We start from the raw sequence: 576,716 nt of genomic DNA, 5'->3' as shown, positions 1-576,716 counted from the left end.
ATTGAGTGATTCCATATTTTTTTCCCTCTGCTTGGTCTAAAAAAGTAACCGTTACTGACTGCCACAATTTTTTTTTCCTGATTTCTTATAGTGTTTCTTAAAGCCAGAAAGTTGCCATTTGAAATGACTTTAGTTTTGTGTCATGTCTGTGATCTGCTTTTTTTCTACAAAATTAAACAACTGAATGAACATCCTCCGAGGCCGGTGATTCCATAATTTTTGCCAGGGGTTGTAGCAGCTTTGTTTACATTAGAATTAATATCAGCGTGGTGCCAGACAGTTTAAGGGTTTCACTCCATCAGTTATCTCAAATGGAAGTTTACGCATCTGTAACTTTTCAGAACAACAATCACTGTGAATATAGAATGCTAATTCTGCGGCTGCTAAGCAGAGGACGCTGCAGAGAACGGATGGTGGAGTCCCACACAGTGAGAGGAGTCTGGGATGAAGAAGCTCAATGCTGAACAGGTCCTGTTTAAAGGCTCTCAGCCAATATCCGTCAGTGTGGCATTAATTATATTCTCTATTCATTAGCGCAAACCCTAGGGACCACAGTTATTAGATACAGCCCAATTAGGCCTGCAGTGAGCTAGCCATGCCAGGTCGGGGTGAGAGGCAGTCAGACGAATAAGGAAACCTAGAGGGTTTTAGCCCTTTTCAGAGAGTAGGAGGAGGCACAGCAGATGGAAGGGATGATGAAAAAGGAAGTGTAATCTTACAAGTCGCATCTATGCAGAAATCTAGTTGGCTGTTACTATCACTGAGTATATGGAAGGACAAAATGAGCGAGGTTTATCTTCTGTGGAATATTCAGGAGGTCCTATGAGAAAAGGGCCACATCAAAAGATAAGGAGAAAGAATAAATTCTCTAAATTACATTTTCCACACTTCACAGAATATGATCTTGTTCAGATACAACAGCACAGTGACGTCATGGCTGAGCCTGATTTTAGTATGATGGATATGTGAGGGTGTTGTGGGACACTATCTCAAGTTGGGGTTGCATGTTTGCCATCTTTATACCCTCGTCACACCAGAACACGAATGAGCCCGTATGCCGTACGAATGAGGATTCGAGCCACACTCTCAAATTCGAGCTGCATTCAAATTCCTCGTACTGTATTCTTATACAGCAGTATTCGTGTGGTCAGAGCACATGCACTCTACACTCATGTTGCGCTTGTGTTGGAAAACAATCGAATGATGGTCGAGGTGCAGTCATACCGCTGTCTGACTGCAGTCGTAATACTCATACGGCAGTTCGTATACAATTCAATTGACTGCACGCACCTCCCCATCACACTAGAGCACAAATGAGAATGAATGCCGCATGAATGGACATTCAAACTACAGTCGGGCAAATTCAAGTTGCATTCAAAATCTTCATATGATTTTCCTTTGTGCATGCCACACAGTCGGGCACAATCACACGGCCAGCTCGAATGTAGTGCGCATACACACCACTGTCGAGCTGCATTCGAACTGGGGAAAAGTCAAAGTCTGATTGCAGTGTGACTGCATCCTAAATGTCTTGATGGCGTCAAAGCATAAAGCATAAAGCATAAAAAAATTACATTTTTGTAGTATAATATTCATTTACAACTGTCATCGTGTTGATTCTCTATATGTTTGACTGCAGCGACTCTCTGGCATGCAAGGGATTATAGGATACATCAATAGGGCAAATGAACACTACTGGCCAGTAGATGGCCGTAGAGACCTTGAAAACTTGCCATAACAAAATTCCAGATAATCTGTGTCTGCTACATTTAAGATGCATGGAATTTAATAAATGCAGACACAATAACGTCTATAAACCCAGAGAATATATTCACGAGAGTTTTAGGCACTAGAGTTTAATGCTGTTGTCCGTAGAGCCTGATCAGAGTGTTTCAAATGCATTTCTCATGTCGTGAACATACTGAGATTACCCTATCCTACCCATAATGCACTGCTGGGCACAGCATATATCCACACTAAAACCTTAAAAATTAGCACATTACTTTAAAACTAAAACATATATCTGATATTTTCACTTTATAAAACTTCAGACATGACATTAACTTAAATAACTTGTCCGAAATTAGTTTAGTTAAAAGTTGAACCATAAGTTAAAAATGTATGCCTCTGGATGACTTGGGTGATATTGCTCGCGTTTTAGTATGGGGTTAAGAGAAATTAGGTTTTTTTGAGGGGGGGGACCAGTTCCCCTTTGTCTGCAGAGGATAGAGCGGTTTCTTCTCAAAGCAGCTCTTCTCTGTTTTGCAGAGGGTAGAACTACACATCACCTACAAAACATTTAACAGGTAGGTGCTCACCTGATTTTAAGCATTATAAATATTTGTAGTTGTTCAGCTTTATTTACCACGTTATCAGTCTAAAAATTATCGGACAAAAATTTATCGCAAGATAATTAGTCCGATAATGGTTTTTAAAGTTATCTAAAAAGACATTCCGATAATGAAAACATTATCTTCGATAATTATCGGAACTGTGCCCACCACTGCCTGGAACACAATGTGCACGTGTGCCACGCCCCACTGCTGCTCCTCGGCCAGTCAATACATGTCACAGGCTTGGTGTGGTGCACCACAACATGGCTGAATAGGATTGTGACAGCTGTAACACACCTATCATGACATGGACACGTACTCTCTGTAGGAGGGAATGACCCGGCAACTGGTTCACTAGACCTTCACAACATAAATAAAAATAAAACTCACCTTCAGATCAGCTCCAAGTGTGTGTCATAGTGCAGGGCGAACACCAGCAGGAACTGCTGCCTGTGGTGACCACCTACTGTGTTGGCAGTACTGTAAGCTGCCAACATCAGTGCAGGGCAGATCCTCACAGACAGGACCACCCTCTCAAACTGGCAGCACTGTAAGATGCAAACATCAGGTCACAAATGCCTCGTCCACCACAGCATATAATTCCCATATGGTGCGATGCCCCGCTGCGTGTCACGATATGTAACATCCGATTGCAAGCTCTACACACTCTGTAGCACTGACTTATTGTCAGTGCACATGCATGACCCACAGTGCAGTCAGCTCATGGACCTAATATCCTGGAGAGAGAACAGGATCTGGGGCTCTCTCATGTGCGGCAGGAGCGGCAGGTTGGATCATCCATACACCCCGCTGTGCATTTGTGTGCACACGTCATCTGATCGCTTTACCACTTGTGCATGAACCTGTCTGATAAAGCTGATGTCCAGAGAGAGAGAGGGTGTGAGTGCAACGGGGGGGACGGACATCCAGCCATGAACTGACATGTAATCAGTTCATGGGTTGGAAGTCATTCGACATCCAGCAGTGGGACACGGCAGGTCTTCAGATGTGTGGACCACAGTGCTCGCTCTGCCACGTCCCTCCCCTTGCTTGCCTTCTATCCAGACCTTGGGTGATACATATGGCATTGAAGGCGCATTCTGCATATTCCTCCTGCATTCCGCCACCATTGTAGGGTTCCGTGCTGTTCTTTTTATTCTTTTTCTTCATTTTTTGTGTTTCATGCTGTGTTGTGTCTGTATTCAACTTGCGCTGGGTAGTCATTCACTACTGCTGCACTAGCTGAGGTGGCGTTGAAACACATTCTGGGTATTCATGCCATTCGTACCACATTCGTCCCATACAAATGCAGGTCAGATTCTGGCTGTCTTTGTCATTGAGGCTGTTCGTACAGCATTCAGGCTTATTCATGCTCCAGTGTGACAGGGCCCTTAGGGAGTGTTATTACTCAGGTAACTGCAACTTGGATTGCAGTTATGGTTACGTTTAGGATTAGGCAACCCCTGTGCTGGCAATACACATACAGTGTATCTGGAAAGTATCCACAGTGGATGAGATACATTTTTTCCTCAAGATTCTACACATAATACCACGTAATGACAATGTGAAAAAAGTTTTTTGGGGGGAAATTTTTGCCAATTTATTAAAAATAAAAACCGAAGAAATTACATGTACGTAAGTATTCATAGCCTTTGCCATAAACTTCAAAATTAAGCTCAGGTGCATCCTGTTTCCACTGATCATCCTTGAGAAGTTTTTACATTTTAATTGGAGTCCACCAGGGGTAAATTCAGTTGATTGGACATGATGTGGAAAGGCACACACCTGTCTACAAATAAGGTCTCATAGTTGACAGTGCATTTCAGAGCACTAACCAAGTATGAAGTCAATTGTCTGTAGACCTCAGAGACAGGATGTCTCAAGACACAAATCTGGGGAAGGGTACAGAAACATTTCTGCTGCTTTGAACGTCCCAATGAGCACAGTGGCCTCCATCATCTATAAATGGAAGAAGTTCGGATACATCAGGACTCTTCCTAGAGCTGTCCGCAAGTCTAAACTGAGCGATTGGGAGAGAAGGGCCTTAGTTGAGGAGGTGACCAAGAACCCAGTGGTCACTCTATTAGAGCTCCAGCAAGGCACCTGAAGGACTCTCAGACCATGAGATACAAATTTCTCTGGTCTAATGAGACAAAGATTGAACTCTTTGGTGTGAATGCCAGGCATTGTATTTGGAGGAAACCAGGCACCATCCCTACAGTGAAGCATGGTGGTGGCAGCATCATGCTGTGAGGATGTTTATCAGGAACTGGGAGACTAGTCTGGATGAGGGAAAGATGAATACAGCAATGTACAGAGACATCCTGGATGAAAATTTGCTCCAGAGCATTTTTGACCTCAGACTGGGGTGACGGTTCATCTTTCAATAGGACAAAGACCCAAAGCACACAGCCAAGATATCAAAGGACAATTCTGTAAATGTCCTTGAGTGGCCCAACCAGAGTCCAGACCTGAATTCAATTGAACAACTCTGGAGAGATCTGAAAATGGCTGCACCGATGCTCCCTATCCAACTTGAGAGAGATGAGATTTATTATCATTGTCATTACTCGAGTGCAACAACAATGAAATTACGTTTACACTCAAATTACCTCAGGCAAAATACAGCAATTAATCCACATTTATTGCTAGCTGAACGTAATAATGGCACACATCATAATTAAAGACAACACATATACATTTGACATTGTTTATGTGCACTAAACTTGAAGCTGTCGGTCATCTGAATTGAGGCAGAGTGGGTGAAGACTGCAGAAGGAGGGGCCCCCGCCACCCAGCTTGGACAGTTGAAGGCTGCAGCAGTAAAAACCGTGCTGCCTTTGAGGTGGCAGGGAGGAAGCCAAGGTGAAGGGAGTGGAGAGAAATGGGGGGTTGGGGGGTAATAGGGATGTAGAGAGGGAGACATGCGTGGTGGTGTGGGAATGAGTTAAGTTTCTGTCCATGTGTGCGTAAAGTCTGACATTGCTAGGCAACAGCAGGCTCGGGGGAAGTGGTAGATAGATGAGAAGGGGGAGCCGAATTCCTTCACCAAGGCCGTAGATCCTTCTGGGGGAATAGCAGGGCATTTGACAGTCAGGAGCTGATAAGGCTGCCATGTTGATGTTAGGTGGAGAGATACAGAATTCCATTTACTGCACCTCTGCCATCTAGAGTCCACATTTATGAAGAATATTCTCCGGTCCTCAGCAGCACATTCCTTTGCAATGCAGTGATATGCTCCAAGATGGTATCCATTTTGCGTTTGAGTTCAAGAGTTCACGCAGTCTGAGATTACACAGCATTGCCCAACTCTTTAATCATGACGGACAGATGAGGGGATGAGATTCTGGTAGCAGCCGTCTTGCTAATATTCCCGTAGGTCAGGACAGTGCACAAACCAATCCGTGCCAAACCTCCCACCATAAAAGCAAATCAAATCAAATCAATTTTATTTATATAGCGCCAAATCACAACAAACAGTTGCCCCAAGGCGCTTTATATTGTAAGGCAAGGCCATACAATAATTACGTAAAAACCCCAACGGTCAAAACGACCCCCTGTGAGCAAGCACTTGGCGACAGTGGGAAGGAAGCAAATAGAAATGAATCCTCAACGTCTTCCACAGAGAGTGGAGCCAAGCATGCCACTCTCCATTTCTCTTAGGCGTCAAGATCATAGCCCGCCGGGTAGGTTCCATCAGGGCACGCAGGGTCCCCCAGCCCTGATTTCCTTGTCGAAAAAATGGTGTCAGTAGCGTTGAGAGACCAGCTGATCAATTCTGTGGTTAATCCAAATCTTAATTTGAAGAATTCACAGTCTGGTGAAGATGGGACTTTGAAGATCGGAGCAGAAATAGAGAAGAGAAAGGAGGAGAGGAGAGGGGAGGAATGCAACTGTCCTTACTGGAGTCCCAAGCTTGATGGAGCTTGAGAGTTGCTGCTAAAAGGAATGGGCAAAACTGCCCAAATGTAGGTGCACCAAACTTCTGGCATCATATTCAAGAAGACCTGAGGCTGTAATTGCTGCCAAAGAGGTGGTGGGGGGTGATGGTCTAGTGTTCAAGCAGTGGGCTTGAGACCTTCTGGTCAGAATATCACTATTGGCCCTTGAGCAAGGTCCATAATCCCCAAGTTGCTCCCAGTGTGTAGTGTGCACCTTGCATGGCACCACCCTGACATCAGTGTGTGAATGGGTGAATGTGAGGCAGCAGTGTAAAGCGCTTTGGGCTTCTCATATAGATGGAAAAGCGCTATATAAATGCAGCCCAAAGGTGCTTCAACAAAGTATTAAGCAAAGGTTGTGAATACTTATGTACATTTGATTTTTGTTCTTGTTGTTGTTGTTGTTGTTGTTGTTGTTTTTATTTTTAATAAATTTACAAAAATTTCAAAAAAGCTTTTTTCATGTTGTCATTATGGGGTGTTGGGAGTAGAATTGTGAGGGAAAAATTAATTTACTCCATTTGGGGAATAAGGCTGTAACATAACAAAATGTGGAAAAAGTGAAGCGCTGTGAATACTTTCTGGATGCACTATATTAACAAACCACAGAAACTGGTCTTAGGTTGGGGTTATAGATATGGTTCACTAATAAATCAGACACATAAGCCAACCCCTTGTAGGACCCTACATGATAAATGTCAATTATAGAGATTATATATGACCCTCATGATGGTAATATACACATTGCCCAACCTGAGCGACAAATCTTACTTGGATATCAAACCAATTTTGATTACAGTTAATGTTAAAGTGAGGTTAATGTCATGACAGGAGTGCACACATAGCACGATAGCCAATAGAGCAGGGGTAGGCAACCTGTTCCAGAAAGAGCCATGAGGGTGCAGGTTTTCTTTGCAGCCACTGACTCCACCAGGTGATTTTACTGATTAATATCACTTTGAGCAGATGGAATCAGTTAATCAGTGAAATCACCTGGTGGAGTCCGTGGCTGCAAAGAAAACCTGCACCCTCATGGCTCTTTCTGGAACAGGTTGTCTACCCCTGCAATAGAGGATCTGGGCTTGCTTAGGTTGGATCCTACTTTGGATAAAATTAGGGGTAAAATTAAGGCCAGCTAATGTTCATGATGACAGTGCACATGTTAACCAAACCAAACCTTCCTTGAGTGAGATCCAAATTAGTTTAGGTTATACTTAGACTTAGGGTTAATTATCCTTCATGTCAGCAAAGAAAGATTTGTGACTGGTCCAACTTGACTTGGACCCAACTTGGACTAATGCTACCGGTAAAGAGTGGGTTGGCTAATTATGATGCCTGCAATGCACATTTGCAAACTCAAGTGACTGGTATAGGATCCAACATCAATTAGTGCTAGAGTCTGAAACTAACCCAAGAAGAAAGCACAGGAACAGTGCCTTACTCAACAATGCATGTTAGCTGACTTGAAGGAGTGGTCCTACATGGCTATTCCCCAAAAAGAGTTTAGTCTGTGCACATGTGCTGGTGCAGTGTTTTCCTGCATCCATGACACCACGGAATTGTATTGGTTCCTAAATAGCAACTACCCAGGCAGACAGCCAGTCCATCCCCACATCTCTAAAATAACCATCTATCTGTGCCAGCACCTTGGCTTTCTCCAGCCACTGGGGTTCTGAACACTCAGGCACCTGTGTGGTGGATCCTACATAAATGTACCACATGGCAAAACTGTTGAAGCTGATGCTCCCTCCCAATGCAAGTGATGCTCATCTTAGTCTCCCTAAGTAACCGCTTGTTTGACCCAACGTAATTTCAGTGGTAACCAAGGATCCTCTGAAGTGACCTAGTACCAAAGGCATCCAGTCGTCACCTTAGGTCAAAAGCAAAGAGTAGCAACATGTATTTCCCAAGCATGTTGCTGAATAATTTAACTTATCTATACCTATTCAGCTTATACAGGAAACCCTTTGAGCTAGCTCTTGTTCAGAGGTGCTCACATATCCCAGTAGCACTAGTTGGTCTAAAATTGTTTCATCTTTTCCCATAAACCCTTTTGTAATACTTTTATTACTCACAGAAAACTGCTTGGGACAAGTTACTATCCCATGAAGGACAATGACAACTGTTACTCATCTTTATGAGAATACAGTGAAAGTGAGACCAGATATTGAGGAGATAATCCCTCATCTTTATGATTTAAGAAAGAGCTTCCTTTATATTCAACAATGCAGAATAGTGGTGAAACTTTCCAGTGCCAACGCCTTACATTTGATTTATTTCAAGAAACCCTTTCAAAAAAAAAAAAAATCCCTTGAATTTAGTCACTGTGCGATTAAACCGAATGCCTGAAACAACTGTAGCTTTTTCTGATTTGATTGAAATACTCGCGGAGGATATCGATGGAACAACAGAACTCTTCCTCTTATTTCAGGTGTGCATGCTTTTTTGCTTGTTTGGGGTTTTTTTACAGGTTTTATGTCCCCATTGCATGTAAGATTGCACATGGATGGCTTGCATCAGCCAAAACAGGCAGTAATGGCTCAAGGTGAGGCAAAGCAATGCATCAGCGCTTGTTTTGATGCAGAGCCTGTTTCTCTATTGCATGTCTTTGGTTGATTAAACACATCGACTGACCTGTCAGCAGGCTGGAGAGATGGCCTGCTGCAGTGCTCTGTGGCATGACTTCCATTTCTGAGCCTCAGCCAGAGGCTAAAGGTAAGAGCAACACAGTGCACAAGGTGACGTCGACACAATAAATCTGACAACACAAAGAAATATGTCTTCATTTCCTGCACATCCTCTATGCTCTTACTGCCTTATTGCCATTACGCTGACAGGGAGCTTCTTCTTTTTCTTCCTCCTCTACCCCACCTGACCCCACTGCCTCCTCAAAAAGTGAAACACCATCTGTGGCAATGGCACTGCTATTTGAATACTAAACAGACAGTCTTATTCTGTAATAGCTTTGGCCCGCTCCCTGTCCATTACGGAATTAATTGTTTCAGACCTCTCTCTTTCTCACTCATATTCCCTCTGTGTGTAATTGTCTCCCCCTCTGTCTCTCTAACTACCTCTGTCTCAGCGAGGGTTGGCTGATATCGATGACTTCCTGATTACAGTGCGTCCATGGCCTGATTATGCACTTTTCCTCCAATCTAATCCAGCTAATGATCCAGGGGTTTCATATTTATTACACAGCACACCATCATTTATCATTTCCAACCTCACAAATAGCCCCACTTGAGGAAGTGGGAAGTGTGCAATTGAAAAATGACATCAGATGCTTTGAAGTGAAGCTACCTAATGACATGACCAGAATAGGTGTGCAACAACTATTCATTCATCCATTCATATGCTAAATCTGCTTATTCTAATTAAGAATCACAAGGGGGCTGAGCCTTTCTCAGTCGTCACTGGGTGAGAGGAAGGGTACACACTGGAGAGGCTGCCATTCTACTGCAACACACATATGGACGTACAGACTTAGTCATGCTCTCACACGTACCTACAGGGTTTATGTTCATCCAGAGGAACATGCAAACACACAAAAACAACCATGTCGTATTCAAACCCAGGACCTTCACGCTGTGCGGCAAGTGCTATATATATATATATATATATATATATATATATATATATATATATATATATATATATATATATATATATATATATATATATACGAGGGCTGTCAATAAAGTAATGGTCCTTTTTATTTTTTTCAAAAACTATATGGATTTCATTCATATGTTTTTACGTCAGACATGCTTGAACCCTCGTGCGCATGCGTGAGTTTTTCCACGCCTGTCGGTGACGTCATTCGCCTGTGAGCACTCCTTGTGGGAGGAGTCGTCCAGCCCCTCGTCGGAATTCCTTTGTCTGAGAAGTTGCTGAGAGACTGGCGCGTTGTTTGATCAAAATTTTTTCTAAACCTGTGAGACACATCAAAGTGGACACGGTTTGAAAAATTAAGCTGGTTTTCAGTGAAAATTTTAACGGCTGATGAGAGATTTTGAGGTGACACTGTCGCTTTAAGGACTTCCCACGGTGCGAGACGTCGCTCAGCGCTCTCAGCCGCCGTCGTCAGCCTGTTCAAGTTGAAAACCTCCACATTTCAGGCTCTATTGATCCAGGACGTCGTGAGAGAACAGAGAAGTTTCAGAAGAAGTCGGTTTCAGCATTTTATCCGGATATTCCACTGTTAAAGGAGATTTTTTTAATGAAAGACGTGCGGACGGGTCCGCGCGTCGGGACGCAGCCGACGCGGTGCGGCGGCACAGGAAAAACACCTCCGTGTTGATAACCATTTGTAAAATCCAGGCGGCTTTTGATGGCTTTCAGTGGAGTGAGTATATGAGAAATTGTTTAACAGCAGGACATGTTCCAACTTGTCCTTAAGGCTTTCAACAGAGGTGTTTTTCCTGTGGCGTCCGCACGTCTTTCATTAAAAAAATCTCCTTTAACAGTGGAATATCCGGATAAAATGCTGAAACCGACTTCTTCTGAAACTTCTCTGTTCTCTCACGATGTCCTGGATCAATAGAGCCTGAAATGTGGAGGTTTTCAGCTTGAACAGGCTGACGACAGCGCCTGAGAACGCTGAGCGACGTCTCGCACCGTGGGAAGTCCTTAAAGCGACAGAATCACCTCAAAATCTCTCATCAGCCGTTAAAATTTTCACTGAAAACCAGCTTAATTTTTCGAACCGTGTCCACTTCGATGTGTCTCACAGGTTTAGAAAAAATTTTGATCAAACAACGCGCCAGTCTCTCAGCAACTTCTCAGACAAAGGAATTCCGACGAGGGGCTGGACGACTCCTCCCACAAGGAGTGCTCACAGGCGAATGACGTCACCGACAGGCGTGGAAAAACTCACGCATGCGCACGAGGGTTCAAGCATGTCTGACGTAAAAACATATGAATGAAATCCATATAGTTTTTGAAAAAAATAAAAAGGACCGTTGCTTTATTGACAGACCTCGTATATATACATGAATTTGGCTGAACTCTGCCAGGAGGTGGTGATGACCTCAGGCGACATCAAAACAGCAGATTATCTGAGCGAAAACAAACATGAGTCATCTTGTGCTTAATGTTATTCTAACCCTAACATGAAACAAAAATGCAAATGTGCATTTTTTTAAATGATAAATGTGAAACATGCATTGCGCATGAAGGAGAACATTCACCAAAATATGCATGAAATATCACACTAAGCTTTTACTATATATGATACGCCAACCCAGTCTCACGCTTTTTTCCATGATACCGTCACGTAATGCGTCGGTATTTATGACACGAGTTTAGTTCACTATTTTCAATCCTACCCCTAACCATAACCCAAACAATAACTTCCGTGTCACCTCGCCGCTGGGCCACCCCAAATTTTGTAATACCATCACAAATTAATTTCGTGATCACAAACTAATAGATTAAATCACTTTTCGTTATGCCATCACAAACTGGCATGAAACCAGGTTGGAAATTCGTGATGACCACATGTTAGCATGTAGCCATAAGTTAACCCTGAATGTTTAAAAAGGGCATCTCTATCTAATGTTACAGTCCAGCGCACATGGCACAAGTCGCTTCAAACTGTGTTCCCTTACACCATAATCTTTTGTTTGTTTGTTTGTTTGTTTGTTTTGTTTTTAAAAAAACTTTTAGATTTATTTAAGAAAAAACATTCATGCTCATTCTGCTTTTGTGGTATCATGAGAAATGTCATTCTTGTTAAAACAGAAATATGACTGGTGACCTTTCTGACTGAATCAGCAATGTGCAATGAGGTAAAGTCCCACTTCAATGAACAATTCTAGAAAAACAACATAAAATAATAGAAACACGATAAGACATATGAGGTCTGTGAGAAAAGTATCCGACCTTTTTATTTTATGCAAAAAAATATATGGATTTGATTCATATGTTTTTACAAGGAAAAACATAGGACAAGTTGGGACATGCCTATCTCGGCTTTCAGTGCTTACCAGTCGAGTGAGTATAAGAGAAATTGTGGAGAGCTGGGCTTGTCCCAACTTGTCCTCTAATACTCCGAAACGGAGGTGTTCCTTTGTCTCGCTTCATCAGTGAATTGGTCGTGACGTGCGAAGCCTCCGCGCGGCTTTCCATGACAAAATCTCTTGTTAAAAGTGAAATCTGCCGGAAAATGGCTGATGTCCAGCTCTTGTGATAACCAGAGAAATTGCACACGACGGTCCCGGCTCCACACAGCAATCCGTTTAGAAATGATCTGGTGGTTTCTGCCTCTCGATGGCGGCTCGGAGTGCGGCGAGCCATGCGCCATTGTGGGCTGTCCTTAAAGCTGTAGTAACACTCCTTATTCTCTGTGAAGCCTGTAAAATTTTCACCGAAAGCCAGATAAATTTTTTGAATGGTTTCCAGCTGCCAGTCTCTAACAGTTTCTGAAACAATTCTGATGGAAAAAAAGCCCAAATCATTCCACCATTTCCTCGCAATGAAACGACGACGAGAGGGGTGGACCAGTGCTCACTCAAAGCCTGCCCACAGGCGAATGACGCAACTGACAGGCGTGGAAAAACTCACGCATGCGCACGAAGGTTCAAGCTTGGCTGACGTAAAAACATATGAATCAAATCCATACATTTTTTGCATAAAATAAATAGGTTGGATACTTTTCTCACAGACCTCGTATTTGTCAGATATAATTTTTATTTCTTTAACCAAAGTATGAATGAGTGGTTTGCTATTGGAACATTTAACCATTTGAAAATGGATCCTTTCTGTCAGGGTTTGAATCTTTGTCTGGTTTTTCTGTTTTATTTTCTTTGGCTTGTTTTGTTATTTTTCTGTTTTGCCCTGTTTTTTGTTTTTCTCTGTGTTCTTTCTGTTGCTGAGTTTTTCTCATTGGGTCTGTCTGTCACTATCTCTCTCGTCTTTCTCTTAGTTCTTGGTGGTGGGTGTTTCTCTCTCTCTGGCCACGCCCTTGTTCTGCTGCTTTCCATGCACACCTGTTCCTGATTTGCTGATTATCTCCTGGGGTTATATATGTTCACTGGGTGTGTTTGCTCCTTGCCAGTTTGTTTGTTGAAGGTGTTTTGGACCATTCTTCTTTACAAAACATCTCCAGATCAGTCAGGTTTGTTGGTTTCTGAGCATGGACAGCCTGCATAAAATCACACCACAGATTTTCAGTGATATTCAGGTCTGGGACTGAGATGGCCATTCCAGAACATTGTACCTGTTCTTCTGCATGAATGCCTTAGTAGATTTTGAGCAGAGTTTAGGGCCGTTGTCTTGTTGAAAGATCCAGCCCTGGTGCAACTTCAACTTTGTCACTAATTCTTGAACATTGTTCTCAACAATCTGCTGATATTGACTGGAATCCATGTGTCCCTCAACTTTAACAAGATTCCCAGTACCTGCATTGGCCACACAGACTCACAGCATGATGGAACCACCTCCAAATTTTACTGTAGGTAGCAAGTGTCTTTCTTGGAATGCTGTATTCTTTTTCAGCCAAGCATACCGCCCCTTGTTATGTCAAAATAACTCAATTTTAGTTTCATCAGTCCACAGCACCTTATTCCAAAATGAAGCTGACTTGTCCAAATGTGCTTTGGCATACCTCAAGTGACTCTGTTTGTGGTGTGTAGGCAGAAAAGGCTTCCTCTGCATTAAAGTATCATACAGCATCTTCTTGTGCAAAGTATGCTGTATAGTTGAACTATGCACAGAGACACTATCTGTAGCAAGATTATGTTGTTGGGTTGACTATGACTGTTCTCACCATCCTTTGCTTCAGCTTATCTGAGATTTTTCTTGGCCTGCCAATTCGGACCTTAACTAGTACTGTGCCTGTGGTCTTCCCTTTCCTCACTATGTTCCTCACAGTAGAAACTGACAGCTGAAATCTCTGAGATAGCTTTTTGTATCCTTCCCCTAAACCATGATAGTAACTCCCTTCGGCTGCTCCCTTGTTTGCACTCGGGGTCGCCACAGCAAATCCAAGGTGGCTCTGCATGTTGAATTGGCACAGGTTTTACGCCGGATGCCCTTCCTGACGCAACTCCACTTCACATGGAGAAATGTGGCAAGGGTGGGATTTGAACCAGGAATCTTCTGCACTGAAACCAAGCGCACTAACCACTTGGCCACCACCCCTCCTTCCCCTAAACCATGATGTTGAACAATTTTTGTTTTCAGGTCATTTGAGAGTTGGTTAGAGGGTGTCATGTTGCCACTCATTAGAAGAGATGGAAAGATGGTAAACATTTGCAAATGGCCACCTTAAATACCCTTTCTCATGACTGGATTCACCTGTGTAAAGGAGGTCAAGGGTCAATGGGTTTATCAAACCAATTTTGTGTTCCAATAATTAGTGCTAAATGTATTCAAAATAAAAAAAAATGACAAGGTGCCCAAATTTATGCACCTGGCCAATTTTGTTTAAATAATTATTGCACACTTTCTGTAAATACTAGAAACTTCATTTCACTTCTCAAATATCAGTGTGTTCGTCTGCTATATGATATATTTAACTGAAATCTCTGATCCAGACAACCAATGATTTATAAAGGAAAATCATGAAAATTATCAGGGGTGCCCAAACGTTTGCATACAACCACATATATGAAAAACCAGTCATATCTAGTGTGACGACCATTTGCCTCACACAGTGCAACACATCTCTTTCACGTAGGTGACGTCAGCGGTCATCAGGGTTGGGAGGGTTACTTTAAAAATGTATTCCAATACACTTACTAGTTACCTGTTGAAAAACGTAGTCAGTAACGTAATCCAAGTACCATAATATTAAAGTAATGTCATTTGATTACTTTCAGTTACTTCTGGATTACTCCAATATCAAATATGCTAATACAGACAAAAGAAACTAAATATAAATAGTCTTGACTACATAGTACAGTTTATTAAGATTAAGATTATTTTGAATTAAGAGCACCACAATATTGTTTTAAACACACCCAGTGTTCACCTGCTAAATTTTCAACAAAAAATGCCAAACAAATGAAGGATAATGAAAACTCAGGTGTGTGCGGATGAATTTGTAATTAAAAGTGGCTTGCAGAACAATATACAAAACAAAAAAGTCTACTACTTGTTCAGTACCATGTTTAACATATCAGTCCACTTATTGAACTTTCAAAATAAGAACAACTGCATAATGAAAACCATTAAGTAAATACTGTCAGTAAGGAGGCGTGATCGCCATTTTAATTCCGGGCAAGTTAATGATTTGCGTGCATAGAAGTTCAAGAAACAGGTGGAATATGCCGGAAAGTTGCGCATGTTGGCAAAGCCACAAACGGAGGAACAAGGGAGACAGTATTTCCTTCCATAAGTAAGTGGTTTTGGTTCTTCTTGTCACTTTGTCTGTGATATTTGGATGATAAACAGCTGTATGTTTCCTGCCGTGTTGCCCGATGACACGGACCATTAAGTCTTCACTTATGTCTAGTTGATATTTTCCACTGCTAGACCAATGTCTACTTAAAATACTTGTCGTTAGTGATTAAAATTGTGTGACAAGACTGGGAATTTTTTTTAATTTGCACCTTAAAATAATGAGATTATAATGACCCGTGCACTGTGCCGCTCACAGTCACACCCACACATAGAGATGTGTACCCACACCACTGACTTCATGAATGAAACTCGGTCAATATAGGATAATTGTGTAAAAATATAATATGTATATAAATGTAATGGTTTTAGGAGCTGCGTTGAACAGCAGCTGCAGCAGGACGCCTCAGCTCAGCAGCTTGAACAGCGCAGATCCGTGTAACTTTCAACACTAATATTTGGGAATGTGTGTGTGTCAGAGTAAGTTTAATACTTTCCTGACATAATTTAATGTAATTTAATTTTACTGGCTCGATATCCAGGTCAAAATGGCATTTTAACACGTATTTTGCGAGTTTCTGTGTAGGCTCTCAGTTGTCCAGGTGGTTTCCATAGTAGAGAAGCTTGAATCTTCGACTGGACTGGGTTGCTTGACGTGAGGACGTTTCGCTTCAAATCACAGAAGCTTCCTCAGCTAAAATTCTTGCTCTGGTAGTCTGACTTCTGTCTTGACTCTTGTAGAGAAGAATAAAACAGAAGCCAACAAAAGCTGGAGTTTTTAACCTAACCAGACCCCTCCTACCGAGAGGCCGACTGCTACAGGCTAGTGACTAAACAATAGCTCTAATTAGCACATATTGTGCTCTAGTTGGCACCCTCCTAATGACAGGGCAGCTGTCCCTCCTAATGATGGGACAGAAGCCTCTCCTGATGGCTCCCTTGACGACTCTCCTGATGACGTGAATGACTCATTACCATGAACAAAATTAAGACTGAAACTGCTTTGACCTGAGTACCCCATTGTAAACAGGGGACAAAGCGTGTCTGAGACCCCCTCCCCGGTTAAGGCTGGGTTTCAACTGTTTTACAAAGAATGCTTCCTTGACACCTCTCTCAAACCATTTCTTCTCTCTGGCTAAGATTTTAACTTCCTTGCCCTCAAATTTGAATCTGTCCTTGTATTTTGTGAGGATTTTTCTGAGTGTGTTCAGTCGCGAATCTCCATTGAAAATGCATTAACATCCAGGAACTTCATCAATATTTTGCCCGGTTAGGAGACATCATGCCGCTGTCCATGAAGGGACGTTTTTGTTTCAAAGAAAAAAAATATATACAGATAATATCATAAAATGCATTAAAATTGTAATCCTGTAAACTAATCCCCACTTTTACTAAATATACCTGTAATCTGAATACGTCTTTTTTTCTGTAACTGTAGCGGAATACAGTTACATTTTTTTTGTATTCTAATTACGTAACGCCGTTACATGTATTCCATTACTCCCCAAGCCTGGCGGCCAGATGCTATCTAGTGTCAGCATTTACCCACTCAAGTCACTTATGACGACGAGGAGGTGAACATGCTGGATGTGGAGGTCCTGGACTGGTGTGGTTACACATGGTCTGTGGTTGTGAGGCCTTTTGGATGTACTGCCAAATTCTCTGAAATGTCTTTGGAGATGGCTTATAGTAGAAAAAAGAACGTTCAATTCACGTGCAACAACTCTGGTGTACATTCCTACAGTCAACATGCAAACTGCATGCTCCCTCAAAACTTGCAACATCTGTGGGATTGCATTGTGAAAAGGCCCTTTAGGAGTGGCCTTTTATTGTGGCCAGCCTAAGTCACACCTATGCAATCATCATGCTGTCTAATCAGCATCTTGATATGCCACATCTGTGAGGTGGGATGGATTATCTCAGCAAAAGAGAAATGCTCACGAACACAGATTTAATCAGATTTGTGAACATTTACGAGAAATAGGTTTATTGTGTATATAGAAAAGGTTTTAGATGTTTGAGTTCAGCTCATGAAAAATGGTAGCAAAAACAACAGTGTTGCGCTTCTATTTTTGTTCAGTGTATGTGTGCATATCATTCTTTGGTTTCAGCACTGCAAATATGAAGATGTACATTTACTCTTTTTTATCTTTGATTTTAGATGGTTGGCTTAACACAGCAATATATTATTCATTTTGTGATTCATCAAATCTCATTAAAAAAGTTACTCCCAAGTCATCCAATGCATGCAATGCATGTTTTTGTTTGCATTTCTTTGCACATGAGTCTAACAGGAGATAGGTTTGCATCTAATCTACCCCCATAGCAAGATTTATTGGTTTAATATGGCACCATGCCAAGCATCAGATTCTCCCACTTCTTTGTGGAATGTACTGTTTTTTTAATTTTCCTTGCATGAAAAGGAACTAAATTTTGACTAAGCAAATCTGCCAAGATTACAAGATCTATACTTTTTGTTGTGTGGGCCGCTGAAGAGGAGGTACTGCTGGCCCACCACCACCAGAGGGCGCCCTGCTTGGAGTGCGGGCTCCAAGCACGAGAGGGCGCCAGACCCAGAGGAAGTGACAGCTGTCACTCATCACACCAGCTGTCACTCATCTACACCAATACTTAAGCCGGACTGCAACTCCACCTCCCCGCCGAGAAATCGTCTACCGAGAGGTAACTTCTCTGCTGACTCATATCATTGAGTGGATTCTGAACTTCTGTTGCAGCCGGTATCCTGTGGTGTTCGCCCTTATCTGGGGAATTGGCGTGTGGCGTGACGACGACGACTGCGCTACAGATAAGTGGTTACACAAGGAGCTGCACGAGTGTGTGATTCGGAGGTGGAGGTCCTCCTCCTGACTGTGTACAGACTATAGACCACTGAGTGTAAGGACTTACACTCATTCATCTTGTCTCTGCTTTTGCCAGCAGTACCAGGTTCGACAGCTGAAGACAGAGGTCACCTGGGGACTCGGGACTTGGCGGCTCCGGTGTTCTTCAGACCGTTGGTGGTGGAGGCCGTGTGGGACGCGGCCTCTCTCTCGTCGGGGTCTTCTATCTTCGAGCCTGCCCACACGTCACCTGGTGTTAATTGACTTTGCAATTTCTGTATATTTAGTTGTGTATTGTCACAACATTAAATTGTTACCTTTTGGCTTACTCATTGTCCGTTCATTTGCGCCCCCTGTTGTGGGTCCGTGCTACGACACCTTCCCAACAGGATTTCTCGGCCGATCGTCATGGATTCCGAGGGGCGTCAGCTCGAGCGTGAATGGCCAATGGAAGAGCCAGGAGCGCAGGCGTCAGCGGGAGACGTGTTGAGTGAGCTGCAGCAGATCTTAACCGCCTTCACGGCTCGGTTGGATTTAGTGACCGAGCAGAATGTCCTCCTTAATCGGAGAGTGGAGGCTCTCGCCGCCAGGGTGGAAGCGCACGATCAGGGCGCTGCTGCAGCTCCTCCTCTGGCTGGTCCTGGGCCTGAATCAGACGTACCACTGGTCGTTCAACAAACCCCCCCACCATCCCCTGAAGCATACATAAGCCCTCCGGAACCGTACGGGGGCTGTGTCGAGACGTGCGCGGACTTCCTCATGCAGTGTTCGCTCGTCTTTTCACAGCGCCCCGTCATGTACGCATCAGACGCTAGCCGGGTAGCTTATGTTATTAATCTGCTTCGAGGAGAGGCACGCGCATGGGCTACGGCGCTTTGGGAGCAGAACTCACGGCTCCTAACGTCTTATACTGGGTTTGTACGGGAGTTCAAACAAGTGTTTGATCATCCCAACAGAGGCGAGACCGCTTCAAACGTGCTGCTGTCGATGAGACAGGGGCGCCGTAGCACAGCCGAGTATGCAGTCGACTTCCGCATCGCGGCAGCGAGGTCCGGCTGGAATAACGTTGCGCTCCGCGCCGCCTTTGTAAATGGACTGTCACCGGTCCTCAAGGAGCACCTACTGGCTAAGGAGGAACTGCGGGATTTTGACGGGCTTGTCGATTTGGTTATACGCTTAGACAACCATTTGAATGAGCATCGTCGGGAGCAGGCCGGGGGGCGTGACCGGGTACGAGCCGTCCCTCCCCCTTCCGGTTCCGACAAGGTGACGTCGTCCCCACGCTTCACTGCCAGAGAGCCCCGTGGGGCTACAGCTCCCCCTGCTGAGGAGGCTATGGACACGAGCAGGGCCAAAGTAAGATTAAATGTCAGACAAAGAAGGCTGGCCCGCGGGGAATGTTTTGTCTGCGGCTCTTGTGAGCATATGCAGAAGGACTGCCCCAAAACGGTCAAACTACAACGCCCGTCCTTAGAAACTGGGCTAAGGGTGGGCCATAACACACACGCGGAAAGACCCCGCAGATCGGCACGAATCCCAGTAACAATCCTTTGTGAGGAGTTAACCCTTCACGCCCCAGCACTGATAGACACGGGGTCAGAAGGGAATCTGCTGGACAGCAGATGGGCAAAGGAAGTAGGGCTCCCTCTGGTGGCTCTGCCGGCACCAGTGCAGGTGCGAGCACTAGATGGCACCCTGCTTCCATTAATCACACATCAGACACAACCAGTGACCTTGGTTGTGTCTGGGAATCACAGGGAGGAGATAGTGTTCCATGTAACACCGTCTACCTCCCGAGTGATCTTGGGTTTTCCATGGATGGTGAAGCACAATCCCCGGGTCGATTGGCCGTCCGGGGTTGTGATGCTGTGGAGCGAAACCTGCCACCGGGAGTGTTTAGGATCCTCGGTTCCCCCCGGCACTACAGCTAATGAGGAGGTCAAAGTTCCCCCCAATCTATCGGCGGTGCCAGAGGAGTACCATGATCTTGCTGACGTTTTCAGCAAAGATCTGGCGCTCACTCTTCCTCCGCACCGACCGTATGATTGTGCCATCGATTTAGTCCCGGGCGTTGAGTACCCGTCCAGTAGGTTGTACAACCTCTCACGTCCGGAACGCGAATCAATGGAGACCTACATCCGGGACTCCTTAGCTGCCGGGCTGATCCGGAACTCCACCTCCCCGATGGGTGCTGGTTTCTTTTTTGTGGGCAAGAAGGACGGCGGACTCCGTCCATGCATTGATTACAGAGGGCTGAACGAGATCACGGTTCGCAACCGATACCCGTTACCTCTGTTGGATTCAGTGTTCACGCCCCTGCATGGAGCCCAAATCTTTACGAAATTGGATCTTAGAAATGCGTACCACCTGGTTCGGATCCGGAAGGGAGACGAATGGAAGACGGCATTCAACACCCCGTTAGGTCATTTTGAGTACCTGGTCATGCCGTTCGGCCTCACTAACGCCCCCGCGACGTTCCAAGCTTTGGTAAATGACGTCTTGCGGGACTTCCTGCATCGGTTCGTCTTCGTATATCTGGACGATATACTCATCTTTTCCCCGGATCCTGAGACCCATGTCCAGCATGTACGTCAGGTCCTACAGCGGTTGTTGGAGAACCGGTTGTTTGTGAAGGGTGAGAAGTGCGAGTTCCACCGCACTTCTTTGTCCTTCCTGGGGTTCATCATCTCCTCCAACTCCGTCGCCCCTGATCCGGCTAAGGTTGCGGCGGTGAGAGATTGGCCCCAACCAACAAGCCGCAGGAAACTACAGCAGTTCCTCGGCTTTGCAAATTTTTACAGGAGGTTCATCAAAGGTTACAGTCAGGTAGTTAGCCCCCTGACTGCCCTGACCTCCACCAAGGTCCCCTTCACCTGGTCGGATCGGTGCGAAGCCGCGTTCCAGGAGTTGAAACGCCGGTTCTCGACTGCACCAGTTCTGGTGCAGCCTGATCCTGATCGCCAGTACGTAGTAGAAGTGGACGCCTCTGACTCAGGGATAGGAGCCGTGCTGTCCCAGAGCGTGGAGGCTGATAAAGTTCTCCATCCTTGTGCCTTTTATTCCCGCAGGTTGACCCCAGCTGAACGGAACTATGACGTTGGCAATCGGGAACTTCTTGCGGTGAAGGAGGCTCTTGAAGAGTGGAGACACCTGCTGGAGGGGGCGTCGTTGCCCTTCATGGTTTTCACTGACCATCGGAACCTGGAGTACATCCGGACCGCCAAGCGGCTGAACCCCAGGCAAGCCCGCTGGTCTCTGTTCTTCGGGCGCTTTTACTTCCGGATTACATATCGCCCCGGGACCAAGAACCAAAAATCAGATGCATTGTCCCGGGTGCACGAAGAAGAAGCCAAAGCGGGGCTGTCGAATCCCACCGAGACCATCATCCCCGAGTCCACTGTCGTAGCTGCCCTTACCTGGGACGTGGAGAAGACCGTCCGGGAGGCCCTGACCAGGAGCCCGGACCCGGGGACTGGCCCCAAGGACAGACTGTACGTCCCACCAGAGGCAAGAGCTGCCGTATTGGACTTCTGTCACGGGTCCAAGCTCTCCTGTCATCCCGGAGTGCGTAGGACCGTGGCAGTAGTCCAGCAGCGCTTCTGGTGGGCGTCCCTAGAAACCGACGTCCGGGACTACATCCAGGCCTGTACCATCTGCGCCAGGGGCAAGGCAGACCATCGGAGGACGACGGGCCTCCTCCAAGCCCTGCCAGTGCCTCATCGCCCCTGGTCTCACATCGGCCTGGATTTCATCACGGGCCTCCCGCTGTCCCAGGGCAACACCGTAATCCTCACGATAGTGGACCGGTTCTCCAAGGCGGCCCACTTCGTGGCCCTCCCGAAGCTCCCGACGGCCCAGGAGACAGCAGACCTCCTGGTCCACCACGTCTTGCGGCTGCATGGGATACCTTCGGACATCGTCTCAGATCGTGGTCCCCAGTTCTCTTCACAGGTGTGGAAGAGTTTCTGCAAGGAGCTGGGGGCCACCGTGAGTCTCTCGTCCGGGTACCACCCCCAGACCAACGGCCAGGCAGAGCGGGCCAACCAGGAGTTGGAGCAGGCCCTTCGGTGTGTCACCTCCGCACATCCGGCGGCCTGGAGTCACCATCTGGCCTGGATCGAGTATGCCCACAACAGCCAAGTTTCGTCTGCTACCGGCCTCTCCCCTTTTGAGGTGTGTTTGGGGTACCAGCCCCCATTGTTCCCGCTGGTGGAGGGAGAGGTCGGTGTGCCCTCGGTCCAGGCCCACCTCAGGAGATGTCGCCGGGTGTGGCGGACCGCCCGCTCTGCCCTGTTGAAGGCCCGGACAAGGGCCAAGTCCCATGCGGACCGCCGACGGTCCCCGGCCCCCACGTACCAGCCCGGGCAGGAGGTGTGGCTGTCGACAAAGGATATCCCCCTCTGTGTGGACTCAACCAAGTTGAAGGACAGATACATTGGACCGTTCCCTATCCTCAAGATCATCAACCCGGCCGCAGTGAAGCTCCGTCTCCCGGCTTCGCTGCGGATCCACCCTGTCTTCCACGTGTCCCGTCTCAAACCGCACCACACCTCGCCCCTCTGTACACCTGGACCCACACCGCCTCCTGCCCGGCTCATCGACGGGGAGCCTGCTTGGACGGTCCACAGGCTCCTGGACGTCCGTCGTAAGGGCCGGGGGTTCCAATATCTGGTGGACTGGGAGGGGTATGGCCCTGAAGAACGCTCCTGGGTGAAGAGGAGCTTCATCCTGGACCCGGCCCTCCTGGCCGATTTCTACAGACGTCACCCGGACAAGCCCGGTCGGGCGCCAGGAGGCGCCCGTTGAGGGGGGGGTCCTGTTGTGTGGGCCGCTGAAGAGGAGGTACTGCTGGCCCACCACCACCAGAGGGCGCCCTGCTTGGAGTGCGGGCTCCAAGCACGAGAGGTCGCCAGACCCAGAGGAAGTGACAGCTGTCACTCATCACACCAGCTGTCACTCATCTACACCAATACTTAAGCCGGACTGCAACTCCACCTCCCCGCCGAGAAATCGTCTACCGAGAGGTAACTTCTCTGCTGACTCATATCATTGAGCGGATTCTGAACTTCTGTTGCAGCCGGTATCCTGTGGTGTTCGCCCTTATCTGGGGAATTGGCATGTGGCGTGACGACGACGACTGCGCTACAGATAAGTGGTTACACAAGGAGCTGCACGAGTGTGTGATTCGGAGGTGGAGGTCCTCCTCCTGACTGTGTACAGACTATAGACCACTGAGTGTAAGGACTTACACTCATTCATCTTGTCTCTGCTTTTGCCAGCAGTACCAGGTTCGACAGCCGAAGACAGAGGTCACCTGGGGACTCGGGACTTGGCGGCTCCGGTGTTCTTCAGACCGTTGGTGGTGGAGGCCGTGTGGGACGCGGCCTCTCTCTCGTCGGGGTCTTCTATCTTCGAGCCTGCCCACACGTCACCTGGTGTTAATTGACTTTGCAATTTCTGTATATTTAGTTGTGTATTGTCACAACATTAAATTGTTACCTTTTGGCTTACTCATTGTCCGTTCATTTGCGCCCCCTGTTGTGGGTCCGTGCTACGACACCTTCCCAACACTTTTAATTATTTGGGAGTTTCATTGGTGCCTTAACATTTTTCCTGTTATCACACTTGTATTGCTGGTGAAGAAAACCCTTTTTTTCTTTTGCTACATACTCAGTGCTAATCCACTATGCAGAAGGAGGAGAAGGATTTAACATCGCATTCACTTTCAGTCACGCCTTATGTTAATTGATCCAATAGATTCTGTCAGCCTGATCCAGGACCTGCAGGCTCTGTGCCACTCATCTTCCAACAGAGTGTGATTGAGGATGGATTTGTTTGTTTGTTTGTTTGTTTGTTTGTTTGTTTGTTTGTTTGTTTGCCAGTGAATTATGCAATATATAACGGTTATGTACCAGCTCAGGGAAGACTTATTTATACTTTTTTTCTGCTCTGCAGTCTACATATTGTTCTGGAACATACTGTAATGGGTCCCGTCCCTCCCGGCCCAGCAGCCATAGGCTGAACTACACTTTAATGCATGGCTGCATAATTGCAGGGCCAGCCAGAAAATATGTTCACTAATGTAAATCAGATTAGCTCAGCAGAGGCAGCAGTACACTTGTGAAAATATTTACATCATGGGCAGGGCAAATGAATGACACTGACTGATGGGCTGTCTCATGACTAACGATCACCTGATACTGTCAATCACAGGTGACAGCTGTGCTCCCAGTGTGCAGGACAAATGTCACAAAGAAAGTCTGAAGCATTGACTTCATACAGCGGAGCCGTGTGTGGTTGCATTTCGTATGGATGTCACGTTTTTGTATGGGTGTCACATTTTGCAAATTTGATGGGTGTTTGATCCATATTTTGTAGTCCGAGCAGCAGATTACTGCAGCATGTGATGAATGGAGGGTGTAACAGTTGCCATGTGGTGGCGCCACATTTGCTGGCATCAGATTTTCTTAGATTCTTAACACACGCTCTAGGTTGCATACAACACCTCCCTCCGCACCTTGGTTCTACTTTGCATTTCTCAGCCGGTGCACCGATTACAGTGCAGGGATATGTGGAAAATGAAATCTTTCGGCTGCAGCCTGCTGTGATATTGCTGGCACACACACACATTTCCAGTGCAATATTTATTATACATGCATACGCAGACATACAGAAGTGCGATAGATAAAGTCGTGATGGATGCTTGCATAGCTGTAGCTGCTCTCACCGAATGTGTGATCGGCAGTGCCCCTCCAGCTCAGCACCACTTCTAATTAAATGAAACAGATCCAGGCAGAATTTTGCTGTCATTGTCACGTTGCACCATGATTGAGTCACTGTGTAAGCAAAGGAAGAACACACTGCTGCTCCATCTTTTTGTCACCTGTTATAATTTGTAAAACTGATAAATAGGGGTCATAATGACACTCTGCTGGTGTAGGCCAAATATGCAAAGTGCTTGTCCTTGTTGAGGACAAGATAAGGATACAGTATAAAAGAGAAAACGGACATAATGACAAAAGGGAAGAGAAATGACATTTAGATGTGACAGGACCAGTTTACACTAACTCCCAATTATGCACAGGCAGATTCATAAGTATTTGTAGGGTCATGCAATTTTTGTCATTTTGCCTTTGCACACCACCACAGAATTCAAATGAAACGATCAAAATGTGTTTGTAGAGAAGATTGTTTGCTTTAATTCAAGGTGCTTAATAAAAATATTGCATCAGTCATGGTCTAAGTACTGTCTGGTATGGGCTGAGGCGTGGCTCAAACAGGGTAGGACACAAATGCAAACTCACAATGTGGGCTTAGGAGTTAGAAAAAAAGGCTTTATCTGGCAAACAAGCAAAGGTTTGGTGCACAGGTGATCAATCAGCCAAGCAGACATAACAGGCAGGAGTAAGCAGAGACGTGGTCCAAAAAACTAGCAGAATTCACAAACACAGCAATGCAGGGCTCAGAGGTTGAGACGAAAACAGGGAGAAAAACAAGGCAAGGTCGAAATACGAGCAAGCTAATGATCAAGACTGTGGTTAGGCTGGGATGCGAATGAAAATCCAACTAACTGGCAATGAGGAGACAAACACACAAGGCTTAACAAGGTGGTTATCAGGAAAGAGACACAGGTGTGGGAGAACAATCTGGAAAGGGGTGTGCCAAACAGAAGGAACAAGACACACCCACACCAAACTCTTAACACCAGACAAGAGCGTGCAGTAAGACAAAAGCAAAGTGAACAGGACCCAACTCAAACATGAACCTAAAACCACGGTGATCTAAACAAAATGCCAAAACCACAGAAGAACAAAAGCCAAGTTTTAATAAAAAAAGAAATAAAATAAAGAAGACCCAACCTAAAAGAACAAAGAATTAACCAGAAAACAAATGTAAGCACTGAAAAAAGAGCAACAACAAAGACAAAGGCTAAGGCTAAACTAGAATGGAATTCACAAGTGGCAACAGTAAAATAAACAGATGATTCAACATATAACAAAAGAAAAACAAACAAGTGATACAACTAATGATAATACAATGGAGAAAAACAAAGGCTAGACAAAAGCTGGAACGGAACTAGACACATGGCTCAAGTATGATAAACAGAAAATAAGGGATAAAAAAGAAACAAACACCTGTGACTACACTATGACAAACAGAAAATCAAAGACAGAGGATCGAAGAGGGTGGGCATAGATACAGATATGAGACCAAACCATAACAACAGCCCAGAATGGGCAGAATCATGACAAATACAGCCAGTTTTATCCATAGTTTCATCCATTTTCAGAGGGCATAAACTGGACAAACTAAACATGAGGATTATTTATACAAATCATCACTTTCTCAGTTATCTCTCATCAGGAGATGGCTCATGGTTTGAGTTGGAGTGTCTGGGTTTGACTAATATTCAGGCTTTCAGTGCCTTCTTGGAGTGGTTTCCATGTTGTATTTCCATGTTGTATTGGAGTTCTTAACACTTTTGATGGCGGTGCATAGAGATGCAGCTGCTTACAGCTCTCCCTACTTGTGCACTCTTTTGTGTTTTTCGTGTGTTTTGGCATGTTGCACGTCGCTGACAGACTTTTACATATGGACTTTTATAAACGCTGCAATCGTATGGACTTACTGAACATCGGTTTCCAGCAGAAGACGACCATCTGTGGTGACTTTCATCGCACGCACAACATTCCGGACGAGATAGCGAGACCAGCGGGATCTCAATGGATTGTTATCGGGTCTGACAAGCGACATAGATGGCGTTGTGAGAGGAAGCAAAAACGGGGCTGCAGGGATGGCCTGTTGGATAAGCTAAGGAAACAGCCACTCAAACCACCGCTGCCAAGCCTGTATCTCTCAAACGCAAGATCCATGGTACATAAAATGGACAATTTGGAATTACAGCTAGCTGGAAATCGCTATGTTCGAGAATTCTGCGCGCTTATTATCACAGAGATGTGGCTACATGCACAAATCCCCTATGCTGCGACTCTGGGAAGAACAGAGGAGGGGAGCTCTGCATCTACGTGCATGAAGGTTGGTGCAATAATAGCACTGTACTGGACTGTTCTCCCGACTTAGAGTTCATTTCGGTGAGATGCAGGCCATTTTTCTTGCCTAGAGAGCTAGCTGCTGTTGTCATCACTGCAGTTTATATACCACCAGATGCTAATGTAAAAACAGCTCTTTCTCTGTTGCTAAATGCTATCAATAACCATCAGCGTGCCTATCCAAATGGCGTTCATATCATTGCTGGGGACTTTCATGAGGCAAATCTCAAAACTGTTTTACCCACATTTTATCAACATGTGAAATGCCCAACAAGAGGGGAGAACACTCTGGACCATGTATATTCTAACATCAAGCATGCACACAGAGTCATACCCCTCCCCCATCTGGGCCAGTCAGACCACCTCTCTCTGTTCCTCGCCCCCTCATGTACCTCCTTCAGCCGACAAACAAAGCCTAAAAGGCTGACCATTACCACTTGGCCTGACGATGCCCTCACCCAACTGCAGGATTGCCTTGATCAAACACAGTGGGAAGCCTTTCACCATGAAGACCTGGCTACATTCACAGACACTGTACTGTCTTACATCAGGTACTACATTGGAATGGTCACTGTGGAAAAGAATATCCTGGTGTTTCCAAACCAAAAGCCATGGATGACTAGCCAGGTCCGCACGCTTCTCCGGGCCCGTGATGCAGCTTTCAGATCAGGTGACAGAGCACTATACAGCGCCACTCGCGCCCATCTGAGGAGAGGCATCAAGACTGCCAAAGCAGAGTACAAGAGAACAATAGAGGAGCAGCTCAATAACCCTCGGCAGGTGTGGCAGAGCATACAATCCATCACCAACTACAGGGACTGTGCTGCGACACCCGGGGACTGGGATGTGGCACTGGCAAAAGAGCTGAACAGCTTCTATGCCCGCTTTGAGTCCCAGGCAGAGCACTCAGCCACACCACCTCAACCCCCACCACAATCCACTCCAGTCTGCAGCTTCCCTCCATTTACTCTTGCGGCTGAGGATGTGAGACGGGGTGCTCCGGGCTTTTAACCCCAGGAAGGCTACAGGCCCAGATGGAGTAGCAGGGAAGGTGCTCAAGGCATGTGCTGACCAGCTAGCACAGGTCTTCACTGACATTTTCAACCTGTCACTTAAACAAGCCATCATCCCAGCCTGCCTAAAATCTGCCATGATCATCCCAGTCCCCAAAGAATCACCCACAACCAGCCTCAGTGATTTCCGCCCGGTAGCACTCACCCCAGTCATCACCAAGTGCTTTGAGAAACTGGTTCTGAAACACATCAAAGTCTGTCTCCCCCCTACGCTGGACATGCATCAGTTTGCATACCGGACTAACAGATCCACAGAAGATGCAATAACCACCACCCTCCGGTCAGCACTGTGTCACTTGGAGAAACAGGGGAGCTACATCAGGATGCTTTTCATTGATTACAGCTCAGCTTTCAATACAATAATACCAGACATTCTGATCCCCACGCTAGTCAACCTGGGGCTCCCACTATCCACCTGCTCCTGGTTTAAAGACTTTCTGGTTAACCGGCCCCAGCAGGTGAAACTGGGTCCTTACTTCTCCTCCATCCATACTTCTAGTACCGGCTCCCCCAGGGCTGTGTGCTGAGCCCACTTCTCTACTTGCTGTACAAGTCCGACTGCATTCCCGCCCACCCAGAAAACATCATTGTGAAATTTGCTGAAGACAAAACAGTGGTGGGGCGGATAACAGGGGGAAATGAAGCAACTTACAGAGATGAGGTCCTGAAACTTTGTGAGTGGAGTGCATCTAACAACCTGGCACTGAATATCGCCAAGACAAAGGAACTCATCTTGGACTTCCGGCGGAACAGTGCCGCCCTTGCCCCCATGTACATTAACGGCGAATGTGTGGAGTGAGTGGAGTCTTTCAAATTCCTTGGGGTTCACATCTCTGCAGACCTCTACTGGTCAGTCAATACCTCAGCACTGGTCAAGAAGGCCCAGCAGTGGCTACACTTCCTGAGGATGCTCAGGAAGGAGCAACTACACACACGCCTGCTGGTGACCTTCTATCGTTCCACCATCGAGAGCCTGCTGACCTATGTTGTGTCAGTGTGGCACTCCAGCTGCACAGAGGCTGACAGGAAGAGGCTGCAGAGGGTGACCAACACAGCAGAGAAAATCATTGGTTGTCCTTTACCTTCCATATCCACCATTTACAACTCTCGCTGTCTCAGCAGGGCTAGGAACATTATAAAGGACAATACTCACCCCAGCTTCCACCTCTTTAATCTGTTGCCTTCTGGCAGGTGCTACAGGTCCATACTGGCCAGAACAAACAGGCTTAGGGACAGTTTCTTTCCCAAAGCTATCACCATGTTAAATTCAAATTTACACTGAATTGACATATTGCACGCTTTTCATCTGTTTATCTGTCTGTCTGTCTGTCTTTGTGTCTCATTTATTATTATTTTTTTTAGTCTTTTATTTACATATTGTGCTGGGTGCACTTTTCAAGGAGTAGCTTATTAATTTCGTTGTACTGTGTATACTATGTATGCCGTGTATAATGACAATAAAGGCTTTCTATTCTATTCTATTCTATTCATATTAGCAGGTGAAACCATTGTTGACCTGCAGAGAGATACACAGCCTTTGATTTAATCATCAGTACGACAGCATAACAACCACTTTCAATCAATCAATTCAATCAATCAATTTTATTTATATAGCGCCAAATCACAACAAACAGTTGCCCCAAGGCGCTTTATATTGTAAGGCAAGGCCATACAATAATTACGTAAAAACCCCAACGGTCAAAACGACCCCCTGTGAGCAAGCACTTGGCGACAGTGGGAAGGAAAAACTCCCTTTTAACATGAAGAAACCTCCAGCAGAACCAGGCTCAGGGAGGGGCAGTCTTCTGCTGGGACTGGTTGGGGCTGAGGGAGAGAACCAGGAAAAAGACATGCTGTGGAGGGGAGCAGAGATCAATCACTAATGATTAAATGCAGAGTGGTGCATACAGAGCAAAAAGAGAAAGAAACACTCAGTGCATCATGGGAAACCCCCCCCCAGCAGTCTAAGTCTATAGCAGCATAACTAAGGGATGGTTCAGGGTCACCTGATCCAGCCCTAACTCTAAGCTTTAGCAAAAAGGAAAGTTTTAAGCCTAATCTTAAAAGTAGAGAGGGTGTCTGTCTCCCTGATCTGAATTGGGAGCTGGTTCCACAGGAGAGGAGCCTGAAAGCTGAAGGCTCTGCCTCACATTCTACTCTTACAAACCCTAGGAACTACAAGTAAGCCTGCAGTCTGAGAGCGAAGCACTCTATTGGGGTGATATGGTACTATGAGGTCCCTAAGATAAGATGGGACCTGATTATTCAAAACCTTATAAGTAAGAAGAAGAATTTTAAATTCTATTCTAGAATTAACAGGAAGCCAATGAAGAGAGGCCAATATGGGTGAGATATGCTCTCTCCTTCTAGTCCCCGTTAGTACTCTAGCTGCAGCATTTTGAATTAACTGAAAGCTTTTCAGGGAACTTTTAGGACAACCTGATAATAATGAATTACAATAGTCCAGCCTAGAGGAAATAAATGCATGAATTAGTTTTTCAGCATCACTCTGAGACAAGACCTTTCTAATTTTAGAGATATTGCGTAAATGCAAAAAAGCAGTCCTACATATTTGTTTAATATGCGCTTTGAATGACATATCCTGATCAAAAATGACTCCAAGATTTCTCACAGTATTACTAGAGATCAGGGTAATGCCATCCAGAGTAAGGATCTGGTTAGACACCATGTTTCTAAGATTTGTGGGGCCAAGTACAATAACTTCAGTTTTATCTGAGTTTAAATGCAGAAAATTAGAGGTCATCCATGTCTTTATGTCTGTAAGACAATCCTGCAGTTTAGCTAATTGGTGTGTGTCCTCTGGCTTCATGGATAGATAAAGCTGGGTATCATCTGCGTAACAATGAAAATTTAAGCAATGCCGTCTAATAATACTACCTAAGGGAAGCATGTATAAAGTGAATAAAATTGGTCCTAGCACAGAACCTTGTGGAACTCCATAATTAACCTTAGTCTGTGAAGAAGATTCCCCATTTACATGAACAAATTGTAATCTATTAGATAAATATGATTCAAACCACCGCAGCGCAGTGCCTTTAATACCTATGGCATGCTCTAATCTCTGTAATAAAATTTTATGGTCAACAGTATCAAAAGCAGCACTGAGGTCTAACAGAACAAGCACAGAGATGAGTCCACTGTCTGAGGCCATAAGAAGATCATTTGTAACCTTCACTGATGCTGTTTCTGTACTATGATGAATTCTAAAACCTGACTGAAACTCTTCAAATAGACCATTCCTCTGCAGATGATCAGTTAGCTGTTTTACAACTACCCTTTCAAGAATTTTTGAGAGAAAAGGAAGGTTGGAGATTGGCCTATAATTAGCTAAGATAGCTGGGTCAAGTGATGGCTTTTTAAGTAATGGTTTAATTACTGCCACCTTAAAAGCCTGTGGTACATAGCCAACTAATAAAGATAGATTGATCATATTTAAGATCGAAGCATTAAATAATGGTAGGGCTTCCTTGAGCAGCCTGGTAGGAATGGGGTCTAATAGACATGTTGATGGTTTGGATGAAGTAACTAATGAAAATAACTCAGACAGAACAATCTGAGAGAAAGAGTCTAACCAAATACCGGCATCACTGAAAACAGCCAAAGATAATGATACGTCTTTGGGATGGTTATGAGTAATTTTTTCTCTAATAGTTAAAATTTTATTAGCAAAGAAAGTCATGAAGTCATTACTAGTTAAAGGAATACTCGGCTCAATAGAGCTCTGACTCTTTGTCAGCCTGGCTACAGTGCTGAAAAGAAACCTGGGGTTGTTCTTATTTTATTCAATTAGTGATGAGTAGTAAGATGTCCTAGCTTTACGGAGGGCTTTTTTATAGAGCAACAGACTCTTTTTCCAGGTTAAGTGAAGATCTTCTAAATTAGTGAGATGCCATTTCCTCTTCAACTTACGGGTTATATGCTTTAAGCTGCGAGTTTGTGAGTTATACCACGGAGTCAGGCACTTCTGATTTAAAGCTCTCTTTTTCAGAGGAACTACAGCATCCAAAGTTGTCTTCAATGAGGATGTAAAACGATTGACGAGATACTCTATCTCACTTACAAAGTTTAGGTAGCTACTCTGCACTGTGTTGGTATATGGCATTAGAGAACATAAAGAAGGAATCATATCATTAAACCTAGTTACAGTGCTTTCTGAAAGACTTCTAGTGTAATGAAACATATTCCCCACTGCTGGGTAGTCCATCAGAGTAAATGTAAATGTTATTAAGAAATGATCAGACAGAAGGGAGTTTTCAGGGAATACTGTTAAGTCTTCAATTTCCATACCATAAGTCAGAACAAGATCTAAGATATGATTAAAGTGGTGGGTGGACTCATTTACATTTTGAGCAAAGCCAATTGAGTCTAATAATAGATTAAATGCAGTGTTGAGGCTGTCATTCTCAGCATCTGTGTGGATGTTAAAATCGCCCACTATAATTATCTTATCTGAGCTAAGCACTAAGTCAGACAAAAGGTCTGAAAATTCACAGAGAAACTCACAGTAACGACCAGGTGGACGATAGATAATAACAAATAAAACTGGTTTTTGGGACTTCCAATTTGGATGGACAAGACTAAGAGTCAAGCTTTCAAATGAATTAAAGCTCTGTCTGGGTTTTTGATTAATTAATAAGCTGGAATGGAAGATTGCTGCTAATCCTCCACCTCGGCCCGTGCTACGAGCATTCTGGCAGTTAGTGTGACTCGGGGGAGTTGACTCATTTAAACTAACATATTCATCCTGCTGTAACCAGGTTTCTGTAAGGCAGAATAAATCAATATGTTGATCAATTATTATATCATTTACTAGGACTTAGAAGAAAGAGACCTAATGTTTAATAGACCACATTTAACTGTTTTAGTCTGTGGTGCAGTTGAAGGTCCTATATTATTTTTTCTTTTTGAATTTTTATGCTTAAATAGATTTTTGCTGGTTATTGGTGGTCTGGGAGCAGGCACCGTCTCTACGGGGATGGGGTAATGAGGGGATGGCAGGGGGAGAGAAGCTGCAGAGAGGTGTGTAAGACTACAACTCTGCTTCCTGGTCCCAAACCTGGATAGTCACGGTTTGGAGGATTTAAGAAAATTGGCCAGATTTCTAGAAATGAGAGCTGCTCCATCCAAAGTGGGATGGATGCCGTCTCTCCTAACAAGACCAGGTTTTCCCCAGAAGCTTTGCCAATTATCTATGAAGCCCACCTCATTTTTTGGACACCACTCAGACAGCCAGCAATTCAAGGAGAACATGCGGCTAAACATGTCACTCCCGGTCCGATTGGGGAGGAGCCCAGAGAAAACTACAGAGTCCGACATTGTTTTTGCAAAGTTACACACAGATTCAATGGTAATTTTGGTGACCTCCGATTGGCGTAACCGGGTGTCATTACTGCCAACGTGAATTACAATCTTACCAAATTTACGCTTAGCCTTAGCCAGCAGTTTCAAATTTCCTTCGATGTCGCCTGCTCTGGCCCCTGGAAGACAATTGACTATGGTTGCTGGTGTCGCTAACTTAACATTTCTCAAAACAGAGTCGCCAATAACCAGAGTTTGATCCTCGGCGGGTGTGTCGTCGAGTGGGAAAAACGGTTAGAAATGTGAACGGGTTGGCGGTGTACACGGGGCTTCTGTTTAGAACTACGCTTCCTCCTCACAGTCACCCAGTCGGCCTGCTTTCCTGGCTGCTCGGGATCTGCCAGAGGGAAACTAACGGCGGCTAAGCTAGCTTGGTCCGCACCAACTACAGGGGCCTGGCTAGCTGTAGAATTTTCCACGGTGCGGAGCCGAGTCTCCAATTCGCCCAGCCTGGCCTCCAAAGCTACGAATAAGCTACACTTATTACAAGTACCATTACTGCTAAAGGAGGCCGAGGAATAACTAAACATTTCACACCCAGAGCAGAAAAGTGCGGGAGAGACAGGAGAAGCCGCCATGCTAAATTGGCTAAGAGCTAGTAGCTGCGCTAAGCTAGCGGATTCCTAAAAACACACAAAGTGAATAATGTGTAAATAATTTAGAGGTGATTCAGCAGAGGGAGTGCTTTAGTTAAGGCACGTGAAGATTACACTGTGAAACAAATCGTTATCTAGGTAACTAGATCAATCTAACTGCGCAGATTTAACAGCAAAACACAGCTGTGCTCCGGAACAGGAAGTGATACAATATCGCAGTGAGAGCCAACCACCAGTAGAGGCCTTTGATACATATTGGCTGTGGAATCCACCTGCTTGGTTGTTTTGTGCCAGTACTCAGCAACAATGCAGGAGAAGAGCACAAACATCTGGGAGGTTCACACAAATGATGCAGCACAAAGTCAGTATTTGCACTTTTGTTGTATGTTCTGAGTGCAATGTCTACTTTGGATATAAAGTGGTGATACTGCTGCAGAACTACAAACAAGACTGATTGGAAATACAGTTCAGTTGCAGAATGAGGGTGAAAATGTAAATAACAAATTGTTTTTAAAAATAAAATGAAATAAAATAAACTTTAATGTGATTAATGCGATAATGTACTCACAGGAGACAATTCCGATTTTAAAATTAACACTAATATTTATCACCTGCAGTATGTGTATGCTATATGAAAATAAGCAAATACAGATATGAGTAAAAACAATTTGTAGTCTAGAATTGTAGAGAAACCACAACAGTGCTACACGTGAAAAGGCATCATCAGTAAGAACAACACTAGGCTTAAAAAGTAACTCAGAACACTGTACCTCAGACAGATTACAACAACAGGAAACATATGTGCACGTGCATGTACACTATAAACCCTTGTGCATGTACAGACACAGCACTGACTGCAGGTGTTCATTCACTTGTGTTTTATTGTTTCAACACCAGAGGGAGGAAATCAACTGGAATGTTTTGAAACATTTCTTTTGAAACAGTTGGTGATATAAGTTGATGAAGTTCCATTTCGCACATCACATTGTGATTGATACCAATACCGATACCAATTCTTCAACAAGGTTCCTAATCACTGGTGTTCTAAAGGTGTCAAAACATTCTGGTACAGCGGTTTGAGTTGGCATCCCCAAATTGCAAACTGATGAAAAGGTTTGGTACAGTATCAAACCGCATGTTCTATCCATTGTTAAATTCTGGTTCTACATTCCCATTCTGTCGTATATTTTGTTCCATACATCATGATTGCCAGCTTCACTTCCAATCTGATGCTGACATAAAGGCGGGCAGCAGTAGCCGCTGCACACACGTCGAGCCCGGTGTTCAACGCATGGACCATTTTGTATATATTGTTCAAAATATGCATTTGTGTTTATTGTTTGAACCTTTTTGTTGTACAGTCTTTCACACAAGAGGCCAAATTACCTTTATAAAGCATCAAAACAGTTGTTTATTATAGTTTGCTGTGTTTTGAATAAATTTATGTGGAAACTTATTTTCCACTTTACTTTTTCCTTTCTTATTTTTGATTGTAAACCTTTATTATACTTATAAAACACAACTATAGCATATATATATATATATATATATATATATATATATATATATATATATATATATATATATATACGAGGTCTGTTAGAAAAGTATCCGACCTTATTTTTTTCAAAAACCATATGGATTTGAATCACGTGTGATTGCGCCAGCCAAGATTGAACCCTCATGCGCATGCGTGAGTTTTTTCATGCCTGTTGGTTGCTTCATTCGCCTGTGAGCAGGCTTTGAGTGAGGTGTGGTCTACCCCTCTCGTCTATTTTTTATTGCGAATAAATGAACGATTTGGATCTTTGCTGCATCAATTTTTTTCCAGAAACTGCAAGAGACCTCCAGGTGGACACCGTTCGAAAAATTAATATGGCTTTCAGGGACGATTTTATGGGGATTAAACAGATTAAGGAGTGTTACTGCCCCTTTAAGGATGGCCCACAACTGCTGAGCGTCAATGGACAGGCTGACACTCTGCACAAACAATCAGATCATTTCCAACGTGAAAGCTTTGTTGATCCGGGACCTCGTCTGACTTTCACAAAAAGGCAGAAAATGTGGACATCAGCACTTTTTCCGGCACATTCCACTGTTACAGGAGGTTTTTTTTCATGGAAAAAGAAGCCGAGGGATGCGCCACGGAGCCGTTCATTACGCGGGACAAAACCACCTCGGTGTTGGTCTCACAGGAAGGCTTAAAGGTGGATTTCAGACGGATTCCGGTTGCTTTCCAGTCGTGTGAATATCCGATTGTGCATGAGCTGGACATGCCAGAACATGTCCTGTGAGGCTTCATCACAGCGTTTCTTTTCGCCATGCAGCTCCGCGCAATGCACGGAATTCCTCTGCCTTTGTTCCTCTTTCCATGACAAAAACTCCTGTAACAGTGAAATGTGCCGTTCATTTCTAAACTGGACACTGTCTTGATCCGGTATGTCCTCTGACTAGCTCAGGAATTGTGAAAAGACGTGGACATCAGCACTTTTTCCGGCACATTCCACTGTTACAGGAGGTTTTTTTTCATGGAAAAAGAAGCCAAGGGATGCGCCACGGAGCCGTTCATTACGCGGGACAAAACCACCTTGGTGTTGGTCTCACAGGAAGGCTTAAAGGTGGATTTCAGATGGATTCCGGTTGCTTTCCAGTCGTGTGAATATCCGATTGTGCATGAGCTGGACATGCCAGAACATGTCCTGTGAGGCTTCATCACAGCGTTTCTTTTCGCCATGCAGCTCCGCGCAATGCACGGAATTCCTCTGCCTTTGTTCCTCTTTCCATGACAAAAACTCCTGTAACAGTGAAATGTGCCGTTCATTTCTAAACTGGACACTGTCTTGATCCGGTATGTCCTCTGACTAGCTCAGGAATTGTGAAAAGACGTGGACATCAGCACTTTTTCCGGCACATTCCACTGTTACAGGAGGTTTTTTTTCATGGAAAAAGAAGCCAAGGGATGCGCCACGGAGCCGTTCATTACGCGGGACAAAACCACCTTGGTGTTGGTCTCACAGGAAGGCTTAAAGGTGGATTTCAGATGGATTCCGGTTGCTTTCCAGTCGTGTGAATATCCGATTGTGCATGAGCTGGACATGCCAGAACATGTCCTGTGAGGCTTCATCACGGCGTTTCTTTTTGCCATGCAGCTCCGCGCAACGCGCGGAATTCCTCCGCCTTTGTTCCTCTTTCCATGACAAAAACTCCTGTAACAGTAAAATGTGCCATTCATTTCTAAACTGGACACTGTCTTGATCCGGTATGTCCTCTGACTAGCTCAGGAATTGTGAAAAGACGTGGACATCAGCACTTTTTCGGCACATTAAGACGGACGTGCGGAGGAGTTCGGCGCGTCGTGGTGCAGCTGCTCGGCGCAAAGAAACGCCGTGATGAAGCCTCACAGGACATGTTGGGGCTTGTCCAGCTCAAGCTCAATTTCTCGGATATTCACACGACAGAACAGAAAAGCAACCGGAATCCGTCTGAAAGCCACCTGAAAGCCGTCCTGAGAGACCAACACCGAGGTGGTTTTGTGCCACGTCAAGAGTGGCACGGTGGCACGTCCCTCGGCTTCTTTTTCCATGAAAAAAAAACTCCTGTAACGGTGGAATGTGCCGGAAAAAGTGCTGATGTCCACGTCTTTTCATAATTCCTGTGCTAGTCAGAGGACATACCAAGAGGGTTAAAACTCTGAATCATCTGAAGACATCGTACAACCTTATGCAGTACCCCATAAATTAATACATAACTTACAAAAGTATGAATCAACGTCTCTTTTTGTCAGCCATACGTCTAATCATAACAATGTTACTTAAACTTTAAAGGACACTCTAATTTGCATGTCAAATGAAAATGATAGCTTGAAAATCTCAGCAACATTTTGACCACTTTGACTATGATGAACCACATAGTCACCCAGTAATAATGTGACATGATCACAGAGATATCCCTCATCTCTGAGGTGAAATGCAGAAATCTATATTGTTCTGCTTTCCAGTGAAGATAGACAAGTCTCCACCTTCACAACATGAGACATTACTGATCTAATCAGCCACGTGCATGACATCAGCATAACAACAAAAGTCCACAGTAACATGTAATTGGAAAAAGGTGCTGTAAAAATAAAATAGTAGTGGGCCTAGAAAAGAAGTCAGAGGTTCCCTATATTTCAGTAGCATTATAAAACACAGAGAGAGACACAGATTTACCACACAGTGCCAAATCAACATGCAGATCTATAACCCCAATTCCAATGAAGTTGGGACATTGTGTAAAATGTAAATAAGAACAGAATACAATGATTTGCAAATCCTCTTCAACCTATATTCAATTGAATACACCACAAATACAAGATATTTAATGTTCAAACTGATAAACTTTATTGTTTTTGTGCAAATATGTACTAATTTTGAAATGGATGCCTGCAACACATTTCAAAAAAGCTGGGACAGTGGCATGTTTACCACTGTGTTACATCACCTTTCCTTCTAACGACACTCAATAAGCATTTGGGAACATCCATCCATCCATCCATTTTCTTCCGCTTTATCCGGAGTCAGTCGCGGGGGCAGCAGCTCAAGCAAAGCTGCCCAGACCTCCAGATCCATACACACCTCCCCCAGCTCCTCCAGGGAAACCCCAAGGCGTTCCCAAGCCAGCCGAGAGATGTAGTCCCTCCATCGTGTCCTGGGTCTTCCCCGGGGACTCCTCCCAGTGGGACGTGCCCAGAACACCTCTCCAGCGAGGCGTCCAGGGGGCATATGGAAAAGATGCCCGAGCCACCTCAACTAACTCTTTTCGACGTGGAGGAGCAGCGGCTCGACTCCGAGCTCCTCCCGAGTGACCGAGCTCCTCACCATATCTCTAAGGGAGCGCCCAGCCACACTGTGGAGGAAACTCATCTCGGCTGCTTGTACTCGCGGCCGGGTTTTCTGTCCTCTGTTCCCAAATGGGAACAGAGAACACTAATTGTTGAAGCTTTGTAGGTGGAATTCTTTCCATTCTTGCTACTGTAGATGTACAACTTCAGTTGTTGAACAGTCTGGAGTCTTCCTTGTCGTATTTTGCGATTCATAATGTGCCACACATTTTCAATGGGTGACAGATCTGGACTGCAGGCAGGCCAGTCTAGTACCCGCACTCTTTTACTACGGAGCCACGCTGTTGTAATGTGGCTTGGCATTGTCTTGCTGAAATAAGCAGGGACGTCCCTGAAAAAGACGTTGCTTAGATGGCAGCATGTGTTGCTCCAAAACCTGGATGTACCTTTCAGCATTGATGGTGCCATCACAGATGTGTAAGTTGCCCATGCCATGGGCACTAACACACCCCCATACCATCACAGATGCTGGCTTTTGAACTTTGCGCTGCTAACAATCTGGATGGTCTTTTTCCTCTTTTGTCTGGAGGACACAACATCCATGATTTCCAAAAACAATTTGAAATGTGGACTCATCAGACCACAGCACACTTTTCCACTTTGCGTCTGTCCATTTCAAATGAGCTCGGGCCCAAAGAAGGCGGCGGTGTTTCAGGATGTTGTTGATGTATGGCTTTCACTTTGCATGGTAGAGTTTTAACTTGCACTTGTAGATGTAGCGACGAACTGTGTTAACTGACAGTGGTTTTCTTAAGTGTTCCTGAGCCTGTGCTGTAAGATCCTTTACACAATGATGACGGTTTTTAATGCAGTGGTGATCCTCTCCCCATCTTTGCTTGTGAACAGCTGAGTCTTTTGGGGATGCTCCTTTTATACCCAATCATGACACTCACCTGTTTCCAATTAGGTGTTCTTTGAGCATTCATCAACTTTCCCAGTCTTTTGTTGCCCCGTCCCAACTTTTTTAAAACGTGTTGCAGGCATCCATTTCAAAATTAGCAAATATTTCCACAAAAACAAAAAGTGTATCAGTTTGAACATTAAATATATTGTCTTTGTGGTGTATTCAATTGAATATAAGTTGAAGAGGATTTACAAATCATTGTATTCTGTTCTTATTGACATTTTACACAACATCCCAACTTCATTGGAATTGGGGTTGTACCCTGGACCCCAAGTAACAATGAGGGAGCAGCTGAAGGCACTTACCATACTATGTGTATTTGAAGCCCGACACATATTCAGTGTCCTGGAAATGCTTATCTATCCATCCACTGGCTTGTCTAAAAAAAAAACTGTTTGTAAACTTGATTATTTAGTTGTGTTGTATCTAAAGGTATGGATATTTATGGAAGCCATTGCTTTGGCCTTTATATACATTATTTACAGTGTTAATTTAAAGGACATAATTTTTAAAATTTGAATATAAAAAGCCTGAATTATTATTATTATTGTTATGATTATTATTATTATCATCATTGGATGTTATTTCAAAATTCAGATATGTAAAACTCTCCCAAAATTTCCTGTATAATTTCCTGTCGTGTCTATTGTGTTGGTAGCTTGGCCCAAGGAGAGGGTCACCCCTTTGAGTCTGGTCTGCTTGAGGTTTCTTCCTCAAACCATCAGAGGGAGTTTTTCCTTACCACTGTCACCTGTGTGCTTGCTCTAGGGGTTGGTAAGGTTAGACCTTACTTGTGTGAAGCACCTTGAGGCAACTTTGTTGTGATTTGGCGCTATATAAATGAGAATAAATTGAAATTGAAATTGTAAAAGCTCAAGGATGCACAACTTTTGATTTGGCAGAACAAATCTTTGAATTCACAAATTATTAACTTATTGTTGGTGTATTGTAAATTCTTTTGTTCATAGTTGCAGTTGTATGAACCAAAATGGCATGCAGATAACTCAGTGGATAAGGAGTTGGTCTGCCAATATATCAGTCCACAGACCTGTGAATATGGGTGCCGGCCTTGGTTGGGGAAGTGAATGTGAGGCATCACTGTAAAGTGCTTTGAGCATTTGCTAGATGGAAAGGGGCCACAGAAATGCAGTCCTTCTTCCTTCTTCATAAACATCCGCTTTGTCCTTGCACTATAAACTAATGCATTGTGCTGGTTGTAGTGCTTGCCACTTTAACATCAAGCCTCTAGTTGCACTCATCAAGGAGAAACTCCATGCTTTTAGCTGTTGATGAAGAATTCCATTCAGGTGCAGCAGAGACTTATGGCCCGGTCACACGGCACTAAAGAAGGACAACGAAGCCCAAATGAAACAAGAAATCTGGACTTTCGTTGACTTTCGTTAGCATCATTTAACTTTTGCTCAGCTTCATTACTGTGGCTATCAAAAAATTTAAATGAATGCCACCGAAAACCTCAATTCATCCGTGTTTTGTTTTGCTGTTGGTCTTGACTGTTTCTTATCGTTTGCTTAGTTTTTGTAACATTAGCATTTTGTTTGACTTCGTTCAACCTCACAAGTCCAACGTATTAAACGAACGCAACAACATCTGAACAAATCAATAACTAAAGCCTCGACCAGCTGAATGTTTTCATACAGTAACAATAGCGTTAAGAATGTTCTATCAACGATGTACGGATGTTTCGGATGTTTGTGGCTCGCCTGTGTGTGGGTGCGGCCTTAGTCTGACACGGACAGTTCCCCTTGACCAGTGCCATGGATGGTGACGATTCTCAGCATTGTCATTTTTGCTGTGCATTTATGTCACACACACAACAAAAAGGATCATTTCCTTCTCTGTTGCAGCAGTGACAGGTTGTCACTGACAGGCTGTCACTGCTGCAACAGAGAAGGGCCAGCACTGGTGACAGCAATGGGACGAAACATGACTCCTTTTTTATTGGTGGAAACCGCACGAGCTAACCAATCACAAGTCACTAACTCCACATGTGTTTGATCACAGCCCACTCACCTCATGTGGTTTTGGTTGTGGGTGCACACTTTGTGCATGACGAGAGCGAACGGCGTTTCCTACTTCCTTCTTCCCTCTCTACCCGAAGCAACACAAGTAAAAAACAAAACATGAATTTGTCTTCATCACTGGTGGAAAATAAATTACATAAGCCAATAACAATGATCCCTAAGCCACGTAAATTGGTTGATGAAGGAAGGAATATTGTGGGTGATTCAATGAGGAGAGAGAAAAGCATTTTGGTATTTGAGAGATTTAAGAAATATTTGGTGTGTTTGGAGTGTGTATTATTTTGATGGGGTATTTAGCGTGTGTGGTTAGTGTGGTGGTGTTTATTGTTTTGTTTTTGTTTTGTAAAAATGAGGGTTTTTTTATTTTGTATTATTTTATTTGATTATTATTTTTGTATTTTTTTATTTTAGATTATTTTATGTATTATTATTTTATTTTGTATTATTTTGTAAAAATTCTGAATGTTGAGCAAGCGCTTCAGTTTTTTTTATTGGAGCAAGATGGAGCGCACAGCACATTGTCAGAGTCTGAACCAGACAGTGTGAATTCTGAGGATAAGGAGATGATCCCTCTTTTGTTCTGAATGAGAAACCAGAGGAGGTGGATCCAATGATGTGCGCACAGATCTCCACAATCTATTAGATTGCGTGCTTCTCTTTGCAGCTTCTCCACAACTCACGTGCTATAGAGCTCTGCCCCAGCACTGAGTCCTGGAACACAGAGCAGGATGGAGACATACACTGCTCCAGCAGTGGCTCCAGGCACATTTCGTTTAAAGAGTGGAGATCAACATTAGCTTAGGTTTAATTTTGTTCCTCTTTCATTCCTTTTGCGCTCTTGATTCGCAGGCTATTCGGTGATGGAAAAACTGAAAGCTCATTCATCCACCTTTTCTCGATGATTTGTGACTTTTTTTTTACTTTTTTCCTTTGTTCAGGAATCGTCATACGTCGTGTGACGGGGCCATTAGAACAATCCACCTCTAAGTCGCCCTCACTCCATGGTACATTCTCTATTACTTCCCACAGTCTCCAGTTAGACTAAAAATCAATCTCCCTGTGGAACAGCACCCCATTTGTCCTTGGCTTTGACAGCAGCTTGGGTCAATAAAGGTACTGCATGACGACTCTGTTGTTGGGCCTCCCAGCAAAGCCTCTGCTTGGTGCAGTGTTACAGTGACTGGCATTCATGATAGGCACAGACATGTGAATGGACTCACTCAACTACCGGGTGCCACTGACACATTTTGTTGCCTCTTTGGCTTTTTGATCTCATGGTGGAGCACTGGACACGAAAACAACCCTCTGGGTATTGAACTCCATGATAACACTCTATTTACTGTGACGTGTACGGCCAAAAACATGTCAATTTAATTATTTCCTGCACTAAAGGTTGCACGAGTCTGCTGCTGTCTTTTTGTCATGGATAGAAGTGCCATAGGGTAATGCTCAGAGGCTTAGTTAATTATTAGATGACATTGTCCATATACTGATGCTGTAAATATAGCAGAAACAACCATCTTGAACCAGTACAGGCTTTCCATGCTGCTGTCAATAATGATGTTTTGTTTTCGACTGAGCTAACATCCTGCTAAAACACCCACGGTTACCAGCAACAATAATTTAGTAACAAGGTAACAGAAGTCTTATCAAACTATGGTGAATCATTAAACATAATATGGCTTGTGCTTCCTTCCAAGTCTTCTCTATGTGACTAGCTAGTTGATTTATCTAGATTTATTTCTGTTTTTTTACGAGAACTTCCATTATGAGTACAGAAAACTATCGATGTGATTGATTCACTTTCTATTGTGTCTCAATATTCAGCTAATTTTAATCTGCTATTATTGCATTGCGCTCTACCACCTGGGATGTGACAGTCCACACATCACCTATCCCACTATGCACCAATTATGTCACATACCTAGGCATTGATGTTTCCCCCAGGCTATCATAGTAGTTTAGGCTCAACTTTACTCCAGTACTCAAAACAACAGACAATGATCTCTCCATTATGACCAGAATATCACTTAATAAAATGACAATACTCCCCAAATGATTTATTGTCAATTAATCTAATGCAGCCTACTATTTCCTGGTTTAAATTTCTAGATTCAGTCGTCACCTAATTGTACTGAGGGAAAAAAAACAAGACTCCAAGAAAAACTGACTGCTCTACAGAAATCAAAAACTCAAAGTGGCTTAGAAGCACTACATTTTCACATTGTCATTACGAGGTATTGTATGTAGAATTTTGTCGAAAAAAATTACATAATTTCATAAATTTTGGAATGAGGCTGTAACATAAAATGTGGAAAAAGTGAAGCGCTGTGAAATCTTTCCAAATGCACTGCGTGGGTGTGTGTGTGTGTGTCTATATATATATACATATATATATATATATATATATATATATATATATATATATATATATATATATATATATATATACATATATATATATATATATATATATATATATATATATATATATATACGAGGTCTGTTAGAAAACTATCCGACCTTTTTATTTTTTTCAAAAACCATATGGATTTGAATCACGTGTGATTGCATCAGCCAAGCTTGAACCTTCATGCGCATGCGTGAGTTTTTTCACGCCTGTCGGTTGCGTCATTCGCCTGTGAGCAGGCTTTGTGTGAGCAGTGGTCCACCCTCTCTTCGTTTTTTATTGCGAATAAATGTCTGAACGATTTGGAGCTTTGCTGCATCAATTTTTTTCCAGAAACTGTGAGAGACCTCCAGGTGGACACCGTTGGGAAAATTAATATGGCTTTCAGGGACGATTTTATGGGGATTACACAGATTAAGGAGTGATCTATATATATATATAGTGATATATATATACATTTCTAAGTTAGGAATATTCCATGAGGTGAGAGATGGAATGTTTCATTCAATGAGGCGAAGCCGAGTGTGTACTTCCAAAAAAAAACAAAAAAAGACTTTGTGTAGTTCCGCAGTCCAGCAAAAACTCACATCAGAAATTTATCCATCTTTTCATCCTAAGAGCTCTTCATGCCTCCAGACGGCTTACAGCATAGTGGATTTGTTTTTGTGTGTGTGTGTGTGTGTGTGTGTGTGTGTGTGTGTGTTGGAAGAATTAGCAGCGTCAATTAACGCCTTCAAGTCGTCATCCACCAGCAAAACAAATTCTGCCATCTTTAGCTAAACACCGCCCTCGGTAGTGTGAGTGCACACAGTGGTCGGAGGAATGCAATAGCACCTTTCATATAGTACCAAAATTGCACACTAAAAAGAACTAGTGCACAGTAAATGAAACACAACAGCAATGAATAATCCATGTCATGTGACATACAACCCACCAATGAAATGACAAGGAGATATATATATATATATATATATATATATATATATATATATATATATATATATATATATATATATATATATATATATATATATATACAGTAGTGTTCAGAATAATAGTAGTGCTATGTGACTAAAAAGATTAATCCAGGTTTTGAGTATATTTCTTATTGTTACATGGGAAACAAGGTACCAGTAGATTCAGTAGATTCTCACAAATCCAACAAGACCAAGCATTCATGATATGCACACTCTTAATGCTATGAAATTGGGCTATTAGTAAAAAAAAAGTAGAAAAGGGGGTGTTCACAATAATAGTAGTGTGGCATTCAGTCAGTGAGTTCGTCAGTTTTGTGGAACAAACAGGTGTGAATCAGGTGTCCCCTATGTAAGGATGAAGCCAGCACCTGTTGAACATGCTTTTCTCTTTGAAAGCCTGAGGAAAATGGGATGTTCAAGACATTGTTCAGGAGAACAGCGTAGTTTGATTAAAAAGTTGATTGGAGAGGGGAAAACCTATATGCAGGTGCAAAAAATTATAGGCTGTTCATCTACAATGATCTCCAATGCTTTAAAATGGACAAAAAAAAAAACAGATGTGTGGAAGAAAACAGAAAACAACCATCAAAATGGATAGAAGAATAACCAGAATGGCAAAGTCTCACCCATTGATCAGCTCCAGGATGATCAAAGACAGTCTGGTGTTACCTGTAAGTGCTGTGACAGAAGACACCTGTGTGAAGCTAATTTATTTGCAAGAATCCCCCGCAAAGTCCCTCTGTTAAATAAAAGACAAGTGCAGAAGAGGTTACAATTTGCCAAAGAACACATCAACTGGCCTAAAGAGAAATGGAGGAATATTTTGTGGACTGATGAGAGTAAAGTTGTTCTTTTTGGGTCCAAGGGCCGCAGACAGTTTGTGAGACGACCCCCAAACTCTGAATTCAAGCCACAGTTCACAGTGAAGACAGTGAAGCATGGTGGTGCAAGCATCATGATATGGGCATGTTTCTCCTACTATGGTGTTGGGCCTATATATCACATACCAGGTATCATGGATCAGTTTGGATATGTCAAATACTTGAAGAGGTCATGTTGCCTTATGCTGAAGAGGACATGCCCTTGAAATGGGTGTTTCAACAAGACAATGACCCCAAGCACACTAGTAAACGAGCAAAATCTTTGTTCCAAACCAACAAAATGAATGCCTCGCAGATGTGAAGAAATCATGAAAAACTGTGGTTCTACAACTAAATACTAGATTAGCGATTCACAGGATTGCTAAAAAAAGCAGTTTGAACATAATAGTTTTGAGTTTGTAGCGTCAACAACAGCAGATGCTACTATTATTGTGAACACCCCCTTTTCTACTATTTTTAATAATAGCCCAATTTCATAGCCTTAAGAGTGTGCATATCACGAATGGTTGGTCTTGTTGGATTTGTGAGAATTTACTGAATCTACTGGTACCTTGTTTCCCATGTAACAATAAGAAACATACTCAAAACCTGGATTAATCTTTTTAGTCACATCGCACTACTAGTATTCTGAACACTACTGTGTATATATATATATATATATATATATATATATATATATATATATATATATATATATATATATATATATATATATATATATATATATGACATCATTATCAGTATTGTAATGAGTTCCAGCAAAGTACGCTTTCATGTTTGGAAGCAGATAGAAGTCTGAAGGATCAGGGGACAAGGTGGGTATGGAACAATTTTGAAACCTCATTCACTGGAATGACCAAAGTGTGGACTGGAGCATTGTCCTGCTGAAACAGAACACCTCGATGGAGCATTCCACAGCTTCTACTTTATTTTTGTCCTGCAGTTGTCACAAAAGGAACAGATAATAGGCCCCCCTTGATGGTTTGTCCATAATTATGATGCCCTCAGCATCCCAGAAGAGCCCATGACCTTTCCAGCAGATGAGACAGCTAGCCTTTCTTCAGTGGGGGAGAACCCACATGGTTCCATTGCTTAGACTGTTGTTTAAGCAATGGAACTCTGGTTCAAAGTGATGGACCAGGTCTCATCCATGGTCATGAATCATCTCATGAACTTATCCGGATCTGCCTCAAAAAGTGGAAGATTCTCCATGGAGATCTGGAACCTTGTGCATTTCTGATCAGGCGTGATAAATCTTGGGCCCCATCATGCTTGAAAATTTCATCATTCTGAGTTTTTAATTAACTCTGTCTTGGGAAATGCCTATAGTTCTAGCTATGTGACATTCTATCACTGACAACCATATCATGGATGTTCTGGATTATATCGGTTGTGGTGGCACTTCTGGGCCTTCCTCATCTTGTTCCATCTTCGACACATAGTCTGACCATGGATCTCCTTCTAAGACATTCCTTTTTTTGTGAGATACTGAATAACAGCACACCCACCACCTTTATAATAATAAAACAAGACAAATACAAGTCTGAACTAGTCTGTTTGAAAAGCCAGAGAATAACATGTTTTATATGTGTCTAATGTTGGGGAGTTCCTGATGTGAAGGGGCAGTTTGTTCCATAGTTGAGGAGTAGCTACTGCAAAGGCCCATTCTACTGAAGCTACCACTGAACACAAATTGTATAAAATGGGATTTACTTCTGAAATTTGTTCATATTACCTACAAAATTACCCAAGACACATATGATCATGCAATAAGGCATTGCACTCCAATTATGCTTAAACTACTGTAATGCTGTTTTCATGCCCAGCTCTCTTTGGAAAAAGAGATTTTAATCTCAGCAAGACATACCTGGTTAAACAAAGGATATGATGGTGATGAATTAAGCAATTTTGGGAAAACATTACTGAATGTTTATCTGCATTTATGGGGTGCCCCCTCCTCCCAATGCCCCCCTTCCTCTCTATATTAAGAGATAAGTCCACTATCAACTCAAAGAGTAAATTCATTGTTGTCACACCTACTATTGCTAAGAAATCTATTCTCGTGAACTGGAAATCAAGTATTATATACACTGCATCTTGAAAAAAAATCTACTACTAGATTATCTGTGAACATGTGTCGAAAATGACATGCTAGATTCATCCTTCCCTTGGTTATGTTCCGTTTCAATTTCAAAGTACAAGCACATCTTATGTACTGCATTGTGACCTTTGTATTTTGTGAATGTATTCTGGTGAGGGTTTTAAGAGATGAACGTTTCAAATGGAAAAAGAGAGTGGGCTGGTTGAACTGAGAAGTGGGGCTTTTCTGAAGAGTTGTTATACGTGCTGGGCAGAATTATGACTGATGGAATACAGATAGTCACATGTACACAGGGTAAAACTTTAGTGGGGGGGTGCAACATACAAAATCTATATATGCTCCCAGACCACAAATCTCTGATGTCCTAAAATGTCACAATTTTTGGAAAATAAGTGCACATTAGTTTCAATTAAGTTTCCTGCCGTATAAAATAACACACGACTTATGTGTAGTCAGCATCCCTTCTGTTGTCCTGTTTCTGAATTAGAAGAGGCTGGATGAAAGGCAGCCATCTCATAACACACAGACTCATGGAGGCACACAACACCTCTGAGGTGATGGTCTAGTGGTTAAGGTGTTGGGCTTGAGACCAGAAGATCCTGGGTTCAAATCCCCGCCTGACTGGAAAATCACTAAGGGCCCTTGGGCAAGGTTTTTAATCCCCTATTGCTCCCGGTGTGTAGTGAGCGCCTTGTATGGCAGCACCCTGACATCGGGGTGAATGTGAGGCATAATTGTAAAGCGCTTTGAGCGTCTGATGCAGATGGAAAAGCGCTATATAAATGCAGTCCATTTACCATTTAACACGTACACGTAGATACTTTCAGACAAACAATGTTGGGACTTTCCTAAGTGCTCCAGCCGATGTCAAAACAACATCCAAATGAACCAAAATAAAATGAATCACTAAAACCACAGATGGAAAGCCCCTCTTCTGCACAAAGCACCATTTAGTGTCACTTCCTCTTCTCGCTCTAACTGCAGCAAGTGTTTCGTGGACTTGCCGTCTTCCTCTTTTGCTGCGTATCAACACTGATGACACTATTTACTCCCATCATACACTGGGAGAATTTAACTTCACACCGTGTCTGTGACGGCATTAATTCATTTATAGACTTCGTGAAGAGTTGATCAGTCATGGATGGAGATGTGCTGTCAGTGCCTCCATCAACATCAGCGGCAGCAGAACTGCCAAACGATTCTTTGCCTGAAAAAGACAGCAGCCTCCTTCAGAGCCAAGAGGAACACAAATCAGTAGGACAGACATGGTATGTGTGCTGGAAATTTACACAATGACAGACAGACATGAAGGCACGTGCTCAGTCAACACCTCTCTGATACAACATGAATAAATGTTCAATATGTTTGTTATTCAGATTTACTTTGACTTGATCAGTGGGCCACAAATAGCTCAGTTAAACATGAATATACTTGATGGTAGCTTGTACCACAAAATTAACCTTTCACCTTGACTTTTACTTGAGTGTTGTTGCTTTTTTTTGGGTTGGGCAAAACAGTCGGCTATTGTCCATAAGCACCAAGACAAAGGTGCTTGTTTTTGTTATTATTATTATTATTATTATTATTATTATTATTATTATTATTATTATTTTACTTTCATAATATATTAAACTCTACAAGACAGTCTCAAAGCACTTTTACAGGTTGTTTGAACACACAAGTTATGATTTAGCAGAGAAGATCACTATATGAATGTTTTTTTATAGTAAAAGCACCAGCTTTTGCACAGACTTTGATTATATAATTTTAAAAAAATAGATATCAGGCAAAGATTTTTTTTTCCTTTTTCTTCTTTTTTATTAAATCAATCTAACTGTGGTCAAAATGGGTTCAGCGTGTAAGAAAACATAGAAGACAACACTTCACTTGTATGTGTATGACATTTACCATGGCAAATATGTGAAACTGTTATAGTAAAGGAGCCAAATCTTGCATAGACATTGCTAGATATAAATACTATTTTTTTTTTTTAAATTAGACATTATATCAAGCTTCATTTTACCCCTCAGGGTAATAAATAACAAAATCCAAGATGGCCACCATGTCTTTACTATGATATGCCATACAAACATAAATGAAGTGGCATTTTCTATGTTTTCTTATACACTGAATCCATTCCAACCACAATTACACTGACTGAAGAAAAAAAAAAACTGAGCTTGTCATATCTAATTTTTAATTGTAATTATTGTTACATATCAAACATGGTTTACAAAATTTTGTACTTTTACTGTTCAAACTGTTTCAAAATCTGGCGCAATAGTTCTTCACAGGAGATACATGCCAAGCAAGCACAACGGTGTTTACTGTGGTTTTATGGCACAGTTACACCACATTTACAGCGCTACATGGTAGCTCACATCTGCTCGCAGTGTGTGAAATTTTCATATCCTTGTTATGGATTAATAAATAATGTGTGCTATATTATGAATATTTATGTATCAGTCATCAATTTGCCAATAGAATTTCAACTTTGTTCATGCCCAGAGAGGTTGTAGATGCCACGCTATAAGCATAAAGGGATTTACTCTGGTTTTAGGGTACAGTTATGGCACGGTTACACAAGAGCTCATTTTAGAGCTGTATTACTTGTATTTATAGTATATTTCCCTTCACGCACATCCCAGCGCTACCAAAATGTCCCAAGGACCTAGAACTTTAAAGGAGACCTGCACTGAAAAAAATGCAGTCAGATTTTTTTGAACAAAAAATGACTTACATTTACACATGAGATCCTTCTGAATGTAGTAAAGTAAATCTGCAAGCCCAGATCTGTCATTCAACAGAGAAATCTTCATTTGAAAATGACAAATTTACAGCTAACATTTAGCCCTCCGCAAATTGTCCCTCTCATCATGGACGCTACCGAGACGTCACGGACAAGACCCTCTCCCAGCATGCATTGTGCTAATTGTAATTTGTGGATTTACGTCAGTTTGCATCTGCACCTTTTTCTTGTCTTATACGGAAGGATCTACTTTTTTAAAACTTCATATTGTCTTGCGGCACATTTGGTGAGTACAAATTTCTTTTATTTGTGCTTGTAAATTATTTTGGGGGACTTTTTCATACGCCGTTTGATTGAGTGGTGTCGCAATGAAAATCTACTGTCTTTCACCTCCGGTACCATCGCGGGATATGGAGGCGAGACCCGCAAAGAATCCCAGTCATTAAAAATATATAAACCTCTCTCAGCGTCCATGGAGCTCTGGGGCTCTGATTGCCGAGACGTGCGGTGCTGTGGATTTTGCCGCAAGAAGTCTGTCCTTGCAGCAACAGGTGTACCGGCCGCTTCGCATTAAAACAGCGAGCGTAATCTCAGGACTTGTGCCAAGTGTGCTGCAGCTCCATTCAGTAGACAGAGAGGTGATGCCGGTGTTGTGCGCTGAATCTGGCACAACACCGGCTGCAAAGCAGACACGGGCGGTGTGAGTGGCCCGCGTAGGCGGTTAATGAGCTCGTTAACGAGCCCGCAGACTTAATAAGCGCAGCGGAGGCAGAGAGCAGGAGAGGAAGAACGGCGCCCGCTGTCGATGTCGTTGCTGATCTGAGCACACAGATCTGTATCTCACATTCATTGCAGCTTACTTTTGGATGTTGAAACCAGGACGTGTATAAGTAACATTACTAACAGATAAAATCAATTTCAATGCGGGATCGGACTGAAGGCGGGAGCGCGTCGTCTTGTCCCTGACATCATGGAAATGATACGGCTGTACAAACTGTTTTCACAGAGGGCTAAATTTTAGCTGCAAATTTGTCATTTTTAAACGAAGATTTCTCCGCTGAATTACAAATTTGGGCTTACAGATTTACTTTACTGCATTCACAAGGGTCTTATAAATACATATCAGCTATTTCTTTCTGAAATCTGACCACATTTATTTCAATGCAGGTCTACTTTAATAACTCTAGCTACACAGATCATTGTCATGTTGGAACATCCAAGTACATCCCATGCGCAGCTTCCACGCTGATGAGTCCAAATTTTCCTCCAGTATTTTGTGATAGCATGCTGTATTCATCCTGCCATCAATTTTGACCAAGTTATATATCTTGTTATACCCCTTTCCTGTTTTATACAGTTCAGTTACCTTCTCCTTGACAAGTCTTTTGCTTTCCCTATGACTCAGAAAGCAGAAACAGTGCAGCACTGAATGAAATATGCAACGGCCTGTCAGGAGCCCAGAAACTCACTGACCTTTTATACACACACAAAGTGATTATAAGAAAACACTTCACAGGTGAGGCCATTCAAACCCGTTAGTGTCAACTTGTGTGCAATTTGTGTGTATCACCAGGGTATGTAAACTTTTGATCAGAGTCATTTGGGTAGTTTCTGTTGTTATTGTCATTTCAAAGCATAAACACAGTAGTTTCACAATAAATGGCTTCACACTATGAGTGAAAAAAGTTTTTGTGTTACCATTCATATTTTCTGAAAAATTGCCAAAAAATCCAAACTTCTGCAACGGTATGTAAACTTTTGAGCACAACTGTGTGCCATAAACATGCATGCCACTTGTTAAACACTGCCACCTATTGGGTGGCTGATGGATGCTGGTGTGTATGTATCTTGTTTTGTCAGTTTCTTTCATTACCAAAGTCTACATCTGGTGACCACTGAGGAACATCAGTCTGATATCACTGTGGGCAGAGACGGTAAATGTCACGGCCGCGCTGCCTAAACACATGACTACTGCATCTTTAAATAGCCCTGTTTAAGTAGTGGAACTTCACACTTCTGTCCTTGATCATTTGATCTCACTGTGTTCAGTTGCTGTAAGCAGAAAAAGACAAATATTGGAGTCTTACCACAGTGAATCACCATATTTCTAAGGGAAGCAGCGGCATTTTTGTTTCCTTCCAAGTGTACAATACAAAAGTTTGTGAAACTGGGTCACACAGTGTGTACCAGCCGTCAGACACAGAAAGAAGAGAGGCTGTGGATGAGAGAGATGCAGAAATCGTCTTATTATTGATGGGCCTTACAGATAAAAATCGTGTGTGTTGAGTTATTTCTAGTTTTATTAAGTTAATGATCTTATTTATGACTAAATACTGCCATTTTATTGTACTCTGCTGAACTGAGTTATGAGTTTAATTCTCTTCATGTGTTATTATGTTCTGATTGACAGTAAATATAACTCAAACATATCTTGACAGTTGGCTGAATACGTGACGGTTGGTATTGTATGTAAATGTGAACATTTAGTGCCAACAGAAATCAGTCATTCCATATAGTTTCACTTCTGCTTCTCCCTCTGTTCTGTATTTCAAAAATTACAGAATTGCTTATATGTGAATGATTCACTTATTAATAGGCAGAAATAAATTTCACTGAAGCATTTTTTCATCCAAGAGGGATAGGTTTCATTTTCGTCTAATAGCCCCTGTCCTCTTGTTTGAAGTTCCACATAATGTGTAAAATAATACTTTCCCCCATATTTTTTTTCCTGAAAGCTCTCCAAAAATGTCTAGGGTCCCTTTATTCAGAGCGCAGTGTCAAATGAGAACATGGCACCATTTTGGGGCCAATTGTACTGAACTACTGGATGAACTTTTTATGTTTTCACTTCATTTGATTACGTCAAAACTACTTGTACTACCGCACAGATTTTGATGAAATTTTCACCACAGGTAGATATTTGGCCATGGAAGACTCCATTAACGTTTGGAGGTGATCCAGATTCTGGATCAAGATTTCACTTTATATAGGTTTTGAAGGATTACATCAAAAGTACTGCACAGATTTTGACAAAATTTTCACCACAGATAGATATTAGACCAAGAAAGACTCCATTACATAATGGAGGTGATCTGTATCTGGATTCGGATTATGGATCAAGTTTCACTTTATATAGGCTTTGATGGATTACATCAAAACTACTTCACGGATTGTCACGAAATTTGCACCACATATAGATATCAGGACATGGAAGACTCCACTGAATTTTGGAAGTGATCAGGATTCTGGATCAAGATTTCACTTTATATAGGCCTTGAAAGATTATGTCAAAACTATTTAACAGATTTTCACCAAATTTTCACCACAGATTGGTGTTAGACCTGGAAAGACCATTAAATTTTGGAGATGATCCGGATCCAAATCTGGATTCTGGATCAGGATTTCACTTTGTAGACTTTTAAGGATGACGTCAAAATTCCTTCACGGATACGACATCATGATGTAAAACCAAGATCAGGAAGACGCTATTTTGTTTCAGCTTGTGAATTAAATATCAGATTGCAGCATCTTGATCAATTGGACCATTCTGGATCAGTATTAAATTATTGCATTGTATTGTGAAAACTGGATCCAGGTAAAGTCCGGGAAACAATGTGAATCACATATCTTTTATTTTGAGTCCTCATCAACCCTTTGAGCGACATCAGAAATCTCAGATTGCACTTGTTTTGAATCTGAGTCAGGAGCTATTTTGGATCCAGGAAGAGTTTAATTCAATAGCAAACATGTGGCTTCAAGTTTTACACTTGAAATCTTCCATGCTTGAAATCTTACCTCTTGATTTGTTATTTTTATATTAAAAAAAACTTAATTTAACTATTTCTACTGAAAGACCTGAGCACAGATGTCCCTGAAATGGCATGACACCGCTTTTCGCAGAGCAGGACACTTCTTAAATAGATGAAAGTGTGTTTTTGCTGGCGAGACCAGGTTTAAGAGGGCTGAACAGGGATTGTGGTTTCTCGCAGTTAACTCTGTGAGGTTACAGCAGTCTTGCAGACTGTTTGTAATAAGATGCCCAGGGGAGTGTATGCAGAGTTTTATCGCCTTGTGTGTTCTTCAGTGGAGCATATTCCCACTGGGCTTTGGAGCTCCACTTCCTCGCTGGGAGCTATTTCTTTTCGATGAGACCTCACAACAGGGCTGGTGGAAAGAACGATTACTTAAATTCATATTAGCAAATATTTGTCTTTTGCTATTATCCAAGTAGGCCTGCAGGAGTCAACATTTTCCAGGGTTCATCACCCATTTTGCCACAGGCTGCAGATATGCAAATCTTTAGCTGATAGAAAGCAGAAGTTCTGATTGGTCAGGAGACGAGATGCATGTGAGTTGGGTGTGTGGGTGTAAAGAATGGCTGCAGTTTCACTGTATGAAAAGGCTCTTTCGCAAGTGGGTGTTTAAAATTACCCTCACAGTGTGTGTATGTGTGTGTGTGTGCGCGTGTGTGTTTTCATGACATTTCAGGACATTTTTATGATAACACACCTTCAGGACACTGGTAAAAACGAGGACGTTTTCCACGTCCTCATTTTTACTAGCATTCTAGCGTTGTCCCCCCCCCCAACATTTGCCCAGACCATACGTCCTGATATGTCATGAAAATGTGTTTGTGTGTGCTTGTGCATGTATGCGTGCATCTTGTTTTCATGACAATTCAGGACATCTTTTATGATAACACACCTTCAGTATCGGGACACAGCGGAAAAACAAGGAGATTTTCCACGTCCTCATTTTTCCAAGCACTCTAAGCATTCTAGCCCCCCCCCCAACATGCTCCCAGACAAAAAAATCTCTGATGTACTAAAATATCAGTTTTTGGAAAATAAATGTGAAAATGTGTTTAATCGTTTTTGCTCATCTTCAGATTAACCACCTAGTGTCCAGTTTTGGAACATAACACACTTTTCACAGTTCAGTGTGATGTTATTGTACTCATAAGTCACATAGTGTCCTCATATGTAGCATAACAAAAATCAGGTTTGACCAAACTATAGCCCTAGACAAAAACTTAACAGATGGGCGTATTCCTGTAAGCATGAGTCAGAATGAGTTTGATTTCCAGGCCTCTAGGACCTTGGGAGAGGCATGTGCCCATTTTTCACTTTTCTGTCATACGTCCTGATATGTCATGAAAACACGTGTGTGTGATATTAATGGAAGTCCTGTGCTAAATGTTTTTGATTACCGTTTTGCTCACGCCCCGTGTGGTGTACGTGCAGGACGGAGGAGGATGTGAGCGCCGCGGGTGAACGTCTGCTGTCAGTGGAGGAGATCACAGAGAGCATGACGGTCACATCCAATGACCAGGAGAAACTGCTGCTCCTCAACAAGAACACTGAGCTGCGCAGAGTCAACAAAGAGGTACAGCATCACCTCAGATGGATTCATGTGCTGGCTGTTCTATCCAGCAGCGATCTGTGGGTGTTGTGTGAAAACGGGGGGCAAAGCTATGACAAATCATTATTAAAGTCACGTTTCACGCAGCCTTCATCTCCTGATATTAATTCCACAACTGCTCAGTCAAATTATTCTGACAGAGCATCAACATGTAGAGGCGTCGTCACCTCACTGACCTAATTTCACTTCTTGATGCCCATGTTGCTATGGAGACAGTGTGATGGCGATGGTGTGAGCAGTGCTGTGTTGGCTGGCACTTTAGTGACAGGACGATGATGATCGTGTGTTACAGCTGATGAAGCTGAATGATGATTGGGATCAGGTGTACCGCAGCGCCACGATGGGTTTACAAAACAGAGTGAAGGCTTTGGAGCTGGAGAACTCCGCCATCAAACAGCTCAACCACAGAATGCTGCTGAAAGTGGAGCATCAACAGGTGAGTGTGTAACAAAGAGCTTCGAGTGCAAACACGATGTTACACTGAAAAGTGGAAATAGTGTGTGTATGTGGGTGAATTGTTCGGCAGAGCACTGAGCTGCAAACCAAGACAGATTGCAGGGCTTCATATAATGTTTGCTTTACATCAGGGGTGTCAGACTACAGTTCTACTTCAGCTCCCAGCTCAGGCTCACGAGACACTTCTCATAAGGCCCCCGCAAGTACAATGGAACTAAACTCAGGAACTCAAACTTCAAAAATGTTATATTTTAGTCTTTAACTTCAGCCAAAGAGGTTACATTTTTGTAGCCATTTGTCTGTCTGCCTATCTGTCTGTCTGTTTGTTACTCTACACAGTGACAAAGTAGCAATAGCATTGTATTGGCTTCACTGGCATGTGTGTCTGTGGTCAAGATAACTCGAAAACAGCTAGATGGATTTCCATCAAACCTGGTGGGAATAATACCTGGATAGATATCTAGAGGTGATTAGATTTTGGAGTAGTTTAGTGAAAAGTCAAAGGTCAAGGGAAAGCTTGGTCTAAAAACAGCTTTTAAAAAAAAAAAAAACTAATATTTAAAAAAAAACAAGAAGCTATATGGATCAAACCTGGTGAGAATACGTATTACTTGGATAAATGTCTAGAGGTGATTGAACTTTGGAGCAGTTTGTTGAAAGGTAAAGATCATGGAAAATATGGTCTAAAAAAAACACATTTTTGTATATCTCAAAAAAAGAAGCGTACATGGATAGTTTCAAGCATATATTGATAAGCAAAATATCTGTTGCTGATTAGTGAAAACTTCATAATGAAGTCACACAGAAGCCATATGACTCACAGAAGGACATGAATGGATTTCAATGAAATATGGTGGAGAAGAAGTCTCATCTAGGCCCCAAGGCCTGTTAGTACTTATTTCCAGATTCCAGACACAGGAAGCTTGAGTGGGATTTGAAGTCTACATTTTGGCAGGTTATCTTGTTATCCACTGAGCTACCTGCCCTACATTAGTAATGGCGATGTTGTAGGCCTTACATTTTGTTTCAGCTCCAGATCAAGAGGTGGATCTCATCTTTGATCACAAATCCTTAATCCTTTATTCTGGATTACAAGATAGATTTAAGTTCATGGATCCAGATCAAAAGTTTGAGATCAGAATCTAAGATCAAAGATCAGGAAGGATGAAGCAACAAAGGAGTGTGATCAAGGTTACGTTTTCAGGATCCCCTGACTGTGTATCTGCAGACGTACTTGGGTCCAGATTCCAGATAATGATTCAGAACTGGTTGACAAAAAATATATTTTGAAGTAGGTGTGCTTCACTAGAGTGAACTAAGGACTATAATTTGGTTTGGGGATTAATTTAAAGTTAAAGGGGACTGTGTGGCCTTGTTTTAGGTATACACCCTCTGAGTGCCTTCTAGGTTTGAGTTGTGGCTTTCAGTCTCAACCCCTGATAGTTCCTGTGCAGCTAAATATCCTCACTATGTTCATCTGCACAGGTAACAAATTACTTAAGGGCCTCAGTTCTGATGCCAGTGCAGGTTAAAGGTGGAATTAGGGTCAGAGGTCATGGTCGGGTTGATCGTAGCAGCAGCAGCAGATCCCAGCTGACTGACAGCTCCATCAGTCAATGTCAGATCAATGTGAACTTGAAAGCACGTGTGGCTGCAGTTGAAGAAATACTGATGACATCTTTTTCTTTTTTTACTTCTGAACTTTGAGTGGGCTAAGATGACGGTAATCAGCCCGCTGTGGCACAGTCTTCAGTATGATCAATAATCACTATCACTGGATGCTGTAAGACTGACACCTCCTCCTCCCCTGCACCCCCGCCCCGTCACATCCTATTTCACCATCATGCACCTTCTATATTATAATAGCCAAGTGACCTCTGTGTGCATGCGTGCATGCATATGGCTTCGATCACAGAGAAGCTGGGGGAGAAATGACATTTACAATTTGGGATGCTTATGTATTTAGGGTCAAGGATGAACGCTGCCAAAATGGAACGTTGATAGGACTCATATTTTTAGAGAAACTATGGATATTAGCTAAAGACACTAAACAAGGGACATCGATATTTATATTCTGGACTCACATGCCATTCCAGCAGGGGGCAGTAATCATCTATATATTGAAAGTGTGAGTGCCTGAATGCCTGCGTGATTTTCTTTAGTAACTTCAATATAAGTACATAATATAATTGTAAATACATTAAAAATACATGGAAGACACAAAAAAGTGAAAACACTTATTTCCATTGTGGTCCATTTAAAAATACAATGAAAAAAATAGAAGTAATAATAAAAATAGTGTGTATATGATAACAAGAACCTAAGCAATTTATAAATGCATTAAGACAGTAAATTAACATTATAAATTACATAATTATCAGGAAATACAAGGGTTGAGTTCTTCTTCTAAAAACTGTTGAGCTCCAAGGTTCTAAAAACATTCTGGATTCACACACCATTCCAACTCATTATAACACTACCCAATCAAGAGCCCATGGATCCCCACAGCCAACACACTAGTTTCCTTTTGATTTGCACATTAGAGACTGCCCTTTTTTTTCCACTGGCATATTATTGGAAAAACATTAGACTGTACTATCTATGTCTTTTGCAGGCATTCCTTCATATATTTGTTTCTTCCAGAACTGATTATTGAAATGTTTCATTTTCTACTTCACACTGGACTACCAGAAGTTTGATTGATTTTGATGATTCAAAATGCATCATATTACGTACTCCAGAATGTACTGGCACCCTGTGAGATCAGATTTCAAGGATTTGTTGTTGGCATATAAAATATTGAAAGGTACAGTCACACAGTAAAAACAAAAAGGCCAAGGAGATGTTCACATATCACCTGGCTGTAGCAGTTAGATGGCTACTTTTGAAACATAGGATGGATCACTGGCCTGCCGAGGTGGTTACTAGTCAGGACTCAAAACAATAAACCATTAATAATGTTGTTTGTTGTCAGTGTTATTTGTGAAGCACTAACACAACTCTAACAGTGATAATAACAATAACAACAATAATAATATTAACAATAACAACAATAATAATAATAACAACAACAATTGTTGTTGGGGATAATGCAAAGATTATTTATGTGAAACATGTTGGAGGGGTGGAGCATGGATGAAGAAAGAACCAGTAAATTACTCAGGTTACAGCAATCTGAATCAAAAGTCCATGATCAAGATCAAAGTTCAGTTATCAGGATCAAAATGTGGTGTTCAGGAACAGATCTCAGGTAGTGTGATGAGAGAGCGGCAGTCAGTATCACAGTTTCAATGATCTTGATAAACATTCTGTGGCAATGGGTTAAAGCTCAGTATTAAGGATCAAAGTTCAGTAATCAGGATCAAAGATCAAGTTCACTTCTAAGAGGTAAAAGTCAAAAGTCAGATGTGTAACCAAAGATTAGCGATCAGGGGTAAGGTTAGCAATCAAGATCAAAGTTCTGCAATTAGGATCAAAGAACAGTAACCATGACCAAATCTCAGTGCTTACTGTCAAAGCTCAGGATCACAGAGGTTGTCAATCAGGATCACAGTTTAGCCACAGCATAGAATTCCACCTTTCAGGATTAAGGCGCACCAATCAGCATAAAAGTCTGATATATATACTGTCTGCCGAATGGAACATGGACTTGCCATTGGTACTCCCTGTTTGGTGGCAGCTGTTCACCATTTGGACGTTTTTTGAGCCATCAGGTTTCTGCAACCAATGGACTCTATATGTACTGTATATGGCTCACTTAGCTACAACATTTCAGGCTTTGCTTGCTTGACATTTCTTGTCCTTTCTTATTTGTTATTCTGTTATTGTTAGTCTGGCCAAAGCAGATGGTCACTGCGCTGAGAATGACCTGCTTGAGGTTTCTTCCTGTAATAAAAAAAATGATTGAAGGGTTTTTTCTTTACTTCTGTTGTAAATGTGTTTGCTCAAGCACCTTAAGGCAACTTATATTGTGATTTAACGCTGTACAAATAAATTCAATTGCCAAGTGCTCTTCTTGTTGTAATTATTTGATTTTCTGGAAAAGCTGCTGAAACAGAAAATAACAGATTTTTTTTAAGCTGCTCCAAACACATTAGCTATGAACTGCTCTGGCCGTCGACACTTGTGTTTCTTTCTAAACATGAAACAAAGGTTTACCTTCAGCACAGACCTGCAGTGTAGTGGTTCCCACAAGAAAGTAATCTGTGAGTACAAAGATGTTTTTCCCTAAATAAAACATTAAATATTGCTCTTTGCTCTTGTAATGTTGTTTGCAGGGGGCAAAGGAGTACTATGAGCAGGCACTGATGCAGGAGTTTAAGAAGAACCAGGACCTGCAAGAGTACATAGCACTGCTGGAGAGCAGAATTCAGCAGCCTGACCACAAGGTACACTGCTTTTTAATGAGCTGGAACACACATCTGCCAGTGCTTTGTTTTTGTTATCACCCCACAGCGACAGTAGGCTATTGCTTTCACTGTAGCCTCTCTCTCTCTCCTCTCTCCTCTCTCCTCTCTCTCTCTCTCTCTCTCTCTCTCTCCTCTCTCTCTCTCTCTCTCTCTCTCTCTCTCTCTCTCTCTCTCTCTCTCAAAAACAGCTGGATGGATTTCCATCACTTGGATAGATATCTACATGTGGTTAGATTTTGGAGTAGTTTGGCCAAAGGTCAAGGAAATTTGGTCCCAAGAACTTTTTTTATTTCAAAAACCAAGAACCCTAGATGGAATATTGATCAGTAAAATAGAAGCCATATGATGTGATATATCATATGATATGATGTAATATATATGATTTTATATGATTATGATGTGATATTATACAGTGAGGAAAATACGTATTTGAACACCCTGCGGTTTTGCAAGTTTTCCCACTTAGAAATCATGGAGGTGTCTGAAATTTTCATCTTAGTTGCATGTCCACTGTGAGAGACATAATCTAAAAAAAAATCTGGAAATCACAATGTATGATTTTTTAGTAATTTATTTGTATGTTACTGCTGCAAATAAGTATGTGATCCCCTACCAACCAGCAAGAATTCTGGCTCACACAGACCTGTTAATTTTTCTTTAAGAAGCCCTCTTATTCTGCACTCTTTACCTGTATTTGTTTGAACTTGTTACCTGTATAAAAGACACCTGTTCACACACTCAATCAATCACACTCCAACCTGTCCACCATAGCCAAGAACAAAGAGCTGTCTAAGGACACCAGGGACAAAACTGTAGACCTGCACAAGGCTGGGATGGACTACAGGACAACAGGCAAGCAGCTTGGTAGAAGACAACAACTGTTGTGATTATTTATTAGAAAGTGGAAGAAACACAAGATGACTGTCAATCTCCCTCGGTCTGGGATTCCATGCAAGATCTCACTTTGTGGGGTAAGGATGATTCTGAGAAAGCTCAGAACTACACAGGAGGACCTGGTCAATGACCTGAAGAGAGCTGGGACCACAGTCACAAAGATGACATTAGTAACACATGATGCTGTCATGGTTTAAAATCCTGCAGGGCAGCAAGGTCCCCCTGCTCAAGCCAGCACATGTCCAGGCCCATTTGAACTTCACCAGTGACCATCTGGATGATCCAGAGGAGGCATGGGAGAAGGTCGTGTGGTCAGATGAGACCAGAATAGAGCTTTTTGGAATCAACTCCTCTTACCATGTTTAGAGGATGAGAACAACCCCAAGAAAACCATCCCAACCGTGAAGCATGGGGGTGGAAACATCATACTCTGGGGGTGCTCTTCTGCAAAGGGCACAGGACGACTGCACCGTATTGAAGGGAGGATGGATGGGGTCATGTATTGCAAGATTTTGGCAAACAACCTCCTTCCCTCAGTAAGAGCATTGAAGATGGGTCATGGCTGGGTCTTCCAGCATGACAATGACCCCAAACACACAGCCAGGGCAACTAAGGAGGGGCTCCGTAAGAAGCATTTCAAGGTCCTGGAGTGACCTGGCCAGTCTCCAGACCTGAACTCAATAGAAAATCTTTGGAAGGAGCTGAAACTCCAAACCTGAAAGATTTGGAGAAGATCTGTATGGAGGAGTCGACCAAAATCCCTGCTGCAGTGTGTGAAAACCTGGTGAAAAACTACAGGAAACATTTGACCTCTGTACTTGCAAACAAAGGCTACTGTACCAAATATTAACATTGATTTTCACAGGTGTTCAAATACTTATTTGCAGCAGTAATATACAAATAAATTATTAAAAAATCGTACATTGTGATTTCCGGAATTTTTTTTGATTATGTCTCTCACAGTGGACATGCACCTAAGATGAAAATTTCAGACCCCTCCATGATTTCTAAGTGGGAGAACTTGCAAAATCGCAGGGTGTTCAAATACTTATTTTCCTCACTGTATATATGATGTCATATGATATGAGATGTGATGTGATATTATATACGATATATATATTATATACAATATGTTATATGATATGATATATGAGATGTGATGCGATATGTGATATGATATATGATGTGATGTTATATATGTGATACATGATATATGATTTTTTATATAATATATATATGATGTGATGTGATATTATATGTGATATCATGTGGTATTGTATGAGATATGTGATATTATATATGATATATACAATAAGATATATCATATTATATGAGATGTGATGGGATATGATATTATAAATGATATATCATATGAGGTGTGATGTTATATATGATATGTGATACATGATATGATGTGATACTGTATATGATATATGATGTGATGTGTCTCTACACTAAAGGACGGCAGCACTGAGGCGGGATGCAGAACTGCATTGTGCCCCACCAACACCAATGCTCCTGGAGGCCCTGCAGCACCACCCAGCCACATCTCTGACTCCATCCCTCTGTCTTGCTTATTCCTAACTCCTTCCAGCCTGGAGGCAGGGCTGCAGGGAAGAAGGCCGAGCAGCTGTACCCCACTGGGAAACTCGCAGCAAGAGCTGCAGGATCTGAAAGAGCAGCTGGCAGTGCTGAGGTGTCAGGTGGGCTGTTCTCCTTCAGCACAGCATCAAATGATGTTTCCATTTCTTATGTGATAAGAGCAGAACTGTCAACTCACTATTGCCAGGGAAACTTTTGTCTCAAGCTGAAAAAAAGAGATGAATTAGAAGGTGAACAGCACCACCAAGTGGTAGTTCGGTTAGCTCACTACCATGCTGATGTCTTGTGTCAGCAGACCCAGATTTATGAAGCAGAGTATCAGACGGAGCACAGTGACCACAAGAACACTCAGCAGGAGAACCGGAGGCTGAGAAGGAAGAGGGAGGAGATGCGCCAGCAGGTGGCGCTACTACAAGAGCAGGTTTGTGTTCAGTGGGTAACCTGGGCTGGAAGAAATACATAGAAACCTGAAATGTATCATTTACAATCACCACTTTTCACATCATTATTATGAGGGGGATTAATAATGCTTAATGACTTACTATATCATAGTTATGACTTAAAGTCAAAAATTTTATCATTCATAAAAAAAAAAAAAATTGTAATTGTTACAGTGTTCAGCAAATCAGTATTTAGATTTGATTTATCTGGTAATTGGCACAGAAAGTCAGAATGTTGATTTAGTATGGTAAATTACGAGATCTATTAAAAAAGTATCCGACCTTATTATTTTTTTCAAAAACCATATGGATTTGAATCACGCGTGATTGCGTCAGACAAGCTTGAACCCTCGTGCGCATGCGTGAGTTTTTCCACGCCTGTCGGTTGCGTCATTCGCCTGTGAGCAGGCTTTGAGTGAGGAGTGGTCCAGCCCCTCTGCGGATTTTCATTGTCAGGAAATGGCGGAATGATTTGGGCTTTTTTCCCATCAGAATTTTTTCAGGAACTGTTAGAGACTGGCAGCTGGAAACCATTCGAAAAATTTATCTGGCTTTCGGTGAAAATTTTACGGGCTTCACAGAGTGTCATGATTGGGTCTGTGGGGGGGGAGGGGGGGGGGGGGTTCTTGTTTATTGCTTTGGGTTTGCATTTAGTTTTGCACTGGGGTTTTGGTGGCTGGATTTCTTTTGTGTTGTTTGGTGTTGGGCGTTTCCCTCCTGTCTGCCCTTCCTGTGGCCACGCCTCTTTCTGGATCTTTCCTCTCACACCTGCGGTGCATTTACCCTGATCACATCCCCTTTATTAGTCAAACCTGTTTCCTCTCTCACTTGCGAGATTGTTGTGCCTTGTGCCTCATTCGAACGTTTGTCTTCAGAGTTTTCACAGTCCTGTTTTTGCTTTATCGTGTATCAACCTGTCTGCCTGTTTCTGGATTCTGTCTCTGCCAAATGCTTCAGTTACTGTTGATATTTTTGGACTGTCTTTTTGTGTACCGACTCACGCAAGTCCTGACATTGAACTCTGTGAAGCTGAGACCTGAATCCTGCATTTGTGTCCGATCACTTGGTGCCGTCTGGCCCATCACAGAGAATAAGGATTGTTACTACAGTTTTAAGGACGGCTTTAAGGACGCTTGGCACGCCGCGCTCCGAAGCCGCCATCGAGAGCCACAAACCACCGGATCATTTCTAAACGGCTGGCTCTGTGGATCCAAGACTGTCGTGTGCACTTTCGCTGGTTATCACAAGAGCTGGACATCAGCCATTTTCCGGCAGATTTCACTTTCAACAAGAGATTTTGTCATGGAAAGCCAAGCGGAGGCTTCGCGCGTCACGACCGATTTGCTGATGGAGTGAGACAAAACCACCTCCGTTTTGGTCTCACAGGACAGCTTTGAGATGGCGTTCAGACAGCTGTCGGTGGTTTTTCCATCGAGTGATTATCCGAGAAATTGCGGATGTGCCTGGACATGCCAGAACATGTCCCATGAGGCTTCATCACGGCGTTGCTGTGCACCATGCGGCACCGCCGCGACACTCGAAGCATCCGCTCCTCTTTCCATGACAAAAACTTCTGTAACAGTGGAATGTGCCGTTCATTTTCAAACTGGACGCTGTGTTTTATCCGGGACGTCGTCTGACTAGCACAGGAATTGTGAAAAGACTTGGACATCAGGACTTTTTCGGCACATTGAGACAGACGTGCGGAGGAATTTCGCGTGTCGTGGCGGTGCCGCATGGCGCACAGCAACGCCGTGATGAAGCCTCATGGGACATGTTCTGGCATGTCCAGGCACATCCACAATTTCTCGGATAATCACTTGACGGAAAAACCACCGACAGCTGTCTGAACGCCATCTCAAAGCCATCCTGTGAGACCAAAACGGAGGTGTTCCTTTGTCTCACTCCATCAGCAAATCGGTCGTGACGCGCGAAGCCTCCACTCGGCTTTCCATGACAAAATCTCTTGTTAAAAGTGAAATCTGCCGGAAAATGGCTGATGTCCAGCTCTTGTGATAACCAGAGAAAGTGCACACAACAGTCCCGGCTCCACATAGCCATCCATTTAGAAATGATCCGGTGGTTTGTGGCTCTCGATGGCGGCACGGAGCGTGGCGCACCGAGCGTCCTTAAAGCCATCCTTAAAGCTGTAGTAACAGTCCTTATTCTCTGTGAAGCCCATAAAATTTTCACCGAAAGCCAGATAAATTTTTTGAATGGTTTCCAGCTGCCAGTCTCTAACAGTTTCTGAAAAAATTCTGATGGAAAAAAAAGCCCAAATCATTCCGCCATTTCTTGACAATGAAAATCCGCCGAGGGGGCTGGACCAGTCCTCACTCAAACCCTGCTCACAGGTGAATGACGCAACTGACAGGCATGGAAAAACTCACGCATGCGCACGAGGGTTCAAGCTTGTCTGACACAATCACACATGATTCAAATCCATATGGTTTTTGAAAAAAATAATAAGGTCGGATACTTTTCTAATAGACCTCATATGGCGTAGAAAGTCAAAACTTCATTTTTAATCTGACAGCTGTGACCTATAAATTCACATTTTTCACTTGTTAATTTTGATTTCCAAAGTCACTTTTAATGTTTAATATAATTATGACTCATAAATCAAAAATTTTGTTTTTGTCATATTCATCATGAGTGAAGGAGTTAGACATTTGACTTTGCCTGATAATTGTCATATAAAGTCAACATACTGACCAAATGGCAAAAATATGTCGTAGTATCCAATAATTTTGACATAGAAACTTGACATTTTTACTTAATGTTATAATTTAGGAAGTATGATATGACGCACAAATTTCTAATTTTGACTAGGTATCTGATCATTTTGAGTTACAGTTTAGGTTTTTACATATTACCATCAACATATCTTAAAAAGTAATTTTTTTTTTCACTTTTTTATAATTCTAACAGCCAATATGCTGACTTAGAAAGTCAAAACTTTGTGTGTGTGTGTGTGTGTGTGTGTGTGTGTGTGTGTGTGTGTGTGTGTGTGTGTGTGTGTGTGTGTGTGTGTGTGTGTGTGTGTGTGTGTGTGTGTGTGTGTTTATTATTCAGATTTAAAAACGTAGAATTTTATGTTATCTGATACTTGTGATAAAAAGTCAACATTTTGACAAGTATCTCATAAATATTGTTGAAAAAGTCAGTATTATGATATTGGTTCAGGAAGCCATTGATTTGTTTAATCTGATCATGATGATTGAAGAAGTCAAAATGTGACCTTTTAATGTCATAATTTTGACTTTCTGTGTATTTTTTCTTCATATCACTTCATAATTATCAGCTTTATCTCCTCATTGTGGATGCAGTGTTCCACAGAACACTTGAAACACATCTCCAAATGCAAATACATACATACATACATACATATATATATATATATATATATATATATATATATATATATATATATATATATATATATATATATATATATATATATATATATATATATATATATATATATATATATATATATATATATATATATATATATATATATATATATATATATATATATAGGGGAAGCCGGGTCACAGTGGATCAGAAATGTTGTTTTGTGGCAGCATAAAGACATTATGCATGGGTTTAGGTCATTCTATTGTGGCTTTAATACAGCAAGTTATTGTTTATAAGGCTGTGTCATTTATTTCTCCCCAAGTGTAATTTACAGGTGTTTAAAATCGATTTGAAAATGTTTGATTCACTGTGCCCTGGACGCTAATTCACAGGGCACAGTGAATCAGCTTAGAATATAATGAAAAAATACATTATTATAAAGATTTCTTCAAAATTATTAAATATATGCTGATGCATATACAAACTGTAATCAAGCAGACCAGCTATGTAATGTGTGAGTGTCTTATATAGTGATATAAGTCCTTTAAAAACTATTATAAATACAACTGTCATCGTTTCTGTTCAAACGTGAAAACAGTTGCTTATATACACAAATTATAGAAATAATTCATGGAAAAATAAATGTATATGCTTCAACAAGTAATATTTGTCATCCACTTGATACTGGGGCTTAGTACATCACTTTCTAGACTGATTCACTGTGTCCCAATTCAAGGTGCATGTGACACACATGTCATGTTATCAAATAGCTGATAGTCTGGAGAAGACATAACACATGCTCATCAGTTGGACGGGGTAGTCTTCTAACTAAACAATTTTTTTGGGCCACCTTTCCTCTGTTGTGAGAAATAAATACAAAGAAACTGACATCCACAAAATTTACTTTTGATAGGAAAAAACTGACTTCACTTGCCATTTAGTTTTACCCTTAATGTATCCAAAACTATATATATATATATATATATATATATATATATATATATATATATATATATATATATATATATATATATATATATATATATAGTAAGTCCCTTCGGGGTCGCCACAGCAAATCCAAGGTGGATCTCATGTTGAATTGGTACAGGTTTTACGCCGGATGCCCTTCACCCCAGCATATATATATATATATATATATATATATATATATATATATATATATATATATATATATATATATATATATATACATATATATATATATTTTTTTTTTCCATATTATTGGTATGAAGCTGCTGGATCAAGCGCTGTGTGTTTGTCAGTGGACTGAGTCTGACATTGGTTGTGGTCTTTCTGCAGCTGAGGATTTATGAGGATGACTTCAGACGGGAACGCTCAGACAAACAGATGCTGCAGCGGCTGTTGTTGAAGAAAATGCCTCCACACAAGGACCCTGTGCTGATCCACCGCTGCAATAATGATCAACAGCCTCTAGGAGGGGACAATCGAACAAAACGTGGAGAGAAAGTTCATCAGCAAAGCAAACAGTATCACCCCCTCTGTCCCAAGCACTGCAACAAGGACTCGGCCTGAGCAGAGAAAACCAGGCCCACTGTGCAGCAGGGTTCCACTCATTCAGAATGATAGCCACTAAAATTAAAGGACACCTTTTGGGAAATAATAAAAAAAATAAGAGGAAACCTTTGAAAATAATCATTTAAATATTATTTAGGTTGATGGAGGTGGATGGCATTTCAGAGCCTGCTGCTTTAGCACTGAGTGGATGAATATGATTCTGTTGTGAGTCAGATGACCATACAGCAGTAGATATGAATGACCTTGATGATTTGTAATTGAGCAGATGAATCAAGTAAATCATCGAGCTGATGTCCTTAAACACAAACAAAGCAGATCAGCCAATGAACTGCAACCCACCTAAACTGATGTGACAGTTGATTTAGACAATTACATATTTGTTATCACAGCATCCCTAAAAAAAAAAATTAATCTGCAATCAGTTTCAGCACTCCATCCACATGGGATGCTGAAACTGATTTGCTCAGCATCCCAGGATGAGCAAATCTGTGGTTTAATACAATATTTCAGTTTTGATGTTTCAAACACGTTGGCCTTTAGTGTGTGTAACTAATAGAGTTAATTTTGTTTTAGTTCACCTAATTTGATAGCAAGAATCAAATATAAAGCCATAAATAATACATTACATGATGGTAGCCTACATCAATTTCTCTGAGTCTATATTTGATATGGGGGATTACTAAATCAGTGCAATAATTAAAAAAAACCTGCCAGGGATAAAACATTATTTTATTATTTTATTGTCTTCGTACACGGTAAATTGTGCAGAGTAAAATTTACTCTGCTCGGGTAAAATTTGATCAAAAACAGTTAAATATACTCTATCACAGTGCTAAATCAACTCTATCACAGGGTAAAATCAACTCTTATTGGAGTAGAAACACTTAATTTGACAAGATGGTAGAGCTGATTTGACTCTGTAATAGAATGTATTTTACTCTATTTAGACTGGGACCAAAAGTTATCCCAGCAGAGTAAATTTTACTCAGCAAAATTTAATGTGTACTTAACTCAGAAACCAGACAAGGAAATGACCCTGGAGTTCCCCCTGCCCGGAGCTGTGTGTCACAGGGTTTATGGTGGTGAAACAGCCGGGAAGGTTTAATATGATTGTTTCCTCCTTTACTGGTCCATATCTGAGCTCAGACTGGTGAATCAAACTGATTTGTGAGTTTTCTCTGTCAGCATCCTTACACAGTTCCTGTAACTGACTTTTTTCCCTCACATGGAGCGGGACGTGTACTGTTAATGTTTGGTTACTTTTATATATTAACTTTATTTACTGATTGTGATATTATAACTGGAAGAAGAAATAAATACTAAATTATTTACCTGGTAAAATATTTTGGGGGGTTTTTTTCCTGAAAAATATGAGTTTTTCACCTCCAGTGTGGTTTTCTAAATTAACCAAATGAGATAAAACACTTTTTTCATTATTTGTTTGTTTATTTGTTTTGTACAGCCCACAGACCCATAGGTTCCATTCACATGCCAATAACCTAATGGTCTATGTCGACCAATTATTTTGGTCATTAGTTAAACATATCAAAAAAAGAAAGAAAGGAAAGAAAAACAGCATTAAGGCTTATTTGAAAGGGTGGAATTATTGACAGTAGCTTCCTATGGAGTGATAGCTGGGAGTTAAACTGCGTCATTGTCTCAGTCTTGTGTTTGACTAAAGCAGTGAAAGTTGCTACTAAATTTTTGATTGTTGTGCAAAGTGTGGCCTACAGTAGTGTTCAGAATAATAGTAGTGCTATGTGACTAAAAAGATTAATCCAGGTTTTGAGTATATTTCTTATTGTTACATGGGAAACAAGGTACCAGTAGATTCAGTAGATTCTCACAAATCCAACAAGACCAAGCATTCATGATATACACACTCTTAAGGCTATGAAATTGGGCTATTAGTAAAAAAAAAAAAAAAGAAAAGGGGGTCTTTACAATAATAGTAGCATCTGCTGTTGACGGTACAAACTCAAAACTATTATGTTCAAACTGCTTTTTTAGCAATCCTGTGAATCACTAAACTAGTATTTAGTTGTATAACCACAGTTTTTCATGATTTCTTCACATCTGCGAGGCATTAATTTTGTTGGTTTGGAACCAAGATTTTGCTTGTTTACTAGTGTGTTTGGGGTCATTGTCTTGTTGAAATACCCATTTCAAGGGCATGTCCTCTTCAGCATAAGGCAACATGACCTCTTCAAGTATTTTGACATATCCAAACTGATCCATGATACCAGGTATGCGATATATAGGCCCAACACCATAGTAGGAGAAACATGCCCATATCATGATGCTTGCACCACCATGCTTCACTGTCTTCACTGTGAACTGTAGCTTGAATTCAGAGTTTGGGGGTCATCTCACAAACTGTCTGCGACCCTTGGACCCAAAAATAATCCATTTTGATGGTTGTTTTCCGTTTTCTTCCACGCGTCTGTTTTTTTTTTTTTTGTCCATTTTAAAGCATTGGAGATCATTGTAGATGAACAATCAATCAATCAATTTTTTTATATAGTGCCAAATCACAACAAACAGTTGCCCCAAGGCGCTTTATATTGTAAGGCAAGGCCATACAATAATTATGTAAAACCCCAACGGTCAAAACGACCCCCTGTGAGCAAGCACTTGGCTACAGTGGGAAGGAAAAACTCCCTTTTAACAGGAAGAAACCTCCAGCAGAACCAGGCTCAGGGAGGGGCAGTCTTCTGCTGGGACTGGTTGGGGCTGAGGGAGAGAACCAGGAAAAAGACATGCTGTGGAGGGGAGCAGAGATCGATCACTAATGATTAAATGCAGAGTGGTGCATACAGAGCAAAAAGAGAAAGAAACAGTGCATCATGGGAACCCCCCCAGCAGTCTACGTCTATAGCAGCATAACTAAGGGATGGTTCAGGGTCACCTGATCCAGCCCTAACTATAAGCTTTAGCAAAAAGGAAAGTTTTAAGCCTAATCTTAAAAGTAGAGAGGGTGTCTGTCTCCCTGATCTGAATTGGGAGCTGGTTCCACAGGAGAGGGGCCTGAAAGCTGAAGGCTCTGCCTCCCATTCTACTCTTACAAACCCTAGGAACTACAAGTAAGCCTGCAGTCTGAGAGCGAAGCGCTCTATTGGGGTGATATGGTACTACGAGGTCCCTAAGATAAGATGGGACCTGATTATTCAAAACCTTATAAGTAAGAAGAAGAATTTTAAATTCTATTCTAGAATTAACAGGAAGCCAATGAAGAGAGGCCAATATGGGTGAGATATGCTCTCTCCTTCTAGTCCCCGTCAGTACTCTAGCTGCAGCATTTTGAATTAACTGAAGGCTTTTTAGGGAACTTTTAGGACAACCTGATAATAATGAATTACAATAGTCCAGCCTAGAGGAAATAAATGCATGAATTAGTTTTTCAGCATCACTCTGAGACAAGACCTTTCTGATTTTAGAGATATTGCATAAATGCAAAAAAGCAGTCCTACATATTTGTTTAATATGCGCTTTGAATGACATATCCTGATCAAAAATGACTCCAAGATTTCTCACAGTATTACTAGAGGTCAGGGTAATGCCATCCAGAGTAAGGATCTGGTTAGACACCATGTTTCTAAGATTTGTGGGGCCAAGTACAATAACTTCAGTTTTATCTGAGTTTAAAAGCAGGAAATTAGAGGTCATCCATGTCTTTATGTCTGTAAGACAATCCTGCAGTTTAGCTAATTGGTGTGTGTCCTCTGGCTTCATGGATAGATAAAGCTGGGTATCATCTGCGTAACAATGAAAATTTAAGCAATACCGTCTAATAATACTGCCTAAGGGAAGCATGTATAAAGTGAATAAAATTGGTCCTAGCACAGAACCTTGTGGAACTCCATAATTAACTTTAGTCTGTGAAGAAGATTCCCCATTTACATGAACAAATTGTAATCTATTAGACAAATATGATTCAAACCACCGCAGCGCAGTGCCTTTAATACCTATGGCATGCTCTAATCTCTGTAATAAAATTTTATGGTCAACAGTATCAAAAGCAGCACTGAGGTCTAACAGAACAAGCACAGAGATGAGTCCACTGTTCGAGGCCATAAGAAGATCATTTGTAACCTTCACTAATGCTGTTTCTGTACTATGATGAATTCTAAAACCTGACTGAAACTCTTCAAATAGACCATTCCTCTGCAGATGATCAGTTAGCTGTTTTACAACTACCCTTTCAAGAATTTTTGAGAGAAAAGGAAGGTTGGAGATTGGCCTATAATTAGCTAAGATAGCTGGGTCAAGTGATGACTTTTTAAGTAATGGTTTAATTACTGCCACCTTAAAAGCCTGTGGTACATAGCCAACTAACAAAGATAGATTGATCATATTTAAGATCGAAACATTAAATAATGGTAGGGCTTCCTTGAGCAGCCTGGTAGGAATGGGGTCTAATAAACATGTTGATGGCTTGGATGAAGTAACTAATGAAAATAACTCAGACAGAACAATCAGAGAGAAAGAGTCTAACCAAATACCGGCATCACTGAAAGCAGCCAAAGATAACGATACGTCTTTGGGATGGTTATGAGTAATTTTTTCTCTAATAGTTAAAATTTTGTTAGCAAAGAAAGTCATGAAGTCATTACTAGTTAAAGTTAATGGAATACTCAGCTCAATAGAGCTCTGACTCTTTGTCAGCCTGGCTACAGTGCTGAAAAGAAACCTGGGGTTGTTCTTATTTTCTTCAATTAGTGATGAGTAGAAAGATGTCCTAGCTTTACGGAGGGCTTTTTTATAGAGCAACAGACTCTTTTTCCAGGCTAAGTGAAGATCTTCTAAATTAGTGAGACGCCATTTCCTCTCCAACTTACGGGTTATCTGCTTTAAGCTACGAGTTTGTGAGTTATACCACGGAGTCAGACACTTCTGATTTAAAGCTCTCTTTTTCAGAGGAGCTACAGCATCCAAAGTTGTCTTCAATGAGGATGTAAAACTATTGACGAGATACTCTATCTCCCTTACAGAGTTTAGGTAGCTACTCTGCACTGTGTTGTTATATGGCATTAGAGAACATAAAGAAGGAATCATATCCTTAAACCTAGTTACAGCACTTTCTGAAAGACTTCTAGTGTAATGAAACTTATTCCCCACTGCTGGGTAGTCCATCAGAGTAAATGTAAATGTTATTAAGAAATGATCAGACAGAAGGGAGTTTTCAGGGAATACTGTTAAGTCTTCTATTTCCATACCATAAGTCAGAACAAGATCTAAGATATGATTAAAGTGGTGGGTGGACTCATTTACTTTTTGAGCAAAGCCAATAGAGTCTAATAATAGATTAAATGCAGTGTTGAGGCTGTCATTCTCAGCATCTGTGTGGATGTTAAAATCGCCCACTATAATTATCTTATCTGAGCTAAGCACTAAGTCAGACAAAAGGTCTGAAAATTCACAGAGAAACTCACAGTAACGACCAGGTGGACGATAGATAATAACAAATAAAACTGGTTTTTGGGACTTCCAATTTGGATGGACAAGACTAAGAGACAAGCTTTCAAATGAATTAAAGCTCTGTCTGGGTTTTGATGAATTAATAAGCTGGAATGGAAGATTGCTGCTAATCCTCCGCCCCGGCCCGTGCTACGAGCATTCTGACAGTTAGTGTGACTCGGGGGTGTTGACTCATTTAAACTAACATATTCATCCTGCTGTAACTAGGTTTCTGTTAGGCAGAATAAATCAATATGTTGATCAATTATTATATCATTTACCAACAGGGACTTAGAAGAGAGAGACCTAATGTTTAATAGACCACATTTAACTGTTTTAGTCTGTGGTGCAGTTGAAGGTGCTATATTATTTTTTCTTTTTGAATTTTTATGCTTAAATAGATTTTTGCTGGTTATTGGTAGTCTGGGAGCAGGCACCGTCTCTACGGGGATGGGGTAATGAGGGGATGGCAGGGGGAGAGAAGCTGCAGAGAGGTGTGTAAGACTACAACTCTGCTTCCTGGTCCCAACCCTGGATAGTCACGGTTTGGAGGATTTAAGAAAATTGGCCAGATTTCTAGAAATGAGAGCTGCTCCATCCAAAGTGGGATGGATGCCGTCTCTCCTAACAAGACCAGGTTTTCCCCAGAAGCTTTGCCAATTATCTATGAAGCCCACCTCATTTTTTGGACACCACTCAGACAGCCAGCAATTCAAGGAGAACATGCGGCTAACATGTCACTCCCGGTCCGATTGGGGAGGGGCCCAGAGAAAACTACAGAGTCCGACATTGTTTTTGCAAAGTTACACACCGATTTAATGTTAATTTTAGTGACCTCCGATTGGCGTAACCGGGTGTCATTACTGCCGACGTGAATTATAATCTTACCAAATTTACGCTTAGCCTTAGCCAGCAGTTTCAAATTTCCTTCAATGTCGCCTGCTCTGGCCCCCGGAAGACAATTGACTATGGTTGCTGGTGTCGCTAACTTCACATTTCTCAAAACAGAGTCGCCAATAACCAGAGTTTGATCCTCGGCGGGTGTGTCGTCGAGTGGGGAAAAACGGTTAGAGATGTGAACGGGTTGGCGGTGTACACGGGGCTTCTGTTTAGGGCTACGCTTCCTCCTCACAGTCACCCAGTCGGCCTGCTTTCCCGGCTGCTCGGGATCTGCCAGAGGGTAACTAACGGCGGCTAAGCTACCTTGGTCCGCACCAACTACAGGGGCCTGGCTAGCTGTAGAATTTTCCACGGTGCGGAGCCGAGTCTCCAATTCGCCCAGCCTGGCCTCCAAAGCTACGAATAAGCTACACTTATTACAAGTACCGTTACTGCTAAAGGAGGCAGAGGAATAACTAAACATTTCACACCCAGAGCAGAAAAGTGCGGGAGAGACAGGAGAAGCCGCCATGCTAAATCGGCTAAGAGCTAGTAGCTACGCTAAGCTAGCGGATTCCTAAAAACACGCAAAGTGAATAATGTGTAAATAATTTAGAGGTGATTCAGCAGAAGGAGTGCTTTAGTTAAGGCACGTAAAGATTACACTGGGAAACAAATCGTAATCTAGATAACTAGATCAATCTAACTGCGCAGATTAAACAGCTAACAGATACAGAAAAACACCGCTGTGCTCCGGAACAGGAAGTGATACAATACCGCAGTGAGAGCCAACCACCAGTAGAGGCAAGCAAAAAAAAGCCTATAATTTTTTGCACCTGCGTATAATTTTTCCCCTCTCCCATCAACTTTTTAATCAAACTACGCTGTTCTTCTGAACAATGTCTTGAACGTCCCATTTTCCTCAGGCTTTCAAAGAAAAAAGCATGTTCAACAGGTGCTGGCTTCATCTTTACATAGGGGACACCTGATTCACACCTGCTTGTTCCACAAAACTGACAAACTCACTGAATGAATGCCACACTACTATTATTGTGAACACCCCCTTTTCTACTTTTTTTTTTTTTTACTAATAGCCCAATTTCATAGCCTTAAGAGTGTGCATATCATGAATGCTTGGTCTTGTTGGATTTGTGAGAATCTACTGAATCTACTGGTACCTTGTTTCCCATGTAACAATAAGAAATATACTCAAAACCTGGATTAATCTTTTTAGTCACATAGCACTACTATTATTCTGAACACTACTGTATTGTCATAAAACTCCCAGGTTTAAAAAGGGGTCCAACTCCGGCCCTGATAGCACATTTCATTTATAAATGTAGCAGTTGGTCTTGTTCCATGTCTCTTCCCTTACTTTTCCAACTACCATCATCATTTGTTTCAGTGTACCTACACCTGTTGAAGGTCTGGGATATTTTGGTGGCACTAGTGTGTGCATATTGGAGAATATATCATACATACTGTACTTGCAATACAGCTCTGAAGTTAACTCCCTTATAATGCTGCAATCGCACTGTAACTGCTGTAAAACCACACTGTAAAACGCGATACGAGTAAGTTAATTTAACTCAAAGAATTTGTTAAAACTGATAACATGAAATAAAATTTAAGTGTCACTATTTTTAAAGTTACTCAATAAATAATGAATGCATTAAATGGAAGTTGCTAAAAAATTGCTGGTGCCAGTTTAAATACAAAATAAAAAAAATGTTTTTATTATTATTATTTAAAATTTTTATTTAAAATTTGGGGGATAAATGAACTTTTCAGGTTTTACAGAGGATAAAAAAGCCCACACATTGCTCTTCAAGGTGAGCTCCCATGTAATGCCATAAATGTGGTGTAGCTGTTATAAAACCAGTGCAAACCCCTTTTGTGCACAGTGTGGAGTAGGGATGGGACGAGTCGACTAATCATAATAGTCGACTACGACTAGCTAACATCTGACTAGTCCACTATATTTTATTAGTCGACTAGTTGAAAGCCATTTATTAAGTTCATTTGACCCTTTAGACCTGCTGGAGCTGCCACCACTCCCTTCACTCAGTGAAGAAAGTGTGTGAACCTTGACCAGTGAATTAGTCAGCTCAAACAAGTCCTCTATGCCTAGTAAATGAATGCACATATTGTGTTTATGATAATGCTATTTTTTGTATTGTGATTTTGTGCTTAAAATAAATATCATAGTTTTGTTTCACAATGAAGATTCAAAATTGGCATAATTCATTCAAAATCAAATTTAGTCACAGATGAGACGATGAGTCAATGACTAATGACAACCGACTAGTCAACTAATGATTTTCATTAGGAATTAAAAGGTAGAAGTGAGGTGTGAAAATATTGATAGCACTGAATTTGGCAATTAGGGATGAAGTTTTATGAGTATAATTTATCTTTGTATATCTACACCTCCACATGTCTTCCTTGAGATCAGTGAGTATTTTGACAACAGAGGGGTGATGCATGCCCTGCTCGCTCATATAATACTCCACTGCAAGGATATAAAAGGGCTTAGTCTTACTTAGGTACAAGTAGGAACAGCTCCAGAGACAAGAGGTTGGGAGCCACACCACCATTTCTCAGGGTAAAAAGAGGATAGTCATGTGTTGAGGATTGCATCAAAAAACAGAGTTGTAGCTCGCTTCAGTTCACTACCATGTCTTTATGTCCATCTACAGGTGAAGCTTACACCCAATACAGCCTCCACAATGTTCACCTTCAGTACCCATGGGTATCAGTCCTCACCAAACACCCTCGTATCCTACAAGTGATCAAAGCAATCCTTGGTCCAGACATCATCCTACTGGATTCCCGTTTCATCTGTAAATACCCAACACATAAATCTGAGACTAAAACGCTAACTGTGGCCAGTGAAGGGGAAGAAACAAAATCTAACGGGGCAGCTGACGGGAATGGACTGCCATATGTGGCCTGGCATCAAGACATGAGGTAAATGTTACCCCCCTTTGCCTACATGTACAGTAGTTTTCAGAATAATAGTAGTGCTATGTGACTAAAAAGATTAATCCAGGTTTTGAGTATACTCGTATTTCTTATTGTTACATGGGAAACAAGGTACCAGTAGATTCAGTAGATTCTCACAAATCCAACAAGACCACCCATTCTGATATGCACACTCTTAAGGCTATGAATTGGGCTAATAGTAAAAAAAAAAAAATAGAAAGGGGGTGTTCACAATAACAGTAGCATTTGCTGTTGATGCTACAAACTCAAAACTATTATGTTCAAACTGCTTTTTTAGCAATCCTGTGAATCACTATACTAGTATTTAGTTGTATAACCACAGGTTTTCATGATTTCTTCACAACTGCGAGGCATTCATTTTGTTGGTTTGGAACCAAGATTTTGCTCATTTACTAGTGTGCTTGGGGTCATTGTCTTGTTGAAACACCCATTTCAAGGGCATGTCCTCTTCAGCATAAGGCAACATGACCTCTTCAAGTATTTTGACATATCCAAACTGATCCATGATACCTGGTATGCGATATATAGGCCCAACACCATAGTAGGAGAAACATGCCCATATCATGATGCTTGCACCACCATGCTTCACTGTGAACTGTGGCTTGAATTCAGAGTTTGGGGGTCATCTCACAAACTGTCTGTGGCCCTCGGACCCAAAAAGAACAATTTTACTCTCATCAGTCCACAAAATATTCCTCCATTTCTCTTTAGGCCAGTTGATGTGTTCTTTGGCAAATTGTAACCTCTTCTGCACATGTCTTTTATTTAACATAGGGACTTTGTGGGGGATTATTACAAATAAATTAGCTTCACACAGGTGTCTTCTAACTGTCACAGCACTTACAGGTAACTCCAGACTGTCTTTGATCATCCTGGAGCTGATCAATGGGTGAGCCTTTGCCATTCTGGTTATTCTTCTATCCATTTTGATGGTTGTTTTCCATTTTCTTCCATGCGTCTCTGGTTTTTTGTCCATTTTTAAACCATTGGAGATCATGTAGATGAACAGCCTATAATGTTTTGCACCTGCTTATAAGTTTTCCCCTCTCCAATCAACTTTTTAATCAAACTACGCTGTTCTTCTGAACAATGTCTTGAACGTCCCATTTTCCTCAGGCTTTCAAAGAGAAAAGCATGTTCAATTGGTGCTGGCTTCATCCTTACATAGGAGACATCTGATTCACACCTGTTTGTTCCACAAAATTAACGAACTCACTGACTGAATGCCACAATACTATTATTGTGAACACCCCCTTTTCTACTTGTTTTTACTAATAGCCCAATTTCATAGCATTAAGAGTGTGCATATCATGAATGCCTGGTCTTGTTGGATTTGTGAGAATCTACTGAATCTACTGGTACCTTGTTTCCCATGTAACAATAAGAAATATACTCAAAACCTGGATTAATCTTTTTAGTCACATAGCACTACTATTATTCTGAACACTACTGTAAAAGAAGCGTTGCATAATTCAAGGAACACTTGTTCCACTGTATTTGTGTGTGTGTGTGGGGGGGGATAATGTCCACAGTGTTTGACATTGTAATGGAATAGCTCATTTAGCATTCTGATCAATCAACGTAGCATTATAGTGGAGCGTATTTGGAATAAGCATCTCATTTATGGAGAACTTCATAACATATTTAAATATGCCTGCTAGTCCACTGTGAATGAACTATGTCTACTAACCTGGTAACCACATATTATGTCTAATTGTAATCACTGCATAACCAGGTATTGGGGTGTTTCTGGTGGACCTGTTCTTTCTGTGTGGCTTGCTTTAGATGACTCTCTGGAAGAGAATGGTGCTCTACAAGTCATCCCAGGTACCTGACCACCTTTGCATTTATGCTTTTTCAGTTATTCTATGCAATAAGGAATTGCAGTGCACATCTGTCTAAAGTAAGCAACCCATTCCACAGATATTAATGAGTATGTTTGTGCTCTGGCACTACAGGTAGCCACCACTCAGGCATGCTGCCCCATCGCCAAGCCACCCGCCCCGGTAACCTGCTCTCAGTCAACCAGGAGATCCCTGAAGACCTGGTGAACACGGAAAAGACTGTGCTCTGTCCCCTTTTAGCTGAACAGATGTCTGTGAGTGCATTTGCAACAATATTAAGCTCACAGAGTTGAGCAAAATACATGGTAAATTCATTTTAATTTTGAATTTGTTTTCAGATTCACGATGGGCTCCTTGTTCATGCCAGTGATGCCAACACCTCCCAGAGAAGGCGCTGTGGGTTTGTGATTCGTTACGTTCCTACCAGTGCATACCCCATACAGGTGAGATAATGACCTGTGTAAATTCAGACTTTCATTCTCCATAGATTAGAATTTCCATTCTGCTGTTATCCTGTGTATTAATTACATTTTCTGCTCATAATAGGATCCTGACCATCCCAGGAAATTCCATGCAACAATGTTGGTGTGTGGGACAGACCAGTTTAACAATTTCTCCAGCAAAAGTCCATGAACACCTCTCAACTCATTATGGCAGGAGATAGCAATTATTGACACATTTTATAAAAAATATTCTATACACTTAATTTCAAGTCTAATAATTTAACATATATACTTAGTGATAGCATTAAAATTAATGTGATTGATATAATGCTTTAAAGTTCATGACATGCAAATATTTGTATCCTGTGCCATAATAAGACATTTTTTTAATATTTCTACACTGTGTGCTGCTGCAGAGAAAAATAAATCATACCTTATTATATTTCTGAGTATGTGTGTGTGTATATATGTGTGTAATATACCAGTGTTCACACTGCAAAAGCTTCAAATTTCTACTTCATCATATATATATTATCCCATGTTGTTAATGGCATTGAATGTGCTATTTGATTTGTTCTTTGCAAGAACTTTTTACCCCATCTGTGTCGTTTGTTTAGCTGTCATCACACGCTCAAAAATAAACTGCTGTCTCAACGAGAAAAACAATTTGCGTAGAGTTATTTCAACTTTAACAAATGTTATTTCAACTTAATTAGAGAAGTCCTATGGCTTTAACTCAGTTGTAAGTTGAAATAACTAAGTTGAAATAACTTGTAGCAAATTATTACATCAATTTTTCTCATTGAGACAACAGTTCATTTTTTAAAGGGCAGTCTCAAAAAACATAAACACACTTCAATAAAAAGTTACTCATGTGTTCATCCTTCAGCAAGATTTAGGACAGTTTATATTTTGAGACAGATGCAGATCCAGAATCTTTTTTTTTTTCCCACTAACATACATGATATACAGTATGTACACTGGAGAAACACGACACACACAGACCCTGAACTCTGGGTAAACTCTATGTGTCACAATTAAAAAAAAAATGCTTTTACTTTTGAAGTATTTTTGAATTTTGAATTAAAGCATAAAAAAACATTATTAAGTGACAAGGTGTGTTATGCAAGAAAATTTGCATGTAACATAGCTAAAATGTTCTGAATAGATAATAAACATGGGAACAGATTCATTCATGTTAGTTTGTTTGTTTGTTTGTTTGGCTGGTTGCAAATTGAAAATCTTGTTGAAACACTTGAGTCAATCCAGTAGAAGGAATCTGTTTTATTATAGACTTATCTTTTTTTTTCTACTTGGAAAAAGGAATTAAAACAAAAGAAATGATTCTCTCATCATAATACAGAGATTCCCACAACAGTAATTCATGTTGAAATTGTCCAAAACTACAAATAAGTGGACAATGTGTTTGGAGACAGACTTAAGCTCCAGTGGATTCCTATCCTTTTGACAAGAATCCACTGCAAAGTGTTGTTAACTTCAGCTAAGAAATTATTGGTTAAACACAAAGTTCTCTGCATTTTCTACAGCATTGTTCTGAACAAGTCCTTAAGAAAAATCATAAAAGATTATTCATGGCCACATACATGTCCTCTATGATGATTTTCAGCTCTTACCATCAGGAATGTGATTCAGGATGCCTGCATGTAAAACAAACTGATTGATTCATTCATTCACTTGCATGTATTCAAAATGTATTACAAACATTAAAAAAAATCTAATAAAACTGGCTTGAATAAACAAGCAAATATTGAAAAAATATATATTAACAGACAATAAAAAACATAAACCATCAGACACTTGCCTTGGTTTACATACTGGAAAAGGAGTGAGAAGAAGCAGAGAACTTATTTATTCCCACTCCTTGTCCATAAGTCATTCATTGGTAGTTATCCAGCTTCCTTATTAATCTGAACCTACACTATTTAATTTTCTTTAATTCCATTTACAACCCCAATTACAATGAAGTTGGGGCATTGTGTAAAATGTATATAAAAACAGAATACAATGATTTGCAAATCCTCTTCAACCTATATTCAATTGAATACACCACAAAGACAAGATATTTAATGTTCAAACTGATAAACTTTATTGTTTTTGTGCAAATATTTGCTCATTTTGAAATGGGTGCCAGCAATACGTTACAAAAAAGCTGGGACAGTGGTATGTTTACCACTGTGTTACATCATCTTTCCTTCTAACAACACTCAATAAGCGTTTGGGAACTGAGGACACTAATTGTTGAATTCTTTCCCATTCCTGCTTGATGTACAACTTCAGTTTTTCAACAGTCCAGGGTCCCTGTTGTCATATTTTGTGCTTCATAATGCGCCACACATTTTCAATGGGTGACAGGTCTGGACTGCAGTACCCGCACTCTTTTACTACGAAGCCACGTTGTTGTAACACGTGCAGAATGTGGCTTGGCATTGTCTTGCTGAAATAAGCAGGGACGTCCCTGAAAAAGACTTTGCTTGGATGACAGCATATGTTGCTCCAAAACCTGGATGTACCTTTTAGCATTGATGGTGCCATCACAGATGTGTAAGCTGCCCATGCCATGGGCACTAACACACCCCCATACCATCACAGATGCTGGCTTTTGAACTTTGTGCTGGTAACAATCTGCATGGTCTTTTTCCTCTTTTGTCCGGAGGACACAACGTCCATGATTTCCAAAAACAATTTGAAATGTGGACTCTTCAGACCACAGCACACTTTTCCACTTTGCATCTGTCCATTTTAAATGAGCTCAGGCCCAGAGAAGGCGGCAGCATTTCTGGATGTTGTTGATGCATGGCATTTGCTTTGCATGGTAGACTTTTAACTTGCACTTGTCGATATAGTGATGAAGTGTGTTAACTGACAATGGTTTTATGAAGTGCTCCTGAGCCTACGTGTTAAGATCCTTTACACAATGATGTCTGTTTTTAATGCCGTGCCACCTGAGGGATCGAAGATCATGGGCATTCAATGTTGGTTTTTGGCCTTGCCGCTTAAGTGTAGAAAGTTCTCCAGATTCTCTGAATCTTCGGATTATATTATGGACTGTAGATGATGGAATCCCTAAATTCCTTGCAATTGAACATTGAGAAACATTGTTCTTAAACTGTTGGATTATTTTTTCACACGGCTGTTGCCCCATCTTTGCTTATGAACAGCTGAGCCTTTTGAGGATGCTCCTTTTATACCCAATCATGACACTCACCTATTTCCAATTAACCTGTTCACCTGTGGAATGTTCCAAACAGGTGTTCTTTGAGCATTCATCAACTTTCCCAGTGTTTTGTTTTCCTGTCCCAGCTTTTTTGAAATGTGTTGCAGGCATGTATTTCAAAATGAGCAAATATTTGCACAAAAACAAAAAAGTCTATCAGTTTGAACATTAAATATGTTGTCTTTGTATTCAATTGAATATAGGAGGATTTGCAAATTGTATTCTGTTTTATTTACTTTTCACACAATGTCCCAACTTCATTGGAATTGCTGGGTTGTACATTTAGTCATTATTCCTTTAGCACTACACACACAAACACACACACACACACACACACACACACACACATATATATATATATATATATATATATACTACAGGACAACAGGTAAGCAGCTTGGTAGAAGACAACAACTGTTATGATTATTTATTAGAAAGTGGAAGAAACACAAGATGACTGTCAGTCTCCCTCGGTCTGGGATTCCATGCAAGATCTCACTTTGTGGGGTAAGGATGATTCTGAGAAAGCTCAGAACTACACAGGAGGACCTGGTCAATGACCTGAAGAGAGCTGGGACCACAGTCACAAAGATTACATTAGTAACACATGATGCTGTCACGGTTTAAAATCCTGCTCCCCCTGCTCAAGCTAGCACATGTCCAGGCCCGTTTGAAGTTCACCAGTGACCATCTGGATGATCCAGAGGAGGCATGGGAGAAGGTCATTGTCATGTATCATGTTAATGTTGGGGTTTTTGTTTGTTCCCTTTTGTGGCTGGGTGGTTTGTGTTTGGGTTTTTTGGGTCTGTATGTCTCTTGGCTGCCTTCACTGTGCTTGGTGGGGGCGGTGCTCGGTGAGTGGGTCACGCCCTGTTCTGGGCCTTTCTACACTTGTTCCGGGAGTATTTAGACGCCACTAGTTGCACCAGGTGTTGCCTGATCGTTGTGCCCTGTGCCAGTGCTTCAAGCTCAGTACTACATTTTGTTAAACTGTCTCTTGGTGTTTTCACTGCCTGCCTGTGTTTTTGTCTACGCCTCTGCCTGATGTTTCGGTTTTGGTTGCTCTTCTTGGACTGTCTGCTTGCGTACCGAACCTTGCTAAGCACCTCAGTAAAAGCCTCTCTGAACCAGAACTGTTCCAGTGAGTCCTGCATTTGTCTCCTGCCTTCCTTGTCTGACAATTGTGATAGTCATGTGGTCAGATGAGACCAGAATAGAGCTTTTTGGAATCAACTTCACTTACCATGTTTAGAGGATGAGAACAACCCCAAGAAAACCATCCCAACTGTGAAGCATGGGGGTGGAAACATCATACTCTGGGGGTGCTCTTCTGCAAAGGGGACAGGACGACTGCACTGTATTGAAGGGAGGATGGATGGGGTCATGTATTGTGAGATTCTGGCAAACAACCTCCTTCCCTCAGTAAGAGCACTGAAGATGGGTCATGGCTGAGTCTTCCAGCGTGACAATGACCCCAAACACACAGCCAGGGCAACTAAGGAGGGGCTCCGTAAGAAGCATTTCAAGGTCCTGGAGTGACCTGGCCAGTTTCCAGACCTGAACTCAATAGAAAATTTTTGGAGGGAGCTGAAACTCCAAACCTGAAAGATCTAGAGAAGATCTGTATGGAGGAGTGGACCAAAATCCCTGCTGCAGTGTGTGCAAACCTGGTGAAAAACTACAGGAAACATTTGACCTCTGTAATTGCAAACAAAGGCTACTGTACCAAATATTAACATTGATTTTCACAGGTGTTCAAATACTAATTTGCAGAAGTAACATACAAATAAATTATTAAAAGAATCATGCATTGTGATTTCTGGATTTTTTTTTTTTTTTTTTTTTTTTTAGATTATGTCTCTCACAGTGGACATGCACCTAAGATGAAAATTTGAGACCCCTCATTGATTTCTAAGTGGGAGAACATGCAAATTCGCAGGGTGTTCAAATACTTATTTTCCTCACTGTATATATATATATATATATATATATATAAAGAGGCTCCCGTCAGAGTGAGTTTTTTCACGCCTGTCGGTTGCGTCATTTGCCTGTGAGCAGGCTTTGAGTGAGCAGTGGTCCACCCCCCTCGTCGGATTTTTATTGTGAGTAAAATGTCTGAACGATTTGGAGCTTTGCTGCATCAAATTTTTCCAGAAACTGTGAGAGACAGCCAGATGGACACCATTTGGAAAATTCAGATGGCTTTCAGGGACGATTTTATGGGGATCACACAGATTAAGGAGTGTTACAGCCGGTTTAAAGACCGCCAACAGTGGCTGAGAGCGCGCCACACTCCGAGCGCTGATCGACAGGCTGAAACAACCAGATCATTTCAAAAGTGAAGGCTGTGTTGATCCGGGACATTGTGTGACTACCACAGAAATGGCAGAAGACGTGGACATCAGCACTTTTTCGGCACATTCCACTGTTACAGGAGTTTTTTCATGGAAAGAGAAGCGGAGGGATGCACCACAGAGCCGCGAATGGCGCGGGACAAAAGCACCTCCGTGTTGGTCTCACAGGTCAGGTTGTACACCTGCAGAAATTGCAACAGGACCTGCCGCTCCCAAATCGGCCTGTTCAGCCACAGCAGGCGCTGCCACTTAACCACGGACTGACTTTACCAGGCGCAAAGACTCTATTGTCTTCCGAGACAGACGGACGCCAACAACAATATATATATATATATGCGTGTGTGTACAACTACAGTCTCAATTTTATACAAACACAAACACACACAAGCCATATTCTAAACCCAAAACTTTACAACTGAACATGTTGTATTTATGGAGGTATTTCTGAAAAATTTGTGGACCCACTCACTGACTCCATTAGTCCTGTGCAAACATTGGAAATATATTTAATATCCTGAAAAGAGGCAGTGACTAAGTTAGCTCTCAAATGTGGAGCTTTGTTTACGTAGCTGTCAAAAATGTTTGAAGTTTAAATCCGTTGGAATTGTAACATTTTTTCAATGGTTTCATTGAAAGAGAAGATGCTGACAGGAATGACTCAGCACTTCACCTCTCCAGGGTTCATCCAGTAAAGGTTTCTTGTTTCCTGGTGATACATGATGTCATTGTTGTGGGTGGGGCCAGCAGATGCAGGTATATAGCCTCCCTGCAGGGTTGATCCAGCACACCTCCACTGAATATTCCACTGTTTAACAGCTGCCTGTGTGCACCTGCTGAAGGTCAGTCAGTACTTTATCCTTACATCTGACATTTAAACTGTAGAAACACTGTCCCTCAAGAATTTGGTGACCACTACCAGCTATTACCTGTAATGCGCTTTAGCAAAGTGCATGTGTGGAACATTTGTTTGGTGCTCAGATATCGGGTAAAGAATGTTGGGCGAAATGTTTTGGCATCCAAGATTTTTGATTTTAGAAATGTAGTGTTTGTTGTTCTCTTTGATGGTGAATGTGTAAACAGGAAGTAAAAGCAATTATGATAATTATTATGTAATTAAAATACAAAAAAAAAGATGTGATAAAATGCAGTCATAAAAATAATCACAAACAGTATGAACATATTTAAAACTATAAGCAAAAATAGTACAATTACAGTATCAGATTATGAGTTCTGCCGAGCACTCTATATCAGATATCTGACACTTGTATTCGACACCTCTAAGTACTTTGCATTAATCAGTAACAAACAGACAAACTTCTTCCTCTTTGTGTACATTATACTTGTAAATATTGGTAACAAGCGGATACATGTTGAGACTAAAATAATGGTAGTTTTTTGTTGGATCTTTAAACCTCAGTTATTTTAGCTATATGCATCTGTGTGTCCTGCAGAAATATGGTAAAGCGTGTTGCAGTTATCCTCTCTGGCTGTGGGCTCTATGACGGGACAGAAATCCATGAGGCATCTGCAGTCCTTGTCCATCTAAGTCGTGCCGGTGCAAAAGTAAGGACAACATTGCAAGTGAAGACAACTAAGAGCAATAGATGGTCTTTAAATAGAAATGAATTTGTAACATTTTTATATTAACAGGCGTAGTAATAAGCATTAGTTAACTGTAACAGGGCCTTTATTAATCCTTGTGCAATGCTCATTAACATTATGTGTTAATAAGACTATGTAACTGTTAGCAAAAGCATAATAAACATAGATTATGAAGCATTGCTCTCTATTTAGATGTGGTATCTGCAAAATGCTTTGTTAAAAATAAATGTGTTTATAATTCTATTATAAGCAGTTAAAAGAAACTTGTAGCAGTTTATATAAATTTTCTTTAGCAATGTATGTAATTGATCATGGGATTCTTAAGAGTACTTATGAATGTCTATTTATCTAACAATAACAATATTTGTATGCTATTATTAACATATGCAGTGTTGTTAAAACATAACATTAACAAGCATCTTATAAAGACATATAAGTGCTTTATTACTAAATCACAAACACTTATAGGGCACTGCAGTTTTGTTTGAACCATGTGTGACATCGCAGGATTTGACCACTTATGGGGACCTCCGCTGCTGTTGTGCAATATATACACACATAACTTCACACGGACAAAGGGTGTACTGTTTTGTTTTTGGCCGCAATCACTGAAGCAGTCGCAAAAAGTGTTTTTTTTTTCTGGTTCCCAGTGGAGAAGAGAAGACAAAGCAAGTGGGAGGCATTGTGTCGGTAAATGTTAGCCTACACAGCTAACCAGAGCAGCTCTGTTCTCTCGCCTGCAAAACCGCCTCGACACGTTTGTGCTCCGGGTTGTAAACAAACATGTTCATTGGGCATGGGCATGTTCATTTTCCCAAAGCATCACCATATTTTTCTTTGCATTTTCACTTTGTTTTCATGTAATTTGCCCAAAAACCCATTGAAAATGTTGTTTTTTTCCCCCGGAAGTAGAGAAATTATGTCATATGCGTCATATTTTACCCCTTTAGCGCCTGCCCTTAAATGCGACTGCCATGCCCTATTACAAGTAACTCAATGTAAAGTGTTACCATTTTGTCTTTTCAGCATAAGTGCAACTTATCATCATGTCAAGATCTTGTAAATTGCTAGGACTTGTGAAAAGGATGCACTCTGTTAAGTGCTGGTATAGTTTCACTATAATACCCAAAATTCTGGCCCAATGATATACATTTTGTGTCAATAACTTTGCAAAGTGAAAAGTCAAAATCAGCAGCAGAAATAATGTATCCACATGAAATTCTATTTTATTTCCATCCCAATCTAGGCACAGATGTTTGCTCCAAATGTGGATCAGATGCACGTTGTAGATCACGCCACCGGGAAACCAATGGAGGAGAAAAGAAATGTCCTGCAGGAAAGTGCACGAATAGCTAGGGGTGAGGTGACTGATCTGGCTAAATTAGACGTTTCAGAATATGATGCTGCCATCATCCCAGGTGAATCCGACTCAGGCAGAAATATATATCCATATATGTCCATGAGCACAAAGATGGTGTTATCTTCTTTCCCCCCTTTTATTATTATTATTATTATTATTATTATTATTATTATTATTATTATTATTATTATTATTATTATTATTATTATTATTATTCAGGGGGTTTTGGTGTGGCTAAAAACCTGAGTGACTGAGCAGTAAAGAATAAGGACTTCACAATCCAGCCACTTGTGGAGAAGGTCATCAAGGCATTCCACCAGGCCAAGAAGCCTATGGGCATGTGCTGTATCGCTCCTATCCTTGTTGCTAAAATCCTGCCAGGCTGTGAGATCACCTTTGGCCAGGACAAAGAGTGTGAGAAGTGAGTGAATCTCTAAATATCATGAGATGCCAATATCAAGTATGTAATCAACAGTAGTAACGTTCCCTTCATTGTCCCTCCAGGTGGCCGTTTGCTCAGACAGTTGCTGCTGTGAAAGAGATGGGATGCAAACATGTGAATACGAATGAGGACGTAGCACATGTTGACGTCAAAAATAAGCTTGTCACCAACTGTGCCTTCATGTGCAATGCTCCCATTCATAAAATCTATGAAGGGATCGGCATCATGGTTAAGGAAACACTTAAAATGGCTTAAAATATCTTAAAATTCCTACAGACTGTTTGCATTTATTTATTCACTGCTAAAGCTACCCTTTGTGATTTTTACTGTCCAGGCATTGTGTTACAATTAATATCAAGTTATATCTCTGCCGACTTACTGAACATTCATCTGATATATTGGCATTATGTTGTTTTTGAGATCTTTAATAAATGAAGTTAAATCTGAAAATTTCTTTGTTCTGTTGTCTTTCCTCGATCAAAAATGATATAAATACTGTACACTGTAAGCAACACAGTATTTAAAGTCTCCAGGGTGTCATTTCTGAAATTTACCCCAAACATTAATAATTTATAACAACAATAATATTATTAATAATATATGCAAAACTTTCAGTTCCATTCAGTGTGGTTTTCTATTCATTTCAGTTTGATTATGTTGCAGTATATCATAGGCATAACCAGAAAACACAATGTAAAAAACACAGTTTGTGTACTGCCATTGTTGCTCTGATGACAGAAGGTGTTTGACTGAGACCATCAAGCTCCAGTGGTTCTCATGAACTCCTACCTGTAAATTGCCATTATTTCAATATACTGTAGTATTTTATATTGTTTATAAGAATCATTTTTGTTATAAATTATATGGAAATTTAAAAAAAATATATTCATAGTATATATATTTGATGGGACTCAGACATAATAACACAAAACATTTTTAAACAGCATCCATGTTGGCATCGGACATTGAATCATCCGCAGAAAATACACTGGATTGGAAAACTGGATCAATGTAGAAATTCTAATGTTGACTCTACGAAGATATTCAACATAGACATTCAATCTCATTTTCAACATGCAGATCCATCTTGGATCTGCTGTGGTGACCCTGACACCAAAGGAACTTTCTTTTAATAATAAATGTTAAAATCAACACGTTACACAGAAATGCACTTCCCATGGATTTCTGACAGAAATTAAAAACATCAAAATACAGGTCAGGGTCAAGACTGCAGACACTGGGTGGCTGGGTACCAATGCAGGACACACGGACACAGCTGCAAGAGTAAAAGGGCTTTATCCAAAAATCACAGATAGGGATATGGTACACAGTTAGGCAGTCAACGTGGCAGAAGTACAGAAACACGACAGGCTGGGGCATGGTCAAACTACGAGCACACGCCACGAGTTCACAGGAAACCGGCGTCAGAGAGATCGGAGGGTGAGACAAAGGCTAAGTCCAAAAAACGAGGCAGGGTCAAACACAGGCTAGCAATCAGACAAAAGGCAGAAAACAGAGCTGGGACGAAAACGGTGGAGTACAACAAACTAGCAGTGAGGAGGTGAACACAATGGACTTAAATACAAGAAGTGAATGGAAAACAAGGTGCATGTGTGGGAAGATGTTTCTAGAAAGGGGTGTGGCTGGATGAATCCAAGATGATTATGAAAAGTCAGAGAGACGTGAACCAGTGACAAGAGAGTGAGTGAAGGAAAACACAAGGCCGACAGCATAAAAGTAACAAAGACACAATGGCAGGTGCAGTAATGTGGAGTGGAAACACAATCAGACGGACGTGAGGAAAACAGAGAACATAGATCAAACAGAAACCTAGGACAGAGTAAAATACAACTATGAACACACCAGAACAGAGCATGGACATGAGAGCAAAAAAATAAGCACAGAAGAAAAACTTAAATGAGAACTAATCAGAGAATAATAAGAAAAAAATAAATGCAAAGACAAAACCAAACTGGAACTTACTAAGAAAACAAAGTGGCTAAACAAACTATAAGAAAAACAGAGACTACATGATAACAGAAAACAAAACCCGACATTAAAACATAACTGATTACACCAATGAGAAAAGCAAAACAAACAAGTGATAAACTAATGATCAATAATGACCACACAAACTGACAAAACAAAACTAGAATAGAACTGAACAATGGCCAAAGGATAAAAGTAACAAAGAAACAAAGTGGAAAAGCAAAATTGAACAGGGATAAACACATGATGAAAATAATTAGTAAATCAAAGCTGGAGCAGAATGTGAGTAAGAGAAAGGAAACAAAAATGGACCCCAAACCCAAGATCCGGGCTGAAACCTGACATTCCGGAAGTAATTACATTTAAACTTTGCATCAATGTCATATAGGGAGAGTTCCCATGCGATAAAAAAGCTTTTAACCTACCATCCCTGGTTCTCAAGATCAGGCACCTAAGTGGCTCTGTCCCTTCTTCTTTCTTCTTCTTTCTATATTTTAATATTTAGGAGTACCTTAGTGCACACTAGTAGAGTTCCACCTTAGATTTAGAATGCATAATAGAAAATATACCTGACTGAATTTTCATATTCTGATGTTCCAACATTGGGAAGAATATCAATATCGTGTATATTGAGTCTACAGGGTAATACAATAAATAAATGAATAAAACAATTTCACAGTACCCACTGTCTTTAAGCCAAAACTGCTTCACGTATCAGAAAATTGGTTGTAAAGGCACATCAGAACAAACTGAATCCACTGGGGAATCAGAAAAGGCAGAGCCATGTTTTTGATTTGTTTCAGTTGTATGCTTTTGTGGCGGTGGGGGGCAGATGTTTGAACACTTGTTGTTCACATTGTTTTTAGTGATTTTTGAGGACCACAGTGGAAATACATTTCATACTTCACTGTGTTATCCTATACTGTATTGTTTTTATGTTGTTGTTGTCCATTCGGTTGCTCCCGTTTTTATTTGGGGTTGCCACAGCAGATACAGCCAGGTCCGCATTGGTATTTTGCACAAGTTTACAGCGGATGCCCTTCCTGATGCAACTCCAGGTTACCTGGAGAAACACACACAGCTGCTGGTGTTCCAAAGACGTCTCTCATCCAAGTACTAACCAGATCCTGCACTGCTTAGCTTGTGAGATGTGATGGGATCAGGCTGACATAGAGCAAACCGGTTGCTACCTGTATTGTTTTTATATACATGTATATAATACGAGGTCTATTAGAAAAGTATCCGACCTTATTATTTTTTCAAAAACCATATGGATTTGAATCACGTGTGATTACATCAGACATGCTTGAACCCTCGTGGGCATGCAAGAGTTTTTTCACGCCTGTCGGTTACGTCATTCGCCTGTGGGCAGTCTTTGAGTGAGGAGTCGTCCACCCGCTCGTCGATTTTTTTCATTGTTTAGGAATGGCTCAGAGACTGTTGCTTTGTTTGATAAAATTTTTTCAAAACTGTAAGGCACAACTGAGTGGACACCATTCAATAAATTCAGCTGGTTTTCGTTAAAATTTTAACGGCTGATGAGAGATTTTGGTCTGGTAGTGTCGCTTTAAGGACGGTCCACGGCGTCTGACGGCGATCTGCGCTTCGAGGCGGCAGCGTCTCGCCGTTTCAAGTTGAAAACTTCCACATTTCAGGCTCTGTTGACGCAGTAAGTCGTCAGAGAACAGAGAACTTTCAGAAGAAGTCGGCATGAGGAGTTTATTCGGACATTCCATTGTTAACGGTCATTTTGTAATGAAAGAACGTGCGGGCAGAGTCGCATGTCGGGCTGGACCCGACCGCGGGGGGTCGCGGCAGGAAAAACACCTCCGTTGGAAATCTTAACGGGCAAGTTGGAACATGCCCAAGCTGTTAAACAATTTCTCAGTTACTCACTTGTTGAAAGCCATTAAAAGCCGCCTGAATTCTACAAATGGTTTTCAACACGGAGGTGTTTTTCCTGTCGCGGCGCACACAGATTTGCCGAGTCGTCACGGAAACGACTCAGCGAATTTGCGCGTACATCTTTCATTAAAAAAATGTCCTTAAACAGTGGAATGTCCGCATAAATTCCTCATGCCGGCCTCTTCTGAATCTTCTCTGTTCTCTCACGATGTCCTGGGTGAATTAAGCCTTAAATTAGGATGTTTTCAGCTCGAAACAGGCCGACGACAGCGCCTGGAAGCGCTGCATGACGTCCCGCTCCGTGGGAAGTCCTTACACCGACAGAAACACCCCATAATCTCTCATCAGCCGTTAAACTTTTCACAGAAAACCAGCTTAATTTCTCGAATAGTGTCCACTCGGATATTCCTCACAGGTCCAGAAAAAATTTTGATAAAGCAACGCGCGCCGTCTCGAGCAGCGTGTGAAACAAAGGAATTCAGCCGAGAGGGCGGGACCACATCTCACTCAAGGCCTGCCCACAGGGAAATGACGTCACCGACACGCGTGAAAAAACTCACGCATGCGCACGAGGGTTCAAGCATGATTGGTGTAATCGCATGTCATTCAAATCCATATAGTTAAAAAAAAAATAAAAGGGTCGGTTTATTATCTAAGAGACCTCGTATAATAGCCAAGTGGCTTCTGTGTGCATGTGTATGACTTCGATCAGGGGAGAAACTGGGGAGAGCTGACATTTGCCATTTGGTATGCATATGTATTGTGGGTGAAGGATGAAAGCTGCTAAAATGGAAAGTTGATAGGACTAATATTTTGGAGAAATTAGGAATAATATGTTTGATATCGCTGACATTTATGAGCAAAGCTCTTCACTATCTGTGTATATATCATCAAATGGTTTTTGTGCCATTTCCGGTTTGTGGCTCCATCTACCATTGAGCGAGCTCGCGACGGCGGCTGCACCACTGTTGCTTTGCTCATATTAGCTAACAACAGTGAACAATGGGTGCTGTGCTGCAATGCACCGTAGGAGTTTGAGTTTTGGAGTTTTAAATGTTGTTATTGTGGTTCACGTTAGTTTAACAGTGTTGTTAGTGTTATTGATTTATTGTGTTTTGTAGTTCATTGGTTTAGTCAGTTTAGTTAAGTGTCATGTTGCCATTACCAGAAGTGTAGTGCCTTTAATGTCTTTCTCCACTGTTTCTGTTTGTGTATGTGTAAAAATGAAAGCACCTGCTTGGGGCAGAATGCAGAAAAGACAAAAAGCTCTGCCTCGGTTTTCATTTTTCTGCACAGCTAGTCACAATATATTTAAAGCAAAGTGGCATCTGTGTACATGTGTGAGTGCATGTGTATAGTTTCAATCACGGATAAATTGGGGAGAGCTGACATTTGCTGTTTGGCATGCTTATGTAATGTGGGTCAAGGATGAACACCGCCAAAACAGAACATTGGTAGGATTAATGTATTTGGAGAAACTACAGATATGAGATCACAACACTGAACAATGGACGTTGATAATTACATTCTGGACTCACACGCCAGGCTCTCTGGTCACTGTGCATCATGTGACACATTTGTGCCTCTCCTGGAGATACCTAAAAAAAAAAAAAAAAAATACGGGCCGCGCTTTTTCATGGAAAACCCCCACTTTTTTTTTTTTTTTTTTTTTTACAGAACCTTTTATTTCTGGCAGTCAGAATCTGCAGACCTGTGTTCGAGCGCTCTGCCCAACCAAATGCACAGCAGGGGGTGGTAAATCATCTATACTCGTATATTAAAAATTAGGTGGCGTCTGTGTAAGTGTATGCATGCGTGCATGCATAATTTTATTTAGTAAGCTCAATACAAGTACATAATATAATTGTAAATATATTAAAAATACATGTAATACACAAGAAAACTTATTTCCATTGTGATCCATTTAAAAATCAAATGACAAAATAGAGTACAGTAAAACCCGCATATAATGGATTCAGGTGGACCAGCGAATTTTGTGTTATAATCGAAATCCTCTATATGTAGAAAACGGACAAAATCCATTATACGTATAAAATGGACAAAATCCATTATATGTATGTAACAGATTAGTTACAGTCAGGAGGCACCGAACGATCTACGGGGAATCCCCAGCACTAATTAGGCTCATGTATTTCCTTGATTAAATGCCTGACCTTGAATCAGGGCCTGCCTCATTTAACGACCGGGTCAAAATTTTTAAAAAGATGCCTGACTTAAATAAGCGTCAGGTGTTATGTGCATAAAAAGATTACATTTGTTTGAGTCACTCTTTTTTAAGTCTGCTGCGGAGTGGTACCTTAAAATGCTAATGCCTGGTTTATGCTTATCCTGCTTTATAACTCCGTGGCCATACAATGACATTGATGTACATGTAACCCTTTTAAAGTTCTCCATCTTTATGCAATTTGCTGCAGGAACAGTGGCTTTTCTGGATTAATCTGTCCCTCAAGGAGCTCTATTTCTTTGCACAATCATCAAACTCCAAACCAATGGTACGGTACATATAATTTGCCCCATGAATTGCAGGTCATTTGGTCTTTCTCTGACTTTGTGTTGTAAAGTTGGTCATATTTGCGGACTTTTCTGCCAAACATATCTGAGCCATGATCCAAATGTAATCACTGCAAAAACTATTAAAATGTGATGGGAGAGGAAGGAGTGAAACATAAAAGTGACAAATCACAGCCCTTGCAGTCTCCGTCGTTTAGCACGTGCGCGAGTCTACAGCCATGCAGAGGGCTGTGATCTAAAACGGTTATCTCTGGTTCACCACACCCAGGGATGTGAAACTTAACACCATATTACAGTGCAGGCAGCAAGCAGTATTTTGTTAATAATCACCGGCCTCGTTTAGGTGCCAGGTCTGAGCATGTTTTGAAAAAACACCCAGGCTTTTAATCATGGAAATATGGTACCCACTTTCCTCAAATCGGCGAGAGTCATTGTTACCTCTGTTACTGGACACATCCAGACTGCTCAGACAGAACATGCCCGTATATAGAGGGGGTTCAGGGAGAATTCTGCTGATTTTTTTCTGCTGATTTTTTTTCTGATCTGGATATCAACGTTATGTATTTTCTTTTCAATGATAATAAGCAACAAGCACTAACTGTTACACAGCTATTATCACACACCCTCAAGTTTCCATTTCCTCTGCAGGAGTAATCCCTTAAGTGATGAAAGGGGAAACTACTAGATAAACTTTTCCCATGGGGGTTGAGAATTTTGCTCCCTGGTCCCTATCCTCCTCTGATATCAAACAGATTAGTAGGCTTGTAAATACCCATGTAGACACACAATTACACTTGTCTGGTTTATAAAAACATGTTTGTATGTATAAGCTGAGAAATAAAGGGTGCTTCTCCTTCCTGTTGCAAATACTGTAAAGGTGCAAATATTCGCGTGGGATTTATTATGTGAATTTCGCGAGTTAAACAAGGTCGCCAAATTAAATACCACTATTTTAATACATAACATACATATACGTACATATTCATAATGTAAACGCGAATATTAATACCGCTAAATACGAGGTCTGTTAGAAAACTATCCGACCTTTTTATTTTTTGCAAAAACTATATGGATTTGAATCATGTGCGCTTGCATCAGCCAAGCTTGAACCTTCGTGAAGTTTTTTCACGCCTGTCGGTTGCGTCATTCACAACCGACAGGCAGGTATAAAGTTTGCATTAATGTTATCTTGGTTCTTCCTGGGTGGTTCTTATGGCAACTGATCCAATCCCAAGCAAGGACTATTTGTATATAAAAATGTATTTCCTAAAATGATACATTTTGGGTTTCAAATGAAATTTATGTAGCTTTTTACCCCTCGAAATCCTCAAAAAGCTTCTGCTTCGGGAGGCTTCGCCCCCCTGAGCCCCCCACGAAGGCGTTGCCCCTCGACCCCACCGGGGGCCCTGCGGCCCACTGGACCCCCAACTCAAGGATTTGAACCCCCCCTTTCACATTCCTATATACGGCCCTGCAGAATACCCACTTCGCCCACTTATGCCATCTCCTGTTTTCCGCAATGTTTGTTTTATTGTTGTGAACTCTTGTTCCTTGATTTTACTGTAAAACACTTTGGACACTGTCTGGCTGCTGCAAAGCATATAAATGCTGATTGATTGATTGATTGATTGATTGATTGATTGATTGATTGATTGATTGATTGATTGATTGATTGATTGATTGATTGATTGATAGTGATCTTATCAAAAAACATGTAGGTTGTGATATTAATTTGGGGTTAAGGCAAAAAAGGGTGAAAATGTGCACAAAAAATACAAATACCACACATATTATGCAGTACAACTAAACTGGGTGGGTGAGGAGGGGAGCAATCAATAAACCCTCCAGAATGCATCCCTGGCCTGGACAACATCCCAAAATTTTCTGTGGGCCTTTGATGGAAAACCCCCACGCTTTTTGTTTTTTTTTTTTTGTTGTTGTTGTTTTTTGTTTGTTTGTTTGTTTGTTTTTTACAGAACCTTTTATTTCTAGCGCCCCGCCCATCCGCGCGCACAGTGTCGGGAAGTGGGACAGTCCTGTCCTTGAAGCGATCCCGTCACCTGAGGAGGTGCAGCTTTTTCGTTCAGCTGTTTTCCCTCCGGTGCGATGACGTCACGACGGTGATATAAAGCGCGGGGCCGGCTCGTGCACGTTCGTTCACTCGCACCATGGCTGAGCTTCAGTCACTCCGCATGTCTGTGGGCGTGCTGGGCATCTCTGGGGGTAAGAGGACACTTTTTATAAAAACAATCTATTTTGGTTTATTTTATTGATTTTCTTTAATATGACGTTCGGAATTATGGGTTTGGAACCGTATATGGGGCATTAATAAATATTTACGCCAAGCGGCTGATCAGATGATTATTAATGACATAAAAAATAAAGATATTGGAAAGTCGATCAGAGAAGAGAAAACATATTTTTCGGATAAAACTAAAAAATGTATAATTATAGTAAAAACCAATACAGTACGTATTATTTGACTAGTATTTATATATACACACACACACACACGCACGCACACAGAGGTCAGAAAGTGCACTTTTATTACAGCTGAAAAAACAAAATTAAAAAAAATCATAAATTTTTATCACAATTTGCATCAGCAAATGATACCAACATGAAGCATTTCCATATATAGAGAGAGCAGAGAGAGAGAGAGAGAGAGAGAGAGAGAGAGAGAGAGTCTCATTTGCTGATGGAAATTGTGATAAAAAAAATTTTTAGAGAAAGGCTGTTTTTTCTTAAGAATATATATGTAGCATGTAAGTAAAATTTGTTGTGACATTTATTTATATAATACCTTTCATGAGCAAAGGTCATAAACTGCCTCAGAGTTAAACAAGAAAGAGATTTAAAAAGAAATTTTTAAAAATACAATAAAAGTAAATTCACTTCCATAAAGACAAACCTGCACAAGTGGTCCTTAAGCTTGTTTTTATATCGTCCATTGACAAGGTTGGGTAGGATTACTTTGAAATGTAATCCAAAAGTAATCAGATTACAAGTAATCCAAATGTATGTACATACATACATGTAATCCACATGTATTCTTTCAAAGTAATACTATCCAACCTTGTCCATTGATTATGTACATTGTCACACAAGCTTGCGTGTCCTCCTGTTGAAAATACTGACCTGGTGTTTACCCTCTAGGTTCTCTCCTGCTCTCGGTGAATGGCTATGGCAGCTCTTCTTCTGAAGATCTCATCCCCCTCACTGCACTGGGGATTCAGCTCCTCATCATTGCCGTCCTCTTAGCTTATGCAGGTTTGTATGGAACAGTGATTTTGCTCGCATAAATAATTGTCACTCGTTAGTTATTTTGCTGTCAGATGGAGTTGGGTCAGTAATGTTATCTAGCCATTGGTATGGGTTGATGATCTTTTGCATTGCATGTCAGCACTGGGGGCATCATGATGCCATGACTGTCATCAAACCGCTGCTCATGAAATGTCCCAGAGAGTGCTGGTTCAGGGATGTTAGTCAGATCTGGTTCATTTTGCTAATGGTTTATTGACACCTCTAATGGTCAAGTTGTAATTTAACATCCGGAAACCTGCTTTAGATTAGCTAGTTATAGTCACATGTGTCTCATTTCAGCTTCTAAATTGTGACTATTTACTCCTCTCTGAGAGTAAAACATCTATTTGCATTGTGGACAAAATAAGATATTTGAGAACGTCATCTTAGGCTTTGAGAAACACTGATGGATATTTTTCACCATTTTCTGACATTTATGGCCCAATAGATTAATTGAAAAAAAAAAATTAAGAGCTCACTCGATCATGAAAATAATATCGTTACTCAGCCCAGTCTCACGTTTTTTCTTTCGTGCTCCTGCACTGTAAAAAGAGAATGTTTGAACCAACTTAAAAAGTGTTACAATTTGTGAAAACTTGAATGAATTAAGTTGTTTGAACTTAACAGTGTTGTATAGTAATAAAGTAAAAATACTTCACTACTGTACTTAAGTACGTTTTGGGAGACTTTGTACGCGTACTTTACTTGAGTTTTTTTTAATTCAGCTTACTTTCACTTTTACTTCACTACATTTCCGACCTTAATTGCATACTTCTACGCAATACATTTTCTATTCGCCATGCCGTTACTCATTACAAAAAAACACACACACACGAAAAAGGTTGTGTTTTCACCCAGAGACACCAATGATTATTAGTGACTGCAATGAAGTCAGGCCGATTTGTCATGAGGCATGTCTGGTAGGCTTTTTCCAGTTTCGCACTTGTGGGGTGTTTGTCAGGAAAATGATAATTTCTCTACATCGATTACCGACCTGCAGCGGGTCTGTAATCAACTTTTCTGCAGCGCGGCTTTGCTTTGAACCTTGAACCAATCGAAGCAGTGATTCACAGGTGGAAGCAGTGCTTCGATCTGCAATTCATGGATTGATTGTTTTATTTCACTTTAACCTAATTATTCCCCACTAAAACCCTGAAGAACATATGTCTGTGAGTAATATTTAATATTTTTATGTTAAACCGACCTGTTATGGTCTTCTGAAACAGTTGATAGATGTATTTTATAACTTAAAAACAGGACTGATGCTAACACGTTAGCATGTCTACAGCGTTTTCAATGTTAAAGTTAGCATTAAGCTGTTTGCATCAGCACGTTTGTGTTGATTTGTTTTCTGTATAATTAATGGCTCAGTGTTCGTTGTCGTAAAAGAGTCAAATTGTAATTTTTAAATTATTTTTATTCATATATTATAACAACAGTAATAGTCTACATAATAGACAATAATAGTCAATAATAATAGACTAATAATGTTACAATACAATTTTAGAGAAAGAGACAAAAAGAACATAATGAAACAAAACACAACAGAAAAGATAAAACCATGTAACAATGAAAATAAATAAATATAGAAATAAATAACTGTTTCCTGTGAACACCTAGTGAGTAGCCTACTCTCATTTAGGTTTTGAAACCTTGTTTCTGAAGTGTTTTTGTGTGATGTGCACAATTTTCAGTATTCTGACTAATACTACCAGTCATTTACAAGTCTAGATAAACTGTAATATAAAAAAAAAATTCAGTCCGTTTTTGATTATTAACATTTACTTGTATTTTTATGTTCAAGACTTGAGTACATTTAGTTGGACATTACTTGTGATTCATAAGTACAATAAATACTAGATACTTTAAGACTTTTACTTGAGTAGCATTTCAATCAGTGACTTGACTAGTAGTAGTAGTAGTAGTGACTTCTACCAAAGTCATTTTTTAATGGGTATCTGTACTTTTACTTAAGTGTGATTTTCAGGTACTTTATACAACACTGGAACTTAAGTTTGAAAGTTAAATCAACTCTAACTTACAAACTTAATTTCAAACAACTTAATTCATTCAGATTTTTATAAATTGTAACAATTTTTAAAGTTGGTTCAAACATTCTCTTTTTTCAGCGTGTCATGAAATGAGTCATATTTTCATGATGGGGTTTTTTTAACTCACTAACCCTCCTCCTACCCCCAACCCTAACCATAACCATAACCTAACCCTACTCCTTCCCCCAACTCTAACCATAAGTACACTCCCCCCGCTTTTCCCTCTTAATTTCGTGCACGGAATGAATTAGAATGAATTTGTGCTGCTGTGATGAAAATGAGGCGCTTTTCGTCACAATATCACAAACTAATAGATTAATTTATATTTCGTGCTGCTGAATCACAACTTGCCGTGAGACCAGGTTGCGTTACTATAAGTAAGTTTTATTCTATATAAATTAAACAGCAACCAACAGTGCTAGAAGTACAGGTAGAGGCTCTGGAAAGTCACTTTGTGGTTACTAAAGTTAGCCCTAACCCTGTAACTAACCAAAATGTCTACCAGGTCCTTCAGTACTTTACATGGGAGAGTGTTTCTGCTACCTTTACAGGTCACAAAATGTTTAAAGGAAATGTGAAATTCCCTGCAAAAAAACATTGAAACTAATGAATGATTTAGGGATCGTCTGACAATTTATCTTTCCCACAGATATTTAAACCAGTGAAGGAATTTTAGTCATCACTTCATCAGTCAAATTTTAATGTGTTTCCAGAGTTTGTTTGTTTTTTATTATTATTTATTTATTTATGACACGTAAAAGCCAGCTGCATTATCTGCAGCTCGTTCCTGAGCTTTCTCAAAATGCCAACTCTAAAACCAGCCCAGTCTCATGATTTCTTTCGTCCTCCCATCACGAAATGATTCAAATTTTCATGACGGAGGGTTTTTTTAACTCACTATTATTAACCCTACTCCTACCCCCAACCCTAACTTTAACCATAACCATCCCCGACCCCCCCCCCCCCCACACACACACACACACACACACACACACGCCCTCTGCACTTTTAATTACGTGCAGCCATCACAGAATGAATTAGAATGAATTTGCGCTCCCGTGACGGAAATTTTGTACTTTTTGTGACAATATGACGAACCAATAGATTAATGTATATTTCGTGGGGGAGGTGATGGTCTAGTGCAGGGGTGGCCAAGTTCGGTCCTCGAGAGCCACCTTCCTGACACTCTTAGTTGTCTCCCTGCTCCAACACACCTGAATCCAATAAAAAACTCTTTACCAGACTTTTAAACGAGTCTTTCATTGGATTCAGGTGTGTTGGAGCAGGGAGACAACGAAGAGTGTCAGGAAGGTGGCTCTTGAGGACCGAACTTGGCCACCCCTGGTCTAGTGGTTAAGGTGTTGGGCTTGAGTCCAGAAGATCATGGGTTCAAATCCCCGCCTGACTGGAAATTTACTAAGGGCCCTTGGGCAAGGCCTTTAATCCCCTATTGCTCCCAGTGTGTAGTGAGTGCCTTGTATGGCAGCACCCTGACATCTGGGTGAATGTGACGCATAATTGTAAAGCACTTTGAGCGTCTGATGGAGATGGAAAAGCGCTATATAAATGCAGTCCATTTACCATTTATCATTCGTGCTGCTGAATCATGACAATTTGTAAAACAGTAGATGCCTTCGGATGCAAAAGCTGGCGATGGGCTTGTACCAAGCAGTAAAAGCTTACTAATCCAACTCATCCAACAGCTAAAGAGACAAATTGTAATATTTATTGGCATTTGCAGAATTTACAGTCTTTCTGTTCCACACTTTGCTGTGTTTTTCTCGTAGGTGTACGTCGCAGTCTGTCGCACGGCCATCTCTTTTCCACTCTCTGTCTCAGCGTCTCCGCCCTGTGGGGTGGCTCTGGGCTGATTTACATTGTGGCAGGGCAGACGATGGCACATCGTGCAGACCTTCAAGCCTCTCTGGTCCCTGGGCTGGCAGCGTTTACTTTGACCCTGCTGTTCATTGGCATTGTAGCAGTCTTTCTGAAGAAAGTAGTCCTTTGTCTCATGGCAGTCGGTATCAGTTTAGCTTGTGCCCATCAAATTGCCAGTCTGTCTGATTCAGGTTTTGGCCAGTCTGCAACAGCTGCTAACTATTTCTTTGTGTGTCTGGTGGGTGCTTACTTTAGCTTTGGATGCCTTTTGCCCACCATCACTCAAGGTAAACTACAACTTCCTGGATTTGAGCTGAAGAAAAAACCTGAACTGAAACCAACACACAACCAGGGGTGCAGTGATGTAGCGTCAGTGAGTGTGGTGATGAACTTGCTAGCTGCTTCTGTATCAGCCTGGCCCTTAGTAGGCGTGGTCCCACAGCTGTCCTGTGGTTATGCCATCTGGCTGTTGTTGGCTGGAGTCTTCCAGCTTGGCATGTGTGTCCTATTCTACAGAGCCATGGACCCACTGGCTGCAACTTTCTGTGGCTTTACAGCTACTTTGAAATTTGCAGAGGGCTTCAGTGCTTTTATGAATTTGAATTTAATTATGCCCGTTCCCTTCTTTGTTGTTTTTGCTGTGCTGTTCTTCATCCTGGCTCTGTTTAGTTGTCAGAAGAGTTTGTTAGAGGGGATATACCAGTTATTTTTTGCAGCCTACTGCATTGCCATAGCTTCCCAGCCCAAGCGGTTCTACGAAAGAGGGCCCCAGGGGGTACAGGTGGGTATATTTATAGCATCCGCAGGTATGCTTTTGGTTACCACCTTCCACATGGTCTCCACCACAGTAATTCCTGTCGGACAAGGATATTTCAAGGCACTAGCAACCAAGATGCGTGGTCTCACTCTGAGAGCTGATGACAAAGACCTGCATTCGCCATACTTAGGTTACTCCAAGTATGCAGATGCTGAGGTGTTGGGTCACGCTTGCAGTGTCCTGGCTGCATTTGCTATCACGGCCACAACAAATGAAGAGTCTCAGTTAGAGCTGGTTTTGCCCTGGGTGGTAATTGTTGGTGCAATCCATGTGCTCTGTGGTTCAGTGGCTTTCGCTTGTGGTAAAACTTTTGAGAGCACAGCCTTTATTCTGTATGGGGTGATGTGGATATTATGGGTGGTGATGTCATATTTATTATTTCTGTATGGTGGTGAAACCAGAGGCTTCAGTTTGGCTGTGGGGATCATTAGCTTCATATTGCTTAACTGTTTAGTGGTAGCTGCATCACTGTTTGTAAATGTCGCCTGGTTTGCCTACTCCCTCACCTTCCAACTTATCATCATTAACTTCTTGCTCAGTGCAATAGGTGCACTGCCTTATGGGTTCTGCATCGCTGTCAGTATCATTTTTGGCCTGGTCAGTTTTTACTGTTTTCTGGCTCACATATTCAACAGCACTTTCCAGTCCCCCCAGATCCCATTGGGAAAACCTTTAATTAAGATGAGTGGGGTTGGAGGAGGCAGTAGTATGTGTCCACATGTACCTGCTTGCAAGGCCACCTCTGTCCAGCAGATTGCAGGTGAGAATTCTCAAAAGCCAAAGAAAAGCCTGGGAGGTGTGTGATCTTATGATATTTAGGGTGTATAGGGATGAAAAAGAAATTCTGAGAATCCCTCTTGAGATGTGTAGCAATGTCATCACAAACTTCAATGTGCGTGTTGCAGCTATAATCCAAAGAAGAGGAACGTGGATTGAACATGTCATCAATTATTGAACTGTGCGGACAACAAGAGACAAAGTGGGAAAACTGTGGTATCAAATGTTAATTTGATGCTTCTGTTACAAGTCTGTAAATAAAACTTTCGAATAAGTTCTCATTTCAAAACTTATGTACGATCAAAAAGTGGTAACATTTTAGGGGCCCACCCTGTATATATTTGCATATTAATGATGATGAAGTAGCTATTATTGTGAACACAATAACTCAGCAACAATACACGACTAACACTTGATGCATACAAGGGGTGATTCAGAAGTTTTGAGCCCGACTCAGGAAACATAGGATGTGGTTCTCCATGTATTGCATTCTGAGAAACCAACTTTTCTTAAGAATATGTGAAGTTTTGACCTACTGGGTGCAATGTTGAGAAATTTTGGTTTCTGGGAATACAGAACATGGAGAACCATGACCTGCTATTCTGGTTCAGCCTCAAAATGTCTCAATTGCCTCTCCTACACCATTAGTACTCCCTGATGACTGTGTGAGAGGGTTACATTTTATGATTTTCTTTTTTGGTATATTTGCTTGTCAGAGAGGATGAATTGATTGCTACTTCTGCATTTGTCATCTTCCCTCTTCAGAAATCATGAAGAATGGTGGCATATGTGGAATGCCCACTGATACAGTCTATGTGCTCGTGGCAGCTTGCAACAGGCCTGATGCGGTTGTCAAAGCTTTCAAGTGAGAATGTGTTTTACATTTGGCGTGTCCCCTTACATAATTCATGTATTGATTCAGTGTCATTACTCTCTTATTGGCCCTGTTTGACTTTAGGGTGAAGAAGCAGGCACAGGACCGGCCCATGTCCCTTTGGATCTCCTCCATCAAACAGCTGGAGCCAGTCCGACACCTGCTGAGTCCTCTGCTGCTGGACTTTATGCAGACTGCATGGCCCTCCTCCCTCAGCATGGTTATAGCTAGAGGTTAGTAGTAGGATAGTGTATGCCTGTTAGTCCCTGATCATGCATAAAAAGGACTGAGCCTCACCTTGATTCTAATTTTTTGGACAGGCCCGTGGTTGGACATCTTTGGTTTAGGAGATGCAGCCAAACACATTGGAACACCACAAAGCATTGCTATCAGAATCCCAGACTGTTCTGTTGCAACACATCTCATTAATCTGGTGAGGTGTACAAACAGAATCACTACCTGCATGAAATGAAACAAATCTGAAGACTCTTGAGATCATTTTTATTTATTTATTTATTGTCTTTTCAGGTGGGACCCATTGCTGTAACCTCTGCCAACCCCACAGGGGAGGCAGACACAACTCATCACAACCAAGTTTATGCAAAACTGGGTGACAAGGTGATGACAAGGTTTTGTATTTATGAAACGCAATTGAATTTTTACTTAATGACAGATCCATTTTATGCCATGCATATATTCAGGTGGATGGTGTTCTGTGTGATGGACCTTCTCCAGAGAACATTGCATCTACTGTGGTGGACTGCACCAAGATTGAAACCGGACACATTGGATTCTTCAGAGTGGGCTTGATTCCCAAATCTAAGGTAATATAAATGTTTGCTGTTCATTGTGATTAAAATGTATAATTTAGTGAGTTTTTCATTTGAAATCTTGATGTTTTGCTTGGCTGCATGAAAGGTTCTCCAAATCTTTGAGGAAGTTAAGACTCGGCACCAGCAGGGTAAAATGAACCCTGCTTTTGAATATGATGACGTACTGCCAGATATGAACAGCTCAGGAGACTCCGGCAACGCAGAGACAGGAAGTGAAACCGGGAACAGCACAACGGAACCAGCTTCATACTACAGTGAAATGATCTGTGATCAGTCGGTGTCTGTGTAATGTGGTGGACAAGGACTGACATGTCAAATTATAACTTCATGCAAAAAAATGACAACAGCAAAAACCTGTAAAAGAACCAACTGATTGTGTTTTATTTGACCAATGCAAGATATTGATTGTGTTTCATTATTCATCTGGTTGCATTTACAGAAGCCACATTTTATATGAAATTTGCATGAATATATATATTTTTGTACAATATATACATTTGCTATTGCAGTGTAATATGAGCATGTTACTATAACTGTTTTGTTGTAAATATCCTGTATTGGTTGTGTTTAAATTTTATGTATGCACTGGAAATATTAAATGTGTTTTTGTATAATTGAAATAAATATATATATATATATAAACATTGATATTTAAAGGATCTGGAAAGTGGGGCACTTTGTCAGCCAAGCGGTTGCCGTAGTAGTCCGAAACCATGCAGCGTCTCTCGCAGCTCATGATTTACGGTGTTGCTTGTTTGTTTTTGTTTGTTTTGTTTGTTTTCGGTGGTGCAGCAGTGTCTGTCATTCGTACACATGGACACAGGTGGTTCTTATGTCCATGTACCAAAGAACTTGAGGAAAAATACACGTAAATAAACAAAAAGCACCATTTTTGTATCTGGAGCAGCCGCTGCGAGCTACTGCTGCGCCGCGATCTTGGATCTCCAAGATTTGATTTAGCATATTTAAACAAAGACGGCAGCCAAAATCCTTTGTTGTTTCTCACATTTCAGTCGAAACAAAAATACTCTTTTCATAAAAGTTTGTTAAATGTGACAATGTTCTGTGTAAGTCATTGTAACACATACCTTTGTGGCTATTAATTAATCTCTATGTACAATTTAGATGGTGGTGTTAGTGATATATTTAGTTTGAAGGAGTGAATGTCAGCACACAACCAGGGCACACTGGTGACTTCACTGCTGTGAAACTCACCATGGGGTTCAGTGTCAGCTAGACAAGGCAGAGCCTTCAGCTTTCAGGCTCCTCTCCTGTGGAACCAGCTCCCAGTTTGGATCAGGGAGACAGACACCCTCTCTACTTTTAAGATTAGGCTTAAAACTTTCCTTTTTGCTAAAGCTTATAGTTAGAGCTGGATCAGGTGACCCTGAACCATCCCTTAGTTATGCTGCTATAGACTTAGACTGCTGGGGGGTTCCCATGATGCACTGAGTGTTTCTTTCTCTTTTTGCTCTGTATGCACCACTCTGCATTTAATCATTAGTGATTGATCTCTGCTCTCTTCTACAGCATGTCTTGATTCTCTCCCCTCAGCCCCAACCAGTCCCAGCAGAAGACTACCCCTCCCTGAGCCTGGTTCTGCTGGAGGTTTCTTCCTGTTAAAAGGGAGTTTTTCCTTCCCGCTGTTGCCAAGTGCTTGCTCACAGGGGGTTGTTTTGACCGTTGGGGTTTTTCTGTAATTATTGTATAGCTTTGCCTTACAATATAAAACGCCTTGGGGCAACTGTTTGTTGTGATTTGGCGCTATATAAATAAAATTGATTGATTGATTGATTGATTGATTGATTGATTGATTGATTGATTGATAGATAATCCTGCTTTACTAATGCTTCACCAAGCTTTAGTAACTCCAATATGGTAGAATAGTACTAGTTTTAGTGTAGTTTAGCTTAGTTTAGTGTCCCAAAAGCTGTCTAATAGCCCCATATCAATTAGGTGGTAGAAAGTAGTTGGTAGATTTATTTATTGTAAATTGGTACAACCTGTGGCCATCTTGAAAAATGGTGGCCATATTGAAATTTTGTGTGGCTATCCAAACTTTTCAAAAGAGTGGGTCTTAATGAGCAATTGTACCAAATTTTATGATTCTTTAACAAACTGAAGCATTTTTCTACTTATCTGCTACACTAAGTCAGCCAACTCAGGTAGAGGGACAGCAGCATATATTTTGGAGTTTGGTGATAGGGTTCAATCATTATAGAATAGAATGCTTTTTATTGTTATTATACACAAGGTACAACAAAATTAAAAGACAATTCCTGTAGTGCAACGGTGTAAAAAAGTAAACATAAAAGACAAATAAGAATATATACATGTACTTTACAAAGGAGCCAGTAGGTGTATATAAGTCAGCCAACTGTAGGATGTGCATTCAATACCCGTATTGCACTTGGGTAGAACATGTTGGTGAGTCTGGATATGCGGGCCTTGATGGACCGGTACCTCTTTCCTGAGGGCAATAGTGAGAACAGGCTGTGCCCGGGGTGTGAACCATCGAAGCTGATGCTTCTGGCCCTGCGCAGACATCTGGTGTTATAGATGTCTGACAGAGGACAGCTGCGCTCCTATGATGCTCTGTGCTGACTTCCTGACTCTCTCCAGAGCCTTTTTGTCAGCCTGAGAGCAGCTCCTGTACCACACCAAGATGTTGGTGAGGACGCTCTCTTATCACGCCCCTCCGATTTTTGCTGACGATATGATGATTAGACACACATTTTTTTTCTTGCCCCGATCGGAGCGCACAGGCGGATGCTGCAGTACAGACAGGTCAAAGCAGCAGCAATGACATGACAGCAGGCAGCGCAGACAAGCAGAGGGGAATTTGTTCAAGCTGTCTGCCAGAACTAGCTCAGAAGTTCGCACCATTTCAGACAATAGTATCATGTTTCTAGATATTAAGATTCAGCAATCAGTATGTATATATTTGCTTTTTTTTTTTTTTTTTTTTTTTGGTAATACTATTTGAATGTCAAAGCATTTCAAAATAACATTTTTATGTATTTTCTCACTACTCTGATTGCAATCTGATAATTGGTCCATACAGTCAGTCATATTCAGTAGAAATATTCAAAACTACAAGAAACTGTTTTGACTCCATACTCACATTCTCATATCAATTGAAATAAAAGAATTCATAAACCTGAAGCTGAATCATTTTTGTTTCAGCATTTTACAACAAATGTCTGTTATGAAATGGGTTGTTGTGTTGTTAATTGTCTCAACGAATGTCACTCACTCACTCGTCTTCAACTGCTTATCTGGGACTGGGTCGAGGGGGCAACAGCTACAGCATGGGACCCAACCATCACTTATGGTCATGACCCAACCCCCATGGCCATAACTTGACTCAGCTCCCTTTCATCAGAACAGTTCAAGGTTCAAGGTTCAAGGTTACTTTATTTGTACCAAAAGGTAAATTTGTTTTGGCAGTGAGTCACACCATTCATAACAATTACATAACACATATACTCAACAAAAATATAAACGCAACACTTTTGGTTTTGCTCCCATTTTGTATGAGATGAACTCAAAGATCTAAAACTTTTTCCACATACACAATATCACCATTTCCCTCAAATATTGTTCACAAACCAGTCGAAATCTGTGATAGTGAGCACTTCTCCTTTGCTGAGATAATCCATCCCACCTCACAGGTGTGCCATACCAAGATGCTGATTAGACACCATGATTAGTGCACAGGTGTGCCTTAGACTGTCCACAATAAAAGGCCACTCTGAAAGGTGCAGTTTTGTTTTATTGGGGGGGGGATACCAGTCAGTATCTGGTGTGACCACCATTTGCCTCATGCAGTGCAACACATCTCCTTCGCATCATCCGTGAAGAGAACACCTCTCCAACGTGCCAAACGCCAGCGAATGTGAGCATTTGCCCACTCAAGTCGGTTATGACGACAAACTGGAGTCAGGTCGAGACCCCGATGAGGACACCTAGCATGCAGATGAGCTTCCCTGAGACGGTTTCTGACAGTTTGTGCAGAAATTCTTTGGTTATGCAAACCCATTGTTTCAGCAGCTGTCCGAGTGGCTGGTCTCAGACGATCTTGGAGGTGAACATGCTGGATGTGGAGGTCCTGGGCTGGTGTGGTTACACGTGGTCTGCGGTTGTGAGGCCGGTTGGATGTACTGCCAAATTCTCTGAAACGACTTTGGAGACGGCTTATGGTAGAGACATGAACATTCAATACACGAGCAACAGCTCTGGTTGACATTCCTGCTGTCAGCATGCCAATTGCATGCGCCCTCAAATCTTGCGACATCTGTGGCATTGTGCTGTGTGATAAAACTGCACCTTTCAGAGTGGCCTTTTATTGTGGGCAGTCTAAGGCACACCTGTGCACTAATCATGGTGTCTAATCAGCATCTTGGTATGGCACACCTGTGAGGTGGGATGGATTATCTCAGCAAAGGAGAAGTGCTCACTATCACAGATTTAGACTGGTTTGTGAACAATATTGGAGAGAAATGGTGATATTTTGTATGTGGAAAAAGTTTTAGATCTTTGAGTTCATCTCATACAAAATGGGAGCAAAACCAAAAGTGTTGCGTTTATATTTTTGTTGAGTGTAAAAACCGATAAAAATACCCTAAATATAATTAAAAATATAAAAATACAATAAAAATATAAAAATACAATATAAAAAATATAAGAATACAATACCAATAAAGCAGTGCAAGTACAGGCCAATAGCATGGCGCCAGAACAAAAGTCACAGAGCGTGTGCCATCTCAAAGCAAAAAAGCGGATAAATTAATTAAATATACAATCAAGGTCGTCTGTTAAGTACACTAATAGCAGCAGGAATAAAAGTGCTCTTATAGCGCTTAGTTCTACAAAAAGGAACTTTATACCTCCATCCTGAAGGGAGCAGTTCAAACTGATCAAAAAGAGGATGTGAGGCGTCCTTTAGAACTGCCTCAACCAATCTCTGGACCTGCCTCATGTACAGAGAGGTTGGATACAGCTGAGTCTCTCCACCAATGATTTTGCTCGCCCATTTTACAATCTGATTCAGACTGTTTTTATTTTTAACTGACAAATTTCCAAACCATGACACCAAACAAAAAGATAAAACAGATTTGATATAACAACGATAAAACATTGTTAACAAAGATTTGTCAATGTGAAAGGATGCCAGTTTTCTAAGACAGCACAAGCGCTGGTGACCTTTTTTACACACCACTTCACTATTTGACTCAAAAGTGAGTTTATCATCCATAACAGTACCCAGATATTTATAGGTGCTCACAATTTCTACGGCCTGACCTTTTAGGAGAGTTACTCCATGTTTGTGGGAGCCCTTCCTAAAGTCAATGACCATGTCTTTAGTCTTCAATACATTCATCTGTAGAAAAGACTTCTCGCACCAATCCAAGAAATCATCAACCACAGGACCGTGGCCAACCTCACTGTCCTGAAGCAAACTGACAATAACAGTGTCATCTGCATACTTAAGAATAGTCCTCCCCTCCCTCCAACTTCTGCAGAGATCAGTGTACAAAATATACAAAAGTGGAGAGATAACACTGCCTTGTGGTGTCCCAATGGAGGACTGGGTCTGCTCAGACAAGACCCCATTCACTCTCACTTTTTGTGTCCTGTTAGTGAGGAAGCTCAGAATCCAGCCCACAAGATTACAACTTAGATTAAAATGATCTAAAAGTCTTGAGGCTAAAATGTGCGGCTGAATTGTGTTAAAAGTCAACAAATAAAAGTCTGACATGCGCACCTTTCCCTTCAAGGTGACTAAAAAGCAAATTCATTAAAGTGACTGTGGCATCCTCAACCCCTCTATTTGGCCTATAGGCAAATTGCATAGGGTCCAATTTGGCACCAACTTGATTAATAATTTCTGTTCTCACCAGTTTCTCAAAGGTTTTCATGACAATGGACGTCAAAGCTATAGGCCTAAAGTCATTTAGAACCTTTGGAGTACAATTTTTGGTGGCAAGGACAACAACAGCGTCTTTCCACACATTTGGCACAGTTTGCATTTCAAGAGACATATTGAAAATAAATTGGAAAATAGGACTCAGCTCTTTAGCACAGTTTTTTAAGAGGCGACTGCAAACATTATCAGGGCCCTGACATTTTGATTTGAGGGCACAAAAAGATTTTTCTACCTCTTTTTGAGAAATAAAAAAGTGCTGACTGTCTTTCACTTTATGCTTTATTTCCTTAATCTCTGAACTGTGATCTGAGATATCAAACCTTGTGTAAAAAGTATTCAGAGCATTAGCAAATTCAACATCTGTCTGATAGTTCTTCAGCAAGGTGATGGATCTGGACTTGGGCTCCTGAAGCCCAGCTATCGTTTTCATACACGACCAAGCAGATCCAAAATTTTTATTTGCCATCTTTTCCTCTATTTTCCCTGCATAATTTCTCTTAGCCTTTTCCAGCACCATTTTCACTTCTTTAGTAGCATTGCAGAATTCCGTAACTGACCCCGATCTATGAGCCTCTCTCCTAGATTGTAAACTGATTCTCACAGACTTTGTAACCCAGGGTTTGTTGTTAGGATATATTTTCACTTTTTTAGTAGGAATCAACATATCCCTACAATACACCACATAAGAGCAGATCACATCCGCCAGTTCATCCAGGTTATCGCCACATGCCTCTATAAATATGTCCCAGTCCGTACATTCATAGCACTCCTGAAGGCAAAGCACTGCATCACTGTTCCAGTCCTTAAATTCTCTTGTGGAGACCTTCACCCTCTTAAGCAGAGACTTATAATAGGGCAGCAAATGCACAAAATAGTGATCCCCAAAACCATCCAGGAGGTGTGCTCCGCAATCTCAGGTACTCCAAAACGCACTCCAAAGTTAAGCTGGAGCAATTCATTACCGCTGTACTGCAGTCGGTAACAACCGACTTTACCTCGCAGTACAGCAAAGACCAGACAAAACAAGAGAGTCCAAATACTTAAACGTTTAGGGACCATTTTAGCTGCACATTGCACTGCGCACCATATAAACCCTTAAAACAATATAATAAAACTTTAAAAACACCAAACGTTAAAAGCAATACAAACTTTCACCCACTGCCGAGTCGCAGCGTACGCGTGCGCCACCGGAACCGGAAACAGTCTCCCTTCACACTCAGAACAGTACGGTAGAGCGAATGCAACACTGCCCCTGCTGTCCCGATTCTCCAGCCAATCTCACACTCCATTGTCCCCTCACTCATAAACAAGACCCCAAGGTACTTGAACTCCTTCACTTGGGGAAAAACGTATTCCCTACCTGGATTAGGCAATCCATCAATTTCCTGCTGAGAACCAGAGCCTCAGATTTAGAGGTGCTGATCGTCATGAATATCAGGTCATCTACAAGTGATTTAGCACCAGGTTCTCCACAAACATGAGGTGCAAGGAAGGAGAGGGGTGGCCACACATCCAGCCGCGCCGCAGTCCAGTCACGACGGGCTCTGCTCCCCCCCCCCCAGTTAAAAGGGGGCCTGGCTAACCAAAAATCCACCTTGCAGCGTGGTGGGAGTCTGACTTAGAGGTGTTCAGTCATAATCTCACAGATGGTAGCGTCGCAACATTGGCTTCTCAGCCAGGCACATACACCAAATGTCTGAATCTGCGGTTCCTCTCGTACTGAACAGGATTACTACTGAAACAACACATCATCAGTAGGGTAAAACTAACCAGTCTCACGACGGTCTAAACTAGCTCATGTTCCCTATTAGTGGATGAACAACACGTGTTGAATATGGCTTCCAATTATTAGGAAGAGCCGAGATCGAAGGATCAAAAAGCGGCATCACCATGAACGATTGGCTGCCACAAGCCAGTTATCCCTGTGGTAACTTTTCTGACAACTCTGGCTTCAAACCCAAAAAGTAAGAAGGATCAACAAATGTGTGTGTCATTATTTGCATTGACTGAAGTTATTGTGTGATGTAATTTTGGATGGTAATGTTGTTAGGATTTGTATAACTATCAGTACCTTAATGGAGTTGCATCTAGTTAATCCACGATTACTGAGGAAATAAGTGAGTCATAATTTTTAATGCCCACACCAAAAAAATCTTATGAGAACCACCATTCAGCCCCCAAAAATATGATTTAGTAAACACCTCTGAATTGAGGCTAGCATGTTAGCTGAGCCTGTAGGTGTTTGGGCTTCATTTGTTCCGTCCTGGTCATACAAGGTCTCACCCACACTCCACCTCTTTATCCATACAGTGAGGCAAATAAGTATTTAATCCACTGTCAGTTTTGCAAGTTTTCTCACCTACAATGAATGAAGGTCTCTCATTTTTATCGTAGGTACACTTCAACTGTAGGAGACAGAATCTAAAAAAAATTAAAATAAAAAAAATACAGAAAATCACATTGTATGATTTTTTTTCTGTACCAAATATTAAGGCCCGTTTTTCTATTGTATCAAATACTTATTTTATGCAATAAAATGGAAATTAATTGTTTAAAAATCATACAATGTGATTTTCTGAAATTTCTTTTTAGATTCTGTCTGTCACAGTTGGTGTACCTACGATAAAAATTACAGAACTCTCCATTGTTTGTAGGTGGGAAGACTTGCAAAATCAACCGTGGATCAAATATTTATCTGCCTCAGTGTATATGGCTTGGCCCTGCAGACACACACACACACACACACACACAGAATGACACACACACATAAATTAGGCACCTTATATACAACCCCTGGCAAAAATATGGAATCATCGGCCTGGAGGATGTTCATTCAGTTGTTTAATTTTGTAGAAAAAAAGCAGATCACAGACATGACACAAAACTAAAGTCATTTCAAATGGCAACTTTCTGGCTTTAAGAAACACTATAAGAAATTAAGAAAAAAAAAAACTGTGGCAATCAGTAACGGTTACTTTTTTAGACCAAGCAGAGGGAAAAAAATATGGACTCACTCAATTGTGAGGAATAAATTATGGAATCACCCTGTAAATTTTCATCCCCAAAACTAACACCTGCATCAAATCAGATCTGCTCATTAGCCTGCATCTAAAAAGGAGTGATCACACCTTGGAGAGCTGTTGCACCAAGTGGACTGACATGAATCATGGCTCCAACACAAGAGATGTCAATTGAAACAAAGGAGAGGATTATCAAACTCTTAAAAGAGGGTAAATCATCACGCAATGTTGCAAAAGATGTTGGTTGTTCACAGTCAGCTGTGTCTAAACTCTGGACCAAATACAAACAACATGGGAAGGTTGTTAAAGGCAAACATACTGGTAGACCAAGGAAGACATCAAAGCGTCAAGACAGAAAACTTAAAACAATATGTCTCAAAAATCGAAAATGCACAACAAAACAAATGAGGAATGAATGGGAGGAAACTGGAGTCAACGTCTGTGACCGAACTGTAAGAAACCGCCTAAAGGAAATGGGATTTACATACAAAAAAGCTAAACGAAAGCCATCATTAACACCTAAACAGAAAAAAACAAGGTTACAATGGGCTAAGGAAAAGCAATCGTGGACTGTGGATGACTGGATGAAAGTCATATTCAGTGATGAATCTCGAATCTGCATTGGGCAAGGTGATGATGCTGGAACTTTTGTTTGGTGCCGTTCCAATGAGATTTATAAAGATGACTGCCTGAAGAGAACATGTAAATTTCCACAGTCATTGATGATATGCCACACCACTGCTGCATTCCTTCTCACTCTTTGTGGGTTAACAACAACGACAACAAAATTACTTACCGATATGGCGTGGAATTCATCTCCAGTGGCCCTTTAACTCCCTGGAAATCTGACAGGTGAGCTGGTGTTTCTAATGACACCAAACACGTGAGTGAGAGGCTCACTAACCTGAAGTCTCGGCAGTGCAACTTGAAAATTGTCCATTATGTATGTAGTTATTGTAGTAATTATTTCTATACCTGTCCTGGCTGTGGTCTCTGTGTTTTTAATGTGACACGTTATGTGCACTGAGCTGTCATTTCCAGCTGTCAGTGAGTCTCTGACCAGTGATCAGCTGAAGGGCGCCTCGCTGTGCTGTGTGCGCTCTGGCTGGCCGCTCCCCATCTGTACATACATATCAGAATTTCATACAAATGTGCCCCCCACCCCCCCACTCCTCATGCCACATGTGTTGCGGGGGGGCACGAAACAGACACATGCCAGACGTGTTGTGGGGAGAGCCGGGGGGAGCAACACGCGCGATATACATGCACACCACATGTTTGTTGCTTGGCAACTTCACAGTCGTGGGCGCACTTAGACAAATTCCACTGCCAGCTCAAAAGTGGTTGTCTGCTCACTATGTTCGTGCTGACAGTGCAAACAGCACCACATTTTCTAAGTGTCCAGCGAGTGGTGTTGGATGTTCATGTGTATCACATGAAATTTGGCTGACACATGCCGTGAGAGGGATCGAATGGACTCTCACAGGGCACTCTCTGTCTTTTGGCCGCTGGTGTGTGCGAATAGTTGTAGCGACAGGTGTACGAGGCGCTAGAGGCGGCTCAGATTTTTCACGACTGGCATGCAATTCCTCCTTGTTGCACTAGTCGGCTTCAATCATGTTATGTGTGAAGGGGCCCTAAAGATTGATCTAAATGAAGTCCGAGACATATTCAGTGAATCAAATATATTCATATGTCCATCCTGTGAGTTTGCTTGTGTTGTGTTAAAGGGTGACATCACTTATGCAACTCAACATTTTATATAAAGAAGACTTTCTTTACAATAAATCACATGTAGAAACTTTAAACAAGCACTGTCAGCTTGCTTTCATTCACTGGTTTCCTCATCTTTTATATAACACGTTCTGTTCCTGGTCATTTGTATCTTGGCATGCTTTTGTTGTCAAGATCAAGTCTTGATATAGTGCACAATGAATGAACTGGATGAGTGTTTAGAATTACACTGTGTGAAAGGTTAATATTTCACTCTGTTGAAACTGGATTTATTCAGGTGTTTTCCGTGGGCACTTCCCTGGTAATCAGATTGTTGGTGAGTTTGAAAATACAAACTTTCTTTCCTGTATTATGGCAAGTTGTGCTCCGATCACACCAGTATCATCAATCTATGTTCTGTCAGCGTATATCAAGGAAACATCATTATTCTTACAAAAGCATGTTTTAATTTTGGCTGTTGAGCAATTTAAAAACTAGAAGCACTCAGAGTGCAAACCTCCGCCAAGGCCATGGGGTCACTGACGCCATAACATCTACACACCGTGGAATCACTGAACATAAAAAAGTCTAACAATGATGTTTGCTCAGTAGTAAAAAAAACTTTCATCTGCTGTGACTGGATAGCATGTATCCTTAGCACTTGGCAGCACAGTTTATTGCAACTTGCACCTTTCCCAGAAGCTACTGTCATCTGAGCACTGATATTGATATTGCATGTGCTTATAGACAAAAACAAATAAGAGACAAAATTCAATTTATTATTCAACTAAACTGCAAATATATGAATTTTTTAACATTTAGGAAACACTTCTCTAAACAAGGTCATAGGGTCACTGACCCTAAAGAGATTCCCTCCTTGGCACAGTAATCTATTTCTTTTTGTCTCTTTCTCTAAAATTGCATATAATAATCATTAGATTATTAATATATAAACAAAAATAAATTTAAGAAATATTACAATTTGAAAACAAATGCACCCGAACGTGATGACAGCTGCAACTGCAACTTTTAACATTGAAAATGCCATAGACGTGCTAACGTGTTAGCATCAGGATCCGGATCGTGATCCAGATCACCACTAAAATTTAATCACTTGTTCCTCTTGTCATTTCCAACCACTCCACAAAATTTCATCAAAATCCATTCAAAACCTTTTGAGTTATCCTGCTGACAGACAGACAAACAAACAAACAAACGCGACCGAAAACATAACCTCCTTGGCGGAGGTAATAATCTAAATGATTAATCAAATTAACTGCATATGTACATTTTTCATGTGAGAATCAATTTGTCGCCTGTAGACTTGGGCACGTGAAACCACAAAGATGGGACGAAGCCAGACTAGAAGTCAGTGTATGAATGGAAGAGTCAATCCACTGAATTTTCAAAACAAGAGCAATCCGAGATTTCTAACATCCTCCAAGGGCTGACGAGGACTCAAAATAACAGATATGTGATTCACATCATGACCTGGACTTTACCTGGATCCAGATTCCACAACACAATGCAATAATTTAATACTGATCCAGAATGGTCCAACTGACCAAGATTTTGAAATGTGGCATTTAATTCACAAGATGAAACAAAATAGTGTCTTTCTGATCTTGGTTTTACATCATGGTGTCATATCCTGGAAGTAGTTTTGACATAATCCTTAAAAGTCTACAAAGTAAAATCCTGATCCAGAATCTGGATCCAGATCCAGATCATGTCTTCTGAGACCTAACAGCAATATGTGGTGAAAATTTGGTGAAAATCCATTAAGTAGTTTTGACTTAATCCTCAAAATCCGACAACGTGAAATCCTGATCCAGAATCCGGATCCAGATCACCTCCAAAAATGGCCTAATATGTATCTGTGATGCAAATTTTGTCAAAATCCATGCAGTATTTTTGACATAATCCTGCTAACAGACAGACAGACAGACAGACAAATAAATAAACGCCAATGAATTTATTATGTCCTTGGCTGATGTAATAAATGCTGGGGATTTTATTACATCCTTGGTGGCTGTAACAATAAAGGTGACGTCTAAAGTGTCTAACATGACTTCTTTTTCCAAGCAAATGTGACGTCTTGGGATTTTTAGAAGCTGTTGTTCTATTTGAAAGTGTGTCAGAGTGAGTAACGGTGCTCATCATTGTCTGAAGACACCACACATAAAGAGGGTTTTGCACCATTCAGCACACAAAGAGGAGATGTGACATGTTGTAATCATAGACTGTATGTAATTTAATCCAAGTGCAGTGAGGTGGTCCTGTGAATACACATTTTCCATGAGTTAAAAGGCTTTACAGTGGCAGAACTATTGTTTCTGTAATTTCTGCTTTTATCACAGCAGTGCATTCAAAACGTTTAAATATGAAACCAAACTTGACTCTGACATCAGTGTCGTTATCTTATCTACAGCATAGCTTACTGTAAAATACTCAAACTCACATATGAACAAAACAGTAACAGGGAAGTTAGATATTTTTCCATTTGGGTTCTATTGTTAGACTTTTTGTGGGTCTTTTCACTGCAAACAAACACAAAATGAATCAATGCATTATCAGGCTAATTAATGTAATGGCACTGGGCAAGCTAAAAACACTCTTAGTAAACCTCGTCTGGTCACCACAACACGTGAAAATTTCATCGGAAGTGTCAGGTAGCACCTTAAGGATCCCTATGGATGTAAATGTGCACGTTTGCCTCACTATACATAATGAAACTTTTTAAAATGACCGATCAGCCAGATATATGACTATGTTAGCCGGGTAGAAAATAGACAATTTTTTGTTCAGCTGCCCAGGCAGCAGTCTAGCATGGCTGGGAGAATAAGGCTGCTAATTTTCATCAGCAGTAATTAAGATTTTTTTATTGCAGATTTTTTCACATCAGTGACTTTACAGCATCAGCAAGTAAAGAAGCAAGTAAACAGTTCACCATAGATTTGAACTAGAAGCACTCGGAGAGCACAAACCTCCACCAAGGCCATAGGTGTCACTGACGTCACATGGAATACCCTTTGGCATAGAGACTTATTCCACGTCGTTTCACACATCTACTGTCATGTTTCAGATTCAGTGGTTCAACCCTTAGATCTTCAGCAAATGTATTTATAAAGAGAAACTGCATGAACTACACAAGTTTTTTTTATTTTCTAATAAGTATATTCAGTGAGGAGAAAGAAATGCTAAATTATTGTTGTGTCGTAACTTAATTTTTGTTCAGCCTTTGTGACCCAGATGCAAAAATGTTGAAATTTGCCCTATCCTGCAATAATAAAGAATCCTTAAAAAAATTATTGGATCCGGATCGTGTTCAGGATCATTACCAAAATTTAATGACTTCTAAGTTAGGCCAAGATACACCCCTGGTAAACATTTCATTGAAATCCGTTGAGGATTTTTTGAGTAATCCTGCTAACAAACCAACCAACAAACAAACAAACGAACACGACTGAAAACATAACCTCCTTGGCGCAGGTAAGAAAAATTTCTAAAATTATCTTCCTCAAACTCAAACTGAAAGCAAATCTCTAAAACTTGATAAAACCTGTAAATAATAATCAGTTTTATTGTTGGTTTTCTTTAAACAAGTCAGGGGATGGAAACATGAACATTTCCAAGTCACTGAATGTGTCTTTGATTTTATTTACATCAACTATGAAGAAATACAGAAGTTTCTTTCACAAAAACATAAAATCTAGGCTTTCATCTCAAATGTACTTTCTGTCAAATTGTAGCTGAACTTTAAATTCTTCTTTTTAAGAAATTCCTCCTCTACACCACTTCATCAGGAAGCTGCATTTTATATTTTTAATTCATTTATATCAAGTTGTAGAGATCTGTTTTTAGTTTGAGTTAAGGAAGATAATTTTAGGGAAAAAAAAATGCATTTGAAATGGAATAAACAAATTAAAATGTGTGAAATACCAAGTGTTCCAATACTTTTGAGGGCAATTGAGAAACACTGAGGAGGAGCATCTTACATCTCATATATAGTGCAGCAGATAAGAGAATATTTAGAGTGGAATCCTGCAAATGGTGATACAAGCATCAAATTTGGCACAAATGTGATCCTTTGATCCTCAAACAATTTCTGTTGTCCATTCTGTGATGTCCCACTTCAAATTTAGATAGCTGACTCACATCACAGTGTTGCTACCAAGGACACAGAGAAGGTAGCATTTTCCTGGAAAAGTCATTTTAACAATTTATCATAAAACCATACGAGGGCTGTCCGTAAAGTATAGGTCCTTTTTATTTTTTTCAAAAACTATATGGATTTCATTCATATGTTTTTACGTCAGACATGCTTGCACCCTCGTGCGCATGCGTGAGTTTTTCCACGCCTGTCGGTGACGTCATTCGCCTGTGAGCACTCTTGTGGGAGGAGTCGTCCAGCCCCTCGTCGGAATTCCTTTGTCTGAGAAGTTGCTGAGAGACTGACGCTTTGTTTGATCAAAATTTTTTCTAAACCTGTGAGACACATCGAAGTGGACATGGTTCGAAAAATTAAGCTGGTTTTCAGTGAAAATTTTAACAGCTGATGAGAGATTTTGAGGTGATTCTGTCGCTTTAAGGACTTTTCACGGTGCGAGACATCGCGCTGCGCTCTCAGGCAGCGTCATCAGCCTGTTTCAAGCTTAAAACCTCCACATTTCAGGCTCTATTGATCCAGGACGTCGTGAGAGAACAGAGAAGTTTCAGAAGAAGTCGGTTTCAGCATTTTATCCGGATATTCCACTGTTAAAGGAGATTTTTTTTAATGAAAGACGTGCGGACGGGTCCGCGCGTCGGGACGCAGCCGACGCGGCGCGGCGGCACAGGAAAAACACCTCTGTGTTGATAACCATTTGTAAAATCCAGGCGGCTTTTGATGGCTTTCAGTGGAGTGAGTATATGAGAAATTGTTTATCAGCTGGAGATGTTCCAACTTGTCCTCAAGGCTTCCAACAGAGGTGTTTTTCCTGTGGCGGAGCGTCGCGCACCGTGAAAAGTCCTTAAAGCGACAGAATCACCTCAAAATCTCTCATCAGCTGTTAAAATTTTCACTGAAGACCAACTTAATTTTTCGAACCATGTCCACTTCGATGTGTCTCACAGGTTTAGAAAAAATTTTGATCAAACAAAGCGCCAGTCTCTCAGCAACTTCTCAGACAAAGGAATTCCGACGAGGGGCTGGACGACTCCTCCCACAAGGAGTGCTCACAGGCGAATGACGTCACCGACAGGCGTGGAAAAACTCACGCATGCGCACGAGGGTTCAAGCATGTCTGACGTAAAAACATATGAATGAAATCCATATAGTTTTAGAAAAAAATAAAAAGGACCTATACTTTACGGACAGACCTCGTATACCGTATGCTCAATAAAATACTTTTTTTTTGAGGACAAAATAATTCTACAGTAGACAGAATCATGAAAAATATGTCCCATTTTTCAGCCCTGCTGGCCATAAGGCTAAAAAGTGAATATGTGAATGTACTCTGTGAGTGCATGCATGTATCTGTCCATGTGTACATCAGTCACATTTGCTTGTAACATGATAACTTGAGAGAAATTCATCTGATTGTCACCAAATGTGAACTGGACATCCTGAATGAGTGTATCTTGGATATAATTGAATTTGAACATGTTTCACCAAGGGCCTATAAGGAGCCACTTATCTGCAAGCGCTTACACCAATTAAGGCTCACGGGGGTGCTGGAGCCTATCCCAGCAGTCATACAGTGTAGGGAGGGGTACACCTTGGACAGGACACCAGTCTGCCACAGGGCCACATACAGACAAACAAACACATTGACACCCACACGTACACCTATGACAATTTAAAATTTTCAATCCACCTAACCTGCATGTCTTTGGACGTGGAGGAAGCCAGAGCACACCCACACAGAAAGGCCACAGGTGGGAATCAATCCCATGACCTTCTCGCTGCTGCCCGCCTGTAAGGACTGATTATTGTAATTTATTACAAGTCATTTGGACACATCATCATGATTCACATTTCAGCCTGTAGCTGTATTCTGTTATTTTTTCGTTGTATTTACTGTTCCTATTTGAAGATACGTCTCTGTCCGTGTCACTACTGCATGATGTTTTCAATATGGCAACTTTTTCATGTTATGATTATATGACAAAGAATTAGAAAAGGTTTAGACAATGTGACAAATGCAAATAAAACTATCCCACAATGATTCTGACATTTGAACCTAAGATATTTCATGTTGTGTGGGGTCAGCATCATTTTATTTGTTAATATGAGCGAACAGGAAGTGTCAATTTTCAAATCCACAGTAAAACAGGAAATTTTCAAATGTCAAACACTTCCTGGATTGACAGACGAGATCCCGTGGAATCTCGTGGGAACTCAGTGGCACGCTCACACTCAAACAGGAAGTGCCAATTTATCAGTCACAGTGAAGTAGGAAATGTTGAACACTTCCTGGACTCACCTGAAATCTGACACAGACACAGATGGACACAGATGATTGACATGTCACAGCACCACATGTCTGGTTGAAAGACCTGCATTTTCCAATCAGTGAGTCACATTAACTGCTAGGTTCCTCCTGTCCAGTAGTTTGTGCTGTGTACCACAAAAAGTTCTAATCCACCTTAGAAGAAGAAAAATGTTTGCTCCAGATTTGAACTGAACACGTTGTTTGAACTATGGACTTCTAATCACACCAAACTTATATTGGTGAGTAAACAACCGTATTTTATGCCAGAAATGAGGAAAACAGCATTTCTCCTTTAATTCCTGTTGCCTTATATACAAGGTCTGTTAGAAAAGTATCGGACCTTTTTATTTTTTGCAAAAACCATATGGATTTGAATCACATGTGATTGCATCAGCCAAGCTTGAACCTTCGCGCGCATGCGTGAGTTTTTTCATGCCTGTCGGTTGCGTCATTCGCCTGTGAGCAGGCTTTGTGTGAGCAGTGGTCCACCCCCTCATCGGATTTTTATTGCGAATAAAATGTCTGAACGATTTGGAGCTTTGCTGCATCAAATTTTTCCAGAAACTGTGAGAGACCTCCAGGTGGACACCATTTGGAAACTTCAGATGGCTTTCAGGGACGATTTTATGGGGATTACACAGATTAAGGAGTGCTCCAGCCGGTTTAAAGACCGCTCACAGCTGCTGAGAGCGCGCCGCACTCCGAGCACCGATCAACAGGCTGAAACAACCAGATCATTTCCAACGTGAAGGCTTTGTTGATCCGGGACGTCATCTGACTTCCACAGAAATTGCAGAAGACGTGGACATCAGCACTTTTTCGGCACATTCTACTGTTACAGGAGTTTTTTTCATGGAAAGAGAAGCGAAGGAATGCGCCACAGAGCCGCTCATGGCGCAGGACAAAACCACCTCCGTGTTGGTCTCACAGGACGGCTTTCAGATGGCTTTCAGACGGCTTTCGGTGGCTTTTCAGTCGTGTGAGTGTCCGAGAAATTGTGCATGAGCTGGACATGCCAGAACATGTCCTGTGAGGCTTCATCATGGCGTTGCTTTGCGCCATGCAGCTCCGCCGCGACGCGTGGAATTTCTCCGCACGTCTGTCTCAATGTGCCGAAAAAGTGCTGATGTCCACGTCTTCCGCAATTCCTGTGGTAGTCAGACGACGTCCCGGATCAACACAGCGTCCAGTTTGGAAATGAACGGCACATTCCACTGTTACAGGAGTTTTTGTCATGGAAAGAGGAGCGGAGGAATTCCGCGCGTCGGGATGGAGCCGCATGGCGCAAAGCAATGCCGTGATGAAGCCTCACAGGACATGTTCTGGCATGTCCAGCTCATGCACAATTTCTCGGTTAGTCACACGACTGAAAAGCCACTGAAAGCCGTCTGAAAGCCGTCCTGTGAGACCAACACGGAGGTGGTTTTGTGCCGCGCCATGAGCGGCTCCATGGCGCATAACTCCGCTTCTCTTTCCATGAAAAAAACTCCTGTAACAGTGGAATGTGCCGAAAAAGTGCTGATGTCCACGTCTTCTGCCTTTTTTGTGGAAGTCAGACGACGTCCCGGATCAACAAAGCCTTCACGTTGGAAATGATCTGGTTGTTTCAGCCTGTCGATCAGCACTCGGAGTGTGGCGCGCTCTCAGCAGCTGTGGGCGGTCTTTAAACAGGCTGGAGCACTCCTTAATCTGTGTAATCCCCATAAAATCGTCCCTGAAAGCCATCTGAATTTTCCGAATGGTGTCCACCTGGAGGTCTCTCACAGTTTCTGGAAAAATTTGATGCAGCAAAGCTCCAAATCGTTCAGACATTAAAATAAAAATCCGACGAGAGGGGTGGACCACTGCTCACACAAAGCCTGCTCACAGGAGAATGACACAACCGACAGGCATGAAAAAACTCACGCATGCGCACGAAGGTTCAAGCTTGGCTGATGCAAGCACACGTGATTCAAATCCATATGGTTTTTGCAAAAAATAAAAAGGTCCGATACTTTTCTAACAGACCTCGTACACATTTAAACAGACGGCAGCTGGTTCATGCTGTGTTGGCTTATTAGTGCAGCAAATAACTGAAACAATCCTTCAAATGGTGATTCAAATTCAGCACAAATACAGCTGGAGCAAAATTAATGGAGCAACTTTAACTTTTGAGCCCTGTCCAAACTCAAACTGACCTTTGTCACCATTCTTGCTGCTTTAGCTCATAACTCTATAACATTCAGTCACAGATTGTCCAAACTATACCTTTTTGGAATCTTTATGATCAGGCAAATAATGTGGTGTAGTTTTCAATATGATTGGAGCATCTTTTAATTTTGACCCCTGTGTAATTCTTTAATTGACCCCTACCTGGCTGCCTATTGAAAATTCAAGTGGCCAATTGTTTTTTTGTTTTGTTTTGTTTGTTTTTTCAAAAGAGTTCATGTCTATGGATTATTTGTGCCAAATTTGATGCTTGTATCAAAATTTGCAGGATTCCACTCTAAATATTCTCTTATCTGCTGCACTATATATGAGATGTAAGATGCTGATCCTCAGTGTTTCTTAATTGCCCTCAGAAGTATTGGAACACTTGGTATTTCACACATTTTAATTTGTTTATTCCATTTCAAATACATTTTTTGTAAAATTATCTTAGGTCTGAAGGACCTAAAGGACATGGTTAGATGGTGAGGAGCTTTTCCAGCCATGTGAGAGGCAAATAAAGAAAAATGCTGAAAGGTTTTTGCCATGCTAATGCTCCCCTGAAGCATTACTCAAAATAAAGTCTGAAGGACCTAAATGACATGGTGACATGCTGACGAGCTTCTTTCGTTCATGTCCGTGTCATATGCACATTATACATAATATACATCGCTTCATTTTAGGCCTGCAATGTGAACACACACACACACACACACACACACACACACATATATATATATATATATATATATATATATATATATCAGGGGCGGATCTACTGGGGTGGCATGGGGTGGCAACTGCCACCCTAAAAATAGCTCTTGCCACCCCAGTTGCCACCCCAATCAGAAGTGGGTGACATTTTTTTCAAAAAAGGGACCACGCGAATGACTTTCACCAAGTATAAATTAATAAACAATGAGGAATAAGTTTTCAGTGGTTATTTTTATTAGGGCGGAACCTCTTGTTTGCCTCGTCGTTTCAGGCGAACTGAAAACAAGGACGGACGTCAACACTGGTCACATCAGCCGGCAAAACTTTCTTTGTAGCTAGACTTCAGCTTTACTCGTGTCTCTCATAGATATTAGGGATGTTTCGTCCAACCTTAAAGTCGTGTTATGTTAACACAAGTCTGTGCACGTGTGCGGCAATGCACACTTTTTAGGTTTCACTTTCATTTCATAAGGCGACAGCGGAGCACTTTTTTATTGCTGAGGGGAGAAAACACTTTGTTGTGGAGAAGAGGGTGTGAGGAGAGGACAGAAGGATGGACAGAAGCCAGAAGACAGAGGGATGGACAGAGGACAGAGTACAGAAGGATGAGCAGAGGACAGAAGGATGGACAGAGGACAGAGGGATATAAGCAGAGGACAGAAGGATGGACAGAGGGATGAGCAGAGGACAGAAGCCAGAGGACAGAGGGATGGACAGAGTACAGAAGGATGAGCAGAGGACAAGCTCTGATACTCACACCCTTGAGGTGTGTTTCTGTGAGTCTTCAGCGCAGGTAAGACTCATACAGCTTCTCTGCTGTCATTTGATTAAATACGAAATATTAAATTAATTAATACAAAATATTAAATACTCGTATGTTGTTTTCTACTATAGTGGTGCAGCTTAGCTATTTTCCATAACAATCATTCAGTTTGTGATAAAAGCATGAAATCTGGCACAAATATTCTACATGAACTAATATTTATTTTCAGATATGGAGGCATCCTGGAGCTGACCTCTAATGAGCCTCAGGGGTCAATAAAGAATTACACAGGGGTCAAACTTTAACAATGCTCCAATTATATTGAAAAGTATACCACATTATTTATCTGATTACACAGCTTCCAAAAAGGTATAGTTTGGACTATCTATAACTGAATGTTCTGGAGTTATGGGGTAAAAACAGCAAATATGGTAACAAAGGTCAGTTTCAGTTTGTACAGGGGTCAAATGTTAAACTTGCTCCAATTTTGATAAAAAATTATGCAAATTCTTGGTTTAGTTAATAGTATTTTAAAAAGGAATAGTTTGCACCATCTGTCACGCTAAGTTATCATGTTACGAGGTAACATATGTCACATGTCATAGAATCCAATGGACGTCAACCTTGTTTGACCTTTACTTTGGAGACCAAGCATTCGACATAGTCAAAACTATTCCATTTATTAATCCTATTCACTCAACCAATAATTTGCATCACTTTTTACCAAAACTGAAGTAACTTTAACTTTTCACCCTCGTACAAACTAAAACTGACCTTTGTCACCATTTTTGCTGTTTTTACCCCATAACTCCAGAACATTCAGTCATGGATAGCCCAAACTATACATTTTTGGAATCCTTATGATCACACAAATAGTGTGGTATAGTTTTCAACATGATTGGAGAATTTTTATATTTTGATCCCTGTGTAATTCTTTATTGACCCCTGTAGCTCATTAGAGGTCACCTCCAGGATGTCTCCATATCTGAAAATAAACATTAGTTAATTTAGAATATGTGTGCCACATTTCATGCTTTTATCACAAACTGAACAATTGTTTTGGTTATCTGCTGCACTACTACAGCAATGTTCATTTTGTGATCATGAAAACACAATTTACAGATCTATGATGCCCATTGGAGCGCTTGAAATTACCATTCCACTCAGGCATTTTTTATACACATTGTTTATAGTTTTTTCTATATTGGTCTGCAAAAATGTTGTTTTAACGTTACATGAAAATTGGTCCATGGCGCAAAAAGCTTGCGGGCCGCTGTTCTAGGCCATATGAAACTTGGACCCGTGACGCTATAATCCAGATTCCTGACCTATAATAGCATAATACATTACATTGCCACCCCACATAATAGTGCCTGTCCCTGCTTGCCACCCCATGAATTTATCTCTAGATCCGCCCCTGCTTTTACAACATGAATTGTATGGACATTAATAACATGCAACACAAAAATGTATTTAATGCCAGTTTTTTGTGGACCCCCCCTTTACCCCCCAGTCGGACGCCCCTGACCACACCATTGGGAAGACAAAGGAGCTTCCACAAAAGCTCTCTATGAAATGATCCAGAAAGTATGCGGCCTTGTTTTTGTTAAAGGTGATGTAACACAGTGGTAAACATACCACTGTCCCAGCTTATTTGAAACAAGTTGCAGGCATCCATTTCAAATTGAGCAAATATGTGCACAAAAATAAAAACTTTATCAGTTTGAACATTAAATATCTTGTCTTTGTGGTGTATTCAGTTGAATATAGGTTGAAGAGGATTTGCAAATCACTGTATTCTGTTTTTATTTACATTTTACACAACGTCCCAACTTCATTGGAATTGGGGTTGTATGTGTGAAATACCAAGTGTTCCAATACTTTTTGAGGGCACTGTATCCTAAGTTTATGATTAGTGCAAAATGAGTGTGGTATTATTACTGTTTTAAGAACGTTTAATTTTCACTGTCGCTGCACTTTGTGTGAAATCTTAGTCATATCTTATATCATATTGATATGACAACATTGCCATATGATAATTTGGCCGTGTTGTAGGCAAAAAAAAGAAAAAAAAATGCTTAAAAAGGGGGAGGGGGTCTTGGGGGGAGTGAGCTCCCGCAGAAGTCGAGAGGCAAAAAAAAATAAATAAAAAAAAATAAAAGGTGGGGGGTCTGCAGAGCAGCTGAAAGGTTTTAGCCATGCTCATGCTCAACTGAAGCATTTACTCAAAAAAATGTTTGAAGGACCTAAATGACGTGAAATGCTGAAGAGCTTCGCTCATCATGTCCGCGACATATCCATATTATCGAGACAATAATGAAGCCGTGTTGAGAAGAACTTTATCATCTGGATCAGTGTGAACTACAGTACAGTCTGTGGAGGTGCAGAACTCCAACTTCAGCTGGTCCACAGTTCTGTTGACCCAGTATGCAGTGACTCAATCAGAACATCAGGCCGACTCTCCTGAAGAGATCCGTCTGGTCCAAAGAGAGGATCAGTGTGTTGGGACTGAATGTTTGGTGTCTGGTGACAAACCCTGAGGCCACCAACCTGGAATTCTGTTAGATTGTAGCCGTCTGTGGGTGTAAGGATGGCACCTGGCACAACGGTGACCAAACTCCACACACTGTGTTTGTGGCAGTTTACTGGTCAGTGTCTGTTCAAGCCGAAATCTATGTTTTTTAAGCCCTGGTCAAAGGTCACTGTGGCATTTTATTAAAAGAAAATCCACTCAGCTTCAGAATATATAAATAAACAAACACATTTTAGTTATTTCTTAAAATTTATTTGAAAACAACAGTGAAACACACATCATAATAAAGTTATAAAAGTGCTTTTCTTTTATGTACATTTTATTTATATATTATTTATATAAAAACAATCATAAAAAAATATATATTTTTCATGGTTCATCTTGGCAGGAAGGTTTGGCGTTTGAAATATCCCGTGCCGCTGACGTAACTGTCCACGAGCTGTGAGGAGACAGAAGGACAACAAAGTGTCAGTGCATTTCTATAACGAAGCTGAAACACTCATCAGACACATGAAGCTTCACATGAACAATCAGGTGCAGTAAAAAGCGCTGACAGGCGCTGGTTCCACCACATCTGTCACATCTGATCTGCTCAGGCTGCATGAAGTGACTCAGTGTGCACGCTGACAAACTGGAATCACTGTCAGTGTGACTGAGTAGCTTCAACAAACTCCTGCATCTTATTAATGATCATTTATTCAAGAGAAATTAAGATAATTAATGTTTGTCAAACTGCAAACATCAGATGTTGATGTTTAACTCAAACACTTGGACATATTTTCAAATGAATTCATAAGAATTCCATAGACCAAGACCATAGTCAATTGTCTTCCGGGGGCCAGAGCAGGCGACATTGAAGGAAATTTGAAACTGCTGGCTAAGGCTAAGCGTAAATTTGGTAAGATTGTAATTCACGTCGGCAGTAATGACACCCGGTTACGCCAATCGGAGGTCACTAAAATTAACATTGAATCGGTGTGTAACTTTGCAAAAACAATGTCGGACTCTGTAGTTTTCTCTGGGCCCCTCCCCAATCGGACCGGGAGTGACATGTTTAGCAGCATGTTCTCCTTGAATTGCTGGCTGTCTGAGTGGTGTTCAAAAAATGAGGTGGGCTTCATAGATAATTGGCAAAGCTTCTGGGGAAAACCTGGTCTTGTTAGGAGAGACGGCATCCATCCCACTTTGGATGGAGCAGCTCTCATTTCTAGAAATCTGGCCAATTTTATTAAATCCTCCAAACCGTGACTACCCAGGGTTGGGACCAGGAAGCAGAGTTGTAGTCTTACACACCTCTCTGCAGCTTCTCTCCCCCTGCCATCCCCTCATTACCCCATCCCCGTAGAGACGGTGCCTGCTCCCAGACTACCAATAACCAGCAAAAATCTATTTAAGCATAAAAATTCAAAAAGAAAAAATAATATAGCACCTTCAACTGCACCACAGACTAAAACAGTTAAATGTGGTCTATTAAACATTAGGTCTCTCTCTTCTAAGTCCCTGTTGGTAAATGATATAATAATTGATCAACATATTGATTTATTCTGCCTTACAGAAACCTGGTTACAGCAGGATGAATATGTTAGTTTAAATGAGTCAACACCCCCGAGTCACACTAACTGCCAGAACGCTCGTAGCACGGGCCAAGGCGGAGGATTAGCAGCAATCTTCCACTCCAGCTTATTAATTAATCAAAAACCCAGACAGAGCTTTAATTCATTTGAAAGCTTGACTCTTAGTCTTGTCCATCCAAATTGTAAGTCCCAAAAACCAGTTTTATTTGTTGTTATCTATCGTCCACCTGGTCGTTATTGTGAGTTTCTCTGTGAATTTTCGGACCCTTTGTCTGACTTAGTGCTTAGCTCAGATAAGATAATTATAGTGGGCGATTTTAACATCCACACAGATGCTGAGAATGACAGTCTCAACACTGCATTTAATCTATTGTTAGACTCGATTGGCTTTGCTCAAAATGTAAATGAGTCCACCCACCACTTTAATCATACCTTAGATCTTGTTCTGACTTATGGTATGGAAATTGAAGACTTAACAGTATTCCCTGAAAACCCCCTTCTGCCTGATCATTTCTTAATAACATTTACATTTACTCTGATGGACTACCCAGCAGTGGGGAATAAGTTTCATTACAGTAGAAGTCTTTCAGAAAGCGCTGTAACTAGGTTTAAGGATATGATTCCTTCTTTATGTTCTCCAATGCCATATACCAACACAGGGCAGAGTAGCTACCTAAACTCTGTGAGTGAGATTATCTCGTCAGTAGTTTTACGTCCTCATTGAGGACAACTTTGGATGCTGTAGCTCCTCTGAAAAAGAGAGCCTTAAATCAGAAGTGCCTGACTCCGTGGTATAACTCACAAACTCGCAGCTTAAAGCAGATAACCCATAAGTTGGAGAGGAAATGGTGTCTCACTAATTTAGAAGATCTTCACTTAGCCTGGAAAAAGAGTCTGTTGCTCTATAAAAAAGCCCTCCGTAAAGCTAGGACATCTTACTACTCATCACTTATTGAAGAAAATAAGAACAACCCCAGGTTTCTTTTCAGCACTGTAGCCAGGCTGACAAAGAGTCAGAGCTCTATTGAGCCGAGTATTCCTTTAACTTTAACTAGTAATGACTTTGACTTTCTTTGCTAATAAAATTTTAACTATTAGAGAAAAAATTACTCATAACCATCCCAAAGACATCGTTATCTTTGGCTGCTTTCAGTGATGCCGGTATTTGGTTAGACTCTTTCTCTCTGATTGTTCTGTCTGAGTTATTTTCATTAGTTACTTCCTCCAAACCATCAACATGTCTATTAGACCCCATTCCTACCAGGCTGCTCAAGGAAGCCCTACCATTAATTAATGCTTCGATCTTAAATATGATCAATCTATCTTTATTAGTTGGCTATGTACCACAGGCTTTTAAGGTGGCAGTAATTAAACCATTACTTAAAAAGCCATCACTTGACCCAGCTATCTTAGCTAATTATAGGCCAATCTCCAACCTTCCTTTTCTCTCAAAAATTCTTGAAAAGGTAGTTGTAAAACAGCTAACTGATCATCTGCAGAGGAATGGTCTATTTGAAGAGTTTCAGTCAGGTTTTAGAATTCATCATAGTACAGAAACAGCATTAGTGAAGGTTACAAATTATCTTCTTTTGACCTCAGACAGTGGACTCATCTCTGTGCTCGTCCTGTTAGACCTCAGTGCTGCTTTGGATACTGTTGACCATAAAATTTTATTACAGAGATTAGAGCATGCCATAGGTATTAAAGGCACTGTGCTGCAGTGGTTTGAATCATATTTATCTAATAGATTACAATTTGTTCACGTAAATGGGGAATCTTCTTCACAGACTAAGGTTAATTATGGAGTTCCACAAGGTTCTGTGCTAGGACCAATTTTATTCACTTTATACATGCTTCCCTTAGGCAGTATTATTAAACAGCATTGCTTAAATTTTCATTGTTACGCAGATGATACCCAGCTTTATCTATCCATGAAGCCAGAGGACACACACCAATTAGCTAAACTGCAGGATTGTCTTACAGACATAAAGACATGGATGACCTCTAATTTCCTGCTGTTAAACTCAGATAAAACTGAAGTTATTGTACTTGGCCCCACAAATCTTAGAAACATGGTGTCTAACCAGATCCTTACTCTGGATGGCATTACCCTGACCTTCTCTCCCTCAGCCCCAACCAGTCCCAGCAGAAGACTGCCCCTCCCTGAGCCTGGTTCTGCTGGAGGTTTCTTCCTGTTAAAAGGGAGTTTTTCCTTCCCACTGTCGCCAAGTGCTTGCTCACAGGGGGTCATTTTGACTGTTGGGGTTTTTCCGTAATTATTATATGGCTTTGCCTTACAATATAAAGCACCTTGGGGCAACTGTTTGTTGTGATTTGACGCTATATAAATAAAATTGATTTGATTTGATAAGAATTCAAAGGACATTTTTTTTACTAAACAGCATTTTTAAAGCTTGAGAATGTTCACTTCTTTTTGTTTTCACATCATGTGGAATAAAAACCTCCCAAACAAGATCGATCACACTAATAACACATGTTGCCACGTGTGCACACAGAGAACAGATGTGGCCGTGGGAAATCCAAAGTCTGATTTCAGAATCAGAATCGCATTAAAAGCATCGTGTAAACGCAGCCAGAAAGTGCTTGTGGACACATCGAGCACTCACGTTTCGCACGCACACGTTGGTCACCACGGCAACGGGAGCAACCGACATCTGACAGGCTGGACACTCGTTCTGCTCCGAATCCAGGAGAACGTCGGTGATACCTGCGAAGGAGAAAAAAAAGAAAAAGTTCCAGCTGAAGTCTGAAGTGTGACGACTCAAAGTACGCTGAGGATCAAAGAGTGTCTGCAGTGAAACACACATGAAAGTGCTGATTTTCTCACCACACATGACGTCAGCAGCTTTTACTTCTCCATTATTTTCATGCAAACAGTTTTTGGTTTGATGACGTTAACAATGACTCAGCAGAAAATGACGATGACGTCATAAGTTGTGTGTGTTTGAGCTCCAGTATTGGAATCAAGTGTGACCGTAGGACCTTTGTGGCCGGGATGGCGGTGGGATCGAACCCCAGATGGCTCGCACTAAAGACCATTCCTCTACCAGGTCAGCCAAAGGGGAATTCCCCATTAGCCAAGCTAGCGGGATCATCTTGTCAATCAGGACCCGGGAGCTTCATCCCGCTACACAAGACACAAAACCTCACGACAAAGACACCAATAAAGGGGTAAAAACAACAACAACGACAAAAAAGATCACACAGAGACGGAGGCTCATACAAAAAAACAGACGTGAACGTGGTACATTATGAAAGTAACTTAAAGAACGAAACCTTTGTGTTGTTCACTGGAATAACAGCAAAGAGAGCGAAGGAAATCAACTGTATCAGAGAGAGATCGAGGTGCTTGTTTGAACGTGTGTGTGTGTGTGTGTGTGTGTGTGTGTGTGTGTGTGTGTGTGTGTGTGTGTGTGTGTGTGTGTGTGTGTGTGTGTGTGTGTGTGTGTTGTGCTGCACACACTCACACTGGTCACAGAAGCTGTTTCCACAGCACGGAGTGATCACAGCCTCTTGGAGCAGCTCCTGACAGACGGGACAACACATGAACTCAGGTATCGGCACGTCCTTTTTGGGGGTGGGTGGATCCTGTGGAAGGAACGGGGGCCTCTCCTTCTTCTTACAGCTGTATGCCTCACTGCACACACACACACACACACAACTCGTCACAGAGCCATTCTGACAGCATCAGATGATGGTTTGACTGAAGGTGACGGCGAGCGAACATGTGACGTTTGATGTGACGAACTCGCTGATTTCTGTCTGTCTGTGTGTTGGTGCAGAATCAGAGCAGAACTACTGACTGCTGGCAAACATTTGGGCCAAAGATCGTCTCTGGTCTCCAGAAAGCAGATAAAGGAGCAGATTAAAGACATTCTGCTGCTGCTTTAGAGTTTAAATCTGTGTGTCCTCAGTGTGAACAGATTCAATCTGCTCCAACCAGTTCAAATCAAACACAAATGAACAAAAACTCACATGAAGGAACATTTAACTGTCACATGAAGGAACATTTAACTGTTTGCAATCATTTCTAAAGAAATAATTCCTTCATGAACAAAACAGTCAGTGATTGTTTTGATGTTTTTTGAGAAATTCTCTCAGCTCCAGGAAGTTTTCCATCAAACAGAAGAAACAGTGATTTGCACACACAAACACACATCCTGACTCTTTTGTTGTCACTCACGCATGTATGGCGGAAACCATGAGTTCCCCCGTGGTGGTCATCATAGCTCCTTCCACGCAGGGATCATCCACCTCCACCATGAAGGAATGAGGGATGCCTGAGCTCCTCTTCATCCTCTTCAGCGGCTGAAAACTTTCATCCTGCTCCAAGAGAACACAAAGAGGGCGTGGCTTCAGTGTTCAGCGTGAATGCGTGAAACATTGATCCACAGTGTGTTTATTGGATGAGTCACTGCACAGCAGCACTTTGGAGCCACTTATCAGAATGACCACAGGATGAGAATTACTGTGGAATATTGTTGGAAAGTTCTGATTTTTCTATAATAAACGACTTGCACATTTGGTGGTGTTGAGGATGAATTTGTGTGAAGCTGCTGACTCTGTTCTTACCTGATGGGTGGGACAGTCCCTGATGTGGTGACCGCCGTTTCCACAGCGAAAACACACGTAGCTCTCTGGCAGATGATGATCAACCAACTGGTAACTATGAAGGTGAAGAGAAGAACAAAGGTCAAAGGTGAAGACTAAAATGTTTTAAATGAAATAAAAAAAAACATGCGACTTGTTAAAAATAAATAAATAAATAATAAACTTGCAGAGTAAATCCATCCAACGCCAATGACAAACAATGAAAAAAGGGTTTTACATTTACACTCTGTCTCGTGGTGTTAAAGTGTCTGATCGGCACTCTGAGGCTCACATTAAAGTTACTGTGTGTTAGTTTACATTTACACTCTGTCTCGTGGTGTTAAAGTGTCTGATCGGCTCTCTGAGGCTCACATTAAAGTTACTGTGTGTTAGTTTACATTTACACTCTGTCTCGTGGTGTTAAAGTGTCTGATCGGCTCTCTGAGGCTCACATTAAAGTTACTGTGTGTTAGTTTACATTTACACTCTGTCTCGTGGTGTTAAAGTGTCTGATCGGCTCTCTGAGGCTCACATTAAAGTTACTGTGTGTTAGTTTACATTTACACTCTGTCTCGTGGTGTTAAAGCAGGGGTGGCCAAGTTCGGTCCTCGAGAGCCACCTTCCTGACACTCTTAGTTTTCTCCCTGCTCCAACACACCTGAATCCAATGAAAGACTCATTAGCAGACTTTTAATGAGCCTTTCATTGGATTCAGGTGTGTTGGAGCAGGGAGACAGCTAAGAGTGTCAGGAAGGTGGCTCTCGAGGACCGAACTTGGCCACCCCTGTGTTAAAGTGTCCGATCGGCTCTCTGAGGCTCACATTAAAGTTACTGTGTGTTAGTTTGCATTTACACTCTGTCTCGTGGTGTTAAAGTGTCTGATCAGCTCTCTGAGGCTCACATTAAAGTTAGTCTGGGTAGATTTTTGAACACAGCAGCAAATGCTATCCATCCAATATGAATTTGTTTTTAACATTATTTATGACTAATATGGTAAATGGGTTTCTATAGCACTTTTCCATCTGCATCGGAAGCTGAAAGCACTTTACAATGATGCCTCGCATTTACCCATTAACACAAACACACACCAATGTCAGGTTGCTGTCATGCAAAGCGGTCACGACGCACCGGGAGCAATGAGGGATTAAGAACCTTACCCAAGGGCCCTTAGTGATTTTCCGGTCTGGCTGGGTTTTGAACCAAGGATCCTCTGGTCTGAAGCCCAACGCTTAACCGCAAGACCATCACCTCCCAAATGACATATAACAATATATATGTTGATATATAACAAATGACATTAAATATGAAAAAATAATAATGAAATATGAAGTGTGCATCATATCTATATTAAAATGGCCAAGTGGCATCTGTGTGGGTGTGTGTGTGTATGTGCATGTGTGTACGGGTTTGATCACGGCAAAACCGTGGAGAGCTGATATTTGCCGTTTGATGTGCTGATGTATTTTGGGTCAAGGATGAACGTGGGTCTAATTGTATCGGACGGGAAGCCTTGTGGATTTAAAATATCAGGGACAAACACCACAAACCTTCAATAATTCAACAAGTGTATTTTGTCAGGTCATGATGACGTTCAGTATTTCAGATATGTGAAACACTGTTGACTGAAATAGTCATCAGAAATAATCTGTGTTTTTGATCAAAAAGACTAAAATGACTGAAACGAGACAAAAATACATTCAGTTCTCAAATAGAATAAAAATGTATGTGAATCACTAAATATGACTAAAGCTAAGAAGAATATCTGACACAAGAATAAAAGACTAAATTAAAAACACGTGACGAAATTAAGATTAAAGGTGACAAGCTTTAGTCCACCAGGGTGGTGCTGAGATGAAAGAATGAATATACAGGATGTGTGAAAGTGAAAAAGCAGGGACAGAGTTCTGACACACAGCTGTGGATGAAGGAGGAGACGTGAAATCTTGACAGAAGTGACTCACTGTGTGGAACCGTAACAAGAATATGACACAACGGCTTTGATTTTCTCCTCCTCCGTCATGTCGTCAGTCAGTTTCTGAAAGAGAACACATGAAAGTTCACTTCATAACAAACAAATATTCCACTTCTAATTCTAACAAATAAGCAGTGGTGCAGGAAACAAGGTGCGTGGGACTGGGTTTGGTTCCGTACTGGTTCAAAGGGTCCGAGAGGTTCCAGGATTTTCTCATCTTCTCTATTCTCACTGAAACACACAAAAACAAAGAAATAATTTATGACCGAGAGGCTTCAAGGTTATTTAGCACTGAAACACACAAATCAGGAAATCTTTCCATGTTTTAAAAAGTCGACACTGAACATCATTAAAAGAAACAAACGCAGAAAATCCAAACATTAAAACAGTCACAGAATGGTCACAGAGAAACACTAAAGTCTGCTCAGAGTTCATCAAACTGTTCAATATCCTCATCATATTTAGAATCTGATGGGGAGCTTCTGAACAAATTTATGAGAACTGACATGAATTTGCTTCAATGTCCAGTCCTCCGCAGGACCACGTTTAGCCCCGCCTCCTTTTGTGTGGACACGGTTATCACGGTGTCTGGAGTTAAACTTTGAAGAATAAAGACCTACCAGTGATTGAGGTCAATCTGATCATAAATATGTTGCAGAAATACAGTGAGACTGCATAAATAATGAGCACATCAGTTGTCTTTAGCTGTTCATTTCACTTCTTTTTTTTTTTTCTTTGAGGTGGTGGTGGGGGGGGGCACTGCAGTTAGTTCCAGCTAAAGCTGATGTAGTTCATCTTTATTCCCTTCACGGTTAAACACATCAGCCAGTCAATACAATGACCAACAAACTCAGTTAGCTTAACTACAGGCTGCTTACTTTAATGTAGATCCCACAGTTTTAATGGTTAAAAAAGAAACAACAGCAAATAAATGAAAAACATTAGTTACATGTGGCGGCGCTTCCTGCCTGAGGAGGCGTGGCCTTTGACAGAGTTTCTGGAAGTCATCATGGAACTTGAGATGATCAGGCTGTTGTTTGTGGAAGCTGAAAAAGACAAAGACAGAAAGTGTTTCAATACATTTAGGGATGATATTAGTCAGTGGATCAGTTCGATGTAAAAAAGAACAATATTGAAATTATAACATAATAAGCAGCCCCAGCTATCATCAACATAAAAGTTAATTCTGTGAAATGATTTCCACAAACACTGACTTAACGGCAACTTTATTAGTTACACAGGTATTTATTATATTCATATCATTTTAAAATTATTGTCATTAAGTACATGCATTGCGATTAATTTATCTAAATTAATCGCATGCATGATTTTTTTTGTAAATGTCACAACTCAAATCGCAAGGTGCAAACAGCGTGCAAATATCAGAAAAAAAACAGTGCAGAAATTGCAGAAATTATTTAATGTATAAAAATAAAGTGTTGCAATCTCTGAACATTACAAAATGCTGCTTCAGGAACACACTGAGCGTGACTTATTGTATAAATACAGAGAGAGTTTTCAAAAATGTTTATCACTTTAATTAAAGTGGTGTTGTGTCTGTGATGAAGACATTTTCACGCTGCTTAAGCGTTTTTGTCTTTTAAATATAGCTGTAATCCTGGGCCTTTGAGAAAGTAACGTGTCTTTACATATAAATACACAAATTATCCATAACGACTTTGTGCTTTTTGGTTTCCAGAGCTTCCAGAATTTGTCCCATTTATGACTGAGTGAATTTCTCCAGTGGTCTAATTTATCCCCGACCTCTGTCATAGTAAAATCTTTGCCAGATTACTTGATTTTACAGAATCAGAGACAGAGATTTGGTTTACATCATCAAATAAATACATTGCTTTCTGGGAATCTCTTGAATCACAAAATGAATGTATTTTCAGAAACTCTGGATCAAATGTGTTTTTTTTACAGCAGCTGCCTGGCAACATTGTCCAAATGTAATTTTTTTTTTCTTCATGTGGAGAAATTGAATATTGTGGGCATAAAATACTGCACATCTTTAGGACTAAAGACTAATTAAAATCAAATGAGGATTTTTTTTAAATGATTCTTATTCTTTAACAACAGTAAATAAGCTAACCTTAAATGTCCCAATATATTAATATTAGAAAATAAATAGAAAAGCATTGTTAGCATGCAAAGCAAATTATGAGCAAAATAGCATATATTTACATTTATTCTTTACAAAAAACTATATTAAAACAAACACTTCTGCTAACTATTGTTAAACAGTTTGTCACAGACATTTAGCATGCAGAGCTACAATAAACTGCTTTAAAAAACATTTATTAGTTTAGCAAAGCCATGATTTGGACAAAGTGAAGTCAATATATTTTCTGTTTTCTGAACTTTAAAGATTAACTGACAAGTGATGCTATCTTAAAAAGCAGTTAGCTTAAAATACATTTTAAAAAACATACAAAAATGGTTCTTACCAGATCGGTTCACAGAAATAAAGCTGTCTATTTCTCAGAGAAAAAGTATTTCAGACTGCCTTTCAGACCAGCTTGCCTTCAACTAACGGCTGTAGCTCGTTGATCCAAACACGATGTGGCGCTGTTGCTATGATACGACGTCATGACGTAAGAGCGCCTAACGTTTGTTTTTAAAGCGAGGGATCGCAGGAGAGCCAGCGCGAGATTGGCGGCCATATTGGTAAAGGAAAAGGGTCGTGCTGTGACGCCATACTGTTCAGGTGGAACACATACACAAATATATATATAGACAGATATATAAAACAAACCTAAAGCCAAATTCATTCATATTTACAAATGTAATTGAGTTCTTTAGTAAAGATTGAAGCTTTTATAAACACACTTTGCAAAATAAACAGACCTCAGATATATATCAGTTATAAGCTGAAGTCTCCATTTCTGCTAGGACGTTAAATTACTCCTCAAAATTTTAATTTACATTATCAAAAGAGCTGAAATAACTATAACTGATTTTTCATGACAACAGTTGCAGAAAGTTCATGTCTGTGAATCACTTTGAGAAATTAAGTAAAGCCAGTACAGTGTACAATGTATTTCACACAATTATATGCAATATTGCTTTTTTACTTTGCTCCCCTCAAACACATAACAAACTTGCTGCAGTCTGCACAATCCCTCTGCACTCCACATTTTCACATTTATGGTCACTTTGCTGCCAGCAGACAGAATTTCATTGACCTTATTGTGATGCTGTGCTGCTTGTTAATCATCTTGTCTGTGAAGAAGACATTTAAATAAGAATTTCTTTGCACTGCATACATCTGTTCAATGCCTACACAGACTGGGTGTTGCATTGTGGAAACCAGTGACTTGGATACGTTTGTTAATTCACATCATAATTAACAAGGACACAAGTGAAAAGTTTGATTTTATTTCAAAGGTCATAAAAACACTCTCAACAGCTGGATGACAGAATTGGCATTTGTCATTTTGTAAGATCCCTGCCATTTTTTTGAAGCCATTTGTTAGAAGTCCCTGATCTTGTGCTCCAACTAAAATCCTTTCTCCATCAAAACCAATTTCTCCATTTTTAACCCACTGCATTGATCCAACTTTGTCAATATATTCCTTTTCCAGTTCTTCTTGGAATCGTCCATCCCTTTTGTGCTGTTTCCATCTGTTCTCTTTTGCTGTATTGTTTTCTTGGTCTGTCTTGCCAATTTTGTTGCAGGTGTCAGATTGTTGCTTTCCTCTCTCTTCTAGGTCTTCGGCCAAGGTTTTTGCCAGTTTGATGACTGAGGTCTTTTCGGATAAGGTCTTCTTGTGATGTTGGGCAACCTTTTTCATGATTTCTTCTTCAGAGCTCTTTAAGTACTGTCCAATACTTGTAATAGATGCTCTGTAGGCCTGGTTGATTTTAGTGAGACCCAGACCGCCTTCTCTGCGAGGGAGATATATTCTGTCCATACACTGATTTTTGTATGTAACCTTGTGGAGGGTGAGCATCTTCCTGCTTTTCGTGTCCAACTTATTAAGCTCACGCTGTGGCCAGTCTACGATGCCAAACCCATAGGTCACCACTGGTATTGCAAACTGGTGTATGCTTGTGATCTTGTTTGTTGGTGTCAACTTTGATTTGCAGATAAATTGTCAATGAACTGCATTTATATAGCGCTTTTCCATCTGCATTAGACACTCAAAGTGCTTTACAATGATGTCTCACATTCACCAATTCACACATACACACACACTTATGTCAGGGTGCTGCCATGCAAGGTGCTCACTACACACTGGGAGCAACTACGGGATTAAGGACCAGGGGCGTAGCACCAATGAAAGACTCATTAGCAGACTTTTAATGAGCCTTTCATTGGATTCAGGTGTGTTGGAGCAGGGAGACAACTAAGAGTGTCAGGAAGGTGGCTCTTGAGGACCGAACTTGGCCACTCCTGGCGTAGTCAAACCAGGTCTAAATCATGTATACCTTAGATCACACCTGGGAGTCAGAACCCTTTTTAAAGTTGGGGGAGAAATATTGAGTTGGGGGCTCTGGGGGACCAAATTGCACCATTTTTCTAGAAAATGGTGCAATTTGGTGCATTCATGTCTGCAGTGGCAGTCCTAGAGTGATTTACTCCCCTGGTGAAACCCCCTGCGTGCGCCCCCCCCCCCCCCCCGCGCACACTAACGTGGCCACCACCTCCGCCCCACCACCCATGAAAACACTAACTTCATCCAGAACACCCACAGTCCCACAAATTAACTCACAACAGCTATTTTCAAGAACAAATTTCCAGTTTTAATGACTACTGCAATAACAAACACAAAGATAAACAATAATTACTTCAATAAAGTTTTTGAACATAAAAAAACAAAAGACTCAGTGACTTCACATTACAACTATGTACAGTACAGGTATTTAAGAAAGCACAACTGCACTACAGCACCACCCGATGGTCAAAATATTGCATAAGTCATTCAGTTTTACCAACAGAGTGCACTTTGCATTATCATAGAGTACCATACACCATAATGAACAAGACTTAAACCTCCATTAAAGTCGCACCATATAAATAACAAAATAAGCTAAACAATTTGTATATTACACAATACTATGAAGTGACAAAAAATGTACAAAAAAACCCTATACATTAAAGTGGCAAAAATGGTAAAGCGCAATCATGTATCATAAATAAATGAACTAACGACAGAGGTAAATTCTATACCCATTACTGTACACATAAAAAGAAATAACAAACACTATTGTGTATCATAAGTAACAGGAAGCAACAAGTTAACACTCTTTAAAGGCAAAAATGGCAAACCACAATAATTTGTCATAAATAACAAGAAGTGCAAAAGAAGTAAGAGGAAAACAGTCTATATACAAAAGTTTGCAGGAGGGCATCATAATTGTTTGCCACAGTGCTCACTATCCGTGATGTGAAATTCCATCGAGTAGGAGCATTTCTGGGCAACCTTGAGCAGCCTGCAGACTCAAGAAAAGACATCCTCTTTGTGGATTTTGAGAAAAATGTGGCAAATCCAGAGAGTGATGCAAAAAATATTCTGCACTCAGATAAGCATTTAGCCCCCTGAGACAGAACCAGATTCAGTCTGTGTGCATAGTAATGCACAAACATTGCACTGGGGGCTGTTGCTTTAACTTTGGTCTGCAAACCATTGAGAGCTCTGCCATTATGTGCAGCTTGCTACCTAGCGAGCGAGCTAGGACTGGCGCGAGGCTCGTGTGAAGTGTGTCCGCCTGTGAGTGCTTTGTGACGGTGGAGGAGCTCAGCAGCACCCGCTGCTCAGTAGGGACAGTAACTCCGAAGTCAGTCTCCAAACACAAGCAGCTACAAAAAACACACCAGAAATAGAAGCTCGATTTGTCGCTAGTCGTTTTTAACAAAGAAAATGCCGCTAAGAGGATTAGGAAAGTCTCCGGTTCAACTCAGAACAGAATGAAAATTAAAAAATGCTCCCACGGATGTTTACACCAAAAGATCGCTGATTCGTTCATTTCGCTGTCAATCAAAGGGATTCAGCCTCAGACAGATCATCCAATCATCATGCAGAAGCTGAGCGTCCTGGCCAGCCGAGGCCAGCCCACTGCCCCATAGACCCCCAGACACGCTGAGCGTCCGATGGGCGGGACAAAGCCCAGCATTTATCCAATGACTCGTCTCGTTTCGCTGCAGTCTTTGCTTCGCTATTGAACTCTGTGGTCGCTCAGCGTCCACACTGTTTAAAGCACTGTGAAGCTGTGGGAATACGTAAACCAACATACTTTTTTCCTTTGCTCGTTTCTCCTCTTCTTCTTTCTTTTTCTTTCGAAATTGGGTACCTGATGGCTTTGATCGTTTCCTATCCATGATTATGTCTTACTCCGTTTCGACCACCTCTTCGTCCAAACATTGAATGATCCCCCCCTCCCCCTGCACAAACTCTGCACTGTGCAGCGTTGCTCACCTAACGCGAGAGGTGAGATGAGGGGGGGGGGGGGGGGCGCTCTGCCGTAACGTAACCACAAACTCCTCAGTCAGGACGAACTCCACCCCACCCCGTTTTTTTTTTGTTTGTTTGTTTTTTTTTTTTGACAGGGTTTTTTCCCGCACGCTCATGCCCCCCACCTCCCTACCCGCGATGCCGCCCCGGGCGGGTGCCCAGTCGGCCCGCCTCCAGGACCGCCCCTGCCTGTCTGTTAAAATGCGCAGGAATGCACTAAAGTTGGTCCCCCAGATGCCCCAACTCAATATAGCTAGTTTTCAAGCTCACCTCTCTTTTCAAATAATTTGGTGAGCAGCTGCTTTCCCTCATTTAGTTTTCTTTCCCTGTCCTTTTTTCTCTTCTTTTTTGAAATCCGGATTTTGATTTTTTTAGGAAAGACATTTTATTTCAGCCTAAATACCAGGGCTGCAACTAACGATTATTTTACTAATCTTCATAGGTCGATTATTTTTTCGATTAATCGTTTTGTTTTGTTTTTTATTTACATGTGAGTTTTGCCATTATTTCTTTAAGTGAGTTATTATTAAAAGGCCTTTATCACACAACATCAACGTTTGACCTTGTAACAAAGTTATGTTATATTCTCGTCAAAAACATACGTGGAGTAGTGTTTTGTTTTATTTTGCACATACGTACGAGGTCTGTCAATAAAGTATAGGTCCTTTTTATTTTTTTCAAAAACTATATGGATTTCATTCACATGTTTTTACGTCAGACATGCTTGAACCCTCGTGCGCATGCGTGAGTTTTTCCACGCCTGACGGTGACGTCATTCGCCTGTGAGCACTCCTTGTGGGAGGAGTTGTCCAGCCCCTCGTCGGAATTCCTTTGTCTGAGAAGTTGCTGAGAGACTGGCGCTTTGTTTGATCAAAATTTTTTCTAAACCTGTGAGACACATCGAAGTGGACACGGTTCGAAAAATTAAGCTGGTTTTCCGTGAAAATTTTAACGGCTGATGAGAGATTTTGAGGTGATACTGTCGCTTTAAGGACTTCCCATGGTGCGAGACGTCGCGCAGCGCTCTCAGGCGCCGTCATCAGCCTGTTTCAAGCTGAAAACCTCCACATTTCAGGCTCTATTGATCCAGGACGTCGTGAGAGAACAGAGAAGTTTCAGAAGAAATTGGTTTCATCATTTTATCCGGATATTCCACTGTTAAAGGAGATTTTTTTAATGAAAGACGTGCGGACGGGTCCGTGCGTCGGGACGCAGCCGGCGCGGTGCGGCGGCACAGGAAAAACACCTCCGTGTTGATAACCATTTGTAAAATCCAGGCGGCTTTTGATGGCTTTCAGTGGAGTGAGTATATGAGAAATTGTGTATGCAATAGTGTATGCAAGGGTATTTGTGTATAGAGGTAGTGTATTTATGTAAATACATGTTGATATGTATAATGCAAGGTGTGTGTTTATATAGGTATATATGATCTCAAATTTTTTTTATTTATTCTTGTCTGCGTAGTCGAAAATAAAATATGTGAAAGGGGGTAGAAAATATAAGTTTTACTTCATTCTACTCCCTTTGAGTAATGTACGGATTTTCAAAGATGAATGTGCGCAATGTATAAATGTTTTTAACTTGCTCAATAAAGTATTCATCATCATATTTATTTATGTTCATTGTTAGTTGGTTTAATCTTTTCTGTTTTGTTTTATCAGATTATTTTTGTCTGTTTCTCTAAAACTTTATTGTGGCATTATTAGTTATTATTGCTATTATTGCTGTTGTTTCTATTATTATTATTATTATTATTATTATTATTATTATTGATATATAAATAAAAATAAATGAATAAAATATTACAATTTGTAATACATCTTTTACGACAACAAACGCTGAGCCATGAGTAACAAATGTGCTGACAGCTGCAACAGCTTTTGAAAACGCCATAGACATGCTAACGTGTTAGCATCGGTCCCGTTTTTAAGTTATAAAATACATCTATCAACTGTTTCAGAAGACCATAACAGGTCAGATTAACATAAAAACTTAAATGTTACTCACAGACATATGTTCTTTGGGGTTTTAGTTGGGAAAAATTAAGATTAAGCAAAATAAAACAAAGCACCAGATCGAAGCACTGCTTTGATCTGCGAATCACTGCTTCAATTGGTTCAAGGTTCAATGCAAAGCCGCGCTGCAGAAACGGTTGATTTATATGGAAGAAAAAAAACATTTGCGGTAAAACAAAGTTATTTAACAACTAATTGATGACTAAAATAGTTGACAACTATTTTAATAATCGATTAAATTGATTAGTTGTTTCAGCACTACTAAACACCTCCTCTTTCTGTCAGATCCCGTTTGGGATGTATGTGTGTGTGTGTGTGTGTGGGGGGGGGGGGGGGTCCGCCTGTGAGCCTGGACTAAACTATTGTACTATTGTACAACTCCCCCCCCCCCCCCCCCCCCAGTCCGACGCCCCTGACCCCACCCGTGGAAGTATTCAAGGTGAGGTGCAATCATTGGGAAGACAAAGAAGCTTCCACAAAAGATCTCTATGAAGTGCATCCAGAAACTATGCGGCCTTGTTTTTGTTAAAGGTGATGTAACACAGTGGTAAACATACCACTGTCCCAGCTTATTTGAAACAAGTTGCAGGCATCTATTTCAAAATGAGCAAATATGTGCACAAAAACAAAAACTTTATCAGTTTGAACATTAAATATCTTGTCTTTGTGGTGTATTCAATTGAATATAGGTTGAAGGGGATTTGCAAATCACTGTATTCTGTTTTTATTTACATGTTACACAACGTCCCAACTTCATTGGAATTGGGGTTGTATGTGTGAAATACCAAGTGTTCCAGTACTTTTGGAGGGCACTGTATCCCGGGCTCGGACTGGTAATCTGTGATTTTGGGCATTTTCCCAGTGGGCCGCTGCACGTTTAGACATGCGTGGGCCGGCCCTCCCATATTTATAGAGATTATGGAAATACAGTGTTCTCGAACCGCGCGCTGCTATAAACACGAGGAAAGTCCGTGATCGGTGAAGCTACAGCATTTAATCGGCGCAGCTGCAGAACCACTTCCTGAATTTGTGTCAAAATAAAAGTTCTGTAGTGTTTCATACACGGTGCAGTCTTATTCTAGGTTTCAGTTTTGTTTCCGTTTGATCACACAATGGTGACTTACATCGAGCACAATGATTGACATGACAAACAGCCAATGACAATTGGAGAAGCATACAGGGTGGCCAATCAGATTGCAGGAAGAGCAGGCGGTCGCTCCCGCCCCTGTGAATGGACTGACTCCTCGGCGCCTGGACTTCTCTGCGCTTCGCGCTCTACCTGCCCCCCAACCCCCGTTGAGACGCCTAACTTTCCCTAAAAGACACGACGACACGCCAGCACACACGGCTGCCAGGAAAACTTTGCGGAGAAAGAAATAGAAAATTGATACATTCACCAAGTACTGTATAAATTAATAAACAATGAGGAATAAGTTTTCAGTGGTTATTTTTATTAGGGCGGAACCTCTTGTTTGCCTCGTCGTTTCAGGTGAACTGAAAACAAGGACGGATGTCAACACTGGTCACATCAGCCGGCAAAACTTTCTTTGTAGCTAGACTTCAGCTTTACTCGTGTCTCTCATAGATCTTAGGGATGTTTCGTCCAACCTTAAAGTCATGTTATGTTAACACAAGTCTGTGCACGCATGCGGCAATGTACACTTTTTAGGTTTCACTTTCATTTCATAAGGCGACAGCGGAGCACTTTTTATTGCTGATGGAAGAAAACACTTTGTTGTGGATTTAGAGGAACACTGGAAACAAGAGAAGGGCAGAGGGATGGACAGAGCACAGAAGGATGGACAGAGGACAAGCTCTGATACACACACCCTTGAGGTGTGTTTCTGTGAGTCTTCAGCTCAGGTAAGACTCATACAGCTTCTCTGCTGTCATTTGATTAAATATGTTGTTTTCTACTATAGTGGTGCAGCTTAGCTAAAGGGCAATTCTATGGTAACGGAATTACAACAGCAGCAAAATCTGGATATACGCCATCTAACGACTACAGATTAGGTCATATTGTAATTCCGTTGCTGTAGAATTGCCCTAAAATTTCCATAACAATCATTCAGTTTGTGATAAAAGCATGAAATTTGGCACAAATATTCTAAATTAACTAATATTTATTTTCAGATATGGAGGCATCCTGGAGCTGACCTCTAATGAGCCTCAGGGGTCAATAAAGAATTACACAGGGGTCAAACTTTAACAATGCTCCAATTATATTGAAAAGTATACCACATTATTTATCTGATTACACAGCTTCCAAAAAGGTATAGTTTGGACTATCTATGACTGAATGTTCTGGAGTTATGGGGTAAAAACAGCAAATATGGTGACAAAAGTCAGTTTCAGTTTGTACAGGGGTCAAATGTTAAACTTGCTCCAATTTTGGTAAAAAAAATATGCAAATTCTTGGTTTAGTTAATAGTATTTTAAAAAGGAATAGTTTGCATCATCTGTCACGCTAAGTTATCATGTTACGAGGTAACATATGTCACATGTCATAGAATCCAATGGACATCAACCTTGTTTGACCTTTACTTTGGAGACCAAGCATTCGACATAGTCAAAACTATTCCATTTATTAATCCTATTCACTCAACCAATAATTTGCATCACTTTTTACCAAAACTGAAGTAACTTTAACTTTTCACCCTTGTACAAACTAAAACTGACCTTTGTCACCATTTTTGCTATTTTTACCCCATAACTCCAGAACATTCAGTCATGGATAGCCCAAACTATACATTTTTGGAATCCTTATGATCACACAAATAGTGTGGTATAGTTTTCAACATGAATGGAGAATTTTTATATTTTGACCCCTGTGTAAATCTTTATTGACCCCTGTAGCTCATTAGAGGTCACCTCCAGGATGTCTCCATATCTGAAAATAAACATTAGTTAATTTAGAATATGTGTGCCACATTTCATGCTTTTATCACAAACTGAACAATTGTTTTGGTTATCTGCTGCACTACTACAGCAATGTTCATTTTGTGATCATGAAAACACAATTTACAGATCTATGATGCCCATTGGAGCGCTTGAAATTACCATTCCACTCAGGCATTTTTTACACACATTGTTTATAGTTTTTTCTATATTGGTCTGCAAAAATGTTGTTTTAACGTTACATGAAAATTGGTCCGTGGCACAAAAAGCTTGCAGGCCGCTGCTCTAGGCTATATGAAACTTGGACTTGTGACGCTATAATCCAGATTCCTGACCTATAATAGCATAATACATAAACATTACATTGCCATCCCACATAATAGTGCCTGTCCCTGCTTGCCACCCCATGAATTTATCTCTAGATCCGCCCCTGATATATATATATATATATATATATATATATATATATATATATATAAATAAAATGTATTTATTTATTATGGCAGACACATTAGACAAAACTAGTTTACAATTCATTGTTTATTTACAAAGAACATTTGATTGAAGCAAAATTGTACAATGAAATCCGTAAATAAATACAATGAGAGACATGAATTGTAAAACACAAATTGTTTAACAATGTACACTTCATAATAAGATACAATATAATTTATATAATTTTTAAATATGTTTACAGATTATCTTTTAACATGCATTATATAATGATGCTTTGTAATTGTTTCAAGCTCACAGTTTTGGTCTTAACAGAAGTCCTGATCAACATATTTTCACTTTGCTGAAGTAGTAGTGATGCCTTTAGTACTGAGGTTTTTATACGTTTTACAACATTTATCAAAGACATCCACAGTTTTCACACAGTCCTTCACATATTCTTCAGAAAGTGTGAGTTTGTAGGAATTTAGAAGCTGAAGAACATTTTGTGCATTCCCCGACCTACAGAAGTGCCCGGAATGACAGCACAGAGGTCCGCGACGTCACACCATGCTGTTTTTAACTCTGTTAAAGATTTGCTGAACCTTTTCTGCAGGAACGCAGCCTTCTCTCACAAAAGAGATGGTTCCTGTGGAAATTTGAAAGACAGGTCAGTTCAGAAGATGCTTGTTTTAACAAAAGTGGAGAAAATATTGGAAGAGATTTCCTTATATACCTTCATCAATCTTCTGGCAGTTGACCACAGTGGAAGCAATTATTTCACTTGATTCCCCATCACACAGAACTCCTTGTATCTTGTCTCCCAGTCGACTGCAACAGAGCAGAAGGAAGCAGATGAATTAATAATCTTAAAAGAAATAGGTAATATGTTTGAATCAAGGTGTTAAATTTTTGTGAATAGATGCGTACCTGATGACCATGCTGTGATGGGTGCTGTCTGGTTCTCCACTGGGATTGGCTGAGGTAATGGCAAGGGGCCCAGTGAGGTCACATAGGTGGGCGGTCACAGTGTGGTTGGGGACACGGATCATGATGCTATCCCTGGTCCCAACACGGTCATAAGCTGGTCCCACTCCTGCAGTCATTAAAGCGTGATGTGAGTATGTGTAATGCTAAGAAGGTTACAGAGAGGATCCACTAACACAGCATATATAAGGCTGGTTTACCCAGGTTGAACAGCCAGTCCCCTTTGCTAACGATGCAGCTGATGCCTCCAGGATACACATTCCTCATGAACTCCCAAAGCAAGGGGCTGAATGGAGGTTTGGCTGCAACCAGTTGCTCCACACTGGAGATGCAGATGCAGATGGGTTTCTCTGCTGGTCTGTCCTTTAAGAGGTCACAAAATCACAAGAAATAAGTTCCACATGAATCAGAACCATAACCTCCACCAAGGAGGTTATGTGATCACATGTTGTTACCTTTTTGTATGCAAGATGGCACAAAAAATTAATAAACCAATTTAATAAAAATTGTTCAGGTGGAGAATGGGCCTGCTAAATGTTGGTGTTGATCTGGATCAAGCAGCAGGATTATTAATGCTGATGAAGCAAACATGATTAAAGGTCAACACTCGGGATCAAAGTTTATTGATGTGGATCAAATGTCACTGAATCAGATCAAAAGTCATGATCAAAGATTAGTGACCACCTCCAAAGTCCAGCTCTCATAATCAAAGATCGGTGCTTACAAAGAGGCCACGATCAGAATCAGAGGTCATCAATCAGGATCCAAGTTAGAGAATCAATATAAAAATTTAGCTATCGTATTGAAAGATCTGTAAACAGGATATCAAAGATCACCCATCAGATCAGGATCAAAGGTGATAAGGATCAAATGGGAGTAATAAGAATGAAAGTCAATTATTGAAATCACATATGACTGCTAAGGATGCAAAGTCAAAAATCATGATCAAAGTTCAGCTATCAGAACCAAAGACCACTAATCAGGATTTTAATTTATTTTAATGATTAATCTTCAGGTCAGAATTACAGGTCTGTGATCAGATCAAAGGTCAGTGATTACGATCAAATGTAAGTGACAAGGATCAAATGTGAATTATCAGGCTCAAAATTACCAATCTAGAACAAATATCAGTGATAAGGAAACAAAGTCAATCATCATGATTAAAGGTCAGTTATCAGGACCAAAGATCAGTAATCAGGATATCACAGATCATCCATCATGTCAGGATTCAAGGTCAGTCATCAGGAACAAAGGTCAGTTCTCAGGATCCAATGTAAGTGATCAGGATCAAAGTTCAGTTTTGATCCTGATCCCTGATCCTTTATTATCTGAACCAAGGATCAGCAATCAGGATCACAAAGACTGTTGATCAGGTCAGGACTGAAGGTCAGTGATCAGAATCAAGCAGTCAGGATCAGTGATAAGGATACAAAGTCAAAGATCAGAGTCAAAATTCAGCTATCAAGGCCAAAGATCAGACTTCGGGATTTAAAGAAATGGAGGTATGCGTTCTTCTGAGTGTAATTCTAGTTCACAGATGTGAAGCTTATAGATAGTGAGAAATTAAAGCTGAACAAAAAGTCTTACTTTAATATTGTAGATGTTCTCTATGGCCTGTGGATTCTTGCAGGAGGCAGCCAAGGCGTAAACAGTGTCTGTGGGAATCCCGCAAACTCTTCCCTCCTCCAGCAGGCCAGCGATCTTAAGCAGGCCGCTGGTTAGTCTGGAATTAGCCACAGGACAGGGTAACTCTGAAGCCGTCTCCTGTTTCTTTTGTACCTAAAACAGTCCACAGGAGAGGAGAGGTGTTCATAAAAGACTTCAGGACAAATCAGAACAGACTCAGAAAATGAAAACACCATATACCTGTAACAAAGCAGGGCCCAGAGGAAGAACTCGTTTTGAGAAGATGCAGTTCATCAAGGATGCCAGAGCTCCATAAATGCAAATTGTTGAAACCAGTGCAAGCATGACCACTTTAACACAAGACGTTTGCACATCATTACATTCTTTTATGAAAAACACGTTTCTCGGAATACTGGATACCTTCGCAAAATCTCTCCTTACTTTCTAAATAGATGGGCAATTTCTGCAAGGTGGACAGCAAAAAACAGACCAGTGCAACCTCCATAACTGTTGTGAGAAACAGCAAAACCAGGTTCCTGTAGGCAGCTGTGACAAATAACAACATGAACAAAAACCTTTAAAGTCAAGAAACAAAATTTTACCTCTACAGACAACTAAAACAATGTGGTTAATTTTACCAATCAGCATAAGCAACGCATTAATGATGAGGGAAGCAACAGCTGCTGCTGCAAAACCGGAGGGTGCCTCTCGGGACAGCTGAAGGATGGGACCTGAAAAAGAGAAATTAATAACTACAATTAATACTACATAATTAAGCCAATAATATCTCCATATGACCATGTTTAGGCAGACATACCTGCAAACCGAAACCAGGTCCAGGCAGCCCATACTGCCACGTAAAAGGACGAGATGACCGAACCAAACTGGCCGCCTCTTGTGACTTGAAGACGGCTGACGTAGGCCTGGATGATGCTTCCAGGGATAAGGACCCAAGGCACAGTCAGGTGGAGGAAGAAAGGATTATTGCTGGATGCACTATCATGGAGGGCCGAGAGAGCAGCAATGCCATTTAAGATGTAAAAGAGGGCATCTGGAGTCTGTTCAGTCTGGTGTAGTTCCCCCTGTGTGGACAGGCTGGACTTGCTGCAGTTGAAAACCTTCAAAAGTTTGTTGGTGACAACAAGCTGTGAGCCCACAGGGATTAGAGACTTCTCAGCTATACTGTTGATGAGACGTGCGAAGGTGCCGTAAAGGGAGACTCCCACGAACAGCGAGCAAGCTATACCAAAGAAGAAAACCTTCATGGGGATTTGGGGGATGGAGGAGATGGTGAGCAGGAGAAAGGATGCATTGTGGACCACTTCCAGGATGTCTGTGTTCATGCTTGCCACGCAGAACAACAAGGTGGCTACCACAAAGAACCAGTTTCCCACCATCGCTTCCCTGCCTGAGGACACGTCATTCTCCTGCGCAATCACAACAGAAGCCACAAATGCCTCCCAAGCCTTGATCAGCCAATATAAAGCATGAAGACCAAATTTGGTGGTGTGGTAGGAATCTTGGCGCAGATGGGCGTAGTAACTGGAGAACAGCTGGGCAGCTGAGATGATTGAGACCCATGTGACTCCTAAGCCAAAGGAGCCCATGTACCCAAAGTCATAAAAAGCTAAAATGAAAGGAGCAACTGTGTCACAGAAGAAACCCAAAGCCATGGGCTCTGCGTATTTTGTGTTCTTCTTCTTCTCTTGGTCAGTATTTTGGGCACTTCTTGAGTTGGAGGTTCCCAGTAGAAGAACATTGAAGAGGGGCATGCCGAAGCCTTTGAGGACTAAACGCTGAGCCAGACCTTTGATGAGCAGTGCTGCTGAACCGTAGATAGCAAACTTCAAAATGAACAACTCTAGAACAGCAGAGACAACAAGAGCCCAAGAGGTTGCCACCAGACTCACTGCTTCGAAAACTAAGGTGGCCGTGATGGCCCCAAACACAAAGGGCATGATGTAGTTTACTGTGGCAGAACAAAAAGCGAGAAGAAATGAGAGCAGGATGTACGGAATCAAACCAGAGATGGCTGACTCATTTATGGACAGGCACCAATGGCAAACTGGGTATTTGTGTGTGTCGTTCTGAGGCAAATGAATCATCACGTCAGTCTGCAGTGACATATTGTTCATCATCTGTCGCAGGATTGCTGTTCCTGGTGTGCTGGTGACTGCACCATTATAGATTCTGGTGGCACCATAACTGCTCCAGAGAGCAGCATAGCCAATGAAGGCGGTGCTGCTCAGATGATCGTATTTTCGAAAGGAAAGCAGACCAGCCACAAGTTGACATATCCCCCCAATCACGATGAGATGAACACCTGAAAATTAAGACAGCAAATTAGCTTCTTTTATATTACAGTTTCAACTGTGATGTTTTAATCACGTTATCTAGCTTTTACCTGCGAGAATGTCCTCCACCCCTACAGGTGGGATACCGGTGTATGCTCTGTGGAAGTTCTGCAAAAGCACGATGAAAGCGCTGATTCCATTGGACAGCATACCGAGCACACCTGGCTCACTGTAAAAACTGGCTGGAAAACCATCTAATGATGTCATAGTGAACTGGTTATCAAAGCGCAGGACACACTGGAACAAATGACAGAGACAACAGATCAATACATGGGTATAATCTCAGCGTAAATACACAAATAACATGTACCATCTGTACACCAACTCAATTAATCAGTGTTACCGTCTGCACACTGTCAGGGTAATTTGGTCATATATGTCCACTCATGATGTGAACACAATATAAAGAGTTTGGGACAAAATTTGGTGAAATGTCGGACCGGACCCGACCGCGGGGGGTCGCGACAGGAAAAACACCTCCGTTGGAAACCTTAACGGGCAAGTTGGAACATGCCCAAGCTGTTAAACAATTTCTCAGTTACTCACTTGTTGAAAGCCATCAAAAGCCGCCTGAATTTTACAAATGGTTTTCAACACGGAGGTGTTTCTCCTGTCGTGGCGCGCACAGATTCGCCGAGTCATCACGGAAACGACTCGGCGAATTTGCTCGCACGTCTTTCATTAAAACATGTCCTTAAACAGTGGAATGTCCGCATAAAGTCCTCATGTCGGCCTCTTCTGAATCTTCTCTGTTCTCTCATGACATCCTGGGTGAATTAAGCCTTAAATTAGGATGTTTTCAGGTTGAAACAGGCCGACAATGGCGCCTGGAAGCGCTGCACGACGTCCCGCTCCGTGGGAAGTCCTTACACCGACAGAAACACCCCATAATCTCTCATCAGCCGTTAAACTTTTCACCGAAAACCAGCTTAATTTCTCGAATAGTGTCCACTCGGATATTCCTCACAGGTCCAGAAAAAATTTTGATAAAGCAACGAGAGGGCGGGACCACATCTCACTCAAGGCCTGCCCACAGGGAAATGACGTCACCGACACGCGTGAAAAAACTCACGCATGTGCACGAGGGTTCAAGCATGATTGGTGTAATCGCACGTCATTCAAATCCATATAGTTAAAAAAAATAATAAAAGGGTCGGTTCATTACATGTAGTTTGATCAAAGATCTTTTCATTTCTTTAATTTGCTTCAGCAGAATAAGCAACAGTAAGTTCAAAGATGATCACAATAATCAGCGTTTTTCCACAAAAAATGACAGCACCTATAACCAGCATTACAAACAGTTCCTTCTCCAGCCCGGTGTCACATTTTTGTTTTTTTTTTTCCGTGCAGTTTTTATTTTGCTATTTATAATCTTCCCCTTCTCCAAACTCTAACCATAACCATAGTGTAAGTGTGTACCCTCACCAAAGGATAATCATGACCCCCTGGCGATCCCCTTCATTCCACATTTTGTGCTCCTGTCACGAAATTAATTCACAAAAAACACCCCCGTACCCCCGTCGCGAACCCATAGATTAATGTACTTTTTGTAACCCAGTCCCACAAACTGCCGTGAGATTGGGTTGTCATTCTCTGACTGCATCTGCAGTTATTTATTTTATCTATTGCACTGCGCATTCGAGTCAACGGGTGTTTCTGCTTATAACAATAATAGGCTAGTTCCTGAACAAAACATGACTGTTCAGTTAACCATTTTGAACCAAGCATCAGATTGCTGGTTAACAGTCATGTGTGGTTTCTGTGTAAACACGCTGCACATTAGAGCTGAAACAACTAATCGAGTTAATCGATTAAAATCGATTATTAAAATAGTTGTCAACTAATTTAGTCATCGATTAGTTGCTAAATAATTTTGTTTTACCACAAATGTTTCGTTTCTTCCATATAATCAATCAACCAAGCTTTGCTTTGAATCTTGAACCAATGAAGGAGTGCTTCGAGCTGCTGCTTCGTTGCTTTCATTTGTTTTATTTCGGTTTATCTTAATTTTTCCCCACTAAAACCCTAAAGAGCATATGTCTGTGAGGAATATTTACCTTTTTTATGTTAAACTGACCTGTTATGGTCTTCTGAAACAGTTGATGGATTTATTTTATGCTAACGGCAATGCTAACATGTTAGCATGTCTATGGCGTTTTCTATGTTAATGCTAGCATTAAGCTCCTGGCATTTCAGCATGTTTGTGCATTTGTTTTCTGTATAGTAATTAATGGCTCAGCGTTTGTCATTGTAAAAGAGTCAAATGTATTACAAATTATAATATTTTTTAATTTATTTTTATTTATATATTAAAAATAATAGCAGCAATAATAATAGTAATAATAACTTATAATGCTACAATACAATTGTAGAGAAAGAGACCAGTCACATGTGTCATTGTGAAATTACCACATAGTTTACAAGTTATACAGAGAATGTTGCACATACGAGTCAGGCTACAGTTTTTGATTTAGGTTTTATAGTTAACTGGTTATGCTAATTGCTCATTTGCAGCAACAAAAATACCTCTTTTTTCACCATATATTTTATAACATTTATATGTTTCAATGTTGTTTTATGGCAACTTAGTACTTTGATAAAGCAATGTCATTTGAAATAATTATTTTTGTTCTTTATTATAAACTGTTTTATTCTTTATTATTTTATATTTCAACAGCCAAGGGACATTTAATGATTTGTTGATTTTCAAGTATTTTAAGTTTTGAAATAATGTTCTGTTGTTAAATAAAGTGATGGAAGGAGAGAAAAATTGTTTCCCTGGCACATTTTTAAAAAATTCCCTGCTAATCCATTTAATCGATTAATCGTGTCGAAACCCCATCAGATTCATCGATGATCGATTGTTGCAGCCCTACTGCACATACCAAAAATGCTTTTGAAATCTGACCGTTTTAATCTTTTTAATAACATGGCAGATTAAATTTTATAAAACCCCCAGTAAACATAGAGATTTTTGGAAAATAATGTTTGAAATAATCAAATTAGATGTTTTTTCTTCTGACACAGTAGTAAAAGAAAGAAACCACATTTGCTGAACTAAGGGCCTAGGGTGCCGAAGAGTTTTGCACCGTACTGTATAACCTGAGCTGGATGTTATTCACAGACAATGTCAGAGATATTTTTAAACTTTCACTTCAGGCTCTTTTGTGTCTTATCAGCACTAAAGCAACAGGTTTATGTGGAACTCTTTCATTAGACACTGACACAAAGCCTAAATGGTTAAAAAAAACCAAAAACATATAAGAGTATTTAAATTTGCTTTGTCTGTGCAAATTTATCCAAATGTAAAACATCACTCTCAAGGTATTCTTGTTAATCTCATGAATTCATAAACCATCCTTAAAGTGTAAATATTCATCCAGCAATCTAATGTGCAGCTGTCATGTAATCACACCAAGTCTTCATGCACACACAAACTGTCCACTCAGTAATCCTCAAACACTCTTTATGTGCTAATCCTGTGCAAGACAGCAGTAAAACAGATGGAAATTAAGTCGTACCTGGTAAAGATGTTCATGTAACTGAAGTGTGGCGTTCCTGTGGAGCTGGATGCAAGTTTGTCATAAATATAGTTTTGTTGAATATAGGAGGGGTTTGTTGGAATTTCCCTCCATCATTGAGCTCCAGCCTGCCAGCTGAAAAATGACATCACTGCCCTACCACTCCCACCCACCTGTGCACACCCCTCCTCTCCAGTTTCAAAGGATTTCTTGTAGATGATGCTGTTGATGATGCAACTCACAGTGGAAATCCCTCACCTGCTCATAAAATGGATTTTGCGCGTCCCTCTTCCTCCTACACCTGTCGGCAGGGCTGGACTATATAGGAGGGCAGCATCTCAAACTACAAACAACAGCAGCATCTTCAGAGAAAAAGGCAGAAGCACAAGAACAGACTCGAACCGTCAGCGTGAAAGAAGCCAGAAGAAAGAGAAATTGACATCATGATGTCCAGACTCCAGGTAAAGATTTAGAACATTTTCACAGGGTATTTGATAAGATTAAGATTGGATTGTTGTTGATGAAGTTGAGAGCTGAGTGTGTTTGACTTCATTAATCTATGATTGTCCACACAGCACATACAGTGCACGTGTTTTAGTCTTTGAGTTTCTTTATCGTGATCTTTGACCACCTTCTTTTAATGCTGAGCACCACACACACACAGTAACACCTCATACAGGTACAACAAGAGCACAGTTATTTTATCACAGGCAAAGTGTCCCTGTGAAGTTATTCAGACATTTTGTTCTTTGTGTCCTGCAGAAATCACTGTCCGCTGTCAGAGCACTGCATCAGGCAGCACTGGCAGGTAAACATTTGATCTCCATGTGAATCTAATCATAAAGTTGTAATTTTTACCTTTAAGAAAATAATCTGCTTGAAAAACATCTAAACATTCTAGTTTTTCTTTATCCTCCTCGATCTGGTCTGTTTGTTCTGCAGTTCCGAAGCAGCCCGCCACTGAGGAGACAATCACAGGCAGTTTTGGGAGGTTCATCAGTGAGGTGAAGCCACAGCACTTATCTCCCGTGGTCCTGCAGCGCAGCAAGAGGATGGTGTTAGACAGCATCGGCGTCGGTCTGATCGGCAGCACCACAGACGTGTTTGAACTGGTCCTGCAGCACTGTCAGGTGACATAAAATCAACAAATGTCACACACTTGTCTCAACTGATGTAAAGGAAAAAAAAAGTCCTACACAGTTCCTGAGGCACACTGGCTCTGGTGCATATCCCTGGATTCCACACCTTGAAGTTGATGGGAGTCTACGACTCCGTCTGACTCAGGTTACCTCCCCAACTAAGACCAGTACCTGTTTACAGTTGGATGGATGAAGTGTCTTGTCTAAGGACAGAGGTAGAATGACCAGGAATCAAACACAGGTCTACGAATTGGGTGCCAAACTCCGTATTAATCTACCTGATCCCCCCCTCCAAAAAAACTGCCATTAAGCCACATCAATGTTATTATTGAAATGTCACCCACAAAGAGAAGCTGCTATCATTCTTCTACACTGCATCATGTGCAAAAGTCAAATGCTAACACACTGTCAAATTATAACATGTTAATATAAAAATTCAAATGTTCAGATGATGAATTTTCTGTGATTTGTTAAAGAAGATGAGCGGGAATGGGGGGGGGGGGGGCGAATGGAACAGAGACAGTGAAAGTAGATGATATTTGAGGTCAACTGTACAACGTAATGGAAGGTGTGGTGGAGCGAGGAAGAAAAGAAGGCAGACAGGGTGGAGCGGGTGGGGAAAAGTGACTGGAGGGATTTGGAAAGAAAAGACCGTAGTAACACTAGCTACAGAGTGTGAAAAAGTGTTTGCCTCCTTGAGCTTTTACGTATTAGAAATTTTTTAGGACATCAAAAAAACACAACAAAAATTCAGGCTCTATATATTAAAATGTCTAAAATCATGCTCTTTAAATTCACAGTGAAAAGTAATCTCTACATCATGAATTAAAAGAAACAAAAATCTAAAAGCCAAAATGATGGTGTGAATAAGTCATTTTGGCTTTTAGATTTTTATTTATTTTAATTCATAATGTAGAGATTATTTTTCACAGTGAGTTTAAAAGGCATGATTTTAGAAATTTTAAAATACAAAACTTCTTTTGTTTTTTGATGTCCTAAAAAAAAAGAATCTAACATGTAAAAGCTCAAGGGAGCAAACACTTTTTCACACCACTGTGTGTTGTGTGGGTTTGAGGTGGAGGTGCTGACCAAAAGAAGAGGCAGAGCTGGTCGTGGCAGAGCTGAAAATGCTGTGATGACCTTTGGGAGTGATGAGGATGGACACGATTAGGAAGAAACATATCACAGAGAGAGCAGAGGAAGGATGGTTTGGAGACAAACTCAGAAAGGTTAGATTAAGATGTTTGGACATGCGCAAAGGAGGAATGCAGGGTATATCTAGAGAATGATACTGAGGATGGAGCCGCCAGGCAGGAAGAGAAGAGGGAGGACGAAAGAGGAGAGTTATGAATGTGGTGTGGGAGGACATGCAGGGGTACTGAGGAGACAGATGATCTGCTGTGGTGACCCCTAGCAACCAAAAGAAGAAGACCAATGACTGATTCCACAAAGACAACAACTGATTTATGTGCAGTATTCTAACTCCCTGTAATCCCCGGTCTGATGAGCTTTTCCACAAACTTTTCCTCACCTGTTTTGCACACTGATTACTTTTTAAAGCTTACATCCTTATGACATCACAAGCATTTCAGAGCTCACTTTGCATTGGTGTGTTAATGCAAGGACTAAAAATATTTTGCACTAAAAATATCCATGTACTGACTCCGTCTCATCTTTTTGCTTTCAGCACATGTACGCTGCCGATCAGGTCAGCACTGTGTACGGCCGTAAGGGCACCAGACTCTCCCCGACGCTGGCTGCTTTTGTCAATGGAGTGGCAGTGAGTATAAATAAACCAACCAGACGTCTCATTGACATTGTGCTCCCTAAATCCATTACCATAAGCAGATTATAGTTTTTTATCAGGTTATTAAAAAGCTGCTGTGCTGGTGAGCCCATTTCTGCAGCCCGTATTGGCCTTGTAAACCTGTTACAGAGTTGTGGCACGAACTGCATGTCCTATCATGTACAATCCTTCAGTAGTTTGTCTTTGCACTGCAGACTCACGCCATGGACTTTGATGATACGTGGCACCCTGCCACTCATCCCTCAGGAGCTGTTCTTCCTGCTGTGATAGCGCTTAGCGACATGATGCCTGTTAACAACAAGCCCAGCGGCCTCGACTTCCTGCTGGCATTCAATGTCGGTATAGAAATCCAGGGCCGACTGATGAGGTTCTCTAACGAGGCTCACCACATCCCCAAGAGGTGAGTGTGAATCCAATCACACATATGAAGGTTTGCTGCGTCTTTCATTTGGGTTTTTCTACGAGGGGAACTGGCGTTTTCGTCAGTCCACAGAGACCCATTTCTGACTCTGCTGATCACTGCAGTGAGGTTTACAAGCCAGCCGGTGCAGTTCAGTGTGTCAATGAGCTGTGAAAGGTCTGTAATCATGTTCACCTCAGGGACAGCACAGACTCTGTGCGTGCTGTTAGCACAGTTATATCACAGAGAACTCGTGTTGGAAAGACATTACAAGATGCCAAATGGTGTTATTTGCTGAGACTAAACTAATTTCTTTTGGCTTCTCCTGTTATTCTGGGGTCTGCATGTTGATTTGGCACAGGTTTTTGTGTTTTGTTTTTTTGCCACATGCCCTTCCTGGTGCAACTCCAAATGGAGAATGAACCATATGTGGCCTGGAAGGGATGATCTTCATGGAAGGCAGGCGTGCTGCCCTATTTGCTTAGGAATGAGTGAAATAGCTAAAGAATTTAATTTCCTTTACCACTCTGCTGAAAATTATGTCTGGGCTCAAGGTGGTGTTTCCACAATTTAAACAAAAACTGTGCACCCAGTGAGAGAAAATAGATCACCAAGATCTAACGGTATCACAAGCATTTCTGGTCATTCGGGGAGGTAATAGTCAAGTTGTTAAAGTGGTGGGCTTGTGAGCAGAAGATCTTGGTTTGAATTCCCTTCAGACTGGTAAATCACTAAGGGCCCTTGGCTAAGATCCTTAATCCTTGTATGGCAGCACAATGGTATCAGTTTTGGTTGAATGTGAGGCATCATTGGAAAGCATGATATAAATACAGTCCATTTACCATTTTAAAGAAAAATGTTCAGTTTGACCCAAAAGAAATTTGCATAAGGAGGAATCTTGAGTAATTTAAGGACACGATTTGATCTTCAGTCTCAGTGGTTACTGAGACCCTAAGCAAAACTGGAGAAGCCAGAAGAAAAAAAAATACTTTTATATGGAATTAAAGTAGACAATGTAACTGAGGAGCATCACTTGCATTGTGAGGGAGCATGATACTTTGGTCATGCAGCGCATTTCTCTGTACATGATGCACCACACAGAACCCCATCTACTGGAGAAGGCCAAGAGCATGCATACGTTTAACCTGACTGCATCAGATAGTTGGTTACTTTTGAGAAGTAGGACTGGAGCAGTTATCATTCTGGGTGGTTGGCTGCCATCTAGGACCCAAGGTGGTTCCACACTGTGGTGGATGCTATGACGCTCAGACTTTGACTGTAGCTGACTTAACACAAATGTTTTAAAAAATGGAATATGTGCAGCAGGATAAAATTAAGTATAAATGATTTGTGATGTTTCTGACATGTCTCTTATCAGGTTTCATCCTCCCAGTGTGGTGGGGACCATGGGAAGTGCAGCAGCCTGTGCTCACCTCTTATCTTTGGACCCATCTCGCTGTGGTCATGCCTTGGCCATTGCTGCTTCTTTATCTGGAGCCCCCATGGCGAATGCTGCTACCCAGTCCAAACCCCTGCACATCGGCAATGCCTCACGGCTGGGGTTGGAAGCTGCTCTGCTGGCATCGAGAAGCCTGGAGGCGAGTCTGCTGGTCCTAGATGCCGTGTCAGGGGTGGCCGGCTTCAACGCTTTTTACGAGGACTACGCGCCACAACCTATGAAGATGCCCAACGACGGCTACACATTCCTCCTGGAGGATCAAGACATGGGCTTCAAGCGCTTCCCAGCACACCTCGGGATGCACTGGGTGGCAGATGCTGCAGCTTTGATTCATAAAAACCTCATGGGAGTCTCCCCCTATCAAATCCGTGACATCCTTCTCCGAGTCCCACAATCTAAGTACATCAACCGGCCCTTCCCTGAGTCTGAGCACGAGGCTCGCCATTCCTTTCAGTTCAATGCATGCAGCGCCCTCTTGGATGGAGAGGTGACAGTACAGTCCTTCGCCCCCGATGCCATATCGCGCCCTGAGCTGCTCACGCTGCTGAGCCGTGTTCGAGTGGAGCATCCCCACGACAACCTTGCTAACTTCGACCGCATGTACGGTGAGGTCCAAGTGACGCTTGCTGAAGGAGATGTTCTAAATGGACGCTGTGAGACCTTCTACGGCCACTGGCGCAACCCACTAACCAATGAGAGCTTAAAGAAGAAGTTTCGGCACAACGCGAAGACAGTGCTTCCTTCACAGAAGGTCGAAACGCTGATTGAAGTGGTGGAGAAGCTGGACACACTCAGGGACTGCACACCACTCTTCTCACAGCTGCAGTGAACAAAATTACAACAGTAATCAGCACACACTGAAAAAAGAGAATAGCTGAACCAACTTTAAAAAGTGTAACAATTGGGAAAACCTGAATGAATTAAGTTGTTTGAACTTAAAACAACGTAATTCATTCAGGTTTTACCAATTGTAACGCTTTTTAAAGTTGGTTCTTTTTTCAGCGTAAAAACTGCATTAAATGTACGTATTGTGTTGCATTTATAGGTAGCTTAAGAGAGAGACTGAATTTTATTAATTGTGTAATTCACACTGATGCAGTAAATCACTTTCTTTTTTTTGCATTGCATTTTGTTTGCCATATCATCTATATTTATTTATCTATTTACCTATTTATATCATAATTATTTGTACTAATTGTATTGAACAGCTGTTTTCTACAATTGCAAACAATTACTTTCTCCTGTTGATTGCACGAACAATAGATTGACTATTTATTTATTTTTTTGTAATGTAAGCTCTGACTGCATGTAAATTTATGAATGCAAAAGCAAATATTAAAATGCTTTCAAAGGTTTGTTTTCCATAAATGTACTATTTCTGACATTGAGTGTATTGTGTCAATAAAATAAATTCAAACTACACTCTGAGCCATTTAGTAATCTTGGGGTCATGAAATGCTAAAATGTTTTCTTCCTTAGTGTGTCAATAAATGACCAGATTTGAGTTAATAAAATGTTAATTTTGAAAACATATCACATATTATCAAGTATTTAGGAAGTTCAATTATAATATTACTTTACAGTGAAAATTATGAAAAATAATGAACAAAAATAATCCAATTACTCATTGGTTTTCAGGTAAATGCATAAACACCAATAGAAAAAAGGTGCTAAAAATAAATGGCAAATTGATCAGCATGAGATCAATCAATCAATTTTTTTATATAGCGCCAAATCACAACAAACAGTTGCCCCAAGGCGCTTTATATTGTAAGGCAAGGCCATACAATAATTACGTAAAAACCCCAAAGGTCAAAACAACCCCCTGTGAGCAAGCACTTGGCGACAGTGGGAAGGAAAAACTCCGTTTTAACAGGAAGAAACCTCCAGCAGAACCAGGCTCAGGGAGGGGCAGTCTTCTGCTGGGACTGGTTGGGGCTGAGGGAGAGAACCAGGAAAAAGACATGCTGTGGAGGGGAGCAGAGATCGATCACTAATGATTAAATGCAGAGTGGTGCATACAGAGCAAAAAGAGAAAGAAACAATGCATCATGGGAACCCCCCAGCAGTCTACGTCTATAGCAGCATAACTAAGGGATGGTTCAGGGTCACCTGATCCAGCCCTAACTATAAGCTTTAGCAAAAAGGAAAGTTTTAAGCCTAATCTTAAAAGTAGAGAGGGTGTCTGTCTCCCTGATCTGAATTGGGAGCTGGTTCCACAGGAGAGGAGCCTGAAAGCTGAAGGCTCTGCCTCCCATTCTACTCTTACAAACCCTAGGAACTACAAGTAAGCCTGCAGTCTGAGAGCGAAGCACTCTATTGGGGTGATATGGTACTACGAGGTCCCTAAGATAAGATGGGACCTGATTATTCAAAACCTTATAAGTAAGAAGAAGAATTTTAAATTCTATTCTAGAATTAACAGGAATCCAATGAAGAGAGGCCAATATGGGTGAGATATGCTCTCTCCTTCTAGTCCCCGTCAGTACTCTAGCTGCAGCATTTTGAATTAACTGAAGGCTTTTTAGGGAACTTTTAGGACAACCTGATAATAATGAATTACAATAGTCCAGCCTAGAGGAAATAAATGCATGAATTAGTTTTTCAGCATCACTCTGAGACAAGACCTTTCTGATTTTAGAGATATTGCGTAAATGCAAAAAAGCAGTCCTACATATTTGTTTAATATGCGCTTTGAATGACATATCCTGATCAAAAATGACTCCAAGATTTCTCACAGTATTACTAGAGCTCAGGGTAATGCCATCCAGAGTAAGGATCTGGTTAGACAGCATGTTTCTAAGATTTGTGGGGCCAAGTACAATAACTTCAGTTTTATCTGAGTTTAAAAGCAGGAAATTAGAGGTCATCCATGTCTTTATGTCTGTAAGACAATCCTGCAGTTTAGCTAATTGGTGTGTGTCCTCTGGCTTCATGGATAGATAAAGCTGGGTATCATCTGCGTAACAATGAAAATTTAAGCAATACCGTCTAATAATACTGCCTAAGGGAAGCATGTATAAAGTGAATAAAATTGGTCCTAGCACAGAACCTTGTGGAACTCCATAATTAACTTTAGTCTGTGAAGAAGATTCCCCATTTACATGAACAAATTGTAATCTATTAGACAAATATGATTCAAACCACCGCAACGCAGTGCCTTTAATACCTATGGCATGCTCTAATCTCTGTAATAAAATTTTATGGTCAACAATATCAAAAGCAGCACTGAGGTCTAACAGAACAAGCACAGAGATGAGTCCACTGTCCGAGGCCATAAGAAGATCATTTGTAACCTTCACTAATGCTGTTTCTGTACTATGATGAATTCTAAACCTGACTGAAACTCTTCAAATAGACCATTCCTCTGCAGATGATCAGTTAGCTGTTTTACAACTACCCTTTCAAGAATTTTTGAGAGAAAAGGAAGGTTGGAGATTGGCCTATAATTAGCTAAGATAGCTGGGTCAAGTGATGGCTTTTTAAGTAATGGTTTAATTACTGCCACCTTAAAAGCCTGTGGTACATAGCCAACTAACAAAGATAGATCATATTTAAGATCGAAGCATTAAATAATGGTAGGGCTTCCTTGAGCAGCCTGGTAGGAATGGGGTCTAATAAACATGTTGATGGTTTGGATGAAGTAACTAATGAAAATAACTCAGACAGAACAATCGGAGACCAAATACCAAATACCGGCATCACTGAAAGCAGCCAAAGATAACGATACGTCTATGGGATGGTTATGAGTAATTTTTTCTCTAATAGTTAAAATTTTGTTAGCAAAGAAAGTCATGAAGTCATTACTAGTTAAAGTTAATGGAATACTCAGCTCAACAGAGCTCTGACTCTTTGTCAGCCTGGCTACAGTGCTGAAAAGAAACCTGGGGTTGTTCTTATTTTCTTCAATTAGTGATGAGTAGAAAGATGTCCTAGCTTTACGGAGGGCTTTTTTATAGAGCAACAGACTCTTTTTCCAGGCTAAGTGAAGATCTTCTAAATTAGTGAGACTCCATTTCCTCTCCAACTTACGGGTTATCTGCTTTAAGCTATGAGTTTGTGAGTTATACCACGGAGTCAGACACTTCTGATTTAAAGCTCTCTTTTTCAGAGGAGCTACAGCATCCAAAGTTGTCTTCAATGAGGATGTAAAACTATTGACGAGATACTCTATCTCACTTACAGAGTTTAGGTAGCTACTCTGCACTGTGTTGGTATATGGCATTAGAGAACATAAAGAAGGAATCATATCCTTAAACCTAGTTACAGCGCTTTCTGAAAGACTTCTAGTGTAATGAAACTTATTCCCCACTGCTGGGTAGTCCATCAGAGTAAATGTAAATGTTATTAAGAAATGATCAGACAGAAGGGAGTTTTCAGGGAATACTGTTAAGTCTTCTATTTCCATACCATAAGTCAGAACAAGATCTAAGATATGATTAAAGTGGTGGGTGGACTCATTTACTTTTTGAGCAAAGCCAATAGAGTCTAATAATAGATTAAATGCAGCGGTTGAGGCTGTCATTCTCAGCATCTGTGTGGATGTTAAAATCGCCCACTATAATTATCTTATCTGAGCTAAGCACTAAGTCAGACAAAAGGTCTGAAAATTCACAGAGAAACTCACAGTAACGACCAGGTGGACGATAGATAATAACAAATAAAACTGGTTTTTGGGACTTCCAATTTGGATGGACAAGACTAAGAGTCAAGCTTTCAAATGAATTAAAGCTCTGTCTGGGTTTTTGATTAATTAATAAGCTGGAATGGAAGATTGCTGCTAATCCTCCGCCCCGGCCCGTGCTACGAGCATTCTGACAGTGAGTGTGACTCGGGGGTGTTGACTCATTTAAACTAACATATTCATCCTGCTGTAACCAGGTTTCTGTAAGGCAGAATAAATCAATATGTTGATCAATTATTATATCATTTACCAACAGGGACTTAGAAGAGAGAGACCTAATGTTTAATAGACCACATTTAACTGTTTTAGTCTGTGGTGCAGTTGAAGGTGCTATATTATTTTTTCTTTTTGAATTTTTATGCTTAAATAGATTTTTGCTGGTTATTGGTAGTCTGGGAGCAGGCACCGTCTCTACGGGGATGGGGTAATGAGGGGATGGCAGGGGGAGAGAAGCTGCAGAGAGGTGTGTAAGACTACAACTCTGCTTCCTGGTCCCAACCCTGGATAGTCACGGTTTGGAGGATTTAAGAAAATTGGCCAGATTTCTAGAAATGAGAGCTGCTCCATCCAAAGTGGGATGGATGCCTCTCTCCTAACAAGACCAGGTTTTCCCCAGAAGCTTTGCCAATTATCTATGAAGCCCACCTCATTTTTTGGACACCACTCAGACAGCCAGCAATTCAAGGAGAACATGCGGCTAAACATGTCACTCCCGGTCTGATTGGGGAGGGGCCCAGAGAAAACTACAGAGTCCGACATTGTTTTTGCAAAGTTACACACCGATTTAATGTTAATTTTAGTGACCTCCGATTGGCGTAACCGGGTGTCATTACTGCCGACGTGAATTACAATCTTACCAAATTTACGCTTAGCCTTAGCCAGCAGTTTCAAATTTCCTTCAATGTCGCCTGCTCTGGCCCCCGGAAGACAATTGACTATGGTTGCTGGTGTCGCTAACTTCACATTTCTCAAAACAGAGTCGCCAATAACCAGAGTTTGATCCTCGGCGGGTGTGTCGTCGAGTGGGGAAAAACGGTTAGAGATGTGAACGGGTTGGCGGTGTACACGGGGCTTCTGTTTAGGGCTACGCTTCCTCCTCACAGTCACCCAGTCGGCCTGCTTTCCCGGCTGCTCGGGATCTGTCAGGGGGGAACTAACGGCGGCTAAGCTACCTTGGTCCGCACCGACTACAGGGGCCTGGCTAGCTGTAGAATTTTCCACAGTGCGGAGCCGAGTCTCCAATTCGCCCAGCCTGGCCTCCAAAGCTACGAATAAGCTACACTTATTACAAGTACCGTTACTGCTAAAGGAGGCCGAGGAATAACTAAACATTTCACACCCAGAGCAGAAAAGTGCGGGAGAGACAGGAGAAGCCGCCATGCTAAATCGGCTAAGAGCTAGTAGCTACGCTAAGCTAGCGGATTCCTAAAAACACGCAAAGTGAATAATGTGTAAATAATTTAGAGGTGATTCAGCAGAAGGAGTGCTTTAGTTAAGGCACGTAAAGATTACACTGGGAAACAAATCGTAATCTAGATAACTAGATCAATCTAACTGCGCAGATTAAACAGCTAACAGATACAGCAAAACACCGCTGTGCTCTGGAACAGGAAGTGATACAATACCGCAGTGAGAGCCAACCACCAGTAGAGGCAAGCAAGAGCAAAAAAAAAGGCTGAAGAGAAAAAAAACAAGGTTACAATGGGGATATAGAGTTTAACATGAGATCCTTTTAAAATGATGGGATAGCTCACCTAAAATAATCCAGTTCTACAAGTAAAGGGTAGTGAAATGGGATATTTTCTTTTTTTATTGTTTAATCATAAATTGATTAATAATTACAAACTTTTTATTACTTAGATTTGGCACATTATTAATGATTATTTGAGCGTATTTGAATATGTTACAGCAGTACTGGATTAAAAAACACATACACACAAACAGCAAAGCAGGACTTACTGTTAGATCTCCATGTCTATTGAATTTATAGTTCTCATTAGAGCCTAACTAGAAAGACAGTTCTCACAAGAGCACAAAACCCAGCAGTCACATTCCACCAGTGACAGGAAACACTGTCATATTGCTATTCTGCTTTGTCAAAATTCTGAAAATGTCACTAAACCTTCGCACAAACTGATAATGGAAACCAAGTTAATGAGTGTCTTCTGGACAGCTTCTAAGTCAGCAGTCTTCCTGATGACTGGGTCTACTCAACCAGACTGAGAGATTATTAAGTGTCCATACATATATATATATATATATATATATATATATATATATATATATATATATATATATATATAATGAAACTCTAATTATAATTAACTCACCCTAATTGCAGTTAGACACAATCCAACCACTAGGAGTGGTGGACAGCCACAGTCCGGTACCCAGAGACCGACTCCAGATGTAGAGACGCTGCCTTGGTCAGGATCACAGAAAGGAGCAGACCCTGAGTAAGCATGTTTTTGATTGTGGGAGGAAACCGGAGCAACCGGAGGAAACCCACACAGACATGGGGAGAACATGCAAACTCCACACAGAAAAAGGTGGGAAGAGATCCAACGACCTTCTTGCCGTGAGGCACCAGTGCTAACCACTAATCCAACGTGCCGACTTGGTGTCACCACAGCTGATGTGAGGTGGATATGCATGTTGATTTGGCACAAGTTTTACACCAAATGCACACCGGATGCCCTTCCTGATACAACTACACATTAAATGGTGAAAGAGCAGGCATGGTTTTGAACTGGGACCTGTCTACGAGGGTAGGCTGAAAAGTTCTAAGGCTCCCCATGAAGGAGTAATGCATTAACTGCATTATAGTGAGCCTTAGAACTTTTCAGCCTACCCTCGTACACTGGAAACAAGCACACTTAACCAACCGCTTGGCCAGATTCATGAAACTAATACGTACTGTATAAATAGTGAGATACTCAAACTTGAAATTAAATATTCAAATATTTTGAGAAATAGATTCTATTTTTAGCTGTAGGACTTAATGATCAGAATTTTAATAAAAAAGAGATTGAATATATAAAATTTTCATTTTGTGAAATAACTGACAAAATCAATTAACTCTGAATACTATTCAAATTTTTTTTCAGATGAACCATTATGCTTTGATGTTCTCTTAAGGGAAATAATATAAATCATGTTCTGCCATACATACGTAGCTCATAATTAAAAGATGAAAAAATCCCAAACAAACACAATTATTTAGAACAGCTTGGATCAGAAAATTTAAAAAAAAGTTACAATACAGGATCACAAAAACGCTTTATTTTGAAAACTTCTGAAGTCAGTTTTCTCTTTATGTCATAAACCAGAGTCATTAGGAACAATTAGACAGAGACCCCCTTCACAGAAGCACACACTGGAACACTGGGATTAAAGGTGTCCCGTCTCTGAGTTGTTGTTGTTGTTATTGTTGTTGTTGTTGTTGTTTTTAAGATTTAAGTCATGGAAAGAATTTTCTTTACCAACACTATAATTTTATTCCTTAGCATTTAAATAAGGGATTCATAATATCATATTGTTAATATGATCAACTGTCTGGAAACAATTTAGAATTTCTTCCCCTGGGAAAATGTGAAATTTGTTCTGTTTTGAGTGTGCCCTTTCTGTGTGTGGGCCAAAATCAGGTTTAAATATGGGTAAATTCTGTTCTCATCTATGCAAAAAACAGGAAATTTGTTCTGTTTGAGTTTACCCTCTCAGTGTGGGGACCAAAGTCAGGGTTAAAGATGAATAAATTCTGATCTCATCTCCACAAAAAATGGGAAACTTATACTTTATTGAGTTTACCCTGACATCGGGGTGAATGTGAGGCATTATTGTAAAGCACTTTAAGCATCTAATGCAGATGTAAAACAGCGCTATATAAATTAACTCTATTTACCATTTACCCTTTCTGTGTGTGGCCCAAAATCAGGTTTAAATATGAATACATTCTGATCTCATCTCCACAAAAAATGGGAAAATTGTTCTGTAATGAGTTTACCCTTTCAGTGTGCAGACCAAAATCAGGTTTATATATAATGCTGTGAGTTGAAAACATTTGCTCAGACATAACAGTAATTATATTTAAAAGAAACCAGCTTGTAGAGTTTTTATTCAAACAACTAATACAATAAAAGAATTGAACAACTAAAGCAGTGCAGAGAGTTCCTTCAATATCTGAGTCATTAGATTTAAGCTTTTGTTTCTGCTGTCACTGTAGCCTCCAATGACAAGGAAGTCGTTGAACAATCATGACTGGGGTTTTTTTTACATATAAATTGCAAAATTCTACACCACGCTGACTTTATTGATGTCTTTTGTTACAGGAAAAGCTTTTTAAATGTATTTCCTTCCCTGCTGTACTTTCATCTGAAAGAAAGATCCTTATAGCAAATACGCAAATGATAACAAAAGACCAGAATGCACTGAAAGTAACCCTTTACAGGTTAAAATGTAACACAAGTAGGAAGCTTTTATAATAGAACAAAAAGAGGACTCATTCGTCACCATTAGACACAATAAACAAGAGCAAATGGACTGACATAATGGACAAGTGACCAGGATTGCTGACCATGCTGCATGTGTGATGGAAAATTTTCTGCCTAAAACCAAAACCTTTTTCCCCCCAACACTGTGCAGGGTGCAGAATAACTGGATGGAAGTGACATCATGTTTTCACCCACCTCAGCAATGTCTGTTTCTGTTTCCTTGACATGTAACCCTCAAAATAACTGTAATTACATTGTTTTGCCTTTTTTCCATTTTCAGTGGAGGTCACACCTCGAAAATGTTCATTATTTTATTTATTTAGATATTCAATCAAGTTGTTCAGTTTAGGTAATGTTCACTTTTATTCTGCTTCAGAATAAAAGATCGACAGCAATCGTTCCAGTTAATGTTGCGTTTTTTTGTTCATAGTCTCATTATCTGCTACATTTGCTACATTTTAGTTCCACTTTATTTTCTCGCTCCTGCTCGGTCTTTCGATGTGGTGCAATGTTCTAGTTTTTCCTATATCTAGGTTCCCTTCCTGTGGCAGCAACCTGTTTCAATTTAAATGCAGTTGATTTATATGTCACCAAACCACAACAAAGTCACGTCATGGTGCTTCACATGGGTATGGTCTAACCTTACCAACCCTTTGATCAAGCACATAGGTGACAACAGTAAGGAAAAACTCCCTCTGGTGTATTTTTGAGGAAGAAATCTTAAGGAGACCAGACTCAGGAGGGGTGACCCACTGGCCACTGCTTTGGCCATTCTAACGGTAACAGAGTGTGTAAAAAAAAAAAAAAGCCTCATATTGTCACTCAATTCAATTTAATTCAATTTATTACATTTATATAGCGCCAAATCACAACACTGCCTCAAGGCACTTCACACAAATAAGGTGTAAACCTTACCAACCCCTAGAACAAGCACAAAGGTGACAGTGATAACAAAAAACTCCCTCTGATAACATTGACGAAGAAACCTCAAACAGACCAGACTCAAAGGGGTGACCCACTGCTTAGGCCATTCTAACAGTTATAATGTTTTTACAAAGATTAACAAAGTTTCATAAAGTTTGGGAAAAAAAACATCTGCTGCAACAATTTCAGGCATGGGATTCTGCCATCAGTCCAGCATCCCGCTGTCCACAGACACCACTCTCACGTATTTCCCTCCACACTTCGGACAGAGAGGAAAAAGAGCGCCAGAAAACCACATCTAAGGTATAATTCATCAGCATTAAATAAACAGGAAAGCAGAGAAAATACTGATTGCTGGCCGCTAGCCCTAAGCTTCACTAACAGACCCTAATAAAATTAATTTCAAAGGACGGGAAGCATAGTTCCATACTATGCCAGTATGCTAGCCATACAAAAGGGAGAATAAATGCATCTTAAGTCTGGATTTGAAGGTATCTACAGAATCTCCATAGGGAGATAGTTTTATCTCCATAGGGAGATCAATTCCACAAAACATGCATGATAAGAGAAAGCTCTGTGAGCTGCAGACTTTTTATTCACCCTAGGGACACAAAGTAGTCCAGCGCCCTGAGAACCCAGAGCCTGTGCTGGTACGTAGGGTTAAATTAGGTCAGCTGAGTAGAGATGTGCTACTCCGTGAATAATTTTATAGGTTAATAGCAGAACCTTAAAATCCGACTTCACAAGGACAGGAAGCCAGTGAAGAGATACCAAAATGGGCGTAACGTGGTTGAACTTTCTGCTCCCTGTCAAAACTCTGACAGCAGCATTTTGAACCAATTGTAGACTCCTAATGCTGAACTGTAGTAAACCAGAAAATAGAACATTGCAGTAGTCCAGTCTAGAAGAGACAAATGCATGAATCAGGGTCTCAGCATCAGCCATAGACAGGATGGGACGAATGGCTCGCTGTTAATTACACACCTGTCTCCTGTTGGTAATCACACAGTCTCTCCATCTCCATTTCATCCTTGTTAATCACACAATTTCAGATGTTACTTTTCTGTCTGTTGGTGTTTTGTTGAGCACTATAGAAAGTGTTTCGACTTCCCCAGAGCCCTATGTATAGGTTTTCTCCATGTTTTGGAAATTGACAGTGTGTCATGTTGTCATTCTCATGTCGCTGATCCTGAACTTTGCAGTGCACCTGATCAAGTCATCATGTCAAACCCCTTCACACGGAGCTGAGCCTGCATGGTAATGCAGACATTCATGCCGCACTTTATAATAATAATAATATTAATAATAATAATAATACATTTTATTTATAATGCCCTTTTCATCAATGATCTCAAAGGGCTACAGGTTAAAAGATAAAATAAGAGCAAAAAACAAGGCAAGCAGTTGTATTTTAAAATGGACAGAATTTAAAATAAACATCTAAGAGGAGGGACCATAAGTTTTGTTAAAAAAGAAATGTCTTTAAACTCCTTCTTTTAAAACAGTCAATGGCTCGTGGTGCCCTCCGGGTGTCAGGGAGGGCATTCCACAGGCATTGGGCAGCAGCACAGAAGGCCCTATCTTCTATGGTTCTTAGCCTGGTTCTGAGTGTGTGGAGGTAATTTAAGTTAGTGGAGCGGGAGTAATCCATCAATGACACCAATGATCAGGGGTCACAGTAAAATCTATTTTGTGGTCGGCACAGGAAAGCACAGAACTTTGGTCCACCTGTTGCATGAAACAACCACAGTGTAAACTGCTAAGTCTTTAAATATGTCTCACTTTTAAAATTAGTGATATTTTAAAAATTCTGTCTGCAAGAAGGCGATGGCATCTTGGCTGCTTGAACAGCAGGAAGTTAACACCAAGGTTTCAAATGCACAATATACAGATGCAGTCAGAACCCACAAAGTTTCATTTTGATCGTGATAAAGTCAGTGCACGTGCAAACCTCACCTATCTATCATGTTTAACACCCACAATTTTGTGCACTTACAGTAGTGTTCAGAATAATAGTAGTGCTATGTGACTAAAAAGATTAATCCAGGTTTTGAGTATATTTCTTATTGATACATGGGAAACAAGGTACCAGTAGATTCAGTAGATTCTCACAAATCCAACAAGACCAAGCATTCATGATATGCACACTCTTAATGCTATGAAATTGAGCTATTAGTAAAAAAAAAAAAAAAAGCAGAAAAGGGGGTGTTCACAGTAATAGTAGCATCTGCTGTTGACGCTACAAACTCAAAACTATTATGTTCAAACTGCTTTTTTAGCAATCCTGTGAATCACTAAACTAGTATTTAGTTGTATAACCACAGTTTTTCATGATTTCTTCACATCTGTGAGGCATTAATTTTGTTGGTTTGGAACCAAGATTTTGCTTGTTTACTAGTGTGCTTGGGGTCATTGTCTTGTTGAAACACCCATTTCAAGGGCATGTCCTCTTCAGCATAAGGCAACATGACCTCTTCAAGTATTTTGACATATCCAAACTGATCCATGATACCTGCTATGCGATATATAGGCCCAACACCATAGTAGGAGAAACATGCCCATATCATGATGCTTGCACCACCATGCTTCACTGTCTTCAATTCAATTCAATTCCATTTTATTTATATAGCGCCAAATTACAACAAACAGTTGCCCCAAGGCACTTTATATTGTAAGGCAAGGCCATACAATAATTACGTAAAAACCCCAAAGGTCAAAACAACCCCCTGTGAGCAAGCACTTGGCGACAGTGGGAAGGAAAAACTCCCTTTTAACAGGAAGAAACCTCCAGCAGAACCAGGCTCAGGGAGGAGCAGTCTTCTGCTGGGACTGGTTGGGGCTGAGGGAGAGAACCAGGAAAAAGACATGCTGTGGAGGGGAGCAGAGATCAATCACTAATGATTAAATGCAGAGTGGTGCATACAGAGCAAAAAGAGAAAGAAACACTCAGTACATTATGGGAACCCCCCAGCAGTCTAAGTCTATAGCAGCATAACTAAGGGATGGTTCAGGGTCACCTGATCCAGCCCTAACTATAAGCTTTAGCAAAAAGGAAAGTTTTAAGCCTAATCTTAAAAGTAGAGAGGGTGTCTGTCTCCCTGATCTGAATTGGGAGCTGGTTCCACAGGAGCGGAGCCTGAAAGCTGAAGGCTCTGCCTCCCATTCTACTCTTACAAACCCTAGGAACTACAAGTAAGCCTGCAGTCTGAGAGCGAAGCACTCTATTGGGGTGATATGGTACTATGAGGTCCCTAAGATAAGAAGGGACCTAATTATTCAAAACCTTATAAGTAAGAAGAAGAATTTTAAATTCTATTCTAGAATTAACAGGAAGCCAATGAAGAGAGGCCAATATGGGTGAGATATGCTCTCTCCTTCTAGTCCCCGTCAGTACTCTAGCTGCAGCATTTTGAATTAACTGAAGGCTTTTCAGGGAACTTTTAGGACAACCTGATAATAATGAATTACAATAGTCCAGCCCAGAGGAAATAAATGCATGAATTAGTTTTTCAGCATCACTCTGAGACAAGACCTTTCTAATTTTAGAGATATTGCATAAATGCAAAAAAGCAGTCTTACATATTTGTTTAATATGCTCTTTGAATGACATATCCTGATCAAAAATGACTCCAAGATTTCTCATAGTATTACTAGAGGTCAGGGTAATGCCATCCAGAGTAAGGATCTGGTTAGACAGCATGTTTCTAAGATTTGTGGGGTTATCATCTGCGTAACAATGAAAATTTAAGCAATGCCGTCTAATAATACTGCCTAAGGGAAGCATGTATAAAGTGAATAAAATTGGTCCTAGCACAGAACCTTGTGGAACTCCATAATTAACCTTAGTCTGTGAAGAAGATTCCCCATTTACATGAACAAATTGTAATCTATTAGATAAATATGATTCAAACCACCGCAGCACAGTGCCTTTAATGCCTATGGCATGCTCTAATCTCTGTAATAAAATTTTATGGTCAACAGTATCAAAAGCAGCACTGAGGTCTAACAGAACAAGCACAGAGATGAGTCCACTGTCTGAGGCCATAAGAAGATCATTTGTAACCTTCACTAATGCTGTTTCTGTACTATGATGAATTCTAAAACCTGACTGAAACTCTTCAAATAGACCATTCCTCTGCAGATGATCAGTTAGCTGTTTTACAACTACCCTTTCAAGAATTTTTGAGAGAAAAGGAAGGTTGGAGATTGGCCTATAATTAGCTAAGATAGCTGGATCAAGTGATGGCTTTTTAAGTAATGGTTTAATTACTGCCACCTCTTCACTGTGAACTGTGGCTTGAATTCAGAGTTTGGGGGTCGTCTCACAAACTGTCTGCGGCCCTTGGACCCAAAAAGAACAATTTTACTCTCATCAGTCCACAAAATATTCCTCCATTTCTCTTTAGGCCAGTTGATGTGTTCTTTGGCAAATTGTAACCTCTTCTGCACATGTCTTTTATTTAACAGAGGGACTTTGTGAGGGATTCTTGCAAATAAATTAGCTTCACACAGGCATCTTCTCACTGTCACAGCACTTACAGGTAACTCCAGACTGTCTTTGATCATCCTGGAGCTGATCAGTGGGTGAGCCTTTACCATTCTGGTTATTCTTCTATCCATTTTGATGGTTGTTTTCCGTTTTCTTTCACGCGTCTCTGGTTTTTTTTTGTCCATTTTAAAGCATTGGAGATCATTGTAGATGAACAGCCTATAATTTTTTTGCACCTGCATATAGGTTTTCCCCTCTCCCATCAACTTTTTAATCAAATTACGCTGTTCTTCTGAACAATGTCTTGAATGTCCCATTTTCCTCAGGCTTTCAAAGAGAAAAGCATGTTCAACAGGTGCTGGCTTCATCCTTACATAGGGGACACCTGATTCACACCTGTTTGTTCCACAAAATTGACGAACTCACTGACTGAATGCCACACTACTATTATTGTGAACACCCCCTTTTCTACTTTTTTTTACTAATAGCCCAGTTTCATAGCCTTAAGAGTGTGCATATCATGAATGCTTGGTCTTGTTGGATTTGTGAGAATCTACTGAATCTACTTTGTACCTTGTTTCCCATGTAACAATAAGAAATATACTCAAAACCTGAATTAATCTTTTTAGTCACATGGCACTACTATTATTTTGAACACTACTGTAGGTGGGCACACTCCAAATTGCGTATTCACAAAGGCATGTCTAATAAAAGGATAAAACACATGAAAACTGTCTCAAAACCTGGTGGCAGGCAAGTTTGTCTGGCACGGGCTCAAGAAAGATGTGAGGGACAGCACTCCAAGATCCACTGGCACTCCAAAGCTCCCCCAGCACACTTCCCTGTGCCTTAGCAGACCTTAATGTGGACCTCGTGAGTCCCCTACCTTCTTCTGTGGGTTTTACCCACCTCCTTACATTGGTGGATAGGACCAGTCAGTGGCTGGAGGCTGTGCTGTTGCTGGCTGCAACAATGGCTAAGGTGGCCCGAGCATTCATCAGAAGGCAGGTCACCTGATTTGGTACTCCATCTGACCTCTCTGCTGACAGGGGTTTGCAGTTTATGTTCAAGCTCTGGAATGCCATAGCAGACAGCCAGGGTGTGAAGCTCCACCGGACCACTGCATATCACCCCCAAGCTAATGGACTGTGTGAGCGCTTTCATCGCTGTATGAAGTTCTCTCTGCGGGGCAGCCCAACAGACGGCGCTTGGGTGGACAGACTCCTGTGGGTCATGCTGAGCCTACAAACTGCCCTTAAGGAGCACCTCCAGTCCTCATCAGTGGACTTGGTCTACGGCCAATCACTGCGGGTCCCAAGAGATTTAATTCCTGAGACCACCACCCCCTGGTCGGCTGCCCACCAGTGGAGTGTGCTTCAGGACAAGGTTAGGCTTTTCGTGCCTATGCCTACTTTGCAACACGGCCTTCCGTCTTCCTACACTCCCTCACGTCTCCAGTCAGTGGAATATGGCTTTATTCGCCACGATGCACACAGGGGACCGATGCAGCCTAGCTGTGACAGCCCCTTTCACGTACTGAGGACGAGGGACAAAAACTTTGTGGTCAACCTAAGCGGTAAAGCTGAGCACATTTCAGTGGACCACCTCAAGCCAGCCCATCTGGATCTGGACAGATGCGTGGGGTCCTCCTCCTCCAGGGGGCATCCTCATACTCAGCCAGGCCCCCACAGGGCAGGCCTAGGGTTCCCTTAACAGGGGCCTTACGCCATAGTGCCTCCGACGCCATAGTGCCGCCGATGCAGACAAGTCATTGTGTCCGGGTTATCCGCTCGCAGCCTTAATGATATTTGTTATTTTTGTTTATGGTGAATTCTTGAGTTGGGGGGCGTAGGTGGCAGATGTTCAACATGTAACATACATTGTGGACATAACTCACCATACCTGCTTGTCATTTGTGGTTAGTATGTTCTGTGTTGTGCATTTGACAAAGCGCTGAGGTATGTGCACATCAATGTGTGTCTCGGTTTCTTTGATGATTTTGCAGTGGGACTGCTGTGTTATTGATGGGCGGTGCCGAGCTGGTTTTCAAAGTGGGCTTTTGAACCTGTGAGATAAAATAAATGACACACCATTGCATTATCAACGTGGAAAATTGTCTCATCTTTTTCCATCCATCGCAATTTCCACAATAAATATATGTTGTATAGCATCTAAATAAATCCTTGTCATTTGACTGGTGATTTGTATTTCGCTTAATATGGATCATTCATCCCATTTGCCGTTGTGTTCCATTGACTGTGCAAATTTGGTTCCATTTCCCGTGCAATTTTAGTTTCATATATTTTGTACCATTGCACGGCGTCACCACCGCACACGGGCAAACTTAGCGGCGACGGTGCTTTGCTTAAAAACAAACATGGTGGAGTTTGTTTTATTAACGGTGCTCATTCTTGTAACACAAAAAACAAATAGAGTACACTGTAAGCTGTCTGGGGGTATTTGCAGTGTTTGCTTGTCTCTACATGAAATACAAGTGCTGTCAGATTAATAGCTATACAAATTTTTGTCAAGATGTTTTGATTTCTGATTAGTTTTTTCCTAATACAATAAAAGAATTGAGGCAGTGCAGAGAGCTCCTACAATAGATTTAAGATTTTGTTTCTGTTGACACTGTAGTCTCGAATGATAGGGAGGGAAGTACTTGAACAATCATGATTGATTTTTTTTTTATTGCCAAATTCTACACCTCGCTGACCTTATTGACGTCTTTTGTTACAGGAAAAGCTTTTTAAATGTATTTCCTTCCCTGCTGTACTTTTATCTGAAGGAAAGATCCTTATAGCAAATACGCAAATGATAACAAAAGACCAGAATGCACTGAAGATAACCCCTTACAGGTTAAAATGTAACACAAGTAGTAAGCTTTTATAATAGGACAAAAAGAGGACTCATTCATCATCATTAGACACAATAAACAAGAGCAAATGGACTGACATAATGGACATGTGACCAGGATTGCTGACCATGCTGCATGTGTGATGGAAAATGTTCTCCCTAAAGCCAAGACTTTTTTCCCCCCAACACTGTGCAGGGTGCAGAATAACTGGATGGAAGTGACATCATGTTTTCACCCACCACGTACAGCAATGTCTGTTTCTGTTTCCTTGACTTTTAACCCTCACAATAACTGTAATTAGATTGTTTTGCCCTTTTTTCCATTTTCAGTGGAGGTCACACCTCGAAAATATTCATGATTTTATTTATTTAGACATTCAAACAAGTTGTTCAGTTTAGGAAACGTTCACTTTTATTCTGCTTCAGTTGTTCCATCATGTGGAATGGTTTTATATATATATATTTTTTAATTCCACCACAGGTTTTCACAAGCAAACTCAGCACAGTGATGTGGTCTGCTCCGTGTGTGTGTATGTGCGTGTATGTTTTTTGTTTTGTTTTGTTTTCCAATATTGAGATTGACAGCAATCCTTCCAGTTGGTGGGTTTTTGCACAATTTTATGCACTTTGGTGGTCACACTCCAAATTGTGCATTCACAAAGGCACGCCTGTTAAAAGGATAAAACACACTATTTTGCACATTAAGCTCCAGTAACACGGCACTAACGAAGGACACCAAAGCCAAAACGAAACAAGAAATCTGGACTTACATTGACTTTTGGAGACATCATTTAACCATCGTCCAGTTTCGTTCCTGTAGCTGACGCTTCATCAGAATTTTCTAACTTTTGAAAAATGTGAACGAGTCCTGATATCAACCTCAATTCATCCATATTCCGATTTGCTTTGGTCTTGATGGTTCCTCATCATATGCGTAGTTCCCCTACTGTCAGCATTCCATTTGATTGTCGTCCACCTTTGTCCAACCTCTCAAGTCCGACGTCTTGCACGAACATTGACAATATCTGAACGGATCAATAACTGACAAGATCCAACAAGGTGAACGTGACTCGTCCATGGGTGGGATGAAAAACAATGTTTTCATACAGAAACAATAGCGGCAAGAACTTTTGATCAACTACTTTAACTATTTATACACGTTGCAGCTGTCTCTGGCTGCAACTTGCATGTGCACGTTGGGAGAAGTGCCGGCTCATTCATCCACTTTTTCTTGACGATTTGTGACTTAGGAAATTTTTTCCTTTGTTCAGCGATTACCGTGCACCGTGTGACCGTGCCCTTACAAAGATGCAATCATTAGTGCACATCATTAGTAAACTGGCATGTGCATTTTTTTTGTTGTTTGTTTTTTGTGGCAGCTATGGTGTTTACACATGCTTTACAACATGCACACCCTTTAGTACATCAGGCCGTAAATGTTGGTACACAATGTATTTTTATTTATTGTTTGTACAGTCTGAGCTGACAATCCCTGCTCAACGTTAAAAACCTGCATTCCTATGCATTATCATAAATGCAGCATTTGGAGTTTTGTGCTGTCCTTCTGGTCAGCGTGCTGTGCTCCAGACCAAATGGGATGTTGGTATCAGAGGTGGGACAAAGTCACTGTCAAGTCATTCTCAAGTCATGAATCGGCAAGTAAGTCAAGTCTCAAGTCAGCTTGCAAACAATTGGTGGTCATTATGACTTGAGACAACAAACAGGTCAGTAATTCAATGTAGCTGTAAATAATATCAGATTATTAACTTTTATGCACAAAATGATATCACTTGGTCATTTTTATGTTGCCGATTCATGACTTGAGAATGACTTGCTGGTGACTTTGTCCCACCTCTGGTTGGTATTTCCCAGATGAAAATTCCCCCTTCTGACCTCAAAGTGTTCCTCTTCCTTGGCATTGACTGCAAACATCAGGTTGAAGACATCAGGTTTTGCTTCCATTCACTGTAGTGCTGTATGAGGTGAAACAAGCACAATTTAAAACCCTGTCTATGTCAGCTTCAGTTCGAGATGCAGATATGTCAAATATGTTCTTGACACACCAGCTGTGTTCCTAACCCATGGACAGCCTGATGTGATAACAGCACAAACAAGAGCAATCAGAGATTTTGGACATCCACCATCTGGATCCAGATCACCTCCAAAATTCAGTGGAGTCTTCCATGCCCTAATAGCTATCAGAGGTGAAAATTTGGTGACAATCTGTGAAGTATTTTTGAAGTAGATTTTTATTATTATTATATGATCCTTCAAAGCCTGTATAAAGTGAAATTTTGATCCAGAATCCTGACCCAGATGACCTCCAAAATTTAATGGAGTCTTCCATGTCCTAATATCCATCTGTGCTTGAAAATTTCATCAACATCTGTGCAGTAGTTTTGAAGTAGGTTTTTTTTATTATTATTTTTACATAATCCTTCAAAGCCTATATAAAGTGAAATCTTGATCCAGAATCTGGATGCAGACTACCTTAAAAATTTTATGGAGTCTTCCATGCCCTAATATCTATCAGTGGTGAAAATTTGGTGACAATCTGTGAAGTAGTTTTTATTATTAATATTATTATTATAATTATTATATGATCCTTCAAAGCCTATACAAAGTGGAATTTTCATCCAGAATATCCATCTGTGGTGAACGTTTTGTCAAAATCCGTGCAGTAGTTTTGAAGTAGGTTTTTTAAAATAATTTTTACATAATCCTTCAAAGCCTATATAAAGTGAAATCAGATTACCTTAAAAATTTAATGGAGTCTTCCATGGCCTAATATCTATCTGTGGTGAAAATTTTGCCAAAATCCGTGCAGTAGTTTTGACCTAATCCTGCTATATAAGTCAGACAGACAAATAATTAAACGCCAAAGATTTTATTACATCCTTTTTGGTTGTAATTATGCCAGTTAGGGATGCTAAGTAATGGACAATCAGGAGTGTTTCCTTGAGGGTATCAGCAGTTTTGATGTGGACGTGGCTCTAATCATGTAAAGCGTATTATAAAAGTCAGGGCATGTAATCAACCTCCACTTTGTTTCTCTGGGGTGTGTTTGTCTGCTCATTCGGTGTCTCACGACCTGTTATTTAACCACAACGCCATCTACTGAGCACAGTTATGCCACCCACACTGCAACACGCCATGCACTTCTCTGTACGGACAGTTTACGTCAAGTGTAGAAACTCAAGTGTCTGCAGAATGGCAGGCTATGCAGAAAGAAAACGTGCGTGTGTGAACAGGTGAAACCAATGTGGAACTCAGGAGAGGACATACAATAGTCCATGGGCCAAGCAGGTTTTCTGTACCACTTAAGGTGACAAATCCAGCCTCAGTGTACCATGGCCTACCCAAAAATGTATGCTAACCATGCCAGGGTGGTAGTTATAGTTAAGTAGGGGTCAATGAAGGGTTGCACAGGGGTCAAAATTTAAAAATGCTCAAATCATGTAAAAAAAAAACAAAACAAAAAAAACTATAGCCAGCAACACTCAAGTGGCGACAGGATCAGGAGCACAGACGCGTTTCGTCTGTGCTCCTGATCCTGTCGCTTTGCCGTGAGTCATTAAAACATTCATTAAGAAGGACACTTGAGTGTTGCTGGCTATAGTTTTACACTGACTTAGTTTTTGAGCCGTGCATCTCCAGTCCTGGTCCCTGTGAGTACTCGTTTTTTTCTCTGCTTTAAAAAAAAAAAAAAAACTATACCACATTATTTGTCTGATCATAATGATTCCAAAAAGGTATTGTTTGTACTATCTACGACTGAATGTTCTGGAGTTATGGGGTGAAAACAACACAAATGGTGACAAAGGTCAGTTTCAGTTTGTACAGGGGTCAAATGTTAAAGTTGCTATACCTTTTTGGAATCATTATGATCAGACAAATAATGTAGTAGTTTTCAACATGATTGAAGCATTTTGACCTCTGTGTAATGCTTCACTGACCCCTAGCTGGCTATAGCTACCAACCTCGGATGGTTATCATACATTTTTGTGTAGCCATGGTACACTGAGGCTGGATTTGAAATGTTGCTTTGTCACTTTACGTGGTCCCGATTAGGTCAAAATTGATGACAGTCTCATAGACTAGAAGAACCATGTGACTGGAAATACATTTAGAGTACAGAACATATTTTGTTCACTCAGTGATTTATCTAATTGGTAGGATTTAAACAGAGGTAAGGAATAATATACAGTGTCCTCCAAAAGTATTGTAACACTTGGTATTTCACACATTTTAATTTGTTTATGCCATTTCAAATACAAAAAAAAAAAAAAAAAAAAAAAAAATCCTAAAATTGTCTTCCTTAAACTCAAACTGAAAGCAAATCTCTACAACTTGATATAAATTAATTAAAAATATAAAAGCCAAGATGATGGGTTGCGTAAGTAATGGGCCCCTTTGGTATAATACCTGTAATAATCAGTTTTATTTCCAGTTTTCTTCAGACAAGTCAGGGAATGGATACATGAACATTTCCAAGTCACTGAATATGTCTTGAACTTTAGTTACATCAATTATGAACAAATACAAACAGTATGGCACTCTATGATAAATGCAAGAAGCACTGTGCAAGGAGAAGAGTGAAGAAAGCCACCAAGACACACAGAGAACCCAGAAGGAGTTCTCTGCTTCTCTGGCTGTGATTGGAGAAATTGTGCACAGTGCATGTTTTGCATTTTGTATCCCCAACTGTACAACTTCATGATGAAGTTGGTATAGAGGAGAATTTTCTTAAAAAGAAGACCTGAAATTTCAGCTACAATTTGCCAGAAGGTACATGTGAGATGCAAGCCTCAAGCCTAGATTTGATGTTTTGGTGAAAGATAATGAAACTGATTTTTAACTAAGAAACAAAGTATTTCACACACACAAATACTTTTCCGAATCTGAATATATTACTGCAAAACATAAAATGTACTTTTCCTTGCAAAATCAAATAGCAGGCCACTGATCCACAGTACTACGCTGTAATGTTGACTATAAGGTCACTTCAAGTCTCAAACTAGTGCAGGAATTGTTTAGACTATCAGGAATGTTTGGGCTAAAACTTGACCAATCATATCCATTTCGTAAAGCTCTCAAGTGGATCCAGGTGACACTGTCTGTATGTAGTTTGACACTTCGATCAGATTGTCATCTGGATCTCGGAAGTACAGAGAGCTGATGGTCCCCACAGCTCCACTCCTCTGCACAGGACCCTCCTCTATCTGCACCCCACAATCCTGCACAGGAAGACAGAGAAAATCCAAAAGGCACTTTTCAGCGGCGTATACTGCGTGTCAATCCAAAAAGAGACCGTCTGCAGGTGACAGGTGAAGTACCTTCAGGTGCGCCGCTACAGTGGACAGAGGGGTTCTGGTGATGAGGCACAGGTCCGCAGAGCCTGATGTTGGAAGCTTGGCTTTGGGCTCAAACTCCTGACCCAGCTGGTGGAGGTTAATCTTCTGCTGTCCAAAGGCCAGCGCCTTACGATTCCCCTTGTTAATGCAAACATGCAGGTACAGTGTATGAGAAGTGTCTGAATACTTGAGGTTCTTCAAGTGCAGAGGGGTATGTATTAACTGGTATGCAATCAAAGACTACCATCTAGTGGTTGTTACTTTCACAGCTGCTGTATTGTGAAAAATGCATTTTTAAATACAATTTATTATTTATGATACACTTCACATACCTTGAACGTGATCTCCTCCATGCCAAGAACTGAGGTGTAAAAGTTGACGGTGTCTGGTACACTTTTCACTGTGAGAACTAAGTGGTCCAGGTGGGTGACTTCAACTGGACACTTGGTGCTTTTGAATTTCAACTCTTGTTTGCGTGGAGACAGCCTACGAGAGATTAGAAAATCCAGGTGACCACAAAATAAATTTAAAGAATTAGATTTGATTTCCCAATATATGGAGCCACTGTATCATTGATGGGCTCGGCAGTTCCCGATTTTCAATGTTGACTAATCATGCAGGTTTCTCATACTGTTTATTATGTAGCGTAGAATACTGCAAAGTAACACTAACAAGTTCAATGATAAACTAATGAGAATGAGGATTAAAGGCTCAATTCTCCTTTTACATCTGGACTTGTGTCACGAAAGGCATCCAATGTAAAACCTGTTCATTTTTTAGGGTCGTTATATTGGAAGAAACTCATCCAAATATTTGTTGATTCATGAGTTCTTAAAAAAAAGCCTTTCATTTGTTAAATCTGGGTTTGAGTGGATATATGTTTGAATTTAAAGGTTTATTAAGAAAACATGGTTTCTGCATTTCTTTTTGTATCAAACCTAAGAAATACATTTTTGTAAAACAAATAATTTTACAAAATTATGTACTTTGAGAAAGTTACAATGTCTTTCCATGATTGAATAACAACAGCAACAAAAATTAATACAGCACTTGTGCACGCCATGTGAAAACTAGAAGATCAGCCATTTCAATGTTATTCTTGATCTTTTGGAGGACCATTTATAGATTATTTTCTGGGATGCAATTTATAATTAACTTCTCAACTATAACATGTGTAACTATTATAGTTGAGAACATTATCCCAACCTTATTCCCCCAGGGATAATGTTGTGCAAAATGTAATTTTATCAAACTCATCTATTTATATATATTTGAGGTTTCATGTTACTCACCCTCAAAGCTCCACAATTCTACTCCTGTGCAGAAATGATCCCACTATCTGCAACATTTTTTATATTACAGTTTTTCTCAAATGCTAAAACACAAAAGCCAATCCTCTAAACCAAATGACCAGTTGTCTAAACACATGTACTAAATCTAGCCATCATTTGCCAATATCATAAACACATTTGACATGAAGACACAATTCACAAAACACAATCCCCCGTTCTCATAAATCTAAACACATTTTTCCTTGCTAAAACACAAGTTGCAAAAGAACTCTGCACATATTCTCAAATGAAAGCTCATGTGATGCAAAATGCTTGCCACAGTCAGCAATATTTGAACACAACACACCTGGCGTCATTCATTACACACGACGACTCAAAATTGAAGACACATGTTGCCAATGCTGTGACCACATGTATAAAAGCAAGTTCAGAGTGCACAGTTTGATGAAGATTCCAAACAAACACAATGGATGAAGGCAGAGTCAGGGGAAGAGGAATTCGAGTCAGAGGAGGGAGGAGCTGGCCAACGAGGAAGAGGAGTTCAAATCAGAGGAGGAAGAGGAGCAGGCCAACGAGGAAGAGGAGTTCAAAATCAGAAGAGGAAGAGGAGCAGGCCAACGAGGAAGAAGAGTTCAAATCAGAGGAGGAAGAGGAGCAGGCCAACAAGGGTGAGGAGAAGGTCCAGGAGGAAGAGCAAGACAACCTCGCACCATCATTACGGACGAGATGCGAGCAACAGTCACTGACCATGTCATTGTCCATGGCATGACAATGGCTGAAGCAGGACTAAGAGTCCGTCCAAACCTGAGTAGGTTCACCGTGGCCACCATTATCAGGGCATTCAGACAACACAACAGGTATTGTACTCTATTGCTTTCTTCATCACAATACACTTTTACAAGCCTGTGAAAGTAGTCTATTGGTTCCAAATCAGTTGTTATTGTAAAACATGTCAATTGACAACACATGTTCCTTTCTGTAGAGTTGAAAGAATGCCACATAGAGGTGGGAGGGTTGCCATATTTACAGCGGCACAAGAAACCCTCATTGTGGATATGGTTCGTGAGAACAACCTCATCAGACTCTGGGAGCTCAGAGACAAAGTCATTGCCGATAATGTCAACTTCGAGAGCACTGATGATGTCAGCTTGGCCACAATAGACCGAGTTCTCTGGCGCCAAAAGATGCGGATGAAACAGGTCTATAGGATTCCCTTTGAGCGCAACTCTGCGCGACACAAAGACCTACGTTACAAGTATGTGCAAGTAAGTATACATCCATGTTCACAGTACAGTTAGTGGACAAACTGTGTTGCTCAGTGGCCTACAGTACTTCTGGACAATACTGCGCTACCCGATTGACTGTTGTTCTGAACACCTGTGCACTTTCACATTTTCACAGAGGATATTACAGTTGGACGCGATGGCCAGACCTCATGAGTACCTCTTCCTGGATGAGGCTGGCTTCAACCTTCAGAAACGAAGGCAAAGAGGCCGTAACATCATTGGCCAAAGAGCCATCACTGAGGTTCCTGGCCAACGGGGGGGTGTAATATTACTCTTTGCGCGGCCATGAGTTCAGAGGGGCTTGTCCACTGGCATGCTGTCCTTGGGTCTTACAACACCCAACGTCTCCTCACCTTCCTAGAGGAGCTAAGAGACATCCTCCTGGACCGCCACCAACACCATCCTGTGCCCGCACATCCCATTTATGTGATCATTTGGGACAATGTCAGCTTCCACAGAACAAACCAAATCAGAGAGTGGTTCACCACCAACAGTAACCAGTTTTTAAACGTCTGTCTGCCACCCTACTCCCCTTTCCTGAACCCTATAGAGGAGTTCTTCTCATCGTGGAGATGGAAGGTTTATGACAGACAACCATACACTAGAGAGAACCTCCTAAGGGCAATGGAGCTGGCCTGTGTTGACATCCCAGTGGAGGCCTTCCAAGGATGGATTCGCCATTCCAGGGCGTTTTTCCCGCGGTGCCTGGCAAGAGAGAATATAGCCTGCGATGTGGATGAGGTGATGTGGCCCGATGCAGCTCAGCGACATGATGCCGCACAGTGATTGTGGTGTGAATAAAGTAAATAAAACAACTTCACACCCTGAACATGTTTTCAAGGGTACTGTTGTGTGCAATAGATTCTGTTTTTGCATTGAGTTGTGTTACAGTAGTGTACATGCAGTATTTTCTATAGATTTATACTCTTCATATGAAACTCACAAATCTAAATGCCTAATCCTCTACAGAGATTTAAGAAGATCCGTTACTGTAAAGTTTCTAGAAATATGCATTGGGAGTTATGAAACAAATTGTTTTGCTGTAGTGTGTAATGATGTGTATTGTGAAAGCTTCGAGCTGCTCTTTTGGTGTGAAAGTTTGAGTTTTGAAGTGCGAAGGTGTGGTTGTGTTTGTGTAGCTTTAGAAAAGGGTGTTGTGTTTAGACATTGGGGGACATGGAGGAAATGTTTGTGAAATGTGTTTTAGCATTTGAGAAAAACTGTAATAACATTCAAAAGCAAATCATACCGAAAGAAATAACTATTTTGCCCAAGTTTATGTTATGTATACTCAAATTTGGGATAATTATATAAGATTTTTTTTTAAAATGCAAAAATATCTTAGAAGTATCAATTACCAAATACTTTATATTCTATTTATAAAACATGCGGAGCTGCATGGCGCAAAGAAACGTCGTGATGAAGCCTTCCAGGACATGTTTGGGCATGTCCAGCTCATGCACAATCACAATCGGATATTCACACGACTGGAAAGCAACCGGAATTTTCTGAAAGCCATCCTGTGAGACCAACACGGAGGTGGTTTTGTGCCGAGTAATGGACGCCTCCGTGGCGCGTCCCTCTGCTTCTTTTTCCATGAAAAAAACTTGTAACGGTGGAATGTGCCGAAAAAGTGCTGATGTCCACTTCTTCTGCCTTTTTGTGAAAGTCAGACGAGGTCCTGGATCAACAAACCTTTCACGTTGGCAATGATCTGGTTGTTCCAGCGGGGTGTCAGCCTGTCGATGGGGGCTGGGAGCGCGCCGCGCTTTCAGGAGTTGTGGGCGGTCCTTAAAGCGGCAGTAACACGCCGTAATCTGTTTAATCCCCATAAAATCGTCCCTGAAAACCATATTAATTTTTCAAACGGTGTCCACCTGGAGGTCTCTCACAGTTTCTTGAAAAAAATGGATGCAGCAAAGCTCCAAATCGTTCAGACTTTTATTTGCAATAAAAAATAGACAAGAGGGGTGGACCACACCTCACTCAAAGCCTGCTCACAGGCGAATGACGCAACCGACAGGCATGAAAAAACTCATGCATGCGCACGAGGGTACAAGCTTGTCTGACGCAATCACACGTGATTCAAATCCATATGGTTTTTTAAAAAAAATAATAAGGTTGGATACTTTTCTAATAGACCTCGTATATATATACGAGGTCTATTAGATAATAAACCGACCCTTTTATTTATTTTTTTTAACTATATGGATTTGAATGACGTGCGATTACACCAATCATGCTTGAACCCTCGTGCGCATGCGTGAGTTTTTTCATGCGTGTCGGTGACGTCATTTCCTTGTGGGCAGGCCTTGAGTGAGATGTGGTCCCGCCCTCTCGGCTGAATTCCTTTGTTTCACACGCTGCTCGAGACGGCGCGCGTTGCTTTATCAAAATTTTTTCTGGACCTGTGAGGAATATCCGAGTGGACACTATTCGAGAAATGAAGCTGGTTTTCGGTGAAAAGTTTAACGGCTGATGAGAGATTATGGGGTGTTTCTGTTGGTGTAAGGACTTCCCACGGAGCGGGACGTCGTGCAGCGCTTCCAGGCGCCGTCGTCGGCCTGTTTCGACCTGAAAACATCCTAATTTAAGGCTTAATTCACCCAGGACATCGTGAGAGAACAGAGAAGATTCAGAAGAGGCCGGCATGAGGATTTTATGCAGACATTCCACTGTTTAAGGACATTTTTTAATGAAAGACGTGCGCGCAAATTCGCCAAGTCGTTTCCGTGACGACTTGGCAAATCTGTGTGCACCGTGACAGGAAAAACACCTCCGTGTTGAAAACCATTTGTAAAATTCAGGCGGCTTTTGATGGTTTTCAACAAGTGAGTAACTGAGAAATTGTTTAACAGCTTGGGCATGTTCCAACTTGCCCGTTAAGGTTTCCAACAGAGGTGTTTTTCCTGTCGCGACCCCCCGCGGTCGGGTCCGGCCCGACATGCGACTCTGCCCGCACGTTCTTTCATTACAAAATGTCCGTTAACAATGGAATGTCCGAATAAACTCCTCATGCCGACTTCTTCTGAAAGTTCTCTGTTCTCTGATGAATTACTGGGTCAACAGAGCCTGAAATGTGGAAGTTTTCAACTTGAAACGGCGAGACGCTGCCACCTCGAAGCGCAGATCGCCGTCAGGCGCCATGGGCCGTCCTTACGGCGACACTACCAGACCAAAATCTCTCATCAGCCGTTAAAATTTTTACAGAAAACCAGCTGAATTTATCGAATGGTGTCCACTCAGTTGTGCCTTACAGTTTTGAAAAAATTTTGATCAAACAAAGCAGCAGTCTCTGAGCCATTCCTAAACAATGAAAATATCGACGAGAGGGTGGGCGACTCCTCACTCAAAGACTGCCCACAGGTGAATGACGTAACCGAAAGGCGTGAAAAAACTCTCGCATGCCCACGAGGGTTCAAGCATGTCTGATGTAATCACACGTGATTCAAATCCATATGGGTTTTGAAAAAAATAATAAGGTCGGATACTTTTCTAATAGACCTCGTATATATATATATATATATATATATATATATACACACACACACATACATACACACGTAGCAGCCTCACTCTGCGATGTTGTTATGACTCCGCCCATTCGCTCCCCTCAAGATCCTCAGCATGGAAGTCGAACTCTAACCAGAAGACTAATACACACACACACACAGTAATCCTAGCACTTACCCTTTAGGGTAACAGAAAACACTTTGGGGACAAAAATCTAATTTAAAAACACATTGTGTACAACATTACCTCAAAGTTTATTTGGTAATAAACGTAACAAGTACGTAAGACAAGAAAGCATACAGAATGTATATATCATTATGGTCCAGTTGGAGTATTTCACTCCAGTGACCAGGAAATACAAATATTTTCTTGGTAGTGGATATTTTGCCAGACCCGGTAAATTTACAGCTAGCGATGTTTTGCCGGATCTCCTATCTGATTGGCTAATTCAAATGAAGACATCAGTACCAGAACCTGGTTGAGGCAAAGCTGAAGTGGACGATATTTTGCCGTACACGGCTTGCACTGTTTTGCCGGCCATCTAAATTTAATCATGACGGAACAGCCGTGGTCGGGCGGGAACTTAAAGGCAATCTGAGTTTAAGATCTCCTTATTTCACATTCATGATAGTAGCTCGATATTGGTGATTTTCATTATTGAAAATTGGCATATTTTACCATTCACTATTTTCAGGGATGGACTGATCGAAGGTTTTGCAGACATGACACTGACAGAAAAAAACAGGATAAACACACATGCTGACGTGGACTTCTTTATTTTTGCTTTTTATTCTGTCTTGAATTTGCAGGTTTTGTTTATCATCCCCGCCCTACACAGAAAATTCCCAAGACCGTCACTGCACCGGTGGAAATCATTTTGGGCGAGGCAGTGGAAATAATTTTTGCCACACGGTGGAATTAATTTTAGGCACGTCTATGCCATGTTTTTGAGCTGCTTTTAGCATCCGAGAATCCCTCTGCCAGTAGGTGATTTTCTGTTCCGAATCAAACGACTTTATGGCACCCAAAACGGCATTTAAAAATGATAAATTAGCACCAACACTCAATGCGGAGGGCACCACCATGTTGACATAAACTCTAGGCCATGGCTATTCGCACGGCGGCCATGTCCATTACTCTCATTTGGCTATTCGCATGCCAAGACTCTGGTGGCAAAACTTGGAACTACTTGTATAAACAAACATAATGCATTCAAGATGTCTTAACTCCTTTAATATTTTTCGATTTTGATGTTTTTTTTTTTTTTTTTTTATTCGGCCGTGTCCATAACTCTCATTTCAGTATTCGCACGGCAAGACTCTGGTGGCAAAAGTCGACCCTATTCGAACGGCAAGACTCTGGTGGCAAAAGTCGACCCTATTCGAACGGCAAGACTCTGGTGGCAAAAGTCGACCCTATTCGAACGGCGGCCGCGTCCATAACTCTCATTTAATGCAGTATGTTTGTTTATACAAGTAGTTCCAAGTTTTACCTATGGACACGGCGGCCATGCGGCCTTCCTAAACTCTACGATGATGTCATTTGAACTAGTCAATCACCGAGGAGATCCGGTCAAATATCAGTAGGTGCGTGTTTGCCGTATCCGGCGTCATCACTTATGTTACTTCGAACTGATAAACGTTATATTTGTTGGTCGTTTTTTCTCAAATATGACGTTTACACCCTGGTTTTACGTCATACACGGTCACAATGCCTGAAATATTTGGCAGTTCCGTTGTTAGTGTTTGTACATTTCCAACGCCGTATTAAAATAGATTTTACCTTAAAACATGTCCTCTGCAAGAACGACAAACGGCTTCCAGCTGCACACAGCACCATGATCGAACAGAAACCTGTGAAGAACTGGACTCGGACACTTCCTGCTCCTTCGCTTATCCGCTACAGTAAAGCAAACACAATTTCCCTGTTTGGATATGCTGAAAAGAGGAACCCTTGTTCACAAACATTTTAAGTAAATTATACCTAATAGTGTTCGAAAGTGAAAGCCTTTTGAACGGTGTCGGGCTAAGATTACCCCGTAACACTCGGCATTCCCTTCCACAGTAAAAGCTGTCACAATAAAGGGCTTTTACTTTGAAGCGCACGTGAGACGCGTGTTGACCAGTTATCTTGAATTTTCGGGAATTTTTAAAAAATTACCTTATCAGTATATTAAAGACTTACTACATTGCCTGATTACAGTAACAAAACATGCCCCCCCACTGATTTTTGTAGTTTTATTTATTTTAAATATATTACTAATTTTTCATAAATAACTTTATATATATATATATATATATATATATATATATATATATATATATATATATATATATATATACACACACACACACACACACACACACACACAGACAACCCCTTTCTCTGAAAACACTGGTGTTCCTCAGGGATGTGTTGAGGCTCCTCCATTATTCAATGCATGTATGAACACCCGGTCAAAAACCAGTGGTGTTTATAGTAGTATAGCTTAGCTAAAATTTCAATAAAAATTATTTTGTGATAAAAGCATCGCATTTGGCACACATATTCTAAATTAAATAATGTTTATTTTTAGATATGGAGCCATCCTGGAGCTGACCTCTAATGAGCTACAGGGATCAATAAAGAATTACACAGGGTTCAAAATTTAAAAATGCTCCAATCATGTTGAAAACTCTACCACATTATTTGTCTGATCATAATGATTCCAAAAAGGTATAGTTTGGACTATCTATGACTGAATTCCATGGAGTCATGGGGCAAAAACAGCAAAAATGGTTACCAAGGTCAGTTTCAGTTTGTACAGGGGACAAAAGTTAAAGTTGCTCCAATTTTGTTAAAAAAATTATGCAAATTATTGATTGAGTTAATAGCATTTTAAAAAGGGATAGTTTGCACCATCTGTCATGCTAAGTTATGTTACGGGTAACATATGTCATAGAATCCAATGGGCATCGACCTTGCTTAACCTTTACTTTGGAGACCAAGTATTCAACACAGGCATAACTATTCCATTTATTAATTCTTTTATTTCAACCAATAATTTGCATCACTTTTTACCAAAATTGGAGCAACATTAACGAAACATTATTTAAATTAAAATGTGTGTGCCAAATTCCATGCTTTTATCACAAAATGAACAATGGTTTTGCTGTGCCGGCCCACTATTACTGACTTCACAGATGCTGCAGTGATATTTGTGAAATCTTTCCATGGACTGATTGCAGAACTAGTGGAGTGACTCAATGTCATTTCATGTCAAGTAATTGACATGAAAATCTATTCACTATTTACCTAAATATAGAACACAGATTGACATACACTAAATCAAGTTTTAAAATAATCCCTCTAAACTCTTTGATCATACATTAAATATCTTTTTTGGGGGGAGGGATCTGGAGAACAACCTCACTGCCCCCTACTCTAATCATGCCCCATCACAATTTGGGCTTACATGACACCCCTACAAGACCAAGGCAAACACCAAGGCAAACACATTAGCGTGCACATCCAGTAGCATCACTATTTCGATTTTCTGAGGACCACAAATGGCCTTTACGAGTATGTATCCCTCTATGCCTGGTCTACAGCCAAATGCTTCAAAAACCTCAATTTTGGGCCACTGAGAATGAAAAGGTTCGATATTGTTTGCTGATTGACTCTAGTTTTTAAGATATGCTACTGGGCCAGCATCTATAACCCTGACCTAAGAACCACAGCAGATAGGTGAGTTATAAAGGGAAGGGATCTTAATGTAAATGAGTTTAAGTGGCTAAACAAATCTATGACTGAATCTAGGAATAAAGCTGCGGCCAACAGGTTCAGTGCTCAAGCATTTACTTCAGGTGTAGTTGGAAAATGGAGCTCATTCATGCTTGTAGACTTCAAAGCACAGAGTAGACAATAAGATGTGATCTCTGGATTTATCTATGAACATTTTTAAATCACTTTTGTTCAAAAATAAACTTTTTTTTAAGTGAAATATCTTTGAAACAGTAGCCACATTTTTTTTTGTCATTTTAATTCTGCACGCCAAAATCCATAATAGCACCTTTCATTTCTGAAGCACCATAAACACCAGTTATTTGTTTCCCCTATATGCAGTTTCCCCAATGCATAATATCAAATGTGCATTTTTAGACTCCCCCCCCCCCCCCCCCAAAAAAAAAAACTGGGGTGCTGAAGGTCAGTCCAGATTGCTCAGGGAGGTTAAACTTCACTCATGAAGCGCTTTGAGGTAGTTTTGTTGTGATTTAGCACTACACAAATTTAATTAAATAGACAAAAATGGTTATAACTTGATTTTACCATCTACAGTGGTTCCATGTAAAGGCCAACAACTACTCCACAATGGAACTCCGTGGTTCATTCTCTGTAGATCCAGTATGTCAAGAGTTTGTTCATTATATCACCGTGATTTCTAGCAGTTAACACAAAACTCATTCAGGAGAAGTTCAGAGATTTAAGCAAATCCACATTTGATTGCCAGTAAGAAATGAAAGAGGATTTTCACAAATCCTAAGCAGTAGGTGTGCAATTACTGAAATTTCAAGTGTCAAAGGCTGTGACTCCAAATCCTTGACTCACTCAGTCTATACACGCTACACCTCATCAGCTTCCCCCTCCCCCACTGCCTTTTTGGAAATTGGAGGACAATGCAATAAATATTTTTAGACTGAAAAGGGCTAATGGCAGAGTCACATGTTTAGATTGTTCAATAAAAAGATTTAACTTGCGTGATCCTGTTTGAGTAAATTTTAAACAGCGAGTGAGACTACAAAAAGGCATCCCTACAATTCTTTTTGTGGCATAACATTTGTTTAATTCAGCAGTTACTTCCAGCACCCAGTTAACATATTTCACTAGGTGGGTCACAGAGCAAGTCCAAACTAGGAAAGCTAAAATGGGAACATACATTTTTCATTTACAACTTTATAGTATTCAACAATGACAACATCTTGCATTCAAACTCTGATACCCCATACAGGGGAGTAATAACTGGCAATGAGTGAAACGACACATGACAAGATGGCATGTGGTGATGCCGATTCCTTCCCTTGATCAGTGTTCCTGCTCATCCACAGAGCCATTATAACCTAAACAAACTTCAACACATTAAAACATAAGTCTTCATTTATGATTTTAGCCATTAAGTTTTAATAATAGCATACATTTTACATCATAAGTTTCCCTACTTTCACTTCTGTTATGTATTGCACACATATGAAGTATCTTCTCGTGAGGAAAAGAACACGGCAGAGTAGGCAGATTCCAATTTCCAACTGGAGCGTCACTTACTGAGACGCAACAACCTCAAACTTGGTGAATGTCCTATACATTGGGATTAATAATGGCCGTAACTGTGACGTGGGCCTGCAGGTGATCTAGAGTCTTAATGAGCTGAAAAAGCTTTTCAAGACATTAGCACAAAGCCAATTATAGTTAAGACACTTGTGAAAACACCAATTGTTCTGACATTTATAATCAGTTAAGAAATAAAGACATATAACAAGATAATTACTGGGAAAATAGTCATACTGTACATTTGTTTTTTAAAAAGGGGGTTGCAGTGAAAAAAAAATCTAAACTTAAATTTCATGTGCAACTGTTAGTGAATCTATTTTCCTTTAAGAAGAAAGTAGGGGACTCATACCAGTGATTTAAATAGGTTAACCCAATGCATAAAAATTAACAAACCCCTATAGTATGAAAACTTTTCATAACAATGAAGGCAATCTAGACTTCACATTACTTTAAAATAAGCTTGTACATACCACATCCCAACTGCATTGATCTTTTGTCTTAAACCTGTACATCATTCTACAATTTAAAACATTTCAGCACTCCACTTTTAATAACTAATAAAATGCAACTTTTTTTTTGTTGTTAAAAGTAACACGTGTCACCCTGTAACTTAAACCTCTTAAAATACAACCTTCAGACAATCCATAAGTATTTGCAGGACTAACAGAACTTACCTCTGCTAAGGACCGATAATATCTGGATCTGAACCAAACTGTTTGTAGACAATCAATTTGGTCAACAAATCTACTGTTCAAATTTTGATACATGCAGTTTTGGCAGTGGGGGGGGGGGGGGATCTTACTTTTAAATAACTGAAAAATGATCAAAAACACAGCGCTGTAATGAAAATTCACTCCTAGATCTCCAAACTAAAATGGGGGTTGTCTTACAAAACATAAAAAAAAAGCTGTCTTGAATTATCCTGCTAAAAAAAAGAAAGGAAGAGCAGAGGCAAATACATGCTGCGAGCCTGAAGAAATGAATCCACCTGCAAGTTCAGCAACACTTAGTACAGCTCAAGTATAATCGGAGTTCTTACAAACCAAGACTAATCAACTGTTATCGTCAGCTCCATAATTATTTTATTTGCCCAACACAACCTACTGGAGTTGAAAGCATATCATCAATACACACATGAACTGCAGTCTTACCTTTGACGGTATTTCAATTCAAAGTGGTCAAAAGGTTTCAGAGTTTTGTGGTGGCCGTAAAAACAACTATAGTTTTCTGCCCTGGTGATACTCTGCCAGGGTTCCACAACAGACGTCTTCACTTCCTGCTTGTTCTTCACTTTGGCGCAAGTGAAACGCTGCTCAGCTGTATTCAGGTCGATTCAACGCAGAACATTCACTCTATGCTTTTAAGTCTCAAGTTGCATTTACAGTACACCTCAGCTTGACATAAGTTTTTACTTTCGGCTGAATGTGAGCTGCTATCACTGACCCGAATGCTTCAGAATTCATCCTGCTGCTTTTCCCCAAGCAGTCACACATCAACACATACAAAGAAACCGGTTCCATACACACCTACACCATGTCTCACCGATGAAGTGGCATGTTTCAGCTTTCCTGAACAGGCCCTTCACTCCTCACGCCACCACTGTGGGACAAGTCAGCTCGTGTCACCAATTTACAGGATGTTATTCCATAACTGTCCAACGTTATATGCTCTGTGGCCAATATCATATCAAATATGGACTGTAATTTGTGGTATATCCTCAATTTTCTATTGTGATGTCTAACTTTGACAAAGGAGTCTAACTCCTGGAGAGCATTCTTGATCTGGTTAGGACGATTCTCAAGGAAGAGGATGACTATCGCTTAGCTAACATAGTATTGGTTGTTCTTGGGTTCATTTGAGTTAGACCTCTTAAAAAAGAAAAGGAAAAAAGTTGTATTAACCAAGCAATGTTTTACCATTTAACGGATTTGCTTTAGACATCCCGCTTACATACTGTAAAAGCAAACAGAACATCTGAAATAACTTCAGACCTTCTTGTAAATAAAATGAGGAAATAACACCTCATCAAAAAACAGATGAGCAGATAATTGATTACTTTTGGATTAAAAAAAAAAAGTCAGACCATACATTCATTCCATTTAGGCGAGAATATACTCTTAACAACAGACATTACTCAATAACCTCACGGTCATCATATGCTTTCAACTCCGGAATCAGATACAACAAAACTCACAATTATGGAACTGACCATGTGATTCAAAATTCCTCTCATAAGTTTATTTACAGATAATACTTTGAACTGGTGTAACTGTACCATTAACTGCCTTACAATATAAAAGTGCCTTTTTTGAGCCAATACAAAAGAGCAAATTTGAAATGCCTGAACTGTCCAGATGTGTGCGTCATCTCTAACTGGAACATCTTTCTAATAGATGGGTCTGTTAGTGGAGCTCATTCAAACAGCATGCATTACCTGCCTCTGTTTGTCTGCAACAACCGTCAGTACTGTGGGCCCTATTTTAAAGATGCAGTGCACCGCATAGTATTTAATAGTCTCAGTGGGAGCCTCCAGACTCATAAGTGCAGCAGTACTACTTGAAAACAGGTTAAATTAATTGGGAGTATTATTTAGAATGTGTGGTCACCGTTGTTTCAGCCAGGCATGTAACTTTTCATTCCTCTCAAAGCACTAATGTGCCAATCATAGTGAATCCACCTCATCAAAAGGAGAGTCATCTTTCCACAAAATAATGTGACAAATCCCAGCAACCACCAATATGTCAACAGTGGCTTGTTAATACTTAATCATGTTCATGGGATTTCACAAATGTTATTGTTTTTTTGCCAAATTAACAAATCTGTACTGATGACTGTAAGGTTGGAATGAAAGCAATAAACCAAAACTAAACCATAAATTGTGACTTAATTTCGCTGCACTGTATCACAAAAAACAAACCATAAAATGCACGGAATTAAAATTAACCTCAAACTTCTGATGAGAGGAGTTCTTGCCAACAGCCATCAAAGTGCAAGATGCACAGCCTCTTCACACATCAAGGCAGGTGCCTTCACACATTTTAGCTTGCTTTCATACTGTATAATGCAGCTGTAGTTAAACAACAGTAACCATTCAATTACATAACAGCTGTTATAACTATTAAACTTTCATTTATGTCTAAATGTGTCTACTGGTTTGAGGAATTCATTAAAATTACTGCAGTTTTTGGGAACAAGTCTGAGACTGCTATATGTATACAGCAAGTACTGTTTGCAGATTGTGCACAGGCTCGAAACTAAATGATGTGGAACATGTCACTGCACCAAGAACAGATCTGGGTACAAGAGCTAAGTTGCCATTTTTTCTTTTTTGTCTTAAGCCAAAAACCAAAACTTTACCATGTACTGCCACATTTAAATGAAACTCCCATATGTGCACCTCACCTCAATCTGTACAGTGAACTCTGCCTTGGCCAAAAAAAAAAAAAAAACTGCACAGATGTTAAGTGTATACTACAGTGCAAGGACAATAGCAACGTTTCTTAATGGCGGTTGTGCTGGCCACTGCACGTGCATGAAAATGGGGCCCAAAGTGTTTTAACTAGCTACTGCCTTGACGATTCATCACCCATACATTATGATAAGACTCACAATTAGGATGAAGGAAACCCTTTGTGAACATTAGAGACAGTTCCTCAAAACTGTTTATGGACTTAACAATAGACTATTTCAGTTAAGAGAAAAAAACGGCTGCAATGTTAATTCTGTGAGCCCGTCCCACTTCCTGGCACTACACCACACTCTCCCTGTTTGCAGACACAAGAACAGCTCTGCGGCAGATGGGGCATGTGGAGTTTTCAGACAGCCAGCGATCAATACAATGCACATGGTACTCATGAGAGCAGGGCAGCTTACGTAGCTTGTTGCCTTCAGCATATTCTGTTATGCAAACACTACAGGTCTTCAAGGCATCATTTTCACCAAAGTTGCGCATGGACAGGTTGTCAATCTGCTCTTTGGTCAGCCCTTGGGGCTGGTCTTCATCATCATCATTCAGGAGAAAGAAATGGGCAAGGCGGAGGAAGGGCAGGGAGCTGGGTTCCTCTAGGCTGATTGATGGTCTAGGTCGAATGGTAGCACCAGAAGCTGCAAGCCCAGTGGCAGCAAGACCAGTGGCAAGGCTCTCGCCCGATTCTGGCTCATCTGTCCTGACTCTGACTCCAGAAGCCACTGGTGGTTCATCAACATCAGCAGCAATGGGGCCAGCGGTAGTAGCATCTGAACTATTGAGTGCTTCCGACAGATCTGCAGGTGTGTTAGTGCCACGAACTGAATCTGAAGAATCAGAGTCTGAATCCATTAAATAGCCAAGTTCACCAAAGCCTGTCATGATCTGCCGAATCATAGACTGGAGAGCCATTGAGGTTGCCTCTCCTAAGCCTGCATCTGAGATTCTCCGGATAGGGATGCGAATGGTGCTGACATAGGTCCTCACTCCTGCACGCTCAGATCGAGAGAAAGTCCGACGATAACCACCCCGCTCACTTTCATACAGAAAGGTGTTGTTAGAGTTCTGGGAACGTGAACGAGTACGACTGGCAATACTGTCCCTCTGCCGATATTCACCTGGACGCACACGACGCACCTGGAGATCAAGCATAATGGTAGGGAGACGGCGGCCACCTATACCCACCTCTGCTCCAAGAACCTCTCCCTCCTGAGATGCAACATCTTGAGCCTCTGTAGGTGGTTCTGCATTAGCTTGAGATGTCTGACCATCGTACTCAACAGCCCCTTGCCTGGGAAGAACATGTTGTCGAGTCCGGGAGCTGCCCTCCACTGGAGGCACAGAGGGAGCACTGATAGCAGAGCTGGGGACTTGAGGGGTATGCACATGGCGTAAATTAGGCAGACCATCCAGCTGATCCAAGTTGAGAGGAGCATTGAGAGGAGAGCGGCTCCTGGCTACACGGGTCCTACTCCTGCGTGGGCCTGGACTGCGGCTGCGGGATCTCCTTTGACCTCTACGTGGAGAAAGGGAAACTGAGGTTTGGACTGGCAGGCTAGTGGGTGAGATGGGAGGGTCTCCTAGAATTTCCTGTGAAACAACCTGCTGGACCTCCGGCTCTGGTTCCATTATGACAGCCAGTTCTTCTACAACTGGTTCTTCCACCACATCAGTCTCCATATTAGCCTGCGGTTCAGCATTTGCCTCAACTTCTGAGCCCTCTACAGACTCCTGCTCCCTTTCACCAATTCCTTGCTGTTCAGCCAGGCTGCGGTTTACACTGATTTCCAAGCTGAAACGAAAATCTCCACTGTTCGGATTGGTCTGGCTGACTGCCCGCCATGACTGGTTACCACGATGACCAGTTCTTGTTGTGTTGCCTGTGCGCCTCACTGTGTTCAGCCAGTCAAGGAGACTGTCCCCATTGGCAGAATCCTCAGGGACCTCTGGTTGTTCTGAAATTAAAGTTCATACATGACAAAGCATAGATGAATTTGGATTTGTGGAAGACGTATTTTTTTTTTGGGGGGGGGGGGGGGGGGGGTGATAAATTTACCAGTGTTGGGATCTTCTCCACTCTCAGTACTCGGGGTATTTGTCTGCTGTTCTGGACCATCTTTGATTTGGTTCAGTCTACTGAGAAGCTCATCTGCTGTTACCTCACCTGAAAAGATATTGCCATTAAAAAAAGACAAAAAGTAAATACAAGTAAAAATAAACAAATAAAAGTCTTCTACAATGAAGTTATTTCTTTATTGAATGTTTACATCAGCCATTTTATTCAGCCCCACCCCCTCCCCCAATATTCCAACACAAGGTAAGATGAAAACACTGTCACCTGACCTACAAATACAGCCAACACTTCTTGTGTGTATATAGACGCGCGCGCACACACACAAATATATAGATTGAATAAAATAATGGCAGCTATAAATTTAAAATAGCTAATATTAAATAGACAACTCCCCACCCCAAAAACGTAACACTGTAAAAATGATGGACGTAAAGTTATCACATAAGAGAAACACATGGGTCAGTACTGATTTTCACTCGAGCAAAGAGCTGTTTGCTCTCTTTGAAGACAGCATCATGACACTACTGAAAACCTCCAGACTTACCAGGGCATGCTATGGTCCAGTCAATGCCCTCTCCTTGCAGGGTGCTGCGCTAAAGGATGCTCCAAACTTTCGTACATTCCATCGCCCACTGTCCTGGGACAGAAAGGGATTGGTGCGTCCTCAATAGTTCGCATGCAGTGTTATTAAGAGCATAGTTACAAACCAAAAAGTTAGAAGAGCCGCCAAAACCACAGTTTGAGTCACAGCTACCTAACAATCATGGTACCAGCCATACCCCTTTGAAAACAATAAACTAACTTTTTAGAAGACAATGTGCCCATATAATGCACAAATGGAAAATGAAAGAGTTTTGACAAGATATTCCTGTTTTCCAAATTTTATCTTCAGCCCTATGTAACAGACTTTCCTGGAGGAAGCGGAATTATTCCTCAGCCAAACACTAACTAGCAATGGAGATGGTTTGGCTTCATGTTAGTGTAGTAGTCATTGAGTCTTCCATTATGTAGTATCTATTAAAGGCAGCAAGCTAAATTTTTTAAAACATTATCAGTCTTTACTCTTTATATTGTCCAAGTACAAAAATAGATGAGCTACACTATATGCATTTATATTACAGTTGTACATAATCTAGATTCTGATGAACGGGCAATGAAATTGATCAAACTAGTTGTTAATTAATAAGCTGATTAATCATTGCAGCTCTACTTCACATGTGTTCCTACTGTGTGAAGTTTAAATGAAAACCACAAAGCAATTTAGTAAGATTTGTGCTTATGAAGTCAAAATCATAAAATATGATGCACCAACTAAAGGACATGTCGCATGTTATTTAACATGCCAGTTAGCAACACAACATCAAAGTATTCATGATTGTAATTCTAGCCGGGCATAATTGGTAATAATTAGTGGTCGCTGATATATTTTATTGCTAATTATCCCCGTTGCTTGGCAAGTCAGCAGGTGCATTTCCGGAAAACGTGTTATTCGGCATTTCTTGGCCTATGCTGCACATTTTAGTAAAGGCAGAAACACCGCGATAGACAACAGAGTGATGAATCAGATTTGCATAGGATGTACAGAAAGGAAATGACACACTTCACCCAGAAACTCGTAATTTTTTTTTTGAGCGTGTCGGATGTCGGATCCCAATGTGTGCTGACTCTGCTGTCTGCCGCAGGACGCCATTTTATTGTCGCTATGAGCGATCACATGGAACCTCTCCACTGTTTTTACAGGCTGCCTGAACATGCAGATGTATTTTTTTTTTTTTTTTTTTTTCCACACTGGAAAAAGTCAAAATACTTTATTTTCAGGAGATAATGGACTTTCTATCAACATGCCAGAATTGTGAGAGACCTTTGTGAGGAGTTGACTGTGGAGCTGCTGTGGAAGCACACCAAAATAGCAGAGATGATCAGAAAGAGATAGCTGCTTTTGGAATTGGCCAAGAGAGTTCAGCAACCATGGCTCACTGGGAGTGGGCTGGACACACCTGCTCACACCAGCTGGGATTATCCTTCTTCTAAATCAGGACCACAATGGGAAAACATCTTATGCTGGCGGCTGTTGTCAGCCCCCATGCACAGCGGTGGGCTAAATCACAGCGGAACCATGGAGGACACCTGTCCACAGGAGGATGGCATGGACCTGTACATGGTTCTCTGGCTGGCGATCATGCGCCATCCTTGTGTGACAGTTCCAGTTGGGACCTCTTTGATGGAGTGGACTTGGACATTATTCTCTGGCTGGTGATTGCGCATGATGACTTCTTTGATGGTGTGGGCATTACATATTTAATCATGGAAATCATTCTACAAGTGGGTGAGTGCCATGTTCAGTTTTTTTATTTTTTATTTTACTTTGAGAGAGTCTGTCAGATTTTGGCTCTCGATGTGTGCGGAATCTGCTATCTGTACCAGAGCAGCACGCTGTTTTAACCCCGTTATAGCTCCCACCGTGACCGTCTCTGGTGTTTTTCAGGCTGCCTGATCAAATGTATTTCTTACATTTTTGACAGTTTCATCGATAACAACACTTATAAGCGTGCACAAAGATGAGCCTCTAGCAGAGACTGTTTTAAACAGGCTGTGTTTACAACTAATGGACATACACACACACACTAAAAAGCCTTTCACAGTAAACATGTCGTTTGATCATTTTGACACCTCCACTTGCACTGAACACGTTGGACATGTTCAATGCAATGGGCGCAGCAACGGGTGGAAATTTCTACGTCACTATCTGGCTTTTTGAAGAGCTGGTGAACAAGCAGGACAATTGCCATCTTGGATTTGCATCAGGGAAAAAAATGAAACTGACAAACTCAACCTATGTGCTCAAAGTGATGTTAATCGGTGAAATCACATGTTTGAGTCAGTGGCTGCAAAGAAAACCTGCGCCCTCTTGGCCCTTTCTGGAATACTTTGGACATCACTGTATTAGATAATAGCCAAGTGGCCTCTGCGTGCATGGATGTGATCATGCAAAAACTAGAGCAAGCTGACATTTGCCATTTGGTATGCTTATGTATTTTGGGCCAAGGATGAACGTTGCGAAAACAAAGTTGATGGGACTAATATTTTTAGAGAAATTAGCAATTTTAGTTAACGAGTAAAAAAAATGGACATTGTGCTGCAATGCACCATGGCAGTTCGGGATTTTGAGGTTTTAAATCTGGCATGCCCAACCAGTCGATCGCGATCGACCACCAGCTGAGTTCCAGTCGATCGCATGACACTGTTGTTGCTGTAACGGACAGTGCTGCTATAACGGATCGATGCAGAAGGTGGGAGAATTGCACCAATAAGGATGTCGGCTGCCGTTAAACACCATAAAAGAAGAAAAGCCCTCTTCTTCTTCTATGGTGCAGAGGAGAAAAAAAATTAAAATGAGAAAAAAATGTTTTTGAAGTAACAACAGCTTAAAGAGCCGAAATAAGTTACACTGTGGCCAAAAAAGGGTATGTAAACACTTCCTAGAGTCAGTATTTTTATTAATTTATTTTCATGCATTTGTTGCGTTTGTGAACGCAAATAGTGAGCCGTTAGCTCAGTTAAACTGACCATTAATTCTATGATTTACTGCTTTTGGTAAAAATGATGACTGCGTTAGAGATTTTATTTAATTTTTTTTTGTGTTCATTTTGTGTAATGTTTACAAAAGTGCCATGGATGAACCATTTCTGTAACAATTTATAAATATAATAGAGATAAACTGACTATTAATACTGTGATTTTCTGCTTTTGAGAAAGATAGCGGTCATTCTAACAGTGTTTGCGGTTTTATTTATTTATTTTCGTTATTCCATGTGCAGCTGGAGGACTGCTGCACACAGACAAAGGAAAATATCTGGAACGGTTTAATGAATTGTTGCCCAAAATTAAAAAACATTCTGAAATGTTCAAACCATGCAGCTTTTGGATTTAGCCTTTTTTATTTCTTGCCTCCTCTCAGTGCCATAAGTCCCACTAAGGTAGGGAACAACTTTTCCAACTTTAATTAGGCGTTGTGTAATTTGAGTTGTTCATTGTTGTGTTGTTACAGGCCAGTCCTAAGCCTACTTGTGCTTATTCTTTGCACATTTACTTCAATAATGCATTATTATTGTTAAAACTCGATCTTTGTGCCAGGAAGTTGTTATTATATTGGTGCACAATAAAGTGCAGCTACGCTACGGCGTTCGATATGGCTTGGTAGATCTTGATACACTGTCAACTTTAAACAGATTTCGGTTCAAAAAAGGTTGGGCACGCCGTTTTAAATGTTATTGTGTTTCATGTTAAACAGTGTTGCTAGTGTTACTGATTTATTGTGTTTTTGTAGATCAACTGGTTTAGTCAGTTATGTTTTATGTTGTTGCCATGAGTGAAATGTGTAGGGTTTTGAATGTCTTCCGCCACCGTCTGTCAGACTAAAAGCACCTGTTTACAGCAGCTGTGCGTGACTGCAAGCAAGCAACTTTGATCACAGCGAAACTGGACAGCTAACATTTGCTGTTTGGTATGCTTATGTATTTTTGGGTCAAGGATAAATGCTGCAAAAATGGAAATTTGATAGGACTATTATTTCTGAAGAAGCTGTGGATATTAGCTAACAACACTGAACAATGGATGTTGCTAACTAATTTCCAGACTCACGCCATTCCAGCAGGAGGTGGAAAATCATCTATAAATGTGTTAAAATACATGGATGACAAGAAAGTGAAAACACTTATTTCCATTGTGGTCCATTTAAAAATCAAATGACAAAATAGAAATTAAAAATAAAATAATAGCAATAATAATAGTGAATATATGATAACCTAAAAAAATTATAAATACATTAAGACCAATTTATAAATACATTATGGGGTGGGAAATTGTGACATAAAGGGCCGAGACATTGCAGGTTTTTCCTTGCTACCAATCACTTCAGCAGGTGATTTCATTAATGATCAGCTGTTTATGTTCAAGGGAGAAGCTCATCAGCAATCCACCTGCTGAGGTGATTGGTTGCAAGGAAAATCTGCAGTGTCTTGGCCCTCGTTGCCCACCTCTAACAGTAAATTAACATTAAGATATTACGCAATTAACAGGAAATAAAAAGGGTGAGTTCCTCTTCTAATTCATTCTGGACTGACACGCCATTCCAACTCATTACACAAGCTTTGTTTAATTTATTGCCACCCTTGAAAAATGTCAGTAACCTATTTTGTAAACACTACCCAATCTAGAGCCCGTGGATCCCCATGGGCAACATGCTAGTTTTTAATTTATTTATGGTGTCTTTTTTCCTGGTTGAAATGCAGATATGAATGAATAAATTGACCAGACTTAGGAATGTGCACATAATGCTATTTTGTTAGTCTAAAAAAATATAACGCATTGCTAAAATACCCTCAGCCATAGGAGCATTGTGTTATTTGTAATTTGCCATTTAGTTAATTATTATGATCCTATTGTCTTACGTACAATTTGTGCAAGTTCAAATAATCAGTTGTTCAATGTTGTGCAAATCAAGGAATATTTGCAAATCACCGTCTGTGCATTTGCACGTATTAATATTGAGAAATTTAACTCCATAGAAAGTTAGCTTTGAGTAAGTGAAAGTTACCATGTAAGCTAGCATCCAAGCTAGCATTCAGAAAATGTTTTGTAAATGACACAAGAGGTGTTATCAGGTTACAAGAACAGCGTTTTCAGTTTTAGAAGTGTTTATTTATTTCCAAAGGGTAATAGTACCAGGTTTATTTATTGACCTAAGAAAGGCTTTTGACACAATTGATCACAATATATTATTTCAAAAGTTGGAACTGTATGGGATCAGAGGGGTTGCTCCGAGTTGGATTAAAGGTTACTTACAAAACCGGAATCAGTTTGTTAAACTCGGGAACTACTGTTCTTCATGTGTGGACATCATTTGTGGGCTTCCACAGGGTTCTGTGTTGGGCCCAAAAGTATTTATTTTATAGATTAACAATTTATGTAAAGTTTCTGATCTGTTTAAAGCAGTTCTCTCTGCAGATGACACAAACCTGTTTTGCTCAGGAGAAAATCTGTGACAATTATCTGATTTAGGAACTGAAAAGATAAAGTTAAAGAGATGTTTTGAAATTAAATCATCATTAAATTTGTCTAAAACTAAATTAATGTTATTTGGAAATTATAAAAAAGACATACAAATTCAGTTAAATATACAAGGGTTAACATAGAACGTGTCAAAAAGAATAAGTTTTTATGTGTCATTGATGAAAGAATTAATTGGAAAGCTCATATTCAACATAAAAGAAGGTATCAAAGAGTACTGCAGTATTAAATAAAGCAAAGCATGTTCTTGATTGCAGAACACTACATACTTTGTATTGTGCATTGGTTGCACCCTACCTGACCATTATTCATTCTTAAAAAAAAAAAAAAAGAGCATTAAGAACAATTCATAATGCAGGTTATCGAGACCACACCAACCCATTGTTCATTAAATTTCAAATATTAAAACTTCAAGATATGATTTTGTTCAAGACTGCTCAATTAATGTACAAAATGAAAAGCTGGCGCTTGGATGACCAGGAAAGGTTTATGTGCCTCCATGTGTGGCCCTAGACTATGGAATAACCTGATGGATGAACTCAAACAATGTCCAAATATCAATCAGTTTAAAAAAATCAATATAAAGATGTCTTCAAGATATGTATCTGCTGAAGAAAATCGATTGAGTTTTGTGTGTTGCCAAATTGCAAATGTAAATTGGTTCGGTATCATTTGGATTGTGTCCTTTAAGACGAAGAGATTGAAGTGCTTGAAAATGGCAGTGGGAATAGTTTTTTTTTTTATTTCCCCCACTAATTTCAGATTAGATTAATTTTATTTTTGAAAGGGGTAGGTTTTAAAAAGCTTTGCTTCTGCATATACCCTTTCAGGCACATGGATGCATTGTTAATCCATTTTCTTTTTTCGTTTTAAGTTTTTTGTTGTTGTTTTGGACTGTGTGCGCTGAATAAATTTATTCATTCATTTATTGCTCACTTGCGTTTACATAATATATGAGAATCACACAAAACAAAAGGGTTTTGAAGAAGCCGGCAACTGATATCACAGTGCAGCTCTATGCTAAATGGCTGTCACCCGTGTCACCCAAGCACGAAATGGATCAGATAACAGAATGCGACTTTTTAAACCTCTTAAAATACATCAAGGTTAGCCATCTTCAAACTTGTCCAAGATCTGTGACCCAAGAATGTTCCCTGTGAATTTGAAGACTGTGGCAGTAACAGGACTGGACAGACCGACAGACGCCAGGTCTTCGCAATACCCGATGGCCATATGTTGGCCTCCGGTAATAAATGTCCAAGGTTCCTTATAATGTTCATCTAGAAATCATCTCATCTGAAACAATAACAGATAAATTATGGTTTTAACAAAGATTTCTAAGGAATCTTTTTTTTTTAATTAAAGCTATTTTAATTACAAGTTTTCTAATGTAAGAAATGTTTTTTTAACTTCAAAATGTACAGTAATCAAATTAATCTTGAGGTAAAGTTTTTGTAAGGATTTTCTTCAGAAAACTGCTGTGTATAAATTAACAGCTCTGTGACACAGTTCTGTACTCTGTCCTCTTCCGTATTTTAGCCCGATGTCTCATTTCTATTGGACACGTGAAGCTACGTCACAGCGCACAGTGGTGAAAGTTGGATTGAACTTTGACTGCGACAGCCACGTCGATGTCTGACAAAAAGCGGCAATGCACGCTCCAGGTGGAACAGCACACTAGCTCGAAACCATGCTGTGACTGTTTGCAAGAATGGCATTCCCATAACCTATAATACTTTGTGTGGAAGTTGTGGTCCCCATGAGGCGTTCCCAGAAAACTCTCCATGTGATGGGTGGGATTCAATTCAATTTATTTTATTTATATAGCGAAAAATCACAACATCACTGCTTCAAGACACTTCATATGAGTAAGGTTGAACCTTACCAACCCTGCTGAGCAAGCACACAGGCAACAGTGGTAAAGAAAAACTCCTGATGATAATGAAGAAGAAACCTTAAGCAGACCAGACTCAGAGGTCTGGCCTACTGCTTAGGCCATTCTTAGTTAGTTACAAGGTTTTTGTTTTGTTTTTTTTTACAAATTTTACAAGAACAAAAAAGACAGAAAAACAGAAGAGCAAAAAAAAAAAACAAAAAAAAAAAAACAGTCCTTAATTGAAATAAAAAAGCAGTCCATCATGGGTCTTCAGGTGGCTGAATACGTAAATCTTGGAAGTGAACTCTCGCCTTGGAAATGTTCACAAACTTTCAATATTGCACTCTGCTTGGAACTGTACAAATGCCTTTTCTATGACTACATTTTGACAACTTTGGTCCACAGATGGACCAAAGTTAAATAAAACACCCACATACGTATGATAATTCAGTGAAATGTAGTTTGCATTTTCATGTTGTCATCGTCCCAGTGTGTTATTTCAGACTATAAACTCAGTTGTAAATCCACACACCTCTGTTTTGATGGACGCTACAACCACAACCTGTGAGGAGTTTCTTCAGTTTTTTATTGACAAGGTTTCATCAGTCAGACAGAACGTTGATCAGAGCTGTAATGTTGTGTTGTCTGCTCCTCGTGCACATTCTGCTGTGCTCGAACAGTTTGAGCCCATTTCTTTTGCATCTCTCGCTGATGTTGTAAAACAGATAAAATCTACAAGTTGTCCTTTTGATGTTGTTCCAGCTAAGGTGCTGAAGGAGGTTTTTAATACTGTTGGGGCGGGTCTCCTAACTTTTATCAATGCTTGTCTTAGATCAGGGTCTGTTCCAGCTGCTTTTAAACATGCTGTGGTTCGACCTCTTCTTAAAAAAAACCTCACCTGGACTCATCAGTTTTATCCAATTTTAGACCTGTGTCTCATCTGCCATTTCTATCTAAGGTTTTAGAAAAAGTTGTCTTTTTACAGTTACAATCATTTTTAGAAGACAATCTCATCCTTGAAAAATTCCAATCTGGGTTTAGATCGCGACACAGCACTGAGTCAGCACTTATAAAAGTTCATAACGATATTACTCTGTCGGTGGATGCAGGGAATCCTGCTGTGCTGGTTCTGTTGGACCTCACAGCAGCCTTTGATACTGTGGATCACACAGTACTTGTTTCCCGGTTGGAACATTTTATTGGCATTCATGGTACTGCACTTAAGTGGTTTAGATCATATTTGGCTGAAAGGAGCTTTTCTGTCATGATTTGGGACCTTTCCTCATCAACTGCTCCTCTGTGCTGTGGAGTGCCGCAGGGATCTGTCCTTGGGCCGATTCTATTTTCTTTGTACATTCTGCCATTGGGGTCAATTATAACCCAGCACAACCTGTCCTTTCATTGTTATGCAGATGATCTGCAAATCTATCTGCCTGTGAGGACTAATGGGAGTGATGCTTTGTCATCATTATTTAATTGTATTCGTGATGTAAAGCAGTGGCTGTCCCAAAACTTCCTTTACCTGAATGATGGTAAAACTGAGATCATGGTGTTTGAGCGCACTGGCATACCAAATGTGGTAACACCAAATTTTGGTGCTTTGGCTAACTATGTAAAACCAGCTTTCAAGAATTTGGGAGTGATATTTGACAGCTGTTTGAGGTTCGATCAACAGATAAATTCTGTTGTCAAAGCTAGTTTATTCCAACTTCGCCTTTTGGCTAAAATAAAGCACTTTCTCAGTAGACGTGATCTTGAGACAGCCATTCATGCTTTCATCAGCTCCAGACTTGATTATTGTAATGCACTTTATTCGGGCATTAATCAGTCGTCTCTTGCACGTCTCCAGTTGGTGCAGAATGCTGCTGCTCATCTTTTGACAAACACTTTTAGACGTGAGCATATTACGCCCGTCCTGTACTCAATCCACTGGCTTCCAGTTCGTTTTAGAATTGATTTTAAAATTTTAATGTTCCTTTTTAAAGCTATTTATGGCCTTGCACCTCCCTACTTGTCTGAAATTTTAACTTTGCGCACCTACAGTAGGACATTAAGGACGTCTGGCCAGCTTTACTTAGATGTTCCAAGGTCAAGATATAAACGCTGGGGTGATCATGCTTTCGCGGTAGCTGGCCCGAGACTGTGGAATGAGCTACCTCTTGAGTTACGTACTATTCCTGACCTAGCACTTTTTAAATCTAAGTTAAAGACTTATTTAAACTGGCTTTTAACATTTAGTGGGGAGGTGACATGTTCTGTTATTTTTATGTTCTTTTTTATGTGTTGTTTTAAATTTTTATTTTATGTGTGTTTTATTTTTTGTAAATTTGTGTTTTTAATGTTAAGCACTGTGGACACCAGTCGGTGCTGCAAAGCGCTTTATAAATAAATGTTGATTGATTGAATGATGTGTGTTTCAATCAAAATGCTTGTAAATGCGCTACATTTAAAAGAAATACAATAAGCACCTCATGTAGTGGCATTTGATTAATCTCACAGATTTGTGTCACAGGATAAAAGGTTAATTACCTGGAGTGCCCAAGAGGTTATTGTCTCTCATAAGACGATAGTCTTCATCACTGAGATTGTTGACAAACTGGTAGAAGGCCTCCTCCCTGTCTAAGCGGTCTAACTGCCTTCTCCGCTGGGACTCGGGTTGGTCACTGCCACTTTGCTCTGAACTGTCAGACCCTTCCATTGATGCAGAAGGGATAGAGGCTGAAACACTGTCCAATTTGCACCAAGATCCAGTGACTGTAGAAAAATAAATGAAGAAAAATGTGTCAAATTATACTATATAAAAAAAAAAAAAAAAAAAAAAAAAAAGAGATGCTGGCTTGCATCTCTGTATGCGACAAAAATACCGTATCATGGAACATTTCGCAATAGTCTGTGATCAACTAAAATCTGCTAAGTGTAGTTAAATGGTGGCCAGCAATTAAATCACAGTGGAATAGACAAGTAAATCCTCAAGTCAGAGAGTAAAATGACCAACTGGGACTTAACTTCATACACTGAAGAATTGTCACATTAACGTCATCATAGGATTAGCACATTGGCATATATGTACATAACATTTCCTCATATCAACATATGTAAAATATGGCCACGTGTTACATAATATATACCAACACCGTTTAGAAAGAGACATTTCAAAATCTGTGTGGTGTTAGATTTTTGCTGATGAGAAAAATTTATTAATTAATTAAACTGGAAAAAGTCTACCAATGTCTGTTCATGATACACAACTTTAGGCTTCTTCATGATATGGTTACTTGACAGGAAAACATTACAACCAACTTTTTTTATTACCTGAGGCCATCAAATATGGCCATCAGGTATTGCGAAGACTTTACGTCTGTCTGTCCATCTTTCTGTGCTCAGCATAAGTCCAGTCCTATTCCTGCCAGAGTCTTCAAATTCACAGGGAACATTCTTGGAACACAGACCTTGGACAAGTTCAAAGACGGCTAACCTTGACATATTTTAAGAGATTAAAAAGTCGCATTCTGTTTCTATTTTTATGGTATGACCTCGCAGACGTTATCGTGGTGATGTCACATCCTGGTGTCAATAGCTGCTAACTTTGCTAAATATTACACCTTTATCATATATTATGTAAACGCTAGCGAGAAATAAACACTTCTACAAGTGGAAATGCTAATTTCTAACCTGATAACACCTGTGGAGTGATTTACAAGACATCTAGCGGCCGGTAACATGGTGACGTCACTTCCTGGTCTAGCTAGCTGCTAGCCACTTCATCTGTGTGCAAATATAACTTCTTTGTCATATATTATGTAAAAGCTAGCGAGAAATAAACATTTCTAAAACTGGAAACACTGTTTGTGTAACCTGATAAACACCTGGGGATTAATTTACAAGACAGGATCTTAATAATTAATGATTAATGTGAATAGAGAAGAACAGAATGCTTTTATTGTCATTATACACAAGGTACAACGAAATTAAAAGACAACTCCCATAGTGCAAGGGTGTAATAAGTAAATATAAAAAGAAATAAGAATACAGTATATACATGTATTTACAAAGGAGCCAGTAGGTGTATACGTATAAATAGAAGTCTGTACTATTCATTGCATTCACCTTATAACAAGATCACCTGTCTTGGCCAGGTCACTCTTGGAAAAGAGATGTCAATCTCAATGAGTTTTTTACCTGGGTAAATAAAGGAAATGAATGAATGACAATAACAATAAATGTATAATTAACTTATATGATACCAATTAAACAACTGAATTATAAAGAACACAATGCTCATACAGCCAAGGGTATTTTACCAGTTTTTAATATATATATATATATATATATATATATATTATGCTTGGGTTAAAATTAGGTTAGGTTGAGGTTTTAGAAAGGGTTAAGGTTTCTCCACTAGTGTGTAATGACTTCATGTCATCATCTACTGCAGTGTGTGAGATGCTGTTCCATAAATGGCAGGGTGATGGACTTGTGTGTTGGCGGTCTTGGGTTTGAAATCCACTAATGTTAAAGATTCTTATTTTTTCTACTTTGACTACTGCAGTAAAGACAGATAATTATAAATACTTTGGAACCACAGAAAGCATTTAAGAGTAACTTCAAAAGGTAATTTTGGCCCAACATATGGATACAAAAGTGAAGGTTTGCACATCATAATCTCATGCCCCAAAATGACCAATCAGAAGTGCTACTTATGGATAGAATTTTGTATTAATACAGCTATGTACAGACTGCCATTATTTTAATATCAGCGGTCAGCGTTGTACTGTAACTCATTATCTCACAACCCCACAAATGCCCACTCATTCATAAGTTGCCAAGTCCATTAAAAAAAAAAAACATTTTTTTTTAAACAAAGTCATATATGCTAACAGCAGCAACATATAAGTCCACTGTATTTTATTATACGAGGTGTATTATAAAACTAACCGGCAGTTTTATTTAAAAAAAAAAACTATATGGATTTGAATCACGTGCGATTACACCAGACATGCTTGAACCCTCGTGCGTATGCGTGAGTTTTTTCACGCGTGTCGGTGACGTCATTCGCCTGTGGGCAGGCTTTGAGTGAGCACTGGTCCAGCCCTCTCGGCTGAAATCCTTTGTCTGAGACGCTGCTGGAGTCGGCGCGCATTGCTTTATCAAAATTTTTCAGGACCTGTGAGGGATATCCGAGTGGACACTATTCGAGAAATTCTGCTGGTTTTCGGTGAAAAGTTTAACGGCTGATGAGAGGCTGTGGAGTTTCTTTCGCTTTAACGACAGCTCACAAAGCGGATCGGCGCGGCGCGGTCGGAGGTGGCGTCCGTCTGGCTGTTTCGAGCTGAAAACTTCCTAATTTAAGGCTCCGTTCACCCAGGACGTTGTCAGAGAACAGAGAAGTTTCAGAAGAAGTCGGCATGAGGAGTTTATGCGGACATTCCACTGTTAAAGGAGATTTTGTAATGAAAGAACATGCAGGCAAATTCGCCGAGTCGGTTCCGTGACGACGTCGCAAATCCGCAAATCCGTCTGGGCCGCAACAGGAAAAACACCTCCATGTTGAAAACCATTTGTAAAATTCAGGCTGCTTTTGATGGCTTTCAACAAGTGAGTATCTGAGAAATTGTTTAACAGCTGGGCATGTTCCAACTTGTCCGTTAAGGTTTCCAATGGAGGTGTTTTTCCTGTCACGACCCCCCCGCAGTCGGGTAAGGCCCGACATGCGAATCTGCCCGCACGTTCTTTCATTACAAAATCTCCTTTAACAGTGGAATGTCCGCATAAACTCCTCATGCCGACCTCTTCGGAAACTTCTCGGTTCTCTGACGACGACCTGGATGAACAGAGCCTGAAATGTGGAAGTTTTCAGCTTGAAACAGCGAGACGACGTCGCCTTGGAGCGCAGATCGCCGTCAGGCGCCGTGGGCCATCCTTAAAGCGACACTTACACACCAAAATCTCTCATCAGCCGTTAAAATTTTCACCGAAAACCAGCTGAATTTATCGAATGGTGTCCACTCAGTTGTGCCTTACAGTTTTAGAAAAAAATTTTTATCAAACAAAGCAGCAGTCTCTGAGCCATTCCTAAACAATGAAAAAAACGACGAGAGGGTGGGCCACTCCTCACTCAAAGACTGACCACAGGCGAATGACGTAACCGACAGGCGTGAAAAAAACTCTCGCATGCCCACGAGGGTTCAAGCATGTCTGATGTAATCACACGTGATTCAAATCCATATGGTTTTTGAAAAAAATAATAAGGTCGGATACTTTTCTAACAGACCTCGTAAATATGTGGTTGTTACAAGGTAGGCCTTAGGGCCCTGTCACACCTTGACGCTTTAGACAGCGTATGCCGACATATGAAGAATATGCCAAATACGTCAGAAACGTTATGCAGCTATCACATCGTGACAATTTAGCCAGCGTACACTGACAGCCCCATTTCCACCAAGCGGTCGAGGTCGGGACAGCACAGTATGATACATGTCAGAACGGTCAAGTCTGGCTTGGTTTGCATTTCCATATGCTGGCTCGATGGGCAAGGTGTGAGAGAGGCGTTACTGACATTCATACATGTTAACATTGAGGCCCTAACAGACTACAATAATACGCCTGTTTTTGAAGCTGCGTCTGCTTATTTGTCTCATGAAACTTGGCATCAGTGGCATTAGGACAGTAGTATAATAATAAATGCATATTTCTCATCTAAATCCTATTATTCTGACCAGCATAGTCCATTCATGAGATGGCAATCTAATTTTAGCTGTGATATGCAAACTTAAGACAAAACCTAATTCAGCATCCGTGAATGTACCCCTACCTACATCTACCAGACAATGTGCCACCAAGTAAAATTCCCTGTGAAAATATTGCATCATCATCATAAAGCAAAATAACTAAGGAACACTTGGTTTGACCATCAGTCACATGCTAATACAAAGTGAACATTTGCTAGCTAAGTAGAGAAGCTTGAATCTTCGACTGGACTGGATTGCTTGAAGTCAGACCACCAGAGCAAGAATTTTAGCTGAGGAAGCTTCTGCGATTTGAAGCGAAACGTCCTCGCGTCAAGCAACCCAGTCCAGTCGAAGATTCAAGCTTCTCTACTATGGAAACCACCTGGACAACTGAGAGCCTACACACACATTTGCTAGCTAAATGTACAAATGCCTTAACGCATAAAGACAAGTGTTGTCATATAAACCTATAGGATTTGTGAAAACAAAGGAAAGAGTTAGAAATTTCCAAGTCCCGATGATGGTCAAAGTCGAGATAAAAACAAAATGGCATCATCGAGCTTTGTGAGCATTAGCCGGCGAAGCTAAATAAAAGCGTGCTAACTTTGACGCCACAACTAAGTTCTTATTTACCAAAGAGCACATTAAAGTCGTCTAGTTAACACTGGCAATTTATATCCGACTCGAAAGTAAAGTGAATGACTAATCAGCTGGCTGTACTGGGGTTTTGCTAACTAAACGTGTTCGCTTCGAGCACCTTAATCGTGAACTCGAGTTAGAAATAGATACGGATCAGATATAGGTTATACTTATATTCGCGATGTAAACGAGCTTTCTGTTTAACGAAGCCAAACATGATAGGGAGTGGGGGCACAAAATGTTTTCTTAAAAATAGATTTATAGCCTTAACATTACCGCAGTAAGCAAACGACGTCAAAACAGTGACACACAGCTAGCTACTTAGCCGAAGCTAACACTAGCTGCTAAATGAACAAAGTGAAGCGGCGAGACAGTACCAATAAATGGCTGTAAAGTTACCTGTTCAATTAAGGTATCAGCAATATGTTTGGACTGTCCAGGCGTTCTTTCGATAATGTTTAATGCCCGCTTGATTTTTTTTTTTTTTTTTAGCTAAATACGACTTCAGGGTTCCATTTTCTTTCTTCGGAAAAGCTACAATTTGATGATCTTCCGGAACCTGGAAAATACAGAAGTTTATTTGCCCGGAGTTTCGCCTTCCAGGCAGTTACGTCATGAAGGACTCACAACCTTATTGTAAAAAATAATCCAATAATTCTGTCCAGTTGGACACATTAATAATAATAATAATAATAATAATAATAATAATAATAATAATAATAATAATAATAATAAAGACTTAAAAGATAAGAATGTATCATTTTAAAGATACCAGCCGCATTTTTAGTGGCGGAGGGAGAGTGTACAGATTTCCCCTTCAAAATAAAAAAAAGGATCGCTTGTCATTCTGTTGTTGTACAGATGATTAATTCACGTTGATACGTATTTTCATTTTCAACAATAAATAAACTACTTTTGACAAACAAATACATACAAAAATGCTGTCTATACTCAAACATCTAAAACAGTATTAAAAAGACAAAATGTAAACTATAATTAAATATTAAGGCCAAATACAAACGAACTACAGAAATCAAGAAATGTAATAAAAAAAAGGAGGTAAAACCATAAACTAACTGTAAGCAACAAAAATTCTAAAATGTCATAATTTTAAGATCAAAGGATCCAACGGAAGTGGATTTTCTAACACACGCATGCAGGATTTTTAAAAGTAGTTGTAACTTTAAGTGAGTTACCCTGGAAGACTCAACAAAGGGCTAAAAAAAAGAAGCAGCTCAAATCAAAGTGGAGACCGCAAAGAAAAAAAAAACAGTTTTGCATCACGTGTCAGTGATTTGTTATAGCGCCCCCATGCGGTCATAAATGTAACATACACCTGTGTGAAGTGAGAAGCAAAATCATCATGAATAAAACAAGCATTTAATTGGTGTGAATATATGCTACATCTTATACCTAAAGCGCAGCAATGCTTTTATTATTGTGGCATTGTCTACATACATGTATAAGGTCCCACAGTTGACAGTGCATGTCAGAGCACAAACCAAGCATGAAGTCAAAGGAATCGTCTGTAGACCTCTGAGACAGGATTGTCTGGAGACACAAATATGGGGAAAGGTACAGAAAAATTTGTATTGCATTGAAGGCCCCAATGAGTCAGGGAGGTCACCAAGAACCCGATGGTCACTCTGTCAGAGCTCCAGCTTTCATCTCTGGAGAGAGAAAAACCTTTCAGAAAGACAAATCTCTGCAGCAATCCACCAATCAGGCCTGTATGGTAGAGTGGCCAGATGAAGCCACTCCTTAGTAGCTTGTATGAAGTGTCTTGAGGCAGCTTTGTTGTGATTTGGCGCTATATAAACTGAAATAAATTGAAATTGAAATAGTTTGCCAAAAGGCACCTGAAGGACTCTCAGACCATAAGAAACAAAATGCTCTTGTCTGATGAGACAAAAATTTAACTCTTTGGCGTGAATGCCAGGCATCATGTTTGGAGGAAACCAGGCACCATCCCTACAGTGAAGCATGGTGGTGGCAGCATCATGCTGTGGGGATGTTTTTCAGCAGCAGGAACTGGGAGACTAGTCAGGATTGAGGGAAAGCTGAATGCAGCAATGTACAGAGACATCCTGCATGAAAACCTGTTCCAGAGCACTCTTAACCTCAGACAGGGGCAACTGTTCATTTTTCAGCAGGACATTGACCCTAAGCAGACATTGACCCTGAGCCTGGTTCTGCTGGAGGTTTCTTCCTGTTAAAAGGGAGTTTTTCCTTCCCACTGTAGCCAAGTGCTTGCTCACAGGGGGTCGTTTTGACCGTTGGGGTTTTACATAATTATTGTATGGCCTTGCCTTACAATATAAAGCGCCTTGGGGCAACTGTTTGTTGCGATTTGGCGCTATATAAAAAAATTGATTGATTGATTGATTGAAGCACACAGCCAAGATATCAAAGGAGTGGCTTCAGGACAACTCTGTGAATGTCCCTGAGTGGCCCAGCCAGAGCCCAGACCTGAATCTGATTGAACATTTCTGGAGTGATCTGAAAATGGCTGTGCACCGACACTCCTCATCCAACCTGATGGAGCGTGAGAGGTGCAGCAAAGAGGAATGGGAAAAATTGCCCAAAGGTGCACCAAGTTTGTAGCACCATATTCAAGAAGACTTGCTGTCAAAGGTGCATCAACAAAGTATTGAGCAAATGGTGTGAATACTTATGTACATGTGATTTTTCTTAGGTTTTTACTTTTAATGAATTTGCAAAAATAATAATAAAAAAATACTTTTTTAATGTTGTCATTATGAAAGGTTGTGAGCAGAATTTTTTTTTTTTTTTGGGGGGGGGGGGGGGGGATTGAATTTACTCCATTTTGGAATAAGGCTGTAACAAAACAAAATGTGAAAAAGGATGATTGTCTTTCACCAAAACATTAAATCTAGGCTTGCATTTCAGATGTACCTTCTGGCAAATTGTAGCTGAAGTTTCAGGTCTTCTTTTTAATAAAACCCTCCTCTCTGCCACTTCATCATGAAGATGTGTAACTAGGGATACAAAATGCAAAACATGCACTGTGCACAATTTCTCCAATCACAGCCACAGAAGCCTATAACGTCTTCTAAGTTGTCTTGATGGCTTTCCTCACTCTTCTCCTTCTTGCACAGTCACTCAGTTTTTGAGAACTGTCTACTCCACACAGATTTATCATTGAGTGCCATACTGTTTGTATTTCTTCATAACTGATGTAAATAAAGTTCAAGACATATTCAGTGACTTGGAAATGTTCATGTATCCATCCCCTGACTTGTCTTAAGAAAATTGGCAATTAAATTGATTATTTACAGTTATTATACCAAAGGCACCCATTACTTATGCAACCCATCATCTTGGCTTTTATTTCCTCCGCCAAGGAGGTTATGTTTTCGGTCGAGTTTGTTTGTTTGTCTGTTTGTTAGCAGGATAACTCAAAAAGTTTTAAACGGATTTTGATGAAACTTTGTGGAGTGGTTGGAAATGACAAGAGGAACAAGTGATTAAATTTTAGTGGTGATCCGGATCCAGAAATCTTTTAAAGGATTCTTCAACATTGCGGGATAGGGGGAATTTTGACATTCTAGTTTCTAACTCCACAAAAAACAAGGCAGAAAGGCTTGAAAAAAATTAGGGTGTAACATAGTCAAATGTTCTATCAAACAACAAAGTTTGGTGATTATCGGATCCGGATTCCACATCTGGTGATCCAGAATATGCAAAAATATAGGGAAAATAGAAAATGTGTCAGTGTGAGGTGACAAATGAAGCTCGAGATGCACAACTAACACCAAACTGTAGCTGAATCTGTACTGATTCACTAAGGTGTCATCAGATTTGATGTAGCTTCAAATGTTATGGAGCTAGATCCAGAAGAAAACCGCCATTACCGAAAAATTGTTTTTATACAATAACTTTTGAACTAATAAAGACATAAAAGTGATTCCAAGTTCTAGTGGTATGTTTTCATGGTCAAGGATGTCAAATATAAAGGAAAGAAAAGTGTATGTATCATAGTTTTGGTTGTAACACTGAATTGTTGAATAGATCACTGTGCCAAGGAGGGAATCTCTTTAGGGTCAGTGACCCTATGGCCTTGTGTAGCACATGCAACACTTAAAAAATAGTTCTATTTCAGAATTTACTGTTATTTATTTAGAGAAGTGTTTCATAAATGTAAAAAAATCATATATTTGCAGCTTAGTTGAATAATAAATTGAATTTTGTCTTTTATTTGTTTTTGTCTATAAGCACATGCAATATCAATATCTACTCAGATAACAGTAGCTTCTGGGAAAGGTGCAAGTTGCAATAAACTGTGATGCCAAGCGCTAAGGATACATGCTATCCAGTCACAGCAGATGAAACTTTTTTTACTAGCAATCATCGTTAGACTTTTTTAGGTTCAATGATTCCACGGCGTGTAGATGTTATGGCGTCAGTGACCCCATGGCCTTGGCGGAGGTTTGCACTCTCCGAGTACTTCTAGTATTTTCATTTAATTTATATGAAGTTGTAGAGCTTTGCTTTCAGCTTGAGTCTAAGGAAGATAATTTTAGAATTTTTTTTATATTAAGAAGTCTGATTTACTTTTTGTATTTGAAATGCCATAAACAAATTAAAATGCGTGAAATACCAAGGGGCTACTTTTGCAAGCAACTGTATATAGGAATTTTGGGCACCACGAAAACAAATCTTGCTGGGTCACCCCCCCATATTATTTTGTCAGTACTATAATTGCATCAGGGGCGTGTCTGGGCCCATCCATCATGAGCCCCGGCACCCCGTGTGTGTGTGTATGTATATTATATATATATATATATATATATATATATATATATATATATATATATATAAAGAACAATAACAACCTAAATTGAATTCTATTACACTTTACCAAGCATGCGTGGTTAAAAAAAAAAAATGGAAGTTATAAATTCATATACTGTATTTCAGACATAAAAAAACTTTCAAAAATTGCCAGTGAACCTAAAAGTCAGGATTTATGATTCATTTTTTAAATTTTGCACAATTTTTATTTAGTTATTTTTATATAATTCGTTTTAACTTGATACCACAGCTCATGCCAGTTTGTCAATAACGTGTGATAATACTTTCAATATCAGTAATCCATCTTAATCAATTTGCATACACAAAAGTGTTAAATTCAAGTTTCTTTTCGCAGAATCTGCGGTAACTTAAAGGTCTGTATTTATGCAGATTTAAAATTGATTCATAGTTTTGATATTCATCCATATACAATTCCAAGTAATGTCACATTTTGAATTACTTTTTCTAACCAAAAACAGAGTGCACACATTTTAGGTAAAGATATACAAGTGATACATGACAAAGCACTCAGAAGAAGGCAAATAGTTGACTCATCACAGGCTTATGGCCCTTTTCAGAATGTTGATCCAATTTTTAAGGTCCATTTTACTGACTGCTTGTCTGGCAGTGGTGGGAAAAAAAAAAAAGTACATTTACTCAAGTATTACCTTTGACATCCTTGTACTTTACTTGTAAAATTCCACATTGTTACTCGGTGCTTCTGCTCCCCTTTTTTTTCTTAGAGGAAAATGTCATTTATAGGCCACTACATTTACTGGACAGCTTCATTGTTGTAATTACATCGATCCAGAGGGCGAAATTCACAAGCTACCCAGCAGCATGTAAATACATAAAATGCATAAATTAAAATTTGTTCCACCTTTATCAGCTGTGACCTGAAAACAATAGGCAATTTAATGCAATGATTACCAAAGAAACCAGTTATATATTACTCTGAAATGCTTCAGTCTGGATAATGACTACTTTTACTTTCAATATTTGAATTTTATTTTGATGTTAATACTTTTATGCAACAGTTTCAGCGTAGGACTTTTGATATATGTTAATGTTTCTACAGTGTGGTATTACTAAGATCTGAAGGCTTGTACTATCACCTTTGTCTAATGTCGTGTTGCATATAGTAATGAAATACACAAAATACTGCAGTCCTGTTGAGATGTATGTCCAGTACAGTTGACATTTGTACCTGCTGTCTGGGAATTCACATTCCATTACTGCAAGCAGCGGTAATGGTCGTTATAGCTATAGTAGAATTTTTTTTTTTTAATCAGTATTACTTTATACACCAATCAGCCATATTATTGTGATCACCTACCCAATATTGTTTGGCCATCAAACCAGGCCTGATCCATCGAGGTGTGGACTTCACTAGACCTCTGAAGGTGTGCTGTGGTATCTGGCACCAAGATGTTGGCAGCAAATATTTTAAATCCTGTAAATTGCAAGGGTGGAGCCTCTGTGGATTGGATTTATTTGTCCAGCACATCCCACATGACTCTGTTGTTGGTTCACCAGATTTCCTTCCTTGGTCCTCTTTTGGTAGGTGGGTGGTGTGGCGAGAACATCCCACAAGACATGCAGTTTTGAAGATGCTCTGACTCAGTCATCGAACCATCACAATCTGGCCCTTGTCATAGTCATTCAAGTTTTTATGCATTTGTCCTGCTGCCAACACATTAACTTAAAGGACAAAATGTTAAATTGCTGTCTCATGTATCCCACGCACTAACAGGTGCCACTGTAATGAGATAATCTGTCTAGTTCACTTCACCTGTCAGTGGGTCACATTGTTACAGCACACTAGTCTGTGAAGGATTGCGTGGTCTGTATGAAATATATTTTTTGTTTTGAACAAGTACTAATCTATCATGAAGACAAATTTTGCTCTTTGCCTGCTCGACTCAATATATCCACAAACCTACAAACCCCAAAAGCTTTTTTTTTTGGACACAAATTCTATCAAAAATATTCCACTACATCCTTCTTGGCAATGATTGCAAACTAACAGACATTTGTCCTAATGAGAGCCGTCAACAGCTGTCTCAGCAACATTTGCACATCCTGACAAAACAACTAGGATCACATTTAATAAACCACAGGTACATCTGAGGCATTGCATTAGACATTCCGGCTTGTGATTTGCTTGCTTCTTTATCTGCTATGGGTGAATGAAGAACAAAAACAATGCTAATACCACCTGACAATTTTGGAGGCATACATCACAGGATCTGTTTATGGTGTTAGACAGTATCTCCAGCTCCAATTAAGCATGCCAAAATGAGTTGCTGTGTGGACCACAGCGGCCGGCTCAGAGTTATGGATGAGCAGTCACTCCAGCAATGCCTGACCCCGAGTGCTAATTAGATATGACATTAAAATAACATGAGTTTAAGCTTGACTCGTGCAGAAATTAAAACACCTTTTGTCTAAGACGCTGCCAGTGCGGCAAATAGAGAGATATTAATTGCCTCTTCAATTTATGCTTACACATTTTGTGGCAAAAACAAATACGGAATATGACAAAGATATGTAACTTCAACCCTAATCTCTCAATACGGTCATAATAATAACTGTTTTTACAAACATGCACACTGTAATGTTTTGTAATTATCGTTGTGAGTGCATCAACGGGTTTATAAGCTAATGGTGAGGAGGTTTTTCCGTTTTCTCTTCATATCCATGGAAAAAGGGTAAGAATACAAACCAACTCTCTTCAGAAAGCAGCATTCAAAATCTTATTTTAATTTGTATATTTACTCCATAAACATTATTACAAAACTCAGCAAGTTACCAATATTACATTATCACCATACAGGCTTGATCACAAATATTTAAAACCTTTGCAACAGTTACAACAAAACAAAAAACAAAATAATACTCAAATAATTTACATGAAAATCTATAAAACAGCAAATTGTTCACAAATTATATTTTTTTTTCCAAGTTTTCATTTAGTTTTTTTTCTCTTTGCTTATTTGTGTTTTGCACAGTAACACAACACTCTCACAACAAGATCATGGTCTTATTACAAAACTCCCAACGAAATGTAAATATTTCTAGTCTTCTGTTGATACGTTCTTATTTTGGTTTTTAAAACCAGAAACTTGTCATCGTATAATCCTTTCCACTGCCCAGAGAGGCGCATAAAAGGTTACTCACACACACACACAAATACTTCACAGCACTTTCTAAGAAAAATATACACTTACAAAATATGTTACAAATTGGCACACAAAAAATATACAAGATTTTGTAGTGTCAAGAGTTCTTTAAGATTCCTTCTGGTAACAACTCTAGACAGTATATATAAAGCTCGGTAATCTTTTAATGAAAAGAGCAAAAGTAATTCCAATCAATGTCAAAGAATCATGAAGTGAAGAATACATCGAACATAACATTATAATATACATTCATAAGAGGGTTAGGTACCTAATCTAGTTTGCATTTCTTTTTTCTTTTTTGTTAACTCTGGGAAAACAAAATCAGAAAAAGATTATAAAGAAGAAGAAAAAAAACAAAACAATGTCAACTTTCTTAGCACCTTTAACGTGAGGCAGCTCAACAGTGGCACATTTTCCAAACAAAAGAGAAAAGAAAAATTATAATCTGAGAGAAGTACATTCAATTTGACAATAGGCAGAAATGAGAGAAGGCAGAATAATGGGCCAAGGGCCCATGTGGAGCTTCCCATCAGCAGCTTGTCTTGGTCCTAACCCTGATACTGGAGAAAATTAAAGGATTTATGGTAGAGAGGAGGAAAAAAAAAGATAAAGAAACAGAGAAAGATTGATTGTGATTCCTGCCATATGCAAGCAATCAATTATGATCACCTGTGTGTCAGGATGACGGCATCCACTCTGACACAGCCTGTTTTGAAATCAAACTTTAATTTGTCTGCACCGCGCCGTGTGGCGTACTTAATTACTGCAACGCTTAAAAAAACAAAAATATGTTTCACGTTCAAAGCAGCATTTTATGTGAATACTTTTATAAAACACATTCTCACTGAAGAATCATGCGTGTTTATCCTGAATTTTATTTTCTACATACTGTGTATCAAATGACTTTTCTCCATTGCAGGCACCTGTAATAATAAAAGGTGAAAGCATGTCCAAATTTTAGATGAATTTGTGGATCTTGGTTTTGTTGCAGCGAGGCAGTGATTAAGCTCAGTTATTATAACTGAGCTGAGAAACACAGCATCAGATCTATCTTTGTTTTTCACATTTGTGGTAACAATTTTCTGCCAAAATATGGAACCACCCAAATTCAGATGACTGCGTGTAAAAGAAGGTATCTCCAAAAGAAAGAAGCCGAATTTAGGCATTATGAGGAAAAAGAAAAGAAATGAATTAATAACCAAATACATGTGGTGCAACTTACAAAAAAGAAGACAATGTTCATGTCAAAATGACTGTTATAAATCATCATTTCAGGTAAGATAGGAGTGAGATTCCTATGTATGTGAAGCTTATGCAAAGACATGCTTTCCATCATTTACAAGATTACTGATTTCATCTGTAATGAAAACTGCTTTCACATTCACATTAAATCTACCTGCAAAAATGTAGTTCATTCACAAGAGACGCATGCGTCAGCTTTTCTGTGAGTCATAAACTGCCTTGAATTTCCAGTATAAAACAGCTATTCAGTGAGGCACAGCCCCAACTGAAAGAATTTCCTTGCTTACCCTCGAACATCTGTACTACACTCTCCATGGTCCAGAGAAAGCTCATTTGAACATCTTTTTTTTTTATCTTCTTCCTCTGCTGCAGCCTTCAGAGCAGAGCTCCCCTTTGCCTCTCTTTTGTTGCGTCTCAGCTCCAGACGATGTTGAGGTAAATTGAATTTGGCAAACAAAGTGGGGAAAACGAGGAAAATTCAGAGTCTTACTGATTTGGTTTAGTGAGTGGTGGTGTACCACTGCCAGCTGTTGGTGCCTTTCAACAGAGACAAGAGAAAAGTCCCAAATAAAGAATTCCTGGAGTGGCAAGTCTCTGTAAAGAGTCTCCAACCCGCGCAGCCAATATCCCAAATGGATAGAAAAGAGGAACAGCCAATATTCACACATATATTAGAGGTCATTTACACAGCATTGTTACTTTTGGCACATTGATGTTAAGATTATATTATCTTTTTTCTTTTTTTTTTCTTTTTTGCAAATATTGCATGTCCCTGTACAACAACATTGACAAAAATACTCTGAGGGTGGAGCTTTTATGAACTTGCAAGGCGTAAAAATGTAATTTTAGATACAGCACTTCAAAACTCAAGGGGGGAAAAAGAGAGAAATGCTTGAAAAAAAGGAAATGGGAAGTCATTTCATCTTTGAAGGAGTGGAGAAAAAAAGACGTCTGATATGTCATCAATACAAAATGGTCCCGATCTTGTCTTTTCAAGATGTCCTGGGCTTAAATACGGCTCATTAATTGTAGGTTTCCCTCTTGAAATGAGCCAGGCAGTGTATGAAGGACAGCAACAACAGGACATCCATATTCTGCATACAAAAACAAATGAGGAGGAGGGGTGCGTAGATGTCACTCAATGCATTTGTGTATACAGCTACATCTTTAGGGAAAAGGGGAACAAATACATAATTCAGTGGAGGTTTGCTGAGAAAATACAAAAAAAAAAAAGTTCCTCAAAAAAAAAAAAAAAAAAAGGCGGCAGAACTGTTTTCAAGACTTAATTTTTTTTTCAGACAAAACTAAAACCAAAACAACTATAAGAAGAACAAACAAAGCAGAAACAACAAAAGCAAGAAAAAAAAATGCAGCCATGGTCGTTTCAAATCTCAATCAAGCTTGACACAATCACTCAATAGGTAGTTTGCAAAGTACAAGAAGTTTGTCATGCAGATATTAATTTCCTCTTCAGGGGGGTTAAAAGAAATCGGGAGTAGTCAGGGGGAACGTAGTACTCATGCAGCTCTGGCATAGCATCAGTGTAGGTATGCTTGGGAGGGAGGGCTGAGCAGGTAGTGGAGTGGGAGAAAGTGAAAGGGGGTGCAACAGCAGCCGATAACAAAATATTACCTCAGTTTCTCAAAAGAGGTCATCAGTGCTATGTCCTTATTTGGGTCCCTCTCAGCTCGTTTCCCCTTCAGTGTCTCAATCCGAGGGAACTTTGCACTGGTCTTGTGGCGGTACAGCTTTTTGTGTGCAGGCCCGGGGTTAATAAAATTAGGTTTATCAAACATGTTACAGCCCAGAGCTAACTGAGGGAACAAGGGATGAGAGGGGCTGAATTTGGCCTGGTTTTTCCCTCCCTTTCCCCCTGCCTTTCGACCTCTCCCAGCCCCTGTTAGCATTGCTCCTTTTTTCTTCAGGTCAGCCTCGGTGCCTGCCAAAATTTTCAGGGTCTTTAGGTTGAGGCTATTGGCCTCAGAGGGCATGCAGGCCTCAGACATGGGATTCCACAGTGGCTCAATAGAGGCCATCATGAACCTCTGAACTTCAGCCATGCCAGAGACGATGTTGGACAGAATGTTGGAAGGCTCCTCAAATTCTCGCTGATCATCCCCTACCAGATTGTTACTCTCTGACCAACCAGTGCCAGAAAAGTCCCCTGTACTGTTACTGTCTGTCAAGCTTGTGCCGCAACCACCTGCTTGGTTCTTTGCCACCTTACCCTCAAGCGTGGCTTTTGCCTTTTTGGTGGAACGTGAGTTCTGTTTGGGGGTCTTGACCTTTTCTGACTTGGGAGCTCTGGGGGCTCGGACTTTCTTTGGGCTCTGACCTGCAGGTGTCTGCTTGTAACTGCCTTTCCTCTTTGACTTTATGTTTTTCCCACCACCCAACATCTCACCAGTCTGTTCAAACTCAGTCACACCCAGCTCCTTTTTATCTAAACTTAAGACATCCTGACTGTTGAAGTTGTGCAGTGGAAACTGGCCTTCTTTCACTGTGTATGCATTTGCTGTGTGCTCCTGTTGCTGTATAACGTCACAGTTCCACTTTGCCTCTCTATTGCAGTCCAGAGTCATGTCATTCACATCCTGATACTCTACAACATTACCTGCCATCTTCATCTCACGCCCCACCACCTGGGGGGACAGGTTGGGGGTCTCAGGAGGGGACAGCTCTGACAGTGATGAGTGTCTAAACTTGTCAGGGGTAAAGTTGGAGATATCCAGCAGGTCTGAAGACTCCCTGAGTGGAGTGAGGGCATCCACACTCTGCTGAATCACCACTTTAGGACTGCAGTGAGCTAAGAAGCTGTCTCGGCCCTCCTCCTCACCTTCTCGCTCACAAGACTTGAGGCTGAGGGAGCTGTAATTGCTGGAGGAAGCTGACAGAGAGCCCACTGAGTCATAGCTGATGAGCCTGCCATTGTCTGTGCACAGGGACCCTCTCTGGTATTGCACCTGGCCCTCCACACAGGCAGACTGACACACTTGCAGATCTGCCCCAGGCTGCAGCCCAGCCTCACTCAGGTAGCTCTTGTCATAAAGCAACCTGTCAGCTTCGGGACTCAGCTGGCTGTAGTTAGACACTGGCAGACTGTCATTCAGGGGCACAGCAGCTGGAAAGTTGTTTGGTAAAATGGGAGTCTCCGGGGTCTCTGGCCCAAAGCTCTGGCTGTGATTTGTGCAGAGCTGAGAATGCCACATCTGGGGGAAGCTGGGGCAGTTCTGGGGAGACTGTTGGAGCTCGGACTCCGAGGGAGGAGAGAGGACGCAGCTCTGTGCGAGCTGCAGGGATGAAAACTGTTTCTCCTCCAGGGACAGCCCCAGAGGATACTGCTGTCTAGAGGGTTGTTGGGGAAAATAAGAGATTGGTGCCCCACTGGAGGAGTCTGTAGCATCTAACAGGGTTTGCAGGTAGCCCCCCGGGATGACAGGGACGCCTGCTTGCACCTCCTCTGAGGAGGGAGCTTTATCAAGGGAGCAGGTGGACGAAACAAAGGGGAATTTCTCCTCGGGTGTGTGAGCTGTGGTGGCATTGTCAGGGAAATGGGGTTTGACTGTAGTTGAGCTAATGCCTGCCTCTTCCAACTCAGCAGTCGGATCCTCAATCTGTGCTGCAGCGACACAGGCATCCGTTTCATTTTTTACGCTCCTCCCCTCCTCTCCTTCTGCCTCTTTCATTTTCTTGCTCCTCAGCCTGGCTTCGCTTTTGAATTTCCTTATCCTGACTGTTTTATTTCCTCCCAATCTCCTCCCCTCCCTCTCCTCCCTCTCCTGGGAGCGACTCTTGGCTGTGACTGTGTGCATGATGGAGTTTGTGTCTAATGTAACTAGGAGGCTTGGGGCTGCTATTATTCCCCCTACCATGGGGGTGGCTTCCTCTATAGTGACACCTCCCTGGCCCTGATCAGAGAGAGGGGAGCCCTGTGCTGTTACTGATTGCTCCACAGCATGAATCCTCTGAACCTTAAGCCTGTTCGCAATTTTGTATTTCCTTTTGGGATGACTAGAATTAAACGGGCGATGATGGCGTCCGTTTAGATGAAAACCACGTTGTTGTTTATCTCTGGCAGCCAGCTTAAGCTGTTCCTGTCTCTCTCGTTGCCTCTCCTGCCAGAAAGCCTTCAGAGGAGCCAATGTCTCATATTTGCTTACTGTGTCAGCATTTAAACTCACAGGATCTTCTATGGGGTCCAACTTACCCAGTTTCACTGACATAAGTCTCTCGCCTTTAAACCGGTTGATGATTATGTATTTAATGACCACTGGTGGCTCTTTACGGCAAGATTTCCTACGCTTTTTGGGACACCAGTCTACATCCTCCTCCTCCTTCTGACCCAAGGGAGCTTTTTCTTTTTTCTCTGCATTTTTCTCACTTTCAAGTGAGTCAACATCATATAAGTAATCATCACTGTAGCGAACCTTCCTCTTGGAGCGCAAGCCATAGTTCAGAGGGTTGGAGGGACTGAGGAATCTCTTTGAGTGGCCTTTCTTAAACTTACCCTCCTGTAGGGTATCTGAGGAGGAGCCAGTACATGAGCTGTCATCACTGAACTCTCCTGACTCCTCTGTGGAATTGAAGTCCATTAGGTAGTTTACCTTTGGGGTGGACATGGGTGAGCCTTGGGAGCCATCCATGGGACTCCTGCCACTGCAGTCTCCAGCCTTTCCTTCCTGTCCTGTGTCCAGTATGAGCTCATCAGTTTTGGACTGAAGCTCTTCAGCAGTCCTCCTTAAACCTGTCACTCCTTCCTCTTTCTTTGCACAACTGGCCAGGACACTCGGGAAGAAACTGAACTGCGTCTCCTCCTGGAGCACATTGGTTTTTTCCCGCATGTTGTCCTGGAAAGATTCGTAACGAATTTTTAGTGAACATACATCACTGCTCAAAGTAGAGTCATCATCTTCGTCATCAAACAGGTTGTCAACATCTTCCTCAGAAAAGAGGTTGACTGACAGTTCATTCTTAGAACAAAGGTCCAGCAATTCCATCTTACTTTCGCTTATGAAGGACTCAAAGTACCCCCAGTCCTGGCTGGCATTAGCCAACAGCACCTCCTCTCCACTTACTTTGTCCAGTAACAGTCCCTCATATAAGTTTTTCGCTGTTGCATCATCCTCAGGGTCATCACTGTCATCTGCTGGTTTGGTCCCATCCACCCTCTTGCCCTCACTGGGGGCTTTTGGAAGAGGAAAACTAAGTAGCTGGTCAGAGAGAAGCTGTTCTCCATAGTGACTCACCGCCTCTCCTTCATGGCTCAGGCACTGGATGCTGAAGTTGTTGATGTCAGAGAAGTCTTCACGCCCCACATCCCCTATCCTTACACTCAGCCCCGTTTCTGAGTCAGGGTTGGCATTAAGATCATGGGGTGGGTTTTGGATGGTGTTAGGGTCAGTAGCATCACGGGTTTCAATGAAGCAGCCAAGGCAGGTGCGGCTAGGTTGAAGAAGACACTCCTCTGTAAGAGTGGACACAGTGCCAGGCTCCATCATTGTAGCAGACAAAGGAAGTGCAGTAGTAGGCAGCGGAAGGGATGTCTTCTGGGTGTCTACCGTTGGATCCCAGGAGTTTACAGCTGGGGGAGGAATTGATGTTGGAGTATGGCGCAGTTGGGGAACTATAACTGTGGACTCATGGGAGGGAGGGCAGGGGGTCACCAAGAGGCCTGGAGAGGGGTGAGTTGCAAGGGGCAGGGGAAAGGATGGTGATGCAGGTGCTGTCCTCTTATGTGTTGGACAGGCCTGATGTGATGTCTCTGCAGGTGAGGATGGAGGTGGAGCAGCATCAATGAGCCCACACAGACTCAGATCACCATTCTGCTCGCATAACCCTGCAGGGAAAACATAATAAAAGGGTTCAACTCTTTGAACTACAAGTCTGAAGTTAAATTACATTGTTTTTGCTCTGTAGTTATACTGACATTTCTCATGGGCTGGTGAAATATAATTAGTATCAATTAACCCCCCTAGGGCTCAAAATGTCACTTTGCAATACCAGTCTTAAGCATGAATAATTCTGTTTTTGTACTTAATTCAGGGAAGGGACTTAGGAATGATGTGCTGCTAATCACAATTTCTTACCTTTTGCTAAATGCAAAAGACCAGCTGAGACAAGAACTAACAGTCATAAAAAAATCATATGTAAGTCCCTGAACCCAGAAAATAAGTGATTCACAAATGGAATCACTTATCTCATGTTAAAACGGTGACAAGGACTGTTGATGGGGACATGCTGCAGATGCAGGTTTCTCCAACAGTTAAGATATATTTAGAAGGACTTGTGTACTAAATCTACTTTTTTTATTGTTGTTGAATTGCTCAGAAGCTGCATGCAGAATCCATGGTACGACTCTGCACAGTATGATTACAGAGATGTGCTTATTTGTTTCTGTAAGTCATTGACATTTCATCTCATGTCCATAAACTGTGTGTCACTCCGGTTCCACGCTCAGTGCAGGAGGTGCGGCCACACCCTCAGTCTGCTGTCTGTGTCTGAGGCAAAGAGGAAACTAACCCGGGCAGGTAAAGCAAGTGAACAGTTTCAATCAGACACTTTGGGACTATAAATAGAACTGGCTAATTTACCCTTTACTACTAAAACATGAGCCTAAAAGTGAAAATGTACTGATACGTGTTTGTGTTGAATCGCTGTCCCAGGATGAGATCTGTGTGAACTTAAAATGCCACCAACTTATAAATGGATGTTTTATATGAGTAAGTGTAATATTTCACAGATGAGATGACCGCTGAATAGCAACACTGCGTCCAATGCGCTTCACAGTTAATTCATCCCAAAGAGAATGGCAAGGGATGTAATCCCATTTATAAATGTTTAATGAAAAACAAAAGTTTACATTTACATTTTGCCTCACAGTGCGAACGTGGCCGACGGGAGCGTTGTGGTGCTCACATTAAACCTCCTGTACCGAACGCGTACCGAACCGTGATGTCAACACAAATATGAACTGAAAGGTGTGGCATGAAGACACTGATTTTCAGATTTACAGTGTTTATCTTTGTTTCAGACAATTTCCCAACAAATCTGGCTGCTGCAGTTTTAGTTGTCATTTAGTTTCCATTGAAGTCTTGCAACATTCTGACTGTATCTTAGTAGTCTAGTTATCTAATTAAGAAAGCTAAACCAATTCTATATGCCGGTATATATCAAGGGATAGAATTTTAAACATATGGTTTTAATTCATAGTTGTTTAAATACTTTTTAAAGGAGTTCAGTTCTTTCAACTTTTTCCCTTTCATGGTTGGACTGACCACAGCAGATCCCATATGGATCTGCATGCTTTATGCTGGACACCCTTCCTGATGAAACTGCACATTAAATGGAGAATGGGCACAGGTGCCCTTGAATGGGGAAGCTTTTGCTTTGGAAATAAGTGCAGTAACCACTTGGTCACCACACTGCACTGTTTAAATATTCCTGAATGTATTGGACTCAGATGAAAAGTTGTAAATATGAAACTAAATCACTTTTTTTTGTACAATCACAGACTGAAACATCAAACACAGAATAAATGTATGTTTTTCTACTAAATGGCGTGGACTCTGTGCTTAATTTGGTTATGATATATGCACATGAAGTAGCAGAAAATTGCTGCTGTTGACTTTTCAAAACAGCAAAACACACACAGCTTTGTTTAGATCCGATTTTTTTTTTTTTTTTGTGTGGAACTCAATAGAGCACATTCCTCTGCCAAATCTAAACAACCCTACATATGTGAAGCTCTTAAATTATTAATTTAAAAGTCAATTTCAATTTGAACTGACTTGACTTAAAAAGATAAAACAAATCTTCATTCCAGCCCTTGTCCTTATTTGAGTGCTTCATACCTTTATCTTAGCAGTGCACCAACATACTCAAAAGTTCAGGTGAAAGCCCTGATATTTGACTGTACATCTCCAGCAAGTCACAAAATGCCCTGCAATGTCATGTTAAATTGTCATTTCAAAGTGTCCAAGAGACAGGCCTGCAGCTAGTACATCCACACCACAATTAAACATTGTACTTTCCAAGCCAAACTCAATCTTTGCACAAAGTTTTATGAAAAAGGGATCTTGATATCAATCCACAAAACAAACAGGCAAAAGCTTTCTGGTCATATGTAATAATATTATCAATCAGGTCATCACTGAAATGCCTCTGCGTTTTTAATTTTTAATCGTTTGGGAGGTCTTGTGACTTGTATTCTGATGTGACATCATAATGCTGTATAAGAAATTATACAGCATTATCATCTATGGTAACAAGATGGCACCATACACGTCTGACAAATTGCTCCTCTATACTGAATGGGGTACAGCTATTATCAATTTTGAACAGAAGGTGGCGGTCATGAACCATTAAGATGGACACCAAACGTCATTAACCAAGAAGAAAAAGATCTGAATGAGGAAGTGAAATTAAGAAGAGAATAGAATAAACTTTATCGTCTGTCCCACAAAGGTCACAGAAATTCTTCTTCAACAACTGGCTCATAAAACACATAAAATACTCACACAAAACTTCACTGAAAAAAAAAGATTGACTGTGTTATACATCATACGGATAAAGTGAGGAACCTTGGAGTAATTTTTGATCCTACGTTGTCCTTTGATCTCCACATTAGAGACATTACTAGGACTGCTTTCTTCCATTTGCGAAATATAGCGAAGATTCATCCCATCCTGTCTATGGCTGATGCTGAGACTTTGATTCATGCATTTGTCTCTTCTAGATTGGACTATTGTAATGCTCTATTTTCTGTCTTACCGCAGTCCAGGATTAGGGGTCTTCAACTGGTTCAAAACGCTGCTGTCAGACTTTTGACACAAACCAGAAGGTTTGACCACATTACACCCGTTTTGGCGTCCCTGCACTGGCTACCAGTTGCTGCAAGATCGGATTTTAAAGTACTGTTATTAGTTTATAAATTTGTTCATGGACTTGCACCTCCCTATCTGGCTGACCTGGTAAGCCCCTATGTACCGGCTCGGGCCCTGTGTTCTCAGTGTGCAGGACTTCTGTGAGTTCTCAGGGTGAATAAAAGGTCTGCCGGTCACAGAGCTTTCTCCTACCATGCTCCAGCTCTGTGGAACGATCTCCTGGCACACATTCGGCAGTCTGATACTGTGGAGACTTTTAAGTCATGTTTAAAGACTCATTTGTTTTCCCTGTTTTATCATTAGTGTTATGATGTGTTTTTATTCTTGTATTCTTTTAATTGTGTTTTAAATTTTTAATTCAGTTTTTGTTGTTGTTTTATGTTGTGTGAAGCGCCTTGAGATGAGTTCGTCGTGAATTGGCGCTATATAAATTAATACATTTGAATTTGATTGATTGACAACACAGTTGGCACCACAAGCGTCTATCTGGTCTTATTAAGGACTACTACAGCGGCGGGGATAAAAGATTTCTTATAAATATTTTTGCGGGCCAGAGGAACTCTGTACCGCCTGCCCGATGGCAGTAACTGGAAGGAGTGGTGGAGAGGGTGTGAGGGGTCCTCAGTGATCAGGGTGGCTTTCCTGATCACTAAGCGACTGTATAGTTCAGACAGAGGGGTTTGGGGTGAGCCAGTTATTTTTCTTGCATGACTGATAGTGCGGAGAAGCTTATTTCATTGTTTGATAGTGAGGAAATTATACCAGGATGAGATACTGAAAATAAGAAGCGATTCAATGAGGGATTTATAGACCAGAGTTAAAATGTCCTTGCTGATGTGGAAAGTCCTCAGTTTCCTCAGAAGGTGGAGACGCTGTTGCGCTTTTTTATAGACAGTGTCACTGTGTGTTAAGGACAGGCCGGTGTCGATCTCTGTTCCAAGGTACTTGAATGACTGAACCTGCTCCACCATAGGACCCTGGATGCTGAGTGGCTGTAACAGTGAAGATGGTGTTTGTCTCTGCCCCCACAGCACAGCTCCTTGGTCTTAGAAACGTTCAGTTCCAGGGAGTGTTCAGAAAATGTCTGGACCAAGTTGCTGAATGTGAGCTGGTAGTGGGACAGAGCATCAGTGTCAGTCAAGTGCGCCACCAGAGCCATGTCATCTGCATATTTAAAAAGAGTCATTCCTTCACTGCTACAGGAGATGTTATTGGTATACACAAAGAGAATGGGAGAGAAAACACAGCCTTGTGGGAGTCCTGTTTTTAAAACCAGCTTAAAACCAAGTGAGAGAATTCATGCTCTCAAACTGCAAGACCACTATGGAATAAAAAGAGGGAATATAACTTTCATACTACTTGACCCTGAATGTGTTTGGACTGCGCGAGACAGCAAGAATAGCAATGGCAGGTCAGCTAAGCTGGTAAAGTAAAGCTCTTATCTGTGACAAATGCTTTAGAAAAGAGTTTTCAAATGTTTAATGACACTGCATGCTTACCTCACCTATGATAGTTTGTTCAGGGGTCAGAAGATGCACTTTACTCGACGTACTAACAGGGGATTTGCATGTTAAATAATGTGCTGATTAAATTAATTTTGCTTCTTGTTACATGAAGCACTAGTACCACATTTCAAAAATAAATCTGATTTATAGACTTTTGTGACATTTTTTTTTTCCCTCTTCATTAAGCATTTTTGGGCAGATGCAACTAATTCAACAGTGTGATTTATAGTCCAGAAAATATGGTATCTTAAAAACATGTGATCAAGTATGAAAAATGCTGTTAAATGTATGTGGCCATGAAGCTTTTTAAGATTTAAGGCATAAAAAGAAGTTTCCTGGGCACCATTATAATTTTATTTATTAGTCTTTAACCCTCTGGGGTCCGAGGGCATTTTTTGGACAGTTCACTCGCCTGGCATAATCACATAATCACACATCACAAACTTCTACTTCTAAGTTGACTGTGTGTTTGTTCTCTCCTGCTCTGAAAGCAGCTTTCACACTTCGAGGCTCATTCACAGTTTGATGAGCGGCCCCTCCCCCTCGCTCCATTGATATGGTAAACAGTGCTTTACGCCAGAGCGAGAGCTTGCCACAGGCTTATCCAATAACATTCACAGGCAAACTAGTGGAGCAATCCTGATATTCACACACTCTTTGTTTGAGCACGTGAGATTGTATGAGAGGCCCTCCGTCTGCTCACTTTCACTGATCACTGTGCGTAATGACGCAGGGCGCATTGGAGCCAGCAGCCAGGGGGCTATTCAAACTGGCCAACTAGTAACACATCACTCCTAAAAACAATCTTTGGTTTATCACGTGAGGTAAATCTGCCCTACGATTGGATTTTGGAAAACCATGTGATGGTGAACCAATTCCGACTGGACACTCACATTGCGCACGTCATTACACAGCTTCTATAAGGAGTACAAAGATGGTGGCTCGAAAGTCCCGGGACTTAACTTTTCAGCAAAAAAAAAAAGTAAGTTTCTATCTCATATCATTAAAAAGTTATTTATAATTTAGTAAAACTTGGTCTCAGCAGTCGTATAAGATGGCGTCAGCCCCAGAGGGTTAAATAAGGGATTCATAATGTGACATTTCATGTTGTATAGGAAAAAATAATAGAACATTTGCATGAAGGGGAAAAATTCAAACAAACACACGGCCTTGAACTACTTACGGCAGTGATGGTAGAGACCCATACAGTCTATGACAGTGACATCACAGATCATGTGGAGGCTTCCCCAGACTTACGGGAGAGATGCCGGGAAGCACGGGGACAGCCCCTCTGGGAGCTAATCCAACATGTTTCTCATAAATGTAAACTCATAAATGTAGCATGTTTCTCATATATTATGTAAAAGCTAGCGAGAAATAAACACTTCTAAAACTAGAAATGCTGTTTTTGTAACCAGCTAACACCTCTGAAGTGATTTACAACACATTTCATGGACGTCAGCGTGCATACTACATAGTTAAAGGTAACTTCCCATCTTTTCATAAGCTCATGCACACGCACTTCCTCCTGCAGACAGTGTTAAAAAGAACATAAAAATATTCCTTATGGAATTCCACCCAGGCAATTATGCTCTCGTCATTAAAATGAGCTGTAATTTTACAAGACGTTTAAAAAATAAACCAACATTTACAATTATATTATGTCCTTACATTGAACTTACTAAATAAAATCATGCACACACTCACACTTTTAATATAAAGATGATTTACCTCACCCTGCTGGAATGGCGTGTTAGTTCGGAATGTAATTAGCAACGTTAGCTAATAACCATAGTTTCAGCAAAAATATTAGTCCTATGAATGTTCCATTTTGGCAGCATTCATCCTTGGCCCAAAATACATAAGCATACCGAATGACAAATGTCAGCTCTCCCCAGTCGAATGCACACAGAGCTTTTTGTTTATCTGCAATCTGCTGCAAGTAGGCGCTTTTAATTTTTACACATGCATAAACAGAGACAGTGGTGGAACACATCAAAAGCAATACTCTTTTCACTCATGGTAACGACAACATGATACTTAACTAACTGACTAAACCAACTGAATTACAATAACACAACAAATCATTAACAATAACACTGTTAAACTTATGTGAACCAGAATGACATTTAAAGCCACAAACTCCCATGATGCATTGCAGCACAATGTTCATTGTTTACTGGTTGGCTAAAATTGCTAATTTTTCAAAAAATATTAGTTCTATCAACTTTCCACTTTCGCACCATTCATTCCTGAAAAATACATAAGCATACCAAACGGAAAATGTCAGCTCGCTCTGGTTTTGGCATGACCAAAGCCATACACACACACACACACACACACACACACACACACACACACACACACACACACACAGAGGCCACTTGGCTATTATAATATAGATATAAAATATACACAAAATGGAGTTTTCAATGTTAAATTTAAATGGCCACAAAATCTGTAATCCGGATCAGATCTTGATCAAACCTACATATCGCTGTCAAATATGAAAGAAATTCAATCTTTTTTGACAGCGTTAACTTATCTCAGGGTTTTTGTTGTTTGTTTGTTTTGTTATTGTTTTAACCAAGACCACAAATTTATATAGATTTGCAACACAAACTGGAGTAATGACAAAATATTACAAGTTTTGGTGATTTTCTGAATTCAGCAATGTCTTAATCATTTAAAACACATCAGTTTGAGAACAACAATCAAAACCCACAGATGTGGACTTGTAGCAGCAGGCTCTGCATAATTAGGCAACAGCAGTGGAGGCAGGTATGTACTCATGGGACACCCATATGTTGGAGGCTGGATAACCAATATTATCTACACCTGTCTCCCTCTGCAATACCAATCTGCTACCTCAAACGCACGCTTTCAACACCACCGCCTGAATAATATAAAAATGTACCAAAGAAAATTATGCCTTCCGAGGTTAACTTGCAACATCCTCCATTTTAGAATGGGTAGTGAAAACGACTGAATGGACCCATTAAGAGAAGTATAAAACATGGCAGCATTAACGGTGAATAAACCTTTGAATATGGATGCATGTGAAAGTGATTTAACAAGGTAATGACATTTCTAATAGCAGATCTATCTGGATATGCAGTCTACAGATACAGCAGAGCAGCCAAAACAGATACTACAAGCATACAAACATGCTACTGGCAATCGTAATCAAAAACCTCAAGAGGAACAACAACAACAACAACAAATATATATATATATATATATATATATATATATATATATATATATATATATATATATATATATATATATATATATATATATATATATGTACGCAAGTCAGAAAATTGTTACAGTGCAGCTCACCAGAGGCTGCAGAAGTATCAGAGTGAGGCATTTTCCATCCTTCAATCTGCAGACGGACATGACCTCAGAGCAAAATCACGTGACTGACACACGCTCTCTGTGGAAAGTCACCAGTACACATAATCACTTTTGTTCACTTAACAAGCACATTTGCTCCATTATTAAATTTTGAGTCACATTCTGTATGGTGCAGCGTAAAGTAAGGACTATAAGATGATAAAATTTCCCAGACACAAGTCGCAATGGCTTCTGAATTTATTTGTTCATCAACAATGCCAGCCCTTTGAACCGCCAAGCTAATTCTAATCAGAGACAACATATGAATAAATATTTACTCACTTTTTTTATTAGTTCCACAAAGAACCAAAGATACAGCAAGAAGAAAATTACTCAAAGAAGGAAATTATCTTTCTTTATCCTTCAGAGCTTACATGAACCTTAAGCTGTCACCTTCTATTGCCAAAAGGTTGATCAAAATTGCTGTGAAACATTAAACCCGTATTGAAAAATGTGTTTCCTCAGGCTTTATAATGGATTAACAATCTATGCTTTCCAGTGTGGGTGTGCGCATGTGCTTTTCTGGTGTGTTTTTGTGCGTGTAAGTGAGAGCAAGCGATTGGGAGAGAGAATGAGAGACAGACAGAAAGAGAGAGAGAGAGCATGTATGGATGGATGTGTGTGTGTGTGTGTGTGTGCCTGTGTGTGTGTGAGGGGGAGAGTGATAGATTGTGAGTATTGGCGTGGGGGTACAGTGTTATCGAGAGGCCATCTGTCTCCAGCTGGACCATTAGCTCTTCAGCTGTTCAGAATGTGCCACAGATCAGTCAGTCAGACAGGTACACAAACACACATTGAGCACACATACAGGGTTGTACCATGATGCCTGTAGCTGACAAATCGAGTTTGACATCAGAGGTCAAAGGGGGAACGGCAGGCTCGTAATTGGTGATATGGCACAGCATAATGTTACTGCTGGTAAACATAAACACTCGCTGCTGCCAAACCAGTATATAGCTTAGAAAAAGAGCTCAGAGCCTATTAAAATGTCTGTGTGCGTTCTGAGTGCGTTCAAACACAGTTGTCATTTTGAACTTGCTGCTAACATGAGAAGTACTCTTTGAAGAGCTGGCATGGACATTCACAACTGAACACATGGATGGACCTTAACTGCTGGCAGGTGGTGGTGGTGATCCTCTGAACCACAATCCCGCCAAGCCCAGTCATGCTAGACAGCCCGACCACCGCCAAACCAGACCAGACCAGTTAGCACTGAAATTTATCCGAGTCTAGTCAATCTGCCGTCTTCCTAACTATGACATTCAGGGACTCAACCGCTCGATGTAGCCCGAGCTGCCCAATGCCAGGTGGCTCTGTGTGGAGACAAACTCATGCCGAGGGACACGGTCTTGGACATGAGAAGGGAGACAACTTGGCGGCTGTGGCCTTATCTATTAGTGTGTCAGATGCCACACAGTGGGACACAGCCACTCATCCGCATGCATCTTTGCACACAGACTATGTGTTTATTCTCTCTGCACCTAAAATCTACTTGCAGCAACTTTAAATTTTCTGCTTTGAGGATTTCTTTTAATTGAGGAACTGTTGCACAATGGAACAGTTTTCTGAAGACATCTGTGAGGCAGCAAAATATATGTGATTGCTGTTTTCATTGTGTCAAAAAATAAAACAAATGGAAATGTCTCTAATTAGTTCATGAGCCTACAGCGAATTTTTACCTAACCACTACCACCTAACATGACTAAACATTTACAATCTAGCATCAGTACGTCATAGCCAACACAAAAATGTGTGATAACCTTCCCAGAATAGCAGCTACACAGGGGTCAAAATTTTAAAATGCTACAATCAAGTCGAAAAGTAGAAGATAATTCATCTGCTCATAAGGATTACAAAAATGGTAAATGGACTGCATTTATATAGCGCTTTTCCATCTGCATCACACGCTCAACGCACTTCACAATTATGCCTCACATTCACCCCGATGTCAGGGTGCTGCCATACAAGGCGCTCACTACACACTGGGAGCAATAGGAGATTAAAGGCCTTGCCCAAGGGCCCTTAGTGATTTTCCAGTCAGACAGGGATTTGAACTCATGATCTTCTGGATGTTGTGTGGGCCGCCAGAAGAGGAGGTACTGCTGGCCCACCACCAGAGGGTGCCCTGCCTGAAGTGCGGGCTTCAGGCACGAGAGGGCGCTGCCGCCTACAGGAACAGCCGAGGTGACAGCTGTCACTCATCAACTATGACAGCTGTCACCGTTCATCTGCATCACACCCTGGATAAAAGCAGGATGACACCTCCACCACATCGCCGAGATATCGACTTCTATGAGAGGTAACTTTCTCTGCCAGCATTCTGTGATTTCAAGAGCTATTGTGTTGCAGCTGTCAACCAGAGGACCGGCGTGGGTCGCGCCTGTTTCGTCCTTCGTCCCGTCAGATAAGTGGTTAAACAGACGCTGCATGAGTGTGTGTTAAAGGTGGAGGTGGAATTCCCACCATTATTGTTACGGGGTGTACACACACCCACACTTGACTGTCTTTGTTCTCCGCCAGCAGTACCAGATCCGACACGTTGAGACGGTGGCCACCTGGGGACTTCGGGACTTGGCGGCTCCAGTATCCTTCGGGTTCGGTGGCGGTGGAAATCGTGTGGTTCCGGTTCATCTCCAGACGGCATCTCCTATCGTCGAGCCTGCCCACACGACACCTTCATTAATTGACTTGTATTTATTCTGTAATCTGCTGTGTGTGGTTGTGACATTCACAACAGTAAAGTGTTCTAATTTAACTCCCTCTATTGTCCGTTCATTTACGCCCCCTGTTGTGGGTCCGTGTCACTACACTTTCCCAACACTGGACTCAAGTCCAACACCTTAACCACTAGACCATCACCTATCTATGACTGAAGGGTATGGAGTTATGGGGTGAAAATGGCAAAAATGGTGACAAAGGCTGGTATCAGTTTGTACAAGGGTCAAAAAATAAAGTTGCTCCAATTGTGGTAAAACCTGATGCAAATTACTGGTTGAGACAATAGGATTAAAAACAGACACAGCTTTGACTGTGCTGAATGCTAAGTCTCCAAAGTAATGGCCAAACAAGGTCAATGACCATTACGTAGATTCTGTGGCATACGGTATTACCAAGTAATATAATAACTAAGCACAACAGATGGTGCAAACTATTCCTTTATAAAATACAATTATAATATACTAATAATTTGGAGCATTTTTTACCTAAATTAGAGCAACTTCATCCTTTGTCCCTGTACAAAATAAAATTGACGTTTGTCACCATTCTTGCTGCTTTTAACCCCATAACTTGATAACATCCTATCAGCATAATGTTTCATATGTGCATAGGTATAGAGTTGGTGCATATGTTAGAGAGGTGGGCTTGTTACCAGGGGTTCAGAAATTAGATTCCCCAACAGACAAGAAACTCATTAATGTGCCAGTGAGCAAGGCTCCTGATCCCCAAGTTACCAGACTTTAAGGTGGAACAGACAGTGTTTACTGTGCATACCATCTTAATCCTATTATATTACAGTAGTATTTAACATATTCTAGGCCTGTCACAACTAATTAACTACTACTTTTGTAACTGCAACTTTTGTTGGACAATATACCACTGATGAAGCAAATACACTCTCTCAAAAAGTAATGAACTATTAATTCTTGAAAGTATTCAGACACTGGAATGTGGGGAAAAATACTGAAGCATCCAAAATGAATAATACAATAAAATCTCACAACTAAATAAACAAATTTGACTCAGTGACAGTTAAACATGCCTCATCATGTTTTTGTATTCAGCTTAGACACTGCTCTGAAGTTTTATAATGGTAGTGAAAACCCTGCTGTTGATTCTGGCATCATGTAGCTCAAATGTTGGTTACATTCTTTTGGAAACAAACGTGTAAACACAACGGGAAATACAAAAGTCAGCAAAAATTATCAGGGTCATGTCCAAGTTGTGAATATCACCAGTGAATTAAATCCTATGTTAATTTTCCCAAAGAATTTGATTCAGTTGATCAGGCTACTTCCTGGACATCCAGAGAATTTGTGGGATGACCAAGAAGTTGCTGGACATCACAGCCAACCTATCCACACGTACTGTGAGTTCTGTACAGAGCAGGAGCAGAAACTTTCCCAGTGAAAACCATCCATCAGGGATGCTTTGTGGTGCCTATGTTTTTCGGTGCTTGCATGGACTGGGTGTCAGGTTGTTGTGGAAACCAACAGCTTTGTAGCCTTTGCTGATGAGGAAAAGTTTACTGACCTTGACTTAGCAGACGATGAATTGAGCTTTGCAGAATTCAAAAGACACTCTGATTGCAGCACTTGAGAAACTGAGTTAGGAATCCAAGTGTCTGGGTTTATGTTTGCCCTGGATGCTGACTAAGATCCAGGCTTTCAATGACTTCCTGGACGTGGCCATCAGAAGTGTATCTACACTATGTGGCAAAAGTGTTGAACCTGTGAAGACATTCACGGCAGTGACATTGATGTGTCTGGGTTTTCGGCCTTTAAGATCAAGAGACAATTGGGAAGAGCTTGCAGAGGTGTTTGGAGAAGCTGATATCTTTGCAGGAGAACAAAGGTCCAAGTCTTTAGGGTCCTGGTGCAAGCTGCCTTACTATATGGTCGTGAGATTTGTACGATAACCAGTAAGATGACAACTGGATGCCTTTGGTACTGGGTGTCTCTGTGGAAGATCCTAGGTTACCATTGGAATGACGCGTGTGAACTAAGTGGTTAATGGGGGCGTCACAGATAAAAAAAAAAGCCATGGTTCAACTCGAATACAGTTTTTCAGATCTGAAAAAAGGCAAATTCTACTTTGATTTCCATTTTTATAAATAACTTAATGAGCAATGAAAACAAAGAACTTTTCCTTGTGGTTCTGAATGAAAACAAATTGTCCAATGTTTTACATATTTTAAAATAAAATACTTAACTATTATGTTAAATTACAATATGAACAGTATCAGTACATAAATAGCTTTTGTCAAAATCATGAAAAGTAAAAACATATGAAACTGATCTGTTTCTAACTTCAAATTCTTTTTCAGAAAGATGAGGATGTCTATATTATATTTTTAGAGGGTAACTACAATAATTTTATTCATAACCCTTTCGGGATAAATATATTAGTCCAGCCCACTGATCAGATCAGTGGTCCCACCGAGCAGATACTCAGAAAAAGTCAGAAATGCATTTTCTGGAGCTGTGGACTTTCAGCCACCTTGACTGCACACACGCTTCAAGCACAATGCTTGGCTCAACACTGCGCAGAGAAGAGACGACAGGCACCTGTTGACAGCCTGTTGTCTGTAGCTGAGCACGAGGCTGTAACAGGCTGCATGAGTGCACAGCTGCAGTCTCTCCCCAAACCTATTATTTTACCGCCTACAGGCATGTAGATGCATTTCCACCCACTCACACTGTGATTTTACCACAACTGCATTGCAATTAATGCAGTTATCACTTAAAAAGAAGTTAACACAACACAAAATTACACTTATGTAAACTTTGCAATTAATCTGCAGTTTGCATGCATGCCAAACCGTGGGGTGTGGTCTGTAAGGATCACAGATCACCTGATCTGTTACGCCACTAGTGGTTATTTAGGGAGAGTCAGATGAGAAGTATCATTTAAATTTGCAGTGTCAGCTACAATATTTTGGCCATGTGGCACAGTAGATGAAGAAGGCCAAGGGGACACCTACGCTTCACTTGACTGCAACAGATGGATGGTTACTTTAGAGAGGTAGAGATGGATCAGTTGTCTGCCTGGGTTAGTTACTGTCTGGGACCTGGGCCACTCGTATGAACCATCAACCCTGCAGAAAGTAACCGACTTCCCACTGAGGTCAGTGGAGAGGCTGACCATGTTGTTGATTATGTTGCGAGCTTGCTCTGATAATTTTACGTTACATCATTTTGTCACGAAAAGCAATCATGTCATAAAGTCACTGTTAATTCATTACAACACATAAGCAGCACAAGTTATTATTTATTCTCACATTTGAATAAAACATTTTCTTATACAATTACCTGACAGATAGTAAAAATAATCAGTAATTGCAGCTCTACATAAATTAAATTCATATGCCTATTACACATGACTCAAGGAGTAAAATACATCAAATGTCACAATGTGAAAGACAAATTAAAATGAATAACTTGGCCTTTTCCTCCTCCACTCAGATGTTTTTAAATTCTCTCCTTTTTCCATCACTTATTTCGTTTCTTCTTTCTGCTTTTTTTCTTGGCACCTCCATTATTTCAAACTCCCCTGCTCCTTATCCCTGCTTTATAGAGGGTTTTACATGTGTAAAATGCCGAGCTAGATGTTCTGCAGCTCAGCCACCCGGGGCGTTCACTCTTCCAGCTGGTAGGTCGGCTACAGAAGCTGCTTGCTACCTAATGCACTGTCTTCAGTATATGACATTTTGTGAATGGAAATCAATCCAGCCAGTACAGGATGTTCATAATAAGTGGTGAGTAACTGCAGAATGATTCATGGCCATCCTCCTCAGAGAGGTGCCCTATTCCTGCTCAATGGAGCCGCTTTCACCCTTCCATTTATCGCTCTTTTTCCTACTCTCATTCTCCGACCTCTCTCACACTCCCTCGCTTTCTCTCGGTGCCTCTTAAGGAACAAGCTAGTGCTGTGGATAATCTGTGTGATTCTCACAGTGGGGACTGGTCAGTCCCCAGTGAGCCTGACCAAAGCTGAAATACTAAGATAAACCCCAGCCAGGGATCAGTTGTGCTTGGGAGAGGTAAGCTACAAAGAGCAGCAGGTCGAGGCTGAATGAAAAATTAACATTAATGACTTAAGTCCTGGTACAAAAAATAAATAAATAAATAATCAATTGTACAGTAAATTCACTTGAATAAATTTCATAGCAAGAGTTTGTTGCATCACAAAAACAGTATAATGCAAGATTTATGTTACTAAGAATTCAGGGAGACATATCAGGGATAACAGACAGATAAATAAATATTGCACAGCCATCCTTAAAGGAACATAAAAGTGTTTAAAACATTACAATGAAATTACCATACATTGTCATATACTAACGAAAACATAGGACAGAATCATGGCACACAGAAAGCAAAAGCTGGTGTATTAATCAGTATTTTCCATATAGACCCAATTTGTCTAATGCAATGAATATGAACAAATAAATCTGAGATAATTAATGGGTGCATTCCCTGCAAGATTTTATTAGGGGGAAAAATGGTGAATGTCCTATCTGTGAGTTGTGGAAGCATCACCTCTTTTTCACATCATCATTACCTCCACCAAGGAGGAAATGCTTTCAACCTCATCTGCTTGTTTAATGGGTTTTGTAAAACCTGCTGGGCTCATTATCATAGGATTTTGTGAAAATTTTATAATGTGGCCTCAACTAGAAACCATCAGAATTTTTAAAAACAGATTTGTGGGTGTATTATAAGATTTTTTTTTCTTAATTGTCAAACATGTTCAATGTTTCTTTTGCAGCCCTAATGACTTATCAGTTCTTCAACATGCTTAACTGGCAAGCTTTTATCAAAATGAGATACACCAGGTTAAGCAAAGTCTGCAAGCATGTGCAGATGCAGCACGTCGCCACATCCACCACACCACAAAACCACCCAGACAGACAGCCAGTCCATCCCAACCTCTCAAAAGTAACCATCCATCTGCCGCAGCCAGGGGAAACGCGTGTCCCTTTGACCTTCTTCAGCTGCTGGGGTCCTACACAATAATGTAAATAAAGAGATGTTTTCCATATGAAGCTCAATAATTCTACTTGCTGCACCATTGTAGCAGTAAAAGTAGAATACTTACAGTAATATTGGGGCATTTTCATGGGAAAGGTTGCAAAACAATTCCCAACTGTCTTGCTAAACAAATGTTCAGCAAAGGACATTTCTTTCTCAAGACATTTGATCCTGCAGTATCACAAGCAGAAGTGAAATTAACAGCCAATGTGTCCCAAACCTCCATGTGCTCGCAGAGGAGTTAATTCATGAACATGATTAAGGGCCCCTTCACACATAGTGTGAATATGTACAACTCAGGGTGACGCCCGTCGGAGCAGCTCGTATGAGCGCACCACGAAACATCGTGCCGATGGGCAGGCGTGCACGATGCCGGTGTAACAGTTCGTGCACGTGGGAACACAGTGCCACAAGCTGCACGATGTGGTTACACATCACACAGCTGCTGTGAAGAAAAAAAACATGCTGCGACGGTTTTGTGCATGCGGGAACAAAGCAGGTTTTCACAGCAGCTGTGCAATGTGGTTACAAATGGCACAGCTGCTGTGAAAATAAAAACAAATAAAATGACATGCCAACCACGGGAAATGAACCCACGCCAAAAGATTGCCAGTCAGTAACTTTACCACTGAGCTACAATCGCTGTCCTGTGATAGCTGCGGGAAACTGCCTCACCAGGAAGGACATGGACGTAAAAAAAAACAAAAAAACACGCACACCATATAAAAACACCGCATTATATTTAATCCCTCTTATCAAGCGGACAATACAAATATGATCCGTCTGTTCCTCTGTAGATGGCCCATGGTCACAGACATACAGTCAGTAAATGACATGAATGAGAAGCAGTTCACTCTTCTCATGTCCACATCTACTGGTCTGGTGCATGTTCTGCCGACACGTGTGTCTTGTGGACACCGTGCCCCAGGACTGACACCGCATCATGTGGAACAGAGCTCACATGGGTGGTGTGACAGTCAGCTCGCCCGCTGCGTGTTCTGATCTGACGGTCCGTTTCAACCTGGGAGCAGCCTGTCAATGGCCGCGCTATGCGCGCGCTCGCTGCAGCCTGTCGCCACAAAGATATACGTTTTTATTTATGTCCACGTAAGGACAGCAGGCAGACACGCACATCACAGTGGGCAGTTGTTAGTTCATGTCTGTCCAAACAGTACGTTTTGTCCCGCTGGGATGTCCAGATAGACAGATCTTCACAGCTTCTTCTGTTGGCAACTGCACCTCCTGTCAGTTCACACACCAACGTGTCAGTGTGTGTTTGCAAAGCCACACTTGAGCGGCACTTAGACAATTTTCACTGCCAGCACGACAGTGATCGTCTGCCGACTGCTGTCATGTTAATAGTACGAATGGCCACACATTTTCTAAGTGACATGCGAGCAGTGTTAGATGTTCATGTGTGTCGCCTGGAATTTGGCCAACACCTGCCGCGAGAGGGTTTGATTGGCTCGCACAGCACACCCTTTGCCTTTCAGCCGCTGGTGTGCACAAATAGTTGTAGCAACAGGTGTACGAGGCAGCTGCGATTTTACACGTTTTGCACACGATTCCTGTTTCATGTGCACTTTATGCTCAAATTGACCAAATTCGCACTATGTGGGAAGGGGCCCTAACACTTTCATTTCATGTGCATGTCAAGGAAATAACGATTTTGCAATATTATTAAATGTAAAAATGTTTTTAAAATGTCTTCAAAAGTGGATAACCCAAGAGGGGATTCAACAGACTATCTGACTGGTCTGTCACTCTGAAAACACTTTTTACATTTTTTATTTAGTCCCTCATACAAAGCATTTTTCCAGAATCTACAAGCTCTCCCCTCAATTAATTGAGCAAATGGGCATTTTTTGTTGATGTTGTTAGGAACTTTACAATTTTCATCCAGTGACAGATATTTATGGACATTTCTGATGATTCAACTTAAAAACCTAAGTTCAGTTGCCACCTTAAAAACATAAGTAAACTCAACTTAAAGAAAAGCTTTTATTCTACTCAGGAAGGTAAGTTATATAAGTTGCCCAGTTGGTTCATTTATTTGGTGTGTTGGTGGTGGTGTGATCCCAGTTGGATCATCCTGATACTTTTCAGTGTAGAGTGAAGGGAGAAGTCATCAAACTGGAAATGGTAAGTGATTTTATTTTCCCTTTATTTTACACTGATATACAATTTTCTTCATATACAGTAGTGTTCAGAATAATAGTAGTGCTATGAAAAAAGATTAATCCAGGTTTTGAGTATATTTCTTATTGTTACATGGGAAACAAGGTACCAGTAGATTCAGTAGATTCTCACAAATCCAACAAGACCAAGCATTCATGATATGCACACTCTTAAGGCTATGAAATTGGGCTATTAGTAAAAAAAAGTAGAAAAGAGGGTGTTCACAATAGTAGTAGCATCTACTGTTGATGCTACAAACTCAAAACTATTATGTTCAAACTGCTTTTTTAGCAATCCTGTGAATCACTAAACTAGTATTTACTTGTATAACCACAGTTTTTCATGATTTCGTCACATCTGCGAGGCATTCATTTTGTTGGTTTGGAACCAAGATTTTGCTCGTTTACTTGTGTGCTTGGGGTCATTGTCTTGTTGAAACACCCATTTCAAGGGCATGTCCTCTTCAGCATAAGGCAACATGACCTCTTCAAGTATTTTGACATATCCAAACTGATCCATGATACCTGGTATGCGATATATAGGCCCAACACTATAGTAGGAGAAACATGCCCATATCATGATGCTTGCAATAATTTAGCTTCACACAGGCATCTTCTAACTGTCACAGCACTTACAGGTAACTCCAGACTGTCTTTGATCATCCTGGAGCTGATCAATGGGTGAGGCTTTGCCATTCTGGTTATTCCTCTATCCATTTTGATGGTTGTTTTCTGTTTTCTTCCACGCGTCCCTGGTTTTTTTTGTCCATTTTAAAGCATTGGAGATCATTGTAGATGAACAGCCTATAATTTTTTGCACCTGCATATAGGTTTTCCCCTCTCCAATCAACTTTTTAATCAAACTACGCTGTTCTTCTGAACAATGTCTTGAACGTTCCATTTTCCTCAGGCTTTCAAAGAGAAAATCATGTTCAACAGGTGCTGGCTTCATCCTTAAATAGGGGACACCTGATTCATACCTGTTTGTTCCACAAAACTGACAAACTGACTGACTGAATGCCACACTACTATTATTGTGAACACCCCCTTTTCTACTTTTTTTACTAAAAGCCCAATTTCATAGCCTTAAGAGTGTGCATATCATGAATGCTTGGTCTTGTTGGATTTGTGAGAATCTAGTGAATTTACTGGTACCTTGTTTCTCATGTAACAATAAGAAATATACTCAAAACCTGGGTTAATCTTTTTAGTCACATAGCACTACTATTATTCTGAGCACTACTGTATTACACTACTTTCTGAGCCATATACTTTGGTGAAAACATTCCTTGCACAAAAGCAGTTCATCCACATGAAGAATGGTGTACTTTAAATACAGCTTTGAAGAATTTTCTAAAAATGTGGTTCATTTTTTCAGATTTAAAGCTAAAATATTACTACATATCATGTTCTAGACAAAAATGTGACACCATATTCTGAAAGCTGAGAATGTTGTGAACATTTCAATATGCAATACATGGGCATTTTTCTTCAAAAACAGAACTACCTTAACCTGGGATTTACTGAAAGCATGGTTAAAAACTACACAATCCCCCTGGATCACAGAGGGATAAAGCAAAGCAGGGCATGGAGATGCTTTTGAATCACATGCTGCAATGCCGCTGGTGAGCTAGAAGCAAGCATGACATTGAGTGGCGGCAACACCTCCATCAGCATGTTCCTTAAGAAATAAACTGCTGACAGAACAGAGACTGATCATGTGAGACTCATGTTAAATAAAACCACTTTCAATCAATCAAAAATTGGTCTTGATCAGGCCCAGTATCGATCTTTGCAGGCAGATCAAGACATCCCTACTCATAATTTTGATTAATTTTATTTGGTGTGTTGTGAAAGCAGTCATCCAATCAAAATGTTGCCGCCCGCTCCCTGAAGAAGTCTGATGAATGTTGTCTGCGGACTAAAAAATCAAAATATGTGCCCCAAATGTTGACCAATCTAAGACTTTGTGAGTCCCATTGGTGTCTTGCCGACCCATCACAGTAGAATGCGATAACAGCTTCAACAGTCCCCAATTTCTAAAACGTTCAAAATAATTTCCACTATCTTGACATGTCATGTCATGTTGTGACTATATTGGTGTAATTTGTTTATATCTTGGCAGTTTTAGGACAGCATCTTGCTGAGCCTTGAATATTCTTGGGGATATTGGGGATACATAAAGGAAAAGGGGGGGGGATCACAATACGACCCTCAACAGACAGGGTCCAGAAACTGCCACTACATGGTCAACATCATGTCACAGCAGATATTCATCGACTTTGGCTGCAGCCTGTAGCAACATCTTTCATGAATAATCACTGTCCATATTGCAGAATGCTGAAAAATCATAATGCCCAATATTCAATGAAGATTTTGGAAACTCTTTCCTGCGCAATGCATAAGCAACAGCTACATCATGGTGATACCTTTTTACCATCTTTACACTCCTGCCATGTTGTGCTGGCATCATAACATATCGGAATGTTTTGTACTGATGTGACAACTTGTGGTGATTCTTGTTGATGGTGTTTGTGGTCTAGATGAGGTTGCGAAACTAGAGTGCCTTAATTGAGAGTGGCAACATGATGAATCGGAAAAAAAAAACAAAACAAAAAAAAAAAACGGTCACGTAACTCATGGTACCATCTTGGGTTCAAAATAGCAAATCTGTCTGCATGGAAATCCAGCTATTTTATTTATTTATTCACTGAAAATGATTGGTTGTTGTGCGTTTGGATGCACCATTAGACACAACAAGGGCTTCAAGATGTACAGATTCCCTTCAGATCCAAACAGAAGAAAAATTTGGAAAAATAAAGTCAGCCGTGAGGGATGGACGCCGACTTCATCGTCAAAGCTTTAAGAGGTAAATTTATTGTTCAGTCCCATGTACAGTAAAACTCACTTAAACCGGACAAATCGTATAAACCGGACAAAAAAGTCCTAAAGTTTTTGTACTGTTTTCCACGTAACAAACACCGTATATAATGGATTTTGTATAATGGATTTTTCGCTTACAACGATTAAAATGTCCTGTCCAATTGCAATGTACTTCCATTAAAACCCCTCACATGTGGAACTGGAGTCATTTCCGTGATTGAAAGTCCAACAGTTTATTTTTTTCACACCATGCTCAGACTCTGAGCCACAGCCTGACGTGCACCTGTTAAATCAGACACAAAAGGCTGTAATTTGACACTTTTCTGCTTTCACCACTTCATCTACCATCATATTTTAACAGTTTTTGCAGTGCGCACACTAATTAAAAATGGATCAGAAAAGTTTGCAACTTTAATGAACGAAGTCAGAAAAAGACAAAATTGTACAGTTTACCTTTGAATTGGAGGTGATGAAAGAAAGAAAAGCTTGTTGAGGGTCAAATTAGTCCATAATAAAGCATAATCCAAAGACGAAAAACTTTAAAACTGTCACACGTCATTACATGACATGGAGTTACAGAGATGCAGAAGCATAAATCAGCTTTAAATTAATGAAATAAATCATCACAAATTGTAAATTTGATAGCTTAACTATTTTTATATTTATTTTGATAGCACCTGTACCTGGATGTGTTGCTGTATGTGGTTAAATGATTTTAAAAAATGTTGAAAACATAAAAGGTTAATTCAGTAGTTCAGCACAGTTGGAACCAAAATTGCGCCATGTTCTGAGTTGATGCCACTCTCTCAATTAAGGCACACTATGTGAAACTGGCTTGCAACATCACTGCAAAAGAGTAACGGTGTTGCGGCAGGGTTTTAGCCAGTGGTGGGTGGGCACAGTTCCGCTTATCTACTAACCGCTAATTATCAAAGCTAATGTTTTTGGACCAATTATCGTCCGATAAATTTTGGTCTGATCATTTTTAGATCGCTAACATGTTTTCGCAGGCGTAGTGAATAAAGTGCTAACAGTTAAAAACCTTTGTTAAGTCTGATATGAAAGATTTTAGCGCTTACCTGTTAAATGTTTTGTAGCAGATAAATAGATCTATTCTCTGTAAACAGAGGAGAGCTGGTTTCAGGAGAAACCGCTCTATCCTCTGCAATCAGAGGAGACCTGGTCACAAGATACAGTGAGGAAAATAAGTATTTGAACACCCTGCGATTTTGCAAGTTCTCCCACGTAGAAATCAGGGAGGGGTCTGAAATTTTCATCTTAGGTGCATGTCCACTGTGAGAGACATAATTAAAAAAAAATAAAAAAATATCAGGAAATCACAATGTATGATTTTTTTTAAATAATTTATTTGCATGTTACTGCTGCAAATAAGTATTTCAACACCTGCCAATCAGCAGAAATTCTGGCCACCAAAGACCTGTTAGTCCGCCTCTAAAAAGTCCACCTCCACTCCACTTATTATTCCAAATTAGAAGCACTTATTTGAGGTCGTTAGCTGCATAAAGACACCTGTCCACCCCAAACAATCAGTAAGACTCCAACTACTAACATGGCTAAGACCAAAGAGCTGTTCAAAGACACCAGAGACAAAATTGTAGACCTCCACAAGGCTGGAAAGGGCTACGGGGCAATTGCCAAGCAGCTTGGTGAAAAAAGATCAACTGTTGGAGCAATTATTAGAAAATGGAAGAAGCTAAACATGACTGTCAATCTGGACTGGGGCTCCATGCAAGATCCCACCTTGTGGCATATCAATGATCCTAAGAAAGGTGAGGAATCAGCCCAGAACTGCACAGGAGGAGCTGGTCAATGACCTGAAGAAAGCTGGCACCACTGTTTCCAAAGTTACTGTGGGTAATACACTAAGATGTCATGGGTTAAAATTATGCATGGCACGTAAGGTTCCCCTGCTTAAATCAGCACACGTCCAGGCCTGTCTTAAGTTTGCCCATGACCATTTGGATGATCCAGAGGAGGCATGGGAGAAACCTATGTGGTCAGATGAGACCAAAATAGAACTTTCTGGTCTTAATTCCACTCACAGTGTTCGGAGGAAGAAGAATGCTGAGTACCATCCCAAAAACATCGTCCCTACTGTGAAGCATGGGGGTGGAAGCATCATGCTTTGGGGGTGTTTTTCTGCACATGGGACAGGACAACTGCAATGTATTAAGGAGAGGATGACCGGGGCCATGTATTGCGAGATTCTGGGGAACAACCTCCTTCCCTCAGTTAGCACATTGAAGATGGATCGTGGATGGGTCTTCCAACATGACAATGACCCGAAGCACACAGCCAGGGTTATCAAGGAGTGGCTCCGTAAGAAGCATATCAAGGTTCTGGAGTGGCCAAGCCAGGCTCCAGACCTAAACCCAATAGAAAATCTTTGGAGGGAGCACAAACTCCATGTTTCTCAGCGACAGCCCAGCAACCTGGCTGATCTAGAGAAGATCTGTGTGGAGGAGTGGACCAAAATCCCTGCTGCAGTGTGTGCAAACCTGGTGAAAAACTACAGGGAACGTTTGACCTCTGTAATTGCAAACAAAGGCTACTGTACCAAATATTAACATTGATTTTCACAGGTGTTCAAATACTTATTTGCAGCAGTAACATACAAATAAATTATTTAAAAAATCATACATTGTGATTTCCGGATTTTTTTTTTTTGGGGGGGGGGGGGGGGGGGGGATTATGTCTCTCACAGTGGACATGCACCTAAGATGAAAATTTCAGACCCCTCCATGATTTCTAAGTGGGAGAACTTGCAAAATCGCAGGGTGTTCAAATACTTATTTTCCTCACTGTAATTGCTCTTGACACCATACTAACTTCCCAGCAATATCACCCAAGTCATCCAGAGGCATACAGTTTTAACTTATGGTTAAATTTTTAACCAAACTAATTTCGGACATGTTATTTAAATTAACGTCACTTCTGAAGTTTTATAAAGTGAAAATATCAGCTATATGTTTTAGTTTTAAAGTACTGCACTAATTTTGAAGGTTTTAGTGTGGCCATGCCTCGGCAGTGCTAGTGCATTATGGGTAAAAGTTCACAACAGGAAAAATGCTTTTGAGATGCTCTGATCAAGCTCTACATGGACAAGAGCATTAAACTCTTGGTATGTTGAGCCTAAAACTCTTGTGAATATACTCTCTGGGTTTATAGACATTGTTATTGTGTTTGTTTTATGTAAAAATGCCAGAAAAAGCTCAGGTTGCTTCTCCATTATTTTCAATTGGAATCACTGTGAGTTGCAATCGCTTCCTATTTGCTCTATAATGTCCTGGTTATTGTCCTTTACAACACTGTTTGTCGTCTTTGTTCCAGAGTAACATATATAAGATGTCTGAAATTCAGTTTGCGTTTATTAAATTCCACGCAGATTAAACGTAGCAGACACGGATTATATGGAATATTTGTTTTGGCAAGTTTTCACGGTCTCTACTGCCATCTACTGACCAGTAGTGTTCATGGCAGTATTCGCCCTAAGTACTGAGATATCCCATAATCCTTTGTGCGCCTGAGAGTTGTTGTAGCCTCTTGCTGCAGCTAAAGAAATAAAAATGTACATTTTGGTTGTATAAGGTTCATTTACAATTGTCGCCCTGGATTCTGTTGTTTAAACCGCAACAACTCTCTGGCGCGCAAAAAAAACCCAAACAAACAAACTGGTACGCAAAGGTTTATGGGTAAGGGTCTGCACGTCTGGCACCAGTAGATGCCAGTGTTCCATGCATTTTGACCCTGGTTATATCAGACGGTTGTCTAATCACAACTTGACTTTTGCAAATGGCTTTTTTTTAACACATGAATGGCATATTTTACAAAAACACATTTATATGTAAATACCAACACACGTGATGTCACATTTTAACGTGTTGGTTTTTACATAGAATGAATGAGTCAACCAATCAGTGTTAGCAGAGACTCATTTACCCATAAACCCTTTGGCATCTGTCTGTGTTTGTTACAAAAAATCAGAATTACTGCATTATTTAAAATTAAAAATATGTTATATTTTAACTTTGAATGAATGAAAACTGTTTATTTCGAACATTTGATACAACAACAATTACAAGATAGATCAGTAAAGACAACAACAAAAAAGTTCCTACTGTGTACCCAACATGTCCGAAAAGGGGTAGGGTGAAGCATCAGCTTATTTATCCCTACCCCTTCTTCCCCACAACCAGTAATACCCTTTGCCACATATACACATAGATTCCTACACACCTAAACCGATATCAATATATATATATATATATATATATATATATATATATATATATATATATATATATATATATATATATATATATATATATATATATACACACATATATATATATACATACACACATCAACATACATACACATATACATACACATATACACACATACATATATATACACAAACATAAATATACACCTACACATACCTACTTACATACAAAATACTATATATTTACAAGCCGAAGCAAAAAACAAAAACACCCTAACCCTCATTACCCTTCCTCCTCCCTATACCTAGAAAAAACCATATTTTTGTACCGCTGTTTTAACTGGTTCATGCTTGGACATTGCTTGAGCCCCACTCCCAATCTGTTCCACATCCTCACCCCACAGACAGAAATACAGAAACCTTTTAATGTTGTTCGTGCCCACTGATGCTTTAAATTAAATTTCCCCCTCAGACTGTAATCCCCTGATCTGTTAAAAAACATATTTTTAATATTTGCTGGAAGTAAATTGTTTATTGCTTTATACACAATTTGTACTGTTTGAAAATGAACCAAGTCTGTGAATTTTAAGAATTTGGATTGTAAAAATAGTGGATTTGTATGATCTCTATAGCCAGTATTATGAATAATTCTTATAGCTCTTTTCTGCATTACTGATAGTGATTGTGTTGTACCTTTATAAGTATTACCCCATACCTCTGCACAGTACTGTAAATATGGTAAAACTAGTGAGCAGTAAAGAATGCGGAGTGAGTTGTGGTCCAGAATATGTTTCGCTTTGTTTAGAACTGAAATGCTTCTTGACAGTTTACTTTGTATATGTTTTATATGAGTCTTCCAGTTTATCTTATCATCTATTATCACCCCCAGAAACTTATTTTCATGTACCCTTTCAATATCTACCCCCTCGACTTGTAACTGAACCTGTATGTCTGTATTACAATAGCCAAATAACATGTATTTTGTTTTACTTAAGTTTAATGATAATTTGTTTCTGTCAAACCATATTTTCAATTTTCCCATTTCTATACTGATCCTCCTCAGTAACTCCTGCAAATCCCCCCCTGAACAAAAAATGCTTGTGTCATCTGCAAATAATACTAATTTTAATATTTTGGAAACATTGACAATATCATTTATATAAATTAGAAACAGTTTTGGACCCAATACTGACCCCTGTGGGACGCCACAAGCATTGTCCAAGCATGATGATGTATATTCCCCCAACTTCACAAACTGTTTTCTGTTACTTAAGTAGCTTCTCACCCACTTTGTACAAATGACAGAATTAACATTAATGGTGTTATTCTATCTGGATTAATTTGATTTTAAAGCAAAACCATAAGTCAAAACTGCTTTATTTTCTAAGACCTCTGCCTCACTGCGGTGCGGCACTGCTGTATTGTTCAGAAATAATGGCTTGTTTTGTTTGTGTACAGTTGAGCTTAGCTTCTCTCAATTTCTGCACTGCTGCAAAATATGTAGTAAACAGGAGCTTCCAGCAGTGGGCAGGGCACACAAAGACAGAAGTGCTAACTCATTGTTTGGGTCTGTGGTCGCCTTTGATGCTACCAGAAGTGATCGTGGTGTTAAAATTCAAAATCAGCTTGTTAGTTGTTGTGTGGGCCGCCAGAAGAGGAGGTACTGCTGGCCCACCACCAGAGGGCGCCCTGCCTGAAGTGCGGGCTTCAGGCACGAGAGGGCGCTGCCGCCACGGACACAGCCGGGGGTGACAGCTGTCACTCATTGTCTCCTGACAGCTGTCACCCATCCATACTTCATCATCTCACTCCATAAAACCCGGACGTCATCTCCACCTCATTGCCGAGATATCGTCGACCCGTTAAGGTAACGTTCTCAGCCTTGATCTGTGTCATATTGACTTTGTTTAGTGAACTCGTTTTTGCAGCTGTTTTCCTGCGGAGTGTTATCTGGAGATTGGCGTGACTGGCGACAGCTTCGCTTTACTACCCCACCAGATAAGTGTTGAGACAGGAGCTGCATGAGTGTGTGTTAGAGGTGGAGGTGGACTCTCCAGCGTTGTTGTTACTGGGTGTGCACACACCCATATCTTATTGTCTCTGCTCCTTGCCAGCAGTACCAGATCCGACCTTCGAAGACGGGGGCCACCTGGGGACTCAGGACTTGGCGGCTCCAGTATTCTCCGGGTTTGGTGGTGGAGGAAATCGTGTGGTTCCGGTTCATCTCAGGACAGACGTCTTCTATCCTCGAGCCTGCCCACATGTCACCCTTGTAATTGACTGTTTGCAAAATTTCACATTCCTCTGTGTTGTGGTTGTGCTCATTCACAACAGTAAAGTGTTCATATTCGACTCTTTCATTGTCCGTTCATTTACGCCCCCTGTTGTGGGTCCGTGTCACTACACTTTCACAACAGTTAGTAGTTGCAAGTGTACCGGAGAGGTTATCGGTAAGCTGCAGCTTGATAAATTTTTGGGTGGTTTACCGGTTTAGCTTTATAAAAGATAACTTTTCAAGCTGTTATCAAAGCTAACCTTTTGGTTTTAGCGGTGTTCTAACTATATGGTGGGTGGGGAACTGTTTAAACTAAATGGCTGTCAAGAACTGTCAAGAACTACAATGATTGGCGTGGCTTAGCATATAGATTTTGACAACAAAAGAAAGTGGAAACAATACTTTACTAGTTAAAAAGTATAACCCAGATACCACATTGTATCACGTACATCCTCTTAACATTGTGGGGGGGGGAGCTGGAGCCTATCCCAGCAGTCATAGGGCATGAGGCAGGATACACCCTTAACAGGATGCCAGTCTGTCACAGGATGAACAAATAATAATAATAATATAATAACAATAATAGTGATGATGTGCCTCCTTTTTGTCTATTCAACATTACAATAAGAAGAGGTATCTTGTCAGTTTGGATTAATAATTTACTAGAACTGCCTGTTTCATCCAAATATTAAACACCCAAATAGCAGGGAAGAACATCCTGACCTCCTCTCAAAACACATTTAGAATTTGCTTGCATGAGGTCAGGTCATACTTGTGATGCAGGATAACAGCCACTAATACTGTGATTATAATTTCATATTTACACAAGCAGCTCATTCGTCATAAAGTATGAATGAAAATGAAAACCCCAAATCAGAAAAAGTTGGGATTCAAATAAAAAAAAAAAATGCAGTGAATATTAGATATACTTTGAATTCTATTTCATGACAGACACTATGAACCCAAGATGTTTCATTTTTTGTGTGGTCAACTTCATTTCATTTGTTAATATACATCCATTCCTGCATTTTGAGTTTTCTTGAAATATACGTGTTTCCAGTAAGTGTATTTTCAATTCTCGACTTCAATTTGTGCAAATTGGATGGTAATGGAAACCAACCAACAGTTTCACAGTAAATCTCCAAAGATATAATGGGAAGATTTCAAACTTCTCTTTATTTTTCTTTTACAAGATTATCCCATTCAGTATCCAGAGACAGGCCCTGAGGCGCACTGGACAAGTTCTTCACTATAGTGTGACACCCCCCCTCCCTGACGGGACAACAGTTCATCACAGATTACTTCCCTAGTCATGGCCAGTACCCATTCACAGCTGAGTGGAGTGGGATGCTGCAGATGAAGTGTCTTGTCCAAGGACCTAGACATGTAGCCTCAACAACACACATGAAATCAAACCATTCAATGGTATAGAAAAAGTAGCAAGTCCTATATAGGCCTTGAGGGCCACTGGTACCAGTGTTTATCTCTACATTCCGTAGTGTGAGGAGGATCAGTCTACAACTCCTCCTGGACAGGATGCCTGTCTGTCGCAGGTTACTTTGCCAGCCAGTCATATACTTAAAAAAGAAAGTTTTGTTCACCTGCATTCTCCACTGCATTTGCATTCTCTGGTTCTGAAGATTTTACGATCAATGTGAGACTGTTGTCTGTTAACACATCCATCAATACGGCTCAACGCTGCACCTCCTACGCATCATTTTGGCTGTCTCACCTGTTGAAAGAGAGAGAGACACAGACAGAGGGATATAGAAAGACGAGTAAAACAGGGAATCGTTAAAATGTGACTATCATGTGACATGCAGAATACTGTTTACAGTTGTACATTAGATTTCATCAGAACAAAGACAGTGACAAGAGGCAGGAGGTGCGGTAATAGAAGAAAAGCTGAAATAATGATAGAGACATCAAAGAGGCCCTTGGGGCACCAAACAATCACTTACTTCTTCTCTGTACCACAGATTTGTGTCTAAGATTAATTTAAACTTTGCCAACCAAGAAAGTACACAGCAAATCACAGCTGAGATCACTATGGCAACTGTAAGCCATACTTTCCTATTTTAAGCTTCATTTAACATTTATAGCAGAGTTGTTAACCTATGCGAACCTTACATAGGCGGCTCTGAGCATATTTGTTTATTGTAATTAGCTGACTCCCTCCCTACTGTGAGCCTCGGCTGCAAGAACACCAGCCCACCTAAAAGACGGGAGATTAAAGAGATGTGACTGAGGCAGTGACAGCACACTCTGAACACTGATGTTTTTTTTTTTACTGCAGCAAGGGATGGTCCAAATGTGATGGGGACGACTGAGCGAAGGCTACGTATGTGCAGCAACAAGTCTGGAGACAATGTCACATAATAAGAGCAATCAGAGATTGCAGACACATACACATACATGCATTCACAGACAAATATGTGTAACATGACCATATGTGAAAACCAATAAATAAATGAAATAATGGAAGCCAGCCAGGTCTGAACCTGAAACTAGCTGATGTTAGAGGAGGACTGAGCCATTCTGACAGGCTGATTTGCACAAAATCTCAAAGTCATTTCGAAGCAACTGGAGATATGTGGCAGAATATCAAAAATACCACATCTCCCAGTAGAGATACCTAGATGGACTCTCAGAGTGCGTATTGCCACTAACAACAATAGAAACATTGAAGTAATTGAAAAACAGGCAGCTCTCTGTGTTTTTTCTTCAGGCTCTAGTACACAGAAAATTTTGCAGAGTAAAATGAACTCTACAGGGACTACAATGGATCCCACTCCAACAAGAGTTAAATAAATTCCATTGTAGTGTGAAATCAGCTCTATCGTCTTGTCAAATCAAGTTTTTCAACTGCAATAAGAGTCATTCACAGTAGGGGTGCTGGAAAAAAATCGATTCACGTCCAAATCGTGATTCTTATTTATTATGATTCTGAATCGATCCAAAATGTTCAAGAATCGATTTTTAAAAAGCATTTTTTAAAACATTTTCTTACTTACTCGCTGTGTGTACTGTTTGTCAGGCAACAGCCTCAGTACTGCAGCGTCCCCGCTAGGGGAGGGTCTGGCGTGCTTCAAACATTCGTGAGCTGCAGCTTAACATGACAGACAAAGAGGTAATTCAGCCAGCACCGTCTTTGCTGAAGGCAAATGTTTGGGCGTATTTTGGATTTTATTATTTGCTGCGTAAGAAGGAGCTTTACATGACTTATGCAGTGTGCAAAATCTGCAAAATGAAAGTCAAGTACTTCGGAAACACTTCAAATCCTCAAGCCCACATGCTACGTCATCACCCGGAGCTAAAAGAAGCGGAGCAGCGGTCTCTGCTGACTACTGACCGGCGCACACTCCATCACTTCACTAAACTGCCAGCCAACTCTGAATGAGCAAAGCAGATAAGTAAATTTACATCTTTAGAATCACTTGATTAACCTTGTAACGCTGCATTTTCTTAAACATAAACATTTTTAAGTAATATAACTATTTCTCACAGCTCTTTCAATCGAAAATCAATTCTGAATCGAATCGTCACCCCAAGAATCAGAATCGAATTGAATTGTGAGTTGTTGTAAGATTCACAGCATGACATAGTTGATTTTACACTGTGATAGAGTTTATTTAACTCTATTTGGACTGGGACTGAATGTAGTTCCAGAGTTCCAGCAGAGTTGAGAAATGAGTTCAGTCATTAGCGCCTGTGAAGCTTGTCATGGAAGTCTAAAATGAACAACTTTGGGCCTATATTTTGGTTGAATGATGAGAGTTATTAAACCAACAGACTTTAAATTGGAGGATGTAACTATATGCAAGTGTGCATGTGGGGTCATAAGGTTGCAGGACAGTTGGCAATGCTGTTATTTCTGCAGGGCAATGGTGGTCCAAGTCTTTAGGGACCTGGTGCCATCTTACTCTATGGTTATTAGACTTTTACGTCAACTGTTAACTTCATGTGACAGGTAGATGTCTGTCATATTAGGTATCCTCAGAAGGTCCTTGGGTAACATTGGAATGACTGTGTAAATCAAACGGTTGCTTGTGGAGACTAAGGTGAGAAGTAATACAACTTACGAGGGAACACCAGCTATACCATTCTTTCCATGTGATGCATTTCTCTGAGCATGATCCAGCACACAGGTGCCTCAATATTGAGGGCTCCAGCAGCTTGCAAAGGACAAGGGAGCAACTACATTTCACCAGGCTGCAAGTTGTCTGTCTGGGTGGTTGCTACACAAAAGACAAAATGGTTCCATAGGGTGGTGGCTGCAGCAACATGAGGCATCAGTGCATGGCCCCAGACCTCACCTGACCTGACTGCTGTAAACATCCAATCAAACCAGCAAGCATTAATAATAATTCATACTTTATTAATCCCCTTTGGGAAACTTGGTATCTGTTTGTAACCCATCCCTGACTGTCAGTATATGCGGGATCGTCAAGGTGTGACAGCAGCATAATTTATTAGACATACTCCAGGGTATGCCAGCATTTTTAATACAGTCAGCATATGCTGGCTAAATGGTCAAGGTGTGACAGGGCCTTGACCCTCTTTTGTGGAAATACAATCAAACAAATAGGTCCCATTTACTCTTGGCATTAGAATGTGTGTCATTTCCAGATAGTGTCTAGATATGCTTTGAAAGTGATTACATTTACACGTGGCATTAGTACATCTCTAATCCCACTGGATTCTGATTATGATCCGATATTCAGCACATGTGATAGCTCCTACGTTTAACGTATGTGTGTGTGTGTGTGTGTGGGGGGGGGGGGGGGGGGGGATTACATTAGTTGTTCTATTGATTAGTTTTATTTCCTGTGTGTGTGTTTGTATTTTTTAAAGGGGAAAGAAGCCACCTTCAGCAACTGAACTGCTAAAGATGAAGTTAAAGCAGAATGCTGAGTTGTGCAGCTGCGGTCCAGAGGACAGTCTAGATACAGGAATGCAACACTGGTGCAAGATGAGTGGGACTTTCACAAACCCACGCATGTGCTGCCACTCTTCTTCACTTTGTTTTTATTTGCAGAAGACTGCAGTCTGTGTTATCAGAAGAGACACTATAACTGTATTAGCCACACAGTCGCAGAAAAGAGTCTCTTTTTTTGTTGGTAAGGGTCACATTAACCATTTGGTACTGCCCACATAGTTGCTGTAAGTCGATTGGAAACAGATTCCATCCATTTACCCTGTGGTTCAATGTGGTCACAATATGTTCCTGACCACCTCCGGACATGACTTGGCTGATCAGTTCACAATCTGTTCTCAGTGTGTTTTAGGTGCATTTATTTACACCTGTACTTTCATGTGGTCAAGCACAATCTGATTTCAAATCAATCACCAATAACACATTTTAATCCCAGGCTGTATACAGGGTAATATTTTTTGTGTGTGTTATGTAAGAACTCATGTGCATGCCCAGACACCCAGGACACAACACATACCCACCCTCCAGTGTGGGGAGGATAGCAACACATTAAGACAGAAATAGGATAGAATATGAAAACAGCAACCTCAAATCAGAAACGCTGGGACTGTATGGAAAATGAAAATAATATAAATAAATAAATAAAATGAAACCCACAGGGATTTTTACATTTACTCTGACTTCTATTTCATTGCAAATGGCATGAACCAAAGCTAGTGAATGTTTTTTTTCTGCAGTCCTGACCCATCCACAATAGAGAATATGTGGAGAATTTTGTAACAAAAAATACAACAATGATGCCTCTGTACTGTTGCACACCTTAAGATGTGTTTGCAAGAAGAATAGAACAAAATAACACATGAAATGCTTCATTGCTTGATATCCACAATGCCAAAACATCTTAGAGTTTGTGAGAAGGAATGGCAGCATTACAAAGTGGTCAATGCTTTTACATCCCAAGGTTTTTTTATGTGCTATAAAGACCTGAAATGTAGGAATGGATGTAAATTAACAAATTATATGAAGTTAACCAGGAAAAAAGAACATGGAACATGTCTGCAGCGTGGTGGATAAGCAGTTTGTGCTCTTGTTTCGAGAGTGGAAGGTTTTCAGTTCAAGACCACCTATGGCCATTCTCTGTATAATGTGGAGTTGCATCTGGTGCAGAACTTGTGCCAAACAGACATCACTACCTCACATCTGCTGTGGCAGAGAAGCAAAAGGAACCTTTTTTCACTGTCTGCACTGAAACAGAAATAAACATAAGAATCACTGCATGTGTGTGTGTATGTGTGCGCGTGCTGTTGTTTTTTATTTCTTTGCATTTTCCATACAGTCCCAACTTTGTTTGATTTGAGGTTGTAAAACGTCAAACAGATCAACATATCTTGAAATCAGTGAGACAGACAAGAAAACTCACTCACTCATTTTCAACTGCTTACTCCAATTAAGTGTTGTGGGGAGCTGGAGACTATCCCAACAGTCATAGAGTGTGAGGCGGGGTGCACCCTGGACAGGACAGCAGTCTGTCGCAGCAGACAAGAAAACTGATTTCTTTTCTTCTTCTTTCATAAAAAAAAAAAATGATATATTGGAGACTTTGGACCGGAACACCATGAACATCATAATGATTTTGTAGACTTCTGCCTATGTATATTGTTTTCTCTCTCCTCTCTGTTTTTCAGATCCTGCAGTCCCTCTCTAGAGGAGTGGTGCTGCAGGATGACAAATGAGCCAGGGGAGGGGATCTAATAACAATCTCCTTGTGGTGTGAAAAGGGTGGAGAGGAGATTAAGACAGACGACAGACAATAAGACAAAGGTAGTGTGCAGCTGACTACAAACAACTGCCGTCTCTTTCATCCTATTGCTTCTAAATGTCATTAACTGTTCACTGACCTGAGCGGCCGCACTACCTGAAGAGAACTCCTGCATCAGCTTCCAGTTGTATACACACTGGTTCAGTGGACAATAACCCTATGAGCCATCACATCTGCTCATGTGTGCAGCAGGTACAAGAACCCTGTAGCAAGATGCAGCTAGAACCACTTCACTTTATAGAGCTGTCAGTCTGAAAAACCGCAGCTTAAATGCATATTAAATTTAGAGAGCAAGGAAATAGTTTTAAGGTCATGATGTATCAAATCACCTTCTGGCAATAATTCCATTCAACAAAACAGGAATTGACTGACCAATATGAGGTCTGGCTTGATTATAACCAAGCAAAAACCACCGGTGCTGAACAATGAAATCAACATGGATGTGTCTAAACCTGTAGTTCCTCAATTGGCCAGTTGAAGCTGCCTCCAAAAGTGAGACAATTCAAATAGACCCCCACAAAAACAGTCCAACTTTACAACAGAAATCAACACCTGCTATAAACAACAGTTATTAGTAGGTGACATATGCTCCCCTCAAACCAGCAATACAAAGTGTCGGCGGATCACCCAAATAGACCTTTACGCTAAGAAGGGTGGCAATGACAGTGTCTTGAATATCTCACTGCAATCTTGAAATTGACCTCCAGGTCACTGTAATCAACTGGTGTTGGGGGATCACCCAAGTACACCCTTATGCTAAATATGAATAAAATTGGTCAAGTGGTTCTTGAGATATTGCGCTAACAAGCGAAAACGAACGGACAGTTGGGCGGACATGCTGATCTCTATACCCACCCGTATTTCAAACAGTTTTCGTCTGTCGAGCCATTTCTGTCCATTCATGACAAATGTACGGGGGTCAGTATTTATGCAACTTAGCAGTTCAAACCCTTTTAAGTCATAAAATTATGGATGAGGTCTCTTAAAGTCATAGCTAAAGTAGAAGAAGGACTGCATTTCTATCGAGCAGATTCTCAAAGCTCTTTACAATAATTTTTACTTAAAGTTTTACTTTAACTTTTTTTTTTTTTTTACCATTTTTACAACTGGGTGGACTGACACAAAGCAGATTAAATGTCTTGTCCAAGGGCACAGGCAGGTTGCATGAGAGGGATATGAACCCAGGTCATACGGACAGGACAGTTCCTTACCCACTGTGTTACCTGCTGTACATAATGAAATCCTTGTTAAAGGCAGAGACACTGAAAACAGACGTGCATCTGGCAACATGCCATCGAACTACAATGTTGGGAGGTTTCCTAAAAACAACATTTTAAAATGCTGCAACAGCATTAAAACTTAAATCTTCAGCCAAAAAATAAAGAATAGAAAAGAATTTATACAATTGCTTAAAATGACAAAAAAATTGTACAAGTTTCAAACACACAAGTGAACATAGTATCACTTTTGCATAGACCCAAAAGAGACTGATCCAGTAACCACATAGACCGGCACCCCCTTCTGGCACTGCCAAGATGCCAATATCCAAAACCAACCCATTTTAGCATCAAATCTGCTCTTCAGAAAACCAGTCGGTAATGGGTTTATCCATTTTATACATCTCTTTCTATGTACACACACAGTACTGTGCAAATGTTTTAGGCACATCTAATGCATCATAAAAGCATGAAAAATGATGAGAACCTGACTTTGACAAACAAACGAAATGTGTGATGAATTTCAATTTTAATGATAACTAATATGAAAATTGGGTTATATTTACATGTGATTTTTTTTTTAGTATAAGTTGCAGGACATTAAAAACCTTTTTTGTAAAAAAAAAACAAAAAACACAAGTACGAGTAATTGTGTTTTACAATCATTTTAATATTGCACAACCATTTGTAACTGTGTTTGTGTGGCATTCTACTGGCTACTACATCCATCCATCCCTCCATACATTTTCTTCTGCTTTATCCGGAGTCGGGTCGCGGGGGCAGCAGCTCAAGCAAAGCCGCCCAGACCTCCCGATCCACACACACCTCCCCCAGCTCCTCTGGGGGAACCCCAAGGCGTTCCCAAGCCAGCCGAGAGATGTAGTCCCTCCAGCGTGTCCTGGGTCTTCCCCGGGGCCTCCTCCCAGTGGGACGTGCCCGGAACACCTCTCCAGCGAGGCGTCCAGGGGGCATCCGGAAAAGATGCCTGAGCCACCTCAACTGACTCCTTTCGACGTGGAGGAGCACGGCTAGTACACTATAAAGAAATTATTATTATTATTATGGAATAAAAAAAAATTATAGTTCACATATTCACTTTTGTTGGAACTGATTTTGTGTTGATGTGCCCATAAAAAAGGGAGGTGGGGTGTTGGGGGTGCATCAAACACTACTTTTATTAACCCTAACTACAAGCACTCAGAGAGTGCAAACCTCCGCCAAGGCCATGGGGTCACTGACGCCGCAACATCTACACGCCGTGGAATCATTGAACCTAAAAAACTCTAACAATGATGTTTGTTCAGTAGTTAAAAAAGTTTCATCTGCTGTGACTGGATAACATGTATTCTTAGCGCTTGGCATCACAGTTTATTGCAACTTGCACCTTTCCCAGAAGCTACTGTCATCTGAGCACTGATATTGATATTGCATGTGCTTATAGACAAAAACAAATAACAGACAAAATTCAATTTATTATTCAACTAAACTGCAAATAAATGAATTTTTTAACATTTATGAAACACTTCTCTAAACAAGGCCATAGGGTCACTGACCCTAAAGAGATTCCCTCCTTGGCACAGTGATCTATTTCTTTTTGTCTCTTTCTCTAAAATTATAAATAATAATCATTAGATTATTAATATATAAACAAAAATAAATTTAAGAAGTATTACAATTTGAAAACAAATGCACCCAAACATGATGACAGCTGCAACTGCTCAATGCTAACTTTTAACATTGAAAATGCCATAGACATGCTAAGGCGTTAGCATCGGGATCCGGATCGTGATCCGGATCATCACTAAAATGTAATCACTTATTCCTCTTGTCATTTCCAACCACTCCACAAAATTTCTATAAACAAAAATAAATTTAAGAAATATTAAAATTTGAAAACAAATGCACCCGAACGTGATGACAGCTGCAACTGCTTAATGCTAACTTTTAACATTGAAAATGCCATAAACATGCTAAGGCGTTAGCATCGGGATCCGGATCGTGATCTGGATCATCACTAAAATTTAATCACTTATTCCTCTTGTCATTTCCAACCACTCCACAAAATTTCTATAAACAAAAATAAATTTAAGAAATATTACAATTTGAAAACAAATGCACCCGAACGTGATGACAGCCGCAACTGCTTAATGCTAACTTTTATATTGAAAATGCCATAGACATGCTAACGTGTTAGCATCGGGTCCGAATCACCACTAAAATTGAATCACTTGTGCCTCTTGTCATTTCCAACCACTCCACAAAATTTCATCAAAATCCGTTCAAAACTTTTTGAGTTATCCTGCTGACAGACAGACAAACAAACAAACAAACGCGACAGAAAACATAACCTCCTTGGTGGAGGTAACAATAGCTGCGATAGTTGCAATGACAAGGATGCATCCAGCGAATCCAGCGAGGATTTGCCCAAACTCTGAGCTTAGACCTGCTGGTAGATGTGGTCTCTGTGTGTACCTGACAGTGCCTGTTTATGCTCTATTGCGCTAGTGTTACACAAAGCCTCAAGGCTAAGGATCCACAGCATCAGCATCCACTGGCAGATGCTGTATATACAATCACATGAAGAGAGAGCGAGGCCAGGAAAAAATGAAAGTTTTGCATAACATTCCCAACACCCCTCCTGACAGTCAGCTCAAATGCCCTAAATCTGTTTATTTTCCACATTATTCACGAGTCTCCTGCATGCCCTCTTGTTCTCTCCCAAGCTCCCTCCCCCATTGCCATCTCCACCACTCTGTCAAGACCTGACGAGAGACCATTTCAATAATGAAGATGGAGTAACTGCAATACAGAGTGCACATAAATTGGACCTACAGCCAACAAGCATGTCCAATTTGCCAAGTGGTTAAGCCTGATGTCTGGGTGCAGCTCTCTGAGTGCACAGCAGCTGCCGTCAACAGGTCTGTGCCGACCTGATTCATCCATCCACAACATTAATACTTCACACGGGGCACCACTATTTAACTCTTCTGCAGGAAACTGCTCTTTAAACACAGCACATTAGGGCACGTAATCCACTCATTTCAGGAGCATTCAGAAAGGTGGAGGAAAACAGCGAGTGCTTCTGACCTTTCCATTGTTCTTGACTGTGCTCCAGCGTTCTTTGCAGGATGAGAAACAGACACAGAGACAAGGAGCAGAGAGTCATAAAAGCCAAGAAGAATGATTGTGAGTTGATTTATCCTTTCAAACCCTCCTCCACACACCATGTGTTAATGTGCAAGCTGGATAACAAGATAAGGACATGTTTACTTGCACTATATGGAACTTATCGGCAACACAATCAAATTCCTGCAAGCCTTCACTCGGGGTCTCGTTTCACTGCATTCCTCCTCGATTCGATTGCATTTCTCTCCAGTGAAGCAGCAACGAGAGGGAAGACTGGAGTGGGATCATGTATAATTGCCGAAAATACAAAGCAAGGTCCCACAGCAGTAGTATAAGAACATACAAAGCCCATTGTGCCAACAGAGGGAGACATTTAGGGGCCAAGGGACAGCTCCCCAACAGAGGGCACAGTGCCACAGGGAACAGACAGTAATGAAATGGCGACTCCTCTTTTCAGCATAACTGTACAATCTCAGAGCAGGTTCACTTACTGGGTGTAGGAACCTCTTGGTAATATGCTCAAATTTGCCATTTTTAAACAGTATACCAATATACTGCAATATTTAAAGTGTATTCTATCACATCCAACAAGAGGCTCATTGCAAACGTTGAAACTTTGTGTTGACATTTGCTTGTTCAGTGTTAGGTGGGCTGGAGAGCACTCCTCATAGCCCCCTTTCTGTCTGTCATACAGTATTTCTCTGTTCCTGGTATGTTGTGGAAGTAGCGAAGCGAGTTTTTCTCTGCCTTTATGCCTGTCTTTCAAACAGGGCCACTGTTTTTCTGTGTCAGACAAATATGCCGCTTCATGCCTTCTATTAAAAGTTGCAAATATGCTGACTATACACATCACACATAATCCCAAAATCGTGGTAGAAAAAGAAATGAAACAAGGGCAATACATATTAGGACACATCTGCCAAAAGTCAACAAACCTCCAGATCTTTATCGATAAATGACATATGCGGAGAATTAGTTATACAACACAAAGGCACAATGTGTGTTTACTGGTGTTATTGGCAAAAATGATTAAAAACAGCAGCATCTAGTAGTACAAGCCATTATTAACTCCTGAATTTACAGTGTTGTTCTTTTTTTTTTAAAGACATATGATTCAAAAGTGCTGCCTCAGATTTGGCGTAATCCTGCGATCAATAGAATTGTGTAAAAAACATAACCCACTTCATGAATAACCTTCCTCTGTCACAGATGGCTTACACTATTTCAGCCAGATGAAGATGCACACACTGAGAGAATAAAGTGATAGTAATAATGTATTGTCAAAATGGTCAACTCTTTTACTACATCAACAAACAGGAGGATAGTCCAAAGGCTTTTATTCCTATTTAGTAAATAGAATGCATTGCTAGAGCACTTTTACATCTGATGGAAAAGCTCAAAGAACCTATTCTCTCTCTCTCTCTCTCTCACACACACACACACACACACACACACACACACACACACACACACACACACACACACACACACACACACACACACACACACACACACACACACACACACACACACACACACACACACACACACACACACACACACCAAAGTCAGCATGCTACAACCCATGGCGCTCAACTGCACAATGGGATCAACTTGGGAAGAAGCGAATTGTGCAGCTTGATCTGAGTGGTGCACTGTGGGATTGATTGGCTACCACTGTTACCGACCAACATGGGAAATGACAGACTACAATATAAACATGAGCAATCAGAGCAGTTTAGATTACTTTAAAATGTGGAAACAATGAATTGAAACTTGTTTGTAAGTGCCAAGGGCTCCATGTTCATGGGAAACACAAAGACGAACTTATTGCCTTAGTAAACAGCGTGGTAACTGGAAATTAGCTCTGCGTTTTAACTGATGAAGAAGAGGTGAAACAAATCGGCAAGGCATAAGAGGAGCTGTTACACCCAACTTCCTGAAACTGATTAATGGATGGACTGGCAAAAATACCGGTGTAAACATGTGTGCAGATATCGCTGAATATTTGATGGAAAATTACACGAAAGCACTCTTAAAGCGGCTCGACAAGGAAGATAAGTGTTGTGTTTACAATAGCAATATTCCATTCATGTTATTGAACTGACTGTGATAACCAGAATTGACACACTTATTATTTTAATCCATCTCTTAACGCCAGGGTTTTTCTTCTCCATGGGAACGTTGTGTAAAATGAACAATGGTTCGCATATGCATTCCGGAGCTTTGTGCTCACAATTATGGATAACATACCAGCTTTTACGTCACTTTTCAAGTCTATAATAACCATTTGCACAGTCAACAACAGGGCAATGTGCACCTGACTTGTTTACACTTCACCTGAAATTAAGGTTTAAGTTTTAAAAGCATAACACACATAATCAGGCTACCTGTCTTCGGTAGCCAAGCGAGACCAATGCTCAGAGTTTGCACATGTGCAGTACTAATGCACAATTTACTTATTAAGGGCCTTGCTCAAAGGCACCTTAGTGAGGTGCCTGAGGGGGAACTGAAATGAGTCATGGTAGCTGCAGCTATAGTAAACAGACAATGCAGACAGACAAAGTGATGACATAACACAATCTATGTCCACATCAATAGCAATACTGTCCATTCATTAAAACAAGTAAAACAAGTTTTCACCTCACATGAGAAATCATGCTAACATACAAATACTGGTTGGAGGGTAACAGAGAGGTGGGCTTGTGCTCAGAGGAGCGACACAGCACAGACTGGACAGAGCCTGTGTGATGTCACCCATTGGTTTTCTGGAGAAACCCAGAACCCTCTTTTCTGGGTGTCGCCATGTTGAGAGCCTGGCTTGGAATGAACTCATTAATGCATAAAGGGGTGGAGCATGGGTGGCTCAGTGTATAATGAAAAAAGCCTGAACACGCCCCCTCTGCAGAGTCTTAAACGCAAGCTAACAGGCTAACCTAGGTTCGGGTGTTTATGACATCATATTTTTGGGGACTGTGCGGTGGTTATCCTCATGGCTTATTGTGGTGTGAACAGCTAAACTTATCAGCCGCCTATATCGTCAGTAATCACGCATTAAATAAACCTACCAACAGCTGATAAAAGTGCAAACACATTAACTTACAACATTTAATAAGATGAGTTTCACTCAGCTTGACAATAAGCGAAGTGCATGCGTGGGTCAAACAGGGTCAAAAATTTCAGCTACCAAACTCACACCGTTACCATTGGATTTCGTATACGGTAGCGTTAGCGGACTGTGAAAGTTAAGGCTTACAGGGATTGTTTCAAAGGCTTTAAGCCTTAAGCGACGCATACAATAATGACAGGTGCGCATTGTGCTGTTTTCAAATGCTCAAACGGAATTTATAGACTTGAAAGGTGGCTGAAAACACACAATTGTAAGGCTCTGCCGAGTCCACCCAAAAACGGAAAGAAGAAATGTGGTTGTAAACCTCTGTTCATTCTACAAAATTTCCCCACAGAAAAGAAAGATCCAGACAGACTAAAATTGTAAGTTTCTAGCACACATTTATTTTGTCAATATCCTGAAATGTTGACGAATTATAATGTGGTTGATGGTGCCGTTTTCGTGCACTGGCTTATGAGTGTAATGTCCTGCCATGAATGACATGGCGCATAATATTGTAATATTGACATGTTTTATAAACGAACTGCATGCATGCACATATCACTGTATGTCAACTTATTATAACAAACGTGACACCAAAGAGGTTATATGTGAGACCCACCTTCCTTGTAGTCATTACGAAGCCGGTGAAGCAGCGATTTCTCATCCCTGCTTAGCAAATATTCTGCAATATCCACAGTTTCAGACTCTGGACTTCGTCTAACCATCCGTCAGTTGCTTTCAGGGGGTCAGAAATTTGTTTGTCTACAACTATCAACAAGGACTGGTCATTTTCGACAGCAGCGCTCTCTTCCTCCTTTGTCAGCACCAACGGTAGTTTCTGTACCGATGCAACATACACAAGAGCAGCCAGCTCTTTCCCTTTCTGTCTACTGCATTACGCAGTCCTGGTGGTAACAGGCAATCCGCGGAGCTTACAAAAACGCTTTAAACTGTCAACTTTCCACTGGGTGAAATAGTCCAAATCATAGCACTCCTCACTGCTTTCCGCCGTCTTTGAATGTGGATTGGTAGCCAAAAAATTTAGCGTACCCATAATGCACCGCGCGGCTCGAGATGTGCATTTTGCTTATTGCAAGAGAGGCGTCTTAGGGCCTCCTGACACTTACACACCTTTGATGCACGCACTGTGTCCTGCAGGAGAGTAAACCCATCGTTAACGGGTGTAAGCAGAACATGAGAGGGGCGCCGGCGTGTGCAATTGCGCAAAAAGAGTTTTGAAATGTTCACAAAATCCTTCACACATAAACGTCATGCAACAAATGTGAAGCGGTAGTGAACGTTACGCAATCTACTCGCCAACACTACGTGCAGCTCGTCAAGTCAACTAAAAAGAAGTGAACAGTGCAAGTGGTTGCGTCAGAGCGCAGCTCATCTGAACGATTATAACGAGATGTTAAATCTATGACACACAAGAAGGAAAGAACATGCAACTGTTTTACCAAGCCATTACAAAATAAACATGACAAATAATTACCTTTTTAGACAGCTCCAAATGCTTTCTTCACCTTATTCAGCGTGTGTGCGCAAGAAAAGCTGCAGTTGGAGCGCTCCTCTGTGATTCAGGAAGCGATTCAAGCCATTTTCAACAGTCAACTCAAAGAGAAAATTATTAATCCGCTACAAAATAATTATTTTACAGACGCAGCGTCCAGTTCACAACGTGTGACATCCAGTGGAACAAAGCACGGCATCCAGCTGGGAACACAGCGGGTGGGATCGTCACAACGATGTGCGTACAAGTGTTCGGATCAGTCGTGCAAGTGTCAGGGAACCTTTAGATGATCCGTTCAGCCCTTTCACCACACAACAAGCCATATTATTCCAAGTGTTTGTAATAAAATACTCCAAACAAATACAACAGTGATTGGCTCCATTACGATGGGAGACAGAGTCCCTGGGCTCAGCCATTTTCATCCAAGCAGCCATGTCGGCAATTATACAGAATTTTCTTAATTATAACGAAAAGATTCACCCTGCATACTGTTGTCATGGAGGAGGAAACTATCTATAGATTTTCTCAGCAAAGGAGAAGTGCCCACTAACAGATTTAGACAGATTTGTGAACAATATTTGAGAGAAATAGGTCTTTTGTGTATATAGAAAATGTTTGATATTTTTGAGTTTATGGGAGCAAAAACAAAAGTGTTGCGGTTATATTTTTGTTCAGTGTATAACATTAATTTCATGTCACAAAATGACAAAATGCACAACCAGAATACACAGAATTTTGAAACCACACACACAAGATAACACGACAAAGTGTTTTGGTTTGTTCAGTGAATGTTTCAAATGAAAATACTAGTCAAATTTGTGCAGTTTTTAGCCGTTTGAATAAAACACAAAAGCTTAGCAAGTGCTACTATCAAATCCCAGAGTTAATTACAACAGAAGGTGAAAAGAATTGAGAAACATGTTTTTAAATTATGAGAGAAACTCAAGTTAAAATAGCCTGTAACACATTTCTCACATTCACAGAGTGGGTTGACTGACTCAAACACACACCGGGTTGTTGGTTTGCCTTCAGCAGTCTGTGCAGACATGGACAATGGGAACCGAGGAATGCCAGATGCCCTGTTTAATGGATTTACTTGAAACCACTGGCCTCTTGTGATGCTTCAAAAAATTTTCAGTGAAAAAGCAAAAGCCATGCTTCTGATTTAAAAATAAAATAGATTTGTTTTCCCCACTTTATTCATTCTAAGGTAAGACTTGTTTTGTGCTTGTTCACAAAATACTTTGTTTATGAGACAGGTTTGGTCAGGAGGGTTTGTTTGGCTAATTGCAGCTAAATTATTTATGGCATGCTATTAAATAATTAAATATAATTCAAATATAGCAAGCTATTGAAAAACCTTATTTGGAGGTGAAGTATAGCGAGGTGATATCTGAGAGATTAAAGGGATTCCCTGTCAAACAGGAAACTCACTAAGGTCCATTGGGCAAGGTCCGTAATCCCCAAGTTGGTTCGGGTGTGTAGCTGACCGTCTTGCATACTGGTGAAAGTGAGGCATCACTGTAAAATTCCTTGAGCGTCTGCTTTGGGTGGAAAAGCGCTACTGAATTGCAGATATTTATGTGGTGGCGGGGAGATAAATTCTAACACCTTCATTGTTCATGCCTCACTATAAATGGAGCACTGTTAACTCAGATTTTGTTGAGGTGTGGGAGTTAGCCTCAGACAACTAACAACCACAGTGAATGAAACAGTATTATGCTTCACACTAATGCAACATCCGTTGGTTGTCATTGTTTTTAAGATATGCAACTGACAAACTACACCTTGATTCACTGGGGAAAAAGTGAAAAATGCATTATAGTAAATGTGGTTTGTTTGGGGTTTTACAACCGCTAGCATTGCAGAAAAGATTTTGTTTTCAATTTTGATAGTGCTGACGAGCTGAAGGTGAACAAGACCCTTTCTTCTGCCATCTCAACCAACGCTGGTGCACCTCAGGGCTGCGTAAGTTCTGCAATACTTTTCACTCTATACACAGATGATCCTCATTCAACTTTAAATAACCAATATGTTTTGAAATACTCTGACGATACTGTTTTGCTGACATTACTACATGATTCAGAAAGTCCTGATGTGCACCAACAAGGCATTAATCAAGTGGTCACATGGAGCAAAAACAACGCTCTGGAGATACGAGGTCTGTCAATAAAGTATAGGTCCTTTTTATTTTTTTCAAAAACTATATGGATTTCATTCATATGTTTTTACGTCAGACATGCTTGAACCCTCGTGCGCATGCGTGAGTTTTTCCACGCCTGTCGGTGACGTCATTCGCCTTTGAGCACTCCTTGTGGGAGGAGTCGTCCAGCCCCTCGTCGGAATTCCTTTGTCTGAGAAGTTGCTGAGAGACTGGTGCTTTGTTTGATCAAAATTTTTTCTAAACCTGTGAGACACATCGAAGTGGACACGGTTCGAAAAATTAAGCTGGTTTTCGGTGAAAATTTTAACAGCTGATGAGAGATTTTGAGGTGATACTGTCGCTTTAAGGACTTCCCACGGAGCGAGACAACGTGCAGCGCTCTCAGGCGCCGTCGTCAGCCTGTTTCAAGCTGAAAACCTCCACATTTCAGGCTCTATTGATCCAGGATGTCGTGAGAGAACAGAGACGTTTCAGAAGAAGTCAGTTTCAGCATTTTATCTGGATATTCCACTGTTAAAGGAGATTTTTTAATGCAAGACGTGCGGACGGATTGCAGCGTCGGCTCGCAGCCGCTGCGAAGCTCCGCCACAGGAAAAACACCTCCGTGTTGATAACCATTTGTAAAATCCAGGCAGCTTTTGATGGCAGTGGAGTGAGTATATGAGAAATTGTTTAACAGCTGGACATGTTCCAACTTGTCCTTAAGGCTTCCAACGGAGGTGTTTTTCCTGTGCCGCCGCACCGCGCCGGCTGCGTCCCGACGCGCGGACCCGTCCACACGTCTTTCATTAAAAAAATCTCCTTTAATAGTGGAATATCCGGATAAAATGCTGAAACCGACTTCTTCTGAAACTTCTCTGTTCTCTCACGACGTCCTGGATCAATAGAGCCTGAAATGTGGAGGTTTTCAGCTTGAAACAGGCTGACGACGGCGCCTGGGAGCGCTGCACGACGTCTCGCTCCGTGGGAAGTCCTTAAAGCGACAGTATCACCTCAAAATCTCTCATCAGCCATTAAAATTTTCACGGAAAACCAGCTTAATTTTTCAAACCGTGTCCACTTCGATGTGTCTCACAGGTTTAGAAAAAATTTTGATCAAACAAAGCGCCAGTCTCTCAGCAACTTCTCAGACAAAGGAATTCCGACAAGGGGCTGGACGTGTTGTGTGGGCCGCTGAAGAGGAGGTACTGCTGGCCCACCACCACCAGAGGGCGCCCTGCCTGGAGTGCGAGCTCCAGGCACCAGAGGGCGCTGCCGCCGACGAAGGCTGCCAGGGTGACAGCTGTCACCCATTACTGGACACAGCTGACTGCACTCAGGACGGAGGTATATCAGCAGGACAGCGTCTCCACCTCAGTGCCGAGATATCGCCTTGAGCCTAAGGTAATCTTCTCTGCAGCTTATTTAAGTATAATCCTATAATACTTGTTAAACCTTTCAGGACAGCTGACTACCGAAAGCCGAGTGATCGGATAAGTACTCACCTTCCTGCTTATTGTGACAAGAGGTGGAGGCGGCTTGCCCCTCTCATCTACTGGGTGCGGTCGCATCCCAACCTGTGTGTTTGTGTTCTTTCCCGCCAGCAGTACCGGATCCGACGAGCGAAGGCAGTGGCCACCTGGGAATTCGGGACTTGGCGGTTCCAGTACTTCTGGGTTTCGGTGGCAGAGGAAATCTGGGTGGTTCCGGTTCGACTAGGACGGACGTCTCCTACCTTCGGGCCTGCCCACAAGACACCAGCAGATTTCGGCTTACACCTCCAAATTGTGAATTATTGTATCAGTTGTGCTAATTTCACAACAGTAAAACTTGTTCTTACCTTTTTCCATTGTCCGTTCATTGCGCCCCCTGTTGTGGGTCCGTGTACCTACACTTTCACAACAGGATATCTCGGCCAGCGTCATGGATCCCGAGGGGCGTCAACCGGCTGTTGAACGGCCAATGGAAGACCAAGGCGCGGTGGAGGCCTCGGGAGGGGTAATCGGTGAGTTGCAGCGGATCCTCACCGCTTTCACCTCTCGGATCGATTTAATGACCGAGCAACACGTTCTCCTAAACCGCAGGGTGGAGGCTCTCGCCGCACAAGTGGAGGCACGCCCTTCGGGCGCCGCTGCGGCTCTCCCTCCCGAGGACCCTGCGCGTGAACGTAACGTTCCACTGGTCGTTCAACGGTCCCTCCCTCCGTCCCCAGAAGCATACATAAGCCCTCCAGAATCGTACGGAGGCTGTGTGGAGACGTGCGCGGATTTTCTGATGCAGTGTTCGCTCGTCTTCGCACAGCGTCCCGTAATGTACGCGACTGATGCTAGCAAAGTAGCTTATGTGATAAATCTGCTTCGCGGGGAGGCACGCGCTTGGGCTACAGCGCTCTGGGAGCAGAGCTCACGGCTCCTTCATACATACGATGGGTTTGTACGGGAGCTCAGAACGGTATTCGATCATCCCAACAGAGGAGAGTCCGCTTCAACCGCACTACTGTCCATACGACAGGGGCGTCGGAGCGCAGCTGCCTATGCAGTCGCCTTCCGCATCGCGGCAGCGAGATCCGGCTGGAATAGCACTGCCCTCCGCGCTGCCTTTGTAAACGGACTGTCTCTGGTCCTAAAAGAACACCTGGTGGCTAAGGACGAACCACGGGATTTGGATGGGCTCATTGATCTAGTCATACGACTCGACAACCGGTTAGAAGAACGCCGCCGGGAACGAGGCGAAGGGCGTGGCCAGGCACGCGTCGTCCCTCTCCCTTCCGGGTCCGATCGAGCTCCGCCCTCCCCACGCTCCTCTGTTCCTGCGCTCCGTGGGGTCACAGCTCCCCCTACTGACGAAGCTAGGGACACGAGTAGGGCAACATTTAGGGCACCAGATGCACAGAGGAGATGGACCCACGGAGCGTGTCTTGTTTGTGGTTCAATAGAGCACCATGTGAGAGACTGCCCCGAGCGGTCAAACGCCAAACGCCCGCCCTTAGAGACTGGGCCAGGGGTGGGCCAAAACATTCACGTGGGACACACCCACATTGCTACACGACTCCCAGTCACAATCCTGTATGAGGATTCAACCCTGAAGGCCCCAGCACTGGTGGACACGGGCTCTGAGGGGAATCTGCTTGACAGCAGATGGGCCAGGGAGATAGGGCTCCCTCTGGTGGCTCTTACCTCGCCTGTGCAGGTTCGAGCACTAGATGGCTCCCTACTCCCACCAATCACACACAAGACACCTCCAGTAACCCTGGTGGTGTCAGGTAACCACCGGGAGGTGATCGAGTTCTTCGTGACTCAGGCCACCTCCCGTGTGGTTTTAGGGTTTCCATGGATGCTTAAACACAATCCCCGGATTGATTGGCCGTCCGGGGTAGTGGTTCAGTGGAGCGAAACCTGCCATCGGGAGTGTCTCGGTTCCTCGGTTCCTCCCGGCTCCCAAGCTAAAGAGGAGGTCCGAGTCCCGCCCAATCTGAAGGCGGTGCCAGCGGAGTACCATGACCTCGCTGACGTGTTCAGCAAGGATCTGGCTCTCACGCTTCCTCCCCACCGCCCGTATGATTGTGCCATCGATTTGGTTCCAGGCAGTGAGTTCCCGTCCAGTAGGCTGTACAACCTCTCACGGCCGGAACGCGAATCAATGGAGACCTACATCCGGGACTCATTAGCTGCCGGATTGATCCGGAATTCCACCTCACCGATGGGCGCAGGTTTCTTTTTTGTGGGTAAAAAAGATGGCGGGCTTCGTCCATGCATTGATTACAGGGGGTTGAACGAGATCACGGTTCGCAACCGATACCCGTTGCCCTTGTTGGATTCAGTGTTCACTCCCTTGCATGGAGCCAAAATGTTCACCAAGCTGGATCTTAGGAATGCGTATCATTTGGTTCGGATTCGGAAGGGAGACGAATGGAAGACGGCATTTAACACCCCCTTAGGTCATTTTGAGTACCTGGTCATGCCGTTCGGTCTCACTAACGCTCCCGCGACTTTCCAAGCGTTGGTAAACGATGTCTTGCGGGACTTCCTGCACCGGTTCGTCTTCGTATATCTGGACGATATACTCATCTTTTCCCCGGATCCTGAGACTCATGTCCGGCATGTCCGTCAGGTTCTGCAGCGGTTGTTGGAGAACCGGCTGTTTGTGAAGGGCGAGAAGTGTGAGTTCCACCGCACTTCTTTGTCCTTCCTGGGGTTTATCATCTCCTCTAACTCCGTCGCCCCGGACCCGGCCAAGGTTGCGGCGGTGAGAGATTGGCCCCAACCTACAAGCCGTAGGAAGCTGCAACAGTTCCTCGGCTTTGCAAATTTCTACAGGAGGTTCATTAAGGGCTACAGTCAGGTAGTTAGCCCCCTGACAGCCCTGACCTCTCCAAAAGTTCCCTTCACCTGGTCGGACCGGTGCGAGGCCGCGTTCAAGGAGTTGAAACGGCGCTTCTCGTCTGCACCAGTTCTGGTGCAGCCCGATCCTAGCCGCCAGTTGGTGGTTGAAGTGGATGCCTCGGACTCAGGGATAGGAGCGGTGCTCTCCCAGAGCGGGAAGACCGATAAGGTCCTTCACCCGTGTGCCTATTTTTCTCGCAGGTTGACCCCCGCTGAGCGGAATTATGACGTCGGCAATCGGGAACTCCTTGCTGTGAAAGAGGCCCTCGAAGAGTGGAGACATCTGTTGGAGGGAACAGCCGTGCCATTCACGGTTTTCACTGACCATCGGAACCTGGAGTACATCAGAACCGCCAAGCGTCTGAACCCCAGGCAAGCCCGCTGGTCACTGTTCTTTGGCCGTTTTGACTTCCGGATTACCTACCGCCCCGGGACCAAGAATCAGAGATCGGATGCATTGTCCCGGGTGCACGAAGATGAGGTCAAAACGGAACCGTCGGATCCCCCGGATCCCATCATCCCGGAGTCCGCTATCGTGGCCGCCCTCACCTGGGACGTGGAGAAGACCGTCCGGGAGGCCCTGACCCGTGTCCCGGACCCCGGAAACGGACCAAAAAACAGACTATACGTCCCACCAGAAGCTAGGGCTGCAGTCCTGGACTTCTGTCACGGTTCTAAGCTCTCCTGTCACCCAGGGGTGCGAAGGACCGTGGCAGTCGTCCGGCAACGCTTCTGGTGGGCATCCCTGGAGACCGACGTCCGGGACTACATCCAGGCCTGTACCACCTGTGCCAGGGGCAAGGCAGATCATAGAAAAACCTCAGGGCAACTACAGCCAAGTGTCATCAGCCACCGGCCTCTCCCCGTTTGAGGCGTGCTTGGGGTATCAGCCCCCCTTGTTTCCGGTGGTTGAGGGAGAGGTCGGTGTGCCCTCGGTCCAGGCCCACCTACGGAAGTGCCGTCGGGTGTGGCGGGCCGCCCGCTCTGCTTTGTTGCAGGCCCAGACGAGGGCGAAGAAACATGCAGACCGGCGACGGGCCCCGGCTCCCCAGTATCGTCCTGGGCAGGAGGTCTGGTTATCCACCAAGGACATTCCCCTACAGGTTACCTCTCCTAAACTGCAAGAACGATACATCGGACCATATAGAATCCTCAAAGTCATCAACCCCGCCGCAGTGAGGCTCCAGCTTCCGGCCTCACTGCGGATCCATCCAGTTTTCCATGTTTCCCGGATCAAGCCTCTTCGCACCTCACCCCTCTGCACCCCGGGTCCGGCACCGCCTCCTGCCCGGATCATCGACGGAGCACCGGCTTGGACTGTCCGCCGGCTCCTTGACGTCCGTCGGATGGGTCGGGGTTTTCAGTATCTGGTGGACTGGGAGGGGTACGGCCCCGAGGAGCGCTCCTGGGTGAAGAAGGGCTTCATCCTGGACCCGGCCCTCCTGGCCGACTTCTACCGTCGCCATCCGGACAAGCCCGGTCGTGCGCCAGGAGGCGCCCGTTGAGGGGGGGGTCCTGTTGTGTGGGCCGCTGAAGAGGAGGTACTGCTGGCCCACCACCACCAGAGGGCGCCCTGCCTGGAGTGCGAGCTCCAGGCACCAGAGGGCGCTGCCGCCGACGAAGGCTGCCAGGGTGACAGCTGTCACCCATTACTGGACACAGCTGACTGCACTCAGGACGGAGGTATATCAGCAGGACAGCGTCTCCACCTCAGTGCCGAGATATCGCCTTGAGCCTAAGGTAATCTTCTCTGCAGCTTATTTAAGTATAATCCTATAATACTTGTTAAACCTTTCAGGACAGCTGACTACCGAAAGCCGAGTGATCGGATAAGTACTCACCTTCCTGCTTATTGTGACAAGAGGTGGAGGCGGCTTGCCCCTCTCATCTACTGGGTGCGGTCGCATCCCAACCTGTGTGTTTGTGTTCTTTCCCGCCAGCAGTACCGGATCCGACGAGCGAAGGCAGTGGCCACCTGGGAATTCGGGACTTGGCGGTTCCAGTACTTCTGGGTTTCGGTGGCAGAGGAAATCTGGGTGGTTCCGGTTCGACTAGGACGGACGTCTCCTACCTTCGGGCCTGCCCACAAGACACCAGCAGATTTCGGCTTACACCTCCAAATTGTGAATTATTGTATCAGTTGTGCTAATTTCACAACAGTAAAACTTGTTCTTACCTTTTTCCATTGTCCGTTCATTGCGCCCCCTGTTGTGGGTCCGTGTACCTACACTTTCACAACAGGACGACTCCTCCCACAAGGAGTGCTCAAAGGTGAATGACGTCACCGACAGGCGTGGAAAAACTCACGCATGCGCACGAGGGTTCAAGCATGTCTGGCGTAAAAACATATGAATGAAATCCATATAGTTTTTGGAAAAAATAAAAAGGACCTATACTTTATTGACAGCCCTCGTAAACACAAAGAAAACCGAAGAAATTGTGTTTTGTCCAAAACCAATGAGAGTAAACCCCACAATAGTCAATAATGAAATAATCCAACAGGTGGAGTCATATAAATATCTTAGAATAATGATAGATGCCACTCTATTTTGGAAACATCATATTGACTACATTTGTAAGAAAACTAAACAGAGGATGTATTTTCTCTGCTGTTTAAGTTCGTTTGGAGCTACACAGATACTCCTACTGTTTTATACTTCTGTTATTCTCAGTGTACTGCAGTATTGTAATGCTGTGTGGTACAGCTGCCTGTCCACTTCTGTCAAATCTGGACTGAAACGCTTGTTAAAAATCTGTTCAAAAATTGTTGGTCAGCCTGTAGAAGGTCTGTATGAGACCTCTTATCACAACAACACAATAAGGCTGGCAAAAACATAATCTCTGATACTAACCATGTTCTGACCAGTGAATATGTCCTTCTTCCATATGGATGCTGATAAAGTGTTCCACGGTTTAATAAGGTCAGACTGAAACATTCTTTTGTGCATCAGTCGATACTTAAACTAAATAAGGAGCTTAATCCATAACAACATCATCAAGGCTGCAATGTGAGGAAATTTTTGTTGTATGGATTGTTTGTTTGTGAAATATCTGTGCGCCGTTGCAAGCTGCTGGACTCTGATGGCAGTGGGCCATGCTGTCCCATGCGTCAGACGCAGCCTTTCCAGGGAAGTTTAATTTCTTTTTTGTGTGGGCTTTGGCTCACTTCAGCAGCACAACGCAACTCTGGTCACCGTGATGGTTGGATTATCACATGGGATTTATTTTTGCGTGGTTGATTCGAGCACACTGCAGCCAGGTGAGAGGATTTTAACCACAGGCTGCTGTCCTGGCTCCATGTCCACCCTGCGCTGTGAGGCCGTTAGCATTGAGATCCGTTCAGCTCCGAGCCGGACGTGTGCAATGACGCGTTACTGCGCATGAAACTACGGACAGGCACAGCTGCCTGTCTAATGGCCCAGTGACACGGCACACGACGATTCCTGAACGAAGGGAAAAAGTAAAAAACGTTACAATTCGTTGAGAAAAGGTGGACGAAAGAGCTTTTATCACCAAACAGTCTGCGAAGCAAGAGCGCAAAAGGGACGAAAGAGAAACTTAACAAAACCGAAGCTCACGATCTCAACGAAACGCGCCTGGAGCCACTGCTGGAGCAGAGCGTGTCTGCTCCAGCACTCGGCGCTGGAACGGAGCTCATAGCGCCTGAGCCCTGGAGAAACTGCAAACAGAATCTGTGGAGATGTCGAAGGACCACCTGCTCTGGTTCCTTGTCCAGAACAAAAGAGGGATCATCTCCATCATCATCAGAATCCACACTGTCTGTCGACACAATGCGTGCTCCATCGTGCTCCAATTTAAAAAAAAAAAAAGTGTTCGGTGGTCACTGCTGTATCACAGTATTATGTTCTAAGACATATATATATTGATTTATAACAGAAAACTGTCATAAGGGAGAATAAATATAAATATAAGTGTAAAGATGATTGAATATATCAGAGCAGTAAATTAATCAGTGCGTGTGAAAGCGCGCATTGACTCGTGCGGCTGATGATCACCGATCCACAACGTGAATTCTGTCTTCCAGAACAGCTCTTATATCATCATTTTGATTCATCTGCCTGTTGCCACATGTACAGAAGGACTGGATTATCATTCCTACACTCATATTGTTATATTTAATACAAAATAATAAGCTCCTACTGCCGCTGATGCTGCATTCAAGTACCGTCAGAAATTACACAACTTTTTCGTTGTTTCAAATTCAACAGTTGCTTGTGGCAAAATAACTAATTATACAGTAGCACACGGTGCTTTTGATTTGACAGCCACTGTTCACATTCACTGTACATGATAATATGAATTATTATCATGATCAAGCGAGCCACATTCATTTCAACAGTTGGGGGGTAGGGGTAGTGGGGTGGTGGTGGACATTATTATATGTGGCACGTGCAGGTCATACTGTAGCTTTGCCATGCCAGATCCATCTGGAGGTTCCCTCGTATGCGCTCAAATCATTTCGGATCCTGTTTTGCCACCATCAGAATATGTAAATTGCGGTCAGATGGTTCTCAGACTGCACATGGGCCACCGTCGGATAGGTGTCCCATCTTGACGCCACCCGGAGGGTTTTGAACATGTACATCACACTCGGGGCTGCCGGCCGATTTTGACCAACTGTGTGGACTCTCGCAGATGGCTGTCAGAACGTTTTAGAACTGAAACCCGACACTTTTCAGATGTGCGCTGATTTGTCATTCTGACGCCCTTCTGCGTGATTCTGGCTATGTGTGAGTATTAACGTCAGCCATTGCCATTATCAGGCACACATATGAACTACATATTAATTGTAAAGTTTACACAGTAGTTTGAAATACAACTGTATTTTCAAAGTGAACTGTTTTTAAAGTAATAACTGCATAACTGTAGATGCAGAGTAGCAGTGAAATCAAAGCGTGTGCAGAGAAAAGCAACAACACATTCACATGAATGGAGAGTCTTAAACAACCTCTGCCACCTGCAGACTATATATACACTATATATCCACTCAAGGCAGCCTGGGGTTCGATGCACATTGGGGGTCAAGCACGAAAATAAACACTCAGAAATATCAGAAACTGAGGACGTATTGTGTGCCCCGTGTATCCCCTTTTGCTCCATGTCATCCTGAGCCAAGGATGGGTTGCAAGCTGGAGACCAATGACTGTTGCCAAGGGATGTGCCAGTTTGGGAAAGCCTGAATGTGCTATATTATACAAATAATAAGTGTTTACGAGTTCAAAGGTACGAATAATTCATGACATGAAAGATGGAATGTTCCGTTCAACGAGACAAAGCCAAAATAAATGGAACATTCCATCTTACACCAAATTAAATATTCGTTCCATTGAAAGTATGTAAAAACATTCATTATTTGTTTTATATAATGGCTAAAAAAGATGCTTGTCATTTACTCACTCACTCACTCACTCACTCACTCACTCACTCACTCACTCACTCACTCACTCACTCACTCACTCACTCACTCACTCACTCACTCACTCACTCACTCACTCACTCACTCACCTTCAACTGCTTACTCCAATCAAGGGTCGCGCGGGGCTGGAGCCTATCCCAGCAATCATAGAGTGTGAGGTGGGGTACACCCTGGACAGGACACCAGTCTGTCGCAGGGCCACATATAGACAAACAAAGACATTCACACCCGCACGCACACCTACAGACAATTTAAAGTTTCCAATCCACCTAACTGTCATTTAATATTATATTAATTTATAAACAGAAAAGGGACTTACATTTTGGTTTGACATCAACAGTCCAACACAAACTTTAAATAGCAGTCCAAAATTGTTCTCAGTCAACTTGGAAAAATAGTTAGATAGTCCATGATACTTAAAAAAAAAAACATCCTAACAGCTCTTCATGCCTCCAGACAGCTTACAGTGTAGTGGATTTGTTATTCATGTTGTGTGTGTGTTAGAAGAATTAGCACCATCAATTAGATCCTTCAAATCGTCATCCATCAGCAAAACAAAGTCTGCCATGTTTAGCTAAACACCGCCCCCAGTAGTGTGAGCGCGTGCGGTGGTCAGGGCGTGCAATAGCACATTTCATATAGCATCAAAATTGCACATTAAAAAAAACTATTGCACAGTCAATGAAACACAATGGCAAATGGTAAGAATAATCCATGTCATGTGACATACAAGTAAGGTTGGGTTTCGAGGTTCTCTTCGGGTATCGTTAAGAAATAATTCAATCCACCAATATCAATAGTCTTTTTGCTTAAAGATTCCCTTATCGTTCCTTCAGCGCGGCCGTTGTTTTTGAGGGTGTTTGTTGGGAAAATAATCATTTGCAATGGCTCTGCAATCAACCGCTTCTGCAGCGCGACTCCACTTTGAAGCGTGAACCAATGAAGCAGTGCTTCAATCCACTGGCTCGTTGGTTCTTTGCTTTGTTTCGCTTTATCTTAATTTTTCCTCACTAAAACCCTAAATAGCATGTCTGTGAGTAACATTTACCATTTATGTTAAATCGACCTGTTATGGTCTTCTGAAACAGTTGATAGATGTATTTTATAACTTAAAAACGGGACCGATGCTAATGCGTTAGCATGTCTACGGCATTTTCAATGTTAAAGTTACCATTAGCTGTTCGCATCTCAGCATGTTTGTGTGCATTTGTTTTCTGTATAATAATTAATGGCTCAGCATTGTTGTTGCAAAAGAGTCAAATGTATTAAAAATTGTAATTTCTTAAATTTATTTTTATTTATATATTAATAATAATAACAGCAACAACAACAGAAATAATAGTAATAATAACTCTTCAGAAGTGGCAAGTCCGCTTCTTAACCCCTCTCAAAGCCATTAAAATATGTCAATCATGAGTCACTTTTGTTCGGATAAAAGTCACTAACTGGGACTCTTGTCTTGTTGCAGTCAAGAATCGTACTCAGTTCCATTGGCACAGCTCCAAACACTGCATGGCTCCCTGCTGAGACAAAGTCCGGTCGGAATTAATAACTTCAAAATGAATTGGCACTTTAAATAAAATGACACCTCTTTACAAATGCTGTAATAGAGAGAATAAACTACAATCAACTAAAATGTTTTTTTCCTCCCAAAATTAGACGTCCTGCATTCTTTATGAATTATATCCTGACGTGCAGCACAACACAGCTGCAAGAGCTCAGCTCAGAGGTATGGAAAGACATTCATGCCAATAATGTCTGAAAGGAAATGCTTTAGACAAAAACTACAGATTTTGTTTATTTCTATTTATGTTCAGAGATTAAGGATCCACCATGTAGAGTGTATTTATGTCCAGAGGTTTAGGATCCAGTGACCAGTTTCATATTTATTTACTTTAAGACTCAGTAAAATATTGTTGACATAGAAAACCTGTAAAGCCTACTTTTAGTACACAGAAATTTCACAAGAGGTATCGATAAGCGGATCGATAAGCGGAATCAATAATGGTATCAATATCGATCAAATCTTATCAATACTCATCCCTACATACAAGTCAGCAATCAAATGACAAGGATCCACTCAGCCATTATATAAAAACAGTCATCATTATTACTGCTACTTTTTGTGTTCCCGCTGCAGAAGTACAGCAGGAAAAACAACATCCAAAAGGAAAGACGAAACTAGCAGTCATCAGAATGATTTTAAGGACAAAGTGCAGCTTTAAAACGACAGAATCTAATGATCAATTATAAAAAATTATCTAAAATCTGTAGCTGATGAGTGTTCAGAGTCTTTAGACTGCCGTGAGGCTGGTGTGTGTTTCAGCACAGATCTATAAAGGCCACTACAGTGGACAGCAGCCTTCTCCCCTCTGTCCAGAACATTTGAATGAATGGAATTGGTTAACTTACAAACTACAAATTGGTTTCTTACAAAGTCGAACCTAAAAGCCAACATGTGTTGAACCGTGTTTGTGTTTAATGACTGTGCATTTAAGAAGACAACAGCACTAATTTCATTACACATCACATGACAAGTCAAAAATAAATAATAAACATGCTGCAGAGTGTACTTGTCCGTTGCAATGACAAAAATTTAACGGAAGTATAGTTTACAGTTACACTCTGTCTCACAGTGTTAAAGTGTCTGATGCAGCTCTCAGATTAAAGATACTGTGTGTAGGTGTTTTTAGTACAGCATTAAACACTACATCCATCCAATATTAATGTCTTTTTAACATTTTAAATGTTATTTATAAGTAATATATAACAACAAATGACATGAAATATAACAAAATAATGAAATATGCAGTGTGCATCATATTTAAAGGGATTTACATTTTGGGATTCCAATGCTGCTAAAGTCCAACACGAACTTTAAATTGTCCAAATTGTGCACTAACTTTGTCCTTGCAAAAAAAAAAAAAAAAAAAAGACTGTGTAGTTCCTCAGTCCAGCGAAAAATCACGTCAGCTTTTCAGCTTTACAAACTGCACCATATTTGTTTTAAAGCTAAGCGCCGTCCCGCTTGTGTGAGCGCACATGTGTACTTGTGTAAAAAAGACTGTGTACTTCCTCAGTGCAGCGAAAGAAATCACATCAGAAATTAATCCAGCTTTTAATTATAACTTCCTCCTATCAGCTCTTCATGCCTCCAAAGAGCTTACAGCGCAGTGAATGTTTTGTGTGCGTGAACGCATGCGTGTTGTGTGTGTGTATGTGCGAGCGCGTGCATTGTGTGTGTGTGTGTGTATGTGCAGAGTGCAATGGTATCAAACGTATGGAACCAAATTTAAATACGACAAATTTAAATACGACAAACCTCAAAGCCCACCTAGCAAGGCACCATCCTGAAATAAATGCAGAGCTTCCAGCCAAGCGTCCTGCAGCAGCAAGCCAGCACACACTGAAAGCAGCATGTTCCAATCTACCCAGCAGTTCTGACAAAGTGAAGCGCATCACAAAATCGCGGACTTTATTTGCAAAGACCTGCAGCCTTATAGTGTTGTGGAAAATATGGGTTTCAGGAACATGCTACACACGCTGGAGCCGACGTACGTGATACCTTCAAGAAAGTATTCTCTGAAACAAAAGGCTCACATTTGAGTTTTCAGGTGTTCTGTTTGTGAAATTTTTTTTTTACAGCACTGACTGAGCAGAGCAGTTAAATAAGCTACGAAATAAATGTTAAAAACAGATTCACGTGACGTGTATTTTGGGGGGAAATATGCCTCCTGATATAGACTGTAGACATCATTATGCAACTTTTTCACGGGTATTAAGAAAGCTAAACTAAGAATCACAAAAATCGGCAATATCCTAAAAATCGCAATTTAAATCGAATCGGCACCCAAAAAAATTGTGAAAGAATCAAACAGGGGGAAAAGCATATCACATACCCATACCCACAAAGATGAGATGGCCTACAGAGTGGAGGGTGAGATCTGTGGCAGGGTAGTGTCAGAAGAAGACTTCTGGAAGTGGTGCTTGCCCCCGTCTATATTGGAGGAGGCACTGTGGAGAGGATCAGCAGCTTTATGTTCTTCAGGGTCACCCACAGTACTAACCTCAAGTGGGCAGAGCACACAGCAGGTGTTAATAGAAAGGCTCACCAATGCCTTTACTTCTTCAGGTGTCTCAGAAAAGGCCAGATGCCCATCACAGTCCTCACCATTTTCTACAGGTGTGCAGTAGAGTCCATCCTCACAGGGTTTGTTACACCCTGGTATGGCAGCTGCTCCACACACAACAAGAAACGCCTGCAAAGTGTGATGAAAACAGCCCAGAAAATCATCATCACACCACTCTCAACAATAAAAGACATTTATACCACATGCTGCCTCAGAAAGACAGCACATCATGAAGGACTCCAGTTACTTTGCACTGCAATGTTTCTCTTTCCTGCCCACTGATAAAAGACTCAGGTCAATTTGTACATGCACCACAAGATTCAGGGACAACCTTTACCCCAGTGCTGTAGAGACAGTTTCAATGTGCATTAATAACAAGGCTACAACATGCAATATAAGGGACAATATATGCCGACAGTATGCTTCACACATACATGTGCAATACTCCTGAGTATACTACACATGCTTAAGACTATAAATCCTCTACACTTTACATGTGCATTTTTATGGTCACTATATCAAACAGAATTTTACTGTACTTGTTGTAATGTTGTACTGCTGGCTGGTCCCCGAACACCGGCCACTACTCCTAATGGTTGAAGTCTGTCTAACTGTAAATGGTAATGGTAAATGGACTGCATTTATATAGAGCTTTTCCATATGAATAAGACACTCAAAGTGCTTTACAATTATGCCTCACATTCACCCCGATGTCAGGGTGCTGCCATACAAGGCGCTCACTACACACCGGGAGCAATAGGGGATTAAAGGCCTTGCCCAAGGGCCCTTAGTGATTTTCCAGTCAGGTGGGGATTTGAACCCATAATCTTCTGGACTCAAGCCCAACACCTTAGCCACTAAACCATCACCTCCCCCGTAACTGTAAATAGGACAGGGTTAAATGCAGAGTTCAAATTTCATTGTACGTATGTACAGTGACAATAAAGGCCCTTCTTCTTCTTCCACAAACAATGTCCTATTCATGTCTCTGCTTCACATCTTCCATTTATAAACACATGATTTGTTTCAGTGTAAGAAGTAAGTCCTATGTCGGCCCTGTGGTCCATTGGTACGAGTGCTTATCTTTGAATTCTGTGACATGAAACATGACCGTCTACATAAGACTTGGTGGTACCCAGTTACAGCTGGGTGGACTGAGACGATGCAGATTAAGTGGCTTGTCCAAGGACACAGACAAGGAGTGTGAATGAGATTCAAGTCCAGGTCTACATATTGGCAGACCACCTCCTCGATGAAACAGTTGCCTGTTTTTCAGCATGCTTTAGTCGAAAACCTGTCTTGTATTTCCTAATGGGACTGCTTTCACTTCTTAACAGAAAAAAAAAATCACCTTCTTCTGTTTTGTCCATCATAAAAGTGCATCATCATGGAAAATACTGTTAGTCCAAAGTCATGTGGACTGGATTCACCATTTCCTTAGTAGTGTGCAAAGAATAGGAAACATGAGTACATATTGCATATTAAGCATTAGAATGTTTTTTGAGGACATGAGTCTAAAACTGGGGCTGCTGGCCATTTTGTCTTTGCAAGGGCACACGAGAGGCACAGATATATTTCAAGTTTTTATATATTTCAAGCCTTTTCAAACTCGTCTCCATTACTCCAACGATGGCTGGATGTACTGCTGGGTTCATCAGACGTGATGGAAGTGGCTAACAAGACTGCATGTTCTGTTCGGGACAGCAGTCTGCAGAGGCAATTATTTTGTGCACAGCTGGAGGAGACAGATGCAGAACATATAGATCTACTGCCGCACACAGACGTTCAATGAGTCAGCCGAGGTAAATTTCTGGAAAGGTTTTCTGAATTGTTGCCTGAAATTAAAGAATTTCTGAAACATTAAAACCATGGTGAGTATAAACAGCCAGAAGACAGGGGTCTTGGACGTAGCCTTTCTTACCGCTCTGACTGACAAGCGCAATAACTTGAATCTAGAGCTGCAGGGTAAAGACAAACATCACCAAAATGATCAGCATCGTGAACACATTTAAAAGCAAGTTACACCTGTCAGTGTGACCTGCGGAACTTTCCACACATGGACACAGAACTTAAGCATCAGGGCAAAGACTGTGCGGAGCTTGAGAGTGCACGCTATGTTGATCAAGTGCAGAGCATCTTGCCAGAATTTGAGAGGCGCTTTACTGACTTTGCTTCCATTGAGTCTGTTGTCAGTTTTCTCTGTTTTCTATTTGGTGAAAAAATAGATGTGGATTGTATAACATCCAAAGTGGCATCTTCAACTTGGATAGCTGTGCTATTGAGAATGATGTCCTCACACTGAAAAATGACACTGAGCTCAAATCCACAACAACACCTGGCATGAATGTCCAATTCTGGAATCTAATGCAGAAAGAGAAGTAACCCAACCTCAGACAAACTGCACAGAATTTGATTGTACTTTGGATCAACATATTTATATGAGTCTTTTCACACATGAAGTCAAAATACAGATCCACCATGACTGATAAACTTGCAGCCTGCTTATGGCTGGCACTCAGCTCCAACTGCCCAGACTATGAGAGACTAGCTTCCTCCTCTCAGTACCAGAAGTCCCACTAATGTAGGGAACAACTTTTTCAACTTGAATTAGGCATTTCATAATGTGAGTTGTTTGTTGTTGTGTTGTTACAGGCCAGTCCTAGACCTACTTGTGCCTATTCTTTGTACCACACACATTTACTTCAATAATGTATTATTACTGTTAAAACTTTATCTTTGTGCCAGAAATTTGTATTGGTGCACAATAAACTGTGGCTATGGCTTTCGATATGGCTTGGTAGATCTCGACACACTGTCAACTTTGAAAGTAGATCTCGGTTCAAAAAAGGTTGGGCACCTCTGAGTTAAGACATACACTGCAAAATGCTATTTGTAGCATCCCTAGGCTCAAATCCTAACCTGCATGAGTGTCTTATCTTTCCTGTCTCTATCATTCTCTTACTGCAATAAAACTTTAAAAATTACCCCAAAAATGCACAAGGAAATAAATACTGGATCAGTGATAAAATCAAATTTCTCCAGAATACAGCCTGAATAATACAAGTAAAGAGAAATTTAGGGTTTATAGTGTTCCTTCAGTCATGACTCTATGTAATATGCCTATGGTTTTTCTTTCAGCCATGTCTCCGCACACATCTCATATTGGCAGAGTCAGTCATGAAAATAGTTTGTCAGTTTAAATCTGTGCAGCAGCTGAGGACAAATCTCACAGATTCTGTCTCTGACACAGAAAAAAATAATTTCCTTTATCTGTACTTATTTCACCAGTGACTTCTACAAGTGTTTCTGTACTGCACATGTTCTCTGTCAGCTATACCTGATCTAACATCCTCAGGTAAAATACCTGACATTGCCAAGGTGATGGTAGAGATGGCATCAGCTTGAGATAAACCATCACCAATCACTCTGAAGTGCCCAAAGCATAGGTAGAAAACTCTGAATTAGGATTACAGAGATGGATTTTTATCTCAAGCATAGCACAACCTACAGAGCCAGATCTGGATAATTCTAACCACTGTTAGCTCTTAAGACCTCAGTCTGCCTCGAAATAGAGATGTAGGCCGATGAATATATGTCAGGGTCCATTTTTTTCTCAGGAGACCATACAGCTCATTAGTATTTTGTCATTAATGAGCTCATAACACAGTTGAGATACAGTGTGTGAGTTACTCCTCTGATGGTATTTAAAATGAAGGCTTCAGAAATCAGCAGATTATTAACTCTTTCACTTGCCTTCAACACGAGTTTCTATTCATACAGTCCATAACTAGTTGGACAGTGTTCCATTTTTTTTATATATAATTTTGCCCCTCTGCACTACCAGAATGATGATGGCGTGCTTGATATGCTGACCTTCATGTTTACTTATCACTTTAATTCTAGTGATCCTTTTGGTCCGCTCTCTCTGTGTGAAGTTATGGTCCTATCTGGAGTTCAGACTAAGGGCCTGTGTTCTATATCTTATGCTTGCGGCACAGTTTCAATGTTACTTGTGCACCTCTTGGGTGTGCCCTCTCCTGGAGTGGCTGGTCTGTGGCCCTGCAGACATGTCTCACCTCCTAGTACTGCTTTGTGCCATGTGGCACTCGTTGTGGTTTTGTACCCACTAGGGATGAGGCCAATCCGATCCAATATCGGCATCGGGATCAGATACCAACATAGCTCATGGATCGGAAAATTTCTGATACAACCTGCGGAGTTTTCCAATCCAGGAGTCACATCTGTGTATGTGTTTTTTTCTGCTGAAATGCCAAACAATGGAAGGGACCATCTGAATGGAGGCATGCCCCAATGTGACGTGGAGATGGCCAACTTTTCATCACAACATGTTGGTTGAAAAAATTTCATACTAGAAACACTGCAAAGCAAGACAGTAATGTGCAATGTTTGTAAAGCCGTTGTACCGAGAGGCAGAAGCGCTGTTTTTCTGATAACACCTCAGGAGTCATTTAAATTTTACGGCGTTAGTGTGCACGCTAACTTTCACTAACTAAAAGCTAACTTCCTATGGAGTTAAAGTGATTAATCTCCAACCTTCCTTTTCTCTCAAAAATTCTTGAAAGGGTAGTTGTAAAACAGCTAACTGATCATCTGCAGAGGAATGGTCTATTTGAAGAGTTTCAGTCAGGTTTTAGAATTCATCATAGTACAGAAACAGCATCAGTGAAGGTTACAAATGATCTTCTTATGGCCTCAGACAGTGGACTCATCTCTGTGCTTGTTCTGTTAGACCTCAGTGCTGCTTTTGATACTGTTGACCATAAAATTTTATTACAGAGATTAGAGCATGCCATAGGTATTAAAGGCACTGCGCTGCGGGTGGTTTGAATCATATTTATCTAATAGATTATCAGGTTTGTCCTAAAAGTTCCCTGAAAAGCCTTCAGTTAATTCAAAATGCTGCAGCTAGAGTACTAACGGGGACTAGAAGGAGAGAGCATATCTCACCCATATTGGCCTCTCTTCATTGACTTCCTGTTAATTCTAGAATAGAATTTAAAATTCTTCTTCTTACTTATAAGGTTTTGAATAATCAGGTCCCATCTTATCTTAGGGACCTCATAGTACCATATCACCCCAATAGAGTGCTTCGCTCTCAGACTGCAGGCTTACTTGTAGTTCCTAGGGTTTTTAAGAGTAGAATGGGAGGCAGAGCCTTCAGCTTTCAGGCTCCTCTCCTGTGGAACCAGCTCCCAATTCAGATCAAGGAGACAGACACCCTCTCTACTTTTAAGATTAGGCTTAAAACTCTCCTTTTTGCTAAAGCTTATAGTTAGGGCTGGATCAGGTGACCCTGAACCATCCCTTAGTTATGCTGCTATAGACTTAGACTGCTGGGGGGTTCCCATGATGCACTGAGTGTTTCTTTCTCTTTTTGCTCTGTATGCACCACTCTGCATTTAATCATTAGTGATTGATCTCTGCTCCCCTCCACAGCATGTCTTTTTCGTGGTTCTCTCCCTCAGCCCCAACCAGTCCCAGCAAAAGACTGCCCCTCCCTGAGCCTGGTTCTGCTAGAGGTTTCTTCCTGTTAAAAGGGAGTTTTTCCTTCCCACTGTCGCCAAGTGCTTGCTCACAGGGGGTCGTTTTGACCGTTGGGGTTTTTACGTAATTATTGTATGGCCTTGCCTTACAATATAAAGCGCCTTGGGGCAACTGTTTGTTGTGATTTGACGCTATATAAATAAAATTGATTGATTGATTGATTGTTTGTTTTCTAATTTATTTTTATTCTACTGTGTTTTAATTTTTTTTGTTGTCTTTTCTTGCTTTTAATTTTGATTTTAGATGAATTTATGTTGTTGTGAAGTGTGTGAAGCGCCTTGGGGCGACTTTGTCGTGAGTTGGCGCTATATAATAAATAATAATAAATTGGAATAATAAATTAATATCAGCAAACGCATAGGGTGATCTACAAATATTCCTTAATTTGTACAACTTCCGTTCTTGTCAAAAGCACATGTAAACGCACATGCAAGGCCTCCTGCAGACGGCGTTAAAACATAAATATTGTTAGATTGACTGATTGATAGAGGGGCTTTATTGAACACTGAACATACAAATTGTACCTAATACATTAGGATCTTAGTAATTAATTAAACAACTGTAAATTATAAAGAACACAATGCTCATACAGCCAAGGGTATTTTAGCACTGTGTTATATTTTAGCTTATAGTCATGTCTTGTTTAATGCCTCTTCTGTATGTTACCCCTTAATTAATTGCTTTTTTGGGGGATGGGGGGGTCTTGAACCACGAACCCTCTGTTTAGAAAGGAAATGCATTAGCAACTTGTGCTCGATTATAATTCTACATATCTTACATGGAGTGACTCAGTTGTGACTCATACTAGTACTAAAAACATGACTGAGGTAAATGAAGTCCTAGATGCATTCAGTTACTTGAAAATGTTCGCTTTATCTTAATTTTTCTCCACTAAAACCCTAAAGAGCATATGTCTGTGAGGAATATTTACCTTTTTTATGTTAAACTGACCTGTTATGGTCTTCTGAAGCAGTTGATAGATGTATTTTATGCTAACGCCGATGCTAATGCGTTAGCATGTCTATGGTGTTTTCAGTGTTAAAGTTAGCATTAAGCTGCTGGCATTTCAGCATGTTTGTTCATTTGTTTTCTGTATAATAATTAATGGCTTAGCGTTTGTTGTCGTAAAAAGAGTCAAATGTATTACAAATTATAATATTTTAAAATTTATTTTTATTTATATATTAATAATAATAGCAACACTAATAATAGTAATAATAACTAATAATGCTACAATACAATTTTAGAGAAAGAGACATGAGTCACATGTGTCATTGTGAAATGACCACATAGTTTACAAGTTATACAGAGAATGTTGCACATATATGAGTCAGGATACAGTTTTTGATTTAGGTTTTATGTTTAACTGGTTACGCTAATTGCTCATTTGCAGCAACAAAAATACCTCTTTTTCCACCATATATTTTATAACATTTATATGTTTCAATGTTGTTTTATGGCAACTTAGTACTTTGATAAAGCAATGTCATTTCAAATAATTATTTTTGTTCTTTATTATAAACTGTTTTATTCTTTATTATTTTATATTTCAACAACCAAGGGACATCTGACGATTTGTTGGTTTTCAAGTATTTTAAGTTTTCAAATAATGTTCTGTTGTTAAATAAAGTGATGGAAGGAGAGGAAAAAATTGTTTCCCTGGCACATTTTTAAAAAATTCCCCGCTAATCCGATTAATCATGTTGAAACCCCATCAGATTCATCGATGATCCAAATAATCGTTTGTTGCAGCCCTAATTCACAGCACTTTACTTTTTACACATTTTATGTTACAGCCTTATTCCAAAATTGAGTAAATTCATTTTTCCCTCAAATGTCTACTCACAACACCCCATAATGACAACATAAGAAAGTTTCTTTTTTTTATTTTTGCAAATTTATTAAAAATAAAAATGAAGAAATCACATGTACATAAGTATTCACATCCTTTGCTCAATACTTTGTTGACGCACCTTTGGCAGCAATTACAGCGTAAAGTCTTCTTGAAAGTGATGCCACAAGCTTGGCACACCTATATTTGGGCAGTTTTGCCCATTCCTCTTTGCAGCACCTCTCAAGCTCCATCAGGCTGGATGGGGAGCATCAGTGCACAGCCATTTTCAGATCTCTCTAGAGATGTTCAATTGGATTCAGGTCTGGGCTCTGGCTGGGACACTCAAGGACATTCACAGAACTGTGCTGAAGCCACTCCTTTGATATCTTGGCTGTGTGCTTAGGGTCATTCTCCTGCTGAAAGATGAACTGTCGTCCCTGTCTGAGGTCAAGAGCACTCTGGAGCAGGTTTTCATCAAGGATGTCTGTACATAGCTGCATTCATCTTTCCCTCAATCCTGACTAGTCTCCCAGTTCCTGTTGCTGAAAAACATCCCTACAGTGAAGCATGGTAGTGGCAGCATCATGCTGTAGGGATGTTCCTGGTTTCCCCCAAACATGACCTAGCATTCATGCCAAGGAGTCCTTCATATGCCTTTTGGAAAACTCCAGGCGTGCTGCCATGTACCCTTTACTAAGGAGTGGCTTCTGTCTGGCCACTCTACCATACAGGCCTGATTGGTGGATTGCTGCAGAGATGGTTGTCCTTCTGGAAGGTTCTCCTCTCTCCACAGAGGAATGCTGGAGCTCTGAAAGAGTGATCTCATCTTGGTCACCTCCCTGACTAAGGAGCTTGTCCCCTGATTCCTCAGGTGAGATTGGTGGCCAGCACTAGGAAGAGTCCTAGTGGAACTGAATTTCTTCAATTTACAGATGATGGCGGCCACTGTGCTCATTGGGACCTTCAAAGCAGCAGAAATGTTTCTGCACCCTTCCCCAGATTTGTGCCTCGAGACAATCCTGTGTCATGCACTGTCAACTGTGGGACCTTACATGTAGACAAGTGTGTGCCTTTCCAAATCATGTCCAATCAACTGAATTTGCCCCAGGTGGACTCCAACTAAGCTGTAGAAAGATCTCAAGGATTATCAGTGGAAACAGGATGCACCTGAGCTTAATTTTGAGATTCATGGTAAAGGTTGTGAATACTTATGTACATGTGCTTTCCTAGGGTTTTTATTTTTAAGAAATTTGCAAAAATGTAAAACTTTTCCCCCCACATTGTCATTATGGCGTATTATGTGTAGAAGTTTGATGAAAAAAAAATTAATTTAATCCATTTTGGAATACGCTGTAACATAAAATTTAGACAAAGTAAAGCACTGTGAATACTTTCTGGATGCACTGTAAAGGATTTGACTGCATCAGTATATGGATAGCTGAACCAATCTAAAGGTACTATGAACTCATCGATTGTCCATTTTTAAAGTTATGAACTGGTTTAGTGAATCTGTTATGCTGCTACTTCCACATCTTCAAACTTTCGTAAAAGTTCAAAAATTAGTGTAAGACTCTGATGAGGCTGGTCAGACCATCAAATGTAAAATCAAAAGTTTGAAACGGCTTTGGATTTTATAAGGATGGTAAGATGAACAAAAGTCTGACAGTATGTAAGCTCTGCAGAATGTAGTAGCGGTAGCACAACAAATTACCTGATGAGAGGGCATGGTGTCGAGTCTGGGGTTGCTATCAAAGCCCTAGCAAGGACAAGCAAGACAAAGAGAGATTAAACAGTTTTCCAGCCAAACTAAGCCACAACTCAGTGAGGTGTAAGGCAATGACAGCATCTATAACACAACAAACAAGGTGTTCTGAAACAATTTTTTTTTTTGCCTGTTTCATAAAGTAACAAAAATACTTGAGATTCTATGCCCTGCCATTCATGAAATATGTACTGTCCAGAGTATAAGTTACATCTGCTAAAAATGCCTCTTGAAGATGAAAAGCCCATATACAACCCCTGGCAAAAATTATGGAATCACCGGCCTCAGAGGATGTTCATTCAGTTGTTTAATTTTGTAGAAAAAAAGCAGATCACAGACATGACACAAAACTAAAGTCATTTCAAATGACAACTTTCTGGCTTTAAGAAACACTATAAGAAATCAAGAAAAAAAGATTGTGGCAGTCAGTAATGGTTACTTTTTTAGACCAAGCAGAGGAAAAAAATATGGAATCACTCAATTCTGAGGAAAAAATTATGGAATCACCCTGTAAATTTTCATCCCCCAAATTAACACCTGCATCAAATCAGATCTGCTCATTGACACTGACCCTATGCCATGACATTGACCCTATGTGTCTTTTTGCAAGGAATGTTTTTGCAGTTTTTGCTCTATGGCAAAAATGCATTATCATCTTGAAAAATGATTTCATCATCCCCACACATCCTTTCAATTGTCCAAAATATCAACATAAACTTGTGCATTTATTGTTGATGTAATGACAGCCATCTCCCCAGTGCCTTTACCTGACATGCAGCCCCATATCATCAATGACTGTGGAAATTTACATGTTCTCTTCAGGCAGTCATCTTTATAAATCTCATTGGAAAGGCACCAAACAAAAGTTCCAGCATCATCACCTTGCCCAATGCAGATTCGAGATTCATCACTGAATATGACTTTTTATCCAGTCATCCACAGTCCACAATTGCTTTTCCTTAGCCCATTGTAACCTTGTTTTTTTCTGTTTAGGTGTTAATGATGTTTAGCTTTTCTGTATGTAAATCCCATTTCCTTAAGGCGGTTTCTTACAGTTCTGTCACAGACGTTGACTCCAGTTTCCTCCCATTCGTTCCTCATTTGTTTTGTTGTACATTTTTCGATTTTTGAGACATATTGCTTTAAGTTTTCTGTCTTGACGCTTTGATGTCTTCCTTGGTCTACCAGTATGTTTGCCTTTAACAACCTTCCCATGTTGTTTGTATTTGGTCCAGAGTTTAGACACAGCTGACTGTAAACAACCAACATCTTTTGCAACATTGCGTGATGATTTACTCTCTTTTAAGAGTTTGATAATCCTCTCCTTTGTTTCAATTGACATCTCTCATGTTGGAGCCATGATTCATGTCAGTCCACTTGGTGCAACAGCTCTCCAAGGTGTGTTCACTCCTTTTTAGATGCAGACTAACGAGCAGATCTGATATGATGCAGGTGTTAGTTTTGGGGATGAAAATTTACAGGGTGATTCCATAATTTTTTCCTCAGAATTGAGTGATTCCATATTTTTTTCCTCTGCTTGGTCTAAAAAAGTAACCGTTACTGACTGCCACAATCTTTTTTCTTGATTTCTTATAGTGTTTGTTAAAGCCAGAAAGTTGCCATTTGAAATGACTTTAGTTTTGTGTCATGTCTGTGATCTGCTTTTTTTCTACAAAATTAAACAACTGAATGAACATCCTCCAAGGCCGGTGATTCCATAATTTTTGCCAGGGGTTGTATAAGTCACACTGAAATATAAGTCGCTCCTTTTTTGAGTATTATCAGCTCTTTAATTTGTGATTTTTGTGCATTGTTGTCATCTACTTTTTATTAATTGCCATTTATTCTTTTATATTAGATTTTTTTTAGTTTAGTGCTTTGATTCCTGGGAAAGCCCATTTAAATAATCATTATAATAATTATTATTAATGAAGAATGTGTTTATTTTTGGAATATAGTTGCAGCAGAGTATACATCTCAGCCCACCCAAAACTAGTTCAAAAACCACATGACTAAACGCTGCAATATATGAAATTTGAAGTAATAATAGTTTTGGCTTATTCTGACTTATAATGTAAAATGTCTACATTACAGAAGTGTATCAAACTGCACCATATTTCACTGAATAAAATGACCCTAAATTGTTCCATAAAAAATGGTATGCTTCTGAATTCTATCATAGCCATGTATCTACATTTACCGTATTTCCTTGTTTAAACGCCTTGCCGTTTATTTATTTATTTTTTCAAACTGTGATCAGGACTGGTGCCTAAATGAGACAGACCTTTACTCAAGGCTGGTGATTATTAACAGAATGCTGCTTGCTGCCTGCACTGTAATATGGTGTTAAGTTTCACCCATAGTTTCACCCCATTTTAACCACAGCATTGCAAGCCCAAGACAAATTTCCTTCCTTTCCCCATAATGACCATATGGGTGTGGAAAACCAAAGACAACCACTTTAGATTAGAGCCCTCCGCATCACTGTGTACCTTCTCCATACTTAACGTACATCTCCCAAAAACTGAACCTACATGATGAAACGACGGAGACCGCAAGGGCTGTGACTGGTCACCTTTCTGGTTTCACTCCTTCCTGTCCCGCCATATTTTAAAAGTTTTTTCAGTGCGTACACCATTTCGATCATGGATAAAGTAGAGGACCATTTGAGAGAAAAGTTCATATATATATATATATATATATATATGGCCAACTTTACAACAAGAAGTCGAAAAACTACAAAGATGGTCCAAAGACCCACAGTTCATAGAAGGAAATTACATGTACTGGTAACATTGGTTTAGAGGCTGATAACTGTATAACGAATTGGAGCTTGTTGAGGGACATATTGGTCCAGAAAAAGGAAAAAAAGACCAGGAACCATTGACTGTATATATTTCAAGAACAGTGGTGGTGAAGGCAGCAAGAAAGTCCTGCCTTGTTTTTCATGCTGCGCCCCCTACTCTTCCGGCAGTAAATTGCATTACAACACCCAATAACGTGACAGAGAACTTCGAAAGGGTCACGGCCACATCAAAGTCATTGCGTGGCCATGGAGTTACGGAGTTGTAGAAGTATAAATCAGGCCCAATGCTTATTTAAGGCATTTATTGTTTTCAGGCATACTTTTGACCCGGCCAATAGATGAGGCAGACCCCTATTCAATGCCAGGCATTTAATCAAGGAAATATGGGTGTAATGGATTGGCTTATAAAGGAGAAATGTTTCCAACATGACATTGTGAGCCAGTTAAAGCTGACTGAAGACCCAGGAAACGCATAACAGCAATCAAATAACAAGAAAGACGTACACTGGCTGCCAGAAACTTTTATTTAAAGTTGCAATCCCATTCATCAGTACCAGGAGATTCCACGCAAGGTGCTGACCTGCACTTCAAGAACAATTTGGGATTTAGTGTCTTCAAACAAAACAGATGAGACTGAACACTCAAAACAGATTGAACACTCAACCCTCTGGCTGATCTATGAACTGAGCTAATAGCTATTTTGTGTTCACAGAGGCTGTACATTTGACAAAGTTATTGTAATGTAGCTTCCAAATGTATTTTAGTCTTGCTTACACCAAGATGTTCACCAGCAGCGTAAATATCAGATTTCCATTGAACCCTGCTGTTGTGTTTGGGGGGGTGTGGCTGGACATTTTGGTGTTCTTTTCTTTTCTTTGCTCTCCAGGTGGTATGAAAACTGATTTGTCTGTGGAGAAGGTGCTGGCTGAAGAGTCCTTCACCCTCATCAACGTTATGTGCAGCACCTGTGGATGGTGCTCACGTGCAACCTTAAAGACTTTCAGCTGAAGCAGATAATGAGATGGCGTTCTGCATTTAAGCCATGTGTGATTCATGCAGAATTGCCGGGAACTCGACCTTGTGATGTTCGTGTGTGAGACGCTGAGGACCGCGCCTGGGTTTGACACATCGTGCCTGTGAAGGAAGAAGGGTGAGGGACACATGCTGTCAGCACACATCTGAGGTGATTAATTGTTTGACTAATTGTTGATAGTAACTTGGTATTTTGTTACGCAGTAGATTTGATTGTGATGAGAATTGGTGCAGCTCGCTTCTCACCTGCCGTGGCGTGCGGAGTGGTAATCCTCCACCTGTTGTGAGAAGCTGCTCATTTACATAAAGCTTAAATACAGACCTGAATGTGTTGCTGATAGTGTGTGCCTTTTGAAGGATATTGGTTGTAGCTGCTGACTTGCCTCACCTTTACTATCCTTCGCAGAGAGTCGGTTTGTCGTGTCCACCTGGGGGGTGTTTGGCGGTAAAGTGAGTCCAGAAGCGCCGGGCTTCGATCCTTTTAGGCGCTGGAGAGCGTGCCAGCCTTCACTCCACCAGACTGATGCATCTTTTGTTCATACACTTTGTTATGCACCAGAGGGTGGAAAAAATAGATTGTTTTGTTATTGGAACCGCTTGTTGTGTGTTGGGGGGTGTGGCTGGATATTTTGGTGTTCTTTTCTTTTCTTTGCTCTCCAGGTGACATGAAAACTGATTTGTCTGTGGAGAAGGTGCTGGCTGAAGAGTCCTTCACCCTCATCAACATCATGTGCAGCACCTGTGAATGGTGCTCACGTGCAGCCTTGAAGACTTTCAGCTGAAGCAGATAATTGGATGGGCGTTCTGCATTTGAGTCATGTGTGGTTCAGGCAGAACTGCCGGGAACTCGACCTTGTGATGTTCGTTTGTGAGACGCTGGGGACCGCGCCTGGGTTTGACACGTCGAGCCCGTGGGGCGGGAGGGGTGAGGGGCGCATGCTGTCAGCACACATCAAAGGTGATTAAGTGTTTGACTAGTTGTTGATAGTAACTTGGTATTTTGTTACGCAGTATACTTGAATTGTGATGAGAATTGTGCAGCTTGCTTCTCACTGCTGTGGCGTGCGGACAAGTGATCCTCCACCTGTTGTGAGAGGCTGCTCGTTTGCATAAAGTTTAAGATGCAGACCTGAATGTGTTGCTGATGGTGTGTGTCTTTTGAGGGATGTTGGTTGTGGCTGCTGACTTGCCTCACCTCTTCTATGCTTCGCAGAGAGTCGGTTTGTCGTGTCCACCTGGGGGGTGTTTGGCGGTGGTAGTGGGTCCAGGAGCGCCGGGCCTTTCGATCCTTTTGGGCGCTGGAGAGCGTGCCAGCCTTCACCTCCACCAGAAGGACGCTATTTTGGTTTTTACACTTTGTTGTGCACCAGCGGGTGAAATAAATAAATTGTTTTTGTTATTGGAACCGCTTTCTGGTTATTTTTAGCGCTGGGTTCCGTCTGACGCAGGTCCGCTCCTCAACCCGCGTCGAAACATAACACCGCTTTCTGGTTATTTTAGCGCTGGGTTCCGTCAGACGCAGGTCCGCTCCTCAACCCGCGTCGACACATAACACCTGCAGCCTTTTAGGTCAAGTCAGGTCTGGGACCATGCACTGGTGCTGCATTCACCGCATTGTAGACCCACATTTCTTCCTGAATAGCAATCACCCAGTCAGAAAACGACTTCATTTCCTCCTCTCGAAAGTAACAATCAGCTGCAGCTCAGGGGTTTTTCTAAACTGGGGCACCGTGCCCCCTTGCAGAAACGTTGATTTCTTTTAAGCGTTATTCCTAGCATGCAGCCTTCTGCTCAGTGATCGATTTTCCGTAAATACGTAACAGTGGTGCCAGGAAATAGTAAGTTCATTCCTATTATTGTTTTTTTTTGTTGTTGTTTTTTTCAAAATACTAATAATGTGACAAAATGACAGTAAGAATGCGTAAACACGTCCTATTTCACGCAGCTCCAACGCTCTGTTGTTGTTCTATAGAATATGACATAGATCAATTATGAGGCTCTGTTTGTGTAGTTAGACTAGTTCTGTTCTTGAAAATGCTTCAGCCAAGATAAGTTGAGGGAAGAAGTCGTGTTCACAAATGATATCTGTTAAACAGCAACTGTAGCACAACAGTCTGTTTGAAAGACCATAATGATAGTTGATATAAATTCTGTACTTATGTTGAGAACTGCACAAATAAAGATGTTTTTTGTTCATGTGTTCCCCCAGCAGGTTCCTAAACTACATTTGTTCTGTTATACAGAGTTCTGTAATGTTCTGTGTCTGTGATAACTTGCCCATTTGAGTTACTTGCCCTTACTCACTATACTGGTCCTTCAAGAAGCCTCAGAATGCCCAATTTTGACCTCAAATTTTCTAAAGGACCCCCCCCACCCCTCACTCCCTCGCATTTGGCGTCACCACTTGCTAAATTTTCCTAGAAAAATCCCTGAGCCTGTTAAATAATAATTAATTTGTACATTTCAAGCAGTGGAACAAGTGAGAGGCATGAAAGTGACATTGTGTCATTCTCTAAAGCTGAGGAAATTGTTGCTAAAAATAGTTTAACTGAGGGTTATTACTGTGGTGATATTAGCAGTGTGTGGATCAAAGTGTGTGAACAGAGATGAGCCAAAATTTTTCCACACTGAAGCCACCATCAAGCAGTCCACAAGGGGAAAAACACACCTTCCATTCTGTCATTTCAGAATAAAAATCCTGGACATGTTGTGGTATGTACCACATAGAACTAGAGCTGGATCCCAGGATGCGGGTAATCAGCCACACAAGGGTTAAGTGCTGAACAAGATGTTTAATACTCCAAGTCGCAATGAATGTATAACAGTGATCCACAATCCCTAGAGATACAAAAAAATACAAAAAGGCAGTAACAAACAAAGTAACAAACCAACCCTAAAAGACAACTGACAAAACAACAGTGAAAAACACTTAGAACAAGATGAGCGCGGGGCAGACAAACGGAGTAAGTGAACAGCAGAGGCAGAAAGTAACAGACCAGCAACCAGCAAAAACAATAATAAAAGAAATAAAAGATAAGAAACACACAGAAGAAATACATTAAGAGCATGAGGGGTGGGGCCCTCGCAGTGACAGCTGTCAAACAGCCACTCTCAGCTGCCAGGCGTTACCCTGACAACCGAGTGTGGCCATGAACCAAGAACATACCAGTAAGCACACACAACAAACGAACAACATAAACGAATAACAAGTACTGGGGCGAACATATGTAGGGTCATGAGGGGCACATCCCTCGCAACCTGGAGGAAAAGACAGGTGCTATCCATGGCTGCCATGGAAACCATACACAACGGGGGGAAAGAGACAAGACTGGGTAAGACTCACCACACTCGCAACTACACCAAGACACACACACAGAACATTGGAGGGAGAGAGGCATGCAACCCACGCATACCCACTCGCACACTAACACACACACACGTATTCACACATTCTCTCACACCCAGACCCCGAGGAACAAACACGTAACACACTTACACACACACCCACAGATAACAGAAGGATAGGGCAGGACATAAAAGACACAGAGATAATTGAACAACTGAAAGCCCAACCGAATCCCAACAGGACATGTACAACTGCTACCCACAGCTACTGACCAAGACTCTATAGCGCTGCTGCCGCTACCATAATAATAATTACAACATTTATTCACGTGCCACTTCCTCACGATATATAAACTACTTCCCAAAATAAAATACAATAAAAGACAAAAACTTAAGTAATGAATCCCCTTATTTACTGAAGTTCCAGTTATTATCAGGATACCATTCAAACTTGTAGCATTATTTAAATATTATATATTATGATAAATATTGATGCTGATCAATGTGGTAAAAATGCTGCAATATTTTTCGCCAAAGCACCCAGCTCAAACAAGGATGATAAAGCTTTTAATCAGTACTGCAAACTACCTCATGACAAACTTGAAACATCCTTCCAAAACCTTGAATACCCATATTTTGAACATTGTTCTGGAGTCTGCATGAAAGGTAAACAAAGCTATAATATATATGGATGAAGTTCTTAACTCAATTCCAAATATACACTGAGAATGGGGCATGTGTGGTCACAACTCAGGGGCATTATTGTTGAGAGACAAACTGAACATAATTTTTTTTTAAAGAAATGAGTAAGTCCTATAACAGGCTCTGAAGCCCATCGGGTTGGTGCTTATCCCTGGATACCGTAGCATGAAGCAGATAACAGTCTACAAGTACCCCCCATGATAAGACACCAGTTCATTACAGGTTACTTCACCAACAAAGGTTGGGACCCATTTATAGCTAGATAGACTGGGACAGTGCAGATGAAGCAAGGTAATGTGAAGCAAACACAAAAGATCAAACCCTGGTCAATACACTGGTAGCCAAATGCCTATTCAACAGACCCACCTGCTGACAAAAGTGTTGTTCAAAGAATTTATACCAAGCAAAATTCAAAACACTTTGCATAGCCTCATGACCTATTAAATACAATTGTGTTTCCTTATACATACAGAAACAGCTACATGTCAGAGAAGATGAACACTGAATATTACGTCAGCATTTTTCTTTTCTTTTGCACAAGATACGATCTGCAACACGGAGATAAGGACACAAAGAGATGTCAGGAATGAGGAAAAAGGCAGCACATTAACAATCATTGTGCACCATTTAAAGCTGCTGGCTTACAAAGCTGCTTCATTCATATGTCTACAGATGACCAGTGGAAACAATGCTGCTGCTTCAAAAAAAGCAAAGACCTAAGGTTTATAAATGGGATAGGGACTTGCTGGTAAATGGCAGGAAGAAGAATAGCAAAAAGGCAGCAGTAGGCGAGGTGTTAAAACTTGATTAGGTTGTTAAAGGTCACGTAGTCAGGCTTCATCAGCTGTCCCAGTGGAGCAGAAGAAACAGCTATGGGCCTCAGCGTCGCTGCTAATGCAACAGAAACAATGGCATCATCACAAACATGTGCATATAGCTCACAACCATGCACACTACAGCAATGTTCATATATATATATAGCACACAAATATACATCGGGTAAAATAAATATTTGGAATTTGGGAAATAGCAGTGTTGCTGCTGTTTTCACCGCAACATTTCCATAAACGCAAGCTGGTTCGATGTTAAACTTGCATCAAAGCAAATGTAAAAATGTACAATATGTACTCGCCCCTGGCACATGGACTGGTGGGAATGCAAGCTGAGTGACATGATGTTTTTGTGCCATCATGGCATTTGGCTGTACTGTAAAACTCTCTGAAAAGGAGAAAGTTTGGTGGTCCAAAGCAACCTTATTCCCTCAAAAACACTAATGAGACATAGCGCCATTGTTGAGCCTGATTAATATGAGCAAAGCACAGTGCAGGGGCATGAAGCTCGCTCATGGTACACTGTGTGACAAGCAGGAAGTGCCAAATTTTGAGTCCACAGTGAAACAGGAAATGTGAAATGTTGAACACTTCCTGGATCGATAACAGATGAGATCTCATGGGAATTCAATGGCAAGTTGATACTGAAACAGGAAGTGCCAAATTTTGAGCCCACAGTGAAACAGGAAATGTAAAATGTTGAACACTTCCTGGAGCTACAGCAGAGGATATTTTTATGTCATTATGTTGTTTATGTGCTGCTATGTTTATCCTCTAAGTTTTTGTTTGTCTCAACTTTAAAAAAAAAAGAAGAAATTTTTGCCATTTTTTTTTTAGAAAATATGAATGATGACCAAAAAAAACTTTTTTCACTCATGGTTAGTGGTTGTATGAAGCCATTTACCTAGTATTTAACATCAATGACAGCTTGGAGCCTTTTGTGGTAGTTGTGGATGAGGCACTTTATTTACGCCGATGGTAAAGCTGCCCATTCTTCTTGTCAAAAGGGATCCAGTTCCTGTAAATTCCTTGGCTGTCTTGCATGAACTGCACGTTTGAGATCTCCCCAGAGTGGCTCAATGATATTGAGGCCAGGAGAATGAGACAGCCACTCCAGAACCTTTCATGTTTTTTCTGCTGTACCCAGTGAGAGCTCGACTTGGCCTTGTGTTCTGGATCATCATGTTAGAACGTGCAAGCACGTCCCAAGTTTCCTGTGCCTTTGTAGCTCACACATCCCTAAAACATCAGTGATCCACCTCCGTGCTTCCCAGTAGGAAGGGTGTACCTGTCATCATAGGCTTTTTTTTTTTACTCTTCTCCAAATGTAACGTTTATGGTTGAGGCCAAAAAGTTCAACTTTGGTCTCATCACTCCAAATGACTTTGTTCTCTGTGCTGTTTGGCATATTGTAAGCAGAATACTTTGTGGCATTTGCATAGTAATGGCTTTCTTCTGGCGACTTGACCATGCAGCCCATTTTTCTTCAAGTGCCTCCTTATTGTGTATCTTGAAACAGCCACACCACTTTTCTTCCAGAGAGTCCTGTATTTCAGCTGAAGTTTTTTTTTTTTCATCCCGAACAATTTCCTGGCAGTTGCTGCTGAAATTTTTGTTAGTCGACCTGACCGTGGTTTGGTTCCAACAGAATCCATCATTTTCCACTTCTTAATTAGAGTTTCAACACTACTGATTGGCATTCTCAGTCCCTTAGATTAGTTTTATACAGTTCAGTTACCTTTTCTTTGACAAATCCGTTGCTTTCCCTGTGACTCAGAAACCAGAACGCCAGTGCAGCACTGGATGAAAGATGCAAGGGTCTGTCAGGAACCCAGACACTCACTGACCTTTTATGCACACACACTGATTACAAGCAAACACGATCACAGGTGAAGATGGTTACCTTTTGTAGGTAATCAAACCTGTTTGTATCAAATTGTGTACATGTTATCAGGCCAGAATCACCAGGGTATGTAAACTTTTGATCAGGGTCATTTGGATAATTTCTGTTGTCATTATGATTTAAAGAGTAAACACAGTTGGTTGACAATAAATGGCTTCACACACCGCTAACCATGAGTGAAAATAAAAAAGTTTGTGTTATCATTCATATTCTCTGAAAAATGGCAAAAAAAAAATCAAAAATGTTGCCAGGTACGTAAACTTTTGAGCACAACTATATGTGGCGCCAGACTCACGTCAATATTTTGGCCATTTTAAGTTTGTTTTATTTGAATGGAAAAACGTAGACATTTTTGATAAAAATCTGCTGCCATCTATCAGGATGATGAAGATGAAACGAGGGTGGACATTTCAGCAAGACAATGATCCCAAACCCATATCCAAGGAAACTCAACTGGTTTCAGAGAATGAAAATAAAGCTGCTAGAATGGCCCAGCCAATCACCTGACTTGAATCCAACACAAAATCTTTGGAAAGAAGCAAAGATAATAGTTCACAGAAGAGGTCCACAGAAGCATCAAGATTTGAAGACTGTTTGTGTAGAAGAATGGGCCAAAATCACACCTGAGCAATGTATATGACTAGTTTCTTCATACAGGAATCGCCTGATGCGAATTCTCTGAGCCCAGAAGTGACTTCCACTCCTGTCTCCAGGCCGAATCACCGGACTTTAGTGATAGGGGATTCTATCACCCGCAGTCAGTTTACAGACGCCAGCTGACATTAAATGTACTCCTGGGGTCAGAGCTCCCGACATTGCATCCCATCTTAGGGTGCTGACGCTGCAGAAGGTAAGACAGACAAATGAACATGACATGAGATATAGTCACATAGTTATTTACGTCTGCACCAATAATGTCAGGATGAAGCACTCAGAATCACAAAAATGGACATAGAGAGGACTTGTGACCTTGCCAGAAAGATGTGTCTGCATCAATTAATAGTCTCTGGGTCCCTCCCCTCCCGGGGTACTGATGAGGCGTTTAGCAGGCTGACATCATTAAATAGGTGGCTGGCCCAATTTTGTAGACAGCAAGGCTTTAGCTTTATTGATAACTGGCCTTCATTCTGGGGCCTCCGTGGCTTGCTGATGCCGGACGGCATCCACCCTACTGGGGAAGGCGCCGCCATCTTGTCTACGAACATAGATAGAGCTCTACAGAGAGGGTAACATTAGGAATTTACAGCAGGCCACGGAGCAGGTGATTAGAGACCCTGCAAGGCTTATAACAAATGTGGGTGTTGACTCCATTAGCTTAGCGGGGAAATTCGTGCAGAAAATCCACTATGGTGATAGTGCAGTTTATCTGCCTGGGAGGGAAATTCAACAAGTTGAGACTGTGGCCTGCTTCCATAGACGTGTCCATAAAAATCATAGAGGGATATGCGTTGCAAACTTAATACCCATTACTACATTGGATGATGCTGAAATTGAGGATGACCCAGTGGTTGTTCCAGCAATAGCAAAGATTTCATGTCTGCTACCTACAACGCACGTGGAATGTCTCAATCCTAAACCTACTTCTAGGCATTTTATATATGCTACTCTGGAACCACTCCTAAATCCAAACAGTTCAACTGTCAAACCCACTGAGGTCCTTAGTCTGGGTCTCATTAACATAAGATCACTGTCCTCAAAATCACTGTTGATTAATGATCTAATTATTGATCATCACTTAGATATGATTGGGTTATGTGAAACGTGGTTTAAACCTACAGCTGTCCTCCCCTTAAATGAGGCCTGCCCACCAGCATATACATTTAGTCACGTCCCTCGTGATGCAAAGCAAAGCGGGGGTGTTGCTCTTATTTATAAGTCTAGGTTTAGCTTATTAGCTGTTGGGGTCACAAATATAACTCGTTTGAGCATCTGATTTGTTTGAGCACCTGAGCATCTGCTCAGGATATTACGCATTGCCAAGGTCAGAAGAATAAAAATCAGCGGTATTACTTTGTCACTGTATATAGGCCTCCTGGCCCATATTCTGAATTCTAAGATGAATTTGGTGTGTTCATCTCTAACTTCTCAACTAGTGCAGATAACATTCTGATCATATAAATAAGCCTTCTGATCCCCTCTACACATCATTTATGGAAATTGTGGATGCATTAGGATTTTGGCAGTGCATTGGGGACTCAACGCACATTAGTGGAAATACCCTGGATCTGGTTCTCGCACGTGGCATTGCTGTCACGAATACTGACATCATGCCATTTACGCCAGTGGTCTCCGATCACTCACTTAAGTTTACAGTTTCTCTGCTGTGTTTAGTGGAACAATAACCTTATATATCACTACAGCAATGCATCAACTCCTCAACTAAGACTGAACTCAAAGCTAGACTGCCTGATGTCTTAGCTTCACATTTGGCAAATACCCAATCAGTAGACAGACTTGTGGATAGTTTACACTCAGTGCTCAATAGTACACTCGACATGATTGTGCCACCTGTGTTAAAACCGCGCTCCCCTAAATCACAGTCACCTTGACTCAATAAATACCTGCGTGACCTCAACCACAAGGCAAGAGGTCTAGAACGGAAATGGCGTCATTCAAAATTAGAAGTATTCCACCTTGTGTGGCATGATGCTATCTTAGACTATAAGCATGCATTGTTGGCTACAAAGCGGACCTATTAGTCTGATTTGATAAACAAAAACAAGCATAACTCAATGTTCTTGTTCGACATGGTGGCAACACTTATTCATGGCCAACCACCTGTAGTTTGCTCTCCTTTTACAGCACAAGATTTCCTGGATTACTTTGAGAAGAAAACAGAAGACATTAGGTTAAACATATCCCAACATGCCTTAACCCAGCCACTACACCCTGCTATTGAGTTGGACGCCATTACTGAGGTACAATCTAGATTTACAGAATTTGATAGTATCTCACTCAGCATACTGACAAACTCGTAACGTCAATTAAAAGCACAACCTGTTAATTTGATCCTATACCAACAAAACTGATTAAAGACCTATGGCCCACTCTTGGGCTGACTGTGCTGGAAATGATTAATCTTTCTTTAACTTCTGGATTTGTTCTTAAATGTTTCAAATCTGCAGTGATTAAACCATTACTTAAGAAACCTAATCTTGACCCTAGTGTATTGAAAAACTATCGGATGATATCAAATCTATCATTTTGCTCTAAAATTCTGAAAATAGTGGTGTCACGGCAGCTCATGGACTATCTTACTGAGAATAATCTCTTTGAGCCACTGCAGTCTGCTTTTACAAAAATATCATTCCACAGAGACGGCTCTCACTAAAGTAGTGAATGATCTTCTGCTTACAATGGATTCAGACACCACTACGGTTCTAGTGCTGTTAGATCTCAGTGCTGCATTTGATACCGTGGATCATCATATTCTACTTGATAGGCTGGAAAATCATTTTGGTATTACTAGGAGTGCCCTTGCATGGCTGACATCATACTTGACCAGTTGTTCTCACTGTGTTTTGTACAGTAACACTACCTCTAACATTAGTGACATGAAATTTCCACAGGGGTCCGTCTTAGGCCCCCTGCTTTTCTCCCTTTTTATAGCACCCCTTGGGCACATATTGCGGCGTTTTGGGATTACCTTTCACTGCTATGCAGATGATGCTCAGTTATACATGACGATAACTGCTGGTCATCCGGTGGAGACTTTAGAAGATTGCCTTGCATCAGTGACAAGTTGGATGTCAAGAAACTTCCTACTTTTAAACTCTGATAAGACTGAAATGATGGTTCTTGGTCCAGTGAGACATCAGCATCAATTTGACCAGTTAACGCTCAGCCTCGGCTCGTGTGTCATACATCACACTGACAAAGTGAGGAACCTTGGGGTAATTTTTGATCCTACACTGTCCTTTGACCTCCACATTAGAAATATTACGAGGACTGCTTTCTTCCACCTGCGAAATATAGCGAAAATTCGTCCCATCTTGCCTATGGCTGATGCTGAGACCATGATCCATTCGTTCATCTCTTCTGGATTGCTAGATTGGACTACTGCAATGTTCGATTTTCTGGTTTACCGCAGTCTAGCATTAGGACTCTCCAACTGGTTCAAAATGCTGCAGCCAGACCTTTGACACGAAGCAGAAAGTTTGATCACATTACACCCACTTTGGCATCCCTTCACTGGCTTCCTGTCCCAGTGAGATCAGATTTTAAGGTTCTGCTACTAGTCTATAAAATTGTTCATGGACTGGCACCTCCCTACCTAGCTGACCTAATTAAACCTTACGTACCGGCCTGGGCTTTGCGTTCTCAGGGTGCAGGACTACTTTGTGTCCCTAGGGTGAATAAGAACTCTGCAGGTCAAAGAGCTTTCTCTTATCGTGCCCCTGTTCTGTGGAATGATCTCCCTGCGTCCATAAAACAGTCAGATTCTGTGGAGACTTTCAAGTCCAGACTAAAGATATATTTATTTTCCCTTTCGTATGGCTAGCATACTGGTATAGTTTTGTTTTACGCTTTTTACTATTTTCATGGCCTCAACTTTACCTAAACTCTGGGTTTTTTAGTGAAGCTTAGGGCTAGTGGCCAGCGATCACCTTAGTATTTCTTCTGATTTTCTTGTTTAATGCTTTTAAATATACAGTATTTCTTGTCTTTGTGATGCCTGATTCTGTTTTTTCTCTCTGTTTAAGGTGCAGCTCCATTCAGAGATGGGAGTTCTATTTGTGCTGGCGACCCTCCTGTCCTGTGCACCAACAGCATTTCCTTTTTGTGAATTGTTCTGTGAAATGTTCAAAGGGTTACCCCTTTGAGTCTGGTCTGCTTGAGGTTTCTTCCTCAGAGGGAGTTTTTCCTTACCACTGTTGCTCTGGGGGTTAGTAAGGTTAGACCTTACTTGTGTGAAGCGCCTTGAGGCAACACTGTTGTGATTTGGTGCTATATATAAATTGAAATTGAAAATTGCTGAATATGTACTGCTTTTGGATTTAGCCTTTCTTATTTCTTGCCTCCTCTCAGTGGCAGAAGTCCCACTAAGGTAGGGAACAACTTTCCAAGTTTAATTTGGCGTTGTATAATTTGAGTTGTTTGTTGATGTGTTGTTATAGGCCAGTCCTGAGCCTACTTGTGCTTATTCTTTGCACATTTTTGTCAATAATGCATTATTATTGTTAAAACTTTATCTTTGTGCCAGGAAATTGTGTTATTATATTGGTGCACAATAAATTGCAGCTATGCTATGGCGTTCAATATGGCTTGGTAGATCTCAATACACTGTCAACTTTAAAAGTAGATCTTAGTTCAAAAAAGGTTGGGCAACCCTGCTTTAATCCTTCTCACCCTTTTTATTGACTGCATCTGAAAGAATAGGAACAATCTCATCACCCAAAACACCATAACTTTCTGTCAAATGGCACGGCAAGATATGCACCAGCACAGTCCTGCTAAGAACAAATGTCACCACCACTGAAGCATATCTTGAAAGGTTAGTTATGCTTTATGGGCCACATTCAGTAAGGCAAAGTCCACCTGCCCAAAATAGATCCTGTATAGCAAGCTCAAAAATAGTTACTCCCCCCTCCCTGATCCTGAAAGATGTCTTGCGGCCCAACTAAAACAATCACTATGACCCAGCAAAATGTAGAACCGTGGTGATAAAGTCAGTTATCTTTTTCTTACTGTTATTCTACCCCAAACTCTAACTATATCTCGAACCCTAACTTTAACCAAAACACAAACACATGCTTCTGAATGTTAAATGCAAAATGCATGTTGTGCGTGCTTGCAGAAAATTGTAGAAATAAGCACAAAATATTGTGCTTGACTTTTCATATTATATCATGTGTATTATATGTCATGAAGAGTGACATGGATTGAGTGAAGACAGATACAAAATAGAGAATCCCACTGACCCATAGGAAGACGTTTTATTTATTTATTTATTTTTCCAATTTCACCCCACAAAGAAGAACCCTGCATGAGGTGACATGGACAGTCATCTGTAGTTAACAATTACAAGTAAGGAATGTATTTGTACTATCCCATATGATTTTACAATGGAGTAGCTACAGGTACTGTTTCAGTCAAGGAAATGTTTATTTCGTAAGGCCAGGGGAATAACAGAAACAACAGGGATCTACCTACCTACCTATCAATATATATACACACAGGAAAACTTGCATATGATGGATTCAGATGGACCATAAAATTTTGTCTATTATAATCAAAATCCATTATATGTATAAAATGGACAAAATCCGTTATATGTATGTAACGGATTAATTACAGTCAGAAGCCGCCGAACGATCTATGGGGAATCCTGAATCAGGACCTGCTTCATTTAATGACGGGTCAAAACGTCGTCTGAAAAAATAAACGCCTGCCTTAAATAAGAGCCGGACATTATGTCCATTAAAAAGATTACATTTGGTCAAGTCACTCTTTGGTCAAGTCCACTGCGGAGTGGTACATTAAAATCTTAAAGCCTGATTAATGTTTCTGAAACTATGTAACCCCGTGGCCATGCAATGGTGTTGATGTGCACGTGACCCTTTAAAGTTCTCCGTCACACTGTAATGCAATTTGCCACAGGAACACTGACTTTTTCTGGATTAATTTGTCTCTCAATTAGCTCCACTTCTTTATACAATCATCAACTTCCAAAACAATGGTAAGGTACGTACAATTTCCTCAATGAACTATGTAACACAATTTTTGTTCCTGGCTTCTAAGTGTTATATTTCAACGGCTTATGTCTAAAGTCTATTGAAAAATGACTACATTCAGCACAAACTTTGATTTTATTTTATTTTTTTAACGTTCTAGAAAGTTCTAAAAGTTTCTTGAAATTTCTAGATAATTCTGGAAACTTCTAGAAAATTCTGGACAGTTCTAGCTGTTAAAGAATATTCTAGAAGACTACTCAGTAGTAGTGAAGGCGAATCGAGAATATTCTTGAAAACAGACAAATTTCAAAATATCATTGTCCTGATCAGAGAAGCAAAGTTTATGTGGAATAACAGCTATTTTCTATTTATTTAAGGCATAACAGGTTAGGAAAACACACTGTGTACCCAGGAACAAAACAAAAATAAAAATTTGTTATATAGTGTTATGGGTCATTTGAGCATCTTTTTCCGACATGTTGTGAAGTTGGTCATATTTGCAGACTTTTCTGCCAAACGTATTTAATCCATGATTGAAGTGTAATCAGCAGGTGCACTGCAGAAACTTTTAAAATATGACGGGAGAGAAAGGACTGAAACCAGTGTTGTATAGTAACAAAGTAAAAATACTTCACTACTGTACTTAAGTACGTTTTGGGAGACTTTGTACTTTACTTGAGTTTTTTTAATTCAGCTTACTTTCACTTTTCCTTCACTACATCTCCAACCTTAATTGCATACTTCTACTCCGATACATTTTATAGTCGCCATGCTCGTTACAAAAAATACAAACAAAAAAACACACACACACGAAAAAAGTCGTGTTTTCACCCAGAGACACCACTGATTACTAGTGACTGCAACGAAGTCAGGCCGATTTGTCATGAGGCATGTCTGCTAGGCTTTTTGCAGTTGCGCACTTGGGGGGTGTTTGTCAGGAAAATGATAATTTCTCTACACTGATTACAGACCTGCAGCGGGTCTGTAATCAACTTTTCTGCAGCGCGGCTTTGCTTTGAACCTTGAAGCAATCGAAGCAGTGATTCGCAGGTCGAAGCAGTGCTTCGACCTACGATTCGTGGATTGATTGTTTTATTTAGCTTTTTCCTCATTTCCCCCCACTAAAACCCTGAAGAGCATATGTCTGAGTAATATTTAATATTTTTATGTAAAACAGAGCTGTTATGGTCGTCTGAAACAGTTGATAAATGTATGTTACATCAGCACGTTTGTGTTGATTTGTTTTCTGTATAATTAATGGCTCAGCGTTCGTTGTCGTAAAAGAGTCAAATTGTAATTTTTTAAATTTATTTTTATTCATATATTATAGCAACAACAATAATAGTCTACATAATAGACAATAATAGTCAATAATGTTACAATACAATTTTAGAGAAAAAGACAAAAAGAACCTAATGAAACAAAACACAACAGAAAAGATAAAACCATGTAACAATGAAAATAAATAAATACATATAGAAATAAATAACTGTTTCCTGTGATCACCTAGTGAGTAGCAAGAAACCTTGTTTCTGAAGGGTTTTTGTGTGATGTGCACAATTTTCAGTATTTTGACTAATACTACCAGTCATTTACAAGCCTAGTAATATAAAAAAAAATCGGTCCGTTTTTGATTATTAACATTTACTTGTACTTTTACTTTCAATACTTGAGTACATTTAGTTGTACATTACTTGTCATACTTAAGTACAATAAATACTAGATACTTTAAGACTTTTACTTGAGTAGCATTTCAATCAGTGACTTGAACTTCTACCAAAGTCATTTCTTAATGGGTATCTGTACTTTTACTTAAGTGTGATTTTCCGGTACTTTAAACAACACTGACTGAAACCGGAAAAATGACATATCACAGCCATGCTGTCTCTGATTTAGCAGGTGCGCGGTTTGCAGCCAGGCAGAGGGCTCTGATCTAAAGGGGTTTGGTTCATCACACCCAGGGATATGTGTGAAACGTAATACCGTATTACAGTGCAGGCAGCAAGCAGCATTTTGTTAATAATCACTGGCATTGAATTACACCCCGCCTCAGTTCGGTCCCATGTCTGAGCACGGTTTGAAAAAAAATAAATGGCCGGTCTTTTAATCGTGGAAATATGGTACCCACTTTCCTTGAATCGGCAAGTGTCAGTGCTGAACTTCATTTCATACCTCTGATACTGAGCACGTCCAGACTCTATCCAGTACATGCAAGGTGTTTTTAGTGGAAATGCATTGCGATCGGATCGGACGTTTTGTCCAATGTGAGCAAAAATCCGTTATACAAAATCTGCTGTATACAGTGTTTATTACATGGAAAACCACACAAAAGCATTGGGACTTTTGCGTTTGTCTGGTAAGTGTGAATATCCAGTTTATACGATGACGGTTTAGGTGGGTTTTACTGTATGTGTGTGTGTGTGTGTGTATATATATATATATATATATATATATATATACAAGGTCTATTAGAAAAGTATCCGACCTTATTATTTTTTCAAAAACCATATGGATTTGAATCACGTGTGATTGCGTCAGACAAGCTTGAACCCTCGTGCGCATGCGTGAGTTTTTCCACGCCTGTCGGTTGTGTCATTCGCCTATGAGCAGGCTTTGAGTGAGGAGTGGTCCAGCCCCCTCGGCGGATTTTCATTGTCAGGAAATGGCGGAATGATTTGGGCTTTTTTTCCATCAGAATTTTTTCAGAAACTGTTAGAGAGTGGCAGCTGGAAACCATTAGAAAAATTTATCTGGCTATCGGTGAAAATGTTACGGGCTTGGTAGAGAATAAGGAGTGTTACTGTCGCTTTAAGGACGGCCCCCAGCGGCTGTGGGGTGCGCCACGCTCCAAAGCCGCCATCGACAGGCTGAACGACCATTTCATTTCTAAATGGATGGCTGTCTGGATCCGTGAACATCGTGTGCCATTTCTCTGGTTATCACAAGAGCTGGACATCAACCATTTTCCGTCAGATTTCACTTTTAACAAGAGATTTTATCATGGAAAGCCGAGCGGAGGCTTCGCGCGTCACGATGGTTCGCTACTGGAGCGAGAAAAAACCACCTCCGTTTTGGTCTCACAGGACGGCTTTGAGATGGCATTCAGACAGCTGTCGGTGGTTTTTCCATCGACTGATTATCCAAGAAATTGTGCATGTGCCTGGACATGCCAGAACATGTCCTGTGAGGCTTCATCACGGCGTTGCTTTGCGCCATGCGGCACCGCTGTGACTCGCAAAGCCTCTGCTCCTCTTTCCATGACAAAAACTCCTGTAACAGTGGAATGTGCCGTTCATTTCCAAACTGGACGCTGTGTTTTATCCGGGACGTCATCTGACTAGCACAGGAATTGTGAAAAGACGTGGACATCAGGACTGTTTCGGCACATTGAGACAGACGTGCGGAGGACGTATAATATAAACCATAATGTATGGTTTTCTGAAATAATAAATGCACGCAGAACACAATGCGAGTGATCTCCCTTCACTCACTGCCTCCGGGGGTACGGATGCGGGACCCGCAAAGAATCCAAGTCATGGCCACGGAGCTCTGCGGCTGTGGTTACCGAGACCATGCAGCGGGCACTGCGCATCAAACCAGCGAGCGTAGTCTCTGGACCTGTTGCTGCATGCAGCTCGGCACAGCAGACAGGGGGGGCGGTGTGAGTGGCCCGCTGTGGCGCTTACCGAGTCCGCAGACTCAGTAAGCGCATCGGAGGCAGTGAGAGCAATCGCGGTGATGCCGACCGGTGTCACATACAATTCTTTCCGCCTTGCTTAGGAAACAGCGCTTGGAACTTGAGGTGCATGGATGATGAAAGAAGCAAATACCTTCGCAATTTACGTCGATATTTTGATGAATTTTAGATGATTTCTTCATTTACAGCAGCTTCATTAAACAAATGTACTCGAATGATTATCAGCACAACGGTGAGATTACAGGCTAACCTCCGCTAACACTAGAAGACAGTTGCCAGATATGGCTTCTGAAACAAGGGAGAAAAAAAAAAGAAACAGCACAGTTCAGCTGAAGCATGAGTGGACGTACGTGACACCGGTGGGAAATACACACGTGGAACAAGAAGTGAAGCTCTTAACAGACAGAATATTTAACGTCCACTAATGCTTCAGCTGAACAGTGCTGTTTCTTCTTTTTTCTTCTTCTTTTTCTCCCTTGTTTCAGAAGCCATAACTGGCAACTGTCTTCTAGTGTTAGCAGAGGTTAGCCTGTAAACTCGCCATCATGATGATAATCATTCGAGTACATTTGTTTAATGAAGCTGCTGTAAATGAAGAAATTCATCAAAATATCGACATAAATTGCGAAGGTGTTTTGCTTCTTTCATCATCCATCCACCTCAAGTTCCAAGCGCTGTTTTCTAAGCGAGGCGGAAAGAATTGTACGTGACACCTGACTGGTGATTATTGGGGTGGTATGAAAAATATTACCCGTCCGCGAAAAGGGTGTATTGCTATTTATTCTTTAGTGTTTTATCCAATCATATTGGCGTATCATTTATAGGTATACGAGGTCTGTTAGAAAACTATACGACCTTTCTATTTTTTAAAAAACTATATGGATTTGAATCATGTGCGCTTGCATCAGCCAAGCTTGAACCTTCGTGCGCATGCGTGAGTTTTTTCACGCCTGTAGGTTGCGTCATTCGCCTGTGGGCAGGCTTTGAGTGAGCACTGGTCCACCCCCCTCGTCGGATTTTCATTGTCAGGAAAATGGCTGGGTGATTGGAGCAGTGCTGAATCAAATTTTCCAGAAACTGTGAGAGACAGCCAGGTGGAAACCATTCGAAAGATTCAGACGGCTTTCGGTAAAGATACTCTGGGCATCACACAGATTAAGGATCATTACAACCGGATTAAAGACGGCCCGCAGCGGCGCAGGGCGCGTCGTGCTCCGAGCAGCCATCGACAGGCTGAAACGACCAGATCATTTCCAAAGTGAAGGCTGTGTTGATCCGGGACTTCGTCTGACTACCAGAGAAATTGTGGAAGAGGTGTTCATCAGCACTTTTGCGACACATTCCACTGTTACAGGAGATTTTGTAATGAAAGACATGCAGAGGAATTCGCGCGTCGGGATGGAGCCGCTCATGGAGCACAACAAAAAGCACGTCCGTGTTGGAAACCATTCGGAAGATTCAGACGGCTTTCGGTGGCTTTTCAGTCAAGTGAGTATCCGAGAAATTGTGTAACAGCTGGGCATGTCACAACTTGTCCTGTGAGACTTCCAACACGGACGTGCTTTTTGTTGTGCTCCATGAGCGGCTCTGTCCCGACGCGCGAATTCCTCTGCACGTCTTTCATTACAAAATCTCCTGTAACAGTGGAATGTGCCGCAAAAGTGCTGATGTACACCTCTTCCACAATTTCTCTGGTAGTCAGATGACGTCCCGGATCAACACAGCCTTCACTTTGTAAATGATCTTGTCGTTTCAGCCTCTCGATGGCCGCTCGGAGCGCGGCGCGCCCTGAGCAGCTGTGGGCCGTCTTTAATCCGGTTGTAATAATCCTTAATCTGTGTGACGCCCAGAGTATCTTCACCGAAAGCCGTCTGAATCTTCCGAATGGTTTCCACCTGGCTGTCTCTCACAGTTTCTGGAAAAATTTGGTTCAGCGCTGCTCCAATCGCTCAGCCATTTTCCTGACAATGAAAATCCGACGCAGGGGGTGGACCAGTGCTCACTCACAGCCTGCCCACAGGTGAATGACGCAACCGTCAGGCGTGAAAAAACTCACACATGCGCACAAAGGTTCAAGCTTGGCTGATGCAAGCGCACATGATTCAAATCCGTATAGCTTTTTTAAAAAATAAAACGGTCGGATAGTTTTCTAACAGACCTCGTATAATGATGATATATATATATTCACGGTTTGGTATGTACCTCATTTTTGAGGTCACGGCTTGGTTCATTTTCGGTACAGTACGGGAACAAAATGCAAAACCTAAATTTGCTTGTTTAAACCAACAATTTATTGTAACATTATACAAACAGGAAAATAAAATAATTGCAAAGTGCTGCCTGGTAATAAGTGAATAAAATGTTCTCAAATAAACAACAAATGTATGAAATATTATAAAAAATTAATTCCTAGTAAACAGCTTTTAACAAAACCTTTCCACAAGTAAAGCGCAGCACAACAGTTCCAGCATGAAGCCCTGTTAAATTTTATTCAACCTTCATATTTTTTTTGCTAGAAAAATGAACTTATCCAACCGTTTGTTTAATGTTTATTTAAAAATATATATTATCAAAGTTTTGAAAACAAAAACATTATGGGAGAGGCAAAAAGTGAGTAAAACCACCTTAAAAATATTTAGAACCACAAAAACTTGATTCTTGGTTTTGTCATTAAATTGGCCATCTTCTCAAAGTCTGGGGACGATTTAATCACAGCGCAGCAAACGAGGTCAGTAGGCTGAGCGAGTCGAGTGAGGAGGACTGTAGATATCCCTCCACTCAGTGCTTTACGGCTGCTTCATTGGAGGAGGGGGAGACCCGCTGCTGCTTGGTGACGACAGAGACTTTCGCTTTCAGTCGCCAAACATCAGAAAAGTCTCCAGTAACCAGGAAAAGTAGCTAGATTTGTCGCTAGTCGCTTTTGAGAAAATAAGTCATTAAGAGGGTTTGGAAAGTCACCAGATTTAGCAAGAAAGTTGCCAACTTGGCAACACTGAATGTAAACACAAGCAATGCAAACTCACCCATGCACAGCCCTGTACCGAACCGAACGTCCCATACTGAAACGGCTCAATACAAATACATGTACCGAAATCATGGAGGGGTCTGAAATTTTCATCTTCGGTGCACGTCCACTGTGAGAGACATAATCGAAAAAAAAAAATCCGGAAATCACAATGTATGATTTTTTTAATAATTTATTTGTATGTTACTGCTGCAAATAAGTATTTGACCCCCTACCAACCAGCAAAAATTCTGCCTACCACAGACCTGTTAATTTTTCTTTAAGAAGCACTCTTATTCTGCACTCTTTATCTGTATTAATTGCACCTATTTGAAGTTGTTACCAGTATAAAAGACACCTGTTCACACACTCACTCAATCACACTCCAACCTGTCCACCATAGCCAAGACCAAAGAGCTGTCTAAGGACACCAGGGACAAAACTGCAGACCTGCACAAGGCTGGGATGGACTACAGGACAACAGACAAGCAGTTTGGTGGAAGACAACGACTGTTATGATTATTTATTAGAAAGAGGAAGAATCACAAGATGACGGTCAATCTCCCTTGGTCTAGGATTCCATGCAAGATCTCATTTTGTGGGGTAAGGATGATTCTGAGAAAGCTCAGAACTACACAGGAGGACCTGGTCAATGACCTGAAGAGAGCTGGGACCACAGTCACAAAGATTACATTAGTAACACATGATGCTGTCATGGTTTAAAATCCTGCAGGGCAGCAAGGTCCCCCTGCTCAAGCCAGCACATGTCCAGGCCCGTTTGAAGTTCACCAGTGACCATCTGGATGATCCAGAGGAGGCATGGGAGAAGGTCATGTGGTCAAATAAGACCAAAATAGAGCTTTTTGGAATCAACTCCACTTACTATGTTTAGAGGATGAGAACAACCCCAACAAAACCATCTCAACTGTGAAGCATGGGGGTGCAAACATCATACTCTGGGAGTGCTCTTCTGCAAAAGGGGACAGGACAACTGCACCGTATTGAAGGGAGGATGGATGGGGTCATATATTGCGAGATTTTGGCAGACAACCTCCTTCCCTCAGTAAGAGCAGTGAAGATGGGTCATGGCTGGGTCTTCCAGCATGACAATGACCCCAAACACACAGCCAGGGCAACTAAGGAGGGCCTCCGTAAAAAGCATTTCAAGGTCCTGGAGTGGCCTGGCCAGTCTCCAGACCTGAACTCAATAGAAAATCTTTGGTGGTAGCTAGGTTTGGAGTCTCATTCACATTTCTTGGTTTTGCTCCAGAAACAGCTTTTTTTGATGTCACCCCACAAGTTCTCAATTGGATTTAGGTCCGGGGATTGGGCAGGCCACTCCAAAACATTCATTTTGTTGGTTTGGAACCAAGATTTTGCTTGTTTACTAGTGTGCTTGGGCTCACTGTCTTGTTGAAACACCCATTTCAAGGGCATGTCCTCTTCAGCATAAGGCAACATGACCTCTTCAAGTATTTTGACATATCCAAACTGATCCATGATACCTGGTATGCGATATATAGGCCCAACACTATAGTAGGAGAAACATGCCCATATCATGGTACTTGCACCACCATGCTTCACTATCTTCACTGTGAACTGTGGCTTGAATTCAGAGTTTGGGGGTCGTCTCACAAACTGTCTGCGGCCCTTGGACCCAAAAAACAATTTTACTCTCATCAGTCCACAAAATATTCCACCATTTCTCTTTAGGCCAGTTGATGTGTTCTTTGGCAAATTGTAACCTCTTCTGCACATGTCTATTATTTAACAGAGGGACTTTGCGGGGGATTCTTGCAAATAAATTAGCTTCACACAGGTGTCTTCTAACTGTCACAGCACTTACAGGGAACTCCAGACTGTCTTTGATCATCCTGGAGCTGATCAGTGGGTGAGCCTTTGCCATTCTGGTTATTCTTCTATCCATTTTGATGGTTGTTTTCCATTTTCTTCCACGCGTGTCTTGTTTTTTTTTGTCCATTTTAAAGCATTGGAGATCATTGTAGATGAACAGCCTATAATTTTTTGCACCTGCATGTGTTTTCCCCTCTCCAATCAACTTTTTAATCAAACTACGCTATTCTTCTGAACAATGTCTTGAACATCCCATTTTCCTCAGGCTTTCAAAGAGAAAAACATGTTCAACAGGTGCTGGCTTCATCCTTACATAGGGGACAACTGATTCACACCTGTTTGTTCCACAAAACTGACAAACTCACTGACTGAATGCCACACTACTATTATTGTGAACACCCCCTTTTCTACTTTTTTTTATTAATAGCCAATTTCATAGCCTTAAGAGTGTGTATATCATGAATGCTTGGTCTTGTGGCATTGTGCTGTGTGATAAAACTGCACCTTTCAGAGTGGCCTTTTATTGTGGGCAGTCTAAGGCACACCTGTGCACTAATCATGGTGTCTAATCAGCATCTTGATATGGCACACCTGTCAGGTGGGATGGATTATCTCAGCAAAGGAGAAGTGCTCACTATCACAGATTTAGACTGGTTTGTGAACAATATTTGAGGGAAATGGTGATATTGTGTATGTGGAAAAAGTTTTAGATCTTTGAGTTCATCTCATACAAAATGGGAGCAAAAGCAAAAGTGTTGCGTTTATATTTTTGTTGAGTATATATATATATGTGTGTGTGTGTGTACACAAAAATACACAGTCATGCTTAGAAATGCCCGCTGCATCATTTCTTGAGGCCTGAACAACAGGCACTTTATTTTAAGATAATTCTACCACCATAATTCCATTAATATAATGGACAATGTATTCCTGCAAATAGCTGGAAAATATTCCTGAGCATTTGTCTACATCAATAGATTACTGTAACATGTTTATCACCATAAAGCTTCAGTCTTCTAGTTTTTTGTTTGTTTGTTTGTTTGTGATAAGGTTATGATGTAAAGACAGGTCCAAAGGCAGCTGACAATTCATCACCACAAGCCTGAGTTTGCTATAATAAACCATGAAAGAGGATGTACAGCACAAAGAAAGTGTGGTCTGCAGTACAGCAGTGCAAATCTAAAGGCCCCGTCACACACAGTGCGAAGTTTGGACAAATACAGCAAAACAGCGCAAAATAGTTCAAATTTGTGCACCACGACAGCAACTTTACCACTGAGCTACAGAGCTGTTCTTTGAAAGCTGCGAGAATCTGCCTCATATCAGGAAGGACATGGAAGTATTACAAACAAAAAAATTTAAATCACACACCATATTAAAAACACCACATTTATCAAGCGAGCAATACAAATATGACACGTGCGCACACTCTGTCATTCAGCCGCTGGTGTGCGCAAATAGTTGTAGCAACAGGTGTACGAGGCGTTAGAGGCAGGGATGATTTCACACGGTTTGCACACGATTCCTGCATCATGTGCACTAAGTGCGCACTTTGTCCAAACTTTGCACTATGTGTGAAGGGGCCCTAATAAAATGATCATAAATTAAGCATAGACATACACAGTGTAGACACTGGCTACCAAACCACAGATTTTAACAGTACAGATTCATTCGCTCATTTGAGCAAATCTATGTTGTGTCCAACCACTGCTCTTCAAGGGTCAGTCTTATGAAACCATTGTGCATTTAATGAGGCTCTGCATACAAACAACTCTGAACACTACGTACGTCGTGCTCCCACTCAGAACATTTAAAAGACGCTGATGTATGACTAACTGTTGTTAAATAGAGAAGATGCATCCACCTCCCTGAAAAACACAGACAAAAACTACCAGTCATGATCATCCCTTGCAGCTTTCCACTGATACACGCAAAGTCCCACACACTTGCATCAAATAATCATTACTGCAACAGCGTAAAAGGTCAGCCATCTGAGATACAATTATAATCTTTCCAACAGGTGCATTTATTAGTGCTATGCTTCGTTTGCTTTGCTGAATCTAAATCAGTTTGGGGGGCTTGAGGGCCATTACGCTGCAGTGATCAGTGCTAATACATAATGTCTTGCAGGTTTACATGCCTACAAACGCAATCTGTCAATGCTTGTTTCTGCCTCAACAATGCCTGTCAAACACATTATGTGATAAGGTGATCAATATGTTTTATTACCACCACTTTGTTCTACATCTCTCGTGTAAGTTCCACAATAATTGACATTTATGCAATTTTCGGGGCCATTGGCTTTCTTTTCTTCTCAAGTGAGCATGTGTATCTCCGCATGCTGCAGCATCTCCCTCTTTGCAAGGCTACTGGTCTGATTCTGCAACAGAAACTTTGCTTCATCATATGCAGTAGTGTTCAGAATAATAGTAGTGCTATGTGACTAAAAAGATTAATCCAGGTTTTGAGTATATTTCTTATTGTTACATGGGAAACAAAACAAGAAGATTCAGTAGATTATCACAAATCCAACAAGACCAAGCATTTATGATATGCACACTCTTAAGGCTATGAAATTGGGCTATTAGTAAAAAAAAGTAGAAAAGAGGGTGTTCACAATAACAGCAGTGTGGCACTCAGTCAGCGAGTCAATTGTGTGGAACAAACAGGTGTGAATCAGGTGTCCCCATTTAAGGATGAAGCCAGCACCTGTTGAACATGCTTTTCTCTTTGAAAGCCTGAGGAAAATGGGACGTTCAAGACATTGTTCAGAAAAACAGCGTAGTTTGATTAAAAAGTTGATTGGAGAGGGGAAAACATATGATGATCTCCAATGCTTTAAAATGGACAAAAAAAACAGAGACACGTGGAAGAAAACGGAAAACAACCATCAAAATGGATAGAAGAATAACCAGAATGACAAAGGCTCACCCACTGATCAGCTCCAGGATGATCAAAAACAGTCTGGAGTTACCTGTAAGTGCTGTGACAGTTAGAAGACGCCTGTGTGAAGCTAAGTTATGGGCATGTTTCTCCTACTATGGTGTTGGGCCTATATATCGCATACCAGGTATCATGGATCAGTTTGGATATGTCAAAATACTTGAAGAGGTCATGTTGCCTTATGCTGAAGAGGACATGCCCTTGAAATGGGTGTTTCAACAAGGCAATGACCCCAAGCACACTAGTAAACAAGCAAAATCTTGGTTCCAAACCAACAAAATTAATGCCTCGCAGATGTGAAGAAATCAAGAAAAACTGTGGTTATACAACTAAATACTAGTTTAGTGATTCACAGGATTGCTAAAAAAGCAGTTTGAACATAATAGTTGTGAGTTTGTAGCGTCAACAGCAGATGCTACTATTATTGTGAACACCCCTTTTCTACTTTTTTTTTACTAATAGCCCAATTTCATAGCCTTAAGAGTGTGCATATCATGAATGCTTGTTCTTGTTGGATTTGTGAGAATCTACTGAATCTACTGGTACCTTGTTTCCCATGTAACAATAAGAAATATGAGGTCTATTAGAAAAGTATCCGACCTTATTATTTTTTCAAAAACCATATGGATTTGAATCACGTGTGATTACATCAGACATGCTTGAACCCTCGTGGGCATGCGAGAGTTTTTTCACGCCTGTCGGTTACGTCATTCGCCTGTGGGCAGTCTTTGAGTGAGGAGTCGTCCACCCGCTCGTCGATTTTTTTCATTGTTTAGGAATGGCTCAGAGACTGTTGCTTTGTTTGATAAAAATTTTTTCAAAACTGTAAGGCACAACTGAGTGGACACCATTCAATAAATTCAGCTGGTTTCGGTAAAAATTTTAATGGCTGATGAGAGATTTTGGTCTGGTAGTGTCGCTTTAAGGACGGTCCACGGCGCCTGACGGCGATCTGCGCTTCGAGGCGGCAGCGTCTCGCCGTTTCAAGTTGAAAACTTCCACATTTCAGGCTCTGTTGACGCAGTAAGTCGTCAGAGAACAGAGAACTTTCAGAAGAAGTCGGCATGAGGAGTTTATTCGGACATTCCATTGTTAACGGTCATTTTGTAATGAAAGAACGTGCGGGCAGAGTCGCATGTCGGGCTGGACCCGACCACGGGGGGGTCGCGGCAGGAAAAACACCTCCGTTGGAAATCTTAACGGGCAAGTTGGAACATACCCAAGCTGTTAAACAATTTCTCAGTTACTCACTTGTTGAAAGCCATTAAAAGCCGCCTGAATTCTACAAATGGTTTTCAACACGGAGGTGTTTTTCCTGTCGCGGCGCACACAGATTTGCCGAGTCGTCACGGAAACGACTCGGCGAATTTGCGCGCACGTCTTTCATTAAAAAAATGTCCTTAAACAGTGGAATGTCCGCATAAATTCCTCATGCCGGCCTCTTCTGAATCTTCTCTGTTCTCTCACGATGTCCTGGGTGAATTAAGCCTTAAATTAGGATGTTTTCAGCTCGAAACAGGCCGACGACAGCGCCTGGAAGCGCTGCAGGACGTCCTGCTCCGTGGGAAGTCTTTACACCGACAGAAACACCCCATAATCTCTCATCAGCCGTTAAACTTTTCACAGAAAACCAGCTTAATTTCTCGAATAGTGTCCACTCGGATATTCCTCACAGGTCCAGAAAAATTTTTGATAAAGCAACGCGCCGTCTCGAGCAGTGTGTGAAACAAAGGAATTCAGCCGAGAGGGCGGGACCACATCTCACTCAAGGCCTGCCCACAGGGAAATGACGTCACCGACACGCGTGAAAAAACTCACGCATGCGCACGAGGGTTCAAGCATGATTGGTGTAATCGCATGTCATTCAAATCCATATAGTAAAAAAAAAAAATAAAAGGGTCGGTTTATTATCTAAGAGACCTCGTATACTCAAAACCTGGATTAATCTTTTTAGTCACATAGCACTACTACTGTACGTGTGCATGTTGTGCACTGTGTGCATGCCGTGCACATATGCACTTTAAGAACTTAAAGTTAGAGTTGCTCATAATGAAAAGCTCTGAAAGGTGAGGTTGGATCACAGGGAAAGGGCAACAGAACAATATGTGATGATGGTCGCCATGGCACTGACTTCCACGGAAGCCAAGCATAGCTGAAAGGGGAGGGGCACATGTAGCAGCACGTGCTATTCTGTACCTAGTTTAATTTTCTGTGCTATAACCTCTGCAAGAACACTCCTGCTTTCAGCAGAGATTGGAGAAAAAGCAAAATCACAGTCAATATCAGAGTTGGCTACATCTGCCATCAACGGCTAATCAATAGAGCAGTGCACCTATGGGAGATATGTTCCATTAGGTCTGTGGGTCAATGTGTTTGCCAGCAGATTGCACAGGTTTATTTTCCCTGATGCCTGTCCCCCCACCCTGTAAACCACATGCTTGATTAACTGCTCTGCAGGCATCATTGATGTGTATCAGTGATTGTTCCTGGAGTCCTATCAGTCAACAATGCTCAGAAGGCAAAGGGTGTACTTATACAACATGTGACCTATGCCCCCTGACCCAAGGTGACCCTGAGTTAATTAGGTGTGTGGTGACCAAACATCTGCTCCATTTGCAACAATATTGCATTCTTTCAAACACTGCTAATGATGATTTACTATGATGCAGAGATTAATTAAATTATTGAGCTACTGTAGATAAAAAGAGACAAAGAAAGGCTGATTCAGGGAAAGGGCAGAGAGGGATTTATTGTGCTGCTTACAATTTATCTATTGCACATATATGCACACCCAGGGGGCACGTCCTGCACTTTGGGAACCACTAAGTCAGTGTATTATCACAATACATTTTCTCAAAATATATATTAGTAGTTTACACTAAATCAAGATTACTGCATAAATAGATCCACTGACAGCTATGAAGTGAATTGTAATCACCGCAGTGTTATTTTTCCATGCAGAATTCAACTTTATGTGTCATATCTTGAGGTCCTTCCCAAAAACCCAACCTTACAAGATAACATAATTTCCCCAGTGTTTCCCAAATCTATTATAAAGTGTGTTAGGTTCATAAGGCATTTAATATTAGAACAGAATTGGAATGGATGATTTTTAAGTTGCGACAGAGCATCGCCTCTGCGCATGCGTGATGAAGTCGCAACTCTGTCCGGTTAGGGAGACGCGATTTCGTTCAACAACAAGAACTGTCAAGAAACATTCTTGTCACTGTTTGGAGTTGTGTGGAGGTAGGAATAGCCTTTTGAATGCGTGAATAACGATGTCAGTCACACAAAGAAATCAAATAATAGTCAAAATGTTCACGGCGCCTAGAATGTTGGTTTTTTGGTCATTGAACTTTTTTAGCAATGAATGTAAAGTCCCGGTCATATGGCACTAACGAAGGACACCGAAGCCAAAATGAAACAAGAAATCTGGACTTACATTGACTTTCATAGACATTGTTTAACCGGCGCCCAGCTTCGGCCGTTCAGCCGCTCCATGAGATATCATAACAACAGCCGCTCCGTGAGGCATCATAACATCCAACCGGTCAGCCGCTCCGTCAGGCGTCATAACATCCGACCGGTTAGCCTCTCCATGAGGCGTCATGACAACGGATTGGTTAGCCTCTCCGTGAGGAGTCATAACAACTGATTGGTTAGCCGCTCCGTGAGGCGTCATAACAACGGATCGGTTAGCCTCTCCCTGAGACGTCATAACATCCAATCGGTTAGCCTCTCCGTGAGGCATCATAACAACGGATTGGTTAGCCGCTCTGTGACGTGTCATAACAACCGGGAGTGACTACGGACCCGGAGGCCGTGCACCCACAATCGAAGTTTGCTATTTGCTGGCTGCTGTCTCTCTCTGGCCGGTGTGAAGGGTGCAGCACACCTCTCACACCGGGACCACACTGACAAACCGTCTCTGAAAGAAACTCCTGTCAGCAGCAGTCTGTCACTCTTCTGTTTTTTGCTCAGATTTGCAGGCTGTTTCGCTTTTTAATTTCCTCTTTTTTAGAGAACACACAATGCTTCACAAACACGGTAAATGGCCCATAACAACCTATCGGTTAGCTGCGAGGCATCATAGCAAGCTGTTGTTTCTAATGACACCAAACACGCGAGCAAGGGGCTCCCTAACCGGAAGTCTCTGCAGCACAACTTGAAAATTGTCCATTGGAATTTTCCAAAATCGATTTCAGCAATTAAAGTTGAGGGAAGGTGGTCATTGTTGAGCCCTGGTCACACGTCACTAACGAAAGACACCGAAGCCAAAACGAAAGAAGAAATCTGGACTTACGTTGACATCGTTTAACCATCGTCCAGCTTTGTTCCTGTTGCTGGCACTTCGTCAGAATTTTTAAACTGTTAAAAAATATGAACAAAGCCAAACGACAATCTTAATTCGTGCGTATTTCATTTTGCTTTCTGTCTTGATGGTTCCTCATTGTTTGCGTAGGTCCCACAACGGCAGCGTTCCGTTTGACTGTTGTCCAACTTCCCAAGTCTGACATCTTGCATGAATGCTGACAACAGCTGAACGGATCAATAATTAAAGCTCAGACGAGCTGCATGTAACATCCTTATATTGCTGAAGACTCGTCCTTGTGTGGGACAAAAAGTAACGTTGTCATACAGAAACAATAGCAGCAAGAGCATTTCATCAACTACTGTAACTATTTATGCACATTCCAGCCATTTGTGGCCTGCATATGCAAACAGTTTGTTGTGAAGACAACCAAATCCCGCACCTGCAAGTGCTGCAGACATGAGGAAGCGGCTGACTTCGCTTGGTCTCATACCCACTGTCAGTCATGTCATCATGAATGTTTCGTTTTGATTTTGTTTAAAACGTCAAGGTAGTCGTTGGCTTTGTTTTTCTTTCATTAGTTTTGGTTTTGTTATGTTCCTTTTTGCGCTCTTGATTCGCAGGCTTGTCAGTGATGGGAAAAGTGCAGGATCATTCGTCCACCTTTTCTCGACGATTTGTCACTTTTTTCCTTCGTTCAGCTATTGTCATGTGCCACGTGACCAGGCCCTTAGAAGTATGCAGTCTAATGTGGATTTCCAAATCAGTGATCAACTGCCATGTTGGTGACATCTGCTGAGGGTTTATTTTTTCTTTTTTGCTACCAACAGATCCTTTTGAAATTACACCACTGTTATCACCACAGACTACCAAACAAAATGAGCCAAACACACACCTAACACAGAAACTGGTAATTAATGAAATGACCTCTGCCTGCTGCAAATACACAGCTTCCCTCACTCACTCACACACACACTTGAATAGAACGCCTGTCTGTAGCTGCTGAAACCCACCAATTATTCTACATTTTACTGGACCCTCACTGCATCAGAGATGTGACTGGAATAACAACCATTCTCCTAACCACCACATTCTACATTCCCTCTAGGCCACCACTGAACCACTCCCAGGAAGGAATCCTGAAGAAATGATCGCAGTGCAGAGGATGTCTACAGGACTGAGGAAGAGGAGACAGGAACACAAAAAGCCAAGAATTACGTGATAAAGGGGAGGAGAGGGGAACAGCCAGAGCCACGGCTCCCTGGCAACATGCAGGAGCAGTGTGAGAGTGAGTGCCATCTGAGTGACACTCATTCTCATATCCCCCCTCTGGGGAAATAACCCCCTTAATCCAGCATGCTCTTTCAGATAGACAAGATCCCACTTCTCCTCGCTGCGAGGATATGAAACGCTCCCCTTGTGATTCAAATACCAGGGATGGGCTGGAAATCGAATAGACAACAATGTGACATGTCACAAAAAGACATCAGTTGCCGTCACCTCCTTTCTGACTGCTGAATCGCTGCCAAGAAAGAAGGTGCAAACTTATTGGATCACACAAAAGGAAGTGTCCTACTATTGGCTCATTGGCTGTGAGGTGAAATACCATTGGCTCTTAAACGAACAATGTACAGTCTGACAGATTCAGGTGTACCCCTCTGCCTGTTTCCATGTCTCAGATTTCAAAAAAATATTAGGAGACTTGGTTCTTGGATCAAAGAAGTGATGATTAAACTTTGAGGCAATTTCAGGTCTGCACCAACTTTTTCCTTTTATCTGTATTTCCACTGCCTCTATTTAATGTAGGGTGTGTGTGAGTGTGTGTGTGGGGGGGGGATGAAGGATTCTTAGTACAGAATTCCACAATTCAAAATCGTTTGTCAAATTCTAGAATCTTGTTTAGAATGAAAGTAGATACAAAGCTAAATGATTTTAGGTGTCAATACAGTCTATCGGTCTATGACAAGCAAACATCATTTGAAATTTTTAATCAGGTAAATGTGAACAATTTGTTAAATTACAGAAAGGTATCTTAAAATGAATTAAATTATTGCCCCTTTCTTTTCTTCTTATTCTACTGTTTAATGGGTGACAATGCCTGCATCAACTTATTGTAATTGGTCTGAAAGTCCAAACTGTACAATAAGTGTTTTCATACTGCAAATTAACAAAACCACAGTTCAGTTTGAACCTAGACCAGCTATTTTTGCCACACCACATTTTTGTGCTGTGGTCCTCAGACCACAGTCTGAGGGTGCTTTCATACCTATTTTGGTTTGCACCAACCTGAAAAGTCTGAAGGTCCACATCAAACAAGGTAGATGTGAATACATCCTTAAATGTGGTGAATGTTCATGAATTTGCTGTACTATAACAAGCAAGCAATAATGTTCTAATTTTTATCTCATTGTAAATTGGAAACTGCTCATTGAAGAACAAAATGTATCTAAATATTTGTAAAATTCAAAATGTCATTCTGAAACTTCAACACTTTTGGTCATTATCTGATGAGCCAGTCTGATTCAGGTTACTTCCCCAGCCAATTTTCTGGAAGATACATCTAAGATGGAAGCCTAGATTTGATGTTTTAGTGAAGGAATTAAGTACTTTTATTTACAGACTTTCAGAGTTATTTTTATAGACTTTAAAGAGAAAAGACAGACAGTCTCTCTCTCTCTCAGTCTCTCTCCTTCTCAATTCCAGCGGAGCTTTAATGACATGGAAAACATGTTTACATTGTAAAAGCAAGTGTTCCAGTAAATATTTTAAATTAAGTCCTCTCTCTCCCTCTCCCTCTCACTGGCTCTCTGTCTCTCTGTCCCTCTCTCACTGTTTCACCATTTTCCTGCTGTGCAAACCTTGAACTTTTTGGAAACATGAAGACTTTCAACTCTAAAATACACCATACATTTCTAAATGTATCGTCAGCAATGCTCACGTGACGAACTTTGGTCTTACGAACTTACTGAAGGATTTTGACTGAATTTTTTTTCCATTCCGCGGAGAGAAACTGAAGCTCTGTTCAGCTCTGCTCCTGACTGCTGTGCTCTGAGCTGCTGTTTGGTAGTGTTTCACAGCCTTGGAATGCTGAAGTGGCTTTTTTCAGCAACAATTCAGTTCATTTTTCAAAAAAAATCTGTGCTCGGTGGCACCGACAATTTAAACATGAGAGCCGGACGGAAGTTTGCCGCTACCCATGGTTTAGAACACTGCGAAAGAAACAGCTCAGCTTCAGCTTAGAAACCTCCCCATCCCCACTCGCCTCCTCACACTGAGCAGTAAACGGAGCAGAGAGCAAGTAGCAGCAGCAGTTGAGAGGTTTCACAGACGTGGCTTCTCTCCAGTATCTGAAAACGGCGCAGGTTGGATCAGTATTTTCCAATACCCGAGTTACGTTGGTATCAGAAGCCGATACAGATACTGGATCAAATCCATCACAACCTTAATTTCAGGTCTACATATTGGAAGCCTTGGTCTTTACCGAGCTACCTGCTCTACAACATAAAAATATAGCAAATATTGTAAGTCAGCATGATGGCTGTTGACTCACATTCAAGTTCAACTGCTCTTCAACATTTTGTATTTTGTCTTGCTGGGTGTCATGGCACCCTCCTCCCCAGCGTAAGTGTAGATACTGACCACCCGTGTATGTAGCAGGTTGTACAGGGGTTGCGATGTTACCAGTAGCAGGATCAATGCTGACCCTGACCTGATTAAATATAAAGGATAAAAAGAATTGGATATACTGTGTATTCTCAACATTTGATGCCCTGTACAGTATATTTATGTTACAAAGTGTGGATAATTTTGTTTTTCTTCTGTAAAATCACTGCCTTGATTTTTTTTTTTTAAATCCCTAAACCATATCTTGTCTGCTGATTTTAATCCCTAGCCCTAGCAGTAATATTCTTTTTCCATGGACATACACAATGTGACAACACTCAGAGACACAGTTAATTATCAGTACACAGCACTGGATGGACAACAGAATCAATAAAGCCAAGGCAGGCCCAGTCACAGCAAGCTGAGCTGCAAGACCCACCGACAACGCAGCCTTTTCAGTGTAAACCAGGGGAGTTCTTTTTCATTCCACATGGGTAAATCACTCCACCACTAGGCTGCTTGGTGCACATAGTGAACTGCAGAGCTAGGCGGACACAGTGTTATATTATATTAGCATTACAAAGGTTTTCCCACAATAGGTGACACACAGTGGGGGAAAATCTCTTTTGCTTCCAAGCCCCAAGTGCTGATGTTTCCACAGGTTCTGTGAGGAAGACTGATGGGAGTGTGGCTGGAGATGACAAACAAAACGCATTTATTACAGACCTTCAAGCATGCATGATGCACCACCAGCACAGCCTGTATAATATACACAGCATCTCTCAATTAAGTGGTAAATTGACTGCATTTCTGTATTGCATTTTGAGTTGATCAAGACACTCAAAGAGCCTTACAATGACACCTCACATACACCCATTCAACTGCACACCAAGAGCAACTTGGGGATTAAGGACCTGGCTCTAGGGTTCCTTAATGATTTTCCCTTCTTACAGGCAATCAAACTGAGGATGGTGTGGTCACAAGCCCACCGTTCTATCCTCTAAGTTATCACCTCCCAGGTTAGTTGAGCTTTTTTATTCATCTGAGGTCCAACAAACATGATTATTCATAGCCAACACCACTCAGTCAAAAAGAAGGCTGGGATTATGATCATTTCTCACGTATTCAAACAAAACAAACATAAAGAACCACATTCTTCTCTGTAAATGCAGAGAGAGTTCTGTGCTTCATTCAGTGGCCCAGAGAAATGAATAGATTTGGCTCATCCACACAGCTTGCCTTGCTTTCCACTGTAGCCTGTTGTCACTACCCTCTGGTCGTCTGCCAGTTGCCTAGAGAGAGGTGCTGTACAAAGCAACTGGCAGGTCTGGTAAATAATGCTGATGGAGTGTGATAGAGAACGAAGCATCTCCTCTATTCCACACAGCTACTATGTTTCACTGGGGACAGAGGAGACAAATGCTGCCTGCAGTTTTGCTTTTCAATGAGAGAAACACAAAAAACCCTCAACTTACCTAGGTCTGCATTTTTCTGTAATCTCCCATAACGTTTGCCAGTTTCTGAAAAAAAATTAAGTCTTTAGCCAAGAGAACCCGCCAACAGCTGGGATTTACAGTTGTAACTTCCTGCATACAATTATACAGATGAAGAGGGACAAGTGGACAATAGCAATGCTGCGTTAAGAGGAAACACTCATCCAGGCAATCATACAAAGTCCTCTACTAACTCAATGAACGAGGGAAGCAGAGAAAGAGCGAGACTGAAAGAGTGAGGCAGAGACATGATTAGCACATGCTGGATGACTGGCGGGAGTTTCAGTATCAACATGATCATCCCCCTGCGTGAACGGTTTGTCTTCATCAACAATACTGTCTGAATCACAAGGGCAAGAAAGAAAACTGAAGTACAGCCAAACTGGTGGACAATGAAAAACAACTGCAGAATGAAACATGAAGGAGCATGTTACAGAAGTATTTAACCGAAACAAGCACTGCATAGAATCATGCACTTCCGTGGTGGGCAGTACAGCAGTGTCACAGTCATCATCGGTGTGACAGTGCACCACAATATGGATTGTGCAATAATGTCAACACAGTAAGGAGTAATTTTTTTTCGCAAAATAATAGAACAGAACCCGTGCCAGCCCAGAAACATTTTTTAACAACACAAATGAAAAATAATGCTGAAGACATGACTTAAAATAACACCAAATATCCATTAACTTCAAAATTTATAATAATTTTGGTGCAGGTCTGTTTCTCCTTGTCTGATCAGACAAGGAGACAAACATGGTCTTTTTTTCTTTCTGTCTATTTTACTGAGAACCACACAAGTCAAAATACCTGATAAATACTTTATCTTACACATGTAACTAGCTATAGTCTTTTTTGAAAGAAGACATTACAGTCACGGAAATGGTAAAATGGTGACTGTGTTGTGTCAACCAGTGGACATTTGTGCTGTGTGCACACTCGTTTAAGACTTAATGACCATTAACTACACACAGCCAGATTTGTTAAACATAAAACTGCAAAGCAGTCTTTTGTGTTAGCCACTACTAATTTGCAGTACCAACAAAAAGTTTTGGCACCAGCCCCAGCAGTTCTATCCATTCATTTGTTCCAGTTTTAGCTTCCTTTCTGTTATGTGCTCGCCACTGTTGCCATCTTGCTGGTTGTAGCGCATCATGTAGTATTTTTGATTATGGTCAGATTACATAAAGAATGAAGCCATCCATCAACTGAATAGAAAATATACTTATGAGAACTTTGCTTAATGTAAAGCCAAACAAATGGGCTGTTAGCAGCCCGAGCCCTGGACAGGTTGCAGATCCTTGACCATTTTTAAGCATTTGAGGTGGACACAGTTTGACTCTTTTCTTTCACTGTTTAAATGCTTGGATTTTTTATATATATAATTGAAAGGTATGAAATTCTGTGTAGTGAAATAATAAATTTACTTAATTTCTATTTTTATAGAAATAGAAATATAATTTTATTAATAAATAGTGAAGAGTCACTGCTCATCTGTTGAAAAGGTGCAAGATTCAGTAGAAACTTTCAAGTAAAAAGAAAAAAATCTACACACTTCAGGTCTGTTCAAATAGCTTTACTGAAGCTGCAAGCTTTCGGTCTGTAAGACCTTCATCAGGCAGAGTGCATGTTACAAACAGGCCTGGAGTTAATACTATTAATTAGTGGCACCTGTAATCAATGGTGAAGCACTCTGAATTAGTAGAGCATCATGGGAAATGTAGTGAAAGACATGAAACAAACAAAAAAAGAAAAAAGAACAAGTCCATGCTGTGTACACATCAGACATCGGCCATCATAAAACAAAGCACAAACAGTTCAAAATTAAATCAATACTTCAGAATTATATAAACACACTCATGTCAAAATCCTCGTTTAAACCTGATGGTTGTAGTGCATCCAATGTATATATCCAAAAGAGTTCTCGTTGGCATAATTTCCTGTCAACGTCACCCCCTCTATGTAGGGTTACTTGTTCTATACCCCGGAATCTAAGAGAAGAAAGAGGGTGTGACAGATTATTAAAATGATAGGCAACAGGATATTTTTCATCTTTTCTCCTAATGGAGCTCTTATGTTCACTTATTTTTTGTTTCAAAGAGCGGGTGATTTTATTTCAAAGAGCGGGTGATTTTACCAATGTAAATTTTATCACATGGACATGTTAACATATAGATAACATTTTTTGTATTGCATGTGATTATTCCCCTGATTCCAAAACTTTTACGGGTTCTAGGATGCTTAAAGGTATTTGTTTTCACTGAATTATGACAATGAGCACAATTTCCACAGGGATAATTCCCTTCTTTGATAGGAGTTAACAGTGTTTGTTTTGGAGGGGGTACGATGTTAGCTCTAATCAATTTATTACAAAGGTTTGGTCCTCTTTTGTGAACAAAGAGAGGAGGGTCCTGAAAAAGTTCAGACAGGGGTGGATCTGTGGTTAGAATATGCTAGTGTTTCTTAATAGTTTTTTTGATAATGTGGGCCTGGGGAGTATAGGTGGTAATAATAGAGACTGAAAACTGTTGTTCTTTTTTTATACTTTTTTTTTCAAAAGATCAACTCTGGACTTAGAAAGGGCATTCTGATATGCCATATCCACACACTGAGCTGTATAACCCCATTCTAAAAACCACTGTTTCATTTCTACTGCCTTCTCAATGAAGTCATTGTCAGAGTGGCAGAGTCTTCTTAATCTATAAAATTGGCTTTTAGGTAGGCCATTCTTTAAAGCTCTAGGGTGGGCACTGGTGGCTAAGAGAAGAATATTACAGTCAGTTTCTTTCTTGTATAAGGTGGTAGTTAGACTCCCATTACCTAGTGTAATCCACATATCTAAAAAAGATACACGTGATTGATCATATTCTAGAGTAAATTTTAAATCAGAGTTACAACTATTCAGATATGTACCAAATGCAAACAGTTCTTCACTTGTTCCTTGAAACAAACAACAAACATCATCCAGAAAACGATACCATTTAAGGATTTTTTGACTAAAAGGGTTTATATCTGGGTTAAAAACAAACTTCTGTTAAAAAAAACCCACATATAGGTTGGCGTAATCTGGAGCAAAAGTAGAGCCCATAGAGGTCCCTTTTAGTTGTAAATAGAATTCCCCTATAAATGAGAAGTAATTTAACTTCAATACCATAGAGGCCAACTCAATGATAAAGTGACTAGGTGGGAGTTCTATACGGTCTTGAAGATAAAAACCTAAGGCATCTAGTCCCCGGTCATGTGATATATTTGTATAGAGGCTCTCCATGCACTACAACCATCAGATTTAAATGAGGATTTTGACATGAGTGTGTTTATATAATTCTGAAGTACTGATTTAATTTTGAACTGTTTGTGCTTTGTTTTATGATGGCCGATGTCTGATGTGTACACAGCAAGGACTTGTTCTTTTTTCTTCTTTTGTTTGTTTCATGTCTTTCACTACATTTCCCATGATGCTCTACTGATTCAGAGTGCTTCACCATTGATTACAGGTGCCACTAATTAATAGTATTAACTCCAGGCCTGTTTGTAACATGCACTCTGCCTGATGAAGGTCTTACAGACCGAAAGCTTGCAGCTTCAGTAAAGCTATTTGAACAGACCTGAAGTGTGCAGATTTTTTTCTTTTTACTTGAATTTTTTTTTCTTTTTACTATTAATAAAATAAATAAAATAAATAAAGTAATTTTAGTTCTAATTCAGACAATCAAAATGTTATACAATAATGTCTCACATTCACTCATTCAAACTGATGTCAGGGTGTTGCCTTGCAAGACATCCAACTCAGCACTGGATTTGACGACCAACTGGAAGCTAATTTCACCTTCATTTGAAGGATGACACAATTGATCACCAGTCGGCAACTTGAACTGGTCGTCTTACCAGAGTGTTCTGCGTGTTTAGTTTGTTTGTCTGTTTTTTGTACCAAGCTATTTAAGCTGAAAATATTTTCAGAAAGGAATTGTGTCATCTGCTCTGGAACAAAACTTGTCACTCTCATTGAAGGAGAACTGTTTTTGCGTTTTCTCTCTCAGTCACACTCGCACTCCTGCTGTTGTCTGCAAAGCAGCCACAGTTTGCAGCAAAATGCATCAGATGTCAGAATGTGACATCTAGACTTCAGACAACTTTAATGATCCCTAAAAGGGCAATTACGTTTACAATCCAATTACCTCAGACAAGATACAGCAATTAATCCACAATTATTACTTGTTTACCGTAATAATGGCACAGATCAAAATTAAAGACAGCACATATACATTTGACATTGTTTATGAGCTCTAAACTGGAAGCAGTCCATCATCCGAATTGAGGCAAAGTGGGTGAAGGCTGCAGCAGGAGGGGCCTGCGCCGCCCAGCTTGGGGGTTGTAGACGGCAGCAGTAAAAACCACGCTGCCTTCGAGGTGGCAGGGAGGAAGCCAGGATGAGGGGAGTGGAGAGACACAGGGGGATAACAGGCATGGAGGGAGGGAGACATGCGTTGTGTGCAGATGAGTTCAATTTCTGTCAATTTCCGTCCGTGTGTGTGTAAAGTCTGACAGTTTCTGTCCGTGTGTGTGTAAAGTCTGACGTTGCTAGGCAACAGCATGCTGAAGGGGGAGGGGGGTAGATGAGAAGGGGGAGCTGAATTCCTTCACCAAGGCCGTAGATCCTTCTGGGGAAGAGCAGGGAATTTGGCATTCAGGACTCGATAAGGCTGCCATCTTGATGTTAGGTGGAGAGATACAGAATTCCATTTACTGCACCTCTGACCATCTAGAGTCCAAATATATGAAGAATATTCTCCAGTTCTAAGCAACACATTCCGTTGCAACGCAGCGATTTGCTCCGAGATTGTATCCATTTTTGCTTTTGAGTTCAAGAGTTCATGCAATCTGAGATTACACTGCATTGCCAAACTCATTAATCATGACGGACAGATGATGGGACGAAATTCTGGAAGCAGCCGTCTTGCTAATATTCCTGTGGGTCAGGGCAGCGCACAAACCAATCAGCGACAAACCTCCCACCATAAAAGTGAATAGGAATGAATCCTCAACATCTTCCACAGAGAGTGGAGCCAAGCATGCCACACCCCTCCTCTCTCAGGACTCAAGAGTATAGCCTGCTGGGTAGGTTCCATCAGGCCACGCAGGGTCCCCCACCCTGATTCCTTGTCGAAAAAAAATGGTGTCAATAGCGTTGAGAGACCAGCTGATCAATTCCATGGTTGATCCAAATCTTAATTTGAAGAATTCAGTCTGGTGAAGCTGAGACTTTGAAGGTCGGAGCAGAGATAGAGAGAAAGGAGGAGAGGAGAGGGGAGGAATGTGACCATCCTTACCAGTGTCCCAAGCTGACGGCCGGTGTCCCAGGCTGATTCTACTACAGTTTTTGACTCATTGGCATATATTTGGACATAATTCCTCCAAATATAATTTAGCTCTGCACACTTTTGTTCATGAAATGTCTCTGTTAGTTAAATGTGATGCTTTTGTTAAAATTTCATTTGCATGATTTGTTAAAACTCCTCAATAAATCCTGCTCACACCAGACATCTGTGCTGCAAAATCAAAAAGTGTTGTAAAAAAATCCTAGAAATCATTGTGGTTCTTCATGTGATCTGCATGATGTTTAGGCTAGTGGCCAGCGATCACCTTTGTGTTTCTTCTGCTTTCCAGTTGTTTAATGCCCATGAATTATAGCTTAAGTGTAGTTTTCTAGCCAAGTGATTCCATTTTCTTTTTCTCTCTGTCTGAGATGCACACATGCTGGATTGGATGATATTTGTGGCGTGTGCGGGACAGACTCCACTGTAGGAACAGATCCAACAAGTGGCTCAAAGACACCCCCCGACAGTGGACTGGACACCTGCATGGACTCTCTTCAATTGTTGTTGTGTTCTGTATTATAAAACCTTTGGTAGAATGGCCTAAGCAGTGGGTCACCCCTTTGAGTCTGGTCTGTTTGAGGTTTCTTCCTTAATATCATTAGAGGGAGTTTCTCCTTACCACTGTCTCCTGTGTGCTTGCTGTAGGGGTTGGTAAGGTTAGACCTTACTTGTGTGAAGCGCCTTGAATGTTAAATGGACTGCATTTATGTAGCGCTTTTCCATCTGCATCAGACGCTCAAAGCGCTGTACAAGAATGCCTCATATTCACCCCGATGTGAGGGTGCTGCCATACAAGGCGCTCACTATACACCGGGAGCAACTAGGGGACTAGGCCTTGCCCAAGGGCCGTTAGTGATTTTCCAGTCAGGCTGAGATTTGAACCGAGGATCCTCTGGTCTCTAGCCCAATGCTTTATCCACTAGACCATCATCTTGAGGCAGCTTTGTTGTGATTTGGCACTATATAAACTAAATAAATTGAATTGAATTGAAACAGCAGCAGGTTTATGTCTGTTGCTATACTATACCTAAAACAGGGTCGCCAACTGGTCCCCCATGGACACTTTAGGTCTGACCTCCTTTTGCCTAGGCTCCCATGCTTTACCAGGGTGCCTGAAGTTTTACTTTGAAGAAAAAACAAATTGGTGCAGAGACACCTTGAGTGACACAGGGTGAATACAAATTTAACTCTATCTGTGGGACAGTGAAAGACGGATACATCTATGCTAAAAATAAAAACTAAACAAAGAAAGGAACACAAATAATCTTCACCCTTTTCTTTAATCGAACATGCCATTCTTTTCCTCAATCTTGTGGACATGTTTAATTAGGAGGGTTTTTTTCCATCTCAGACGAAACATAAAAAATAAACAAGAGCAATCAGAGATTTCTGACGTTCACCAACCCAAATCTGGATCACCTCCAAAATTTAATGCAGTTTTGATATTTTTCCTGCGGCTTTCTGATGATTCATTCTAGCTTTCTGATTGGTCAAAACTCCAGCTCTCCACTGTTTTTGTTCAAATATTTGCTCATTTTGAAATGGATGCTTGCAACACATTTCAAAAAAGCTGAAAGAGTGGTATGTTTACCACTGTGTTACATCACCTTTCATTCTAACAACACTAAAGCCCCGTATACACATAGACGGTTTTGTCAGCGGGTAGTACGTAGACCAAAGTTCGCAGTAGTTCCGGCTGTTTTTGCGGTGGAAAGGGGCGGAGCATTTCGCCGGTGTTTTGACCGCCGTAGTAGCCGCAAATACGCGGATAAAACGCCGCTAAATCAAGCAGCGTTTTGACGCCGTAGCATCCTGCACACGTCAGGCAATGGGGGTTAATACCCAGTTCTATCCTTTACAATCGCAGGTTAAGATGCGTGTGAGAACGGCGGTGTTCTGCTGCCACCAATAATGCCTTGTGTACCGCTGGTTTTATCCAGGCAAATCCTGTGTTACTCCAGGTACTTTTGCATATAGGCACCACCCCCAGAGTATAATAGGCTGAAGTAGCAGGAATACATGCCTCTGTCACTGCAGGGGGAGGGAGATCATCCTCAGCCTTTTCTTCTCCTTCCTTTTCCCCCTTCAATGTGTTGCTCCGTCTCCACCACAGGGCTACCCTCTGCTTCTGAACCAGACCTCTTGGTAAGTCCTTGCCGCTGCCAGTTTTCTTTTAGGAGGCATACTGGAGCTTCTCTGCAAAAATATCTGGAGCTGGCCACGAGTGAGAGGTCTGCATGCAGCGCGCTAGCGTTTTTATACTGACCGCCGCCTATCGGCTGTTTGGAATGCCGTTAGCCGGGAGGTGGCCTTTAGAACGGCGTACTGTCCGCTAGCGCTGCCGTTTTGTCTGCCTCTGTCGCCGGTTAAAACGCCCTTGAGGACGCCGATGTGGGCTCTATCGCCGTTTTACACGCCGTTGATTAGGGATACAACGCCGGCCGCCAATTACAGCGGTGTAAACTGCAGCACTACAGGAAGGGGCAGGATGAAACGGCGATTAAAAAGTATCAAACGCCGTTGTTCGCGTTGTCTCCGTCGTCACGCGAATTCTCCGGGAGCGCTCCCAGAATTATTCGAGATGTTGAATAATTTTTTCGACGATTCCCGGTAAAGCCGGAACTAAGCCACGTCCCCTAGTGCCGGCGTTAAGAACGGTGTTTGATCCTTAAGACAGCCAAAAACTCTTCCGGGACGCTTCCGGGAGCTCTTAAGCGTTTGGGAACTGAGGACACTAATTGTTGAAGCTTTGTAGGTGGAATTCTTTCCCATTCTTGCTTGATGCATGACTTCAGTTGTTCAACAGTCCGGGGTCTCCATTGTCATATTTTGTGCTTCATAATGCGCCACACATTTTCAATGGGTGACAGGTCTGGACTACAGGCAGGCCAGTCTATTACCCTTGAGTACACTCTTTTACTACAAAGCCATGCTGTGGTAACACGTGCAGAATGTGGCTCGGCACTGTCTTTCTGAAATAAGCAGGGACATCCCTGAAAAAGATGTTGATTGGATGGCAGCATGTGTTGCTCCAAAACCTGGATGCACCTTTCAGCAGTGATGGTGCCATCACAGATGTGTAGGTTGCCCATGCCATGGGCACTAAACACACCCCCATACCATCACAGATGCTGCCTTTTGAACTTTGCACTGGTAAAAATCAGGATGGTCTTTTTCCTCTTTTGTCACGACGTCCATGATTTCCAAAAACAATTTGAAATGTGGACTCATCAGACCACAGCACACTTTTCCACTTTGCGTCTGTTCATTTCAAATGAGCTCTGGCCCAGAGAAGGCGGTGGTGTTTCTGGATGTTGTTGATGTATGGCTTTTGCTTTGCATTGTAGAGTTTTAACTTGCAATTGTAGATGTAGCAATGAACAATGTTAACTGACAATGGTTTGCTGAAGTGTTCCTGAGCTCACGCGGTAAGATCCTTTACACAATGATGTTGATTTTTAATGCAGTGCCGCCTGAGGGATCGAAGGTCACAGGCATCCAATGCTGGTTTTCAGCCTTGCCGCTTACATGTAAAAAGTTCTCCAGATTCTCTGAATCTTCTGATTATATTGTGGACTGTAGATGATAGAATCCCTAAATTCCTTTGCAATTGAACATTGAGAAACATTGTTCTTAATCTGTTGGACTATTTTTTCATGCAATTGTTCACAAAGTGGTGATCCTCACCCCATCTTTGCTTGTGAATGGCTGAGCCTTTTGGGGATGCTCCTGTTATACCCAATCATCACACTCACCCATTTCCAATTAACCTGTTCACCTGTGGAATGTTCCCAACAGGTGTTCTTTGAGCATTCATCAACTTTCCCAGTCTTTTGTTGCCACTGTCCCAGCTTTTTTGCTTTTGCTTTTTTTTTCCCTGTGTATTTACATTTTACACAACGTCCCAACTTCATTAGAATTGGGGTTGTACACATTTGGACCAAACTGTGGAGTGAGGACCTCGATCAAGGGCACATTGGTAATTTTTGCTGTCTGATCAGAGAATCCTCTGAGTACCCGCCTGCCTAACATCCAGGCTCCCCCAGTTGAAACAATTTCACAATAATAGTGGTACTAATGATTAATATTACTCTGCATTCAACTGGCATATGCCAATATTGGCAGTATTTTTATTTCTGTACATTTCCAGTACATTTTTTTATTACTTGCAATACCTGTTCACTATTCTGAATTTACTTTTGTTCAGTGTCACATTTTTGTCAAGAAGCATCTGCTGCCACTGTAAAATTTAAAACGTGAAGGACTACCGTTGCTATTAAATTATTCCCCACAATAGAAAGGTCACACACATGTATACCAGTAACAGTGCACAAATAATAAGAGTGATGTTCACTTTTTTCAACTGTTCCATTTTCAGTGAATATCTGCGTATTCATCCCCACCCAATAATTCTGCTGCATCACTGAAACAACAAAACTACCGCATTGTTTTTCCACGGTGTCTCTGTTGTCGACTGATTTGGTTTATCCACCTCCTCTAAAACTTATTGAAAGAGCTCAGACAATGAATAAGGCTCAGTGGAAGCCACTTTTATCCCTGTAGGAGAGTGAAGGGTTAATAAGGCAATACTGCAATCACAAGAGCTCATCCTGAAAGCACCGGTTAATGCAACTCCTTTTACTAAGTGTAATTTACATTAGCATATGGCCCAGAATATCTACTCAGTGAGACAGTCAGGAAGACAGCCTGGTGGGAGTGACGGTAGAAGGGTTAGCTCTCTTGTCAAAACCAACATCCACCTTATGAAGACGAGACAAGGGAGAGGCAGCTATAATCATCTGCATAAAGGAGAGACACTAAAATCACCTCTCATAAAATGCGACAGGGGGGCCAGCTCACACTGGTTAAAGCATGATGAAAGGAATGGAATCCAGCACAGCTCCCTGTCTGTGGATTATCAAACAAGCCTGGTGCTAAAAGCATGTCATTCAAATTCAATTGAGAAAGCTGCTACTGGCTGAGAAAAGAAATAGATGTCTGAAGATGAAAAAAAATATAATTCTGTTGTTTTGAACCCCGTAGGAGCTTAAAAGATGTGCTTTACAAAGGCTCCTATTAGAACTAAACAAACTCTTAAAGTAGAAAAATAATTAACAACTCATTTGTATCCAAAAGCAAAAAAAATTACATAAATGTAAAAACTCACTCATCTTCAACCGCTTATTGCAATTAAGGGTCACAGGGGGCTGGAGCCTATTCCAGCAATCATAGGGTGTGAGGCAGGGTGTAAATATAGAACTAGTTTTGTCAAATTATGGTCATGCAATGAAAACAACATAACATTCATGAATAAATACCTCATGAACTCAATGTGAAAGGAATGTTTATTCCCCAAGAAAATGTACTACAAATACATAAACCAACAAGTAATAACAATCTATCACAAAAAATACACATTATTAGTGGTGTAACAGATCACAGATGATTTTTGATACATATGAACTATTCTCCACAGTTCGACATAAACATAAACCATGGATTCATTTTTACATAGCTTTGTGAAATGCAGCTTTATTGTCATGTAGACTTGTCTTAAAGTAATAACTGAGCATACCTCAATCAGTACAATGTGATTGCAGTACAATCAAACTGTAAGCTTGGAAAAGCAGCTGTGCATTTATGTGAACAGAGCATGTGTGCTGTTAAAACGCAACTGGATAGGGACTTTTTTTTTTTTTAAGAAGAGACTTTTATTTTGAAAAGGAAGTGGAGAATTTATGGTCGTCATGCCAGGAAGGACGAAGTACAGAATCATCTCCAAGCACATGTAGTGAGAGGCTGTGAAGCACCAGCTATGATCTACTTTTGAAGGTAGATGGTGAACTGGGGAAGGACTAGTTTGATGTTGAATGCAAATTTTGACGGTAAAAGTACTGAAGTTAATATAGTTCATTTCTAACTGCTGTGTGCTCATGTAAACAGCTTGTGGTAGTATGAGTAATAACATGATAACAACTGTGCTTTTTGAAGTAATGTTGCTTAGTGACGTAAGGTTTAGGAGGACTTTATATTTATTTGTATATTTGATGGAAGACAGTTTAAAGTCATTGCTGTAGTTTGTGGTTTGTTTTCTCTTTTCTTGTGAAGGTTTTCAACCTGACCAAATTAATAACTCCTGATTGATCACCTAACTGCAAATTGTAACTAAATCTAACTAGCAACAACCGAGCTGAACATGAGGAACTAACTAAATAAAACAAAGAAGGAAGATTATTGAAGAAACTGAGTTTAGTTTTTCCATTTAGCCCTATTGATGGCAAAGGCCTTCTTAAGTTTAGACAGAAGTAAAGTAAAACAAACTTCAAAGCAAACAGCCTCTGCCAACCAAAAAAGGCTTACGCCATCATCACGCAAAATCAAGGCTGGAGGCATTACAAAAAAATGTACTGTGTCCCCTGACAGAGAATGCACATCACTCTTGCACATTCAAAAATCTATTTTTAAAATAACCCCTCTGTTTAGTTTGATTCTCCTCGCTGCCATCAGTGAGTCACTGGCATCTGTTCCTCTGTCTCCTTTCTGGAGGAGGCGGGGTCAACCTGCTGTGTCTTTGAGCATAGATCTGTAAAGGCCACTAGAGTTGACACTGGACTGCACCCCTCTATCTAGAAAGTTTGAAAGAATAAATGGATTTGGTTAACTTACTTTTTTCTTCCAAACTAGGAACCTAAAAGCCAAAGCATATGGATTCATATATCTGTTTAATCATTGCTTCACTTGTTATATTATGTTCAGGTCCGGATCCAGACCGGTTTGGACCGATGCAGTTGCATCGGTCAATATTATTTACGCATCGTTCTTCTTTAAAAAACAAAAAACAAAAAAAAACAAACGTGAATAATCCCGAATAGTGCCAGACGTGTCCCCGCGGTGAACACAGCTTTGGTTTTCATGTCAACCTATAGTCTGTAAATTATACGGACTTTTCAGAGTTTCAGAGTCATACGGACGTACAAATAAAGTCGGATATTCAGGGTTTGGTCTGTAATCAACCGTTTCTGCAGCGCGACTCCACTTTGAAGCCATGAACCATTGAAGCAATGCTTCGATTCAACGGCTCGTGGCTCTTTGATTCGCTGCTCTTCAGAAGCAGTAAGTCCGCTTCTTAACCACTCTCAAAGCCATTCAAACATCATGAGTCACTTTTGTGTGTATTAAAGTCACTAACTGGGACTCTTGTCTTGTTGCAGTCAACAAACGAGAATCGTCCTCCGTTCCGTTCACACGGCTCGAAACGCTGCGCGGCTCTCTGCCGAGACAGAGTCTGGTCAGAATTAATAACTTCAAAATGAATTGCCGCTTTAAATAAAATGACACCTCTTTCCAAATGTTGTAATACAGACAAGAAACTACAATCGACTAAAAGTTTTTTCCTCCCAAAATGAAACGTGCTGTATTTCTTTATAAATTACATCCTGAAGTGCAACACAGCAGCTGTAAGCGCTCAGCACAGATATATGGAAAGATATACATGCCAATAATGTCTGAAAGGAAATGCTTTTGACAAAAACTACAGATTTTGTTTATTCCTATTTATGTCCAGAGATCAAGGATCCACCATGAAGAGTTTATTATGTCCAAAGTTTAAGGATCCAGTGATCAATTTCATATTTATTTACTTTAAGACTCAATAAAATGTTCAATTTTAATTCAGTTCAAATACACCACAATTGTACACATATCACAACTGTGATATGTGTACAATTGTGATGTATTTGTTTTAGTATATTTAGTCATGGACATGATGAATATTGTTGCCTGCTGGACTGTTTCTAATTTTGATTGGTATCAATGGAAAATGTCTTCTGTGAATTGTCTGTATCTCAATATATTATTATTAAGAATATATGCAGTCATATTTTTATTGATTTTATCAATAGAAAAAAAATTACATATAGATTCAGGTATAATTGAAACATTTTGGCAATAAATTTGATCCTGTTTACAGTCAATCTTTTGTTATAGTGTTTTTTTTAGGACATCATATTTATACAAATAATAAGTGTTCACTATGGTCCATGAAGTATAATAAATATATTAAAAGAAGTGTGACTGTGTATGTTGCACACAAATAAAAGAATGAAGATTATTGAATAAGATGTGTACGATTTTTATTTTATCATTGGGCAAAAATGTATCTGTCAGATTTTCACTCTGGATCCAGCCCTGATGTTATATATAAGGTTGTAAGGTAATGAGGTAATAGGTACATAATGTTTTCGCCCCTGGATGCTGGTTCACAGATCTGGCAACTTGCTTCCAACAAACTGCGTGCTGAATAACGCTCTTCTAACCACTACAAGGTTGTATTCATTTCTTCTATTTCTGTTTAACATATCTTTTAGTTTTTTAAGTGCATAAGTGTGAATCTTATTTAACTTAAATTCTCCTGTTGTGAATTGTAGGAGTGGTGAGCATTTTTGTTAGCAGTCAGCTCGTGCTAGCTTGGCTAAAGGTTTTTTTTTTTTTTGCTGTAATCATTTCTTTTATTACTGTTACCAGTCTCATACTTCTGTTAGTTTTTCCACGTAACTGCTGTGAATTGTAGCTCATTATGTTACTCCTGTGAGAATTAGGAGTGGTTAGCATTTTCCTGAGCGGTTAGCTCACGCTAGCTTGGCTACATTCTTGGATTTCCTGGTGCCCAAAGTACACTACTTTACACTTTACATAAATCCTGCGCGATGCTGGCAGATAGGGTGGCTCTTTTAGAGAGCCATGTCCAGCTCAGTGGAGTTGGATGTTACAGGGACTCCAGAAAAGGTTAGTGTTGGGCCGGCTAGTGTGCCCATTAGCATGAGTCTAGAAATGCCGGCTGTGGATGATGGCTTTCGGACCGTGGTTAGGCGGAGGAAGTCACGTAGGGCTTGGTTGTGGTACTCCGAACAAACTCGCCACTGCGAACTGTGAACCGGTTTTCTTCCTTGGATGTGCCAGTTTTTAGTTCTTTGAGCCCACAGGTGACTTCCACTCCTATCACCAGGCCAAAATGCCGGGCTTTAGTGATAGGGCATTCCATGACTCGCAATGTTAGGCTACAGATACCGGATGATGTTAAATGTATTCCTGCAGAAAGAGCTCCCGACATTGCCTCTAATCTTAGGGTGCTGACGCTGCAGAAGAGTAGACAGACAAAGAAACAATCAAATAGTACAGTCAAATAGTTATTCATGTTGGTGCCAAAGATGTCAGAATGAAGCACCCTGAGGTCCCAAAAATGGACATAGAGAGGACTTGTGACCTTGCCAGAAAGATGTGTCAGCATCAATTAATAGTCTCTGGTCCCCTCCCCTCATGGGATATTGATGAGGCGTTTAGCAGGCTGACATCATTAAATAGGTGGCTGGTGCAATTTTGTAAATAGCAAGGCTTTAGTTTTACTGATAACTTTCCTTCATTTTGGGGCCGCCGTGGCTTGCTGATGCCAGACAGCCTTCACCCTACTGGCGAAGGCGCCGCCAACTTGTCTGTGAACAGAGATAGAGCTCTACAGGGAGGGGAACATTAGGACTTTACAGCAGGCCACGAAGAAGGTGATTAGAGACCCTGCAAGGCTTATGACAAATGTGGGTGTGGAATCCATTAGCTTAGCGAGGAAATTAGTGCATAAAATCCAAGATGGTGATAATGCAGTTTATGTTCATCCAGTTGAGACTGTAGCCTGTTTCCGCAGATGTGTCACTGAGGTATTTCCTGGATTTACAGAATTTGATAGTATCTCACTAGGCCCACTCTTGGGCCGACTGTGCTGGAAATTATTAATATCTCATTAATGTCTGTATCTGTTCTGAAATGATCCAAATCTGTAGTGATTAAACCATTACTTAAGAAAGCTAATCTTGACCCTAGTATATTGAAAAACTATAGGCTATCATTTTGCTGTAAAATTCTGGAAAAATTCTGGTGATTTCGCGGCAGCTCACGGACCACCTTACTGAGAATAATCTTTCTGAGCCACTGCAGTCTATGATATGATTCCACAGAGACAGCTCTCACTAAAGTGGTGAATGAGCTTCTACTTGCAATGGATTCGGACACCACTATGGTTCTGGTGCTGTTAGATCTTAGTGCTGCATTTGATACCATGGATTATCATATTCTAGTCGACAGGCTGGAGAATCATTTTAGGATTACTGTGAAGACCCTTGCATGGGATGTTGTGTAACGTAAATAAAAACAGAATACAATGATTTGCAAATCCTCTTCAACCTATATTCGATTGAATACACCACAAAGACAAGCTATTTAATGTTCAAACTGATAAACTTTATTGTTGTTATGCAAATATTTGTTCATTTTGAAATGGATGCCTGCAACACATTTCAGAAAAGCTGGGACAGTGGTATATTTACCACTATGTTACATCATCTTTCCTTCTAACAACACACAAGCATTTGGGAACTGAGGACACTAATTGTTGAAGCTTTGTAGATGGAATTCTTTCCCATTCTTGTTTGATGTATGACTTCAGTTGTTCAACAGTCCGGGGTCTCCGTTGTCGTATTTTGCACTTCATAGGGCGCCACACACTTGCAATGGGCAACAGGTCTGGACTGCAGGCAGGTGAGTCTAGTACCCGCACTATTTTACTATGAAGCCACGCTGTTGTAACACGTGCAGAATGTGGCTTGGCATTGTCTTGCTGAAATAAGCAGGGATGTCCCTGAAAAGACGTTATTTTGATGGCAGCATGTGTTGCTCCAAAACCTGGATGTACCTTTCAGCACTGATGGTGCCATCACAGATGTGTAGGTTGCCCATGCCATGGGCACTAAACACACCCCCATACCATCACAGATGCTGGCGTTTGAACTTTGCACTGGTAAGAATCTGTATGGTCTTTCTCCTCTTTTGTCCGGAGGACACAACATCCATGATTTCCAAAAAACAATATGAAATGTGGACCACAGCACACTTTTCCACTTTGCATCTGTCCATTTCAAATGCACTCGGGCCCAGAGAAGGCGGCAGCGTTTCTAGATGTTGTTGATGTATGGCTTTCGCTTTCTGTTACTAACCTATAAAATTATTCACAGACTGGCACCTCCCTAATTAGGTGACCTGCTTAAACCCTACGTACAGGGCAGGGCTCTGCGTTCTCAGGGTGCAGGACTACTTTGTGTTCCAAGGGTGAATAAAAAGTCTGTGGGTCACAGAGCTTTCTCTTATCGTACATTTAAATGTAAATTTGCTTACACAGGTCTCTCTTGCAAATGAGGTGTTGAGTGTCAAGGGACTGCCTGTATAAATAAAGGATGAATAAAAATAAATAAATAAAATATCTTGCCCCTGTTCTGTGGAATGATCTCCCTGCATCAATAAAACAGTCAGATTCTGTACAGACTTTAAAGTCCAGACTTAAGACCCACTTATATTACCTTTCGTATAGCTAGCATACTGGCAAAGTATGTTACTATGCTTTTTACTCTTTTAAATTCATTTATTAGTAAAGACAGCAGGCCACAGCCTCAAATTCATCTAAAGTCTGGGTCTTTTAGTGAAGCTTAGGGCTAGTGGCCAGCGATCACCTTCGTATTTCTTCTGTTTCTCTTGTTGCTTAATGCTGACAAATTATACTGTGTTGTCTTTCTGACTGTTTTTTCTCTCTGTTTGAGGTGCAGCTCCATCCAGAGATGGGAGTGATTTTTTCTTCAAGCCTCCCATCCCGTATACTGTTATGGACGCCCAAAAATTTCCTGTATATTCGTTTTGTCAATTGTGTCAGTAGCATGGCCCAAGCAGAGGGTTGTCCCTTTGAGTCTGGTCTGCTTGAGGTTTCTTCCTCAAATCATCAGAGGGAGTTTTTCCTTACTTCATCTGGGTGCTTGCTCTGGGAGTTGGTAAGGTTAGACCTTACTTGTGTGAAGTGCCTTGAGGCAAATTTGTTGTGATTTGGCGCTATACACTCTCACTCACTCATCTTCAACCGCTTTTCCGGGTTCGGGTCACGATATACATATGAAATAAATTGAAATTTAATTGAAATTGTTTGTTTGTGAACAGCCTGGAACCCAGTTTTTCATATATTGTTACGAAAATTTTTACAGAGGATTCATATCCTGATAGGCAAGAACAGATTCAATTCTAAAGGTCATAAGTCAAAGGTCAAAGTCAGGAAAAATACTGGAAAAATGCCTATCCTTGAACATTGAAGAAATCTTAAAAAATGTATAACTCTGTCAAAAAAGATCACATTTCTTTCATATTTGAAAGTGTTATGTAGGATAGTATCCTTTATCAACTGACAAAGCTTGATCTGGTGTCACTGACCGAACGGTTCACTGTTTCACTGATTATCACCTTGTTTCTGCATAAAATTTCACTCTAGGTGTAGAGAGTCCGTCTCAGACGTGCTGCTGTGGCCCGAAATGATGCATGCGCAGGGAAGGCAGGGCAGACCAATTGTCTTTTTTGGGGGGGGGGGGGTCGTTCAGTCTGCGACACCGGATCTGATCTGGATTCCAGATTTTGTGGCCATTTAAATTTAACAATGAAAAGTATATATTTACATGATATCTTAATTAAATGCACCTCAATCACTCTCATATTTGAAAGTGAGGTGCAGACTGATGCTCTGATCTGATCCGGACTGCGGATTTTGTGGACATTTGAATTTAATATTGAAAAGCCCATTTGGTGTACATTTTGCATTATATCTCAATCAAAACTGTCTCAATCACTCTCATTTTTCTGTTATGGATTTACCTACATCACCAAAATTGGATGGAGATTCCAATTTTATGCCTGTGTGCCTATCTTCCAGTTATCAGTTGGAAACCAAGTGCCAAAAAGCAATGACAAACTGTGCATAGCAAAGATAACCAATGTTCTGTGAAAATTATCTGAAAAACAAAACCTGACAACACCACAGAAAAACTGTGATTCAGGTGAATGAACTAAATACATACTCCTGACATTTGATCACCTCTAATTTAGCTTATGAAAAGCCACTTCTAACAGGACTTTGACCTTGATAAGTTTTTCCAAGGTAAAGATTTGTGGAATTTGAAACTAGTGTTGGCGGAGGTTCACACACTACGAGTAATTTGATGTTTTATATGAATTGTTGTAAGATTTCACAGATGGATGTTCACCAAACAGCGACGTGGCCTATGATTTTTTTTTATTTTTTTTTTATCTGTACCGAGTGATTTTTATGACATGTGGAATTTGAGCATAAATCCAGCTTAAAACTGAGAAACACTGAACGCAGTCTGGAGCGGCATAGAGTGACATGTTGTGCCATGAGTAAAAAAATAAATAAAGGTGCTGCAGAGCAAATTTATCCAACGCAAATGAGAAGAGCTGTAATCCAATTAAGAACATTAAATGAGAAAAGAGTTTTACACATTTACACTCTCACAATGCTAAAGTCAGACAGTTTGCTCTCTGCTGCTCACAGATTAAAGATAAAAGTAACTCCCTTCGGCTGCTCCCTTGTTTGCACTTGGGGTCGCCACAGCAAATCCAAGGTGGATCTGCATGTTGAATTGGCACAAGTTTTACACCGGATGCCCTTCCTGACGCAACTCCACATTACATGGAGAAATGTGGCAGGGGTGGGATTTGAACCCGGAACCTTCTGAACTGAAACCAAGCGCATTAACCACTTGGCCACCACCCCTGCTCTGTTCAGAAATTTACATACAGTATCTTTAATCTGCTCACAGATTAAAGATACTGTATGTAAATTTCTGAACACAGCAGCAAACAGTACATCATTCCAAAATTGTGTTTTTAACATTTTAAACATTATTTATGATGAATGTATAACAACAAATGAAATTAAAGAAACTAATGAAACATGAAGTGTGCACCATATTTAAATTAAATTAAATAGATAGCCAATTCTGAACATGCAAAAATAATAACTAGATCCAACATCTGTTTCATTTCAAAAGACCTGCACCCCTACAGCAGTTTGTTTATACTGCCTTTTTTAAATATACGTAAAACTACATAATCTTAGATACACTTTGTTTTCATGGCATCATTTGCCACCTTTCTTAGTACACTGCAGCAGCTCCTGAAATTAGTAGGTCTATGTCCAGAACTCGGTAACTATGGGACTCAGTTCTGGCCCTCAGGACTCATATTTTCAAGATCTAGTGTTTCCCAGGACTCAGTGGCCAAAAATTACAATGCAAACGCTGTCTGTGTGTGTGTGTGTGTGTGTGTATATTAGGCATGGGCCGGTATGAGATTTGGACGGTATGATAACCGTGGGCAAAATACCGCGGTTTCAGGGTATCATATATAGCTTTAAAATGTGCTATAACAACATTATGGCTATTTGCATATGAAGCACGCATGATTCCAGTGCACTAAGTGACGCAATGTCTAACAATATGAGCACTATACCACTGATAACTTTAGACAAAATACCAAATTAATAGTCACTCTTTTAGACATGTAGCATCTGCCCCGTGGGAAACATGAATAGGCGTCAGCCCAGCACCCCCAAGACCCATAAGTGGAATATGCGGGTTTAGAAAATGGATAGATGGATGATGGATGGAGTTGGCAAGACTGAATGTAAACACACGCAAAGCGAACTCACCCATGAACAGCCCTGTACTGAACCGAACGTCCCGTACCGAAACGGTTCAATACAAATACATGTATCGTTACAACTTACATCTAGTGCATTTGGGGTGTGCCCAACTCCATTTTGCAATTCATAGGGCATGTAATTGAGCGCAATGGGGTTGAATTAACTTCCTTAAATAAGCCACGGGTGTGTTTTGTAAATGATAAGTAAATCAGTCAGAACGTCATCCGTCTTCCTTGAGCCAGAGCGACACCAGGAACCTGACGCAATGCTATTTAAAAAGCAGTCTCAAAATTTTCTCGCAAGTTAATGTATCGGCGTGCAACACATAAAAGCACATGAGTAAGAAGTAGCTTTCAATGCTCCCTAAAGTGAAGGAGCAAAACAGTCGCATTTATTTTTATTTAACTGAATGGGTGTGTTCAATTCCATTTCCATATACAAGCAAAGTATATATGAACCCACTGATGTATGATCTGAATATTGCACCTTATGAACACCAGAGCAACTCTGTCTGATCATGGTAAAATCATTTACTGCTTCCACATGATGGCAAAGCACGGGCACTGCACCTGACAACAGCTCATTTTTAGACTAACACGATGAGGACAATTACACTTGGCATTTACACTCGTTTCGCGCTGTGCTCTGCTCTGCACCAGGTGGAAGATAAGAACTACAGACAGCATTTACAGTGTGTGACATGAAGAGACAAAGACTGTCCATCCAACTTTCAAAAGGGTGGAGGGCAGATACCAATATGGAGACCTTGCTTTGATTCCCGGTCATAGTACCTGACTGTATCCATCTGTATTGTACCAGTTCATGGGTGGACTGGGTACCAGACATGGTACCAGCCTTGGCTGTGGAAATAATCTGCAATATACTGACATTCTCATCCACTTCACACTTCGGCATCCGGGGATAATCACAGGCACCAGTGGGCCTCAGAGCTGATGCAGGATTTACTTCTTGTTTCAAAGGGAGGCCAGTAAACCCCAGTGGAGAGCTAGTAAATTTGGAAAGTTTCTGTTGCCCTGGGATAGTGAGCAAAAATAATTCACGTCTATACCTGACAATGCAGAAGACACACAATTCAACGTGTAGAAGCGAATCACCTTTTTCAGCTAGTATTATCAAAATGACAAATGACTAAATGATTATACTACATCAAATATCATTTACAACGAGCTGCTTCAAATCCTTAATAGTCAGAGTACAGAGACAAAGAGCGAGAGAGACAGTGAGAGAGAAATAACATCAGTACACATCAAAGAGCTGAGCGCATTCACTGACACAACAGCAGGCTTTTACACTTGGACTGCAATGTAGTGGTGCGGCAAAACAGCCAAGGCAACAGAGAAAGCGAGACAGAGCAGGAGAGAGAGTACAAATGCCTTATTACAGTGTGTGAAGTAGAGCTGGGGATGGGGAGGGAGACGGGAACGTCTCAGTGACAGAGGCACAGGCTGATGAAAGCCCTGCAAAGAGCAGTTGAAAGCTCCGACACGACACAGCTCCTAACGCTGCACCATCCAGGACAGGATTGCATTCGTGTAGCCCTTGCCTTCATGTATATTTAAACACTCCCAGCGCCCATTCAATTTCAGCTTGAAGCGTCTGCTTTTTCAACACACAAAAACATTTATGAAATATCAGGGCGCACGACTCACACGGCAATGAGCTGAGAAGATGCAGCTGTAGATGGCCCTGACAGGAAAACTGCAGATTTTTTAAGGCATTCCATAGGTTTAATAATTACAAGGAAAGAAAAAAAAAACTGAGCATGATCTTCACACAGTGGTGTATCTTCAAGGCCCTTGGTGTGTTTGTGTACGGGTGTCAATGTGAGAAAGTGTGTGGGTGTATTTGCTTGACTATATCTTTGTGGAAAAGAAAAAGGGAATGAGGAGAGAGAGAGAGACAACATGGACATGAGATGAAGAACTGAGAGGAGCACAAACGAGAGAAAGCAAGAACATGGTGTTGATGATGGGGGGGAGGGTAACCCTGTGAGCACAGGGGGCAGGTAAGATTACAGATGTACGCACAATGTTCTGGAGCACAGGCCAAGGGCTAAAAAACACAGTGTTGCTGTTTGTGCAGAGCTGCTGTGCTGCAGCTCTGTGCCTTGTTTTGCTCAAAGCCCAGGGTAGCCGTTCACAGACACACTCTCACATCCCAAATTACTGAATTCCTTCCCAAATTACTGAATTCCTTCAAGACAGCACTGATGTAAAGAAAACAATGAAGCCTGACATTTTCCTTTTTCACTTTATTAAGAAAAAGCTTTTTTTTTTTTTTTTTTTTTTTTAGGTGTGTGACAAGGTGGATCTTCTTTTCAGGACACACTGTGTTTGAGGACTGACAAGGATTATTTGCTGTTTTTGTGTTCAAATATTCAATTATAGCTAATCATCGCTCCTCAGCATTATTCCACAAACATTATCCAGAGTGAGGTGACGCTCTAATTATTACACAGTCATGTAAACATTTAGGGTCATATTTACATAGTTATGGGAGGCAGAAATAACCTGATCAACCTGGATTAGTTGTCAATGTTGTAAATTAGTGTACATTACACCAACCTTACTCAAACATCACCTCTGTTCTCATTTAATAATGAAAATACTAATAACTTTATTGTATAATGTCTACAAAAAAGCTACAAAGCCCTGTGCACCATTAATAAACAATACGAGTAAAACACAAACAAGGTACAACCCCAATTCCAGTGAAGTTGGGACATTGTGTAAAATGTAAATAAAAACAGAACACGATGATTTGCAAATCCTCTTCAACCTATATTCAATTGAATACACCACAAAGACAAGATATTTAATGTTCAAACTGATAAACGTTATTGTTTTATGCAAAAATTTGGATGTCTGCAACACATTTCAAAAAAAGCTGGGACAGTGGTATGTTTACCTGCACTCTTTTACTACGAAGCCACGCTGTTGTAACACATGCAGACTGTGGCTTGGCACTGTCTTGCTGAAATAAGCAGGGACATCCCTGAAAAAGACGTTTGGATGGTAGCATGTGTTGCTCCAAAACCTGGATGTACCATTCAGGACTGATGGTGCCATCACAGATGTGTAAGATGTTCATGCCATGGGCACTAACACACCCCCATACCATCACAGATGCTGGCTTTTGAACTTTGCGCTGGTAACAATCTGCATGGTCTTTTTCCTCCTTTGTCAGGAGGACACGACATCCATGATTTGCAAAAACAGTTTGAAATGTGGACTCATCAGACAAAAGCACACTTTTCCACTTTGTGTCTGTCCATTTCAAATGAGCTCAGGGCCCAGAGAAGGCGGCGGCGTTTCTGGATGTTGTTGATGTATGGTCTTCGCTTTGCATGGTAGAGTTTGTAGATGCAGTGACGAACTGTGTTAAATGACAATGGTTTTCTGAAGTGTTCCTGAGCCCACGCGGTAAGATCCTTTTCACAGTGATGTCGATTTTTAATGCAGTACCGCCTGAGGGATCAAAGGTCACGGGCATTCAATGTTGGTTTTCGGCCTTGCCACTCCAGATTCTCTGAATCTTCTGATTATATTATGGACTGTAGATGATGGAATCGCAAAATTCCTTGCAACTGAATGTTGAGAAACATTGTTCTTAAGCTGTTGGACTATTTTTTTCACGCAGTTGTTCACAAAGTGGTGATCCTCACCCCATCTTTGCTTGTGAACGGCTGAGACTTTTGGGGATGCTCCTTTTATACCCGATCATGACACTAGAGCTGTTTCCAATTAACCTGTTCACCTGTGGAATGTTCCAAACAAGTGTGCTTTGAGCATTCATCAACTTTCCCACTCTTTTGTCACCACTGTCCCAACTTTTTTGAAACGTGTTACAGTCATCCATTTCAAAATGAGCAAATATTTGCACAAAAACAATAAAGTTTATCAGTTTGAACATTAAATATCTTGTCTTTGTGGTGTATTCAACTGAATATAGGCTGAAGAGGATTTGCAAATCATTGTATTCTGTTTTTATTTACATTTTACACAACGTCACCACTTCATTGGAATTGGGGTTGTAATAATTGATAACACTGTGTAATTCAAACAAAGTTAATGAGATAAAACTATAAAAAAAAAATATATATATATATATATCCAAGCAAGCAGACAAATTCAGCACCAGAATCAGACTGCCTGACTTCAGCGGACAGTCTGTTCCACAAACGGGAAGAATAATAACCTCTTATTAACCTTCAGAAAACACAGCAGGCCTACATTTTGTAAATACAGATCACGTGGAAATAAGTACGTCTTGATAAGGTCAACTGAATTACAGCATGCACCATGATTCTAACTCTTGCATGTTACCAGGAGTTTGAAGTTGAAGCTCTTGTGCACAGTGAGCTGGTGTAGAGAGGGCTGTGTGTTCACACGTCCATGTTTCAGCGAAAACATGGAGCTGCATTTTCAATCATGGCCAAAACAAATAAAAGGCATGAATCAATGTCTGGTCATCACAAAAACAGCCTAACTTTTGCAATATAAAGACAATGCACAATGACATGCTTTATTATTTCTCAAAAATGCAAGTCAAATTAAGATGGAATCAAAAATCACACCAAGATTTTTCACTTGGTGGATAAGTATGTGCTGACAATGTTAAATGATCATAATGGGATCAAAAATTAGATTAAAAAAATGTACGTTTTAATTGCTTTGTATGCAGGGAGGCTGAGGCTCAAACTCCAGTGTAAAGCCACATTTTGGAATGATATATCCATTTTTTTTAATAGCTTGAATCAGAAGGTCAGATCACTGCCGTACATTACCACATCCACCACTTTTTGGCACTAGTTAAAGTACATACCTACATCAAAATCCAAAAAATCTTATATTGCAATGTAAAGTGAGAAAAATAAATGGGAAAAAAAAAATCCTGGATTGTCTTGTGCCCCAAAATCTAATCACCCCAACGAACAAGCAGTACAAAATATTTATTTTTAAATCATTAAAATCTATCAAGACATTTGATATTTATCCACTGTAGAAATAGACAAACAAACTAACAAGTATTTTGTGGAATTTGTGTGTGTTTTACACACACACACACACACACACACACACACACACACACACACACACACACACACACACACACACACACACACACACAAAAATGAACGTAGTCTGCCTTATTTCAATGAGCAGGGCACCGCTAAGTTCTATCACACACAGATCTCACACCCTTCCTGTAATTACTGAGTCCCAGCGGGAGTTAAGTGTGAAAATGTTTAAATTGATTTAATGCGATGAGATTATATTTATGCTGTTGTTCTCTGCCTGGAACCATGTTTCTGTATAACTGAAACAGTTGCTGTCTGTACGTAGTGTTCTCTTTTTGGAGGATTTCAGGGACAGAGAATGTTATGGTGTAAGATAAGTGCAGCACAGACACAAGACGGAGTGTGATTTAGGGTTGTATAAATGAAACCTGAACTGAGAAAAATCTGAATCTTTTTTTTTTCACATTCAATTCACATTTTTATATTACAAAATACCGATCTTGGAAATTTCCACATGGTTTAGTCCAGATTGGTGGATATTCTTTAACCATTTTCTGTTAATGTCTTTCTTATTACAGTTTCACAAACACTATATTTCTATTTTAAGTCAAGTCTTGGAGCATGCACTGGTGCTGCGTATTTCCACATCCATGACACCAAGTAACCGCCTCAGGTCCTGGATAGCAACCACCCCGGCAGAGATCTGGTCCATCCTTACCTCTCCAAAGTAACCATCTATCTGCTGCAGCCAAATGAAGCATGGGCATCCCCTTGGCCTTCTCCAGGCACTGGGGCTCTCAACACCCAGGCACCTATACCTATGAATCACGCATAGAGAAATCAAAATGTCAAAGCTGACACACCATCACAATACAAATGATAATAATAATTAAACTGTAATGCACTTTACATTAAAAGGCAAACCTCAAAGTGCTACACAAACAAATTTTAAAAGAACCCATAAAACACGCTTTAAAAGATACAATAAAAGAAAGTAGCAGTCCCATCAATTGGCTTTCCTAAACAGAAAAAGTCTTCAGCTGCCCCTTGAAATGCTCCACAGTCTGTGGTGCCCTCAGGCTTTCTGGGAGGGCATTCCAGAGCCGCAGACTAGCCGCTGCGAAAGCTCGGTCTTCCATTGTATGAAGTTTGGTCCTGGGGGAGCAGAGACAGTGAGTATTTGTGGAGCGGAGGTGCTTTGTTGTGGACTGTGATGTGAGCACTTCAATCAATCAATCAATTTTTTTTTATATAGCGCCAAATCACAACAAACAGTTGCCCCAAGGCGCTTTATATTGTAAGGCAAGGCCATACAATAATTATGTAAAACCCCAACGGTCAAAACGACCCCCTGTGAGCAAGCACTTGGCTACAGTGGGAAGGAAAAACTCCCTTTTAACAGGAAGAAACCTCCAGCAGAACCAGGCTCAGGGAGGGGCAGTCTTCTGCTGGGACTGGTTGGGGCTGAGGGAGAGAACCAGGAAAAAGACATGCTGTGGAGGGGAGCAGAGATCGATCACTAATGATTAAATGCAGAGTGGTGCATACAGAGCAAAAAGAGAAAGAAACAGTGCATCATGGGAACCCCCCAGCAGTCTACGTCTATAGCAGCATAACTAAGGGATGGTTCAGGGTCACCTGATCCAGCCCTAACTATAAGCTTTAGCAAAAAGGAAAGTTTTAAGCCTAATCTTAAAGTAGCCTAATCTTAAAAGTAGAGAGGGTGTCTGTCTCCCTGATCTGAATTGGGAGCTGGTTCCACAGGAGAGGAGCCTGAAAGCTGAAGGCTCTGCCTCCCATTCTACTCTTACAAACCCTAGGAACTACAAGTAAGCCTGCAGTCTGAGAGCGAAGCAGTTCTTTGAGATATTCTGAAGCATTTCCAAGGACGCACTGGTGAGTAAGTAGATTGAGTTTGCATTCAAGGTGGAGGTGAATTGGGAGCCAGTGAAGTGACCTGATGATGGAGAAGTGATCGCTCGCAATTTGACTGGAGTGTGGGCCTCAAGGATGTTCTAGAGACCAATGCTGTAGTCAACTGATCAACTTCATAACACCTCATCTCAGTCTCCATAGATCTGGAACTTATTCTGGCATGACATTACAATTGCTTCTACAGTTGTGCTCAAAGGTTTACATACCCTGGCAGAAGTTTTGATTTTTTTTTTTTTTTTGATCCATTTTTCAGAGAATATGAATAACACAAAATCTTTTTTTCAGTCATGGTTAGTGGTTGAGTGAAGCCATTTATTGTCAATCAGCTGTGTTTACTCTTTAAATCACAAGGACAACAGAAACTACCTAAATGACCCGGATCAAAAGTTTACATGTACCCCCAGTTCTTAATACTGTGTATTGCCCCCCCCCCCCCCCCCCCCCCCCCCCCCAACATCAATAACAGCTTGGAGTCTTTTGTGGGTAGTTGTGGATGAGGCTCTTTATTTACTTTGATGGTAAAACTGCCCATTATTCTGGGCAAATAGCCTCCGGTTCCTGTAAATTCCTGGGCTGTCTTGCATGAACTGCATGTTTGAGATCTCCTCAGAGTGGCTCAATGATATTGACGTCAGGAGACTGAGATGGTCACTCCAAAACCTTCACTTTATTTTGCTGTAGCCAATGACAGGTCGACTTGGCCTTGTGTGTTGGATCGTTGTAATGTTGGAACGAACGAACGAACATGGAGTACGTCCCATGCGGAGCTTCCGGGATGATGAGTGCAAATTTTCCCCCAGTATTTTCTGATAAGGGTTAGGGTTATCAGGGTTAAGGGTTAACCCTTACCATGTTTCCTGTGCCTTTGTAGCTCACACATCCCTAAAACATCAGCTATCCACCTCTGTGCTTCACAGTAGGAAGGGTGTACCTTTCATCAAAGGCCTTGTTGACGCCTCTCCAAATGTAGCATTTATGGTTGTGGCTAAAAAGTTCAATTTTGACTTCAAATGATTTTATTCTCTGTGCTGACTGGCATATTGTAAGCAGGATACTTTGTGGCATTTGCATAGTAATAGCTTTCTTCTTGCGACTCAACCATGCAGCCCATTTTTCTTCAAGTGCCTCCTTATTGTGCATCTTGAAACAGCCACACCACTTTTTGTGTCCTGTATTTCAGCTGAAGTTATTTGTTGCTTTTTCTTTGCATCCCAAACAATTTTCCTGGCAGTTGTTGCTGAAGTTTTTACTGGCCGACCTGACCGTGGTTTGGTTCCAACAGAATCCCTCATTTCCCACTTCTCCTTTTCCTCCCAGGCAAAATTTTGTTTGACTAGTGTCCTGCTCCCAGGTCCTACTTGCCTTCATAAAGATGCCTGGTATTCTACCACTTTTGCGTAGCACTTCCCAGCAAAATAATGAGGAGTTGGGTCTGTAACCCTCGGAAGACTAAATAGGACTTGGGTGTATAATAGTAGGGTGTGGTTAATAGTTGAGTGGAGTCTTGTATCACTGAATTGTAGTGGGGTGTGGTCAGACGTGGTCTCATTGTTGGCAGTGCAAATAAATAGGTGTTGGGGGTGGTCCCATTTCTTGCAGTGCAAGTAAATAATGTGTCAAGTTTGCACTTACTTGCTGGATATTGCTTCCAACTCCTATATACTTGCCCGGCAATTTTTCCGACCATGTCCAACTCCTATTTACTTGCACGTTTCTTGGGGGGGGGCAGATCTCCCTACTCCTAGTTACTTGCTCTGTAATTGAGTTAAGCCAAGTGTATGGACATGTGGGGAAAACTGTTCTGTCCTTGATCCCCTAGGGCAGGGACTGTCTCCAATGTATGTTACTCCCCATCAATCACTCTTTTCTGACACCTATAGACACATGACATTCGTGCTTACCCCAACCTCAAGGGGATGTCGGATTACAAACTCTGTCAACTGGAAAAGTAATTAACAGTTGGCCTCAAGAGTGGGCAAGGTTAGCGGCAAAGTCTATAGTATCTGGTAGCAAGAGACTACGGTCTTACCAGATGGTTTCACCGTGCAGCAAAATTCAGAAGAGTTGGGAGGGAGATGATTAATTAGAGTGCGCAGATTGGTATTCTCAATCCCTTGGATATCTTTTTATATTTCCTTCCAGTTTTGCACAGTTCAATTACCTTTTCTTTGACAATTCTTTTGCTTTCTCTATATGACCCAGAAACAGCAGTGCAGCACTGGATGAAAGATGCAAGGGTCTTTCAGGAGCTCAGAAACTCACTGACGTTTTACACACACACACACACACACACACACACACACACACACACACACACACACACACACACACACACACACACACACACACACACACACACACACACACACACACACACACTGATTACAAGAAAACAGATAACAGTTGAGGATGGTTACCTTCTGTAGCCAACCTGTGTGTATGTTATCAGGCCAAAATCACAAGAGTATGTACACTTTTGATCAGGGTCATTGGTTTAGTTTCTGTTGTGATTACGATTTAAAAACAGTAAACAAAGTTGTCTGACAAATTCCTTCACACAACCACTAACCATGTGTGAAAAAAATAAAGTTTTTGTGTTATCATTTATATATTATTCATATATTATTCATATTCTCTGAAAACTGGCCTAAAAAATAAAAAATAAATCAAGAATTCTGCCAGGGTATGTAAACTTTTGAGCACAACTGTATATCTGCCAAAAACCAACTCTTAAGGTTAGCAGAAAGTTAAAAGAGAAATCATCATGGAGCCACACATGTACTTGCTTGGTGTGTTTCTTTTCTCTTTGGTATACAGCAACTATATTGTATCATATACATGTTCATCAGAATATTTAAGAACTGACACAGGAAGACTAAGATGCAACAAATCACCACTAAGTCAAAAAACTATGGGCAGATTTACATGGCATTTTGTGTTTTCTTGGGTAAGAAAAATTGATTATATCTGGACAGTTGAATGTTGAATGTAAATTACTTTTTGTAGCAGCCTGGCAGTCAGGCCCCTTCTGCTGGGTAGAGTTGAGCTGAGCTCTTCATAGCTGTTTGGCTGCTGCAAAAAACGTGGTAGATAGCAACCAACATGTATGATTTTAGGGTTTACAAACGTTTTTGACTATTACTAACTATGCCAGCAAAAAAAACGTTAGCCAACTAAAAGTTTGTGGAACTAAATTTGGTGGAAGCTAATTGGGCTGGGCAACATGGTGGATTAGTGGTTAGCACTGGTGCCTCACAGCATGAAGGTTGTGGGATAGATTCCCAGCCTTTCTCTGTTGAGTTTGCATGTTCTCCCAGTGTCTACGTGGGTTTCCTCCGGGCGCTCCAGTTTCCTCCCACAATCAAGAACATGCTTATTTAGGGTCTGCGCCTTTCTGTGCTCCTGACCAAGGCAGCATCTACATCTGGAGTTGGTCCCCGGGCACCAGACTGCGGTAGTTGGATCGTGTCTAACTGTAATTAGGATGGGTTAAATGCAGAGGACAACTTTCATTGTATGTATATATGTACAATGACAATAAAGTGTCTATTCTATTCTATGGTGACAGAGTACAAGAGTGAGATTCTGATTTAGCTTGTACAGTAAATCTACATTAAAGTCACAATCTAAATGTAAAGAGCTTCCAACTGATTTTTCAGTTAGCAAAAGCAATAATGGCCTTGGCCACTATTACTACACTGGTGGAGGTATCCACTCTCAGGGCTGTATCTCGACGGCAGGTGGTTTTTTGGGACATGTCCACGTTGTTACTGCTGTCTGGAGGGTGCACAGTCCAACAAGCATAAAGGTGACGGCGGGGCACAAAGGTGTTGGAAATATGATATGATATGAATTGCCCTTTTAGGGATCAATAAAGTTGTTTGAATCTTGAATCTTGGAATTATCACGAGTTGTGGGTCTGATAAAAATTCAACCAGATAAGCAGGGAGTTCACCAGGCACACAGCTCTGTGGTAATATTGGAAGGGAAGCAAGTGAGGTGCGAGATATTGTGCAAAGACAGAGCGTGCACTGGAAGTTGTTACAACAGCTTTATTAAAATGTACTAGGCATGTGGAGATTAATCAATACGAATTGATATCTACATACAAACATGCACAATGCGAGTGTATCAATTCATTCACTGTGCATCAATTCAATTGACGGGTGAACTCGTGATGCATCGCTGGCTGCGTGCTTGCATCGATTTTTTTTTTTTCTTTTCCGAGGCACACTGAATGCACCATCACTGCTCCGCGTTTTGTTTTGAACAGGGAGAGAAGCCAGGAAGCACATTTCTACCGAAACAAGAACAGCTGCAAGCAGTGGGAAGAGATTTTTGACGCACCTAAACTATTTAAATCAGGCGTTTGGAGATATTTTGGCTTTTTTAAAGATGGAAAACTTGACAAGACGCAAGTCATTTGTAAAGAATGCAGTGCTGCGAAACGGTATCGACATGGCTGCAGACTGTAAACCGAGCTCCAGCAAAACTGGTAAGGAAGTATTTCAAATTACTTTTGTCAAGGTGGTACTCTGTCAACGAGTGACTCATTTTAAGTCACTCATTGAGAGTGATGTTGTCTTACTGTACTGTACTGTTGAAGTTCTGACAGTGTGGTGAAACTGGTTCCAAATTTGAGGGAACTGATTCCTGTTCCTTAATGTTGAATCTGGTAATTTTGCTGCTTATAAGGAGTAAAACAAATCGTCTGCCTCCAGTGGAATCACAAGAAGCAGAAGAATATCATAGTACCATACTGAATTGCAGCTTCTTATTTTCTATGTAAATTTTTGGTACACTTTCTTTGCATCATGTTGAATGGCATCTTATCGCACCAAATCGCATTGTTATCACATTGTGAGGAATTGAATTGCCATTAAATACATATCAAATCACACTGAATCGGGAACAGGGGTGAATTGTGTTGCATCATATCGTCAGTATCTTAATGTGTCGCTATATGTATCGTATCGCTGGTAGTGTATCGAGATGCATATCGAATCGTCAGTGATGAGATTCACATGCCTAAAATATACATATTGCATCATTTAAAGCCTGTTGCATCTGCTGTGTGTGAAGAGTGTTCACTGATCACTTTACATGACTATGCACGTAAGGTGCTGTTTCAGCTGGTCATTAAGATGGACCTAACAGAAAGGTTTTCGCAATACACAATAGCCATATTTTGGCCTGGGGTAAAAATAAGGCATACGGCTACACAGTAAATTTTGCATAGTAAAATATCTGTCAAGATAACATTTGGTCCCTGTCCAAACAGAGGTAAATATACTCTATCACAGTGTATTTTACTCTATTTAGACTGGGACCAAATGTTACCCAGTAGAGTATATTTTAAATGTCTAAATCTAAAAACAGTTTTTGAAACCAGATAACACTTCTGAAGTGATTTATAAGACATCTTCCAGGTGTTAGCATGCATGCCCTGGAAACGCGCATCAATGAAGTGGGTCAGGACAAAGGTCATCTCAAAATCTCACGCATTCGTGCGCGTACGCACACACACACACACTTCCTCCAGCAGACGCCGTTAGAAGGAAAAGAAAATATTCGTTATGGAATTCCCCCCAGATAAACATGTTCTTTTCATTAAAATGAGCTGTAATTTTGAAACATGTTACAAAAATAACCTAAATAAACCATTTGTCAGGCTCAATGGTACGAAGTGGTTGGATACAAATGCATAATTCAGATGTTAGAGTTACTGAGTTTAATGTCAGTTGAGGCTGGGTTTGATACACAAAAAAGCAGGCCATAACAAGCAACAGTAGCCGAAGCATTAGGTGTTTCACAGTTATGACTCTTGTGCCATCTCGCGGCCCGTGACACACGAGAGGTAGGTTTCAGCAGAGTTCTGGTTTTGGGCACAATGTAAACACACCTCCTGAGGTATGGACAAGACAACATCGGGGCACAGCAGAAGATCATCACAGGTGCGACACCTCCTCTAGATAACCCTCTCAACTTGAGAGAATGTGTCATCATCATAATTACCCATGAACTTGCTGAATCAGTGCTATCCACATCCTTGTTAGCCACTGTTTACATGGTTTTGAAACACAGGAACTCTGCTGGCACCGCGGTGCATTCGGGGAAGCAGAGGGGGATTATGGGAAACTTTAAAGTACTGAATTAGGCACAGGCAGGATCCAAAAACAGGCAGACTGGTCAAAAACACAGGCAAGCAATACAGGACTAAATACTCTAAAGACAAACGCTTGAAAGAGGCACAGGGCACAACAATCTCGCAACTAGGTGAGGGAAGAGGTGCGACTAATAAAGAGGGAGTGATTAAGAAGACATGTAGGACAGGTGTGGTGGAAGGATCTGGAATGGAGCGTGGCAAGCAGGAAGGAAGACAAGAGGGAACCGCCCAACACCAAACACCAGACAAGAAAACTCCCCAACACAAAACCCAAGCAAGAATAACACAACAGAAAAAAAAAAAAATGCAATAACAAAACTCCCCAACAAACCCCACAGGCCCAATCATGACAACAATATAATGTCTGGATTTTGGAAGAAACTAAATTTTGTCAGTTTTGTTAAATTAACCTTAAAAATTTAATCAAATTCATTTATTGTTTGCAGTACTGCTGGGATTGTCTCCAGCCCCCCGCGACCCGATCTTGGATAAGCAAGCGGCTGAAGATGAGTGTGTGTGTGTGTGTGTGTGTGTACTGCCTGCAGTAGTATGTGCAGTGATGACTCTACCAAGTTACTTAGTGTAAAAACTGATTTAAAAATAAATAATTAATAGTTTCTCCCATCTGCCTTTTAATTTTTTCCTGAACACTTTGACAGTAGAACCTCATGTGTATGGCACACCCCAATAACAAGGAAAAAATAAGAGCACAAAGAGAGTAAAGATAGACAAAATAGCCTCACCTAGACTTCCGTGTTTCAGTTTGTTTTTTTGTTTTGTTTTTTTAATACAGCCAGAAAGCGTGATCCTAATCATTTTTAACACATGCAAATGTTACCATGTACATATAAATCAGCTTGACAGCAGTAAAATTACTTTTAGTGAGGTTCGGACACTACCAGGTTACAATTAAGAATTTATTTCTTAGGAAAACCGCCTCACATACACATTTCACTAGTTAATGAAGTGCAAACAACAGTTGTTTCATGTTGCAGGAGTGCCTTGCTCCTGCTGATCCTTTTTTCACATACTCGCCATGAGTGTGAAGAGGTCAGTGGTGTGTTTTGGTGCATGTTGGGGGTTGACTTGATTGTTCTAACTGAATACTTACAGATGATTTTAATCTGTTTTATTAACTTTTCATAAGTTTCAGACATAAGATTCAGTCTGTCATGTAAGCCATAGTTTGCAGTGACTGAAAGTAAAAGTTGACCGAACAAATTACAGTATTTATTATATTTTCTGAATTTGAGCTGTGATTAGGGATGGGTATCGAGAACCGGTTCCTTTCGGGTATCGTTAAGAAATGATTCGATCCACCGACATCAATAAGCTTTGTGCTTAACAATTCTGTTATCGGTCCTTCAGAGTGGCCGTTGTTTTGGCAGGTGTTTGTCAGGAAAATGATCATTACTCTACATTGATTACAGACCCTGCAGTGGGTCCTTAATCAACTTTTCTGCAGCGCGGCTTTGCTTTGAACCTTGAACCAATCGAAGCAGTGGTTCGCAGATTGAAGCAATGCTTCGATCGATTGCTTCGTTAATTTCTTTCTTTCGCTTAATTTTCCCCGCTAAAACCCTAAAGAGCATACGTCTGTGAGTATTATTTACCTTTTCTATGTTAAACCGACCTGTTATGGTCTTCTGAAACAGTTGATAGATGTATTTTATAACTTAAAAACGGGCATTTTGCAATTGCAGCCGTCATCACGTTCGGGTGCATTTGTTTTCAAATTGTAATATTCCTTAAATTTATTTTTGCTTATATATTAATAATCTAATGATTATTATATACAGTTTTAGAGAAAGAGAGAAAAAGAACCTGAATAGAAACACAATAGAAAATATATAATAGCAACTAACATAAATAAATAAATACATACAGAAATAAGTGTTTCCTGTGAACACCTAGTGACTCTCACACCTCCATTTCATCCCTGTCTTATTTAAGTTTAATGACAGTTTGTTTCGGTCAAACCATATTTTCAGTTTGTTAATTTCTTCAGTGATTTCCTCCAGAACTATCTGCCAAACTAGAAAACTGCTGCATCCTAGTAAGAGCAGAATACTACTGGAATGAATCTGAATAAGGAAAGTTGTATTTTTTTTCTCTCACCTGAATGGATGATGCACTCACTCCAGTTAATCGTCTGGAATAGTCCCAGATTGCATTTCAGAGCTTCTAGAATTGAAACATTTTCGTGCAGGTGGTGTTGGGGGGTAATTTTGGGTTTCAGCTTTTTTTGTTTTTCACCATTTTCATCCCTGAATATGAGTCATGATTCACTTTTGTGCGGATTAAAGTTACTAACTGGGACTCCTGTCTCGGTGCGAGAAAGAAACGAGAATCTTCCTCCGTTCTGTTCACACTGCTCCAAACGTTGCGCGACTCACTGACAAGTCAAGATAGAACGATAAAATCCAGTCTGAATGAATAACTTCAAAGTGAAACACAGTTTTGTTTATTTTTATTTATGTCCAGAGATCAAGGATACAGTGACTAATTTCATATTTATTTACTTTAAGACTCAAGGAAATACATAGAAAACATTTAAAGCCTACTTTTAGTAGAAAATTCACGAGGTATCGATAAGGGAATTGATAAGGAATCGGATCGATAAGCAGAATCGATAATGGCATCATATCGATAAAATCTTATCAATACCCATCCCTAGCTGTGATATTTATAGACATACAGCAGTTAAAGACCTGAAGGACATGTCACATGTTATTTAACGTCCCAGTTAGTAACACAACATCAAAGTATTCATGACTGTGTCTATCCACGCACATGCGATAATAATTAGTGGTCGGTGATGTCTTTTTTATTGCTAATTATCCCTCTCATTGAGCAAGTTAACAGGTGCATTCCCAGAAAATGTCTTACTCTGCATTTCTCGGTGTGTGACTAGGGATGGGTATCGAGAACTGGTTCCTTTCGGGTAGCGTTAAGAAATGATTCGATCCACCAACATCAATAAGCTTTGTGCTTAACGATTCTGTTATCGGTCCTTCAGAGTGGCCGTTGTTTTGGTGGGTGTTTGTCAGGAAAATGATAATTTCGCTACATTGATTACAGACCCTGCAGCGGGTCCTTAATCAACTTTTCTGCAGCGCGGCTTTGCTTTGAACCTTGAACCAATCGAAGCGTGGTTCGCAGATTGAAGCAATGCTTCGGTCGATTGCTTCATTTATTTCTTTCTTTCACTTAATTTTCCCCCGCTAAAACCCTAAAGAGCATACGTCTGTGAGTATTATTTACCTTTTCTATGTTAAACCGACCTGTTATGGTCTTCTGAAACAGTTGATAGATGTATTTTATAACTTAAAAACGGGAGCGATGCTAACGCGTTAGCATGTCTATGGCATTTTCAATATTAAAAGTTAGCATTTAGCAATCGCAGCCGTCATCACGTTCAGGTGCCTTTGTTTTCAAATTGTAATATTCCTTAAATTTATTTTTGCTTATATATTAATAATCTAATGATTATTATATACAATTTTAGAGAAAGAGAGAAAAAGAACCTGAATAGAAACACAACAGAAAATATATAATAGCAACTAAAATAAATAAATAAATACATACAGAAATAAGTGTTTCCTGTGAACACCTAGTGACTCTCACACCTCCATTTCATCCCTGTCTTATTTAAGTTTAATGACAGTTTGTTTCGATCAAACCATATTTTCAGTTTGTTAATTTCTTCAGTGATTTCCTCCAGAACTATCTGCCAAACTAGAAAACTGCTGCATCCTAGTAAGAGCATAATACTACTAGAATGAATTTAAATAAGGAAAGTTGTATTTTTTTTCTCACCTAAATGGATTCAGCACTCTCTCCAGTTTATTGTCTGGAATAGTCCCAGATTGCATTTCAGAGCTTCTAGAATTCAAACATTTTCGTGCAGGTGGTGTTGGGGGGTAATTCTGGGTTTCAGCTTTTTTTGTTTTTCACCACTTTCATCCCTGAATATGAGTTGTGACTCACTTTTGTGCGGATTAAAGTTACTAACTGGGACTCCTGTCTTGTTGCGAGAAAGAAACGAGAATCATCCTCCGTTCTGTTCACACAGCTCCAAACGATGCGTGGCTCTCTGACAAGTCAAGATAGAACAATAGAATTCAGTCTGAATTAATAACTTCAAAGCGAAACACAGTTTTGTTTATTTTTATTTATGTCCAGAGATTATGGATACAGTGACTAATTTCATATTTATTTACTTTAGACTCAAAGAAATACATAGAAAACCTGTAAAGCCTACTTTTAGTACAAAATTCACGAGGTATCGATAAGGGAATCGATAAGGAATCGGATAGATAAGCAAAATATGATAATGGCATTGATATCGATAAAATCAATACCCATCCCTACGTGTGACGTACATTTTAGAAAAAGCAGAAGCATCCCAGTGGCCTACAGACAGTGTCACAAACGCTGCTACGTCAGATAAATCATTCGAAAGTGATGGCTCAGCTTTACAGAGGATGTACAGACAGGAGACAACACACTTCACCCCGAAACTTAACTTTTTCAGAGTCTGATGGATTTTGGAACATAACATGTGGTGATGCTGCTGTCTCTGTCACAGGACGCTGTTTTACTTCCGCCGTAAACATGGACATGGATGTCTCCACAATGCTGTTTGTTTTCAAGCCAGCTGAACATGCAAATGTATTTCTTACATTGGAAAACATCAGAAGACGTTATTTTCAAGAGATAATGGGCTTTCTATCTAACATGCCAGAATTGTAAGAGAACTTGAGGAGGTGACAACAGAGCTGCAGTCAGACTTTGTTCTCCGGCTGATGATCGTACATGCAAAGTATGTTAATATGAGGAGTTCTGAAAAAAAAAATCAAGTCTGTTTATGCTATGTATATACGAGGTCTCTTAGAAAACTATCCGAACTTTTTATTTTTTTGCAAAAACCATATGGATTTGAATCACGTGTGATTGCATCAGCCAAGCTTGAACCTTTGTGCGCATGCGTGAGTTTTTTCACGCCTGTCGGTTGCATAATTCGCCTGTGAGCAGGCTTTGAGTGAGCACTGGTCCTCCCCCCTCGTCGGATTTTCATTGTGAGGAAAATGTCTGAACGGCTGGAGCAGCGCTGCATCAAATTTTTCCAGAAACTGTGAGAGACAGCCAGGTGGACACCATTCGGAAAATTCAGATGGCTTTCAGGGACGATTTTATGGGCATCACACAGATTAAGGAGTGTTACAGCAGGTTTAAAGACAGCGCACAATGGCGGAGGGCACGCTGCGCTACGAGCGGCGATCGACAGGCTGAAACAACCAGATCATTTCCAAACTGAATGCTGTGTTGATCCGGGATGTCGTCTGACTACCAGAGAAATGGCAGAAAAGGTGGACATCAGCACTTTTCCGGCACATTCCACTGTTAAAGGAGATTTTGTCATGAAAACAGGAGCGGAAGAATTCGCCACAGCGCCGCTAATGGTGCGGAACGAAAGCCCCTCCGTGTTGGTCTCACAGGACATGTGACATGCCCAGATCTTCGACAATTTCTCGGATACTCACTCGACTGAAAAGCCACCCAAAGCCGTCTGAATCTTCCAAATGGTGGAAGAGCTGGGCATGTCCCGTGAGACTTCCAACACAGAGGTGCTTTTTGTTCTGCGCCATTACGCGGCTCCTGACGCGCGAATTCCGCCACACGTCTTTCATTACAAAATCTCCTGTAACAGTGTAATGTGCAGAAAAAGTGCTATGTCCACTTCTCTTGCCATTTCTCTGGTAGTCAGACGACATCCCGGATCAACACAGCCTTCACTTTGGAAATGATCTGGTCGTTTCAGCCTGTCGATGGCCGCTCGAAGCGCGGCGCGCCCTCAGCTGCTGTGGGCCGTCTTTAATCCGGTTGTAATGCTCCTTAATCTGTGTGATGCCCATAGGATCTTCACTGAAAGCCATCTGAATTTTCCGAATGGTTTCCACCTGGCTGTCTCTCACAGTTTCTGAAAAAATTTTGATGCAGCAAAGCGGCAGTCGCTCAGCCATTTTCCTGACAATGAAAATCTGCCGAGGGGGCTGGACCACTCCTCCCACAAAGCGTGCTCACAGGCGAATGACGCAACCGACAGGCGTGAAAAAACTCACGCATGCACACGAAGGTTCAAGCTTGGCTGATGCAATCACACGTGATTCAAATCCATATGGTTTTTGCAAAAAATAAAAAGGTTGGATAGTTTTCTAACAGACGTCGTATTAACAGGATAAAACAGATTTTGCAGTTCATTATATTTTCTGCCTAATTCACACCTTGTGACAGAATGGTGGTGCAAGCAGTGTGTGTGCTTGCTTCCCAAAAAGAATGTCCTTGGTTGAGGCTACCTGTGCCCCATTCTCCTTTTAATTATTTTGCAAATTGCAATGATTTTATACTGTAAAATTTATAGTATTTTTTGTAAAAGTATTTACATATTTTTACAGTAGTTTTTTTTAAGAATTATTCTGGCAACAACAGCAACTGTTATTGGGCTTTTTTTTTCCCAACACAAACAATGGAATTGTTAAATTTTATTTCATTATTTATTACTGTTTACCAAGACCCATTGCGTAGACTACATTTTATGCTTGGTGGAGTAACTGCTGCACCTGTCATTAATCTGTACTTTCTCTGTAAGGTGGCCAGTTCCTTTCCACTCCACATTAAACCTCCTCAGCTATAACACTGGTCAACACATTTTTTCTTGCATGGTGTTTTTCAATGGATTTTGGGTAAATTGGGTGGCGCTGAATCCGAATCTGGTGTTAGTTTTGCCAATCACAGCATGTTTTTGAGATATAAAAGCATATTTTTCATATCAAACATCGACGCAAAAGCTGCAATATCACACACCTCTTTGGCACCATTAACGATATTACGGCTCTTGTTCACATTTCACGAACCTGGTTTAAACTATGCTTTTGAAGCTGCTTCTGTGCATGATTAGTGGTGTCAAACTTGTGAGTGAATGAGCAACTTTTGCATAATCCATCAGTGCAACAAAACGTGATGTGACAGAGGAAATCTGAGCTCAGTTTCGGATTCAGCACCCCAAAATCACCTCAAATCCGTTGAAAAACTCCATGCAAGAATTTATTTATTTATTTTTTGACCAGTGAAATCTGTCAGGTACAGAAGCTGCTGTACTGCTGAGTGACCAAGAAAGGGAAACAGATGCCAATCTCAACCGAAACTTGAAGTGGCAACCTTCCACACAAGAACTTCATTACTCCAACCACCGAGTAACAAAACCCCACCAATATTATAGTTAGTCTTTGCTGATCCAAAGGCAACAGGAGGGAAGAACATCATCTTTGCAGCTAGGCTTTCTGGCCTTGTTACATGCCAGCCCCCACCCCTTGACAATTACAGCTCAGTATTATGCTTTTGTCCTGTGCCATGCCATGGTGGCCTTGCTGTCTGGATCTTCCTTCTGTGTGAAAGGCTGCTGATAAAATCCCTGAGCTTTCGCTGGCCTCACCACCAATACGAGGGCTGTCCATAAAGTATAGGTCCTTTTTATTTTTTTCAAAAACTATATGGATTTCATTCATATGTTTTTACGTCAGACATGCTTGAACCCTCGTGCGCATGCGTGAGTTTTTCCATGCCTGTCGGTGACGTCATTCGCCTGTGAGCACTCCTTGTGGGAGGAGTCGTCCAGCCCCTCATCGGAATTCCTTTGTCTGAGAAGTTGCTGAGAGGCCGGCGCTTTGTTTGATCAAAATTTTTTCTAAACCTGTGAGACACATCGAAGCGGACATGGTTCGAAAAATTAAGCTGGTTTTCAGTGAAAATTTTAACAGCTGATGAGAGATTTTGAGGTGATTCTGTCGCTTTAAGGACTTTTCACGGTGCGAGACGTCGCGCAGCGCTCTCAGGCAGCGTCATCAGCCTGTTTCAAGCTTAAAACCTCCACCTCCTGGATCAACAGAGCCTGAAATGTGGAGGTTTTAAGCTTGAAACAGGCTGATGACGCTGCCTGAGAGCGCTGCACGACGTCTCGCACCGTGGGAAGTCCTTAAAGCGACAGAATCACCTCAAAATCTCTCATCAGCTGTTAAAATTTTCACTGAAAACCAGCTTCATTTTTCGAACCATGTCCACTTCGATGTGTCTCACAGGTTTAGAAAAAATTTTGATCAAACAAAGTGCCAGTCTCTCAGCAACTTCTCAGACAAAGGAATTCCGACGAGGGGCTGGACGACTCCTCCCACAAGGAGTGCTCACAGGCGAATGATGTCACCGACAGGCGTGGAAAAACTCACGCATGCGCACGAGGGTTCAAGCATGTCTGATGTAAAAACATATGAATGAAATCCATATAGTTTTTGAAAAAAATAAAAAGGACCTATACTTTACGGACAGACCTCGTATATAATTCCACTGCAGGGGTGTGTGCGTTTAGCTATGAAGCCCACTGCCATGAGAGCACTAAAGGAACAGGTACAAACCTTCACCAAATTGTCCTTAAACTCCCACTTTATTGAAACACAACGGTCATTATTTTAACATTTACTGAACTGGGGAAAAAACTGTGTATAACACCACTAACAGCAAAACAGCTGCTGATAAGGCTGATGCCTTGTACATCAAGAAAAGCCACACTTATTGTGAGGGTGTGCAATAAAATTTCATTGCAAAAAAAAAACAAGAAGACAAAGTCTCTCAAGTCAATAATGCACTAAGGCGGAACAAAAATTACACTAAATTATTTCCAACAACCCAGAAACCACAAGTAAAACACAGAATCCAGCGGTTTTAATGCTTGCAAATGCATGTGTGTGTGCATGTGCGTGCATGCATGTGTGTGAGAAAGATAAAGAGCGAGAGACCTTGAGTGCAAAGGGAGGAGTAGATACTGCTGCATTCAGAGAGGAAAAGCAAAGCTAACTGTGAGTCAGACTCTCTCGCTCTATCCTCGGCCCTTACTCCCCCCAGTCCACTTCCACTCTCTCCCTCTCCTCCCTCTCTGAGCACTTAAGCAGCTGCCTCCACTTATGCAGGGCACATTTCACATGACAGGGGGGGAAGGAGGGAGTGCAAACAGGGGAGGGAAAGAGGAAGGGAGTGATGGTGGAGGGGAGTAGCCAGAGCACTTGGGAGGGGGGAGAAACAAAAGGTTGTGTGATGATTACACTGCCGTTGAAAAGCTGCTGAAGGGGGCTATTCTGGCCGATAGGTGAGGATGTTGCCCCTGCCTTCTCTCCCTCCACACTGCTAGTCATCAAAGAGGAGAACGTTAACCGTAAGACAACGTAACCTCTATAACCGACCTGTTTTTTAATGACTATCAAAGAGTGTTTACTACCACTGGGGTTGTGATTAATGGCTTTATGCATATCAACCTCTTATTCCAAATCCTCCGCTCTCACCGAACACGGATACTGAGTGAGACGTGGATAAAAATGACAACTGGGGTGGAGCCATGAAGGCTCCAGTGTAATGTTTCAGGATGATATAAACGACCGCTGACCGCCTCCATGACAAATTAATAGTAAAAAAGGAGACATATTGAATCTCTTCAGCGATAGCATCACTGTGCCTGTGCTGCTTTAATGGATGGATGATGATACAGCAATTGGACTGATCTCAAGCACTTCAGGTTGGTTTTGCATAAATTATTCACAATGAAATGAATAATTATTTACCTCCGCCAAAGAGGTTGTTTTCGCTCAGTTTGTTGCCTTTTTAGGATTAGTGAATTGCTGCAATCCATTTTCTTCAAACTTGGCAAAGCATCAGATCTGACCTGAAAGGGCTATATTTTGGCATCAAAGTGCAACACAATTTTTAAATTTTAGAAATTTTGAATTTTGGGTCATAATGATGCACATTAATGTGTCTTCTATTTATTTCATTTTTCATGTTGTTTTGTAAATTCCACTGAGTTCTTCAGGTATCAAAAGGACAACAAGCAACGAACATGCTTGTGCATGCTCAGAAATGTGAAATTTGATATGGATGCAAAATCCTAATATATCCAACAGCTATTGCTGTTCACCAGGTGGAGGCACCTTATGTGATGTGTTCCTTTTCCTGCAGATTCCTGAACAATGTTCAAAACAAAACGGTGTTTCAAAGAATTTGAAACAAACTAGAGCCCGACCGATATGGATTTTTTGAGGCCGATGCTAATAACGATATATGGATGAAAAAAATGCAGATAATCGATAAATCGGCTGATCTGCCGATAGCCAATAAATCAGCCGATATTATTATTATTTTTTTAAATGAATAAAATGTTCTTTTTTGGACCCTTAACAAAAAAGGTTTGAGCTAAAAGCTGAAGCTTTGTCCTCATATTGATTAACTTTATAACAGAGAATTTTCAAAAAATGCAATTGGAGGAGTTAGGGAGTAAGATATCAATCCTGAAAACGATCTTTGTCATATCACGTGAGGTAAATCTGCCCTACGATTGGATTTTGGAAAACCATGTGATGGAGAACCAATTCTGATTGGACACTCACATTGCGCACATCATCACACATCATCTATGAGGAGTACCAAGATGGCCGATGGTGGATCAAAAGTCCGCGGCGTTAACATTTCAGCTAAAAAAAGTAAGTTTCTATCTCATATCATTAAAAAGTTATTTACAATTTAGTAAAGCTTGGTCCCAGCTGTTGTATATGACCGCGTCGGCCCCAGAGGGTTAATGTGAATGGCAGTAATTCCCAGAACCCTTCCAGATGACCAGTGAATCTGAATGTTTCAACCTCTTAGCAGTAAACGAAAGTTTTTCATGCTAGAAATAAGGTCTACACAACGTGGGCTTAATAAAAAGCGTGACCGACGCAATGAAGCAAATTTGACACATTACTACATAAACTGAGTTAATCAAACTGAGTTGAACTGAAACGGGAGATATGTGGGGTGAATGTAATCGCAAAGTTATTACAAACAACATCCTTAGAAACTTACTTGTATGCTTTTGTCAGCTGATCAGTGCAGTGTGACAGCGAACTACGGGGCCGGTGATCAACACATTTAATCAGGGGTGTAAGCAGCTCTCAGTTGAATGGAGTCAGACCTGCATCTACACAAACATTATTTCAGTAACTGTTCTGTTTATGAGAAATTATTGCCGTTCTATCGGCAAAATTTCGGCCGATAGTGAGTACTTTGAAAATCGCTTATATCGGCCGATAATATCGGCCGGCCAATATATCGGTCAGGCTCTAAAACAAACTCTGAACATAGAATGGATAATGTAATGAGAGAAAGAGGAATGGAAAGGGATAATATAATGTCACTATTTAATTTAAAGATTTTAAGATGAATTAACTGGATAAATTTTACTTATTTGATTTTTTTAAGGTAAAAATTGTACTCTGATAAGTGCCTCTGCCCATTCCTGTACAGTCGATGGTGGTATATACCCACTGTCTGTTGCAATCTTCCAGTTAACTAGAAGAAGAAGGACTTGACAATTACACAGCAGTATTTCAAAGTAGATACTGCAAATATGATGTGACAATCCCAAGTGAAACTTCTTCAAGGAATTAAATAACTCAACCTACATTGATACCATGACCTGGATGACCACAAATTTCCATAGACACCAATGAAACAGTTTAGCAACATCCCCAGAAGGTTCTATCTATTCTGTTGTGTGGGCCGCTGAAGAGGAGGTACTGCTGGCCCACCACCACCAGATGGCGCCCTGCTTGGAGTGCGGGCTTCAAGCACGAGAGGGCGCCGGAGCCACTGGGAGTGACAGCTGTCACTCATCCTCAGCACCAGCTGTCACTCATTCATCTCATCACCATCACCATAAAGGCCGGACTGCAACTCCACCTCCTCGCCGAGAAATCAGCTACCATTCAGGTAATTTTCTCTGCTGACTCAAAACATTGAGTAATAATCTGAACTTCTTTGCAGCCGTTTTCCTGTGGTGTGTCCTTATCTGTGTGATTGGCGTTTGGTGTGATCAGCGACGGCTTCGCCTCACACCCCAAACCAGATAAGTGGTGAAACAGGAGCTGCACGAGTGTGTGATTGGAGGTGGAGGTGCTCCATCCTAACTAAACACTGACTGTGGGATTACTGAGTGTGCGAACTCACACTCATCAGGACTGTCTCTGTTTTCTGCCAGCAGTACCGGGTCTGACTGCTGAAGACAGCGGCCACCTGGGGCGCAGGGCTTGGCGGCTCCGGTGTTCTTCAGCTCCGTTGGTGGTGGAAGCTGTGTGGGGATCCGGCTCTTCTCTCGCCAGGCGTCTTCTATCATCGAGCCTGCCCACACGTCACCTGGTGTATGATTGACAGTCCACCATATTGTTATTGTCTGTACGTCGTTGTGCGATTCACAACATTAAATTGTTACTTTTGGCTTATCCATTGTCCGTTCTTTAACGCCCCCTGTTGTGGGTCCGTGTCACGACACTTTCACAACATATTCTTCAATTCTGGTATTACTTTCCAGTTCTGTTGTGTATTTCTGCTCATTAGGACTTTGGAGCAATGTTTGAAACACAGGTGTTTCAAAGGTTTCAAAACATTTTGAAAGTGAGTGAGCTGTACTTTTTTTTTTTTAACAATGACAACTTTGGGCACCATTCACACCCACACTTTCTTTCTATTCTTTAATTGGGGATTTATTTTCCTGTTCTGGGGTATATTTGATCTCAAATCTGCCCACGTATTACGCATCATGCTTCTCTCCGAGGCTATAAGCTTTATGCCACTCATTAGTTCACCATAACATGAGGCGCGGAGCAATTTTGAGTCACCATTTCACCTAACTTGCATGTCTTTGGAATTTTTCAGGAAGCAGGATCACTCGGAGGGAACCCACACAAATAAGGGAAGAACATGCAAACTCCACACAGAAAGGACCAGCTCAAAGGCAAACCTAGGAACTTTTTGCTGTGCAGTAACAGTGTTTACTACAAAGGCACTGTGCTGCATCCCTTCATACTCTCAGCACACAAATTTAATGCAGTTTTGTTCTGACTGTGGGTTGAGATACATAGACATTACTGATGGACCTCTTCACACAGAGTGCAAAGTTTGGACGGCGTTTGGATGAAAATGAAAAAACAGCGTGAAACAGTTCGAAATTAGTGCAGGAAACATCGTGCCTACGGGCAAGTGTGCACAAACCCGGCGCAACAGTTCATGCACGCGCCGGTGTCGGTCGAGCAGGAACAGTGCAAGGTGCACCACATGGCACCGCTTACATGGAAGAAATAAAAACCAGCTGGTTCGTGTGGGACCACATCGCAGCGCTTATGTGGAATAATTAAAAAAGAAAAGGGAAAAAACACACCACCCAGGACGCGAACTTGCACCTTTCAAAACCACTGATTCCCAGTCAGAGACTTTACCACTGAGCTACAGAGCTGTTCTCTGAAAGCTGTGGGAATCTGCCACATCTACTGGTCCGGTGTGTCCAATCAGCCACGCGCGTGTCCTGCCCGACATGCGTGTCTTGAAGACAGTACACCACAGCACAGACACCGCGTCATGTGGAACAGAGCTCACGTGGGTGACGTGACAGTCACATCGCCCACTGCGTGTTCTAATCTGATGGTCTGTTTCAACCTGGGGGGCTGTCAATGTGCACCCCGTGCACACGCTCACTTGCTGCAGCTTGTCGCCACCACGGTGATATATGTTTTTTATTTATGTCCACGTAAATACAGCAATCAGACACACGCAACTCACAGTGGACAGTTGTTAGTCCATGACTGTCCAAATACAGTAGGTGTTTCCAGCTGGAATGTCCAGAATGACAGATCACCACAGCTGATTCTGTCGGAAGCCACGCCTCCCATGAGTGGAGCGCGCACACCCACGTGTCAGTGTGTGTGTTTGCAAAGTCACACTCATGGGGAACTTCACAGCAGCAACATCAGTACGGCAGTGATTGTCTGCAGTCTGTTGTCGTGCCAAGAGTGCGACTGGCCACACATTTTCTAACTGCCATGCGAGTGGTGTTAGGTGTTCGTGCATGTCAACTGGAATTTGGCAAGCACCTGCCGCGAGAGGGTGCGATGGGTTCGCACAGGGCACAATCTGTTTTTCAGGTGCTTGTGTGTGCGCAAATAGTTGTAGCAACAGAAGTACGAGGCGTTGGCGGCAGGAACGACATTACACAGTTTGCACACGATTCCTGCGTCATGGGCACTAAGTGTGTACTTCATCCAAACTTCGCACTATGTGTGAAGGGGCCCTGAAGTAACAGATTCCAGTTGATCTGTGAGCCGTACAGGCCCCTGCCCTCACCCCTCTGGTTCGTCATGCGCATAAACGGATCAATTATAAAGTTGACAAAATAATGTGAATCTATTGTCACAGTAACATGTTTTAAAGAGTAACATCTGCATAAACCTTGACACAGAGTTGCAATGAATTATAAGTGTGAGCAGAGGAAAGTAGTTGCACATTCACTTGAGGAGAGTATAAAAGTAAACCGCTTCTGCTGCTAATATAATATATGCTGTCGGTTTTTGCTACATCAAGGATGTTCTTGGGTAAAAATGCTAAATAGACCAAAAACCCACTCATCGTAACAACAATGGAACCATTGTTTTTATGATGAGTGGGCTTTTGGTCCAATGTATAGCCCAACAATGCATGCGCGGCCAGTCTTGATGCCTGCTGCAAATGAATGATTCCAATATTTATGTATATTGTTGTTTTCACAAAGGTGTATTTTCTGTTTTCAAGTACATGCATGTGCTGTACAGTTGTCAGCTGAATAAGAAAAAAAACAAAAAACAAAAACACATATCAGTCAACCCAAAATATCCACTATGATGAGCATTCTACTACTTTGAAAAAAGAATATATAATTGTTTAAAAAGTACAGTAATAGAATGCTGATTATTATTATTATTAGATGCAAAAACAGGTCTTTAAAATGTCTTGAAAGCATACCTTTACTTTAACGGGGGTTAGGGGAGGGGGACATTCCCACCCGTCCCCAATCTGGCTCAGCGGCTGCACAGTTTGTGTGAGAACAGAATCGATATAAAGAGAAAACGGCTGTGAAAGAGCAAGACCAATGCACATTGTGGATGATCCAAAATAGACCTATTGCATATATAAAGCGAAGCAGTGTGTTAAAGTACTTTTTAAAAAAATGCAATGCGCTCTTTCCTGATCCACCTCGCAAACAAAGCAAGAGGAAACATGCACTGTTATTAATCTGTATGACTAAAATAGACTTATTTAAAGTTTAAAAGATTCTAAAATAGACTAGTATTTAAAGCGAAGCAGTGTTAATGTGCTCTGAAACTTATAGAGCCATGCTCACTTCACTTATACCTCACAGTGACTGAGCACTGCAAAATGTGCACTTTTTTTTTAAGTGAATCAGGTTAAATTTAACAAATATTGACCTATCAAAAAACATCTTTATATGGCTGATTCTAATTGGATTCGATCACAACACAATATCCCCAGTTAAATTATATGCCCAGTTAGGATGTGTGCAGGGGCACAGCAGAATTATCAATGTGTCTTTTAAGGAAATCAATGTGGAAAAGCCACATTCCGCACACCCAGTGACATCACTGTCCATCTGAGGATCATTCAGGAACTGGGAATGGAGTGTGTGCACACTGTTTCTAAGTTTTCTTCACTGATCACAAAAGTGGTTTTCTCCAAGCTGTCTGAGCTGGCTGAGCCCAGCGTAGGTGGAACTCTGGAAAAACAATTTTTGCAGAGTGGCATGTCTGCTTCGGCAGACACAGGCTGCCCAGGGTGAAGCAATCAGACAAGGTGCAGCGCTTTGAGTTATGGTGGGCACTTCAGTACCTAGTGAGTGGGCATTCTATTTCATTTTAAAATATTTTTTAAATATTGGACAACTTTGTTTTCATCAAGGACAATGGGTAAATGTTCCTTGTGTTTATTGTTTTCCAAGTTCTTTTTTAAACAGTGGAAACCAAAGTGATATTTGTCTTGCTATTTTTTTCTCTGCTGATAGAAAAAATGATCCAATTTGTGACAACAAACCATGATCCGATCCAAACCGTGGGTTACACCTCTTATAGATATATTTCAGCTTTAGGACTTTGCATTTGCCATATCGTTTACACATATTGTACATGATAACAGAATAAGAGTAAAAAAAAAAAAAACTGAAGATACTGAAGATGACATTCAGTTCATAATGAGTGCTTAAAACTCACCTTCACACAGAGGAAGATTCTTCTTCATATTTTCAGCTGAAAGAACAGACTAATGGGCAGACCATAATTCAGTGGGTAAAGTAGGCTGTCCACTGACTGAACGGTCAGGGCACTAATTTTTTGCTTGTGTGTCGAACTGTCCTTAAGCAGGACACTGGATCCCAAATTGCTGTATCTCAAGTATGATATTCAAATCTGAATCTAAATCTGCAGGCAGAGTCCAGCTTGTAGAAACATGTCCATTGTATAGATTGCAACATTTGTACTCCAGTCACTGTAAAACTACTCTCCACAGAAGGTTAGTGAATGGTAATATAGATTTGGCGTGGATTTCACAGAGAACAGATGCAGAAATGAGCAGCAACACACGACTACAGCATGTGCGCCTGGACTTATCCTGAACGCAGTGAAACCCTGTGCACTCCCACAGTAAGAAAGGTAACATACAAGATCCACATGAATTCATTAGAAACAACAAATTATTTGTCCAAATTGTTAAACATATGTGAAACCAGTGTAATGCAATTACCAGGACCTTAAGGTGTGTCGCGATTACTGCTGGGATGACCGCATGGAGCTTGGGAGTGCACACTGAAAACAGTGCAACAGTGTGCAACATTCACTATCATGTACATATCATGTAGGCCATTACACAAGCATATTTTATATTTCCCTTCTTACAGTGTATATTTCTTTTTATTACATTATTACATTTTTATGACATTGCTTGTTATATTCTATTATTCTTACCAGCATGCTTATTTTATGTTATTTCATTCCCCCCCCCCCACACACACACTTATATTTAGATATTTTATACTTAGTTATTTATATATACTTGTATATTTGGGCATCCAGTGTGGGCAGCAAAGTAAGAATTTCATTGCACAGGGAAACATGTTTCTTTACTGTGCATATGACAATAAAAGCTTTGAATCTTGAATGCCAAGACCAGGCATCGGATATTCAATACAGATTATTTGTACTTGTGCTAGTTACAGTAACATGAAAGTGGCAATGATGATTCTTTAGTTTAGGCATGCAGCACTTTAAAACAAAGATGGCAAAAGTAAAGATGACTGCAGACATTGTTCTGCAGGAGGAGAGAAAAGTAACAACACAAACTGTCCTACTAAGGATGCGTGACTGTGAAAAGAAACAGGTTGAAGTGACTCTTTTGAGAAGTTAACCTGAAATGCGTGATTTCTGCAGTGCTGCAGAGATTTGTGACCAAAATAACAGATGACCATCATGGCATCAAAATAATCAAGTAAACTTTAGCAGCAGGAAGCTTTTTTCTGATGTGTGAAAAAAATTGCATCATGACTCAATCCACATAACTTTTTTTTCTGCCTGTGTATTTAACAGATAGAAGTCAAAACTGAATAACCTGATATCATTCAGAGAGCATCTGAAGAAAATAAATGGTGTCCAAAGTCATTGCATGTTATGATACTTGTAATTCTTGTAATTTCTTTCACTGTATATTCAACTGCTACTGTAGTATCCATACTCGATGATGGGCAGTACTTGGATACAGATTAGGGTTGGGTATCGAGAACCGGTTCTTTTTGGGTATCATTAAGAAATGATTCGATCCACCGACATTCCCTTATCAGTCATTCAGAGGGGCCATTGTTTTTGAGGGTAAACAGGAAATGATCATTTCTCTATGTTGATTGCAGACCCTGCAGCAGCTCTGTAATCAACCGCTTCTGCAGTGCGACTACAATTTGAAGCTTGAACCAATGAAGCAGTTCTTCGATCCGCTGTGTCGGTTCTTTGATTCGCTGCTCTTCAGAAGCGGCAAGTCCACTTCTGAAGTCCGCTGCTCAAAGCCATTAAAATATGTCAATCTTGAGTCACTTTTGTGCAGATTAAAGTCACTCACTGGGACTCTTGTCTTGTTGGAGTCAAGAAACGAGAATCTTCCTCCGTTGCGTTCGCACAGCTCCAAACTCTGCTGAGTTGAGTTAGGGTCCGGTCGTAATTAATAATTTCAAAGCAAATCCCTGCTTTAATTAAAATGACACCTCTTTCCAAACGTTGTAATACAGACAAACTACAATTGACTAAAATATTTTTTCCTCCCAAAATGAGACTTTCATAATTCTTTATGAATTACATCCTGACGTGCACAGCCAGCTGCAAGAGCTCGGCTCAGATGTATGGAAAGACATTCATGCCGATAATGTCTGAAAGGAAATGCTTTTGACAATAACTACAGATTTTGTTTATTTCTACTTATGTCCAAAGATCAAGGATCCACCATGTAGAGTTTATTTATGTCCAGAGTTTAAGGATCCAGTGACCAAATTCATATTTATTTACTTTAAGACTCAATAAAATGTTGTTGACATAGAAAACCTGTAAAGCATATTTTTAGTACACTGAAAATTCATAAGAAGTATCGATAAGGGAACTGATAAGAAATCGGATCCATAAGCGGAATCGATAATATAATGGTATCAATAGATAAAATCTTATCAATACCCATCCATAATACAGATAAATGGTATCTGTCCATCAGAAAACCATTGAGCATTGTCTATTGAGCCATATGTAGTTTTTGTTGCTGTTACATGTTGTCTGAGAGATTTTTCAAAAATGAAAACCAAGACAAAAAAATGGATGTAACTCTGATTTTGAATTATGTGTGTATTCTTCTTGCAAGCTTTTCAATGTAACAAGCTTTTCATAAGGGAGAAAGTGTGTTATGTGTCGGACGCAGCTCGGAGAACCGACCAGCGTTTGAAGGACCCAGTATGAAATAAGCAGAGCACGGTACAAAGGCTAACTGAATTTAATACATAACAGTGAAAATATAATAACAAAAAGGTGCGGCCTGGCGTGGTGCGCTCCCAGCAGCGCTAACGGTCCAGAGCCAGAAGCTGTTTCGGACCCAAGGACCCCGCCGACACCCCCCAGGTGGCCGCAACAACCGAGTCTGTGAAAGAAGGAACCATTATGTGAGTCCACACTCTACACACAGAACACTTAAAGGTGTACAAATAGCAAACACTTCCTGGCTTGATTACTGATCAGCTTCCTAACCTGCAGGCATGGAACATCCAGTTCACAAAACTCCACTGCAGTGGAAGCTGATACATGACTAACAAACAGCTCAATACAATAAGGTGTGAGGGACACCACATTTACTGACTGTATAACTGTTAGTCACAAAATCTAACGTACCTCAGGGAGTGTGCTGACGAGCGTGAGACCTCACCCCCTCCTCTTTCACAGACTGTGCATCAAACCTGGACGTTCTCAGCATCCGCTGCTGATGAGATGGCTCCCGAGACGACGATCTCACCCGTCTGGTCACAAGGTCGAGTCTCTGGCAAATACACACTGTGCACTCCAGTCTTAAATGCCAACATGTTCCAATCCATCCAGATGCACCACAGCTGTGAGTCCTGACGAGTCGCAGGTGATCAGGGTGAGGTCCTGACAGCCTCAGCAACACAGCCACTCAGTCCCAAATGCACGCCACCTGGGAGGAAACCAAAAGACAAACAAACCGGCAGCCAGGCCCCCCCAGCCATATAACAGTACCCCACCCTCACGGGAAGCCTCCCGGCGACCACACACACCTGGCCCAGGAGAAACACCCCCCTCCAGGGACCATGGCTGGAAACCGCGTCTGCGTTCATCCTCCAACAGACTGGTTGAACTGGCTGCATCTTTGCCCTTGTTTCTGACAGTCTTAGCACAGGTGTGGCCAGGAGTTCCTACACCTGTGCGGTCAGCCTTTAACCAAACATGTGTGATTAGTCATAAAACAAAACAACCAAAACACCCCCCCCCCTCCCCAGGGGACCGTCCCATCAAACCCCAGGGAAGGGGAGAAAGGAAAAACAACCCAACCCAAGCCTACAAACAAAAATACTAAAACACCCCCCCCCCCCCCCCCCCCCCCCAGAGGACCGTTCCATCAAACCCTAGGGAAGGGGAGAAAAGAAAAACAACCCAAATTTGAGCCCACAAACAAAAATGCCAAAATACCCCCCCTCCTCCCCCCCAAACGACACGTAGGGACCAACACCCCCCAGAGGGCCACCTGCCAGCTCCAGGAGTAATAACCACGGCCGAGGTCCCTCTGGGATCCAACGTCACCCACGGGGACTACCAGCGCCTCCCAGAGGACCACTCGTCAACCCCAGGAGACGCCTCCCCGCATGACTAATGGACCCAGCCCTGGCCGTCCACGGCTAGATGGACCCAATGCCCTTTCCCCCCCAGAGGACACCACAGTCAAACCCTGAGGGCGGAAACTGGGAGGGGGAAAAAAAAAAAATACCCCAAACCCCCCCCCCCTCCCGGGTGCAGAGGCCACCTGGGAAACGCCCAGCACAACCTAACTGCACCCCTCCAGCAATGCCGACACTACGGCACACCCGGCTGGAGTCAGAGGAGAAGAGAGGGCATAACAAAAAACAAAAAGAAAAAACAACCCAAGTACCAACCCCATCACCCCCCCAGGGGACCGTTCCATCCAACCCTGGGGATGTGAAACAAAAAGAAACAAAAGAAAAAACAAACAGACCAACACACAGTTGTTTGGGTCCCTGTTTGTGGTTTTTTTTTTTTTTTGCAAAGGCTACAGGGTCACACCCCCAGACAAATAGTGGACAACAAAAAAATAAAATCCCACACAAAAACCAACTCAAACAACACCCACACAAAATGAACTAACACAAAACAAATCAGTGAGTTATACCGTCAAGCTCAACCAAATGGAACACACCTGTTCCTACTCAAGAGCTTGACGGTAACGTGATTCAGTCACCACAAGGGGGAGCCAGAGTGCAAAAAATGAAAAAACCCCTTTGGCGACAGAAAAAACAAACGAGCTGCTCTTATGTGCGCAGCTGTGTGCAACACACAACCAAAATGTGCTCAACTAAATAACGCCGGAGCTGATACAACAGACGCAGTAGTTACCTTTGTCCGGGGAAACGGGGCTACGACTGTAACACAGGAAGCCCAGCGACCCGTGCTAACAGAGCTCCGCCGTGCGCGTGAACCCATTACAAACGCACTCTTGCAGCTCCCGTTTAAACCTCTTATCCGGTCGGAGTGTGACGCGAAGCCGTCGCCAGTCACACTCCACCACGACCCACGGATAAGGCACAACACAGGAACACAGCTGCAAGAGAGCACAAATCAGTATCCAGTAATGGGTCTCAAACACGCACCTTCCGGGCGGAGAGCCCCGCAACTGATCCGGATAACCACTGAACGTCTGCTGCCGCCTTCCCGGCGCGTCACCGTCTCTGCTACTGCTGGGTCCGTGATGTTTGGCCAGAGACTACTGTTATGTGTCGGACGCAGCTCGGAGAACCGACCAGCGTTTGAAGGACCCAGTATGAAATAAGCAGAGCACGGTACAAAGGCTAACTGAATTTAATACATAACAGTGAAAATATAATAACAAAAAGGTGCGGCCTGGCGTGGTGCGCTCCCAGCAGCGCTAACGGTCCAGAGCCAGAAGCTGTTTCGGACCCAAGGACCCCGCCGACACCCCCCAGGTGGCCGCAACAACCGAGTCTGTGAAAGAAGGAACCATTATGTGAGTCCACACTCTACACACAGAACACTTAAAGGTGTACAAATAGCAAACACTTCCTGGCTTGATTACTGATCAGCTTCCTAACCTGCAGGCATGGAACATCCAGTTCACAAAACTCCACTGCAGTGGAAGCTGATACATGACTAACAAACAGCTCAATACAATAAGGTGTGAGGGACACCACATTTACTGACTGTATAACTGTTAGTCACAAAATCTAACGTACCTCAGGAAGTGTGCTGACGAGCGTGAGACCTCACCCCCTCCTCTTTCACAGACTGTGCATCAAACCTGGACGTTCTCAGCATCCGCTGCTGATGAGATGGCTCCCGAGACGACGATCTCACCCGTCTGGTCACAAGGTCGAGTCTCTGGCAAATACACACTGTGCACTCCAGTCTTAAATGCCAACATGTTCCAATCCATCCAGATGCACCACAGCTGTGAGTCCTGACGAGTCGCAGGTGATCAGGGTGAGGTCCTGACAGCCTCAGCAACACAGCCACTCAGTCCCAAATGCACGCCACCTGGGAGGAAACCAAAAGACAAACAAACCGGCAGCCAGGCCCACCCAGCCATATAACAAAGTGCTTGTGAAAGATAACATGCAGGGTTCATATATCATTTCCAAGGTCAAATTCAAGCACTTTCAATGTCCATTTTCAAGCTTTTCCAGCACCTTAGAGCTGTGGTAAACTGCATTTACATGGGCAACAGTGGAACAAGTTCCCGGAAGGTTTCTGGTTGAAACTCCTCCCCTGCCACATTTCTCCACGTAATGTCACATCAGGAACGGCATCCAGCGTAAAACGTGTGCCAAATCAACATGCCTTGGATCTGCTGTGGCGACCCCAAATGAAAACAAGGGAGCAGCCGAAGGGATTTGCTAGAGGTATCTGAGGTACTCTGAGGCATAAAGCATTTTTTTTTACAAGGACGCTTTTATACAAGCACAATCAAGACAAATGGGTTGTGACCTTTCAAAGAACAGGTAAGATTATAACATTTTACAAACTAAACTGTACTGAACATTATCATGCAAGATGAAAAATAGCAATGTTACTAAAATGGCATGGGTTTGTCATCTGCAGTGTACTGTATCAGTATACGTCAGATACAGTGACATTTCTTTCATACTACACTGATGGATATTGAGTTGGAGTCAAACAATGTCACCATGATGAAGGATGGCCATCATGGTGACATTGTTGACTCCAAAACATTATCCATCAGTACAATATTAAAGAAATGTCATCTGCAGTCTGTGGTGTTCAGTCTGCTTTGCTGTCTTTTATTATAAATGTTCTAAAATAAGACAGAAAATCTGATGAATGCCACGTGAAAGAAACACAAGTGTTAAAACTGACTGCTCTTAAAACTTGAATTTTGATGTTTCTTAAACCACTTGAGGAGTGTTTAAGTTTTAGAGGATGATACTTTCCCTAGTAGCTACTACATGAGGTAGAAAAAGTTAAAAAGAGTTTAGTTACGACAGAGGCTTCACTTTTCGTCGCAGCCTTAATTTGAAGACATAATTTTGGTGGTTTAAAAGTGATTTCGACACTGAAAAGCTGAACTTTTTTGTCAGAAACAGGAACGTTTGGTGCATCCAGCATGACTCACTCAACACTTTTGTGATCAAAGATGAGAAAAGTGTTTGGGTCATGCTCACATTTTCGACCACTGAGAATACAGCTCCATCACACCTGCACAAAACAATGTAGCGGTCCAAGTGGGATTCAAGACAGGGGGGAAAAAAACTATTAATTTGCAAACAAAAATCATATATTACAAGAGTTTACATATTTCATAAGATGGATTTGACGGGCATGCAATATAATTGACAATGCATTACAATTTCAAGCTTTTCAAGCACTTTATCCAAAATTCAAGCACTTTTCAAACCTTGAAATACAACATTAAAACTCAAGCATTCATAAAGATTTCAAACACCTGTACAAACGCTGAACATGAGGAGAGACTATTTCACACCCTGCCTGACCAAGAATTTCAGAGTTAAGCTCAGGATCACTGTGTGCGTGTGTGTGTGTGTGTGGTGTTTCAGACCAATCACATTTGGAAGAGGGACAACAGTCAACATCACAAATAGGCCAACATGGGCAACTAGTGCAGAACCTTTTTCCTCATCCTTGTGGTTGACATATTTTTCTGTTAGCACACCTGCAGCCATGTAAAAAACAAGGCAACAAGAAGAAACATCGAGCAAGAAGACACATGGAAAACGAGAATAGTCCATACAGCAGACAAGGGCGTAACTGAAAGTCCGCGTGAGGGAAATGTAAGTTAGGTTTAGGGTCACTATTCCCTTTATGAGGTCAGCTTATTAGGTATTTTAGTTTTCTTTATATTCAATCATATGGTTGAATACAAATACATGTATTGTGACACCCCTATTTATTTATTTAAAGATGTATGTTGGACAATCATTCTAGCCCAGAAAAGTCCAGCCCTATATTTCAATGACATTCATATCCATTGTGAGTGTATGCAAACCTCTGACCACCAATGTCATATGCAAGAGCTTTAAGCCAGAATGCAGTTATTGCAACTATTACCCTGCATGTACCCGCTAGCGTGGAAGAGGTCATCCTGATTTGTTCGTGTATACATTGCTGAAGGGCCATTTCAAGGCTGATGACACGTGTGCCTCATATGCTGCACAAGCCTGAGTGTACCGCTTTTACTCAGCAAAACACAGAACAGGGAACGTCATTCACTCAAAAATTAGGTTCGCTACCTGCACCTCCCTGCAATTTATCACCGCACTCACTGATTTACACACCATCAAAAGGACAGTCACAAAAACCAACCCAAAATACACTCAACAAAAATATAAACGCAACACTTTTGGTTTTGCTCCCATTTTGTATGAGATGAACTCAAAGATCTAAAACTTTTTCCACATACACAATATCACCATTTCCCTCAAATATTGTTCACAAACCAGTCTAAATCTGTGATAGTGAGCACTTCTCCTTTGCTGAGATAATCCATCCCACCTCACAGGTGTGCCATATCAAGATGCTGATTAGACACCATGATTAGTGCACAGGTGTGCCTTAGACTGACCACAATAAAAGGACACTCTGAAAGGTGCAGTTTTGTTTTATTGGGGGGGGGGGGGGGGGGGGGATACCAGTCAGTATCTGGTGTGACCACCATTTGCCTCATGCAGTGCAACACATTTCCTTCGCATAGAGTTGACCAGGTTGTCAATTGTGGCCTGTGGAATGTTGGTCCACTCCTCTTCAATGGCTGTGCGAAGTTTCTGGATATTGGCAGGAACTGGTACACGCTGTCATATACGCCGGTCCAGAGCATCCCAAACATGCTCAATGGGTGACATGTCCGGTGAGTATGCCGGCCATGCAAGAACTGGGACATTTTCAGCTTCCAAGAATTGTGTACAGATCCTTGCAACATGGGGCCGTGCATTATCCTGCTGCAACATGAGGTGATGTTCTTGGATGTATGGCACAACAATGGGCCTCAGGATCTCGTCACGGTATCTCTGTGCATTCAAAATGCCATCAATAAAACGCACCTGTGTTCTTCGTCCATAACAGACGCCTGCCCATACCATAACCCCACCGCCACCATGGGCCACTCGATCCACAACATTGACATCAGAAAACCGCTCACCCACACGACGCCACACACACTGTCTGCCATCTGCCCTGAACTGTGTGAACCAGGATTCATCCGTGAAGAGAACACCTCTCCAACGTGCCAAACGCCAGCGAATGTGAGCATTTGCCCACTCAAGTCGGTTACGACGACGAACTGGAGTCAGGTTGAGACCCCGATGAGGACGACGAGCATGCAGATGAGCTTCCCTGAGACGGTTTCTGACAGTGTTTGTGCAGAAATTCTTTGGTTATGCAAACCGATTGTTTCAGCAGCTGTCCGAGTGGCTGGTCTCAGACGATCTCGGAGGTGAACATGCTGGATGTGGAGGTCCTGGGCTGGTGTGGTTACACATGGTCTGCAGTTGTGAGGCTGGTTGGATGTACTGCCAAATTCTCTGAAACGCCTTTGGAGACGGCTTATGGTAGAGAAATGAACATTCAATACACGAGCAACAGCTCTGGTTGACATTCCTGCTGTCAGCATGCCAATTGCACGCTCCCTCAAATCTTGCGACATCTGTGGCATTGTGCTGTGTGATAAAATTGCACCTTTCAGAGTGGCCTTTTATTGTGGGCAGTCTAAGGCACACCTGTGCACTAATCATGGTGTCTAATCAGCATCTTGATATGGCACACCTGTGAGGTGGGATGGATTATTTCAGCAAAGGAGAAGTGCTCACTATCACAGATTTAGACTGATTTGTGAACAATATTTGAGGGAAATGGTGATATTGTGTATGTGGAAAAAGTTTTAGATCTTTGAGTTCATCTCATACAAAATGGGAGCAAAACCAAAAGTGTTGCGTTTATATTTTTGTTGAGTGTAGTTAGAAATAACAAATAATAGTTATTTACAATTATTACAGTTCAATCTGTTTATACAGCGACAAATCACAAAATAAGTTGCCTGAAGGTGCTTCATATGAATAGGGATATGGATATGAATAACCTTCCCCACCCCCTCAGCAAGCCCATTTGCAACAGTCGGTATGATTTCACACACAGTTTATGCAAGCTACGGCTCTAGCTCATCTTGGTCATTCAATCAGGCTCCTGTCCTTGTCCCAGAACACATGCAGGAATTGATTTACTGACCTAAGTATGTCCGACTCTGCTATGACAAGCGTCACAATGCCCCTTCCAGCTGGTTGGTATTAAGCCAGTTCCAGTTGACCAATAGAATGTTTTGATAGACATCAGAATTATGGGTGTGCCAGTCCTTTTGGCCATCTCGGCAGTATTGGCGAGTAAACAGTAGATAGCAGAAACATACATTCTACTATCTCTACTTTTTTGAGATTGTCCAAATTGATTAAAAACAAAAAGTAAGCAATTTCATGTACATAAGTATTCACAGCCTTTCACCATGAAGCTCAAAATTGAGTTCAGGTACATCCTGTTTCCACTGAACATCCTTGAGATGTTTCTACAACTTAATTGGAGTCCACCTGGGGTAAATTCTGTTGATTGGCCATGATTTGGAAAGACACACACCTGTCTACATATAAGGTCCCACAGTTGACAGTGCATGTCAGAGGACAAACCAAACATGAAGTCAAAGGAATTGTCTGTAGACCTCTGAGACAGGATTGTCTTGAGGCACAAATCTGGGGAAGGGTACAGGAACATTTCTGCTGCTTTGAAGGTCCCAATGAGCACAATGGCCTCCATCATCCATAAATTGAATAAGTTCCACCAGGACTCTTCCTAGAGTGCAGAATGCCAAGGCCAATTAGTCAGACTGAGCGTATATAGTGGTCCCTCGTTTATCGTGGGAGTTACGTTCTAAAAATAACCCACAATAGGTGAAATCCGCGAAATAGTCAGCATTATTTTTAACAATTATTATAGATGTTTTAAGGCTGTAAAACCCGTCACTACACACTTTATAGCCTACACTTTTCTCAAACAAGCATTAACACTTTCTCACTTATCTCTCCTGTGTAAACACTCTCAAAGTTCAAACCTTAATAGAAAAATAAGACCAGTATTACAGAATGAAACCAAAGATCAAAACCTGTTTTCAGGCCCAAACATTTGTTTGAGAAGTTTCTGTGCAGGCTCTCAGTTGTCCAGGTGGTTTCCATAGTAGAGAAGCTTGAATCTTTGACTGAACTGGGTTGCTTGACGTGAGGATGTTTCGCTTCAAATCACAGAAGCTTCCTCAGCTAAAATTCTTGCTCTGGTCTGACTTCTGTCTTGACTCTTGTAGAGAAGAATAAACCAGAAGCCAACAAAAGCTGCAGTTTTTAACCTAACCAGACCCCTCCTACCGAGAGGCCGACTGCTATAGGCTAGTGACTAAACAATAGCTCTAATTAGCACTTATTGTGCTCTAGTTAGCACTCTCCTAATGATGGGATGGAAGCCTCCCCTGATGGCTCCCTTGACGATTCTCCTGATGACGTGAATGACTCATTACCATGAACAAAAGACTGAAACTGCTTTAACCTGAGTACCCCATTGTAAACAGGGGACAAAGCGTGTCTGAGACCCGCCCCCCGGTTAAGGCTGGGTTTCAACTGTTTTACAAAGAATGCTTCCTTGACACCTCTCTCAAACCATTTCTTCTCTCTGGCTAAGATTTTAACTTCCTTGTCCTCAAACGTGTGGTTAGTGTCTTTCAGTTAGAGATGAACTGCAGACTGAGGTCCACTGGTGACCTCTCTGCGATGCTGGTATAGCCTCTTGTTTAAAGGTTGCTTAGTCTCACCTATGTAGTGTTCATTACAGTTTTCCTGACATCTGATATAATACACTACATTGCTCTGTTTGTAACTAGGGATCCTGTCCTTAGGGTGAACTAATTTCTGTCTCAAGGTGTTAACCGGTTTAAAGTAAACTGGGATTTTGTGCTGTCTGAAGATCCTCTGTAGTTTTTCCACTACTCCTGCTAAATAAGGGAGAGACACTATTCTTCTTGTCTCCGTCTCCTGTCTATCTGGTCTCTTTGTTTTCTGGGACTTCTGCACTTTGTCAAGGGACCATCATGGGTACCCACATACTGGGCCTCATGTATCAACGTTGCGTACGGCGATATTTGAGCGTATATGGGGTGTACGCCAAAACGGCTGCGCTACTTGGCATTTATCAATGTGGTCGCTGGCGTACGCTGCGCTGAAAATATACACCAGGTCGAGAGGTGGCGTAAATTATACACCAAAATGAACCAGCGCTGGAATCCACATAAAAATGAAGATGATCAACATGATAAACAGTGCCATTATACAAATCAATGCATATGTTACATAAATAACACTTTCCTGATTATACTACATAATAATCAATACAAATCCCACCTTTGCGGGATTGTTATGGAGCATGATCCGTGGTCACAGTGCTGACTACAAAGAAAGCGCTGCTCGCCTTTTTCTCCAGACTTCGAGCCTGGAGCCAGAGCAGTGCTGAGCTTAACTTCATGTGGTGTGATCGTTTTAGACAATGAAATTGATAATAACAACTGTTGTTCCGTCATTCCCTTAATTCGCCCGTGCTGCAACCAGGTTTTGTGTTCTCCATTCAGTTGTCACAATAAAATAAATACAGAAATACACTTAAAAAATAAAGAAATCTGACAGATTAGGCGTGTCTTATTAATTGAGCGAGCAAATATCCACATGTCAAGAATTATTGACATGTGAAAAGAAAATACAGTGGTCCCTCGCTATAATGCCGTTCACCTGTCGTGGCCTCGGAGTCTCGCGGAGTATTTAGACCAATTTTGCATGCCTTTTTTTTTTTTTTTTTTTTTTTTACAGTGTTCTGCGTATCTGTTTATAAGAATCTTGTTGCCCAGAAGAGAAAAGAGCGCCAACAACTACTCTTAACTGTGTTCGTCACACGGAAACAAACACCTGCTGCAGCGAGATGTGAGTGGGAAAAGGCGCAGCGCCAGGACGCAGAGGCGCGATCTGTGAAATACTGGTCAGTCACTATTAATAATTTCTTATGTGTCCAACCTCATTCGTTGATCGTTAAAATTAATTCGTTAGTTCTAAATGCCATCATAATTATTTATAGGAAAACGTTCTATTTTTATTTCTCAAACAAATGTTTGGGCCTGAAAACAGTTTGGTATTATTTTCCTACTAAGGTTTGAACTTTGAGAGTGTTTACACACGAGAGAAAAAATAACGCTGACTACGTAGCGGTTTCGCATATTACGGGCTATTTTTTAGAACGTAACTCCAGCGATTAATGAGGGAACACTGTAACACTTTATTGATTATATACTACAAAACAATTGATACGACGGCCGCTTTTGACGCTCTACTGGCACGCGTCGTGATTGGTGGAGTTCTTTTTCATTGCCATCTTCCCGGCTTCCATGTCGTAAAATGAGGGTGTGTCTGAAGCCGAGTCTGAATATTTATGGGCGTGTTTATTATAATTATGATCGTTTCCACCCGCCGCATTTATCAAGATCACATCAGGCATACGCCAGAAATGGGCAGGTGCGCACTGCTTGATACATGTCACGGCGACTTTGGTGTATTTCAAGTTTACGCCATAAATTTACGCCACAAGTGCGCAACATTGATACATGAGGCCCATTGCGAGGGCTTTCCGTACAAGTTGTTGTTCTTTAGCCCTTCCCTCTGCAGTTGTGGGCACCTGTAGGGCTCTGTGTTGAAGAGTCCTGATCACCCCGAGCTTGTGTTCAAGGGGGTGGTTTGAGCCAAAGAGCAGATATTGGTCAGTGTGAGTGGGTTTTCTGTAAACCTCTGTCTGGAGCTGCCTGTTCTCTTCAATCGTAACATCACAGTCCAAGAAGGCTAAATGGTTGTTTCTGGCATCCTCACGTATGAACTTGATATTGGAATCCACCGAATTGATGTGTTCTGTAAAGTCCTCGACCTCCTGTTGCTTGATTTTAACCCATGTGTCATCGACATATCTGAACCAGTGACTGGGAGAGATGCCCGTGAAGGACGTCAAGGCTGTCTTCTCCACTCGCTCCATGTACAGATTGGCCACAATGGGCTATACCGGAGACCCCATCGCACAACCATGGATCTGCCTGTAGTAATTCCCCCTAAACAGGAAATACGTGGTGTTAAGACAGATCTCCAAGAGTTGGCTGATGTGGTCTGGTGTGAGTTTGGTCCTTTCAGGTAGACACACATCCTCCAGCAGTCTCTGCCTCACAGCTCTGATGGCCTCAGCGGTGGGGATGCAGGTGAACAACGAAGTCACATCAAATGACACCATAGTTTCATCTGCCTCCAGCTGCAGGTCCTTGATCTTGTTCACAAAATCTTGTGTGTTCTCCACATGGTGGTCTGAGTTTGGCTCCTCTAGTGGGTAAGGTCCCATTTTTCACTTGACTGGATACAGTAATCTGAAACCTTTAATACAAACTGCGCAAACTGAGTGCCAATCCTGATTTAAAACCTGGCGTCTCACTCATGGGTTACGAATGGCATTAATTGGACTGAAGCATTTTTAGGCAGAACCTCACTCTCTATGTTCAGAAATAAATACAAAACATTGGCTTGCAAATAGTTAAACATTCATTCATTTTCTATACCCACTTATTCCAATTAAGGGTCATGGGAGGCTGGAGCATATTCCAGCAGTTCTTGGGAGAGATGCGGGATGCACCCTGGACAGGCTGTAAACCTAATGCAGGGCCAACACATACAGACAAACAAATGCATTCACACTCACAGTCAATTTAGAGTTGCCAGTTCACCTAACCTGCATGTCTTTGTAAGTGGGACAAAGCCGGAGCACCCGGTAGGAACCCCATGCAAACACAAGAAAAAAGTACAAAATCCACACACAAAGGACTGGGGAAAAGCGATCCCAGGAGCTTGTTGCTGTGAGGGAACCATGGGAACCACTAAGCCGCTGTGCTGAAAACAGTTAAACATATCTACATTAAATTACAGTGCCCTCCAAAAGTATTGGAACACTTGGTATTTCACACATTTATTTTGTTTATGCCATTTCAAATACAAAAATACAAAAATTATAAAAACTAAAGGTTTAGAAAATTATCTTCCTTAAACTCAAACTGAAAGCAAATCTGTACAACTTGATATAAATTAATAAAAAATATAAAAGCCAAGAACTGGTATAATACTTGAAAATAATCAGTTTTATTGCCAGTTTTCTTCAGACAAGTCAGGGGATGGATACATGAACATCTCCAAGTCACTAAATATGTCTTGGATTTTATTTACATCAATTATTAAGAAATCCAAACAGTGTGGCACTCTATGGTAAATCTGTAGGGAGTAGACCTTTCTCAAAACCTGAACGACTCTGCAAGGAGTGAGGAAAGCAGACACCCAACAACCCAGAAGAAGTTACAGGCTTCTGTGGCTGTGACTGGAGAAACTGTGCATAGTGCATGTTTTGCATGTTGTATCCCCAGTTATACAGCTTCATGATGAAGTGGTATAGAGGAGAATTTCCTGAAAAAAGAAAACCTGAATGCTCAGCTACAATTTGCCAGAAGGTACATCTGAGATGTAAGCCTAGATTTGATATTTAGGTGAAAGAAAATCCTCTGCAAAGAAACCACTGAAAAGTTATTTCCGTTTCTGTCTTATGACACCTATAGGTGAATACAACTGTGGCTTTACCATTTAAAAACAATAAGATGGGGTTGCCCCCACCCCCAACTATTTCGCTGAGGTTTGATACATCCATTGTCCAGAGGCTGCAGGAATAATGTGGGACAGGTATTGTACTCTCCATTTGTGCCATACGGATTAACATCTACCTCCTTTGCATCACACATATAAGTTATCTTCAGTATATTTGGTAAAAATTTCAATCATTAAGAAGCCCAGTAAGCACAGCTCCTGAAAACATACACATTGTGTGTTAGACTAGTCGGATTTTGGAGAATTCTAATACCACATGGCATGGCATGTTAAAAGTCGGCATATAGGCTTTCTTACACAATTTGGGTGTGCTGAATCCATTTCTGGTGTATGCCAAGCTGTATTTTGCACCCAAAAGCCTCAAAATGCAAAAATTCAAAATGGCCGCCACTAAAAGCTAAAACCTCACTGCATGGGCAAATATTTGAGTATTTGAGCCCTTTAAAGTTCTGCAAATTGGTTTTTACACATGGCCTTTCATTTTAAAGAAAGTCTAATTTGCATAAATCCAATATGGCTGCCATAAATGGCAATATTTCGGTAATTACTTTTACCCTTTGCTAATAATGTGACAGGGAGATTACATATTGATGGATAAATAGCACATGTCTCAACAAAAGGTGTGTACTGATCCTTTGCAGAACCTCTGCATAAATGTGTAATGCCTTTCTAAGAATTATGCACAATAAATTAATGTCTGACTATGGTAATTATGCTTTCACAGGAATATGCACATTCTATCATGTATGACTGTGTTTTTGAAGTATTATTTAGAAAACCATCATTGGTAGGCTGATAGGTGCACATTGGTGTGTCATCATCAATTTGTTCTTGAGACACAAGGTTGTTTACTGGCAAATGTTCAAACTTGACAGGTACAAGCAGAGTTTGTTTCTTCATGATACTAATGCAGATGTAGTAATCCATGATCTTTGGGGCCAGCTTCTCTTTAAATCATGCCCTCCTACTTATATAGGAGGCAGGAATCTCAATTTCAGCTTTTTCTGCTAGGGAACAGTACCTCTTCCATACTTCAGACAACTCTAAAACATGTCCTTTTTCTGCTGCCTCCTGCAGTTCAACTACCAACCAGTGCATTGCTATGTCTGTGTGTGTTGATTGTTCTTTTGCCTTTGTGATGTCTCTTGTGAATTTAACATAGCAGTGTACATGGTATTTGCCCTCAGAAGCAATGAGGTCATTTACACCTGCAAGCCTTACGCACAAAGTAGGGTGATACTTTGAGGATTCCAATATACTTTCACTCATTTTGAAGGTGGTCACTGAGGAAAGTTTTCCTTTAAAACCTACATCTTGGCAAAATATGCAGGCATCCCAATTTACAGCCTTAATGGAGCTTCTCAGTTGAGATGGAGGTCTACTGCTAGGTCCAGGTTCGTCATCGTCACTCTGATTACAAGCTGATGGCTCATCTGGTTTAGAGAGCCTTGATATATGTGACTTGCTTGTAAATGAGGAGTAACATGTCTTATGATATACTACTGACTTGGTTGAAGGAGAAGCAAGCAACGAATGAAGTCTATCAATAGCACATCTCTTTTTAGTGTCTCTGAGTTTATTTCTAGAATGAGCTGCTTCTTTGAGTGATGTAATTCCATGGTCTGTAGCAAATAATAGTTTTTCTTTTTTCACTTCTTGGCAAATTATACAGTTTTTAAGATCTACTGGTCTCTTTCTTTTGAGGCTGTAGGCTGTCTCCGTATTTCATTATGACATGATCCTGGAAAAACGAATTGTTTATTAGACAATATAAAGCACTGCACAGACAGTTTGATGTTGCATAAATACAAGATGACCATCTATAATACACAAATTTGACAATGATATCTTGATATAAATGTTATAAAATGTCCATCAGCAGTGGTCATGATAGTCAGTCAGTCTACGATCATATCGGTTGCTGACTTTCATATTGTAATATATATTATTATATGTAAAAACTATTATATAGCAGCCATCTTGGATTTATGCAAATTAATTTTTTGCAGAGCTGACTAAAGTCTTATTGAGGGTTCTAAACATTTGAGATATGCCATATAAAGACAAGACAAGCCTATAGAGATCAGGTATATGGCAAAATAAATATTTCTGGCAGCCATATTGGATTTATGCAAATTAGGCTTAACTACAGAAGAATACAACATGTTTAGAATGAATGGTCATGAGTGAAAACCCATTAGCAGAACTTTAAACGGCTCAAATATTCAAATATTTGCCCATGCAGTAAGGTTTTACCTTTTAGTGGCGGCCGTTTTGAATTTTTGCATTTTGAGGCTCTTGGGTGCAAAATACAGCTTGGCATACACCAGAAATGGATTCAGCACACCCAAATTATGTAAGAAAGCCTGTATGCCGACTTTTAACATGCCAAGAACTTTTTATTATGCACATTTTGAGATTTTCTGACTAGTCTATGTGTGTTTACGCAGAAACTGTCAATAGCTATAAGATGAACTATCGCAAACTGGAGTTTGTCAAAGTCCATGGCCATTTAGTTTGGAAAAGTACCCCGCCCACGGTGTTGTCACTGTTATGGTACCGCAGTAGGTGGTACTGCAGGCAATGGTCTAGTGGTTAAACAGTGAGCTTGATACCAGAGGATCCTCATTTCAAACCCCTGTCTGGCCAGAAAATCACTAAGGGCCCTTGGGCAAATTCCTTAATCCCTACGTTGCCCCCTAAGTGTAGTTAGCACATTGCACTGCAGCACCCTGATATCATTGTGTGAGTGTATGGTAGCAGGAGGTGGTAAAATCACAAGTCAGAATTTCAATACATCCACTTGGAAAATGATTTACAATATTAATACCAGCATTTTGGCATCAAAATTAATCCTATATCTTGAAAATAACCCCCCACCCTTGAATGTAACAAAGTATGGTCTATTTTCAATTATCTGGCTATTCTGCTATGTGTAAAGTTTGTCCATGCTCTTCAAAAACTTTATAAACACAATTCTTTCACAAAGGTTTTATTTCAGTAACACTGTGTGAATAACAGAACTTAGGAGGAGGCCATGCTCTTCAAAAGTTTAAAACATAAACCATTGTCAAAGGTTTTATTTCAGTCACACTGCGTGAATAACAGAACTTAGGAGGAGGCCATGCTCTTCAAAACTTTAAAAACATAAACCATTGTCAAAGGTTTTATCAAATTCTTTAGCCTGAGATCTTGTTTTTGGCCTGGCCATGCCACTTGATTTACTACAACTTGCCATGCTGTGACTTGAAATTACATGTGTAATTGCATGATCACTGTTATAATATCAGTACTTATGTAGCTTTTGTGACTTCTCTAAAACAAGTACTACCAAGTCGGGAGCATTATATATCATAAACTTGAATGTTGTGTTCAATGCAGGGTTCATCAAAACTAAACATGAAGTCAAAACAATTATATTCTAATATTTCAAAATATGTTAAAATTACAGTATATATTGCAGTTTTCTTTTTTGCATGGGGTGGGTTTTTTTTTTTGTCATGGTAGACACCCACTTCCTATATGAAAAATCTCCCAAATTACACAATGCACAATCTCTGAAGTGGATGTAAGCATATTTGAAAAAAATATTTTCTACCATTACCACCTCCTGCTAGTATGAGTGAATGTGAGGCATTACTGATATAGATGGATATGAATGCAGTCCCAGTGTCACCACACACACACCACAATAACATCTAGACTTCACAAAACGGCAGCAAGAATCACAACAAACTGTCACCACATCAAAACGAAAGTCACAAATAGATTATGACAGCAGCACATGCCACAAAGTGTAGTGATGCTGCCAAGATATCATCATGATGGAGGCAGAACTACACGAGAAATTTCAGATATCTGTTGCTGAGACAGATGATGACTGGAGTGCAGTTTTAAGCAGAAACGAGGTGATACGCGGCTGATGACGCATGCGCAGTGAAGGCAGGGCAGACCGATTTTTAGGGCAGACCACTTGGTTGGTGACACGTCTAGTCAATGCAAGTGGTTTTACTCCAATAACAGTTGATTTTACACTATGTTGAGTTGATTTAGCCCCATGGTGGAGTATTTAACTCTAGTTCGACTGGGACCAAATGTTATCCCAGCAGAGTAAATTTTACTCAGCAAAATTTCCTGTGTATGGAGTCAAAGTGTGACCAAATCTATTGTAAATACAAGTTGCATTATGTATTTTTCAACCTAATATACTGTAATTTAAGGACTATAGAGCACACATGAATATTAGCCGCACCCACCAATTTTAAAACAAAAAAGAAATTGTGCATAAATAAGCCGCACTTGTCTATAAGCCGCGGGTCTCCACATTGTATAATGAGATATTTACACAGAAAGATGTTAGAAAGATTTTTTTTAACTTTTAATTAAATACATACCATAAATGCTTTTTTGTTCCCTGAAGTGTTACACACAAATATTGACACACACATCACCAAGTGTGCAAGCATGGTGTCTGTGTTCCACACATACAACTGTGTAATTTTAACTTTTTCTAACTTTCATCACGTGTAGCCAGGATCACATGGAGTCTGTGGTAAATGAGATATTATTGAGGCGCTGTGACTTTTCAGACTTGTACCAAGACAGAGAACGGGTGGAGAAGGGTGGGGGGAGAAGACTCCGCTCCTCTGATCTGACGGTGCAACTCGGGCGCAAAATGCCGGAGAGGGACTTTTCTTCACTGAAGCGAACAGATAAGACCTCATATTTACACTGTGTGTGAATTTACACCGCATGATTAGCACAGCTTTCAGGAAATCAATTGCCAGCTTCAATTGATGTATTTCAATTTATGAAAAAGCTTGTAAAAATCCATAAATTAGCCACATCATTATAAAAGCTGAAGTGTTCAAAGCATGTGAAAAAGTAGCGGCTTATAGTCCAGAAATTACGGTAATATAAACAATGATTATGAACGGGAGATACTGCAGCAGGCTGCATCAGAAGGGAAAGGATGTCTGCTGTCACTTGATCCTGACCTCGTCTTGGTGGTTTCTGGGCAGTGTCTGGTGGGTTTTGCATGCGCTGCTGACAGCTTGTTACTGTTCTATGGCCACTTATTTTCCTTCACAAATTGCTAGGAATAGTCATGATTCAGCAAGATGCTGTCACAAAAATATCAAGACGAATTCTATCAAACCGACCTCCAAGCTTAAATAATTAATCTAACCAATTTTTTTTTTTTTTTTTTTTTTTGCTGTAAATCAGGCCAGGACTGAAAGTATATGTTGGTTCAGCATCCTTCTGCATCCACTAACTGACAGAACTAGTCTGTGTCCAAACTTGGCAACCACCAAGACAGACCTGCGGTTTATTGTTATCTCCCAGAAGTAACCATCTTTCACAGGTTTCTCCGATCCTTCTCCAGGGGAGCTCCTACTCTGCAGGTTCTTCATGTCGATCTGGTCTACTCACACGTGATTAATTAACTCTGATGTTTCCCAGCACTTGACAAGTTGGACACACCTGACATCGCAAATTAGCTGTGGGTGGAGCAGGGCGAGATGGAAAACATGACAGGAAGGTGCTCACTGTTCACTTGGCCAGGTCCTGTCCCTCTGGTCCTCAGCAGTGAGGCATCTACACACTGGAACATCAAAAAACAAGCCACCAAAACATGGGTCAAAAATTAATGGCCTGAATAATTATCCACGCCAAAATTAAACATTTTTATGGTTATCTGTATTGGCCATTTTTAAAGCCAATTTGGCAATAAGACCATTTCATTTTAAATAGTGCTACTTTTGCTCTGATACAGCCGCAGTCATGACATTCCAGTGATTCATATTTCAAGGCAGTTTCCATCATTGATGCATGTTATTTTTTTTAAAAGTAGACTGATCCACATTTGTGAACCGCTGACCCATATTTGTGTGCGTGGTCGGTGTATTCGAATTTACGGCCACAACGCAACCAAGCTAATTACAGAAACTGACATACATGAATTAGTAAGATCTCATGGATGGGATGTTTGCCAAACACCAACGCTGCCTACAAAGATTTTAAATCTGCACAGAGTGATGATTAATGAGATGCTGTCATTTTTGCCCTATGACTGCTGGGTAGTGCTGGGCTGAAAAGATCGATTTGCTGATTTTAAATCGATTCTCACTTTAATTCCCACAAATCGAATCACACATCCAAAGATCCATTTCTCTACACTGATTTAGAAGTAGGTCCACAATTTATTCATCAACCTCTGTCAAAGACATTTAAAGATGTCAATTCTGACAACCAGGACTCTTGACTGTTGCAGGCAAGAAAAGAGAATCGTCCGCTGTTTAATTCACACAGTAGTGTTTTTTTCCCCCCTGTTCCTCATAACGTGCCTTTTCCGTGGGACAGCGCACAAAGGTTCTCTGGTGTGGACTGACTGAAAAGTCAGTCTTTTCCACGAGCACTCACTGTGCAGCTGCGGGAAAAGACTGACTGAAAAGTCAGTCTGTGTGGCTGTGGGAGAAGTTCTGCTGCGCCGTGCCGCAGAGTCAGCACTTCAGATGTGGGTTTTTCTAGGGGAGACTGGGACCATTTGCCCTGGAACATTTTTAAATTTATAACTCTCTAAAACACTATTGCCTGCATTTTGAGGGCAAAATTTTGTGAAGTAAAGCCATAGCTTTTTTTTTTTTAATCTTTGTTACAGCCTTACTTTAAATCCAAAAGAAACGTGGCATCAGGCCAAAACATGGAAGCATGTAGAAATGTACCTGTGTCAGGAGCAATGAACCAGGGACCTCTGGTGCCCTCTTTTGGCTGCCCTGGATCTGTTCAGTAATTCTGCCCTTCGGTATGTTTTTAAAACAAAAATACTACTCTGTCATTCTGGGAGGGATCCTGGTCCGTGCTGTCAATCTGATAGCCATCATTATTAACTACAAATACTTCATTAATTTGCTGTCAAATGTCATTATAATACTATTATTAATATGTTGCACAACAAGACAATTAGGTAACAGCTCAGAAATGGTGTTAATAACACTAACCCAAATTGATATCGGATCAGACTGAATTGAAATAATTGATTCTGAATCTTAAGAATTTGAAAATCGATTCTTGAAATTTGAATCGATACCCAGGTCTGCTGCTGGGATCCCCCCCAGTGACCCTTGACTGGAAAAAACGGTATAGAAAATAAATGAATGAAAGTCATTTTTGCAAATAAAAAACAATAATGTTGACAGAAATTGGAAGGCAGGTTGGTATGCTGTTCAAAAGATGTTAAAAAAAAACTACGAGCTGTAGGCACAGTAACTTCATCCAAGGCAAATGACAAGAGATGGAATCTAATTCAAAAATGTTGAATGAAAAAAGAAAGTTCACATTTACACTCAGTCGACTTCTACTTTCAACTGCTCTCATCTGATGTTGCCACAGCAGATCATCCATTTCCATATCTGCCTGTCCTCTCTATCTTCCACACCAACCACCTGCATTGTCCTCCTGCACCACATCCATAAACCTCCTCTTTGGCCTCCCTCTTCTCTTCTGCCTGATGGCTCCAACTTCAGGATCATTCTCCCTATATAACCTTCATCCCTCCTCTGCGCATGTCCAAAACACTGCAATCTCAACTCTGACAAATCATTCCTGCCACCTTTCTCCACCCACTTTGGACAGTTGACCCCAAGTATTTAAACTCATCTGCTTTCACCACTTCTACTCCTTGTAGAAGCACTATTACGGATTACAGCGCCGGCTGTAATCCGTTAATTGCGGCTGATGGGTCGAGTCTCTACTGTTAACAAGCCGCTTTGCGCTGCAAGTTGAAAGACTCATAGTCCCTCATCTGCTCATAACGTCTCAGTCTGCATGCAACAAAATTATCAAATGATGCACAAAACAATAAAATAAAATAATGTGAAAATACTCAGTTTTGCCTCCATGTGGATTGGAGAAGCCGCACGACACAGTGTGTGGGCAGTCCTCAATATAAGTGTTGCAACTGCCAATCAAAAGGATTCTGCCGGCAAGAGTTAATCATTCTGACACCGAAAACACCGTGCAGCACCAACCCAAACCACTCGGTGGAAACGGGGCTGTCAGTAGCCTGTAAAAATTCATAAATTAATGGGGTTATTAAGATAATGGTTCTCGTGCTGATGTCACTTCCTCCTTCTTCTCCAATGTCGGGACTCACCAAGAAATTCCTGGTTTTTAGTGGCGCGCAGTTCAAAATCTGAATATTTATCTCTTCAGTAACTGCACACCAGGATAGGATAAATTTCACACTGTTTAATTTAGTTTTAAATACTCACTCAAAAAAACATAAGGCTACATATAGTGTCACCCACACTTTAAACATCTTGTACAGCTCACTATACACCTTTTCCTTAGCTTTTGCCACTTCTCTTTTCGCCTTACGCCACACAACTCCTGTACTCCTATTTACGTTCTTCATCTCTCTAACGATCCCAATTGTTTTTTGCCAATCTCTTTCTCCTTATGCTTTCCTGTACATCTTTGTTCCACCACCAAGTCTCTTTGTCTTCCTTCCACTGTCCTGTTGTCACACCCAGTACCTTTCTCACTGTCTCCCTCACCACATCTGCAGTACTTTTCCAGTTGCCCAAAACTGCTTCCCCTCCATCCAGTCCCTCATTCACCTGCTCCCTGAATTTCACACAACAGTCTTCCTCCTTCAGCTTCCACCATCTGATCCTTTGTTGAGCTCTCACTCTCTTCTTCTTCACCTCTAAGTCATCTTATAAACCACCATCTGATGCTGTCTAACTACACTCTCCTGCCACCACCTTACAGTCTCCAATTTCTTTTAGCTTGCATCTCCTACAAAGAATGTAGTCCACCTGGGTGCACCTTCCTCTCCTTTTATTTGTCACCCTGTGCTCCTCCCTTTTCTAAAAGTAGGGGATCACCACAGCCATTTCCACCCATTTTGCAGAATCACCTACTATCTGCCCTTCCAAATTCCTGTCCTTGATACCATATCTACCCATTACTTCCTCATCACCCCTGTTCCCTTTGTCAACATGCCCATTGAAGTCTGCTCCTATCACCACACATTCATGCTTGGGCACACTCTCCACCACCTCATCTAACTCACTCCAGAAATGTTCTTTCTCCTTCAGCGCACAACCTACCTGTGTGGCATATGCACTGATGATATTCATTATCACCCCTTCAACTAACAACTTCACACTCATCACCCTACTGGACATTCACTTAACCTCAGCAGAGTCTTAACATACTCTTCCACATTCACTTAACCTCCAACAGAGTCTTAACATACTCTTCCATTGAAGTGACCCCAAAAACATTTTTCTTCCTATCCACACCATGATACAACAACTTGAACCACCTATGCTTCTGCTCTTACTTCCCTTCCACTTGGTCTCTTGCACACAAAATATGTGTACCTTTGCTTCTCCATCATATCAGCCAGCTCTCTCACTTTATAGTCATACTGCCAACATTCAAAGTCCAGACTCTCACTTCCACCCTTCTTGTTTTCTTCATCTCACGCTGTCTGTGGATGCATTCTCCACTTCTTCGTCTTCGCCCAGCAGTAGCCCAATTTCCACCAGCACCCTGTTGGGCAACAACACCGGTGGCGGTCGTTGTTAACCGGGGCCTCGACCGATCTGGGATGGAAATTCAATTTGTACTTTGCATGGTCATTTTGGCTTATTTTACACTAGATGACCTTCCTGATGCAACCATACTCATTAATCCGGGCTTGGGCTTTCCAGATACACTATATCAATGCTGAAGGCTACTGTGCCACAAACCGGCATAGAAGAAGGAAGCAGTGTGCAGACTCAAACTATGTCCGCTGTATTTACTTGTTTATTTGTTTAACTTCATAATAACTAGGGTGTTGCACATGGGGATCCACAGGCTCTAGACTGGGTAGTGTTTATAAAATAGGTAGCTGACATTTTTCAAGGGTGGTAATATATTAAGCAAAGTTTGTACAATGAGTTGGAATGGCGTGTGTCCCAAATATCTTTAGAACTGCAACAATTTTTGGAAGAGTAACTCAACCCTTTTATTTCCTGTTAATTATGTATTTTTTCATGTTAATTTACTGTCTTAATGTACTTATAAATTGCTTAGGTTCTTGTTATCATATACACACTATTATTATTATTATTACTATTATTATTATTATTTTATTTTTACTTCTATTTTGTCATTTGATTTTAAAATGGACCACAATGAAAATCTTTTCACTTTCTTGTGTCATCCATGTGTTTTTAACATATTTACAATTACAACCCCTGGCAATAATTATGGAATCACTGGCCTCGGAGGATGTTCATTCAGTTGTTTAATTTTGTAGAGAAAAAAGCAGATCACAGACATGACACAAAACTAAAGTAATTTCAAATGGTAACTTTCTGGCTTTAAGAAACACTATAAGAAATCAGGAAAAATAATTGTGGCAGTCAGTAATGGTTACTTTTTTAGACCAAGCAGAGGGAAAAAAATATGGACTCACTCAATTCTGAGGAATAAATTATGGAATCACCCTGTAAATTTTCATCCCCAAAACTAACACCTGTATCAAATCAGATCTGCTCATTAGTCTGTATCTAAAAAGGAGTGATCACACCTTGGAGAGCTGTTGCACCAAGTGGACTGACATGAATCATGGCTCCAACACGAGAGATGTCAATTGAAACAAAGGAGAGGATTATCAAACTCTTAAAAGAGGGTAAATCATCACGCAATGTTGCAAAAGATGTTGGTTGTTCACAGTCAGCTGTGTGTAAACTCTGGACCAAATACAAACAACATGGGAAGGTTGTTAAAGGCAAACATACTGGTAGACCAAGGAAGACATCAAAGCGTCAAGACAGAAAACTTAAAGCAATATGTTTCAAAAATCTAAAATGCACAACAAAAAAAATGAGGAACGAATGGGAGGAAACTGGAGTCAACGTCTGTGACCGAACTGTAAGAAACCGCCTAAAGGAAATGGGATTTACATACAGAAAAGCTAAACGAAAGCCATCATTAACACCTAAACAGAAAAAAAACAAGGTTACAACGGGCTAAGGAAAAGCAATTGTGGACTGTGGATGACTGGATGAAAGTCATATTCAGTGATGAATCTCGACTCTGCATTGGGCCAGGTGATGATGTTGGAACTTTTGTTTGGTGCCGTTCCAATGAGATTTATAAGATAACTGCTTGAAGAGAACATGTAAATTTCCAGTCATTGATGATATGGGGCTGCATGTCAGGTAAAGGCACTGGGGAGATGGCTGTCATTACATCATCAATAAATGCACAAGTTTACGTTGATATTTTGGACACTTTTCTTATCCCATCAATTGAAAGGATGTTTGGGGATGATGAAATCATTTTTCAAGTTGATAATGCATCTTGCCATAGAGCAAAAACTGTGAAAACATTCCTTGCAAAAAGACACATAGGGTCAATGTCACGGCCTGCAAATAGTCCGGATCTTAATCCAATTGAAAATCTTTGGTGGAAGTTGAAGAAGATGGTCCATGACAAGGCTCCAACCTGCAAAGCTGATCTGGCAACAGCAATCAGAGAAAGTTGGAGCCAGATTGATGAAGAGTACTGTTTGTCACTCATTAGGTCCATGCCTCAGAGACTGCAAGCTGTTATAAAAGCCAGAGGTGGAGCAACAAAATACTAGTGATGTGTTGGAGCGTGCTTTTGTTTTTCATGATTCCATAATTTTTTCCTCAGAATTGAGTGATTCCATATTTGTTTCCCTCTGCATGGTCTAAAAAACTAACCGTTACTGCCACAATTTTTTTTCCCGATTTCCTATAGTGTTTCTTAAGCCAGAAAGTTGCCATTTGAAATGACTTCAGTTTTGTGTCATGTCTGTGATCTGCTTTTTTTCTACAATATTAAACAACTGAATGAACATCCTCCGAGGCCAGTGATTCCATAATTTTTGCCAGGGGTTGTATATTGTGTACTTACACTGAACTTACTCAAAAGAATCTTTCACCGCAATCACACTTTTAATATAATGACTAACTGCCCCCTGCTGGAATGACGTATGAGTCCATAATGTAGTTAGCAACATCCATTGTTCATTGTTATTAGCTAATATCCGTAGCTTCTCCAAAAAATATTTGTCCTATCATGTTCCATTTTGGCAGCGTTCATCCTTGACTCAGAATACATAAGCATACCAAAGTGCAATTATCAGCTGTCCACAGTTTGTCTGTGATCGAAGTTACATGCACATACACACGCACAGCTGCTGTAAGCAGGTATTTTTAATTTGACAAAAAAAGACAGTGGCTGAAGACATTAAAACCACTACAGTTTCACTCAATACCAGCCAAAATGAGACTTAACTCACTCAAGGTAAGAGCAACATAACACTTAACTAAAGCAACTACAACAATTGAACTACAAAAACACAACAAATCAATAACACTAACAACACTATTTAAAACACCGAACTCCCATGGTGCACTGCAGCACAATGACCGTTTACTGGTTAGCTAACTTGTATTGGATTTGTCCTATCAACTTTCCATTTTTGCAGCATTCATCCTTGACCAAAAATACACGAGTATAGCAAATAGCAAATGTCAGCTCTATCCAGTTTTTGCATGATCGAAACCATACACACGCACGCACACATGCACACGGAGGCCACTTGGCTATTATTATGATGTCTCATACAGCTCCCTGCACTTTTTGTGAAGATCATGTCAACAGATTCTGTGAATTAAACTTATGCTGTCAGGGATTTCACTTTAACTTGGGAGTAGGTGTGAGTGAGAGTGTGAATGTGCATGTGTTTGTTAATATATGTCAGGTGTGCGATAGACCGGTGGCCTGTCCAGGGTGTACTCCACCTCTCGATCACTTGACCACTGAGACTGGCTGTAATTTTATGTCAAATTTCAAATGGTGTGGATCTATTTAGGTGTCATATAAAATAAACAATGAATGATTTACATTTGTGCAATGGAAGGAATATTTTCATTGGTTGAAAGATAAGAGAAGTTAGTGCTGGTGCCTTGTTCAACAAAACGTTCTATTCACATTAACTCCACCTTGTTGAACAGAATGTTCCATCTTTCTGTTGCAATCCATACTCAATACACAAAGAAACTAATAATAACTGCCTTGTTCACAGGAACGAGAAACTTATTTATTGTCACAGCGACACATGAACTCCTCAACTACAATTCCACTTGGAGTCAGACTGCCTGATATATTAGCGTCACTTTTGGAAAATGACTATTCAGTAGATTTGTGGACAACGTAAACTCAGCGCTGATGACTACACTGGTCATGATTGCTACACCTACATTAAAACCATGCCCCCAAAAAACACTAGTCTTGGTTCAGTGATTACTTACATTGCCTCAAGCGTAAGTCCAGAGGTCTAGAGCAAAAATGGCATCGTTCAAAATTAGAAGTATTCCACCTCACTTGGCGCAATGCTATTCTAGACTATAAGTATGCACTAGTGGCTACAACACGGACCTACCACTCTGATTTGATTAACAAAAACAAGCATAATTCAAAGTTCCTGTTTGACACAGTGGCAACACTTATTCACAGACACCACCTGTAAGTCGCTCTCCATTTACAGCCCGTCCCATCTGTGATATTGCACAAGGCTGATGGCTGCGCAACAAAGGGCACTGGATTGACCACAAGATGCCCTCACTGAAGCAGCACACTGCAGTTTGTTTTGGAATGTACTTCTACATGATATGTGATAGAGGGACGCTGACCCCGCATCCCTGGGGCTGCACAACCCCATGCCAATGACTTTTTCCATTTCCTGTTTCTTCACCTTGGTAAAAATTTTGTAAAAACCTTGTAACTGTTAGAATGGCCTAAACAGTGGGTCACCCCTCTGAGTCTAGTCTGCTTGAGGTTTCTTCCTCAACATCATCAGAGGTTGTTTTTCCTTACCACTGTCACCTGTGTGCTTGCTCTAGGGGTTGGTAAGATTAGACCGTAATCGTGTGAAGTATCTTGAGGCAGCTTTGTTGTGATTTGGCGCTGTATAAATAAAATATATTGAAATTGAATAATTTAATCCTTTAAAATCGGCACGGTCTTGAGATACTTTTTCTGGGTCAAACCCATGTCAGAATATAATACCATAATAGGCCTTTGCTGCATGATTATGTGACACCAAATTGTTGCCTACCCGAGATATTTGAACTTTAAGTTCATCTCACAATCATTTTGCCTGAGATTCAAATGGCAGTGAGTGTAGGAATGCCTGTCCCTCGAATCTACAGGACCATTCAGCCAGATGGTAGTGGTCCTTCCAACACAGGATGTCTTCTTTGGCCAGGGTAACAGGCACACTTTTTCCATTCACAAATATGTGTCACATGACAGGTCTCATGGAAGATCAAACAGGGCTCAACATAAAACCACTTTGCCCACTGGCCCACAGGGCCAACAGAATTTAGAAATTAGTGGCCCACAGTGTAGAGCACTGGCCCATGGTTTTGCGTGTGAGAGTTCATGATATTCCACTATGAAAATCCTGCAAATAAACTGCCTATATAATATAAATCAATCCAGAAAAAACATAAGGACCATGAAGTTAAAAAAAGTACAGTATTTATAAGGGGCATTCTCAAGTGTAAAAAATAAAGTGACTCACATAAAATTTAGAGGGCATTTTTTAGCAACCCTCAGAGCTGGCTAACTCAGTCAGAAATGTAAATACAGATGTAGGTCCATATCAAAACTAAAAAGCATGCCTTGTCTGGACTGGAGCTATAGATCTAAAAAAAATTTAAAAAATTATGCTTGGCTCCTTTGCTAATGTTGTCACCGTGGGGTTTCCACAAAGGCAAGCTGGTTAGACTTTTAAACTAGCTTCAAAACAGCCAGGGTCTACCAGGACCAAGCATATACTTTACTTATTTGTCAGCATACGACAGATAGGCCCTGCAGATTTGGCAGAAAACCTCATTCTTCTCTTAGTCATGACCAAGCCAAGGCCATGTCTGTGGCCAGGTCAGGACAAAACCTCTCTTCTTCTGTTTCTTTCACATAGCCTGTCTCTTTCCCTTAACTCATCATCACTAAGCTTTGTCTTCTGGCCAATTCCTTTAACAAAACTCTTTCCTGGTTGTTGTCCAGGTTTGGGTGGTTGTAGTTTAAACATATTTCAATTTGAATTTCAAAGTGTTCTGTTAGATTTGCGTCTTGTTCATCTTCATTTCCTGCAGCTTCCCGCGCATTTAAAGATGCTAACGAACATTGCCGAAGCTCAGTGACAGAAACAGCCGAATGCACGCTCCACGCATCGACAACATACATTTCAATGTGCGCGACATTCTGCGGGAGCATGGGCATGGCGCGAGACCAACACAAACATGGTGAACCCGGTGAAGTTTGATGACACAGAGATGTGAAGAAATTCGACTTTGCTGCAGCACAATATGGTAAAATAAATAGAATTTTGTGTATTTTTGTAGTGGCACGAGCGGGCCATCATTTGATAAATTGTAGTGGCCCGAAAGTGGGCCAAATCGGCGCCGGACCAGCGGGCAAATGGCTATGTCGAGCCGTGGTATAGAACAGAAAATAAGCAGCTGCTAATAGGTTTTTTTGCTTTTGTTTTGTGCTGTACAGAATCAGTGTGAACTTGCACTTGCTTTTATATTTTTATGCTACTGACTGGTACTGGTTCAATAAAGCCAGTTTTTACATACCTATGTTGTGGTTCTCTGCACTGAGGTCCCCTGTCAGAGTCTTTACAAACGGCACACATCATACTCAAACAGTCAAGGCTTTCCCATTTACAATTTGTAAGTTGCATTAGCATTCAATTAAGTTTTTGAGTTGAACACCTTTATTATTTGTTTAAACCTTTATTAAGTCATCTTTTCTAGAAGCATTAAATTAAAAAAACTGAGTTCAAGTTGCATTAATCCTGAGTGCGGTTATGGATCTTTCCAACCATTTTTGTCCTCTATTTGTACTGGATTAAAAGCACATTTACTCTGATGCTAGAGATGAATTTAAGCCGTTTTCCACGGAAAGTCTGTAGCTAATTTTCTCTGATGAACTCATCGTGCACTACCTGACTGGCGCAAAACAAGTTCCTACAAAACAGTAAGCAATTAGCTGGTGAACACGGTTTTAGCAATTAGGACGCTGACAACTAAGATATTTTTTGCGAGACTGCAGAAAACAAAGCAGCTGATCCAGGAGTTAATGTGGGACTTACATACTAGTTAGCTGGAAGTTGATTTTGCTGTAACTTTTGTGTGTGAAATTAGGTAACTGCTACCCATTACAGCCTTAGCTGTTAATACTGTGCCTGTGTATATGTCATGTAATTGGAGGTTTCCTGCCTCATAGTGGCTAGAAATCATTTCATGCTGTGTGATGGTGTCTGATTGTCTCAGTCTGGATTGTAAAATGTTTGACTCTTGCCCACTTAGAGTCATTTTGTCTCCTAACTCAGCCTAAACTTGCAATTTACAATATGTCAACAAAAATACACAAAATGAATATAATTTCTCTTGACCAGGTGGACTTGAATGTGCATTTCCATAGGTGTCATACAAATTGAGCAAGGAACAAAAATCTTTTCTCAAACAATAACGCATCAATCTTGTAATATACAAACCAAAATAGCAGCATGTTTGCAATATTACATATTAAGCTGAGTGCAACAGATAAATACCTCCTGTTGATCGGTGTTCCATGCCAAGTTCCAAATTAAAGAACAGGCTACTCACATCTGTTTCCCAATGTGTTACCACAGTTGTTTCAGAGCAGAGTATCTCCCCAAAATGTCAAGTGGAGACGTCGTGTCAGAGCACCGTGCTGTTATGACATGTACACGAATGCTATCCGTTGACACGTTTATGTGACATATGGAGCAATGGCTTTTTCAATTTGTGCAAAAATACTTGTCAAATGTTTTGTAACTATCACTAAAATTAGATGAAATTAAAATGACTTTTCCACAGAATGGTCTCTGTGGACTGACTTATTAGTCCATGTGCTGACACCCAGAATACCTGACAAAGCCTCCCTATTTGACAACTGGGAATGAGGATGTGAAACATTCAGGAACAACTCAGCAAATAACACTATAAAGACCTGTAAATCTGCAACTTCTAAAGGCATGGTCCACTTTCCCGATTAATGTTTTAATGGCGTTTTTTCCATTTTAATAAGTGTCGTTTCGACCACGTTTAAATTATTTAAAAAATTTTTTCCTCCTCCTTCTGATAGTTTTCTTGGAGAGTTTGCTCGTTCACTGTGGTTCTTTTCCTAGCTTTCCTCCTAATTCTTAGGTACTGGTGATTCTTTCAAACCTTAAGTTACTGATGAAAACATTACTAATTAACTGCTGACTCCATGTCACCAACTCTCTCTTCTGGTTCCAACACATAAAGCTGCTTTTTACTTCTGTGCTGCTGTTCGCTCTACGGGCATAGAGAATTATGGGTAATCAACAAGGGCTTTTGATACGGTGACATGCAGCCCTCGCAAATGTCAACAGCGCATCATCTCTCATGCCAGGTTGAAAGAAAGCTGTGGAAACAAATTTAAAACTGGTGACAAGTTTGAACCACAACAAAATAGAAGAGGACTGATCTATATGTTAAACATGGATAAACTAATCAGAATTTCAGCACACAGGAAACACATGTAACGGGCTTCTTTTACAAATTATGTCCCTGGGAGAAATAATATGCTCTGCTATGCTAGTAGCACAAATCTGTTTCCACTCTGGTAGTGATGTCCCAATCTAATCACTACCAATGGTATCATGTCTGATCAAACCATTTTTGATCGACTGGTATGAGTTTTATTAAACACGTGTCTCACACTGGTTATTCTGTGTTCCATCACTGTGACAACAGAGATGTAGCCACACGCTCTTCAATGCTTTCTGCTAGCTTGTTAACAGCGTCATAGCATGTTCAGAAACAGTTATCTTCTGCTTTGCATCAAATATGCACAGTGATGAAAGTGAGGGAAATTATTTTCTGGTAATCAGACAGGTCTGGAGGTACGGCTGTGGAGCTTGTGAAATCATGTAAGTCACAAGACCATATTCAATTCCCTTCAGCTTCTCCCTTTTTTTCACTCAGGGATCGCCACAGGCAGATCTGAGATGAATCTGCATGTTGTTTTGGCACAAGTGTTACACCGGATGCCCTTACTGACGCAGCACCACATTACATGGAGAATGAGCAGGGATGTCTTGAACCAGGAACCTTCTGCTCTGGAAATAAGCGCACACTAACTGCTTGGCCACCACCCCTGCCCTGCAATATCAAATTCAATAGCACATTAAAAAAAATAGGCTGGATTTATTTCCTGAACCTGCTTATTCCATCTGAAGGGCACACGGGGTACACCCTGGATAAGCCACCAGTCTATGGCCTGGCCGAAATACAGTAGTGTTCAGAATAATAGTAGGCTATGTGACGAAAAGATTAATCCAGGTTTTGAGTAGATTCTTATTGTTACATGGGAAACAAGGTACCAGTAATTCAGTAGATATCACAAATCCACAAGACACAAGCATTCATGATTGCACACTCTTAATGGCTGTGAAATTGGGTTATTAGTAAAAAAAAAAAAAAAAGTAAAAATGGGGGGTGTTCACAATAATAGTAGTGTGGCATTCAGTCAGTGACTTTGTCAATTTGTGGAAACAAACAGGTGTGAATCAGGTGTCCCCTATTTAAGGATGAAGCCAGCACCTGTTGAACATGTTTTTCTCTTTGAAAGCCTGAGGAAAATGGGACATTCAAGACATGTGTAGTGGTTTGATTAAAAGTTGATTTGGAGAGGGGAGAAAAACTTATACACAGGTGCAAAAAATTATAGGCTGTTCATCTTCAATGATCTCCAATGCTTTAAAATGGACAAAAAAAAACCAGAGACACGGGGAAGAAAACAGAAAACAACCATCAAAATGGGAGGAAGAATAACCAGAATGGCAAAGGCTCACCCAGTGATTCGCGCCAGGCTGATCAAAAGACAGTCTGGAGTTACCTGTAAGTGCTGGTGACAGGTTAGAAGACGCCTGTGTGGGTGCTAATTATTTGCCAGAATCCCCGGTAAAGTCCCTCTGCAGGCTTGACAATAAGGCAATTTATGCACTGTCCCACAGGGCCAGTAGAATTTGAAAAGTTACTGGCCGGATGAAAATATCACTGGCCAATACTTTCACGCCCGCGCCGAACGATGGCCGCTGCGTTGACCCAGTAAATATAAAATACTCTAACTGGCAACTGCGTTGACCCAGTAAATTTCACCAGTAAAAATTTATTTCTGTGACAAATTATTCCAAATTATTTCAAATAACCATGACAGTTCTTAGATTTGATTATTTATAATTTGGTGCCATGTCCTCCTCATGCATGACACGTCCTATCCACCCTCTATCACGCCCAAAACACTCATCCATACACTCTTCATCAACCTCATCCTGGCTGAGGAACATGTCCTTCAACCTTAAAGGACGAGTTCTTCCTCCATTTTATTTTCTAATTCTTGCAGCGTCTAGAGCCAGCTCTTCATCAGAAATCATATAAGGTTCACTGCGATCGGATCTTGCGTAAGCGACAAGTGATGCGTCGAGGTTGAAGCGAAATTAAGCGCCACATCAGAAGATGCTCCTGCAGATGAAGTTCTTCTGCAGGTTCGTCTGCACTTCGGCAATGTTCGGAACATTGCCGAAGTGGCACGAAAGAGATGAAGACGGCCTCCACGCATGCGCCGTAGCTACCACACAAACAAATGGCAGAGGATGTAGCGAAAATGTTCAATTTCTACATGTATTTTGACAGATTTTCTTCACGGTAAGACTAATAAATTTGCCCAAAGTGATTTTACTTCTACTGGACCATACGGACCAGTGAAATATGAATTTCACTGGCCCGTGGTGGCCCAGAACGTGTAAAAAAGGCCGCCGGGCCATCGGACCACTGCTATTGTCGAGCCCAGCTCTGTTAAATAAAAGACGTGCAGAAGAGGTTACAATTTGCCAAAGAACACATCAACTGGCCTAAAGAGAAATGGAGGAATATTTTGTGGACTGATGAGAGTAAAATTGTTCTTTTTGGGTCCAAGGGCCGCAGACAGTTTGTGAGACGACCCCCAAACTCTGAATTCAAGCCACAGTTCACAGTGAAGACAGTGAAGCATAGTGGTGCAGGCATCATGATATGGGCATGTTTCTCCTACTATGGTGTTGGGCCTATATATCGCATACCAGGTATCATGGATCAGTTTGGATATGTCAAAATACTTGAAGAGGTCATGTTGCCTTATGCTGAAGAGGACATGCCCTTGAAATGGGTGTTTCAACAGGACAATGACCCCAAGCACGCTAGTAAACGAGCAAAATCTTGGTTCCAAACCAACAAAATTAATGCCTCGCAGATGTGAAGAAATCATGAAAAACTGTGGTTATACAACTAAATACTAGTTTAGTGATTCACAGGATTGCTAAAAAAGCCGTTTGAACATAATAGTTTTGAGTTTGTAGCGTCAACAGCAGATGCTACTATTGTGAACACCCCCTTTTCTACTTTTTTTTTTTACTAATAGCCCAATTTCATAGCCTTAAGAGTGTGCTTATCATGAATGCTTGGTCTTGTTGGATTTGTGAGAATCTACTGAATCTACTGGTACCTTGTTTCCCATGTAACAATAAGAAATATACTCAAAATCTGGATTAATCTTTATAGCCAAATAGCACTACTGTTATTCTGAACACTACTGTATACAGACAGAGACACATTCACAATTACAGTAGATTCAGAGTCACCTATCCTGCATGTCTTTGAAAGTGAGAGGAAGACAGAGCACCTGGAGGTAACCCACACAAACACAGGAAGGTGGAAAGTGTTTGCAGGACCTTCTTGCTGTGAGGAAAGAGTGCTAACCACTAAGCCACTGTGCTGCCCCTGACTAAAAACAATTGCAAAGTGTGATTTGGCCCAGGAGAAACACCCCCCTCCAGGGACCATGGCTGGAAACCGCGTCTGCGTTCATCCTCCAACAGACTGGTTGAACTGGCTGCATCTTTGCCCTTGTTTCTGACAGTCTTAGCACAGGTGTGGCCAGGAGTTCCTACACCTGTGCGTCAGCCTTTAACCAAACATGTGTGATTAGTCATAAAACAAAACAACCAAAACACCCCCCCCCTCCCCAGGGGACCGTCCCATCAAACCCCAGGGAAGGGGAAAGGAAAAACAACCCAACCCAACCTACAAACAAAATACTAAAACACCCCCCCCCCCCAGAGGACCGTTCCATCAAACCCTAGGGAAGGGGAGAAAAGAAAACAACCCAAATTTGAGCCCACAAACAAAAATGCCAAAATACCCCCCTCCTCCCCCCCAAACGACACGTAGGGACCAACACCCCCCAGAGGGACCTCCACTCCAGGAGTAATAACCACGGCCGAGGTCCCTCTGGGATCCAACGTCACCCACGGGGACTACCAGCGCCTCCCAGAGGACCACTCGTCAACCCCAGGAGACGCCTCCCCGCATGACTAATGGACCCAGCCCTGGCCGTCCACGGCTAGATGGACCCAATGCCCTTTCCCCCCAGAGGACACCACAGTCAAACCCTGAGGGCGAAACTGGGAGGGGGAAAAAAAAAAAATACCCCAAACCCCCCCCCCCCCGGGTGCAGAGGCCACCTGGGAAACGCCCAGCACAACCTAACTGCACCCCTCCAGCAATGCCGACACTACGGCACACCCGGCTGGAGTCAGAGGAGAAGAGAGGGCATAACAAAAAACAAAAAGAAAAAAACCCAAGTACCAACCCCATCACCCCCCAGGGGACCGTTCCATCCAACCCTGGGATGTGAAACAAAAAGAAACAAAAGAAAAAACAAACAGACCAACACACAGTTTTGGGTCCCTGTGTGGTTTTTTTTTTTTTTTGCAAAGGCTACAGGGTCACACCCCCAGACAAATAGTGGACAACAAAAAAATAAAATCCCACACAAAAACCAACTCAAACAACACCCCACAAAATGAACTAACACAAAACAAATCAGTGAGTTATACCGTCAAGCTCAACCAAATGGAACACACCTGTTCCTACTCAAGAGCTTGACGGTAACGTTCAGTCACCACAAGGGGGAGCCAGAGTGCAAAAAATGAAAAAACCCTTTGGCGACAGAAAAAACAAACGAGCTGCTCTTATGTGCGCAGCTGTGTGCAACACACAACCAAAATGTGCTCAACTAAATAACGCCGGAGCTGATACAACAGACGCAGTAGTTACCTTTGTCCGGGGAAACGGGGCTACGACTGTAACACAGGAAGCCCAGCGACCCTGCTAACAGAGCTCCGCCGTGCGCGTGAACCCATTACAAACGCACTCTTGCAGCTCCCGTTTAAACCTCTTATCCGGTCGGAGTGTGACGCGAAGCCGTCGCCAGTCACACTCCACCACGACCCACGGATAAGGCACAACACAGGAACACAGCTGCAAGAGAGCACAAATCAGTATCCAGTAATGGGTCTCAAACACGCACCTTCCGGGCGGAGAGCCCCGCAACTGATCCGGATAACCACTGAACGTCTGCTGCCGCCTTCCCGGCGCGTCACCGTCTCTGCTACTGCTGGGTCCGTGATGTTTGGCCAGAGACTACTGTTATGTGTCGGACGCAGCTCGGAGAACCGACCAGCGTTTGAAGGACCCAGTATGAAATAAGCAGAGCACGGTACAAAGGCTAACTGAATTTAATACATAACAGTGAAAATATAATAACAAAAAGGTGCGGCCTGGCGTGGTGCGCTCCCAGCAGCGCTAACGGTCCAGAGCCAGAAGCTGTTTCGGACCCAAGGACCCCGCCGACACCCCCCAGGTGGCCGCAACAACCGAGTCTGTGAAAGAAGGAACCATTATGTCCACACTCTACACACAGAACACTTAAAGGTGTACAAATAGCAAACACTTCCTGGCTTGATTACTGATCAGCTTCCTAACCTGCAGGCATGGAACATCCAGTTCACAAAACTCCACTGCAGTGGAAGCTGATACATGACTAACAAACAGCTCAATACAATAAGGTGTGAGGGACACCACATTTACTGACTGTATAACTGTTAGTCACAAAATCTAACGTACCTCAGGAAGTGTGCTGACGAGCGTGAGACCTCACCCCCTCCTCTTTCACAGACTGTGCATCAAACCTGGACGTTCTCAGCATCCGCTGCTGATGAGATGGCTCCCGAGACGACGATCTCACCCGTCTGGTCACAAGGTCGAGTCTCTGGCAAATACACACTGTGCACTCCAGTCTTAAATGCCAACATGTTCCAATCCATCCAGATGCACCACAGCTGTGAGTCCTGACGAGTCGCAGGTGATCAGGGTGAGGTCCTGACAGCCTCAGCAACACAGCCACTCAGTCCCAAATGCACGCCACCTGGGAGGAAACCAAAAGACAAACAAACCGGCAGCCAGGCCCCCCCATTACAAAGTGCTTGTGAAAGATAACATGCAGGGTTCATATATCATTTCCAAGGTCAAATTCAAGCACTTTCAATGTCCATTTTCAAGCTTTTCCAGCACCTTAGAGCTGTGGTAAACTGCATTTACATGGGCAACAGTGGAACAAGTTCCCGGAAGGTTTCTGGTTGAAACTCCTCCCCTGCCACATTTCTCCACGTAATGTCACATCAGGAACGGCATCCAGCGTAAAACGTGTGCCAAATCAACATGCCTTGGATCTGCTGTGGCGACCCCAAATGAAAACAAGGGAGCAGCCGAAGGGATTTGCTAGAGGTATCTGAGGTACTCTGAGGCATAAAGCATTTTTTTTTACAAGGACGCTTTTATACAAGCACAATCAAGACAAATGGGTTGTGACCTTTCAAAGAACAGGTAAGATTATAACATTTTTACAAACTAAACTGTACTGAACATTATCATGCAAGATGAAAAATAGCAATGTTACTAAAATGGCATGGGTTTGTCATCTGCAGTGTACTGTATCAGTATACGTCAGATACAGTGACATTTCTTTCATACTACACTGATGGATATTGAGTTGGAGTCAAACAATGTCACCATGATGAAGGATGGCCATCATGGTGACATTGTTGACTCCAAAACATTATCCATCAGTACAATATTAAAGAAATGTCATCTGCAGTCTGTGGTGTTCAGTCTGCTTTGCTGTCTTTTATTATAAATGTTCTAAAATAAGACAGAAAATCTGATGAATGCCACGTGAAAGAAACACAAGTGTTAAAACTGACTGCTCTTAAAACTTGAATTTTGATGTTTCTTAAACCACTTGAGGAGTGTTTAAGTTTTAGAGGATGATACTTTCCCTAGTAGCTACTACATGAGGTAGAAAAAGTTAAAAAGAGTTTAGTTACGACAGAGGCTTCACTTTTCGTCGCAGCCTTAATTTGAAGACATAATTTTGGTGGTTTAAAAGTGATTTCGACACTGAAAAGCTGAACTTTTTTGTCAGAAACAGGAACGTTTGGTGCATCCAGCATGACTCACTCAACACTTTTGTGATCAAAGATGAGAAAAGTGTTTGGGTCATGCTCACATTTTCGACCACTGAGAATACAGCTCCATCACACCACAAAACAATGTAGCGGTCCAAGTGGGATTCAAGACAGGGGGAAAAAAACTATTAATTTGCAAACAAAAATCATATATTACAAGAGTTTACATATTTCATGAGATGGATTTGACGGGCATGCAATATAATTGACAATGCATTACAATTTCAAGCTTTTCAAGCACTTTATCCAAAATTCAAGCACTTTTCAAACCTTGAAATACAACATTAAAACTCAAGCATTCATAAAGATTTCAAACACCTGTACAAACGCTGAACATGAGGAGAGACTATTTCACACCCTGCCTGACCAAGAATTTCAGAGTTAAGCTCAGGATCACTGTGTGCGTGTGTGTGTGTGTGGTGTTTCAGACCAATCACATTGGAAGAGGGACAACAGTCAACATCACAAATAGGCCAACATGGGCAAATGCAGAACCTTTTTCCTCATCCTTGTGGTTGACATATTTTTCTGTTAGCACACCTGCAGCCATGTAAAAAACAAGGCAACAAGAAGAAACATCGAGCAAGAAGACACATGGAAAACGAGAATAGTCCATACAGCAGACAAGGGCGTAACTGAAAGTCCGCGTGAGGGAAATGTAAGTTAGGTTTAGGGTCACTATTCCCTTTATGAGGTCAGCTTATTAGGTATTTTAGTTTTCTTTATATTCAATCATATGGTTGAATACAAATACATGTATTGTGACACCCCTATTTATTTATTTAAAGATGTATGTTGGACAATCATTCTAGCCCAGAAAAGTCCAGCCCTATATTTCAATGACATTCATATCCATTGTGAGTGTATGCAAACCTCTGACCACCAATGTCATATGCAAGAGCTTTAAGCCAGAATGCAGTTATTGCAACTATTACCCTGCATGTACCCGCTAGCGTGGAAGAGGTCATCCTGATTTGTTCGTGTATACATTGCTGAAGGGCCATTTCAAGGCTGATGACACGTGTGCCTCATATGCTGCACAAGCCTGAGTGTACCGCTTTTACTCAGCAAAACACAGAACAGGGAACGTCATTCACTCAAAAATTAGGTTCGCTACCTGCACCTCCCTGCAATTTATCACCGCACTCACTGATTTACACACCATCAAAAGACAGTCACAAAAACCAACCCAAAATACACTCAACAAAAATATAAACGCAACACTTTTGGTTTTGCTCCCATTTTGTATGAGATGAACTCAAAGATCTAAAACTTTTTCCACATACACAATATCACCATTTCCCTCAAATATTGTTCACAAACCAGTCTAAATCTGTGATAGTGAGCACTTCTCCTTTGCTGAGATAATCCATCCCACCTCACAGGTGTGCCATATCAAGATGCTGATTAGACACCATGATTAGTGCACAGGTGTGCCTTAGACTGACCACAATAAAAGGACACTCTGAAAGGTGCAGTTTTTTTTGTTGGGGGGGGGGGGGGGGGGGATACCAGTCAGTATCTGGTGTGACCACCATTTGCCTCATGCAGTGCAACACATTTCCTTCGCATAGAGTTGACCAGGTTGTCAATTGTGGCCTGTGGAATGTTGGTCCACTCCTCTTCAATGGCTGTGCGAAGTTTCTGGATATTGGCAGGAACTGGTACACGCTGTCATATACGCCGGTCCAGAGCATCCCAAACATGCTCAATGGGTGACATGTCCGGTGAGTATGCCGGCCATGCAAGAACTGGGACATTTTCAGCTTCCAAGAATTGTGTACAGATCCTTGCAACATGGGGCCGTGCATTATCCTGCTGCAACATGAGGTGATGTTCTTGGATGTATGGCACAACAATGGGCCGGATCTCGTCACGGTATCTCTGTGCATTCAAAATGCCATCAATAAAATGCACCTGTGTTCTTCGTCCATAACAGACGCCTGCCCATACCATAACCCCACCGCCACCATGGGCCACTCGATCCACAACATTGACATCAGAAAACCGCTCACCCACACGACGCCACACACACTGTCTGCCATCTGCCCTGAACTGTGTGAACCAGGATTCATCCGTGAAGAGAACACCTCTCCAACGTGCCAAACGCCAGCGAATGTGAGCATTTGCCCACTCAAGTCGGTTACGACGACGAACTGGAGTCAGGTTGAGACCCCGATGAGGACGACGAGCATGCAGATGAGCTTCCCTGAGACGGTTTCTGACAGTGTTTGTGCAGAAATTCTTTGGTTATGCAAACCGATTGTTTCAGCAGCTGTCCGAGTGGCTGGTCTCAGACGATCTCGGAGGTGAACATGCTGGATGTGGAGGTCCTGGGCTGGTGTGGTTACACATGGTCTGCAGTTGTGAGGCTGGTTGGATGTACTGCCAAATTCTCTGAAACGCCTTTGGAGACGGCTTATGGTAGAGAAATGAACATTCAATACACGAGCAACAGCTCTGGTTGACATTCCTGCTGTCAGCATGCCAATTGCACGCTCCCTCAAATCTTGCGACATCTGTGGCATTGTGCTGTGTGATAAAATTGCACCTTTCAGAGTGGCCTTTTATTGTGGGCAGTCTAAGGCACACCTGTGCACTAATCATGGTGTCTAATCAGCATCTTGATATGGCACACCTGTGAGGTGGGATGGATTATTTCAGCAAAGGAGAAGTGCTCACTATCACAGATTTAGACTGATTTGTGAACAATATTTGAGGGAAATGGTGATATTGTGTATGTGGAAAAAGTTTTAGATCTTTGAGTTCATCTCATACAAAATGGGAGCAAAACCAAAAGTGTTGCGTTTATATTTTTGTTGAGTGTAGTTAGAAATAACAAATAATAGTTATTTACAATTATTACAGTTCAATCTGTTTATACAGCGACAAATCACAAAATAAGTTGCCTGAAGGTGCTTCATATGAATAGGGATATGGATATGAATAACCTTCCCCACCCCCTCAGCAAGCCCATTTGCAACAGTCGGTATGATTTCACACACAGTTTATGCAAGCTACGGCTCTAGCTCATCTTGGTCATTCAATCAGGCTCCTGTCCTTGTCCCAGAACACATGCAGAATTGATTTACTGACCTAAGTATGTCCGACTCTGCTATGACAAGCGTCACAATGCCCCTTCCAGCTGGTTGGTATTAAGCCAGTTCCAGTTGACCAATAGAATGTTTTGATAGACATCAGAATTATGGGTGTGCCAGTCCTTTTGGCCATCTCGGCAGTATTGGCGAGTAAACAGTAGATAGCAGAAACATACATTCTACTATCTCTACTTTTTTGAGATTGTCCAAATTGATTAAAAACAAAAAGTAAGCAATTTCATGTACATAAGTATTCACAGCCTTTCACCATGAAGCTCAAAATTGAGTTCAGGTACATCCTGTTTCCACTGAACATCCTTGAGATGTTTCTACAACTTAATTGGAGTCCACCTGGGGTAAATTCTGTTGATTGGCCATGATTTGGAAAGACACACCTGTCTACATATAAGGTCCCACAGTTGACAGTGCATGTCAGAGGACAAACCAAACATGAAGTCAAAGGAATTGTCTGTAGACCTCTGAGACAGGATTGTCTTGAGGCACAAATCTGGGGAAGGGTACAGGAACATTTCTGCTGCTTTGAAGGTCCCAATGAGCACAATGGCCTCCATCATCCATAAATTGAATAAGTTCCACCAGGACTCTTCCTAGAGTGCAGAATGCCAAGGCCAATTAGTCAGACTGAGCGTATATAGTGGTCCCTCGTTTATCGTGGGAGTTACGTTCTAAAAATAACCCACAATAGGTGAAATCCGCGAAATAGTCAGCATTATTTTAACAATTATTATAGATGTTTTAAGGCTGTAAAACCCGTCACTACACACTTTATAGCCTACACTTTTCTCAAACAAGCATTAACACTTTCTCACTTATCTCTCCTGTGTAAACACTCTCAAAGTTCAAACCTTAATAGAAAAATAAGACCAGTATTACAGAATGAAACCAAAGATCAAAACCTGTTTTCAGGCCCAAACATTTGTTTGAGAAGTTTCTGTGCAGGCTCTCAGTTGTCCAGGTGGTTTCCATAGTAGAGAAGCTTGAATCTTTGACTGAACTGGGTTGCTTGACGTGAGGATGTTTCGCTTCAAATCACAGAAGCTTCCTCAGCTAAAATTCTTGCTCTGGTCTGACTTCTGTCTTGACTCTTGTAGAGAAGAATAAACCAGAAGCCAACAAAAGCTGCAGTTTTTAACCTAACCAGACCCCTCCTACCGAGAGGCCGACTGCTATAGGCTAGTGACTAAACAATAGCTCTAATTAGCACTTATTGTGCTCTAGTTAGCACTCTCCTAATGATGGGATGGAAGCCTCCCTGATGGCTCCCTTGACGATTCTCCTGATGACGTGAATGACTCATTACCATGAACAAAAGACTGAAACTGCTTTAACCTGAGTACCCCATTGTAAACAGGGGACAAAGCGTGTCTGAGACCCGCCCCCGGTTAAGGCTGGGTTTCAACTGTTTTACAAAGAATGCTTCCTTGACACCTCTCTCAAACCATTTCTTCTCTCTGGCTAAGATTTTAACTTCCTTGTCCTCAAACGTGTGGTTAGTGTCTTTCAGTTAGATGAACTGCAGACTGAGGTCCACTGGTGACCTCTCTGCGATGCTGGTATAGCTCTTGTTTAAAGGTTGCTTAGTCTCACCTATGTAGTGTTCATTACAGTTTTCCTGACATCTGATATAATACACTACATTGCTCTGTTTGTAACTAGGGATCCTGTCCTTAGGGTGAACTAATTTCTGTCTCAAGGTGTTAACCGGTTTAAAGTAAACTGGGATTTTGTGCTGTCTGAAGATCCTCTGTAGTTTTTCCACTACTCCTGCTAAATAAGGGAGAGACACTATTCTTCTTGTCTCCGTCTCCTGTCTATCTGGTCTCTTTGTTTTCTGGGACTTCTGCACTTTGTCAAGGGACCATCATGGGTACCCACATACTGGGCCTCATGTATCAACGTTGCGTACGGCGATATTTGAGCGTATATGGGGTGTACGCCAAAACGGCTGCGCTACTTGGCATTTATCAATGTGGTCGCTGGCGTACGCTGCGCTGAAAATATACACCAGGTCGAGAGGTGGCGTAAATTATACACCAAAATGAACCAGCGCTGGAATCCACATAAAAATGAAGATGATCAACATGATAAACAGTGCCATTATACAAATCAATGCATATGTTACATAAATAACACTTTCCTGATTATACTACATAATAATCAATACAAATCCCACCTTTGCGGGATTGTTATGGAGCATGATCCGTGGTCACAGCGCTGACTACAAAGAAAGCGCTGCTCGCCTTTTTCTCCAGACTTCGAGCCTGGAGCCAGAGCAGTGCTGAGCTTAACTTCATGTGGTGTGATCGTTTTAGACAATGAAATTGATAATAACAACTGTTGTTCCGTCATTCCCTTAATTCGCCCGTGCTGCAACCAGGTTTTGTGTTCTCCATTCAGTTGTCACAATAAAATAAATACAGAAATACACTTAAAAAATAAAGAAATCTGACAGATTAGGCGTGTCTTATTAATTGAGCGAGCAAATATCCACATGTCAAGAATTATTGACATGTGAAAAGAAAATACAGTGGTCCCTCGCTATAATGCCGTTCACCTGTCGTGGCCTCGGAGTCTCGCGGAGTATTTAGACCAATTTTGCATGCCTTTTTTTTTTTTTTACAGTGTTCTGCGTATCTGTTTATAAGAATCTTGTTGCCCAGAAGAGAAAAGAGCGCCAACAACTACTCTTAACTGTGTTCGTCACACGGAAACAAACACCTGCTGCAGCGAGATGTGAGTGGGAAAAGGCGCAGCGCCAGGACGCAGAGGCGCGATCTGTGAAATACTGGTCAGTCACTATTAATAATTTCTTATGTGTCCAACCTCATTCGTTGATCGTTAAAATTAATTCGTTAGTTCTAAATGCCATCATAATTATTTATAGGAAAACGTTCTATTTTTATTTCTCAAACAAATGTTTGGGCCTGAAAACAGTTTGGTATTATTTTCCTACTAAGGTTTGAACTTTGAGAGTGTTTCACACGAGAAAAAATAACGCTGACTACGTAGCGGTTTCGCATATTACGGGCTATTTTTTAGAACGTAACTCCAGCGATTAATGAGGGAACACTGTAACACTTTATTGATATACTACAAAACAATTGATACGACGGCCGCTTTTGACGCTCTACTGGCACGCGTCGTGATTGGTGGAGTTCTTTTCATTGCCATCTTCCCGGCTTCCATGTCGTAAAATGAGGGTGTGTCTGAAGCCGAGTCTGAATATTTATGGGCGTGTTTATTATAATTATGATCGTTTCCACCCGCCGCATTTATCAAGATCACATCAGGCATACGCCAGAAATGGGCAGGTGCGCACTGCTTGATACATGTCACGGCGCCTTTGGTGTATTTCAAGTTTACGCCATAAATTTACGCCACAAGTGCGCAACATTGATACATGAGGCCCATTGCGAGGGCTTTCCGTACAAGTTGTTGTTCTTTAGCCCTTCCCTCTGCAGTTGTGGGCACCTGTAGGGCTCTGTGTTGAAGAGTCCTGATCACCCCGAGCTTGTGTTCAAGGGGGTGGTTTGAGCCAAAGAGCAGATATTGGTCAGTGTGAGTGGGTTTTCTGTAAACCTCTGTCTGGAGCTGCCTGTTCTCTTCAATCGTAACATCACAGTCCAAGAAGGCTAAATGGTTGTTTCTGGCATCCTCACGTATGAACTTGATATTGGAATCCACCGAATTGATGTGTTCTGTAAAGTCCTCGACCTCCTGTTGCTTGATTTTAACCCATGTGTCATCGACATATCTGAACCAGTGACTGGGAGAGATGCCCGTGAAGGACGTCAAGGCTGTCTTCTCCACTCGCTCCATGTACAGATTGGCCACAATGGGCTATACCGGAGACCCCATCGCACAACCATGGATCTGCCTGTAGTAATTCCCCCTAAACAGGAAATACGTGGTGTTAAGACAGATCTCCAAGAGTTGGCTGATGTGGTCTGGTGTGAGTTTGGTCCTTTCAGGTAGACACACATCCTCCAGCAGTCTCTGCCTCACAGCTCTGATGGCCTCAGCGGTGGGGATGCAGGTGAACAACGAAGTCACATCAAATGACACCATAGTTTCATCTGCCTCCAGCTGCAGGTCCTTGATCTTGTTCACAAAATCTTGTGTGCTCCACATGGTGGTCTGAGTTTGGCTCCTCTAGTGGGTAAGGTCCCATTTTTCACTTGACTGGATACAGTAATCTGAAACCTTTAATACAAACTGCGCAAACTGAGTGCCAATCCTGATTTAAAACCTGGCGTCTCACTCATGGGTTACGAATGGCATTAATTGGACTGAAGCATTTTTAGGCAGAACCTCACTCTCTATGTTCAGAAATAAATACAAAACATTGGCTTGCAAATAGTTAAACATTCATTCATTTTCTATACCCACTTATTCCAATTAAGGGTCATGGGAGGCTGGAGCATATTCCGCAGTTCTTGGGAGAGATGCGGGATGCACCCTGGACAGGCTGTAAACCTAATGCAGGGCCAACACATACAGACAAACAAATGCATTCACACTCACAGTCAATTTAGAGTTGCCAGTTCACCTAACCTGCATGTCTTTGTAAGTGGGACAAAGCCGGAGCACCCGGTAGGAACCCCATGCAAACACAAGAAAAAAGTACAAAATCCACACACAAAGGACTGGGGAAAAGCGATCCCAGGAGCTTGTTGCTGTGAGGGAACCATGGGAACCACTAAGCCGCTGTGCTGAAAACAGTTAAACATATCTACATTAAATTACAGTGCCCTCCAAAAGTATTGGAACACTTGGTATTTCACACATTTTATTTTGTTTATGCCATTTCAAATACAAAAAATACAAAAATTATAAAAACTAAAGGTTTAGAAAATTATCTTCCTTAAACTCAAACTGAAAGCAAATCTGTACAACTTGATATAAATTAATAAAAAATATAAAAGCCAAGAACTGGTATAATACTTGAAAATAATCAGTTTTATTGCCAGTTTTCTTCAGACAAGTCAGGGGATGGATACATGAACATCTCCAAGTCACTAAATATGTCTTGGATTTTATTTACATCAATTATTAAGAAATCCAAACAGTGTGGCACTCTATGGTAAATCTGTAGGGAGTAGACCTTTCTCAAAACCTGAACGACTCTGCAAGGAGTGAGGAAAGCAGACACCCAACAACCCAGAAGAAGTTACAGGCTTCTGTGGCTGTGACTGGAGAAACTGTGCATAGTGCATGTTTTGCATGTTGTATCCCCAGTTATACAGCTTCATGATGAAGTGGTATAGAGGAGAATTTCCTGAAAAAAGAAAACCTGAATGCTCAGCTACAATTTGCCAGAAGGTACATCTGAGATGTAAGCCTAGATTTGATATTTAGGTGAAAGAAAATCCTCTGCAAAGAAACCACTGAAAAGTTATTTCCGTTTCTGTCTTATGACACCTATAGGTGAATACAACTGTGGCTTTACCATTTAAAAACAATAAGATGGGTTGCCCCCACCCCCAACTATTTCGCTGAGGTTTGATACATCCATTGTCCAGAGGCTGCAGGAATAATGTGGGACAGGTATTGTACTCTCCATTTGTGCCATACGGATTAACATCTACCTCCTTTGCATCACACATATAAGTTATCTTCAGTATATTTGGTAAAAATTTCAATCATTAAGAAGCCAGTAAGCACAGCTCCTGAAAACATACACATTGTGTGTTAGACTAGTCGGATTTTGGAGAATTCTAATACCACATGGCATGGCATGTTAAAAGTCGGCATATAGGCTTTCTTACACAATTTGGGTGTGCTGAATCCATTTCTGGTGTATGCCAAGCTGTATTTTGCACCCAAAAGCCTCAAAATGCAAAAATTCAAAATGGCCGCCACTAAAAGCTAAAACCTCACTGCATGGGCAAATATTGAGTATTTGAGCCCTTTAAAGTTCTGCAAATTGGTTTTTACACATGGCCTTTCATTTTAAAGAAGTCTAATTTGCATAAATCCAATGGCTGCCATAAATGGCAATATTTCGGTAATTACTTTTACCCTTTGCTAATAATGTGACAGGGAGATTACATATTGATGGATAAATAGCACATGTCTCAACAAAATGTGTACTGATCCTTTGCAGAACCTCTGCATAAATGTGTAATGCCTTTCTAAGAATTATGCACAATAAATTAATGTCTGACTATGGTAATTATGCTTTCACAGGAATATGCACATTCTATCATGTATGACTGTGTTTTTGAAGTATTATTTAGAAAACCATCATTGGTAGGCTGATAGGTGCACATTGGTGTGTCATCAATTGTTCTTGAGACACAAGGTTGTTTACTGGCAAATGTTCAAACTTGACAGGTACAAGCAGAGTTTGTTTCTTCATGATACTAATGCAGATGTAGTAATCCATGATCTTTGGGGCCAGCTTCTCTTTAAATCATGCCCTCCTACTTATATAGGAGGCAGGAATCTCAATTTCAGCTTTTTCTGCTAGGGAACAGTACCTCTTCCATACTTCAGACAACTCTAAAACATGTCCTTTTTCTGCTGCTCCTGCAGTTCAACTACCAACCAGTGCATTGCTATGTCTGTGTGTGTTGATTGTTCTTTTGCCTTTGTGATGTCTCTTGTGAATTTAACATAGCAGTGTACATGGTATTTGCCCTCAGAAGCAATGAGGTCATTTACACCTGCAAGCCTTACGCACAAAGTAGGGTGATACTTTGAGGATTCCAATATACTTTCACTCATTTTGAAGGTGGTCACTGAGGAAAGTTTTCCTTTAAAACCTACATCTTGGCAAATATGCAGGCATCCCAATTACAGCCTTAATGGAGCTTCTCAGTTGAGATGGAGGTCTACTGCTAGGTCCAGGTTCGTCATCGTCACTCTGATTACAAGTTGATGGCTCATCTGGTTTAGAGAGCCTTGATATATGTGACTTGCTTGTAAATGAGGAGTAACATGTCTTATGATATACTACTGACTTGGTTGAAGGAGAAGCAAGCAACGAATGAAGTCTATCAATAGCACATCTCTTTTTAGTGTCTCTGAGTTTATTTCTAGAATGAGCTGCTTCTTTGAGTGATGTAATTCCATGGTCTGTAGCAAATAATAGTTTTTCTTTTTTCACTTCTTGGCAAATTATACAGTTTTTAAGATCTACTGGTCTCTTTCTTTTGAGGCTGTAGGCTGTCTCCGTATTTCATTATGACATGATCCTGGAAAAACGAATTGTTTATTAGACAATATAAAGCACTGCACAGACAGTTTGATGTTGCATAAATACAAGATGACCATCTATAATACACAAATTTGACAATGATATCTTGATATAAATGTTATAAAATGTCCATCAGCAGTGGTCATGATAGTCAGTCAGTCTACGATCATATCGGTTGCTGACTTTCATATTGTAATATATATTATATGTAAAAACTATTATATAGCAGCCATCTTGGATTTATGCAAATTAATTTTTGCAGAGCTGACTAAAGTCTTATTGAGGGTTCTAAACATTTGAGATATGCCATATAAAGACAAGACAAGCCTATAGAGATCAGGTATATGGCAAAATAAATATTTCTGGCAGCCATATTGGATTTATGCAAATTAGGCTTAACTACAGAAGAATACAACATGTTTAGAATGAATGGTCATGAGTGAAAACCCATTAGCAGAACTTTAAACGGCTCAAATATTCAAATATTTGCCCATGCAGTAAGGTTTTACCTTTTAGTGGCGGCCGTTTTGAATTTTTGCATTTTGAGGCTCTTGGGTGCAAAATACTAGCTTGGCATACACCAGAAATGGATCAGCACACCCAAGTAATGTAAGAAAGCCTGTATGCCGACTTTTAACATGCCAAGAACTTTTTATTATGCACATTTGAGATTTTCTGACTAGTCTATGTGTGTTTACGCAGAAACTGTCATAGCTATAAGATGAACTATCGCAAACTGGAGTTTGTCAAAGTCCATGGCCATTTAGTTTGGAAAAGTACCCCGCCCACGGTGTTGTCACTGTTATGGTACCGCAGTAGGTGGTACTGCAGGCAATGGTCTAGTGGTTAAACAGTGAGCTTGATACCAGAGGATCCTCATTTCAAACCCCTGTCTGGCCAGAAATCACTAAGGGCCCTTGGGCAAATTCCTTAATCCCTACGTTGCCCCCTAAGTGTAGTTAGCACATTGCACTGCAGCACCCTGATATCATTGTGTGAGTGTATGGTAGCAGGAGGTGGTAAAATCACAAGTCAGAATTTCAATACATCCACTTGGAAAATGATTTACAATATTAATACCAGCATTTTGGCATCAAAATTAATCCTATATCTTGAAAATAACCCCCCACCCCTTGAATGTAACAAAGTATGGTCTATTTTCAATTATCTGGCTATTCTGCTATGTGTAAAGTTTGTCCATGCTCTTCAAAAACTTTATAAACACAATTCTTTCACAAAGGTTTTATTTCAGTAACACTGTGTGAATAACAGAACTTAGGAGGAGGCCATGCTCTTCAAAAAGTTTAAAAACATAAACCATTGTCAAAGGTTTTATTTCAGTCACACTGCGTGAATAACAGAACTTAGGAGGAGGCCATGCTCTTCAAAAACTTTAAAAACATAAACCATTGTCAAAGGTTTTATCAAATTCTTTAGCCTGAGATCTTGTTTTTGGCCTGGCCATGCCACTTGATTTACTACAACTTGCCATGCTGTGACTTGAAATTACATGTGTAATTGCATGATCACTGTTATAATATCAGTACTTATGTAGCTTTTGTGACTTCTCTAAAACAAGTACTACCAAGTCGGGAGCATTATATATCATAAACTTGAATGTTGTGTTCAATGCAGGGTTCATCAAAACTAAACATGAAGTCAAAACAATTATATTCTAATATTTCAAAATATGTTAAAATTACAGTATATATTGCAGTTTTCTTTTTTGCATGGGGTGGGTTTTTTTTTTTGTCATGGTAGACACCCACTTCCTATATGAAAAATCTCCCAAATTACACAATGCACAATCTCTGAAGTGGATGTAAGCATATTTGAAAAAAATATTTTCTACCATTACCACCTCCTGCTAGTATGAGTGAATGTGAGGCATTACTGATATAGATGGATATGAATGCAGTCCCAGTGTCACCACACACACACCACAATAACATCTAGACTTCACAAAACGGCAGCAAGAATCACAACAAACTGTCACCACATCAAAACGAAAGTCACAAATAGATTATGACAGCAGCACATGCCACAAAGTGTAGTGATGCTGCCAAGATATCATCATGATGGAGGCAGAACTACACGAGAAATTTCAGATATCTGTTGCTGAGACAGATGATGACTGGAGTGCAGTTTTAAGCAGAAACGAGGTGATACGCGGCTGATGACGCATGCGCAGTGAAGGCAGGGCAGACCGAATTTTTAGGGCAGACCCACTTGGTTGGTGACACGTCTAGTCAATGCAAGTGGTTTTACCTCCAATAACAGTTGATTTTACACTATGTTGAGTTGATTTAGCCCCATGGTGGAGTATTTAACTCTAGTTCGACTGGGACCAAATGTTATCCCAGCAGAGTAAATTTTACTCAGCAAAATTTCCTGTGTATGGAGTCAAAGTGTGACCAAATCTATTGTAAATACAAGTTGCATTATGTATTTTTCAACCTAATATACTGTAATTTAAGGACTATAGAGCACACATGAATATTAGCCGCACCCACCAATTTTAAAAACAAAAAGAAATTGTGCATAAATAAGCCGCACTTGTCTATAAGCCGCGGGTCTCCACATTGTATAATGAGATATTTACACAGAAAGATGTTAGAAAGATTTTTTTTAACTTTTAATTAAATACATACCATAAATGCTTTTTTGTTCCCCTGAAGTGTTACACACAAATATTGACACACACATCACCAAGTGTGCAAGCATGGTGTCTGTGTTCCACACATACAACTGTGTAATTTTAACTTTTTCTAACTTTCATCACGTGTAGCCAGGATCACATGGAGTCTGTGGTAAATGAGATATTATTGAGGCGCTGTGACTTTTCAGACTTGTACCAAGACAGAGAACGGGTGGAGAAGGGTGGGGGGAGAAGACTCCGCTCCTCTGATCTGACGGTGCAACTCGGGCGCAAAATGCCGGAGAGGGACTTTTCTTCACTGAAGCGAACAGATAAGACCTCATATTTACACTGTGTGTGAATTTACACCGCATGATTAGCACAGCTTTCAGGAAATCAATTGCCAGCTTCAATTGATGTATTTCAATTATGAAAAAGCTTGTAAAAATCCATAAATTAGCCACATCATTATAAAAGCTGAAGTGTTCAAAGCATGTGAAAAAGTAGCGGCTTATAGTCCAGAAATTACGGTAATATAAACAATGATTATGAACGGGAGATACTGCAGCAGGCTGCATCAGAAGGGAAAGGATGTCTGCTGTCACTTGATCCTGACCTCGTCTTGGTGGTTTCTGGGCAGTGTCTGGTGGGTTTTGCATGCGCTGCTGACAGCTTGTTACTGTTCTATGGCCACTTATTTTCCTTCACAAATTGCTAGGAATAGTCATGATTCAGCAAGATGCTGTCACAAAAATATCAAGACGAATTCTATCAAACCGACCTCCAAGCTTAAATAATTAATCTAACCAATTTTTTTTTTTTTTTTTTTTTTTTTGCTGTAAATCAGGCCAGGACTGAAAGTATATGTTGGTTCAGCATCCTTCTGCATCCACTAGCTGACAGAACTAGTCTGTGTCCAAACTTGGCAACCACCAAGACAGACCTGCGGTTTATTGTTATCTCCCAGAAGTAACCATCTTTCACAGGTTTCTCCGATCCTTCTCCAGGGGAGCTCCTACTCTGCAGGTTCTTCATGTCGATCTGGTCTACTCACACGTGATTAATTAACTCTGATGTTTCCCAGCACTTGACAAGTTGGACACACCTGACATCGCAAATTAGCTATGGGTGGAGCAGGGCGAGATGGAAAACATGACAGGAAGGTGCTCACTGTTCACTTGGCCAGGTCCTGTCCCTCTGGTCCTCAGCAGTGAGGCATCTACACACTGGAACATCAAAAAAACAAGCCACCAAAACATGGGTCAAAAATTAATGGCCTGAATAATTATCCACGCCAAAATTAAACATTTTTATGGTTATCTGTATTGGCCATTTTTAAAGCCAATTTGGCAATAAGACCATTTCATTTTAAATAGTGCTACTTTTGCTCTGATACAGCCGCAGTCATGACATTCCAGTGATTCATATTTCAAGGCAGTTTCCATCATTGATGCATGTTATTTTTTTTAAAAGTAGACTGATCCACATTTGTGAACCGCTGACCCCATATTTGTGTGCGTGGTCGGTGTATTCGAATTTACGGCCACAACGCAACCAAGCTAATTACAGAAACTGACATACATGAATTAGTAAGATCTCATGGATGGGATGTTTGCCAAACACCAACGCTGCCTACAAAGATTTTAAATCTGCACAGAGTGATGATTAATGAGATGCTGTCATTTTTGCCCTATGACTGCTGGGTAGTGCTGGGCTGAAAAGATCGATTTGCTGATTTTAAATCGATTCTCACTTTAATTCCCACAAATCGAATCACACATCCAAAGATCCATTTCTCTACACTGATTTAGAAGTAGGTCCACAATTTATTCATCAACCTCTGTCAAAGACATTTAAAGATGTCAATTCTGACAACCAGGACTCTTGACTGTTGCAGGCAAGAAAAGAGAATCGTCCGCTGTTTAATTCACACAGTAGTGTTTTTTTCCCCCTGTTCCTCATAACGTGCCTTTTCCGTGGGACAGCGCACAAAGGTTCTCTGGTGTGGACTGACTGAAAAGTCAGTCTTTTCCACGAGCACTCACTGTGCAGCTGCGGGAAAAGACTGACTGAAAAGTCAGTCTGTGTGGCTGTGGGAGAAGTTCTGCTGCGCCGTGCCGCAGAGTCAGCACTTCAGATGTGGGTTTTTCTAGGGGAGACTGGGACCATTTGCCCTGGAACATTTTTAAATTTATAACTCTCTAAAACACTATTGCCTGCATTTTGAGGGCAAAATTTTGTGAAGTAAAGCCATAGCTTTTTTTTTTTTTAATCTTTGTTACAGCCTTACTTTAAATCCAAAGAAACGTGGCATCAGGCCAAAACATGGAAGCATGTAGAAATGTACCTGTGTCAGGAGCAATGAACCAGGGACCTCTGGTGCCCTCTTTTGGCTGCCCTGGATCTGTTCAGTAATTCTGCCCTTCGGTATGTTTTTAAAACAAAAATACTACTCTGTCATTCTGGGAGGGATCCTGGTCCGTGCTGTCAATCTGATAGCCATCATTATTAACTACAAATACTTCATTAATTTGCTGTCAAATGTCATTATAATACTATTATTAATATGTTGCACAACAAGACAATTAGGTAACAGCTCAGAAATGGTGTTAATAACACTAACCCAAATTGATATCGGATCAGACTGAATTGAAATAATTGATTCTGAATCTTAAGAATTTGAAAATCGATTCTTGAAATTTGAATCGATACCCAGGTCTGCTGCTGGGATCCCCCCAGTGACCCTTGACTGGAAAAAACGGTATAGAAAATAAATGAATGAAAGTCATTTTTGCAAAATAAAAAACAATAATGTTGACAGAAATTTGAAGGCAGGTTGGTATGCTGTTCAAAAGATGTTAAAAAAAAACTACGAGCTGTAGGCACAGTAACTTCATCCAAGGCAAATGACAAGAGATGGAATCTAATTCAAAAATGTTGAATGAAAAAAGAAAGTTCACATTTACACTCAGTCGACTTCTACTTTCAACTGCTCTCATCTGATGTTGCCACAGCAGATCATCCATTTCCATATCTGCCTGTCCTCTCTATCTTCCACACCAACCACCTGCATTGTCCTCCTGCACCACATCCATAAACCTCCTCTTTGGCCTCCCTCTTCTCTTCTGCCTGATGGCTCCAACTTCAGGATCATTCTCCCTATATAACCTTCATCCCTCCTCTGCGCATGTCCAAAACACTGCAATCTCAACTCTGACAAATCATTCCTGCCACCTTTCTCCACCCACTTTGGACAGTTGACCCCAAGTATTTAAACTCATCTGCTTTCACCACTTCTACTCCTTGTAGAAGCACTATTACGGATTACAGCGCCGGCTGTAATCCGTTAATTGCGGCTGATGGGTCGAGTCTCTACTGTTAACAAGCCGCTTTGCGCTGCAAGTTGAAAGACTCATAGTCCCTCATCTGCTCATAACGTCTCAGTCTGCATGCAACAAAATTATCAAATGATGCACAAAACAATAAAATAAAATAATGTGAAAATACTCAGTTTTGCCTCCATGTGGATTGGAGAAGCCGCACGACACAGTGTGTGGGCAGTCCTCAATATACGTGTTGCAACTGCCAATCAAAAGGATTCTGCCGGCAAGAGTTAATCATTCTGACACCGAAAACACCGTGCAGCACCAACCCAAACCACTCGGTGGAAACGGGGCTGTCAGTAGCCTGTAAAAATTCATAAATAATGGGGTTATTAAGATAATGGTTCTCGTGCTGATGTCACTTCCTCCTTCTTCTCCAATGTCGGGACTCACCAAGAAATTCCTGGTTTTTAGTGGCGCGCAGTTCAAAATCTGAATATTTATCTCTTCAGTAACTGCACACCAGGATAGGATAAATTTCACACTGTTTAATTTTAGTTTTAAATACTCACTCAAAAAAACATAAGGCTACATATAGTGTCACCCACACTTTAAACATCTTGTACAGCTCACTATACACCTTTTCCTTAGCTTTTGCCACTTCTCTTTTCGCCTTACGCCACACAACTCCTGTACTCCTATTTACGTTCTTCATCTCTCTAACGATCCCAATTGTTTTTTGCCAATCTCTTTCTCCTTATGCTTTCCTGTACATCTTTGTTCCACCACCAAGTCTCTTTGTCTTCCTTCCACTGTCCTGTTGTCACACCCAGTACCTTTCTCACTGTCTCCCTCACCACATCTGCAGTACTTTTCCAGTTGCCCAAAACTGCTTCCCCTCCATCCAGTCCCTCATTCACCTGCTCCCTGAATTTCACACAACAGTCTTCCTCCTTCAGCTTCCACCATCTGATCCTTTGTTGAGCTCTCACTCTCTTCTTCTTCACCTCTAAAGTCATCTTATAAACCACCATCTGATGCTGTCTAACTACACTCTCCTGCCACCACCTTACAGTCTCCAATTTCTTTTAGCTTGCATCTCCTACAAAGAATGTAGTCCACCTGGGTGCACCTTCCTCTCCTTTTATTTGTCACCCTGTGCTCCTCCCTTTTCTAAAAGTAGGGGATCACCACAGCCATTTCCACCCATTTTGCAGAATCACCTACTATCTGCCCTTCCAAATTCCTGTCCTTGATACCATATCTACCCATTACTTCCTCATCACCCCTGTTCCCTTTGTCAACATGCCCATTGAAGTCTGCTCCTATCACCACACATTCATGCTTGGGCACACTCTCCACCACCTCATCTAACTCACTCCAGAAATGTTCTTTCTCCTTCAGCGCACAACCTACCTGTGTGGCATATGCACTGATGATATTCATTATCACCCCTTCAACTAACAACTTCACACTCATCACCCTACTGGACATTCACTTAACCTCCAGCAGAGTCTTAACATACTCTTCCACATTCACTTAACCTCCAACAGAGTCTTAACATACTCTTCCATTGAAGTGACCCCAAAAACATTTTTCTTCCTATCCACACCATGATACAACAACTTGAACCACCTATGCTTCTGCTCTTACTTCCCTTCCACTTGGTCTCTTGCACACAAAATATGTGTACCTTTGCTTCTCCATCATATCAGCCAGCTCTCTCACTTTATAGTCATACTGCCAACATTCAAAGTCCAGACTCTCACTTCCACCCTTCTTGTTTTCTTCATCTCACGCTGTCTGTGGATGCATTCTCCACTTCTTCGTCTTCGCCCAGCAGTAGCCCAATTTCCACCAGCACCCTGTTGGGCAACAACACCGGTGGCGGTCGTTGTTAACCGGGGCCTCGACCGATCTGGGATGGAAATTCAATTTGTACTTTGCATGGTCATTTTGGCTTATTTTACACTAGATGACCTTCCTGATGCAACCATACTCATTAATCCGGGCTTGGGCTTTCCAGATACACTATATCAATGCTGAAGGCTACTGTGCCACAAACCGGCATAGAAGAAGGAAGCAGTGTGCAGACTCAAACTATGTCCGCTGTATTTACTTGTTTATTTGTTTAACTTCATAATAACTAGGGTGTTGCACATGGGATCCACAGGCTCTAGACTGGGTAGTGTTTATAAAATAGGTAGCTGACATTTTTCAAGGGTGGTAATATATTAAGCAAAGTTTGTACAATGAGTTGGAATGGCGTGTGTCCCAAATATCTTTAGAACTGCAACAATTTTTGGAAGAGTAACTCAACCCTTTTATTTCCTGTTAATTATGTATTTTTTCATGTTAATTTACTGTCTTAATGTACTTATAAATTGCTTAGGTTCTTGTTATCATATACACGCTATTATTATTATTATTACTATTATTATTTTATTTTTACTTCTATTTTGTCATTTGATTTTAAAATGGACCACAATGAAAATCTTTTCACTTTCTTGTGTCATCCATGTGTTTTTAACATATTTACAATTACAACCCCTGGCAATAATTATGGAATCACTGGCCTCGGAGGATGTTCATTCAGTTGTTTAATTTTGTAGAGAAAAAAGCAGATCACAGACATGACACAAAACTAAAGTAATTTCAAATGGTAACTTTCTGGCTTTAAGAAACACTATAAGAAATCAGGAAAAATAATTGTGGCAGTCAGTAATGGTTACTTTTTTAGACCAAGCAGAGGGAAAAAAATATGGACTCACTCAATTCTGAGGAATAAATTATGGAATCACCCTGTAAATTTTCATCCCCAAAACTAACACCTGTATCAAATCAGATCTGCTCATTAGTCTGTATCTAAAAAGGAGTGATCACACCTTGGAGAGCTGTTGCACCAAGTGGACTGACATGAATCATGGCTCCAACACGAGAGATGTCAATTGAAACAAAGGAGAGGATTATCAAACTCTTAAAAGAGGGTAAATCATCACGCAATGTTGCAAAAGATGTTGGTTGTTCACAGTCAGCTGTGTGTAAACTCTGGACCAAATACAAACAACATGGGAAGGTTGTTAAAGGCAAACATACTGGTAGACCAAGGAAGACATCAAAGCGTCAAGACAGAAAACTTAAAGCAATATGTTTCAAAAATCTAAAATGCACAACAAAAAAAATGAGGAACGAATGGGAGGAAACTGGAGTCAACGTCTGTGACCGAACTGTAAGAAACCGCCTAAAGGAAATGGGATTTACATACAGAAAAGCTAAACGAAAGCCATCATTAACACCTAAACAGAAAAAAAACAAGGTTACAACGGGCTAAGGAAAAGCAATTGTGGACTGTGGATGACTGGATGAAAGTCATATTCAGTGATGAATCTCGACTCTGCATTGGGCCAGGTGATGATGTTGGAACTTTTGTTTGGTGCCGTTCCAATGAGATTTATAAAGATAACTGCTTGAAGAGAACATGTAAATTTCCAGTCATTGATGATATGGGGCTGCATGTCAGGTAAAGGCACTGGGGAGATGGCTGTCATTACATCATCAATAAATGCACAAGTTTACGTTGATATTTTGGACACTTTTCTTATCCCATCAATTGAAAGGATGTTTGGGGATGATGAAATCATTTTTCAAGTTGATAATGCATCTTGCCATAGAGCAAAAACTGTGAAAACATTCCTTGCAAAAAGACACATAGGGTCAATGTCACGGCCTGCAAATAGTCCGGATCTTAATCCAATTGAAAATCTTTGGTGGAAGTTGAAGAAGATGGTCCATGACAAGGCTCCAACCTGCAAAGCTGATCTGGCAACAGCAATCAGAGAAAGTTGGAGCCAGATTGATGAAGAGTACTGTTTGTCACTCATTAGGTCCATGCCTCAGAGACTGCAAGCTGTTATAAAAGCCAGAGGTGGAGCAACAAAATACTAGTGATGTGTTGGAGCGTGCTTTTGTTTTTCATGATTCCATAATTTTTTCCTCAGAATTGAGTGATTCCATATTTGTTTCCCTCTGCATGGTCTAAAAAACTAACCGTTACTGCCACAATTTTTTTTCCCGATTTCCTATAGTGTTTCTTAAAGCCAGAAAGTTGCCATTTGAAATGACTTCAGTTTTGTGTCATGTCTGTGATCTGCTTTTTTTCTACAATATTAAACAACTGAATGAACATCCTCCGAGGCCAGTGATTCCATAATTTTTGCCAGGGGTTGTATATTGTGTACTTACACTGAACTTACTCAAAAGAATCTTTCACCGCAATCACACTTTTAATATAATGACTAACTGCCCCCTGCTGGAATGACGTATGAGTCCATAATGTAGTTAGCAACATCCATTGTTCATTGTTATTAGCTAATATCCGTAGCTTCTCCAAAAAATATTTGTCCTATCATGTTCCATTTTGGCAGCGTTCATCCTTGACTCAGAATACATAAGCATACCAAAGTGCAATTATCAGCTGTCCACAGTTTGTCTGTGATCGAAGTTACATGCACATACACACGCACAGCTGCTGTAAGCAGGTATTTTTAATTTGACAAAAAAAGACAGTGGCTGAAGACATTAAAACCACTACAGTTTCACTCAATACCAGCCAAAATGAGACTTAACTCACTCAAGGTAAGAGCAACATAACACTTAACTAAAGCAACTACAACAATTGAACTACAAAAACACAACAAATCAATAACACTAACAACACTATTTAAAACACCGAACTCCCATGGTGCACTGCAGCACAATGACCGTTTACTGGTTAGCTAAACTTGTATTGTATTTGTCCTATCAACTTTCCATTTTTGCAGCATTCATCCTTGACCAAAAATACACGAGTATAGCAAATAGCAAATGTCAGCTCTATCCAGTTTTTGCATGATCGAAACCATACACACGCACGCACACATGCACACGGAGGCCACTTGGCTATTATTATGATGTCTCATACAGCTCCCTGCACTTTTTGTGAAGATCATGTCAACAGATTCTGTGAATTAAACTTATGCTGTCAGGGATTTCACTTTAACTTGGGAGTAGGTGTGAGTGAGAGTGTGAATGTGCATGTGTTTGTTAATATATGTCAGGTGTGCGATAGACCGGTGGCCTGTCCAGGGTGTACTCCACCTCTCGATCACTTGACCACTGAGACTGGCTGTAATTTTATGTCAAATTTCAAATGGTGTGGATCTATTTAGGTGTCATATAAAATAAACAATGAATGATTTACATTTGTGCAATGGAAGGAATATTTTCATTGGTTGAAAGATAAGAGAAGTTAGTGCTGGTGCCTTGTTCAACAAAACGTTCTATTCACATTAACTCCACCTTGTTGAACAGAATGTTCCATCTTTCTGTTGCAATCCATACTCAATACACAAAGAAACTAATAATAACTGCCTTGTTCACAGGAACGAGAAACTTATTTATTGTCACAGCGACACATGAACTCCTCAACTACAATTCCACTTGGAGTCAGACTGCCTGATATATTAACGTCACTTTTGGAAAATGACTATTCAGTAGATTTGTGGACAACGTAAACTCAGCGCTGATGACTACACTGGTCATGATTGCTACACCTACATTAAAACCATGCCCCCAAAAAACACTAGTCTTGGTTCAGTGATTACTTACATTGCCTCAAGCGTAAGTCCAGAGGTCTAGAGCAAAAATGGCATCGTTCAAAATTAGAAGTATTCCACCTCACTTGGCGCAATGCTATTCTAGACTATAAGTATGCACTAGTGGCTACAACACGGACCTACCACTCTGATTTGATTAACAAAAACAAGCATAATTCAAAGTTCCTGTTTGACACAGTGGCAACACTTATTCACAGACAACCACCTGTAAGTCGCTCTCCATTTACAGCCCGTCCCATCTGTGATATTGCACAAGGCTGATGGCTGCGCAACAAAGGGCACTGGATTGACCACAAGATGCCCTCACTGAAGCAGCACACTGCAGTTTGTTTTTGGAATGTACTTCTACATGATATGTGATAGAGGGACGCTGACCCCGCATCCCTGGGGCTGCACAACCCCATGCCAATGACTTTTTCCATTTCCTGTTTCTTCACCTTGGTAAAAATTTTGTAAAAACCTTGTAACTGTTAGAATGGCCTAAACAGTGGGTCACCCCTCTGAGTCTAGTCTGCTTGAGGTTTCTTCCTCAACATCATCAGAGGTTGTTTTTCCTTACCACTGTCACCTGTGTGCTTGCTCTAGGGGTTGGTAAGATTAGACCGTAATCGTGTGAAGTATCTTGAGGCAGCTTTGTTGTGATTTGGCGCTGTATAAATAAAATATATTGAAATTGAATAATTTAATCCTTTAAAATCGGCACGGTCTTGAGATACTTTTTCTGGGTCAAACCCATGTCAGAATATAATACCATAAATAGGCCTTTGCTGCATGATTATGTGACACCAAATTGTTGCCTACCCGAGATATTTGAACTTTAAGTTCATCTCACAATCATTTTGCCTGAGATTCAAATGGCAGTGAGTGTAGGAATGCCTGTCCCTCGAATCTACAGGACCATTCAGCCAGAGGTAGTGGTCCTTCAACACAGGATGTCTTCTTTGGCCAGGTAACAGGCACACTTTTCCATTCACAAAATATGTGTCAAATGACAGGTCTCATGGAAGATCAAACAGGGCTCAACATAAACCACTTTGCCCCACTGGCCCACAGGGCCAACAGAATTTAGAAATTAGTGGCCCACAGTGTAGAGCACTGGCCCATGGTTTTGCGTGTGAGAGTTCATGATATTCCACTCTGAAATCCTGCAAATAAAACTGCCTATATAATATAAATCAATCCAGAAAAAACATAAGGACCATGAAGTTAAAAAAAAGTACAGTATTTATCAGAGGGCATTCTCAAGTGTAAAAAAATAAAAGTGACTCACATAAAATTTAGAGGGCATTTTTTAGCAACCCTCAGAGCTGGCTAACTCAGTCAGAAATGTAAAATACAGATGTAGGTCCATATCAAAACTAAAAAGCATGCCTTGTCTGGACTGGAGCTATAGATCTAAAAAAAATTTTAAAAAATTATGCTTGGCTCCTTTGCTAATGTTGTCACCGTGGGGTTTCCACAAAGGCAAGCTGGTTAGACTTTTAAACTAGCTTCAAAACAGCCAGGGTCTACCAGGACCAAGCATATACTTTACTTATTTGTCAGCATACGACAGATAGGCCCTGCAGATTTGGCAGAAAACCTCATTCTTCTCTTAGTCATGACCAAGCCAAGGCCATGTCTGTGGCCAGGTCAGGACAAAACCTCTCTTCTTCTTGTTTCTTTCACATAGCCTGTCTCTTTCCCTTAACTCATCATCACTAAGCTTTGTCTTCTGGCCAATTCCTTTAACAAAACTCTTTCCTGGTTGTTGTCCAGGTTTGGGTGGTTGTAGTTTAAACATATTTCAATTTGAATTTCAAAGTGTTCTGTTAGATTTGCGTCTTGTTCATCTTCATTTCCTGCAGCTTCCCGCGCATTTAAAGATGCTAACGAACATTGCCGAAGCTCAGTGACAGAAACAGCCGAATGCACGCTCCACGCATCGACAACATACATTTCAATGTGCGCGACATTCTGCGGGAGCATGGAGCATGGCGCGAGACCAACACAAACATGGTGAACCCGGTGAAGTTTGATGACACAGAGATGTGAAGAAATTCGACTTTGCTGCAGCACAATATGGTAAAATAAATAGAATTTTGTGTATTTTTGTAGTGGCACGAGCGGGCCATCATTTGATAAATTGTAGTGGCCCGAAAGTGGGCCAAATCGGCGCCGGACCAGCGGGCAAATGGCTATGTCGAGCCGTGGTATAGAACAGAAAATAAGCAGCTGCTAATAGGTTTTTTGCTTTTGTTTTGTGCTGTACAGAATCAGTGTGAACTTGCACTTGCTTTTATATTTTTATGCTACTGACTGGTACTGGTTCAATAAAGCCAGTTTTTACATACCTATGTTGTGGTTCTCTGCACTGAGGTCCCCTGTCAGAGTCTTTACAAACGGCACACATCATACTCAAACAGTCAAGGCTTTCCCATTTACAATTTGTAAGTTGCATTAGCATTCAATTAAGTTTTTGAGTTGAAATGCTTTCTGAACTCTTAAAAACACCTTTATTATTTGTTTAAACCTTTATTAAGTCATCTTTTCTAGAAGCATTAAATTAAAAAAACTGAGTTCAAGTTGCATTAATCCTGAGTGCGGTTATGGATCTTTCCAACCATTTTTGTCCTCTATTTGTACTGGATTAAAAGCACATTTACTCTGATGCTAGAGATGAATTTAAGCCGTTTTCCACGGAAAGTCTGTAGCTAATTTTCTCTGATGAACTCATCGTGCACTACCTGACTGGCGCAAAACAAGTTCCTACAAAACAGTAAGCAATTAGCTGGTGAACACGGTTTAGCAATTAGGACGCTGACAACTAAGATATTTTTTGCGAGACTGCAGAAAACAAAGCAGCTGATCCAGGAGTTAATGTGGGACTTACATACTAGTTAGCTGGAAGTTGATTTTGCTGTAACTTTTGTGTGTGAAATTAGGTAACTGCTACCCATTACAGCCTTAGCTGTTAATACTGTGCCTGTGTATATGTCATGTAATTGGAGGTTTCCTGCCTCATAGTGGCTAGAAATCATTTCATGCTGTGTGATGGTGTCTGATTGTCTCAGTCTGGATTGTAAAATGTTTTGACTCTTGCCCACTTAGAGTCATTTTGTCTCCTAACTCAGCCTAAACTTGCAATTTACAATATGTCAACAAAAATACACAAAATGAATATAATTTCTCTTGACCAGGTGGACTTGAATGTGCATTTCCATAGGTGTCATACAAATTGAGCAAGGAACAAAAATCTTTTCTCAAACAATAACGCATCAATCTTGTAATATACAAACCAAAATAGCAGCATGTTTGCAATATTACATATTAAGCTGAGTGCAACAGATAAAATACCTCCTGTTGATCGGTGTTCCATGCCAAGTTCCAAATTAAAGAACAGGCTACTCACATCTGTTTCCCAATGTGTTACCACAGTTGTTTCAGAGCAGAGTATCATCCCCAAAATGTCAAGTGGAGACGTCGTGTCAGAGCACCGTGCTGTTATGACATGTACACGAATGCTATCCGTTGACACGTTTATGTGACATATGGAGCAATGGCTTTTTCAATTTGTGCAAAAATACTTGTCAAATGTTTTGTAACTATCACTAAAATTAGATGAAATTAAAATGACTTTTCCACAGAATGGTCTCTGTGGACTGACTTATTAGTCCATGTGCTGACACCCAGAATACCTGACAAAGCCTCCCTATTTGACAACTGGGAATGAGGATGTGAAACATTCAGGAACAACTCAGCAAATAACACTATAAAGACCTGTAAATCTGCAACTTCTAAAAGGCATGGTCCACTTTCCCGATTAATGTTTTAATGGCGTTTTTCCATTTTAATAAGTGTCGTTTCGACCACGTTTAAATTATTAAAAAATTTTTCCTCCTCCTTCTGATAGTTTTCTTGGAGAGTTTGCTCGTTCACTGTGGTTCTTTTCCTAGCTTTCCTCCTAATTCTTAGGTACTGGTGATTCTTTCAAACCTTAAGTTACTGATGAAAACATTACTAATTAACTGCTTGACTCCATGTCACCAACTCTCTCTCTGGTTCCAACACATAAAGCTGCTTTTTACTTCTGTGCTGCTGTTCGCTCTACGGGCATAGAGAATTATGGGTAATCAACAAGGGCTTTTGATACGGTGACATGCAGCCCTCGCAAATGTCAACAGCGCATCATATCTCATGCCAGGTGAAAGAAAGCTGTGGAAACAAATTTAAAACTGGTGACAAGTTTGAACCACAACAAAATAGAAGAGACTGATCTATATGTTAAACATGGATAAACTAATCAGAATTTCAGCACACAGGAAACACATGTAACGGGCTTCTTTTACAAATTATGTCCCTGGGAGAAATAATATGCTCTGCTATGCTAGTAGCACAAATCTGTTTCCACTCTGGTAGTGATGTCCCAATCTAATCACTACCAATGGTATCATATCTGATCAAACCATTTTTGATCGACTGGTATGAGTTTTATTAAACACGTGTCTCACACTGGTTATTCTGTGTTCCATCACTGTGACAACAGAGATGTAGCCACACCGCTCTTCAATGCTTTCTGCTAGCTTGTTAACAGCGTCATAGCATGTTTCAGAAACAGTTATCTTCTGCTTTGCATCAAATATGCACAGTGATGAAAGTGAGGGAAATTATTTTCTGGTAATCAGACAGGTCTGGAGGTACGGCTGTGGAGCTTGTGAAATCATGTAAGTCACAAGACCATATTCAATTCCCTTCAGCTTCTCCCTTTTTTCACTCAGGGATCGCCACAGCAGATCTGAGATGAATCTGCATGTTGTTTTGGCACAAGTGTTACACCGGATGCCCTTACTGACGCAGCACCACATTACATGGAGAATGAGCAGGGATGTCTTGAACCAGGAACCTTCTGCTCTGGAAATAAGCGCACCTAACTGCTTGGCCACCACCCCTGCCCTGCAATATCAAATTCAATAGCACATTAAAAAAAATAGGCTGGAATTTATTTCCTGAACCTGCTTATTCCATCTGAAGGGCACACGGGGTACACCCTGGATAAGCCACCAGTCTATGGCAGGGCCGAAATACAGTAGTGTTCAGAATAATAGTAGTGCTATGTGACGAAAAGATTAATCCAGGTTTTGAGTATATTTCTTATTGTTACATGGGAAACAAGGTACCAGTAGATTCAGTAGATTATCACAAATCCAACAAGACCAAGCATTCATGATATGCACACTCTTAAGGCTGTGAAATTGGGTTATTAGTAAAAAAAAAAAAAAAAGTAGAAAAGGGGGTGTTCACAATAATAGTAGTGTGGCATTCAGTCAGTGACTTTGTCAATTTTGTGGAACAAACAGGTGTGAATCAGGTGTCCCCTATTTAAGGATGAAGCCAGCACCTGTTGAACATGTTTTTCTCTTTGAAAGCCTGAGGAAAATGGGACATTCAAGACATGTGTAGTGTGTTTGATTAAAAAGTTGATTGGAGAGGGGAAAACTTATACACAGGTGCAAAAAATTATAGGCTGTTCATCTTCAATGATCTCCAATGCTTTAAAATGGACAAAAAAAACCAGAGACACGTGGAAGAAAACAGAAAACAACCATCAAAATGGATAGAAGAATAACCAGAATGGCAAAGGCTCACCCATTGATCAGCTCCAGGATGATCAAAGACAGTCTGGAGTTACCTGTAAGTGCTGTGACAGTTAGAAGACGCCTGTGTGGTGCTAATTTATTTGCAAGAATCCCCGGTAAAGTCCCTCTGCAGGGCTTGACAATAAGGCAATTTATGCACTGGCCCACAGGGCCAGTAGAATTTGAAAGTTACTGGCCCGGATGAAAATATCACTGGCCCATACTTTCACGCCCGCGCCGAACCGATGGCCGCTGCGTTGACCCAGTAAATATAAAATACTCTAACTGGCAACTTGCGTTGACCCAGTAAATTTCACCAGTAAAAATTTATTTCTGTGACAAATTATTCCAAATTATTTCAAATAACCATGACAGTTTCTTAAGATTTGATTATTTATAATTTGGTGCACATGTCCTCCTCATGCATGACACGTCCTTCCACCCTCTCACGCCCCAAACACTCATCCATACACTCTTCATCAACCTCATCCTGGCTGAGGAACATGTCCTTCAACCTTAAAGACGAGAGTTCTTCCTCCATTTTATTTTCTAATTCTTGCAGCTCTAGAGCCAGCTCTTCATCAGAAATTCATAATATTCACTGCGATCGATCTTGCGTAAGCGAAAATGATGCGTCGATGTTGAAGCGAAATTAAGCGCCACATCAGAAGATGCTCCTGCAGATGAAGTTCTTCTGCAGGTTCGTCTGCACTTCGGCAATGTTCGGAACATTGCCGAAGTGGCACGGAAAGAGATGAAGACGGCCCCACGCATGCGCCGTAGCTACCACAACAAACATGGCAGATGATGTAGCGAAAATGTTCAATTTCTACATGTATTTTGACAGATTTCTTCACGGTAAGACTAATAAATTTGCCCAAAGTGATTTTAATTCTTACTGGCCCATACGGACCAGTGAAATATGAATTTCACTGGCCCGTGGTGGCCCAGAACGTGTAAAAAAAGGCCGCCGGGCCATCGGACCACTGCTATTGTCGAGCCCAGCTCTGTTAAATAAAAGACGTGCAGAAGAGGTTACAATTTGCCAAAGAACACATCAACTGGCCTAAAGAGAAATGGAGGAATATTTTGTGGACTGATGAGAGTAAAATTGTTCTTTTTGGGTCCAAGGGCCGCAGACAGTTTGTGAGACGACCCCCAAACTCTGAATTCAAGCCACAGTTCACAGTGAAGACAGTGAAGCATAGTGGTGCAGGCATCATGATATGGGCATGTTTCTCCTACTATGGTGTTGGGCCTATATATCGCATACCAGGTATCATGGATCAGTTTGGATATGTCAAAATACTTGAAGAGGTCATGTTGCCTTATGCTGAAGAGGACATGCCCTTGAAATGGGTGTTTCAACAGGACAATGACCCCAAGCACGCTAGTAAACGAGCAAAATCTTGGTTCCAAACCAACAAAATTAATGCCTCGCAGATGTGAAGAAATCATGAAAAACTGTGGTTATACAACTAAATACTAGTTTAGTGATTCACAGGATTGCTAAAAAAGCCGTTTGAACATAATAGTTTTGAGTTTGTAGCGTCAACAGCAGATGCTACTATTATTGTGAACACCCCCTTTTCTACTTTTTTTTTTTACTAATAGCCCAATTTCATAGCCTTAAGAGTGTGCTTATCATGAATGCTTGGTCTTGTTGGATTTGTGAGAATCTACTGAATCTACTGGTACCTTGTTTCCCATGTAACAATAAGAAATATACTCAAAATCTGGATTAATCTTTATAGCCAAATAGCACTACTGTTATTCTGAACACTACTGTATACAGACAGAGACACATTCACAATTACAGTAGATTCAGAGTCACCTATCCTGCATGTCTTTGAAAGTGAGAGGAAGACAGAGCACCTGGAGGTAACCCACACAAACACAGGAAGGTGGAAAGTGTTTGCAGGACCTTCTTGCTGTGAGGAAAGAGTGCTAACCACTAAGCCACTGTGCTGCCCCTGACTAAAAACAATTGCAAAGTGTGATTTTGTACAATACCCGGGAAAGGTCACTTAATGTAATATTTTTTTCTAGCCGTGATAATTTGTGAGTTTTCCTATAATTGAGCACTCAAATGAATAAAACATGAGCACATTACAGGCCTACATTGAACTCTCAAAACATGTATTTCATACTTACACTGTTCGCTGTCACAAGCTATTGTATGGCAATTTGGGTTACTACTAGGTTGTCTATAACTTTACAGTCCAGACTGGTAAATGATGATAACCATAGGCAGTTATTTAAAGCCTTTTTAGTTTTCACCATTAGGTGGTGATGGTTGAGTAATAGCTACATTTTTGTGCACACGTTTTAATTATTCGTGAGAGCGTTTTCGTAGATCGAGATCTCGAATATACTATAACATGCTCATGTTTACATGTGTCAAGACAATACTGAGTGTACGTTTTACAAATTGTGGGCACGTTTATGTAGATTGTGCACACAATGTTTTATAACGGTGTTCAATAAGTTATGCTCATTATACTAAATTGTTCCCTCATTTTAATAAATCGTGCCCTTGTTTCACTAAATCGTGCGCTCGTTTTAGAAATTGTGTCTTTGTTTTACTAAATTGTGCGTTCATTTTAAAATGCTTAAACTGAGCGCACTATACAAAAACAAGAACACAACACAGTAAATTGTGCACACAAAGTAGTAAAACAAGAGGACACTTTAGTAAAACAAGCACAATTTAGTACAAGGAGCGCACAATTTAGCAGAATAAGCACACAATGTAGTAAAACGTGCGCATAATTTAGCAAAATGTGTGCACAATGTAGTAAAACGAGCACACATTCTCTTGATATGCAAAACATATCAAGAGAATGCAATGACACGTCTAGGGCTCTGTAATTTTGTGCCATGGTGACATTTTCACAGAGATAACTGCTTTTATTTTAATGCATCCATGTTAAAACCACACTGATTGGAGAGGCTCCGCATGTACGTCATTTACTCGTGTACACTGTATGCTCAGCTTCACTGATGTTCCTTGGGCTGTGGAGTGCAGCTTTTCCACATTGATTTCCTGAAAAGCCACATTGATAAATCTGCTGTGCACACATCATATGAAAACTCTGATCAAAACCTATCAGGCTCAATAGGCAGGACAGGCTGGACGCAAATGCAAAATGCAGGAACACAGCTCAGTGGAGAGAAAACATTTACTGGGTAAACAGGCTGGGGTGGGGACACAGAAAGGCAGTCCAAACAGAACAACAAGATCAAAAACATCTGGCAAAAAGGCGTGGTCGGAGTATACGGGCAGGTAGTCAAAAAACCAATGAGGCAAACAAAGCAAGGTAAGATTACAACAACTGAGCTGGAAGGAAGGCACATCGATCTGATGAAGAACATAGGCAAACTGTGAGGCTTATAAAACACCCAGGTGATTAACTGCAAACTCAGAACAGGTGTGTGGAGAAACTCCCAGAACCGGGGTGTGGCCAGACAGAAGGAGACACCCACCACCAAGAGCCAAGAGAGGAAGGCAAGAAACAACAGGACAGAGAAAACCCAAGCAGAAAGCTAGAACAACAGACAGAGCAAGAGACAGACAGAACACAAAAACAACCCATCAAACCAGGAACCTGACAGTCCCCCCCCCCCCCCCCAAAAAAAAAGGGCCACCCCCAACGGCCCAGGAGCAGAGGGGTGAGAAGCATGGAAGTCATGCACAAGACGGGGTCCGAAATAAACCGTGAGGGAACCCAAGATCGCTCCTCGGGGCCATAACCCTCCCAGTCCACCAAATACTGGAGGCCACGGCCCCACCGCCGGGAACCCAGGAGGCACCGCACAGTGAAGACGGACCCCCCACCCACAAACCGGGCAGGCGGTGGGGGATCAGCAGGCAAGCATAAAGGGCTGGAACGGAAGGTTTAAGATGGCTAACGTGAAAAGTGGGGTGGACCTAGGACCTTTCACAGACCTAGGAAGACAAAGACAGAGACTCGATAATGATCTTAGTTACTGGGAATGGGCCAACGAACCCGGGAGCCATCTTCCGAAGAACATCACGAAGTGGCAGGTGACATGTGGACAGCCAGACCTGTTGTCCTGGAACATAAGAGTGTGCTGCGGAATGTCTGCAATCTGCCACCACCTTGTATGATTTGGAGGACTGCAATAGGGCTCTCCGGGCCTGCTCCCAGGTCCGTTGGCACCGCATGACAAGACCCAGAGCAGAAGGTACTGGTGAGCGCAAATCTGTGGAGGTAAACAAAGAAGGTTGATGACCAAAAACAACATGGAACGGAGAAAAACCAGAGGCAGAAGTAGGTAAGCAATTATGAGCTAGTTCAATCCAGGGTAGTTGAGTGGACCAGGAGGCGGGGAACTGGGAGGACAGAAAACGCAGGCCTTTCTCCAACGGAACTCCCTCCAGAAATGAGAAACGAACTTGGGGCCCCGGTCTGAGACTATGTCCTGTGGCAACCCATGTAGCTTAAGAACATGTACCAACAACGCTTCAGCGGTTTCTTGAGCGGACGGAGTTTTGGTAGCGGCACAAAATGGACCATTTTGGACAATCCATCTACCACAGTCATGATTACAGAGTTGCCCCTAGAGGGTGGTAAACCAGACAAAGTCCACTGAGATATGAGTCCACGGCCAAACAGGAATGGGTAGAGGCAAAAGAGCACCCGCGGGTGGACGTGTAAAAGTTTTATGCATTGCACCAACGGAACAAGCATTCACATATTCTTTGACATCTGACAACATTTTTGGCCACCAAAACCTTTGGGAGAGAATATACATTGTTCTTCAGGCGCTCCCCCTTGAGAGACGCTGGAACAAACAACTTGCCGTTCGGGCAATCGGGGGGGGGGGGGTAATCCCCAATACCGACCTAATCTTAGATTCGATACCCCAGGTTAGAGGAGACACAAAATACTTGTCGGGCAGAATCGGAGTGGGAGTGGAGTCGGCCGAGTCATTTAAACGGGGGAGTGTGTCAGGCTTGCCATTCTTGGACGCTGGACGATATGACAAAACAAAGTTAAAATGGCTGAAAAAGATGGCCCACCAAGCCTGATGCGCGTTAAGATGCTTGGCAGTGCAAAGATACGCCAGATTTTCCAGACCAAAAAAGGCAACTGTGGCGTGATAGTCAATACAACTTAAGATGGAGGGACCTTGCAAGAGAGGATAACATTAAATTAGAATCGGCACCAGAATCAATAAACACTGGGCAGACCAGGGTGGACGAATCAGATTTTAGCTCAGCATGTAACACATTCTGAGAAGAGGGAATAATTGAGCTTTGATTCACCTGCACTACCGCTGTTGGCCGCACCGGGGCACCCCTGACCGGACAATGTAAAAGAATATGACCAGGTTGTCCACAGTAGAAACAGAGTGCTGGAATACGTGCTGGAGTGATTTGGTGAAGGCTGCCAGGGAGGAGCAAGATGGCGAATCTCGGCTCCATTCAGCCATGGCCCACGCTGTCGCCCAACCGGTCAGGTGAGTGATGACGAATGCTATCTCGACCGCTCTGTCAGGAACATTGGCACCATCAATTCAAAATGTAGTTCACACTTGGTTATGAAGGGTGTGACATCCCCAGACTCACCAGAAAAACGTTCAGGTCATGAGAGGTGGGCAGCTGACAATACCGGAAGTGGTGTGGCGGCGGGAGTCGTGCTGGTCTTATGGCCCAGTCACACGGCACTTAACAAAGGGCAAGAAATGTGAACTTTCGCTGACTTTCATTGACATCGTTTAACCTTCACGCAGCTTCGTTCATGCAGCTGGCGCTTCGTCAGGATTTTTAAACTGTTGAACAATTTGTACGAAGGACAACGAAGCCTCAATTCGTCTGTTTTATTTTGCTGTCGTTCTTGACGTTTTTTTTAATTGTTTGTTTAGTTTTTGTAATGTTATTGTTTAGCTTGACTTCATTTGACCAGCTGAATGTTTTAACACAGTGCAGAAGTCAGTTTCTGAGCGCTGAGGCTGTTGCTGTGTTCATGTACCATCGGAAATTACAGGGCAAACTCAGCCTGCTTGCTTGGATTTTTTTCATCTGGGTGGGGGGTCAGATTCAATGGGCTCAGGCACCTCATATAGGCCGGAATTAGTCTTCTGTGTGGATACAGTTAATTATTTTGCCACAAGCAACTGCTGAATTTGAAACAACAAAAAGTTGAGTAATTTCCGACGGTACTTGAATGCAGCATTAGTGGCAGCAACAGCTGCTACGTGCGCTTATTATTTTTTATTAAATATAACAATATGAGTGTAGGAGTGACAATCCAGCCCTCATGTACATGTGGCAACAGCTAGATAATTAAAATTATTATATAAAGAGCTGTTCTGGAAGGCAGAATTCATGTTGTGGATCAGCTGCAGCTGGTTGAAATAACTGCACATGAGTGTTCACACGCACTGATCAATTTACTGCTCTGATATATTCAATCATCTTTACAGTTATATTTATTCCCCCTTTTGACAGTTTTCTGTTATAAATCAACATACAACCCCTGGCAAAAATGATGGAATCACCGGCCTCGGAGGATGTTCATTCAGTTGTTTAATTTTGTAGAAAAAAAGCAGATCACAGACATGACAAAACTAAAGTCATTTCAAATGGCAACTTTCTGGCTTTAAGAAACACTATAAAAAAAATCAGGAAAAAAAATTGTGGCAGTCAGTAACGGTTACTTTTTTTAGACCAAGCAGAGGGAAAAAAATATGAAATCACTCAATTCTGAGGAAAAAATTATGGAATCATGAAAAACAAAAGAACGTTCCAACACATCACTAGTACTTTGTTGCACCACCTCTGGCTTTTATAACAGCTTGCAGTCTCTGAGACATGGACTTAATGAGTGACAAACAGTACTCTTCATCAATCTGGCTCCAACTTTCTCTGATTGCTGTTGCCAGATCAGCTTTGCAGGTTGGAGCCTTGTCATGGACCATTTTCTTCAACTTCCACCAAAGATTTTCAATTGGATTAAGATCCGGACTATTTGAAGGCCATGACATTAACCCTATGTGTCTTTTTGCAAGGAATGTTTTCACAGTTTTTGCTCTATGGCAAGATGCATTATCATCTTGAAAAATGATTTCATCATCCCCAAACATCCTTTCAATTGATGGGATAAGAAAAGTGTCCAAAATATCAACATAAACTTGTGCATTTATTGATGATGTAATGACAGCCATCTCCCCAGTGCCTTTACCTGACATGCAGCCCCATATCATCAATGACTGTGGAAATTTACATTTTACAATGTAATTTACATTTACGAAAGTTCCAGCATCATCACCTGGCCCAATGCAGATTCGAGATTCATCACTGAATATGACTTTCATCTAGTCATCCACAGTCCACGATTGCTTTTCCTTAGCCCACTGTAACCTTGTTTTTTTCTGTTTAGGTGTTAATGATGGCTTTCGTTTAGCTTTTCTGTATGTAAATCCCATTTCCTTTAGGCGGTTCTTACAGTTCGGTCACAGATGACTCGTTTCCTCCCATTTGATCCTCATTTGTTTTGTTGTGCATTTTCGATTTTTGAAACATATTGCTTTAAATTTTCTGTCTTGACGCTTTGCTGTCTTCCTTGGTCTACCAGTATGTTTGCCTTTAACAACCTTCCCATGTTGTTTGTATTTGTTCCAGAGTTTAGACACAGTTAACTGTGAACAACCAACATCTTTTGCAACACTGCGTAATGATTTACCTTCTTTTAAGAGTTTGATAATCCTCTCCTTTGTTTCAATTGACATCTCTCGTGTTGGAGCCATGATTCATGTCAGTCCACTTGGTTTAACAGCTCTCCAAGGTGTGATGACTCCTTTTTAGATGCAGACTAACGAGCAGATCTGATTTGATGCAGGTGTTAGTTTTGGGGATGAAAATTTACAGGGTGATTCCATAATTTATTCCTCAGAATTGAGTGAGTCCATATTTTTTTTCCCTCTGCTTGGTCTAAAAAAGTAACCGTTACTGACTGCCACAATTTTTTTTGCTTGATTTCTTATAGTGTTTCTTAAAGCCAGAAAGTTGACATTTGAAATTACTTTAGTTTTGTGTCATGTCTGTGATGCTGTGTGCTTTTTTTCTACAAAATTAAACAACTGAATGAACATCCTCCGAGGCCAGTGATTCCATAATTTTTTGCCAGGGGTTGTATATCGCTTAGTAAAGGAATACAGTGATACAGCAGTGACCACAGCACACCAGAGGGTTTTTTTTTTTTTTTTTTTTTAAATTGGAGCAAGACGGAGCGCGCAGTGTGTCATCAGACAGTGAGGATTCTGATGATGAAGGATCCCTTTTTTGTTCTGGACGAGGAACCAAAGCAGGTGGTCCACCGACGTGCGCACAGGTCTCCACAGCTTCTGTTTGCAATTTCTCCAGGACTCAGGCACTATGAGCTCTGTCTCAGCTAGGGCTGATTAGTCGAGTAATTTGAATAATTCGATTACAAAAAATGTTCGAGGCAAATTCTGTGCCTCGAAGCTTCGTTTAACGTTGTAGTACATATGCCAGGCCTGTGTGTGGTGCTGTAATGTCCCCAGAAAAACAAATAGAAGAAGAAGTAGAGCAAGCGCTAATCAAATTAGCACAAAAGCTACAGCTTTCCAGTGTGACAAACAGGGGAAATAAAGCCTTTTAGGAAAAAGACGGTCCACGATGATCATCTGAAATAGCTTACTGTGCAGTTAAAGCAAAGCAGTGTGTTTGTTTTAAAAAAAAAAAAAAACAGTTTCGCCCGCTGGCCGCTCTACACCCGGCGGCCGGCAGCTGCTTCTCTGTGCACGGTGTGAGCAGCTCAGCACTGCCGTCACACAGCTCCGTCCCGGCCACAGTCAGTCTCTGGAAGAAGTCCACTCTTTCTTCTGTGTCTCGCAATGAGTGTTTCGCTTTTTAATTTTCACTTTTTTGGGCAACACACAATGCTTCACAAACACGGGAACTCAAATAAAATAATAATAATAGTAATAATAAAAAAACAGTGACTGCGAGGCTGCATGTTCAACCTCCAGCTGAAAATGAAATGCACTGGCTGAATCGCAGAGAGTGTTAAAAAGAAATTCATGCAGGGACCCAGTCCACCACCTTAATAATTAAATTAATAAAAATGGTTACATTTTACAAGTTGGGGAAAAGAAAAAATAGAACGCCACAACCCATCGCCATTTCAGCAAAATGTCAAGACTTTGGCCCAACTTTGGCTGAGCTCCTGACACCAGGAAAGATCCAAATACACTAAATTTGACAATCTCCATGATGACGCAGTGACATTGTGCCATTACTTAGGGAGAGCCCTGGACTGTTAATGTTTTATAACGCAAAAGTACTTTTTATCTGATTACTCGATTAATCGCCAGAATAACCGATAGAATACTTGATTACTAAAATAATCGATAGCTGCAGCCCTAGTCCCAGCGTCGAGTCCTGGAACGCAGAGATGCAGACACACACTGCTTCAGCTGTGGCTCCAGGTGCGTTTCATTTAAAGCATTGAGATTGTTAGCTTCGGTTTTGTTAAGTTCCCCTTTCGCACCTTTTGCGCTCTTGCTTCGCAGGCTGTTCAGTGATAAAGCTCATTCGTCCACCTTTTCTCAATGAATTGAGACTTTTTTTTTTTTTTACTTTTTCCCTTTTGTTCAGGAATCATCATGTGCTGTGTTGACTGGGCCATTAGCCTGATGTTTAATGGCAACTAGTAGTTGCTCCATCTGAGCGCTCACAGAGTCCATGAACGTGTCTTGCCGCTTCGCCAGCTCACTGAGTCCTGAATTCAGAGCGGCAAGCTGGTCCTCTTGTTGCACTAATTGCTGGCTGTGGTGGCATACAGCCCGCTGGAGAGGGTCTGCGTCTGCTGCGTCCGTGGTTGGCCAGATCGATCTATCAGGCTCGACAGGCAGGACAGGCTGGACGCAAATGTAAAACTCAAGAACACAGCTGAGTGGAGAGAAAACGTTTACTGAGTAAATGGACTGCATTTATATAGCGCTTTTCCATCTGCATCAGACGCTCAAAGCGCTTTACAATTATGCCTCACATTCACCCCGATGTCAGGGTGCTGCCATACAAGGCGCTCACTACACACCAGGAGCAATAGGGGATTAAAGACCTTGCCCAAGGGCCCTTAGTGATTTTCCAGTCAGGCGGGGATTTGAACCCAGGATCTTCTGGTCTCAAGCCCAACACCTTAACCACTAGACCATCACTTCCTAACTGACTGCATCACCGGTACACAGAAAGGCAGTCCAAACAGAGCAACAGGATCAAAAACATCAGGCAAAAAAGCATGGTCGCAGTATACGGGCAAGTAGTCATAAAACCAATGAGGCAAACAAAGCAAGGCAAGAGTATAAGAACTGAGCTGGAAAGAAGGCACAAGGCACATCGATCTGGCGAAGAACAGAGGCAAACTGTGAGGCTTATAAAGCACCCTGGTGATTAATTGCAAACTCAGACCAGGTGTGTGGAGAAACTCCCAGAACCGGGGTGTGGCCAGACATAGGGAGACACCCACCACCAAGAGCCAAGAGAGGAAGGCAAGAAACAACAGGAGAGAGAAAACCCAAGCAGAAAGCTAGAACAAGAGACAAAACACAAAAACAACCCATCAAACCAGGAACCTGACAAAACCAATAAGAATCACTTCGATAAAGATGTTTTTTATTAGTCAGTTAAACTTGATTCACTAAAAAAGTGAGTGCTTCTTCTCCCTTCATCTGTGAGGTGGAGAGAGCAGCCAGTATTTGCTGCTGCAGGGATCAACACACAGCGATGTGGTTTCAAAAAATATGCAAACACACTGCTTCGCTCTCAATCTATATTATAATAGCCAAGTGGTCTCTCTCTGTGTGTGTGTGTCTTCAATCACGCAAACGCATTTGATAAAATTTTCACCACAGATACATATTGGCCATGGAAGACTCCATTAAATTTTGGAGGTGACCCTGATCTGGATTCTGGATCAAGATTTTACTATACAAGTTTTGAAAGATTACGTCAAATCTACTTCACGGATTCTCACCAAATTTGCACCACAGATAGATATTAGGGTCTAAAATACCCTTAGCTGTGCAGGCATAAAAATAGGAAACAAAATGTGACCTTTTGACCTCTTAAAATAGGTAAAGGGTAGCCATAAGCAACAGGGCAACTTTTAAAATACAGTTAGTCATTTTTATTCAGTCAGTTAAGAGGAACTCAACCCCTTTATTTGTTATTAATGTGAATTTTAGTTCAAATGTTTAGCCTATCTTCTAGTCCAGTGTTTTTCTAGTCCTAATTTCAGTGCTAGATGTGTTGTTGTACCTATCATTAGGTATATAGCTGCTATTTACATTAATTATTGAGATCGTATTGTCTTCTGTCTAATTTGCACGTGTTTAATTGGTCTCCCAGTGCAAAAAATATATATACGAGGTCTGTCCATAAAGTATAGGTCCTTTTTATTTTTTTCAAAAACTATATGGATTTCATTCATATGTTTTTACGTCAGACATGCTTGAACCCTCGTGCGCATGCGTGAGTTTTTCCACGTCTGTCGGTGACGTCAATCGCCTGTGAGCACTCCTTGTGGGAGGAGTCGTCCAGCCCCTCGTCGGAATTCCTTTGTCTGAGAAGTTGCTGAGAGACTGGTGCTTTGTTTGATCAAAATTTTTTCTAAACCTGTGAGACACATCGAAGTGGACACGGTTCGAAAAATTAAGCTGGTTTTCAGTGAAAATTTTAACGGTTGATGAGAGATTTTGAGGTGATACTGTCGCTTTAAGGACTTCCCACGGTGCGAGACGTCGCGCAGTACTCTCAGGCGCCATCATCAGCCTGTTTCAAGCTGAAAACCTCCACATTTCAGGCTCTATTGATCCAAGACGTCATGAGAGAACAGAGACGTTTCAGAAGAAGTCGGTTTCAGCATTTTATCCGGATATTCCACTGTTAAAGGAGATTTTTTTAATGAAAGACGTGCGGACGGGTCCGCGCGTCAGGACGCAGCCGGCGCGGTGCGGCGGCACAGGAAAAACACCTCCGTGTTGATAACCATTTGTAAAATCCAGGCGGCTTTTGATGGCTTTCAGTGGAGTGAGTATATGAGAAATTGTTTAACAGCTGGACATGTTCCAACTTGTCCTTAAGGCTTCCAACAGAGGTGTTTTTCCTGTGGCGGAGCGTCGCGGCGGCTGCGAGCCGACGCTGCAATCCGCCCGCACGTCTTTCATTAAAAAAATCTCCTTTAACAGTGGAATATCCGGATAAAATGCTGAAACCGACTTCTTCTGAAACTTATCTGTTCTCTCACGACGTCCTGGATCAATAGAGCCTGAAATGTGGAGGTTTTCAGCTTGAAACAGGCTGATGATGGCGCCTGAGAGTACTGCGCGACGTCTCGCACCGTGGGAAGTCCTTAAAGCGACAGTAACACCTCAAAATCTCTCATCAGACGTTAAAATTTTCACTGAAAACCAGCTTAATTTTTCGAACCGTGTCCACTTCGATGTGTCTCACAGGTTTAGAAAAAATTTTGATCAAACAAAGCGCCAGTCTCTCAGCAACTTCTCAGACAAAGGAATTCCGACGAGGGGCTGGACGACTCCTCCCACAAGGAGTGCTCACAGGCGAATGACGTCACCGGCAGGCGTGGAAAAACTCACGCATGCGCACGAGGGTTCAGGCATGTCTGACGTTAAAACATATGAATGAAATCCATATAGTTTTTGAAAAAAATTAAAAGGACCTATACTTTATGGACAGACCTCGTATATATATATATATATATATATATATATATATAGATATATATAGATAGATAGATAGATAGATAGATAGATAGATAGATAGATAGATAGATATTTACATTGATTAACATTGTCTTTTGTTATTGTCTTATTTACAATTTGTACATTTAATCAAGCACCTCTATTTTGTCACATGATAATTTGAGAAGGGCCACTATGGAAATAAGCATTCATACTTGATTGTGTTATCCATGTATCATTGACAGATTCACCTCTGTATGTTTTTTTGATGCTGCAGAATAAACTCAATCAATCAATCATAAACAATATTTTATTTACCTTTTAATGGCATCTGCAGGAGGGCGTACGTGCGCATACATGAGCTTTTGAAAAGAGCAGAATATAGCTTTGACCGCGTGATGCCGCGGGCATGTTGATGTCCGTGAGATGTCTGGTAAATCACCCCAGAGGTGTTATCAGGTTACAAAAACAGCATTTTCAGTTTTAGAAGTGTTTATTTCTCACTAGCTTTTACATAATATATGAGAAACATGCTAGTTTACACAGAAATGCAGCAGTTTCGACACAGCGGTTTGGGAGGAGACTCTGCCATGGTGGATCAGCATCCAGAGAAAGACCAGCCAGTGACGTCATGATGCCTCTCTACCCGGCTGTCACTGTGTCCTACCCAGACCCCCCCCCCAAAAAAAGTGGATTTGCATGATTCGTGCTGTTGGCCGTATGAGCATAACAAAAGGAAACAGAATGTGACCTTTTGACCTCTTAAAACAGATCAAGGTTAGCCATCTTTGAACTTGTCTCAGGTCTGTGTCCCAAGAGTGCTCCCTGTGAATCTGAAGACCATGGCAGTAATAGGACTGGACTTGTGCTGAGTACAGACAGACGAGCAGACGGACGGATGGACCAGCAGACGCAAGGCTTTCGCAATACATAATGGCCATATTTTGGCCTCAGGTACAAATAAGGCATACGGCTACACAGTAAAATTTGCAAAGTAAAATATACACTGCTGGGATAACATTTGGTCCCACTCCATATAGAGTAAAATAGTCTATCATGATGCTAAATCAATTCTATCACAGGGTAAAATCAACTCTATCATGTTGTGAATGAGTCTTATTGGAGCTGAAAAGCGTGATTTGCCAAGAAATTAGAGCTGATTTCACTCTACAATAGAGTGTATTTAACTCTATTTGGACTGGAACCAAATGTTTTCTTGGCAGAGTATATTTTATTCTGCCTAGTTTACTGTGTACCTGTGATAATACATCCTTGGCTTCCCAACTTCTGCTGTTCAAGCACAACAAAAGTCCTCTCACTAGCACTGCAGTCTCCTAAAGCAAGACAAAAGCAGGTCAGGGAATGGAGGGCTTCCACAATTGCCTCAAATACAAGACCATAATAGACTGCAGAGAGTGTTTTTAAAGTCTGTGTACAATACTAAAATTGTGGTATATGGAGGAGCATTGTTAGGGAGTGTCAGCTTTGACATATTGGCCATGAGGCACCTTTCTCTGTGCATGAGCTGGCACACAGATGCCTGAGTGCTGCGGACCCCAGTGGCTGGAGAAGGCCAATGGGACACCCACATTTCACCTGTCTGCAGCAGATAAATGGTTCTTTTAGAGATGTGGTAATGAACCGGTTGTCTGCCAGGATGGTTGCCATATAGGACACAAGGCGGTTCCGTGGTGTCATGGAAGCAGCAAAGCACATCGCCAATGTGGGCTCCCACACTAGACTTGACTTCAGAGCCAATGCTGTTGTATTGCTGATATACAATAATGATGATGGAAATTGTATTTTGTGATGTTTGTACTGTTGTTAGATATTAGGTTCGCATTGCCTCTGCAAAGGAAGCAGTCAGAGCTGCGTCAGTCACAGTCAGTCAGAGCTGCGTGTCGTCAGAGCGAGCTGCAAAAAGTTTGTACCTGAGTTTTCAGAGGTGGTGTTTGTAGTTGCCATCTGCCACGCCGGTGTTTGCCAACCCGGACAGTGGGAATACCACCTCAACCGGCAACTTAGCCCCGCGACTGGACAGCAACAACGTCCGAGGCCCAACGTGGTGAATTCACTGAGGCCGCGCGCTGCGTCATTAGAGCCGCGCGTCACGAGTGCCGCTTCCCCGAGGCCTCGTGCAGCCACCGCGGATCCATCAGCGCGGAAACACCGAGGCCGCGCGGCACCAGCGAAGTGCAGATCCATCCCGGTGACAAACAACGCAGGCTGTTAACATCGGCGATCGACAAGCTGCTCATAAGCCGACCATGGGGCCTAAGAAGGTTCTGACAGCGGAGGAAGGTGACGATATTAAAAAATCTCTGGACTTTCTATCAGAGGAGATTTCTGTTGTGAAGCAGCAACAGAAATCAATCATGGATCTGGTGGAGGAGGTGAAGGCATTACGGCTCCAGAATGCCGAGAAAGACCGGCATCTGGTGCAGCTGGAAAATAGAGTGGCTGAATTGGAGCAGTACACCAGAATTAACGACGTCATCATCACAGGTCTTCATATCAAACCACGGTCCTACGCACGGGCGGTAACAGATGAGAGCGGAGGGGAGCCCAGTGAACAGGAGGTCAGCTCTGTGGAAAAACAGGTTGCTGATTTCCTCCTATCTAAAGGTATAGAAATGGATTTAAATAACATTGAAGCGTGCCACCCTCTGCCCCGGAGAAATGACGGTGATAAACGAACCGTCATCATGAGATTCATCAACAGAAAACACAAAACAGCACTGTTAAAACAAGGAAGAAAACTGAAAGGGACAAACGTATTCATCAATGAACATCTCACCAAACGGAATGCCGACATCGCCAGGAAAGCACGCTTCTTGAAGAAACAGGGAAAAATCCAGCACACATGGACTTCAAACTGTAAAATATTCATCAAACTGAACGGATCACCAGAACAAGCAAAGGTCATGGCAATAAGGAACATCGAGGAGCTGGACAAATATGAACAATAGTGTTTCTTAAAGCGAGGATCTGGACAAATATGACCAATAAGGTATGAGGACACAAACACATCACAACACCATGACACAGACCAGAGGAACCTATTCATCTACTACCTATTCATCTACATCTGGAGACAAGAAGGATATAACTCAAAGGATTGCTGATCATGGAAAAGTAGAACTGAGAACATTTAAATACACAGACCACAATGTACTGGACTTGGAGCACGATATAGACCCGGACAATAATTTCTTCCCAAATATCAATGACAGTTGTTGCTATTATACAGATGAACAGTTTAATCGGATCATTAAAACGGATAACAAATTATCAATAATCCATTTCAACAGCAGAAGTCTATATGCAAACTTTAACAACATTAAAGAATATTTAGGTCAGTTTAAAAAAATATTTAACATAATTGCTATATCAGAAACATGGATCAATGAAGATAAAGGAATGGATTTTGAACTGGATGGATATGAATTTAATTGTGTAAACAGAAAAAATAAGAGTGGAGGAGGAGTGGCTGTGTATGTGGATAAGAACATGGATTATAAAATAGTAGACAATATGACAACTGTGATTGATAACTTATTAGAATGTATAACTATTGAAATATGTGAAGAAAAAAGCAAAAATGTATTAGTCAGCTGTATATATAGAGCACCAGGATCTAGTATTGAAACATTCACTGACTGTATGGGAAAAATGTTCTCAAAAACTAATCAAAAAACTGTGTTCATTTGTGGTGACTTAAATATTGATCTGCTTAATCCAAATAAGCATAAAATAACAGATGAATTTATCAGTATAATGTACAGTATGAGTTTATATCCAAAAATCACCAGGCCAAGCAGAATTACATCCCATAGTGCCACCTTAATTGATAATATATTCAGCAATGATATTGAGAATAACACTGTGAGTGGATTATTAATCAATGACATTAGTGATCATCTACCAGTTTTCATCGTTTATAATAGAAACCATCGGCGGAATCAGCCAGAGGAGAAAATAAAATACAGGCGAGTGCGGACAGAGGAAAACATGAACACACTAAAGAAGGATTTACAGGAGCAAAACTGGGAAAAGGTATACAGTGAAAGTGATGTTGATAGTGCATATGAAACTTTTTTACAAATATTTACATCATTATATGATAAAAATTGTCCAATTAAACAAGACTACAGAAAACAAAAAATCCAAGCTCGACCATGGATGACGAAAGGGTTACGAAATGCATGTAATAAGAAAAATACACTGTATAGAGAATTCATAAAACTAAAGACTAAAGAGGCAGAAAATAGATATAAGAAATACAAAAATAGATTAACTAATATTATACGGGTATGTAGGAAGGAATATTATAGTAACATATTATATAATAACAAAAACAATATTAAAGGAATATGGGATATATTAAATAGCATTATCAAAAATGGTAATAAAAAACAGAGTTACCCTCAGTATTTCATTGATAATAATGTCAAGAAGGAAAATAAGGATGAGGTAGTCAACGGTTTTAATAATTTTTTTGTAAATATTGGACCAAGCTTGGCAGAAAAAATTCCCGATTCCCAACCTGAGGATTGGGATAATAATCTCATAGAAAGAAATCCCTGTTCAATGTTCCTCACAGCAGTGGATGGAAATGAAATTATAGACATTGTGAATAATTGTAAATATAAAACATCTACCGATTTAAATGAAATTGATATGGTGGTGGTAAAACAGGTCATTGAATGGATTGTAGAACCATTAACATACATCTGTAACTTATCATTTCAAACCGGTAAATTTCCCAATCAAATGAAAATAGCTAAGGTTGTGCCGCTGTATAAGACTGGGGATAGACACCACTTCACAAATTATAGACCTGTTTCTTTGCTTCCACAATTTTCCAAATTATTAGAAAAGTTATTCAATAATAGATTAGACAAATTCATAAATAAACATAAATTACTTACTGATAGTCAATATGGATTCAGAGCACATAGTTCAACATCACTTGCATTAATAGAATCAGTTGAGGAGATTACAAACGCCATAGACCACAAATTACATTCAGTTGGAATATTTATAGACCTTAAAAAGGCTTTTGATACAATTAATCATGACATATTAATCAATAAACTTGAACAGTATGGGATTAGGGGGTTGGTGTTGCACTGGGTGAGAAGCTACTTAAGTAACAGAAAACAGTTTGTGAAGTTGGGGGAATATACATCATCATGCTTGGACAATGCTTGTGGCGTCCCACAGGGGTCAGTATTGGGTCCAAAACTGTTTCTAATTTATATAAATGATATTGTCAATGTTTCCAAAATATTAAAATTAGTATTATTTGCAGATGACACAAGCATTTTTTGTTCAGGGGGGGATTTGCAGGAGTTACTGAGGAGGATCAGTATAGAAATGGGAAAATTGAAAATATGGTTTGACAGAAATAAATTATCATTAAACTTAAGTAAAACAAAATACATGTTATTTGGCTATTGTAATACAGACATACAGGTTCAGTTACAAGTCGAGGGGGTAGATATTGAAAGGGTACATGAAAATAAGTTTCTGGGGGTGATAATAGATGATAAGATAAACTGGAAGACTCATATAAAACATATACAAAGTAAACTGTCAAGAAGCATTTCAGTTCTAAACAAAGCGAAACATATTCTGGACCACAACTCACTCCGCATTCTTTACTGCTCACTGGTTTTACCATATTTACAGTACTGTGCAGAGGTATGGGGTAATACTTATAAAGGTACAACACAATCACTATCAGTAACGCAGAAAAGAGCTATAAGAATTATTCATAATACTGGCTATAGAGATCATACAAATCCACTATTTTTACAATCCAAATTCTTAAAATTCACAGACTTGGTTCATTTTCAAACAGTACAAATTGTGTATAAAGCAATAAACAATTTACTTCCAGCAAATATTAAAAATATGTTTTTTAACAGATCAGGGGATTACAGTCTGAGGGGGAAATTTAATTTAAAGCATCAGTGGGCACGAACAACATTAAAAGGTTTCTGTATTTCTGTCTGTGGGGTGAGGATGTGGAACAGATTGGGAGTGGGGCTCAAGCAATGTCCAAGCATGAACCAGTTCAAACAGCGGTACAAAAATATGTTTTTTTCTGGGTATAGGGAGGAGGAAGGGTAATGAGGGTTAGGGTGTTTTTGTTGTTTGCTTCGGCTTGTAAATATATAGTATTTTGTATGTAAGTAGGTATGTGTAGGTGTATATATATGTGTATATATGTATATGTGTATATATGTGTATGTTGATGTGTATATGTATATGTGTGTGTATATATATGTATATATATATATATATTGATATCGGTTTAGGTGTGTAGGAATTTATGTGTATATGTGGCAAAGGGTATTACTGGTTGTGGGGAAGAAGGGGTAGGGATAAATAAGCTGATGCTTCACCCTACCCCTTTTCGGACATGTTGGGTACACAGTAGGAACTTTTTTGTTGTTGTCTTTACTGATCTATCTTGTAATTGTTGTTGTATCAAATGTTCGAAATAAACAGTTTTCATTCATTCATTCATTTTCATTCATTCATTCATTCATTCATTCATTCATGTACACATCATACAGCTTTAAATAACAAGCAGATGATAAATAGCCACGGTTGCATGTTTTCCTTGTAACCTGGTATGCTTTCCTTTAAGTCAAGCTCTTATTACAATTACCACTCTTAAGCTTCCCTTTCAGTCAATACCTATTATAAGTAATTTGGTTTTCAAAATGTGACTCTAAAATGAAAAGTTTTATAGACATCACAAAATCTATTCCATTACTCCCTCACTAAAGATTTCCCTTTGTTCTTAGAGCCACAAATTATTTCCCCGTAGCTTCAGAAGTCGACTCCTTTACTTGGCTTCAAAACCAAAGGACAGGGGCAGGCGGGGTGCGAGGGGAGGGGGGTCTGGAAGACAGAAGAAGAAGAAAGGACGAACAGACAGGGAGCGACAGAGCTAGAGAACAGGAAAGGGAGGGGAAACAGAGAAAAAAAAACACACACAGAGCCCTATGAGAGACAAGACAGAAAAAATACAAAGAAGAGTGTCAGTCCTAGAATGTGCATGCATCATGAAGGTACAAAGGACACAGGCTTAGAACGGAACAACAGCTTACTCTGCCCTTCAGACGTCTATAACTAAAATCTTCATATTCATCCACCCTCTCTGGTGACGCCACCTTCCTTTGATATTTGTTTTACCTTTAAAGTCATTGATGTTATTAGTTTTTGAATCCCAGCTTAGAGGCTTATTGACAGGCTGCACTGAAGAAAATATAAATGGCCTCAGAATGACTGAAGAGACCAAACAATAATTCTCGTCTGCAACTCATTTAAAGCTGTACCTCATCTATGCAGACCAAACCAAGCCAGGAAGGTCTTCCTGTGTTTTCCTATATTAAGACCTTGGCAAGTGTATGTAGCACCTGGAGGCATTGTGTTTTCAGAGGCCTTCGCCAATAAGAAATAAAAACACAGCATTCCTGTGAAACATTTAATCAGGTGGTATGGAAAGGAGCACACAGTCACGGCTTTAATGCATGTCGCTACCTCTGTGTTCTGATGTGTGTGTGTGTGTATGTGGAAGGAGGGCTCTGATGTGCCACGCTGAAATTGGCAGACTATCAGTCACATCCCTGTAACACAAGGTACAGCATTTCTAAACACCATAAAGAGATATGACAGCCAAGAAGGGAGAGAGACCGATTAAAGGAGAGAGACACAGAGTGCAAATTGCAGAGAGGCAGAAGAGAACTGCCATTTTTAGAAACCCAACGTGTAAGTCTAAATGTTTTCTTTATAAGTGGGTCAGGACAGCTATGGCCAAAAAACAGGTGTTCATCTTGTGACACTGTCAGTGACAAAATGTCAGGGCAGCAGCACAAGAAGTGGACAATGTGACCTAAAATCAATTTCATGGAATTTTTCACTTTTTTGACAACAAAATGTAATACTATTACCGTTTCCCCAATGTTTTCGAAGACGTGCCATGTCCTGTCTGTTTTTCCTTTTTCATAAGAATATATTCAGTACAGTGACTGTATCATGGTCATATGGGTGAAATCGGAGAGTCACACCGATGTACAGTTGTATGCAAAAGTTTGGGCACCCCTGATAATTTTCATGATTTTCTTTTATAAATCATTGGTTGTCTGGATCAGAAATTTCAATTAAATATATCATATAGCAGACGAACACTGATATTTGAGAAGTGAAGTTTCTAGTATTTACAGAAAGTGTGCAATAATTATTTAAACAAAATCAGGCAGGTGCATAAATTTGGGCACCCTTGACATTTCATTGATCTGAATATATTTAGCACTAATTATTGGAATACAAAATTGGTTTGGTAAGCTCACTGACCCTTGACCACCTTACACAGGTGAATCCAGTCATGAGAAAGGGTATTTAAGGTGGCCATTTGCAAATGTTTCCCTCTTTGCATCTCTTCTAATGAGTGGCAACATGGGAGCCTCTAAACAACTCTCAAATAACCTGAAAACAAAGATTGTTCAAGTGTGGCAGGTCAAGAAAAATCTCAGATAAGCTGAAGCGAAAGATGGTGAGAACAGTCACAGTCAACCCACAGACCTGCTCCAAAGATCTACAACATGATCTTGTTGCAGATAGTGTCTGTGTGCATCATTCAACTATACAGCACACTTTACACAAAGAGATGCTGTATGATGCTGTAACGCAGAGGAAGCCTTTTCTGCGTACACACCACAAACAGAGTCGCTTGAGATATGCTAAAGCACATTTGGACAAGCCAGCTTCATTTTGGAATAAGGTGCTGTGGACTGATGAAACTAAAATTGAGTTATTTGGACACAGCAAGGGGTAGTATGCATGGAAGAAAAAGAACACAGCATTCCAAGAAAAACTCTTGCTACGTACAGTAAAATTTGGGGGTGGTTCCATCATGCTGTGGGGCTGTGTGACCAGTGCAGGTACTGGGAATCTTGTTAAAGTTGAGTGTCACATGGACTCCAGTCAATATCAGCAGATTCTTAAGAACAATGATCATGAGTCAGTGACAAAGCTGATGTTGTGCTGGGGCTGGATCTTTCAACAAGACAACAACCCTAAACACTGCTCAAAATCTACTAAGGCATTCATGCAGACGTTCTGGAACATTCTGGAAAGGCCATCTCAGTCCCCAGACCTGAATATTATGGAAAATCTGTCGTGTGATTTTAAGCGGGCTGTCCATGCTCAGAAACCAACAACCCTGACTGAACTGGAGATGTTTTGTAAAGAAGAAAGTCCAAAATACCTTCAACCAGAATCCAGACTCTCACTGTAAGCTATAGGAAGTGTTTAGAGGCTGTTATTTCTGCAGAATGAGGATCTACCAAATACTGATGTATTTTTTCTGTTGGGTGCCCAAATTTATGCACCTCACTAATTTTGTTTAAAGAATTATTGCACACTTTCTGTAAATCCTATAAACTTCATTTCACTTCTCAAATATCACTGTTTGTCTGCTTATATGATATATTTAACTGAAATTGCTGATGGAGACAATCAATGATTTATAAAGGAAAATCATGGAAATCATCACGGGTGCCCAAACTTTTACATACAACTGTATTACTTACATCATGCCAAGAATGCATCATGAAGAGGTGAAAAACCATATATATATATATATATATATATATATATATATATATATATATATATATATATATATATATATATATATATATATATATATACGAGGTCTGTCAATAAAGTATAGGTCCTTTTTATTTTTTTCAAAAACTATATGGATTTCATTCATATGTTTTTACGTCAGACATGCTTGAACCCTCGTGCGCATGCGTGAGTTTTTCCAAGCCTGTCGGTGACGTCATTCGCCTGTGAGCACTCCTTGTGGGAGGAGTCGTCCAGCCCCTCATCAGAATTCCTTTGTCTGAGAAGTTGCTGAGAGACTGGCGCGTTGTTTGATCAAAGTTTTTTCTAAACCTGTGAGACACATCGAAGTGGACACGGTTCGAAAAATTAAGCTGGTTTCAGTGAAAATTTTAACGGCTGATGAGAGATTTTGAGGTGATTTTGTCACTTTAAGGACTTCCCACGGTGCGAGACGTCGCTCAGCGCTCTCAGCCGCCGTCGTCAGCCTGTTCAAGCTGAAAACCTCCACATTTCAGGCTCTATTGATCCAGGACGTCGTGAGAGAACAGAGAAGTTTCAGAAGAAGTCGGTTTCAGCATTTTATCCGGAAATTCCACTGTTAAAGGAGATTTTTTTAATGAAAGACGTGCGGACGGGTCCGCGCGTCGGCTCGCAGCCGCCGCGACGCTCCGCCACAGGGAAAACACCTCTGTTGGAAGCCTTAAGGACAAGTTGGAACATGTCCTGCTGTTAAACAATTTCTCATATACTCACTCCACTGAAAGCCATCAAAAGCCACCTGGATTTTACAAATGGTTATCAACACGGAGGTGTTTCTCCTGTGCCGCCGCACCGCTTCAGCTGCGTCCCGACGCGCGGACTCGTCCGCACGTCTTTCATTAAAAAATCTCCTTTGACAATGGAATATCCGGATAAAATGCTGAAACCGACTTCTTCTGAAACTTCTCTGTTCTCTCACGACGTCCTGGATCAATAGAGCCTGAAATGTGGAGGTTTTCAGCTTGAACAGGCTGACGACGGCGGCTGAGAGCGCTGAGCGACGTCTCGCACCGTGGAAGTCCTTAAAGTGACAAAATCACCTCAAAATCTCTCATCAGCCGTTAAAATTTTCACTGAAAACCAGCTTAATTTTTCGAACCGTGTCCACTTCGATGTGTCTCACAGGTTTAGAAAAAATTTTGATCAAACAACGCGCCAGTCTCTCAGCAACTTCTCAGACAAAGGAATTCCGACGAGGGGCTGGACGACTCCTCCCACAAGGAGTGCTCACAGGCGAATGACGTCACCGACAGGCGTGGAAAAACTCACGCATGCACACGAGGGTTCAAGCATGTCTGACGTAAAAACATATGAATGAAATCCATATAGTTTTTGAAAAAAATAAAAAGGACCTATACTTTATTGACAGCCCTCGTATATATATATATATATATATATATATATATATATATATATATATATATATATATATATATATATATATATATATATATATATATATTCTTAATCGCATTAACTCAATGACTTTCTGTGATTAATCATGATTAATCGCATGGTATATGTGAAACCCAAAAATGAATTCAAAAGCCGCTTAAAAGCACAGTTTTATTTGAAAATGTAAATGAACGTTGCATATATTTGAAAATGTAAATTTCAACTGAAACACTCTAATGAAATCAAATATAAAACTACTGGCAGGTCATTTGTTATTCTGTTTCATATCAAAATGAGAATCTGTAAAAATAAATAAATAAAAAAACAGTAACCATTGAGGTGGTACCTGAGTGTTGTGAAAGTGTAGGAACACGGACCAACAACAGGGGGCGTAAAAGAATGGGCAATGGATAAGCCAAACAGTAACAATTTAATGTTGTAAATTGTGCACAACGGAATACAGACAACAACAAGTTTGGAACTACAGTCAATTACACGATGGGTGACGTGTGGGCAGGCTTGAGGATAGGAGACGCCCATCCAGAACCGAGCCGGATCCCACACGGCCCTCACCGCCAACGGATCTGAAGAACACCGGAGCCGCCAAGTCCTGAGTCCCCAGGTGGTCACCGTCTCCAGCTGTCAGACCTGGCACTGCTGGCAGAGAACAGAAACAGCACAGGTGAGTGTGAGTATGCACACTCAGTAATCCCACAGTCTATGTTCTTTTGGGAGGGACCACCTCCACCTCCAGTCACACACTCGTGCAGCTCCTGTCTAACCACTTATTTGGTTGGGGTGTGAAGCGAAGCCGTCGCTGATCACACCAAACGCCAATCCCTCAGATAAGGCAAACCACAGGAAAACGGCTGCAAAGAAGTTCAGACTCTAAGTCAGAGGTAAGTGTAGCAGAGAAATTACCTCCAAGGTAGCTGATTTCTCGGCGGGGAGGTGGAGTTGCAGTCCGGCCTTTAAGGTGGTGGTGATGTGGATGAGTGACAGCTGGTGCTGATGACGAGTGACAGCTGTCACTCCCGGTTGCTATGACGCCCTCTCGTGCTTGAAGCCCGCACTTCAAGCAGGGCGCCATCTGGTGGTGGTGGGCCAGCAGTACCTCCTCTTCAGCGGCCCACACAACAGGACCCCCCCCCCCTCAACGGGCGCCTCCTGGACCAGGCTTGTCTGGGTGCCGCTGGTAGAAGTCGGCCAGGAGGGCCGGGTCCAGGATGAAGCTCCTCTTCACCGAGGAGCGCTCTTCGGGTCCATACCCCTCCCAGTACACCAAATACTGGAACCCCCGGCCCTTCCAAAGGACGTCCAGGAACCGACGCATGGTCCAAGCCGGCTCCCCGTCGATGATCCGGGCAGGAGGCAGCGCCGGTCCGGGGGTACAGAGGGGTGAAACGTGGTGAGGTTTGATGCGTGACACATGGAAAACCGGGTGGATCCGCAGCAAAGCTGGCAGCTTCAGCTTCACTGCGGCTGGACTGAGGATCTTGAGTATGGTGAAAGGTCCAATGTATCTGTCCTTTAATTTCTGGGATTACACTTGCAGGGGAATATCTTTTGTGGAAAGCCAAACTTCCAGCCCAGGCTGATACGTAGGGGCCGCAGCACACCGGCGGTCTGCATGGTTCTTGGCCCTCATCCGGGCTTTGAGCAGGGCAGAGCGGGCGGTACGCCACACCCGACGGCACCTTCTCAGATGGGCCTGGACCGAGGGCACCCCGACCTCTCCCTCCACTAGCGGGAACAATGGGGACTGGTACCCCAAACACACCTCAAACAGGGAGAGGCCGGTAGCAGACGATACTTGGCTATTATGAGCGTACTCGATCCAGGCCAGATGATTACTCCAGGCCGTCGGGTGCGCGGAGGTCACGCAGCGGAGGGCCTGCTCCAATTCCTGGTTCGCCCGCTCTGCCTGTCCATTCCCTGGACCCCAGTTCCCTGCAGAAACTCCTCCAGACCTGAGAGGAGAACTGAGGACCACGGTCTGAGACAGTATCCGATGGAATCCTATGCAGACGCACGACGTGGTGGACCAGGAGGTCTGCAGTCTCCTGGGCCACGAAGTGGGCCGCCTTGGATAACCGGTCCCACTATCGTGAGGATGGTAGTCATGCACTGGGACAGCGGGAGGCCCGTGACAAAGTCCAGGCCGATGTGAGACCAGGGGCGATGAGGCACGGGCAGAGGCTGGAGGAGGCCTTGGGCCTTGTGGTGGTCGGCTTTGCCCCTGGCACAGGTGGTGCAGGCCTGGACATACTCCCGGACGTCGGCTTCCATAGACGCCCACCAGAAGCGCTGCCGGACCACTGCCACGGTCCTTCGCACCCCTGGATGACAGGAGAGCTTGGAACCGTGACAGAAGACTAGGACCGCAGCCCTGGCCTCTGGTGGGACGTACAATTTGTCCTTCGGACCTGTCCCTGAGTCCGGGCTCCGTGTCAGGGCCTCCCGGACGGTCTTCTCCACGTCCCAGGTGAGGGTGGCCACGACAGTGGACTCGGGGATGATGGTTTCCGTCGGGTCTGACAGCTCGGTCTTGACCTCATCTTCGTGCATCCGGGACAGGGCGTCAGATCGTTGGTTCTTCGTCCCGGGGCGGTAGGTGATCCGAAAGTCAAAACGCCCGAAGAACAGTGACCAGCGGGCTTGCCTGGGGTTCAGACCCCTGGCGGTCCGAATGTACTCCAGGTTCCGATGGTCCGTGAAAACCGTAAATGATACCGATGCTCCCTCCAACAGGTGTCTCCACTCCTCAAGAGCCTCCTTCACCGCAAGAAGTTCCCGATTGCCGACGTCATAGTTCCGTTCAGCCAGGGTCAACCTGCGGGAAAAGTAGGCACATGGATGGAGAACCTTGTCGGACTCCCCGCTCTGGGATAGCACGGCTCCTATCCCTGAGTCAGAGGCGTCCACTTCAACTATAAACTGGTGATTGGGATCGGGCTGCACCAGAACTAGTGCAGTCGAGAACCGGCGTTTCAACTCCCTAAATGCGGCTTCGCACCGATCCGACCAGGTGAAGGGGACTTTTGTGGAGGTCAGGGCTGTCAGGAGGCTAATTACCTGACTGTAGCCCTTGATGAACCTCCGGTAGAAATTTGCAAAACCGAGGAACTGTTGCAGTTTCCTAAGGTTTGTTGGTTAGGGCCAATCTCTCACCGCCGCAACCTTGGCCGGATCAGGGGCGACGGAGTTGGAGGAGATTATGAACCCCAGGAAGGACAAAGAAGTGCGGTGGAACTCGCACTTCTCGCCCTTCACAAACAGCCGGTTCTCCAACAACCGCTGTAGGACCTGACATACATGCTTGACATGGGTTTCAGGATCCGGAGAAAAGATGAGTATATCGTCTAGATATACGAAGACAAACCGATGCAGGAAGACCCGCAAGACGTCATTAACCAACGCTTGGAACGTCGCGGGCGTATTGGTGAGGCCGAACGGCATGACCAGGTACTCAAAGTGACCTAACGGGGTGTTAAATGCCGTCTTCCACTCGTCTCCCTCCCGGATCCGAACCAGGTGATAAGCATTCCTAAGATCCAATTTTGTGAAAATTTGGGCTCCATGCAAGGGCGTGAACACTGAATCCAACAGAGGTAACGGGTATCGGTTGCGAACCGTGATCTCGTTCAGCCCTCTGTAATCAATGCATGGACGGAGTCCGCCGTCCTTCTTGCCCACAAAAAAGAAACCAGCACCCATCGGGGAGGTGGAGTTCCGGATCAACCCGGCAGCTAACGAGTCCCGGATGCAGGTCTCCATTGATTCGCGTTCCGGACGTGAGAGGTTGTACAAACTGCTGGACGGGTACTCAGCGCCGGTATCAAATCAATGGCACAATCGTACGGACGGTGCGGGGGCAGCGTGAGTGCCAGATCCTTGCTGAAGACGTCAGCAAGGTCATGGTACTTGGCTGGCACCGCCGCCAGATTGGGGGGAACTAAAACCTCCTCCTTAGCTGTCACACCGGGTGGAACCAAGGATCCTAAACACTCCCGGTAGCAGGTTTCGCTCCACTGAACCACAACCCCAGACGGCCAATCAATCCGGGGATTGTGTTTTAACACCCATGGAAAACCCAAAATCACTCGGAGGTAGAAGGTGTTACATAAAACACAATCTCCTCCCTGTGATTTCCAGACGCAACCAATGTCACTGGCTGTGTCTGGTGTGTGATTAGTGGAAGAAGGGTGCCATCTAGTGCCCGCACCGACAATGGTGACGGTAAGGCCACTAGAGGGAGCCCAACCTCCTTTGCCCATCTGCTATCCAGCAGATTCCCCTCCGACCCGTGTCCACCAGTGCTGGGGCGTGAAGGGTTAGATCCCCACTCAGGATCGTGACTGGGATACGTGCAGATTTTCGGGGTCTCCCCGCGTGGGTATTGTGACACACCCTTAGCCCAGTCTCTAAGGACGAGTGCTGCTGTTTTGACCGTTTGGGGCATTCTTTCTGTGTGTGCTCGGTTGAGCTGCAGAGAAAACACTCCCCACGGATCAGCCTCCTTTGTCTCTGATATGATCGCCTTTTGGCCCTGCTCGTTTCCATAGCAACGTCAGCAGGGGGAGCTGTCGTCACGTGGAGTGCCCTGGCTGTGGAGCGTGGGGAAGTCGGCTCCCTTTCGGACCCGGGAGGAAGAGGGACGGCTTGTGTCTGACCACGCCCTTCGTCTCGCTCCCGTCGGTGTTCTGTTAATCGGTTGTCTAACCGTATAACCAGGTCGATAAGCCCGTCTAAATCCCGCGGCTCGTCCTTCGCCACCAGCTGCTCCTTAAGGACCAGGGACAGTCCGTTTACAAAGGCGGCACAGAGCGCAACAGCATTCCAGCCGGCTCGTGCTGCCGCGATGCGGAAGTCGACTGCATACTTCGCTGCGCTCCGACACCCCTGTCTTATCGACAGCAGCACGCTTGAAGCGGTCTCGCCTCTATGAGGGTGGTCGAACACCTGTCGGAACTCCCTCACAAACCCAGTATATGTCGTTAGGAGCCGTGAATTCTGCTCCCAGAGCGCCGTAGCCCAGGCGCGTGCCTCTCCTCGAAGCAAATTTATAACGTAAGCCACCCGGCTAGCGTCTGACGCGTACATGACGGGACGCTGTGAAAAGACGAGCGAGCACTACATCAAGAAGTCCGCGCACGTCTCCACACAGCCTCCGTACGGCTCCGGAGGGCTTATGTATGCTTCAGGGGAAGGTGGGGGGGGGGGGTTCGTTGAACGACCAGTGGAATGTCTGTCTCTGGCATTCGGTCAGCAGGAGGAGGTGCTACAGCAGCGCACTGAGCATGCGCTTCCACCTGGGCGGTGAGAGCCTCCATCCTTCGATTGAGAACAATGCTCTATCGGTAACTAAGTCCAACCGAGCAGTAAAAGCGGTTAAGATGTGCTGCAGCTCACCTAACACGCCTCCTGCTGGCGCCTGTGCACCTCGCTCTTCCATTGGCTGTTCAAGCGATGGTTGACGCCCCTCGGGATCCATGACGCTGGCCGAGAAATCCTGTTGTGAAAGTGTATGAACACGGACCCACAACAGGGGGCGTAAAAGAACGGGCAATGGATAAGCCAAACAGTAACAATTTAATGTTGTAAATTTTGCACAACGATACAGACAACAACAAGTTTGGAACTACAGTCAATTACACGTTGGGTGACGTGTGGGCAGGCTTGAGGATAGGAGACGCCCGTCCAGAACCGAGCCGGATCCCACACGGCCCTCACCGCCAACGGATCTGAAGAACACCGCAGCCGCCAAGTCCTGAGTCCCCAGGTGGTCACCGTCTCCAGCTGTCAGACCTGGCACTGCTGGCAGAGAACAGAAAAAGCACAGGTGAGTGTGAGTACGCACACTCAGTAATCCCACAGTCTGTGTTCTTTTGGGAGGGAGCACCTCCACCTCCAGTCACACACTCGTGCAGCTCCTGTCTAACCACTTATCTGGTTGGGGTGTGAAGCGAAGCCGTCGCTGATCACACCAAACGCCAATCCCTCAGATAAGGCACACCACAGGAAAACGGCTGCAAAGAAGTTCAGACTCTAAGTCAGAGTTAAGTGTAGCAGAGAAATTACCTCCAAGGTAGATGATTTCTCGGCGGGGAGTGATGTGGATGAGTGACAGCCGGTGCTGATGACGAGTGACAGCTGTCACTCCCGGTTGCTATGACGCCCTCTCCTGCTTGAAGCCCGCACTTCAAGCAGGGCGCCATCTGGTGGTGGTGGGCCAGCAGTACCTCCTCTTCCGCGGCCCACACAACACCTGAGACTTGTATAGCTTCAGTGAAACGCAAATTCTGCATTGCAATGATTACAGATAACTTTGCTTTTCTCCAATGCGCCATCCTCAGGGCTGGATCCAGAGTGAAATCTGACAGATGCATTTTTTGCCCAATGATAAAATAAAAATCATACGCGTCTTGTTATTCAATAATCCTCATTCTTTTATTCGTGTGCAACATACACTGTCACACTTCTTTTAATATATTTATTATACTTCATGGACCATAGTGAACACTTCTTATTTGTATAAATATGATGTCCTAAAAAAACAACACTATAACAAAAATTGATTAAACAGGATCAAATTTATTGCCCAAATCTTTCAATTATACCTGAATGTATATATGATTTTTTTTTCAATTGATAAAATCAATAAAAATTTGACTGCATATATTCTTAATTATATATTGAGATACAGACAGTTCACAGAAGACATTTTCCATTGATATCCATTGAATCAACATTAGAAACAGTCCAGGAGGTAACAATATTCATGTCCATGACTAAATATACTAAAACAAATACGTCACAATTGTACACATACCAGAACTGTGATATGTGTACAACTGTGATGTATTTTTTTTTAGTATATTTAGATTTTGTTGTGATTTGGCACTTTATAAGCAGATTAAATTGAATTGAAATTGAACATTTTATTTAGTCTTAAAGTAAATAAATATGAAATTGGTCACTGGATCCTTAAACTTTGGACATAATAAACTCTACATGGTGAATCCTTGATCTCTGGACATAAATAGGAATAAACAAAATCTGTAGTTTTTCTCAAAAGCATTTCCTTTCAGGCATTATTGGCATGAATGTGTTTCCATATATCTGAGCTGAGCTCTTACAGCTGCTGTGCTTCACTTCAGAATGTAATTTGAAAAGAAAATACAGCGCGTTTCATTTTGGGAGGAAAAAAACGTTTTAGTCGATTGTAGTTTCTTGTCTGTATTACAATGTTTGAAAAGAGGTGTCATTTTATTTAAAGCGGCGATTCATTTTGAAGTTATTAATTCCAACCGGACTCTGTCTCGGCCGCACAGCGTTTTGAGCTGTGTGAACGGAACGGAGGATGATTCTCGTTTCTTGACAGCAACAAGACAAGAGTCCCAGTTAGTGACTTTAATACACACAAAAGTGACTGACGATATTTAATGGCTTTGACAGTGGTTAAGAAGCGGACTTGCCGTTTCTGAAGAGCAGTGAATCAAAGAACCAACGAGCTACTAGATCGAAGCATTGCTTCAATGGTTCATGGTTTCAAAGTGGAGCCGCGCTGCAGAAACGGTTGATTATAGACCAAATCCTGAATATCCGACTTTATTTGTACGTCATATGACTCTGAAACTCGGAAAAATCCGTATAATTTACGGACTACAGGTTGACATGAAAACCACCGAAAAGCTGTGTTCACCACGGGGACACGTTCGGCACTATTCGGGATTATTCAAGATTTTTTTTTTACCGATGATGAACGATGTGTAAAAAAAATTAAACCGGTCTGGATCCGGGCCTGATCCTGTAGAACTTTGTACAGAAAATGTCCATTCAAAAGTTCGGCGTCTTTCTGCATTTTGCATAGCCTGTACTTTTCTCGATCCTTGTGTCGTTTTCTGTGTGAACTCAGCTATCAGCAGGAAGCAGCAACATAAGCTCGCTCACAACTGACGCTTTCAAAATAAAAGGCAACGAACAACGGTCATAAAAGGCTAAAAAAAAATTGTGTACAGATCCTTGCAACATGGGGCCGTGCATTATCCTGCTGCAACATGAGGTGATGTTCTTGGATGTATGGCACAGCAATGGGCCTCAGGATCTCGTCACGGTATCTCTGTGCATTCAAAATGCCATCAATAAAATGCACCTGTGTTCTTCGTCCATAACAGATGCCTGCCCATACCATAACCCCACTGCCACCATGGGCCACTCAATCCACAACATTGACATCAGAAAACCGCTCACCCACACGACGCCACACACGCTGTCTGCCATCTGCCCTGGACAGTGTGAACCGGGATTCATCCGTGAAGAGAACACCTCTCCAATGTGCCAAACGCCAGCAAATGTGAGCATTTGCCCACTCAAGTCGGTTACGACGACGAACTGGAGTCAGGTCGAGACCCCGATGAGGACGACGAGCATGCAGATGAGCTTCCCTGAGATGGTTTTTGACAGTTTGTGCAGAAATTCTTTGGTTATGCAAACCGATTGTTTCAGCAGCTGTCCGAGTGGCTGGTCTCAGACGATCTTGGAGGTGAACATGCTGGATATGGAGGTCCTGGGTTGGTGTGGTTACACGTGGTCTGCGGTTGTGAGGCTGGTTGGATGTACTGCCAAATTCTCTGAAACGCCTTTGGAGACGGCTTATGGTAGCGAAATGAACATTCAATACATGAGCAACAACTCTGGTTGACATTCCTGCTGTCAGCATGCCAATTGCACGCTCCCTCAAATCTTGCAACATCTGTGGCATTGTGCTGTGTGATAAAACTGCACCTTTCAGAGTGACCTTTTATTGTGGGCAGTCTAAGGCACACCTGTGCGCTACTCATGGTGTCTAATCAGCATCTTGATAGGGCACACCTGTGAGGTGGGATGGATTATCTCAGCAAAGGAGAAGTGCTCACTATCACAGATTTAGACTGGTTTGTGAACAATATTTGAGGGAAATGGTGATATTGTGTATGTGGAAAAAGTTTTAGATCTTTGAGTTCATCTCATACAAAATGGGAGCAAAACCAAAAGTGTTGCGTTTATATTTTGTTGAGTGTATATATACTATATATATATATATATATATATATATATATATATATATATATATATATATATATATATTATATATATATATATATATATATATATATATATATACGAGGTCTGTTAGAAAAGTATCTGACCTCTCAAAAACCATATGGATTTGAATCACGTGTGATTGCATCAGCCAAGCTTGAACCCTCGTGCGCATGTGTGAGTTTTTTTCACGCCTTGTCGGTGGCGTCATTCGCCTGTGAGCAGGCTTTGTGTGAGCACTGGTCCACCCCTCTCGTCGTTTTTTTTTATTGCGAATAAATGTCTGAACGATTTGGAGCTTTGCTACATCATTTGTTTCCAGAAACTGTGAGAGACCTCCAGGTGGACACCGTTCGGAAAATTAATATGGCCTTCAGGGATGATTTTATGGGGATTACACAGATTAGGAGTGATTCCAGACGGTTTAAAGACCGCCCACAACTGCTGAGAGCGCGCTGCGCTCCGATCGACAGGCTCAAACCCCGCTGAAACAACCAGATCATTTCCAACGTGAAGGCTTTGTTGATCCGGGACGTCATCTGACTTTCACAAAAAGGCAGAAGGCGTGGACATCAGCACTTTTTCGGCACATTCCACTGTTACAGGAGTTTTTTTCATGGAAGAAAAGCGGAGGGACATGCCACGGAGCCGTTCATTACGCGGCACAAAACCACCTCCGTGTTGGTCTCACAGGACGGCTTTCAGGTGGATTTCAGACGGCTGTCGGTTGCTTTTCAGTCATGTGATTATCCGAGAAATTGAGCATGAGCTGGACATGCCCCAACATGTCGCAACGCGCAGAACTCCGCTCCTCTTTCCATGACAAAAACTCCTGTAACAGTGGAATGTGCTGTTCATTTCTAAACTGGATGCTGTCTTGATCCGGTATGTCGTCTGACTAGCACAGGAATTGTGAAAAGACTGGGACATCAGCACTTTTGCGGCACATTGAGACAGACGTGCGGAGGAGTTCCGCGCGTCGCGGTGGAGCCGCATGGTGCAAAGCAACGCCATGATGAAGCCTCACAGGACATGTTGGGGCATGTCCAGCTCATGCTCAATTTCTCAGGTAATCACACGACTGAAAAGCAACCGACAGCCGTCTGAAATCCACCTGAAAGCCGTCCTGTGAGACCAACACGGAGGTGGTTTTGTGCCGTGTAATGAACAGCTTCGTGGCGCGTCCCTCCGCTTTTCTTTCCATGAAAAAAACTCCTGATCTGTGTGAAAAAAATAGGCTTGTTGCATATTCTGAGAGTATTAAATTGCTTTTAAAAACACACAATGTGGTTGTGTAGTGAAGCAGACACCAGGAGTTTGTGCTGTCTGTTGACAGCGAGCTTTTAAAGAGAAGCAGAGGAAAACACACATTACTGGATGATTGAGGTTTAAATTAATTAATTAAAAAATGACTTGATCATACCAGATCAGATCTGTCGGTGTGTTTAACAATCACTAAAGCTTAAACAAGGTGCATGCAGCAGAAAAGACTACTGATTCACACAACAGAATCACATCTGAACCATATCCATGACTGTTTGGTACAGTTCAGCTCTTCATTACCTCCGCCAAGGAGGTTATGTTTTCGGTCGCGTTTGTTTGTTTGTCTGTCTGTTTGTCAGCAGGATAACTCAAAACATTTTGAACGGATTTTGATTAAATTTTGTGGAGTGGTTGGAAATGACAAGAGGAACAACTGATTAAATTTTAGTGGTGATCCGGATCACGATCCGGATCCCGATGCTAACGCGTTAGCATGTCTATGGGATTTTCAATGTTAAAAGTTAGCATTAAGCAGTTGCAGCTGTCATCACGTTCGGGTACATTTGTTTTCAAATTGTAATATTTCTTAAATTTATTTTTGTTGATATATTAATAATCTAATGATTATTATATACAATTTTAGAGAAAGAGACAAAAAGAAACAGATCACTGTGCCAAGGAGGGAATCTCTTTAGGGTCAGTGACCCTACGGCCTTGTTTAGAGAAGTGTTTCATAAATGTTAAAAAATTCATATATTTGCAGTTTAGTTGAATAATAAATTGAATTTTGTCTCTTATTTGTTTTTGTCTATAGCACATGCAATATCAATATCAGTGCTCAGATGACAGTAGCTTCTGGGAAAGGTGCAAGTTGCAATAAATTGTGATGCCAAACTCTAAGGATACGTGCTATCCAGTCACAGCAGATGAAACTTTTTTTTAACTGAGCAAACATTATTGTTAGACTTTTTTAGGTTCAATCATTCCACGGCGTGTAGATGTTATGGCGTCAGTGACCCCATGGTCTTGGCGGAGGTTTGCACTCTCTGAGTGCTTCTAGTTTGAAAATGACTTCATTGCATTTACAAAAAAAAGTAACAGCTGCTTTTACAAGTATTCACGTGTGGATTTTAGCAGACAGGAAAAAAAAAAACAACCAATGGCTGCACATACCACTCCATCTCCAGCTCTGATCACTGCATGGTCACAACTGCACCACTGATTAGAGCTGCATTTAAATGGTCATTGATTTCTAAATTAATAGATATTTGACATTATTTTTCATTATTTCATCAACGTTATTTTTTAATGGGGTCATATTTCTGGCCTGGGGAAGTTCCAGTTAGCCTGATTCTTCACAGTCTTGACAGCATTGTGCAATTCATATCAGGGCACATTAGAGGCTGACATTTTTTCGGGAATCCCACAGGATGGGAGTCAACTTTACTATTTATCACGTGATTGGGACAGTACAGGATAAAAAGTTAACGGGAGCAGACGGGACCGGAAAACAACTAATAAGACAAAAAAAAAAAAAAAAGAAAACAAAGGACAGGTGCCGCCATTCTGTAGTTTTTTTTTCAGTAAGCCTACACTCTAATGCAAGTCAAAAGAACTACATGGTCCAGAAACCAACAGTGTTTCCGGTCGCTGCTTTCTGCCGGAATTCAAAGAAGAAGAGCAATGGAGTAAGCAAACAACAGCGGAGAAACCAGTGTGTTAAAAAGTGATTTGCAATGCAAAGTCAGAAATAACGACTTATCTATTAAGCTCACAGAATTGGCAGGGAAGTTGCAAATACTACTGAACTTCAGGAGAGTCAAGTGTGACAGTGTTAAAATGCTGTATGCTGCTTGTAAAACTTGAGGAGAGGTGCGCCACCCTCAGTCTAGAAAATGAAGATGCACTTTTTTCCCTACATACCAACATTTAAGGTAAGAACATGTTAGATGTTAGTTGAATGTGATGATTCTGATATTTAGCCCTAATTAGTTTCTGGGAAGTGTTTTCTTGCCAAGAGACAAATATTCAAGTGTGCTGAAGAGTGATAAAGTAGACTGACTAGTCGTGTTTTTTTATTTAATATATACATCATATGCATTTTTTCTTTTTCCAAAACTCAGGTACAGTATGTGAATTGTGACGGTAATGGTGCCTTTATGTACTTTTGGTCATTGAGGACAGTTCTCTTGCTTGGCACAGTTTTTTGTTGTTGTTTTAGCAATTTAAAACATAAAAGTAATGCCACTGTTTTAAGGGAAACAATTGTTCAGTAAATTAGTAAAATGCAACATTATATGTGATGTTTGGGTTTATTCAACTAAGGTAGGCATGGTTTTTTTTTTATTTTTATATTTTATTTATTTATTTTTATTTTTTTCCCTGTAACTGACCTCCAAAAGAGCTGGATACAGGGACTTAGCAGCTGGTCTTCTGTTTAAAACTATAAGATCATAGGCTAGGCTATTTATTTTGCCTTTTAGTGAAGTTTTTATTAGTGTTATATTATTATTATTTGGATTAAAGCAATAAGTGCCTCCCTATATTACCACAGATAAACTGTTCCTGTTGCCATATCTTTTGAAATAAAACTGCAGAACACAAAGTAATCTAAAATGGAATTGGGAGAAGATCAAATCAAAATTCAGTGTATTGCCTAAAAACTAAAAAAAGGAAAAAATGGGAGTGGTACAGGAGCGGGAACCATTCTGAATGGGAGTAGGAGTCATTTTACCAGGAGTGGGATGGGACAGGATTTTTTATTTATTTATTTATTTTACGCTGGGCTGGGATCGAGATGGGACAGGAGTGAAAATCTACTCCCGTGTCACCCTCGAGAGCACACTATCACACTGGGTATGACTGACACTGGTATACTGCTCACCCCGAGGCAGCACATCAAACTGTATTCAACAATTTAATACAGCTGATTTGACACTGTTTTGAATGGAGCCATTTTTAACATTGCGTAAACTCTTTAAAAGTGTTACCTAAATTTCAGAAGTGTCATTTTAACCTCTCCAGAATCAGAATCACATATTTCAGAGTTGATATACAGTGTTGTTTCTCAGAGGCGATTATATCAGCACTGGTAGTACAACTAATACTGTGAAGGCAACGTCATATTGAAAATGACTTTTTATGAGACACTGTGAATTTTCATTGTGGTGTTATGATGGTGTTGTTGCCTCATAACCAGAGGCTTGTGGGGTCAGAGCCAGACTGAGGCCTTTAGTGATGCAACCCAGTCTCACACCCAAGTCATTACATTTTGATGGAAACAGCTCATTTTCACTGAACATCAATATTTGATGAGTCGGGTATGATGAGTTGCCCCCCCCCCCCCCCACCCCCCGCATCACACTAACCTTAACCCTAACCTTAACCATGACCACAACCATAAACATAAAAAAGGGTTCCCATAAGATGTGCAAGTGAAACAGACAGAAATGACGCAACTGTCAAAAAAAAAGGCATCTCCCCACCCGCACTAAATGACGCAACTGACCTTGTGTAAAAATGTGATGAGTTGAGAGTAACAACGTGCTGATATTGTGGTATTGTGTAGGTGGTGATATTGCTGTAAGAATGCAGTGTTGAAAATTAATTTAATACTAGTAAATGTTTATATTTAACAGCATCAAAAGTGTAATTTTAACTTTGAATCATGAGTTATATGTATGTAAACTCAGTCCTGTATAGACCCTTTGCCCTATCGGACCCATGCCTATTCTCAGATACTGTAGCGTGAAGTGAATGAGAGTCTATCACTCCTCCTAGACCTAGATGGAATGCCAGTCCATCACAAGTTACTTCCTCAGCCAGGGCTGGTTGCAGTTACAGCTGACTGGATCTTGACAATGCGGATGAAGTGTCTTGTCCAGGAACAAAGACAGGTAGCTCTAAAATGTGCAGTTGATTTAAAAAAAAAAAAAAAAGATCTTTCCGAGGTGAAGAAGCCAGATATAGCAGTCCTGTGCTGGGGTAGTTACACATGATATGCGGTTGTGAGGCCAGTTGAATGTAAGTACTGCTTTATCCAACAGTGATGCATGCAGCTTGTGGAAGAGAAATAAGTATTCAGTTCAAGGACAACAGCCCTGGTGAACATTCAAACAGCATGTCGACTGCACTCTTCCTCAAACCTCGTAACGTCAGTAGGGCTGAAACGATGAGTCGAGTAACTCAAATAATTCAATTACAAAAAATGTTTGAGGCAAATTCTGTGCGTCGAAGCTTCGTTTAACGTTGTAGTACATATGCCAAGCCTGTATGGCGCTGTAACATCCCAAAAAAACAAACAGAAGAAGACTAGAGCACGCATGAGCCGTGTAAGTGCTAATCAAATTAGCACAATAGCTACAGCTTTCCAGCATGACACACAGATGGAAATAAAGCCTTTTAGGAGAAAAACGGTCCATGCTGATCATCTGAAATAGCTTACTGCGTATTAAAGCGAAGCAGTGTGTTTGGTTTTGGGTTTTTTTTGTTTGTTTTAAAACACTGTTTTGTCCACTGCCTGCTCTCTGCTCCACGTGGCGACTGACTATTGGCGTGGCAGCCTGTGGCTGCCTCTCTCTGCCGGTGTGAACAGCTCAGCACTGCCCTCACAGCTCCGACCCAGCCACACTGACAAAACAATCTCTGGAAGAAGTCCACTCTTTCTTCTGTGTTTTGCTCAGACTCGCACTGAGTGTTTCACTTTTTAATTTTCACTTTTTTGGGCGACACACAACGCTTCACAAACAACAGTAACTCAATAAAATAATAATTTAAAAACTGGCTGTGAGGCTTGCATGCTCAACCTCCAGCTGAAATGCATTGGTAAAAAACTTAAAATGGTTAAATTTTACAAGTGGGGGAAAAAAAAAACAAAACAAAAAAAAAAACAGAAAGACATATCTATCGCCATTTCAGCAAAATGTCAAGACTATGGCCTGACTTTGGCTGAGCTCCTGACACAAGGAAAGATCCAAAACTTGTAAAGATGTGAAAAAAATAAATGATTACTCAAGAAAACAGAAAGGGATACACTAAATTTGACAATCTGTGTGATGACCCAGCGACACTGTGCCATTGTATGAAGAGCCCTGGACTGTTGATGTTGTTAAAAACGCAAAAGTACTTTTTATCCGATTACTCAACTAATCGCCAGAATAATCAATAGAATACTCAATTACTAAAATAATCGATAGCTGCGGCCCTAAACATCAGTGTCCTTGTGTGCTAAAAAGCATCCAAGGTACACATGTGGAATAATCACAGTGACTGGCAAAGTAGGTGAAGGACTTTGCTTTGCAGTGCTACCTGAAGAGCAGTAACTGTGGATGCCCAGCCATGTGGATGATCCATCGCTAAACAAGTTAAAGCCATTCCTAATTTGGCAGAATGTTTGGGAGGGGGCAATCTTTTCTCAGAACAAATGAGAACAAGGCCTCCCTGTTGGTAATCAGGCTTATTGATTACTGGCTGTGTGAGTCTGGGAAGGGCTGCAGAAGCTTGCAAGCTACCGGCTGTGTGCATATGCACTTGGGTATTAGTGGTGCTTATTCACCGGGCCTTTGGGACAATGTAGCCTCTGAGCGAGGTGATTAAAATGCCCGAGCTATTGAGCTCCTCAAATCAATGCCCTCCTGTGCTACTGGGCAGAGGTGGAGAACACTTTCTAAACACCCCACCACCATACCACTCCCCTCAACACAGACATGCTAACGTATTACCACTCCGCCATCCCTTTATATGCACGTCCCCTAAAAACATTCACCAAGTCAAACTAATGGCAATGGCAGTGTCCAGTGCCTGTAAGGGCCAACATTCCTGCTGCCCTCACCTATCATTTACCATGAGCACCTCACACAGATCAAGCTCAATAACTCATTAGATAAATCTAATGCTGGAGAGAAAAGGGGCATGGGATAAACATAGGAGCATTTCATTTAAATGGATAAGGTTAATGAGTTATTTGTAAGGTTGACGTATTCCGATGGTTTAAAAGGTTAGACGCATCTGCAAAGCTGCCCTTTGGAGTGATTGCCTGTTTCTCAGACTCCCTCAAGCAGTGGTAATGAGAGGTCACAGTGCACCACTAGGGCCTTGGGAGCCCATGCCAGACAACCACAGGCACCATCATATGAGTATTTGCTCAAAAATAAACAGGCCTTGAAAAGAGGACCAAGACACTTCAACCCCTTTTCTTTACTCACTCTGTCATTCTCTTGCTTTCAATATCCTGACAAGTGAACTGCCCTGAGCTCACTGTGACCAGCAAATGCTCCTCTATCTTGTTTCTGTAACATCCACTTCCATATTTTCAATTCCTACACAATCCTATTTTTATTGCCAAATGGAGGCCATCTTCTTTTCACATTTAAATTCCATTTTCTTTTCAAAAACAGACAAACTCTACATTCACCACCAATAATCACAACTGCTATTTTCATTGCCGCATATCATAGAGGCCTCGATTAATGCAGTTAAAAATACCACACACTGTTGACACATAATCAGTCACAGGAAATATAACTGACTAGGAAAAGACATACAGGCCAGCCAATATCTATTATGCCAAATTCCATACTGGCTCAATGCCTGTTTAAGCACAAAGCTGACCATGTTGGTTAGATTCATTTAAAACAATGAATGCTTAATTAATTTTTTCAAGCTACTGATTGGGTAATTATTTTCAAATTTGCTTTCTGAACATGCTCAAAGGCACAGAAAGGCTGGAATCACAGGCAGCCTGGGGTGTGTTGCTGTCAGGTTTGCCAGTGCGAGTGGACAGAGGCTGTGGGCTCTGCTTAAGACAGAGTATTGGACAAACACAAACAAACGAGGCAGCGACTACTGTGACTCAGTGCTCTAATGAACCAGCGTATTGACTTGCTGGATTTCTCTTTCTCTCTGCCTCCATGTCTCTCTCCCTCTTTCTCATACACATATTCTTCCTCACTCGCTCTCTCCCTCTGTCTGCTGTGTTTGTATGGATCCCAGCTGCCACTCGGAATACCAATTACTGTAGGCCCAGAAGTGGGGGAAGGACGCGGAAAGAAATAGAAGGAACAGGAGGATGAGAGACAGAGAACAGGAAAGGCATGAGGAAAAGGGAGAGAGGGAAGAAAGAGCTGGAGGGCTTGTCCTCGCTTGGTGGCTTGGAATTGTGGGTGAGCCGGAGGAGGAGGGGGATCTCCATCACTGAGGCTGTAGCACCTTTGCAAGGATGCAAGGAGGGAAAATCAAAAACTGTCGCCGTGTGACACACAGTATTCTTCCATCCCTGATGCTGTGACGCACAAAGAGGGAAAATCAAAGAGGACCTTTTTGTGGTCTGCCACAAATAGGTACACCCCCTGTGCAGGAACAGAAGGTGGGTGTCAAGCATTTTGCAGGGACAGGTAACATCTTTCCTGCAAATTTCTGGGACTGAGCTGGGCACAACATCTCCTGTTACAAGGTGCTTGTATTTCAAAAAAGGGATATTGACCACAGAGAGCACTTGCTTCCAATGACAGCCAGCCCCCACCCCCTCCCGCTCACCTCTCGTTTCCAAAGGCCGCAACAATTCTCATGACAACCATAATGAGCATGCTCACATTCTGCACGATACCACTAATTTGAGAAATTTCCAGCACAAAGACATAATTAGACAAACTAATTAGACGAAGACTTCGCTGCACAGAGATCCGCCGCAGTTCAACTCACCCGCCTACCTGCCGATGACTAAAATAGGAAGCACTCGTCAAGTCCAACCATGCGTATTCCCCTCAGTAGTCACTGAATGTTGGTGAGAGGCTGCTGGCAAACAACATGTATATCTCCTGAGGCTGCAGCCTCTCCTGAGCAGGAGTAACAGCAATATATTGTTGTGTGCTGTAGTATCACATACTGTAGACTAGCAGCGCCATGCCACAGATCGTCTCGCTAATTCATGTCTCAGGACTGTCGACACGGTTTAGCTACTACCAAAGAAAAAAGCCGCCTGCCATCTCTCTGTATATTTTAAATAAGAGATAGAGAGAGAGAGAGAGAGAGGAGAGAGAGGAGAGAGAGGCACTCAAATGTGCCATGCATACTTAAAAACTACACTGTTCTTGTTGAGGCGTTCATAGTGAGCTATAGGGAAGTGTTTCACTTTCTAATGAAGAATATGAGGAGAGCACTTAGAGAGTTGGAGAGGCGAGGGAGGCAGGAAAGTAATTGATTTTAGTAGATGGGAAAACCCACAGGTCTCGGAGGGAGCTGAGATCCGTCTCAGCAGATACAGGAGCCCCAGCTGCCTTAAAGAATAATGAAATTAATTTCTTAGTCTGATTTAAATACATTTTATAATGGGAACTTAAATTAACATTTGCAGGAGCCTCGAGAGATGGAGTCAAGGTGTAATGTGTTACCAAATTTTTTACTTTTCTCTCAATACAAGTACTACTGGTATCCTTAAAATATGTTCCTTGTAGGCAATGGTTATCTAAAATAAAATCGGTCACTCACTAACAAGCATCGTAATGCTAGCGCACATGCAGACCCGGTGCTGACTGCAGCCTTTAAAAATGTCATTTAGTATTTAATAGTGGAGGCACATTTGTGAACTGACCAGTCAGTGCCGGTGTAACTTCAAAACCACATATGTTGTTGAGAGTCACAGAGAGAGAAGAAAGAAGTGTCTGCTTTGGCTACATTTTACAAAGTCTTTCCATGAGGTATTGTGGAGTTGTGACTGTTATTTGAGTTTAATAATGCATCCACTATGACCAAAAAAGAAAAAATAGCAGTTTATTTCTGTTTTTTTTTTTCTTTATTTCTATGCACATTCTCCTCATGGATCCCATTAACTGCAGATATTGTTCACCCACCTCCCTCATGTTTTTATTCTTTTTGTAGCTAAATTAATACAAATCCCTTTCTGCGGTTAGTTAAGTATTAGAACATAAATCTGAGAATAACTGTTTACGTCTCTGATTCCTGCACCGAAACGGCACCTGTCTCGAGGCTTTGGAATTAATTTACTGTATGAATGTAAACTTGTGCACACACAAATTTCCATCTCCATATAGATGCTAACCTGGGCCAAATAAGCATGAGCTCACATTTCATATTACGAACTGTTTGACAGACTGTCACAGTGTTCACTCTGGTCTGTTTTAACTACATTTCTCTGAGGTCACCATGTCCAGGGTAGCCTCAGACTAGTACTTCAGATTATTAATCTAGATGGAAGCTTTCTCTATACAGGCTGAACAACAAACGAATAAGTTATATGCACACGCACCATAGCACATATAGCATGCACAAAGATGCTTTAGCCCAAATCTCCGGAGGTCTCATCAATGCAGCCAGAGCACTGCAGCACAATACATTTTTGACAGCAAGATTATGTGGCTAAAATATGCACGCAAACTGTACATTGAGGCTCCCCTGACAAAAAAGAGCCACCCTCAATAGAATTACCTGCATAAATAAACCATAAGAAAATCCCAAACAGCGCACACAAAGGCAAAATGCACACTCATACATACGTATATATACACACACACACCACAGAGACCAATTTTTCAGGAGCAAGTTTATACTTGTCATTTGAATATTAAAGCAAAATACCTACTATTGTGATGCTCCCAGAGTATTTAGCCCATTGTGACAGAAATGTTCCTGTATCACACAAACAGCAATAGAAATGCTGAGAGTGGATGTAAGATTACTGGACATTACAGAGGAGAGCAGCTACTTTTGTCCAACAGCATTTATGTATCCCAAATATGTGTAAATGTTATGTAAAAATGTTTATTTGCCCAGAATTAGTGGTACACATTTTATTTTTGCAGTCTAAGTACACACACTGAGTGAAAAAGCCATTACAGAGGGGCGGAAACACCTGATGGCAAAATGTGAAGTGTAATAAATTTAAATGATTCATGGTGGAACAATTAAAGCCTTATTCAGACAGATTACTTTTATATAGGGAGGCGGAGTCATGCAATTTTACAGCAGGGCATCTGTAATATTTATGGCTGATTCACATGGGATAGGAAATCTTGGTACAAATGTCAGAGATGGGAGTGGTAATCAATAACAGACCTGATGCACCGTCGTCATCTTTCTGTGCTCTGTCTTGATAGTCACTCTAAAATATCCATCAGCTTCACTTGCTGTTGTTGTTGTTGTTGCTGTTGTTTGGGGAGGAGTGGGGGAGGCTGTTTATGCTCTGTACAAAGATGTGCACTTTGCTTGTGCCAAATCAGAGCAGGTTGTTCTGAGACCTCTCATACAAGCATCAAACAAATGTGCCTCATCCCACTGACTTTGCATTTAATGTATTAGGTTATTGATGAATGTACAAGAAGATGCACAGTGAGGTGAAACAGAGATGAGACACTGACATGAACATGTTCACATGATGTCAGAGGCTTTCTGTAACATATATACACAGACTTAAGCCGGGTCGGCGGGTAGTACGAAGACCGAAGTTCGCGGTAGTTCCGGCTGTTTTCGCGGTGGAAAGGGGCGGAGCATTTCACGGCGTTTTGACCGCCGTACTAGTCGCAAATACGCGGATAAAACGCCGCTAATCCGCCGAATAAAGCGGCGTTTTGGACACCGTAGCATCCGGCACACGTCAGGCAAAGGGGTTAATACCCAGTTCTATCCTTTACAATCGCAGGTTAAGACGCGCATGAGAATGGCGGTGTTCTGCTGCCGCCGATAATGCCTGTGTACCGCTGGATTATCCAGGCAAATCCTGCGTTACTCCAGGAACTTTTGCATATAGGCACCGCCCCAGAGTATAATAGGCTGAAGCAGCAGGAATACATGCCTCTGCCACTGCAGGGGGAGGGAGATCATCAGCCTTTTCTTCTCCTTCCTTTTCCCCTCCTCAATGTGTTTCTCCGTCTCCACCAAAGGGCTACCCTCTGCTTCTGAACCAGACCTCTTGGTAAGTCCTTGCCACTGCCAATTTTCTTTTAGGAGGCATACTGGAGCTTCTCTGCAAAAATATCTGGAGCTGGCCGCGAGTGAGAGGCCTGCATGCAGCGCACTAGCGTTTTTATATTGACCGCCGCCTATCGGCCATTTGGAACGCCATTAACTGGGAGGTGGCGTTTAGAACGGCATACTGTCTACTAGCGCCGCCGTTTTGTCTGCCTCTGTCGCCGGTTAAAACGCCCTTGAGGACGCCGATGTGGGCTCTATCGCCGTTTTACATGCCGTTGATTAGGGATACAACACCGGCCGCCAATTACGGTGGTGTAAACTGCGGCACTACAGGAAGGGGCAGGATGAAATGGTGATTAAAAAGTATCAAACGCCGTTGTCTCTGTCATCACGCGAATTCTCCGGGAGCGCTCCTGGAATTATTCTACATGTTGAATAATTTTTTTCGACGATTCCCGGTAAAGCCGGAACTAAGCCACGCCCCCTAGTGCCGGCGTTAACAACGGCGTGTGATCCTTAAGACGGCCAAAAACTCTTCCGGGACGCTTCCGGGAGCTCTTACTGTCTATGTGGTAAACGGGCTTTACCACAGATATTTTATGAAGCTAAAACTCAATGTCAAAGCTCTGCTGTTGCCAGGTAAATATCTTCCAAATCCCTCTTCAACCATCTTCATACTAGAAATAAACTGTGGAAAACTACCTTTCCACAGGATAATGGCAAAATATTTGCTGACATGGCTATTTGGACAGGATTAATATATCCATCCATCCATTTTCTATACCCACTTACTCCAATTAAGGGTCACAGGGGGACTGGAACCTATCCCAGAAATCAGGATTAGTATACTCTGTGGTAATTTCTACAGAATGCTTTACAGAAAAACAGCTCATTTTAATGAAGAGAAAATATTTAACTGAGATTTATTCCAGTGATTCGGCTTCTTTAATAAAAACATCAGCTGCACCTCCAGTAAAATATTAAATATTTTAAAATGAAAACAAATGCATCAAAATCAAATGTGACTCAGTGATGAATTAGCTCCTCTTTTTCTTATCAGCACTGATTACACTGACATGCATATGTGAATCTTCCTGGAGGGCTTTTACATCTTCAGCTGTGATAAATGTGGACTATATTCTGATAGCGTCGCTGAATGATGACTCTGGGAAATGGGTTAGAAGAGTGTCAAGAGATAGTAAGTAGAAAAAAAAGTCCATTTGAGCCTGACACAGCTCCGGTACAGTATGTCACATAATGTTGCTGTCAGAGATGAGCCCAAAATAATCACCAAGCCAGCATCCTTGTCCTTCATAGCTACATTAGTAGCCTACAATTATCCACAAGCAAAGACGGGGTCACTGTCGTACAGTAAAATGTGCACGTGGCAACAGTAGAGATCGCAAAGAAAATTCATGAAACAAATTGCACATCCTAGAACATCCTAGAAGTCAAAAAGCCAAAGTACACACTTGATACACTCATGTCTGATGCATCTGAAATGAGAAGTCCTAATTATTATTTCCATTGTGCCCCACTCCTGTGACAAGGACCACTAGCTGCGAATGATTATAATTATTACCAGTAGTAGAATAGCAGTCATGCTGTTCTATCATCAGCAACATCATCCAACAGAGAGGGGGTCAAATCCAACTTGATTTGGATTCATGCACGCAGTTCACTTCATGTTCTCTTGTGTCAAGATTTTCAAACACATTTCCTCGTTTCACTTTGCTTCAATGGGCCGTGCATGGATTATGTTTTGCCTCTGGCGAGCTCTGGCAAAACAGAAAGCTGTTCGTCGACTGACTGCATATGATAGGAAGACTACTGCATCTGCTCGACGGGCTTTGTCATTCTCAGCATCACCCCGCTCAAATGCAACAAGCAATAAAGCAAGCAATTCTATTCAGTTATCATCAACATTTGATTGGGGCACAAACAGTACAGCATGAGTTAAAGCAATAAATTTTCATCTGACTGGAATTTTTTCCTGGCAAAAATGAATGCCAGCAATTCCCTAAAATGTGACACCGGGGGGGGGGGGGGGGCACACTCTTTTTTCCTCAATAAATACAATAAACACATTATACAGTATACAAATCTATTCTCAACAGCCTTTAAGGAGAAAGAGACAAAGCATAAAAAGAATGCTAAACCTGAACATAAAGGTACATAAAAGGGTGGTGGGGGGGCGGGATGTAGTTTTGATTCTGGGGGGTCTGGGGGATCTCCCCCAGAACATTTTTAAAAGAGCAAGTCAAATTTTGTGTATTCTGTTGAATTTTAATGGGTATGAAGCCTTCTGAAACAAAGAAAACTCACTTCAAACTGTCAAGTAAAAATTCTTTGTAGTATTTTGATCTGTTCTAATCCGGTAAATGCACCAAAAGGGTGCTGTGTCGCTGGCTGTACAGTCAATAAAATACAAAATTAGGGCCTAAAGCAACTGACAACATTGTTCTGCTGTGCACAAAGTAACACTGTCACCCATCTTGCAAACGCATGCGCACTGAGAAACTCAAACTGGCTTATTCACATTTAATCAGTAAAATGTTCTCACTCGTAAAACAAACTACGGATGCAACTAAAGATTATTTTAGTAATCGATTAATCGGCCAATTAATCGTTTTTTATTTTTTACTTACATGTGAGGTGCCATTTGCCATTATTTCTTTAAGTGAGTTATAATTAAAGGCCTTTATCACGCAACATCAATGTTTGACCTTGTAACAAAGTTATGATGTTATACGAGGTCTATTAGAAAGGCATCCGACCTTATTATTTTTTTCAAAAACCATATGGACTTGAATCACGTGTGATTTGCGTCGGACAAGCTTGAACCCTCGTGCGTTTTTCCACGCCTGTCGTTTGCGTCATTCGCCTGTGAGCAGGCTTTGAGTGAGGAGTGGTCCAGCCCCCTTGTCGTTGTTTCATTGCCAGGAAATGGCGGAATGATTTGGGCTTTTTTTTCCATCAGAATTTTTTCAGAAACTGTTAAGAGACTGGCAGCTGGAAACCATTAGAAAAATTTATCTGGCTTTCTGTGAAAATGTTACGGGCTTGGTAGAGAATAAGGAGTGTTACTGTCGCTTTAAGGACGGCCCCCAGCGACTGGTGGTGCGCCGCGCTTCGAAGCCGCCATCGACAGGCTGAACGACCATTTCATTTCTAAACGGCTGTCTGGATCCGTGACCATCGTGTGCCATTTCTCTGGTTATCACAAGAGCTGGACATCAACCATTTTCCGGCAGATTTCACTTTTAACAAGAGATTATGTCATGGAAAGCCGAGCGGAGGCTTCACGCGTCACGATGGATTCGCTACTGGAGCGAGACAAAACCACCTCCGTTTTGGTCTCACAGGACGGCTTTGAGATGGCGTTCAGACAGCTGTCGGTGGTTTTTCCATCGAGTGATTATCCGAGAAATTGTGGATGTGCCTGGACATGCCAGAACATGTCCTGTGAGGCTTCATCACGGCGTTGCTGTGCGCCATGCGGCACCGCCGCGACGCGCGAAGCCTCCGCTCCTCTTCCATGACAAAAACTCCTGTAATAGTGGAATGTGCCGTTCATTTCCAAACTGGACGCTGTGTTTTATCCGGGACGTCGTCTGACTAGCACAGGAATTGTGAAAAGACGTGGACATCAGCACTTTTTCGGCACATTGAGACAGACGTGCGGAGGAATTCCGCACGTCGCGGCGGTGCCGCATGGCGCAAAGCAACGCCGTGATGAAGCCTCACAGGACATGTTCTGGCAAGCCTCCGCTCGGCTTTCCATGACACAATCTCTTGTTAAAGTGAAATCTGCCGGAAAATGGTTGATGTCCAGCTCTTGTGATAACCAGAGAAATGGCACACGATGGTCACGGATCCAGACAGCCATCCACTTAGAAATGAAATGGTCGTTCATCCTGTCGATGGCGGCTTCGGAGCGTGGCGTGCCCACAGTCGCTGGGGGCCGTCCTTAAAGTGACAGTAACAGTCCTTATTCTCTACCAAGCCCGTAACATTTTCACCGAAAGCCAGATAAATTTTTCTAATGGTTTCCAGCTGCCAGTCTCTAACAGTTTCTGAAAAAATTCTGATGGAAAAAAAGCCCAAATCATTCCGCCATTTCCTGGCAATGAAACAACGACGAGGGGGCTGGACCACTCCTCACTCAAAGTCTGCTCACAGGCGAATGACGCAACCGACAGGCGTGGAAAAATTCACGCATACGCACGAGGGTTCAAGCTTGTCTGACGCAATCACACGTGATTCAAATCCATATGGTTTTTGAAAAAAATAATAAGGTCGGATACTTTTCTAATAGACCTCGTAATCTCGTCAAAAACATACCTGGAGTAGTGTTTTGTTTTATTTTGCGCATACATACATCAGGTTTCACCCGATTATGAGCATTTTTAGATGCCTAGAGCAACTATCTCAACCACTGACAACATATTACAGCAAGAGTCCACAAAAGTATTTAAAGGCCTGACTAAAGTGTAATATGTGTTCATATTCATATTTTCATGAAAAAAAAAAAACACAAATGTGCAGTTTACTGCATTTTATTTTTTGTTGTGTAAAAACACAGTTTAGATGTGGTTTGACCGAAACAAATTGTCATTAAACTTAAATAAAACAGGGATGAAGTGGAGGTGTAAGAGTCACTAGGTGTTCACAGGAAACAGTTATTCTATATTTATTTATGTTCATTGTTAGTTGGTTTTATCTTTTCTGTTGTTTTGTTTTATCAGGTTCTTTTTTGTCTGTTTCTCTAAAATTGTATTGCAGCATTATTAGTTATTATTACTATTATTGTTGTTGCTATTATTATTAATAGATAAATAAAAATAAATAAAATATTACAATTTGTAATACATTTGACTCTTTTACAACAACAAACACTGAGCCATTAATTATTATACACAAAACAAATGCACACAACATGCTGAGATGTGAACAGCTTAATGCTAACTTTAACACTGAAAACGGCATAGACATGCTAAGGTGTTAGCATCGGTCCCGTTTTTAAGTTGTAAAATACATCTATCAACTGTTTCAGAAGACCATAACAGGTCAGTTTAACATAAAAAAGGTAAATATTACTCACAGACATATGCTCTTCAAGGTTTTAGCAGGGAAAAATTAAGATGAAGCGAAACAAAGCAAAGAACGGAAGCAGCAAATCGAAGCATTGCTTCATTGATTCAAGGTTCAAAGCAAAGCCACGCCCCGCTCTACTTGGGGAAGGTCTGCCAATGTTCACACAAAGACATGGAGGAGAAAGACCATGGCTCATGGCAAGCAGTAAACAGAGCGTAGAGGAGTGAAAATTCATACAGTCCCTTCCTCCGCGGTGCGGCACCATCCACGCTGACACTGCTGCTGCTTTGATTAGCACAGAATGGGATGTTGCTTTGACAGAGAGAGTATCATATTTCGGCTCCAAAACGCAGGACACCATGTGTATGTGTGGTTAAATTTTCCAAATGACGGAAATCCATCGTGGTGACGGAGAACTTTAACCCATGTAGGGCTGAAATGATTACTCAAATAACTCGATTACAAAAAATGATCGAGGCAAATTCTGTGCCTCGAAGCTTCGTTTAAACGCTGTAGTACATATGCCAGGCCTGTGTGTGGTGCTGTAATGTCCCCAGAAAAACAACAGAAGAAGGCTAGAAGAAGGCCCTTAAAGCTACCGCTTTCCAATGTGACAGAGAGTAAAATAAAGCCTTTTAAGAGAAAGAGGGTTCACACTGATCATCTGAAACAGACTTACTGCGCATTTAAAGCGAAGCAGTGTGTTTGTCTATTATTAAAAAACACATGGTCTGCTCGACGTGGTGAGTGACAATTGACCCGACAGCCGGGTACCCACAGTCAAAGTCGGATGCTGTTCAGACTCTCAGTAAGTGTTTTGATTTTTTTGGGCAACATATAATGCTTCACAAACATGGTAACTTAAAAAAAACAAAACAAAAAAAAACAGTAACTGCGAGGCTTAAAAAAAACAACTCAAAATGGTTACATTTTTCAGGTTGGGGAAAAAAAGAACAGAAAAGGTGATTCTATGGTAACGGAATTACAGCGACGGGAAAATCTGGCCATATTTTAGCTCCCCATTAAAAATGTGCTCCGATTGTAATTCCATTACCACTGAATCGCCCGAAAGCCACATCCCATCGCCATTTCAGCAAAATGTCAAGATTTTGGCACAGGCACATTGTGCCATTGCTTAGGGAGAACCCTGGACTATTGATGTTTAAAAACGCAAAAGTACTTTTTATCCGATTACTCGATTAATCGCCAGAATAATCAATAGAATACTCGATTACAAAAATAATCAATAGCTACAGCCCTAAACCCATGCAGTACAGTCTCTGCAAGCAACCACGGTGTTTAAGTGAAAGCTATATGACAATGAATCTTAAGATGGAGCACTGCAATGCGATAAATTTAACCCTTCCTTTTGTGCGCACCCAAAAGGTTTACAGCAAAATATAGCCTGTCTTATTTGTACATAAATTCACAACATTGTTTAGAGCAGCAAACAAGCCTGTCTTTAATGCCTGGTAATTATGTACAGCAGCAAATAAAGCATGGTTCCTTTCTGAGGCACTGGTAGCTTGTTAAGTGGTGAACAGACAAAACAGCAGTACGAAAATGAAACGTGCAGAGAAACATCCAGGGCACAGTGAGCTTCTTTCCCATTAGAAACATCGCTGTCTGTCTCACGACTGTTTATTTGTTCAAACTGGCTGTGCCAGGAAAACGCACCCTCAACCTACAGTGCCAACAGTATCAATGTGTCTCAGATTTTTCTGTCCCTGTGCTTCTGTACTCGCTCCCTCTGCCTGTCCATCCCTTCTTCTAATCTTCCTACTTTGTTTATCCTCCCTTTTCTCTGCAGTTCCCTCTCTCATCATCAACTCCTTGCTTCATCTTGCCGACCCAGCCCCTTCCTTCCCCCTTTCCATCCAATAAATCAAAGATAAGCCTAAAGAAGGTGGCTTTTTAATCCAGTATTCACGACCCTGACAGCATGCATGTCCACAATGAACATGGATATGGAGCTCGTCGGGTACTAACAGAAAAGAAGAATAAAATGTTCAAATTAGACAAGGGGCGACAAATCTATTAAAGTTATTATATAACAAAAAAAAAAAAAACAGTTGTTATTGCGACTGTTTGTGCTGTTACAAAGGGAACAATACAAGGCAGCGCAGTGTGTGAAACCAATTAAAATCCGGCCCTGTCATATTGCTTCCTGCTTCCAGAGTCATGTTGTGAATATGCTGCTTTCACACCATTCACGGCAGCATACCTGTGTCCACTGCATTAAATCCCCACCTCTTCTGGCTCTTCCTCAAATTTCCCTACATCAGATCTCAGGATCTATCCTAAAAATCCCTTGGGCTGGAATACAACCAGACTCAGGAGAGTGCAAACACATCAGGGGAAATTTCACTTTATCAATCCATCTGCAATATAAAGGCCTGATGTGCAAGGAGGAAATGAGCTATGAACGTCAAGCCTGGTTGCTCATGGGCTCATGCTCATGGCAGAAAGTCATTTACTAGACCTCAGCTTGACTGGACTTTTATTTGTTAACAGCAGAAATCCTGACACATTGCTTTAATTATCTCTGGCAGCACTAATTCAGAAACACGGTGCAAGAACGTAGTAGGAGTTGGCATTTAAATAACATCCCACTGTCTGACTCTTTCTTTAAAAAACAAGAACAAAAAAAAAAAAAAAAAACAACAAATCTATTCTCAAAGTATTCTGAAACTCTGTGTGTGGCTTCCACAAAAATCTCTCTGACAGGACTTGTAAGGCATGTAATGGTTTAAACCCTTATAGGCCACATCCACCAAGGTAGAACTGAATCCGTTCTGGTTCAAAAAACAAATTTCGATCCATTTAGTGCAATTTGACCAATGTGAAAGTGGTGCAGAGGATGGAAAAAAGAGGAGAAGCAACAATACAAAGATGTATTCAATAGTCTTCTGGACAAACACCATTTTTGTTTACATTTACAAACTCATCTGAATTGTATAAACATTTTGAAATGACTAGGAAACAATTTGTGTGCTAAATTTTTAAGAAAATCTGGGAAAGAAACAGTTTCAAAAAATAATTAAATATTTTTTCAGATTGACACCAGTTGTAATATTAAAACTACACCGTGCAGGATTTAGTGTCATCTGGTGGTAACGTTGTAGATTGCGTTATGATGTTGCCAAACACGACTGTGCTTCTCTTTTACATTCTTTGGCAACGGTGACTGATACTCCCAGGTCTTGTCTTCTCTTGTGATAAGTAACGTGTAATCATTCAGTTCACAAAAATTAAGGTCAATCTTGTTAGCCTACATTAGCAACTAGCAGATGGTGTAAAAAGGGCAACAACTGACCACTCTTCTTTTTTGTTTTACTTCAGTCTGCTGGCCATGGTGCAAAATACAAAAGATTGGATAAGTATGTTCCTTTTGGGCTACTGTATCAACAGTCTCCATGAGAAGGCCCAGTCCTGTGTGTGTGTGTGTGTGTGTGTGTGTGTGTGTGTGTGTGTGTGTGTGTGTGTGTGTGTGTGTGTGTGTGTGTGTGTGTGTGTGTGTGTGTGTGTGTATATATATATTATATATATATATATACACGAGGTCTGTGATGAAAAAAGCGGTCCTTTTTATTTTTTTCAAAAAATAAATGGATTTGATTCATATGTTTTTACGTCAGACATGCTTGAACCCTCGTGCACATGCGTGAGTTTTTTCACGCGTGTCGTGACGTCATTCGCCTGTGGGCAGGCCTTGAGTGAGGAGTGCTCCACCCCGCCCGTCGGAATCTCTTTGTCTGAATAGCCGCTGCGGACGGCGCGCGTTGCTTTATCAACATTTTTTCTGGACCTGTGAGGAATATCCAAGTGGACACTATTCGAGAAATTAAGCTGGTTTTCGGTGAAAAGTTTAACGGCTGATGAGAGATTATGGGGTGTTTCTGTCGGTGTAAGGACTTCCCAGGGAGCGGGACGTCGCGCAGTGTTTCCAGGCGCCGTCATCGGCCTGTTTCGACCTGAAAACATCCTAATTTAAGGCTTAATTCACCCAGGATGTCGTGAGAGAACAGAGAAGATTCAGAAGAGGCCGGCATGAGGACTTTATGCAGACATTCCACTGTTTAAGGACATTTTTTAATGAAAGACGTGCGCGCAAATTCGCCGAGTCGTTTCCGTGACAACTTGGCAAATCTGTGTGCGCCGCGACAGGAAAAACACCTCCGTGTTGAAAACCATTTGTAAAATTCAGGCGGCTTTTGATGGCTTTCAACAAGTGAGTAACTGAGAAATTGTTTAACAGCTTGGGCATGTTCCAACTTGCCCGTTAAGGTTTCCAACGGAGGTGTTTTTCCTGTCGCGACCCCCCACGGTCGGGTCTGGCCCGACATGCGACTCTGCCCGCACGTTCTTTCATTACAAATTGTCCGTTAACAATGGAATGTCCGAATAAACTCCTCATGCCGACTTCTTCTGAAAGTTCTCTGTTCTCTGATGACTTCCTGGGTCAACAGAGCCTGAAATGTGGAAGTTTTCAACTTGAAACGGCGAGACGCTGCCACCTCGAAGCGCAGATCGCCGTCAAGCACCGTGGGCCGTCCTTAAAGCGACACTACCAGACCAAAATCTCTCATCAGCCGTTAAAATTTTTTACCGAAAACCAGCTGAATTTATCGAATGGTGTCCACTCAGTTGTGCCTTACAGTTTTGAAAAAATTTTGATCAAACAAAGCAACAGTCTCTGAGCCATTCCTAAACAATGAAAAACGACGAGAGGGTGGGCCACTCCTCACTCAAAGACTGCCCACAGGCGAATGACGTAACCAACAGGTGTGAAAAAACTCTCGCATGCCCACGAGGGTTCAAGCATGTCTGATGTAATCACACGTGATTCAAATCCATATGGTTTTTGAAAAAAATAATAAGGTCCGTTACTTTTATCACAGACCTCATATATATATATATATATATATATATATATATATATATATATATATATATATATATATATATATATATATACATACACACGAGGGCTGTCCGTAAAGTATAGGTCCTTTTTATTTTTTTCTAAAACTATATGGATTTCATTCATATGTTTTTACGTCAGACATGCTTGAACCCTCGTGCGCATGCGTGAGTTTTTCCACGCCTGTCGGTGACGTCATTCGCCTGTGAGCACTCCTTGTGGGAGGAGTCGTCCAGCCCCTCGTCGGAATTCCTTTGTCTGAGAAGTTGCTGAGAGACTGGCGCTTTGTTTGATCAAAATTTTTTCTAAACCTGTGAGACACATCGAAGTGGACATGGTTCGAAAAATTAAGCTGGTCTTCAGTGAAAATTTTAACAGCTGATGAGAGATTTTGAGGTGATTCTGTCGCTTTAAGGACTTTTCACGGTGCGAGACGTCACGCAGCGCTCTCAGGCGGCGTCATCAGCCTGTTTCAAGCTTAAAACCTCCACATTTCAGGCTTTATTGATCCAGGACGTCGTGAGAGAACAGAGAAGTTTCAGAAGAAGTCGGTTTCAGCATTTTATCCGGATATTCCACTGTTAAAGGAGATTTTTTTAATGAAAGACGTGCAGGTGGATTGCAGCGTCGGCTCGCAGCCGCCGCGACGCTCCGCCACAGGAAAAACACCTCTGTTGGAAGCCTTGAGGACAAGTTGGAACATCTCCAGCTGATAAACAATTTCTCATATACTCACTCCACTGAAAGCCATCAAAAGCCGCCTGGATTTTACAAATGGTTATCAACACGGAGGTGTTTTTCCTGTGCCGCCGCGCCGTGTCGGCTGCGTCCCGACGCGCGGACCCGTCCGCACGTCTTTCATTAAAAAAATCTCCTTTAACAGTGGAATATCCGGATAAAATGCTGAAACTGACTTCTTCTGAAACTTCTCTGTTCTCTCACGACGTCCTGGAACAATAGAGCCTGAAATGTGGAGGTTTTAAGCTTGAAACAGGCTGATGACGCTGCCTGAGAGCGCAGCGCGACGTCTCGCACCGTGAAAAGTCCTTAAAGCAACAGAATCACCTCAAAATCTCTCATCAGCTGTTAAAGTTTTCACTGAAAACCAGCTTAATTTTTCGAACCATGTCCACTTCGATGTGTCTCACAGGTTTAGAAAAAATTTTGATCAAACAAAGCGCCAGTCTCTCAGCAACTTCTCAGACAAAGGAATTCCGACGAGGGGCTGGACGACTCCTCCCACAAGGAGTGCTCACAGGCGAATGACGTCACCGACAGGCATGGAAAAACTCACGCATGCGCACGAGGGTTCAAGCATGTCTGACGTAAAACATATGAATGAAATCCATATAGTTTTTGAAAAAAATAAAAAGGACCTATACTTTACGGACAGCCCTCGTATATATATATATATATATATATATATATATATATATATATATATATATATATATATATATATAATATATATATATATATATATATATATATATATATATATATATATATATATATATATATATATATATATATATATATATATATATATATATATATGTGTGTGTGAAAGTCTCATTCTAAGTTCATGCACACTGATTCATTGTTATGCACTAATGAACACACAGTTATGAACACTCTATGCCATTTCTGTTATGAAACAACCCTATATCATACACACCAAAGCTGTAAGGGGAATTTTTATGAAGTCCTTGATGGAGTGCTATAATTATGCAAATTAACAAACCAGGACCCTGATTTATAAACAGTGTGCACACAGAAACACTATGTATACACTTTTTTGTACACATGCATTTGAACTGTGCAATGGGGTGGCTTAGTGGTTAGTACTGCTACTTCACAGCAAGAAAGTCCCAGGTTCGCTTCCAACCTGGTCCTTTCTGTGTGGAGTCTGTATGTTCTCCCCATGTTTACCTGGGTTTCCCCCAGGTTCTCTGGCTTCCTCCCACTTCCACAGACACCCATATTAGGCGAGTTGGTGAGTCTGAATTTACTGTATGTGCAAACAAGCATGTCTGTCTATGTGCAACGGCGCTGTTATAGACCGCTGTGCTTTCCAGTTTGTACCCCACCTCTCGCCCAAGGATCACTGGGATAGGCTCCAGCATTCCTTGACCCTTAACTAGAATAAGCAGGTTCAGAAAATGGATAGATGGATGGATGTGCAATGAGAATGTGTGTATGTCACACATACTTCAGACCAAACAAGTTAAGCTTGAAGTGGTGACGAAGAAATGACAAATAAGGCGAGAAGATTTCCAAGAAAACAAAGCTGTGTCACAGAAACTGCTTTTCTTATGCTTACTCCAATTAAGGCCCACAAGGAAGCTGGAGCATATCCTAGTGGTCATTGGGCAAGAGGCAGGATATATCATGGACAGGATGCCAGTCTATCAGACACAATCAGAAACAGATGTGGTTGTCCATACCTATGCTCAATTTAAAGTTTCCAATTCACCTAATCTGCATTTCTTTGGAAGTGGGAGGAAGCCAGAGCATCCAGCGCGAACCCGCACAAATAAGGGAAGAACATGCAAAATCCACACAGAAAGGACAAGGCAAGATACAACCTTGCCACAACCTTCCTGCTGTGCAGCAACAGTGCTAAGCACTAAGCCACCATGCCACCCCACAAATATTAATATGTGCAATTTACACACAGCCTTAGTTGGTATTTTTGGGGTGTTATGTTTGGTAATTCACGGTTCTTGTGAACGTGTGCTGATTTTCAGTTGGACTTCAGCATGTTTACATACAGAATTTATGTAATTGCCTCGATTTATGAGTGTTTGCTGAATCTGGCGTGGCAAACTCATTAGGGATGTGAATCGTACAACAACTCACGATTCAATTCGATTCCGATTCTTGGGGTGACGATTCGATTCAGAATCGATTTTTGAAGAGCTCTGAGAAATAGTTATATTACTTAAAAAATGTTTATGTTTAAGAAAATGCAGCTTTAGAAGGTTAATCAACTGATTCTAAAGATGTAAATTTACTTATCTGCTTTGCTCGTTCAGAGTTGGCTGGCAGTTTAGCGAAGTAATGGAGTGTGCTCTGGTCAGTAGTCGGCAGAGACCACTGCTCCACTTAGTTTAGCTCCAGGTGATGGCGCAGCATGTGGGCTTGGGGATTTGAAGTGTTTCCGAAGTACTTGACTTTCATTTTGCAGATTTTGCGCACTGCATAAGTCATGTAAAGCTCCTTCTTACGCAGCAAATAATAAAATCCAAAATGTGCCCAAACATTTGCCTTCAGCAAAGACGGTGCTAGCTGAATTAGCTCTTCGTCCGCCTTGCTAAGCTGCAGCTCACGAATGTTTGAAGCACACCAGACCCTCCCCTCGCGGGGACGCTGTAGTACGGAGGCCGTTGCCTGACAAACAGTACACGCAGCGAGTAAGCAAGAAAATGTTTAAAGAAATGTTTTTTAAAAATCGATTCTTGGACATTTTGGATCGATTCAGAATCTTAGTAAATAAGAATCGCGATTCGGACGTAAATCGATTTTTTCCAGCACCCCTAAAACTCATACAAGTTGATTGTATTAAAAAAGTGTGACAAGTTCATGAAAATGTTCTACCATGAAGCCCATTCTCCCTAACAGAGATTCCACATACATCAATCAGCCATACCATTGTGATGACCTACCTAATATTGTGTAGGGCCCCATTTGGACTCCACTAGCCCACTGAAGGTGTACTACGGTATCTGCAGTGGCGGGCACAGCTAACCAAAAAGCTAGCTTCGATAACCATTAATCTGCTAACTGAAAAGTTAACTTTTATAAAGCTAAACCGATAAACCCCTAAAAAAAATTAGCAGAAGTTACAGCTAAAAGCTAAACCAATATCTTTTAGTACTGACTTCAGTACAGTGGCAACTACTGACACAACAACGAGCTAGCGCTTCTGTCTCAGATCAGCCTTCTCTCAGCAAAAGAGATCTGGTGATCAGAGAGAAAGGAAGAGCAGCAAAAAAAAAAAAAAATCACAAAAACATTTATTTGCACAGCCATACGATCTTGCAGACATATCACAGGAGTCATGCACAGCAAGTCAGTTTGCTTTATGGTTAAACTTTTAAACAAACTAAATCCAGACAGGTTATTGAAATTAACATCACCTTTGTCGTTTTACAAAGTGAAAATATCAGCTATATGTTTTAGTTTTAAAGTAATGCACTAATTTTGAAGGTTTTAGCATTTTACAGACACGCATGCCAAAAAGCATTATGGGAAAATTTACATTAAAATGAACATTGCCATCCAGTAGATGGCAGAAAACACACACTAAGTCTACTGGATGGCAGTGTTCATTGCCACAAATTCGCTAAAAGTGCTGAATCACTTAAACACAATTTTCAGTTTTCAAATTGCCTTTTTTTTTACAAATGAAAAAAAATACATATTTACAAATACAGATTTATTGTAAAAACCAACACACGTTACAGTAACTTGTGTGTGTGTTTTTTACATATACCAACCAACCACTGATGACAGGAAACTAATTTTGCCATAATGCTTTTTGGCATTATGGGAAGGGCAGGGAAGCCCTTTCTGTATGTAAAACGCTAAAACCTTCAGAATTAGTGCATTACTTTAAAACTAAAACATATACCTGATATTTTCACTTTGTAAAATGACAGAGGTGACATTAAATTAAATAACTTGTCCGGAATTAGTTTGTTTAAATTTTTAACCATAAGACAAAAATGTCTTGTTGTGCATGACTCCTGTGATACGTCTGCAAGTCTGTATGGTGTGAAAAAATTTTTTTTTTTTTTTCTCCCTCTCTTCCTTTCTCAGCTCTCCTCTGCTGGAAGATTGAGCAAGATTGAGCTCTACCTCTCATAGCTGTCTGTCTGCTACAAAACATGGAAGAGGCAGGCACTAAAATGTATGATTTCAGGCTTTACAAATGTGTTTAACTGTTAAGCTTTATTCATTATGCCTGCAAAAATGTTAGCGGTCTAAAAGTTATTGGAACTAAATTTAGCAGAATAGGTCTGCTGATGGTTTTCAAAGCTAGCTGAAAAGATAATCAGCTAACAAAAAAAGTTAGCGTCACTAATTAGCGGTTAGTGGATTAGCGGAACTGTGCCCACCACTGGGTATCTAGCATCAAGACACTAGCATCAGATCCTTTAATTCCTGTAAGTTGCAAGGTGAGGCCTCCATGTACTGTATCAGACTTGTTTGTCCAGCACATCCCACAGATGGTTGACTCAACTGGTCATTTTGGTTTTCCTTCCTTGGACTACTTCTGGTATGTACTGACTATTTCAGACTGAGAATTTCCCATAAGAACTGCAGTTTTGGAGATGATCTGGCCTAGTGGTTCAGCCATCACAATTCAGTCCCCATCAAAATCACTCAAAAACTGCAGTTTTGGAGATGATCTGGCCTAGTGGTTCAGCCATCACAATTCAGTCCCCATCAAAATCACTCAAAAACTGCAGTTTTGGAGATGATCTGGCCTAGTGGTTCAGCCATCACAATTCAGTCCCCATCAAAATCACTCAAATCTGTTATGTGTCCCCATTTTTCCTGCTTCTAACACTTAAACTTCAAGGACAAAATATTATCTTGCTCCCTAATATATCCCGATTCAATTTATTTTATTTATACAGCTCCAAATCACAACAAAGCTGCCTCAAGGTGCTTCACACAAGTAAGGTCTAACCTTTTACCAACCCCTAGAGCAAGCACAGAGATGACAGTGGTAAGGAAAAATGCCTTCTGATGATGTTGAGGAAGAAACCTCAAGCAGACCTGACTCAGAAGGGTGACCCACTGCTGAGGCCATTCCAATAGCTAGAAGGTTTTTACCAAAGTGAAGAAACAGGAAACAGAACCCGAATAGCGTCAAAAACAAAGTGCATTATTGAAATGAGCATGCAGTCATTGGTGCCACAGGCAGGGCTTCGTGAGATAAGTCCAGCGCCCTGGAGTGTAGGGCCAGCATACAACCATCACATCATCAGTGGGCCACAGCACAAACTGTCCTCATGGAAGAGCATATTCCAAAAGCAGACTGCAGTGTGCTGCATCAACTACAGCCAGGGCATCTTGTGGTCAGCCCAGCACCCTGTAGTGTGCAGCCGTCAGCCTTGCACAATGTCATCAGTGTCAATATTTGGTAAGAACCAAATAATCTGCAGTGTACCAATATTAAAAACTTTAGATTTAGAAGTGTTAGATAATTTCTTATTTTAAGTGTTTGAATGCTTCTTTCTAGATTTAACAAACTTAATTAACTTAATAAGACATCTTGTCAATTGAAATTATCCATTCATGCAGCAAGATAATTTCCCTCAGATTTAGTGTTTTTATCTTGGTTTTACACACCCTTTTTTGGAGTATACAATACTATGCAAGCATTTTAGGCAGCCAAACCATTTGTTTCAGAAAAGTACTATTTGATTCCAACCACCACCACTTCATTATTCAGTACAGGAAAAAAAAAAAAAAAAAAAAAAAAAACATCCAAATATTCCTGTTTCAATAAAACTCAAATGTAATTTGCTGTTTCATTTTTTTTTCTTTTTCAGTAATTAATAATAATAAATAAATAAATGAGTATGAAGTTATTACTTCATGAAAAAAACAAATTGATTTCTTTGTTGGTGTACTGCCCAGTACAACACAAATTAAACCCAAATTAAAGATAGTTGACAATATCCAATCAATTGAAAAACAGACTTGAAATAGGACTAAATACAATCTCATTTTCTTATAAACCGAGGAACACCACCTGAAAGAAGTTCATAGTTTTCACACCTAAAGGAGGCATATTGAATACATTAAATATGCAGTGTATGAGCATGTCTGTGTTTGTCTGGTCCTAAGAGTGCAACACTGTACCTCCTGGTTTAAACAGCTTCTGGGATGCACAGCGCCCCCTGCAGAGCCTTCATCCCAGCCAACCACAGTATACTCAGCCCGATCACACATCAGCTGCCAATACCAGCCAATACTGAGATCTTTAATGTCTTTGTGATTGTGCTATTTTGTTAAAATTCATTACATGGCTGCACTATAACAGTTTTGCCTCACTGCCTCTCGCCTTGTATACTGACATATATTTTATAAAAACGGAGCTTTCTTTAAAGTAGATTAGCACAGCTTGCCTCTCACCTACAGATGTAATTTTTTCTTTGCTCAGCCACTGTGTGGTTACGTTGCGAGTGCATAGATTTCTTGCAGTGTTTACGTGTGTGCATGCATGCATATTCCAATAGTGTGTGAGTACAAATATGTGAGCTTTCCTGGAACAGCTCCCATCCGGGGGGCAGAGCAGGCAGCAAAGAGCTCAGCAACGCCTCAATCCCCCAGGACACGATGCAGCTCTCTTCTCGCGGCCATGAAAAGCAATCAGGGCCCAGCTTTCTCCCCTGGACATACCTCTGCCTTTAATTACAGAAGCCAGCGGCACCGCAGAGAAAGACTGCCTCCGCTGGGCTGCAGCCAACATGTCACTGCCTAAATGCAGGGCTAAAGTTGACGCAGCGGGCCTCTGCATACAGTGGCCTGACATCAACACGGTGTGCTTAAACACACATACCACCCTGATAGGCTCAGCATGCCTCTCCGTGGACCGGGACAGAGCTGAGGTGTTTCCATACTGAAGTGACAGACTCTGCAATCTACAGCGTCTCAGACACAAAACACAGCAGGGCTCCATACAGGGAAGGGAAGCCCTTTCTGTATGCTTAATGAGATGTTTATCCCTTATATTCTGCCACTGATATGAAAAAAAAATCATACGTTGTTATATGTGCTATTAGGACAGAAATATGTCCCAACTGCTGCTTCTTTCTACTCTGTTTTAGTATGTAAATTGAAAACAGCATTCACTAGGGGTCTATACTGGTTCGCAGTATTAACCAAATGTGTACCTGTATTACCATATCCATATTTTTGATATATCAGCACTGGATGTGGTCAGCAATTCACCCATTTTTTTCCCTTTAAGGTGAAAAATCTTAGTGGCGACGCAGAGAAAAACAACAGCATGCCCACAGCGGGTTTTTAAAAATATTAACACAATGCTTCCTATCAAACACACACAAAGTCTATTGCTGAGGCTCCTACATGTTAAAAAACCATGAATAAAACCTTCCTACTGATCAATCAGGTAGCGTTTCCACATAAATACACAAGGTTTTCTTGTCATGTTTTCTTCTTGCTCAGGCTAGTATCTCACTGGGCTGTGACAGCCTGCGAACAACGTCTACAAGGAAATTTATGCAGTTCGGCACAAGGTACACAGTTGCTGGGCAGCACCTGCGCATCTCTTGCTTTTTGAACAGACCAAAATATTTGTGCGATAAACTTCCTCACCAAATTGCCAAGCTCGTACCTCGTACCCCTCACCATGTAGTCTCTGTGAGTCAGAACATGCACAACATGTGGGACAACTTATGAGCGCTTGACACACACTTTTCCTTTTATATGATCGGAGAGGAACAGCACTTCTGAAAGCAGCCGAAGGGGTTCAGCAGCTCCAGCCACCCAGCTCTGCAGATGGCCGGCACCCACCTGCCGTGCATGCGCGAGGGGGCTGGACGGGTCCTGTCCAGGCATGGACAACCCGCAGAACCGGATTCATTGTGTTTACTCCTATTTATTTATTTATACTTCTGAGGAAAGAAGTGGAACTTAAGTTTAATATTCCTGATTGGCGCACACCTGGCGTGTACACGTGTGAGAAGGCTAGACGTGTCCTGTCCAGCCACAGGGGAGCCATGCCATCTAATGAAACTACATTTTATGCGTGGCCCGCCTGTGAACAGCCTGTCTAGCCACAGAGGGGTCGCAATAACTTGATTTACTGTGGTTTTTTCTGTTTATTTATTTATTTTTCTGAGGATCGCAGTGGACTTAAGTCTAATGCTGGCAGTGACCCTCGTGCACGCTGGGACAGTATGCTTCACCTGTGCAGAGAATGCGGACAAGGCCATACGGATTGTCTGTGATAACTATTAGTCTTGTTATTATTAAAGCTTAAGCACAAAATAATATTGATTAAACATTTTAGTAATAATAGTATATAACAGTAATAATATAGTATAATAATAGCAATAATAACAATACAATATCCTTGGAATTTATTAATGAAGTGTAATAACACTCATTTTCATTTTTGTTCTGAAAAGGCACCAGACACAATCTACATAAACTTTATATCAGTGCATATATAAATTGTAGTGTGGTGTTGGTGTGTAACTCAGCTTTTTAATACTTCAGTTATACTGCTTAATGTGTGCTGTATTACAATTTTATTTTGCACATATTCACTCTTTCTTTGCCTTTACCCTATCCCAAACTGACAACACAACCTATATGTTTGTTTGATAAGAGCCTTAATTACTTTTTCTATATTTGCAGCTTCCCTAACCCTGACTGACCTTATTTTAAGGCTAGAACCCCAAACAGACCTAGTTATGTCTGAGCTTAGACACTGCTTAAAAAATAAAAAAGATACTGCTTCACATCCCACTGTAGTTGCGCAGAAAAGTTAAATTAAACAAACCTATTTTTATATGGCTTATCAATTCACCTTAGTGTAGAAGTATAGTAAAACAGGCACAGAATAATACTGATTAAGCATTTACTTGTTAAAATTACTATTTGTTTGAAAATGATCAGAGCTGCACAAAACAGCGGCCTAACATCTCACCACATCAAGCACTAATATAGCAAAAATATGGGGATGGGAATACTGGTATGCCTACCAAATGTCTTCTACTGGTGCTAATACCATGAACTGGTATACACCCCTAGTATGGTTCTTGGTAAAAAAAAAAGAAAGAAAAGAAAAATGGCAGAATTTAGTCTATTATACATAACTGAGAGACTTGATCCCATTAGCCTGTGTTGTAGTAGAGTCCCAACACATGTGCCTTAGGCTGAAACAGGGGAGAAGCCACAGAGCACACATGGGCAGGAGAAGATAAGACACTATGTACGCAAGCTGGTAGTTTTATTGCTGCACATAATGCCCAGACAGCATTTTAAACACATTTTCATAAAACCTGCCAGCTCTGTCCTTGTTTCTGTGGAATACAGCCATGATGGTGAAATGTGTCATTGGGCTCAATTTCTCACCCAATTTAAAACGAACAGAGAATAGCATTTTTGTGAAAGCAATGATACTGACCAGGAGGAGATGTGAATGGTGAATGCTGTAAAGACAAACCTCCATTGCAGGTTTAGTGACACATTACAGAATGAAGACACAGGTTGATATGATAGCTCCCACTAGTTTGTACATTTATGGCCTTCAAAAAAGGCCAAGGATGCTCTCATCACCTCCACACATCATGTACCCTCAGCCCCAATGGCACACTGTGCTGTCACGCAAAATAATGACACCCACATCAACACGTCAACTCAATTTGGCCCTCTTATGGGCTCTCCTTGACTCAATCAATGCATGGCCTTCCATTTGGTTTCCACTGCTGTCTTCACATTAGAGAAGGGTGAGCAGGAAGATATGGAGAGATCTGACAGACATTTAATTCACTGAGAATTAACTGGTTCGACGTCCACTTTTGCCAAAAGTAGAGTTAATCATGTCAGTACATTACAGAATCATATTCTATGCTGCCGGTCCTAACATAAGTGTATCTTAAAAGGGATTTGGTTTTTCTTCTGAGAAGGGTCTACATCCAGTGTTAACATTGTTTTTATTATAAATTGATGTCTGCTATCTTTGGCAAATTTTTTATGGATATTGTGCTAGAGAGGCTCTTTAGTACAGCTGGTGTTTCAGGTATTTGTTGGCCTAGACTGATTTGTGGCTTTCTTGTCTAAATCATTATCTTTGTCATATTGCTTTTTGAAAGGTGCTGTTTCTACAGTTTCACTATTTTTGTGATGCACTGTTCTCCTTTATTTTTGGAACTGTCTTATGGATACAGTGCCAGGCCAGCCATTTAGCACAGCTGGTGTTTCAAGTATCGCTTGGCCCCGAGACAGACCAACATGTGAAATTGTTGTATAAATCAATCATTAATATATTCTCTGGAGTCATTCAAGTCTAGATTAAAGACTCATCTGTTTTCCCTTCCGTATGGCCAGCATACTTTTGTAGTATCAAACCACTTTTTCTCTCCTTTTAAATTGTGTTATTAACAATGGAGCAGGTCTCAGCCTCATTATGTATAAATTCTGGGTTTATTAGTGAAGCAAAAGACTAGCTGCCAACGACCACATTAATAACTTTTGTGCTTCTCTGTTGGTTAACTTCTGGGACCTAGTGCTTTAGGTGCCGTTAACTCCAGCGAACGATTCTGCTCTCTTTCTCTCTGTTTGAAGTGCTGCTGCTGAAACTGAAATTTTGTCACCACATGCTGGACCACGGCTGAAGCTTCACCCCACTCATTTGCCCATGACAACCAATCAGAAGGATAATGCTGACCTACAACATTTACCAATGACCAAAAATTGGGACTTTTTAGAATCAGGTCTGTTCTGGACTTTGTTTTGCATGCTGATGATATTTTTGTCCGCACTTTGTTCATTTGCACTTTATTTCATGCTCTTTGTTACTGTTAGAATGGCCTAAGCAGTCTGTCAACCCTCTGAGTCTGGTCTACTTGAGGTTTCTCCTTCAAAAATGCCAGGGGTTTTTCCTTACCACTGTCACCTGCTTGGTCAGAGGGGTTGGTAAAGTTAGACTTTACCCATGTGAAGCGCCTTGAGACAACTTTGTTGTTAATGTTAATTTTTGAAAGGTCTTGTTTGTACAGTACCAACACTGTTTTCAGAATGTCACTTTTGAAATAAAGTGTTTCAGACATGGCTGTTATCTCAGCTCTTTTAAGTCAATTTTGGACACCTTTCTTTTGTAAAGGAATTATAACAGAGATCAAACTTGATAATTATTAAGGTAACTCAGATAAATGAAAAAAAAATAAGGTTATAGTTTGGGCACAGGACCCTTTAACACATTGTGTAACATCGCTTTCAAAATAAAGTTCTGTCTTCATATTTTGATACTAAGATCTCTGACTGAATGAAGATTAAACTCATATTAATAATAATAATAATAATCTACTAATGGGGAAGAAGGTCATGGGATCAATTCCCACCTGTGGCCTTTCTGTGTGGAGTTTAAATGTTCTCCCCGTGTTTGTGTAAGTTCTCTATGGGTGCTCCAGCTTCTTCCAACATCCAAAGACATGCTGGTTAGGTTAACTGGAAACTTTAAATTGTCTGTAGGTGTACGTGTGAATGTAATTGTTTGTCTATATGTGGTCCTGCGACAGACTGGCTGTTGTGTGGGCCGCTGAAGAGGAGGTACTGCTGGCCCACCACCACCAGAGGGCACCCTGCCTGGAGTGCGGGCTCCAGGCACCAGAGGGCGCTGCCATCTCACAGGAGCAGCCGGGGTGACAGCTGTCACCTACGACAGCTGTTACCAATCATCTGATCCGCAGCGGTATATCTGCAAGACGTCATCTCCACTTCTTTGCCGAGATATCGCTCTACCAAGGAGGTAACAATCTCAGCTGACTGTGTTGACTTACTAACAGGAATATCTATTGCTTGTGTGTGTTGGACAACAGATATTCTGTTTCTTTTTTCGACGAGAGGTGGAGGTGGTTTTCCCACCATACGTGTTGCTGGGTGCACACGCACCCACATCTAACTGTTTTTGTTCCTCGCCAGCAGTACCAGATCCGACAAGCGGAGGCAGTGGCCACCTGGGTGTTCGGGACTTGGCGGCTCCAGTATTCCCGGGGTTCGGTGGCAGAGGAAATCGTGTGGTTCCGGTTCTGCTTTGCACGGACGTCTCTTATCTTCGAACCTGCCCACGTGACACATTTATTGTGAATTGACTACTTGACTACAATTGTTATTCGCCGTGTTGGTTGTGCTTCTTCACAACAGTAAAGTGTTGTTATTTGACTTCCTCCATTGTCCGTTCATTTGCGCCCCTCTTGTGGGTCCGTGTTCCTACACTTTCACAACAGGATATCTCGGCCAACGTCATGGACCCCGAGGGGCATCAACCGGCTGTTGAACGGCCAATGGAAGAACAGGGCGCACAGGCGTCTGCAGGAGGAATGATCGGTGAGTTGCAGCGAATCCTCACCGTCTTTACGGCTCGGTTGGATCTAATGACCGAGCAGAACGTCCTCCTTAACCGCAGGGTGGAGGCTCTCGCCGCTCAGGTGGAAGCGCGCCCTCAGGGCGCTGCTGCGGCTCTCCCTCCTGTCGATCCTGTGCGCAACGTTGACATTCCACAGGTCGTTCAACAACCCCTCCCACCTTCCCCTGAAGCATACATAAGCCCTCCAGAGCCGTACGGGGGTTGTGTGGAGACGTGCGCGGACTTCCTTATGCAGTGTTCGCTCGTCTTCGCACAACGTCCCGTCATGTACGCGACTGATGCTAGCAAGATAGCTTATGTTATAACTCTGCTTCGCGGTGAGGCACGCGCTTGGGCTACAGCGCTCTGGGAGCAAAATTCATGGCTCCTTCAGACATATGATGGGTTTGTGAGGGAGTTCAGAACAGTGTTCGATCACCCAAATAGAGGAGAGACCGCTTCAGCCGTGCTGCTGTCAATGAGACAGGGGCGCCGGAGCGCAGCTGCTTATGCAGTCGACTTCCGCATCGCGGCGGCGAGGTCCGGCTGGAATAGCACTGCCCTCCGTGCCGCCTTCGTAAACGGACTGTCGTTGGTCCTGAAGGAGCACCTGGTGGCTAAGGACGAACCGCGGGATTTAGACGGGCTTATTGATCTGGTTATACGATTAGACAATCGGTTAGAAGAACGCCATCGGGAACGAGACGAAGGGCATGGCCGGGCACGCACCGTCCCTCTCCCTTCCGGTTCCAACCGAGCTCCGCCCTCCCCACGCTCCACGGCCTCTACGCTCCGTGTGGTTACAGCTCCCCCTGCTGATGAAGCTATGGACACGAGCAGGGCCACATTTAGACCATCGGATAGACAGAGGAGGCTGGTCCGCGGAGCGTGCTTTGTTTGTGGCTCGATAGAGCATCAAGTGAGGGACTGCCCCGAGCGGTTAAACACCAACGCCCGCCCCTAGAAACTGGGCTAGGGGTGGGCCAAGACATTCACGTGGGACACACCCATATTGCCACACGACTCCCGGTTACAATCCTTTATGAGGATTTCACCCTTCAGGCCCCAGCACTGGTGGACACGGGCTCTGAAGGGAATTTGCTAGATAGCAAATGGGCCAGGGAGGCAGGGCTCCCTCTGGTGGCACTTACTTCACCTGTGCAAGTACGGGCACTAGATGGCTCCCTACTCCCTTTAATCACACATAAGACACCTCCAGTAACTCTGGTGGTGTCAGGGAACCACCGAGAGGGGATCGAGTTTTTTGTGACTCCTGCCACCTCCCGCGTGATTCTCGGGTTCCCCTGGATGTTAAAACACAATCCCCGGATCGATTGGCCGTCCGGGGTAGTGGTTCAATGGAGCGAGACCTGCCATCGGGTATGTTTAGGTTTCTCGGTTCCTCCCGGTTCCCAGGCTAAGGAGGAGGTAAGAGTCCCGCCCAATCTCGGGACAGTGCCGGTGGAGTACCATGACCTTGTGGACGTGTTCAGCAAGGATCTGGCGCTCACCCTTCCCCCACACCGCCCGTACGATTGTGCCATTGATTTGGTTCCAGGCGTTGAGTTCCCGTCCAGCAGGCTGTACAACCTCTCACGACCTGAGCGCAAATCAATGGAGACCTACATCCGGGACTCTAGCTGCTGGGTTGATCCGGAATTCCACCTCCCCGATGGGTGCAGGTTTCTTTTTTGTGGGGAAAAAGGATGGCGGACTACGTCCATGCATTGATTACAGGGGGCTGAACGAAACCACAGTTCGTAACCGATACCCATTGCCCTTGTTGGATTCAGTGTTCACGCCCCTGCATAGAGCCCAAATATTCACTAAGCTGGATCTTAGAAATGCGTATCACCTGGTTCGGATCCGGAAGGGAGACGAGTGGAAGACGGCATTTAACACCCCCTTAGGTCACTTTGAGTACCTGGTCATGCAGTTCGGTCTTACAAACGCCCCCGCGACGTTCCAAGCATTGGTTAATGATGTCTTGCGGGATTTCCTGCACCAATTCGTCTTCATATATCTGGACGATATACTCATCTTTTCTCCGGATCCTGAGACTCATGTCCGGCATGTACGTCAGGTCCTGCAGCGGTTGTTGGAGAACCGGCTGTTTGTGAAGGGCGAGAAGTGCGAGTTCCACCGCACTTCTTTGTCCTTCCTGGGGTTTATCATCTCCCCTAACTCCGTCGCTCCTGATCCGGCCAAGGTCGCGGCGGTGAGAGACTGGCCCCAACCCACCAGCCGTAGGAAGCTGCAACAGTTCCTCGGCTTTGCTAATTTCTACAGGAGGTTCATTAAGGGCTACAGTCAGGCAGTTAGCCCCCTGACAGCCCTGACCTCACCAACAGTCCCCTTCACCTGGTCGGATCGGTGCGATGCCACGTTCAAGGAGTTGAAACGGCGCTTCTCGTCTGCACCCGTTCTGGTGCAGCCCGATCCTAGTCGCCAGTTAGTGGTTGAAGTGGACGCATCGGACTCAGGGATAGGAGCTGTGCTTTCCCAGAGCGGAAAGACCGATAAGGTCCTTCACCCGTGTGCCTATTTTTCCCGCAGGTTGACCCCGGCCGAACGGAACTATGACGTCGGCAATCGAGAACTCCTTGCGGTGAAAGAGGCTCTTGAAGAGTGGAGACATCTGTTGGAGGGAACGTCCGTGCCATTCACGGTTTTCACTGACCACCGGAACCTGGAGTATATCAGGACCGCCAAGCGGCTGAACCCCAGGCAAGCCTGCTGGTCACTGTTCTTCGGCCGTTTTGACTTCCGGATCACCTACCGTCCCGGGACCAAAAACCAGAGATCGGATGCCTTGTCCCGGGTACATGAAGATGAAGTCAAAGCGGAGTTGTCCGATCCACCGGAACCCATCATCCCGGAGTCCACTATCGCGGCCACCCTCACCTGGGACGTAGAGAGAACCGTCCGGGAGGCCCTGGCACGAAGCCCGGACCCCGGAACTGGGCCGAAGAACAGACTCTACGTCCCACCAGAGGCTAGGGCTGCAGTCCTGGACTTCTGTCACGGCTCCAAGCTCTCCTGTCATCCAGGGGTGCGAAGAACCGTGGCAGTTGTCCGGCAGCGCTTCTGGTGGGCGTCCCTAGAGGCCGACGTCCGGGATTATATCCAGGCCTGCACCACCTGCGCCAGGGGCAAGTCTGATCATCGCAGGGCTTCGGGACTGCTCCAGCCGCTACCCGTGCCTCATCGCCCCTGGTCCCACATCGGCCTGGATTTTGTCACGGGCCTCCCACTGTCCCAGGGCAACACCACCATCCTCACGATAGTGGACCGATTCTCCAAGGCGGCCCACTTCGTGGCCCTCCCGAAGCTCCCGACTGCCCAGGAGACAGCGGACCTCCTGGTCCACCACGTCGTCCAGCTGCATGGGATTCCAACAGACATCGTCTCCGATCGCGGTCCCCAGTTCTCCTCGCAAGTCTGGAGGAGCTTCTGCCGGGAACTGGGGGCCACGGTGAGTCTCTCATCCGGGTATCATCCCCAGACCAACGGGCAAGCAGAACGGGCCAATCAGGAGGTGGAACAGGCCCTGCGTTGCGTGACGGCCGCGCACCCGGCGGCCTGGAGTACCCATTTGGCCTGGATCGAGTATGCCCATAACAGCCAGGTGTCGTCAGCCACCGGCCTCTCCCCTTTTGAGGTGTGTCTGGGGTACCAGCCTCCTTTGTTTCCGGTGGTTGAGGGAGAGGTCGGTGTGCCCTCGGTCCAGGCCCACCTGCGGAAGTGCCGTCGGGTGTGGCGTGCCGCCCGTTCTGCTTTGCTGAGGGCCCGGATGAGGACGAAAGCCCATGCAGACCGTCGGCGGACCCCGGCCCCTACGTATCGGCCAGGGCAGGAAGTGTGGTTGTCGACAAAGGACATTCCCCTCCAAGTGGTCTCCCCTAAACTGCAGGATCGGTATATTGGTCCATTTAAAATCCTCAAGGTCATCAGTCCAGCCGCAGTGAGGCCGGAAGCTGAAGCCTCACTGCGGATCCATCCCGTTTTCCATGTGTCCCGAATTAAACCACATCACACCTCACCCCTCTGTACTCCGGGTCCGGCACCACCTCCTGCCCGGATCATCGATGGCGAGCCGGCTTGGACTGTGCGCCGGCTCTTGGATGTCCGAAGGATGGGCCGGGGCTTCCAGTATTTGGTGGACTGGGAGGGGTACGGCCCCGAAGAACGCTCCTGGGTGAAGAGGAGCTTCATCCTGGACCCGGCCCTCCTGGCCGATTTCTACCGCCGCCACCCGGACAAGCCTGGCGCCCGTTGAGGGGGGGGTCCTGTTGTGTGGGCCGCTGAAGAGGAGGTACTGCTGGCCCACCACCACCAGAGGGCACCCTGCCTGGAGTGCGGGCTCCAGGCACCAGAGGGCGCTGCCATCTCACAGGAGCAGCCGGGGTGACAGCTGTCACCTACGACAGCTGTTACCAATCATCTGATCCGCAGCGGTATATCTGCAAGACGTCATCTCCACTTCTTTGCCGAGATATCGCTCTACCAAGGAGGTAACAATCTCAGCTGACTGTGTTGACTTATTAACAGGAATATCTATTGCTTGTGTGTGTTGGACAACAGATATTCTGTTTCTTTTTTCGACGAGAGGTGGAGGTGGTTTTCCCACCATACGTGTTGCTGGGTGCACACGCACCCACATCTAACTGTTTTTGTTCCTCGACAGCAGTACCAGATCCGACAAGCGGAAGCAGTGGCCACCTGGGTGTTCGGGACTTGGCGGCTCCAGTATTCCCGGGGTTCGGTGGCAGAGGAAATCGTGTGGTTCCGGTTCTGCTTTGGACGGACGTCTCTTATCTTCGAGCCTGCCCACGTGACACATTTATTGTGAATTGACTACTTGACTACAATTGTTATTCGCCGTGTTGGTTGTGCTTCTTCACAACAGTAAAGTGTTGTTATTTGACTTCCTCCATTGTCCGTTCATTTGCGCCCCTGTTGTGGGTCCGTGTTCCTACACTTTCACAACACTGGCATCCTGTCCAGGGAGTATCCTGCCTCACGCTCTATGACCGCTGGGATACACTCCACACACCCATCCACCCCCTCTCCCACCCCCAAATGACCCTTAATTAGAGTAAGCGGGTATAGAAAATGGATGGATAATCTACTTTTCAGATATCAGAATCATTCCATGCATAAAAATAAAAATATGCCCTTTATGTTGGACAGCCGTCCGGCCAAAATTTTAAAAAGTTTTTTCTTAAGACAATAAAAGGTGGACCTAGAATTACCTGAGTCTCAGTGAATGATTTAGTAATGCTCCACCATAACTGCTTTGTGGCACCAATGAATTCAACATTACATTTCTTGATGACTACAACATTTACTTTCCTCATGGTTGAATCCTTTTTATTGACTTATTTTTATTAATCTAATCAATTAATGGATTGAATAACTGAAATTATTTTGTTAAAAATGAGCATGACAATTATGTTTAAAAAAAAAAGAAGCTATCTTCAAATTACTTTTTTCATCCAATAATGGTTTTAGACAACCAGTGCAAACTAGGCCTGCTTGAGTCTGGCAAAAATCATTGAGATGTTTGCACACGCCACCGCCAACAACGATGCAGATGGATGGGTGACTCATGACAAGCTCACTGGACCTGTCATCTAGGTGAATTAAAAATGGTTATTTGCGTAGTTCATAGTGAGAAGGGTCATAAAGGGTCACAGGGGGAAGGGGATAGAGCCTATTCCAGTGGTCACAGAGCGTGAGGCAGGGTGTACCCTGCCTCACTGGAAAGGACGCCAATCTGTCACAGGGCCACATGTAAACAAACACATTCACACATACACCTACAGACAACTGGAAGTGTCCAGTTCACCTAACCTGCATGCCTCTGGAAGTGGGAGGAAGCCAAACACCTGGAGAGAACCCACATGAACAACATGCAAACTACAGAAAGCTTCAGGTGGGAAGCAATCTCACAACCTTCTTGCTGTGAGGCAGCAGTGATAACCATTAAGTCACTATGCCACCCAACAAGCTATCAATACCTACTGATATGTGCTAAAGGTACTAACGTATAAATAAGACTAAAATTTCACTCAGTGTAAATACTGGTGTGCCAACTTCTTTGATGGCCTGCTAGTACAATTAACTGCACAGCAAACCATATTATCTCAGATTAGGGCTGCTCGATTATGGAAAAAATCAGTATCACGTTTATTTAGGTAAATACTGAAATCACGATTATTCAAACGATTTTTTTTTAAGTTACACAATGCATTTATTCAGCATTTCTCTCACTCTAAAAAAAAAAATGTTATAGACAATGTGCGCATAACCTCCAAATTGAAAATGTACTGTACCTTACCTGTATAAAACATAAAATGAATAAAATAATTAAAAATATCTTATTATATATTATTTTTCTGTTTTCCTCTCCCTTCCCTGTTGTCACTGACCAGTTGGTCAGTGTCTTTGGGCATCTCCCTGACTTGTGCTACTAGGACATAGTGCGGCTGCATTGTTTTTGTTTCAATTTATGTTCATTAGTTTGTGTTTTTGTCATCATTCCCTTGACCACGTCTCCTTATCTCCTTTTGGAGAAATTTATCCGTTCATTTATTGTTAAAATATAAAATGAAACAGCTTTTTTAAAAATAATAAAATAGTTGCTGTTGAAAGAGCCTTTTATTTAGAAGCAGGTGATGTTATGCTGAATTCTCGGGACCAGATGAAGGTCTCTTCTGCAGCTTTGAACGCTAGTGGTGTTACTGAAGACACTTTTGTCCTATTTTGAAGAGCAGAGATGTTTTCTTTCGACTGGACTTTGTGGTGTTCAGCTCATCAATAGAAGTTTGGTTGTCTGCACAGCAAATGTTCCTGATTAGGACAAATAAAAATATTTCTTTAAATATAAAGAAACACTAAACAGTTTATATAAAAAAAGGAAAAAAAACGGGGAAAAACGATGGAAAAAAAACGTCCAAAAAAATAAGTTATTTAAAGTTAAGCTTTTGTGGTGTCTGAAAAAAGCTGTAGCTTTATTTGGTAAAAATAAAACTAAACTGCAGAACTAAACTCCGTTGGGCAAACTGGGACTTTGCATATATCCAAAAAGTGGGAGATTTCGGACTGAGTGGGTTTGTTCCATCACCCCGGCTGCCTGCCTCGCTCTGCCCAGGAATGATGCCTGAAGGCCGGCTTCTCCGTGCGGATTGGCTCGATGTCCCACCAAGTCGTCAGTCCTCCCTCGGTCGGCGTCACTCCGAAAAGTAGCTGAAAAAAAGCTTCTCCCAGCAGGGTGATGGGAGAATCGTTCTACTGCTGCTTTTTAAAGCTTTTTTGTGGTTCAAGCGACGCAAATTCAAGAAGGCGATCGCTGAACTTTTTTCAGGTTGTGGAAACAGCCAGAGTGTGACGTAGCAATCTCTGCCCCCTTGCCGCTTCCGAAGCGACGCGTCTGACGTCATGCGTCTTGGGACATGTTGACGGATTGGCCTGATGAAAGGCCCTTAAATCATTTCACTCGATTATACGAGTTTGGAGATCGTTTGATACAAATATCGATATCGCGATCGAAATTCGGTTAATTGCACAGCCCTATCTCAGATATTCCCAATAATACAGTTGGTACAGCTGGCGCAAGAACTGGCGAGTATGCTTTAGCCGAAGTTTACTGAGCCGGGCCAGAACTTACTTGTTGTCATTGACAACCACACATACGAGGACAATTGCCGATAAAGCCAAGAAGCTGAAACCATGGTATGGGGTGAGCGTTACCCCCAAGGCGACCATGACCGATATTTACAGCCAGTATGCATGTGGTATTTTGGACAATGGAGGTAGCTTGAACGCCAAGTACAACGGCTGCAAAGTGAGTTTTTCCTCAGAGAGTTATAGCTCTGTGCTGACACATTCTATTCAGTGTGCCTTCTGGCAAACTTTAGCTGAAATTTCACATCTTCTTCTGAAGAAAATCCTTCTCTAAATAAAAAAATTAAAAAAATCTGCCCTCCCTCATGACTTTTTTCTGATGTCAAGGATGATAAACTAATGTTTTTTGTTTTTTAATGGGGCCTTAGTTGTATTTATAAAACTCCAGACAGCTGGCAAACAAGATTTAAACCAATTAAATTTAAGAATTTAAACCAACCAATCATTTACTTTAAATTGCTTGAGAAGGTGAAACCAGATGATCTATAATTAAACTAAAATGAAATTTTAAAACCATTCACCATTGGTTTAAAGTCATTTAAAGGCAGATAGCAATAAGATGTCTCCTTTCAAGCAGTTGAAATCATAAACATTTTCAAAGTGGTACAACATTGGCATAAGAAGGTTTCAAATGTGTTTCTGTAAAATAAATTTAAAAAGTGCAAATACTCAAGTTGAGAATCTTAAACATCCAAAGAAATGGCACTGACAGTGTAAAACTAACACTGTTATTGTTAGTTTTACACTGGAGATATTACTATGCACGCACACACACACACACACACACATGGAATAGGACAAATACACAAATCTAAATCAAACCAAGTCAGTGACTGTGCTGAGGCATAGTGGTGAACAGTGCACCGAATAGAACAAGGAAACAGTTAAGATTTTATGTTTAGTTCAAAATTTGTAAATGCCTTCACGCCAGTTCATAGTGTGAAAGTTTGTTTAAACACAAGGTAAGATACAACCAATCACAAATAATGTAAAACAGACCATCTTGCACTTCTCCCTTGGTTCAAACTGTGTTCACATGCCAACATTTCTAAGAGGACCAAAACTTTAAGTTACGGGGTATACTAGCAACTCCAGGAGCCTGTTACATGAATCCTAATATCAGAGCTATTACAAGTCTTAATTGTTGAAGCTGTTTTGAAGTGCTTCCATAGTACAACCCAGTGAAAGTCCTCTGGAAATAATTCACAGTACACCTTTCACATCTCTGCTTTTTTTTTGGGGGGGGGGGGGGGGGGGGTTGTTTTGTTTTTAGACACTGTACAGAATTATGGTCCTCTGAATAAATTTCACTGAAGACTTTGGTGTCACCAAAGTCAACACGAGACTCATTCTGCAGTGTCCTTTCATTCATGCTTGTGCTTATCCCGATCCCATAGCCTGTAGTGGATGAAAGTCTAAAGCTACATCTGAATGTTCATACCAGCTTATTACATAGTCGGCACGAAAGTAGTACATCACAATCTGTAGGATATCCAAATACTCAACAGGCATTTAGTTGTAGTCATACAGTACCTGGATAATCTACTACCTCCATAGTGTGTTAACAGACTCCCCACTATCCATGAGGCAGCTGGAACCTGGCAATCAAATAAGAACTACCTGACAAAATTCAAAGAAGATAGTGGACATAAATGAAAATGGTAACGTGTCAAGGGGCAGTGGCATTAAGCATCAGGAACCATGAACAAAAATATGTGCCCTTGCAAAACAGAAATCTTCACAGCATACATGGGCATGCACGTTTGCCTCATTTGTTAACATCTGGGTCAAAGGGCAGTAGGGTTGGATATGTTTCGTGGCTGAACCAATAGTGCTAAACGGTGGTTCTTTTCTCATACTGAAATCATAAATTTGAAATTTTGTTGTGTATGATACAGTAAAAATGTATGATCCAGACACAACAGCTAAAGAAAAATGTACAGCAGATAACTAAAGTAAGTTTTAGGAGTGTGTAATATATATGGTCAGGAATAACAATGTGATTGTTGTTTTAACAACGTCCAATCTAAAGCCGGGTTCACACGGCAGGATAATTAGGCCGATATCAGACCCGATCTTCCCCTTCCGACAATCGTAAGGACGCCCCGACAATTGTGATGACGCCAAAGACAATCTTATCAGATATTCCTGTCGTGTGTGGTGGGTTAAGAGCACTCTGATCTGCTCGGAAGGGCGTCAGGAGCGCTCCGATCGCAAATCTGGGATATTCAACATGTTGGGTTTTTTTTGGCCCGATATCGCAGTGTGTGTGGTGTCCTCCGACCACAAACGAGCTCACAGCCTGCTGAATGTGACGTGCAGCCAATCAGAAAGCGAGATGACGGACGTACGGAGCGGAAAATAAAATCAAAACAGCTGTTCTGACTTATCAGAAAGTCCGGTGGTCGCGCTGTCTCCACTTCTTTAAAGAACGCCTTTCCTTTTCCTTTTGTTATCGTTTTTCCCTCTGTTTTAAATAGTCCACAGAGTACCTCCATTTGTTTACTCTGAAGTCACGTTTAATCTCGAGAGATTTTGGCGAGATTTCCTGTCTGAACTGTAATTGTTCGTGTGTTAAATCTGTTCGTGTGTGGTGGTGTTGTTATTACCGTGTGGCTGAACACCACACACTGTACGACCAAACCGGTTAGATCCATGATTTTTTATCTTCACGTGTGTGGTCTCTCAGGTTTTGGAAACCTAAAGATAATTTTAAAATCCTGTCGTGTGAACCAGGCTTAATGTTATTTAAGCCTCTGGTTGCAGCAGAGCAATGTTGCCAGATTTAGAGATTTTGCATTTTGTTTTGCAGACTGGAGGCAGTTTTTGAACAGCCTTTGGACTGGTAATCATCAGCTGTATTCGGCAACAGGGCAGAGCAGAGATTCACAGTCACACGATCTCTCGTTAGCAGCTGCAACACAGGTTAGCTCTTAGCTCTGAGCATGACTGAGGAATAAAAAAGATGGAAAAGGAGAAAACATGCTGACACCTCCAGTCTCACAATTTACCTCGAAAGATTTAGTTGCAAGCCGCGGATCACCCTCACTGGTGCAGAATGGTTTAAATATGACTAGACAAATGTCCCTCAAGAGACAGCTTCTTCTTCTTCTTCTTTGTCTTTCGGCTGTTCCCGTTAGGGGTCGCCACAGCAGATCAATCGTTTCCATCTCACCCTGTCCTCTGTATCTTCCTCTGTCACACCAACCACCTGCATGTCCTCTCTCAGCACATCCATGAACCTCCTCTTTGATCTCCCTCTTCTCCTCCTGCCTGGTGGATCCATCCTCAGCATCCTTCTCCCTATATACACTGGGTCCCTCCTCTGCACATGTCCAAACCATCTCAATCTCGCCTCTCTGACTTTGTCTCCAAACCGTCCCACCTGAGCTGTCCCTCTGATATGTTCATTCCTAATCTTGTCCATTCTTGTCACTCCCAAAGAGAATCTCAACATCTTCAGCTCTGCCACCTCCAGCTCTGCCTCCTGTCTTTTTGTTAGTGCCACTGTCTCTAAACCATACAACATAGCTGGTCTCACTACTGTTTTGTAAACTTTCCCCTTCACCCTTGCTGATATTCTTCGGTCATAAATCACTCCTGCCACCTTTCTCCATCCACTCCACCCTGCATGCACTCTCTTCTTCACCTCTCTACCACACTCTCCATTACTTTGAACAGTTGACCCCAAATATTTAAACTCATCTACTTTCACCACTTCTACTCCTTGTAAGTGCACTATTCCACTGGGCTCCCTCTCATTCACACACATGTACTCAGTCTTGCTTCTACTGACTTTCATTCCCCTTCTCTCCAAAGCATATCTCCACTTCTCCAGACTAGACTCAACTTTCTCTCTACTCTCACTACAGATCACAATGTCATCTGCAAACATCATAGTCCATGGGGACTCCTGTCTGATCTCATCCATCAACCTGTCCATCACCACTGCAAACAAGAAAGGACTCAGAGCTGATCCTTGGTGTAATCCCACCTCCACCTTGAATGAGTCTGTCATTCCGACTGCGCATCTCACCGCTGTCACACTATTCTTGTAAATGTCCTGCACTACCCTAACATACTTCTCTGCCACTCCAGACTTCCTCATACAATACCACAACTCTTCTCTTGGCACCCTATCATAAGCTTTTTCTAAGTCCACAAACACACAATGTAACTCTTTCTGTCCTTCTCTGTACTTTTCCAACAGTATTCTCAGAGCAAACATTGCATCTGTAGTGCTCTTTCTCGGCATGAAACCATATTGCTGCTCACAGATCTTCACCTGTTTTCTAAGCCTAGCTTCTACTACTCTTTCCCATAACTTCATGCTGTGGCTGATCAGCTTTATGCCTCTGTAGTTACTGCAGCTCTGCACATCACCCTTGTTCTTGAAAATAGGAACCAGCACACTTCGTCTCCACTCCTCAGGCATGCAATCACTTTCTAATATTTTATTAAACAATCTGGTTAGAAACTCTACTGCCATCTCTCCTAGACATTTCCATGCCTCCACTGGAATGTCATCTGGACCAACTGCCTTTCCACTCTTCATCCTCTTCATAGCAGCCCTCACTTCTTCCTTGCTAATCTCTTGTACTTCCTGATTTACTCTCACCACATCATCCAGCCTTTTCTCTCGCTCATTTTCTTTATTCATCAACTCTGCAAAATATTCCCTCCACCTTCTCAGCACACACTCCTCACTTGTCAGCACATTACCATGTGCATCTTTTACCACCCTAACCTGCTGCACATCCTTTCCAGCTCTGTCCCTTTGTCTGGCCAATTGGTACAAGTCCTTTTCTCCTTCCTTACTATTCAACTTCTTGTACAGCTCGCAATATGCCTTTTCCTTTGCTTTTGCCACTTCTCTTTTCGCCTTACGCCGCATCTCCTTGTACTCCTGTCTACTTTCTTCATCTCTCCGACTATCCCAAAACTTTTTCGCCAACCTCTTTCTCCTTATGCTTTCCTGGACCTCTTCATTCCACCACCAAGTCTCCTTGTCTTCCTTCCACTGTCCAGATGTCATACCCAGTACTGTCCTAGCTGTCTCCCTCACCACATCTGCAGTACTTTTCCAGTTGTCCAAAATTGCTTCCCCTCCAACCAGTGCTTCTCTCACCTGCTCGCTAAATTTCACACAACAGTCTTCCTCCTTCAGCTTCCACCATCTGATCCTTTGTTGAGCTCTCACTCTCTTCTTCTTCTTTACCTCTAAAGTCATCCTACAAACAACCATCCTGTGCTGTCTAGTGACACTCTCTCCTGCTACCACCTTACAGTCTGTGATTTCTTTTAGCTTGCATCTCCTATAAAGAATGTAGTCCACCTGTGTGCACCTTCCTCCACTCTTATATGTTACCCTGTGCTCCTCCCTTTTCTTAAAGTAGGTATTCACCACAGCCATTTCCATCCTTTTTGCAAAATCAACTACCATCTGTCCTTCCCCATTCCTATCCTTGATACCATATCTACCCATTACTTCCTCATCACCTCTGTTCCCTTCACCAACATGCCCATTGAAGTCTGCTCCTATCAATCAATCAATCAATCAACTTTTTTCTTGTATAGCGCCAAATCACAACAAACAGTTGCCCCAAGGCGCTCCACATTGCAAGGCAAGGCCATACAATAATTATGAAACACAGTCTACGTCTAAAGCAACATAACCAAGGGATGGTCCAGGGTCACCCGATCCAGCCCTAACTATAAGCCTTAGCGAAAAGGAAAGTTTTAAGCCTAATCTTAAAAGTAGAGAGGGTATCTGTCTCCCTGATCTGAATTGGGAGCTGGTTCCACAGGAGAGGAGCCTGAAAGCTGAAGGCTCTGCCTCCCATTCTACTCTTACAAACCCTAGGAACTACAAGTAAGCCCGCAGTCTGAGAGCGAAGCGCTCTAATGGGGTAATATGGTACTATGAGGTCCCTAAGATAAGATGGGACCTGATTATTCAAAACCTTATAAGTAAGAAGAAGAATTTTAAATTCTATTCTAGCATTAACAGGAAGCCAATGAAGGGAGGCCAACACGGGTGAGATATGCTCTCTCCTGCTAGTCCCCGTCAGTACTCTAGCTGCAGCATTCTGAACCAACTGAAGGCTTTTTAGGGAACTTTTAGGACAACCTGATAATAATGAATTACAATAGTCCAGCCTAGAGGAAACAAATGCATGAATTAGTTTTTCAGCATCACTCTGAGACAAGACCTTTCTGATTTTAGAGATATTGCGTAAATGCAAAAAGGCAGTCCTACATATTTGTTTAATATGCGCTTTGAATGACATATCCTGATCAAAAATAACTCCAAGATTTCTCACAGTATTACCAGAGATCAGGGAAATGCCATCCAGAGTAACGATCTGGTTAGACACCATGCTTCTAAGATTTGTGGGGCCAAGTACAATAACTTCAGTTTTATCTGAGTTTAAAAGCAGGAAATTAGAGGTCATCCATGTCTTTATGTCTGTAAGACAATCCTGCAGTTTAGTTAATTGGTGCGTATCCTCTGGCTTCATGGATAGATAAAGCTGGGTATCATCTGCGTAACAATGAAAATTTAAGCAATACCGTCTAATAATACTGCCCAAGGGAAGCATGTATAAAGTGAATAAAATTGGTCCTAGCACAGAACCTTGTGGAACTCCATAATTAACTTTAGTCTGTGAAGAAGATTCCCCATTTACATGAACAAACTGTAATCTATTAGACAAATATGATTCAAACCACCGCAGCGCAATGCCTTTAATACCTATGACATGCTCTAATCTCTGTAATAAAATTTTATGGTCAACAGTATCAAAAGCAGCACTGAGGTCCAACAGAACAAGCACAGAGATAAGTCCACTGTCCGAAGCCATAAGAAGATCATTTGTAACCTTCACTAATGCTGTTTCTGTACTATGATGAATTCTAAAACCTGACTGAAACTCTTCAAATAGACCATTCCTCTGCAGGTGATCAGTTAGCTGTTTTACAACTACCCTCTCAAGAATCTTTGAGAGAAAAGGAAGGTTGGAGATTGGCCTATAATTAGCTAAGATAGCTGGGTCAAGTGATGGCTTTTTAAGTAATGGTTTAATTACTGCCACCTTAAAGGCCTGTGGTACATAACCAACTAACAAAGATAGATTGATCATATTTAAGATTGAAGCATTAAATAATGGTAGGACTTCCTTGAGCAGCCTGGCAGGAATGGGGTCTAATAAGCATGTTGATGGTTTGGATGAAGTAACTAATGAAAATAACTCAGACAGAACAATCGGAGAGAAAGAGTCTAACCAAATACCGGCATCACTGAAAGCAGCCAAAGATAACGATACATCTTTGGGATGGTTATGAGTAATTTTTTCTCTAATAGTCAAAATTTTGTTAGCAAAGAAAGTCATGAAGTCATTACTAGTTAAAGTTAATGGAATACTCAGCTCAATAGAGCTCTGACTCTTTGTCAGCCTGGCTACAGTGCTGAAAAGAAACCTGGGGTTGTTCTTATTTTCTTCAATTAGTGATGAGTAGAAAGATGTCCTAGCTTCACGAAGGGCTTTCTTATAGAGCAACAAACTCTTTTTCCAGGCTAAGTGAAGATCTTCTAAATTAGTGAGACGCCATTTCCTCTCCAACTTACGGGTTATCTGCTTTAAGCTACGAGTTTGTGAGTTATACCACGGAGTCAGACACTTCTGATTTAAAGCTCTATCACCACTCTTTCATGCTTGGGCACACTTTCCACCACCTCATCTAACACACTCCAGAAACCTTCTTTCTCCTTCATCTCACAACCAACCTGTGGGGCATACGCACTGCTGATATTCATCATCACCCCTTCAATTTCCAACTCCACACTCATCACCCTGTCAGACACTCGCTTAACCTCCAACACACTTATAGCATACTCTTCCTTTAAAATGACCCCAACACCATTTCTCTTCCTGTCCTCAGCATGGTACAACAACTTGTACCCACCGCCGATGCTCCTGCTCTTACTTCCCTTCCACTTGGTCTCTTGCACACACAATACGTCATATCAGCCAGCTCTCTCCCTTTACCAGTCATACTACCAACATTCAAAGTCCCCACTCTCATTTCCACCCTTCTAGTTTTCTTCTTCTCCCGCTGTTCGTGGCAACGTTTTCCTCCTCTTCTTCGTCGTCTTCACCCAGCAGTAGCCCAATTTCCACCGGCACCCTGTTGGGCAATAGCACCGGTGGCGGACGTTGTTAACCCGGGCCGCGACCGATCCGGTATGGGAATTCGATTCTGAGTCTGCATAGTTTGGTTGGCTTGTTTTACACCGGATGCCCTTCCTGACGCAACCCTCCTCATTTATCCGGGCTTGGGACCGGCACTCAGAATGTACTGGCTCCACACCCCATGTGGCTGACAGCAATGTGCAAAATGTTGCTGTTAAAAAAACAATTCGACAAGGAACTTGTTTCACCTCCTGTGAACCAACAACAGCAGTAATATGAAGACTAAAGCTTTGAGACTCAGTTGCTCAAGAAAAGCCTAAGGCCTTGTCCACACAGAAACTGATACAATCATTTTCTATGGCATTTTGAAAAAATGTTCAGTAAACACATCACTGTTTCAAGAAATATTTAAGGCGCTGTTATCTTAATATTTTTTCTATTGCTTTTTACTTTAATGTTTAAGAAAATAAATAAGAACCGTTTTCTGAACCAGTCTCCATAAATGTCATCAGTAAGTAGGGATGGGTATTGATAAGATTTTATCAATATCATTATCGATTACGCTTATCGATCCGATTCCTTATCGATTCCTTTATCGATACCTCTTGTGAATTTGTGTACTGTGTACTAAAAGTAAGCTTTACAGGTTTTCTATGTCAACAACATTTTATTGAGTCTTAAAGTAAATAAATATGTAATTGGTCACTGGATCCTTAAACTCTGGACAAAATAAACTCTACATGGTGGCTCCTTGATCTCTGGACATAAATAGAAATAAACAAAATCCGTAGTTTTGTCAAAAGCATTTCCTTTCAGACATGATTGGCATGAATGTCTTTCCATATGTCTGAGTTGAGCTCTTGCAGCTGTGCTGTGCTGCACGTCAGGATGTAATTCATAAAGAATGCAAGACGACTCATTCTGGGAGGGAAAAATTTTTAGTCAATTGTAGTTTATTGTCTGTATTACAGCATTTGGAAAGAGGTGTCATTTTATTTAAAACGGCAATTCGTTTTGAAGTTATTAATTCCGACCAGACTCTGTCTCGGCAGAGAGCAGCGCAGCGTTTGGGGCTATGCCAACGGAATGGAGGACGATTCTCATTTCTTGACTGCAACAAGAGTCCCAGTTAGTGACTTTCATCCACACAAAAGTGACTCACAATTAACATATTTAATGGCTTTGAGAGGGATTAAGAAGTGGACTTTCCGCTTCTGAAGAGCAGCAAATGAAAGAACCAACAAGCCAGGGGATCGAAGCATTGCTTCATTGGTTCACGTTTCAAAGTGGAGTCGCACTGAAGAAGCAGTTGATTACAGAGCCGCTGCAGGGTCTGTAATCAACGTAGAGAAATGATCATTTTCCCAACAAACAATACCCGAAAAGAACCAGTTCTCGATACCCAAGCCTAATAGTAAGCAATACCTACTAGTACTAATTACACATTTTTGAAAAATATTGTCTAATTATCGTTACTGTCATAATCACAAAAAATACTGAGGGCTTGTATTTTCCATATCCCACACCTCTAGTGTTAGTTAATTTGCAGTTGTTCTAAGTATCTAGTCAATAATGACTATAATATTACTTGTAGGAGAAGCCAAAATAAAAATGAGTTTTAGTATTGTGCAAAAAAAAAAAAAAATGACCAGTAGTTGTTGGGATGATGGTGAGCTGCTGGGATGATGGTGAGACACCCAATGGTAATGAAGCTCTTAGTTGTGCTGGGAGTCACAGCTTCGACACCAAACGAGACTTAAACGACACTATCATCTCATCATATATTTTTTTCCTTTTGCTAGCTTTGATTGTTATGATCAACAATAACATTTAAGGCTGAGGCAATTACATAAATACATCGATTTAGATCATGAGGGTTGAAGTATCGCAATATGGCTGCGTGCAGTGAGAGATGTAGACTGAACTGCAATCCATACTATAAAAGACAGATTACCAGGAAAGACTGTGCTTTTTTCTGTAGATTAATGTCCAGTGGTACAGACTGCCCTATTTTTTTGTTTTGTTTTCTTTTAAAGAGAAGGCAATTTAATAAAATATTGTGATATAAATGGCAAGTTTTAAAATGACATTTTGGTAAATTCATTATTATATTACTCCAGAAATCAAAATAAGAGATTAATTGAAAGGTGCAGCCCTAATAACATTACATCATGGCTGGGTGTACCCGACTCCACTGTACATGTCAGTGAGGTGCTACCAAACGCTGGTTCATGACATAGTGGGGCTGAGTTAATGCTTCAAATACTGTACAGGTGTCCGGCTGCAGCAGTTGTTTTCTATTCTTAGAATTTAATCGCAACTGTGGAAAAACAGTAACCTCAGTAACCACGACACTACTGACACAGTAGATAAACTAGCAGGTTTCGCTCTCTTTCTTCCTCGAACCCAGATGTGCTCCAGCAGGGTTTTTCCCGCATAAAGAAATGAGAGGTGGCCACCTCAGACAAATTGGGTAGTAGGTTCTTGACATTACTAAACAATGAGAATTCTGATAGGAGGGTACGACTTCCCAGCCCAGTCCCATGGTTTTTTTGTGCCCGTCACAAGAAGCGCCCGACTGTCGTGGCACGTTTTTTTTTTTTTTTTGACATTTAAAATCCTCTCCTTCTCCTAACTCTAACCATAACCACAGCGTAACAGTCTACCCTCCCCTAACCCTAAAAATAACCTCCCCAGACCCCCCCATCACCCCACATTTGTGCCCCTGTCACGAAATGAATTTGTGCTCCCATCACAAAAGCACCCCATTTTCATGCCTCCATCACAAACCCATAGATTAATGTACTTTTCATAATGCCGCCACAAACTGCCGTAAGACTGGACCTCCATTGGATGGGACGCCAATCCATTGCAGGTTACTTCCCCATGTAAGCTGGTACCCATTTACAGCCGGATGGAGTGGGACAATACAGATGGAAGTGTATCGTCCAAGGACCACACAGAGAAGTAGCTTATGAATGCGATCCAGGTCTACATACTGATGGCCTGAGATTCCTATCCCACAGAGCTACCTGCTCTACAAATTGTACACAGCATTCCCAATTTCTCACTCATTTGTTTTTTGGTTTTCAAATCTAATTATTTAAGAACTAATTGTGACACCTGCACAGAAGCCAGTGCAGAGGCTGCTGCTGTTGTTGCTGTTGTTGTAGCTGTTATGGGCTGCAGCTCATTATTTTCTAGCAGGTTTGCAGTGTGGCTGCCTGGGACCTCCTGTAAACATCTATCATGAGGCTTCCTTTAAAAAAAAAAATGGAGCAGACACAGTGATCCAGTGAACCCCACAGTGCAGGCATGCACACACAAACACACACACTCATTGTGCACCTGTGCGTGCGTGAGCGCGTCATAATTTGGGCCGATTTTAATCATTTGTGCTCATAAAGCGTTTATGAATCATTTATTGTCACAATAGAGGGGCCTAGTTGTAAGATGATGGGGTTTCATTCATGAATCATGCATAGAGTATTCGCATTTATTTTCCTCTCTCTATATATTTTTTTTTGGGGGGGGGGGGCGCTGCGTAACCAATATGACGTCTCGTCCTCAAAACATTGCTTTGAAGCTTTACGTTGCTTCATACGAACACCCACACGTGGTGTCGGTATTTTTGTTGTAATTTTTTTTTCGCAGTTAATGTGGAATGGATGAGGCTCAGCCGAATGAATGCAGCTGTCCCACGGAGGCAGGGCTGCTACTACGCCGCATGCTCGGCGTGTTCTCCCTGTGCAGAAAATGTCCGATCACATCACAATATTCCTAATAAAAGCAGCGCTGTCATGTCCGCGTGTGTGCACAGCTCGCTCAAGGATCACAAATAGCGTGTTTTGGGTTTTTGTTTTCTCTCTCTCCTCCTCCTCAGTGCTTACCTTCACGGCGTCTGCGCCCAAACTGCGTCTTTCCCTCCGCCGCAATGGGCTCCTTCCTCGGCGGCTTCGGACGGTTAGCAGAGGTGCGTCTAGTCCCCGAAATGCAAACACTTCCCCTGCATGGTTCCCACCCCCCACCCCACCCCACACCACACCACACCACACACCCTCCGCGCCACCAGGAGCAGCAGCCCGGGCCTCCGTTGAGAACAGGTGGACGCGCCTCTCAATGATGGAGACGGCGCGGTTCTCCTCTCCCCCGCCGCTCCATCTTCAATCACGGAAGAATTGGTATTCCAGGAACTACACGGCGACCGGCAGCATGTCCGACTGTCGCCGTGCGGTGGTTTCTCAGGACATAAACAGGGGCCGTCGCGTCTCAAACTCCCAGTTCGCGGCGTCCCTCCTCGGCCGCTGTCTTTTCCTCTTACCGGATCCTGGATGTTGCCATTGTCACGGTGTATTTTTCCCCTTCTTTTTTTTTTTTTTTTTTTTTGTAGCTGGACCTCTCCCCCTCCTTGCGGCGCGCAGTCTCGTAGGCGCGCGCTTCGCTTGCTCCCCCTCCGATTCTCCTGGTTCCGACCTATGAGCGCGCGCCGCCAGTCGACGCAGGGACACGCACGGGACGTGCTGAGCAAATCAGGTGGCCCGTGAGCACCGGATCATAACAGGGCAACTGCAACCACATGAATAATGAATCGTCGACAGGCACTCACACCACAAAACACGAAATAGTGGAGCAGATGAGTATGATTATTGGCCAGAATTGTTCACTTGGTGATACAAGCATCAGATTTGGCATGAATGTTCTTCATAAATCAGTATTTGAGAAAAAAAAGTGCTGGCCACTTTGAAAATCCAATATGGCGGCCAGGTATGGGTCAATGAAGAATAAAACAGGGTCAAAATTTAAAAATGCTAACAATCATATTGAAAGCTACACCACATTATGTGTCTGATCACAAAGATTCCAAAAAGGTATAGTTTGGGCTATCTATGACTGAATGTTATGGAGTTATGGGGTAAAAACAGCAAGAATGGTAAGAAAGGTCAGTTTCAGTTTGCACAGGAGTCAAAAGTTATAGTTGCACCAATTTTGGTAAGAGTTCATGCAAATTATTGGTTGAACTAATAGGATTAATAAATGGAATAGTTTTGACTGTGTTGAATGCTTGGTTTGCAGAGTAAATGTCAAACAATGTTGACGTACATTGGATTCTATGACATATGACGTATGTTACCATGTAACGTGACAACGAAGCATGACACATGGTGCAAACTATTCCTTTTTAAAACCCTATTAACTCAACCAATAATTTGCGTCACATTTGACAAAAATAGGAGGAACTTTAACTTTTGACCACTGTACAAACTGAAACTGACTTTTCTTGCCATTCTTGCTGTTTTTACCCCATAACTCCATAACATTCAGTCATAGATAGCCCAAACTATACCTTTTTGGAATCTTTGTAATCAGGCACATAATGTGGTGTAGCTTTCAATATGATTGGAGCATTTTTAAATTTTGACCCCTGTGTAATTCTTCATTGACCTCTACCTGGCTGCCATATTGGATTTTCACGTGGCCAGCACTTTTTTCCCAAACACCGATTTATGAAGAATATTCATGCTAATTCTGATGCTTGCATAACCATGTGAACAATTCTGGCCAAAAGTCATACTTATCTGTTCCACTAAATCAATATTTGAGAAAAAGTTCTGGCCACTTGAAAATCCAATATGGCAGCCAGGTAGGGGTCAATGAAGAATTACACAGGTGTCAAAATTTAAAAATGCACCAATCATATTGAAAAGTATAACACATTATTTGTCTGATCATATATATTGCAAAAAGGTATAGTTTGGACTATCTGTGACTGAATGTTATGGGGTAAAAACAGCAAGAATGGTGACTAAGGTAAGTTTCAGTTTGTACAGGGCTCAAAAGTTAAAATTATTGGTTGAGTTAATGGGGTTTCAAAAAGGAATACTTTGCACCCTGTGTCACGCTCAGTTGTCACATTACAGGGTAACATATGTCACATGCCATAGAATCCAATGGACGCCGACATTGTTTGACATTTACTTAGCAAACCAAGCATTCAACACAGTCGAAACTATTCCATTTATTAATCCTATTAGTTCAACCAATAATTTGCACCACCTTTTACCAAAATTGGGGCAACTCTACCTTTTGACTCCTGCACAAACTGAAATTGACCTTTGTCACATTCTTGCTGTTTTTACCCCATAATGCCAGAAAATTCAGTCATAGATCATCCAAACTATACCTTTTGGAATCTTTCTGACCAGACACATAATGTGGTAAAAGTATAGCTTTCAATATGATTGGACCATTTTTAAATTTTGACCCCTGTACAATTCTTCATTGACCCCTACCTGGCCACCATATTAGATTTTCAAGTGGCCAGCACTTTTTTCCCCTCAAACACTGATTTCTGAAGAACATTCATGTAAAATCTGATGCTTGTATCACCCAGTGAAGGATTGTTTCAGTTACCTGCTGCGCTAAAATCAAACAAGTCAACAAAGTATTTTTGGGTGTGTAAAAACAAAAACAAAATCAGCTGTCTGCACCTTAATATATATATATATATATATATATATATATATATAATATATATATATATATATATATATATATATATATATATATATATATATATATATATATATATATATATATATATATAAAAAACAAACTCACTTGATCTTATTACCTCCCAGAAAAAAGGCTAAAAAGCACAATACATCCCATCCAGTTTTAACACAATATTAAAAAGAAAAAAAACAAAAAAACAAAACACTGGTGAACATGGTTCGGCTAATCAGCTAAGAGCATTTCAGCTAACTTAGAAAATGTAGTTTGACAGACTTCAAGTCAGCTAGCTTTTTTTTAAGCTGAATGGTCAGAAATGTTTGTAAATCCTAAACTCATAGATGATTGTTCTGGTTGAGCTTGTACACCAGTCCAATAAATTAAACAAATTGTCTGCTTCAGAAATAAAATGTGCTCTTTATTATGGATTTTGGCATACCAAATAAATAAAAATATGACAATAAAAAAGGTCTGATTGGGTACTGTTTCCAAAATATTTTTATATTTTAAATCTGCATCATTATATTGCATTCATAGCAGTTTTTCATAGCACTTTTTCTAACAGCTGCAAAAGGTTCTATAATATGCATATGTTGCGGACATGAATGAGCAAAGCTCATCAGCATCTCACCATGTCATTTAGGTCCTTCAGACTTTATTTTGAGTAAATGCTTCAGAGGAGCATGAGCATGGCAAAAACCTTTCAGTAGAGCCCAACCAATATATCGGCCGGCCAATATTATCGGCCGATATAAGCCCTTTTCAAAGTACTCACTATCGGCCGAAATTTTGCCAACAGAACGACGATAATTTCTCAGAAACAGAACAGTTACTGAAATCATGTTTGTGTCGGCAATGTAAAGTGTCCTTGCACCGTTTGTCCAGTAGATGGAGCTCTGACTCTATTCAACTGAGAGCTACTTAACACCCCTGCTTAAATGTGTTCATCACCGGCCCCTGTAGTTCGCCGTCACACTGCACTGATTGGCTGACAAAAGCATACAAGTAAGTTTATAAGGATGTTGTTTGTAATAACTTTGCGATTACATTCACCCCACATTTCTCCCGTTTCAGTTCATCTCAGTTTGATTAACTCAGTTTATGTAGTAATGTGTCAAATGTGCTTCATTGCATTGGTCACGCTTTTTATTAAGCCCATGTTATTAAGTTGTAGTCTTACACACCTCTCTGCAGCTTCACTCCCCCTGCCATCCCCTCATTACCCCATCCCTGTAGAGACGGTGCCTGCTCCCAGACTACCAATAACCAGCAAAAATCTATTTAAGCATAAAAAATTCAAAAAGAAAAAATAATATAGCACCTTCAACTGCACCACAGACTAAACAGTTAAATGTGGTCTATTAAACATTAGGTCTCTCTCTTCTAAGTCCCTGTTGGTAAATGATATAATAATTGATCAACATATTGATTTATTCTGCCTAACAGAAACCTGGTTACAGCAGGATGAATATGTTAGTTTAAATGAGTCAACACCCCCGAGTCACACTAACTGTCAGAATGCTCGTAGCACGGGCCGGGGCGGTGGATTAGCAGCAATCTTCCATTCCAGCTTATTATTAATCAAAAACCCAGACAGAGCTTTAATTCATGTGAAAGCTTGTCTCTTAGTCTTGTCCATCCAAAGTGGAAGTCCCAAAAACCAGTTTATTTGTTATTATCTATCGTCCACCTGGTCGTTACTGTGAGTTTCTCTGTGAATATTCAGACCTTTTGTCTGACTTAGTGCTTAGCTCAGATAAGATAATTATAGTGGGCGATTTTAACATCCACACAGATGCTGAGAATGACAGCCTCAACACTGCATTTAATCTATTATTAGACTCTATTGGCTTTGCTCAAAAAGTAAATGAGTCCACCCACCACTTAATCATATCTTAGATCTTGTTCTGACTTATGGTATGGAAATAGAAGACTTAACAGTATTCCCTGAAAACTCCCTTCTGTCTGATCATTTTTTAATAACATTTACATTTACTCTGATGGACTACCCAGCAGTAGGGAATAAGTTTCATTACACTAGAAGTCTTTCAGAAAGCGCTGTAACTAGGTTTAAGGATATGATTCCTTCTTTATGTTCTCTAATGCCATATAACAACACAGTGCAGAATAGCTACCTAAACTCTGTAAGGGAGATAGAGTATCTCGTCAATAGTTTTACATCCTCATTGAAGACAGCTTTGGATGCTGTAGCTCCTCTGAAAAAGAGAGCTTTAAATCAGAAGTGTCTGACTCCATGGTATAACTCTCAAACTCGTAGCTTAAAGCAGATAACCCGTAAGTTGGAGAGGAAATGGCGTCTCACTAATTTAGAAGATCTTCACTTAGCCTGGAAAAAGAGTCTGTTGCTCTATAAAAAAGCCCTCCGTAAAGCTAGGACATCTTCTACTCATCACTAATTGAAGAAAATAAGAACAACCCCAGGTTTCTTTTCAGCACTGTAGCCAGGCTGACAAAGAGTCAGAGCTCTATTGAGCTGAGTATTCCATTAACTTTAACTAGTAATGACTTCATGACTTTCTTTGCTAACAAAATTTTAACTATTAGAGAAAAAATTACTCATAACCATCCCAAAGACGTATCGTTATCTTTGGCTGCTTTCAGTGATGCCGGTATTTGGTTAGACTCTTTCTCTCCGATTGTTCTGTCTGAGTTATTTTCATTAGTTACTTCATCCAAACCATCAACATGTTTATTAGACCCCATTCCTACCAGGCTGCTCAAGGAAGCCCTACCATTATTTAATGCTTCGATCTTAAATATGATCAATCTATCTTTGTTAGTTGGCTATGTACCACAGGCTTTTAAGGTGGCAGTAATTAAACCATTACTTAAAAAGCCATCACTTGACCCAGCTATCTTAGCTAATTATAGGCCAATCTCCAACCTTCCTTTTCTCTCAAAAATTCTTGAAAGGGTAGTTGTAAAACAGCTAACTGATCATCTGCAGAGGAATGGTCTATTTGAAGAGTTTCAGTCAGGTTTTAGAATTCATCATAGTACAGAAACAGCATTAGTGAAGGTTACAAATGATCTTCTTATGGCCTCGGACAGTGGACTCATCTCTGTGCTTGTTCTGTTAGACCTCAGTGCTGCTTTTGATACTGTTGACCATAAAATTTTATTACAGAGATTAGAGCATGCCATAGGTATTAAAGGCACTGCGCTGCGGTGGTTTGAATCATATTTGTCTAATAGATTACAATTTGTTCATGTAATGGGGAATCTTCTTCACAGACTAAAGTTAATTATGGAGTTCCACAAGGTTCTGTGCTAGGACCAATTTTATTCACTTTATATATGCTTCCCTTAGGCAGTATTATTAGACGGTATTGCTTAAATTTTCATTGTTACGCAGATGATACCCAGCTTTATCTATCCATGAAGCCAGACGACACACACCAATTAGCTAAACTGCAGGATTGTCTTACAGACATAAAGACATGGATGACCTCTAATTTCCTGCTTTTAAACTCAGATAAAACTGAAGTTATTGTACTTGGCCCCACAAATCTTAGAAACATGGTGTCTAACCAGATCCTTACTCTGGATGGCATTACCCTGACCTCTAGTAATACTGTGAGAAATCTTGGAGTCATTTTTGATCAGGATATGTCATTCAAAGCGCATATTAAACAAATATGTAGGACTGCTTTTTTGCATTTACGCAATATCTCTAAAATCAGAAAGGTCTTGTCTCAGAGTGATGCTGAAAAACTAATTCATGCATTTATTTCCTCTAGGCTGGACTATTGTAATTCATTATTATCAGGTTGTCCTAAAAGTTCCCTAAAAAGCCTTCAGTTAATTCAAAATGCTGCAGCTAGAGTGCTGACGGGGACTAGAAGGAGAGAGCATATCTCACCCATATTGGCCTCTCTTCATTGGCTTCCTGTTAATTCTAGAATAGAATTTAAAATTCTTCTTCTTACTTATAAGGTTTTGAATAATCAGGTCCCATCTTATCTTAGGGACCTCGTAGTACCATATCACCCCAATAGAGCGCTTCGCTCTCAGACTGCAGGCTTACTTGTAGTTCCTAGGGTTTGTAAGAGTAGAATGGGAGGCAGAGCCTTCAGCTTTCAGGCTCCTCTCCTGTGGAACCAGCTCCCAATTCAGATCAGGGAGACAGACACCCTCTCTACTTTTAAGATTAGGCTTAAAACTTTCCTTTTTGCTAAAGCTTATAGTTAGGGCTGGATCAGGTGACCCTGAACCATCCCTTAGTTATGCTGCTATAGACGTAGACTGCTGGGGGGTTCCCATGATGCACTGTTTCTTTCTCTTTTTGCTCTGTATGCACCACTCTGCATTTAATCATTAGTGATCGATCTCTGCTCCCCTCCACAGCATGTCTTTTTCCTGGTTCTCTCCCTCAGCCCCAACCAGTCCCAGCAGAAGACTGCCCCTCCCTGAGCCTGGTTCTGCTGGACGTTTCTTCCTGTTAAAAGGGAGTTTTTCCTTCCCACTGTAGCCAAGTGCTTGCTCACAGGGGGTCGTTTTGACCGTTGGGGTTTTACATCATTATTGTATGGCCTTGCCTTACAATATAAAGTGCCTTGGGGCAACTGTTTGTTGTGATTTGGCGCTATATAAAAAAAAAATTGATTGATTGATTGATGTTGTGTTAGACTTTATGAAAAACTTTTGTTTACTGCTAAGAGGTTGAAACATTCAGATTCACTGGTCATCTGGAAGGGTTCTGGGAATTACTGCCATTCGGCATTAACCCTCTGGGACCGACACCTTTTTAATGATATAAGATAGAAACATACTTTTTTTTTTTTTTTTTGCTGAAAAGTTAACTCCACAGACTTTCGATCCACCGTTGGCCATCTTGATACTCCTCATAGAAGATGCGTGATTAGTGCGCAATGTGAGTGTCCAAATGGAATTGGTTCTCTGTCACATGGTTTTCCAAAATCCAATTGTAGGACAGATTTACCTCACGTGATATAGCAAAGATTGTTTTCAGGAGTGATATCTTACTAGTTGGCCCGTTTGAATAGCACCCTAACTGCTCCAATTGCATTTTTTGAACTTGAAAATTCTTCTCTGTTATAAAGTTAATCAATATGAGGACAAAGCTTCAGCTTTTAGCGCATACCTTTTTTGTTAAGGGTCCAAAAAAGAACATTTTATTCATTAAAAAATAATTATAATAATATCGGCTGATTTATCAGCTATCAGCAAATCAGCCGATTTATCGATTATCAGCATTTTTTTCATCTAAATATCGTTATCGGCATCAGCCTCGGCCTCAAAAAATCCATTTATAATAAATAAGCATTTTTCTTTATTTGACTCTCACATACTTGGAAAAGCTCCTCACCATCCTTTAGGTCCGTCAGACTTTTTTCAGTAAAATGGTTCTTGGGAGCATGAGCATGACTAAAATCTTTTAGCTTCTCGCCCCCCGCCTTTTTAAGCATTTTCCTTATTTTGCCTTTCAGCTTCTGGAGGGGCTCTGTCCCCAATACTCGCCACCTTTTTAAGCATTTTTCTTTTTTCGCTTTTCAGCTGACCCCCCAATTACAGCCCTCTTAACCCCCTGCCACTTTAAGCATTTTTTTTTAAATGTAGATGTAAATTAATATTCAAAGTTTTCAGCTAGTTGACAGCAGGGCTGTACAATATGGCCAAATTATCGTATTTCATATTTCAAATGTACTTTCTGTCAAATTGTAGCTGAAATTTCAAGTCTTCTTTTTAAGAAAATCCTCCTCAACACCACTTCATCAGGAAGCTGGATTTTATATTTTTTATTCATTTATATCAAATTGTAGAGATTTGCTTTCAGTTTGAGTTAAGGAAGATCATTTCAGAAAAAAAATATGTATTTGAAATGGAATAAACAAATTAAAATGTGTGAAATACCAAGTGTTCCAATACTTTTGAGGGCAATTGAGAATCATATAGAAAACTACACCACATTATCACTTACTGAGGCGTTGCTGGGCCGGTAGCATAGATTCACATTTACGCTACCTGTCTATACCTGCCCGCAGTAGTGGGCGGGTAATGGGATACCCACCCGCTGTGCATAAACTGATGACGTCATAGCGCGTGCAGCCCAAGAACTCTCCGCAGACGAAAAGATGAAAAGGCGAGAAGTGCGTGTTGGTCCCAATATGGATATTACAGATGATTTTCTCATGGATAGTCTGACAATGAACAGCAGCCAAAGCAGCCACCTTGATGAGGACACACTGGCAAATTTGGAGAGCAGCGCGGTACCAGCCAACACGACAAAAGTTAAAGTGGTGAGCCAACTTTTTATGTACGCATTTGCTGGGTGTCGTGCGATTTGAAATGACATTAAATATTGTTAATGTGATTCCACATGTTGTGTATCTCAGTAAGTGATAATAATGTAAATAACATGCAGTTGTCGTGTGGTATGCATTTTCAGAGGCTCTCTGTCCATGCCCAGTCGCCCAAAATGACCGATATTCGCCCAAGTTAGACAAGGGCAAATATTGGTCATTTTGGGCGACTGGGCATGGACAGAGAGCCTCTGAAAATGCATACCGCCCTCCAAAAGCATGTTACTGTATTATTATTTGCCTGATTATAAAGATTCCAAGAAAGGTATAGCGTTGGGAAGGTGTCGTAACACGGACCCACAACAGGGGGCGCAAGTGAACGGACAATGGATAAGAAAAGGAGTAACAATTTAATGTTGCGAAAGTACACAACGGAATACAAACAGAAATTACAGGTGCCAATTGTATACAAGAGGACAGTGGGCAGGCTCGAAGATAGGAGACCTCTGATGAACGAGGAGCCGGGGCCCACACCGCTTCCACCACCAACGGCCTGAAGAACACCGGAGCCGCCAAGTCCTGAATCCCCAGGTGGTCTCTGTCCTCCGTTGTCGGCCCTGGTACTGCTGGCAAAGAAGACACAGAAGGAGGTGAGTGCGAGTCCTCACACTCAGCAACCTTTACACTCAAAGTCTCTGGGAGGGAAAACCTCCACCTCCAGATACGTTTCTCTCGTGCAGCTCCTGTTGGTCCCTCTTCTGGATCACCACAGGAATGCGGCTGCACACAGAACAAAGTTTAGACAATCGATAATCACAGCAGAGAAGATTACCTTTGTGGTAGATGATTTCTCGGCGAGGAGGTGGAGTTGTGATCCGCTTCTTGTAAGGAGGTTAATGAGAGACAGCTGGTGAGGTTGACAGGTGACAGCTGTCACTTCCAATAGCTCTGGCGCCCTCTCATGCTTGAAGCCCGCACTCCAAGCAGGGCGCCGACTGGTGGTGGTGGGCCAGCAGTACCTCCTCTTCAGCGGCCCACATAACATATAGTTTGGACAATTTGTGACTGAATGTTATGGAGTTATGAGGTAAAAGCAGCAAGAATGGTGACAAAGGTCAGTTTCAGTTTGTACAGGGGTCAAATGTTAAAGTTGCTCCATTAATTCTGCTCCAGCTGTATTTGTGCTGAATTTGATGCTTGTATCATTATTTGAAGGATTGTTTCAGTTATCTGCTGCACCAATAAGCCAACAGAGCATGAACCAGCTGCTGTCTGTTAGTTTAAACATGTGTATATAAGGCAACCCAAATTAAAGGAGAAATGCTGCTTTTAACAACCTGGACCTGATTTCTGAAATAAAATATGGTTATTTACTCACCAGTATAAGTTTGGTGTCATTAGAAGTCCATAGTTCAAACGACATGTTCAGTTCAAATCTGGAGCAAACATTTTTCTTCTTCTAATAATGTGGATTCGAACTTTTTGTGGTACACAGCACTAACTACTGGACAGGAGGAACCTAGCAGTCAATGTGACTCACTGATTTCAAAATGCAGCTCTTTCAACCAGACGTGTGGTGCCGTGACATGTCAATCATCTGTGTCCAATCAGATTTCAGGAGAGTCCAGTGAAACCTCCGCTCTAGCTCCACCCATGCCAGGAAGTGTTTGACATTTGAACATTTCCTGTTTCACTGTGAGTGATAAATTGGCACTTCCTGTTTGAGTGTGAGCTTGCCACTGAGTTCCCATGAGATTCCATGGGATCTCGTCTGTCAATCCAGGAAGTGTTTGAATTTGAACATTTCCTGTTTACTGTGGATTTGAAAATTGGCACTTCCTGTTTAGGATGCCCTGTACCATGAATGAGCTTCACGCCGCTGCAGGATGCTTCGCTCATATTATACAAATAATGAATGTTTATGAGTTCAGTGGTACGAATATTTCATGAAGTGAAAGCGAAGGCGAAGCCGAGTTGAATGGTATGTTCCAGCTTTCACCGAATTAAATATTCGTTCCATTAAAAGAATGGAAAAACACTCATTATTTTTTTATAGTGTGAGGAAAATAAGTATTTGAACACCCTGCAATTTTGCGAGTTCTCCCACTTAGAAATCATGGAGGAGTTTGAAATTTTCATCTTAGGTGCATGTCCACTGTGAGAGACATAATCTAAACAAAAAAAAAAAAAAACAAAAAAAAAACAATCTGGAAATCACAATGTATGATTTTTTTTTTAATAATTTATTTGTATGTTACTGGTGCAAATAAGTATTTGAACACCTGTGATATCAATGTTAATATTTGGTACAGTAGCCTTTGTTTGCAGTTACAGAGGTCAAATGTTTCCTGTAGTTTTTCACCAGGTTTGCACACACTGCAGCAGGGATTTTGGTCCACTCCTCCATACAGATCTTCTCCAAATCTTTCAGATTTGGAGTTTCAGCTCCCTCCAAAGATTTTCTATTGAGTTCAGGCCTGAAGACTGGCCAGACCACTCCAGGACCTTGAAATGCTTCTTACGGAGCCCCTCCTTAGTTGCCCTGGCTGTGTGTTTGGGGTCATTGTCACGCTGGAAGACCCAGCCATGAGCCATCTTCAATGCTCTTACTGTGGGAAGGAAGTTGTTTGCCAAAATCTCACAATATATGACCCCATCCATCCTCCCCTCAATACGGTGCAGTCGTCCTGTCCCCTTTGCAGAAGAGCACCCCCAGAGTATGATGTTTCCACCCCCATGCTTCACGGTTGGGATGGTTTTCTTGGGGTTCTCATCCTCTAAACATGGTAAGTGGAGTTGATTCCAAAAAGCTCTATTCTGGTCTCATCTGACCACATGACCTTCTCCCATGCCTCCTCTGGATCATCCAGATGGTCACTGGTGAACTTCAAACAGGCCTGGACATGTGCTGGCTTGAGCAGGGGGACCTTGCTGCCCTGCAGGATTTTAAACCATGACAGCATCATGTGTTACTAATGTAATCTTTGTGACTGTGGTCCCAGCTCTCTTCAGGTCATTGACCAGGTCCTCCTGTGTAGTTCTGAGCTTTCTCAGAATCATCCTTACCCCACAAAGTGAGATCTTGCATGGAATCCCAGACCGAGGGAGACTGACAGTCATCTTGTGTTTCTTCCACTTTCTAATAAATAATCATAACAGTTGTTGTCTTCTACCAAGCTGCTTGTCTGTTGTCCTGTAGTCCATCCCAGCCTTGTGCAGGTCTACAGTTTTGTCCCTGGTGTCCTTAGACAGCTCTTTGTTCTTGGCTATGGTGGACAGGTTGGAGTGTGATTGATTGAGTGTGTGAACAGGTGTCTTTATACAGGTAACAAGTTCAAACAGGTGCAATTAATACAGGTAAAGAGTGCAGAATAAGAGGGCTTCTTAAAGAAAAATTAACAGGTCTGTGTGAGCCAGAATTCTTGCTGGTTGGTAGGTGTTCAAATACTTATTTGCAGCAGTAACATACAAATAAATTATTTTAAAAAAATTATACATTGTGATTTCCAGATTTTTTTTTTTTTTTTTAGTTTGTCTCTCACAGTGGACATGCACCTAAGATGAAAATTTCAGACACCTCCATGATTTCTAAGTGGGAGAACTTGCAAAATCGCAGGGTGTTCAAATACTTATTTTCCTCACTGTAACAGCGAAAATTGATCCTTGTCATTTGATATGTTATTAATTTATAAACAACAGAAAAGGGACTTACATTTTGGTGTTCGTCACTGGTGACTGGTGGTGGTCAGGATGTGCAATTGCACATTTCATATAGCACCAAAAATGCGCACTAAAAAGAACTATTGCACGGTCAGTGAAACACAATGGCAAATGATCCATGTCACGTGATATACAAGCCACCAATCAAATGACAAGGATTCAGTCAGCTGTTATATAATAACTCTTAGTAGCATAGTAGTAGCATATCTTAAAACCTAGAGCCAACCAACAATTTAAAACATCATTTTCATTCTCAGTGACCCAAAATGTGTAAAGTTTGAGTCGGTTTCGGAAGGATTTTGGCTGTAGAACAGTGTAAGTGAAAACTACACATCTGTCGCTTTATCCACTTTTTGACTGTCCCTAACAACTAAAAATCCTGTCTATAGGCTAGCAACAAATCTGGCAACTTTTATTGGACACAAATGAGTCATTTTGTAAATAGTTGAATTTAATAAAATTACAAAAGATATATATATATATATATATATATATATATATATATATATATATATATGCGTCACCACGTCCACCACACTATGGCACTGCTTTGGGTTCTGGATGGCAACTGTCCGGGTAGATAACTCCACCTGTCAAAAGTGGCCATCTATCTGCCGCAGCCGGGTGAATCACTGGTGTCTCCTTGTCCTTTCCCAGCTGGTGTCCTTAATGAAATCAAACCGCACCACTGTTTGTTGAAAATACTTTAATCACCATATTATCAAAACAAGATGTCTCACACCCTCTTCCTCTCAGTCTCACTGGTTCATTCTGTCCATGTATATTAAATTGACTATTTGTTCAGTACTTTTCTACCAGTCAGATGCAAACCAACAAATATTAGAGACTGCATAGGCTGTGTAATAGCTGAAGGTGGGAAACACCCAAGAAATCTGTGGATTGGAGCTTAAGTCCTCCAGGCAGTCTTCCTTTAAAAGCAAATAATGTTTATGTTGGTCATGCATGATCAGTTCACATGTGCATGTGTCATTCATCACAGTGATAAAGGCAAACATGTTGGCCTGATGTTTGAGCCCACTCTGTCCTTTGGTTTGCACGTAAGAGAATTTACAAAGAATTAATTTCTTTTTCATGTGCACAGTATAGTGATGATTCAGTTTTTTCCATGGTTGATGCAGAGGCATTGGTTCATGCTTTTGTTTCATCTGTATTTGTCTTTTGTTCTGTCTTGCCACAGGCTAGAAGTGCTCAAATTGTTCACAATATTGCTGCAAGAGTTCTAACCAGGGGAAGAAAATTTGACAGCGTTACCCCACTTTTAGCCTCATTTCATTGGTTTCCTGTTCATGTGAGGTCAGATTTTAAGGGTCAGTTGTTAACATGTCAAATTCTACATGGAGCAGTGGCTTCTTATCTGGTGGATTTTGTGAAGCCTTATGTTCCTACATGTGCTCTGTGTTCTCAGAATGCAACATTTCTGTTGTTGTGTAAAGGTAAATAAGAAGTCAGCAGGTCACAGAGCTTTCTGTTATCTTGAATCTTTTTTGTGGAATAGTCTGTCCACTGAGATAAGATGGTCTGATTCTGTTGAGCCCTTTAAATCCATATCTCCTCTTTAATAATTATCTTATATTTAGCTGTATTGCGTCATTAGTCTCCCACTTCTATTAGTCCCTTTACACACTGAGAAGGATTCAGTCTCATCAAACTCTAATTTTGGATAGTTTTAGCAGAGTATAGGACTCTTCTGGACATGTTAAATGCTCATCATATTTTAAATTTATGTTAAGGTGGATTTATCTTTATTATTATTAATTTCTGTTGTGGCCTTTCAGATGTGTCTTCTGGAGTAGCTGTATGGGAGATGGTGGATTGATGAGGCACCTACATGACTAGTGGTGTTAATATAGATTGATCTTCCAGAAGTCGGGTATCTGGATCACAGGGATTCTGCATTTACATGAGCGTGAACACACTGAGGACCACTGCGTCATATCTGTGGATATATGTGAGGTTCAGCTGGTGTGGTGTAACTTCTTCCTGGATAACTGTATGATACTATGCTACCTACCCTTTTGAATTATTTTTATTAGTAAACAGAGCAGGTCTCGGCCTCAACTTTATCTAAAGTCTGGGTCTGTTAGTGAAGCTTAGGGCTAGTGGTCGGTGATCACCTTAGTATTTCTTCTGCTTTCCTGTTGCTTAATGCTGATGAATTATACCTATAGTGTAGTTTTTTGTTTTTTTTTGGCCGACTGGTTCTTTTTTCTCTCTCTCTCTCTGTCCGAGATGTAGCTGGATCCATGTTCTGGATTAGATGATTTCTGTAATGGACGCAGAACGGACTCTGCTGCAGGAACAGATCCCACGAGTGGCTCGATGACCCCCCCCCCCCCCCCCCACGATGGTGTACTGGACACCTGCATGGACTCTCATCAATTGTTGTTGTGTTTTGTTCTATATTATAAACCTTTTTTGGTAGCATGGCCCAAGCAGTGGGTCACCCCTTTGAGTCTGGTCTGCTTGAGGTTTCTTCCTCAGTATCATCAGAGGGAGTTTCTCCTTACAACTGTTACCTGTCTGCTTGTTCGAGGGGTTGGTAAGGTTAGACCTTACTTGTGTGAAGCGCCTTGAGGCAGCTTTGTTGTGATTTGGTGCTATATAAACTAAATAAATTCAATTCAATTCAGTTGAATTGTATAAGAGCTTTCCAGAGCTGTAATACACTTTCACTGTGTCGGAATGACTTTACGACATTCAGGATCTTGAGTAGGTGTGGGATGAACTCCTAGATGTCTCATGTATGAGCAGTTGGGACTTGGTGTCAATATGTGTATTGTTTGGTTTCCTAGCAAGGCTGCTAAATCAGTGGCTAAAAATTACTTTTACTGTAACTACTTAAGTCCAACTCGGCATTATTGTTCAACATTTTGCACTTTGACACTGATGCCACAGTGGTTTTATTTAATGCTAAAAGGAAGGTTGACATGAAGTGCAGATAGGTGGACAGTTATAACTTTAATTAAATGGATCTTATACATTCTTCAACTGTGAGGAAACGCCTGTTACCTCCGCCAACAAACTAGGAGAAGTTTATGTTTTCGCCCCCGTTTTTTTCTGTCTATTTGTGAACAGACTGAAGCCCACAATTTTTCATATGTCATGATGAAATTTTTACTGAAGATTCATATCATGATAGGCAAGAACTGATTCAATTTTCAAGGTCATAGATCAAACAGCAAAGTCAGGAAATCTTAGAAAATTGGAAAAATCCCTAATGTTGAACAAATCTTCAAAAATTCATAACTCTGTCAAAAAAGATCATGTTTCTTTCATATTTGACAACATTATGTAGGATGGTATCCTTTATTGATGGACAAAGTTTGATCCAGATCACAGATGTTGTGGTTATTACTTTTTCCCTTAGTTCAGGAATCGTCGTGTGCCGTGTGACTGGTCCATTAATTTAACATTGAAAATCCAATATAATGTACATTATATCTTAATCAAATGAGCCCCAATCACTCTCATATTTCAAAGTGAGGTGCAGACTGGCACTCACTATTGCCTGGCAAAGTTTGGTATTGACATGATCCAGATTGTGTATTTTGTGGACATTTAATTTTAACATTGAAAAGCCCGTCTAATCTACTGTATATTTTGTATTATTTTTTAGCTTATGAAAAGTCACTTCTAACAAGTCCTTGACCTTGAAAATTTTTTCCAAGGGAAAAATTTGTGGAACTGGAAACTACTGTTGGTGGTGGTTTGCGCTCTAAGAGCGCAGTGCTCTTTCTTGAAGTCATAGAAAACAGTTGTTCTGTTAAATATTCAAGTGATCCTTCTTGGCCAATGGTGCTCAGGTGATTGACGTTTGAGATCACTGACCGAAATCTATTCCAAGAAACAGTGACATGCACATAACGCAGACTTACAACAGCTTAATAGCAGTGGTGGGCACAGCAAATCTAACAGTTAGCTTTGATCACCACAAGTCTCTTAAGTGGAACATTAACTGTGATGACACTAAACCAATAAAACATTTAGGTGAAGCTACTGCTAAGTTTTATTATATGAATTCAGCTTTGGATTGGTTGTTAAACTCAAAAACACTGAGAAACAAAACTAAAGAGCTGAAGTTTTAATATGTATATTAAACATGTTTAAACATAAATTTAGATGTTCCCAAAAAGGTCTGACATGGCAAGATCATGAATTAAATTAAGAAATGAAAAGCATCAGAGGGCTGATTACATACAGTTGTGCTCAAAAGGTTACATACAGCGGCAGAATCTTTGTTTTTTTGTAGCCATTTTTCAGAGAATATGAATGATAACACAAAAACTTTTTGTTCACTCATGGTTAGTGGTTGTGTGAAGCCATTTATTGTCAAACAATTGTGTTTATGCTTTTTAAATCCTAATGACAACAGAAATTACCCAAATGACCCTGATCAAAAATTTACATACCCCAGTTCTTAATACAGTGAATTGCCCCCTTTAACATCAATGACAGCTTAGAGTCTTTTGTGGTAGTTGTGGACGAGGCTCATTATTTACTCTGATGGTGAAGCTGCCCATTCTTCTTGGAAAAAAGCCTCCTCCTTTAAATTCTTGGGCTGTCTTGAATAACTTGCATGTTTGAGATCTCCCCAGAGTGGCTCAATGACATTGAGGTTAGGAGACTGAGCTGGCCACTCCAGAACTTTCACTTTATTCTGCTGTAGCCAATGACAGGTATACTTGGTCTTGTGTTTTGGGTCATTTTCATGTTGGGACGTCCACCTACGTCCCATGCGCAGCTTCTGGGCTGATGACTGCAAATTTTTCTCCAGTATTTTCTGATAACATGCTGCATTCATCCTACAAACAATTTTGACCAAGTTTCCTGTGTCTTTGTAGCTCACACATCCCCAAAACATCAGCGATCCTCCTCTGTGCTTCACAGTAGGAAGGGTGTACCTTTCATCAAAGGCCTTATTGACTCCTCTACAAATGTAACGTTTATGGTTGTGGCCAAAAAGTTCAATTTGGTCTCATCACTCCAAATGACTTTGTTCTCTGTGCTGTTTGGTGTATTGTAAGTAGGATACTTTGTGGCATTTTCGTATTAATGGCTTTCTTCTGGTGACTCAACCATGCAGCCCATTTTTCTTCAAGTGTATCCTTATTGTGCATCTTGAAACAGCCACACCACTTTTTTTCAGAGAGTCCTGTATTTCAGATGAAATTATTTATGGGTTTTTCTTTGCATCCCGAACAATTTTCCTGGCAGTTGTTGCTGAAATTTTTGTTAGTCTACTTGACCATGGTTTGGTTCAAACAAAATCCCTCATTTTCCTCAACTTAATTTGAGTTTGAACACTGCTGACTGGCATTCTCAGTCCCTTGGACATATCCCTTTGCTGTTTTATACAGTTCAGTTACCTTTTCTTTGACAATTCGTTTGCTTTCTCTATGACTCAGAAACCAGAAACATCAGTGCAGCACTGGATGAAAGATGTAAGGGTCTTTCAAGAGCCCAGAAATTCACTGACCTTTTATACACACACACACACACACACACACACACACACACACACACACACACACACACACACACACACACACACACACACACACACACACACACACACACACACACACACACACACTGATTACAAGCAAACAGATGACAGGTGAGGATGGTTACCTTTTGTAGCCATTCAAACCCATTTGTGTCACCTTGTGTGCATGTTATCAGGACAAAATCACCAGGGTATGTAAACCTTTGATTAGGGTCATTTGGGTAGTTTCTGTCGTCATTATGATTTAAAAACAGTAAACAATATTTGATCATAAATGGCTTCACACAACCACTAACCATAAGTGAAAATAAAAAGTTTTTGTGTTATTCATATTCTCTGAAAAATGGCCAAAATATGAAAAGTTCTGCCAGGGTAGGTAAACCTTTGAGCACATCTGTACCCAATGCACTTTACACACCACAATATAAATGTACAAGTACAGCTGTGTGTAAATGTTTGAGCACCCCTGATGATTTCCACAATTTTCCTTAATAAATCATTGGTTGTTTGGATCAGCAATTTCAGTTAAATATATAATATAGCAGATAAACACAGTAATATTTGAGAAGTGAAATGAAGTTTATAGGATTTACAGAAAGTGTGCAATAATTCTTTAAACAAAATTAGGCAGGTGCATAAATTTGGGCACTCCAACAGAAAAATATATATCAATATTTAGTACATCCTCTTTTTGCAGAAATAACAGCCTTTAAATGTGTCCTATAGCTTCCAGTGAGAGTCTGGATTCTGGTTGAAGATATTTTGGACCATTCCTCTTTACAAAACATCTCCAGTTCAGTCAGGTTTGTTGGTTTCCGGGCACGGACGGCCCGGTTAAAATCACACCACAGATTTTCAAGAATATTCAGGTCTGGGAACTGAGATGGCCATTCCAGAATGTTGTACTTGTTCCTTTGCATGAATGCCTCAGTAGATTTTGAGCAGTGTTTAGGGTTATCTTGTTGAAAGATCCAGCCCTGGTGCAACTTCAACTTTGTCACTGTTTCATGAACATTGTTCTCAAGAATCTGCTGATATTGACTGGAATCCATGTGACCCTCAAATTTAACAAGATTCCCAGTACCTGCACTGGCCACACAGCCCCACAGCATGATGGAACAACCTCCAAATTTTAATGTAGGTAGCAAGTGTCTTTCTTGGAATGCTGTATTCTTTTTCAGCCATGCATACCGCCCCTTGTTATGTCCAAATAACTCAATTTTAGTCCACAGCACCTTATTCCAAAATGAAGCTGGCTTGTCCAAATGTGCTTTAGAATACCTCAAGTGACTCTGTTTGTGGTGTGTACATGGAAAAGGCTTCCTCTGCATTACAGCATCATACAGCATTTCTTTGTGCAAAGTGTGCTGTATAGTTGAACGATGCACAGAGACCCTATCTGCAGAAAGATCATGTTGTAGGTCTTTGGATCAGGTCTGTGGGTTGACTATGACTGTTCTCGCCATCCTTCGCTTCAGCTTATCTGAGATTTTTCTTGGCCTGCCACTTCAGGCCTTAACTAGTACTGTGCCTGCGGTCTTCCATTTCCACACTATGTTCATCACAGTGGAAACTGATAGCTGAAATCTCTGAGATAGCTTTTTGTATCCTTCCCCTAAACCATGATGTTGAACAGTTTTTGTTTTCAGGTCATTTGAGAGTTGTTTAGAGGCTCACATGTTGCCACTTATTAGAAGAGATGCAAAGAGGGGAAACATTTTTAAATGGCCACCTTAAATATCCTTTCTCATGATTGGATTCACCTGTGTAAGGAGGTCAAGGGTCAACGAGCTTACCAAACCAATTTTGTGTTCCAATAAGTAGTGCTAAATGTATTCAAATCAATAAAATACGAGGGCTGTCAATAAATTAACGGCCCTTTTTATTTTTTTCAAAAACTATATGGATTTCATTCATATGTTTTTACGTCAGACATGCTTGAACCCTCGTGCGCATGCGTGAGTTTTTCCACGCCTGTCGGTGACGTCATTCGCCTGTGAGCACTCCTTGTGGGAGGAGTCGTCCAGCCCCTTGTCAGAATTCCTTTGTCTGAGAAGTTGCTGAGAGACTGGCGCGTTGTTTGATCAAACTTTTTTCTAAACCTGTGAGACACATCGAAGTGGACACGGTTCGAAAAATTAAGCTGGTTTTCAGTGAAAATTTTAACGGCTGATGAGAGATTTTGAGGTGATTCTGTCGCTTTAAGGACTTCCCACGGTGCGAGACGTCGCTCAGCGCTCTCAGCCGCCGTCGTCAGCCTGTTCAAGCTGAAAACCTCCACATTTCAGGCTCTATTGATCCAGGACGTCGTGAGAGAACAGCGAAGTTTCAGAAGAAGTCGGTTTCAGCATTTTATCCGGATATTCCACTGTTAAAGGAGATTTTTTTAATGAAAAACGTGCGGACGGATCCGTCCCGACGCGGTGCGGCGGCACAGGAAAAACACCTCCGTGTTGATAACCATTTGTAAAATCCAGGCGGCTTTTGATGGCTTTCAGTGGAGTGAGTATATGAGAAATTGTTTAACAGGCAGGACATGTTCCAACTTGTCCTTAAGGCTTTCAACAGAGGTGTTTTTCCTGTGGCGGAGCGTCGCGGCAGCTGCGTCCTGACGCGCGGACCTGTCTGCACGTCTTTCGTCATTCACAGGCGAATGACGTCACCAACAGGCGTGGAAAAACTCACGCATGCGCACGAGGGTTCAAGCATGTCTGACGTAAAAACATATGAATGAAATCCATATAGTTTTTGAAAAAAATAAAAAGGACCGTTACTTTATTGACAGCCCTCGTAAGGGTGCCCAAATTTATGCACCTGCCCAATTTTAAGTAATTATTGCACAGTTTCTGTAAATACTAGAAACTTCATTTCAGTTCTCAAATATCATTGTGTTCCTCTGCTATATGATATATTTAACTGAAATTTCTGATCCAGACAACCAATGATTTATAAAGAAAAATCATCAAAATTTTCAGGGGTGCCAAAACTTTTGCATACAACTGTCAATATATAAAGCTTTGTAATGGTGTGTTTGACTATGTATGGCTTCATCATATTACACCTGTTTTTCAGAACATGTTTTCCTTGATCTTGACTTTTCACCAAATTACTCTAAAACCTAATCACTTCTAGAAATATATTAAAGTAATATTTCCACCAAGTTTGGTTCATCTAGACTTCTTGTATGTTGAGATATACAAAAAAAGGTGTTTTTCAGAACATTTTCCTTGACCTTTGACCAAACTACTATGAAATAGTAGTTTGGTCATTATATATACTATTATATATACTACTATTCACACCCTTAATTGGAGTAAGCGGTTGAAGATGAGTGAGTGTGTTCCTTTTATGACTCCCTTGTGACTTCATCATGACATCACTGATACCAATCAATCACAAATATGTTGCTGATCAATGTAAGCCCTGTATTATCTCTCTCACCCTGTTGGTTGCAGAGATATAGCAGAAAATAGTTTTTTACACCGCTGTTTTGTTGACCTTGATCTTTGTTCAATCTTCTCCAAATGTTAACCATCATATGCATATATATATATATATATATATATATATATATATATATATATATATATATATATATATATATATATATATATATATATATATATATACAGACAGACAATATACCGGTGACGTGGTGAAGCAGGGTATTCCCAGCTTCACCACTTGTGCAAGGTAACAAGCTTCCAGCAAGATTATTTCTGGCAGCAATCAGGGATTATTTGGTCCGATTTGTGATTCATGGAATGCATAAGCTTGTTTCAGAGCGTTCCTGAAGCGTGTGTGACAATCTCCCAGTTATTCATAAAAATAAATCTAAAAGTCTATGAAATGACAAGGCAGAACAGCGTGTCCCCATCAGCAGGACCTTTCCCTCAGGCACTTGTCCAGTTTTATAGCATTCTCCTCAACAAATTTAGATACAGCTCCCTAAATATACAGCTGCAGTTTGGAAAAGTTTTATAATGATTTCATTTTAAGACATATTCTGTACATATTTAAAAGTCAGCTCTCGATTTGATTTATTCCCCACCATTGTTATTCAAGGAAATGTTTCTTCTAAAATGTATGCGTTTGGTCACTTTTAGCCAGAGGTGGGATGAAGTCACTGTCAAGTCATTCTCAAGTCATCAATCTGCAAGTCCCAAGTTAAGTCTCAAGTCAGCTTGCAAACAATTGGTGGTCATTATGACTTGAGACTTGACTTGGGACTTGCTGATTACTGACTTGAGAGTGACTTGATGGTGACTTTGTCCCACCTCTGCTTGTAGCTGCTGCGATGAACAGAGAGACTGACGACGACTTCATTCCAGCACAAACGTTGGAGCTGCTGCACAGACTGTGATTAACAGAACAACTCCTACGGGGCACTGACAGCAGACACTGTGTGGTTACTGGGACATTTTCAGACCCACAGCTGGAAAAGTTTCCTTTTAAATGACACAGTTTAACTCTGTAATTGCACAATCAGTACTGACCAAATAAATCATGCACACAGCATCATATTGTTAGTCCCTTCTGTGAATGTTTCTGTGTAGGCTCTCAGTTGTCCAGGTGGTTTCCATAGTAGAGAAACTTGAATCTTCGACTGGACTGGGTTGCTTGATGCGAGGACGTTTCGCTTCAAATCGCAGAAGCTTCCACAGCTAAAATTCTTGCTCTGGTGGTCTGACTTGTGTCTTGACTCTTGTAGAGAAGAATAATCAAGAAGTCACAAAAGCTGGAGTTTTAAACCTAACCAGACCCCTCCTACCGAGAGGCAGACTGCTATAGGCTGGTGACTAAACAATAGCTCTAATTAGCACCTATTGTGCTCTAGTTAACACCCTCCTAATGACAGGGCAGCTGTCCCTCTCCTGATGGCTCCCTTGACGACTCTGCTGATGACGTGAATGACTCATTACCATGAACAAAAGACACAAAGAATGCCTCCTTGACCCCTCTCTCAAGGAGGCATTCTTTGTGAAACGTTTGAAACCTAGCCTTAACAGGGGAGGGGGTCTGAGACATGCTTTATCCCCTGTTTACAATGGGGTATTCAGGTCAAAGCAGTTTCAGTCTTTTGTTCATGGTAATGAGTCATTCACGTCATCAGCAGAGTCATCAAGGGAGCCATCAGGAGAGGGACAGCTGCCCTGTCATTAGGAGGGTGTTAACTAGAGCACAATAGGTGCTAATTAGAGCTATTGTTTAGTCACCAGCCTATAGCAGTCTGCCTCTCGGTAAGAGGGGTCTGGTTAGGTTTAAAACTCCAGCTTTTGTGACTTCTTGATTATTCTTCTCTACAAGAGTCAAGACAGAAGTCAGACCACCAGAGCAAGAATTTTAGCTGAGGAAGCTTCTGCGATTTGAAGCGAAACGTCCTCGCGTCAAGCAACCCAGTCCAGTCGAAGATTCAAGCTTCTCTACCTTCTGTGAATGTTGTGCCATATCTCAAGAATTGCAGATTCAAATCATTTATAAGATGCATGTTTTGTATTGGCTCTAACTGAATACTTTATCATGAACTAAGGTGGGTCTGTGGCAATGGCCAAAAACAACACAATTTACTCACTACTCAGAGCTCAGTAACCATTGAAGCTAGTGAGCAGATTTTGGGCATAAACCACTCAGTGAACCCAAGTTCCCATTTTCTCATGTTATGAAAACGCTTAGATTGAAAATTGCTGTTTTGGCCCTTGAACCACATAAAATGATCCCCGTATTTTTGATAATAGGTAAATATTTCATTATATCAATTTTGACGTTAATAGAATGCAGAGAATCACCTGTTTTACAACTTGTGGTAATACACACAAGAAATTACAGTACTGACCTGAATCTAACACAGGTTCAGTTTATAGCACCAAATTACATCCTATGTCACCCCAAGGTGTTTCAACAGGGTAAAGCCCCATTTACACATAGACGGTTTTGTCGGCGGGCAGTATGTAGACTGAAGTTCGCGGTAGTTCCGGCTGTTTTCGCGGTGGAAAGGGGTGGAGCACTTCGCCGGCGTTTTGACCGCCGTACTATCCGCAAATAGGCGGATAAAACGCCACTAAATCCGCCGAATAAAGCGGCGTTTTGACGCCGTAGCATCCGGCACATGTCAGGCAACAGGGTTTAATACCCAGTTCTATCCTTTACAATCGCAGGTTAAGACGCGCGTGAGAACGGCGGTGTTCTGCTGCCGCCGATAATGCCCTGTGTACCGCTGGTTAATACCCAGGTTTTTATCCAGGCAAATCCTGCGTTACTCCAGGATCATTTGCATATAGGCACCACCCCCAGAGTATAACAGGCTGAAGCAGCAGGAATACATGCCTCTGTCACTGCAGGGGGAGGGAGTCATCCTCAGCCTTTTCTTCTCCTTCCTTTTCCCCCTCCTCAATGTGTTGCTCCGTCTCCACCACAAGCCTCCCCTCTGCTTCTGAACCAGACCTCTTGGTTTCCTTCTTCTTTAAGTCCTTGCCGCTGCCAACTTTCTTTTAGGAGGCATACTGGAGCTTCTCTGCAAAAATATCTGGAGCTGGCCGCGAGTGAGAGGCCTGCATGCAGCGCGCTAGCGTTTTTATACTGACCGCCGCCTATCGGCCGTTTGGAACACCGTTTTAACCGGGAGGTGGCATTTAGAACGGCGTACTGTCCGCTAGCGCCGCAGTTTTGTTTGCCTCTGTAGCCGGTTAAAACGCTGTTGTGTACGCCAATGTGGGCTCCATCTCCATTTTATACGCCGTTGATTAGGGATACAATGCCGAATAGTGGCAGTGTAAACTGCGGCACTACAGGAAGGGACAGGATGAAACGGTGATTAAAAAGTATCAAACGCCGTTGTTCGCGTTGTCTCTGTTGTCACGCGAATTCTCCGGGAGCACTCCCGGAATTATTCGACATGCTGAATAATTTTTTTCGACAATTCCCGGTGAAGCCGGAACTAAGCCACGCCCCCTAGCGCCGGCGTTAACAACGGCGTTTGAGCCCTAAGACGGCCCGGAGGAGCCAAAAACTCTTCCGGGACGCTTCCGGGAGCTCTTACCGTCTATGTGTAAACGGGGCTTAAGGTCTAACCTTACCAACGCCCCCCACACCCACCCCCACCCCCAAAACCAAACATATAGGTGGTAAGGAAAATCTCAAGGTTTTTTTGATTGTAGGAAGAAACCTCAAGCAGACCAGACTCAGAGGGGTGACATCTGCTTTGGCCACTACCAGTGACAAAAATCAAAAAAGCACCACAAAGAAATGTCCAACATGCCAGACAAATTGATATGTGCTTTGAATAATCAAAGTGACCAATGTCCGCCAATGTAGAGGCTCCACAGGAAGCCAAGTCTTGAGTAAAGTCCAATCAGTACTCATTTGGATGAGATTGTGGTGGAGAAACTTGAAGTAGTCACCTTTGCAGCCATCTGTGATGTTAACAGCATCTTGAACAAATATATGTGTATAAAGGACAGTAGGCCCTTCAACAGAGTGTTTGATCCAGTAAAGATCTACATTGGGAACTGAGAAGTTTTATGCCAAATGCCCTTCTTGACCCACCTCCAGCTATACATGGAGCAACACACAGCTCCTGGTCTTCCAGCTAAGAACTATCAGGACCTACTCTGTTTCACTTTTGATATCTGACAGGATCAAGTGCACACAAAGCAGAATGCTCCTTTGAGAAGAGTGTACACCTCTTGAACTACTTTTTTTACTTACAGCCACCATTAAGAGAGAACAAAAGGCGACAGGCATGTCAAGAGGTACAATTTACACTCATGATGCCAAAAATTGCTCCTCTGCATTTTAACACCACAATCACCCATCTCCACAACTTCAACAAGAACACAATTATTTAACATTATTTACACTTAAGAGCCCTTGTGCTCCTGTTTCCGTGTCAAAGATTTGTACAGAGTAGCTCGTTCCTCCCTGCAGTTTTATTTCAACAATGAACTCACATTATTTTTGATGCTCAAACTGCATCAGGAGAGCTTTTATGTTAATGACAAGAGCAGCAGAATCACACCACGTCATGCTGTGTTTATTTCCACCTTTCAGAACAGACTCCACAGCCAGCTGTGTTGCAGAGTTCATGCACGTTTCATATCAGCTTCTCATTATAGTCCAAGCACCCTGTGGAGAACTGACTGACTGATACGAACTGAGGGGCCATGGCTGCACTGTTTATTGTACACCTGCTTTATGCAATCTAGCCTGTTTTTGTTCTCTCACTGTGCTTTTATTTGCATTATTTTCAAATAAAAGCCTTTTATGTTTTCAAAAAGAAGATTTGGTCTTCAGAAAGTATTTTCCCAAAAATATGGCTTGGAAGAAAAAGTGTGTGTGTGTGTGTGTGGGGGGGGGGGGGGGTTGTCTGTTTACAAAGTGGCTTGAAATTCAGTGAACAGAGGTTTTTGTAACATGCTAAAACTTTGTTGTTATAAGAGAACGAGGGAGGGTGGAGCATATATGGCAATGTTCTAGGTTGGAGGGGCTTCCTGTGGATGGCACAATTGTCTGGCCAAGTACAAACATGCTTAATTAACAATAATCAGCATAATCAGAAATTCTTGTTTGACACTGTGGCAAAAGCTTTTTGAACTTTTCGTCTGCTTTAGTTTAGGATAGCGCCAAATCACAACAAAGCTGCCTCAAGGCACTTCATACAAGTAAGGTCTAATCTTACCAACCCCTAGAGCAAGCACACAGGTGACAGTGGTAAGGAAAAACTCCCTCTGATGATATTGAGGAAGAAACCTCAAGCAGACCAGACTCAAAAAGGTGACCCACTGCTTAGGCCATTCTACCAAATAGGTTTACAGTACACAACACAATTGACAAGATTTGAAGTCAGCAGATTTGATGAGATCTGCTGATTTCATTGACTTTTTAAATAGGAATATAGATCTCAAAGACAAAATACCACAGACATCCCTAGCTGTGTCAAGGAACTCTTGTATTCTCAAATGGACCCCATGAATCAATCAAGGACAGTAGATTTTTTTAATTTCTTTGCAGAACTTGTGTGGAAATGTGATGGCAGCCAAATGTAGTACGTGTTTTTTCACCCATTGGCTGGCTGTTAAAAAGAATTATGGTCTTCCCCAGGGCTTTTCTTACTTACTGTTATAAACTTACTGCTCACCACTGCAATTATTCCAGCTCATTTTAAGTGTTGTAATAAAATCTGTTCTTAAAAACAAACCCAATCTGGATTCTAGGTTGCTGAAGAACTATAGACATATTTCAAATTTATCCCTTTTTTTTGTGGAAAGTGCTGGAAAAAGTGGTTACTAATCAACGTCTTCCCTGTCTATCCAAAAATAATCTTTTTGAGCCCTTAGAGTCAGCATTTAGGGCTCATCAGTCCACAAAAACGGCACTTATTAAAGTGGTGAATGATTTGTTGATCTCTGTGGATGCAGATTACACTGACAGATTTAAATGCAGTGTTTGAAACAGCTGATCATTCATTTTGTTGGAGACAATTAAGAATTCTTCTTGGTATAGCGGAGCAGATATGTGGATGAATCATGACTTTGACGATAAAAGCATGAAATTTGGCACAGTATTCAAGCATACCCTAAAGATAATTTTTGGCTATAGAGGCATCGCAGAGGCGGCCACTGACCAAAATGGCCACCACGTGTTGTTGTTTTATTAGTAGCTCATGCTCTAGACCACCAAAAGTCTTGATCCTGGTGCCTAATCCTACATTTTTAAGGATGAGGAATGCAGTGGTACTATTTATATCCCCAAACAATGAGTCAGGGAGGGATATTATGGTTTTTCGTGGACCGCCACCATGTCTGCCACTGCAGAGTTTTCACATCAATGCTTTAACTCCAAAAACTTTCATCCGATTCTTTTCAAATTATCTGGAAACATTCATGGCCCCCTGAGGATGAAGTCTATTGATTTTGGTGACCCTAGGACCTTCCCTCTAGCGCCACCATTAGGTCAAATGTTTGAATTAGGATTAGTGTACGAGTATCTTCAAAAGCTTTCATCTAAATCAATGAAATCTAATGTCTTTTTTTGTTTGTTTGTTATGTTTGTTTTTAATGACAACAAAAGAGGTCACACAGTAGGTGAATGCTGAAATGCAATACTACAACCCCTGGCAAAAATTATGGAATCACCGGCCTCTGAGGATGTTCATTCAGTTGTTTAATTTTGTAGAAAAAAAAAGCAGATCACAGACATGACACAAAACTAAAGTAATTTCAAATGGCAACTTTCTGGCTTTAAGAAACACTATAAGAAATCATAAGAAATAAGAAATGTTTTAGACCAAGCAGAGGGAAAAAAATATGGAATCACAAACAGTACTCTTCATCAATCTGGCTCCAACTTTCTCTGATTGCTGTTGCCAGATCAGCTTTGCAGGTTGGAGCCTTGTCATGGACCATTTTCTTCAACTTCCACCAAAGATTTTCAATTGGATTAAGATCCGGACTATTTGCAGGCCATGACATTGACCCTATGTGTCTTTTTGCAAGGAATGTTTTCACAGTTTTTGCTCTATGGCAAGATGCATTATCATCTTGAAAAATGATATCATCCCCAAACATCCTTTCAATTGATGGGATAAGAAAAGTGTCCAAAATATCAACGTAAACGTGTGCATTTATTGATGATGTCATCTCCCCAGTGCCTTTACATGACATGCAGCCCCATATCATCAATGACTGTGGAAATTTACATGTTCTCTTCAGGCAGTCATCTTTATAAATCTCATTGGAACGGCACCAAACAAAAGTTCCAGCATCATCACCTTGCCCAATGCAGATTCGAGATTCATCACTGAATATGACTTTCATCCAGTCATCCACAGTCCACGATTGCGTTTCCTTAGCCCATTGTAACCTTGTTTTTTTCTGTTTAGGTGTTAATGATGGCTTTCATATAGCTTTTCTGTATGTAAATCCCATTTCCTTTAGGCGGTTTCTTACAGTTCGGTCACAGACGTTGACTCCAGTTTCCTCCCATTCGTTCCTCATTTGTTTTGTTGTGCATTTTCGATTTTTGAGACATATTGCTTTAAGTTTTCTGTCTTGACGCTTTGATGTCTTCCTTGGTCTACCAGTATGTTTGCCTTTAACAACCTTCCTATGTTGTTTGTATTTGGTCCAGAGTTTAGACACAGCTGACTGTGAACAACAAACATGTTTTGCAACATTGCGTGATGATTTACTCTCTTTTAAGAGTTTGATAATCCTCTCCTTTGTTTCAATTGACATCTCTCGTGTTGGAGCCATGATTCATGTCAGTCCACTTGGTGCAACAGCTCTCCAAGGTGTGATCACTCCTTTTTAGATGCAGACTAATGAGCAGATCTGATTTGATGCAGGTGTTAGTTTTGGGGATGAAAATTTACAGGGTGATTCCATAATTTATTCCTCAGAATTGAGTGAGTCCGTATTTTTTTCCCTCTGCTTGGTCTAAAAAAGTAACCGTTACTGACTGCCACAATTTTTTTTTCTTGATTTCTTATAGTGTTTCTTAATTTATATAATATAATTTATAATTTTTGCCAGGGGTTGTAGCTCTGAAAACATAACTGCAGTGGCATATTGACAAAAAAAAGGGGTCACAGTTATAATTAAATGCAACGTTAGTTCTGAAAACACAAGCCACCACAGTGGCAAAGTGTAGTGCACTTAAGCTCTGCCTTGAAACATTTGTACTTTCCACTGCATCCCTTCTTGCATCCACAGCAGAGGAGTTCACAACAGGCCCCAGTAGCTTCTGGTGATACAAGAAGTTCAGCTATCGTCTTGTATCCTGCGCACTGATCTGTATATAACACTGGATAGCTCAATGGCCAATATTTTTGAAGCAAATCGCATGTGCCGCTCCTGAATGGTCTTTTCTACCAATCTTTAACCAGGAGCATGCAATTTTATTCTTTGTAATTTTGCCAAAAAAAAAAGCCTTTATGTACAGCTATAAACTGCGCAAATCGCCAGTTCAAAGGCTGTGGATGAACATCTCACCTGTGAGTATGACTGAAATAGAAAGTAATGAACAATAATTTGACGAGTTCTATACCTTATTCCAGGATATAGGCTTTGATAATAATAATAATAATAATTAATAAGTGCTGCAGCTTGTGCATAGCCACAAGTTGAGTTTTGTGTTGGACAAACTATTTTAAGACATTTATTAGGTCTACTTGTGCATAGTTTTGGAGCTTAAAGCGTTGTTGCTACAAGCTTAATTACTAATATTAGGCTGAAGCTCACAGAGCTGTGTGTAATAAATACGAGGTCTCTTAGAAAAGTATCCTACCTTTTTATTTTTTCAAAAACTATATGGATTTGAATCACGTGCGATTACATCGGCCAACCTTGAAACCTCGTGCGCATGCGTGAGTTTTTTCACGCCTGTCCACGATGTCCACGTCTTTTCACAATTCCTGTGCTAGTCAGAGGACATACCGGATCAAGACAGCATCCAGTTTAGAAATGAACGGCACATTTCACTGTTACAGGAGTTTCTGTCATGGAAAGAGGAACAAAGGTGGAGGAATTCCGCGCGTCGCAGTGGAGCTGCATGGCGAAAAGAAACGCCGTGATGAAGCCTCACAGGACATGTTCTGGCATGTTCAGCTCATGCACAATCACAATCGGATATTCACACGACTGGAAAGCAACCTGAATCCATCTGAAATCCACCTTTAAGCCGTCCTGTGAGACCAACACCGAGGTGGTTTTGTCCCGCGTAATGAATGGCTCCGTGGCGCGTCCCTCGGCTTCTTTTTCCATGAAAAAAAAACTCCTGTAACGGTGGAATGTGCCGGAAAAAGTGCTGATGTCCACATCTTCTGCCTTTTTGTGAAAGTCAGACAAGGTCCCGGATCAACAAAGCTTTCACGTTGGAAATGATCTGGTTGTTTGTGCGGGGTGTCAGCCTGTCCATCGGTGCTGGGAGCGCGCTGTGCTCTCAGCAGTTGTGGACCGTCCTTAAAGTGGCTGTAACACCTCTTAATCTGTTTAATCCCCATAAAATCATCC

General features: G+C 41.4%; 9 protein-coding genes and 1 long non-coding RNA gene across 11 annotated transcripts; 6 read left to right on the top strand and 4 right to left on the bottom strand.

The window, feature by feature from the left end:
• Positions 1-49,746: 49,746 nt before the first annotated feature.
• On the top strand, positions 49,747-69,718 carry si:ch211-153b23.7. The gene is made up of 7 exons (XM_034182141.1): positions 49,747-50,016; positions 56,741-56,882; positions 57,211-57,354; positions 61,652-61,762; positions 64,138-64,380; positions 64,575-64,700; positions 69,400-69,718. The coding sequence occupies exons 1-7, from the start codon at positions 49,886-49,888 to the stop codon at positions 69,631-69,633; spliced, it is 1,131 nt and encodes a 376-aa protein (XP_034038032.1). The 5' UTR covers positions 49,747-49,885; the 3' UTR covers positions 69,634-69,718.
• Positions 69,719-78,542: 8,824 nt separating this feature from the next.
• On the top strand, positions 78,543-81,647 carry zgc:174917 (uncharacterized protein LOC565650 homolog). Its single transcript, XM_034181620.1, has 5 exons — positions 78,543-78,942; positions 80,714-80,805; positions 80,937-81,076; positions 81,161-81,265; positions 81,369-81,647. Exons 1-5 carry the CDS (start codon positions 78,650-78,652, stop codon positions 81,453-81,455), a joined length of 717 nt encoding a protein of 238 aa, XP_034037511.1. The 5' UTR covers positions 78,543-78,649; the 3' UTR covers positions 81,456-81,647.
• A 5,936-nt stretch (positions 81,648-87,583) lies between these two features.
• si:ch211-153b23.5 (glutamine amidotransferase-like class 1 domain-containing protein 3A, mitochondrial) lies at positions 87,584-90,708 on the top strand. The gene is given in 5 exon segments (XM_034181362.1): positions 87,584-87,693; positions 88,306-88,417; positions 89,703-89,874; positions 90,036-90,237; positions 90,321-90,708. Coding segments are annotated over 4 exon segments (675 nt in total). The 5' UTR covers positions 87,584-87,693; positions 88,306-88,309; the 3' UTR covers positions 90,514-90,708.
• Positions 90,709-98,790: 8,082 nt separating this feature from the next.
• si:ch211-153b23.4 (uncharacterized protein LOC335392 homolog) lies at positions 98,791-107,537 on the top strand. Its single transcript, XM_034182272.1, has 9 exons — positions 98,791-98,907; positions 99,841-99,954; positions 103,826-105,493; positions 106,276-106,375; positions 106,469-106,617; positions 106,705-106,817; positions 106,913-107,002; positions 107,086-107,208; positions 107,303-107,537. The coding sequence occupies exons 1-9, from the start codon at positions 98,853-98,855 to the stop codon at positions 107,504-107,506; spliced, it is 2,616 nt and encodes an 871-aa protein (XP_034038163.1). The 5' UTR covers positions 98,791-98,852; the 3' UTR covers positions 107,507-107,537.
• Positions 107,538-148,796: 41,259 nt separating this feature from the next.
• irg1l (immunoresponsive gene 1, like) lies at positions 148,797-164,705 on the top strand. The gene is made up of 7 exons (XM_034182077.1): positions 148,797-149,045; positions 159,312-159,461; positions 159,763-159,808; positions 159,943-160,130; positions 161,827-161,919; positions 162,141-162,346; positions 163,725-164,705. Exons 2-7 carry the CDS (start codon positions 159,444-159,446, stop codon positions 164,632-164,634), a joined length of 1,461 nt encoding a protein of 486 aa, XP_034037968.1. The 5' UTR covers positions 148,797-149,045; positions 159,312-159,443; the 3' UTR covers positions 164,635-164,705.
• Positions 150,799-160,016, bottom strand: si:ch211-153b23.3. Its single transcript, XM_034182076.1, has 11 exons — positions 159,859-160,016; positions 155,530-155,716; positions 153,943-155,448; positions 153,764-153,856; positions 153,567-153,671; positions 153,366-153,475; positions 153,087-153,278; positions 151,700-151,862; positions 151,443-151,608; positions 151,249-151,343; positions 150,799-151,161 (listed from the first exon to the last, which is right to left on the bottom strand). Exons 1-11 carry the CDS (start codon positions 159,886-159,888, stop codon positions 151,076-151,078), a joined length of 2,733 nt encoding a protein of 910 aa, XP_034037967.1. The 5' UTR covers positions 159,889-160,016; the 3' UTR covers positions 150,799-151,075.
• Positions 164,706-185,761: 21,056 nt separating the features above from the next.
• On the bottom strand, positions 185,762-197,783 carry glod5 (glyoxalase domain containing 5). Its single transcript, XM_034180934.1, has 5 exons — positions 197,672-197,783; positions 194,476-194,584; positions 186,935-187,088; positions 186,585-186,740; positions 185,762-186,485 (listed from the first exon to the last, which is right to left on the bottom strand). Exons 1-5 carry the CDS (start codon positions 197,781-197,783, stop codon positions 186,342-186,344), a joined length of 675 nt encoding a protein of 224 aa, XP_034036825.1. The 3' UTR covers positions 185,762-186,341.
• rlim (ring finger protein, LIM domain interacting) lies at positions 197,494-219,412 on the bottom strand. 2 transcript variants are annotated; one of them, XM_034181285.1, is made up of 4 exons: positions 219,249-219,412; positions 214,012-214,236; positions 203,520-203,627; positions 197,494-203,418 (listed from the first exon to the last, which is right to left on the bottom strand). In XM_034181285.1, exons 2-4 carry the CDS (start codon positions 214,178-214,180, stop codon positions 201,746-201,748), a joined length of 1,950 nt encoding a protein of 649 aa, XP_034037176.1. In that variant the 5' UTR covers positions 214,181-214,236; positions 219,249-219,412; the 3' UTR covers positions 197,494-201,745. The 2 variants fall into 2 exon arrangements, with proteins under 2 accessions (XP_034037176.1, XP_034037177.1); XM_034181286.1 differs by lacking the exon at positions 219,249-219,412 and adding an exon at positions 215,590-215,651.
• Positions 219,413-226,406: 6,994 nt separating this feature from the next.
• nexmifb (neurite extension and migration factor b) lies at positions 226,407-545,698 on the bottom strand. Its single transcript, XM_034181284.1, has 3 exons — positions 545,559-545,698; positions 262,811-262,941; positions 226,407-233,924 (listed from the first exon to the last, which is right to left on the bottom strand). The coding sequence occupies exons 2-3, from the start codon at positions 262,890-262,892 to the stop codon at positions 229,717-229,719; spliced, it is 4,290 nt and encodes a 1,429-aa protein (XP_034037175.1). The 5' UTR covers positions 262,893-262,941; positions 545,559-545,698; the 3' UTR covers positions 226,407-229,716.
• On the top strand, positions 330,158-339,000 carry LOC117519992. Its single transcript, XR_004563500.1, has 3 exons — positions 330,158-330,187; positions 333,665-333,669; positions 338,954-339,000. It is a non-coding gene; the product is annotated as an uncharacterized LOC117519992 (long non-coding RNA).
• Positions 545,699-576,716: the final 31,018 nt, after the last annotated feature.

Source organism: Thalassophryne amazonica, chromosome 11 (genome assembly GCF_902500255.1).
Source record: "Thalassophryne amazonica chromosome 11, fThaAma1.1, whole genome shotgun sequence".
NCBI lineage: Eukaryota > Metazoa > Chordata > Actinopteri > Batrachoidiformes > Batrachoididae > Thalassophryne > Thalassophryne amazonica.
Note: the sequence above shows the minus strand (reverse complement) of the source record. Positions and strands in the feature narration are given on the sequence as shown.

Coding starts and splice junctions, on each gene's coding strand:
- si:ch211-153b23.7 (XM_034182141.1), top strand. CDS start 49,886: ATGGATGGAGATGTGCTGTCAGTGCCTCCATCAACATCAGCGGCAGCA. Junction 57,355..61,651: donor TGAAAGTGGAGCATCAACAG/GTGAGTGTGTAA, acceptor TGTTGTTTGCAG/GGGGCAAAGGAGTACTATGA. Junction 64,381..64,574: donor TGGCAGTGCTGAGGTGTCAG/GTGGGCTGTTCT, acceptor TTGTGTCAGCAG/ACCCAGATTTATGAAGCAGA.
- zgc:174917 (XM_034181620.1), top strand. CDS start 78,650: ATGTCTTTATGTCCATCTACAGGTGAAGCTTACACCCAATACAGCCTC. Junction 80,806..80,936: donor TGCTCTACAAGTCATCCCAG/GTACCTGACCAC, acceptor CTGGCACTACAG/GTAGCCACCACTCAGGCATG. Junction 81,077..81,160: donor TTTTAGCTGAACAGATGTCT/GTGAGTGCATTT, acceptor ATTTGTTTTCAG/ATTCACGATGGGCTCCTTGT.
- si:ch211-153b23.4 (XM_034182272.1), top strand. CDS start 98,853: ATGGCTGAGCTTCAGTCACTCCGCATGTCTGTGGGCGTGCTGGGCATC. Junction 106,376..106,468: donor GCGGTTGTCAAAGCTTTCAA/GTGAGAATGTGT, acceptor GTTTGACTTTAG/GGTGAAGAAGCAGGCACAGG. Junction 106,618..106,704: donor CAGCATGGTTATAGCTAGAG/GTTAGTAGTAGG, acceptor TTTTTTGGACAG/GCCCGTGGTTGGACATCTTT.
- irg1l (XM_034182077.1), top strand. Junction 159,809..159,942: donor GCATCAGGCAGCACTGGCAG/GTAAACATTTGA, acceptor TTTGTTCTGCAG/TTCCGAAGCAGCCCGCCACT. Junction 162,347..163,724: donor GCTCACCACATCCCCAAGAG/GTGAGTGTGAAT, acceptor GTCTCTTATCAG/GTTTCATCCTCCCAGTGTGG.
- si:ch211-153b23.3 (XM_034182076.1), bottom strand. CDS start 159,888: ATGTTTTTCAAGCAGATTATTTTCTTAAAG. Junction 153,476..153,566: donor ATTGCCCATCTATTTAGAAA/GTAAGGAGAGAT, acceptor CTTGTGTTAAAG/TGGTCATGCTTGCACTGGTT. Junction 151,344..151,442: donor CATCACAGCATGGTCATCAG/GTACGCATCTAT, acceptor GCTCTGTTGCAG/TCGACTGGGAGACAAGATAC.
- glod5 (XM_034180934.1), bottom strand. CDS start 197,783: ATGGCTCTGTGGATGAGCAGGAACACTGATCAAGGGAAGGAATCGGCA. Junction 187,089..194,475: donor TGCAGAGGACATGTTTTAAG/GTAAAATCTATT, acceptor AATCTCTCGTAG/GCTGTCTCCACGCAAACAAG. Junction 186,741..186,934: donor TGGAGGAGATCACGTTCAAG/GTATGTGAAGTG, acceptor TGCATTAACAAG/GGGAATCGTAAGGCGCTGGC.
- rlim (XM_034181285.1), bottom strand. CDS start 214,180: ATGGAAGGGTCTGACAGTTCAGAGCAAAGTGGCAGTGACCAACCCGAG. Junction 203,628..214,011: donor TAACCTCTTGGGCACTCCAG/GTAATTAACCTT, acceptor ATATCTTTTCAG/GTGAGGTAACAGCAGATGAG. Junction 203,419..203,519: donor TGGAGAAGATCCCAACACTG/GTAAATTTATCA, acceptor CTTTAATTTCAG/AACAACCAGAGGTCCCTGAG.
- nexmifb (XM_034181284.1), bottom strand. CDS start 262,892: ATGGATGTGTTAACAGACAACAGTCTCACATTGATCGTAAAATCTTCA. Junction 233,925..262,810: donor AAATGCAGTGGAGAATGCAG/GTGAACAAAACT, acceptor TTTTCCCTGCAG/GGTTATGCGAGCAGAATGGT.